This window comes from Neopsephotus bourkii, unplaced genomic scaffold, assembly GCF_033783945.1.
Source record: "Neopsephotus bourkii isolate Nb327-2 ecotype Australia unplaced genomic scaffold, CSIRO-AGI_Nbou_v1 NB_1154, whole genome shotgun sequence".
Taxonomy (NCBI): domain Eukaryota; kingdom Metazoa; phylum Chordata; class Aves; order Psittaciformes; family Psittacidae; genus Neopsephotus; species Neopsephotus bourkii.
In genome coordinates this window covers 2,462,728-3,002,611 of record NW_026901640.1, presented here as the reverse complement: position 1 = coordinate 3,002,611, position 539,884 = coordinate 2,462,728, and the positions used below count along the sequence as shown (strand labels likewise).

Genomic DNA, 539,884 nt, shown 5'->3' with positions numbered 1-539,884 from the left:
GTGGCAGGCTCTCTACACCGTCCTGGAGGCTTTTGGCAATAGCAGCACCGGCATGAATGGCAACGCCACTCGCTTCTCCCAGATCATCTCTCTGGACTTCGACCAGGCTGGGCAGGTGGCCTCTGCCTCTGTACAGGTGAGGGGGCCGGGGTGGCCCCCCCCAGTCCATCCTTAGCAGGGCAGCTCCCCATTGTGCAGGAGCTGGTCCATCCTCGAGGTGTTTCCTCCTGCTCGCAGTGCTTAGCAGCCAGGCATCCTCCTCTCATCTTTGTTCACACCCCAACACACACTCACTGCATCAGCAGCTCTCTGCCTTCCAACACCGTCCTGGTGTGATAACAGCAGAGGCCCTAATGCCAGAGAGCCGCTTCTTGCTCCTGCAATAGCAGACACCCCAGGAGAGATGCTCCTGGGTTGCTGGATGATGTTTGCACTCACATAATGCCCTGCAATGGGCAGGAGACCCTCATGTCTCCGCAGGGACCTTGGGCAGGCAGTAAGAATGAGGCTGGGGTGGGCTGGGTCTTAGTGGGAGCCTTGCTGGTCCTTGGGGATGGTTCCCAACCCTCCCATCCACCAGACGCTGCTGCTGGAGAAGCTGCGTGTCGCCAAGCGCCCGGCCAACGAGGCCACCTTCAATGTCTTCTACTACCTGCTGGCCTGCTCTGACAGTGCCCTGAGGTGAGCTGGGGGGGTGAGGCCATGGCCCTGGCTTTGGGGGGGTCTCTGGGGTCTCCCATACGGAGCCAATCCTGGTGTTTATCCCCCTAGGACTGAGCTTCACTTCAACCACCTGGCAGAGAACAACGTCTTTGGCATCGCGCCCCTCTCCAAGGTCACTGCTGTGGGGCTCTATGGGGGTCTATGGGGGGGGATCATGGGGTTACCTGGGGAGGTTGCAGGGGAGGCAGAGCCAGGCTCCCACACTGATGGCTCCTGTTGCTTTTACAGCCAGAGGAGAAGCAGAAGGCCACGCAGCAGTTCAACAAGCTGCAGGCTGCCATGAAGGTGATGGGCATCTCCAGTGAGGAGCAGAAAGCCTTCTGGCTCGTCCTCGGTGCCATTTATCACCTGGGGGCTGCCGGGGCCACGAAAGGTAATGGGCTGCTCTGGGCTGGGAGGCATTGATGAGCCAAGGCTGGGGGTGATGGCTGCATGGGCTCGGAGTGATCACCACACCTTGTAAATAGCCCCATCCTAGTGGGGTGTTCGGGCTGTGTCACCTGGGGACAGTGACAAGTTGGGGGGCCAGGAGCCTGGCTGGGGCTGAGGGAGTCGGGGGTACCAGTGCTCCCAGTATAACCTCTCTCCCCTGTCCTCCTGCAGAGCCGCTGGCAGATGGAGCCGGTAATGGGAGCCATGGGGGGGCTCTGCTCCGGGTGGTGCCGTGCGGTGCTGGGTTTGGGGCTTGGGATGCTGCTGGTGTGCTGGGAGCAGCCCTGATCCCCGGCTGGGTCCTGGCAGCTCCATCTTTGCCTGCTGCCCCCCAACCCAGTCCTATTGGTACCATTGTTGGTGTGGGCACCAGCACCCAGAGCTTACCACGGGCTGCAGGGCTTGCTCTGATGGGTGCCAGCTTCACTGTTCATCCCTGGGGATGGGCAATGTGGTTTCATGGGGCTGCTCTTCTCCCCCTTCCCACCGTGGTGCTGCATGGTGACAGGAGGGCCTGGCTATGGCACAGCCCATATGGGCACCTGGAGCTGGTGGCTGTACCAGGGGAAAAGGATGAGTTGGGGATGGGAAGAGAGAGAGCAGGAGGATCTCAAGGGCACAGCGTGGTGCAGTGCTGGCTCTTGGGGTGCTCCAAGGCACTAGAGGGCAGCAGGGCCCTGCTGCAGCCGTGCTTGGGCAGCTCTGGAGCCTCCTCATGGGGGTCTGCTGGGGGAGGAGCCCCACATCCTGCTTGGGGGGGAAGCATCCCTGCATCCCGCTGAGGGAGAGCATCCCAGCCCCAGCTCTGTGCTGCATCTCGTGGGGATGCTCATTGCCAGCTCAGCCGCACCAAGCCCCCATTTCCTTGGCTCCTTTAGACTTGGGCTGGATCCATCAGCAGCTCCCCATGGCAGAGCTGGGCTGCTCCCCACCGCTGCAGCTGGGGCTCACAGGGGAAGGGGCCCCCGTGCTGGGTCGCAGGCTCTCAGTGCAGCGGTGCCTGGGGACCTGGGGTGCTTGGCATGTGCGTGGCGTGAGGGCGTCCCCGTGCCGCTGTGCCGGTGTTTCTAACCCTGTCTCTGTTCGCATGGTGCATGCTGCCCCTTTGCACTGCAGACGCCGACGAAGGTAAAGTCTTGTTCTCCGTGTGTCTCTGGTTTCCCCCTCCCAACCGTTGTGTCACCATTAACCTCCTCCCGCCTCACGTGCCCTTCCCCAGCATCCCTGTGCTTGTGTCTGCCCTGCCCCATTGCAGGGGGGATGCTCAGTGCATGTGGCCGAGCAGGGATGCGTCCCCTCACAGGCCCCAGGGGTCCCTGGGTGGTGGCACTGAGGGGTGACCCCACTCTGTGACCCACAGCGTGGCTCTGGGCTGAGCCCTGCAGAGGCACGAAGCCGTTCATCCCCCATCTCTAATCAGACCCCAGAACTCGCTTCCCAGCCCTCCTGCATCAGCTCCCTCTGTGCACAGCATTCCCAGCCTATTCTGGGGGATCTGAGCCCATCCCAGGGCTGGCTGGGGGTGCCCCCCATTTGGGTGGGTGCTGTGGCAGGTGCTGAGCCCCCTTCTCCCCTCTTGCAGCCGGGAGGAAGCAGTTTGCACGGCACGAGTGGGCTCAGAAAGCTGCCTATCTGCTGGGCTGCAGCCTGGAGGAGCTCTCCTCCTCCATCTTCAAGCACCAGCCCAAGGGCACCCTGCAGAGATCCACCTCCTTCCGACAGGGCCCTGATGACCCACCCTTGGGGGACAACAGCACAGGTATGGTGAGGGATGGGGGGGACACCCCCAGGGGACACCAGTATGGGGACATTAAGCATTGCCTTGGCCAGGTCCCAAGCTGACAGCCCTGGAGTGCCTGGAGGGCATGGCGGCCGGTTTGTACTCTGAGCTCTTCACCCTCCTCATCTCCCTCCTCAACAGGTACATACTGGGTGACTGGGGAGGTGCTGGGGTGGCCGGACAGCCCCCAGTCACCCCGCTTTGCCCCCTTGTCCCCGCAGGGCACTGAAGTCAAGCCAGCACTCGGTGTGCTCGGTGACGGTGGTGGACACCCCCGGGGCACAGAACCCGGAGCTGTCGGGGCAGAGCCGAGGGGCCACCTTCGAGGAGCTGTGCCACAACTACACCCAGGAGCGCCTGCAGCTCCTGTTCCACCAGCGCACCTTCGCCCGCGAGCTGGAGCGCTACAAGGAGGTGACAGGGACACCCCCAGGGCTGCCATCACCTCCTCCCCACTCTCTGTGTCTTTCCCCTGTGGTTTCTTGCCCTGTGGTTGCTCTGGACCAGTCCAGCAAAGCAGCTCTGATGATGCTCTATGCAGCCACAGCTCCCTTCCTGGCAATCCCTTTGTTAGCAGCTCCAGCTCCATCCCGGCAGCTTTGTTTGACAGAGTGCCAGTCTATGGGGTAGTGCTGGTGGTGAAAATCACTGTCGCTGCTCCATCTTTGTGCAACAGCACAGGGGGACCCATCCATGTGTCCTGGTCCCTCCTTGGCACCCAGCAAGCAATGGGACACTGGGAGCGTCCTGCTTCCTTCCTACACCCCATTGAGACCAATTGCCAGCCCTATCACTGCCTCCCCACTGCATGGTCACTGACTGAGCCTCTGTTCCCCCTCACCAGGAGAACATTGAGCTTGCCCTGGCTGATGCTGAGCCCAGCTCCTCCAGCTCTGTCGCTGCTGTAGACCAGCCCTCGCACCAGGCACTGGTAAGCACACACTGCACTTCCATCTGGTCACACCATGGCATGATGCAGCCATGAGCGGCTTTCTTGGCCTTTTGGCACTAGTTTGGGTTAGGAGAGGGGCTGTCCCGAATGCTTGGCTATGAGAGCACATCTGCAAGCGTGTGTGCAGCCCCCATCCCTGGTGCACCCACTGGTGCGGTGTCCCCACTAGCTCTGGGAGCTGCCTGCGCTGCAGGCAGGAGGGTGCAGAGATCATGGGTGATCCCTGGGGTGCACCAGTCCTCGAGGTGTTCAGGTCCCCAGCGTTTATGGGTCCTCAGGGTTCTCCAGTCCCTTGAATGCTCTGGTCCCCAGGGTGCACCAGTCCCTGGGGTGCTGCAGTCCCTGCTGGAGGAGGCTGCAAGCACCATCCATGCACCGGTTCCAGCCCATGGGTACCTGAGCAATGAGTTTTCCACCCCAACCACATGCAGTGCCCCGAGTGCTGCAGACACTTCCCCTGCTGGGTCTCCATGAAGCAGGGGCCCTCTCTTTGGTGCTGACAGCAGCCAGGGTTGCATCCCACCGCAGGGATGCTGCGTGCCGGATAGGCTCCAAGCACGGTGTCACCCGCAGGTCCGGTCACTGGCACGCACGGACGAGGCCCGGGGGCTGCTGTGGCTGCTGGAGGAGGAGGCTCTGCAGCCGGGTGGCAATGAGGACACCCTGTTGGAGCGGCTCTTCTCCTACTACGGCCCCCAGGAAGGAGGCAAGAAAGGTGAGGAGGAGCCCGGCACCACGGGGCAGTGCATCAGTGCTGGTCCCTGGGGCTGTGCCCAGCGGTGCCATGTCTCTGTCTCCCTACAGGGCACAACCCGCTGCTCCCCAGTGACAAGCCCCGGCACTTCCTCCTGGGGCACAGCTCGGGGACCAACTGGGTTGAGTACGATGCCACGGGCTGGCTCAACTACGTCAAGCACAACCCAGCCACCCAAAATGCCTCCATCCTGCTGCAGGAGTCGCAGAAGTGAGTCTGGTCCTGGGGTAAGGGGGGGATCACAGTGGGGTAAGAGGTGGTTTAGAGGGTGACATCCCCTCCGTGCCCCACAGGAAGGTCATCAGCAGCCTGTTTGCCGGCCGTGGTGGCTCAGCGCTGGTGCTGTCGGGCTCGGTGGCAGGGTTGGAAGGGGGCTCCCAGCTCGCCCTGCGCCGCGCCACCAGCATGCGCAAGACCTTCACCACCGGCGTGGCCGCCGTCAAGAAGAAGTCCCTGTGCATCCAGATCAAGCTGCAAGTGGTGAGTGAAGGGATGCCATGGAGGGGTTGATGGATGCAGCACTAGGTCCAGCCTGTCACCGCTCCCCTCCCTCTCCCACGCCTACAGGACGCCCTCATCGACAGCATCAAGAAGTCCAAGCTGCACTTTGTGCACTGCTTCCTGCCGAAGGCGGCGGGCGCCGGCGGGGACCCCCGTGCTGGGCCGTGCCGGCGGGTGAGCGGCAGCGAGCTGGAGCTGCCCCCGGAGCACTGCGAGGCCGGGCTCATGCAGCTCCATGTGCCCCTGCTGCGCGCCCAGCTCCGCGGCTCCCGCCTGCTCGATGCCCTCCGCATGTACCGCCAAGGTGAGATGCGGCACCCTGCGGGGTGCGTGCCCCATCCATGCATCCTGGATGTGTCCCCTCTGTGCGGAGCCAAACCCTACCCCAGGACCCCCTTTGGCACATCCCATTACTCCAAACCCCCCCGCCGTGGTCCTGTCCCCCCTCCCTTGTGCTGGGGACAGGCATGGCCTTAATAGGGTGTCTCCACTGGTGCCGCCGGCTCCTGGCAGCGTTCCCGCTGGCAGCCAGCCCCAATCCCGCTGGGACGAGGGCCTCCGGGTCGTGCTCAGCAGAGCATTTATCGATGCACGTGGCTGGCTGCCCAGCCAAGGGTTTAGTGCCTGGGGGTCGGACCCTTCCTGCTGCAATAGGGAATCGATGGCGCCGGGATCGATGGCCGCTGTGCTGGGGTCAGCATCCCCATCAGTACCCCGTCACTAATTAAGAGGTGGAGGCTCGGCACCGTGAGCACGATGCAGCAGTTGGCTGCGGCTCAGGAAGGAGCCTGTTTGCTTGCACAAGCAACACACGTGTCCCTGCGCTCCCCTGAGGCAGGATCCGGCCACTTTCCCCATGGATCCTGGCCAAACTGGCTGGAGGACACAGCCAAGGAGAGCCTCCCGGGGAGGGTTGGGGTTCTCCGTGCTTGTGCCACGTGGGGTGACACCATCAGCTCTCCCAAACGATGGTCCCCAGCGAGTCAGGGCCCATAGCGCTGTCCCCGGCCATCCCCTGGGTGTCCTGGCTGCTCCTACACCCACCTTGCTCCCCACAGGGTACCCTGACCACATGGTGTTTGCGGAGTTCAGGCGGCGCTTTGACGTCCTGGCCCCTCACCTGACCAAGAAGCACGGGCGCAACTACATCGTGGTGGATGAGAAGCGGGTACGTGGCCTGTGCTGGGACCAGTGCTGCACCCCAGGGTGCTGCCAGCACAGCCCTGACACCTCTCCCTCCCTGCAGGCAGTGGAGGAGCTCCTGGAGTCGCTGGACCTGGAGAAGAGCAGCTACCACATGGGTCTGAGCCGGGTATGATGACACCGGCTGTGGGCAGGGATGGCTGGCGTGGCATGGCACAGCGTGGCACGGCAGCACAAGGGCACCACTGTTTGCTCCCACCTACCACATTCCTCTTGTCTGGGGAATAAAACCCCCACGGCGGGACAGGACCGGAGGCTGCGGAGGGGAGAGCTGCATCCCCAGCAGCCGGTGCAGCCGGAGGGATGCTGGCACCCATCGGCATCTCACCCTGCTCCCATCCCGCAGGTGTTTTTCCGGGCTGGATCGCTGGCCAGGCTGGAGGAGCAGCGGGATACGCAGACCAGCAGGAACATCACCCTCTTCCAGGCAGCTTGCAGGGGCTTCCTGGCACGGCAGCACTTCAAGAAGAGGAAGGTTCGTCCCAGCAGCTCTCCCCTCCCAGCTCTGCTGCACAATTTCGCCTAAAATGGGCAGCGCAGCCTTTCTGCTGCCTCCTGGGCCAGCACCTCCTCCTCTCGCCTCCCCTCCACCCCCCCCCCGCGCCCGCCCAGCCGTGGGGGGCCAGGGGGAACCGGGGGGGCGGAGGGGAGTCATTGGGCATCGCTGCGGTGGGATGGAGCAGAGCATCGGCTCCTGCGTTTAACAGCAGAGAGGGTGTAAAGCAGGCATCTTGGCAGCTCCTCACCGGGAGATGAGCATTGAGGGGCTGGGAAGAGTCAAACGGATGAGCCGGGTGCAATTAGCCCAAATGCTAACAAAGGGGAGCGTGCCAGGGTGCTGAGCACCCACCCTGCTTTGTCCCACTGACGCCGGACCCCGTGGTGATTCCAGATCCAGGATCTGGCCATCCGGTGCGTGCAGAAGAACATCAAGAAGAACAAGGGGGTGAAGGACTGGCCCTGGTGGAAGCTCTTCACGACGGTGCGGCCCCTCATCGAGGTGCAGCTCACTGAGGACCAGATCCGTGGCAAAGACGTGGGTATCTCTATGGTGGGGGATGCTGAATGGGGCAGAGAGGGGCTTGTGGGGGGACTGGTCCCAGGCAGGACCTCACAGTGGGGTGGGATGCAGGATCCTGTGGTGGAGTGGGTGCAGGATCCTATGGCGTGGTGGGATGCAGTAGCCGATGGCTGGGAGGGATGCAGGATCCCTCAGTGGGATGGGATGCAATAACCGATGGCTAGGAGGGATGCAGGACCGCGGCTGCCCCATACCCCATCAGCTCCCGGCTGGGTTTGCTCCCTCATTTGCCATCAGCATGTCATTAGCATCCCCAGAGCCGGCTGTTGCCCGAGCCCAGTTACAAGGCGTGGAGAATGGCAATGAAGCTGTGTGCCGAGAGGCATCTGCGGGGGCCACCCCGTGCTGGCAACCGGACACTGCTGCCCCTGCCGGTCCCGCCCAGCACGGAGCCTGGCTCAGCTTTCACCCTCATGGGTGCCTGTGCTGGGTTCAGAGGAGGGAGGGAAAGATGCTGGCCCGTGGTCCTCAGGCATCCTGCTGAGCCCCCTCCCTCCCCATCTGGGCTGGGTGCACCCAAACCCTTTGCTGAGCTGCCGATGAGTGGGTTTGCTCCCACCCCATCTCCCAGGGGGATGATGCAGGACCCCTCTCTGTCTCCGCTGGGGCTGCCTGGTGTTTTGACACCATTTATGGGGTTGGAGTCAGCACGGCAGCGTTGGGGAATTTCCCTGCCCAGCCTTTGGCAGGGGAGCCCCCATCCTGCCCACCCAGTGCTAGGGGGGTGCTGCGGGGACCTGCCCTGCTCTGCCCCCCCTCCCTCACTGCCCGCTCTGTTGCAGGAGGAGATCCAGCAGCTGAAGAGCAAGCTCGAGAGGGTGGAGAAGGAGCGAAACGAGCTGCGGCTCAACAGCGACCGCCTGGAGAGCAGGGTAGGTCCTGCCGGCACCGGGAGGGGATGCGATGCCGTGCCCTGGGCCATGGACCCATTCCTCCACCACCACCCCTGGGCCGTGGACCCATTCCTCCACCACCATCCCTGGGCCATGGACCCATTCCATCCCCACCACCCCTGGGCCATGGACCCATTCCATCCCCATCACCCCTGGGCCATGGACCCATTCCATCCCCACCACCCCTGGGCCATGGACCCATTCCATCCCCACCACCCCTGGGCCATGGACCCATTCCTCCACCACCACCCCTGGGCCATGGACCCATTCCATCCCCACCACCCCTGGGCCATGGACCCATTCCATCCCCCACCACCCCTGGGCCATGGACCCATTCCTCCACACCACCCCTGGGCCATGGACCCATTCCATCCCCACCACCCCTGGGCCATGGACCCATTCCATCCCCACCACCCCTGGGCCATGGACCCATTCCATCCCCACCACCCCTGGGCCATGGACCCATTCCTCCACCACCACCCCTGGGCCATGGACCCATTCCATCCCCACCACCCCTGGGCCATGGACCCATTCCATCCCCACCACCCCTGGGCCATGGACCCATTCCTCCCCACCACCCCTGGGCCATGGACCCATTCCATCCCCACCACCCCTGGGCCATGGACCCATTCCATCCCCACCACCCCTGGGCCATGGACCCATTCCATCCCCACCACCCCTGGGCCATGGACCCATTCCATCCCCACCACCCCTGGGCCATGGACCCATTCCATCCCCACCACCCCTGGGCCATGGACCCATTCCATCCCCACCACCCCCCCTACAGATCACAGAGCTGACATCGGAGCTGACGGACGAGCGGAACACTGGGGAGTCAGCTTCCCAGCTGCTGGACGCCGAGACAGCCGAGAGGCTGCGGGCAGAGAAGGAGATGAAGGACTTGCAGGTAAGTGTTCCTCACCATAGCCACGCAGCGTCTCCTTCACCCCTCGGTGCTCACCGTGACCTTGTCCCCTCTCAGGCTAAGTACGATGCTCTGAAGAAGCAGATGGAGTCGATGGAGATGGAGGTGATGGAGGCTCGGCTCATCCGGGCGGCTGAGCTCAATGGGGAGCTGGATGATGATGATTCTGGTACTGTCCTGTATCCGGTGCTGGCTGCTGGCACACCCCGGTGCCCTGTGGTCACGGTGCTGTGCCCCCCTCACCCCATGCAGCCCCTTGGTGACCCAGTTTCCCCTTGCAGGTGGCGAATGGCGGCTGAAATACGAGCGTGCGGTGCGGGAGATCGACTTCACCAAGAAACGGCTGCAGCAGGAGCTGGAGGACAAGCTGGAGGTGGAGCAGCAGGGCAAGAGGCAGCTGGAGAGGAAGGTGAGGGAGGGACCCCTTTATCCACTCAGCATGGGGATGGATGGGCAGCTTGGAACTGAGGGAGCACATGGCCGGTGGGGACACGGTGGCTTCCTAGAGCCTCAGCACCCCGCCTGCTCCTGCCCGTAGCTGACAGACCTGCAGGCAGACAGCGAGGAGAGCCAGCGGGTGCTGCAGCAGCTGAAGAAGAAGTGCCAGCGCCTGGCTGCGGAGCTGCAGGACACCAAACTGCACCTCGAGGGCCAGCAGGGACGGAACCACGACCTGGAGAAGAAGCAGCGGAGGTGGGGACCGCGCGCTGGCGATGCTGGGACATAGCAGGGGTGGCATCGTCGCCACGCACGGTGGCATGACCATTTTAGCAGGGATCTGGGCACTCCACCAGCCCCTGCTTGGCCGAGGTGTCTCCAGGGGGGATAGAGCTGCCCGAGTCGGGTGTTTATGGTGATGGGGATGATTCTGCTGCTATTCTGGGGGGCTCAGAGCTGAGTGATGCCCCTGTGTGGTGCTCTATGTGGAGATAGAGTGATGCTCTATGGTGGAGGCTGCTCATGCTCCATGGCTGTGCTCTCATCCTGTCCCCTCTCCCAGCCCCGGAGTTTGCTAACGTTATTAAGCAGCAGGGACGCTTTCATCTCATTATGGTAATGATCACACACACAAATACAGCAAGAGAATCCAATCTAATTAATTTCCATTTCCGTGGATTGGAGCCTGTGTTAATGCAGCTCTTTATTACCCAGCGTGAGCAGAACGGGGATTAGCCGCCGAGGTGTTTAATGCAGGTCACAAACTCAAACACAGGGTTGTTTTCCAAGCCCCAAAGGCAGCAATTTCAGAGCAAACCCCACTGATCCCCATCCCAGGGGCATAGGGAAAAGCTGCCCCATAAGCAGTCCCCCACCAGGAGCTCATGTCCCCCCCTGGGTATGGCATCAGTGGCATCCCATATGGGACCATGGCACTGGACTGCCACAAGAGCCCATCTCAGCATGTGTTGCAGCCCCTGCATGTCCTGCTCTGAGGGTGCAGTGTCCCCAGATGCCTATTGCATAGCAGGGTGTCAACATCAGCATGCACCAGCCCCACTGTGGGTGCTGTGCTCTCCATTAGCCACTGAGGGAAGGCGTTGGGAGGAGTTTCTCCAAGTGACTCTGTGCCACCGTGCTGGCAATTAAAAGCTCATCAACAGCATGTTTCAAATGAGCAGCCAGCGACACACTGCCCTTCTTAGTGCCTGCTGGTGTGTGATGGGGATGCTGGGCACGGTGCTGGTGGCACAGGGCTGGGGACCCATTCCTGGTGTGCTGAGTGCCTGTCCTGCTGTCCCCACACAGGTTTGATAGCGAGCTCTCGCAGGCACACGAGGAGGCACAACGGGAGAGGCTGCAGAGGGAGAAGCTGAGCCGCGAGAAGGACGTGCTGGTGGCCGAGGTCTTTGGCCTCAAGCAGTTGCTGGAGGTGAGTGGTCCCATGGCCTCTCCCCATTCCCCCCCACCAGTGGGTGTCGCGGGCTCATGGTGCCCCCCTCTCCTTGCAGGACAAGGACTCGGACATCGCAGGGCTGACACAGAAGGCAGAGGCGCTGGAGGCTGAGCTGCAGGACATCTCCTCCCAGGAGTCAAAGGATGAAGCCTCCCTGGCCAAGGTGAAGAAGCAGCTGAGGGACCTGGAGGCGAAGGTCAAAGACCAGGAGGAGGAACTGGATGAGCAAGCTGGGACCATCCAGATGCTGGAGCAGGTACAGCGGGGAGGGGTGAGGTTTCTGGGTGGGGTGGTTTCATGCAGGGCTGTTATTACCTGGGACGGGCTTGCTTGGGAAGAGGAGGTGTTGGGCCAGGCATCGCTGGTGCCGGTGCGGCTCCTGGCTCTCCGTGCCATGGCCCGGCAGGTCACTATGGGGCGGGAAGCCCGGCCAGCCTCAGACCGGGGGGCTTTCCGGGTGAGTGGCACCCAGGGAACGGCACTGGGGTCCCCCCATGTCCCCTTTGCACTGACCACATCCCCCCTCCCCATTTGCAGGCCAAGCTGCGGCTGGAGATGGAGATGGAGCGGCTGCGGCAGACCCATGCCAAGGAGGTGGAGAGCCGCGACGAGGAGGTGGAGGAGATTCGGCAGTCCTGCCAGAAGAAGGTAGGGCTGGGCTGCGGCCCCTCTGCCCATGGGTGTCCAGGCTGTGTCCCTGTGCCCTGGTCGGATGCTGGGAGCTGCCAGCCGGGCACCATCACCCAGTACCCGGCTCCCACGCGTCCGGCCGCAGCCCGGCTCCACTGGCTCGGCGAGTCCGACCGGTCCCTGGGCTGCCCGGGCCAGCACACACTGGGCTCTGTGCCTGTGGTTGCGCAAACACCGGGATGATGGGGTCACCCCAGTCCCCGGTGTGTGGGGATGCACAGGAGAAAGGGGTCCCAGCCCCTTCCCATTACCCTGACCGGCTGCTGGGGCTGTTCTGCAGCTGAAGCAGATGGAGGTACAGCTGGAGGAGGAGTACGAGGACAAGCAGAAAGTGCTGAGAGAGAAACGCGAGCTGGAGAGCAAGTTATCTGCTGTCAGTGAGCAGGTAGGGCGCAGGGTGGCTTTGGGAGCCCCATGGTGGGGTGGGCACCCTGCTGGTAGCATCCTGGAATGATCCCCCCCCCGCCACAGGCCAACCAGCGGGACTTTGAGACAGAGAAGCGCCTGCGCCGGGACCTGAAGAGGACGAAGGCGCTGCTGGCCGATGCGCAGATCATGCTGGACCACCTGAAGAACAACGCGCCCAGCAAGAGGGAGATCGCCCAGCTCAAGAACCAGGTGAGCAAACAGATTCCCCCTAAGAAGCACAGCCCTCGAGGGATGCGGGGTGCCCCCATCCCTAAGGTGGGCACTGAGCCGTGTCCCCGCAGCTGGAGGAGTCGGAGTTCACGTGCGCGGCCGCCGTCAAGGCCCGCAAGTCCATGGAGGTGGAGATCGAAGACCTTCACCTGCAGATCGATGACCTGTCCAAGGCCAAGGCAGCGGTGAGTGGGGTTTGGGGCAATGCATCATGATGGGATCCTGCCCCACCTGCAGCCGGGTCAGGGTGACCCCACACCGTTTGGGTGGCTTTTGGGGGTGGGTGCCCTGCTCTTGGGGTGCAGTGGGAGACACAAGCGGCTCCCCGCAGCTGGAGGAGCAGCTGAGCCGGCTGCAGCGGGAGAAGAACGAGGTGCAGAGTCGGCTGGAGGAGGACCAGGAGGACATGAATGAGCTGATGAAGAAGCACAAGGCGGCTGTGGCTCAGGTGAGGGGGGAACAGCAGCCACAGCACCCCCATAACTCCTCTCTTGGAGCTGGCACAATGGGGTCCCTGCTGATGGCCTCCATGTGCCCCACAGGCATCCCGGGACCTAGCGCAGATGAGTGACCTCCAGGCACAGCTTGAGGAGGTCAGCAAGGAGAAGCAGGAACTGCAGGAGAAGGTAGGGAGCATTGACACTAGCCATGGGGATGCACCGTGAGTGAAGCCAGGGGGCACATGGGGACACGCAGAGACCTGCTACCCACACTATGGGGTGCAGAGCATTCCCATGGGGAGCTCTCCATTGAGATGTGAGCGGCAAGGCTGGCAGCTGGGGACCGGGGAGGTTGTGCTTGAGGCTGTGTTTCCCCTGCAGCTGCAAGGCCTGCAGAGCCAGCTGGAATTCCTGGAGCAGTCCATGGTGGATAAGTCGCTGGTGAGCCGGCAAGAGGCCAAGATCCGTGAGCTGGAGACCAGGCTGGAGTTCGAGCGGACGCAAGTCAAGCGCCTGGAGGTAGGTCCGTCCATACGGAACCGGGATACACCAGGACCATGATGTGAAGCTGCCCAGGGCATCCCCTGAGCACATCCCCAACATCCCCTTGCCAGGCCCCCCATGCTGCAGCCCTTGTCCCCGTTCCTGCAGGGAAAAGCTCCCTGCAAGCACCAATAACAGTAATCCAGCACCCAGCCTGGCAAAGTGCTGCTCTCCCTGCATTGACTTAGGGAAATTATAGACTCTGCCTGCTTTATATTCTGCCTCTGCAGCTCTGCCGGGGAGTGCAGCAGCTTAGCTCTCCTCTTAATATTTTCCAGGCTATTATTTCCCTTCCCCGCTCTCTCTGCCGGGGCCATAAATATGCAGCGGCTGGCTCAGTGGCTTGGGGGAGAATGGAGCTATTTTTTCCCTACGTTACACGCTTTAATTACTTCACACACAGTTAAATCTGTTTCCCCAATTCAACAAAGCCCCTCGTGGTTGTGCTGGCCCTGGGAGGGGGGTTTCTCCTTCATCCCCTTGAGGATGGGAGCCATTGGTGGGCGATGCTCTAAGGGGAAGGGATCGAGGGTGACCCCGTGCCTGGTGCTCCGCAGAGCCTGGCCACGCGGCTGAAGGAGAACATGGAGAAGCTGACGGAGGAGCGGGATCAGCGCGCGGCCGCTGAGAACAGGGAGAAGGAGCAGAACAAGCGGCTGCAGCGGCAGCTTCGCGATGTCAAGGAGGAGATGGGCGAGCTGGCCAAGAAGGAGGCAGAGGCCAGCCGCAAGAAGCATGAGCTGGTGAGGGAGCCACAGCAGGGCTGGGCACGGGGGACGAGGGGGTGTCCCCAGGGCACCCGGCTCATCCTGCTCCCTCCCTGCAGGAGATGGACCTGGAGAGCCTGGAAGCCGCCAACCAGAGCCTGCAGTCGGACCTGAAGCTGGCCTTCAAGCGCATCGGGGACCTGCAGGCGGCCATCGAGGATGAGATGGAGAGTGACAGCAATGAGGACCTCATCAACAGGTAAGAGCACCTGGGCCTGGCCCCTGTGCAAGGCACATCACTGGGGTTCACTGCTTCTCCTTGCCACTTCTGAAATGTCACTGGGACCCCTCGGCTCTGCCAGGATGCCGTCTGTCTGTCCGTCCATCCATGCACCATGCACACATGCATCCAGCCATCCATGCATCGTGCACGTATGCATCAGTCCGTGCATTCCACCCTCCACAGCCCCAGTGCAGCTTCACTCGCTTGTGGAGGTGCCTGAAATGCAGCCAGGGCTGTGCCGGCTGGCTGGAACCTGCCAGGGAGCCCCAGGAGCCAGGGCAGCGCAGGCTGGCAGGAGGTCTGGGATGCTGGGATCCAGCCCAGCCCGGGACACTGGAATCCAGCCCAGGATAGAACCATGGAATCGTTAAATCGTTTGGGTTGGAAGAGATCTTTAAGGGCATGGAGTCAGAATGTTAACCTGGCGCTGCCAAGTCTACCACTAAACCGTGTCCCCAAGTGCCACATCCACACGTCTGTTAAACACCTCCAGGGATGGTGATCCCACCATGGCCCTGGGCAGCCTGTTCCAGTGCTTGGCAGCCTTTTTAGTGTATAAACTTTTCCTCATATTCCACCTAATCCTTCCATGGCACAACCTGAGGCCATTTCCTCTTATCCCATCACTTGTTACCTGGGAGAGGAGGCTGACCCCCACCTCACTACAACCTCCTTCCAGGTAGCTATAGGTCTCCCTAAGCCTCCTTTTCTCCAGGCCAAACACCCCGAGTTCCCTCAGCAGTTCCCCATCAGATTGATGCTCCAGGCCCTTCACCCCCATTTATTCCCCATCCTTTTGGTCTTTTATTTTTTCCTTTGATTTGATTTCCTTTCTTCTGTGTTTCTCCCCCCCCCCCCCAACCCCTCCCAGTTTGCAGGACATGGTGGCAAAGTATCAGAAAAGAAAGAGTAAACTGTGAGGAGCTTCTCTTTCCTTCCCCCCTTCCCCTAACCCCCACCTCACCCCCACGGGCCGGGGCCCTGCATGCCACTGGCCCATCTCCGCATGCCCTAACAGCACCCACAGCACGGCACATAACCGCATCCCATGCAGGGGGGACGGGATGAGCCCCCAGGATGGGGCAGGGGGGATGCTCTGCCATGGCTGACGATGAGCACATTGGTGTGGAGCCCCACCGCCACCCACCATTAATATCCCAAGTGTGGTCGCTGCACCACGACGCGGGTCGCGCTTAACTAACGGCACGGATGCGAACTGTGTTTGATGTGGAGTTTAATTCTGATGGTTATAAAACCTCAGCTGCCCCCCCGAGTTTGTTTTAGGGGGCTCGTTGGGGTTTGCTTTGTTGTCGTTTTGTGGGTTCTTGTTTGTGTTCTCCTTCCAAGCCGAGCGTTGCCTGGATGTATCGCAGGGGAGGGAGACACGTGCGTGATGGAGCGTGGCAAATTGCTTTGCATGTAAAGAGGAAGATGCAGATATAGGGTCCATCCCAGGCTGTGCTGTCTGCTGCCAGCCCCAGGCAGGGAATAAGCCTGAAGCTGGGTGGATAACCCAGCTCTTTAAGATGATATGATATATCCCATCCTTGGTGGGATCCCTCACCTCTCACCGGCCGCCGGCAGGGTGGTTAGAGAGGGGGCCGTGCCGCTTCGATTTCCTTATGGATCCCGCCAGTACTGCCATAACCCTAATGAAAGCAGTAAGCAGTTAGGTATTAAGGGAGATTTATACAGGGATGCTTTTAACGTGGAGGAATGGATTTTGCAATGCGTACGGCACCTTCTTTCTAAAGGCAATCAATATGGTTACGAACGGCTGATATACATTAGATGGTTTAAGCCAGATAGGACTTTTTTAACGCTGGGATGTAAATCAGAAGCTCCAGGCTCGGCAGGGCTGTAAATCTGCCTGCCTTGGCGGGGTCGTTTCTGTTCTGCTTGCTAAACTCCTGTTTACCCAGGGCCATCAACATTGCTCCTGCTCGCTGTAATTCTGCACTCGATGGTGGCCTATAAAACAATCCCACTTATTTCCTTCCCAGCCCTAGGGCTGGAAATCCATGTTTCTGGAGCTGTGCCCTGCCTGCTGCCCTGTGCAGGAGCTCCTTGGATGGACAAAGGGGTGGTTTGGGGGTTTGCGCTCCATGGAGCCCCTATGTATGCACACTGGGGATGGAGCAGGGCTGTGGGATGAGGTTTTGCCCGCACCAGGGTACCCAGGCAGTGGGTGCTGGGAGGGTTCAGCGCCCACCAGCGCAGTTTGCCACTCCAGCACCCAGAATCTCACTGCCCCACGCTCACATCTTGCTTCCTCTCACCCCACCCCGCTCCTCCGGCAGTGACGGTGACTCAGACGTGGACTCGGAGCTGGAGGAGCGCGTGGATGGGGTCAAGTCCTGGCTCTCCAAGAACAAAGGCTCCTCCAAAGCACTCTCGGATGACGGCAGCCTGAAGGGCAGCAGGTGGGTGCAGGGCTGGGTGCAAAGGACAGGGTGAGCTGTGCCAGGGGATGGACAAGGTATGGGGGGAGCACCCATGGGGTGTCACACTCTGGGTGCTGTGCTTGTGTCGCTGGCCAAGGAAGGGTTAAGTGATGACCAGCGTAGTCTCCATTGGGGACACATGTCCCCCCACCCAAACGGACCTCCATGGTCACCCATCATTCCACCGGCTGCACCACTGTGGAGGCACATGGGCATCACAGCCCCGAGCCCATCTGCCTCCCCAGCATTCCCAGTGATCAGCTCTATCCCTGTGCATCGTCCCCCTTCTCCAGGGCTGGATCCTCCCCAGATCTCCCCACACCTCTCAGCGATCACCAGCAGAAAGGGGGCCCATGTCCACGTGCCCCGATGGCCAGTGTGGGGCTGGGGCACACATCCACACTCCCATTCCCTAGGGAAAGCGCTCGCCTGCTGAGTGCAGATTGCTTTTACCCAAACCCAATTTCCTAGCCGGGCTCTAGGAGTCCCAGGGGGGTCCCCCCTCCCTTCTGCCGAGCAGGAGGGGCGAGATCTGAGCCGGGTTTTCTTAATTGGTTTAATTTATTCAGCGGTGCAGATGTAAAACACTTTGTTATGGGCGATAATTCCTCCTTTCCTGAAGTCAGGAATCAAACGCCACGGCTCCAGGTAGCCGACAATGAAACAGATTGAACGCAGCACTTGAAAAAGGGGAATCAAAGTGCTGGGCTAGAACAATTCCCCCATTGACATGACATTTTAACCCGGTGCTATTTCCCACTGACGCACATCGCCGAGGCGGCGCAACCGCCCCGCATCACCCGCTCATCTCCATCTCTCTCTTGTCTCCCCGGTGCGTGCGTGGTGCTGGCACAGGGCAGCCCCACCGGATGGTCCAGAGGCTGAGGAGCGCCCGGTGTCGGTGTTGAGCTGCCTCAGCTATAGGAAGCGCCCGGGCCTCAAGGACTCTATAGGTGGCCATGGGGATGAGCAGACGCTGTTCAGTGCCTTGGGAGAGCGGCCGCCTTCCCCCGAGCGCGCTGCTCGCAGGGCAGCCCGCAGCACCGAGCCCGAGGACCGGGCGGCCGTGATCGCCCGCGCCTTCGCCGATGCCAGCGGCCGGGCTCGCCGAGGGCTGGGCAAGCGCTGGTCCCTCTCTGCCGCCGATGGAGACAAAGCCTCCGTCGCCTCCGCCCCGGTGAGCCGGGCATCCTCAGCCTCCTGGCGCGGGATGGAGGATGAGGAGGCAGGGGATGAGCGCTCCTCAGTGCTCAGCTTCGCCCTCTCCAGCCCTGGGAGCTTGAGGAGCCGGCGCGGGGGACCCGAAGGTCGCCCCCAGTCGCGGCTCTCCCTGGCCCGCAGCCGCATGGAAGAGGCAGACGAGGGCTCCCGTGGGCAGCCCCCGCTGGGGCGCAGCTTCTCCGTGCCCCCCCGGCCCCGCAGCGCTGCCTCTGAAGAGGGGAGTCCCAGGGACGCCCGCCCCGTGGGGCACCGCTCCTACCTGGACCCCGACCTGGAAGCTGCCATCCAGGAGGTGCTGAGCTACCGCCCAGCGCGGGCCTGGGGCTGCTCCAGCCCCGACGCTGACTCCGATGATGGCCGCAGCGTGCGGAGCGTGCGGAGCGCGGCCCCCTTGGGTGCTGCCGACCCCAATCCCGGCAGCCTGCGCCGCTCCGCGTCCGCCCTCGACTGCTCCCGGCGGCACCGGCACCGCAGCAGCTCCTGCTCCTCTGAGGAAGAGGAGGAGCGGAAGAAGAAGAGCAGCTCCAAGAAGCGCTCCAAGAAGTCCAAGAGGAAATCCAAGAAGAAGAAGAAGCAGGAGTCATCATCATCCGAATCGGATTCCTCCTCCGGTTCCTCCTCCGGCTCCACCAGCTCCTACCGCAGCACCTCCAGTGTCAAGAAGGGCCCAAAGGCAGCGGGGGGTGAGGAGCAGGGGCACCCCAACCGGGGCAAGAAGGAGGAGAAGCAGAGGAAGAAGCAGGTCGACAGCCTGATGATGAAGTATCTGTACCGGCCCGAGAGCGACTGAGGCAGGAGGTGGGATTGGGGTGTGCTGTGCAGCATGAACCTCCCCGTGTGCCACTAACCGCTCGTCCTAATCCTCACCCGGCTCCGGGTATGGACCTCACCTTTGCCAGGTTCTTTGGGATGTGTCCAGAGCAGCCCTGCTTTTGGGATGCTGCAGGGCATCCCCAACGCATCTCCAGCCGTGGGGCATGGCCACAGCAGGACCAGCGGCATGTTTGGGATTAGGAGCTGTGGCACATGGGATACGGGGAAGTGCTGATCCCTTCCCATTCCCCAGCCACCATCCAGGATGCAGCTGAGTTTATTCCTTCAGGAAATTTAAGGGCTCACCCCAGGGAATTCAGCGCCCTGGGGACAGCAGTGGGTCCCAAAGGCATTGGGGAGGGATGGGATGGGTACTAACACGCATCCATTGCAGTGTGTGAGCATGGAGGGCAGGCAGCACCCACAGTGGGGGGGCCAGGGTGGATGGTTGGGACTTGGGAGTTGTTTCTCATGGCAGCCACATCCTGCTGCCCTGTGCTGTGCAGGGGCTTGTGATGAGGATTTGGGGTGCAAATGGGTGCGCTGTGGTCTCCAGCCATGATTTCAGAGCAGGGTTTATCCTTTCCAATGGCTTGAATGGGAAAAGAGGTGGAGGAAAGGGAAAGAAAAGCCTTTTGGAAATGTAGTCATAGTGGGACTGCCTGACCCAGGGCCAAGGAAGGCATCATGGTGTGATGGTGGTGGGGAAGAACACCCCCAGCACCCAGCCATGGGCTCTGGTGCATGCAGGATGATGTCCATGAGCACTGGTGTCTGCATCCATGGCCATGTGCTGCGTGCCTATGGGGCTGGTAGCCACTGAGCAGGCCCAGTTTGATCCATGGGGCAATGAGTCCGCAGCAGTGGAAGACACCCCAAATCCCTCTGAACCAATCATAAAGGTGGTGATGGAGGCTCCATCCATCTGGCTGCCACCTTGCTGGCTCACCCAGGGGGACCGAGCCCAGCAGTGCAGGGAGCACTGAGCCCCCATTATCCCCCCCTTTCTCCCACAGCCCCCCAAGTTCCCGGCACCATTTCACCTACGACAGATGGGACGAGGAGCAGGACGCCGAGGGAAGCACCCACAGCTCCCCCAGCGAGGCCGAGAGCCGGGCGGCCGAGACCCCTGCCTAGAGCCCAGCATCACCCCAGAGACACCCAGCTCCATAGGGCTGCTCCAGGCAGCCGCTGGCTCCTGATGCACAGGACATGGGGGGGCACAGCCCTGCTATGGGGGGAGCAGCCCGGCCGGCTCACTGCCTGCAGCCCCCAAGCCACCTTCCCACCTCCCGGCTGCCCTCGGCGGTGGAGCCGGGCATTCCGGCGTCCTGGTTTGTTCTTCCTCAGTGCCTGCTGGCTCCTTGGTTTATAACTTAAACACCCCCCCCATTTCCCTTCCCTTCCCCAGGCACCCCAGTGTCCTCTTAAACCCCTTTTAGTTGAGCCAAAGACGTCTCTCACTGGCCAGGCCCTGGGGAGCAGCCAGGAAGGGGACATGGGGATGGGGTCCCACGTCCCCATCCCGGTTGTTGTCACCCCCCAACCCTCCCTGGTTGTTTTGCACTAGCCCAGCTGTGCGTACCCCCCATCCCCATCCCCTTTACTTTCAGTATGGAAATAAACATCATTTCTGGCTGGTGGCAGTGGCTGCTCTGTGTTGGGGGGGGTCACCCTGTTTTGGGGGTGATGGGATGGCTCCAGCCTCCATGAGGATGCTGTATGGAGGGACCAAGCCTTGCGCCTGCTGCACCCATGGGTGATGGGGAGAGGAGGCAGCCCTCGTGGGTGCTGGCACTGCATCATTTATCAATCCTCATGAATATGCAGATGAGCAGCAGGGATGGGAGCCCTCCGCTCAGTGAATTATTTAACATGGAGGAGATGGTGATGCCCATCGCTGGCCGCCTGTGCTGGGTATGGCTCCAGCACCCACCCGCTGATTCGGGGTCCCCAGGACCCCACAAACCAGGTTGTTTGGTCCCTTCTCCCAAGCATCTCTTGGAAACAAATGGGGGCAGCTCTGCGCTCGCTGCCATAAAGCCACGCTGCGCTAATGCGCTTTCATTAAGTGGGAGCGATCTAATGATAATAAAATGGCACATTTAACATTAAAACATTTAACTTGACTCCTAAGCGAGAGCGTCTCTGCACTGCTCCAGCTCCATCTTCATGAGGCTGACAAAGCTCCTTAATTTGTTTCCTGGGAGCTGGTGCTTGGTAGAGACAGCTTGGCACCACGCGGCATGGGGGATGCTGGGATGCAGGGAGGCAGGGTACCAGGATGCTGGGATGTGGGGATGGAGGGGCAGGGATGCTGTGTTCTGGGGATGTAGGGTGGCAGGATGCTGTGCTATGGGGATGCAGGGCTGCAAGATGGAGGGCTACTGAGATGGGGGGAGGTAGGGACCAGGGTGCTGTGATATAGAGATGCAGGGGTGCTGGGATGTGGGGTGGAGGGGTGCGAGGATGCTGGGTGATGGGATGGTGGAGTATGGGGATGTGTGGATGCAGGGTAGCTGGGGTGTGGGGTGGAAGGGTGCTGAGGTGCAGCATTCTGGGACACCAGGATGCAGGGATATGGGGTATGTGGGGATGCAGGCATGCTAGCACACCGGGATGTAAGGATGCTAGGATGCAGGGATGGGGTATGTGGGGATGCATGGGGATGCAGGCATGCTAGCACACCGGGATGTAAGGATGCTGGGATGCAGGAACACAGCTGCAGGTCAGTGTGATGCTGTGTGGGCACAGCCAGGGCCCCTCACCTACAGTGCAGCCCGAAGCACTCCGGGGAAGCGGGTGATGGCAAAGGGAGCAGTGCTATGGGATGGCTCCTCACCCAGGCTCAGCTCACACAGCAGCTTCCCCACCACCGGTGCCAGCTTGAACCCATGGCCTGTAGGAAGACAGCGGAGGTTGGGGGGCACAGGCCCTATCTGGGCACTGGGGGGTGTTGGGTGCCCTCACCTACCCGAGAAGCCAGCCCCAATGATGATGTTGCTGTGCTTGGGATGCTGGTCCAGGATGAAGTCTCCATCCGGGGTGTTCTGGGGGAGCCGTGGTGTGAGGATGCAGGGCCAGGGCTCCTCCCCTGCACCCGTTATTGTGGGGAAGGCACGGCAAGGTCCAGCTTGGGGTTGGATGCCCCTGGGGGACACTCACCGTGTAGAGGCAGGTCTCCATCACGGCTGGCCAGGGCTCCAGCCCCGGCAGGTAGCTGCTGATGAAGCTGCTCAGGAGGGTGACATCGGGGTTGGGGGTACCCGGGGGCACCCGGTCCCGCTCATCAGGGTCCGTGGGGCTGCCGTGGTGGTAGCAAACCTGGGGGGCTGCAGGTCAGGGGGGCTGCCGGGGGGACCCCCCTAACACCACCGTACCCTGCTCACCTTGACCAGGCCGGGGTACTCGAGGGCGGGCAGCCCATAGATGCCGTGTGGGGCTTGGCTCAGCCCCATGGCCATGAAGCAGGGACCGGCTCTGCTTGTGCTCCCAGGCTCTTTCTCCTTCCAGTAGCAGACGTCGATGCGCAGGGGCTGCGGTCACAGCGTTAGCCCTGGCCCTGGCCCTGGCCCTGCCACCCCATGGTGCCACCAACCCTCACCTGCAGCGGGAGGCGGAGACCCAGCGGTGCCAGGAGGGCACCGGTCCAGGCTCCGGCGGTGATGATGAGCCGGGGGGCTCTGTACACGCCGGCGGTGGTGGTGATGGTGAGCACGGCCCCGGGCTCAATGTGCAGCACCCGCTCCCCGTCCTGCAGGGTGCCCCCGTGCCGGCGGAAGGCATCCTGGGAGGGGATGGGGACAGGAGGTGGATGCAGGGACTGAGCCAGAGGTCACCCATCCTATCCCATCCTATAGCATCCTACCTCATCCCATCCCCACTGATCCCATCCCCACTGATCCCATCCCATCCCAGCACATCCCGTCCCTTCCCTTCCCATCCCATCCTATCCTATCCCATCCCTTCTCTTCCCTTCCCTTCCCTTCCCATCCATCCCAACCCATCCCACCCCATCCCTTCCCACCCATCTCATCCCACCTCATCCCAGCCCATCCCATCCCATCCCATCCTATCCTATCCCATCCCTTCTCTTCCCTTCCCTTCCTTTCCCTTCCCATCCATCCCAACCCATCCCACCCCATCCCTTCCCACCCATCTCATCCCATCTCATCCCATCCCATCTCATCCCAGCCTATCCCTTCCCATCCCATCCTATCCTATCCCATCTCTTCTCTTCCCTTCCCTTCCTTTTCCTTCCCATCCATCCCAACCTATCCCACCCATCTCATCCTATCCTATCCTACCCTATCCCATTCTATCCTACCCTGTTCCACCCTCTTGACAGCACCCACCTGCACAGCCCGCAGCGCCCGGTCAGCGAACAGCACCCCACCAGTGCTGTCCCACAGGGCCACCTCTCCATCATGCAGCCGGAGGCCTGGGAAGTGCTGGGCCAGCTCCAGGGCACCAAGGACGTGGTTGTCCCCCAGGCTCTGGCGGCAGCCCTCCAGCTCCGGGTCACCCGCCGGCCCCAGCACCACCAGCCCCGTCCGCCTGTGTCCCAGCAGCCCCATCAGTTCCCCCTCCATGCGCTGACCCCACTTGCTTTGCCCCTGGGGGAAACCGAGGCACTGGCAATGGTGATGCTTGGGGTGTGCGATGCCTGATGTTAGGCATGCTGGGTGATACAGGCTCTACAGGTGATAATGGGGATATGGGTGCATGTGGTGATGCATGGGGAGGATCCGGATGCCAGCATCCCACTCACCACCACCCTCCCCCAATCCAGCTATTGCCATCAGCCCTGACCCCAGCAGAGGAGGATCATTCGGATGCTCATTTCCTTAATGATGCTTCCTTATGAGCCCCATAAATTACCCAGGGCTGGCAGCTGCTGCTGGGGCGGCCTCATCCAGCCCTGACACACAGCTTCCACAGCCCCCAGCCCCACACGGAGGGGACAGTGCCCTGTGGGGCCGCATCCCCATCGCCATCACCTGTAGAGGCTGGTGCCGGCCTCGTCCTCCAGCCGCTTCCAGAGGCGGAAGCTATCAGGCATCATGCGGGCATAGGGCAGCCGGGGGTAGGCGCTGCGGGTGATGCGGCTCTGCCCATGGGAGCTGCCCCGAGAGTGGGGCAGGAGGAACTGCGGAGCAGGGGGACAGGGGGGTTACGGCCACCCCCTGACCCCACTGATACCGGAGGACACCGCCTGCTCTGATGCTTTCCCAGCCCTGTGGTGCTGGGAAACCGGGGTCCTGGCACTGGGGGCACTGGGGTGCTGGCACTGGGGGCATGCGGCAGCTCCACTCCATGCCGTGCAGAGGGTATCCAGGTCTGCAGGCACCCACCCCAGCTCCTTGTCAGGGCTGGGAGCACGGTACCTGCTCCAGCAGGAGGGTGTCCCTGTGGCGCTGGGCCAGGTGATAGGCGGTGAAGGAGCCCTGGATGCCGGCCCCGATGACGATGGCGTCGTAGGTGTCCTGGTGGGGCTGGCTGGAGGCAGCCATGTCTGTCCTTGTCCTTGTCCCCATCCCTGCCTGCAGCCAGGAGCAGAGCCAAGGGGAGGGATGGGGCAGAGTCCAGCCATTGGTGGTGGAGCTTTGGCCACCCTCCAGCCCCAACAGGGACAGTGGGAGCCGCATCCTTCCCACCAAGACCAGGCTGAACCCCACATCCCAGGGTACCCGAAAGCACTGCACCCCTCCACCACCTTCACCCCCCTCAGCAGGATCAGGGCAATAGGATGGGATAAATATGATGGAAAAGTGTTTCCAATCAATCCCCCTTTCCCTCCCTGCTGGTCCCTGGACATGGGGCTCAGCAACGCTCCCATTTGTGTGCAATGCGAACCCCCCGCTTGCTTCAAGACAAGCAGGTTGGTTTTTTCCCTCCAGCACAATTTATTACAGCCATAAACCATTTTGGTGCCATCTTTTGTTGTTGCTGCTATGTTTTTAGCAGGAGATAGGGGTGATTTAGGGCTCAGAGAGGCCAGGATGTGAAGCCCCATGTCCCACTGGTGCTGGTGGAAATTATGGGGTGTGATTTGGGGGTTGAGGACACTCAGTGATGCTTTGGGGGGGGGTAACACAGGCAAGGGATTCCAGTGCCCCTGTGCTGCCTGATGGCTAATTAGGGGAATTAATTTACTCCAGCTTTCGTGGTGTAAAAGGCGTTACTTACTGGTTAATTGTCGTTATTATGACATGTTAAATATCATTACTTACATTGCTGCTCGCATCTGATGATGGATGAAGCACTGGGGACCAGTGTGGGGGGAATTCCTTCCCCCCCCAACATGGTGCTCAGTTGGGTCATGGGGATACCCCAGCATCATGGAAACGCAGATCCAGTAGCAGGCAGGGATAGGGGGGTGATGGGGCAAAGATGGGGAGCACAAGCAAAGGATGCGGTCCCTCACAGACCCCTCATCAGGACCACTAATGCAATGAGTACATACCGGCCTCATCATCGCTGCGATGCCCAGGGCTCTGCATCACGCGGTGCCCCACTAAATCAGCACATCCTCCCTCGCCTTTGATGTTACAAGTAATTCACCCATTTCCCCAGGTTTCAGCTGCCTTTTCTGTGCTTTGAACAGCACTCTTACCTGCTCTTCCTTCCCTTTTTTTTGCTGGGAAGATGAGGAATAATTAATTATCCGTGAAACATTACATGGCAAAATGAACTCCTCTCCTGTTAACGGGGTGTTAATGGGTCGGGTTGGAAGAGCCTTGCTCACAATGCCGTGATGGTGCGGGGATGGTTGTTGGTGTTGGAGGAGACAGTGACCATCTTCAGGGCTTTGTGGGACCCCTTAAACCATCACTTTCATTGCATGGATGATCCCAAATAGGGCTTCTCCCATCTTGGGGGTGTCTCTACCTCAAACCCCCCTAAAAGCAGATGCATGGGCTCATCTTGCATTGGGGTGCTACTTCAGCCCTGTGCTGGATAGGAGAGAGAACGTGGTCTCCATCACCCCTGCCTCTTGCCCTGGGTTTAGATTAACCAGAGGCAATGCTTGAGACAGCAAGAAATCCATTTCCCAAAGCAGCCGGCGCGGGTCAGGAGAGCACAGTAAAAATGAAATACTCCCAGTGCAGGCTGGGAGGATGGATGGGAAAACTCGGGGCTGGCACTGGCACAGGGTGGGATTGATGGGGGAACAGCCTGGCTCGGGCTGCGGGAGCTGAGCTGTGGGATCTGATCCATGGGGAGCAGGACAAACTGGGAATGAGGAGCTTTGGCCGAGGCCAGGCAGGGCTCAGCAGCTCAGAGCTCTGTACCTGCTGCACCCATTGCACCCACAGCACCCATTGCATTCATTGCATCCATTGCACCCACTGCACTGGCAGCTGGAGTATCCCAAAAGCCCATCACCACCCATGCAAATGCTTCATCCTGGGCTGTGCCAGCCTCATACATACTCCATCAAAGTGCCAACTGGTACTTAAGGAAGAATTAGGGAGCCAGGATGCTCCCTGGGGAGCACAGCATCATTGTGCTGTGCTCGCCCCTATTTATTACCCCATCCAGATGCTTTGAAGGCACCTGCAAAGGGTTTGTTTGCTCTGTGTCAATCCCAAACAGGAGGCAGCCCCTCATTAGCAGTCCAGGTACGTGCCTGGGGAAGCGTTGGGTGGCTTAAAAATAATTTGAATATCATAATATCAAAACCCTTCAATTTGGCCTCAAAATGTTCATCTTCCAAGCCCTACCAGGCCTTCGGTGCATTAAACATTGATGCAGCTACCGGCGGATCAAAGTTTGGGGTTTAGAGCTTGAAAGCGCTTTGCAGGAAGCATCAGTTGCCCCCTGCCTCCCCCGCATCCCTTTGGGACGAGGACCACAGCATCGCTCCCACCGCAGGCATGGGTTTGCCCGCATCCCGAGCCGAGGTTTGCCGTGCTCCTGGCAGAGCCTGGGATTAGCACTGCAAACCCACCGGGCGACGGCTGGTTGCGTGGGCCGGGGCTGGCCGGGCTGCGGGCCCTGTGCGGTGCTCAGCGTCGGCGCGGGGAGGAGAAGCCATCTGGGCTTTGGTGGAGATGGGGAGGGGGTTATTCAACAAAGAGCCGGGTTTGTGTTCATTTTTAACACGTCCGGCAGCGGTGCCAACGCCATCTGCCTGCTGCAGGGCTGCCGGCCCCCGGGGAGCCAGCGGGGTGGGGAATACACCCAGAATACACCCCCCCACACACACCAAGCTGCCCCGGGCCCAGGTTGCCCTGATTAGGGATGATGAGCTCAGCCCTAACTGGGGCTATTTAGGAGGAGGAGGTGGAGAAGGGAAGCTGGAAGGGGTGGTGGGGGGGGGTATATGATGGGGTGGGTACCGCTGAGCTTTCCCACAAGCCCCCAGCCTGGAGGGTGGTGTATGGGAGATCCCCTCCCCCAGCCTCCATCTCCCAGTATTTGCGGGCGCTGTGCTCGGAGAGTTACGGCGCGGAAGGAGGGGGTGGCAGGGAGGAGCCCCCCCCTCTCCGTTCCCTCCCCATTCCCTCCCCATTCCCTCCCCATTCCAGCCTGCAGGATCTCCGTGCGCCGCACTCGGAGCATTACGGCGGGGTCCATCCCGTCCCCCCCCCAGCTCCCTCCACGGCCGCGGGATTGGCGGGCGCCGCACTCGGAGCGTTGCGGCGCGGCCGTGCCCGCAGCGCGGAGCTGTCCGCGGTGCTGACCGCCGCCGGCCATGGGCTCCGCGCCGCCGCCCGCACGGCTCCTGCCGCTGCTCGCCGCGCTGCTCGGGGCCACCGCACACGGTAAGGGCCGGCACCGCCATCACCCCCCCACCACCACCACCACTTCCCCGCTCCCCTCCTCACAACGGTTACCCCCCCCCCCCGCACCCTCCCGCCCCGGTCACCGCCCCATACACACCAACACCCCCCGGTACCACTGGCCCCAGCCTTGGCGCCGCTCAACTTTGCCAACTTGCGCTCGACCCCCCCGCACCGGGGGAGCCCCCCCCATCGCCTCTCCGTTATCCGCCGCACCCCCCCCCCCCCTCCTTCATCCGGTGGTGCGGGGAGCGGGAGCCGTCGGGGGCGCGCAGAGCTGTTTGCAGCCGGGCTGGTGCAACGCCGCCCCCGGCGGGCTCCGGAGACAGCCCCTCTGCCGGTGTTAGCGAGGGGGGGACCCGCGCCCTCAGCATCAAGCGCTTCGACACCCCTCCCGGCTGCGAGCCGGTCCCTCCGTGCTGTGGGGCATGGGGGCATTCGTCTCTGTCCCCCCCCCTTCCCCTCTGGCTCGCTTGGGGTGACCCCTTTGGCTATGGGGAGGGCGCAGGGGAGATGAAGGGATAGCGAGGGTTGGTCCTTCCTAGGAGAGCAGCCAACACCCAGCTCAGCTCCTTAGCTCTGCCACCCATGGGGCACGGGCAGCCTTGACGCCGTGCGGCTCTGCTGCCCCAAACCCCAAGACTGGGTTCACACCAGGGCTTGGGGTGCCCCAGTTCACCGTGGTGCGGTGGGGATCCATCCCTGTTGGGGTGCAGGCAGGGGGCCGCAGGCTGCCTGCGGGGCTCGGCCAAGCTGCAGGCAGCAGCCGTGCAGGGACTTACATAAACTCCCCATCTGGCAGCAGAGCCCAGGCGGGGAAGGGCGTCGTGGCCCTGTGCCCGCTGCTATTCCCGTCTCACTGTGCCGCCGGGAGCGATGCCACAGCCTCTTGCTTGGGTGGAGAGGGTGGATGGGGGGACTTCTGCATGGCAGCGAGTGCGGCAAGGCCACGGTACCCACATCTCCCACCCCACTGGGTGTAGAGGGGTTAGGGGGGGTGTCTGTGTGCCTGGTTCTGTCCTGGGAGCAGGGCTCTGGCTTCCCCCAAGGGAGGCTGGTGCTTACAGTGTCAGTTTAATGATTTCTAATGAGCAATTACCTCTAGTCAGTCCCCTAATTTCTGAATATCAATAAAGTTAATTAAACTCTGTACGTGCGTTTCCCAGAGTGTTAGAGGTAGGGATGCCCTGGAAGGTGCCAAGCTCTTCCCAAGGATGGGAGCTTTGGGGTCTCATTCACTCTGGCCCCCCCAGTGTGTTGGGCATTGCCCTTGACACTCACGCACTCCCTGTCCCCCATCAGGCAGGGCTCCCAGCCCAACACCCTGATTTCCATGCAGCACCACCTTGTTGCCATGGCCTTGACTTGCCATTGATGGACTGGAACATGCTGGGGATGTGCCGTGGGTCTGGGTGATATGGGTACAGAGTTCACAGAACCCTCACCCAGGCCAAGGAGATAGGTGATGTCCCCTGGATGGTGGCAATGTGAGGCTAGGACCCAGTGGCCTGCAGGCTTGGCCCAGCCATGGGGCAGCACCAGCTGCCAGTGCCCACAGGAGTAAGTGGGGTCTGGGTCCCACAGCACTGATGCAGCTGGGGTATGGTGCTGGACATGGTTCCATCCACCCTGCCCCACTGCAACACCTTTTCCTAGCTCTCTAAAGCCGTGGCAGGCCTGCCTGTGTTGGGGGATCATCTATGCTGTGAATGGACCTCCTTGTAACTTGGGGTTCTTGCAGTCTGTGGGTTGTGATGGGTGGCACAGGGCCTGACTGTGCCCTCATGAGCTGTGCCATGCTGTCCAGTGTCACATCCCCCATGATCATAGGAGCAATGGATGTGGGGACAAGACATCCGTGGGGATGTGGGTGCTGGTCGGAGTTTTGGGGAGAGGAGAGGGACTGGAGCAGGATCTGCTACAGTAATTAACAGCGTATGTGCTCATCCCCTGCGTGCCTCGGAGGAGTTCATCACTGCCACGCTGCGTGCGCCAGGCCGGGATTATGTGGATAATGCTCTTAAGCCAGAGGATGGGAGGGCAGGGTTCCCCATGGGGATGCAGGGCTGCACCAGCCGCCTCCATCATCCCCATGGGAGCCTGGCTGCCGCAGCACCTGCTGCAGGTGGGGGTGCATGGAGCAGGGCTGCCGGCCCCAGGCTCTGTGCAGGCACTCAGCAGAGCCAGAGAGTGGGAATGTGGGAGGAAAACGGGGTGCAAAGGGGCAACGGCACAGCAAGGGCACCGCAGGGCTGGTGCAGAGCAATGGAGGGATGCTCAGATGGGAGCGGGGCTCACTAGGGTTGTGTTGGGGTGAAGGCCAGGGATGATCCCAGGATCCAGGCCCCCTGTGAGCACAGGGAGGCCCCAGGGGAGGTGGATGGAGTTGTGTCTGCGGTGACTCTGGCTGCAGAGGATAACTTTGCCTCCGATCAATTCTTTAAATGCACACAATTGAAAGATTGCCTTTGAAAGCTGCCTATAAGCAGGGAGGTAATGGATTCCCTCTAGTCACAGGCAGCAGCTCCAGAGCACCAGCATCCCTTCCTTTGGCTGTTGGAGAGATGGAGCCAGCCAGGGTACCAGCACCACTCCCTCCATGGACATCCTTGGGTGGCAAAGGGGCTGCCTGGACCTGTCAGAGGATGTCTCCATCTCCCTGGCTCCCCACCAGCCTGCCCTGCAATGGGACCTGGCTCCCCTTGTCGCATCCTCTGAGGTGTCAGAGCATCCCATTGGGAATGTGCTCAGTGCCCAGCCTGGGTGAGAAGCAGCAGGCACCGGCCTGCACCCTTGCCATGCCATTGGGGATTATTACATATCTAATTTAAACACAGTAACGAGCTGTGCTGAAGGGATCAAATATTAATCAGCTGCAAGCGTGCTGCTGTGACCCTGTGAAAATGGAGAGAGGTGCCTGGAAGACAGGATCAGCTGATGCTGGGCAGTGCATGGGGGTGATGCCCAGGCAGGGTGGGCTCTGGGGGTCCCCCAGGTGCCCTGGGAGGTGGCAATGGGAGGGGATGGTGGCTTTGGTTCATCCCCATCCCTGGCAGTGCTCAAGGCCAGGTTGGACACAGGGGCTTGGAGCAAGCTGCTCCAGTGGAAGGGGTCCCTGCCCGTGGCAGGGGTTGGAGCTGGATGAGCTTTAAGGTCCCTTCCAACACAAACCAGTGTGGGATCCCACATGAAGAGCAGTAACGGAGCAGGGTTTGCTGGCAAGGGGATGCTCATGTTGAATTCCCAGGGGGGAAAACGGGGGTGCTGGAGGCAGCTGGGATGCCAGCCCTGGTGTGATGCTCCATGCTTCCCACCCGCTGGGATGGATCCGTGTCTGTGGGGAGGGTGATGGCTGAGCAGCCCAACACGGGGCTAGACAAGCACATTTCAATTACTGTCGCCAGCAGCAGGCACAGGGAAGGGGAGGGCAGTGTGGCTCTGCTCTTTCTGCCTGCCTCCTGTCTGGAGCCATGCACTCAGGGGTGCCCTATAGGGTGGGTGTCCCCTCTGCCACCCTGGTGTGCCAGGGGATGAGCTATATTGGAGCCCTGTGGGGAGCTGGTACCCATGCCATGGGCACCATGGAGCGGCACAGAGCAGGTGCTGCCCATCAACGGGGGCTCCATCCCAGGGGATACCAACGCAGGGCTGGGCTGGGGCTGATTTGGGGAGGAGGGACGTGGCGCCGCACGGCTCCAGCGCTCAGGTCCGAAATAGCAGCAGACACACAATCCATCACTGCCGCCGCCGCCGCGCAGGGAAATTGCTGTACAAACGCATTAGCTCCGGGGGAAAGCGGGATTCCACAGGCTGTGGGCAATGAGGAGGGGATGGGGCACCCTGAGCAGGGGTGGGGAGGGAGGGAGACCGCGGGGATGGGCACCCCGGTGCCCGCTGGGCTCTGCCCCTGCTGCCCGCTCGGTGTCGGTGATGCTCCAGGGAGCGGGCTGTGGTGACATGTGTCAGCGGGTAAATGACTGTTCAATTCAAGGAGAAGCGCAGAACATACAAGGTCAAACGCTTCCCCGCCAGCGCCGCCATGAATATTAAACTGAGCTCTTGTGGTAGCTGCCGCGCTCACCAGCAGCATCCCCAGGCACCGGGGCAGCCCCTTGGTTCCAGCTGCTCCAGCATCCTTGGCTTGGGTGTCTGGGCATGGAGGAGGCCATGGGGTAGCAGGATGTGGGTGCCAATGGGGTGCTCAGCTTGCTGTATGGCGGTGCTCTGGCTGCGTGGCAGTGGTGTTGGCATAGGGAGCTGCCTGCACATCCCTGCTGCACCATCACATCGTGTGTGTGTGCACCTCCCTGCACTCACCTACCCACTGCTTGCACCCACCATCCCTGCCTGCGCCTTTACACCACCCACCGCTCCTGACGCTGCCTGTGCTATCACACTGCCTACACCTCCCCATCCACCCTCATTCCCTGCCTGCTGGTCCCCATTCCCCACGGCTACCAGAGCAGGGCATGGAGATGGGGCTCTGGCACCAAGCAGGCACATCCCGTACCCAGGGCATGGGCTGCGGATGGGGGGAGCGTGGCGCCGGCTGCCTGACAGCTCATCCATCACCGCTGCCGGCCCCGGTGGTGGGGGCAAAACCAGATTGGATTTTAAATTGGAAAACAACCCTGGATTCCTGCAAGCCCCAACCCCTGCCCCATGGACCCGGCTGCCTGCACCTCCCGCCAGCCATCACCCCCCTATTGATGGGGAAACTGGGGCTCGGAGCAGCACCGCGATGCTGCTGGGGCAGCCGAGGGCCCTGACCCGTGGCCTCCGCTCTGTTATTACTTGCTTGTCGGGCAGCATCGATCGCTGCTCCCCAGGAGGCCACGTGCTGCCTTATTTATGTATCTGTGACAGCCAGCAGCATTGATTCCCAACGGGGAGGCAGCCGCCGCCACAGCCCCATTGGTCTCCAGCATCTCCCCAGCTCCCATTAATAGACTCCTGCCTGGTTAAGCTAATGTAAGGGATTAGGACCCCAACCCAGCTTCAGCCCCCCCCAATGGGCACGCAGCTATTGGGGATTTGATGGGTCCTTTGCAAGTGTTTGTGAGCACCCTGAGCCCTGGAGGGGTGCCAGGGCCTGGGAGGTGGGTGCTAGGTGGCAGGGTTTAATGCTCTTCTTGGGGCTATGGGAGGGCCACAGATGTGGTGCTGGAGATAAGCTGCTTAGAGATGTCTGTAGGGGTCTTAATCTGGTGGTGCCTGAGGGACATGGGTGGCAACATCTGGGCACTTGCTGCCTTCTCACAGTGCTCCAAGCATCCTGCATCCAAGGGCATGTCCATCTCTGAGCATCCTCTGGTGCTGGAAGCATCCTGTAGTGCTGGAAGCATCCAGCGGTACGCAGAGCATCCCCTGGTGTCAGGAATACCTCATGGTACCCAGAGACATCCCACAGTGCTGGGAGCATCCTGTGGTACACAGAGCACCACGTAGAGCCCAGGGTGTCTAGGCACTGCCCATCGCAGGGTGCCACAGCACGCAGGTAGGACCTGCTGTAGGGATCTTGCTATGGGGGGTCCCACTTCATCCAGCAGCCCCAATGGGGACCACTGTGCTCCCAGCACCCTGGGCAATGGGTGCAGGAGGCCAGGGTGAGCATCCCTCCTCCAGCCTTTGCTCTGAGGGGCTGGCCCCTGAGCACTAATCTGCTATTAAAGCCTAAGAGAGGTTTTGTTGCCCTTCAGTACAAACTCATTTAAGTTTTATGTTCAAATGAATGGATCCCATTAAAAAATGATGCGGGCCTTGCTGGGGGGGCAAGTGTGGTCAGATACTCACCTCCCACCGGGCTGCTGTGCCCGGGGCATTGCCACCATCCCTGGGTAATGGTAAGGGAGCCAAGGGGATGCACTGGGTGATGGGGATGCCTCCTGGCACCCACCAGCTCCCCCCCACGCTGCTCACCCAAGCTGATGTCTCTTAATAGTCCCTTAAAAGCAGCAATCACAGAGTAATTAATCTTCGTGGGGCCCTGCCCTGCTATAGATCAGTATAATTACCTGGTAATTGGCAGTATCATATCATCAGCACTCGTGCACGGTGGCAGGACATGCCTCCCAACTGGCCATAGAGGGATGCTACCAGCATGGCATCCCCTCCTGCTGTGGTATGGTGGGGCTGGGGAGCTGTGCCCCCCCCCCCGGGAAAGAGGGGACCAGACCCACCAGGGATTGATGCTGGTGGCTCATTAAGGCTGATTAAATGCTTTTGGGTTTGGTCTAAAGGCTGTAAGTGTCTGGGATTTGCTCAGGGATTAATGCTCGGAGGAGCCACGGCATTCCCGGTGCAGCTGGTTATGGCAGACACGGCAATCACCTGTGTGTCTGCAATGGGTGGGCACCCCTTAATGTGGGGCAAGCTGCAGTTATGCATTAATTAGCCACGGTTTAATTGCCAGGGCTGCCCCAGGGCAGGGTCCCACTGCATGGGGTCCATGTGCTTGTTTGTCATCCTGGTTTTGGTGCAGTAGTGGTGAGCAGGAGGTGTTGCCCCTCGGGATGGAGGATGAAGTGTTGGTCCATGGTGAAGTGCTGGTGCCCAGCGCAGCACAGGACTGATGTTGCACCAGCACTGCTCCCTGCTGCAGCATCAGCCCATGTCCAAGGCTTGCTCCCAAGTGCCACACTGGGCACAGCATCGGTTTGTGAGGGACGTGCATCACTGGTCCCCAGGGCCATGTCAGTCCGTGATGCAGCATCGATCCACAGTGCACCGTTGGTCCAGACTGAAGCCTCGGTCTCTGATGCAGCACCAGTCTATGACGCAGCATCAGCCCACAGCTCCCCAGCACCCCGTGCTCTCTCCTCCCCACAGGCTTCAATGGGCTGGCGAGGAAAGCCGGGGACAGCGCTGAGGCCGAGAGGGAGCCGACGGCGCTGCCCACACCGGAGGAGCGGGAGGCAGAGGCTCGCTTTGTGAGCACAGCGCCCACGCTGAAGCTGCTCAACCACCACCCGCTGCTGGAGGACCTGCTGCACGAAGCCTTCCTCAAGAAGGACTACCTGGGCCAGGCACCGTTCCTGCCTGGGGGCCCTGGTCCCATCCTGCCCGCTGATGCCCTGCAGCCAGACCCTGAGCCCCCCCCACGCACCCCTGCCCTGCCCAGGCCTGCCTTCCCCACTGACCCATTGACCACACCAGCAGGGCACCCAGGCCCATGGGGGGATGCGTGGGGGGCTGTACCGGCTGCTGATCCCTCGTGGTCCCCTGCCAGGGTGCTGGAATCCAGCCCAACATCCCCCCCCAGCCAGGCACCCATCACGCCCGGTACATCTCCAGGAGCCCACACTGGGGATGCTGTGGTCCATGGGGATGAGGAGGGGAGCACCACCACCTCCACCATCACCACCACCACTGTCACCACGCTGCAGGGGCCTGGTGAGTGCTGGGCATGGAGATGGGGGGAGCTGGGGTGAAGTGGGGCTGAGCAGGAATCTCCTCTGTCACCACAGCCCCCTGCAATAGGACGCTGGCGGGTCCTGAGGGCTGGCTGGTGTCCCCGGAGCTGGCCAGTGTCCCCTATGATGGCAGCCTGGACTGCACCTACACCATCTCTGTCTACCCTGGCTATGGCGTGGAGCTCAAGGTGAGATGGGAACTGGGGTGGGATGGGGTGCCAAGTGCCCATGGGCACGCGTGGCATGTCCCCTGCTCTGTGCCATCACTGTGGAGTGCAGCAAACACATAGTCTCGTCCCTATCCGATGTCCCCAAATCAGCAGAGCTGGGATGTAGGTGCACAAGCTGGTGGGATGCCCCAGGATGCTCCGTGCTCACCGGCTGCCATGGCTGGTACCCAGCACAGGAGCAGGGATGCAGGGTTAATTAATGCAGCACTGATGAAGAAGGTGTGAGCAATGCTGGGGTGCAGAGCCAGGAAAACCCAACTCCCATCTGCTGGAAGCAGAGGCTGGTGCTGAGGCCATGTGTTGCTCCCATTGGTGGCACATGGATGTGTGTCCCCACCTCTGCCCACGGCTTGCTGAGCCAGAAGCAGCAGCTCCCCAGTGAGCCCTGGCTCCTCCATCACCATAGACCACTGCTTCATTAACATCATTAACAGCACATCCCTCCAGAGGGCTGGAGCTGCTCTCGGTGTGGGCCTGGCTGTGCCGTGGGGGGCTCCTTCTTTGCAGAGCAGGATGGTTTATGGTGCTGGTAACCGTGGTTGAAAGGCGCTGCCCTGCACGGACGCGCTCCAACGCGCTATCGACCATGGAGAAGCTGCCCAAGGACCAGCCCCAAGGCAGGTACCGGGGTGGTGATTCCTGGCTGTGCCCATAGGTTCACAACATCAGCCTGGCAGAGGGGGAGACGCTGACAGTGGAGAGCATGGGGGGGCTGGAGCCCACCCTCCTGGCCAATGAGTCCTTCCTGCTGCGGGGCCAGGTCATCCGCAGCCCTGCCAACATCCTCACCCTGCGCTTCCAGAGCCCCCGGCCCCACAGCCCCAGCTCCTACCACTTCCGATACCAAGGTATGGGGCAGCATCCACCACCCTGGTGCCTCCCTCGCTGGCGCGATGTTGATTCAGAGCATGGTGATGGGCGGCAGGGTTTACCTGTGCCAATGGTGGGTTAAGTGGGTGAAGAACACAGAGAAGGGCAATGAAGTTGGTGCAGGGCCTGGAGCACAAGTGTGGAGAGGAATGGCTGAGGGAGCCAGGGGGGTTAAGTCTGGAGAAGAGAAGGCTCAGGAGGGCCCTGATTGCTCCCTGCAACTACCTGGAAGGAGGATGGAGCGAAGTGGGGGTCAGTCTCTTCTCCCAAGGGACAGGACAAGAGGTAACAGGTTCAAGCTGCACCGGGGGGGGGTTTAGCCTGGATATTAGGAACAATTAATTCATGGAGAGGGTGCTCAGGCATTGGAACAGGGCTGGGGTCAGCATCCCTGCAAGTGTTCGCACCCCATGGAGATGAGGGTTAGCAGTGGCCATGGCAGGAAAGGTCTTGATCTTCAAGCTCTTTCCAACCCGGCTGACTGTATGATTACAGACAGGCATAGGCACCGTGTCACCCAGCCCTGCAGCACCCATACCGGGGTGCTGGGTGGGCTGGGGTCTTTATGGGGGCTCCATCCCCATCCATAACACCACTCCTGCCCCCAGCCTACGTGCTGAGCTGCCCCTTCCCGGCGCGGCCGGCGTTCGGGGAGGTGTCCGTGAGCAGCCTGCACCCCGGCGGGGACGCCCGCTTCCGCTGCGCCACCGGCTACCAGCTCCATGGCACCCACCGCATCACCTGCCTCAACGCCACCCGGCCCTTCTGGAGCGCCCATGAGCCCCTCTGCCTCGGTGAGCATCGGTACTGGGAGAGGCACAGCCGGTGTGGTGCAGCCCGGTGCTGATGGTCCCTTCTCCTGCAGCGGCGTGCGGTGGCGCGGTCCGGAACGCCACGGTGGGACGCATCGTGTCACCCGGCTTCCCCGGGAACTACAGCAACAACCTGACGTGCCACTGGGTGCTGGAGGCGCCCGCCGGACACCGCCTGCACCTCCACTTCGAGAAGGTGTCGCTGGCAGAGGATGATGACAGGTTGGGCAACAGGGTAGGGAGGAATTGGGGGGCCAGGGTACCGTGGAGCAGCTCCGCACCAGGCCATGTCCAAGGATGGGGCTTTTGGACAGACCCAAAGATGGGTGCTGTTGGCAATGCCCATAGATGGGTACCTTTGGTCATATTCAAGGGTGGGTGTCACTTGACATACCAAAAGGGAAGATGCTGTTGGTCATGTTGAAGGATGGGTGTCACTGGCCATGCTCAAGTGTAGGCACTGTTGGCCACGTTCAAAGAAGACACCATTGGCAATGGCCAAGGGTTGGTGTCATTCATCATGTTCAAGGATGGGTGTCATTGGCTATGCCCAAAGGTGGGTGCTACTCATCATGTTCAAGGTTCAATGATACCAAGGGTTGGTGTCATTCATCATGTTCAAGGATGGGCATCATTGGCTATGCCCAAAGGTGGGTGCTACTCATCATGTTCAAGGTTCAATGATACCAAGGGTTGGTGTCATTCATCATGTTCAAGGATGGGCATCATTGGCTATGCCCAAAGGTAGGTGCTATTCATCATGTTCAAGGATGGGCATCATTGGCTATGCCCAAAGGTGGGTGCTACTCATCATGTTCAAGGATGGGCATCATTGGCTATGCCCAAAGGTGGGTGCTACTCATCATGTTCAAGGATGGGCATCATTGCCTACGCCCAAAGGTGGGTGCTACTCATCATGTTCAAGGATGGGTGCTGCTGGCCATGGCTGCGGCCATGCTACCACCCATGCCCAAGGACGGGGGCTGTTGGCCACGGCCACCACAGCACCCTGCCCCTTGCCATGCCTTGCCAGGCTCATCATCCGCAACGGCAACAACGTGGAGGCACCACCGGTGTATGACTCCTACGAGGTGGAGTACCTGCCCATCGAGGGGCTGCTCAGCACCGGGCGCCACTTCTTTGTGGAGCTCACCACCGACAGCAGCGGGGCCGCTGCGGGCATGGCGCTGCGCTATGAGGGTACGGGGCCGGGATGGAGGGGGGCACCCCGGCACCCCCATGCCCGCCTGGCCCCTGCGGACCTTCGCCCCTGTGCCCGCAGCTTTTGAGCAGGGGCATTGCTACGAGCCCTTTGTCAAGTATGGGAACTTCACGGCCAGCGACCCCCGGTACCCGGTGGGCACCACAGTGGAGTTCAGCTGTGACCCCGGTTACACGCTGGAGCAGGGCTCCACCATCATCGAGTGCGTCGATCCCAATGATCCACAGTGGAATGAGACGGAGCCAGCATGCCGTGGTGGGCACCAGTGGGCAGGGAAAAGGGAGCTGGAGATGGGGTTTGGTGGGTGCTGGAGTTGGGGGGTGCCATTGTGATGGAGCTGGGGATGGAGCAGGAGGGATGCATTGTGGTGTGTGCTGGAGCTGTGGGATGCAGTGGGAGCTGCGGCTAATGGGTGGTGGGTGCTGTGGTGGGTGCCCCACAGTGATGCTGAGCCCACCATGCACCCACAGCGGTGTGCAGCGGGGAGCTGACGGATGCATCCGGCGTGGTTCTGTCACCCAACTGGCCAGAGGCGTACGGCAAAGGCCAGGACTGCATCTGGGGGCTGCACGTGGAGGAGGACAAGCGCATCATGCTGGACGTCCGCGTGTGAGTGCGGGGACGGCCACGGGGATGGAGGGGTTTGGGATCCATGCTCCCCCCTGCCCTCACCGCCCTGCTCCCCCAGGCTGCGGCTGGGCTCAGGGGATGTCCTCACCTTCTATGATGGGGATGACCTCACGGCGCGCATCCTGGGCCAGTACACGGGTGCCCGCGGCCGCTTCAAGCTCTACGCCTCCACCGCTGATGTCACCGTCCAGTTCCAGTCTGACCCCGGTGCTGGTGCCTTTGCCTATCGGCAGGGCTTTGTCATCCACTTCTCTGGTGAGGCCCATGGTGGGATAGTGCCACCATTGTCCCTGGTGTCCCACGCTACCCCGCTCACCCTGTCACCCTCACAGAGGTCCCCCGTAACGATACCTGCCCCGAGCTGCCAGACATCGCCAACGGCTGGAAGACATCCTCACAACCGGAGCTGCTCCATGGCACCGTGGTCACCTACCATTGCTACCCTGGCTTCCAGCTGACCGGCACCGACCTCCTGATGTGCCACTGGGACCTGACATGGAGCGGCGACCTGCCCACCTGCGAGCGGGGTGAGTGGTACCCATCGGCATCCCCGTGCCCTGCGGAGCATCCCCATCAGCCACCATCATCACCAGTCCCTTTGCCTGCAGTGACCTCCTGCCGGGACCCCGGGGACGCCGAGCACAGCCGCAGGGTGGTCTCCAGCCCCAGATTCCCGGTGGGAGGCACCGTGCAGTACATCTGCGACAAGGGGTACATCCTGGCGGGCAGCGGGACCCTGACGTGCCACGAGCGGGCCGCGGGAGGACCCAAGTGGAGCGACCGCCTCCCCAAGTGCATCCGTGAGTCGGGTCCCCTCTCCCAGGCCATGTCCCCTGCACTGATGGGCACTGATGACGGGCACTGATGGGCACTGATGGCACCGTGTCCGTGCCCCACAGCGGAGACCTACGAGCCGTGCCACAACCCCGGCGTGCCGGCGGGCGGGCGGCAGAGCCCCGAGCGCCGCCTGTACCCGGCGGGAGCCACGCTGCGCTTCTCCTGCGCCGACGGGCGGGCGCTGCTGGGCGAGAGCAGCCTGCGCTGCCTGCCCGGGCACCCGTCGCGCTGGAGCAGCTCCCCTCCCATCTGCAAAGCGGGTGAGAGCACCCCGCATCACCCCACTGCGCCCCTCAGCACCCCACTTCTTGCTGATGATCCCGGCTTCTTTCTTTCCTCCAGCCTCCTATGACGAGTTTTACAGCAACCGTAACCTGGATGGTAAGGGCAAGGGGGTGATGGGGTGCAGACAAGCACCCAGGGTGTAGGTGCCCCCTCGCTGAGCCGACTATCCCATGCAGCCGTGGCCAAGGCTGTGCCATCGGGACCAGCGCTGGAGGGCACCAATGTCGCCATCGCCGTCTTCCTGCCCGTCCTGGTGGTGGCCCTGCTCATCGGGGGCATTTACCTCTACTTCTCCAAGTGAGTGGCCGGGTGGTCCCCGGCACCCCATGGGGGTCACCACGTTCCTCCTGCTCCATCTGTCCGCTCCCCACAGGCTCCAGGGGAAGCCGTCCCTGCAGCTGCCCCTTGCTGGCTCCCACCCCTATGACCATATCACCGTGGAGTCGGCTTTTGACAACCCCACCTATGAGACAGGAGTAAGTACGGGCCCCCTAGGTCCCCCCAGCCAGAGCTGGGCACCCCAGGGACCCTGCGTTGTATCAGCCATGTGTGCCAGGGGCTGTGTGTGGAGTAGGACAGGAGTGGAATGGGGCGATGCATTGCAGGGATCATGCTTTAGGTAGGATATCCATCCAGGGACCACACATGGAGTGGAATATCCATCCAGATCCCATTCACAGGATAGGGCATCCATCCAGGGACCCTTCATGTGACAGACATCCATCCAGGGACAACACATAGAATGGAATATCCATCCAGGGACCCTTCATGTGACAGGCATCTATCCAGGAATCACACATAGGATGGAATATCCATCCAGGGTCTGTGCATGGGATGGAATATCCACCTAGGGACTCTTCACAGCATGGGACATCCACGCAGGGACCACACATGGGATGGAATATACACCCAGGGCTTGTTGATGGGATGGGACATACACTCAGGGATCATTTCCCAGGATGGACATCTATCCTGAGGCCATTCATGGGATGAGGCCATGCACAGAATGGTATAACCATCCAGGGACCCTCACAACATGGGACATCCACCCAGGGACAGCACATGGGGTGGGACACGCATCCGCCGAGTGTCCAACCCCTCGCAGTCTGTTTTCTTTGCAGGACACAAGGGAATATGAAGTGTCCATCTAGGAGTGGGCAGCGTGGAGCCGGGCACTGCAGCCACCCCTCCCGGGCCCCCCCATGCCCACCAGCCCCCCAGCACGGGCTGGGTCCACCTTTCCCAATGAGACCCAAGCCGAGCGCTTGGTGGGACTGACCCAGCCCCAGCCCCCCTCTCCTGCACCCCCCAGCCCACCCGGACCCCCGTGGGGTCTGCCTGCGCCCCGCTGCCACCCGACCCCCACCCCGGGGTGCTGAACTGGGGGGGGGGTATCCCCGAACCCCCAGCCACACAATGGAGGGTCCCAGGCGAGGGGGAACGGGGTTGTGGGGACCCCCCCCCGGCAAACACAGGGGGTGCAGCGGGGAGGGGGACACCCTGCAAAGCCCCTGGGGGGGAGGGGTTAAAGGGGTTCGCGTGGCCATGGGGGTACCCCCCCACCTCTCCCACCTCAGCACAGGTCCTGTCCCCCCGTGTCTCCCGCCGCCGTCACGCAGGGACGTGTCGTGTGTCCCCGACACCGAGCATGCTGCGTCCCCCACCGGCCCCGCCCGCTTGCTTCTCCCTCCCTGGGGCGTCCCCTCCGCCACCGACGTGGCCCCCCCCGCCTGTCCCGGCACCCCAGCAGGTACGGACCCGGGCGAGGACGGGGGACACCGGGTACAGCTGTGGCCCACCCCCCGACGCGTCCCGCCCGGGCTGGGGGTCCCTGGGGTGGAGAGGACCCCCCCACACCCCCCATCTTTTGGTTGTTTCATTAATAAAAACAGGTGTTTTAGAAGAAGCGGTGGCGTCTTCCTCAGCAGGGCAGCCCTGCATGGGGGTGCACCCCCCCTGTGTGCCCCACCGGGAACCCCGAGACTCCATTCTCCGTTGCGCTGCACGGGGGGAATTGCCGCTTTAAGAGGCGTGGCCTCCGCGAGGGTGACGTCACGGGAATGATTCCGCGCCGGCGCGCCCTCTGCGGGTAGGCACAGCCCACCTTCCCTTGCGTCGTGACGTCACGGGCGGCGGCACCACCCGGGGGACGTGACGGCGGCCACGCGCCTGCGCACCGCCCTCTTTCGCCCCGCCCCTCTATTTTACCGCGCCTGTGCGCACAGCCGGCATGGCGCATGCGCGGTAGGACTATGTGCGCTCTGCCCCCCCTCCCCTCCCCGCCCTCTACCGGCGCGCGAGGGCTGACCGCGGGAGGCGGCGCGGGGCGCGCATGCGCGGTGCGGCCCGGAGCGTCGGCGCCGCCTGTGCGCGGTGCGTGCGCGGTGCGTGTGCGGCGGCGGCGGCGGGCGCGGGGCCGCCCCTTCCCCTCCCTCCCTTCACACGGCATGGCAGCGGGAGCGGGGACCCTCGCGGCCGCCCCCGGGCCCGCCTGCAGGCGGAGGAGGCAGCGGCCCGTGGGCTAGGCCCTGCCGCCTGCCCCCCGCCTCGACGCGGAGCCGCCACCGCTGCTGAGGGGCCACCCCCCCTTCCCTTTACCCCCCTCATAACAAGCCCCCATCCCCGCCTCGCTCCCTCTCGCCGGGGGGGGGCGGCTCTCGGGGCCGCTCCCGGGCTGGATGAATGTGGGAGAAGATGGAGACCAAGACGATCGTCTACGACCTGGACACCTCTGGGGGGCTCATGGAGGTGAGGCCCGGGCGGCGGACGGGGGGGAGAGGCCTGGACCGGGGGAGGCCGCGGGGCTGCAAAATGGCGAGGGGCACTCACCCCCCCGGAGCCCCGTGGCCATAGAAGGAAGTGCGGAGGGACGGAGGCAGCTCGCCCAATCCCCGGGAGAGGCCCTCCGGACACGGGCCCGGCGGGCGGGGCGGGCCCGGCACAGGCCTTGTGTCCCGTTTCCCCCCCCCCGGGGCCGCTTTCCCGTCGTCGGTGAGGAGGGAGAAGGGCGTTTGGGGTCAGGGTCGGTGCCAACCCCTCAGAGGCGCTGTCTGTGTGTCTGTCCCTGCAGCAAATCCAGGCCCTCCTGGCTCCCCCCAAGAGCGAAGATGGGGAAAAGAAGAGCAGGAGGCCCGAGAAGGAGCCCAGGCGAAGTGGCAGGGCCACTAACCACGATAGCTGCGATAGCTGCAAGGAAGGAGGGGATCTGCTGTGCTGCGATCACTGCCCCGCCGCTTTCCACCTCCAGTGCTGGTAAGGCTCGGCGCTGTCCTCCCTCCGGATCCAGCCATCCCGGCCCAGGCAGCACCTTCCCTCCAGCAGCTCCTACTCCCCGTTAGCTTCGCTCTGGGAAAAGGGGGGGGTGCACGGCAGGAACAAAAAGGAGGTGCAAACCTTCAGCCCCCCCCCCACTCATGTCCATCCCCTTCTCTGTGGTTAATCCACGGCAGCCGGGGTGCAGAGCGTTGTGGCTGCCCCCCCTGCGGGTGGGGGTCTGCCACCCTCCTTTCTTTATGTGCTGAGCAGCGGCCGAGAGGCCTGGAGGAGGAGCGAGGCCCTGGCTGCGCGGCCTGCCCGCGCTGCTGCTGCCCCTGCCCGGCCTTCCTCCACCCTCCCCAGCGGGGAACTTCCCCTCCTCACCCCTCTCCGAGGGTGCTTTGCTTGGGGGGGGGGGACACCCTCCGGAGCGGTGTGACCAGAGGGAGGGAAGGAAGCGGCGGTGGCGTCTCCGCACCAGGCCTGACATTCCCGGCGCTTCCGTGCTGCTGCAGCTGCTGGGAATAATGGAGGTTGCTGTCTCTGTGTCTCCCTGCCTCACTGTTTACAATATGGCGACCTTCCTTTAAATTATATTTTTATTCTCAGCGCCATTTTGGCTGCATTTGTGGCTTCCAAACCCTCGCAGCGCTCCCTCCAACGTGAAAACACCTTCCCTGGGGGCAATCTGGCCCTCCAGGCTTTAAGATTGGCCGGGTTTATTCCTTTCCCTCCTTTTTTTCCCCCTCTTCCTCCTCACTCCAGACCTGCTCTGGCAGTGTCTGCTGTGGACTAGGGGGCATTAGGATCCTCTTGCAGGGCGTTGGGTGGCTTTGTGGGTGAAGGCAGATCTCCCTGCATGCAAATCTGGGTGCAGTGTGGGAGCCGAGGTGCATGCGGAGGCGGTGGAGAAGCTCTGGTCGGTGCAGGCTGCAGCGGGGAAGGACTCTTGCTGCCTTCCCTCGCAGCTTCCTGAGCTCTTGGCACAAAGCGACGCGCTCCAAAAAGCACCTCAACTTTCCATCCCAAAGTTTTTCCCCTTTTTCTGGATGCATCCCAGGCTGCCTTACCCGAATCTCCCCTTCAACAGTTGACGCAGGCGGTTTGTGTTAAATTAGCACAGCCAGAATGGATAATGGAGTGGAGGAGGGAGCGGGGCAAGTCAAACAGCTGGAGCTCGGGCGTAGAGAGTATTCTTCCTTAGGGGAGATTTTTTAACCACATTCCTTTCTCTCTTTCATGCTTTGGAGCTTTGTTTGCCACCCTGTTACAGCTGTCTGTCTGCTTTTTTCTCTCCCCCTTTTTTACTTGGTGGTTGCACTGCGTTTCTGTGCTAATTGCAGGTCTCTGAACACTTATTAAACTGATTGCTGATACCAGGAAAACCGAGTGTGTGGTCACAGTTCTGTAGGGAGTGTCCCGTTAGCAGCGTGTAGCCAGACAAACCCGACAATGCTGTAGCATGCAGCCATGACATCATCCCCTCCTACCCTCAGGAAGTGCTACTGGTGGTAGTGCAGATCCTCTAACATTTACTAGGTGGACACTAATTGCTTAATTATTTTTGCCCAGCATTCTTGGTGGGCTTTAATTTAAGTTGGGAGGAGGAGATTTTTTAACTTCTCCATGGCATATGTGCTTAAAAACTCAGTGTTTGCTTTCAGATGCTGCTGAGCGCATCCTGAGCCTTCTCTTAGCGAGGCTGGAGCGATGGTTAAAGCTTCACGTTTTGAGGTGGAAGAGCTGTGACTAATGCTGTAGGGCTTCCTGGTTGACTCTTGAGTCTTGGTTAAGTCTAACCGTAAATGAGACCGCTTTGTGCATGGCTAAATCTGGCTGAGTTTCATGGCTTAATTTGGCAGGTTTCTTGTAGTTGGTGAGTGGGAAGCAGTTGTGTGAATCGGATACCGGTAAAGCTTTGGCTGTACTTGAGTTAGTTACATTATAATTACTTTAAACATACATATTTTTGGCTAAGTGGTCACCTTTTGAAACAGAAATGGAAGGAGCAGTTGTGATGATGCTTTCCCGCTTCAGTTGTTGCCTTTCCTGGGGGATCCTTTTGACAATGGCACAGACTCTGCTGTGGGGTGGGATGTGGCATGGTTTGGAGATAGGCTTCACCTGAAGCTCTCTGGCTTGGGTCTGGTTCTGCCTCCCTACTCGTGAAAGCCTGTCCATGGCTTGGCCAAGGTCTTCCCGTGAACCGGGTTGTCTAGAAGGGATGCTCAGGCTTTGTTTTCCTGTTTTCTTCCCTTTACCACCTGCATCTTGCTTGAAGTAACCTTCTGCTCTGGCTATAAACCTAGGCATAAAGGCAGCACTTGTAACTTCCTTTCTTCTTCCTTTTGGTTTTGTATTTGAAGAGTAGCAGCTGTAATGCAGTGCTTGTTTGAAGTCATCTGAATAGCAGTTTAAATGCTCTGCTGGGGCATAGTAGCTGAATAGTGTCGACAGCTTACCTGTTCTTTAAATATTTATTGCAATCTTTAGCACCAGGTTGCATTTATTATCAGCATAGAAAAAAATTAAAGAGAAATTAAGAAGAGCAGCTCTTAATTGGTCTGGGGTTTGTAATCAGTTGATTAAAGCTGTGTACAGAGACCATACTATAAAAGACAATGAATGACAAGGGTGTGATCAGCCCAAGTCACGCAGGCGGCTGGAGACGAACCCAGGAGTTAACCCAGCTCAGTAGCCCGTAAACTAGTTTTGTGTCTTCCTGTGTCGAGAAGTCTTCTCGGTCGTGTTGCTTGAACCTGTGGTGAGCAAGTTGGCTTCATTAGGTGAGTGTGTGGTGCTCAAATTCAGCACTTTGCTTTAACTTCAGTTTGGGGCCTGAACCTGTTGCCTTCTGCAGGAAACAGAAGGCACTTGGCCAAAATCCCCCGAACTTTCCGAGTCTGATGGTATTGTGCGTCTCTGATGGGAAAAAACAAGTTCTGTTGATGCACTGTGCAAGTGGCTTCCTCTTTCATCTGTCAGTGTGTCAGCTCTTCTCACAACTCCATTTCAGAACCTCTCGCTCGGCATAAAACTCCTGCAGGTGACCCATGGAGCAGGAGGATCACCATCAGGCTGCAGATAAAGTGGCTTGGTGGAAGGGATACAGGAAAGTGTGAAATCCCTTCCAGACACTTAATTTCAACATACTTGGATTAATATTGTGGTCAGGTGACTGTCTTCAGGTTTGAATTTACAGAGAGGGCTGGGGCTTTTTCAGTCCTTAGTAATTCTTGAAACAGAGCGAAGGCTTTTTAGCTCTTAAGTCTGCTTTTGGTTATGCTGTTTGCCCATAATCCGCTGCTTTGGGTAATGGTGCAGCCTGCATTTCCATTCTGATGTTCTGCCTTAACCCAGGCCCCTGGGAATGGTGTACGCTCCTTCTTTACATGATTGAAACCCAATTTTCCAGTGCTATTCTATTCTTCCCCTTTTATATCCTCCTTCTGGCTATGTGATTGTTAGAATTCCCTATGTTTTCTGGAGCCCGTGGTAAACTCGATTCACGTTGGAGCCTGTTTGCAGAGTGCCTGATGTTGCAAATTCATTACAGCTTCGCTGAAGGATTAGAAAGATCCCTGGGAGAGGAAAAGTTTAGTTAACAAGCAGGGGGAGGGGAGTGACAACAGGAGGGAGAACTAACACAGAACAGTTTTGTGTTGGGGTTTTTTTTCATCCCTGTTTTTTAAGTCTAACTGTCCAAGTTTCTGGTTGGAGGAGCCCAGAATCCCCAACCTCACTGAATGCTGCTCTTCACGTCCCTCTTACAAATCCCTGCTGCTGGCTGTGAGGCACTGCTAGCGTGGCAAAGTGACCTGAGGTACCTAAAGCTGCCCCTACCCTAAACAGACAGTACCAGTTTGATGGCACTGCCCAGCAAAACCACTTTCCTTAGCTGCTGGGAGAGGTACGCTGCACCCATACTAGGGCCTGCTAGCTCCATCAACACTTCCCTCTCCATGTTTATATTTGGAGCCTTTTGGCTCCATTTCTCCTTCAGTTTGGCAGCCTTTGCCAAAGTTGTCGAAGAACTGGAGTAACAGAGCTGCAAAGAGAAGGAGTGAAGCTTAAACTAGCCTGAGTTTTGCATATTTTCTATGAGTCACAGTGGGTAAGCGCTTTGCACAAAGAGTGGAAAAAAGTTGTGTTAGGTAGGACATCTGTAACTCTTCCCCCCTTTACTCAGGTCTGAAATGTCCTGTTTTTATCTTGGCAATTGGTCTGGATTTGGTTTTTTTACATAAATACCTGTTCTCTGAGAGGGGAGGGAAACTTTAGCCTGTCTGTTGTGTTAGCTAATCCTTCCTCTAATGGGCATCTTTGGCTGCCTCCAGAGTTTCAGGTGAACCTTTGAATGGTCTGAAGCATCTGCTGCTGCAAGGAGTGGCAGGATAACCAGAAATGCTGCTGGAGAGGTTGGCCTCATCTCTAATAGTGAACTACAGAGGAGCAGGTTTCTGTATATTGAATTCATTGTGTTGCTGGCACTTCTGACAGCTTCAAAAGCTTGTGGTTTAACTGCAGAAAGTTTGTATTTTGAGGCTTTCTGGGTTCTTTTTACATTAAATAACTGGCAAAACACCTACTTGAATGTTTATGTGAGTGCATTTTGAAGATCAGAGTAAGCTCTTCTGTTCCAAACATTAATTTAAACATATCCACCTTTACTGATAGTTTGTTAAAACAATAGTTTTTAGTATGTACTTTTTAACCCCCCCCTAAAGTTTGGGGTTTATGTGTCTTTGGTTCTGATATTTGGTAGCATTGGGACCAGCCTGGTCTCGATCCTAAACCAGAAGGAAGCAGTGGCACTGGCTTGGTTCCTTACTGTGGAGGGTCACTGCGCATGTGCCTGCAGATGTGGTAACATGATCAGTCTTGGCAGTTCTGTTGAGCAAAGTTGTACCAATGAGATCTTTCCCTCCCCTTGTTTTGTCCTAAATCGCTCCATGCAAAGGCAGATAAGGTCAGCCCAAATCTACCAATTTAAGCTGAGGGCACCCAAAAAGCCATTCACAGTAAGAATCTGATGAATTAATCTAACTTTGGGGCTTACAAACCACGATTCTCACCTTTGTGTGCTCATGTTTGAGCGAGCAGATTTTGCAGCATGGGCAAGAGTTGGGTATTCAGATCAAGCTGTGGATCCCAGCTGCTGCTCTCTCCCTATCAGCATAAAGTGGTAGGAGCAAAGCATTAGGGTTCTAACACAGTCAAGAAGGGATGTTTAGCTGCTTAACTTAACACTTTGTCTTCAGGCATGGCTGCTGTGTGGACTAGCATTATGTCAAACACCCATAATGAACTGGAGCTGTTTATAGGGCACGGTATGAGACTGTTAATAAGGAAAGTTCTCTGCTGTTTTGTCCCTTTGCTTGGGAAAGTGCCAGTTTTGTTGACTGGGACTTGTGGGACTGAGGACTCTTTCTTTTGTGGACTCCTAAAGTTCAGTAGATTGCAGTGGCTTCGAGGTGGGGTTCAGGGCTTTGTTCATGCTGCTTCAGAGCTGGTCTTTCCTGGTATGTCAGACCTGCAGGCGTGACTCATGGAAAGGTCTTCCCAGAGGAATTCCAGCTCCTCCAGGCATTTGCAAAGGAAATTCTTAATTGGATTAGATTCATAATACTAATCTGCTAATGACTGTTTGTTATGGAGATCTTAGCACTATCTTGTAAATATATTCACCTTATTTAGCTTGCCTCATGTCTTTTATCACGGACAAGCTGTTAAGATTGTACCCGCCCGCGGATCTTGGAGTTGGGAATGGGAGGACTGTGTTTAGTACACAAAATCATGTAATACTCATGATTCTCCCCTCTCTTTACATTTCTCAGCGTTGCTTTAGGTGGGGGTAGTAAATGGGAAGTGGTAATGATGAGCATGTCTAGCATCAGGCTGTGTTTCTCTTAGAGGGTGTGAAGGACATCTCGAGTGGGGAAAGCCCCCACAGTGTTGTCAGGAACAGAGCTGTGTATTTTTGGTAAGAGACAGGACCAAATATGCTGCTTTTTCTTCCTGAAACTCACCTTTTTGACTTGGCTTGTAGGTGCTGTTGTGGTGGTGTGAAGAACACACTGCATGGAGGACAAGGCTTCTGGCTGGTTCCTTGTATAGAGCAGAGTCAGTTCAGGATTTCAGTTCTAGCATCAATACTGCAACAGCCTTTCTGCATAATAAAGGCACTAACATCATTTCTGTTTATTGACCCACACAAGTGGATGGATGTTAAGCTGTTTTTGTTGCTGGACTGACTCACTGGTAGGTGTCAGGTTCTTGAGTTTTTCCTGTGCTCCGGAGCCCTTATTAATCCTTGAGTCAGTGGCAAATAGCAGGAACCTGCCAAGAAGAAAGAGAGCTTCCAGAGCAGGAAGGAGGTTGTATCTTCCTGAGAGCGAGTGTTACAAAGTCTGTATAGTCAGGGTGTGCTGCCTGTTGCAATATAAATCACATGTGAGGAGGGTGTACCTGTGTTTAACCAGTCAGGAAGGAAGCTAGGAGTTGTGTGAATGCTAGTGTATCCGAGGTTATAGTATGTATTTGTTGTAGGGAAATGAAGTAGTGGGTTTAAAAGAAGGGAATGTAAGCAAAAAGCATCTTGTCACGTCAGGTTACTGGCTAAACTTGTGATTTCTGTGACATGGTCAGAATGTCACAACTGGCTTTTTCTCCTTTTTGTAGTCAGTTTATGCTGCTTCTGACTCCACTGCTCTCAGGATGTCTGCCCAGCTTCCTCAAAGGAATGCTGTGGTATCCAATAGCTGTAAGCCGAGTGAAAATGGCGTTGTACCTTCCCTTTAACAAAGGGGTTGACAGATGTCAGGTGTAATGCAATGACATGCCTTTTTAGGGTATGGAGTAAACGCTTCTTATGGCCAAAAATGAAGGGAAAAGAATCTAAAAGTCATTCTTGCAGTCGGCGTGTCAGGTCGTGAGTACAAAAGGCAAAGAGCATCTCGGCCAGCTGAGGGAAACGTGGTGCCTGAACCCAACTCTAACCTATTTCTGCTGACGTCTGCTCTGCACGAGTCACTTGAAGTAAACTAGATGGAGCTGGAGATTACCCACTTTGAAGCCTGCAGAAAGCAGTGGCCTGAGGATGCCGTTTAGGAGGCTGCAAACCCCATGCTGTATTTCTGGCGGGCTCTAGTGATTGGTGTGAAACACCTGCCTGGACAGCCTCTGACTCTGGGCAAACAGCATGTGAACTTCCCAGTGATCTCCATCTAGAATAGCAACAGGAGCAGGATATGAAGGTGATCTGGGAAAAGCAAAGAATGCATGCCCTCCTTTTGGTGGGTTTTTTCTATTGCTGCTCTTTCTCATCTCTTCCCCTGTGTTCATGGGAAAGCCTCATCCACATGGAGGTGTCAGAATTACGCTTCACTTGTGCCTGTGTGAAGACAAATTCATCCTTTTCCTTTTATGGGCCTGTCCTTCATCCTCTTCTGATGTGCGCTTTCCTTTTTTCCACCTTATTGCTTCTGTCCTTTCACCCCTGTCTGCTTTGAACACATTCAGGATGGCTGGGGCTGAATGTGGTCGCTCCTCTGAAACCTCTCAGACCTGTGTTTTGATTATCTTTTCTTCCCCCACCAGCGATGTCTCTTCATTTATTGTTCTTTAAAGACAAAATTGGATGAAGTGATTCTCACTCGAGCTGTGTTGTTCCTCAGACCTTTCTTTTCCCTGATGCTGCCCTGTGTGTCATCCTGCTTTGTGAAGATGACTTCTAATCTGTTAAGAAGATGGTGCTGTAAAGATCTGAACACTTAACAATGAACCTGGACACTGAATTCAGGCTATTGTTGCTATTGTCTGCAGTGCAGGCATGAGTGATGATGCATGGAAAAGAAACAGGAGTCAGGATGTGCAGAACGCTTGAATTTCTGCATCTGACCCAAATTTTCCAAAGTCAACAAGTCTTCCTGTTGAATTCCATGATTTCTGCTTAGAAATACAAAGCTGCACAGCTCCCTAGCAGATATGTCCCAAATATCAGAGGTCATAACCAATATCAGGGTAGATAACCAACCAGACTTACTGAAAAACAAGATCAGGAAGCCTCAGGTGGTATTACACAGTTTTTAAAGCACATTTATTTAGCTAGACGTACACTTGGTGGGTTTTAGACCTTCATGGAAGTTTAATATCTTAAAACCCACGAGTTCTTGTCAGCTTTTAATGAGGGTTGTCTATGGGATGGTCTCTGTGGGCCAGGTTCTCTCCATAAATAGAAGTCACTAATCACATCAGGTGATCACATGTGTACATGCAGCTTATCCAGTGTATTGGACTCTCCTGCTTGTCAAGTTTGAGACAGAAATGTTCTGCTTCATCCCATGTGAGGGAACTTTCCTCATTCCTTGGGATTGGCTGTGCACGGGAAGGACGCTGATGACAGTAGGAAGGGAAGTGAGGTAAGGTGGATAACACATGCATCCATGACGTTGTACTTGGCTTTCCCTTCTCAGGATGGGACTAGCAGTAGCACTTTGAGGATGGGTACAAGTAAATAACCTCGCTGGCTTCAAAATACTCACATTCACAATACACCAGTGCTTTGGTTTGTGGTTCTTGCTGCTGCCAGAGGCTTCAGTGATGTTCTGCCCTTGCAGTGGTGAACACTGGCTGGTTTAGAAGGTAGAGATAAGCACACAGTAAATGCAACTGGGATTTAGCATACCTGTCTGTGTTACTTCTTAGACTCTTAACTTGCAGTCTTCCTCCACTCTTGTACTGGCACACGGACAGATTATGTTAGTCTAATTTTATCTTGTGTGCATCTTGTTTCTCACTGTCTGGCCATAAAATGGTGTTTTAATCACCCTTCTGTTCTCTGTTGCTGAACCCTTATTTCCAGCTCTGGCCCTGCTGCTGGAAAGATGCATGCTAAGCAGATGCAATGTTCCAGATGATGGGATAGTTGGTGACCTGTGAAATGGCCACTTCAGCTCCCTTCCTTGCATAGTGGCAGCCAAAATAACCCTGTACTGATCTGTCCACGTCTCCTTTCTGGATGTTACTAATTTAGAACTATTTTCCATGCATTCTTAGGGCTTCCACTTCAACGGGAGCAAAGTTATGCTGGCTGCTATCAAGGTGTTTTTCACTAGTTCCCTCAGGAAGAGATGCACCACAGATAAAAGTCTAGGGGCTGATGCTCTGTAGGTAATGCGGATTGCACTACTGGCTTCAAGGACTTATAACTTCATAAGCAAGCCTAGTGGAGACCAGAAAGTTCCTGAAACACTAAGAGTTAATGTGATCAGGTCTATAAAGAACAAAGATTATGTCTGGCTTATGTGACGTTTGGTGGTGTCTGCATTGGTGCTTGAGAAATGTTCAGCATCATCAGGGTGACTGTTTATCATAGAACTATAGGATAGTTTGGATTGAAGGGAGCTTAAAGCTCATCCAGTTCCAGCCCCCTGCCACAGGCAGAGACACCTTCCACTAGAGCAGGTTCCTCCAAGCCCCTGTGTCCAACCTGGCCTTGAACACTGCCAGGGATGGGGCATTATCTTGTACTCCTGAGCATTGGGACTTTATCCATGTAAAGGAGCAGAACTTGGAGACCTTCACTGAGTAGTTTGTGCTGAAGAATAGTCCTGAAACTACTGGAACAGGGGAGAGAGCCGACGCTATTCCTAACAACCCTCTTGGAATCTTGACTTCTGTCTTCAGAAAACAGTAAACTTCCCATTGGTCCAAGGATTGCAATAGGAAGGTAAGAGAGTTGCAGTGGGGAGAAACTTGGAACAGCTGATAGCTTGTTTCATGTGCTTTTCTTACATGTAAGGTGGAGGCTCTGGGTGTCCTCCTCCTGTGCTGGAGCAGCTGTGAGCAGAAGCGTGTAACTCGGATGCAGTAAAACTGTTTCAAAGCCCTGAATTTGTAAGTGCTGTGACTTTCCCTGTTTCTCAATGGGGTGTTTGTAATGCCCTGACAGTGAGGTTGCTTTCCTGGTTTGTTTTAGTTGCGGCTGGCATTGAGGCGCTGCTGTAGGAAGCCGGGAAGCCTTGTTCTTTATGAAGCTGGTAGAACAGCTGTAGCTCTATCCATCACTGGGATAAATAGGAGTCCAATAGAAGAGCCGAAAGCTTTCTTCCTTTAACTGGCAAACATAACCAACATCCTTCATTATAAGCCTGTCACTGAGTTATTTAGAAGATTAAATGTTCTTGCCTACATTTTTTTTCATGGAGTTGCTATCTTCCTCTGCACAGAAAAGAAAACCTTAAGTCAGATGTTGAAAACAACTGACATCAGACACAAGCTATTCAAGAAAGCCTCCCCAGACACTGGTTTGTTTTCCTGCCACCACGATCCCAGCCTGATAGCTGGCTGTATCCTGGTGGGTCCGGAGCGTGTTCTCAGCGGTGTCAGCGTGCCTTTGACGCAAGATGGCCACCAGGAATGCCGTGTGTAAATAACTTCAGGTTTGCTTCCAAGGGGTTCCTTTGAGAGCTGTGGCCCAGTTCATAGTGAAGAAGGTGCCATTCCTTGGAGTGTTTGTTTACTATTTACTGAGGTCAGCAAAGTGAAGAGTAATTATGGGATACAGACTGCAACAGGCACCTGATGTACGAGAGCTCCGGGGTGTGAAATTGAAAAGCTAAGTGGCTTCATGCTATTGTTTGCTTGATAAAGACTCCTAATGTGTGGGTAACTCTTGAAGATTTCTTTATTTCTTCATAGCCATTTAAACTTTATTTAAGGGAGGCTTTGCATGATGTTCTGACCATGGAAGAGCAAATCCTGACAACACAAATCTAGCTTGAATTTCCTGGAGATGGCATTTCTTTAGAAAAGAGCCATGAGGCTCATAATATGGCAAATGACTTCCTATCCGTGTAGTGGCTTTTGACTAGGCAGTGATAAATAACTCCTTTGATTTTCAGAGGCTTTGTATGAGTTGGTCTTCCAGGTGTTTGGATAGACCCTAACTTCGAAAGCAAGCCCCAGTTTTTCAGAGCTGTCTTTGTCTTCAGTTCGGAAGCATGTTTGATTTGGGGCACACCAAACCTTCCAGGTAAAACAGTGCTGGTCACTGCTCTCTCCTGTGATGACAAAAGGGGAAACTCTGAAACAAAGGTTCGATGGATCAGAACAGTGCAACTCGGTGGTGTGTAGTTGGAAGGAGATGTGTTGTAAGTGAAGATAAAGTTGGTGCTGTACAATTGCAGGTCCTGTTGGCAGCCAACGCTAAGGACTGGAGATGTGCGTGCTAATGAACCTAAGAAAGATAAGGAGAAAAGGGCCGTGGTGCTCCTGCCAAAGTATTAATCCTTGCTGTGGTTATGAAGATCAAGTATCTTGTTCAGACTTAAAAATCAGTTTCTCTTATGCTTACAGTAAAAGGTTGACAGATGTGGTCATAACTACTCAATTAAAACAGCATTCCTTAGCGCTTCCCTGGCTTTACGCTGAGACCCAGGAAACGCTCTGTGCTCACAGAGGGGCCAGTGGTGCAGGAGCAGTGTTCATCAGTCTTTGTTAGTGCAGCAGGCTGCCTTGATGAACAGTTCATTAACCAGGAGAAGCAGAATCAGTCTTTTAATACACTTGCTATAGCAGCTAGGCCCTGACAGCAAGCAAAAAACAACTCAGGAGGCTACTCTGAGAGCTAAAACCTTGCTGCTGGTCTGAAACTAATCTTTTCCCCCTCCTTCCCAAGCCTTTGGGTAGCAGCATTCATTAAAACACTTCTCCAAGCTGTCATTTAAGAGAACTGTGCATGTAGGATCTCATGGTTGTTGAGCAGATAGTTCAGCATAACAAATGGGACAATAACATACACACTGAGGAAGAAAAGCGCCCAGACTCTCCTCGGCACCTCTCAGGATTCACCGTGCCATTAATTGTTTCATTGTAAGAGGCGTAAGGTTGAGGTAACAGTTAAAACAAATAACCAGGAGGCATCTGGCAGCGTGCAGATCCCTGGCACGCTGCTTGGAATGGGGCAGACGTGTTTCCAGCGGTTCAGGCACGCTCGGCGGTGCCTTCAGAGCGATGAATTCCCTAGGAACAAATGAAATACTGTGGGTTCTTTTCCCCCTGAGGTGTTGGGAAGGGGGGGGAACGAGCCCGATGAATCCCTGCTCGCTGTAGCTGCGGATCTGAGAGCTCTGTTTCTAGCAGGAGTTGTTGCAGGATCCACCTTAGGGCTCGGAATGGATTTGCACCGCAGCAAGCACACGGGGGTCATTTGTTGCTCTCCTCCTTCCACCCCTTTCCCTGCTTCTATGGGTTTGGGGCTCACTGCTTCAGCCAGACGTTTGAGGCTTCATGAAAGCAGCCAACAGTCGAGGTTTTGGTGCTGGCATCTAGAGCCTGATGTCTCGTTCATCCAAGCCCTCCAGGAAATGAGAAACATAAGCTGCAGGTATGTTTGCGCGTCGACTGGAACACGGAGGCCTCCCAAAGCCTGCTCTCCTCCTCAAAATGGCTGCCAGATGTGTTGGCTCTACTGAACTCCCCGGAGCCTGACACCAGAAGCACTGAGGTTATTGCCACTTTGGTCTTCCCTCAGTCTTCCAGGCAGGACCAAGCGTGAGCCTGGGTGGCTGCGGTACCTGCAGGGTTTGCTGCTGGCACACTGGTGCACTCGGGGCAAGGCTCACTGGGACTCTGTTTAAACAAAGGAAGCGTGTTTGTTTTTACAGCTCAAGCTTGGGAGCCTGGGCTGGGATCCTAAGCCATTTCCCTGTGCTAGGAGCAAGATTCTGGAGGAAGGCAGCCTCTCCCTTTGCTGCCGAGCACAGCTCTTACCGGCCAACAAATACGTGTCTTATCGTCGCTGGCGTGGTGGTGCTGGAGGCTTCTTAAAGCTTAACTTGGGTTTGGCTTCATAACTGTCTGTAGGTGAAATAAACAGTATAGAGACTCCTGAGGTGAACCACAGTCTGGCTCCCCACGCTCATGTGGCTTCTTGGGCTGGTCTTGTAAGCTTGTAAGAGCGATGGGGTTGTTCAGCCTGAGAGGAGAAGGCTCTGGGGAGGCCTTAGAGCAGCTTGCAGTGCCCAAAGGGGCTACAAGAAACCCGGAGAGGGGCTTTGGACAAGGGCCCTTAGGGACAGGCCAAGGGGAATGGCTTGAACCTGCCCGAGGGGAGACTGAGCCGAGCTCTTAGGCAGAAGCTCTTCCCTGTGAGGGTGCTGAGGCGCTGGCACAGGGTGCCCAGAGAAGCTGTGGCTGCCCCATCCCTGGCAGTGCTCAAGGCCAGGTTGGACACAGGGGCTTGGAGCAAGCTGCTCCAGTGGAAGGGGTCCCTGCCCATGGCAGGGGTTGGAACTGGAGGAGCTTTAAGGTCCCTTCAACCCAACCCATTCTATGATGTTCCAGTCAGTGGGAAATGGAGCTTCTAGGTCCTGTGATAGCGCATCTCTCTGTTGAGTGTTGAGCACAAGGGAGCACTCTTGCTATGCAGCTGTCATCATTCCCCATCAGCAGGCAGAACTTTTAAAAGTATTATGTTAAGCCCCGCTGCATGGTAAGTGCCTGTTTTTCTGACAGCATGTACACTTCTTGTGCAACAGTCAGCACTTTGCTGAAATAACAAATCTTAATGATAAAGAGGTGTTGGAAAGTTCTTGGGCTAGTAGTAGGATCTGTAAGGAAAGTCTCATCTAACATATGCTGCTCTGCTTCTAACTGAGGAGAAGTGTTTCTCAGAATAATCCTCCTTACTCCTTCATGTAAGTTGCTTTGGTTTATTTCTAGCATCCAAATGAGAATGTCATTTTGATGTGATGCAGCTTTTATAGTAAGTACAAATCCATATGAGTAGGATGTATCTTGTGCTTCATAGCCAAGGCAAGCTGTATATGGTGACGCCTTTAAGAGTATTTGGGTTGCCTTAAGATAGAAAGTGGTTTCCACCATTAAGTAAGCATGCCCATGGATGGAGTACATGGGAAGCAGTGCATAGACTTCATGGCAGCTTGTTCAGTTGGACTCATACTGCAAATCCAGGGGATGCAAATGCCTGGATACATGACTGTGCTTGCTGCATGGGAATCTGTAGTCTTACGTGGAGTAATCAAGTTATTTCAGGAGGCATTGGTGTTAGGATGGAGGTGTATGTGTTGCACACAAGCAAATCTTTTTATCTTTGCTATTCAATTCTAAGGCTGTCTTCTAAAACTCTGGAGACGAGATGGGTGTTGTGGAAGGCTGCTTAGAGGTGTCCTCCTAGGTGGATATATGGGGGGACAAAACCAGGGAGCATCTGTTGGGAACAGAACCTGCAGAGCTCCCCTGACTCGGGGCTGGTACCCATGAGGAGAGGCCTTCAGAGATAACAATAAAGCATTGCTTTGTGCTTCTCTTGTAGCAACCCTCCGCTCAGTGAGGAAATGCTGCCTCCGGGGGAATGGATGTGTCACCGCTGCACTGTACGCCGCAAGGTAAAGCCTCTCCTACCAGCCATGATCCCTGCCCTTAACACTGCCTATTCGAAATGTGAACCCAGTGTTTTACAGCTTCCTCCCCTCTTAATATGTACATATGCACCACCAGGGTTACTCTTTGTGCTTGCAGTTGCAAAAGGCTTTGTTAGGAAGAGGCTTAAAGAAAACTAAAGGCTCTCGATGAGACCCTGCTGGTATTTTTAACCTCAGACTAGGAACCAGAACTGAAGTGCCTGACATGTTCTTGTCAGGCTGTGCCTTTTATACTGTTTTCCTTCTCCACACACGTCTGGGAAGGAGGGAGAGCTGAGGCACAGAGGAAATGGGAATGGCTCCCATGGTTGAGGAGGTGAGCTGTCTGCAGGTGAAACAGGAGTCACGTTAATGCAGCTTTGGCACCAGGGCCGTGATGCTGGTTAATGTGTGGGGGTTTGTCTTGAAGTGTGACTGCGCAGCAGTTGCACATCAGCAGAGGGTGAAATCACAGTGAGTTATGATTTCCTGGGCTGTTGAGCAGGACGGGAAGGAGGTGATTGAGCAAGACTGTGGCTTGTCTTTTTTCCTTGATGCTCTTTCTCCAGGAAGCCGTCTTGCACAATGTAAGCATCTTATTGCTGTGCCTACGTCAGGCAGCGTAGCAGAGGGTTTAGAAACTGCACCAAACTATCTAGCAACTGTTCCCTTGAAGTGACACCCAAAACAGATTGGAAGAAAACTGTGGATTCAGCCTTTTGTTCCTCAGTGGGTTGCCTTGTTGTTTCCAGGGTGCTGTTCAGCCATCTGCTAACAGTTAAAATGAAGGTTGCAAGTTGAAATATGATAATAAATATGATAATATAATAAAATAAGTAAAGGGGGGGGGGGGAGAAAACCAATTCCCAACTTCTCAGTTTAAAAAACTGCCTATTAACACACTTTGCTCCTTTTGCAGACCATTTTAGTGATCAAATAGATTGGTTCATCCACACTGGTGATGCTGGAGCAGTGCACAGTTGCCCGTGCTAGGCCATGCATTGTCCCCTCCTGGTGCAAAATGGACCTTGCAGTGATCCCAATGTATTGTTTTCCTCTACTGCAGTTCTCCCTGCCCACCTCATTCAGGATTCCTGTCGTCAAGAGATAGCAGAATGTTGTTTGTATCTTGTGCCTGTGTTCTCAAGCTGATCTTCTTGTTCTGTCATGGGTTTGGATGCACTGACAGGGTTAATAGAGTGCTTTGATAATGAACAGTCCACTGTGGAGTTTCTCAGTGTTGGTTAGCAGAGTAAATAGAGTTGTCTGATTTGCCAGGTATTTAGGCCTAGATGATGTGAAACGTTATCCTGATCAAATATGGCTGTCCTGAAAGGAGAGGGAGATGCTAATTTCCTTCCCCATGCTTGGTTCCCTTCAGCTGTTTCATCATCTGTCTGTTAGCTGCAGACAAACGGGGTTTGCTGAGTTAAGGCTCCACGGGGGAAGTTGTAGTAAGTGGCTTAAGCCTTTTCAGATGCTGTTTGTCTTCGATTGCATATTTGTCAAGGTTGATGTGCTTTGTTTGTGGCCTCCATGATAAGCCTGCCTATTCATGTCGTGCAGAAGCGAGAGCAGAAGAAAGAGCTGGGGCAGGTAAATGGATTGGTGGACAAATCTGGGAAAAGGACCACCTCCCCCACCAGTGACGCAGACCTGTTGGACAGGTCTAGCAGCAGCCTCAGGGCTAATGCGCATGCCAGGATCTTGGAAAGGAGAGCAAGCCGGCCTGGCACTCCCACATCCAATGCCAGCACCGAGACCCCCAACTCAGAGCAGAATGATGTCGATGAGGACATAATTGACGTGGATGATGACTCTGCCATTGCAGAAATGGACTGTGGGCAGCCCCAGCTGAAGCGACCCTTTGAGCTTCTTATTGCTGCTGCCATGGAAAGGAACCCAACGCAGTTCCAGTTGCCGAATGAACTGACCTGCACCACAGCACTTCCAGGTGAGTGATGGCTTGTCCAGTGCTGATGAAGATGTCTGCAGTTGCATCCTGCTGCCATCTTGCCTCTTTCCACTCCTTACTCCTTAGTAGTTGTGGCTCCAGTGGTGCTTGCTGGTGCAGAAGTACCCTTGGTCCTCCTCCAGCTCTCCAACAGTAGGTGGCCTTTCACATGTGAGCTGTGGGGACACTTCTGCTGCATGCTACACTCCATCGGTGTTTGTGATAGATGCTTGCTGTTGCCACCTTGATCTAGATCATCAGTCTGAAGAAATAAATTCCAACTGTCAAAATACTCAATTTTGATTTATGATATGATAATCTAGTAACAAAATAATGCCTTGATGTATGGGATGTCACTGAAATGATTAAGTATAAAATCCACCTCCCTTTAAAGACAGTCTGTGTCACTTAAGGCTAGATTTAGTGGTTGATAAGGATTCCTTAAGCAGCTCTCTTTGCCTTTTCTGTTTGTCTCTGCCCGAGATGATTATGTGCATCTGTCAGAAAGCAAATCGCTATGTGGGTAACCCAAAGCCTGTCAAATTTTACTTTCAGGTACTAGTAAGAGGAGGAGAAAGGAAGAAACCACAGGAAAGAATGTCAAGAAAGCACAACATGAGTTAGACCACAATGGTTTGGTTCCCTTGCCGGTGAAAGTCTGCTTCACATGCAACAGGTACTCAACTCTTCCAGGGAGGCTGTTGGGTGTAGCTACACCCTTCACAGGAGCAAAGTTCTCAATGGAAAACCACAGATGACCTGTTCCCTTTCCCATTCTCCTTCATTACCTGCTTCCAATCCTCTAAACAAACAGTGGAATAATCATCTTTGCTAACTAACAGATGTTTAACCATGGCAAGGGGAGGTGTGGCTCCTGCAGCCTTGTGTGGCTGTAAAAGGCTTTCAGATGTAGCCTGAAGAGCGTGAGTTTGTCTTGGGTATTTTTCTACTTTCTGAAGTGATGATGGTGTCGAATACAGAGGTATTTGTATATGGTTTGTGTGTGAGGAGGTGACCTTTAGGAAACAGGAGTCTGCTGAGAGAGATATAAGCCCAAGGCAAATAGGAATACTGTGCTGAAATAGTAAATCTGAAAACCAGTACAAAACACGGCTGGTTTTTATAACTGCAGGAAAAAAGACACCCAATTGTCTCCCAGTGCAAAATGTGAGTGAAACCAAGAAGCTTTAGTTCAGGACCCCAGTCAGTGAGTCTCTGGAAGTGAGCTGGAGACTCAGGTGGGGTTTTGTGGGGAGCAGCTGGTGACTTTGTCATAGGGTGAGGACTTTAAACCCTGGGGAATGAGATGCAGCTTTTTGGAGTGTGAGGCCTGTTCTGAGAACATCTTGTTGAAGTAAATGTCCCAGCTTCACACATGATTCATCTGAGTGGAAAAAAAAGGCAATGACCTAAACCTGAGATTTCCTTTTGATCTCTGAATTTTGCTCTAAATGAAGCCACTCAGAACTGACAGACAAGGTCAACCTGAAAAGTTGCTGATGTGAACCTGAGAGGTACTTGCAGCTTTCCAGCACCAGCATCTCTTCCTGCCACGGGACCTGTTCTGCTATGAGAAACCCTCATGTGTGTGGGCAAGTCCTTTTGCCTTCAGTGGGTCTTGCAGGAGGTCCACAATGATCAAGTTACAAATCAGAAGCCTAATTTTAGTTGCATGTAACAGAGTATAGGGGAATTGGTGGGGAAAGAGAAGCTCAAGTGGTTAGCCAAGCTTGCCTGTGTGTTCAGTTTATATTCTGTATGGGAAATAAGGCACGGTTTTGTCTTTGCAGGAGTTGCAGAGTGGCACCTCTCATTCAGTGTGATTATTGCCCACTCCTGTTCCACATGGATTGTCTGGAGCCACCGCTTACTGCCATGCCTCTGGGTAGATGGATGTGCCCAAATCACATAGAACATGTGGTGGTAAGCAAGGACTATGATTGCAGTATGGTAACCGGATGCTGGAGTGGAACCTGGCAGGTCCATTTAAAGGACAAAGTACAACAAATGTAAAGCAGCTTCTGAGCTCTTATTGCTCCCTGTAACGCTTGTAAAGCTCCTGCTGCAAGCAGCACACTCTCCAGAGGAATATGATGCTGCTATCTGCAATAAAATGTAAAGATGGGGAAACTCCTTCCTGTAACTGATGCTGACAGCTCAGACTGCGGCTCACTGACAGCGTGTCTAGTTTCCAGACTGGACTCCTTAAGATCTAGATGAGCTTTCCAGAACAGTGATACAAAGCAGCACAGTGCTACAAATAGGGGAAGTAATTCTTTGCATGCTTAACCCAAAAAAGCTTTCATTCCAATTGGGAGTTCTCATTTGTGGAAAAGCAGTGTGCTTGAGACTTAAATAGTCAGGAAACAGGGGGCTGAAACAAAGGGCTTGTGCCCAGACAGACTGCTTCTGAGAGCATTGGTGCTGCTTAGTAGGCCTCTAAATGCTTTTGTATTCATCTCCAGCAATGTGCCCTTTAACAGAAATGGTTAGTGCTGCAGGAAACAAATAGTCTAAAGCTGAGCTGATGCCAGTGCTACGAGGCGGTATGAAAGTCTTAGGGTACAGTAGAGTGACCTGCAGATCCCTAACTCCTGTGGCATTATCTGATCACCCAGCTGAACCAGAAGAACTTGACCCTGAGTAATCGGTGCCGAGTATTTGACCGGTTCCAGGACACCATATCTCAGCACGTTGTCAAGGTGGATTTCTTAAACCGAATCCATAAGAAACATCCTCCGAATCGCAGAGTCCTTCAGTCAGGAAAGAGGAAAGGGTTGAAGGTACGTGTAAACAAGTAGGTGTTGGTGAAAATCCCTGTGTGTGTATTCCAGTTTGGAAGGGAAGCCGGCACGCCCTGCAGGGATAACCTTCGGGGCAGGAGGAAGAGGGTGGGGTGTGGATGGAGGCGTTGGTGAGAGGTCTGGGAGTCAGCAGTCACTTGGAATTGAAGAACCTCGTTCTGCTGCCAGCCCTAAGGCTCAGCTATTACAACTAAGCCTTTAAATCTAGCACAAGCATCAAAAGTGCAACACACAGGGTCCTGAAGGTGACCCTACCGTCAGAAGTGGGGCTGCTGCATTAAACCTCAAAGAGGATTTGTTGCCAGAACACCTGAAAAATGCCATCCAGGTTTCCCTTCTTCTGTGGCCTTTTTTTTGGCGTGACTTCTCTTCTGCTGTAGCCACCATGTTGTGCTGAAGTCATGCCTGACCTAGGGGAATAAAAGCTATTAATTTCAGCATGGCTGCATCAATTTGAAGTGCTCAGTCCTTGAAACAGCTAATGTATTGTCTGCAGGGTTCCTTTGGGTCAGGAAGCAGGGAAGACGAAGCAGAGTGGTGGTTAGGCACTTTGTTTAACTAGTCATTCTTGAGTAATTGTTCTCATGTGTGATCTTCTTTCTCCACAATGTAGGTTCCTGATGCTATAAAGTCCCAATACCGGCTTCCACCCCCGTTACTTGCGCCTGCAGCAATTAGAGATGGCGAGCTGATCTGTAACGGGATCCCTGAGGAACCCTTGCAGAAGCACCTTTTGAACACTGAGCACTTAGCCAGCCAGACAGAACAACAGGAGGTAAATGAAGTCAAATGTTTGGACTCTGTGTCTGTAGTTTCTTTGGTACAAAGATCCTCTTCCATTTCAGTCATGATCAGAGCAGTTGTCTAGGAAACCAGTCTCAAAATCATGTCTGAAGGTGATAGCTTGTCTTGTCTCTGACACCCTTGCCCATTAAAACTTCATTTTGGCTTTCCAGGTGAAATGTAAAACTCCTCACTTGACACTTCAGGGAAGTGGTGAAATAGGCTCCTGGCTTTAAGAGTGGAGTCGAGGGCTTTCTCTCTAGATGTCATCTTTATTTCCTAGCTGAGGGAGGAATACTTTCCACTTTGATTATGTTAGGCTGCTCTCTGACACGTTTATTTGTACGTTAACATCACGTTTCTGGCCTGCTCTTTATTGCTGAGAGAATTGGACTTTTAAGCCAAGGTCAAGTGAGTGTTTAAACCCTGTGTGAAACTTCTTGCCAGATTCTGCAGCACGAAGGCATGTTGCTTTGCAGTCAGTGGTGTCATCCTGTCCTGTTAGTTCAGGAAGGGTGCTTCTATGTGGCAGGTGTATATTCACCACGCACCTTAAAACTAGGAATACATCTTTTGGTCTTCCTCTACCTTGTGAAAAGGAAAGGTGCTCTCCACCCCAGCTTTGGTGGGTGACTCCCAGTAACGTGAGGTAAATCAGTTGATCTTTCCAGCATGCTACAGAGAAAGCTGAAGGATTGTGTTTGGATAGAAGCCCGGATCAGTGAAAGATGTGTTTGTAACCAGCTGAAGAGTTGCAACACAAGTGAAGAGGGGAAGGAGGAGTTTGGGGCTGAGGAAGCCCGTCTGCTGCCTTCTCCCTCCTTTCATCTCAGCTCCCCTCTGTCCTGGAGATACACACTGCGTAACTTTGAGTGTGCGTTTGTGCCTCTGGACAGAGCTTCCTCCTGATCCTAGATGAGCATCAAAGCAGATGCTGTAGTGCCAGGCTGCATCCGAGCGCTCAGCAGCACAGTGAGGCAGCTGGATCTCTTTGAGCTGGGTGAACTGTGGAGTAGCTGTTGAGGTTTGGAGCACCGTTTGCCCGTGGAGCTAACCTGTGCTTTTTTCCTTCCTCCCAGTGGCTCTGTAGTGTTGTTGCGCTCCAGTGCAGCATATTGAAACATTTATCTGCTAAGCAGATGACTTCTCTTTGGGACTCTGAACAAACAGAGAAGGCTGATATTAAGCCTGTTATCGTGGCAGATGGCTCACTCGCCAACCCTTACCAGGCAGCTGACAAGGCACCCACACCTTCCCTCTATTCCATGTCATCCTGCACCTCAGGGATTACCACCCAGAATTCCTTGAGCTCCTCACAATCCCAGCAGACTTTGTCACAGGAAGATGTCAACTGCAGCTCTTGTATAGATAAATCCAAGAAGGTTTCTTCTTGTGGGACTTCCAACGGGCCGACAGCCTCTGACATTAAAGTCAACGGTCCTCATTTCTATGGCGTTGCGTCCGAATCTTCAGCACAGTTGACTGACTCCCAGAGGCTGGTGGGGTCTGGTAACACAATCCCTGGTTTGTCCCATCGGCAAACGTGGCCTCGGCCCCTCACACCCCCAGCGAGCTGTGGACTTGTGAATCACACCATTGGAACCATTGTCAAAACGGAGAACGTAGCAGGACCTGTTTCTTGTGCACAAAGGGGTTCTGTGCCCGTCACAAGTATGCCTACATCCATATCAAGCTCCTGTGCCAGCCTGGAGACCACCAGCACTTTGCAAAGGAAGAATGTGCAGGCACAGCTAGGGCCGCCGCTGACGGCAGACCTGCGGTCCATGGGCTCCCCTCTGAGTGCCACCAGGGCTCTCACCCCGCCGCAGGCTGCAGCAGGAGATGGGATCTCTGCTGTTGGGGCCACAAACCGATTCTGTTCACCAGCACCACCTTCAGGTACGTGCTAAAGAGCTGGTCTTGGCCCCCCCGAGGCTGAGAAAGTGTTCAGGCTCAGTGTTACTCTGAGCCTCAAGGCTGTAGCGGTCTGCCTGTGTTTAACTGGGAATTGTGCTTTCTGTGGAGAGCTGGGAGAAGTTTGTCCCCTCTCTCTTGGCTCCCTTCATGGAAGCCACAGGGTGTGAATTTGCTGCCTGCATGTACCTGAGAAGCAGGAGAGCAGATTAGTTTCATTCTGGAAAGCAATAGTTTTAAATCAGTTGGCTGCTGTGTCTAATGGTGCTTTAAAGCACTAGTTGCAAGGCAGTTCTCGCAGGATAATTCTGATCCTGGGATTTGTGTACACAGTAATGGTTCTGTCCCCTAGCACGGATGTGTTTGAAGTCTTTAGCTGCACAGCCTTGGTGTTAGAGAAAGATGGACTTCAGAAGCTGTAGTCTGCTTAGTATCTGTTAGTGTGTTACAGGGAAGTTACGGACTTGGCTATACAATCTCTGTCCCAGGTTGTACCCAAAACCCTTGCTGTTAAAGTGCATATACCCATTCTTCAGTGTAACAACATAAAGTCCGAGCTGCTGATAGCTGTTGAAGTTAGAATAACTGCCCATGGCTCAAACTTGGCTTTGAGAGACCTCTGCTATGTCTCTTGCAGTTCCCAGCTGCTCAGTGGCAGGCCTGCATGCAGCGCTTAGATCTGAGCGAGCAGCAGAGGCAACAGCTTTTTATCCTTATAATTCCTCAATGAGTAACTTTGGAGCTTCACCTCGTGTTTGGAAGCAGTTCCCAGAGTCCTTGGCCTCCTTGCTTATTGCTGAACAAACTTGGTTGCTCTGAGGCTGCTAGGTTGACCATGCCCTGCTTAGAAATGCAACACTGGGAGAAGCTTTGGCAGTGGAAATGAGCCCACACTATAGGAAACTTCTTGCTTTGTGGTTTGAAGAGCGCTGCAAACCCTACATAATTTTGCAGTTACTTAAGATGTTAATTAATTGCCTTTGCTGCAGTCTACAAAATGCAGATTAAACCATTCTTTTGGTGCAGTGTCTCTCGGGAGAGGTGTAAATATTTAGATTTCCCCATTTAACACGATGTACATATATAGATTTACAACAGATCTTAAATTAGACTGTGCAGATTTTGTTGCTGAGTACAAAAATACAAATCATTCATGACCTTTTTTTGTTGTTGTTGCCATAAATTTCAGGCTTATAGTAGCTCTGAGCAAAGCAGTTCAAGCAGATCTGGTATCAACAACGCATTTAAGGGATTTTGTTTGCAGGCACTTGCTGTTGTCTCTTTCAGCTGTGTGGCCAATGCCAAAGCAGGAGGGGTTTATTTTGCATATAATAAAACCTGCTTTTAGCTATCACCTTATTACTGGACAGTGAAGTACAGCCCTTGATAATCGTGCAGGAATAAGAATGGGGCTGTTTGTACCTTTTAGGCATGTTCAGACCTAGACAAGCTCCTTGGCAAATGTCCCTGGGTTTAGTTAGCTTTTCCAGCTCCTGGGGGTTTGGTGCTCACCTTCCCAGTCTCTGTAGGACATCATTTACAGTCTGTCGTTGCTTCTAACGGGGTAGGAGCTTAAATGTATAGGTCCAGAATTCCTCTGGCAGCAGGATGTGGGAGGCAGGAGCTGGCAGTTGGCTCTGTGTTGGAGGCACACACGAGTCCTGTGAGCAGAGCAAAGCTAATGGCCTCTAATTCAGGCCATTTTCAGAGCATGACTATGAGCAAAATTAGTCATTCTGAGCAGCTTGAAAGGGAAGTGCAGCCTGAGGGCTGGGTGCATGTCTCACGAACGTCACAGTGACATATCTTCTCTACACCATCTCTCTCTGTAGATGGTAAGGTCAGTCCCAGCACCTTATCCATAGGAAGCGCTTTAACTCTACCCTCATCACTCACTTCAAACTCTGCAGCTATGTTGGACCTCACCAGTTCCCTGAAGGCATTTATGGATGGCGGTGAGTATTCAGTTTGTTATCAGTATCTGTTTGTTTGTTTCCCTACAGCATTCTGTCTCTCCTTAAGGAAAAGGATCCAGAGATAAAGAAGGGTTGCAGTCAGGTGAGGGTGGAGCTGGGTATACATTACCTTAAATATGTCACATGCTTCCCTACTTGTAGTGTTGCCAAGGCAGCGAGGCCAATGAAGTGTTTCTGCCTGGAGCTTTTCTGGGGAATGATCACAAAGCTATTGCATGGGCAGCTTTCCAGGTGGAATTCACATGCACAGACCTGCAGCCCTGCCATGTTGTGGTGCTCTCTGCAATCCAGAGCTGCTCCTGGCTGGTGGAAAGTCCAGTAACAATAGGTCTTCCAGTTGAGCACTCACCTGAGTGGTGATGCTCTGATCGGTCAGTTAATGTTCTGATTTATTTCTGCTTCTGTCAGGCTTCCAGACTGGCCTGCTTTATATTTTCCCTTTGTTGCACTTGGCAAGAAATGCTAAACCTTAGTGGAGTGACTCCAGGAGGAGATTGATGAACAGCAATTGTCAGTAGCATAGGGAGGCTGCTGCCAGAGACAACTTCTGCGTCTGAAGAACAGCCTTTCTGGCATTGCCAGTGTTGACCCTCTTTTCTTGGGTGAACCTCAGCTCCTCATCCTGCCCCAGCTACCTCTTTGCCACCAGGAAAGGCTGTTAAGGTTCTCCTTCTTCTGCTTGCCATTTTACCCATTGTTGATGTGGAGAAAGCTCTTGGAAAGAAGAGGTTAGCCAGCCTGCTTGCTGCTAGAAAGCAGACCTCTGTAGGGCTTTGCAAATATCAATACTTCAAAGCTGTCAGCCACAGATCTGGTTTAAAGTTCAATAATACTGTCTGAATTGCCCTGTTTGGTTTAACTGACCCTGCTATGAAAGCCCGTGGCTCAAGAATGAGCCTGTAGCAGCTTCAAAGGTGGCTACACCTTTCCTCTGTAACATAGGGTTACACTTTCTAACTAGATAATGGAGCTTCCCAAGAAGGACCCAACCTGCTGCCTGAAGGGGCACAGTGCCCACCTCTGCAGATCCACTGGTTCTGAGCCAGACCAGCAGGTTGTCAGCTTTGTCAGCCCTTGTTCCCCTAAACTTCTGCTTGCAGCCTCAGTTGTAGCTCTCTGGCCATGGTTAGTGCTCTCCTTGCACACTGCTCACAGGAGATGATATGAAGTAATACATCAGCTCCATGTAAGAGTCTTGATACTGCAGAATTTGTCAAGTCTTTGCTGTTGAAGCAAACGGCACGTTTGAAAGTGGGACACTTAAATCCACTGCAGCTCAGATTGCACCCTTTCCATGAATAACTTACTAATTGCTTTTTGTTTATTAACAGAGATTGAGATAAATATGCTGGATGAGCAGCTGATCAAGTTTCTGGCCTTGCAGAGAATACATCAGCTTTTTCCTTCCAAAGCTCAGTCTCTAGCGAGCAGTGTCAGTTCCCATCAGCAATCTCCTGTAGGAAACCACATTGAAGGTAAGAGCAGCCCTAGAATAGTTGGTTGATGTTGAGCCATAGCTTTTTGGCACTCCCATGCTTATCCATTGAAGGCGATCTTCTCTTGTCTTCTGGTATCTGTCTGATGCTGCCTTTCATGTTTCTTTCCTCTCATCCCCCCACTCTGGACATCCACTGGCCAGAAACTACTTCAGGTCCCTCTGTTTGATTATTTACAGACTATGGCAATGGAAATGCCTTCAGTAACTCCTGATTTTCTGCTGGAAATCTTTAGTGAAGTTGTATTTCCTTCATCTTACACTTAACAATGGGAAGGTTCAGCTGCTTGCTTTTTTGTCCTCACCTTTGATATGGGCAAGAGAAATATATGAATTCCTGCTCCCTCTTTCTGGAGAAGTTGCTTGTGAGACAAACACAAACAGGAGGATCTGAGGCACACAGTATATGTGCTGTCATTGCTGTGCAGGATATCGCTGTCAAGCTTGAAACACTAAATGCAACTAATGCAAATAGTAGAAAACAACTTGCTCCTCTGTTGGAAATCTCCAGATTCCCGAGTTCAGCAGTGGCTTTGTTTATGGGCACTGGTATCAGCATGCTAACACCTAAAGCTGCAGGGTGAACTGGCTTCTGTTCCCAGTCAGTTTAATCTGTTTCCAAGCACTAACTGGACAGCCTTGTTGTGGAAGCTGTTGCCTGCTCCCTCTCTGCTAGGCCTGGGGGTAAATATCCAAGATAAGATCTTTGGAAGTCTGCTACCAGTCAGTAACCTCTGAAACTCTGCTTGCCTGCTCTGCTGCTGTAGCATCACAGCATTCTCTAAATGCTTTGTCAGTCTTCTTTTGAACGCTGTTGTAGGACAGCAGCTGTGCTATGAGCTGTGTTCCTGTGCTGCTCCTAACACATACGGTCTGGAAATTCTTCAGCAGTCTTAACCCATCACCCTTTTGGGGCAGGAATGCTTAGAATTGCTGATGAAGTATTTGATACAAGGCCTTTAGTGAGCCCCATTGAGCCAGCAGACCCAGACAGCTCAAAGGACTTGTGCAGGGCAGAGGTGGGGATCTGCATACTGCAGCTTCATTGAGTGCTGCTTGTCCAGTGATGCCACTCAGTGTGGCCAGTGTCCTTGATGTAGGTGGCTCTGGAAACAATCTCTCATAACCCTCATGTTCTGTTCTTTGATTTCATACTCTTGGTCTAAAACTGCTATGCAGATGCGGCATCAGGAGAGGCCTAAACTCCATGGGGTTTTTGGTGTCAAAGTGACACTTAAGGCTCAGCTCTTTCATTATCCAAAGTGGAAGAGATTGAGAAAGAAACTAGTGGTAGGAAGCTGGTGTCTTCCTCACTGAGGCTCCATTGTGCACACTCAGTATTAACATTCCCCTGCTGCATGGCTTGTGTGGGTGATGGGAGAGAGCAGTTTTCTCTGGTGCCTGGCAAAGAGATGTTTAATGCACAAACATTCCTAGAGGGTTGGGAGCTGAGGGTTAGGACAAAGCTGACTGCATCCTCTTTAGGATATGTGCTTTTTGGAGAGTCTAGCACTGGGGACTGGGCTTAAGCAGCCTGTGTGGCTGATAACATTGTTCAAGTGATTTCTTCTTATCTTGCAGCGCAAAGAAAGGAAGTGCAAGCACGGGCAGTGTTCTATCCCCTCATGGGCTTGGGGGGTGCAGTCAACATGTGCTATCGAACCCTCTACATTGGGACAGGTGAGTAGCTTTTCCCTGGCCTGACCATGCAGAATCAGGGTGGTTCTCCCTGACCTCTCCCTAAGTGTTTGCCAAGTGGGTGTAGAAGGAAACAGACCCATTCTGGACACTGGGATTCTTCGTTACCAGGAAACATGGAAATATTCCCCATCCACTTGAACGTTCGTGGGGTTGCACCTTTGTAAGCTGGCTGGTATCAGAGGGTGGTTCTCCGGGAGATGTAATGCCTGACTGATGCAGAGAAGAGCTTATGGTTTGCTTGCAGGTTTCATGGGTTTGCCTACATTCTTGTAGTGCTCTGGATAGACCCAAGAGCTGAAATGCTCTTCAACCTCCCTGGAGCTGCTAGCCTTCCCCTTCCCCCACTGAAACTTTGTTCTGTGGCTTATCGAGGCATTATTCATGCAGTCCTGGGAGCTCAGACAAAGGCAGTTGCTCCCCTGTTGTTTTGCTAATTGAAGTTTAATTCTGTCTGTTGTTCTCTGCTGCCTGACAGTTTTTTTTCCCTGCCTCTGGAATGAACTGAGTCTGTTTTGTCCTTCCCATTGACAGGAGCTGATATGGATGTGTGCCTTACAAGCTATGGTCACTGTAACTACGTGTCTGGCAAACATGCCTGCATATTCTACGATGAGGTGAGTGCTTGGGTGTTGGTTGGTTTGGGGGGGTTATTACTGGGCATGCACAGCAGTGGGAGAGCTGGAGATGCAGGCAGCAGGTTGCCTTTGTGTGGGGCTGCTTTGTGGACTACAGAGTAAAGAGCCAGGGCTGTGAATGGTTTCACTCCAGCGAAGGCTGCGTCAGCGTTTTCTGTCAAACCCTTTTCTGAAGCCCAGAGCTCTGCCAGCGTGATTCCTCTGAGCTAACTGCTTGTGGACAAAGCCTGACCACAAGTAAGCACTGTCACTGCTTGGTGGCCAGGGAAAGAAAAAGTCATGGAAATGGTTTGATGCTTTTTGATCCAACTGCGTTGTCGACATCAGAGCTCAGCTAGAACGAGGCAGGGAACTCCTCCCAGCCCCTGCTTTCAGGTGTGGCAGTGCTGCTGAGCGATCATGCCATCTGCAGTACTCTCTAAGTTCTTTATGGAACTGAATTTCAGTTACGCTCTCACCATTAAACGGAGGTCTACAGTTGCTCCTTGACTACAGGCCTGAGATTAGGTTGTTCTTGAAGTAAACAGGCTGGTGGGGCTGCCAATAAAAGCGCTGCTGGAGATGTCTCTTAGCATGGAAACAGTCTTTGAAGCAAGATAGAGTCTTTTATATCACCATTAGTCAAACAGTTACTGAGCAGCATCCAGGATTAACCCACAGCCAGCTTTGGCCATTCCTCCAGTGCACTACAAGTTACAGTAATGGGATCCAGACCTTAAATCTGTGTTGAAGCATCTCCTCACAGTGGTCAGTCCTAAATCAGGCTCTAGGCACTGAACTTCTTCCATGCTCCAGCAGGCCTCCTATGGCTGTGGTTGCTCTAGAAGGAGAATTTTCCTTTCCTTAGCTCTGTTTGCTGTTTCTGCTTCTGCCCATTGGCAGCTCATGCTTGCCCTTGGTCGCTGCAGCTTAACAGGTTACTTGAAAACTCGCTCTCCTGAGCTTTTGTAACTTATTCAAGCTCTGTAGCCCCTGGGGGACAAGGTTTTCAGCCCTCATACGGTTCCTGTGAGCTAACCTGAAACCTCCTCCGCTCTGTCAACATCCTCTGCAAAGCTCAGTTGAGCGTGACGCTGCTGGTGTAATGCTGCGTGGCAGGGTAATGGCTCCTGGCGGTTCAGACTGCCTCTGTCTTGCAGCTGCTGCAGCACGCTGCCATCCCTCTTGCCATCTTGTGTCTGCTTTCCAAAGTGCATCTCCTCCCTGCTTAGGCACAGGGCTCAGGCCAAGCTTGCATTTAGTGCGCTCGCTTTGGGAGAACCAGCTTGCAGCCCTGCTTCCCGAAGATCTGTTGGTCCAAGTGCAGTGGAAGACTCACTTCTCTTCAAAGCTGCTCTGGCTTTGCTTCCCTGTGGAGACCCAGCTCTTGCTGGAAAGCTGTTCTGTCAGCATGAGCCATTCACGAGGGTCGGGTTGGTGGTCTATGAAGCTGGAGGGTATTTTAACTGCTCTTATGTAACCACCACCAGCAGGAGGGAGAGAGGGGTTGTATTTCAGTGCTCTAGAAGGGTCCAGGGGCAGACGCCTTTCTGACTTGATGTCTTGCTTCCCACTTCCTCCCCTTTTCTTTTCAGAATACGAAACATTATGAGCTGTTGAACTACAGTGAGCATGGGACGACCGTGGACAACGTTCTGTATTCGTGTGACTTCTCGGAGAAGATGACTCCCACTCCTCCCAGCAGTATTGTTGCCAAAGTGCAGAGTGTGATAAGTGAGTGTTGAGACAGCACCAGCCCCATGTACCATCACAGGGAGCTGTCAGAAGGGGATGGGAGGAGGTATAGATCGATTCCTTGGTGATGGCCCTTCTTCTGCAGCAGCTGGTGCACCCCTTGCAAGAATCATGGAATGGTTTGGGTTGAAGGGACCTTAAAGCTCACCCAGTTCCAACCCCTGCCACGGGCAGGGACCCCTTCCACTGGAGCAGCTTGCTCCAAGCCCCTGTGTCCAACCTGGCCTTGAGCACTGCCAGGGATGGGGCAGCCCCAACTTCTTTGTGAAGGGGGAGCTTCTCCATTGGCTTTCAGCCTGGGTTGCACAAGTCCTTCCCCTGCAGCTTGGGCAGTGCCCAGTGCTCTGCTCTAAACCCTGCTCCTGCCTCCAGTGACAGTTACACTGCACTGAGGTCCCTGCCTGACATCAGCTCTGGTTCGGAGCTGGACCAGTGGCTTTCCCCCACATCTTCCCCTTCCAGGCTGTGAGTAAGCGATCTGGGCCGTGCTATGGGCATCCCATCTCCACATGGCCTGCTCCTGCTTTCCACCTTATGAGCTCCCTCTTGTTTTGGCTGTTAAAGGAGATGTGTAAATGCCTTTACCTCTTTGGGCTGCGGGGAGATTCCACTCCCTACAGAGGACTGAAACACCTCATTGCTGGAGGATCTTACCCAAAGCACCTCAGCAGTAGGCCTGTTGCTGAAAACAAGCTGCCACAACCCACCCAAACTTCACACGTTATCACTTTCCTTTTCCAGAGCGACATAAAAGCAGAAAACAAGAAGAGGAGCCGCATGAAGAAGCTGCTGTGATGAGTTCCCAGGCACAAGGACAGCATAGGAAACCCTGTAACTGCAAAGCCAGCAGCTCCAGCTTAATAGGGGGCAGCGGGGCTGGCTGGGAGGGGACAGCACTGCTCCACCACGGCAGTTACATCAAACTGGGCTGCCTGCAGTTTGTTTTCAGCATCACTGAATTTGCGACCAAACAGCCCAAGGGGGACACTGCCTTAGTACAAGACATGGACTTGGAGGAGAAGCTTTCTCTGAAACCCCACCAGGTGCCCGTGCTGCGGTCCAACTCCGTTCCCTAGGAATTTTTTTTTAGGAAGAGACCTTTTGGAATAAAGGAAACTAAAAAAAAAACACCTTCAGACTGTTGCAATGCAAAACTGTACAAAACCAAGGTAGGATTTTTGTGTGTCGGCCCAGAGACTGTTCACACGCCGTTTGCATGAAATGAAGAACGTTTTAACTTTTTTTAATTTTAATGATTTTTGGTTTTTTTTTTTCATTTTTTGCTCAAGTTTTAGGGGCATTTGCACATATATTTGTACTATACATTTCATTTTAAAAAGGAAAACTGCAGCGAGAGCAGGACGTGTCAGAGCGAGGGGCGACCGCTGTCTGACTCGAGGACTCTCCCTGACAGATAGTTCCCATGCAGTTGTAAAATAATCAGAAACTTGTTCTATTTTGTGCCAGTGACAATAGTTTTATATTAAAAAAAAAGAGAAATACAGTTTTCATACAGCAAATCTATACAATATCATTGTTTTATTTAATGTAAAGAAGCGCTCTTCTTCTTCCCACAGTTATTTTCTTTCTCCCATCCCTCCCTGCTATGGTTGCACTACAAGTAGCTACTGTGTATTACGGGCAGTGAGAAATGAGTTCTTTTCCTGGTGTCCATCCGAATTTTTCTTTCAGACAAAGGAAAAGCGTTGGGATTCTGTGTAAATACATCAGTGATGGCATTTTTTTCAATGTTTTAAAGCTGTGTACAGTGCTACATGTGGTATGACGTTCCTCAAATTGTCTATTGTAGCAGCTCGTTTGTCGTAACCTGTCTGTCTCCTTTTTTGTTTCTATGCCACCTCCCCGCAGAACAGCTTAGTTCCACTGTACATAGTAATTGTAACGTTTTAGACTTTACAGAAAACTTTCCTGTATTCTGTATATAAAAAAAGAAATACTTCACATTCTGTTTTCTTGACTGTCTTGTCTTTAACTCTTGTCCCCACGACGTGGAGCTTGCTGAGCACGGAAGAGCTGCGGGAAGGATGGATGGAGGCATGGCAAAGGCGTGGTGGTCCAGGAGGGATGGAGGGGGATAGGATGGTTTTGAAGGGCACTAAGTTGGTCCAGTCCAATGGGGTATGGGGTGTAGGGGCAGGAGAATCAGGACTCCAGACTGGTTTGGCTCGGAAAGGACTTTAAAGCTCATCCAGTTCTAACCCCCTCCTGCAATGAATAGGGACATCCTCAACCAGGTCAGGATTAAGCCACATCCAGCCTGGCTTTGAACGTTGCCAAGGGTTGATGCATCCACCACCTCTCTGGGCAACCCCTGCCAGAGTTTTACCACCCTCCTTGTAGAGTTTATAGCTCGGAAGAGGGGGGATCTGACTGAGGGGATGCTGGAGCCCAGTGCCACGGTGATGGGCCTCATGCAGCCGGGTGAGTGCCTTGACCCCGGGGCCTGCTTCCACCGGGGACAAAGGCCTCCGCGCTCCGGTTGCGAAAGGAGCAGCGCGGCCGCGGTCCTTTCCCCGCCCTTCCCTTCCCTTCCTTGCCCTTCCTCGTCCTTCCCGGGGAGGCGGGACACGGCAGCAGCGGGATGTGGCGGCAGGCACTGCGGGCGCTGCTCCGGTACGGGCTGCGCCGAGCCCCGCAGCCGCTGCCCCTCGCCCGGCCCTCACTGCGCGGCCGCACCGCCATTGTCACCGGTGAGCTCCGGGCAGCGGCCTAGCTCCGGGCAGTGCCCCGGTCCCGGCCCCGGCGCTCAGCGCTGTGCTCCGCAGGGGGAAGCGGCGGCATCGGCGAGGCCACGGCGCTGGAGCTGGCCCGCTGCGGGGCACGGGTTGTGCTGGCGACGCGCAGCGCCCCGCGCGGGGAGGCCGCGGCCCGGCGCATCCGCACGGTGAGAGCTGGGGCACCCCCAGAACACCCCTAGGGGCACCCCAAGGAAAACCTTAGAGCACCCCTGGCACACAGAATCCCAAGGGTTGGAAGGGACCTCAAGAGATCATCTAGTCCAATCCCCCTCAAGAGCAGGGTAACCTGGAGTACATCCAGGGCATCACATGGGCACCCCTCAGAGACTCCTACAGCACATGGCCCACCCCAGAGACAACCCCATAGGATGTCTCCATGCACCCCTGGCACCCCCAGCCCCCTGCAGCCCTCCTTAACCTGGGTGGGATCCATCCCCACCCCGTGGTGCCCCAGCCCTGCCCCAGGCCATGCTGTGCCCACCCACAGGAGACAGGGAACCCAGATGTGCGATTCATGCATCTGGACCTGGCCAGCCTGCGCTCGGTGCGCGCCTTCGCCAGCGCCTTCCTGCGTGAAGAACCCCACCTGCACCTCCTCATCAACAACGCCGGTGAGTTACAGACCCCCCTTTGAACCCCCCCTGCTCCAGCACCCCCAAAGCACCCACCATGTGCCACCATTGCCTCCCCATCAGGGGTGAGCGCCGGGGGCACCACAGAGGATGGCTTCAGCCTGGTGTTCCAGGTGAACCACTTGGGGCACTTCCTGCTCACGGAGCTGCTGCTGGAGCGCCTGCGGAGCTGCGCCCCGAGCCGCGTGGTCATCGTGGCCTCCAGCGCCCACCGCGCCGCCCGCCTGCGCCTCGACGCCTTGGGGAGCCCATCCCCGGGGCCTCTGGGTCCCTTCCAGGACTACTGCGACAGCAAGCTGGCCAACGTGCTGCACGCCCGCGAGCTGGCCGCGCACCTGCGGGGCACCGGCGTCACCTGCTATGCGGTGCACCCAGGTAGGGATGTGGGGATCCTCGCATGGGGTGTCCCCCGGAGCGTGGTTTGTGCAGGGGGTTCTTGCATGGGGTGGGCTTTGCATGGAGGATGGCAGCGAATGGAGCAGGCCTTGCGTGGAGGATGGCAGTGAATGGAGCAGGCCTTGCATGGAGGATGGCAGTGAATGGAGCAGGCCTTGCATGGAGGATGGCAGTGAATGGAGCAGGCCTTGCATGGAGGATGGCAGTGAATGGAGCAGGCCTTGCATGGAGGATGGCAGTGAATGGAGCAGGCCTTGCATGGAGGATGGCAGTGAATGGAGCAGGCCTTGCGTGGAGGATGGCAGTGAATGGAGCAGGCCTTGCGTGGAGGATGGCAGTGAATGGAGCAGGCCTTGCATGGAGGATGGCAGTGAATGGAGCAGGCCTTGCATGGAGGATGGCAGTGAATGGAGCAGGCCTTGCATGGAGGATGGCAGCGAATGGAGCAGGCCTTGCATGGAGGATGGCAGTGAATGGAGCAGGCCTTGCGTGGAGGATGGCAGCGAATGGAGCAGGCCTTGCGTGGAGGATGGCAGTGAATGGAGCAGGCCTTGCGTGGAGGATGGCAGCGAATGGAGCAGGCCTTGCATGGAGGATGGCATGGAGTGTCCCTTTACATGAAACATGCCTTTGCATGGAGTGTCCCTTTACATGAAACATGCCTTTGCACAGCATGTCTCTACATGAAACATGCCTTTGCACAGTGTCCCTTTACATGAAACATGCCTTTGCATGGAGTGTCCCTTTACATGAAACATGCCTTTGCACAGCGTGTCTCTACATGAAACATGCCTTTGCACAGCGTGTCTCTACATGAAACATGCCTTTGCATGGAGTGTCCCTTTGCATGAAACACGCCTCTGCATGGCTGTGTCTCTACATGAAACATGCCTCTGCATGGCTGTATCTTTGCATGGTGCGTCCCTTTGCATGACACGCTCTTGGCATGAAACATCCCTTTGCACGCTGTGCCCTGTGCATGGCCTGTTGCACAGTATGTCCCTTTGCATGCCGTGTCCCATTGCATGGTGCATCCATTTACACAGCACTTCCTTGCCATGAACCCCCCCTTTGCACAGTGTTCCTGTGCACAGTTGTCCCTTTCTCTTGTGTGTCCTTTTGCATTGGCATGAAACACGCCATCACACGGTGTGTCCCTGCGCAGGAGCATCCTTCTGTGCTGTGTCCCTGTGCAGGGTCCATCCCTTTGCACAGCGCACCCACACACCTTCTTGCCCCATTCCACCACACACCAGCACCCCATCAGCTCTGCCCATCCAAAGGGCCCACGGCACAGGGTGTGATGTGTGTGCTCCATCCCTCGCAGGGTTCGTGGACACGGGGCTGTTCCGGCACGCTCCGCTCTGGCTGAAGCCGCTCCTGGTGCCGTTGGCCCGGCTCTTGTTCCGCACCGCGGCCGAGGGCGCACGGACACCACTGCACTGCGCCCTGCAGCGCGGCCTCGAGCCCCTCAGCGGCTGCTACTTCAGTGACTGCGCCCCACAGGACCCCTGCCCGCCCGGGGGGGACGAGCGCCTGGCACGGGCGCTGCGGGAGAGCAGCCAGCGCCTGCTGGGACTGCATGGGGATGGTGATGGTGATGGCGATGGGGACAGGCCCTTACGTGGCACTGCCACAGCTCAGCACTGAACGTGACCATGGTGAACAGAGCGACCTCTGGTAATGCCTTACGATGGCATGGGCGTGCTGCGGTGCTCGTGCCATGCCTTGCACAGCCTGCAGTGCATGCACCCTGCTGTACACACCTGTAATCACTGTGGTTCATGCACCTATGATCACGCTGCAGTGCACACACCGTGGCTCGCACACCCGTAGTCATGCTGTGGTGGGCACGCTATGCCTTACACACCTATAATCACACTGCAATGCACACTATGCCTTGCACACCTATAATCACACTGCAATGCACGCTATGCCTTGCACACCTATAATCACACCGCAATGCACGCTATGCCTTGCACACCTATAATCACACTGCAATGCACGCTATGCCTTGCACACCTATAATCACACCGCAATGCACGCTATGCCTTGCACACCTATAATCACACCGCAATGCACGCTATGCCTTGCACACCTATAATCACACCGCAATGCACGCTATGCCTTGCACACCTATAATCACACCGCAATGCACGCTATGCCTTGCACACCTATAATCACACCGCAATGCACGCTATGCCTTGCACACCTAGAATCACACTGCAATGCACGCTATGCGTTGCACACCTATAATCACACCGCAATGCACGCTATGCCTTGCACACCTATAATCACACCGCAATGCACGCTATGCCTTGCACACCTATAATCACACCGCAATGCACGCTATGCCTTGCACACCTAGAATCACACTGCAATGCACGCTATGCCTTGCACACCTATAATCACACCGCAATGCACGCTATGCCTTGCACACCTATAATCACACCGCAATGCACGCTATGCCTTGCACACCTATAATCACACCGCAATGCACGCTATGCCTTGCACACCTATAATCACACCGCAATGCACGCTATGCCTTGCACACCTATAATCACACCGCAATGCACGCTATGCCTTGCACACCTATAATCACACCGCAATGCACGCTATGCCTTGCACACCTATAATCACACCGCAATGCACGCTATGCCTTGCACACCTATAATCACACCGCAATGCACGCTATGCCTTGCACACCTATAATCACACCGCAATGCACGCTATGCCTTGCACACCTATAATCACACCGCAATGCACGCTATGCCTTGCACACCTATAATCACACCGCAATGCACGCTATGCCTTGCACACCTATAATCACACCGCAATGCACGCTATGCCTTGCACACCTATAATCACACCGCAATGCACGCTATGCCTTGCACACCTAGAATCACACTGCAATGCACGCTATGCCTTGCACACCTATAATCACACCGCAACGCACGCTATGCCTTGCACACCTATAATCACACCGCAATGCACGCTATGCCTTGCACACCTATAATCACACCGCAATGAACGCTATGCCTTGCACACCTAGAATCACACTGCAATGCACGCTATGCCTTGCACACCTATAATCACACCGCAATGAACGCTATGCCTTGCACACCTAGAATCACACTGCAATGCACGCTATGCCTTGCACACCTATAATCACACCGCAATGCACGCTATGCCTTGCACACCTATAATCACACCGCAATGAACGCTATGCCTTGCACACCTATAATCACACCGCAATGCACGCTATGCCTTGCACACCTATAATCACACCGCAACGCACGCTATGCCTTGCACACCTGTAGTGTTTAGTGTGAGGTGTCCCTGCCCATGGCAGGGGGTTGGAACTGGATGATCTTAAGGTCCTTTCTAACCCTAACTATTCTATGGTTCTGTGATTCTATAATCACACCACAATGCACACACCATGCTTTGCACACCTATAGTCATGCTGTGGTGTGCACACTATGCCTTGCACACCTATAATCACACCGCAATGCACACACCCTGCTATAATGATGCTGCAGTGCAGACCCTGCCTCCCACACACCACACACCGCAGTGCGCACACGCACGGCACCCAACATGGCGGCGACACCGCCGACCTCCCCAACATGGCGGCGACAGCAGCGCTGACCTCCCCAACATGGCGGCAGCGGCGCTGCTCACCTCCCCAACATGGCGGCGCGCAGGGGCGATACGCCGCGCTGGGGTGTGGCGAGAGGCGCGGCGGGTTGTGGGAGCGGGCGGCTGAGGAGGAGGAGGTGGCGGTGGGCGCCATGGGCAACTGCCACACGGTGGGGCCCAATGAGGCGCTGGTCGTGTCAGGTACGGCCGGGAGTGGGGTCCCTATCATGGCGGGAGGGGAGACCCTGAGGGCACTGGGGAGCGGGGTCTGTGGTAATGGGGTCTCCCAGGACGGGTCCCTGTCATGGGAGCGGGTGTTGGGGGTCTCTGTGCTGAGGACGCTTTGGGGCACTGAGGAGGAGGCGTGATGGGGGGGGCTTGGGGGGTGACGCTGTCATGGCGGGGGGTCCCTGTGTGGGAGGGAGTGGGATCTGGGGGGTGTTTGGGGGTGCCTGGTGCAGGGCCCCCGTGACCTGAGAGGGGCTCCCTGAAGGAGTTGCGTGGGGAAACCCTTCCCTGATGGGGCACTGGGGGGGTCCCTGTCCTGAGGGGGCTCCGGGCTGTCCCACTGGGGTGCGCACTGGGGTGCTGCGGGTGTCCGCGTCCCCGGAGCGCAGTTGCGGTGCCGGCGGCACACCCCGGTGCTGCTGCTGCTGCTGCTGCTGCTGAGCTCGGGTGATGTCAGGCAGAGGCACCCGCAGGGCTGCCGGGCTCTGGGACCCTGCCAGCAGAGCAGCCTTTGGCTTGGGTCACCGGGAGCCTCCCCTGCTCCCGGGGGCGGCTCGGCTTTGCCGGGAAGCGGAGCCGGGTGTGAGCATCCCGCTGGGGCTGAGGGAGCAGCTCAGGGCAGCGCCGGTGCCCGTCTCCATCGTGTCCCGCTGCCGCTTCCTTACTGGTGCTGACAACGGGCACAGTTGATGCCTGTCACACGCGTGTAATGTTATCAGCAGGTGAGCTGGTTGCTTACGTTAGGATTAAATTGAACCCGTAGTGAAATCTGGCTCAACCTGTGGCTGCTTCAATACTCCAGGCTGCGCTTTGGTGCAGCATCTGTGTGCAGACAGGACTTAACGACCGTTAGGAGATGCAACAGCTTGCATGGGTACTTCACTCGTTATCACAGGCTTGGGTCAAGTGCAAGGTAATAACCAGGTTAGATTACAGATGTTGGTCAATTCTAGTGTCCTCATGTACATCCTTTCTGTCAACACTCAACTAGTTTTGTGGCAGGAGCTGTGATACTCAGACCTAACCTTCCCTGGGGTGAGGGGGGCAATGGATGTGAAGGTCAAGGCTGTGCTACCATCACAGCTCTATGTTGTTGTGGTGTTGAAGCCAAAGCCTCCAGCGGGCTGTGGCCCTTGCTTCTGGCTGCTCTGTTATCATTCCATTTCTCTTGGATAACAAACCTGTTCCGGGAATCACTGGGGAGAAGCCAGCAGCAGGCTGTGGTTTTGGGAACAGCGATGCTCGCTGTGGCTGCTGCTTCGAAGGGGTTACAAACCGGAGCAGCAGTATTCCTTGTGCTTTCCCTGGTCTTCTGCACGTCTCTGCAGTTCCCAGCTGGGATCTAGAGCTGGTGCTGCACTTCCCTCCAGCGAGACCCCCATTGGAACCAGTGCTGCTTGGAGAGATGCCATGTCTGGAGATGGGAGGACTCGGGAAGCCGTGCTCCAGGTGTGCCAGGATGCCTTTCAGCCTTTAAAAAGCTGGGGTTTTGCATCTGTTCAGCTCTGAAGCGTACAAAACCCAGCTTGCAGGGTGAGCCAGCAGGAATCTGTGGCATCTGCTCGCAGTCCCAAGCCTTAGGCTTTCCCACAGCCGGGGACACTCCTCGATGTACAACCACATTCTGGGAAGGAAGCGTAAATCGTGCCAGGCTCCTTAGGTCAGAACTGGGTTCTGTGCTGCCACCACCCGTGGTTTTCCTCTGCTGCTGCTGCCCAACTTGGTCTGTGAGCGCTTGCTGTCTCCTGAGAGCTTCAGGGGCAGCCTGAGAGGTTGTGGGAGCTCTGCAGGGCCTGCAGCTGCTCCCTGCTTGCACAGTGAATGCCAAGGCATTAGTGGGAGGCGTGTAACTACAAGCAGTTGTAGTTCCAGGAACTTCAGCCCTGTCCCTCCAGGGTAAAGCAGAGAGGAAGGGGGGGGGCGGAGGCAGCATTTGCTTGCATGCTATTAGGTTGGATCCTTGGAGAGAAGGGGAAGGTGAGAATAAACCAACAGCAAATAATATTAAAAACAGGCTTTTGGCTCAAAGTCTCAAATTGCCATATGAATGTTACATGAAGGACTTTGTAGGAAGGCACCTCCAAATCGTGAAGCTCATTGGGAAGTTTCCTTATTGCAAATCCAGCCTGTGCCTCTTGAAGTTTGGGGTGGCACGTGGGGGTTTCCAGGGAATGGTGTTCACTCTCTTGTAAGACACTCCAATTCCTCCAGTGCTCCAGGAGCAGCCAGCCGTGCCTGGGGAATGTCTGTGTGTGCAGGAGCTTCACAGCCTTGTTTGGGAAGCTGCTTCCCAGGCACAGGTCAGCACTCTTAATGGCACTCTTGTTGAACAGTATTGAACAGTATTGATCTCCTTCGAAGAACTGCACTCTTGGCCAATCTGTCCATGAAATGTAGAGCCCAGGCTTTGTGAGAGTGCATCACATACCCTACAGAGGCAATGGTGGCATCTCCAAAATGAGGGCCTAACTTTGCTATCAAGCTTTGGTGCAAGTTCTGAGGAGGCTTTGGCATCACCGAGTCTTCCAAGAGCCAGTCAAGTTTTCAGGGCAATACATAAAGTACCTGTTCATCCTGATACCAGAATGTTCCCAGCAGCTAAGTAGGTTTTGTTGGATGCATAATGCTGGGTTTGGGTTGCACTCTGGCTGAATGCAGCTTTTGTGGCTAAGGATCAATCTGCTAATTAGGAAATACAATGCTAGGATCTTTCTGCAGTCTCATTGTAAGGAGATGTAATTTGTAATGGCCACGTTCATCTTACAGTCACCATAAGTAAATAATATGTTCTGGATCTCTACAGCTGGGATTGCGGGGCAGCACCACACAGCAATGGCCCAGCAGCCAGAGGAGCTTGGAGTGAGCCCTTGGAGACAGGTGATAGGGGAAGGTTGGCACCCGTATTTCCAGGTCAGAACAAACTGCTCTTTCAGCATTAGTTCAGGGTATGAAAGGAGGAAGAAAGTACAGGGGAATTGCCCAGTCAGCCTGGCTTTATTTCCTGGGAGAGCACTGAAACAAGTGCACTGCTTGTAAATGCCTCCAAGAAAACAATTCCTTGTATTTGCTGAGCATGAGCCATGTCCAGCTAATCTGACTTCCTCATCAGGTGGGTTAGTGCTCCAGGGGATGGGGAGAAGCCTCTGACGTGCACCTTGCCTTTACTAAAGCCTGTTTCATGTGATTGCTCAGAATCCAGCTTGCAAACTACAGCCCAGCCTCAAACTCTGCTTTCCTGCATCACCCTTTGAGGCTCCTTGATCTCTGTCAAAGTAAAAGAGAGCTAGCAGTTAATTCCTTTCTTGTGTAAACACTTCCTGTTACACCCCAGCAGCCAGGGGTGGTTTAACCCTTCCAGAGCTGCTCTAAGCTCTTGCATCCTGTTAGTGCATCCCTTTTCCCCACAAGAGCTGGTCCTGATTTGGAACCAGTGTCACTGTGCCTTTTTCATGGCATTTCTGTTAAGTTGAAAGCCTGAAAATAAAGGTTTCTTGAGGCTCTGCAAGCCATCCTGTGAGAGATCTACAGTGCAAGGAGGAACTGGTTTCTCAGATCCTATAAAACTAATATGAAACTGCCTGAAAAGGGTTGCCAGGGAACTTGACAGTGCCTCACTGTTCAGCTGAAAGGGTTTATCAAGTACATTCCTTGTTTTGGCTTGGATAATGGAATTGAGAATGTGCTTATTGAATTTGCAGACAGTACTGAGCTAGGAATGGATTTGAGACCTTTGAAGACCTGGATTAGAATCAAAACAAACTCAACAGAGAGATGGAATGGCCTGGAAGAAATATGATACAGTTCAACAAGGAGAAGTGCAGAGAACAACACTTGGGTGAGAACAGTCGATAGCAAGAAAATGGAAGGAGAAAGTCCAGGCTGTGTCCTGCAGAAAGATGTGGTGAGCAGCAAGAGCCATGTGAGGGTTGAGCCTGAGGCCTTCTACCTCTCCCATCAGGCAAGCCATGCAGGAAACTTCTAGTGGCACTCATTGCCAGGTTTGAGTGCTCCTGCATGTAGGTTCTTCATTTGGCTGGCCAAGAATCTTCACCTGCATGGTTGATTTCTTGCTGCTTGTGATGCTCAGTGGCTGCTGCCCAGAGTGCAGCATCACAGCTTGTTTCAAGTCTGTAGCACAAGAATGCTGGTGCTCAAAACGTGACATATGGGGAGGTAGTTTCTCCTCTGGAGGTAGGTCTTCAGCTTTTTGCAGGTAGTGGGGCTCAAGGTTTCCCTTGTCAGGCAACTGTTAAATGTCCAAGACTTACAGATGGCTCATCAGAAAGCAGGAAGTGGACAGAATAGCTTCGGAGCTTCCCCTTTGGAATCCTGGGGTAGTATCTCTGTGGTTTTGTTGTGTAACTTCATTGTGGTTTGTCTTCTGTGAGTTTCTGTTTACAAGATGAATTAAACTAAATGTGTGTCTTTAAACTCGCTCTGAGCATTGATACTTCCAGCCTTTAAGCATTCATTTTGATATAGATCACATCCAAAGCGAGCTAGCCAGCATCTGTTTCATCTACTGTAGTGACCATCCAAGGATTTTATGGATTCAACTCAGAACCCTGCACTCTCTTAAATTAATTTCTGTTAACCTTGTCCCATTTCTGCATGTGGACAAAACCTCATTTCTATGCACAGCAGGGCCTAAGAACCAGACTGGCTTTAGTCAAGACCCTGCTTTATTACATGATGTTCTTTATGCCTTTGCCTTTTTCTCTCATCTCCATTGTGCCTTTTGTCAGTAACTGGTTTCAGTTATCATTGTCCCCCTTGTCTTTCTGCACTCGTTTATTAGCACCCCATGACATGGGGCCATTTCTCTACAAACCTGGCTTCTGTCCCACTGGACCGAGCTGTTTATTCCCTGTTTCGGTGATGGGTCCTCCTGGAGGAGGAGGCTCCAGCACAGATTGCCCTGAACCAAGGTGTGGAGATGACAGCTCTGCCTGTGCAGGTGAGGGTGATGGTGTCTGCTTTGTTCTTGTTTGCAGTCTCAGGAAAGGAATGTCATTATCAAGCTATCATAGCAGCCTGCTTACCATGACCTGATTTCTGAACATCACCACTTCCTGCCAGAATACAAGCTCATTGCCTCCAGTTACCTTGGGAGAGCAAACAACACTGAGTTTGTTCCCAACCTCCCATTGTCCCAGCTTTGCTGTTTTGTGCCCTGTATCCCTGCTGGGGCTGCTGTTCTTCCTCGCTGCCATCCATCAGGGCAGCAGCTTCCTGCGTCTGCTGAGAGCTCCATTTATCTCCAAACTCCCAAGCGATGAATCTCACCTCATTACAAAACCCCACCAAACCCAAACAGACAACGTGCTTTCTCCTGCCTCTGGGAATCCTTCCTTGAACATGGGACCCCTTCATTTGGGAAGAGGCCAGGCTGGATGGCAGCTTCCTGGTGATGAATCCTGTGTCTGTAGTGTGCCTGGCTGCTGCACACTGCCCCGGAAGAGGCAGTGGATGCTTGTGGAAGCGATGGCCAAGCGACTGTGAGACCCGGGCTGCTGGAACAGTGGGTGTATTATAGCTGGAAAAGGCAGTTTCTCTGCCAAATCTCATTGTGCAAGAGGGGTTATTCTTTAGCCTTGCAAAGATTTCGCTTTGTTGGTTCCTTTTTCACTTGCTCTTTGAGACTTGGGAAAGAGACTGCGGGACTGCAATGGAAAATGAGAGTGTTCGGCTCATCTGACTTGTGTTACCAGGACAGAGCTCTGCTGCGCTCAGACGTCCAGCCTGCATGAAAGCAACCAGCTGGCATCCTGCTCCTGTTTAAGGGCTTGATTTTCCCTCTTTTCCTTATGCTTTGAACACTTTTTGACATATAATGTAGCTTAGTAAACTGTGCTGTGGAGCAGCGTTAGGAAGCAAACGTGGGGCTCGCTTTGGGTGTGATGCCAAAGGTATTTCCTGCGGAAGAGAAGAAACATCTGTGTGGAGAGGAATGTTCTCGTGAGCAGTGGGTTGAGGGTGCAGGGTTTGCTCAGAACATTATTATGAAGCAATTACCAGAGGTTTGGTAAAGGCCACATAGAGCTTCTGAAATAAAATACCTTTCCATGTGGAGCTGCTTTTCCCAGCTGCCAGGAGCACCTCCCTTCCTGTTCTTGGAAAACAAGGGCCTGGCTAAAAGGCTGAGCTAACCGGGCTGACGTCCTCCAGGAAAAGTTAAGAGGTGTTGCAGTTGAAATGCTGCGGGATATTGTATCATCAGCCTCTGTAAGTGCTTGCCTGGCTGAAACAGCCTTCCAGCTACAGGAAGAAGCTATCCAGAGGTTGAAGAAGTTATCAAGAGGCTGTCTTGGAGGTGGCAGGAGGATGGTCCTCAGGGCTGTGGAGCACAGAAGTGTGTAAACCCATCTCCTGTTTGTGTTTACTTGCTACTGATATTGGAAGGTGAAGAACTGGAGACGAGACTGTTGCTTATGGTTTATCAACCACTGCATGGAGGCCAGTGAAGCAGGTGGTACCTTTAGCTGAGAGCAGAAGATGGCCAAACACTTTAGGATGGGACAGACAGAAGGCCCCTCCTGTGGTCCAGAGAGCATTGCCAGCACACTGGCTTGGATGTGTGCTGCTTTGCTGCTTCGTTTTGACCTATTGCAGCAAACATAGCATGTCATCTCTCTTGAAAGAGCTGTCTGCTGGTCTCATAGTTCTCCCTTTCCCCTCCCACAGTGTTCCAGCCGTGCTGTTGCCCTGTGGGCCAGCTCTGGCTCTGTCTTGCCTGTGTAGATACATCCCCCAGGGCTGAAGCTGCTGCTCTGTTGGTGCAGTGCTGGCCTTGCTGAGGCCCTAGGGTGTTGCTGTAATGAGTATGATTATGGATGACAGGCTAGGGAGGGACTGCTGGGTTCATCTGCCTGGGAGCAGGCAGCTCACAGCCCTGGTCCAAGCCAGGGAGCTGCAGAGCTCCTCTCTTGCCAAGCATTAAACCTGGGGCTGGTCATGGCTCCTTGAAAGGTAGCAGGGGTCTCATTCCTTGGATCAAAGATGTGAGAATCTTCTGGCTTCACTGGGGTCAAACCTTAAATGCATCAAAGGAGTTCTGGAAGCTGACCTAAATCTGGGCAGAGCCAGCTCTGTGATGGGCCATCACAGCTTCAGGCACTGTAGTATTGCATGAGCCCAAACTAGGAGATGTTTTGGGGGAGCTCCAAGGTTTGTCCCTCCTCCAACAGTGACCTGCTAGCTTTTGGGTGGATTAAAGGGTGTGAGGGAAAGGGGATGGATTTCCTACATGGCTTTCCATAACAGAGCTGGTGCATCTCGGTTAAAAATACTGAAGCATGAGCTGTCTTTGCTACAAGTGCTTAAACTGCTAAAAAACAACTTAAATAAACTCCTGGTTTGAAACGCAGTCACTCTTTGTATGTTATTTCACACTGGATTATCACAAACACTGTTTCCCACTTTCACAAGGCAACTCTAAAACACACAGGTTGCCTTTGGAAAACTGCTGGGTGAGGCCCATGGGGGTGAGGAAGAGGGTTTTGTTCCCAGTAACCAGCTGCATTATGGCTGACCAAAGGGTGTTCCAGGCCTGCTGTGGATCTTGGAAAGAGTTTTCTGTGTTCATTATTCACCAGGTCCTGCAGGCATGCTTGGATTTGTCTGGATCACCTTGGCAGCACTGGTGCTTCCTGTGCTCCAAGGGGCTGGAGGAACCAATGACACCCCCCCCAACCAGGATGCCCTTTCTCCATCACCCCAAGGCTGGGCAGGCTTGTTATGAGGTTGTGCTCATGACTCAGGTTTGTGTGTGTAATCCCTGCATCTCTGCTGTGCTGCAGGTGGCTGTTGTGGCTCTGATGTCAAGCAGTACGTGTACGGAGGCTGGGCCTGGGCTTGGTGGTGCATCACTGACACCCAAAGGTAAGGACCCCCCTTTTCTTCGTGGTTTTGGAGTAGGAATTCGACAAAGCCATCCCAGTGGGGCAGTCAGCAGTATCTTTAGGAACATGGGACCTCTCCTCAAACACAGTTGTTTACTGACAGAAACTCCACCAAGCTGAGAGGGCTGCAGCCTGGCTGGTCAGTGTGTTCCATGCTGTGCTGGTGCTGAGGAAGGCAGGAACCCTGCTTCCTCTGCTGTGCCCCAGGCTCTCACAGAGGTGCTGGGCAGCAAAGCACTGGGCTGGCTCATCCCTCAGCTCACCAGAGCTTGTATCATGCAGTGCCCAGTGCCCCCTCCTGCTCCTCCACGCTCTGTTCCTAGCCATGTGCTGACTGCTCTCACCTTGGGAGCAGAGTGTGTTCCTGATTAAAACCATGGGATTTCCTTTCTCTGCCTTTCCTCAGTGATGGATTTTGCTTGCTGCTTCTTCCTGCACTGGTCTCTGAACTAATACGCTTTGATAATGCTGCTTTCCTGCTAATACAGCTCTTTGTCTTTAGGATCTGTGGGAGTGTTGCTCTCAACACCTTCCCCATGCTCACTGGTGCAGGTTTCCCCCATCTGTGTAAAAAAACATAGCAGGGAAAAGGATAATGTTGGGACTTTTGGGTTTTGCACTGAGTGATGGTCAGAGTTAACCCTTACTGCCTGATCTTGCCACCTCTTCTCCCTGTTCACATGTTGGCACCAGCAGACTAAGTGAGCACGTTCTGCCCTTGCTCTGCAGACGATACACTGCTGTAGCTGCTCTTCACCTCAAAGCAGGCAGCTTTGCCTTGTGCAAAGGGGTCCTGGATGTTGCTGGCACTGACTGGTGACAGCTCCCAGGTCCTCTCCAGACTGCTCATACTCAGGGTTGCTATGAGAACATGAAGAGGTCTCAGCTAACACCACACGTTTTAGCCTGGGCTCTCCAGCCATGCTCATATGAGGCAGGAGGGGAAGGAAAGGCCCAGCCTGTGGGTTCAGTCCTTAATAATTCCATTTGATCTGGACAAGCTTCATTCCCAAACTTTTGTGAGGTATCTCATGGTAGAGCCATTGATTTAAATGAGTGGTTCTAGCTCCTCCTCTAGTGTGAGAAGCGCAGAGGACAGTGCAGGACCTTGACCTGCCATGTGCAGGACATAACAGATGTATTCAGGAGGCTCACTTATTAAGTTAAGCAGAGTGCAGGGCCAAGAGCTGCTTGCCAGGAGTGAGCTGTCATATGATAGAGGTCTGTGCATTATTTAGCAAACGGGGCTCTTGGCAGCAATTCCAGCACCCAAACAAATCTTTGACTTTAAAACCTATCCTCTGATTCACACCATGGGATGTGGGGCTTAATTCTCCTTTGGAAAACAGAACCTTTCCCAAACGAGCTGTGCCACAGATGGAGCCTGCTGCATTAACATGAAGAGAGAGGCACATTTCCTCCCCTGAAATTAGGGCATCTTTTCTGGGGCTGCCAGTGCTGAAAGCAAGAGAGGCAGCAGCTATTGTGTTCCTGTCAGCGGCATCCCGCCAGGTAGCACTAACCTGGGAACAAAAGGAACAGTTAGAGCTGGCAGGGTGCTGGGCTCTTATCCTGCTGCAACCTTGAGGACTGGGGAAAGAAAGGAAAGGAAAAGTCCTGTCCTTGTTTAAGGGTCAGGAATAAAAGCAGAGAGGGAGGCAGCATGGTCTTGCATGCCTTTGGGGGAGCCAAGTGGTGTTATTCATCCTCTCAGGGCAGCATTTGGAAGCACCCCCTCTCATCAATGCTTGAGCCAGAGGTGGGTAGCCAGGCCCTTAGCATTTAAAACTTTCCTGTCCCCTCTTAAATGTTGGCATAGAAGCATGTGAATCATCACAGAAAGGAATGTTCTGTGTGTAAAGATTGCTTCCAGCAGAGGATTCCTGCAGGATGTCAGTCCAGGTGGGATACGTGGTTCAGTTTCATCTGCAGTGACTCGTGGCACACAGGGTTGAGATGAACCCTTTCATCCTCACCAAAAGAAGCTGTGATGAAGGGAGCTGCTCTGGCCCCATGTTATGGAGCCCTGGGAGAAACAGATGGGAGAAAGGCAGACTGACCAGGGAGAAGCTGAAACCTGAAAGTCTCATCTTGTCCTTTGCAATGAGTGTCTTACTCTCTGATAACTGCTTTGTGTATTTGCTGTCCTACCCTTATTCCTCGCTGCTCAGACTGTCTTTGGAGGTTATGACCATCCTCTGTCGCTGTGAGAATATTGAGACGTCGGAGGGGGTCCCACTGTACGTAACAGGGGTTGCACAGGTAATAATCCACCAGCTTCCTAACACTGTGTCTGACTTTATCCCTCTGTTCTGAGCAGCAGCAACAGCAGCAGCAGCAGCAGGATAACATAGAAACTAATGGTTTTCTAATGGGACAGTTGAAATCTCAATACCCTCCTCTCCTTCCCCTCCTCTGGCACTTGCCCTGAGGCGCACTCCACAGCTTATAGGTAATGCAGACAGATGCACACTGGGCAAGTCCCAAATCCAGCATTGCTGAACTGGCTCCTTCTGATGATGCTGCAGACATTCACCCCAGCTGGAACCCTTCACTTGACAGCACTGCTTCCACTGCGTGCTTGGTGGAGAGCAGAAGGGCATTGCTTTTGTGTGGAGCCACAAGCAGGCCAGATTGGGTTCTGGACAGGTTTTGTGCCATTTCAAAGGGAGTCCTGTACACATATGGGCAAATGACAACTGTACCTGGCTCTGCAGTTTTGCATATGGGTTTCCACTCAGCCCTTCTCCCTCTACACGGAGACAGTGCCTGGGTTGGATATTGTCACGTTTGAAAGTACAGCATAGAGACCTTGGATGAGTTGCAGCACACAGGACTGACGTTTACACTGTGAGCAGTTAGGAACTGGTGTAACAGTCATTACCAAGCATCCCTGTGACTTGCTGGCTAGCAAGCAGCACAGTCAGTTAAACTCAAAGTATAGGTTAGGTGTTCAGAAGGCTAAAATCCTGCACTAGCTGATTAAAGCTGTGAATGCAGAAAATGCCTTTGTGCATCCTGGACAGTGGGATCTGCTTTATCAGCTCCCAGCTTGTGTGCCAGTTTCATTAGGACAGTGACCAAGGCAGGTATGAACTTGCAGAGATAGATTTCAGCACCTGCAGCCAATCCTGCAGCGACTCTGTGTGCACACAGCAGCCCAGTGCAGCCCCTTCATGGTTCAGAGGTTTGACCTCATGTTCACTGATATAAGTTCTCTGCCCTGTGGCTCCTTGTCCTGACTCCCGATCCCTTCCCGGCTTGTTAGGGTTGATGGGAGAGCCAGGCTTTGCTTCCTGCCATGGCCAAGCAGCATGTCTCTTGTTTCACCAAACCATGACCTGCAGATTGCCAGGTCTGGCTAAAGTAACTTGAGCTCGAGTGACTGAGAAAGCTCTGGAGCTGCAAGATGTGCAGCCTGGTCTGGTGGAAGGTGTCCTTGCTCATAGAAGGGGAGCTGGAACTGGATGAGCTTTAAAGGTTCTTCAGCCCCAAACCATTCCATGATTCTATGATGCCTGATACTACATAGGGACGGCTCTAAAGAGCTGGAGACTCACTTCTGTCTGCCTTTGGATCACGGGACACGGGAATAATATCAGGAGAGGTAAACCAGAGCAGGAGGTAGGTCTGTGTTAATGCTCACTCAGTGAGGGCAAAGGTTTTGCCATGCCCTGGGCTCCATGGGGCAGGAGCACCCCAGGTCCATGCTGTGCTTTTAAACCAGTGACAGCAGCCAGCGAGAGCACCGGGGCAGCTCAGCCTCTGGTGGGAGGCCCTTTGTGGTCCCAAAGCTGCCAGCTTCTGGTCTCCTTGTAGCCCAGCAGAAGGGGAAGGGTCATGGTATCACTTCTAGCCTGGCTCCCAGCCTTCCTCTGCTCATGAATTGCCTTTAAGCATTGCCTGCAAATCTATTTCTTGACCAGTGTCTGTCTCCAGTCACAGATGGAGCCTCTCGGCTGCCTTCTGGGCCTGTCTTACATTACCTGTGATGAGTGCAGCGAGTCGCCCGGGGCAGGAGGTGCAAAGGGAAGAGCTGAGTGTGTGTAACGTGGAAACGTGCAAATATCTTACGTTTTTTGGCAGGATTTCCCTAGAGATAATGACGTTACAGCCCAGGTGTGAGGACGTAGAGACGGCGGAGGGGGTAGCTTTAACTGTCACAGGTGTGGCACAGGTACAGTAACTCCAAACATCATTTCAGGAATGCATGTCTCTAAAGCACATCTTGTTTGCCTCCTTAAGAGGTGGCTGGTGTCCAGGAACAGAAGCCAACTGCTCTGGAACCTTGTACACGCTGTCCTTGTTGGTTCAGACACATCCCATGTTGGGAAGGGGGTTGTGATCTCTCCTCCTCTTCCCCAAAATCATTCCTCTTTTCCCTGTGTCTCATTTGTCCACGTGGCAAATGAGCTGTCTGGGGGTGGCTTGACCTGTGTGTGAAATGCTCATGTACTGTGGTGCCCGTGGAGCTGTGTGTGAGCCTGCAGGACTGAGCCACTCACTCCTGAGGTAGTATTGAGCATTTTGTTGCTTTGGATTATTATTATTAGTATGTGGACCTTGTAATTCTTCACGGTGAGTTAAAGCTTAAAAAAGAGTTTAATCCCTCCAGGCACTAAAATTTGTGTGTCAAATTGCTGGCTTTAGTTGAATTTTGATTCTCTCAAGCCTTCTTCCTATGTGGAAACCAGCTCTTGCTGCCTGTGATAGCACACAAACACCTAAGTTCCTTAGACTCTGAGCTAAGTCCTCATGCAGGGTCTTGTGTCCAGGTCCTGCCTTAGGGAGGATGCTGTCAGGAAAACGTTAGCTTTTGACAGAGCCTGACTCCCCAAATAGGCAATTGGATGCTTTGATTGAGAATTGCTCCTGACAGCTCATGCTGGCTGTAGAAACCCAAGAGAGTGGTTCTCAGTGCACACAAGGCTGTGGGCACTGGGTATCCGAGGCATGTCCAGGTCTGTTGTTGCATGAGAGGTGACTGCCACGTTCCCTGAAGAGAGCAGTGGAGCTGCTGAGTGATGCAGTGATGTCCCATGTGCATCTGAAGCCCCCCCAAGGGAGAGCACTGTGGGTGCTGCAGCCCTTTTAAGACCAAGCACTTGACACACTCCACCCAGTGCATTCCAGCCCAGGTTCATGGGTTTGCTCTGCCCTGACGTTGCAGTGGGGCTGTGTCTGTGTAAGGGAGGATGGGATCCAGCCAGGGGTGGATTCTGGGTTCTCACACACAGCAGAAGGGCTGGGCAGGACCGTGGCTCACCCTTGGGGAGCAGCTACATGCACAGGAGCCAGCATCTTGGCCTCATCCTGGCTCCAGTGATGTGAATCAGCATCCTGGTTTTGTTTTCAGTTCTTTATATCCATATATATATCCCATATCCATATTTATGTCACATAACCACAGCAGTCTTTGCATGGTTGGCAAAATGCCTGCACCCATGTTCCCCCTCACACACATCTCATAAATGTGTAGACTTTTCCTTCTCTATTTGGAAAAGGTATTTCTCTGAAGCCAGCATCCCTTTTTGACCCAGTTTGGGGACATCCTTCCATTGCCTACAGAATGGTCTAGGCTGATACATGGTGACAGAAGGCTGGATCACTGCGTGCCTTGATTTAAAACTGCAGCTCCCAATCCATCTCAGTGATGTTATTCTCTCTTCTCACTGTTCATTTCTTTCACTCTCAATTACTATTAAAGGTTTAGGCTTGGGAGCTGCAAGGATTTGCCCTGCTGAAAGCAGGTTTGAGGCAGTTATGGCTGTGCATGGCAGAGGTTACCTTGATTCTGCAGTACTTTTGAAGTAAACCTTTTTTCTTTTAAGGGCTTGTGCAGGAAAGGAACAAAGCCAAGAAATGATTCCTAGAGACCTTTACCACCTTTAAAAGTGGTTGCTGTATTAACAAAGGGCTTAATGTGCGTAAGGATGCTGTCCTTGTCTTGGTGTAATGAGGACACACCAGTAGCTTCCTTCTTGTGTTGGGTGAGTGCTTGCGGTGCTGCTGCCTTAAGCCACATTGGGCTTCATATCCCATTCCTAAGCCTCAAGCCAGCTGGATTATCCCTGGCCAGCCCTCGCTGTGGCTGCAGCTGCCTGGAGCTGGGTGCATCACTATCCATCCCCATGGGACTGCTTTATGGAAGCTCTCTGATTTCCTGCCAGCTCCACTCTTCCTGATGTGAATGACGTTTGAAGCAGCCCCCCTGTCTGAAATAGGCAACGAGCTGAGCACAGATTGCTCAACTCTGGCTCCTTTTGTGCAACCTTTGGCTTTGTGGGTTGACATCTATATTCAGCCCAGCTCCTTCAGGCTGCCCAGGGCTCTCTGGTGCAGGCTTTATTCAGAGCCTGAATGGTTCTTGTTCCTGTTAAGCACCCCAGGGACTCTCTTAACCAACCCCCTGCTCCATCCTATCTGCAGTTCACAAAGGATGGGGAGTCTTTGGAGAGGTGGAATTGCTGGCACGTGCACACCATAAACCTTGCTGCTGAGCCTGATTGGGTTTGGTATTGCAAAAACCTCCTGCCTTGTGCAGGACCCACACTGGGTGCAGCTCTCCCAAGGCCCCCTTGTGTGGGAAGTGCACACTGCTGGCCTTGGGGTGCCATGGCCTGGCCCTGGGGTTCTCCCTTAGGAGGTGGTGGCTGGTCCCAGCTATCCTGCTCTCTGGCAGTGCTGCTGTTTGGCTCCAGAGGTTAGGCTGCAGGATCGTTTTGGACTCACAGGTTAAGATCAGGGATGGGGTCTATAGGCTGTGGACCCATCAGAGGGCAGCTTTGAGGAGGTCCCTGAGCCAGGACCGTGCTGGCATCCCAGGTAGCAGGCAGGGCACTGTGCTGGGTGCCAGCAGCATCTCATGGGACAGGAGGCGCTGCCCAGCGCAGATGTCTCCATCAGAGGGTGCTGTGGGACCTGCTCAGCACCCAGAGCTCCCAGCAGAGCTGTGTGGCTGGTACGGCCCCTTCCTTCTCTGGTGCTGCCACAGAGACACCCCTGTGTCCAAACTGGACCTGGTCACCGGGAGCTGCCACTTTGGTGGGTTGTATCTCCTCATAGCTGGGTCCTGTGGAGCTCCATGAGCACACATCTCATTTTTAACCCACTTTGCCTTACAAGAGCAGCCCCATGACCATCTGGAGACCCTGGATGTCTGGATTTAGGGATGCTTTTACCTCTGGCTCTGAGTGGGAGGTGAAAGCAGTGCTGGGGTAGTTGTGTCCCACCTCTGGGGTTTGTTACCACATTGACCATGCAGAGAGGGACAGCCAGGTCCTGGCCATAGCACACTGGGGTCACTGCAAAGTGCATTTGGGAGCTCCCAGCCATGAGAAGGGCAAACCAGTGCACTATGGCCATCGCATCTCATCTCTCCTTGCAGGGAACACCGAATGGAGCCCCTGTTCCCAAGCTGCTTCTTGGGCATGTGAGACCCTTCCTTGTTCCCTGCTTTTCCTGGGTCAGAAAAGTTAATTCTAGTGAAGGAGGAGGAAGAGAAAGGTAACAGAATGGCTTTTGGACAGGGGCAGTACTAGAAAGCCCTCTCCTCCTAGGTCTGGTGTTGGTGCAGTAGCTCAGGGCTTTTTTGGTAGGGTTTTCATCTGGTGGGACCTGCCCCAGCATCACCCCATGGCTGCTGCTGTGGGGTAGATGGCTGCAGGGAGCACCTCTCCCCACTGAGCTGCAGTGGGGTTTGCAGAGGTGTCTGCCCCATGCATGTGCCTGCAGCAGGGCTGTTCCCAGCAGCAGGGGCTGGTTTGGTGGCCTGGGTGAAACAGCTCAGCATGGTCCCTTGGAGCATCAGTAGCAGGGGGGCAGCCTGGTGGTGGTGGTGCTGCTGCTGCTGCTGCTGTTGGGTGCCTGTGCCTCTTTGAGCAGCAGCCTTCAGTCCCTTTGGGTTTGTCTCCTTTCTCTAGGTGAAGATCATGACCGAGAAGGAGCTCCTGGCTGTGGCCTGCGAGCAGTTCTTGGGGAAGAACGTGCAGGATGTGAAGAACGTGGTCCTTCAGACCCTGGAGGGACACCTGCGCTCCATCCTAGGTGTGAGGGGACTCATGCTCTTGAAGGCATCTTGACTAGCTTTCTCTGCTGCCTGCTCCCAGCAGTATTGCTGCCACCCCAGCACCCATACTGGCTGCAGAGGGGACATCTGAGGGCGTTCCACCCCTCCAGCAGCTCCTGGGTGTTGTGATAAATGGGTTTGCAGTGCCTGCACCCAGAGATGTCTGAGTCCCCATGGGATCCGGGTGGCACACGTGTCTGGTGGCTGTGCTGTGGCACTGAGATGTTGGTGCACGCCCTAGCGCCCAGGCCTGAGGAGATTAGGGACAGCAGGGATGCTGCTGAGCTTAGAGCATGTTGTTGTGTGTTACCTGGTCCAAATAAAGCACTTTGCTTTCCTCCCCTCTGCAGGTACCCTGACAGTGGAGCAGATCTACCAGGACAGGGATCAGTTTGCCAAGCTGGTGCGGGAGGTGGCAGCTCCCGACGTGGGTCGCATGGGGATCGAGATCCTGAGCTTCACCATCAAGGTATGCTCAGGTGTAGGGTGCTGTGCTATGGGGCAGAGCTGTAGGAGCAGCAGAACAGAGCCTGGCCCTGGCTCCTCTGCTGCAGTGAGGTGACAGACTCCAGCTCACAGCCGGCTCCAGCCCCTCCGGGTGTTTCCATGACAGCCGCCGCTGCGTGTCCTGTATCCAGGCAGATGGCAAAGAGCACCCAGTTAAATCAGCTGCCTCTGTAAAACACGGCTTGAGGAGAGAGCTCCCTGATAACCGAGCTGCCAGGGAGACAGGGGGAAGATGTCAGGAGAGCCCAGCTCCCCCTGCCACCCCTGCTTGATTTGGCAGCAGGCTGACGTGGCTCCTCCTGACCCTGGCCTACCCGCACCAGTGATCGTTCTGAGCTTCAAGGGGAAGCGAGCAGGATGGAATCACTCATTTGAAGTGGTTGTGACTCATCTCCCCCTCTCCAGGATGTCTATGATAAAGTGGATTACCTGAGCTCCCTGGGGAAGACTCAGACTGCGGCTGTCCGGAGGGATGCAGACATTGGGGTGGCAGAGGCTGAGCGAGATGCTGGCATTCGGGTGAGTCCAGAGCCATGCTGGGCTTCCCTAGAGCAGCCTCTTCTGCTCCAGCTGAGCTCTGCTCTCTGTTTCCTCCCTTAGGAGGCACAGTGCAAGAAGGAAATGCTGGATGTCAAGTTCATGGCAGATACCAAAATAGCAGAATCCAGACGGGCTTTTGAGTTGCAGAAAGCTGCCTTCAGTGAGGAGGTCAACATTAAGGTGAGAGGTGTCTGACAGCACACTGCTCATCCCTGCCTGGTTCCCCATGGTGTTGGTAGCTCCGGGCCTTGTCACATTCCTCCTCCTGCACGTGTTAGGAGAGCTGGAGGTGGGGAATCCAGGTTGAAAGACAGAAACCTGGGTTGTGTTCACAACAGTTAGGTGGGACAAGGAGAGGAAAGGATGGGGAGAGTCATCCATGCTGTACCTGGAGCTGGTGCGTGACTCAGTAACTTAATATAGCAACAGTATGATTTCTTAATACAGCAACAGTATCTGTTAATACCATAAGGTCAAAGTCTTTTATCACTTCATATCTGCCAAATCCATTACAAAAGCTTCTGGTTGCTTAGCCTGGAAATTAAAAGATTCAGGGGAGAATTTATCACTCTGTATAACTACCAGAAAGGAGGATGGAGAGAGGAAGTGGCTGGTCTCTTCTCCCAAGTAACAAGCGATAGCACAAGAGGTAGCGGCCTCAAGCTGCACCAGGGGATGTTTAGATTGGATATTAGGAGAACTTTCTTCACAGAGAGGGTGATCAGGCATTGGAACAGGTTGCCCAGGGAAGTGGTAGAATCACCGTCCCTGGAAGTGTTCAAAAACCATGTCAATGAGGCCATTGATGACGTGGTTTAGAGGTGAACTTGCTAGTTCTGGAGTAAAGGTTGGGCTTGATGATCATGAAGGTCTTTTCCAGCCTAAATGGTTCTAAATGCTATGGAAGAGTGCATAGGAAAGTGCAGCTCTAAGGAGTGGGATGTCACCCCTGGGCTGAGGTTTGGCAGCAGGAGCTCTCTCTGCTTTCAGTGCTTGCCATGGGCCCTTAGGTCTGTGCTCAGGAGAGGATGGCCAAGACCCCTCTCGTGTCTCTGTGTGCAGACTGCAGAGGCCCAGCTCGCCTACGAGCTCCAGAGCGCTCGGGAGCAGCAGAAGATCCGGCAGGAGGAGATTGAAATCGAGGTGGTGCAGCGCAAGAAGCAGATCGATGTGGAAGAGAAGGAGATCATCCGCATGGAGAAGGAGCTCATTGCCACCGTGAAGCGGCCGGCCGAGGCCGAAGCCTACCGCATCCAACAGATCGCCGAGGGCGAGAAGTGAGTGAGCCCCGAGCCTGGGGCTGCAGGAGGGATGGAGGGGAGCAGCGCTGCAGGAGGGATGGAGGGGAGCAGCGCTGCAGGAGGGATGGAGGGGATCCAGGGTGCAGGAGGGATGGAGGGGAGCAGCGCTGCAGGAGGGATGGAGGGGAGCAGCGCTGCAGGAGGGATGGAGGGGAGCAGTGCTGCAGGAGGGATGGAGGGGAGCAGCGCTGCAGAGGAGGGGAGCAGGCTGCAGGAGGGATGGAGGGAGAGCGCTGCAGGAGGGATGGAGAGGAGCAGCGCTGCAGGAGGGATGGAGGGAGCAGCGCTGCAAGGGATGGAGGGGAGCAGCGCTGCAGGAGGGACGGAGGGGAGCAGCGCTGCAGGAGGGATGAGGGATCCAGGCTGCAGGAGGGATGGAGGAGCAGCGCAGGAGGGTGGGGGACAGCGCTGAGGAGGGATGGAAGGAGCACGCTGCAGGAGGTGAGGGGAGCGCTGCAGGAGGGATGAGGGAGCAGCGCTGCAGGAGGGGGAGCAGCGCTGCAGGAGGGATGGAGGGGAGCAGCGCTGCAGGAGGGATGGAGGGAGCAGCGCTGCAGGAGGGACGGAGGGAGCAGCGCTGCAGGAGGGATGGAGGGGAGCAGCGCTGCAGGAGGGATGGAGGGGAGCAGCGCTGCAGGAGGGACGGAGGGGAGCAGCGCTGCAGGAGGGATGGAGGGGATCCAGGCTGCAGGAGGGATGGAGGGGAGCAGCGCTGCAGGAGGGATGGAGGGGAGCAGCGCTGCAGGAGGGATGGAGAGGAGCAGCGCTGCAGGAGGGATGGAGGGGAGCAGCGCTGCAGGAGGGACGGAGGGAGCAGCGCTGCAGGAGGGATGGAGGGGAGCAGCGCTGCAGGAGGGATGGAGGGGAGCAGCGCTGCAGGAGGGATGGAGGGGAGCAGCGCTGCAGGAGGGATGGAGGGGAGCAGCGCTGCAGGAGGGATGGAGGGGAGCAGTGCTGCAGGAGGGATGGAGGGGAGCAGCGCTGCAGGAGGGATGGAGGGGAGCAGTGCTGCAGGAGGGGAGCAGTGCTGCAGGAGGGATGGAGGGGAGCAGTGCTGCAGGAGGGGAGCAGTGCTGCAGGAGGGATCCGGGCTGCAGGAGGGCTGTGTTTCCCTCTCCAGGGTGAAGCAGGTCCTCCTCGCTCAGGCAGAAGCAGAGAAGATCCGGAAGATCGGGGAAGCGGAGGCTTTTGTGATCGAGGCCATCGGGATGGCGGAGGCTGAGCGGATGAAGCTGAAAGCTGAAGCTCTGCAGCAGTATGGAGAGGCTGCCCAGCTGGCTCTAGTGCTGGATGCACTGCCTGAGGTGAGGAGGGAGCAGCGTTCCCTTGCTCCAGGGAGATCCCAGCCTGGGCCTGGTCTCCTGTGGTGTGCAGGGAGCTTTGCCCAGCAGGCTGTTGAGCAGCTCCTTCACTCTGCTCATGCCCCTCTCCTTCCAGGCTGGGGACTGACCTGCTGGAAAGTAGCAAAGGGGAAAGGGACCTGGGGGTCCTGGTGGGTAGGAGGATGACCATGAGCCAGCAATGTGCCCTTGTGGCCAAGAGGGCAAATGGCATCCTGGGGTGCGTTAGAAAGGGTGTGGTTAGTAGGTCAAGAGAGGTTCTCCCCCTCTATTCTGCCTTGGTTAGGCCACATCTGGAATATTGCATCCAGTTCTTGGCCCCTCAGTTCAAGAAGGACAGGGACCTGCTGGAGAGAGTCCAGTGCAGAGCCACAAAGATGATGAAGGGAGTGGAACACCTCCCTTATGAGGAGAAGCTGAGGGAGCTGGGTCTCTTCAGCTTGGAGAAGAGGAGACTGAGGGGTGACCTCATCAGTGCTTAAATACCTAACGGGTGGGTGTCATAATGATGGAGCTAGGCTTTTTTCAGTGATGCCCAGTGATAGAACAAGGGGCAGTGGGTGTAAACTGGAGCATAGAAGGTTCCACGTTAACATCAGGAAGAACTTCTTTACTGTGAGAGTGACAGAGCACTGGAACAGGTTGCCCAGGGGGGTTGTGGAGTCTCCCCCATTGGAGATATTCAAGGCCCGCCTGGACAAGTTCCTGTGTGATGTACTCCAGGTTACCCTGCTCTTGCAGGGGGGTTGGACCAGATGATCTCTTGAGGTCCCTTCCAACCCTTGGGATTCTGTTGATTCCCTGCTTCCCCAGATCGCTGCCAAAGTGGCTGCTCCCCTCTCCAAAGTGGATGAGATCGTTATCCTCGGGGGAGAGAGCAACAGCACCATGTCGGAGGTGAACCGTCTGCTGGCCGAGATCCCTGCCTCCGTGCGTGCCCTCACCGGTGTGGACCTCACAAAGGTGAGCCATGCACCAGCACCTGCAGCTCTCCAGGGCATAGGGAATTGCCTGGAAGCTTCCAGACTCACCCGGGTGCAGGGAGCTCTCTGCCTCTCCCTCTTCCAGCCCTAACAGCTTCTTTTCCCCTCCTGCAGATTCCCCTGATCCAGAAAGCCACCGGAGCCCAGGCATGAGGCTGGCCAAGCCAAAGCTAATGAAGATCACTCCCTGTTAATGCACTCAGACATCAACTGCCTTCAACACGTGGGAATTCCTTTTATATCAAAGACAATCAGGGTTTCATTTCGAAGCTCTGGTGCCTTATTTTGTAGGGCCAGAAGGTTGCATGTCCAATCAGCTGCTCTTTTTATTACCAACGGGAGGGGGGGGTTATTTTGTAGTTACCTGTATTGGACCAGGCTGGGGTTTGGATCCAGCCCCCAGCTACAACCAGCAGCTTGTCTGGTGTTGCAATCCCAGTGCCTTGCTGTTCTCTGTCCTCGGAGCAGAGGCTCTATGGGATGCGGAGCTGGAGGAAGAGAACAGCCAGGACCCATCTCCTCTTGGCTCCCTGTCCTCCTCCTTGGGCACTGCCCATAGCCTCTTCCTGTGGCTTTCCCTCTTGGAGTGTCCCAGTGGCTTCCCAGAGGTGGCAATGAGCACAGTGCCCATTCCCATGCTGCCTTCCCTCACTGGGATCTGGAGTGGGGAGAGCCCAACCAAGCCCTGGCTGAGCCAGACTCGGTGAGGTCCCAGCACCAGGAGTGCCAAAAGGTAGCACTGTGCCAAAGCCACCCTGTGCCCCGAGAGGGAGGTGGAACCACTGTGGTGGCTGTGCCCAGGAGCCCCACATCTCGCTCCCCACAGCTCCTGCCCCAGAGGGACGTTGGGGACCAGGCACTGCAGTGGGGACAGGGGCCAGCAGCCAGGGCTGGCTCTCAGTGCAGAAGCCCCTACCTCGCTCAGTCCCTGTGGCTTTGCTGCCCTGAGTGCCAATGGGAAAGGAGTTGTCCCTTGTCTATGTCTCATAGAGGGCCCTGCGCTGGCCCCTGTCCCTTCCATGGCTGTGCTCAGTGTGGCTATTGCCAAACCCATGTGTGAAGCCAACTGTGGGGTGCCGGCTCCCTCACATTGCCATAGGGCGAGCGCAGGGATGCGAGTCCCCTCCACCTCGTGTCAGTGCCCCTTTGTGGCCATTCCCTTTGCCAGGAGTGACCTATGGTCACAGGTGGGTGCTGTGGGGCCGGTGGCACCCTGTCCCCCTCCCTGCCATCGGTGTTATCAGCCCCCCATGTGTGTGGTGGTGCTGGTGGGTGTGCCGGGCGTTGTGCCCTATCTGCCTGCGCTGTGCATGGCTCTGTCCCTGCCACCCTCGCTGCTGGATGATAATAAAGCCTTGTCACCGTGTCCCTTGGCTCTGGCTTGTGCCTCCTGCACCCATCACCCCAGCACTGGTGCCTGACCCACTGCGGTGTGGGGCTGCCCGGGGGCTGGAGTGAATGGGTGTCCCACTGGGATGAGGGGGGGCATGGAAGTTAGGTCCCAGCTCATGCTGCTCCACAGCCCCCATGGCCTTGTGGTCTCCATAAGGTCCCCATGGGCTCCTTGCCCCATGCCTGGGGCTGCTGTTGGGGGGGGTAGAGCCTTGTCCTGCTCCCATATGGATGAAGGTGGTGATGAGCTCCACAGCATCACCTTGATCAACCCGGGAGCTGGTCACTGTGGGGGCACCCCACAACCAGGGTTTGGAGCAGGGCTGATGCAGCCTTCCCTGGTGGCACCACTTTGTGCTACCCCCATGTCCCAGCCTCACGCACCCTGTGCTGAGGGACATTGGGGTGGCTCAGGGGGTCCCTGTCCTTCCTGCACACGGGAGCAGTGACAGCAGCCATGGGGGGGCTTTGCTCCAGTGCTCTCCCTGCGGCAAAGGGGGTTCCTCAAGACCCCCCTGTTCTGAGCAGGGACGCAGGCAGGACAAAGGGCCCCATCCCTTGCACCCTGCAGATAGGTGGGGTGGGGACAGCTCTGCAGCCCCCATGCTCTTATCTGCAGCCACGCACACTGCCTGGAGCAGGGCCTGCAGCAGCACCCAGGGGTCCCACATCAGCTCCATGGCACAGACCCTGGGGCCCCTCTGCCCCATGGGGTGCAGGGCTCCAGCACAGGCCTGTGTCTGGGGACCCACAGGCAGCTGGGCTGGCTGGGATGGGGATAATCCCATGGGGCTGGCGGGGGGCACTTTGCCTTTATCCTGTTTTATGTGTTGGGGTCCCTAGAGCTCTGCAGCCCCCCGCAGGACCCCTCTGGTGACAGGAGGGGACCGTCCCTTTCATCCCCACAGGTCCCAGCATCCTGATGGATGGAGCTGGGGCTTCACCTTGTGCCACCTCCTGCCATGGCCTGGCCTGGCTTTGGGGGATGTGGGTGATGCTGCCCCTGTTCCTGTCACCCAGAGGCAGCAGCGAGCCTGGGGACAGCCCGAGTGTGAGGGCAGGGTCCCCGATAGCCGGACACTGCTGCTTATCGGGGTCCCCATGCAGGTCCTGGCAGGGGGCTATCACCTCCCTGCAGGCAGCTTCCAGGAACCATGGCCTGGCGCGAACAACGGGGTGCAATGGCACGGGGATGACAGACTGGGGGTCCCCACAATGGGGATGGGGGACACTTATGACCAGAGGGACGTTTATGGCCATTGGTTGTAATGGGAATAAGTATGATCAGGGTCATGCATAGTGAGTGGCACAGTGCCCTTGGGGACACACATGGCTGGGTGTATGTCCTATGGGGACACAAAGACATCCCTCCAGGGGACTTATCCCCTTGGGAAGGAGGCACATAAGACAAGGGACATGGACTGCTGTGGGACGTGCCCCTGCAGGCTGGGGGCACATCTTTGGGGGGGGAACACACACCACAAGGGCCCTCACACTCACATCCATGTACCCTGCTTAGGGGGACCCCTGCACACGTGTGTTATTCCCACCATCCTCACCCTGGGCCCCATCCCCATGGGGTTCCCATATCCCAGATGTGCGTCCAACAACTGGGAACCAGTCTGCAATGGGTAGCTCCCAGTTTGGGGTCCCCGCAGTTATAGAGAGGGAGCATCCTGGTGTCCATAATGCCTCTGCCATAGGGGGTGTCACCCTGAAGAACCCCCCCATCCTCAAGAACCCCACTAGGCTGGGTGGGAGCTGTTTAGGGTTGTGCCCCCCCCGCCCCAGACATGAAGGGGTTAAGGGCGCCGTCCAGCTGTGCAGTGCAGATGTGAGATATGCAGATGAGGCAGAGCAGGTTTTATAAGGCGGGTGCAGAGCCAGCACCCCCCAAAGCCACAGTGACACCCCCAGGGGTAGGTACCACCTACTGGGAGCTGCTGCTCCGCTCTGGGGCAATGGGACTGGGGAGAGGGACAAGGAAAGGGTAGGGGGGATATTGAATGGGGAAGGCATCGAGATCCTCCATCCTGCTGCAGGGTGGTGGGATTGGGGTGGATAAAGGGTTGGGGGATGCAAGGGTTGGGAGGGCACTGGAGCTTCCATCCTGCAGTGGGACCAGGGGGATAGGGATGGCACAATGGGAATGCTGGGTGGGGAGGTGGTGGCTCTAACCCTTCTGTGTGTGTGTCCCCCACAGGCTGTGCGTGCTGCTCGCCCCATAGCACACACCATAAGCCGCACTGGGAAGGATATCATCGTATACTGTAAGTTCACTATGAGACACTACAGTATAGATGATGTACTCCCCTGCGCTGCACCACCGCCACCGAGGCACCAACGGGCCCAGGACCAGCACCATGGAGGGATGGGGGATGCGGGGTTGGGATGGGGGACACGGGATGGGGAGGGGGGGAGGTTGGGATGGGGGTACCATGGGTGCAGCCAAGGACCTGTGGCCGGCGGGGAAACCGTTACCATTACTGAGTTTAGTAATGGTAACGGTTCTGCCGACGGCCAGGCACGCGGCATGGATGTGGCACGACATGGCACGGACACGGCATGGACACGGCGATGGAGCACCGGGATGGGGCATGGAGCAATAAAGGGGGTTACAGCACCATGGATGCGGCTCTTCTTGTTCATCGTGTCCCCTGGGGGCTCTGGGCCCGGGGCAGGGTCACTGGGAGCACTGGGAGGCTCGGGGAGTGCATTTGGGTGCAGGTGGGATGAGGAACCTTGGGCTGCATTTGGGTGTACAGAGGTGCAGGGTGCACTGGGGTGTATTTCAAAGGGGCACTGGGGAGAACTGGGAGGCACTGGGGTGCATTGTGGGGACTGAGTAGACATGGGGAGCACTGGGGTGTATAGCAGGGGGAGCATTGGGATGCACAGGGATACACTGAAGAGGGGAACTGGGAGCACCGGGGCTTATTGGGGAGCACGGAGGAGTAGTGGATGTGTGGGGTGTGTTGTGGGGTGCACCGGGCATCCTGGGGAGCACTGGGATGGGCTGGGGAGTGTTGTAGGGAGCACTGGGACACACTGGGATGTGTTGTGGGGTGCACTGTGTGCACTGGGGAGTGCTCCAGAGGGCACCGGGGTTCACTGGGCTGTGTGATGGGGGCACTGGGAGCACTGGGAGGTGGGGGGGGCACTAGGACCGCTGTGAGGGTCCCACCGCCCTGCACCGCGCTGTGGGGCCAGCAGGGGGCACCCCCTCCTACCCGTGCCCTCCCACTCCCGCTTCCTTCCCACACTCCCCCGCGGCGGGCAGCGGCGCGCTGCTCCCGCCCGCTTCCTCTCTACTCCTCCCCTCTGCACCAATGAGAGCGGGCGGCGCTCCTGCTCCCGCCATGCCCCGCGGCGGGCAAGATGGCGGCACCCATGGCCGCGGTGGCGGCGCGGTCCGTACGCTGGGTCGTGCGGGCCGCAGCGGCGGGGCCGCTCCTGCTGGGCCCAGGTGAGGGCAGCGGGGCCGGGGTGCAGAGAGGGGGGATAACGCGGCTTTGGGTGTTCTCTACATGCCTTGCGCTGCTTCCTTCCAGCCCCTTCCAGCTTTGTTCCGCGGCCCGCCTGCTGCAGCGGGAGCAGCTCGGCGCTGGGCAGCATCCTGGGTATCCCCTCAGAGAAGCCGTCCGGAGCGCTGGGCCAGCACCCGCCGCCCCTTGCCACCAGCAAAGGTGAGCGGTCCCGGTGCCACCGGTGATGGCGGCCCTCGGGGGGGGGGGGTTAACAGCGTTCAAACTCCTCCTTTCCCCCCATAGAGGAGCAGGAGCGGCTGCTGCGGGGTCGGCCCGACCAGCCCCGTAACCCCAAGGTGCTCCGGATCGCCATCATCGGAGCGCCCAACGCGGGGAAGTCCACGCTGTGCAATCAGCTCCTGGGCAGGAAGGTGAGGCTGGGGCGCAGCAGCGAGCTCAGGGCGTTCAGGCCCTCTCTTTGCTGCCAGTGCCGGGTGTTCCATGCCTTTGGGTTGTTGCAGGTCTTCCCTGTCTCCAAGAAGGTGCACACAACGCGATGCAAGGCCCGTGGCGTTGTCACCCATGAGGACACACAGCTGGTGAGCTGCCCTGTGCGGGCGATGTCTTAGAAGTGTGTGTGGGGTTCCCATTCACACCTATGTATATTTCTCTATTTGTACCCCATTATTCCGCATTTCTATCTTGCATTCCATTTATATCCTTCTAATTGCACAAATAAGTTGAGCTTGGTCACAGGCTGCAGGCCAACTTACAAGATTTGTCTTTCCTCTTTCTAGATCATTCTGGACACACCTGGCCTCACTAATCCCTTTAAAGTCAAAAGGTATCATCACCGGTGGTGTGGGGAGAGAAGAGGGGTCATAAAACCAGGGTGATTCCACTGTGCTGAGTTAGGAAACCAGCAGTGACAGGAATGAGGGTTTGAGCCTTGTTTTGGCCTCTGGTGTTTTTATTGTTGCAGTTTCAGTGGTGTCCCTTGGGCCCTGTTGTGTTTGATTCTGCCCATGTGCGTGTAACAGGGGATGTCACAGCCCTTAAGGCAGCCTCGTGTCAGCTGGGATGATGAAAGCACTGTTTCCCCTGCCCCTTTGAGGGGAAGGCAGATGACTGTGATCCCGTGTGTCTGGCTTACTCCTTTGCATCTCTCTTTCAGACATAAATTGGATGAAGCCATGCTGACAGACCCGTGGGACAGCATGAAGCACGCGGACTTAGGTGGGTGCTCAGCTCCTCTTGGGTCAAGCCAAACCCTTTATCTGCCACAGAGGGTCCCTGCCCCATGGCTGTGCTACCTGGGTGCTCACTGGGCAGAAAAGGCATGAAATAGGAGAAAAGGGTGGTGAAAAGACTTAATACTGAGCTCAGGAGGGGATAAGAATTGCTTGGTGCTAAGGGGGAGCAGCCTGGGTTAATAATTGGGTTTGGATGTTAAGTTTTAGCACGTGTGATGTTGTTTGGATGACAGGGATAAATGGCACTTTATAGTTCTGTCAATTAGAATTCTCCTTTCTGGTTCCATCTGCATGGTTCTCTTTAGAAGAGGGAGAAGTAGCAACAGGAGAGCAGCATAAACTGTAGAGAACGTATTGGCTAGTGCAGGTTCATTATATCTCCCTCCCTCTTTCCTGGCAGTTCTGGTTTTGGTGGATGTGTCTGATCACTGGACACGAAACTCCCTGAGCAAGGAGGTGCTGAAGTGTCTGTCCAGGTTCCCCCAGGTCCCCAGTGTCCTGGTTCTCAACAAGGTAAATGAGGAGCTTCTGCCTTCTACAGTGGTTTATGGGGGGCTCTTTAGACAGCACCATCAGCAGTGATGTGAGGCCAGGTCACTGAGGCTGGGTGTGCTTCTGTCCACTTCTGTTGCAGAAGCCTTGTCCTGCAGCAGCTCCTCCCATGGGTGGTTTCCTCTGCTCCTTTGGATCCAGGGCCCCACTGCCAGCCCTATTTAGGACCAATTCCTGATGCCTCCCTCCCTCACTTTAGGTGGATCTGCTGAAGAAGAAGTTCCTCTTGCTGGAGCTGGTCAATGAGCTCACAGAGGGAATTGTGAATGGAAAGAAGCTGGAAGTGAAAGCTGCGTTTGAACAGCATTCCAGCTCTTCAGCAAAGCCTCCTCTTCCCATCACTCAGGCTTCACCATCTGAGAACAGGGCCCCTGAGTCAAGCCTAAATCAAGCCCGAGGTGGCTCTGGCTTGGAAAACCACAGTGGTGTGAAGGCTTCAGAGTGCAGCGTTGTCACAGGAGAGCCACAAGGGCTGGCTCAGAGTGGACCCAAAGGGCTGAGAGACAGGAAAGGCTGGCCAGGCTTCCAGGAGATATTCATGCTGGCAGCTCTCCATGGGGAGGAGGTGGATACGCTCAAGGTAACCAGTCTGAGCTTGAGACTGGGGTGCTCTTACCCTGTGGGACTCCAGTACTTCCAATACTTCATGGCCTGTGGTGAAGTAGCAGAGCTGCTGTTCTCAGCCTGGGATCTGGGGGGGGTGTTGTCAATGTGGAGTATGTCCGTGCTGGACCTCCAGAGTTCTCTCTACAGGACTCTTATTTGGGGCTCTCCAAACAGCAGCTGGCTCATAAAGATGAGGCCACCCAATGCGTTATCTCTGAGCTACAAAAGGTACTGCGGGCTCTTGTAACTCGTACAGATAGCTCTGGGGAGGTGTGACCCTTTGGTAAGCGTTGAGTTGCAGATGTTTCCCTTTCTCCTTTCCCCGCCACTGGTACTAAACTACCAGCAGAAGAGAAGGCTCCTGAAGGGGAGACCTTAGAGCAGCTCCAGTGCCTAAAGGGGCTGCAGGAAAGCTGGAGAGGGGCTTTGGACAAGGGCCTGTAGGGACAGGCCAAGGGAATGGCTTGAACCTGCCAGAGGGGAGACTGAGCTGAGCTCTTAGGCAGAAGCTCTTCCCTGTGAGGGTGCTGAGGCGCTGGCACAGGGTGCCCAGAGAAGCTGTGGCTGCCCCATCCCTGGCAGTGCTCAAGGCCAGGTTGGACACAGGGGCTTGGAGCAAGCTGCTCCAGTGGAAGGGGTCCCTGGACCTGGATTGGAGCTGGAGGAGCTTTAAGGTCCCTTCAACCCAACCCATTCCATGATTCTATGCTCTGATGCCCGACCAGCAGCAGCATCCTCGTCGTGACTCACAGCAGGATGAGGACAGGGGTAGGTGGCACCGTGTGAGTGGTACATGACATCTGATGGTGTGCTGTGTGTTCTGTGTGGCAGCGGTACCTCCTCCTGCAAGCCAAGCCAGGCCCTTGGGAGTTTCACAGCGGGGTCTTGACCAGCCAGTCACCTCAGGAGGTCTGTAATAACATCATCAGGGAGAAGATACTGGAGTACCTGCCGCTGGAAGTGCCCTATGGTGTGACTCAGGTGGGAAGCATGCAGGAGCAGACTTGCCTTTGAGTGTGGGATGGGAATCTCCTTATTTGAAGCTGTGAGATAGATGTGCCAGACTCTTCACAGGCCCCATGGGATAACTTGGAACTGACACAACAGATCTCACAGCGTCTGATGTGTGTTGAAAGGGGCTGGGGAGCCGAGCTGCCCTCTGAGGGAGCAGCATTTGTGGGTGCTGAGGAGCTCTGTGGAAGTGCTGAGTGCTCACTTGATGTTGCAGGTGACAGAGATGTGGGAGGAAGGAGAGTGTGGGGAGCTCCTCATTGTGCAGAACCTCCTGGTCCCAAGGAAGTCTCATATGGTGAGTGATAGAAGACAGATGGGTGCTGGGGAGTGTGAAATGAAGTTCCTTTGCAGCGTGTGTGCATCCTCGCTGTGATGCCCCCTCCTCAGCTGTGGGGTTTCAGCCTGGCACAGGCTGCTCATGCTTATGCCTTTCTGGAGCTGCCCATGGTTTGATCCTGGGATCTCTATCCCTGTTGTGTTCTTGGGGCAGTTCCTTCCTGCTGTTAAGCAGCATCAGGATGAGCTTGGTGAGCTTCTCTTTGGGTTTTAATCCAGATGATGCTGATCGGAAGAGGAGGGCAGGTCATCAGCAGGATTGCTCAGGAGGCTGGCCAGGACCTGATGAACACTTTCCTGTGTGATGTCCGCTTGAAGCTCAAGGTGGAGGTGAAGAGTTGAGCTCTTTGCCCATGTTTTAACAGACTTGAGCTCTCTGCTTGTGCAGAGAAACCGGTCCCGTTTTCCCCCACGGGTCTCTTGGCACCTTTCTTCAATCCAGAAGCAGAGAATGATGGCATCAGGGTTGAGGCCTGAAGCAGGATGTATTCTTCTGTGCGGGAATGGCCCAAACTGAAACAAAACCTTCAGACCTTGGCACAGAGGACAATGGAGCCCAGCACCCTCCTGAGCTGCACATGGATCTGGTGGTCGGAGGCTTGAGTTGCCTCTCTACATGAGGCTGTGCTCAGGTGGTTGGAGCCAGAAATCCAGGCCAATCCCCATGTCCTGTTATACCTCAACACCCCTGAGTGAGGAGAGCCCCGGCTGCTGCCCCAGCAGGGAGGAGATCTGGGATTTCTCTTCCTGCTTGGAACCTTTTGAGCAAGCACCCAGCAGCATAAGATCAGGGAGGTGATTTAGCAACACTGGGAAAATGGAAACTGGGAGCTGCTGGAGGATATTCCACTGATAGGAACGCCTCATGGATCATCCACGAGCTGGGTGGAAAAGCCTCCAGTGAGGGGCTGCCTTGCCCCTGGGACACTGGGGTCTCTGCAACGCTGCTGCCCAACTTCTGTATTTGCCTTGCAATAAAGTGAGGTCACAGCACAACCGATTGTTCCCATCTCCGTTCTTCCTCCCCATCACCCTGCCCTTGCAGCCATCTCCTTCCCTAGGCTTTGTTCCTACTAACTCCAGGCTGCTCTTAGGTTTTTCCTCCTTTATTCCCAGTTTAGCTTCGACCCCATTTCCTGCAGATTGCACCCTGGGGGAGGGGAAAGCCGGGTAAGTGGATATGGAGGGGTTGGTCGTGTGCTGGTGGATGGGAATATGAGGGGAAAGCCATGCCCATGGCATGGGGATGCTGTTGGGATTAGCTGGGATGAGGCACATGGAGCAGGGATGGAGCAGGGGCTGGTCCTGGGGGTGCTGGAGGTGTAGGAAGGGTGAGCTCCCTGATTAATGGGCTCGACAGCAGGGTTAATTAACCATTGCGCTCCCAGTGGTTAATTGACTTTGCCCCCCCCCCCAACACCCGATGCACCGGGCACCGCCAGGGGGCGCCACAGCGCGGAGCGCCCCCCTTGTCCCTTCCCGCGCATGCGCAGGGGGCGGGCCCGGCGGGGCCGTTGGCGGGGGGCGCGCATGCGCGGGAGCGGCTGGCGCAGCCACCACGGCGAGAGCGGGCGGCGGCGGCGGCGAGCGGCGGGGCCGGCACGGGCACAGCGGCGGCGGCGCCATGAGGCCCGGGCAGGGGCACCGAGAGTAAGTCCCGGCTGCGGAGGGGCGGGAGCGGCCTCCGCCTCCTCACCGGGGTGGCGGGACCGGCGCGGCCCACCCCCCCCCCCCATTGTCCTTCCCCGGTGTCCCCTCCCCCCACAGCGTGAGGTGCTCCCGCTGTCGTGACACCCCCCCTCCCCTCCTGTCGCGACAGCGCCTCGCGGAGTTCACCCGCTTCCCCCCCCCCCCGGGGGGTGGCTCTTCCGCTCAGTCCGGTGCTTCCACACCCCCCCCCCCCCGTCTCTGTGAGGGGCCGTGGGGAGCCCCTCTGCACCCCCGACCCTGCGAATGCCTGCCCCCCCCCCCCCCGGTAGCGAATACACAGCGGCAATCGCGATAATATCTCATGAGTCGCGACAGATAAGTGCCTTCAGGAAGCAGGGGGGATTGCGGTCGCAGTGCGTGCGGATCCTTTGTGTAATTCCTTCCCAAGAAAAGTGTCTGTTCGCCAGAGGGGTCCGTAACCACGGGGCGCTCTGATCCCCCCCAGCCATGTGTTTGGAGGGGAGCTGCGGAGCTCCAGTTCCCTCTTTGCAGCCCTTTTACTGGGCAAAGCACTTGAGATGCTGTTGGTTGTGCAGAGCGTGAGCTTCCACAGCAGCACCTGCGAGGGCTTCCGGACATCCTCCATCCTCCTCCCGCATCGCCTCCCGCTGCTCGGTACCCGTTTCAGCGTAGATCCCGAGCGCAGGCTGGGTTAGGTCGGTGTTCATTCATCCCGTTCGCTTCTCACCGCAGCCCTCGGTTTCCTTGTAGCGCATCAAGAAAACGCCAAGTTTATTCGGCAAACTTTTTCTTTGCAGCAACGCTCCCTTCGCTGCGTGTTGCACGAACCCTGCTCTTTGTTGCACGGGGGTGAGGTTGGCTTCTCGAGTGATGTCATTTGTGCTGGAGATGACTTTGTGATTGAATGGATCCTACCGGGCTCCGTGGTTCTCTGTGTGTGTGTGTGTGTGATGGAGAAACTTCATCTGATGCAGCAGCCAGCGGGGAGGATCCAGTGAGCGGAGCGGAGCGGAGTAGGCAGGAAGGGAACGGTGATGGCAGTTGCTTTTCCCCTTCAGCGCGTGTATTTCTGCTCGTGACTTTTTTCCACCTAAAGAATTTGAGCTTGTTGGAGTCCCTTCATTGAGGTAAATGCAGGAAGCAGTGGGAAAGATGCTGTCGAAGCATACTGGAGGTGAGAGCAGGCTCTGGAAGCCAGCAGCCTGGGGAGTGGAGGATGTAAGGGGAGCATTCAGGTCCTGGAAAGCCAGTGCAGAGGGTCTGAAAACTCAGGGAGGGGAAAAGCAGCAGCAAGAGAAAGCAAGAAGCAAATTAACTGATGATTTCTTAGCACAGGAAGGTTCGGATCAAGAGCAAGCATCAGAACAGCGGGTAAGATTTGCCATAAATACAGGATCTAAGCCTTCAGGGAAGAATAATCCCATACAGAAAGTCTGTTTATGGGTTTTTTATATGACATTTACAATGAGCAGAATTTCTGAGGTGAAGAAATCAGAGACTGACCCTTTCCTAGGGGGAGTCACAGGAGCTGGAGGATGGGTTGATGAACAGGCAATGATTTACAAGCATGGCTTCCAATTATTCTCAGTATTCCTCAACTATTTTAAGAAGCCATATTGAGTTCAAGCCCAGCCAGCCTGAGAGTCTGGAGAGAGGAAGCAGGAGCAGGAATTAAGCAAAAATAGAGAAATCTGACATAATGGATGACAAGGGAGAAAATGATTGCAGAAAGATGCCGGCACGCTCCCTGTTCCTTCGTGCTTGCTGTGTGTGTGTTGTGTTACACAGCTCTGGAAGTGTAAGAACGAAAAGGGAAAAGAAGATGCTGAGATAAAAGAAAAGGCAGGTGCTTACATTCTGTTAAGGATCAGCTTTGATACTGACAGTAAGTAGTGACCTTACTTGCTGCTCCCTCGCTGTCATTTCCTTAGCTTCTCAAATGAATAAATAACGGGCTTAGCACCAAACAAATACCATTTAATAAGATGGTATTTTTGTTCCCCCTCTCGCTTCACATTTGCAAACAGATTCACACTTTTTCTGCTTGAGCACAGCCTTGGGTGCTATTTCTGTTAATAACATGAAAAAAATAAGTTGGAGAATGGCCACATAGTATTGAGGGTTTTTTTCCTCTCCAAATGTAAAATTAAGGAACCCTTATGTTCCCTGTAACTTGGATATTTGCCTTCATTTAAGTCTTATTTGTATTTGTTTCAAGTTGTCATCTGATAGATAAGCTTTTAGATCTGCATGTGCTTCTGGGAACTGTAAGTAGATCAAGAGGCGAGGAAGGGATTTAGTCAAGGACTGTGTTTGCCAGAGATGCAGACTGCTGTGTGATGTACAGGAGCCTCAGCTCATATCCTCACCTGCACTTGCTGGATATGGGATAGAAACTTGTATAGTTTCCTCTCCAGTGCAGTAGTTTTCACCTTGGTTTGTTCATTCATCTTTATTCTGCTTTGGTCTTGACCTGGGCTGACACACAGAGAGGGGCAGAGGAAGAAGGAGAGGTGGTTGCCCTGATTGCCCCTACCCCAAAGCCTCTATCACAGAAACATATTGTATCCTATATACTGCTGGCTTGCTCATCTTCAGTGAGTGGACTTGCTGATTTATGGAGGTAGGAGATGAAGTAATGTCCATTCTGCATTTCTCTAAAGCTTGGTAGCTCCTAGGATTCTGGGATTTATGGAATTACTGAAGACACCACTGAGAGCATAGCCACAACCTGACTTGCTTGATTTATTTAACAGATGATCAGAACTTTCACATAATTGCTTTGAGAACATGTAGTTCACTGAAATACTACACCCAGCAGTGGAGTAGCAGGTCACTCCCTCACGTTGTAGACTAACAGGGGCCTGCTGACTCCTCTGAAGCTGTTTATGGGGTAAGATGCTCCTGAAGATGAGTAAAAGCTTCAGCGTTTTCCGCATGGAATGTATCATCCCACCATTCCCGATTTTCAGCATTTAAAACATTTCCAAACTGGGAAGTTAAGTGAATAATTCAGATTCTTACTCCTTGTGTGCCATTCCATATTCCCACTTTCCCATTGTATTCTGGGACTCCTATTAAAATCATAACCATAACGGTCTTGGAGCAGTTTTTCTTTCAATTGCAGATCCTTAGTTTGAATATGAATGCTGAAAGGAGTTTTGTCACACTCTTCATCTTTTTTCTTCCCCCCCCAAATCGCTTTCCAACTACTGATTCAGCTGCTCAGGACCATTGCTCCTGAAAAGGCATTCTGCTGACTGGCATCCAAAACAGTCGGCTTTTGCTTTGTCCAAAAATACTTTTCCAATGGATTGTATTCCTCAAAAGCTGCTGGTTTCCATGTTTTTAGTGATTTTAGTGACCTAGCTCAGGTTAGATCTAAGGCAGAAGCTCTTCCCTGTGAGGGTGCTGAGGCGCTGGCACAGGGTGCCCAGAGAAGCTGTGGCTGCCCCATCCCTGGCAGTGCTCAAGGCCAGGTTGGACACAGGGGCTTGGAGCAACCTGCTCCAGTGGAAGGGGTCCCTGCCCGTGGCAGGGGTTGGAGCTGGATGAGCTTTAAGATCCCTTCAAACCCAAACCATTCCATGATTTAATGGGCACTTAAAAACCAACAGTGATGATGGCCTGTGGCTGATCTGGCTTCATAGACTCTGCAGACCCCTCTTCCTTAATTCAGTACATTCTCTCTGGGTGTCTCTTTGTGTCTCCCCAATCATTTCATATTTGATTTGTTGTTGCTATAATTATTCTCCCCCTGCGCTCAAGAATTATGCATAGTTTACATATTCCCAGTGCTTAACTTAATTATACTGTGTTTGAAGCTTAGTCCAAGTTTCCAGGGTTTGTGAAGAAAATGGTGATATTTCGGGATTGGAATCATTTCCCAAGGAAGTTTGGCTGCAACTTGGCTTTGGTGTGGAATAACAGTGGTGTAACAGGGGTGGGATTGGGAGAGATATTTTAATAGATGTTTTCAAGTCCTATGCAGTGCTTCTGATCTGCTGAATGTTGTGTGTGGAGCAGTTGAGTTGGACATCTGGGTTATTGATGTATTTAGAGATAACTGAGCTGCTCCAGGCTTCTAAATGGGTGCACTGATGGATGTACCTTAGGGAAATGTGTTAGAAAACAGGTTTTCTGTTAATGCAATGCATTGGTGACATACTTCTGAGTAAAATTCTGTTGAATTAGGTCCTGCCTCCAGTGTGAGCGAGCTCTGTAGTATCATTGTGCAGTAAGTAAGAAAGGTTTGTAATTTCTTACGATGTCTGTAGTAATGAGATACAGAAAAGGTGAACCATGAAAGTGAAGCTATTTTTAGTATTAAAAAAGATACAGAAATGATCCACCAAGTGACACGTTGCTGACGTCTGTAGTGCAGCCAACCCAGTTAAGGTGCTGTATATTGTTTCCAGCAGGATTCTGATTGTTTCGGATTCAGAAACCGCGTGAGAGCGAGTGGAAATGGGTGAAATGACATGTTCTGCTGTTCAGAGCGGGTTTAGCATCCCCTTGTGTCATTCCACTTCTGCATGGGCAATCTCCCTGTCCTGTGCTCCTCAGCTGTCAGCCACCCACAGCATTCCCAGGTGATTTTTTCCTATCTGGTGGGTTTGGGCTTTCTGGTGGAGAAGAAATTGTTGCTGCTATAGCAAAAACAATGGAAAAGGGGAAGAAAAGCATGGGTTTACTTGCTGAAATATTGCACAAGTCAGTGTTCAGTGCTGTGGAGGGTTTTTACCCCCATTTCCTGACCCAAGCATATCCTTTGCTGTATCCTGCTGTCCCTGTTCTTGCTTCCACATATTAAACTTGGAGCGTGTGTTTTAGAGCCCTCACATATCACAGTCCTGCCCTTTCCTGTGTCTGTTATCTTGTCACTCATTCTGTTCCTTTCCATAGGCACTTTCTGCATGCAAGAATGCTTTGAAAACTACCATATGATTACCTGAGCCCATACCATATGTGTATATAGCTTAAATTCTGTTGGATAGAAATAGCATTGTATGAGCCTTTAAATAAGAAAATTACACAGATGCTCCCACTCTCCAAAGGAAACTGTTCATCTTTTTTTGAATCTGGAATGGAAAAAGCACACATTTTCAACAGCTGGAATAGGGAGCCCTTCATACCTACTTTATTGTTCTTCTCTATTGTTCTTGCTCTTGGTTCATCCTGTTCTGTCACTCTCTGACTTCATTTTTTTTGCCTTCTAAGCTAGAGGAATATCGCGTGCTTTGGCTTCATTGTGGACAGGAAAAGTCAGGTATTTCCTTGCCTTTATTTCTCTTCCAGCTCGTCAGCCTCTTCTGATTCTGGGTTGGTTCATTTTTCTTCCAGCTTCTGCCTGGAATGGGTAATGTGTTCCTAGAGCTGGTAATTCATACATCCTCTGGCTTTAAATTGTTCACAGCTTTGCTGAGCGTTTGTGAATGAGCGTGGAGGAAAATCAATGTGAAAAGGCCAGAGCAGGCAAGGGAAGAGAGCATTTCCAGCACCTTTTTCCTGGTCACACCACTGCCTGGTTCTGAGTTTTCCTGTCTGTGAACACTTCAGTGTTTAAATTTAGAAATGCCTTGTTTGGGAACAAGTCACTTTTAAGATCCTTTCCAGAAGAGTTGTGTGTAATTTAATCCCTTCCAGGTTTGCTGCTCTGTTGCTCTGATCTGAGTTTAGCTTGTTCTGCAAGGCTTTAGGTTGCTCTTTCTCCCTATCCCTCTCCCAGTATTATCTAGGAATTGGGGATTTTTTTCCTACTCAAAACTGCAGCAGCATTTATGAAGCTTTTTATACCTTTCCTATTCCCCGTTTCTATTCTGTGACAGGGTAGAATCTTCAGAATGATTATTCTGTTAAAATAGCCTGAATGTTTAAAAATACAAATTCAATTTCTCTGAAGGACCTTATGAGTGCTTATAGAATCATAGAATAGTTAGGGGTTGGAAAGGACCTTAAGATCATCAAGTTCCAACCCCCTTGCCATGGGCAGGGACACCTCACACTAAACCACGTCACCCAAGGCTCTGTCCAACCTGGCCTTGAACACTGCCAGGGATGGAGCATTCACAGCTTCCCTGAGCACCCCATTCCAGTGCCTTACTACCCTTACAGTAAAGAACTCATCATTGAAACCCTCTAGGAATGGAATGCATCTACTTTGGAAATGAGCCTGAATAATATATTTAATATTTCTGCTGTATAGCCTCTCATATGTACTATTCATTCCCAACCCAGTTTAATATTTCACAGCATCTTACAGATTATCAATGAAGTTGCCACTGAAGAACCCAAAAAAGGCTTCTCAAAACGTGTTAGTAAGACCTAACATTGCAACCACTTCAATTTAAAGGAGGGAAGGATTAAGATTTTACATACTTCCATCTAGTGTGTGTGAGGGGAAATTGCATCCATAGTTCAAATCCCAAACATTCTTCAAGCAATTCCAGTTGGACAAGGGCCATCTCACCCATTGGTCTTTGTTAAGCAGTCCCTGCTGATAAACAGTAGCATCCCCAAGCTGGCAGATTTTAGCTCTTAAGTGTTTATTGTGGCAGTAGCTTTGTGATGTCCATAAAATGGCGATGCAGGAGGCTTAAGAAAAATCACCTTTCACCATGTGATGCTCATCCTCTCCTTCAGTGTGTTCTGCTCTATTTACTTGACATTCTGGGCGAGGATTTCAGCTGCTTGATTTATGAATTATCGCTGTTGAAATAAAATTAAAGTGCCTGTTCAGTTATTTAAGAGCCAATTAAATCTTGATTTTTATTCTGAGGTAACATTTCCAGTGGAAAGTGCATAAAACACGGTCTGTGGAGGAAAGTTACGTCTAAAAATGTTTAGTGTTTGGGGTTTATAATCTGTGGTTTAGATGGCTTGGCTCGCTGAGTAAAACCCATTACAACCTCACAGCAGCGAGTTCAGATGGTTGAAGTTATTCTGTGTAAGAAAATAAACCAGTTTTGGTGTTTTCAGTCATTCTTTATAGGGTCAAAAAGGTTCTTTTATTCAACCAGGAGAAATTAATTTCTTGTTTGCAATGCTTTTGGAGAATGTTAAGTTATTTATACCAGCCTTTAGTGACTTTGACAGGTAGAAACAATGGGTCTTGTGGGAGTAACGTCTCCAGTTGTGGGTTGTACTGTCTTGAGGGATCAGCGTTTATATTCATTGAGTTTCCAGTATCCGAATGTGCTACTTGGTGTGAGGTCCCCACTTACACGGGATGCTCAGGACGAGATGCTTTGAGAAATGCAGCTCTGGAACCTCAAGTGGTTCCTGCAGAATGGACACAGATGGATCATTTATTGCATGGTACTGGGGGGCTGAGTTCACTCTTGACAATTCTGGTGGGGCACAGATACACCAAAAAGCTAACAGTACCAGATAACACCCTGCCAAGGTTTGTGGTCCTGTATTGTATAGCAATCAATACAGAGATGGAGGATGAGCAGGTACTTTTCATTAGGCATGGCAATTAAAAGATATCTCTTGATCGTGGCGATTCCTGTTGGGGAAGTGGCGATGCCAGTTGAACACCGTGCATTATGTTTTCTGTGGGCTGGGGGGTGCTGGCTGACACTTTTGGGATATGAAGGGTCTGCATTGCCTCATTTTTTATTAAAAATAAATCATATTGATGCAGATATAATTTTGTTTCTAACTAGACAAGCCTGCACTAGCCAGCTCTCGGGCTTGTGGCGTCTGTCTGCAACTAGATCACAGATAGGGAGGAAATGATTTATTTTAGTTTCCAACGCTTAGATAAAACCCTGGTTTTGTGCAGATGGCACTGGAAGGATAGCACATAGCTCAGACAAATGTGTATAAAGCACCATGTATCTGTACCAGAAGCTGAATCTGAGATTTATACTACTATGGTACTAGCATGGGGGTGGTTTTAGCATATAGAATTAGATACCATGTGTAAAAGTTGGTGGGGTTGGTAAACTCCAGCCTGGCTGCTCCTTGCATCTTAGTGGGGTGCTTCCAGCTGCCCACCCTTCCCAGAACAGCTGTTGGGAATTGTCTGGTTCCTAACCAGAGAATGAGTTGGGGTTCTTGGATGTTGAGAGCAGCGCAGAGCAGGAGCGTGAGGATGCTTGGCTTTATGGAGAGGGTTGGAGATGGTACAGGCGTTTGAGGGGTACCTGCTCCTCCATCAAAGGCTTTTATAAAACACTTTCATAGATGAAGGAAATCCCAATAGCGGCACTAATTCTAAATAAATGTTTACTAAACACCATTAATGGATTTAAAATGTTTTTAGGAATAGTTATTAGTCCTTCAGTCTCGTATGGTGAAGGGAGTTTGGTCTCCATGGGGGGGCTGCCATTTTAATGCTTCCTGGCAGGAGGCCTATTTTGATCATGCAAATTAGGTTGGGAAAAGTAGGCTAAGCCATTAAAAAGTAGGAGAGATCATGAAATTTTAAATGTTTAAGGTGACTGGTTTTCTAGTTATGAGCATTTTTGTTACCATCATTTACATATGTCACTTCATCTCCCTTAAATCTCGCATCCTCATCCCCTAACACTGACAACCTCAGTGCCCGTTGCTCTCACATCCACTGCTCAAAATGGAAGTTGCAGTCCACTGACTATTTTATTCCCAGCAAGGTGCTTGGAAATATTGCCACGTGCTGTGTTTTGTTGTATAATTAGAAATGCAGATACAGGCTTTTTTCTGTTGTGCTGTGGTTAATTTTTTCCTATTCTGTTAACATTAATAGGGAATGAAGGTTAAACTTCGCTTCTGTAAACTCTGGGTGCTTGCAGGATGCTTATTGGCAAGGGGATTAATTCCAGCAGTGGGAAAGGGGAACACGTGCAGATGAGTGAGGGTAAGAGCCAGAAGACTGGATCCAAAGTGAAAAGATGCTGGAGTTCTGAGGATGATCTTCATGGGTTCCCCATCATTTTGTGGTCAAGAGGATGAGCTGCTCACCAACAGCAGTGATGGAACACAGGGTCCTATTGAGGATGTGGGGAAGAGCCCCCTGCTACCCTTCCTGGCCAACATGTGGATCCTGAAGGAACACTGCAGCCCATCCTTTGCATCCCGCTCCTCCGGCCAACGAGTGCATCGGCAAAATGACTGTCTGGGTGCCTGCCGGCTTGCAGGCTTCATTTAATCCTATTAATTTTTAATAGGAAATTAATATTAAGCTAGCATACTTCTAACATGACTTTGCCTGTGTGCAGAAAGACCCTTTGATTTGTATTTGCTTTGGAGGAGAAAAGCGTTGGATCCTGCAGGAGTGAGGGAGCCGGAGCACATGGGCTTTGAGCAGGGGCACACATCTTTGTAGGGCTGTCACCTTCAGCTAATACAGTAGTAATGCCCTGATCTGCTTCAGTGATCACAAATGTTGGTTGGATTTCAAATGTATAGCTCTCGCAGTAGCTCTCTGCAGTGGGGTGGTGTTTTTTGGCTGTGCTGCTTGGATAAAGTGAGGGGAGATGAGGTTCTCCAGGTAAATGGGTGCAACAAGAGCATGGTGTGTCCATCGGCAGAGAGCTGCCCTGACTGGTGCCTAGTGGAAAATGCCAGGAGTTGAATACCAAGTTTATGAGGACTTCAGTAAATATTAATTTAGGGTCTTTTTAATTGCTGTTTTCACTAGGAGCTGACAAAGGACAGTTGTGCTGGAGATGGAGGGTTCGTACCCAGCCACCCAACTGTGGCTTTACCACGGTTGATGTTCTGCAGGCTCCAAAACAGTAAACTTGAAACAGGAAGGTCTGCTCTGTGAGCTGATGCTATCTTCCTCATTAAGGTAGATTCTGGGAAAATAAGCTGCATTCCTTAGCTCTTGCAAGCATTTTTAATTGTTTTTTCTCACAGCCTTCACCCGATCTTATCACATCTGTAATTGTTGCATCATATTTGCTTTATTCTCTGTACTAGGAAGTCAGGTAATTGCTTTATACCTTTTGATGGGACATGTTTGGGAAGCCTGTTACCTCTTACATGAGCAGTGCAGCAACTATTGCAACACTTGCATTATCTCTCTTCCTTTTCTGCAGCTCCATGGGCAGCAAGCAGGAGAAGGGAGGCACAAGTGGCCAGCAGCTCGTCTAGAGTTGAGTAGCAGCCATGAAGTTACTCAGTGGTTTAGACTCCATCATAAAAATAAAGCCACCAGCTCTGATGTGCCTTGTATTTAGGTGCATCTCATCCGCAGCAATATTCAGCCAGACTTTCCTTATGAAGTAGTATTGTAGGGTATTAATTATTCATAGTCCGTTTAATTCTTCTTTCTTGCATATTTAATTGTAATCGCATGCTGTATGTCACAATGATTTCCCAGAAGAACTGTACACCAAAGGAAAACCATTCAGGTAGAGAGTCTTAAATATGTCCTCTCTAATCTTTGTTGTTTAATCTTGGAGCAGAGCAGGATATCATCAGATGTTTCTTGCAGGGAAACAATTATGCAAAATCATGATTTCGCTTAACCTTTTCAGCTTAACTCTTCAAGCTGGGGGAGCTGATTTGATTTTCCCTCATGACGTTGACTTGCTCATTTAATGAGGGGAAAAAACACTTAGTGGGAGTGAGGACGTGACTTTTGTTTTCTCCTCTGAAGGGGGGGACCTCTCTCAAAGACATTGGAAGTGCCAATCGATTCCTTCCAGAAGATGAAGGAAGGGAATAAGATTTTTATTGAGTTCTTTGCAGTGATCAGAATAGCAATGCCAAGTGCTTGTGTGATTAAGATTTTAGTTTTTAACAGCTAGGATGGGCTCTTAGTGCTTCGTGCGAGAAGATATTGGAGGCACAGGAACTGCAAATGCATCGCAATTTGATTTGCATCGTCCTCGTTCTAGGGCTGCTCCAGGCTTGTATGGGACTTGGTGAAACGGAATCCCTCGTGTTTGGAGGCAGGATTGTTCTCTGAGATTTCCTGTAGGAGTTTAAACTTCTGAAAAATCTGTTTACAATGTGTCTGAACCAGAGGGTAGAGGACACAGTAGAGACTGTTATCTGTTTACTGCTCAGATAAGGAGGTGGAATAGATTGCTGGCCTGTTTCTGAACTCTGCTTAATGAATGGTTGCTAGGCAAATTGCATCTCAATCAGCTTAATCCTCAAGATGTCATTTACAGGTCTGCTCTTTGTGAGGGCCAGAACCGTGTGCTTTCAAACTGCACAGGCCAGAAACTGCTAGCAAAGCAGCTTAGAATAGCTAGCTCAAAAATTCGGTGTACATGTGTTGCTGAGCTGCCCAATTTCAAGTGCCTGTTGTCGCATGGCCATGCGCTAGATGAGACGCTTGGTGATAGACAGGAGGCAGCAGCATCCGTAGCAGCATTCCTGGATCAGCACAGCACACACACATCATAACGTTTTGGCACTGGATGAACGTGAAGGAAAACGTTTCTAAATGGGGACTGCACCGCTGACGTGAGGAAAGGTATTTCTGTTTTGGCTGGGTTTGCTCTGAGCCAGGTGGGATTTTGGGGTGTAGATGTGGGATGTCATCAGGTGAATAATGGGAGGTGGTGTTACCTGGCACAGGCTGGCCTTGGGGAGAGATCTCTGATGGGGAGAGGGCTGGTTGGGTGAAGGCTGCAGCCTGCCTCTGAACTGGTGGACTTTCTCCTGCAGCATCAGGAGAGAGGCAGTTAATTGCGTATGCTGGTATGTGTGTTGCCCACATACATTAGGCTCGTGATTTAGTCCAAAGGAAAAAGTTTCCCAACACAGTTAAGCTTTAACAGTCTCTCTGTAAAGAAAGATAAGGAGATACTTGATTTTACTAGTTTTCCATGGCAGAGATTAATCATGTTTCAGGCAGAGAGCATTGTTCTTTGCATGGCTACACCTTCCGATCCTCTGAAATACATCCTCTACCGATGCTGTGTGTCGTGACACTGTAAATGCAAACTGGAAAAGGTTGGACTTGTTGAATGCTGAAACCATTTTAGAACTGCTTATGGTCACTGTGTGCTGATATGAAATGTGCTTCACGTGGCATGGTTATTTAAAGTGGAGGTGAAAGCATAGTCTGAACTTTGCAGTGCTTGCATAGTTTGGATGTGCGCGGCTTTTGTGTTAGTCAAAAACACTGTTAGAATTGTAGGAAAAGATGGGATTAAAATGTTGAGAGCCTCTCCAAATAAAGCATAAATGAAATATTCCACCTTAGTCACCAGCAGAAATGACTGTGGTGCTTGCATCTTGACGCTGTAAATGGGAAGAGGACTGTGGAACAGAAGACTTTGTGATCAGGGAGTGCTTTTCATGCAAATGAAGATTTTATTACACGCTGCTGAATCAGGGGCTTGTGTAGCGAGAACAGCACAGAAGTGATAAGATCACTCTGTCAGAGCTTGAAATTTTGCCCAGCATGTCTTTCAGATCGCTGAAACGGGCAAGAAACCCTCTTGTTAAGGGCACAGCAGTAACTGATAGAATATTTGGGGGCAGAGCTTTTTCTTCATGGTACAGTCTGTCTGCAGCAACCTGCCACGTGTCCACTGCCCTGATGTCAAAGCAATGAGGAACTGCAACCTGTAAGTGACCCTGCAAGGCAGCAGAGTCAAAACGCTCTGGTTCCTGATGGGATCCCAGTGCTGCTCTTGCTCAGGTGGGTACAGAATCTCCTCTGCTGCAAGCTGGGAGCCCTTAGCATTGATTAGAGCAGAGCTGTCCATCCTTTTGGCTGCCACATCCTGTGTTGCCTGTTTCCCAGTCACACCAAGTGTTTTGCCGTGGAGGGCATCCATCCAGGACCAGCTCTGTTGGTCTTCCTTTTGTATTTGTTAGCTGGTATCATCTTCCCAATGTCCTCCTTTCATGGATAGAACCGGTTTGGTTTACTGAGGGCTCTTGTTGCCAGCAGGTGAATGGATATGTGTAGTGGAATAGGCATCTAAATCTTCCCCTGCCGATGAGTAGTGTTCAGCATCCTGATGTGACCTTGGTAAAAGTTCTCTGGTGTGTTACTTTCCCTCTTTATTTATCTCTCCTCCTGTGTAGCAGCTTTCTTTACATCTGAGCTATTGGAAATCTGTCTTCTCTTCCTGTCTCCAGAGACACTGTCAGCCCAAGCTACTTAGATTGACGCCTGAATATTCTGCTTTTGCACAATCAGGAGGCATTCAGTGAAGTAGCAAGAGGAGAAAGTAGAAGATTTAGGACTGACATTTTTAGACACTTTTCAGTCCGTGATTTTGAATAGTCCTGGGGAGGAAGGACAGAGGCTTCCTTCACATGGGATGCCCCCATATGTGTGTGCTGAGCATCCATCAAAGCATATAGCACAGGGGAGAAACATGCTTAGGTGCCATCAGACTGCAGCTTGGAGCTCTTCATACTTCAAATTCTCGTCTGAAGAGTCGAGGAACAAACTGTAATCCTGCACATTCCTGGAGAGTTTCAGAGCAGCAGGATGGAACCTTTCCCCTGTTTTTTCTCATGCAAATGATGGGAAGGATTATGGAGTGTTTGAAATCTGGTTTATACTGGCTTCTGAATTTCATTTAAAATAAACATCTGGAGGGCTTTTTGATCTCCTGTGCAAGACTGTTGTCTGCCTCACTCCTTAAAATGACTTCTGCTTAATTTCTAGTGAAAGGCAAAGACCTCCATCCTTTCGGCCCAGAGGCCATTTAAATGGTTCACCTCCTGCAGTTAGGAATTTCCAGGAGCACACAGCCTATCCCACAGGTATTGTAAATCCTTGCTCCTGGGGAGCGTGGCAGTGATAGGTATCTCTTTCTCCTGTGCTGCTGTTTGGGATCTGCAGGGCTGCTACCTGTAGTGTAGCTTGTACTTCTGCAAAGCCTCATTCTCCCAGTGCTGAGCACGTATCCGAGTGGTTGCTCCATTAGAGAATAACATTCCTGTCCCTTTGCAGCTTTGAAGTCCAAAGCCCTCCTCCGGAAGATTGCCACTGTTTGCCTTCATCCCACAGTCAGATCAGTGGAGCAGCGTCCCACAGGGAGTAATCACTTAATTTATTCAAATAGCCATTACATTTGGAGTGTGTTTTCTCTTATTTCACAGGAGCTCACTCCTCTACTCTTCACTGGAGACTGAAACTGTGTGCCCATGGCGAGAGCGCTGGGTATGTGCTTCCTCTGTCTTTCTGGCTTTGAAATGGGTTCCTGTTGCTCTTTGGCAGAGCCTGAAGCAGCCGTCTGTGGAAGCGGCGTATTCAGAGCGAGAGTAACTTTACTTCTTTGTTTTCTCTCTTTATTTATGTCTGCACAGGATCAGCTGGTCCCACATTATGTGTGAAGTAGTTAAATTTTAGCCTGCATCTGTAGGATGTGATTTCTCCCCCCTCTCCTCCAGTCCCTTTGATCAAATCAAATACAAATGCAGCGCTTTCATTTCTAGTTTTGTAGTTTCAAAGACAATCTCTTGACATGCTCTAGCAGTCTGGACCCGAGCCTTTTTCTATTGCCTTAGTCCAAAGGCACACTGTGTCTTGCGCCTTCCTCTGTATCAGCAGTTGCAATCTGCATTGGCTTTTATCTGTATCAAAAGACAAATGGAAGAGAGCAAGACACTGCAGGAATGGGAAACAGACTTAACATGTGCAATGGGAGTATGTAATCCTTAGGTTCAGTTTGCCACATGGAATACAGACCAGTTTCTGCACTGGAAATCTGTAGCCTGTACTCCCAGAAACGTGAGTTTAGATTTTAGGCTTTGAAGGCTGGTTAATCCCACATAAATTTTCCTGTGATGTCAACCCTTTCCTTCTAAATACTGGTCGGGTTGGGGTTTTTTTTGCATATGTCAACTATACAAAAGCAACACAATTTGAGAAATGAGCATTCAAACACTCTGTAAGCACTTTATTTTTATCTGCTTTGTGAGCAGCTGTACACATGTCCAGGCTGGAATACACTGAGCTGCTGCTTCCCAGCAGTGAGGGAGCTCCTGGCCACACAGAACATGGAACTTTGTCCAGTATCCTGAAAAAACCACTCCATCCTGGCAAAGCTCATCTGCACATCCGCTTGACTGCATCCCAAGGGAAAGGATCCCAGCTAAGCCATGTTAAATCATACCTAGTTTCTCAGTGAGATGAGATGGTCGCTGTCATCCCGATGAAGATCCGCACTGTGTCTGATGGTGTTTGTAATGTCGCAGTACGCGGTACCTCTTCAGTGGTAGTGCTTAAAGCAAAGTGTGTTTCTCTCTGCACTAAGGAATCAGATTCAGCTATTCAAAGCAAGTTGATAAATTGCTTTTCATTAAGTGTCTGAGCGCCAAGGGGTTCGGGGTGTGTTCCAAGGAAGAAACTACATTAATTACAGCTTCTGTGGAGCATTTATCAATCACCCAGTTATAAACAGTGCTAATGCTGTTAATTGAAGGTAGAAAAATTTACCTTTTGAATTTGGTGACTATAGCAATTCCATGGTTGGAAAGACAAATTGCCTGGAAGTTAAAATCAAGCAATACTTTGGGGATTGCCTGAGTAACCGTGTCTCACGTAGTGTTCACTGGGGCTGTGCTGCCCTTTAGCGTGAGATGCTCTATGGAGGTCAGGGCTGTTACAGGCCAAGTTATCAGCAGCTCAGCATTCATGTGGGTGGGTTTGTGCTGTGTTTGCTGTTGGGCTGTGGTAGCAGCATTTGTTCTCTTCTTGCCCACACAGCCAGGTTGTGTTTTCCATGCACAGGGATGTCTCACTGACTGTAGTACACTTACAGCTGCCTCTTGTGGCCCGTCTATACAAGTTATGTATATTTGTGTGTCTGGTGTTGGTTTGTTTTGGGGTTTCTTAAGAAAAAGGCAAGTGCAGAGGAGGAAGGATGGACAGAAGCAAGCTAAAGTCTCCTGCTCACCTGTAGTCAGTCAAACTTACTGTGGGAAATAGAAGCCTTTTGTGTGTGTAAGCTTTGGATGCAGGCAATGTGTTTGCAGCATCTGAAGGAATGGGGTGAGATCCCACTGAAGTGTCTTCTCAGGTCTGCAGATAAAGATCTCTGGTGCTTGTGGTGCACAGAGGTTTTGAGAACATCTTGCACATTCGTGTTGCGTTCCCTGTGGCTGTTTTGAACTGCCAGCACTGCAGCTGGCTGGGTTTCATGCTCAGGAAAGCACTGAGTACAGCAGAGACTTTTTATAGTAGCTCACAATTAATGTATTTCTTCTGTTGAGTTGTTATGAGATGGCCTTTACATTTCTTGGCGGATTGATAAGGACACTAGGTCTGGGTTAGGATGAGCCAGGGGGGCACCAGCGCCTGGTTTGGAAGGTTGGCAGGAAAACACCATCCCAGTGTCTGGTCCAGCTGTTCGGTATTCACCTGATGGCTTGTATTTGCTGCTTGTGAGGGTTTTGTATGTGAGTTGCAGCTTCTGTTTGAGGTTCTTAGAATGCTTTTCATCTTTACAGTAGGCTGCACGATATCTCTTAAGTACAGAAGGAGGTCTTATCTTGCCCTTACAAATGGTATAATGCGTATTTAAGAGCTGGTGTGTCCAGCAGGAAGCTCTGGCACTATGCAGTTAGAGAGAGCTCTCCAGTCTTGTATCTTAAATACAAATTTGCTGTATATTTCTCCACTTGGTTTGTAAATGGGCTGTTAAAAATTCACTATAGGTGGGACCTTAATTCAGTATCCAAAGAGCTAAATACCAAACCCAAGCAAGTGTCAGTGTGATTGGACAGGTCAAAGTGGTACACACCCATAGCCAGTGCAAACCGAAATCCATCCCCTGTGAGCTGCCCGCCTGTGTTCACAGCCACCAGTGCCCCTGGCCTGCAAGTGAGTCACTTCTTACTATTTTAATTAACATGCTAGTTCAGTTTTCTGTTTTGTATGAAGCCTCATTCATTCTTACCCTATTTGCAAATAGTTCTCATTTTCAAGTGAATCTATTTTTAAAAGTGGCCTCAAAGCATGTTTTTCAGTATCTAACCAGTGTCTGGTTTGCTGTCCGTGTGTTGCGTAGAGGTGGAATTTGTTCAAAGTTAGCTCTGAAATAATATGTGTGTTTTTAATAATCAGCTTGCAATAAACAGGGGAAGGTGGCTTCTTCCCTGCTCGGGGAACTGCCATAATCTGTGACTTCTGACGATATTCTAGAAGGAAAAACTGTCATCCTGGTGTCATGTGCAGCCACAAGGATTTCTGTAAGTCATGATTAAGACTTTAATTCTGGGCTTTTACAGAGCAAGTGTGGAACGAGCGAAGATAATGGTGATCTGTGCAAAGCAGCCACTAGAGAGGGAGCTATGTCATGTTTCCTTTCCCCTTTGCCTAGCCTGCTGTTTGCTGCACCTAACAACAGTTTCCTTTTCAGATCTGAGAAGGCGAGAAAGTTGAGAGGGAGGAATTATGGCTGAGAGCAGCATGAGGAAGCTCCCAGCTCTTGAACGTCCTTTGTGGCAAAGTAAAGCCCAGAATTACATCCTCGTGCTTCTCCCGGACATCGAACACGTAGGAAAGCTGCACGTAACGCCAGTGTGGTGCAGGCTCTTGCTAAGGATGTTGAGGTTACAACTGCAACCTCTCTGCTATGGGAAAGGGGTCAATGGGTATTCTGGTTTCTTATCACTTGAAGGCAGAAGGAAGTTGGATATGAGGATGGAGAATGTCTGTTGGTGGGAATGTGTGATGCCTCCACTGGGGTGTGTGTTAGCAGCATCCTGTAGTTTGGTAGGTGCCGGGCTGTGCTGGGTTGGATGGAAGTCATCGCAGCTAACCTTAGTGCCATGTGAAAACATGCACACTCGTATCTGTAAGTCTGTTTTGTGTTTTGTAGTAGCTGCTGTGATATTATAGATGGTGCTGGAGCATAGAGGAAGAAGTTGGGTTTAGTTTGCTCAAAGGATAATGGATGCTTTGGAGGAAGGAATGTTTGTTTGCACCTCTCAGTACCTCGTTGCAGAAAACGGTATCTTCTGTGAACCTTAAGTGATGGGTAGGGAATCTGTTTTGCATTTTGAAAACACAAATGTAAAGCTAATACCCTGGGCATGTTATGATTTTGATGGCAATGCTGTATCTACCTCTTAACTGCTGTAGTTCAAGTGTAGCATCCTTTGCTCCATCTCCTAAACAGCCATGCAGAATTATGTACTGTGAAATGCAACTAAGATACGTCCCAGACTATTTCTTCATCCCTTTTTCCCACCAGTACAACATTAAAACCTTGGAAGTTACCATATAAAAGGAGAAAGAAAATTAAAGGTCAGAGTGCTTTAGTGTAGTAAAAATTCAGAGGAGGCAGATACAAAGCTATTCAAATCACTTCTGACTTCAGGCAGGTGGATTTTCCTATTTCTTGCATATGTTCCCATGGTAAAAGTAGTATCTCATCTGTCTCATAGCTGACCACTAGCATATGTGTTTCAAGCACAGCCAGAAAATACTCCTTTGAAGCTTTGGCCAGGCCCTGCAATCGTCCTGACTTGTCTTTTCTACATCTTTCCTTCACCTGTAGAAGCAGCCTGCAACACCTGGCAAGACCTACTTAGCGCCTGTGTTGTCTGTCATCTCCTGCCATGCTGCAGAATACAGAGTTAAATCTAAAAATAGGCTTAAAAAGAGGTGAGGGCTTTGAGCAAAGTAAAGTAAGCCACTGATTTGGGTCATGAAAGGGAATTGATGCCACTGGTTCTCTGTCGCAGCTTTCTTGAGCGAAGCAGATCTGTTCGGAGCTGTGAAAACGCAGAGGAGCCATAGTGAGCAAATGGCACTCAGGGCAGGGAGGGGTGGTTTGCTTCAGTTCTCCCCAGGAGACTGCCTGGAACATGACTTTGTAAGCCTGACGTGAGAAGCCAAGGTGCTATTGAATGCTCCACAAGTTCATTTATCTTCATGGTCTTCTTCTGAGGCAGAAAACTGTCACTCACTGCTGTCCTTTTAACAAGGAGCGACCGTGGCATCAGGTGATTAAATGCTTCATCCCAAACTATGTCAGGAACCTGTGGTGAGCTGGACACATCCCTCAATCTCTTCTGTCACAGACTAGCCCATAATCAGGAAACCAGTCTTCTAACATAAATCTGGTCCAAAATAACCTTAAGCCCCTGTAAAAGGAGTTACGTGCAATTCCTGCCTGTCTCAGTGATTATGTGGCTTCGGTAATGTTTGTTAAGTGCTTTGATATGCTTTGGTGAAGGGCAGAGTGTTAATAATTAAAACTGGAAGGAAGTTCTAAAGCAGTATGTGGAGATGACGACTGCTTTCTGGTCTGTTAGTTAACAAAAATGCAAAACATAAACGCACAAATCAGCAGGAATTCAGTTTAACGCTCCCTTCCCCCAGCCACCTGCATGGGCTGAGGAGAGAAAGCAGCTAATTGTCTGCTCTGCTGAGGAGATGAAAGAAGCTGGTCCTACGACAGGAAAGGCTATTGAACTGCATGAAGGTGGTAAATTATCAGCACTGAAAACCGAGTTGGTGTCTTTATGTGCTCGAAAAGCACGTTATTTGTACTGCTCTTGGCAGCGCCGGGGAGCTGATGAAACCAGCATCTCGTGACGTGAATCTTATGTTTCAGGCCATGTAATTAAAGAGGTCAGTAAAACTGAAACTTGTTTCTGAAGCTTTGGGGAGCCTCACAGGGTGTGTTTGGTGAGGATGGGCCCTCTTAATGGCTTTGTCTTGGCCCAGTTAAAGAGCTGTTTGCAGAACTGCTGTGATTTGCTGTAAAAGCAGCCTCGTGTTTGTCCATTTTACTGCTAGCAGTTCCATTTGCAGAGTGCAGGCAGGAGCAGGCTGCTTGCCAGCAACAGCTTCATTCAGATTAGGGCTTTAGTTCAATTATGTCCAATTAACTTTTATTGCAGATAGCAGTGATAATTACTTGCGAGTCAGTTTTTTGGCTGTGGTTATCCCAAGGCTAAAGTCTGAGCTTGATGGATTTTAATAACTGAAGTGACGTATCGCTCTTCCTCTTTTTCCCTTCTTCTTTAGGCCTCAATTAGATGAAAGGTCAGAAGCTATGTAAAAACCCATCTTACAGTTCAAGCCAACTGTTCTCCTCTTCAGCAGATGCGTAGGACTGTGTTTTAAAACAATCTCTTGGGACTGACCTAAAAAAAACCCCAGGCTTTTTAAACTCTTAAGATCATAACCTTGAGCTTGCTGCAGCTTTATCCAAAGAGGGAATTTGATGGAGCTGATGCCACACGTGGCAGTACCTGGAGCCGGGAGCCACCACCTCGGCTTTTGTTACTGCACAACATCCTGTTCAAAATTGCTCACCTAGAAGCCTTTAGTGGAAGCCCTTGGGCATGAGGAGTGTGATATGAACAATATTCCATTTTAAGTGCTGTTGCCCCAAAGCTGCTTCATTTCTTTCCTTGTTGAGCACTGGCATCGCAGCTTGGGGAGAGGAGCAGAGCTGCAGCAGGAGCACCCCACAGACATTTAAATTCCCTCTGCCTTCCCCTCCAAACTGTTTAATTTTGTTGCCTGACTAACGTTATAAATGGAGGTCAGCCTGAAAGCTGAAATGGTTTACAAGCAAAATCATAGTTAATTAAACTGCAAGGAGCCAAAATTGATTTTGATGGAAACTCTAGCAAAGGTCCATCTGAATGCAGGAAGCCAAGAGGTCCTGTGCTGGCAGATGCTGACAGTGCATTCTGCTTGTCACAGAAGGCGACTTTCTATTGTTCACTCTTCCTATTTATTTCTCCCCAAGTACACTCGATGCTATTGTGATTTATTGCCAGCTCAAAAGACTACCTCTCTGCACATTATTTTGCAGTTTTCCATTTATAAAACATTAAAGAGGATGTGATACCAGCCTGTGATGAATACAGGGCTAGTCTGGTAATTTTGTTCCAGGAAACAGTAAGATTTATCTCTGGCTTTTCAGCAATCCTGGGAAAGGGCCATGCTGGGAACTGCCCATGAATAAAGGGGGAGTTTCAAGGCAGGAAGCCTGTGGGATCTGTCCGTTGAGGCATGGCTGACTGGAAGGAGTCATATCGAACTCTGAGGTTGGCCATGAGGGTTCAGCATGTGCAGGTCACACAAACAACTTCTTGAACCCCTTAGATTTTAGGTTACTTCAGGGGAGGAATGAGTCTCATTTGGTTTTGAGCAGCCTGCCAGGGGGTAAATGAGACACTGAGTTTCCCTTGGAGCATGAAAATTGGCCAGGATTCAATTATGTTTCCTGGCAAGCTCTAACAGACATTTGTACCAAAGCAGCTTCACAACCGGAGTTAGTTTTGGTTTTTGTTTGCAGCATTTATGTTATGCTGAACTTGGAACGTGCCACATGCACTGTAAATCCCGCTGGCTGTTATGGAACTTCATGGAACTACCTTGGGAATAAGAAGAGGTGAAGTGTATCAACCAGCTCCAAGTGCTTAACAACCCTCACATGGCTTATGGGACCCCAGGGTGCTGGAAACTTGGAATAGTTTGGAGCTTTGCTTTTGTGTGGAGGTGGCTGCTCCTGCTTCCTGCCGGCCCCAGGCTTTGTCAACAATTCCTGCAGTTAATCGTGGAATTTCAAACATGCATGTTTACGTTCAGGGCCTAACTTTAGACTCCAGCAGCTTGCTTTCGTCTCAACCAGCTCAGCTTCCCATATTTCACCGGCCCAGGGTGGGTTTCCTTTGTGTGCTTACCCTGTAAGGCCTCTTGGGAGCTTCGGAGACTGGCGTAGCTAAAACTTGGCAATAGCTCTGCATATGTGGTCTGTTTATACAGTGATAAAGCTGTGTTAGAAGTTTCCTAAGAGTACCACTTTGCTCTACACCTAGGCTTTACTCTAGCTTGTAAAAGTACCCCCTGGCCTGGGGAGCAGTGGCTCTGGCAGAAGCCATGCTAAACATGGAATATCAGGCATAAAAGAATATGTCTTTTTAGTCCAGAAAAGCAATATCATGGTAAGTTTTACTGTAATTGATTCTTAGCTCTACAGGGAGGGTGTCCCTGGGCAATGGGTGGAGGTGAGTTCTTTGTCCTGCCTGGTGAACATTGGTGGTGATAGGACTTACTCTGAAAACCAGTGCATGGGACATTGCTGCCTGGACCCTAATGAGCAGGTAAGGCTGGACGTAACAGCCATGGTGGGGAAGTGAGAGTGACCCCCAAATCCCAAGCACTGCATGTCCCTCTTAAGCTTAACATGCTTTGATTTGATGATTAATAGATCTTAGAAGGAAAAAAACCAACCCTGTTCATGTGTCTAAACCTGCTAACTATGTCATAGAGCATCCTGCAGTACGTGAGCTGTTAAAATTCTATCCTGCAGCCAAATTAGATTAAAATCACTTCAAAGCAGGGTATTTATTTATTTATTCCATCTAATGATTGTTTCCTCCAGAAATCTACTTTATATATATTTTCAAGACAGAGCTCGTTGAGCTGTGTTTGGCAGCATACACAATCAGTTTAAAATACAATTTGAGGACTTTAAAGGTAAGGGTTTCACAGCTGCCACATTTTGCTGGGTGCCAAAGCCTACTGGTCTTGCTTTCCAGTTTGCAGCTGACTGGTTTACTGAGCCTGGTACAGTGCAAAACCCCCTTGGTTCCTAATTCCTTACATCCATTCCAGTTCCCCCAGTAACATCCACCCATCCTTGGAGGGACTGGGGCAGCTTTGCAGGTGCTGATGCCCACACAAGTTGCTGCTGTGAAGCCAGGTTTGCTAGTGAGAGGTCTTGATGTGCCAAGTTCAGTTTATCTCCTACTCTGGACTAATTAGGAGCAATAAAGCCAAGCGCAGGAGGGGGTGATGGGCCAAGCTGCCTTCATGTGAAGACCCCTGTTGACCTGAGACTGTGAGTATCAACTGTTTGAGATGACCATTGGTGCTCACCTCAATCCCAAACATGATGGGGGGATTTCAGTTCATGTTATCTGCATGGTATGTTGGAGTTGTCTGTGTTAGCTCGTGCTGAAGAAGAGTCAGTGAGAAAGGAGCGATCAGGTGCTGAGTATCTCAAAGGGAATATATGTCAAATAATTTCCTACCAAAAAAAACCTGAATGGGCTTGTTTGTGAAGATACTTCAAATACTGAGATCTTGATTTTGAAAAACATTAATTTCATAGAGAACAGAAATCGGAGCAGGGTTTTAATTACAGGATTCAGTGATGGAGTGAAGGTCAGCACTTCTATAGCAGTCTGGATTTCTGTTTTTAATGCTTAGCAGTGACCTAGGTGGCATTGATTTGCCTATTGCAAATCAAGCTAAAAGGATGATGTTACGCTTCTACTTAAAGTTATAAGTCTAGTATTGTCTTTTAAATTATTATTGCCACCCCAGTCCTTATGGAGCTTTGGTATCACCTAAAATGATTATCTGCCTGCAGGAACAACTTGCCTTTATAACCCTCTCTAAAACATTATTGTCTGTATTAGAGCTAAAGCTCCTATAAATACATGTTTTGACCTTCAAGGAAATACTTGTCTCTTATCACAGAAGCCCAGCTCTTCTGAGTTGAATTCTGTGGCCACTCTTTAATCACTTGTTCTCTCTCCTAATGTGCTATTACTGTGTTTATTGCTGTGTCTGTGGCGCTGAGCCTCTCAGCAAGAGGCTTACTCCAAGAGCCACAGTGTTGAGGCTGTAATGAGCCTTAATGACGGAGCAGGTGAGCAAACCCACCACGGATCTTGCTGTCAGAAATGCTGCTTGTTCAGTCAAAGAGCACGTTGAGTGCAGTGCTGTTTCCCTCTGTTGGGGCTGTACGCAAACTTGTCACCAGTGAAGTAATGTAGACACCGAGCTGCTTTGGTTGTGCAGGGATGGGAAGTAATCCTGGCCTGGCATCAGGCGTTACTGGAGGAAAAGGTAGATGTTTAGGTGAGTATGAATATTAGGTGAGTATTAGAGAATGGTGTGACCTGATGGTTTTCTGACTCCAGGGAAAGCTCTTAATTGTTTGTCTGCTTTTCACTGAGAAATAGGTCTTGTTTTTGCCAGTCTTCTGAAGTTGATGAAATGAAGCAAAAAGGAAAACACGGTGACTCTTTTTTCTTGCTGACTGTGAGTGTTTCTGTTGCCTACTCAGGTAAAGCTCTGGCAACATGCAGGGCTTTTGTCTTCTGATTAAAAAGGAGCTGGCTTCTCGTTTTGTCTTTCTGGTCATGCTGGGCATGATCTGGGACAAGCTGCTGCCCACTGGCTGTTTGCAGAGTTTCACTGAACACTGCATACTTAGAGTGGTGAATGAATCTCATCTGTAAAGGCTGACCAACTTTTCAATTCCTAAAGCGATTCCTTCAAGTTGTGGATGTGACAGGTCTTCAGTCATCGTTTCTGAGCACCTTCTGAAAGACCCCAAGAACTCCACCTCCTACAGAGGATGAAAAGAAAACCTGGGTTTAGATTTATCTTACAAGGTTTTACAGCTACATATCTTCAAGTTGTGGTAGTGGAGATGGTTACTATCCCATAGGAATGAAATGGAGAATGATGTAAACATGTTGGTGGTTGAGCTGTCAACCCTGCAGCTTGCTGAGGTTGTGTGTTTGTTTCTCACAGCCCTGAGTCACTGTTACTCTGAGTGGGAAGGGTGAATGGGCAATAGCTTGGAGTTGTCAAGCTGACGTTCAGTGCCCAAACCTATTTTTAATTGTTAGTCTCAGTGGCACCCGGCGGGCTCACTTAGCAACACTCAGCTTTGGAGAGCTCTCACACAGGGAAGATGCACAAGTTCTCATAAATTAATGTTTGTGTGAGGTTTTGTTGGCCATTGGTTTAATCAGCCTTTGCATGTTGAACCAAGGACGTAAACATGGAGCTAATGAATTCTACACAGAGGGTAATTGCTGTGCTACAGGAAAGCTTTAAGCCCGTGCTGTTTGCTGCACTGCTGCAAGTGTTCCTTGGGTGGTCTGAGGTTGAGTTTCAAATTAAAGTCATTAAAACATCCCTGTAGAGAAGTCTGATTCTGGAGCTTTCTGGAGCATGAAGGTGGTGGGGCTTGTCCAGGACACAGCATGGACTTTGCCTCGTCAGGTGTCATCTGAAGGGTTTATGTTCTTTGTGTGAGCAGTGTGACTCAGAAGTGGCCTCTGTGGCTTCTCACACTAGTCTGGAGCTTTCTGTTTCTCATCTTTTGGCCTCCCCAGCTGCTTGAATTGGGGTCTATGAAACTGACTGCAATTAAATCAGCCTGTGACTTTTGAAGCTTTCAACTCTTGCTGTGTCTTGGGGGTCATAGAACAAACCCCAAGGCCTTTCTAGCTGTTCCTCAGGTGTTCTGGCAAAAGTACCCCCTTTAGAGCAGCACCAGTGCTGTGGCACAGAAGGGAAGTCAATTGATTTCTCCAGTTTGGCTCAGCCACCCTGTTTCCCAAAGCTGTCTAAAGTGCTTGTGGCTGGCTGTGGCTTGTCCCTGTGGCTGTGGCAGAGGGTTCTGGACCAGGAGGCCTCTTGAGACCTTGTTCCACCTTAAATATCTCTCCATAATACTAGCTGGGAGTCTTTGAGCCTCAGTGAGGTTTGTTGAGAGACGCCCCCCCTCTTTGTACACCAATGATGGGATATGAGGACAGCCGTGCAGTGTTTATATGTTAAAGAGCTTTAGTGCTCTGTGCATTTGTTTTGAGGTTTGATTTCCTAAATGCTGACCCTCTGCAGCGGAGGCTGGTGGCACCTCTGCAGCTGCTTTGTGCAGGAGGCACGTCTGGCTGTTTGTCTAACCCAGGTTAGCGAGTCTCCTATGAAATGAAGGAAGTTGTAGCCATCCATCTTCCAGCCTAATGGACCACAGAAATTACAAGCTGTAGCATGCAGCTTAATCTTGCCACGAGGCAGAGTGCTGCATACTTTGCCTTCAATTTATGCATGCCGTGCCTTTTTATTAAATGTAAAAGAGCAGTTGACAGGATATCTCCAGAGGACTTGCTTTGGCTACGCTTGGTAGATAGCCAGCACATTTCAATACAGTGCAAATGAGTCATGGTGGTTTCTGTACCGTTCGTTAACAGCCACCTTTGAAATCTGAGGATGGAGTTATGGGTTATCCTCTGTGTGTCAAGCAGCAGAGGAGAGTGAGACAGCTATTTTAGTTATAACCCTGCAGGTGACCCACTTCTTGAAGCATGGCTGTTGCCGTTACGAGATGCAGGAAGGACTGGAGCGGCAGTTGCGCATCTGTGCTTGGTCAGACCTTCACCCAGGGATGGCTCTTTGCCGCTTTCTTTTCTCTGTTCCTCCTTGTATTATAACTTTGAATTGTCTCTCTGTTGTTGCAGTGTGCAGAGGAGTGAATGCCCCATGTTGTGTTAGTGCCTGTCTGCCATGCTGGCCTGTCTGCCAGGACCAGGTGACCTCTCCTTTCAGCTTCTTTCTTACACGCAGATGAACACTGGACTTCAGAAATGTGAGTGACGTTTTGTCTGCAGGATGTGGTTAACTGTTAAATCTGGCTCTGGTACAGCTCTGACATAAACATTTAGGGTACAGTGGAAAAACTGTTTAATGTTAGAGTCTTTCTTTTGTTATGCCTTCAAGGCATCCATCAATAATGGCTCTGAGAAATGGCTGTGGAGGTGCAGCAAACTCTCCCCCCCTGACTTTCCTGGCTTTATAAAGGTTAATTTTAACCAAAGCAAGATGAAATGCAAGTGAGGTTTCTGTGAGATTCGTGCCTCGTTGCTGAAAACATTCTGTGCTAAAAGTGTGCCAGCTGACTTGCTTCTTCACACAACTTTTTCCTGACTCTTTTTCACTTCCAGTCGTTTAATTACTCCTAGAAACCAATAAAAGTCGGATCAGGCTAATGCAAACCTTTTGAGGTCAGCAGTTCTGTTGTTCTACATACCTGGGGCATATACTGCAAATATTAGTGATCTAGCCCAAATTACTAATGTTCAAAGTTTCCATCTTCTTTCTGACATCTCTTTGGTGCCTCTGAAAAGATGTCTGCAGAGTTCTCTGAGAATCCTTTTTTTGATACCTCCAGTCATTTTTTTTTATGATTATAGTAGTGTTTTTTAGAGCAACTTATGCTTGGGAATGTCAGGTCACTGGCTAGAGATTTGTGTTAAATCTTACTGTCTCTCCTCTTTTGCATATTGATTGTTCAGCTGAAATAGCAGAAATACCAAGGTTTCTACATAAGATCTGTGTACTTGGCTCTTAGGGCTGTGACCTGGCTGTCCTGTTTGGTATGTACATTGGGAGATCTCTGTACCCTCAGTTTGCTGATGGACTCATTGCTCTTTAAAACCCAAGCAGTTTACAGTCCTGTTGTAGCTAAAATGTTAGTATTTTAAGGCTTGTGATGAAAATAGATAATTTTGCAATTAAGGTGCCATGCTCAAAGTCCTGATCCTGCCAGAAGTGAATGACACTGTTCATGTACACGTGTGCCCCCCCTCAGCACTTGCATAGCATTTATGCCAACTCCACAGGCTTGGTAACTGTAATGACACTTCCAGCAATAGTAAAAATCTTTACTCACAAAAGGACTTCCTTAGGTGGCATGAAACTGGGCACCTCTCCTTTCTCTTTCCCGTTTCCAGTTCAAGCTTTGCTGACTGATGTCTGTTCAAAAGGTAGGCTGTTGTGGTGGAAAAGTGCCGAGGTCCTTGCATCACATGAAGTTTCTTTTGGTGGATCAGAAAGCTTAGTTCTGAAAGCAAATTGTTGAGGTTCATGTGAGGGTAGCTGTGCATAAATCAGGTATTTGCTAATTACACCTTTACAAGGCAGCATGCTGATACGTGGGCAGTTTCTTAACCTGATGGTACCTGATGCTGTTTGTGAGAACTGCTTATCCCTGTGCTGAAAGCATCTCTGTATCCTGCTTGGGGAAGAGCTCCAGGTACTGTATTTGAAAGAATTGAGGACATAAAGTAGCTGGCAGGCAGTGGGAATGCTCAGCTGTTCCAGTTTGTTCTGGTTTGTATGGAAAATGAAACTGCTTTTACAGACCTTGCTCACCCCTGCTGCAGATGTGTGTAAGATTAATTGGTGCATTTCTCTCCATACTGTATATGCACAAGCAGTCTAGCCCCTGGCCAAAGCAGAGCTGACTTAATGAGCATTTTTAATGAACAGTGACTTGTGACTTTGGGGGGTTGGAAGTGGGCTTTAATAATAATGCTATTGCCTTTATGAAAGGCACAGAACTCCACATGATAACCATTATTCAGATTTACAGTGTTTGTATTCATAATTTTTAAGTGTAGTTTTCCGGATTAGACTTTTTATTCGTGCTTCAAAATCCACATTAGCTCAATTAGCTTTTTTTTGCTCCTCACTTTCAAATAAGAGGCTTTTTTCTTAAAGCTGGTCTGTGCAGTAGGAGTTTTGAAGATTACTATGCACATATTTTTTCCTTTCAAACTGATCACTACAGGACTTGCAACTCCAGTGCTTTGCTTTGAATTCCAGCCTGCATCACAGGAAAGGCTCCCCCTGAAATTCATCCTTATCCACACAGGGGATTTCTCAGTGACTCCAGTAGAAACCTGACCAGTCAGTCAGGATACTCAAGACTGTTTGGGCAGTTTCTGCAGCTGCTGTCGGATATAGAAGCATGATGCAAGGCCTGAGTAAGAAAGGGTGGGTTTTACAACAGTGCTGTAAAATCAAGGTGAAAGGTGCTTCTTGGAGTGCTCTTGCTGAGGGGGATGGGATGGATGGGTGGGTGGGTGGATGGATGGATGGATGGATGGATGGATGGAAGGAAGGATGGGTGGATGGAAGGATGGATGGATGGATGGAAGGAAGGAAGGATGGAAGAGAAAAGAGCAGACTGGCACTGAATCTGGGGTCATCACCAAAATGGAGTCCTTTCTGGGGGTGAGATCTCTTTCTGTAAAACCTGTAGCAACTGAGGTATTTATGCAGAAGATGGGCACAGCGGGTTTTGGCTCATCCAAGTGCGGATGCTCTCCTTAGGGTAGGGATCCTGAAAGCCTGTTTGTATGTTGTTTAATGTTAATGAAGATTTAACCACAGGCACTTTTAAAAGCAGTGGGGTTTAAAGCCTTCTTGTGAAATGCACTTAAAAGACGTAACATTGGTGCTGAGGTGAGGCAGAGAAATCTCATTTCATGATAAAAATAGCTCCAGCGGTGAGAGGCGCACAGGGCTGTGACCAGATGAGTTGGTTGCCACGGGATTAGCAGGAGTGTGAACTTGCAGCTCACCAATTTACTGGGGTAATTGCTCACATACACAGCTTTCCCTTACAGTACACATGAAATAATTACTTTCCAACAAAAGCATTCTGCCTGGCATTTACCATTAGGTAGCTTTGTGGAGCTCATCCCTTTGTTTTCCTAATGTAGTTCCTTATCTGCCATCCACCTCATCATTTTATGGCCTGAATTCTTGCACAGAAATGATGAGCATATTCTAATACCAGCATTTCAGTTTGGTCTGTTCTACCTGGTTTTCCATTCACTTAGTTACCAGACCTACTTGATTTTTACTGGTTTGTAGGGTATTTGTAGGGGAAACTCAGACTCTTGCTCAGCCCATAATGCCTTTCTCCTAATTTTTTACTGTCTTAATTATTACAGTCTTTGAATCTTGCCTATGGAACTACTAGCAAAGCACATTTTAAGCAGCACTTTGGGGCACTCAGAAATACATCACCTTCAGGCCTGAGTAGAATGACTTGAGTTAGTTCATAGTAAAAGGAGCATAATCTCAGCTATACGCAAAACGGGTGCTGTTTGAAGTGATGAATGGGATTTAAAAGATGGGTTGCTGTTTGGTAGTATGCCAGACTGGATGCTAGTGCGTCATTTAAGTTTAACTGAGGGGTTATTTTCTCTCATCAGAGGAAGGAGCAGTTCCAGATTTGGGATTACAGATGTGTTGCAACTGATAGCTGCAGCCTGCAATGTTTTAGCTGCTTTCTAAAAGCTTCCATCGTAGTTTGTATAACAGAATAGTCCTTAAGTAAAGGAATATTTCATGTATTGTTTATTATTTTCCACCTCATTTGATAATATGCCTATAGAAATGTAAGCCAGGCTGAGAAATTTTGGTGGTGAAGGTGTCCTAATGTAGCTGCTTAATTTTTCATCTGAAAATAAAAGCTTTATGTGACAGTGCCGCGAGCATAACATGAACCATTACACAGACAAACGTGGGCTCCTTTGTCTGCTGTCAGTGATTCTCCTCTGATGGTGAGTTGCAAGGGTCATCTCTTGGGGAAGAAACAGAACTTTATGAGCATGGACAGTGCTAAGAATGAAAGGTTGGAGGTTCATGAAGGCTTTGCCTTTGAGGGAAGGGAAATGCCATTCCGAAGCTCTCCTCTCCACTGGGAGCTCACTCAAAAGGATAGATATAAACCACCTGCCTGCAGCGACAGGTACAGGGATATGAACAGAGGGGACCTTCAGGTTGATATCAAATGAGCATTTCCTTTGATGAAGAGAAAGGGTGGTGAATGCTGGTGTTTGGACAGCACAGGCAGTACGAATACATACAACTAGCACTGTGGTACGTGCTGTGCTAGAGCTGCAGGACAACCTGCTTGCAAAGCTGCTTATGTCACAAAAGACACTTTTAACATCTCTATAATTATCCTTTCTTTGGGTATCCATTTTCTGACCTTTAACTTTCTGAAAGTGAGTGCTCTTAGAGCAGCGCTGCTCTCCCTCACCTGTGATGACTGGAAGCTGGAGGATGCACAGAGAAATGCCTGGTGCTCATGTATTCACAAGTCTTCTGGAGGCAATCATTTAAGAGAAGCAGAGGTCGAATGGCCCAGCTCTGCTTTGGAATATGATTATAGCAAGAGAGGCACAAGCATTTCCCTGCATGTCTAAAGTTCTTTCCAGAAGCAGTTGGAGCTTGTGGGTAAGGTAGGTATCAGCTAAACCAGAGTAACCCCACACCCCTCCCCTCACAAGTCTTTTGTCTATGTCTGGGCAGTAGCATATCTTTAATCTTGTGAGGATATCACGTGAGTCAGATTGCTGTGTGATATGAGGATGCTGTCCTTAGCAAGGTGCCATGCTGAAGAAATAATTGCAAGCCATAAGATAATGCATGTGGAGCCTCTTTCCATTTGCTGAACTTGGGCTGACAAGGGCTTCCTAATGGAGAAAAAGACACTCAAAGTGCTTTCAGATGTCAGCATCTAAAAAAGACTTCAGGTGTAAATGGAGACTTGAGCTGAAGGGCTTCAGATGTGTGCTGGGCTTCCATGACAAGGTTTTGGTAGCGGATGGGGGGGCTGCAGGGATACCTTCTGTGAGAAGCTTCCTCTGTGCCTGATGGAAATGAGAGGAACCTGCTGCTGGGCAAGGCCAAGCCCATCAGTGGTGGTGGCAGGACCTCTGGGATAATGTATTTAAGAAGAGGGGAGGGAAACTGCAGAACTGCAGCCAGAGAGGGGTGAGAATATGTGAGTTTAACAGCTCTGCAGACACTGAGGTCAGTGCAGAAGGAGGGAGAAGATGCTCCTGGCACCAGAGCAGAGGTTCCCCTAAAGCCCATGGTGAGGACTATGGTGAGACAGGCAAGAGCAGAGATCCACCTGCAGCCCTTGGAGGACTCAACACCAGGCAGGGGGATGCCCAAAGGGACCCTGTGGGAAGCCCATGCTGGAGCAGGTTTTGCTGCAGCACTTGTGTCCCCATGGGGGACACAACGCTGGAACAGTGTGTTATGGAGGGACTGCACCCCAAGGAAGGGACAACGCTGGAGCAGTTCATGGAGAGCTGCAGCCTGTAGGACTGACTCCTGTTGGAGAAGGTCATGGAGGACTGTGTCCCATGGGAAGGGATTCCAATGCTGGAGCAATGGGGGAGTGTGAGGAATCCTCCCCTGAGGAGGAAGGAGCAGCAAGACAGCGTGCGATGAACTGACCACAACCCCAGTTCCCCTGCACCACTGGGTGGGAGGAGGTAGAGAGAACCAGGAGTGAAGTTGAGCCTGGACCAAGGGGGGAAGATTTAGTTTTTATTTCTCATTTTCCTACTCTGATTTGATTGGTAATAAACCAGTTTGCCCAAGTCGAGTCCGGTTTGCCTGTGCTGGTCACTGCTGAGTGATCCCTCCCTGTCCTTGCCTCAACCCAGGAGCCTTTCATTCTATTTTCTCTCCCCTGTCCATCTGAGGAGGTGAATGATGGAGCAGCTTTGGTGGGCACCTTGAGTCCAGCCAGAGCCAGCCCACCACAGTAGGGTTCCCACCTCAGCATTATATGGGTTTAATGTTTAATTCATAACTTCCTGATTTTCAATTACATGGTAAAGATACCGAGCATGGCTTGAAGAGCCATGGGGGAGGCAGCCTTAAATTAAGAAACCAGAAAGTAGGCCACTACCACAAGCTGTAAGAAGTGTTTCAGGCTGGAGACAACCCAATGTTCATAGCACGTTACCTGTTTTTGTCCAACTATAAGCATACTCTGATGAAAACAGTTTTTGTTTTGCTCCCATAGGCAGGTCTTGCCTTAAGCTGAACTGGGGCTTGTGTTGGTCACCAGGTAATAAAGGGAATGCAGCATCTGGTACGTGACCCACTGGTCTGGGAAGATGAGGTTCTTGCCTCTTGGTTCCTTGGAGACTTTCTCCTCTTGTTGTGCAACTGTCTTGCCCTGGGCTTGATGCTTTGATTGCCAGGATCGGTATTGATGGTTTTCCTTTTCTCCACAGGGGACACTACACAGAAAATGAGATCTGCACAGTATCCTACCCCAGCAGAATTGGATGCTTATGCTAAGAAGGTCGCCAACAACCCACTGACTATAAAAATCTTTCCAAACAGTGTCAAGGTTCCCCAGAGGAAACACATACGCCGTACTGTGAACGGACTTGATACTTCGGGCCAGAGGTACAGTCCTTACCCATCTCAGGCCAGCACCAAAACAGGCCTCCTGGCGATAGTCAAACCTCCAGCAAAAGGAATTATCAAAGACTTTGACGGGACACGCACGCGTCTGCTGCCGGAAGCGATGATGAATCCCCCTTCCACCCCTTACGTTGCACCTAGCACTTTAACCCACCCCCAGGCGCTTGCTCGCCAGCAGGCTCTCCAGCATGCACAGACTCTGCAGCACCCCCAGACTATCCCGCAGCCACAGACTTTGCAGCACCCTCAGGGTATACCCCAGCCACAAAGCTTACCGCACCCTCAGGGGATCCCGCAGCCGCACCCTCCCAACATGCAGCAGCCTCAGGGCTTGCAGCATCCTCAGACCATGGCACACCAGACTCTGCAGCACCCCCCAAATCCTTTGCTGCAGCCGGGTTTACATGGAAGCAGAAAGATGCCGGATGCAGACGCGCCGCCGAATGTGACCGTGTCTACCTCAACCATTCCCCTCTCTATGGCTGCCACCCTGCAGCAGAACCAGCCACCGGACCTGAGCAGCATTGTGCACCAGATTAACCAGTTCTGCCAGGCCAGAGCTGGCATTAGCACTACCTCAGTGTGTGAGGGACAGATTGCAAACCCCAGCCCTATAAGTCGCAACCTGCTTATCAATGCAAGTACCAGGGTATCTACTCACAATGTCCCTACACCCATGCCTTCCTGTGTAGTTAACCCTGTAGATCATGCTGCTGCTGCTATTCCTCCTGCCTCTGTTAATGTGCCCATGGTGAATATTAACAGGGTGCCGCCCGCGTACCAGAACGAAATCAAATCGGTTGCGTGGAACCAGCACCAGCTTGCACATCTGCAGCAAATGTGTGGGGATGCTGCTGGGCCTGCTGGACTCACTGGGAAGCACCCTCAGAGAGAGATCACCGGGCAGAGCTTCCCTGTCAAAACTTCCAACTACCCTCAAGAACTGTGCATGGGCCAGTCCTTCAGCTTGAAGCCCCCCATCGAGAAGCCTACACCTTCTCCACCTGTGAACGGGTTGCAGGGACCCTTGCCATATACCAATGGGCACTATTTCCAGCCCATCTGGAATAACATTCTGCCCACACCCAACAGTGACAGCTCTGGGTCCCAGGACCTCGCCATGCCTTTCCACGGGGGACAGCCAGCAGGAGCACCGCTAGATTGTGCAGGAGGAACTCATTACAGAGCTGGAGCTGGCCCATCCAGCCAGAATAATGTGATGCAGACCATGGATTACCTAAGTGGGGACTTCCAGCAGTCCTGCTTCAGAGATCAGAGCATGGCCGTGCTGGGAAAAGTCCATCGGCCTCCCATGAACCGAGCACCTGAACCAACCGATAGTCGAAATCTTCATATTCAACACCCAGGGTATAGATAGGCTGCAGTCACTTTCACAGACAAAAGAAAACCATAGAGGTTTAGTCTTAATTTTAATTAATAAGCAAGGCATTTTTAACTTGCAAACTTGCGTGATCATTATAGTAACCATCAGAAGACGACATACTGTATATTTAAAAGCTTTGCTTACGTGTTACCTATCTCCTTTCTGTATCAGATACTTAACATGCCTTTTGTGTCAGAGGATTTCATTACACTACTTCACACCACAGCCCTTTCCTCACCGTAGAACCCCCTTCTGTGCAGTTTCTGCTTAGCAGCTCCTTGCTGCACTGATGTCGAGTTGCTGCAGGGTTTTGCCAGCTCCATCAAGAGCAAGGTAGCGTAGCTGCTTAAATTTCCATCTCCATTTCCTCTGAAGATTAAGAGCAAGAGGATTTGTCAGGAAGCAGGGCTTATTTTCAGCCGAAAGCCCGTTTCATTAATGCATTAAACATTGACCATTTGCACTGTCTAAAGGCCTGTTTAATTGAAAAAGAAGCCTATGTTTGAAACGAGCTAGCTACGGGGATGTATTTGGGCATTAATACAGGACGAAGCTTTTCAGCTCTTCCTTGCCCACCTTTGTCATTTTAGACTTTGTCCAAAGTCAAAAGTCTCCGGCAGGTATCTCTGACACTTCTTTCTTTTGCAGACAGGGTATGGAGAAGGGGGGGAATGGTGGGTTTAGGAGGCAGCATAGCTGCCGTAGGTAGCTGCCTTTTCTCTGCATTGTATTTCCCTTCCCCAGTCCCTTTTTTGCCTAAGAGCTAGCTTTGTCTGAACCCCTCGCTGCTAGGAGTCTGGCTGTCCTCATGCGAAGGAACCCAGACCCACTGACAACCCCAAAAAGGGTTCAGCTTTTTGGTAGCTAAACTGAATTTCAGGGTGAGGAGACATAATCAATGCTCAGGGCAGTGTGGCACGGTCCCACTGCTGTGAATGCTCTGCTCATGAGCCACCGTGGGACCAATGGTCCCATATTCCTCTCCTTCAGAACACCACAGCAGGTTTAACAGAACAATTCCTCTCCCTGTTAGCTCTTTCTAACATCCCTTTATCCCAGGGTCTCAGTGCCTAACTCCTCTGGTTCCTTTCCCACATCACTTCCAGCAGCTAGTTGAGTCGGTGACCATAGGACACTATTGAGTAACCTCAGCATCTCGTTCCCCTCAGCGTTATCACAGCACACCTTTTCCTTTATAACAGCCAGATTTCTTGTAAGTAGAAAACTCCTCATCTCTCTTAATGAGACTTAATACTTGAACATAATGATCACAATCAAGTTTGGAAATTAAAAAAAGAAAAGAAAAAATTAATAAAAAAACCCTAAATGCATTGATTCTTTCTATGTACACTGGCTAAAAACTATTGCTCTACACTGTAACTTTTAAGTGTAATATTTCTGTATGAATGTCGCCTGGTAGTGTGGGTTTGAGTAGCATTGTGTATGGGTGAACCCACTTGGCCTCTGCCATCCACTGGCCTCCCTCACAGCCCTTGGAAACAAACAAAGCCTTAAGTATTTGCTCCTTGAACTTTTCCTCCACGAGCATGGTTTCAAAGTAAAAAAACAACCCCTAATCTTTAAAAGACATCATACAAAAGTTAAAAACACAAAAAAAAAGAACAAAAAAAAAAAGAAGTGACCGGTTTTGAAGTGGCGTCCTAGTTGGCTAGAAATCCTTTCCAAGTTTTTTTGGGTAAATGGAGAAATTAGGAGATTTCTTTGTATTTTTTTTAAGTTAGACGTGTAGTCCCGGGCTGTAACAACTCCTTAGGTTTCAACGCTTAGCAGAGTACGTTTCCTGACTCCTTGCGTAAGTCAGTACACTTAGGGCATTACTGAAACCCCTTCAAGTGTGCTCTAACCCGTTCTTTAGTGGGAACTCTTAGCAAAGTGAAGCAATTTGACTAAAGACGGATTAAATTATGTGTCGGCTTGTGTTGCCTTATATTTAAAAAGAGAAAAGGAAGACTTGCCTGATTGTGTTATGCCAAATGATAGCAACATGAAGTCCTAATTTATTGTTTATAATCGTATTCCTGCAGTCTGTGTGGAAACTGGTAAATATACATCTATGGAAGAACTAAAACCCTGAGGCTTTTCATGCAATATTTCTCTCAATACATGATAGTGGAAGCCAAGGTTTGAGTCTGAAGCTGCTCCCCTTATGGTCTCCCCCCATCCTACCCCTCCTGAACCGATCTAGGGCTGTGCGATGACTTTAACCTGCTGACTTAGTTCTGCTACCTGAATCCTTTCCTTTTTACTAAATAAACTACTGGCATCTCCTCTGTTCAGTAGCCTGCTGCAAATCTCAACCCAGACTGTTATTAAAAGCTGATTTTTCTGCCTCCTGCTCTTCTCCTGTGAGAGAGAGACCGAGCGGAGTCCCGTGTCGTTGCTGTTTGTGGACGTGGTTTTGAGGCCTGGGAGGTGTTTGGGATCCTTCTGTTCTGGGATCGTTCCGCAGGGAGAGCTGTGACCTCTGAGACTTTGCCCCGGGGCAGCAGGACCGGGAAGCAAAACTATTCCTGAGATTCATCCAGGTGGGACATTGCTTGAAAAATGGGAATCATTTTACTATTAAAATATACTGAAATATTGCCTTTTGTTCTAGGAGTGACATTTTTCTTTTCAACCGACCTTTTCCCTTCGGCAGCATCCTGGTGCTGCCGGGCTCCTCCTTCCTTTTCCTTCCCCACCACATCCTCTGTAAAGAGGAACACAAACCATGGCCTGCCTCATTCCCAGGTGCCCCTTTTGGGATCCATCCCTGCCGCTGTCACTCCCAAAGGGAAGAGCACAGGAGGCTCAAGCCCGAGGCTGGTGGTCCAGTGCATGGCAGGAGCTGTGCTCTGCTGGAATCCCTTGTGCACACAGGGGTTTATTTCACACTGCCTGGTATAGAAGTAAAGAGAAGGGCCAGGGCCTTATCTTCACCCTGGGTTATCCCTGGTGCAGATTGGCACAAGCCTTTGGGCTCTGCACAATGCTCAGCTTGTCTCTGTCTTCCTGACCTCCAGCTTCGGGACAAGGCTTCTGTTCCCCTTATGGGTCCCTGGAGGTAACAGTTCTGCTCCTTGGGGAAAGAGTAAGGTGTTGCCACAGGTTTTCCTCGGCTGTTTCCATTGCCTCGTCATCACTGAAATCTTTCCCCTTTCCAGCACCACACTGCTTTAGCAGAACATCATTATTCTGATGGTTCCTCCAGCTGGAAGGGGACATTGCCTAGATCCCAAGAGGGATAAACATGGAAGCAGGGTAAACCCTTCCATGAGGAAGCTTCCATTTCTGACATACCTTTCCAGCAGAAGCTCTGGTGCTGTTCAATCCCAAACCTGCTTTGTTACAGCCCAAAGTTAACATTTTATAGACACTTGTGCATCTTCCTTAAGCTTTACAATATGAAACCTCATGTCCATGGGAGTCAGTCGCTCCCATAGGAACCGAACGGGAATGTTTGCTGGGGAGAGAACTGGGAATTGGTGCTGGGTTTGATTAAACCACAGGCTGCTTATAAACACTGCTGCCTGTGTGCTATGGGTCCAGCCACAATTCCTGCTTGTCTGCAGGGAAAACAGAGAGACCTGGTCCCTCTGCCCCTAGGGCTGCTGAAGCCGGACTGAGAGTGACTGCCCTTCGAAGTGCTGACCTACCCGTGTGTGTCCTGAGCTCAGTTCTGCTTCTTAACATCATTCCAAATCATAAAGGGGCTTCAGTACATTTGTAGACCCGTTCTGAAGAGACCCCTGTGCAGCTCTGGGAGGCTTTCTCCCCTCTGTAGTGGTTGCACATCTAACTTAATCTATGCTTTCATCCCAGAATGACACAGCAGCTCAAACCCATCCCTATGTGCTGGAGTGGCAAAATCAGACACCAAGCTAGCACCTTTCACACTGTTCCCACTTTTCCCAGATAATAGAGATGTATTCCACGTGATTTTGGGGTAAATCAGGCAGCTTCGAGCAGCCACCCATCCATCTGCCCCCCATGCAGAGACGGAGCTTCGGAATCCTCTATCCTGCAATCACTGGAGCATCTTTGGTAGCATCTCGGGTAGCATCTTCATCTGTCCCCCCAGTAGGAATCGTCTTTGCAGGCAGTTAGGCCTGTTAACTGGAGCAATAATGAGCCAGTGGGGACTCCTGTGTCAGCAGAGGTACCTGCAGCCGTAACTAAGCTAAGGCCTCTGGCATACAACAGAGTAAGATCCAACCTTTTAAAGCTTCTCCCTTAGGGCCAAACAGGGTTTCCTTCAAAGATTTAATGGCTGTGTTTGGTTTTTCCCCTACACCGAGCTCCCTGTACCACAGCAGGCGTTAGAAGGATGCGGACATAGAGGAGTCAGCATCACCCCGAGATGTTCTGTGCCAAAACCCAGCAGCACATTGCCTTGTGATGGAGAGGGGCTAAAGAGAGCTCCTGCTCAATGAGGAGGAGCCACAGGAAAGGGGCACGGTGAAATCAGCTCCTCAGGACTTGGCTGGGGGAGCTTGTGTTGGGCATCAGCCACCTTGGGATGCTCTTCCAATGTTCAACAAGGCCACATGGCAATAAAATGACTGGAGTATTTAATCTCTAATCTCTAATAAACTTCAGTTTATTTAATCTCTAATAATCTCTTTATTTAATCTCTAATAATCTAATCTCTAATAAACTTCATTTCCAGGCAATCGGGTACAAAGCATTGACTCAGATGGCCTCATCGATGAAATCACACCAGGGTTTAACCCGGATAAACCCCTTCTCCTTCACCACCCTCAAACCCCTTGGTCCTGGGGAGGGGGGGACCCCAGCGGGGTGTTTAATAAAGGATGTGAAAGCAAATTGCTCTTGTGTTTTTCTCCTGATATTAGTGTTAATGTCTGGTTTTGCATCTTGGCAAAGAGTGGCAATAATTGGCACGAATCAGGGCTCTACATCTACATCCAGAAGAGCAGCAGACGCAGTGGGTTTTGCCAGAAACTCTCCCTATATCTATATACCAGAGGTTCTGTAAGGTGTGAGAAGGAGTTGGTGTTTAGTTAAATAGGAGCATCTCACTGTGGTCCTTCGATTTCCATGGTAGTTAATGACACTTTCCCCACTGGCCTGAGCATCTTGTGTAATACTCGCCGTGCTGGCCCAGGGACCATGCTGAAAGCTGCTGGGCCTTTAGAGTAAACCTTCAAGCCAACGACTTCGCAGGAAGCTTATTTTTAAACTCGAAATTTGAGGCTAAATTTAGGAACAAATCCATTTGATCGCTCCCTCTCCCCCATGGATATTAAGAGCATCCCCTCCTCCTGCTCTGCAGACTGCAAGGGAATTGCTCCAAACACGTGAAGGTTAAGAGGTGCTTCAAGATCCGGTTGACATTTCCAGCCAGGCACCGCACAGGAGACGTGGCTCTGACTGCGACGTGCTGGGATAAACGGGAGCTGTGCGGTGGTGCTCAACGGAGCTACTGGAGAGCGGCACCTGATGGCAAACAGCGCGTTAGTGACTGGGGAGGGGAAAGAAAAGGGAATAAACCCCAAGCAGGGGAAGCGGAGGGATGGATCCAGGGCTTGGAGCAGCTCTCGGCTCCCTGGGGTTGGTTTTGTCCCCTCGGATGGGCTTTGGATGAGCACAGCCAGGAGGTGCTGCACAGGCTCAGCCAACAGCACTGCCCACAATAGCTTTAGGTCATAAAGCCTTTAGGTCACAAATAACTGTAGGGGGGGGGTCTTCATTATTATTATTATTTATAATATAATTATAATATAATTATAATATATCATACATATATATTACTATATTATACATAATTATTAAATAACTGTAATACTATATTGTAATAATAATATACTATATTGTAATAATAATAATAATAGTAGTAATAATAATTGCAGTGCACAAGGGGCTGCCAACACCCTGCTGTGGTGGATGAATGGGACAGCTCCTATACAGTGTGTGTGCATATATATGTAAATATATGTATGTATGTCTATACATATATGTATGTGTGTGCATCGATATATATGAATTATATAATACATAACAAAATAAAATACAACCTATCAATGTACATGTAGAGGTATGGGATGATGTGCTCGCCCTCACCTAGGATGAGGGGGGATGCCCTCATACAGCGGGGTGAGGGTCTGCAGGAGACAAAACCTGATGGGAACGGGCCCGAGTGCGGCGCTTGGGGTGAAACCAAAAGAGACCGCGAGGCGGCGCCACCGAGTCGGGCACTGGGCGGAAGGCGGTGGAGTGAGGACGGGGAGCGCGGTGCGGGGTGATGCTGCTGGGCACCGAAATGGGCTGGATCTGAGCACCGAAATGGGCTGATGCTGGGCACCAGAACGGGCTCATTCTGGGCTACAGAGTGAACTGATGCTGGACACCAGAACGGGCTGATTCTGAGCGTCAGAATGGGCTCATTCTGGGCTACAGAGTGAACTGATGCTGGGCACCAGAACGGGCTGATTCTGAGCGTCAGAATGGGGTACAACACGGGCTGATGATGGAAGGGGGGAGGACGGACACGAGGTATGGGCACACCCCAGCAGCGCTACCCCCCCTCCGCGGGTGCAGCTAATTAGGCGCTAATTACATTAAGCCGGAGCAGCGCTAATGCAATTGTGGGATTAGGCTGCAGAGATGACACCCCCATTGCCGCTGGGGTAATGGGGGGGACGGGGTGGGACACCACATCCCTGAGACCCCCCTAAAACACCCCTCCGTTATCCACCCCCTTGTACTGAGTCCCTGCTCTCCGCAAGGGTGGAATTGGCTTGGCTGGGGCGGGGGGGGTTGGGGGACACCCCAGGGTGATGACACCCCCAGCACATCCCATTGCTGGTGATTACTGAGTTATCCATCTCCATCTGACCCGTCTGCTGCCGGGATGTGGGTCAGGGATTACCCCCCTCTGAGCCCCCCAATGGCTGCACCATGAGCACCCCATTGAGGGGAGGGGAGCACACAGGGGTCCCCCCATCCTTGCCCAGGCAGAGGAAGGAGCTTCAATCGGCCATAATAAATACAAGAGGCGTTTATTGACCGAAACCAAGAGGCGGGGAGGGGGGGCCCGGGGTAATAAATAACAACCGTGCTCCCGGGGGGCACCAGCTTACAAAATATGGCTCTGGGCAGGGGGTCCCCATGGAGACCGGGCACCCCATGAGGGACTTGGGGGTCCCAGCCCCCCAGCACCCCCCCAAGCACCTGCAAAGGGGCTGCAGCAGGGTCCCAGCCCTGGGATGGACACAGGGAAAAGAAGCAGCCCCATCCCTGCCCACCCAAGCAGCAGGCAGGGGGCTCAGCACCAAATGGGGCACCCCATGGCGAGTGCCCAACTCATGTCACGGAGCACCAAGGGGCTCAGGCCAGGATCTTCTGGGGTATCTCCACCGAGGCTTTGATGAAGATGGCGTTATCCCGCACGTAGTTCCGCTTCTTGATGTCCTCGTGGGAGATGAACTTGGGGTACCCGAATCCCAGGGTGCTCTCGTCCAGGGAGCTGCGCGACGCTCCCGGCTTCTGGAAGTTCTTCCAGTTGGGATCGGGGTGGAAGGTCTCGGTGATGTGCTGGGGCTTGGAGAGCGAAGGGTCGCTCTGGTCCAGCAGGGAGAAGGTGACGCGGTAGGAGAAGGGCCACTCCAGCAGGTTGTCGTACTCGCCCGGCAGCACGCGGATGTACACCGAGAGGTGGCTGCTCTCCCCGCTCCCATTGCCGTTAAGGAAAGCCGAGACCTGGAGCTTGTACCCGTATTTATGGGTGTAGAAAGGGGGGCTGAAGAACTCGTAGTTGCTGCGGGCTTTGGCTTCCTGCAGCTTGCGGGTGTAGTCGGAGATCTTCCAGATGAGGGTCCCGTCGCTGCTCACCGACAGCTCCTCCACGTCCCGGCGCAGCTCCAGGATCTCCTGACGCTGCCGGCTCACCAGCGCGCACACCATGCCCAGGTGGACCTTGGTGCTCTCCTCCAGGTGACGGCCCATGGCCAGCTTGGGGCACTGCGGGGACAATGGGAACGTCATGGGACGGGACGGGAGGAGGATGCTGTGAGGTTGTCATGGAGACGGTGTTGGAGCGCGGTGGTACTGCAGGGATGTGGTGGGGACGTAGAGGTGGTACAGGGACGCCTGGTTGGGATGTCATGAGGACACTTGGGTGGCAAAGGGAAATAGTGATGAGGGATTGACAAGAATAGGGATTGTCATCTAGTGATGACAAGAATAGGGATGCTAGGGATGGACTCGTCATTAGGGACTGTAGTGATAGGACAAGGGGTAATGGGTTAAAACTTAAACAGGGGAAGTTTAGATTGGATATAAGGAGGAAATTCTTTCCTGTTAGGGTGGTGAGGCACTGGAATGGGTGCCCAGGGAGGTTGTGAATGCTCCATCCCTGGCAGTGTTCAAGGCCAGGTTGGATGAAGCCTTGGATGAGATGCTTTAGTGTGAGGTGTCCCTGCCCATGGCAGGGGGGTTGGAACTGGATGATCTTAAGGTCCTTTCCATCCCTAACTATTCTATGCTTCTATGGCATGGATGGGACAGAGCAGAATACGGACACCAGAGGGGAGAGGGCAGCAGGAAGGTCTGGGGATGCCATGGGGCAGCACAAGGATGCTCACAGGGACGCACTCACCCGGTGCTTGCATCCAGCCTCCTTGAAGGGGCACAGCAGCAGGGCAGTGCTGCAGCTCTCCTTGAGGTGCGTGGGCACATCCTCACGGGCGATGCTGGGCGTCCCGCACTGGTTGGGGCAGGGCACGGGGTACCGGGGACACTGGTACTGGTGGTTCTGGGGATGGAGAGCGGGCGTCAGGCAGGGGCAGGAGCTGGGGCGAGGGCGTCCCCCCGTGGGCCCCGTCTCACCTGGATGGTGTCGAAGAGGAACTCCTTGGCGCAGTAGGTGCAGGGCTGGGTGCGCTTGGGGCACTCGCTCAGGGCGTGCTGGGCCAGCAGGCGCCGCATCATGCGGGCCCCGCACTTGTTCTCGCAGTACACGCTCTCCTGGGGACACGTGCCCTGGTGGCCCTGGGCAACAAGACAGCATCGTCACCCTCCAGGGCATCCCGGACAGGGATGCGGCTGTGCCATGTCCCCTACAGCCGAGCTGTGTCCCATGTGGGGTCCCCAACACAGGATGTGTCCCCTATGGTGTCCTTCACCCACACTGTGTCCCCATGGCCAGGCTGTGTCCCCCACGGTGCCCTGCAGCCCATCTAAGTCCCACATTGCTCCTCCCAACCAGGCTACACCCCCATGATACCCGCATCAAGGCCATGCCCCTTGTAACACCCCTGCCCATCCACGTCCCCTCCATGGCCACCGTGCCACAGCACTGCCCCCCAACACTGCCCCCCCATCACTGGCCCCATCACTGCCCCAATCACTGCCCCCAACACTGCCCCCCAGCACTGCCCCCCAGCACTGCCCCCCCATCACTGCTCCATCACTGCCCCCATCACTGCCCCCCCACCATTGCCCCCACCATTGCCCCAATCACTGCCCCCCATCACTCACCCCCATCACTGCCCCCCATCACTGCCCCCCCATCACTGCCCCCAGCACTGCCCTCAGCACTGCCCCCCCATCACTGCCCCCCATCACTCCCCCCCATCACTGCGCCCATCACTGCCCCCCATCACTGCCCCCAGCACTGCCCCCGGCACTGCCCCCCCATCTCTGCCCCCCCATCACTGCCCCCCCATCACTGCCCCCATCACTGCCCCCCATCACTGCCCCCCATCACTGCCCCATCACTGCCCCCATCACTGCCCCATCACTGCCCCCATCACTCCCCCTCATCACTGCCCCCCATCACTGCCCCCATCACTGCTCTCATCACTGCCCCCATCAGTGCCCACCTCGAAGGCCTCCCCGGTGAAGTCAGTGGCACAGAACTCGCACTTGACGCGGCGCTTGGGGCAGCCGTGCTGGACGTGCTCGGGCAGGTCGCGGCGGCTCAGCTTCGCGCTGCACCGGTTGGGGCACGGGATCACGTTGAAGCCGCAGGTACCGAGATGGGCCTTGGGCAGGGGGGCAATGGGATGGTGAATGGGGGTCTATGGGGTGCATAATGGGGTGCATTGACCCACACACACATCCCGAGGGCCCCTACCTGGAGGTGCTTGATGAGCCCGCTCCAGCGGCAGCCCTCCTCGCTGTGGATGCAGCGGATGGGCAGGCTCAGCACCTGCGCCTCCAGCTCCGGGTCGGGGTAGATCTGGGATGGAAGCACCATGGCATCAGCACCATGGCACCGGCACCATGGATGGCATCAGTACCATGGCATCAGCACCATGGCATCAGCACCATGGATGGCATCAGTACCATGGCATCGGCACCGTGGCATCAGCACCATGGCATCAGCACCATGGCATCGGCACCATGGATGGCATTGGCACCATGGCATCAGCACCGTGGCATCAGCACCATGGCATTGGCATCCCAAAGCAGGCCCAGGGACCCCTATCCCGACCTGGCTGGGAGCCGTGGGCACGCTGCCCAGGGCCGGATCCCCCCCCGCCAGCACATGAACAAGCTCCCTTTGTCGGGAATGGGTTTCCGCTCCCGGCTCCGCGGCACAAAGGGCTCTTGCTTCCGCACGGGTGCCGGTGCCAGGCTGGTGCGGCTGTGCCAGGGGGCAGGGGATGGCCTCTCAGTGGGGGATACAGGGATGGGGATGTCCCGCATGCCATCCGTGTGCCAGGCTCACCTTGGCATACTCCAGGGGCAGCTGGTCCTCGGGGCACTTGAAGACGCCTTCACTGCAAGACAGAAGGGTGAGGGTCACCCCGGTGACACAGCCACAGGGTCCCCATCATCCCACCCCATGGAGCTGGTGCTGACCCCCCATCACTGAGCGCTCACCCCGCACCAAACCCAGCCCATGGGGAGCCGCAGCTCTAATCCCGCTCCATCTGTCTGAGCTGGGAAATGCCCCCACCAGACACCACCCCCCCCCCCCGGTCCCCAGAGACCTGGACCAGCCGCTGTGACCATGGCACCATCTGGACCCCAGTCCCCCCCCCCTTTGCCCACCCCAATTCCCCTGGGATTACAGCAGGGTGCCGGTGGTGGGGACCATGGGCACCCACAGAGATGCTGGGGAGCTGTGGGAGGCCACAGCTGGATGCCAGATGTGCAGCCCGGATGCGCATCGGCCCCAGGGCTCCTGCTCCACAGGAAACGGCCCCACCAGGCACTGAGGTGAGGCAGGATATGGGGACAAGCAGCAGTCCTGGAGGGGTCCCCATCCTGCTGGGGCCCCGGATGGGGTGCTCATCCCCAGAGCCATCCCTGAAGAGGGAATGGCTCTGCTCAGCCTGACCTCTATGGGGTGGGAAGCCAGGGATGGAGCCAAACAGGCAGCATGGATGGTGACACAGTTGGCCAGGAGCCACCATCACTCCCGGCCCCCATGACATTGCCTGGGGACTGATGAGGTTCCATTCCCAATGGACACTGGGACACAGCGCAAGGACCCTGGGTCACTGGATGAGGCCACACTCACCCCCTCCACGTCTGATCACTGCACACCATTGGCAGGCGCCAGCGTGGCCTCAACCGGAGCTGCCAAGCGGATGTGACTGGGAGCAATGGATCCAGCAGTGCCGCCTGGCACACGCTGCCTTGGGATGCCCGGGCACAGCGCGGTGACACCCCCTCCACCACCCCCCCCGTGACCCCAAAGTGACACCCCCCCCCCCAGTGCTGTGAGTGGGACCCTATGGGGTGCAGCCACATCCATGTGCCCGCTCTGTTGGCTGCAGGTGCTCCCCTTGGGGCTCACCAGGCACCTGGGCACATGAGGTGCTCCCAGCCCCTTCCGGGGAGCCCATGGCATCGCCCCATGGGTGGCAATGGCTTCCCGGGGGCATCCAGCCCTGCCTGCACCCCACGGATGGTGCCGGGGTGCTGGGGCTGGCAGGGAAAGAGGGACGGGAACCCAAAGCCAGTGCCTAATCCCCAACAAAGCCTCCCCTTTCCTCACGCTTGGCCAGGCAGGGAATGTGCTGAGGCAGCGCCTGGGGGGGACCGTCCTTGCCTCTGACCTTCGCAGCGTGCCGGGGAGCAGCGAGGTGATGGGGGGGGAACCCCAACACCCCCAAACACCCCCCAAACCCCCCCCCCGATCCCCGCGCTCGGGCTGCACGGCTCAGCCCATGGGATCCCCCAAACCCGGCCTGGTGCAAGCGGAAGGGGGGGTTTCAGTGCGGGACCCCCGTGTCTGAGCTCGCTGACGGGGCGGGAGGGAGCGGAGCTGCGTGGCAGAGGCGCGGGGAACGCCCGGTTTCACCGATACCGGTGCCCGCGGGGCCCCCGCACCGGGCAAAGGTCGCTTCGTTGGGGCGAGGCGCAGCCGGGGGCGGCCGCGGAAACCGGGCCCCGAGGGCACGCTCGGCACCGCCGCGGCACCGGCACCGGGCACCGGTGAGACCCCGGCACCGCACGGAGCCCCCCGCGGGCAGCAGCCGGTAGCACCGGGGCCGGTACCTGGGTTGGGGCTGATGAACAGCGAGCCCTTAGGAAGGGGCCCTGTCCCCTTGGTCCCTATGGGTGCGCACAGAGCGGGTCGCGGTCACCGTGGGCACGGCCGTACCGGGGCAGCCGAACCCCCCCCTCCCCATGTACGATCGCTTCCTCCAATGGAGCCGGGACGGGAAGGGTTAAACACAGATCCTGCGAGCGCTCGAAACTCGCCTCTGCGGGCTTCACCCGGCCTCTTCCTCCTCCTCCTCCTCCTCCTCACCGAGAGGGGCCACGGGCCGCTGCTCCCCATGGGGCGGCTGTCACGGGCTGGGCGAGCCCCGCACCCCCTCACCTCCATAACCCGCAGCACCCCACAACACGGGGTAACCCCTTATCCACCCCGGGACATCCCCAGCGCCGCCCGGAACTCCCCGTCCGGGGCACCCCACGGCTCCTCGCACCCCTCCCCGAGGCCCCGCACCCGGTAGTGATGGGGAGGAAAGAAGCACCCGGTGCCCCCCCCCTCCGTGTTGCAGCGCCTTGGAGCGGGGTGTGCCCGGGGCACCCCATAGGGGAAAGGGGCTCACCTGAGGAACTCCTGCAGGCAGGTATCGCAGAAGCGGTGTCCGCACGTTGAGACGCGGACGGGCTCCCGCATGGGCTTCCCGCAGAGCGGGCACAGCACCCGCCGCCGCGGCCGCTCCAGCAGCTTGTAGTCGTAACCCGGCATCGCCCCGCTCCGCTCCCCTCCGCTCCTCCGTTCCGTGCCCCGCTCCGCTCCGCTCCGCGCTCAGTGCCCGGCTCCGCCCGGGGGCCGGACGGGGCGGTGGAACCGGCCCAACACCGCCTCCCGCACGGGCTCCGCCTCCCCGCACCTTCCCCCCCTCCACACACCCGGCATCCCGGGGCGCGGGGAGCATCAGCACCGACCATGGGGAGGGGTTTGGGAGGCACCGAGTTGGGTGCAGACACCCTGGGGAGCATCACACAGGATACAGCCCCTCGGGGGGGGGGGAGGGTTGGAACTCCCTGCTTTGGGCACTGGGACCCCCTGCGTTGAGTGCAGCCACCCCAGGGGTCTGGGGAGCATCATGTCATGTCATATCATATCGCATCCATCACACTGTACAGTACCAGACCAACATGAGACCCCCCCTTTCCCAGCTGCAGCCTCCCCTGGTCCAGGAAGCTGGGCTCTGGCTGTGGGTTGGGGGCACACATTGTGCTGTCCTCACTACCCCAGTGTCCCCTCCTTTGGGGTACCACGCTCCTGCTGGGCAGCATCAGGACATAGAGGGGCTGCCCTCATCCCCCCATGTGCCACAGGCACAATGGGGACACGTCATCCTCCTTTGGCCTCATGTTACACAGGTAAGTAGGATCCAAGAGCATCCCTCCAGCCTGCGGTTCCTAACCTCACAAGAGCTCGGAGAAGGGAGAATAAAAGCAAATCTGGCTCCAGCCCCCACTTTGCTCTTGCAGAAAGCGGAGCAGCATATGGGAGTATTTGCCCCTTTCCCTAGAGATGGAGACGAGCAGATGACAGGCTGTGAGCATGTGTTAGTCCCACCAACGCACGCTCCAGCCAGCTTCCCATTAAGGGCGGCAGTTGCTCCAGCCCCAAATGTTAGCAGTTTTCAATTAGCAAATGGCAGAGGAGAGGGATTCCTGGGGGACCCGCTAAGCAAGTGGAGCTCTATCACTTGTCACTCAAGGAGCTCACGTTACCCTTCTCCCTGCTTAAAATAAGCCCCTACAACAGCCCGATGGCTGCCCTCCTGCTGCCCCAGCTGCCAAGAAGGGGATGGGGGTTACCCTGACCTGAGCTGCAACGGGGCTTTCACTCCTGACACCCAAATAGCAGGGAAGCTTGTGCCAACATACATAAAGGGTGAACAGCCACGGCAGGGTCCTGCCTGGGGGGATGGATGGAGCTGGAAACCCAATGTGTAGGAACAAGCACAGGGAGCACAGGGGAGCTGTTTTAGGGGTTGCAGCTTGGGGTTGGGTTCACCCAGAGCCGTGCCCCCCCCAGGGCAGGATGCACAAACAGCCCTGCGGTCCGTCTGGTTCTACCACTAAGTCACAGCACGCCCTGGGGCTGGGCTCGCCTTGAACAGCCCTCAACCAGGCCCTGGCTAAAAACCAGCCCTGGACACTGCTATGGGATGGGGCTCAGAGCAAAAGGATGGGCCCTTGGTACCCCACGGGGTGAGGGGACCCCCCCTGTGCTACCCCATAGGACACTCGGAATCATCATAGAACGGTTTGGGTTGGAAAAGCTCATCCAGTTCCAAGCCTCCACCACGGGCATGGACACCTTCCACTAGAGCAGGTTGCTCCAAGCCCCATCCTGCATCACTCCTGCTTAGATGGGCTTAGAAAGCCTTCATCTCCCGTGACAGGCAGGGACCAGCTCTGAGTTTTATCACTCTTTACCATTTCTCTTTGATGTTTTAAACCCTTCTCGTTCCTAAGGAGCATCTCTGCTAATGAGCCAGGAGCTGACAAAGCCATCAGGAGGTGCTGGCTGTGCCGGCAGGACGGCTGGGAGGTGTCAGACCCTGCAAACAAAGATCCTTCCCTTTCCCCCCTCTCCCTAAGGGAAGCCCTCCCCGCTCTCAGCATCACAGCCGGGGCGTTTGTCTCGCACAAAGGCGACCCTCGGAGCAGGGTAATTCCCTTTGTGCAGGCGGTATGTTCGCTGTCCGCCCTGCGATGGGTCAGTCCTTGAACCCGGTTGGGCTTTGGGAAGCCTTCCCCCTGCTCCATCCTCCCCCCCTCCCGTCCGCCTTGTGTTTAACTTAAACTGGACGGACAGCAAACAAACCTCGGCTTCTAAAGCAGCTCAGGTGGAGCGGTTTGCCCTGGGGGAAAGGAGCAGGGAGAGTCCTCTTCCTGCTTCGTGCGGGGTAAGGAGAGCGAGGCGGCTGGACACAGACACAGGCTCATGGAATGGGGATGTGACCACAACAGAGGGGCCGGAATGAAATCAAATCGAATGGAATCAGCTCTGGGATCAGCAGGGGGGTTGGGGCTGTTGGGGTGGCCCCAGGGCACTGGGATCTTATGGAGCACAGGAACAGGGGTGAGCTTTTCCTGGATGGCAGTGACAGAGGGTACCTACACCAGCCGGGATGCACAAAGCATCCCTGCATCACCTCCCCTCCCCGCTCCCTTCACCTCTTCCCTTCCTTAGCTGGAAGAGCCACAGGGACACAGCCGATCCAGCACCAGCTCCCCAGAACACGGGAACAACACAAGGATAAAAGGGAGAAGCCCCAAGACCTGCAGCTTCTGCAAGGAGACAAAGCAGCAGACGTGAGGAATGCAGTGGCCTATTTGCCCAGGCTGCTGTGTGCCTGCGGCAGCGCGGACATGCCTCGGCTTGTCGCTCCAAGAGCTATTGTTGCTCGGGGCCGGGGGCCTCTTTGTTTCCTTTACCCTTTCGCCAGGCTTGGTCACAGCCTGGTATTAAATTATTCAGATCATCTCGCTGGGCTTACCCAGCTGAGCTGCTGCACGGAGCTCCCCAGGGCTAACACTGGTCCTCACGGGCTCCTCCGACCATAATCAAGCTGGTGACAGCTCCGCACTGCGGTGCAAAAGCATCATTAAGCCATAAACCCCACTTAACACCAGCACATCGGTGGGAAAAGGGGGCTGACAGAAGCTCACCCCTCCATTTGGCAGCACGGGGGGATCCCAGTGGCTCCCTGCGCTGCACATCCCATGGAGCAGTGGCACCACCTTCACCACAAAGGGTGGCAGAGAGCTCTGTCCTGCCATCCCACCCAGCTCTCAGCCCTGGCGAGGCTGTAGCAGAACATCAGCCCCTTCTTATGGGATATGTTTGCATGTGGTGTAAGGAGCAAGGAGCTGAGCACAACGCAGGCAAGAGATGTCTGTTGCTGTAGGAGCCGGTGCTGCCATCAGCTCAGCACAGGGAGCAGCCCAGAGGGGTTTTGAGGGGATTTAACCCAGCCCCACCATCACTTGGTGCCCAGGAGTGGAGAACACCCTCACCTCTGCTGACACCAGGCTGCTGGAGCCATCCCCATCACCTGCAGCACAAAGCGAGTGCCAAGGGACTGGCAGAGCCTTTGAATTCCAGTGAGCTCCCTGGGCTCCCAGGGTGTAACCGCCTGGAAAGCAGGGAAAAACCCCTGCTCCCACCCTGGCAGGAGCCAAAGAGGGAGGCAGTGTCTGCAGGCAGGGCACACGCCTCTCCCGGCCGGACAGGACCTGCTCCCTTCCCAACCCGGAGCCTGGGAGGTGAAGGGAAGAAAGAGCAGGAGAGCTGCTGGGATTCATTACCTTCCACATGAGAGCGGGATCAGTTGGCTTCTAGCAGAGCCTGGTGAGGTTCCCCTCATTGAACACAGGAAAGAATCACAGAAATAATTAGAGAGATTTCATCTCAGCCAGCTCATGAAAGCCCTGACTTTATCCACAACAGACTGGCAACGGCACAAAGATGGATGTGAAAGGCAGGAGCGGTTGCAGTGTCAGACAGATCAGAGACAGGAGCTCATCAAAAACTGGCCCAGGGCAGATGGAACTTAAAAAAGGAAAAGGAAGGGGGGGGGGAAGGAAAGGAAAAGACCCTTCTGGAGATAAAACCTGCAGCTCCCGTCTGTGACATGGTGATATGCCCCCTCCTGCCTGCACACAGGATCCCTGCTGAAAGCTCATCACCCCCCTGGAGAGATCTGGGTTAAAAACCTTCAAGTGCTGACAATCCCTGGTTGGGTTTCCCTGCCTTCCGCTAGCTCAGCTGGGAGCCTGTGAGCTGGTCAGCAGCAGGATTTAGGGGCCTGAGGACAAATGTCAGCTGGAGGATCCTCTGGTGAGCTCCTGGTGCTTGGGGGAGGCTCTAATTGGAAAGCTCCAGGCTGTGTTCTGGGAGAGCCAAACCAGGTTGTGCTGCACAAAGGGGCTGTTCACGCCGGGTCCGTCCTGCTGGGCAGAGCAGGACCCTCAGAAGCATGATAAACAGCCCAACAAACGGGTGAAATGCTCTTTGGGGGATGGGACAGGCCAGGCTTCTCTAATTAGCAAAGAGGTTTGCACTTAGTCACCCCGAGTAGTGCCTGGGGCCCTAACTCCAGACACTGCTGTGCACAGGCTGACAGCTCTCTCAGACACCGAGCTGTCAGCCTGGGCTCTGTAACCAGAGACAGCTTCCACTGGGAAAACAACCTTTGTGCTCCTCACCCTTCCACACAGGCACCTCCAGAGGGGAGGCTTCCCCATTGAGAGCAGCAGCAGAGCTCTGGGGATGTCCACCCCATGGCACATCCAGGGCAGCAGCTCTCAGGCACTGAAGGTTCACAGTGACCCTCGTTGATTCCATAGGAGAGACCAGCTCCGGTTCCATGGGAACCATCGTTAGGAGCTCCCTGTTTCCTGTTGGGAGCTCCTGAGCCTGGGGATGCAGGGCTGAGCCATCAGGAAGCACTGAGGACAAGGCATTCCAGGCAGCTGGATGTGTCCCCTCTCGACTCAGACTCACTGGGAAGGCGACTCTTCCACAGCAGCTGAAACACAAAGGGCAAGGACCAAGAATAAGCCACAAGCCACTATCCTGGTGAAGCCGCAGGGAGCAGTGCCTGCCCTCGCAGCCCAGATACCCAAGAGATGGGCAGCTGCAGTCCTTGCCTTGCTATCCCAGGAAGCAAGTCCTCAGTAGTAGCACAAACAGGAGGCAGTGCCCGGTACACAGAGCCCAAGCAGGAGTCTCTTGCAGCTTGTGCCTTCCTCCTCCTCCCTTCCAGCACTCCTGCCTTTCCCCACTTATCCCTGTGTTTACAGTGGGATCGAGGGCACCCCCTCAGCAATGAAGGGGGCAGAAACCCAAACCCTGCTCGCCTGTGCCAGCAGCCTCTGTGGCCCAGATGAGAGCTGGAGCTGACAGCAGCAGTGACACCACACATGTCACCAGCAATCGTGTGCTCTCTGGAGAAGCTTCCAGGCACACTGAGCTGTGTGAAAGCCCAAATCTCAGCTTTGTACAGAGCTCCCGATGCTTTTTGCACCCTGGTTAGTGAGGGGTAGGGATAGCAAGGCCAGGCTGCTGCCCTGACACTGCTGCTGCTGAGTTTGCACTGCCAGCACCGGGGCAAGCAGGGTGAGGTTTCAGCCTCGGCAGTGCAGAGGGACAGAAACAGGGCTACACACTCAGTCCCTACAGTTATAGTGCTGCAGGTGGAAGGCCACAAACCAGCTCCGGCCTGCTGCAGACACAGACCCCTCCTGCTCCCATGGCAAGGGTCCTCCTAGCTTCTGAGCCCAGGGACCCTGTCCCCTTCATGTGGCAGCACACATCACATGAGAGCTGGGCTCTTGCAGGGGAAGAACAGGAGCCAGGGCCCATTGCACTGCACTGGGGCACTCACAGCCCTGCCTCCTCCCCTCCAGGGTGCAATTAGCCTGCTTGAAGTGGGCTGGGACTGGGATCCCTCAGCCCAGCACTGAGGCCATAATCAGCCCAGGAAAAGGAGGAAGAAAGGCCCCTCCAGGAGTGTGGGCCAGGCTCCCATCATACACCCAGGGAACGGAAGGGCAGGTCGTGCCATGGGCACGTTGGAACCATGCAGCGACGCTGCCTTTGGGCCGAGCAGAGAGGAACCACAAAACCAGTGCTATCTTTTCCAAACCACAATGGAAAGGGAGCAGCCAAAACGATGCCTCAAATCTCAGCTTCTATTTCAGCAGCAGCAATTAGAGCTGCTCCTTTTGGATCCGCAGCTCCCCACCTCTGTGGGAGGGAAGGAGAACCTCTCCTGCTGTCCCTCTGCTCTCCCGGCCCAGCGGAAGCATCCCTGTGCTGAAGGGGAGTTTTTATGTGCCTCAAGTTATTTCTGTTCACCTACAGCTGGAGAGGGACTGGAATAACACAGAGCTCACATGCCAGGGTTACTTGGGACAGCTCCAGTCACAAGGCATTGTGTCTGGCTGGGTTTTCATGGCAGGAATCACAGTAACAAAGCCTCTACTCACGCTTTACTGCCAGCAGCGTGTTCCCGTGGCAGCAGGCGACGGAGGTCACCAGGTAGGGATGTGTCTCCTCCAGCTGCACCGGCTTTGGGGTTCCTGTTTCCTCATCCTTCCTGCCCAGGCGTCCCCTGGCTCCTTTCCCCCATGTGCACACCTCACCATCTGCAAAGGGATGGATCCCTTCACTGCACACAGAGCATCCTTCCTCCCTGGTAGCTACCCAGGCTATCTCCTTGACCACAGCATGGACTGCAGGCAGAGGAAGGCTAGAGTCTGCTGCAGCCCAGAACATTGGGGTTTCATTCTCACCTGCACCAATGGCCACAGTGAAGGCATCCCCACAAGCCACCACAGTGACCTTCATCGCCTGGAGCCCCACAACCAGGTGGGGTACACGGCTGTTGCGGCAGGAGCTGGTGCCCAGCTGCCCGTGCTGGTTGCTGCCAAAGGTGTAACACTGGCCAGAAGCTGGTAATAGAGACAAGAGAAACAACTGGGTGTCACCTGAGGATGCACTGAAGCTCTTTGCTCTGTATCATGCTGAGCATCCACAGAGCTCCAGCATCAGCAGGGTGTCTCCCTCCTCTCTGAGGTCTCTGCCCATGGGAAATGGAAGCAGGAGGATGGAGAAACACAGGTGCCCCCCAGTCAGGTGTTTGGGCAGCCACCCCTCACCTGTGACTGCAGCTGAGTGTGCTGTACCTATGTCAGCACACACGATTGGCTCTTGGTTCAAGGGGAACGACTGGGCACACATGAACACGGTGGCCTCTTCCACTTGGTCCTCTGGGGAGGGCTCCTCTGCTGAGCTAATCCGATCCAGGCCCAGCTTGTTACACCTGCATGGGGAAAAGCACAGTTCAGAGCTGGCAGAGTGGAGACAAACCCTGCCCTGGTGTAAGCACACCACCAGCAGCGTGATGCTGGGGAGCAGGATCACACAGTGAGCTCCCTCTTCCTGGGCTGAGCACAGATGAAAAGGCCCAGGAGGCTGTAACAAGCTCTGGAGCACAGAACCCTCACCCCTCTCACCTATTGCTCCCACAGGCAAGAATCTGGTTCTTCACAGTGAGGACCATGGAGGAATCAATGCCACAGATGACTCTGTGGACCTCATGCTCCGGTGGGACTGTGACCTGCTGGGGGGAGCTGTGGCACTCCAGGGTACCCAGCCCGAGCCGGCCTGGCAGAGGGAACAGAGCAGGACACGGCTGATGGCAAGGCACAAACCTGAGCATCAGTGTAGCTGCTGCAAGAGCCATAGGAGCGAAATCCAAGCCCCAGGGGCACTGGCATGCGGTGAAGCAGCTGCAGCTCCTCCACACCCACCTACCCTGGCACATCTGGGGAGGACTGTGGGCAAGCAGGGCTGGTGAGAGGAGTGGGAACAGGCAATGGGAAGCACAAGCCCTCTTTTACCAAGCAGTTGTCTCTTACCATTATCCCCCCTGCCCCAGGCAAACACTTCCCGTTCGTTGGAAACTGCCAGGACGTGGGATGCGCCACAGGCCACCTGCACCATCTCATAGCCCAGAAGGGCCTCCACGATCTTGGGCTGGCAGGGGAAGAGCAGCAGCCGTCAGCCGAGACCTCCCAGCCAGCCCCATCCCTCCCACCCGGCCCCCCAGCCTCAACACAGCGCTGGCAGCATCCCAGTTTTCATCCAACACAAACACCAGGGAAGGGTTTCTAGTTCCAAACAGCCTTCAAAGGGTTCAGAGACTACGTGCACGCAGCACAGGAGATAATGCAAACATCTCTGGGGCAGAAGGAAGCAGCCAGCACCAACGGCTTGGAGAGGGAAGGGTTGGGATTCGCCCCCCTGCCCATGTGGGGAGTGCCAGGGGCTGTAACGCACTCCCTGAGCAGGCAGGGGCTTGGTGCAGGATGCGTTGGCTGAAAGGCTCTTGTGTACAAGAGCTGTGAGCTATCAGTTAGGGCGTGAAGAGACCAGGATCTCCACATCTCCCAGCCCCTGCTGTGACCTGCTGTTAGATGTGACACCTCGCCACAGCCAACCTCATCCTCATTATCTTCTCTCAGTGAAAAGCACCATTTGTTGGGATCTGGCTGCTGCTCCCAACTGCTCCCCCCAGCATCCCCAGCAATAAGCTCAGCTGCAGACGGAGCCAGCTGACCACAGGGACAAACGGCAGCAGTGCCTGTGCTGGGCTGGGAGCCATCGTGCTGCTGCCACATCCGAGGAGGGAGCTGGAAGGGAGCGCTGTGCTCGGGGCCCTTGTGTCCGGAGCCCATCGGAAGCACAGGGCTCTTCTTCAAACAGGGCTGCTTGTGAGGAACAACTTTTCCCAGTGAACCCCGGCAGCTGCAGGCCAAGAGGGGAGCAGGCAGGTGTGGGATTGGAGGCAGGCTCCAAGCTGGGAGCCTGCCAACAGCAACCACAAGGCAGCTCTTGACTTCCCCCACGCTCAAAGGGATCATTGTGTAGGGGGGGTGGAAAAGAGAGACGCAGGTTGGGTCTTTTAAACCCCGCAGTGACAGGGAGAGAAAGGGGAGGGAGCTGGATGCCAAAGCACGGTTGGGATGCACATCCCTGGAGCTGGGGTGAGCCCTCTCATGCAGGAGCCATCCTGTGCCCCGGGGGAGCAGCACGCCCACCTGGCTCACATCCATGAAGTTTCCGTGCCCCAAACAGCCATTGCTGCCGCTGCCGAAGGTCATGATTATCCCCCTGTCTGGAAAAGCAGAGGGAAGTGGTGTTACTGGTGTGTATGAGGCCCTGCAAGGCACCCACATAGCCCATGGGGATGGTTGTGGCTCCCAGCACCCACTCCGGTCCCTTCCAACCCAAACTACTCAATGACTGTAGGATCCCATAGCTTGCTGCAGGGGCCGGAAGCCTTTAGTGAGCTTCCAGAGAGCAGCAGCCTCAATGTGCTGTAACAACTCAAACAAAGAGCAGATGACAACAGAGAGCTGAGATAACATTATTGCAGCTGTGTAACTCCACCGTGTGTCAAGGTGTTCAACACACAGAGGCAGCCACGCAGCAGAAGGGGAGGCAGGAAACGCCATGGAGAGGCAGAACAAACCCCTGCCTGCAGTTTGTCTATTGCATGTCTGCCATTTGCTGCCCTGATAGCCAGCAGAAGTGCAAATGGGGCTCTAAAAGGACTACTGGGAGGGCTTTGCTCTACAAACAGCCTCAAGCTGGTGTGTGTGCTACTCTCCCAGCTAGAGGTTCACTCTAAGGGGGCTTCAGACCTTGTCTTCCTATAGCTGAGGACAACCAACCCTATAGGAGCTCACACTGAGTTCACACTGCAACGCCAGTCACTGCTGGTCGCTGCTTGTGTCTGCATCACACTCACAGGGTGACAAAGGCTGAATGTCCCAGATGCTCCTCACACTGCAGTCCCCACTCTACAGGTCGGTTCTGGCTCCATGTAACAGCAAAAGGAGGAGATCTGTGGCCCTCCCCACACCAGACACACCTTTGGGATCAAGTTGACCATTTGAGCATCATAGGACGACCATGCCTGTTATTTCTGCCCCTTACCTAATGTTATATGAGAGGCCACGCAGCCTTTGTGCCATCCCACCCCAGCATCCCCGAGGCTCCTCTCTGTGCAGGCTCCCCAAGCAGTGACACTCCATTTACAAGCCTGAGGGGTCTGGCACTCGGGAAGGTGAAGGCAGGAGGCAGCAGCTCACCTGTGAGGCAGGCTGTGAAGAGATCCCCACAGGACACGTGTTTGATGGTCACACCAGACTGACCCTCCAGGAAGCGGGACACAAACTGAGGCTGGAGCTGCTCAGTGGCTCCAGGGAGGGAAGGGCCTCCTGCAGCACCCACTGGGGGAGCCTGGTGGAGAGAAGCTGTGTCATCTGCAGTGGGGTTGGAGACCTCAGAGGAGTGCTGCAGTGATGCTGCAGGATGCAGTGCCAGGGCTTATGCAGTGAGCAGACATCAGTCACCATCACTCACCTCCCACAGGATGAGCCTTCCCGACTTGGTGACCCCAGCCTTCTGTGTCCTGCCTGCAGACACCTGCACCACCTCAGTGTTAAGCATGGGCAGTCGGAGAGGGGTGGTGATCCCGCTCCCCCACGTGTAGATGGATGACAATGGAGGAGGGATTCCTGTCCTGGCCGAGCCCCCTCGAACACCTATGGGTCATAGAGAAATCATTAACATGGATCCATGAGTCACTTCCCACAGGAATAGAAGACACCAGCCAGTCTGGGTGCCAGCATAGCTGCCTGCCAGCTAGCAGAGCCAGACCAGTGCCTGGCCAAGGCTGGCAAGGGGCTGCTGCAGAGGTCCTTGTATTAACCCCAGAACTGAGGGAAGTGGCACCACAACAGCTCTATCCTCATTGTTATCAATGCCAGCTGCACCGGCCTGCACCAGGACATCCCCCTCAGCATCCCCCTGGCTCATTCCCAGCCTTCGTTGGGAACAGCAGAAACTTGGTTCAGGCGCCCATGGACCCCTCCAGGGCTCATGGAAGCTGACATCTCTTAAACTTCCCCTCTCCAGAAGCAACAGTGCCTCTGACCCTCCCACCATCCAAAGGAAAGGGTCCTTCTGAATGGAGCTGTGTTGAACACACCGTGCCAGGACTCACCCCTCGGCCTGGCACTGCTCACTCGTCCCCCTGTCCAGCTGTGGCTCACTGTTGGCACCGGAGCCAAGGGTTTTTCAGGCCTGCCAAATCAAAACCCAGCCTTCAACACCAGCTTAGTCCAGAGGTCCTGCAGAGCCCTGCATCACAGAAGGTCTGAGCAGAGCTACAGCATAAGCCATGGCTGAATGTCCTCGGCAGCTTAAACCACCTGAGAAGGGAGTTGGCATCACTGTGCTTCCCCCTGAGCTCACAACTCTGTTTGCTCTAATGACAAGTTCATACCTGCCGTGGCACCTGCTATGGCCTCAAGCTTGGCCTGCAGCAGCTGCACATTGGCTAACACAGGAGAGCTGCATGGGGAAATGCTCTTTGGAGCTCAGTGAGCCGGTCAGACACGTGCGAGCTGTCCAAGGCACACTAAGGTGACACCTTCACTTGCCTTCTCATCTTGACACTGCCCACGTCAGTGTAGAGGTTCAGAAGGGGCCGAATGCAGATGGCCTGGGCCATGATCTCATTCAGCTGGGGCCGCTTGGAAGGATCCAGGTTCAGCATGCTAAGGATGAGCTGGCGCAGGTCGGGGCTGTATCTGTCTGATATTGGGGCAAACGTCCCGCTCATGATCTTCAGTACCAAGGCAGGAAGATTCTGGAGAGACAAGAGACACATACAGCACCTGGGTGGTGAGAGGCAAGGCTGAGGAGCAGGAAGTTCTGAGCACTGACTCTGCCTTCACACCTCCAGGCTCAGTGAGAAGAGTGACCCAAGCATGCATTGGCAGCTCCCTGGGCTGTGTGGAAACCACCTCCTTCTTACCGCAGCTTCGAAAGCCCTCTTGAGGCTGGCGAGTTCATAGAGCACACAGCCCAGAGCCCAGATATCACTCTTCTGGTTGTAAGGCTTCCCTTCGCAGAGCTCTGGGGAGATGTAGCATGGGGTTCCCACAACCTAGAAGAGACAGTTTTACCGTGATGCTGGGAAACTGGGGCAGCAAAGTGGAAAGAGAAAGGCTCAGTTTAGAGCACAGCATGCAGGCTGGCTGGAGCACCACCAACCAAAGCTTGGTGGAGCTGGGCTTTTTGTTCCTTGGTGGCAAGATCTGCTTGAGAATCTCAGTATAAACCATGAGGATTTGCTTTTCTGGTGACCTCCTTTGCTCATACAGAGATTACCTCTCATTTTGCTCCTATTCACTGGAGAGAATCAGAGCCTGGAGCAATGAGCATGATGTAAATGTCTAGTCAGATTAGACCAGGTGGGGAATGACACTCAGGGAGAGGAGATTAAGTCAAGGCAGGACAGAGGCACTGGCAGGGATTTTGTTGCCAAGTATGTGTCAGACAAACCCACAGACACCACTGTGACAGCGGGAGGAACCCTGTCTCCCCTTACCAGTGCTCCCAATGCGCTGCATTAAACTTGGGTGTGAAGCCATCAGCTTATATAAACTCCAAGTACCAAAGCAGCACCACGACACATAGAAGTAGCCTACTGCAAGTGTGCTACACCCAACCTCGCTGCCAGCTTCCAAGAGACTATCCTGAGCCAAGTCCAGCTCCCAGCTGGCTGCCATGGTGCTAAGCAGCTCCCCTGCAGAGCCAGGCCACTCACCGTGTAGGCTTTGCTCTTGCTGCTCAGGATTTTGGAGATGCCAAAGTCTCCGATCTTGACAATCATGCGGTGCTTGTCCAAGAGGATGTTCTGAGTCTTCAGGTCACGGTGCAGGATCTGCTTGGTGTGCACGTGGTGGAGAGCCAGGAGGATCTGCACGAAGAAGTGCAGGATGGTGTCCTCATCCAGCAAGGAGTTGCAGCGCTTGTGAATGAACTCTGCTAGTGTGCCCCCTGTGATGAACAAGAACGGGCTATCAGCAAGGGGGGCTGCTTAAACCCAGCCTCAAATCCAGTGGGATTTAGCCATGGCATCTTAAGCCAAGCACATCCTGGTGGGACACGCAGCATGTCCTCCAGTGCTGCTGAGACCATGCAGAGAACAATGGCAGCACGCTTGGTGGGACAACGGAATGGCAAAAGAGAAGTTACTGTTGATGTATTGTCAAAGGCAGCAGGAAAAGAAACACTAAAACTAGAGCTCTGGGAGGAGGACACAAACCTCAAGAGCAGAACAAGATAAGCCTGTTCTGCAGAAGGGAGTTCTTGTTGTCCAAGAGGCCACGTGGCAAGGAGAGGCCCCTGTTGAGAAGGGAAGGTGCAGATTCAGGGCTCACGCATAGCTTCTAAGAAACCCTGATGGAAACGTTGCTTTCATCTGCAGCTCCACAGCAGATCTCGTTAGAAATCACACCTTCCCACACAGAGCTGGGGGAGCAGCAGCGTGGCCGAGAGCTGACACAGGGAAATGTGTGTGAAACCGAGGCCAAGGGCAGATGGCAGCACGCTCACTGGTGACAGAGGTGTTAGAAATCTCTTTGTTTTGGATATGATTAACATGCATAAGGCATAGAATCGTAGAATCATGGAATGGTTTGGGTTGGAAGGGACCTTAAAGCTCATCCATCCCCAACCCCTGCCATGGGCAGGGACCCCTTCCACTGGAGCAGCTTGCTCCAAGCCCCTGTGTCCAACCTGGCCTTGAGCACTGCCAGGGATGGGGCAGCCACAGCTTCTCTGGGCACCCTGTGCCAGTGCTCTGTCACTCAGCTCACAGTCAGCTCCCGAGGAACCAGTGCCAAGGGACACGAGGGCCCCACCTGGGGCGTACTCCATGGCGATCATGAGCGCCTTGTCCTCCAGGAAGTTCTCGTAGTACTCGATGACGTTGGGGTGGCTGAGCAGCTTGAGGACCTGGCACTCGTTCTGCGCCGCCAGCCGCTCGTCCTTGCTCATCTGCTCCACCGGGATCTGCTTCAGGATCACCAGCTTCTGGTCGGCCTTGCGCAGGCAGAGATGCACGATGCTGCAGGACGGGGACAGGGGCTCAGTGCAGGGGACATGCAGCCACCACCCCGGGGTGACACGTGGCCCCTGCCCCTCCCGTTGCCATGGCAACAGGGCCTGCACCCCAGTGCCGTGTCACCCCATCGCCATGGCAACAGCCAGAGACTGGACACCCCCCTCCCTTAAGGTACCACATACCGGATGACCCCCGCGTTGCCACGGCGACGCTTTGTTGCCATGGTAACGCGGCCTGCCTCCCACCGCCGCTCCCCGCACACAGCCGGGACATCCCCGTTCCGACACCCCCGGCTCCCCCCCGCCCCGGAGCCGCCCTCACCCGAAGGCCCCTCTCCCCACCACCCGGATCCGCTCGTATTTCTCCATCGCTGCCCCGGCCGGGCCCAGCCTCCTCCTGTCTCCATGGAGACACTTCCGGGGGTTGCTACGGCAGCCGCGGGTGGACAAAACACCCCAGGCCGTGCTTGTGTCTCGCCGTGTGTATAGGGCTAGCGGGGGACGGGACGGGGACTCTCCGCTTCTACCAGGGGAGATCGATGCCTCCCCACGGCGACCTGGCCCCTCGCTTGTGGGGGTACCCACGGCTCGGGGTCCCGCCCTGCACCCGGCGTGGAGGGGACAGGGACCGCGCTGGCACTGCCAACCGCACGCCACGTGGCCGTGCTGCCATCTAGCGACCGGCATACCGGAGGCAGAGCCACACCGTGCCAGGGACACACGCACACGGTGTCCGGGACAGATGTGCTGGACCCACGCCAGCGGTGCAGCACCAGGACAGATGTGCAAAGCCTGGAATGGATGCGCAATGCCTGTCATGCACACGCTGCGCCAGCCCTGCACGGGCACCCAGAGCCCCGCACGCGTGTGCGCCACACCTGGCCCACACGTGTGCAACGCTTCGCACAGAGATAGCACCGCAATCACGCACTACATCAGCAGGAACACGCACAACACCTCAGACACAAGCGCAGCGCCTTGCACACGTGCGTGCAACACAACGCCTTAACACACACACACACACACACGTGTGTGCCTCCCGCACACCCGCTCCCGCGCAGATGGGGGCGTGGTCAAGGAGGGAGGCGTGGCCAGATGAGGCGTGGCCAATGAGGTGGCGTGGTCACTTGGGAGGCGAGGCCAGTGCGGTGGTGTGGTCAATGGGGAGGCGTGGTCAGCGGAGAGGCGCGGCCAATGGGGGCGTGGCCAGGCGGCCGCGCCGCCGGAGCTGGGCGCGATGGGCCCGGGCTGGCGGGCTCCGTCGGCGGCGCTGGTGGCCGGTAGCGTGGCGATCTTCGCGGGGCTGCGGCGGCTGGCCCTGGCCCTGCCCCGGCCCGCTGCCGTGCGGAGCCGCCCCGGCCGCGCCTGGCGCTGGCTGAACCTCCTCGTCTCTTTCGCACACTCCGTGCTGGCCGGGCTATGGGCCCTCTTCAGGTACCGGGAGGTTGGGACGGGATGGGGGGGTGCACACCCTGCGAAACGGGAGCGGGGGTCTGGACCCCTCTGCTCCCCTGGCCCCCAGCGCCCTACCTCTGACCCCCTCCCTCCTTTCCTGCCCTCACCCCCAGCCTCTGGCACGCCCCGGAGCTGCTCTCCGATATCCAGGACGGCTACAGCGTCTCAGGGCACCTGCTGGTCTGCTTCTCCTCAGGTAAGCTTAGAGCCGGGCAGGGCTATGGCTGCAGTCACTCCCTGGGCTCTGCCCAATCCCTCTCCAGCCGCTCCCAGCACTCTGGGCTGTGGGGAGCCCTGGCTTAAGGGCCGGGCAACTTTGCTCCATACCTCCTGCTTTAATCATGACCGTGGAGCCTGCACACTTCAAGCCCCTGGGGCCTGGCCATCACCCCACGCTCAGACAGGGTGGAGGTGCAACACATGGAGCATACTCACAGCACCCTCCTCCTCATTGCTGCTCCCTCTCACCGCAGCGAGTGACTGTACACAACCCAGATCCCCTCAATCCTCTCCTTCGTCCTACAGGTTACTTCATCCACGACACCCTTGACATCATCTTCAACCATCAATCCCGCTCATCTTGGGAGTACCTGGTGCACCACGCCATGGTGAGTATGACCCTAGGAGGGTGAGGGGGCCAGCACAGGGGGTACCACATACACCAGAGCTCAGCCCATGCAGGTTTCAGGTGCTATGGCAGGGTAAGCCGGAGCCCTTCCCTCCACCTTGCCCTGGCTGCCAGGTAGGCTGCACATCAAGGCAAGGGTGCCTGGAGGGGCAGGACTCCGGGAGCCAGACAGGCTGCCGCGCCAGTGAGGGAAGAGCTCCCCAGCACAGGGAGGTGGAACTGGTCCTGGGGGAACTGGTTCTCCAGGTGCCTGGGGGGGCTGCGGGGTTGTCTGTGTGTGGGGAGCAGCACTGTGTGGTCCCACTGAGGGTACACCCAGACCAAGGCGGGGAAGGAGTCACCATCCCCAGGGCGAGGAGAGCTTACCTTGTACCCTGTGTGTGTGTCCCAGGCCATCTCTGCCTTCGTCTCGCTCATCATCACAGGCCGCTTCTTGGTGGCAGCCATGCTGCTGCTGCTGGTGGAGGTGAGCAACATCTTCCTCACCATCCGCATGCTGCTGAAGATGAGCAACGTGCCTTCCCCGGCGCTCTACGAGGCCAACAAGTACATCAACCTGGTGGTGTACTTCGCCTTCCGCCTGGCGCCCCAGGCTTACCTCACCTGGTACTTCCTCCGCTACGTGGAGGTGCAGGGCCAGGGTGCCTTCCTCACCGCCAACCTCCTGCTGCTCGATGCCATGATCCTCATGTACTTCTCCCGCCTCCTCCGCTCCGATTTCTTCCCCTCCCTGCGGAAGGGCTCTGCGGGGAGAGATGTGGATGGTGAGAAGTTTCTGATAGACTGAGACGTGCGCGCCATGGGGGACCCAGGCTCTGGCTTCTGGAGGTTTTGGGCTCTTCCAACCTGCTCTGATGTGCCTTAGGGCTTGCTCCGCAACCCCGGGCTCTGCCTTCACCTGCTCTGCCGCCTAAAAGCACTTCCCTGCCGGACCAGCCCGAAAGCCTCGCCTCGCCGCAGGGATGCCACCGAAACCAGGGGCACGGCTGATGGAGAAGCAGCCCAAGCTGGTTTCCATGCGGGCAGCTGGCGGGCCAGGGGTGGCTGTGTTCCGCAGCTGATGGCCTGAGAGGGTTGCGAGGGCAGGGACGAGTCCCTCCCGTGGTGATGTTGGGTGTTATGTGCATTAAAATCGGTCTGATTACTGCTGCCGCAGCACGCCTGGGCTGCCTCTTCTGTGGGGCAGAGCAGGGATGATGGGAACAGAGTGATGGGAAAGGATGTGCCCCCATTCCCAGAGGAGGGCTGGCAGTCCTCAGGGGTGGAGAGGACGCGTTTCTGTTCTAGGGACCCTCCAGAGGTGCACTCAAGCCTCTTGGTCCCAACTGAGCCTTTAAGCAAGACCCCATCCCTCCCATGGATAGGTCCCTCTCCTCCTCACTCATCGTCCACAGAGCAGGGGAAGGGAGCCAGGAGAGGCATGGAGCCTTGCTGCAGTCCCTGACCTGTCTCCTGCCTGGCGGCGCGGAGCCTGGCTGCTCTGCATGACTCACCCAGCAGCCACGTGAAGCAGAGCTGGCATGGGAAAGCCGTGTGAGGCCACGGGCTCTTCCTGGAAGACTGCTGCATGTTTGCATCACCCCCCCCGGAGTGCTCTTGGTTGGCACAGAGCAGCTCCAGCCTCCTGTGAGGGTGCTGGGTCCAATCCTGCAGCAGCAGGACCAGGCTGGCTCCAGCAGCATCCCCAGAGCAGCAGGAGGAGAGGGAGGAGGGGGGGTCAGCTCCCTGGGGCAGTGAGGCCAGAACCAGCCCAGCCAGTCCTGTGGAACACCAGAGCACTGGGAAGGCAAATCCTGCTGACGTGACAGCTCAGGGATCACATCGGACTGGCATAAGCAATGTGGCTTAAAGGGACTCAGCCCCGGGACAGGATCCATCCTACCAATCCCACCACCACCTCAGCTCAGGCAGACATAAACTGGTGGTTAAATGGGAGCAGTGGGGGAATCCCACAGGGCTGGGACGCTGCTGGGGCTCCCCTGATGCGCTGCCACCATGGACCGTGCTGGGAACAGCCTGGCAGCCAGAGCAGAGGCAGGATACTGGGGATGTGGGCAGGGACCTATGCCAGCTTCAAACCCTCAGAACAGAGCTCAGCAGCCCCAGCAGGGCACAGCCTCACCCTCAGCAGCACATCCTGATGGATACACATCTGCCCAGCTGCAGCTGCAGCCCCACGGCCTCTGTGCATCAACTCCATCTACAGATAGCCCACACAAGCTCAGAGCTGTTTCTCCTCACCCCGGTTGCTGTGCCTTTCCTCTTGTCCCTCCACACGGAGGAGGGATGACTCCATCCCAGCTCCCACCACTCTTGCAGCAGCATGAAAGGGTCAGGGCATGACAAAGCTTCCCGAAGCACAGAGCCCTGGTTTCCCTGTTCCCCACCTGGCTTCCAGCCGGATCACCCCCCAGCAGTGCTGGGGCAGCAGTGGACCAGGCCAGCTGCCAGCCCAGAGCAAGGGGCAAAGCACAGGGGAGCACAGAGCCAGGCAGCAGCAGCCACAGTGCAGGGTCAGGGCAGACTGCAAGTCATGCGGATGTGAAATCCCTCCCTGGTGTCTGTGCCGCAGCACAGCCCACTCCTCACCCCAGCAGCGGTACCAGCTTTGCTACAGGAAGGACACCTCTCCCCCTTTGTCTTTCTTGGGGTGAGTACAGCTGAGGAGGCAGCACAGGGCTGAGGCAAACCCCTCTGAGCCCCTGCTGCTGCTCATCCCCTCCCCAGACCATGGGCAGGAGGTCGGGCTGCTGCCCGGGAAGCCGTGCTCCTCCCTCCGGGTGGTTTCTCATCCCTCACCTCCTGCCTCTCCTCCCAGCCTGGCTGAGCATCCCACAGCACCAGGGAGAAGGGGGTGCTTCCAGGCAGCTCCCACCTCCAACCCCAGGGCCCCAGCTCCTTGGATAAGGTGAGGGTGTGATGGCAGCTCTGAGCACCAGGTTGGAGGTTCTCAAACTAAGGGCCATGCAACCAGCACAGATCTTAACCCCTATGGCAGCAGCCTCCCCTTCCCATCCACCCCTCTCCTGCACACACATACAATCCACCCCCCCAGGACTCTCAGAGGCTGGAAGGAACTCCATGTCCCACCCTTCAAGAGCTCAATTAGGCCAATCAATATTTGGACACAGCTTTCAACACCTTTCTCACTCAGGTCTGACTCCACACTTAAGATCAAGTACCTCTAAAAGCTTACCCGTTCGTTCTTTGCCTCCCTTTCCTGCTCTCCCACATTCCTGCAGCTCTCCAAACACTGACAGGCCGGTTTCATCTACAAATTTGAGGAAGTAAAAGACTGCCAAGGCAGGAAGAGTTTGCAAACAGCCCTGATGAGGACTGTGAACCTGTGGGGTTAGACGAACAGTGCTCATGGAAACCGGGCTGTGATTCACACACTGCAGCGTGGGGAGCAGGGATCACACCAGGGGAACAAAACCACAGCACCTCTACTATTGGATTAGCTTGGGGGCTTCACCAGGTGAAGCCTGCAGCATAGCAAAGAGCTGATACACTTAGGAAGTGGTGTGACACTCTGCCTGTGGCAGATGTGAAGCATTCACACGTTTCTGTTGTTACTGCCTCCCTCCTGGGCACTCAACAGCCTGGGGTATGCTCCACGAGGAAGGACACCAATCACCAACACATCCTAATTGCACAGTGCAAGAAAATGCAGAAGGATACCAGAGGTTTGAGGTAAATACAGAGATCTGAGACCTGGGGGGCTGTCACCCCATGCTTTACCCACAGCAGAGGTCAGTGATGCAGCAGACCCCACTGCTCCCCATGTGATCCCCCAGGGAGCAGGCAGCTCTGCCCACCCAGTGCCAGGGAAGCAGAGAGGAACCCCCTTCACTGAAGTGAACCCCAGAAGTTTGCTGGGTGCTCTCTTTCACAGAGGCCGTGCTGGCACAAAACACAAGAGCCCCTCAGTGGTGTCACAAGGTTTATTCTCCTGTCTGTACAGTCCTCGGTAGATGCAGTTTAGATGATTCCAATCTGGAAAGAAGCAAAGCATGTTAAAACAGATGTTACAGTGGCAGGAAGGCAGAGCCTCCAGCCAGGTATCACTGCATCTCCCCAGGATTCCTGTCCTCTGAGCACAGGCTTCTTCATCCCAGACCTGCCCTTACACAACAGCTTTATGCATTTAAATCACAGTAACTTGCATTAAGTCACATTCCTTCTTGCCTACCCCAAAAACCTTGAGGACCAAACTGTCCACCACTTCCAGCAACACACAGCAGTCTTGCTTCTGAACCCCTGGATCCTGTCTTACTACCAGGAAACCCCAAAGTGCTACTGTGCTTGAAGCACAATCCCTTATGTGTACACCAGGACAATCAGGTGGGGAAGATAAAAGACAACCAATGTTTCTCACCTTGTTGGCTACATCCAGCGCATCGTAATCTGGAGCCAGTCGGACGTAAGCCTTCTTCTCTCCATCAGGCCTAGAGTGCAACAGGGGACATCAGAAGAGAGGCACACAGCTCCCACATGCTCCACCTTCCCACTATACCAACGTGCATCAGTGGTTCCTTTGGAAACATCACTGTACTCAGTGAATAACAACGTTTACATCATTTGCACAAGGCTCCCTGGGTGTTAGAAGAGCTCCCTGGTGAGGCCCCTCTGGTCTGCCACCATCTCCCACTCCCACTGAGATGTGCTCAGTCACAAAGTGCATGTCTCAAAGCTTTAACACTGAACCACCACAGAGCTCAATCACCACCAATGACCTATTCTCCCCCTCTTCTCACCTAATCAATGTGTTGACCTTGGCCACATCAATATCGTAAAGCTTCTTGACCGCCTGTTTGATCTGGTGCTTGTTTGCCTTGACATCCACGATGAAAACAAGGGTGTTGTTATCCTCTATCTTCTTCATGGCAGACTCTGTGGTCAAAGGGAACTTGATAATGGCATAATGGTCCAGCCTGCAGGACAGAAACCCTGTGGTTAACAGAAAGCTGGAAGAAGCCATTTCCGCTCTTCAAGGGCTTTCTCCGGGGTGCATCAGTTGCCAAAAAATGCTCTCATCACAAACTCTCAGGCTTTGGTCGCTTGAAATCATCACCTGCACCCCAAATACCCCGTCCCAAGGCTCTGCCCAGCTCCCAAGGTGGGACATTTGCAAGGTCTCATCCTGAGCCCAGCAGCAAAGTCCATAGGGCCCATGCACAGGGCTGCTTCCAGCCCACAGCAACCCACACATACTTGTTTCTCCGTGGGGCGCTCTTCCGGGGGTACTTGGGCTGCCGCCGCAGCCGCAGGGTCTTGGGCCTGCGGAAGGTGGGCGATGTGCGGATCTTCTTCTTCTTGTGGCTGTGGACCCCCTTCAGGACGGCCTTCTTGGCCTTCAGCGCCTTCGCCTTTGCCTCTGTCTTCGGAGGCACAGCTACGATGACAGATCATCAGCACAATCAGGATCTGCAGGGCCAGTATCAGCTCCCCTGCCCGTCCCAACGGGCCATCGCTTCCCCTTGTCCCAGGGGGAAGGATCTCATTCATGGGGGGCTTACAATGGAGATCCAGGACACCCCCAAGGAGTCCACGCTCCTTCATCTAACCAAGACCAACCCCAAAACGCTCAGTGACGGACGTTTCCCCTCATAAAGCCTCAATTACGAACTTATTCCCTCTCCATTTCCCTCACAGACCCTCAGCACCTAAATGGGACTCACCCCCTCAGGTAACCGCACTGCTGCAGGCCTCTCCCGCCACCTCCACGTGTCCGCGGCCCAGCACCGGACTCCAGGCTTCCCTTACCCCCTTCAACCGCTCATCCCGGCCTCCCCCGCTTACACCCGTATCCCGGGAACCACTCCAGCACACCCCAATCACCACCCCATAGCCCCCCATTGCCTCAGGCCCTCACCCTCCTTCTTCGCCTTGGGCGCCATCTTGGCCGGGCGGAAGCCGAAAGGGGCTACACGCGCCAGACCGCAGGGGCTTATAACCTTAAATCTCGCGAGAGTTCCCCAGTCCCCGGTATTCAACTCTCGCGGCGCCGCGAGGTATGCCGGGAATAGTAGTACTCGCTGGCAGCCTCACTCGCGCATGCGTAGAGGTGTGTTTTCGCCGTGGGGCAGCATGGGAGTTGTAGTCCTGAGCGGCAGCCGGTCCCCTATCGTTGCCTCGACGGTGGGGACCGGGATGAGCACCGGTGTGGGGGGGGAATGGATGGATCCCAGCGTGTAGGCAGCAGCGTAGCAGTCCCAGCCCCGGAGGAACCGGCGTCCTGGCTCCTCCCCGCCGCGCGCGGCGGGGAGGAGCCAAGACGCCGGTTCCTCCGGGGCTGGGTGTGCAGCGCCGAGCATCGCTACCGTTACCGGGAGGTTCGCGGTAACGGGGACACCCCCCCTCGCTCTATTCCCCTGCGGAGGGGACCGGGATGGGACGGGGAGGGCTTGGCTGTGGACAGGGATGCGGTGTGGGGGATCGCGGACGGGCACAGGCGGGATGCGGGGACACGGGGATGGTCTTGCTCCGGGAGACGGGGATGGTGGGGAGTGGGGAAAGCCACACTAGGGGACGTAGGGACTGGTGGGACACAGGGATGAGGGATGGAAGTGCAATGGGATGCCACATTTGGGATGTGGGGATAGCTGGGACACGGGGACAGAGTTTGGGAACATGGGGGCAGGCATGCCCTGGGATGGCACGTTAGGGATATGGGGGTGGATGGGACATTGGGATGGCTGGGATATGGGGACAGCCATATCCTGGGGTGGCACATTTGGGATGTGGGGATGGCTGGGACATGGGAACAGTTTGGATATGGCGATAGACACGCTCTGGGAGCTTAAGGGGGCTGGGAGAGGGGGACATCCATGCTTGGGGATGTGAGGACAGTCAGAACACAGGGACAGACACGTCCCAGGGATGTGGATACACCTGGAATAAGGGAATAGCCCCACTGGCGACCCAGGGACAGCCCCATGGGGCCAGCTGTGACACGGGGCCATCACCGCTCCCTTCTCCCTCTGTCCCCAAGCCCTGCAGTGGCCCTCGGCTCATCCTCACTGCCCCGCAGCCACCCAGCCCTCCCCACCACCCCCGCGGGACAATGAACATCCTGGCTCCGGTCCGCAGGGACAGGGTCATCACCGACCTACCCCCGGTGAGCAGAGGGGGGGGAACGGGACACACACAGACACACACCGGCCGCGGGGTGACCTCATGGGGCCCCACGATCACACCGGTGTCCCCCTTCGCGTCCCCCCGCAGTGCTTTCGGAAGGAGGCCGCCCTGCACACCCGCTCCTCCTTCCACCCCACCGTGTCCAGCGCCTGCCAGGAGCAGCGGACGGGCACCGTGGGGTGAGCAGGGGGTGATGGGGGTGAGCAGGGGGGGGGTCCCACCATGGGGGTGATGGGGATGACACGGGGTTGGGGGTCCCCAACGCGGGTGCCGCGTGGCTTTGCCTGCGTTGCCGTGTGCCGAGCCCTGCGTCACGGCACAGGAATGCGGAGCGGGGGGGGACACGGGGGTCTGGGATGGGCTGCGGCTGGAAACGGGAAACACGGGATATGGGGGGGGGGGGGGTGCGGGGCTGTGCGGTGGCACCCCCCGACCCCATTAACCCCTCTGATCCTATGGCTGGTTGGGGGGGGTTTAAGAAGGGAGCCCCCCCCAATAATCAGCCATGAGCCCCCCTGTGCTGCAGGTTCAAGATCTCCAAGATCATCGTGGTGGGGGACCTGTCGGTGGGGAAGACGTGTCTGATCAACCGGTAACTGTGGTTAACTGGTAACGGGACCCCCCTGGGGGGGGTGTTAATGGGGTGGGAGGGGACAGAGGAAGGGACCACCCCCCTCCTAAAAGAGCAGCAGCGCTGATTGGGCTGAGCCTGATTCCAATTGGGCATCCCACGGTGATGGGGTGGGGGGGCTGCTGACAGCCTTCCCCCCCCCCCCCCCCGCGCCCCAGCTTTTGCAAGGACACCTTCGACAAGAACTACAAGGCGACCATCGGGGTGGATTTCGAGATGGAGCGGTTCGAGGTGCTGGGGGTGCCCTTCAGCCTGCAGCTGTGAGTGAGGCGCCAGCCCCTCCTTCCTTCCCTCTGCACCCCTGTGCCCCCCCCAATCACCTCCTGCACCCCCCCAAAGGTGGGACACGGCCGGGCAGGAGCGCTTCAAGTGCATCGCATCCACCTACTACAGAGGAGCACAAGGTGAGGCCTCCCCACCACCACCATGATCTTGTCCCATCACAGTGTCCCCATCCCCATCCCACCCCTCTCCTCCCTCCTCCAGCCATCGTGATTGTCTTTGATGTCAACGATGTGGCGTCCCTGGAGCACACGAGGTAGGTGCCACATGGCCCAGGTGGGACTGGGGATGATGGGTGATGGTGGGGATGGAGGCAATACTAGAGTGTGAGGGCAAGAGGGTAGCGCTTGGCTGGTGACTCCTATAGGCAGTGGCTCGCTGATGCCCTGAAGGAGAATGACCCATCCAACGTGATCCTCTTCTTGGTGGGCTCCAAGAAGGACTTGAGCGTGAGTGTGCCCCCCATCCCATGGGCTCCCTGTGCTCAGTGCCTGTGTCCCTGTCACCCATCCACCTCCTGGTTCATTGACAGACACCAGCCCAGTACAACCAGATGGAGAAGGATGCTCTCAAGGTGGCCCAGGAGATGCAGGCAGAGTATTGGGCTGTCTCCTCCCTCACCGGTGGGTCCCTGGCTGTGTGTGTGTGTAAGGGATGCAGACCCCAGCATCCCGCTGGGTGATGGGGGACACTCAGTGGGGTTCTTATCCCATGGGATAGGGGAGAACGTGCGGGATTTCTTCTTCCGTGTGGCTGCCTTGACCTTTGAGAGCAGTGTGTTGGCTGAGCTGGAGCGCAGCAGCGCCCGCAGGATCGGCGACACCGTGCGTGAGTACCCCCCAACCAGCACCAGACCAGTGTCCCCCCCCTCTCTATGCTGGTATCCCCCCACTGTCCCCATCCCAACACCGTCCCCCTGCCCCTTTAGGGATCAGCAGCAACGAGAGCGACCTGTACCTATCAGCACCCCGCAAGAAACCCAAGTGCTGCCAATGAGGGACCCCCCCACGCTCACACCTCTGGACCAAAGAGGGGTGGCCCCGGCTGGCCCCAAGGAGCCACCCCTGCTGCCCTCCCTGCGTGGGCACCCATGGCTGGGATGGGCAGGAGCAGCGTGGCTCCCTTCGCTATGCAAACACAGGTACTCGCTCGGGGAGGTGCCCCCGGGCTCCTGTTTGTCTTAATAAAACCTTTTTTTATGCTTTTTAAGAAAGGTTTGGGGCTTTTAAGGAAGGGTTTGGGGTGGCTGCGGCCTCCACTGGCCCTGGGCGCAGCCTGCATCCAGCAGGGAGGATGGTGGCTGTCACCCAGGAGAGGTTAGGAACACGCTATGGATGCCCTGGACATCCCCATCCTATAGAGCCAGCATCCCTATGCCCCATGTGGGATGCAGGGGGCACCCATGGAGCCAGCCCCATCAGTTCCAGCCTAACTGATGGTGGTTGAAGCGGGGCTGCAGGCGCGGGGGGACGCAGTGGGAGCACTTGTAGCGCTCCTGGATCCATCGCCCACCCTCGCTGTCCTCGATGCAGATGGCAGCGACGCCTGTGGGGACACAGAGAGGGAAGAGCCACCATGGGGTATGGGGACGGCAGCCCCCATTGCACCCATGGGGGCACCCTACCTGCCACGACCCCCCCCAGCCGCTCCACCAGCTGGATGGCCGCTCTCATGGTGCCCCCGGTTTCAATCCACTGGTCCACGAGGAGGATGCGCAGACCTGGAATGGGGCAGAGGCAGCGCTCAGTGCCCGCTCCCCGCAGCCCCTCATCCCACAGCAGCAGCACCCCACGGGCTCACCGGGCGAGATGGCATCGGTGCGGACCTCCATCACCTTCTCTCTGCCCGAGTAGTCGGTGTAGGGCTGGGCTGCCGTCTGCACGCAGAGGTGCCCGGCTTTGCGGATGGCCAGGAAGCCTTTCTGCAGCACAGCGGCAGCGGCAGAGCCTGGGGTAGGGCACGATGCTGTCAGACCTGACCCCCCCCCAAGGGACAAGAGGCAGGGACCATGCACTCACCAATGTCCCCGCTCACCCAGGATGAAGCCCATGGCGTCGATGCCGGCCACCATGTCAATGGGGTCTCCTTGGAAGGGCTGCAGCAGGTCGGCCACGCAGTCCTGCAAGCCCTGCGGAGGGAACAGAGGTGCTGGGTGCCCATCCTGTGCCAGCACCCATGGGCACAGCTGGGTGCCCCGGCACCCCCCCCATAGAGATGCAGCCCACCCCAGGCCCACCCATGGGTGCCACCACCACCACGTGCTGGGTACTTGCGGGTGGCAGTAGAGCCGCGAGGGGTCCAGCCAGGCGTAGTTGGGACCCTTGACGTTGGGGGCCATCAGCGCCAGGTACCAGCCCTTCTCCCGGGTGGCAGGGACGTGGCACAGGTCCATGCGCGGGCACTGCGAGCATTGAGCGTGCAACAGGGGGGAGATCCCACACCCACAGACCCCATGGGGCATCCCTCCGGCACAGAGCCCCCCATGGCCCCCATTGCACCCACTCGTAGGCACCCCAAGGTCCCAGCGTGCTCCGTACCTGGGTGCTGGCGGCGAGGCTGAGCCCATGGGACCGTCATGGGGAGCGTCACAGACAGCGACAGCTGAGCAGGGACAGCCCCTGCGGTGCTGGGCCCCCGCCAGCACCCTCGGCCAGCCGGGCCCTGAACCAGTGCCAGGCCCATGGGTTGGGATGGGCACCCACTGGGATCCGCTGTCCCAGCCAGGCCAGTGCGTGGTGGGGAGCATTGGGGTGTCCCCAGCACCCAGCTGTCAGCGAGCCGGGGTGATGCTCAGGGTGCAGCCATGCACCCCTATGGGGTCTTGGGGGTGAGGGGACTTTCTTAAGCCATGCACGTCCCCGTGGGGTGTTGGGGCATTGTCCTGCCATGGCAAGCGCTGGCTCCATCGGCTGCCCCAGTGTGCCAGGTCCATGCCTGGAATATCAATGGGATCCATGGCTGGGGAGCTGGCTAAAGGGGACAAGTCCTGGCAGTGGTGTGGGGAGCTGCCTGTGGGCTGCCCCTTGGGAAGGCACCGTGGGGCATCCATGGGATGGGGCATGGGGCTGTGGAGAATGAGAATGTAGGACGGGATGCGGAGCTGTGGGTAGCACCCATGGGACGTGATGTGGGAAGCATCCATGGGATGGGATGCAGGAAACATCTATGGGACAGGACCTGGGGCCGCTAGGAGCATCTGCACAACGGGATGCAGGGAACACCCATGGGTTGGGATACAGCGAGCATCTGTAGGACAGGACCCGGGGCTATGGGGCTCATCCTTGTCCCATTAGGGCCGCACGGGGTCCGGCGCGTCACGGGGCGGGCTCGTTGTGTTACCGGTCCCCGCGCATCACCCCACCGGCTGCCACAGCAACGGGGCCCGGCCCGGGGGTGACCCCTTCCCCGCGGGGCTATAAGGGGGGCGGAGGGCGGTGAACGGCGCGGGGCCATGGGGCTGCTCCGCCGCCTCCTCCTCCTCCTGCTCCTCCTCCTGCTCTTGGCAGCGGCTCCCGGTACCGGAGCGGGGCGGCCCCGCGCCCGCCGCGGGCTCACCTACCCCGGCACGCTGTGGTGCGGAGCCGGCAGCAACGCGGATGCCTACGAGCAGCTGGGTAAGGGTGGCTCAGACCTGTCCCGTCCCTCCCCATCCCATCCTATCCCTGCCCGTTCTACCGCATCCTTTCCATCCCTTCGTGTTCCATCGCTCCCCATTCCCTTCCCTTCCCAAACTTTCCCATTCCTTTACACCTTTTCCCTTCTCTTTTTACCATTTTCCTTCCTTTTTCATCCCTTCCCTTCCGGTTCTTTTCCTTTGCCTTCCCAATCCCAGCCCTTCCCATTTCTTTTCATCCTTTCCCATTCCTTTTTATCCCTTCTCACCCCTTCTCCAGCCTGATGCTGCTCCACCAAAGCCCAGTCCCAGTTCCCAGCCCAGTGCTGGGTCAGTCCCCATCCATCCTAGCCCAATCCCATCCCAGCACTGTTCCACTCCAGTTCCCATCCCTATGATAGCTCAATCCCTGTCTGTCCCAGTCCGGTCTCAGTTCACCTTCGTCTAATCTCCACCAAAGGGCTGGTCCATTCTAGTCCCATCACTGTCCCCATCCTGGTGCTGGTCCAGCCCTTATCTACCCTCTGTCCTCAGCCTGATCCCTGGTCCATCCTGTTCCCATTCTGGTTCCCTCCCAGTCCCTATCCTGACTCCATCCTAGTCCCTTTCTTGGTCCTGGTCCCATCCTTATCCCAGTCTCATCCGCACTGTGATGCTGCTGCAGCCCCAGTCCCCATCCCAGTATGATTCCAGTCCACTCTAACACCGATCCCAGTCCTAACCTATCCCAGTGCCAGCCCAGCCCCGATCCCAGCCATTCCCAAACCCCATTTTCCCTCCCTTTAGGGGAGCACCGGGACACAGACCAGTGCTGCCGGGACCATGACCACTGCCAGCACGTCATCCACCCCTTCACTGCACGCTATGGGTACCGCAACCTGCGCTGGCACACCATCAGCCACTGTGACTGCGACCGCAGGTGAGCATCCTCCATCATCCCTTCATCCCTGCATCCCTGGACAAGGGGGAAAAGAGGTTCCAGCCCCCTGGAATCCTCCCTGAGCCCAGCTCTGCCTATGGCAGGTTAAAGGAGTGCCTGCAGCGGGTGAATGACACAGCCTCACGAGTGGTGGGTCAGGCCTTCTTCAATGTCATCCAAGTGCCTTGCTTCGAGTTCACCTACAGGGAGGAGTGTGTGGAGCCCTACCTCTATGTCTGGTGAGTGCCCCCCACCATGGGGACTGCCCCCCTGCTGAACCCCACGGGGGTCCCCTCATTCAGGGTCTCCTCTTTGCAGGTGTAAGGCGTACAACACAGTGGCCATCGCGGTGCCCAGGGAGCCGGTGCTGTATGAGTTTGGGGGGGAGCTCATTGACCGGGCAGCCAGGCCCGTGGGGGTCCCTCTATGGAGCAGCACTGATGGAGGAGCGGTCCCAAGGGATGTGCCTGCGCATCCACCCTCATCCCGCAGGAGAGCCAAGGAGGAAAGGAAAAGGAAGAAGGCGGACAAGAAGAAGGGGAAAGGTCTGAGAAAGAAAAGCTCTTCTGGAAACATGGAGCTGAGCGATGCTGCAGCCGCTGTCCCACCGCATCCCACTGCAGGGCAGGAGCCACGGGTACCACCGCTGCGGTTGGAAGCAGCCAACACCATCCTGAATGATGCCCCGGTGCAGGAAGGCTTGGGCAAGGATCCAGCATCAGCCACAGCATCCCCGGTTCCACCAACCAGCAGGAAGAGGAGGAGGAAGGAGAGGATGAGGAAGAAGAGGCTGAAGGGCAGAGCTGAGGCACATCCTGCACGAGAGCCGCGGTCCTGATCCCCCTGCGCGGGTCCTGGCTCGGGAATAAAGTCACATCTGCTCAAGCAGATGGTGCAGCCTCGGTCCTGGCTCCTTGGGGAGGGAACATCACAGCGGGGGCAGCATCCAGGGGGATCCTGGGGCTCATCCCGCTTGTGGGGATGTGGAAGGGAGTATCTGGAGCTGGGAGGATGGGGGGGATTGAAGGGGTCTGAGCTGCTCTTCACTGCTCCCACTGCCCTGTGCCATCGTCCTGGGCACTGGGGGCACAGCTCCTGTCCCCACAATAGCATGGGGTTCATCTCCCCTGCTAGAGAGCTGCAAGCCCCTGCTCCCAGGGTTGCTCTTCTCTGGAGGACCGGTCCATGAATTGCATCACACTCAACCCACAGCCTTGTCCCAGGGCTCCCACACCGGCACCAATGCCCCCAGCAATAGCGAGGAATGGGGGCCTTGTCTCCTCAAACCCCATAGGAACGCTCTTTGAAGTGGGACAACAAAAGCTTTCCCAGCCCTGGGACAAAGGCAGACGCTGCCCATGTCCATGGATGGTGATGACCCCTGGGCTTGTTCCCCTGGCTCAGAATCAGGCTCCTACAGTGAGGACAACACCCTGCAAAGTGCTTCTGAGCGAGGAGCACGGCTCAGCCCAGCATCCCCAGTGAGAGCAGGACAAACACCTCCCCACACCCCATTCCACAACAGGACCAAGCTGGAGCAACAGGGTTAGGGTTGCAATCCCCAATCCCTGAAACAAGCAGACCACATAAGCCCATGGCAGGGGAACACCAAGGCTGTAGGATGAATCCCCCTCTGGAGCACTGCTAACGGGTGCAAAGCCCTTGTGGCCAGCACAGCAAGCACAGACCTGGGGCCAGGAGCCAGCTTCCCAAAAGTAGAGTTTTTATTGAGGGGAAGGGTGAAACTAAACCCAAAAGAGAGGCAAACAAACGGGAGCAGGCACCGCACAAGCAACCCCCAGCCCTGGGTCTGACACTTCCCTGTGGAGGAGCTGCTCCCGCTCCAATTCCCATCATATGGAGCTCAGGACATAAGAAAATAGCGTTAAGGTCAGTACAGCCGCAAGTGCAGCAGCCCCGGGTCCCACACACATCCCCAGCCCACGCCTGCGGGGGGGGGACAGCACCGTGGCAGCCCCCCCAGTACTGCAGAGGGGATGGTGCCCAAGCCAGGACCTGCGTTTCTCTGTGGAAACAGCTTTGCTTTGTCCCCCGGATCGCTGCCATTCTTCAGGAGCATTTACATGCAAAAAAGACCTTTGTTTTCTTGGGATCTGCTGTTCTTGCTCACTTCCTAGAGAGAGGAGCCCGACCAGGAGCCCTTGGAAGGAACAAAGGCTCTGCTTCCATAGAAAATCCCTACTAACAAAGCAACAGAGAGGCAAGTGTGTGCAGCAGGAACGTCCCAGTAGAGGAATGGCTCTCGGTGCTGCAATACCACAGTGGGCTGTTTCTGACATGATCAAAGTTATCCAACATCACCTGCCCCTTCCCAAGCCCCCCCCCCAGTACCTCTCCCAGCCAGAGAGACACCAGATTCCAGGAGGTATCCTGGATATCCATGTGATGTCTCTAAGATGCATCCAAACCGAACCATTATTCATCAGCACAACAGAAATCAGCTTCTCCAGGAGAGTTTCAGCACGCTCCAAGCAGCAAAAGGAAGAAGGAGCATCCACTTCCACCCCTCAACTCTGCTTCTAAGCAAATCCATCGCTAAGAGGAGAGGGCAGGCAGGCAGCACGGGGTGCAGGCAGGAAAGCTCTCAGCTAGAGCTCTGTAGAAACACTATTTATTCACCCCTCTTGGTTACAAGCGGGCAGGGTTAAGCAGACACGGAGCAGGATGCCATGCACACCCGGCTGCTTCGTGTTCTCCACCATAGGAGCAGCTGCGTTCCAGCCCCACGTGTCTGTGCCGTGCTTGGGATGGCTGCTGGTGGCTGCTGCTTTGCTTTGCAGTCTGATTAGAAAAGAAATCATAAATCAAAACTAAATAAATACTGTTCCAAAAAGAAGCCAAAGGAAGGAGCAAGCCTTTGGTATGAGAGCAAGACCCCGAGCTCCAGTGCTGGGCCCCTATGAACACAGCCAGCGGTTGGCAGAGCATGAAACCGTGGAGCAAACCAACCACAGGAACTGAGAACTTGGGCTTGCTTGACACAACCCCTGTGGGTTCTGTGCTCTCAGGGAGATGACAGTCAGGGTTGGGGAGAATCCAGATGTAACAAGCTCACTCTAGGCCCATGGTTTGCTCTTCCAGCTACGTTTGCTTCCTAGTCTTTGTGGTGAGAGCAGAACTGTTGTGCATGGACAGGAACAGACTCATCTGACAACAGAATTACTTTGCTGAGCTTCCCAAATGGTGAACCAGGGCCTAGAACACAGAGACCACTGCAGTGTCCCTTCCTATGATATAATTCTTTATATATAGTACATATATTTAGACCAGCCCTGCCAAGTCTATTCAGTTGCTCAGGTGCACGTCACTAAGAGTCACTTCCCACGATGTATAAAACAGGAGTTATGCGGCTAAGGGAAGAGTTGTTTTCAACTGTTCACTCTCTTCTCCCCTTCCCAGAAGAGAGTGGAGGTGTCAGGTCAGGCCCAGCAGCACCTATCGATCCATCTCATCCAGCAGCGGTGTGGCATCCCCAGCGATGGACATGGGTGTGCTCTCGATCATGGGGCTGGGAGACGGGCGAGGAGTCAACCTCTGCTTCTGTTTCCTCCGTTCAGCCTCCTTCTCCTGCAGCCACTGCTCGGCCATCTTCCCCCAGTCGATGGCAGCGTGATTGGTGGTCCTGCAATGACACAGGCACAACATCAAACACATGGACGGAGAGATTCCAAGCCCTCCATCCCTGAGGATCCCATGCAGGAAAGGTGCAAGGCAAGCCCACCCCACAGAAATCAGGATGGGACACACAGTTAGATGTGCACCCAGCACTGGGGCCACTCACTTTGGCTGCTGCCTCTGCCTGGAGCTGGATGATGGTTGGGACTGCGTCTGGGACTGGGTGGACTGGGGTGTGGTGTTGGCCTGGAGCTGGTACTGAGGCGTTGTGATCGGCTGGCTGGGGGTAGTGTAGGAGTAACTGGGGGTCATCAGAGGGGTGGCCACCGGTTGCTGGGCTGGAGTTGTGAAGACCTGCAGAGAGCACATGGTGTTAGAAGAGAGGGCAAAACCTGCTGGGCTCTGCATTGCTCTGATTGCCCAGGAGCCTGGTGCACATCCTCACCGTGCACTCCCAGCCCTGCTGGAGCCCCTCATCTGGGCAAGGAGAAGTTTGCAGTGGCCATTGCCCAGGGGATGGAGGCTGCAGGGCAGAAGGAACAACACCCTGCTGAGCACAGGGCATTGTGCCCCTGAGATCTCCTCATCACCCACCCAATCTGGCCACCGCATCCTGCCTTCCTTCTTCACCCCACACAGGGTACAAGGGGAGATGCTTAAGCCAAGCAGAGGTAAGGGCTGTAAGAGGTGGGCACAAGAGACACTTTGGGGCAAGCTAGCAGGAATGTCCCACAGTGGGTTTGAAGAACAGATGAATTCTTCCCCTGTGAGCACAGCAGCTTCCGAGATGGCTCCTTCCCAGATCCCAGGCTGGCTGGCTCAGCCCAATGGAGTGTTTAGTCTCTGCCTCCTGGTGTTCATCTCCCTTCAGATTGTCTTGATGATTAACACATTGGGTTATGCACAGTTCCTGCCTCTCCCCAGTGCTGGCTGTGCCAAACTCCATGAAAGCCTCCCGAGGTGGTCTAAAAGAGGATCACTCCTCCCTGCAAGCCTTGTCTTGCAGCACCTCTTCATAAGGCCTCTAATGGCTGGGTGTGTTTTTTGTACCCAGTTCGTCTGCAGCTGGATTTAGCCTTGATGGAGCTGGCAGTGTGGGTTGGGAGGAGGCAGGCACCAGCACACATGAGGAAAGGCTTCAGTGTAAGCTGAAACTGTCCAATTCCATCTTATTCCCTAAAAAGCCCCTGGGTTTTGGGTCAGGCTGAGGTGTTCTCCTGCCGGTGCAGCTCGGAGATTAGCACGCTGAGCTCAAAAGCCCTGCAAACTCAGCACATAGTTTCACAGCTAATCTCTTCCCCTGGCAGCTCACATTGCCAGTCCAGGGGCACAATCAGGAGGTTGTGCACCCTCACTGCTGGATCCCACCCCTCCACCCTGCCACATTCCTTGGGGGCCAGACCCAGACTGCTACTTGCTTCCCCTCTTCCCCAGAGCAGGGCTGGGTTATGGGCCTCTTTCTTCAGGGACAGAAGGCAAGAGGAAGCCTGGTACAAGAATCCAGCCAGGCTGCCACTGGGTACCACAAATAGGACCCAGGCAACAAGTAACCCCTGAAGTGGAGCCCCCCATGGGATGGTTTCTAGCAACAAGGAGAAGCCATACAGCAGGAATCTCATAGAATCACAGAATACCAGGTCAGAAAGGACCTCAAGGGCCATCTGGTCCAACCTTTACACTTAAGTGACACCTACGTGGTACGCGCTGCTGCCGCCTCCGCTGCCTCCATAGCCATACTGACTGGATGCCCACTGTGCAGGGGTGGCATTTGGATTCTGTCCCTGGCCTGTCACAGCAGCAATGGCACTGAACATCTGGGAAGTCATGTTCTGTGGTAGAGCATTCACTGCACGGGTCAGGTCTGCAAGAAAGATCCACCGCTTAAGACAAAGCAGAGCTTGGATGAGGAACTCGCATCCCAGTCCCAACCAGGAACGGCCTGCACTGACCTGCCAGGTTAATGTTAGCTGGAGTAGCATTAATGGAGGCTGGAGTCCTGGTCCGACTGCTGCTGCTTGGGGTAATACCTGTATGAAATACAAACCAAGAGAGATGGGTTAGTTCTGGAAGAGCAGCTGAAGCTCAGGATCTGAATAAGCAGACAACAGGCTATGTTACCAGGGAATGATGTGAGCAGGAGGCTAAGGGAGAGGAAAGGGACAAACCCAACTTTTGCTGCAGGGCCACCTGGCTGAAAGGCAAGACAGCTGAGGCATTCAAGTTTTGGGATGCTCACCTGGAACAGGGTCCTGATAATGATCCTTAAACCATCGGAAGAGGCCGTTCACAGTAGGGAAGACCTGGCCCCGGTAGCGGAATCCTTCTGGTGTCACTGTCACATACTCTATCCTGTGAGGAGTGGTGAATGCAGGAGAGGACATGAGGTTGCAGACTGCTTCAGAGCCATACGTGCACCCTCACACTGACAGGTCACAGTCAGAACAGGCATGGCCATACTGCTAATGAACAGCCATGGCCATACTGCTAATGAACAGCCATGGCCATACTGCTAATGAACAGCCAGACCTACCCATTTTGCTGTCAAACAATTGCTCCAAAATACCATTCCTTTCCAAGCAAAATCAATCAATCTCTGCCTATACTCCTGTGATACTCCCAGCACAGGGCAGAACTGTTTGTAACAGCCAGCTGGTTAGAAACACAAGTCTCTGGGGTAAGATTTACTCCATTCATGGGTCCTCTACTGTCAGGAGGCCACAGCCTGGGTAAGGGAGGCATGACTTTTACAGGGATACTGACAGAGCTGGAAGGAAAACTGGCAGCAGTAAGCTGAGGTGTGGTACTGGCAGTACTCAACTGCAGAGGTTGGGCTTGCCTCTCATTTACCTTGGTTTGCCTCGAGGCTGATATCCCAAGAGGAATTTGCCGGGTAGATCTTTACAGGCACTAATAAAGTAGGGAATAAACGTTGGCTTCTCTTTCTTGGTCTTTATGAGCAGCTCTTCCAGCTTCTAATTAAAGAGAGAAAGAAGAGAAATGCTCAAGGCGAGTCTACATCTCCAGCAACACACAGAGCCCATGGATATCTCCCTCCATGCTGTGGTCAGCCCTTTTTCTTCCCAGCCCTGATGCTCCCAATCCAACAAGGAACACCAACCACACTGCTTCTGCACAAGGTTGGTGCACGGATGTCAGCAGGTCACAGGAAGCAAACTGCTCTCAGTGACATTTGCTGATGCTGACGGCACACCATATCCCCATTGCTCTCTTATCTCCACTGCTCCCAGACAGAATCTCCTATAGCTATGGCTGGAAAGTGACTGCCAAGCCCCAAGCAACAAGAGGAAGACCAGAGAGCTCACTCCAGCAGCAGCTTCTGACAGACACAAAGAGTTTAAGACCTGTCCTGAGACAAAGAAATCTATGTAATACTCCTGTATCTCCTACAGAAGTTCCTACACCCCAGGAGAGGCTTACCTTCTTGTCTCCACCGTTGCAGTCCTGATAGTATTTGTGATTCAACAAGTCTCTGGCAAAAGAAGCCATTGGCTGGACATAGCGAGCAACAATTTCATCCAGGTCTTCAAACTCCTTTGAGGAAACACATTTAAAGAGGTATATAGGGTGCATGATGAGGAACTCTTATTCTAGTATACAGCTCTCAGACATATTCTGCACAGCAAGATGCTCTGCAGGGCTCTTACCTCTGTGTTAATCCAAAGCATGGAGCCCAGGCTGAAGGCATTCTCCTTGCCCTCTTCTCGGACATCCACATGCTGGTAAATCCCATCGTTCACCTTCCAGGTGACAGTCAGGTGGTTCTCCCCTTTGCTACTTGGCCGAATAATCACATCCCCTTGGTCCATGGTCTCCATCATCTTCTCAGCTTGCTTGAAGCTAATGTTGTGGAATGATGGGTGAGCAATTACTCTCTTGATGTAAGCTAGGGAACAAAGCAGAGTGTTTGGGTTTCCAAGAGGAACTGCTTCATTCCAGCTACAGGCCTAATTGTGGTTATTCTCCCGAAGCACCCTGAGAAGGTTAGCATCAAGAGGGAGAATAAAATTATAGGCTCACTTGTCCGCTGTTGCTTTCTTTTCAGGTCTTCCTCTTGTTTGTGATCTGCTGCCTCAGAGTCAAAGTCGTAGTAGGTGTCTTTAGGCAGTTTCCACTCATTGTTCTTATCCATCAGGTCTGAGGTCCTGCAGGTCAGGTCTGCACTGAACTTCTCAATGTCAATCTTCATAATCCTGCAGTGAACGGTCATTCCCACCTACAGGAGAGGGGCAGGCAAAGCTCATCAGCAGGTCTGGCTGATGCACCAGCCTCCCTGCGCTACACAGCAATCTGTGTGGGGTCATGCTGCCAACAGGAGGTACAAGCTACTTCACCTACTTCAGACTGATACAGCCTTTAAAAGTGAGCCTTCAGTTCAAAGTGAAAATCAACTGATCCCCAAGAGGACTAGAATCAAAAGAGATTAAAGGAAAAATGGGCAGTTCTCCAGCAAGTTACTACCTATGCTCCAGACCACACAGGAAACTGCATGTCTGGAGGCTGAGGACAATAAAGTTTGCTGCTTTACATATCTTTAACAATGGGAACTGCAAAACTGGACTTCAGTATGTACAAGAAAGCGTTAAGTCTGTTCTGAAACAGAGTGGAAAACATCCAAAGGACTGCTGTAATAAAATGGGAAAGAAAATGCCATCACAAACAGTGCAATGTCTTAGTCCAGTTAACCGTGCTGAAGTTAATGGCTCTTGAAAGAAATGCTGAGACCTTTGAGCTTTCAGGATTATCCATCACCTGCACGGGACCCCCAAAGACAGCAAAGATTTTAAACCCCTATTTCATCTTGTGATAAAAATACGTGATTCTGTGTCCTCCAGAACCCCAGTCCCTGTCATGAGCAAGACCTGTAATTCTGGACCAGTAACTTTGACCTCCACAAGTGAACTGAGACAGAAGAAAAAGCTATGAGAGAAAGGAAGTGACCCCTGCATACCTAGCAGCAGCTTTGTGAACTCTTTAGAAAGCCAAAACAAAGGGCAGCTCTGCATTAGAATGCCTTCTGTTCTCCTAAACCCAGACTTGAGCCAGATGATAATAAATCCTTCTGCAGTGCAACATGTTAACTGATTAACGTGGTTCCCACCAACTGCCAAGAGAGATTTGCACTGGGGGACAAAGACATTAACCAGAACCTGAACTTGCTGCTGATTCAAAGTCCTTCAATGAAACTAAAGGTTTGGAAAGTCATTTAGGGAATGGTGTTGTTAACCAAGCCCTGACTCTTTGGTACTGGCTCCAGGCTGTTCCAGCTCTTGCTGGATATGTGGAAATCCACTGCTTTCATACCTTTACTCTTTCTTCTGGCCGCTTGACCACCTTATCACTAAGAAATTTTGTTGGGATGAAGCCAGCGACACCATTATCCAGACGTGTCTTCACTCCAATGGCCTGACCTGGGCAGGAACCGCTGTCAAAGTGATTCCAAACCTTGAGCAAGGCAAAAGTAAAAGTCATTCAGCATGAAAACAAAATAGCCTCAGCAGCTAACACTCAAAATCAAGTCTAAAAGCTGTGTCAGCAAACTGGTGCGACCAGCTAAGACAAGTGGAAGGGCAGGGGACAGAGGACTTCAATGTGTGCTACCCTATTTTGGTTCTACTCAGCTTATGGGTGGGTCTTTGTAACCAGGAAGGTCAGAACATTTTCAGATCCTGAACACAAGCTTGCAGCTAGGGCTGGTGTCTAATGAATGCTATAGGGTTTTAAAGCCATGGATTACCAAGGCTGGAATTCAGCAGTGTTTAGAAGAGACCTAAAGTACAGCTGCATTAAGCAGCAGGGAGTTCAGATAAGTTCTTAAAGTTGAGCAGGTGGCAAAACGACCTTCTGTTCTCAGTGTCACAGGCAGTTTCTTTGCGTAAAACACAATCCCAGATCACGAACAAACCCGCTTTATGTATCTGCAAAGAACTGGCCAGCTTAGCCCCAGGTCCATTTCCCTCTTAGTCCAATTCACTAAAATCCATAATGCAGCCATAAAGGAGCTGTCAAATCCATACTGAAGCAATTAGTCTAAAGTGGAACAGATAGCTGCAGCCAAAGGCCACTTTCAGACGGGGTACTGCAGATACCTTGTCTCTCAAGAACCCTACAGAATGCTCAAGCCTGCTGATTGCAGGCTCTCAACAAAGGCAGCCCCATGAGGAGCAGCAGCCCCACCTCGCTGAGCTCAGGGAAGTTATCCTGCTGACAGAAAGGACACTGCCAAAGGCCAGTTTCATCGTTCCGTATCGCCTGGTCGTAGCTCTCGCCCTGGGGCCGCCTGTGGGCTATGCCAGTCACGTTGCAGATGATCATTTTACCTGTGGTGTGATGGGAGAGGAGAAAGGAAGAATGAACAACAGCAAGCCAACTGCAGGGAATGGGAGAGCCCTCAATCTAAGGTAGCTGCACATATAGGTGCTCGAAAACCACCCAGAAAAGCTACTTCAGACACATGCAATCATAGCACCATCCCAGCATCACACTCACAAAGATCCCTCTGCCCTTTACACGTTGACTTAAGCAACTTGGGATGACAGAAACCAGGGATGTACCTATATAAAAAGTCTCTGGAGTTTCTTTGGTCAGCATATTGAAGACTTCTTCTGTGTTTGGAGAACGATATGGGGTTCTCAGGTCCTTGTACCTGCAGCTTAGTTCAGCTCGAATGTCATATAAAGTGATATGCTTGTCACCGTAGCCCTGTGTGGTATTCAAAGGTTATAAAGCCATGAGGAGCAGGAAGGAGGCGAGTATGGAATTCAGTGCAAGTTATTAAAGAACTCAAGGGACTCATCAAACACCAAATTCAAAAACAGAGGAACGCAAAGAAGAACCCACCATCAAACTCAGTTACAGGACACTGAGGCTGAAAGTCCCAATACATTCAGAAAAATAGCTAGGTAATTTCAGGGAGAACAGCTTAAATGGTCTAATTACTGTCTCTGGCCTCCTTCCTCCCTCTGCCCCACGTGTAAGCATTTACTAGACGCCACTGTCAGACACTGAATACTCATACTGCCTGTTCAAGCGTTTTACAACAGCTGAATGCTCAGCTCCCCCAAAGAATAAGGGTCACCAGCTATAAAACGTAAGGAACTGAGCTGCATAGCAGAGCTTCCCTCTGGTTCTCAGCACCAGGAACCCCCAGTGCACCTGTCTTTCCAGTTCTTCAGCAAAGGCATCGAGATCCAGGTCCTTCAGACGCTCAGGGTTTTCCAAGATCTCCTCTAGAGCTCCTGCAGGATTAGCATCCTCTGCTGACTCATCGTATTCCAAGGCATCCACTGCCATCTTTCTTGCCCATTCATAGGTTTCAGGATGGACCCTGGACCCATCTAGGACTTCGATGTAGGAATCAGTGCTGAAATAAAACAAGATTCAGAGAAGGGCTCTGCAGGGTTCCAGAGTCACCTCCTTCAGCTCAGTAATAAAGCACACTGTTGAGCACTATGACTGCTGCATGTCTGCTCTGCCACCGCTGTCCTCTATGGAGCAAACTACAAGGGACACAAGGAATTCTTCCTTGCTAAGCAGCAGGAACCAATGCAAGACATAAACTCCAGTCTGCAGCTCCTGTGCTGCAAAGATACAGCCAGGCATTTTGGATGCTAGAGATTTAGAAATTAGATTACTGCTGTCCTCCAAAAACCTCTCTCTTCAGTTACCAGTAACCTAATGCTCCACAAACTTCCCAATATTGCTCCTAGTTTAAGAGGAAGCTGAATTGTGGAGTTATTCCTCAAGTTTGGAACTTTCTTAACCATTGGTAGGACTAGCAGAAGCTAAGCCAAAGTGCACATGGGTTAGTGATGGACATTCCTGCATTAGGGAGTAACTGGTTTTAGTTTAGTTCTTCTTGACCACAAAGGGTCTTTCAAACCTATATAATTAATGCTGTGCAGCTCACATTGCTGTACGAGTTTAGCTGCCCTCAGGGATCAGATTAATAACCAACAATACCTGAATTTGGCCAGGAATCAGAGAGGCCACACAGAAATTCCTGGGATATGGGCTCCAGGGCACAAGACTGCTTCAGCCTTTGTTCATGCTAACTCCATACCCTCTATGACACTGGATGCACTCCAATACCTACCTATCACCCAGCGATGCCGTGTCAATCTTGATGAAGCCAGCACAGTTGATAAACACCTTGGGTCCCATGTGGCACATGGTAACCAGCTGGGTCCTGTTCTCCAGACGTGTGTTGTTTTGTTTTAAGATCTGGAAAGACAGGGAATAGTAGAAACCTTGCTATTTAAACACAAGGGTCCTCCGGGAAAAGCAGAGGACAACTCAAACTGTTGTTCCCTGCCTGCATGTATAAAAGATGATTCCACATGGAACAGCTCCAACTTTTGGGAAAAGCACTGGCTTTTTGCCTTGTGTTTTCTACCGTGTGAAGGTGTCTTCCTACTGTTAACAGTGCAATCATCCCTGTGGGTTCAGGAGCTACATAGGACTGAGGGACCTGCTTGGGTCTATCAAAGACACAAATCTTTGCATAGCTTCAGGGTTGGGCGCAGTGAGATAACACCTACTAAAACACATGTCAATGGAGCTGTCAGCTGCATCTGGCACACAGGACCCTGACTCATCTCCTAAAAGCACTGCTATCAGGCCATATGATGCACTGTTTCTGTAAGCAGGGACAGAAGCCTCCTTACCTTCAGCAGATGGGTGCCTTTGCGTGGTCCCAGGCCACACACATACTGCAGCAAAGCCTGGCTGTGAGGGTGAGCAATGGCCCGATTGACATCCACTCCCACCTCGTTCACACGGTTTATGAATTCGCAGTAGAGGGCATTCAGCAGCTCCTCCTTCACCACATGCTCCTGACAGAAAGGAGAGGTGTTAGCCTCACAAGGAGATGCTTGCGACACTTTGCCATAAGCAAGCTGTGCCAAACGTAACATGCTGGCTCTTGGGAGTTGTGCTGAACCTCAGTTACCCCTGAAACAGCCTAAAGGCAGGAGGCAGATGAGTTAAAAGAGGTTAAAAAAAAGATGCTGTGTTTCCTGAATATTGCATAAACCAGGCAGAACTTGCATGAGTTCAATTTGAAATGCTTTTCTTTGACAACAAACTGTCCCAGGCCTCCCAAACAACCTTCTCTTGCCCAAGGATCTCATGAAGTTACCTGCAGAGGGTGGAGCTTCAGGCAGAGAATATCCTCATCAGAGCTGCAGACCTGGGCAAACTCTATGAGAGGGTCCTGGATGCGGCGAGCAAGGGAGACAGCCTGACGCAGCAGAGGAGGGTAATCCCTGAACTCATTCTGCAAGAGAATCAGGGAGAACCCTCATGGTGTTTTCACACTTTGTAGCACAAGCAGCAAAGACACTTCAGATGGGATCGGAACAAGGGAAGCATTTGGTGCTCAGCACAAAGAGAGCTGAGGTCAGAAGCAAGCAGGAATGAAACAACCCCACTCACTCATCTGAGCAAGACTCAAATTTCAGACTACATCAATATCTACTCTGTACATCTGCTGGTGCTGATCTCTCCAGGGAAGCCTAAGTAAGATGCTGTGCCTTGATCCAAAGATCAGTACATCACTAAGTGAATCACACGAGGCAGATGATGATGCAAGGTAGGGCCAGCACAACAGAGGATGAGACAGCACGAATGAACAACAGACTAAGGGATAGCTGAAATAACAGAAGGTTCACCTCAGACTTCTTGCTGTTCATGTAGAGGATGGCCAGTTCATTGTCCACCAGCTCCACTCCAATAGAGGACAGTTGCTGCCCTTGATCCAGCTCGTGAACAATTCTCTTTACATCCTCCATCAGCATCTGAGCATCCCTAGGGAGAGACAGCCAAGGAGACTGAGGGGAGAGCACAAAGCTGGGTCCTGGGATCACTCTGGGAGATAACCCCATGGACAGAAACAAGTGAAATATGGACAGGCATGAGGGAAGGACTGCAAGGAGACTGGGAAGTGGAAGGAACACAAAGACCAACCTGTTCTCGCCTGCAATTGTCACCACATGAGGCTTCTTGTTCAGAAGGAATTTTTTCAAGGTTTCAATATCCTGGGCCTGGCAGGGGAGGTGAGACAGGTCAGAGCAATAAAGCTGGAGAGTTTCTGTACTGAGCTACTCCTGGGTACTGAACCACTCCTGGCTTCCTATTTCACAGGGTAAATCCTCCCCTAGTGCCACTTTGATGTGCCACCATGCCATGAACATGGCTAAAGGCCTTCTCCACAGGCCAGCCTTGCAGCTCCTGAGCACTGTAAGGTCAGACAGGAAGGCTCTGCAGAGGAAAGGCGCTGTGCTCTGATGTTACAGAAAATCAGGACAGTAGCAATGGAAGTCAAAAGCCTGCCCAAGTGCCACTCCCCATACGAGGAGCAGAAGAGATGAGCTGGAATATAACTGGAAACAACTCTTCTGCCAGGAAAATGACAGGGTGGGGAAAAGGCAGTACGTTTGCATGCAAGAGTGGCAAGGCCTGAGCTGTCTTCAGACTGACTATTCCTCTCCAGCCCACAGTGGATTGCATGGTCCCATAGCCAACATGCAGACATTCATCCCAACAATAGCTGCACCAAGGCTCACCTTCTTTTCCCTCTCCTCCTCACGCCAGGCATTCCTTCTCTTAGTGAAATGTGGCAGCCGGAGGAAGTCTGTAACCTCACCCTCTCCGTTAACAAGGGCGCAAAACACGGGGTGGTCCCTGCAAAACAGAGATCACTCAGACACGGGGAGCTGCTAAAGCTGTACAGGGATCCAGAGGCAATTCCTGTCCTCCTACCTGGCTGAGGAAAAGGCAATGCCTAGCACCCGAATCCCCTTCCCTTGGTTTTCATCCATGAAATCATCATCTTCCTCCACTTGCTGATCAGGACGATATGAAGCTACTTTTAACCAGTTGTACAGTTTCCGGCTGCAAGCCTGGTAGAACAGGAAAGCAGATTGAGGAGTGAGAAAATCCACTGCAGGTGCTTTGGCAGAGCCCTTTTCCAGAGGGAAGCTCACAGAATCATACAATGGCTTGGGTTGGAAAGGACCTTAAGATCAGCCGGTTCCAAACCCCTGCCATGGGCAGGGACACCTCGCATTAGGCCATGCAGCCCAAAGCTCTGTCCAACCTGGCCTTGTACACTGCCAGGGATGGGGCAGTCATGGACTGCTCAAGGCAGCAAGACTGTATTCTGTCAGGATTGGAACCAGCTCTGCAGTCCCACGGAGCTCATCTCCCCTCCCTATTGAGATGCCTGCTTTTCTTCTCCAACCTTGGGAGAGAACCAGATGCAGACCCCTGCCTGCCTCCTCCTCCTCCTCCCCAAGAAAGAGCCTGTGTATGGCTTGTCAGCAGCAATTTCCAGCATGCTGCAGGACTGTGAGCATTTGTAACCCCAAGCTCTTCCCTCTCACCTTGAGGACATAATCCTTGGCCTCCACCAGCAGCTTGTTCTTCAGCTCTTTAGCCATCTGCACGTAGAGGAACTGGTTGAGGGACCGCTCGATGGCCATCGTACGCTGCCGATTCCACTCCTGCACCTGATGGCTGAACTCATCCCGGTAATAGAACTGTTTGATTTCCTCAAAGTATGTCTGGTCACTACCATAGCTGCAAGAAATAAGAGGAGGAGATATAAAAGGGCTTCAAATGCCTGCACTGACACCACCACTGGCAGATTCCTGCACAGGGATGCAATAGCAGCAGCTTGGCTTCAGGAAGATGCCTGGAAATTAGAAAGGAGAGCTAATCCTTCTAACAGTCCTTTAGTTGCAAGAGCTATGCTGTGAGACAGACCAAAGCCAAATGCCATGCTGGTGGCCTGATCAGCCCAACACAGGGCAGCCCACAGCCACATTGCGCAGTGTGGCTCCTCAGATGTGCAGAGAAAGAACCAAGGAGCACAGAGTGAGTGTAGTTGGGGGCATCACCTTCCAGAAAAATCCTAAAGGCTTCAGGGTTCAAATCAATAAGAGAGATATTTTTTTCTTCATCTTACTGAAAACTTAAGCAGACAAGACCCTAAGAGGTTGCCTGACTTTAAAGGTGCAAGAAAGCACCAGGCCATGACTTCCAGGGGCAGTCTGGGTTATAGAAGAGCTCTAACAGCACAGCAGCACTGGATGAACGAGCTCTGCCAAGGCATGAATGGCACAGCCAGTGAGGACTCACCCCTCCACTCCCTTCATGTCAATGCTGATATCTATAGTGAGCAGTGCCTCGTCCTCTGCCAGGCTCATTTTCAGGAACTGGTCATCTCGCAGCTCCTTCACAGGCTTGTTCTTCAAGTATTTAAAGGAATAGGCATAGTGGGCTTCATCGATATCCTGGGAGAGCACAGACAAGTCAGCATGCATGCAAGGCATTCCTGAAGAAAGACCCTTCTGTATACCCCAGCAGACAATGGTTTTTATTCAACACCCTGTCGCCCCTATGCCTGCCAGTCTGCATTTCCTTCCCCAGCAGGACACAGTGGAATTCCTTCCCAGTCCCAGAGAAACAGAGACTGTTCCAATAATTGAAGGCAACATCTTAACAGCAAGAATCAGGTCTGATGAAATGCTGAGACTAAAAATGGCAGCACACTGCTGAGCTGGCCTCTGCAACAGCCCAGCTCACACGCTGCTCTGAGATTCAGTGAGTTGCCACTGACATGGGAGAAGGTTTCAGATGCAAAAAGAGCATTGTATGTTATTTAGATCCTTCCCTAAACTGACCCATACAGTCAGAGCTCCCCTTCCTTACCTTCTTCCCCTTTTTGGTTGGTGAAATGTTGATTTTGGCTCTTTCTTGGAAAGTCTGTCTCAGGACCTGCCTGACCAAAGGCTCCCTGGCTATCTGCAAAGCCACCATGTACCGGGCTCCTTCCAGCACAGCTTCAGGGCTTGGGAACTGACTAAAAGCAGAAAGGCAACATGAAGGCTTAGGAGCTGAGAATGCTTCCAGATCCCCTCCCTTGTGTCACATCCCCCCCACTGACCTACACACATAATCCTTGGCCAGCTCCAGGGGCTCTGCAGGGAACTGCTCTGTCTCATGACGCTGGTAACTGTCTCGGAGGTTCTCTCCAAACTGCTCAGGAGTCAAACCAAACTTCTTAGCCAGGCCATCTGGTAACAGGAAAACAACAAAACCAATAAGGACAAGCAGCTTATACTGAGCTAACCATCAGTTCTCCTTCTACAGGTAAGCCAATGCAAGCTCAGCATGACAGAGAGCAGCTCTTACCCAGCCCAGCTGTTTGACAGATGGTGTACATATCCCGCCGGGAAGCCTGCTTCAGCTCAGGCCCTTTCTGCTCATCATCTTCTGCATCCTCCCCATCACCTATAGGAAGGATGTGTTTAGCAAGGCCTCTTTACAGAGGCATCCAGACAGCTGCAGTATGTCAGAAGTACAGCACAGGGATTAAACACAACCTACATTGTGCATTAGATCCCCTAAATTCCACAAGCACATCTCAAAGGTCATAGTCTTAAAAGGATTCAGGGTTAGAAAAAACACCCTGAAAACAGTATCTTCTCTTCAGTTTCATTCTTTTGCAGTTTTAATAGCAGTATCTCTGGGCTGCACACTAAAACACACATCAAGGTGGCTGATCAGAGATGCCTGAAAGAGCTGGAACTAACCTGAGGTAGAACTGAGCAGCAGAGCTGCTCTGTGCAAACACACGGGCTTTTCAACAAACTTCCTTACCATTCTTTCAAACCAGGATTTTCAACCAGCCCACAATTAGGAGACTATCAGATCTGGGGACAAACCTTCCTCCTCTTCACCATCCTCTCGGATACGCTTCTGCTTCTTTCGAGCAGCCTTGGCAGCATTCTGCATCTTGGGGATGTCTCGCCCATAGTACAGCAGGAAGTGATTATACACGTCCTTCAGCTCGTCCATGGACTGCACATCCTTCAGCCTATGGTATGGAAAGCCAGCATGTTACACCCTGCTTGCAGCTGAGCCGTGGTCAGAGCACTCAAGGAACCTGCCCTGCTACAGGTCACAGGCAGAAGGAGCACTTGGGCTCATCTTCCAAGAGAGACTTAAATATTTCTCAGTACTGGCTTTATAGGGAGGCTAAAGTCAATGCACTGCAGTGGCCAGCCAGCCTGTGCTGTTTGGGCAAGTCAATACACACTTCAAGTTGTTCTGGAATGAATATAAGCCATGGAACCATACCTCTCCATGTCAGTAGTATCCAGGGCCCTTATTCCATCAGCCAAGGGCTTGTCTGGGTCAGCAGAGATTTGTTCATACTGATAGGCCTGCATCTTCTCAAACAGCCGTGTCAGGTTCTGCTTGCGGATCTTCAGCTGGGTCCACTAAGATGAGAACAAAAGACTTCCAGTGAAATGCACCATCACAGGGCATCACATCTGTCTCCTCCCTTCCCAGACAGGGGCTCTCAGGATCACAGGATATTTGTCATACAAAAACCATCATCAAATCATTATCCACAGCCAAGCCCAGATGTGACATGTAGCAGGTCTTATCTCAAAGATGGACTGTAGTAATAGAAGAAAATAACATCAATGTTCGGATTTTCCTGATAGAAGGTCACTACACAAAAGGAATCTGGTGAAGGGAAGGCCTGTTTTGAATCCTCTTTTGTCAGATAACCCTTTACCACCACATGACAGCAAACATGCATGTAATGGGTAAAAAAAGCACACAAGGTCTCCACAGCCAAAACAAAATCTGCTGAAAGAATCAGGCTAGGTGGGAAGACATCTTAAATATCAATGGGATAACAAGCAGTGAAAACACTCCTCACCTTCTCATCCCACTGCCAGACCCTCCACAAGTCATTGATGTGCAGCTCTGGCTCCACATACTCCTTTCTATAGAAGGCGATGAATGGGACCTGGGTCAGAAATAAGACTCGTCACCACCATGCAGGAGACCAGAGAATGCTCCTGTTCCACGTGGAAGAACAAGCTAATGGAGCAGCAGTGTAGGAAATATAACAAGCCATGCCCCAGCTCTTAAGGATGAAAACTATAAACGAAAGAGCTTCTGCAGCGTCAGGCAGCACCTTAGAGAATAGGTTGAATGGACTAAGCAAGACTGAAGAGAGTCTGAAATTCCTCCATTTCAGTTAACATCATTTGTTCAGGATCAGGGAAATGTGATGACAGCAGCCCAATCAAACAGGCCTTAAAAACCTGTGTTACCACAGCTCATATAAGATGAGCTGCACCAACAAGCACCGTTTTGCCACAGGAGAGGCAACCAGGTATCTCAGTCCCTTCTAGTTTGCTGCCCTAAATGCCTCCAGCAGGCCTTCTGCTAATCCTGTCTGGATAAGGAGACAGCCACTCAGACCTCGTCATGGCAATGGGGCAAAATTACCTCAAAGTGTTGATTTCTCATGAAATTCAGGGCTTCTTTAATCTTCTGGATGGTGCTGGGACCCTTGCGGCTGAAGCTGCTACTGGCTTGTCCACGGTCGAGGTAGTCAGAACTTTCCTGAAAGGGAGAAACATGTTGTGTTGCTTGTATTCCTGAGCTGACCTCCCTGAAAGACCAGCCTGGGCTAAGGGTGGAAAACAGCAGTCTTAGGAATGCAGGCTTAGGTACATGCTCTGATTTTAGACCACAGAAAAGCATCCTAGCCCTGACTGGCTTAAAGGGAGAGAAGCAGCATCTGGGCAAAGCAGATCATGGCCAATACTGGTTTAGTTCTAAGTGCACTGTGGCTCAAGAGATCTTTCAATCATTCTCAGTTATTCTTGCAACTTCTCTGTGTGCCTTTTTGTCCCGTTTTGTGGATGTGAGGATGAAGATGCATGTATGTTAAATGACCTGCTGAAAACCAGAAAGAAACATACATGGGGCACCGCATTCAGCAGTCTCGTGGAACAACGTCTCTAGAGTGGAAATCTGGAAGTCACATAGGACACGAGTCCCAGCATAGTCCTTTACCTGCAAGGAGATGGTGGGTGTTGCAAATGCATTCCTATAAATCCAATCAGCTTCTTCCTCCAACTCATCATCCTCAGCATTCTTCACCGGGATGGATCGCAGCTGTGGGGAGACAACAGGATGAGCAGAGGTACCTGCAACACCAGGGCTTGTGCTACCATCTTTCCAAAAGGCCTGGAAACTACTGCTTTGAGCTGCAAGTTGCCTATAGGGCCTCAATACCTCCCATATCCACTGAATTTTGCTAGGGACAGCATTTCAGTATCTGCATTTTCTGAGCATACAAGAAACCTGCATTGGCTTTACACCAGTAAAGGCAGATACAGTTCTCTCAAAGGCTTGTGGAAAGGCCTGCAATGGTGTGAAATCTGTGAGGATCAAGCCAGGGTATCCCCTTCTTCCTACCAGACACAAACCCCTCTGCAGTTACATCCTCTGTTTCAATCTGTTCTATCTTCACTCTTCTTGCTGCAGACACAGGATAACAGAACACAAAGCAGCTCCAAACCCTCCCTGGGCTTTTAGTCTCAGACACTTCTCTTCCAGAAGCCTGCTCTAATCATCACCATGAGGATGACAGAATGTCTGAACAGGCTATATATGGCTAGAAGACATTCCAAAGAGCACTCCCTTGTGCTGTGCACACTGGCATGGGAAAACAGGTCCTTCTGAAGAGCTGGCAGCTTCAGCTGTCCCTTTTACAAGGGAGGGCAACAAGTCTCTGCACAGAATTACGTTAACATAAAGGGAGATGGATTGCTCAGTGAAAATCTGAATATAGGGTAAAATTAAGACAAAAATATGAGATATCAGAATGATTCCCAGCAGCATAAACAGGACTCTGCTTTGAGAGCAGTGTAAGTCCCAGTCACTTGGATTAAAGTGAGTTACAATTGGTACAGAACAAGTATGTGCTGGCTGGCAAATGGGTGGTCTAGAAACCACAGCAAATCTCCTCTGGCACTGTACCTCTTGTTATCCAGAGGAACAACTGAAGGGATTCCTAACAGCATCCCCCATAAACGACATCTTAGCTGAGCACAAGCCCGGGAGTGCAACACTGGCACCCAGTGGCCAAAGAGAACCTAGGACCAGTGCTAAAACAGCTAACACAATTCACAATGTCACCAATACATCTGAACGCTGAAATACCTTCTGGTCCCTCCTCCCTCACCTGGAACCTCTCAGGCATGTCTGTCATGCGGATCTCGTTGTCCTGGTCCGTTAGATGACTGCTCTCCAGCTCACTGGGCTCATACATCTCAAAGATGCTTCGCCGGCTGACGCGCTTCTTGGCGGTCTTCTTGGGTCGTACACGGGTCTCCCCTTCAGTTTCTTCATCCTCATACTCATATTCCTCCTCCATCTCCTCATCGTACTCGTTGTACTTCTCAAACTCATCATAGTCGAAGTCCACACCAAAGATTTCCTGAGCTTCCTGCAAAGCACTGGAAGGCAAAAAGCTGCCATTTAGCCCCACACTTAGTCACAGAACATCCTTCTAGCCACACAGTAGAGGCCAGAGCACCTAAATCTAAGTTTTAGTTTCCCTCTAGGCTAAAAAAATCATAGATTTCTAAGATAAGTACACACAGATAAGTACACAATTCTTTGACCTTTACATGCAAACACCTCTCTTAGGGGACTGGTTTTGGTACCCCTGTAAAAAATCCAGGGAAGGAGTCAGACATTTAAGGAATCACAGACCAAAGGCTCCATGTTTAAATTTACTAGGTTCCTTTAGGCAAAGAGACCAGAAGTACCCAGCCACAAGCTGAATCACTCTGCAGTTGCAAGACTCAAGCTGAGCACCGTTTTTGAGGCTCCAGGCCAACTTCCAATCAATACTTACGCATCTGTGTATCCAGGGAGCTTCTTTCGCCATTTTGGCTTCTTCAGAGGTTGTCCATCATCATCCACAATGAAGTCATCAATGTCTGGACACAGAGAAACAATTTACTAGTCAGGACCTCACATATTCAACTGGTACCTATCACAAAGCTCAGCTCATGCAACTATGAGCCTTCACCACAGGCCTAGGCCGCTGCTGGCTGTCAGTCTACCCAGCTACCCACAGCATCTCCTACACCAACCTCAAACATTCCAGGAGCCTGACCCACAATAACAAGCTAGAATGAACTTCCAGACACAGGCAAAGCCATCTGGCAGCTATCTGCAGCTCAGTGCACTGAACTGCAGTCAGAAAAGGCCTTGCTGCTTCAGGCAGCAGACAGAATTCTTGATGCTCTTTCAGTATGGTATTAGCAGTGGCAACAGGCTGATACTCAAGTAAAGGAGGCATGTGCCATGTGCTGTGCTACTAGGTACTAAACAGTGCCTTCCTTTGAAGCATTTCCATGTTAGAAACATTCAACACCTCAGCACACGTAATTTGCTTCTGGACAAAGTGGTTTAGATAAACTAATTCTGCACTTAGAATCACTTCATTCTAAAGACTGTACTAATCAGACCAAAATGAGCTTTACCACGATGGTGCTTCAGCCTTTAGTTCCTTGTAGCTCCGAGAAAGCCTTAACTTGGTTCCTGGCCTTAACGCTTTGGATGTAACTGACCATCCACACTCACCAGATTCATCTTCCTCCTCCTCCTCTTCCTCTTCTGGGGGAGGAACAGGAACTTCAACAGCTTCCCCTCCTTCCTCGCCTTCGCCATCCTGAAAGATTTCTTCAGCAATGGCTTCTTTCTCGTGTTCTTCCTTCCCATAATCTTCCTCCTCATCATCCTCATCATCGGACATTTTCCGCAAACGCCTGAATTTTTGCTGCAAGCAAAACAGCTCATTAGGGCCCACAGTTCCTGGCATGGACACCGGGCTCAGTGTGGCCTCTGCCAGGCCATGACTGCACTTCTCTGACAGGGAGCAGGATGGAGCCCAGCAAAGGCACAAAGGGAAGAAGGGCCATCCCCTGGCAGCCCTGCTGAAGGTACCCACGGGGCTCAGTACACACACAACATAACTGCCTGCTGAGGACTGTGTCACCTGCATGCTGTCACCACCAGCACTACCCTGGCTTGGTGTGCCTCTAGTGAGCATTGTGGAAGGAGCTTTACAGCCCATAATAGCCTGTGGTGACTTTGAGGTTAGCATCATGCAGGAGAATGTTACTGGCAAACAGGCTCCTAAAGCTGTTGTGCAGAGGTGGGAAGGGAGGAGCACAGCAGATTTTAGGAATCAAAAGTGTTTTGCAAACTCTAGGAAACCAGGTCCCAGCTGCCTGGGCAGGGAAAAATGCCACTTCCTTCAAGCACTCATCCCCAAAAGGGTAGGAGCAGATAGAAGGCACCTCTTGCTCACTCCAGGCTCCCTCATGCTGACCCACCACCCCATTACCAGCAGCATGTGAACACAACTCACTCTTTTGACTTTAACTCCCAAGTTCTCTTCAATGAGATCAAAATCATCATCCTCCAAGCGGTCGTCAAAAGCTAAGAGAAGAAAGCAGAGAAGAGTTACACTCTACTAACCTGGGAATGGACCAACAGTACTAAGGGTACAGGTCACCCAGCCCCTGCAGACACCCAGGGCAGAGCTCTGCTCTCTGGCAGGACAGTGTGAGAGCTGCTATGAACATAAAACTTACTGCGTTTTCTCTTTTTGTGGCCAACATCATCTTCAGAGTCTCCGGAGTCACTGGCTTCTTCCTCCTCTTCTTCTTCCTCATCGTCATCATCATTAATGAATCCTTTCAGGTTCCCCTGCTCATCTTGATCATCGAGATTCTCCTCCTCCTCCTCATCTGGGGTGAAGAGCAGCAAGTGTTAAACATTTACGCATTGGTTCTCTGCCAAGACTCCTTCACACTATCCACACAGAGAGTTTAAAGTGAACGCTTCTACTGACGCAGAACCCAGCAGCTGCTCTTGTCACAACCCCGCTTCTTGACTCGTGATTTCACGCTCTTGCTGCAGATGGAACAGGTGGAATGGTCACACTGGACAACGCTCTGCTTCTACTGTTTACTACCAAACTGTGTGCCTGCAAGTGCCACGGGGGTGAAGCAGTGTATTTTCTGTTGCCAAATATAAAACCACCTAAGCACTTGAAGGAAAGGAGGCACTTAAACAGCTGAGATGATCGACTACAGATGGCCATGCTATTATAGCACAGTTAATGCTCCATCTGCAGTCATGCGACGTAAAACAGAGCAGTGAGGCACCCAGACAACTCAGCAAACTCAGAACTGACAGGCAGACTCACCATCCTCATCCTCCTCCACAAACTTCTTGGTTACTCTGGGCACAACCTCCCCATCCTGGTTGTACTCTTCCTCTGACTCCTCTGCTTCACTTTCGACGAAGTCAGACATGGTTGCAGGCTCTCACACACGGCTCCAGTGCAACTGGGGGAAGAGGAAACGTCCATCACATCAGCTGAGTGAGCAAAACACAAGCACTTCCCCCTACAGGGTTTTGGAGAGAAGTCACCTAAGGCAAGAGGGCTTGAAATTATCTATCAAGGCCTTGAATTACCCAGGGTCCACCTTGCCTGGACATCCCCGTCACGAGAGATTAGGCAAGCAAAGCCAGTGGCCAAATGCTGCCAGCTCCTGTCAACCCATGTCTCAGCAAGCAGAACAGGACCTGTCACAGCAATATTCATTGCACAGCTGAGCTCTGGGCTGAGGCTGAACCAGCACATGGAGCCAAAGCCCTCCATCCCATCCATCCCCTCCCACACAGCCAGGAAAGTTGCCACTGACACTGCACGCTGTTGGGCACACTGTCCAACCAATTAGGATGTTAATGTGAGTAATCCTCACGCAGTTAATGAAGCCAGGGTGATGCTGAGAAGGGCCTTGACTGAGTTGGAGGATGTTAGCAAGGCTCTGTGGAGCCCCATGGAGCAAACAAAAGGCCTGGGAGCAAACAAGGGGCTAGGAGCTGCCGCTTGCCCAACTCCACTGGCCCACACAGCCAAATCCAGGGGTCCCTTCCACAGATAAATAGATGAGACCACAGATATGGGGTGTTTTGTATACCCAGAACCTTTTGTTTGATGTTTTTCCCCAACTGGGGTTTCTGGAAGCAGTATAAATCCAGTCTGGTACAAAGGAAAGTGTGTGTTCATAAAGACATGGCTCAAGTTCTGCCTCTCTGAGCTTCTGCTTCTTGTGGTTACAAAGCCTGCTGTCATTTCCAAACTTTCCAAAGGAATTTCTGGGTTCCTTTTTACATACATCAAAACAAGAGCAGCTCACCCTGTCAGCTAGGGGACAAAAACCCAAATGAATCCCTCAAATGGGTGTGAAGATGACAACTCCTGCCCAGGAAGAACCACCAGGCTTTGGGAAGGTACAAAAAGCAGCTCAGATCTAAAGCCAAACCCTTCACGTGAAATTACATCTGATGTAATTTAACACACACCAAAAAGAAAGGCAAAAAGATGAGAACTCCATAGGGCAGGGAACGATACTTAAGCAAACACGCTTCCAAATGTTCCTTAATCATTTCCCACTGCAAACAAACAGCTGAAGGAAATTGGTCCCGTATGGAACAACCTGATCAAGGCTTTGCCACGACACTTCTTGTGTGCAGGACTTCTTGTTCCACCCTGAGATCCACACATCTGGTGCACAAACACAACTGGGAAAACCAGGGACTTATTCCTCACTTAAAGAAAAGCAACAAAAAGGTGTAAGGCTGAGCTGAAGTCCTAAATTATGAGTAGCTCCAAAGGAGCATGTTGGCCATATCTCATTGAGGAAAACCCACAACAAAGACAAGGCAAAGACCTCTGCCAACTTTCAGACACGAGCAGATAGCAGCTTGTACTCCTTGGCTGTGGATTACATGGCTGTGGCCAACATCTATCTGCCATGCTCCAGACAGGCAGACACTGCAGCAGGCCAATGCTACTGCTCTGCACCCAAAGAGGATGCGTGCGTACGTACAGGGTGATGCCTGTCCTCAAGAGGATGCTGCAGAATTCACACAGGTGTATTGAGGGATCCTTCTCAGCAGTAACTGTTCAGAGGGCAGTACAGATGCTAGTTAAACCCTGAAGCAAACACCACTGATGAATAGTGTGGCTATATACAGCAAAGGAACAGGAACTGTTATGTTCGCCAGCCTGTGTGTGAATATCATGTCAACCTCACATTTTCTCACCAATTCTTCTACAGGTATCCATCAGGGTGTATTAACATACACAGTATCCATCAGGTTGTATTAACATAAATAACAGGCTAAGTGGCTTTTCCTAGAGCATTTCCAAGTTTAATAACCTCATCTCCCTCCTGTCCATGCTCAACATGCAAATCCAGGATGAAAGAACCCCCCTCACCACAGCTCCACAGACAATTTCACTATTCTCTGCCACTTCACCCACAATTCCAACTTTTTTTGTCATCACTTGTTCTATCATCTCCTGGCAATTTCAGTTCATGCCAAATCAAATTTGTCTGGACACAGGGAATGACTGGGGCTTAGGAAACCCATCTCATTTAATGATGCAGCTGAGCAGGTTCCACACAAGCCACCCACCCACAAAACCGGGTGCTTTTGGCTCCAGTGAGATCCAGCTCAGGACAGCAGGGATGTCACTTAGCACAGCAAATGGAAGGGTAGCTATTACCAAAGAGATGTTGAATCAGATACGGACTAAAGGTGCCTCTCCCAGCCTGTGTGCCAGAGAGGCCTTCATTTGAGATAAAACAAGACAGGAAGGTGGCAGAGACTGCAGCCAGAGCAGGTGGAGACACAGAGCTCAGACCAGCACTGCTGCCACAGAGAGAGCCCCACTCCAGCAGCACCACTTGTGTGTCACACAGAAGGGTTTAAAGATTCCATACAGATAAGCATTGGGGCCAGCTCAGCTGTATCATGCTATGGGCCTTTCCTCAGAGCAGCACAGCAGCATCCCTGCTCCTGCAACACTGCAGCAGAGGAGCAAGTACTAAATTGCACTAGAGCAACCAAAACCACAGGGAGCTTATGCCTAATCCTGCACAAGCAGACAGGCTCCTACAGGTGATATATATGTACAGCTGTAGCCAGAGACACACTCCAGCCACTAGGCACTAGATGGACCAAAGACAACAGCAATGCTGTGACATCACCAGAGCAGCCAGTGAGGGAAGGAGAGGTGCCCCCGCATTGAACACGGCCTCTCCCACTCAACATCAACACCAGTACACTGAGAGCACCTGCAGAATATCAGTGTTATGGATAAACCTTCTGCTCCATGCCAGTTAGGGTGGTCCTCATGTGCAGGATAGCATCAGGAACAGCTGCTACAACCAAGAATAACCAAGGAGCATCCCCACAGCAAGATACATTGATTATTCTTCAGCAATCAACCTCAGGGTATCATTGCTGGTGCCCAAAACAGAAAACCCAAGTGCTAATCTAGGCTTTACTACAGCATGGGTGCTGAAGAGAAGCAAGTTCTTGGCTTCTCCCCATTCTTTGTGTGAGAAATGACATCAAGGCCCTGATCAAAGCTAACTTTGGTTTTGTGAGGGGTATTTTTGGGTGGGAGATAGTTTGGGCAGGGACTGTTTTAACCTCTGCCATGTCACAATTCAACTCACAGTCCACTTAAGGTCACGTAGGTCCACTGCCAAAGCCATCACTGAATAGTTTTGCTTAGTTCTTAGTCTACCTCTGGATAGTTAAGACTAAAAACGATGCCCCTCTACTCTGCTCTCGTGAGATCTCACCTGCAGTATTGTGTGCAGTTCTGGTGTCCTCAGCATAAAAAGGACATGGAGCTGTTGGGACAAGTCCAGAGGAGGCCACGAGAATGATCAGGGCCTGAAGCACCTCCTGTATGAAGACAGGCTGAGAAAGTTGGGGCTGTTGAAGAGAAGGCTGCATGGAGACCTCATAGCAGCCTTCCAGTATCTGAAGGGGGGCTATAGGGATGCTGGGGAGGGACTCTTCATTAGGGACTGTAGTGACAGGACAAGGGGTAATGGGTTCAATCTTAAACAGGGGAAGTTTAGATTGGATATAAGGAGGAAATTCTTTCCTGTTAGGGTGGTGAGGCACTGGAATAGGTTGCCCAGGGAGGTTGTGAATGCTTCATCCCTGGCAGTGTTCAAGGCCAGGTTGGACGAGGCCTTGCGTGAGATGGTTTAGTGTGAGGTGTCCCTGCCCATGCAGAGGGGTTGGAACTGGATGATCTTAAGGTCCTTTCCAACCCTAACTATTCTATGATTCTAAGTTAGCTGGAGAGGATTCAGAAAGCTCCATGAGCATAAGAGGCTGGAAACTTGACTCAGTACAAAAGGAAAGCAAATCTATTTATTTGGCCTACTAAATGCTCACGAAATTCATTTTAGCTTGGCCTAAGTACATCCACAGCAGTAAAAGACTATCACGAGAAGGAGTGAAATGATGACTGGAGACCAAGAGGCTTGCAACAGGGAAAGCCCAAGCAGTGCAGCTCTGGAACTTCCCACACCTACTTTGTTAGTTCTTAATGCTCCCCATTGGCCCCACTGCCTCAACGCTATTGGGTGGCAGCACATCCTCTGCCACAGTTTAATAACACGGTGTGTGAAAAAGCACTTCCTCCTGTTTATTTTAGCCCTGCTGCATCAGAATTTCCTGTAAGAAACTGAAAACTCATCTTTCCTCCTCGCTTTCTCTGACGTGCACGGGACTTCACACACCTGATTTGTATCCCACGTCAGCAAGTTTCCCCTAATGTAAGGAAGGGAAAGCTTCCTCTGCCCCAAACCTGCTCATCCACGCTGCTCCTGCCCCTTTGCCACTGCTCCTCTTTTGAGATGGGCAAACCAGAACCACCAGCAAGAGCCAGGGCACAAACTGCCAACGCTTTATACAGCAACGTAATGTCTTCTGTTCTGTTTTTGCTCCTTTAAAGCAATTCTGACATCTCCTCATTAGGCTACAGTGCAGTGATGGATGCTTTAAAAGAAAGTGCTGAGACACCATCAGCTCTTTCCTGCATAGTAAAAGAGTCAGCCTCTGCAGTGCTTGTTACCTTCCTTACACATGCAGTGTATCATTTACCACACCTCAGCCACTCCACATTACCTGTTCTCTGCAGGTAATCACAGCCTAAATAATGTAGGATTAACTTCTCCTTCTCCACAGCACCATAGTCAGGAAAATCAAGCAGGGAGATGCCGACGGAACTCCACAATAACCTCACCCCATTGTGGCACCACTCCTTCATCCCTACCTTTTTTTGCCACCTTTTAGCCAGCCATTAAGCCCCAAAAGGGTCTTCCCAAGCTGCTGCCCCATGGATTTTCATGGAAGACGCTATCACAAGCTTGCTAAACCAAACAGAATGCTCCGGGAATCACACCGGAGGAGCGGGGCGATGCGAACACCGGTGTAACAGAGCTCAGGCCCTGTTCCGTCCTCCAGGGATCAGAAGGCCTCTGCCCGTGCCCACCCCTCACCCCTACCGGTGCTCCCCACCGTGTAACCGCTACCCCACCGCCCCTCCGGCGGGCGGGAGCTGCGGTCCCGGTCAGCAGCTCCTCACCCGGGCCGCCTGCCCCAGCCCCATCTCCACCACGGGCACTCCTAGAACCGCCAGGCTCACCCGCGGCCCGGAGCACAGGGCCCGCCGTAGGCCCCATAGGCCTGCACCGGAGCCGCCCAACGCACCGCAGAAGGCCTCGGAGCCGCCCCAGGCCCGGCGCGGCCCCACTGTTTCCCCGGCAACAGCTCCCCAAGGGCCCTCCGCGGGGTGACCCGAACCCCAGCGCCGCCGCCAACGCTCCCCCTGCCCGGCGAGGGGCCGGTTCCGCCCGGTGCGGCCTTACCCGAGCGCTGAAGGGAAAATGGAGGCCTCGGCGGCGGCAGCGGCGGCGAGCGAGGGGAGGCGGAGCAGACGAGCGGCGACCTCCGGCCGGGCGGAGCGGCGCCACTTCCTCTTCCGGCGGCGGCGGCGGCGGGATGATGGGAACGGCGGCGGGGAGGCCGCGGGTGCTCGCGCCGGTGCTTGTGCTGGCGCTGGGCGTTGCCGTGCGCACCGGGACCGGAAGCGGAACCGGAACCGGGGTCGTCACCTGCGGCTCGGTGGTGAAGCTGCTCAACGTGCGGCACAACGTGCGCCTGCACTCGCATGATGTGCGCTACGGATCCGGTAACCGGACATCCCTCCCTTTCCCCCCGCCCTTCGTCTCCCCCCTTTCCGAGCCGGCGCTGACCGCGGTTCTCGCCCCGGCCGCAGGCAGCGGGCAGCAGTCGGTGACCGGGGTGTCGGCGGCCGACGATGGGAACAGCTACTGGCGGGTGCGGGCCCACACGGCGGGGGTCTGCGAGCGCGGTGCGCCGGTGCGGTGCGGACAGAGCATCCGGCTCACGCACCTGGGCACCGGCCGCAACCTCCACAGCCACCACTTCGCATCCCCGCTGTCCGGGAACCAGGTACCGGGGACAGCGGCAGCACCGGGGGCACCGTGTCCAACGGGAGCAGATCCCTTCCGTAGGCACTGCTGGGTCCTCTTTGTCCCCACCAGATCTGTCTTGCTCTCCATGGGTTCGCCGTGTCCCTGCCAGGTCATCCTCGTCCTGCCGGCCCCATCTCATTCCCCACTCCCCACAAGGGTTCTCCATGTCCCTGTCAGGTCCTATCTGTCCTCCCCACCAGCTCCATCTTGCTTCCCAGTCCAAACCAGGTTCCCCATGTCCCTGCCAGCACTTCCTTGTTCCCTGGTCCTGACTGTGTTCCCTTTGTCCCTACCAGTCCCACCTTGCTCTTCACTCCCGACTCCATCGCCCTTGCCCCCCACATCCCCACCAGTGCTCCCTTATTCCCTGGTCCCAGCTGGATCCTTGCCTGTTCCTCCTTGTTCTCAGGCCCTTGAGATGGGCTCCTGTCTCCCCCCCACACCCCAGTCCCAACCAGACCCTCCACATCCCAACAAAGTCCCCTCAGCCCCCTCCTCACTTTATGGGTAACCTCATCACCCCCAAGTCCCCCCTTGCCTCATCCCACCCCCAAAATAACCTCTTTTGGACCACAGGAGGTGAGCGCGTTCGGTGAGGACGGTGAGGGTGATTACCTGGACGACTGGACAGTGGTGTGCACTGGGACCTACTGGTCACGGGACAGCGAGGTTCGCTTCCAGCACACCTCCACCGACGTCTTCCTCTCGGTGACGGGGGAGCAGTACGGGCGCCCCATCCACGGGCAGAAGGAGGTGCACGGCATGGCCGCCTCCAGCCAGAATAACTACTGGAAGGTGATGGAAGGCATCTTCATGCAGCCCAGTGAGGTCTTCAAAGCGGAGCAGTACCACGCTGAGTTGTGATGGACACAGACGGCCTCCTGCGTGCTGCCCTGAGGTGGCTGGGACTGCTCAGACAGGGGGATGGCCCCTGTTCTCATTGGGGTTTGATGCGTGCCAGGGCACAGGGCCCCAGTTTTAACACGAAGCACATCCCAGACACAAAGCAGATCCCAGTGTCCTGAGTTCAATGTGGAGCAGATCCTGGTGTCCCAAATCTGACACAAAGCGGGTCCAACATCCAGATCTGACCCAAAGCAGAGCCCAAGATCCAACACGAAGCAGGTCCTCACATCCTAAATTCAGCCCAAAGCAGATCCTATATCTAGTCCTGACCCAAGCTGACTCCAATATCCACGACCCAGCACAAACACGTCTCCATGTCCCAAATCCAGTCTAAAGCAGATCCCAACATCCACACCTGACCTCAAGCAGAGCCCCACATCCAACATGAAGCAGACCCATGTGCCCCAAAATCCATCACAAACCAAATCCCAACATCCAGACCTGACCCAAAACTGAGCCCAGCATCCAAAACCCAGCACGAACCAGGTCTGCGCATCTCAAATCCAGCACAAACCAGCTCCCTATGTCCCGAACGCAGTTAAGAAGCAGATCCCAACATCCAGACCCAACCCAGAGCAGGATCAGACTCCCCAATCCCCCCCTCATAGCTCCCACTGAGAACCCCCGAACAAGCCCCACCCGGTGCCCCATTCCCCCCTCTCTCTGTACCCCAAACCCCGTTACCCCGCGGCCATAAAACACCCGGATCCCCGCGGTTTGTGCCTGTTCTTACGGCGAGCACCGGAACAAGCGGGGCGCGATCCCGCTGCCAGCCCAGGCGGGGGCGCTGTTCCTGCCGGGAAGCGCCGTCGGGCCCCTCCCCTTCCAGCCGTCACTCCCGGTGCGCGGCCCCACGGCCGGGCCGGGCCGGGCCAGGCCGGGCCAGGCCAGGCCAGGCCGGGGCCGCAGTGGGGCCGGGTCTGACCATGCCGCTGCCCGCGGTGCTGCTCGGGCTCCTCATCGCCGCGCTGCTCGCCGGGCTGCTGGCACGGTCAGGGCCGGGGGGACCGCGGGGTTGGGGGGGGTGATATAGAGGTGTAAAGGGGTGCGTAAGGGTCCAGAGGGGGGTGACAGGGGTATAGAGGGGGGCATGGGGGTGGCAGTGGGATGTTGGGGGGGTTTGGGGCCCGCGGGGGCTTGTAGGGGTGATAGGGGTCATAAAACGCAAGGTGGGAGTGGGGTATCAGGGGGGTTTGGTGGGTGACAAGGGTCGGCGGTGGGGGAGATTGTAAAGGCCCATGGGGATGGCGCTGGGGTGTGGGGTTTGGAGTGACAGTGGTGGAAGGGGGCCCATGGGGCTGAGGGTGAAGTGTTGGGGGTATGGGGAACGGGGGTGATGAGGGGTTAAGGGTGATAAGGAGGGTTTGGGGGAGTCAAGAGTTGGGGGTGGCTTGCAGGGGGCTGGGGGGGAAAGGTGTCAGGGGCTTGCAGTAGGCCAGGGCAGCCCAGAGGCATGGTTATGGGGTGTCAAAGGGGCCCTTCAGTCCATGGGGGGGGGGATGTTAGGGCTTGTGAGGGGTGCCCCTGCAGGGTCTCTGCTCCAGCTTGGAGCAGTCACGGAGGCAGGACCTGCTTGGTGGGTGCTGGAGCTGCTGCCCAAAGGACAAAGGGGGTCCCTGTCCCCAGTGGGAGCTGACCCTGGTCCCCACAGATGGCTGGCCTGTCGCCTGGCTGTGAACTGGTGCCGGCAGAAGCTTCATGCAGAGCTCAAGATCAGCTCCTTCGGGTTCTTCTGGGCCCAGAACATCAGCCTCAAGTTCCAACGGGAGCAGCAGACGGTGGTGGGTACCCGGCAAGCAGTAGCCACCAGTGGGTGAGGGCTGGGTGGATGGGGTCACATCCAGGCTGGAAGCAAATCCCTGCACCATAGTTGCTGCCAGGCCCTTCCTTCCATAGCCCAACTTGGGGTTTGGCTGCTCCCTGGGTGATGCCAGGGGTTGGGAACAGAGCTGGAACATCAGGATGAGCATCACAAGGCACAGATGGGTTGTTTCTTTTCTGACCTACCTGTGCATCCTTGCAGGAGATTGACCACATCTGGATCTCCACTAAACTGAGCCGGGAGCTGCCGTATGTATCCCTGCCCCAGCTCCCTCCTTCCTCTCTTGGGGGTCTGGCTCATGTCCTGCTGCCATTCCCCCTCCTTGCAGTCCCTGTGGTCTGCTCAGTGTGTGAGTGAACCCCCTTCTTTGAGGTGGCAATGTCCTGTGGGTGCCCTTGTGCTGGTCCTCCCATGTCCCTAGGGTGGGAGCATCCCTGGCCGTGGGGCTGGGTGTGCAAACTCCGGTGCTGTTCTTCCATAGGCGCTACTTTGAGCTATGCTTTGGTGAGGTGCGAATCCGCACGGATCTCCAGAAGGGCTCTGGGTTCCAGCTGCCCATCCCAGAGGCTCCCAGAGAAGCTGATGGCAGTGAAAGCAGAGCAAACGTGACACTGAAACCCTCCCTGCTGAGGCTCCTAAGCCAGGTGAGGCGCTGGCTCTGTGTGATGGGCTGCGTTGCTGTCGTACATCCCTCATGGTAGCATCTTCCCCCCCCCTCCCAGCTCTTTTCCATCCACATGGACTCCATCAACATCATGGTTCTGCACGTGGCCACCTCAGAGTCTCTCTGGCACATCCAGGCCAGCAAGACACGTCTCCTCCTGAATGGTGATGGGAAGAGGTAACGCTGTCCTCGCACCCTGCTCTGCTTCCCCAGCCTAGCCCTGGGGCCCTCCGACCTCAGTATGGCATCCCACCTCTTCCTGTCCCGCTCAGCAGCATCCCATGTCACCTGTGCTGTGACACATTAACCGCCCCCAAGCTGGCCGGGTCCCTTTTCCCTTCCTGGGAAGCTCAGGTTGTGTGTTCTCCAAGGTCTGAGTTGCTGCATTGTGCATGGAGTTAAGCTCTGCTCTTGGGAGGACTTGAAGCAGGGACTTGGGGTCCCTGTGTCACACAGGGAAAACAAGGACAGAGGGTTTAGAATGAGGGATAATGGGCTTAAACTTAAACAGGGGGAGTTCAGGTTAGATATGAGGAAGAAGCTCTCTATTGAGGGTGGTGACAGCCTTGGCAGCATGGTTTAATGTGGGGCATCCCTGCCCGTGGCATGGGGGTTGGAACTGGATGATGTTAAGGTCCTTTCCAACCATAAGAGAAGGCAGGGGTTTGGTTTGGAAGCAGCATGTTCCACATCTCCATCTGTTCTCTGCTCTCCCCAGCCTGACCTGTGAGGTGAGCCTGACGAAGGTGAACAGCAAAGTCCTGCGCAGCAGCCAGCTGGTGAGTGCTGGGGAAGGAAGAAACCCAGCCCTTATAACCTATGGGACACTCAGGACCTGCTCCAGTGTATCTCTGAGGCTAGGTGATGCTGCAAGGCTCTGGGGTCCGTGCTGTGCCCAGCACTTCACCTTCAGCATCCACCAGCTGGGAGCTGGGTGACTCCTTTGCCCTGGTTCAGTGATGGGTTTGGCAGTGCTGGGTGGCTGTTGGCCTTAAAGGTGTTTTCCAAGCTGTTGAGTGTGATTCCTTGTTTGTATCCCGTTACAGGATGACACCTGCCTGGCCGAGCTGGCCCTGGCGCTCTCCCTCTCACTGGAGATCAGCAGCAAGCGGCGGCTGGTGGGGGTTCGGCTGCGTGTGCGGACCCTGCAGGCAGAGCTGCACGAAGGGCTCTTCTGCAGCCCGCTGCTGCACCGCATCACTGCCAGCCCCCAGCACAGCACTGCAGGGGAACAGCCTGGCACAGGTCAGGGATGGGCACAGGGACGTGGGCATGGGGCTGGCAACACCCGTACTTGCACTGGAGCCAGAGGGATTTGGCTGTGCCGTCATGTGGGGATTTGGGCAGGAGCCTCCCTGTGACTCTGTGTGTGTCCCTCTCCAGGCCCAGAGGAGCCCCTGAGGTCCCTGTCTCTGCTGAGCAGGGACACGCTGCAGCTCATCCCCAGGAGGGTGGAGGTGAAGCTGGAGAACACCAGCACGGTGCTGTCAATGAACAGCCAGAAGAGGTGAGGAGGCAGGGGGAAGCTGCCCTGGTGCTGGGGACGTGGATTTGGGAACAACTGCTCATCCCCTGCTCTGCTAGACCACAGATACCCAGTCTTAGAGCCAGTAGAAGGGACTGAGCTTGGCCTGGGGCTGGGCTCTTGGGGAGGGAGGAAGGCACGTGAGCTGGTTCTCCAGTAGGACAGCGTGATGGGATCCTCTGCTGATGGGATGAGAGCGCTGGGCTGGGGTGCAGCTGGGTGCTGGCTGGTGTCTTTGTACCAGTCAGCTGGGGATGAGAGATGGGGAGATGGAGGATGTGGCAGTGCAGTTCCCTTCTGACAGTGACTCCCTGCTTCTTCCAGGCACCTCACCTGGAGCTTGAAGCTGCTGCAGTTTCTATATCAGCGTGAAGAGGAGCAGATTCCACTGCGCAACTTCACACCCACCTCAGACCTGGACCAAATGAGTGTAGACCTCCAGCTGGAGGGCAAGTAGCTAAGAAGGATGCTTTTAGGACACTGCTGCCATCACTGCCCTTTTCCACCCCTCACTTCTGCTCCTCTTTGTCCCCAGATGGCCTTCTCCTGTCCCAGAGCCGCCAGCGCATCGTGTGCCTCAACTCCCTGAAGACCAGCGTGCAGGTGAGTGGTGGCTGAGCCCATTCCCTGGGGTGGCTGCTCCAGCTCCTGGCATGAGTGGTTTTGCCACCTGGCCCCTTCCCTGCTCTAGGTCACAGCCATTGACCTCTCGGCTGCTGTGCTGCTCAACACCTGCATCATCCACTACCGCCACCAAGAGTTTTCCCCCTGGCTGGGCCTCTTGACACAGGAATACAGGTGCCAGGCAGTGCCTGTCCCCAGCCAAGGGCACAAGGGAAGGTAAACTTGGCCTCTGCGCAGCTGCTGGTGGCGCAGCTTGTTTCCTCTTGCCTTCCCATGCTCTGGCAGGGTGCCTGGGCACCCAGCATCTTCTCTGCCCTCTGCACGGCCTGTGGGATGGGGAGGGTGGCACAGAGAGTGGCAGCTGGTTGGGGGGTCCCTGTGGAGAGGGGATCCCTGTGAGCCTGCTCCCTACCAGGCAGCACCCCAATAACAACCCATACCTGCTTGTCCCATGCAGGAGCTATCCCCAAATCATAGCACCCATCATCGTGTGTGCCTCGCTGTCCAATGTCAATGTGTCAGTGCAGCTGGGGGACACACCACCCTTCGCCTTGGGCTTCAACTCCATCTCTGCAGGTATTGGCACCCGGGTGGCTGCTGGGCTCTTCTGGGGGGTCACTGGTGGGAATGGGGAGGGCCCAGGGGCTGTGGAGCCCTGCATGGCTGCGTCTGGGTTATGCATGCTTGAGCCCTGCCTGCTCTCATCCCCTGCTCTCTGCCTGCAGACTATCAGCACCTCCGGCCACAGAGCGTGCACCAGCGAGCGGTGCTGGCCGTGGACCACCTCTGCTGGCGTGTGGGCAACGACTCGCACATCCAGCGGGCCCCACACCCCCCCAACATGCACGTGTGGGGAGAAGCCCTCATCCTCGACTCCTTCAACCTGCAGGTGAGGGGCAAGCCTCAAGGATAGTGGGGAGGGACTCTTCATCAGGGACTGTAGTGGTAGGGAAAGGGGTGATGGGTTTAAACTGAAACAGGGGAAGTTCGGGTTGTTTGTAAGTTCTTTACTGTGAGGGTGGTGAAGCACTGGAACAGGATGCACAAAGAAGTGGTAAATGCTCCATCCCTGGCAGTGCTCAAGGCCAGGTTGGACACAGGGGCTTGGAGCAAGCTGCTCCAGTGGAAGGGGTCCCTGCCCGTGGAAGGGGTTGGAGCTGGATGAGCTTTAAGGTCCCTTCCAACCCAAACCATTCTGTGATTCCATGATGCTGTTTTATCCTGCAGGGCAGCTACAACCAGCCCCTGGGCATGTCCAGCGCCCAGTCAGACACCCTCTTCCTGGACTGCACCATCAGGGGGCTGCAGGTGGAGTCGTCAGACACATGCACCGAGTGCCTGGCCAGGGTCCTGCCCTTGTTCTGCCCACGGCCTGGTGGAGCTGAGCTTGCCAAGCAGCCACCTTCTGCCTCCAGCGAGCCCTGGGGGCTGCTCTGGAAGGTGGATCTGAAGGTGGAGGATGTGAATCTTTTCACACTCTCAGCCCTGGTGGGTAAGTAGCATCCAGGCTGATTCTGGTGGCTGTCAGAGGAACCTGGCACCTCGTGGCGTGCCTCCTCCAGCACTGATGTGCCACCTCTCTAGGGGCCCTGGAGCTGCGCCTGGATACACTGACCATCCTGGGGAGTGCTGAGAGCTGCACAGTCAGCGTCCAGGGCATGGTGCTGGCCTTGGTAAAGAGCATCACAGAGAAGATGCAGCCGTGCTGCAAAGCTCCTGCCATCCCCAACCCAGTGGCCAACCTCTCCATGCTCTCTGTCACCTACCACAGCAGCATCCGCTCCCTGGAGGTTGGTTTGGGCACTGGGTCTCTGCTTTCTCTTGTCCTTGTCGGACATCCTGGGGTGGATGGAGGAGGGGGAAGATCGGCTGGCACAGAAAGGTGCTGGTGAGGACAACGGGGCTGTGCTGGACCTGGCAGTGACTTGCTTGCTCTCTCTGGTGTAGGTGCAGTGCGGCGAGGGGCTGGCAGTGCTGTGGAGCCCACCTGACCACATGCACTTGTACCATCACACCCTGGCCACCCTGCAGTGCCACGAAGCCTTGCGGAGCGCCCTCGGCCACGGGACATCTCCCTCCTTATCCCCGGAGAGCCCAGCATCCCACCCCGCCACCCCTACTGAGACACCCCTGCAGCCGGATGGGACCCCCCGGAAAAGACTCCTGTCCCTATCCCTGGAGCTGAGCTCTGCCAAGCTCACAGCCTTCGTCTCCGAGGCCAACTACATCAGCCTGGCTGCCGAGCGGGCCTCCATGAGCTGGCACGGCGGTGCCCTGCACGGCTACTGCCCCGAGCTGGCCGCCGGCTTTGACGGCCACAGCATCTTCAGCTTCAAGGAGGTGGAGGTGAAGCTGCTGCCGGAGCTGGAGGAGGTCGTCTTGCACCGCTGCGCCTTCCCCACCCTGCGCACCCTGCGCAACCGCGGCTGGGCCTTCTCCTTCGCCAGCGTGAGCATCGAGTTCCCCTACCAGTACGACTTCTCCCGCACGCTGGACGCTGCGGTGGGCGTGCAGAAGTGGCTCAAAGGCCTGCATTGGCGCGGGCGGCCCCGCAGCACGGCGCTGCCCCCGGACCTGCTGCTCAAGGTGACTCACTTCTCCTGGGTGTTCCTCGATGACGTGTTCGAGGTCAAGCTGCGAGACAACTACGAGCTGATGAAGGACGAGAGCAAGGAGAGCGCCAAGCGCCTGCAGCTCTTGGATGCGAAGGTGGCGGCGCTGCGCAAGCAGCACGGGGAGCTGCTGCCCGCCCGCAAGATCGAGGAGCTCTACGCCTCGCTGGAGAAGAAGAACATTGAGATCTACATCCAGCGCTCGCGGCGCCTCTATGCCAACACGCCCATGAGGAGAGCCCTGCTCACCTGGACCCTGGCCCATCTGGAGCTGGTGGCCATGGCCGATGAGTCCTTCCATGGCACGGAGCGTGTGTTGGAGCAGATGAGGGACGTTGATGGGGTGAGCCCGTTTCCCACCGAGGGGCTGGAGATGGTCACGCAGTGGTGCCGCATGGTGAAGGGCAGAGCTGGGAGCTTCTTCGGTGAGTTATTCTGTGGGAGGGTGCTCTGAGAGGACCGCATGGTGGGTGGATGGCCTGGGCTCGCAGGCCCTGACACCATGGCAATGAGCTTTGGAGACTCATAGGAGTGGGAAGGGAGCAGAGGTGGGACAGCACAGCGCCTGTGCCATGGCTCACAGTGGGGCACGGGGGCAGTGCCCCTTTGCTGCCCCATCTCAGCCCTTCCTGTCCCCCACAGTGCGGATCCGTGATTACCCCCGTTACCTGTTTGAGATCCGGAGCTGGCAGCTCTCGGGGCGGCTCATCGGGGCCGAGCAGAGCGGCCAGGCCTGCTCCCGGCGCCGCCAGCTCCTCAAGCTGGGGCTGCCCTGGGGGGATGCCACGGTGGAGAGGAACATGCCCCCCCTGAAGTTCTACCACAACTTCCATTGTAAGAGCTGGAGGGACGGGGTTTGCTTTGAGGCAGGGCTGCGTGGGACGTGCAAAGGGCTGAGCCAACCCTTGTGTCCTCAGCTGAGATCTCCCAGTTCACCATCGTGTGGGGGCCCTGCTGGGACCCAGCCTGGACCCTCATCAGCCAGTGTGTGGATCTCCTCACCAAGCCCTCAGAGGACCCCAGCGCCCCATTGCCATGGTGGGACAAGAGCCGCCTTCTCTTGCACGGGGACTGGCACATGGATGTTGATCAGGCCAACCTGCATCAGTTGGCCACCGAGGTGGGTGCTGCCGAGGTGGGGAGCAGAGCACGACGTGGCGTCAGCTTACATCTGCCTCTCCCCGTGTTTGTCCTTGCAGGACCCCTACAACACCACAGAGAACATGCACTGGGAGTGGAGCCACCTCTCCTTCCACTGGAAGCCCGGGCAGTTTGTCTTCAAGGGCAATCTGGACATCAACGTGCGGACAGCTTCCAAGTGAGTGTGGGACCGGGGGTGCAGGGGCTGCCCCCAGGGTGGCAATGGGAATGGGGTCTCTTTCCCCCCTCAGGTATGACGATTGCTGCTTCCTGCACCTGCCTGACCTGTGCATGACGCTGGACCTGCAATGGCTGTGCCACGGGAACCCCCATGACCACCACGGCGTGGTGCTGCGCTCCCCCGAGTTCCTGCCCGAGGTGCCGGTGGGGCAGCAGTACGATTCCTACCGTGCCTTCCGCTCCGAGAACCTCAACCTCTCCATCCGCATGGACCTGACGCGGCCCAGTGAGGGTGGGTGACAGCACCCTGGGGATCCCTTGGTTTCAGCAGTCCTGGGGTGGGAGCTGCTGTACCCCTGCCCCATGGCGCTGGTTGATGGTGGGTGTATCCTCAGAGCATTCCCAGCCCCGGATCCTGCTCTACAGCAGCACCCTGCGCTGGATGCAGAACTTCTGGGCCACGTGGACCAGCGTGACGAGGCCCATCTGCCGCGGGAAGCTCTTCAACAACATGAAACCCAGTAAGAAGAAGCTGGGGCAGCATTACAAGCAGTTGTCTTACACTGCGCTCTTCCCCCGGCTGCAGGCAAGTCCTGGGTGTGGGGATGTGGTGCTGCCGACCCACTTTGCCTGCCCTCAGCTCTCAGTGCCTGTGTTTGCTCCCCTGCAGGTTCATTACTGGGCTTCCTTTGCCCAGCAGCGGGGAATCCAAGTGGAATGCTGCCAGGGGCACATCTTCACCCGTGGCACACAGCGACTCATCCCACAAGGTGAGTGAGGGCCCTGCTGGCAGCACTTCCAAGCAGGACAGGGTCCTGGCTGACCCCTGTCCCTGTCCTCCAGCCGGCACAGTGATGCGACGCCTCATTTCGGAGTGGAGCATCACGCAGATGGTGAGCGACCTGAGCCAGGTCACCGTGCACCTCATGGCCTCCACTTGTGATGAGAACGCTGACCACAGGCTCGACACCCTGGTGAAGAAAACCCATCTGCTGAGCCTGTCCTCCCTCACCTACCAGCGGCACAGCAACCGCACAGCAGAGGAGGTACCGCTGCACATGCGTAGGGCATGGCCCAATGGCATCCCCCTTGGGACAAGGTGGTCTTTGGGTGCAATGGGGAAGGGATTTGGCTGGAGAGGAGATAGACCTCTGAGTGCCTGGCCAAAGGGATGCCCTGTTCCAGCCACAGCATCCCTGATGAAGGCTGTGGAGTGGTCCCCATGCAGGGCATGGCAGGGCTTGCAGCCCCTGTGTGCGAGTCCCATGGGCATGGGCCTGGGGGTGGCTTCACCTCCCTGAAGCTCTGACCCTCTGTGTGCAGGAGCTGCCCCTGCGGGATGGGGACGATGGTTTCCACACGCATCAGCTGCACTTGGTGGACCTGCGGGCCTCCTGGACCACCACCAACAGGGACATCGCCTTCGGCCTCTACGATGGCTACAAGAAGGCGGCCGTGCTCAAGCGCAACCTCTCCACCGAGGCACTGAAGGGGCTCAAGATCGACACACAGCTCCAAGCCAAGAAGCTGAAGCGGGGCCCGCTCTCTGCTCACTCCATCCCTGCCAGAGTGACTGTCCCCATCACCAGTGGCCGTCCTGAGAGAGCCTCCTCAGGGGGTGAGCATGGCAAGGAGGAGAAACCCATCACTGGCAGCGTGCGTGGTAGCCCAAAGCCATGCCTGCCTTCACCCCGTTAACCACACAGCCTTGCACTGACCCTTCCTCCTTCCCCAGGGGCCTACATGCTGCAGAAGCTCATTGAGGAGACAGACAAGTTTGTGGTGTTCACAGAGGAGGAGTCGGGGGCTAGCGAGCAGCTCTGTGGCATTGCTGCCTGCCAAACCGATGACATCTACAACAGAAACTGCCTCATTGAGCTGGTCAACTGCCAGGTACCTGTCCTGCCCCATGGCCTGCCTGTGACAGGGGCTCTCCCTGCCCCATAAGTTCTCATCTGACTCTGACCCCCCCCTTGCAGATGGTGCTGCGTGGCGCGGAGACCGAGGGCTGCGTGATTGTGTCTGCTGCCAAAGCCCAGCTCCTGCAGTGCCAGCACCACCCTGCCTGGTATGGGGACACGCTGAAGCAGAAGACCTCTTGGACCTGCTTGCTGGATGGCATGCAGTACTTTGCCACGACGGAGAGTGGCCCCACTGAGAGGGAGCATGGGCAGCTCTGGCTGGAGGTGAGTGGATGCATAGGGAGCAGGCAGCACTGGCCAGGACAGGGACAGCCAATGGTGCCTCTGTGCCTTCCTAGGTGAAAAACATTGAGGAGCATCAGCAGCGGAGCCTGGACTCGGTGCAGGAGCTGATGGAGAGTGGGCAGGCGGTGGGGGGCATGGTCAGCACCACCACAGGTACTGCCCACAGCGTGGCTGCTGTGTCTGTGCCCATCCTGACCCAGGCCTGGTGAAGCTGAGGGCTGGCCTCCCCCTGCATGGCTCCTTGAGCTGGGTGATGCTCTGAACCCCAGTGTGGTGCTCTGACCGTGGTACCCCTGCCTGTCCCCAGACTGGAACCAGCCCTCGGAAGCCCAGCAGACCCAGCAGGTACAGAGGATCATCTCACGCTGCAGCTGCCGCATGTACTACATCAGCTACAGCCATGACATCGACCCCGAGCTGGCCACGCAGATAAAGCCCCCCGAGACCCCCGCCAACCAGGAGAAGGAGGATCTGCTGAAGAAGCAGGAGGGTGGGTACATGCAGGCAGTGTGACTTGGGGGGCAGACCCACAAGTGCCAGCTAAGTCCAGGCATGGTCTGTCTTTGCCCTGCTGAGATCAGTGCACACAGGAGGGGTCCCAGCCACACGGCAGGGTACCAGATGATGCTGGATGTGCTGCCCCTCTGTAACCACCTTGGTTTATTCCCTGTCTCTCTCCATCCCTTGCTGGCCCCCACGTGCATCCCATTCCCGGCCATGCTGAGCCTCCTCTGTGCATCCCTACAGGAGCTGTGGATACGTTCACACTGATCCACCACGACCTGGAGATCTCCACCAACCCCGCACAGTATGCCATGATCCTTGACATCGTCAACAACCTGCTGCTGCACGTGGAGCCCAAACGCAAGGTACCCACGAGGCTTGAGGTCACTGCATCACCCACAGCACCCAGGGCACCGCTGACCTTCCCCTGTCCCCGTATCCAGGAGCACAGTGAGAAGAAGCAGCGGGTGCGCTTCCAGCTGGAGATCTCCAGCAACCCCGAGGAGCAGCGCAGCAGCATCCTGCACCTGCAGGAGGCCGTGAGGCAGCACGTCGCCCAGATCCGGCAGCTGGAGAAGCAGATGTACTCCAACGTGAAGGTGAGCCCCATCTCCAGACAGGGCCTGGCTGCCTGCTGCAGGCAGGGGGTGCTGAGGGCTGTGTGTCCATCAGTCCCTGCAGGATGACAGCAAGAACGAGAGCCTGCTCGACCTCAACCACCGGCTGCAGCAGCAGCTCAGCCAGGAGAAGGCTGACCTGCAGCTGGAAAGCGAGGAGCTCAACATACTGATCAGGTAGAGCCCGTCTCTGGCTGTCCCCAGTGCTGTGTCCCCCCTTATTCCATGGCTTCAACATCCCATTGCTCCAGGTGCTTCAAGGACTTCCAGCTGCAGCGAGCCAACAAGATGGAGCTGCGGAAGCAGCCCGAGGACGTGAGCGTGGCACGAAGGACCGAGTTCTACTTTGCCCAGGCACGCTGGCGCCTGACCGAGGAGGACGGGCAGCTGGGCATAGCCGAGCTGGAGCTCCAGCGCTTCCTCTACAGCAAGGTAGGGATGGGCTGGTGGCACCCACAGTCCCCAAAGTGGGGCCTGGGGTGCGTGGAGCTGATGGATCCATGTGCGCAGGTCAACAAGTCTGATGATACAGCCGAGCATCTGCTGGAGCTGGGCTGGGTCACGATGAACAACCTCCTGCCCAACGCTGTGTACAAGGCAAGGAGCCAGCCCTGCATCCATGGGGACGCGCAGGGTGAGGCGCTCTGTCCTCATCCCAAGCACCCATCCCTGTTCCCTGCAGGTGGTGCTGCGTCCCCAGAGCTCCTGCCAGTCCGGCCGGCAGCTGGCACTGAGGATCTTCAGCAAGGTCCGCCCGCCCGTTGGAGGCATCTCCATCAAGGAGCACTTCGAGGTGCTGGGGATTGATGGGCTGGGACTGGGAGGTGGTTGAGGTCCCCACAGGGCATGGGCAGGGTGTGATGTGCCTCTCTCCCGCAGGTGAACGTGGTCCCTCTCACCATCCAGCTCACCCACCAGTTCTTCCACAGGATGATGGGTTTCTTCTTCCCCGGCCGCAACGTGGAAGAGGAGGAGGTTGGGGATGAAGAAGACAAGTCCAAACTGGTGACAACGGGTAAGAGGCTCATGGTCACCCCTCATAGCACCTTGAGCAGCTCCATGTGTTTGTGTCAGCTGCTGGTGGGACAGATGTCAAAACACAGGGATTTGTGGTCATCCCCATGGGCAGGTAGAGGGGAGGCAGGGTCTGGGTGATGGATAACCCCCACCAGACACCATCTCCCACCCCGTTTGTCCCAGGGATCCCTGTGGTGAAGCCGCGGCAGCTCATTGCGGCCGATGACTCGCTGGGCCCAGGGAAAGGAGTTGCTCAGGGGCTGAATCGGACATCAGGGGTCAGGAGATCATTCCGGAAAGCACCCGAGGTACCTGCTGCTGCCTATGGGGTTGGGGTTTGGAGGGTTTGCATCCTTTATCCCCAAGCGATGTGATCCCTGCAGCATCCCTTTGCTCACACCACACCAGAGCAGCTCTCACCTCTCCCCCATGAAGCAATGCTATGGCTTAGTGCCCGCCTGTCCCTTCCCTGCTCCTTCCCTTCTGCTCTGTCCCCAGCATCCCGTGGATGACATCGACAAGATGAAGGAGCGCGCGGCCATGAACAACTCCTTCATCTACATCAAGATCCCGCAGGTGCCGCTCTGCGTCAGCTACAAGGTGTGGGGCCGGTGGGATGGGGAAGGGGGCACAGCCCCTCCAGCTTGGGGGGGGCGGACCTGGGGCATCATCCCACACTGTGGGTCCCCCAGGGTGAGAAGAACAGCGTGTATTGGGGCGACCTGAACCTGGTGCTGCCGTGCCTGGAGTACCACAACAACACGTGGACGTGGCTGGACTTTGCCATGGCGGTGAAGAGGGACAGCCGCAAAGCCTTGGTGGCACAGGTACGTGGGGTCCCATCTTGCTGTGCATCCTTTCTGCTCCCAAGGAGGCTGCATGGAGATCCTGGGATGCCCAACATAGTGGGCAACGCATTCCTTAGAGTGGGAAGCGGCTTCCCTGGCGCAGCCGCTCCGGGTCTCCCCCATGCAAAAGGGGTTTGGGTGCATCCATGGGATGCTGAGCCCCCTTCCTCCCGGGGCAGGTGATCAAGGAGAAGCTACGCCTGAAGCCAGCAGCGGGCGCAGAGGCCCGGGGGAAGCTGGAGAGCAAATCAGATGGGCCCATCCAGCAGCAGGAGGAGGATGAGAAGGCTCGGCTGCTCATCGGCCTCAGCGTGGGGGACAAGAACCCCAGCAAGAAGTCCATTTTCGGCAGGCGCAAATGACGGCAGCACCCAGCAGGCTGGAAAGGGACCAGGGTGCCCCATGCTCCCCTATGACAGTGAGGGGTGGCCGTGCTGCTCGGTGATGCCCAAGGGGGGGGATTAGCCACATGCAGCCCCCCGGCAGTGCTGTTGCTGCAGGATATAGGGGCAGCAGCACAGGGCTGTGGGGCGCAGCGTGCTCTGGGGCTGGTATGTGGGGTGCAGACCCCTCCATGCCCTGTGCCAATGGTGCCCCATGAGCTTCCTTGCTCCCTGCTGTGCGGGTGCTGGGCCTGGGGAAGCAGCAGGATGGCTCCGGGCTGGGAGAAAGGGGAACAGGAGAGAGTTTAAATAAAAGAGTTTTTAATTTGGATCCTTTGGGTGGCTCGTTCCTTGTGACCCCGTTAACGCTGCGGTGCCGGATGCTCACCCCCTGCCCTTCCCCGGGGCACGCACTTCGGGGCTGGAGCATCCTCATCACCCCCGGTGCTGGGCGCTGTGGGTACCCCACCGGGTACCCCGGAGCAGGGGATGCAACGAGAGGACGAGCGGGGTGATGGGGACGTGCAAGGGGGGGTCCGAGTTGGGGGGGGAGCAGTCCCCGTTGGGTGCACGGGGTAGCCCCGGTTCTCGGGGGCTGTCGCACCCGGGCGGGGCGGAGCGGAGCGAGGCGGGGCGGCGGGGTTATGTAAAGCCGCGGATTACCGGGGCCCGGGCCCGGGGCGGCGCCGCCATGGGAGCATCGAGCAGCGGCCCCGGCCCGGCCCCGGTGCGGCCCCCCCAGGTGCGTGCGGCGGCCCCCGGGGTCCCCCTCTCCCGGTTCCCGGTGTTCCCCCCCTCCCTCTGATGCCCCCCCTCCGGTTCTATAGGGCCGCGCTGTGGGGTCGTGGGTGCGGGCGCTGTTGGGCCGCACCCGGCCGGTCCCGGGGTCGGGGCTCGCCCTGGTCCCGCGGGGAGGCACCGAGGAGCCGCCGGTGCCCGGGTGGCCGCTGCCGCAGCTCGTCTCGCTGTTCCTGCCGGAGTTCCCGGTGCGCTCCTCCGCCCGCCAGCAGCAGCTCAAGGTGCAAGTCCCGGGGCTCCCATCCCCTTACCGGGGTCCCGCTGCATCCTATCGGGGTCCCCGACCGTCCCCTCTGGGGTCCCTCGCACCCCGTTACCGGAGCCCCTGCACGTCCTACCCCGGTCCCCCGAGCATCCTCCCGCTCCATCCGTGCATCCCGGGATCGCCGGCCGCCTCCCTCGCTCTCCACGGAAGCCCTTGCCCCGTCTCTGCACATCTTAACGGCGTCCCCCCAGTCTCCTTCTATCCCCACCGGCTCCCCATGCCCCGGTGTGAAGCCTCTGTGCGTCTTACGGGGTCTCCCTGCACCGTAATGGGGTGCCCGTGTGTCCTACTGTGTCCCTGTCCCCCATCCCTATGTGCCCCACACCGGGTCCCCTGCATTCCCCTGGTCCCCAAGTGTCCCCATCACCTGCCATGGGTGCCCTGGACCATCCCATGTCACCCTACACAGAACCCCACACCCTGTTCCACCCCAAGCATCCTGATCCCATCTCCTTGGGGTGCTCAGACCCTGATTGCCCCCCTAGATCCTGGGTTTCGTGGCCAAAGGCTCCTTTGGGACCATCCTCAAGGTGCTGGACTGCGGGCGGGAGAAGGTCTGCGCCGTGAAGGTGGGTGCTGCCCCATGTGTACCCTACCTGCCCACAGCCCCCCTTGACACCCCTTCACCCCCCCCACCCCACCCCAGGTCGTGCCTAAAGTGGAGGTGCTGCGCCGAGACACCCTGAAGCAGTGCAAGGAAGAAGTCAGCATCCAGGTTAGGGGGGACCCCAGCCCATGGGGTGGCCATGGGGCTGGCAGAGGCCACTGGGACGGTGGCAGGAGCGGGTTCCCCATGCCCCCCCCTTAGCCCCATAGTCCTGCTCACCCTCTTTGCTTTGTGTCCCCAGAGACAGGTCAGGCACCCGTTTGTGCACGGGCTGGGGGACAGCTGGCAGGGCCAGCGCCACCTCTTCATCAGTGAGTGACCATCTGCCCCCGGTGTCCCCCCCGCGCACGTGTCCCCGCCGCCGGCACACGTGTCCCCGCACACGCACACGCTCCCCCCCCCCCCGCACAGCCCCGGGGATGCAGGCGCTCGGCTGATGGAGGGGATGGAGATGGGGACAAGATGGGGGTGAAGGAGGAGCCCCAGTCCTGCTGCCCCAATGGCTGTGTCACCTCCATGCCTGTGTCACTTCCATGCTCCTGGTGCCTGTGTGACCCTAGGGGGGGGCATGTCACTTTGGTCCCCACATGGCTTCTGTCACCTTGGAGCTTGCCTGTCCCCAATGCTCGTCACCATATGTGGCCCTGGTACTTGCATGCTCCTATGTGGCCTTAGTATGATTAAATATGACATACTAAGGTGACGTGTGTCATATGTGACATATGTGTCATAAGGTGACATATGTGTCACCTTAGTATGTTGGTCCTGGTGCCCCCATTGCCCTGCTGCTTGTGCCACCCTATATCCCCAGGGCTTGCATCACTTTGGTACATATCCATAGCGGCCACATCCCCTTGGTGCGCAGCCCCACTGACCGTGCCCATGCCACCCCCTTTCCCATGCCCCTCATGCCCATGTCACCCGTCCCCACAGTGTGCACCTACTGCAGCACCGGGGACCTGCACGCCCTGTGGCGCGCAGCCGGGTCCTTCACCGAGGCCACCGTCCGCCTGTTCGCTGCCGAGCTGGTGCTGGTGCTGGGTGAGTGCTCGCCATGCTGGGGACAGCGCCCATGGGGCCCCATGGATGGGGACCTGCAGGGATGAGCCTGATGGGTGCTGTGGGAGGGGACCCACGGCTCTGATGGCCGCATCTTCCCCTCAGTGTACCTGCACGACCTGGGCATCATACACAGAGATGTGAAGGTGGGTGACAGCGGGGATGGGGGGTCTGAGGATTGGGGGGGGGGGTCTCTGAACCCCCCAGCATGGAGAGGCCACCCCAGCACCCGTCTCATTTCAGATGGAGAACATCCTCCTGGATGAGCGAGGTAAGAGCCTGGTGGCACTGCTTTGAGGACGCATCACCCGTGGGGACACCCTGTCCATGGGGATGCCCCATCCTTGGTCCCCTCGTGGTGTCTCACCCCACAGGGCACCTCAAGCTCACTGACTTCGGCCTCTCCCGGCACCTGCAGTGGGGCGAGCGAGCCCACACCATCTGTGGCACCCTGCAGTACATGGGTAAAGGGGCAATGGGGGGGATGCGATGGGGGGCACAATCCCCCCAGGCACTCACCTACTCATCCCCACAGCCCCAGAGGTGCTGAGCGGGGGGCCCTACAGCCATGCAGCCGACTGGTGGTCCCTGGGTGTCCTGCTCTTTGCTCTGGCCAGCGGGGAGGTGAGGACCATGGGGTAGGGGGAACAATGGGGCTCCATGGGGTGCCCCTAAATCCATTTCTGCCCCCCCCCCCAGTTCCCCGTGGCACCGGCAGGGGACCATGTGGCCATGCTGGAGCGTGTCAAGCAGAGCAGCTACGAGAGCCCACCCGCGTTCAGCCCCGCGCTGGCCCGGCTGATGGCCGAGGTAACCCCCAACATGGGATTTGGGGTCCCTACAGCCCCATTCCGGGGTGGACACTGGGGTACCCCCTGCTCAACTGCCCTCCTCCCTCCGCAGCTGCTGTGCCACAACCCCCTGCACCGCCTGCGCTACCTCCATCACTTCCAGGGACACCCCTTCTTCCGCGGCGTGGCCTTCGACGCCGACCTCCTGCAGAAGGACCCGGTGCCGGTGGCGGTGGCCCCGCAGCCCCCGGAGCAGCCCCCGCCGGACCCCGCCACCTTCGATGACTTCGACTGCGACCTCGAAGTCCCTCCGACAGCACCCCCGGGCTGGCCCTGCCCTGGCTGAGCCCCCCCCCCCATTGCCCCCGGTACCGCTCAGGGACCCCGCCGTTGTACCTCTCCCGCGGGAGCAATAAACCCGAGAGCCGCGGGCACCGCTGCGGGTGCGTCCTGCGGGGGGACGCGGGTCCGGGGGAAGCACCGGGGACCGGGGGGGGGGAACCGGTCCCGTTCCCCCAGACGGGTCCCGGCGCTCGGCGCTGCGCAGCGCGGGAGGGGGGAGAGGCGTGGAGGGGGCGTGGCGTGGTGGGGAGGCGTGGTCTCGCCCTAAGCTCCGCCCATAACCGCCTCACCCCGCGGCGTGACGCGTGCGCTGAGCAGCCAATCAGAGCGCAGCGTGGGTTTTCAAACCGGCGGCGGCGGCGGCGTACGGGAGGCGGCGGGACCGGGCCTGGGACCGAGACGGGGACCGGGAGCGGGCCTGGGACTGACCGGAGCGGGGCCATGCGGGCCGCCAAGACCCCCGATGTGAGTGCGGGCTGGGGGGAGCCCCGAACGGGGCGGGCCGGGGCTCTCGGTCTGTGTCTGTGTCTGTGCGTGTGCACGGGGGGGGCTGTGCCGCCGGTGACCCCCGGTGCTCCCCTCCCCTCCCATCCCCTCCTCCCCAGGCGCAGCAGCGGCCCCGGCGCACCCCCCTGCAGGAGCTGCGGCTGCAGCCGGGCGCGGAGCGCACCAGCCTCACCCCGCTGCTCCACCGCCTGCGGCTCAAGATCGGGATGGGACGGGTTAACGGGAGGGGGTGTTGGGGGGGTGATACTGGGATCGTTGGATGCATTGGGGTGGGGGTAATGGGGAGGTTGGGGTGCTGGGGACCCACTCTGACCCCTCCCTTCCCATCTCCTGTAGGACCATGACTGTGCCACCCCAGTGCCCTGCACCCGTGGCCCCCGCAGCAGTGTCACCCCCGTGCCTTGTGCTCTAGGACCCCCCAGAAGTGCTGTCCTGCCTCCCCCCCGCAGCAACGCTCTACTGCCTTGCACCCCAGGGCCCCCCAGCAGCACCATCCCGGAGGCCCCTGGGACTCCCACCCTAGGTCCCAGTGTCTTGGAGCCTCCCAGGACTCCCACCCTGGTGCCCAGTGCCCCTGAGCCCCCCAATTGCCCCAGCCCAGAGCTCCCTGGCAGTTCCACCCCAGAGCCTCCCAGCAACACTGTGGAAGCACCCCTGGACAGCCCTATCCCATGGCCCAGCAACCTAGAGCTTCCCAGTAGTCCCCCCCCAGATCCCTGCATCCTGGAGCCCCCCAGCAGTCCCACTCCAGCCCAGCTCAGCATCATCAGCTCGGTGCCTTGCACCCCAAACTCTCCAGACAGCACCACAATAGCACCCTGCACCCCTGGGCCCTCAGGCAACACCAGTTCAGATTCCTGCACCCCAGGGCCCCCCGGCACTACCTCCACCCCGCAGGAAGGTTCCTTCCATGGGTGGCAAGTGGCACCCTCTGACTTCTCCTGCAGCCCCTTGGCCCCTGAGCCCCCATCCGGAGATGAGGGTGCTGGTTCCCTGCCTTGCCAAGACACCCCTGAGGAAGCCAAGTCCCCATCCCCTGCCCCACAAGAGCAGGGATCCCCCGCATCCTCTCCCATTGAGGCAGGCAGGTCAGAGCCTGCTGCACTGGAGGGAAGAGAGACCCCCATCCCCTCGCCCGAGGTGGCCTTGGGTGCTGTGTCCTGGGTGCTGCCATTGGTGTGGCTGGAGAAAACCCTCAACTCCTCATCCCTGATGGAGTCCCTGCGGCACAGCTTAACCCTGCCACGGCGGGACATCGGCACCAACGTCACCCCAGTGCCCATTGCAGTCACTGGTACCAGCATCACCCCAGCGCCCATTGCAACCACTGGCACCAACATCACCCCAGCGCCCATTGCAACCACTGGCACCAACGTCACCCCAGTGCCCATTGCAGTCACTGGTACCAGCATCACTCCTGCGCCCATTGCAACCACTGGCACCAGCGTCACCCCGGTGCCCGCCGCAACCACTGGCACCAGCGTCACCCCGGTGCCCACCGCAACCATTGGCACCAGCGTCACCCCGGTGCCCACCGCAATCACTGGCACCAACGTCACCCCAGTGCCCATTGCAACCACTGGCACCAGCGTCACCCCAGTGCCCGCCGCAACCACTGGCACCAGCGTCACCCCGGTGCCCACCACAGTCACCGGCACCTTCATGACCCCACGGGACCTGCGGGAGAGCAGCACCAACACATCCACGGGTCCCCCTCCCTGTGCCAAGGACAGCGCTGCCGAAACAGACTCCCTGCTCTGGCAGTAAGTGTGGGTTCGAGCATCCCCTGTGGGGCAGGGCTATGGCATCATGGGCTGTCCCTACCCCAAGCCCTCTCTCTCTCTGTCCCCAGCTGTCCCCGGGAGCAGCTGAAGTCCCTGCCACGGGCAGAGCTGGAGGGGCGGCTGGAGAGCACCCTCATCATCATCGAGGCCCTGTCGCTGCAGCTGCGGGGCTGGACCGAGACCCAGCGGTCCCTGCCTGGTGTGGGGCCGGCCGAGCAGAGGGATGCGTTCACCCAGACCGATGTCACCCACCCTAAAGGGGTAAGAGTCCTCACTGGGGAGGTGCCACCCTGCTCCCTGCAGCACTGGTGGGACCGTGGCTCCGCAGCCCAGTGGAGTGGGAGTAAAGCACCCAGCATCATGCACCCAGTGCTGCTCCCACTGCGTTATCTCGCCTGGCTCAACCCGCTGAGCTTGCTGGATTCGATCCCTTTGTGCAGGGAAGCATCCCTGGCACACGTTGGGGGCAGGATGGGAGGGTCACGGTGAAGCAGAGGAGCAGGGCTGGTGCAAAGCCCCCTCTGCTTTGCCATGGTGCCCTTAGGAGGAGGAGATCTACCGCACCCTCTACCTCGAGCTGCGGAGGAGGACGGATGCTCTGCAGCGGCAGCGGGGAGCGGAGCAGGACCTGCACCGGGAGCTGAAGACGGCTGTGGAGGCCATGGTGTGTGATGGATGTGTGCTGTGCCATGAGGCACAGAGTGGGTGGATGTGGAGTGTGCTCAGCCTGAGCATCGGTGTCCTTGTCCCTTCCCCAGGAAACCTGGAGCAGGCAGCGCCTCCTGTTCCAGGGCCTCGTGGATGCCTCTTTCCAGAGCCTGCAGGATGAGCAGAGAGCACTCACCCAGAAGGTGGGACCCTGTGGGGCCGGGCTGGATCCCTTCCCCATGGATCTGGAAACCCTGGCACATCCCCCATACCCATCACTGCCTCCTTTCGCAGTGGGAGCAGGCGAGGGCCCTGGTGTCCCGGTGCCAGGCCCTGCTGGAAAGGGTTCCCAGCAAGCTGCAGAGCTGCCTGGAGGAGCGGGATGCCATGAGGCAGCGAGCGGATGAAGCCCTCCAAGCCAAGCAGGAGGTAGGGTGTTCCTTTGTGCTGGCTGGCCCCAGGCATGGGGTGATTTGGGGGTACCCCATAGGGAAGAGCATCCCAGAGCGCACCGTGTCTCTGCAGGCATCTCGTCAGCTGGAGGAGACCTCGGCGGCCCTGCAGGACACAGCGGCTAAACTGGACCAGTTGACAGTGGCCAACTCACGCCTCAGTGCAGGTATGGGTGATGATGTGGGGCTGGAGCTGCCCCTGTATCCCCCCCCTACACTGAGAGCTCTGCCCCTTGCAGACCACAGCTCCCTGGTGACCAGCATGGCCAGCCTGGAGCAGGAGCGGGATGCACGGCAGCGGGAGCGGGATGCACTGCAGCAGGAGAATGAGAAGCAGCGGGAGGAGATGGCCTGGTGGGTCCGAGCCCTGGGGCAGGGCATTGGGGTGTGTGTATTGTGTGTGTGTGTGCCCCTATAACCACCCCATATCCCACCCCATCCCTGCAGGCTGGCGCGGGAGAGGGAAGTGCTGCAGCGGGAACGCGATGGATTGTGCCAGGAGCTGCAGGAGGCAACCGAGTGCCGGGAGGTAGGAGCTGCCTGACCCTGCCCACGCCATCACGCGCTGCCAGCTCCCATCATGTCCTCAATGGGGATGCTGGAGGCTGGCCAGGAGCAGGATTAGCCCTTCCATAGCAGGGGGGTGAGGGTGGTTGGCTTCCTGCACGTAGTGCAGCAGTGATTGCTGGGATGGGGGGGGCCGGGAAGCTCTCCAGGATAGTTTTCCCACTGGATGCAGATGTGTTGTTGCCCCCCCCAAACTGCCCTATGGCCCTGCTGGTCTCCAAGGGTGAATTACCCCTGATATGAAACAGTACCCTGAGGAATAGGAACTGTTCCAATGGATCCCCTCATCCATGGCTGTGTCCCCCCATCCTCCTCTTGCAGTTCCTGGAGCAGGAGAAGCAAATGTCCCGCACTCAGCTGCTGGAGGTGGAGGCCAGGCTGAGGTCCGTGCTGGACACGCTGCAGGAGCGCAGCCAGCAGCACGAGGAGCTCATGGATTCCCACCAGCGCCTGCGGTACTGACCCCGCTGTGGACACTGCTTGAACCCCTCTGGTTTGGGGGAATCGAGCCCCTTTTGGAGGGTGGGGGATGCAAAGCGGGGCATGGCTCTGGTGGGGTCACCCAGGGGGGTGGAAGGGGCTGTGGGAAAGGCTGGTACACCCCATCTTGGGGGGGGAAACTACCTAAATCCATGAGGTTTGCATCACCTCTGGGTCACGGTGGGAGGCAGGCATGGGAAATGTCCCCATCCCACACTGAGGAAGGGGAACGCTGCTCCCACTGAGGTTGATGCCATCCCGCAGGGAAGAACGGGCTGCCCTCAGCAAGGAGCTGGAGAGCACCAAGGCTGAGCTCCTCGACTTGCAGCTTAAGAGGAACAAAGTCTCCTGGTGCTCCAAGGACATCGTGGAGAGCAAGATGCGGCTGCAGGAGCTCGCTGAGTGCCTCAGGGCTGCTCTGCAGGAGGAGGTGGGAGCTTTGCCTTGGGGGTGGCCTGAGGAGCAGGCAGGCACCCCATGCTTCGAGCCCCCCATTGCCATGGCAGAGCTCTCATTGCTCTTCCTCCCCTCTGAAGGATGATGGTGGTGCTGCCCCATCAAAAAGCAGAGCCTGGACCCCGGTCCCACGTACCCCAGGCTGGCAGACCCCGTACCGTGTCCGGACCCCCGCCAGCCGCACACCGATGTTCCGGACCCCACACCGTGCCATAGGGAGCTCCTTTGTGGGCAGTGTCCTGAAAGCTGTGTGCGGGGAAGGTGAGCTGGTACCCGCTGCATGGCTGGGATGGGGATCCCTTCCTGTCCTCCATGGGAGAGCCCCCATTTCCCCTTGTAACAGCTTTGGGTTGGGTTGTGGCTCCACCAAGCATCCTGGGATGGATGTGAGCTCAAGTTGTGCTGCCTACAGCACACAAGGCACAGAGCATCTGCCCTCTCCTCTTGCAGATGCTGATGAAGCTGCTGGGGTTGGCAGTGCATTGACCAAGGACAAACCTGCCGCTACACCAAAGGCAATAGGTACCGGGGCTGTCACCCTGCCCTGGGCTCTGCATAGGGGATGCTCAGGATGCCTCCCTGCTTGGCTCTGTGTCCCCTGATGCTCTCTCACGGGTCTCTGCCCTGCCCACAGAGCCTGAGGATGGTTTGCTGGAGAGTGTGAAGCAGCTGAGGTCCGTGGTGTCCGACCTCACCATGCTGAGCTGCCGCATCCAGGACCTGGAGCAGAGCGAGTTCAAGGCACTGCAGACAGAGATGTGAGTTCAGTGGGGCTCGTCTGCAGGGAATGGCCATGAGCAGCCTTGCTCCTGCCCCAGCCCTGGGTTTTCCAGCTGGTGGGATGCTCAGGAGGGGGTTTGGTACCCGGCACCGTGCTCGGATGTGATCCCCATCCCCTCAGCACTGGTGTCCTCCCCCAGCTCCAACCTGCAGCTCCATTTGGAGACGGTGACAACGGAGAGCCAGGAGAAGATCGATGCCCAGGCTGCCACCATCGTCAAGCTGAACAAGGCGCTGAGGGGCAAGCTGGAGGTGAGCTGGTGCCAGAAGTGGGCCAGCGCTCAGGCCAGGGCAGAGCCAAACTGGGACAGGCGCTGATCTAGGACACGGAGGAATCTGGGTGACCGGCTCCGGAGGTGCCCCATGGGTGCTCCGGGCTCGTCTGACCTGGAACAGGACAAAACCTGCTCCCTTCTCGGGCACTGAGGGCACCCAGGGCCAGGCACTGCCTGACCCTGCTCCTTCCCTCTCTGCAGAGTGAGAAGGAGCTGCAGGACGTGGTGAAACAACAGGAAGAGAAGATGCTGCAACTCATCGACAAGAGTGGGGAAGTCACGGTGTGTGATGGGGGCCGTGCCGGGCTGCGTGCCCCGGGGGTGCAGGCTCCAGGACCCCCCTCTCAGCACCTCCTTTCCCTCATAGAGTCTGAAGGAAGAGGTTTTCCATCTGAAGCGCTCGCTGCAGCGCGCAGAGACCGAGGCCAAGGTGCTGTGGGAGGAGATGAGGGAGCAGAGACCCAAGGAGGATGCTGTCCATGTGCAGGAGCGAGTGCTGCAGCAGCAGGAGGTGAGGCTGGTGTTTAGGGGGGGTGTCTGCTGTTATGTCCCCATCCTACAGGACCCCATGGACAGGGCCCCCCCCACCTTGGTTCTTGCCCCACAGTGATGCTTTGCTCTTGTTGTAGATAGGCAAACTGCGGCTGCTGCTCCTGGAGAAGGTGGAGGAGAACCAGCGGCTCTCGGATAAGGTATGGGGGAGCCCTGGGTTTAGTCCCCTATTCCCTGAACAGCTTTAGGTCAGGTTCCTGACACCCATCTCCCACCACAGTTCCAAGGGCTGGAGCTGCAGCTCCATCGCATCCAGAAAGTGCTGAGGAGGCACGAGGAGATGCAGGAGAAGATGAAGGAGGTGAGGCTTGTTCATTGCTCTCACCCTTGCTGTGACTGCAGCTCCACCATCCCTCATCCCAACACTGTCCCTAACGCTGCTGCCATCCCCAGGTCCTGGTGCCTGTCCCTGATGTGGCCGTGGCGTGCCAGGAGCATCCCAGCCTGCTGCGGTACCTGGGCTTGAAGCCGGAGAGTGTCAGCAAGGAGGCTGCGGAGCCGCTATAGCCCCTGGGGTTGAAACCTTCCCCTGGTTAATGCTGTAATTATTTATTGAATAAAGTTGTGTTGGCATTCACCCTGCCCCGTGTGCTGGATGCAGGAAGCTCCCAGTGCCCTGGGTGGGGATAACTGGTCCGGCTTGTGCCGCCTGCTCCCGCTCCATCCCTGTCACGGGGCCATGGGCACGGCTCCCTGCCACCCCAGGGCCTCTCCTGCTTGGCAGGGAACAGGCACCGTGTTCCCCAGGCAGCAGCACGGCTCCTCCTCCTGCCCTAGATTCCCTCTGTTGCCTCCCTCCTGCCTCCCCACTGCGGGGGGACCCAAGGCTGGATCCGGCACCTCCAGCATGGGGGGTGTGGGGATGGTTTTCCCCATTCCCAGTGTGCCTCTGGCATGAAGCAGCATGGAAACAATGGTTAGGGTTGGAAAGGACCTGAAGATCATCCAGTTCCAACCCCCTGCCATGGGCAGGGACACCTCCCATGAAACCATGTCACCCAGGGCTCTGTCCAACCTGGCCTTGAGTAGGGATGGGTCATTTACTTCTTTGGGCAACTCGTTCCATGGTCTCACTGTTGCACTTCCTCCTTGTTCCTAACCTGACCTTCCTCTGTTCCAGTTTAAACCTGTTTCATCAGGTCCCATGGACTTGTGCACATTCAAGTTTCTAACATGATCTCGAACCTGATCTTTTCCCAGTCCCTGCTTCTGCCTTCCAAGACTTGAGCAGCGTGGTCAAAGCATTGTGAAGATTCATTCCTCAAATCCAGGGTCACCAGTTCCCCCGTTTCCTCCTGGAGAAGGCCCACGTTACCCCAAGCCTTCCTGTCGGGAGCAATACACCTATAGGAGCCCTTCCTGTTATCTCAGATATCCCTGGCCAGACCCACTTCTATCTGTGCCTGACCTCATCCGCAGCATCCCCTGGGTGCTGTGAGAGCTGCCAGCCAAGCACTGGGAGCTCAGCCAGCTCCTGCTCCCAGCCCTCCCTTGTCCCCTGCTGCTGCTTGGGGGGCTCCCTCGGGGGGTCCCCTGCTCCCAGCACGGTTTCATCCTCATCTCCCTCCTTCCCTTACCGGGGCATCTCCTGCGGGATGCCCCTCCCGGTGTTCCCGACCCCAAGGATGCTCCTTGTCACCACAGGGGGACCAGGCAGCGCCTCCCTCCCTTGTCACAGCCCAAAATAGCAGCGTTCCAACAAGTGCTCTGGTTTTTAATGGCCCGTTTCTCCATGCCTGGAGGGGGGGGATATGACATTCCCCTGCCCTCTGCCGCAGCCCTGCGCCCTTGTCTGGGCCGGGTGTCGCAACACCCAGGGTGCTGGCACCTTTATTCACCCTTGCACCCAGGAAACGGAGGTGTTCAGGGCTGCCGTTCTGTTCACTGGGTGTGTAAATGGTTCACGGGGAAGCAGCGCTCGCTGCTTCCTCATTGAGTCCCTCCCTTCGGTACGGGGTGGGATGCAGCCCCCCCTATGCCAGGCTGGCTGGAGCTGGGATGCAGGGGGAGATGCGCTCCTATTCCCGGGATTAGGGCCATGCAGGAAGCATGAGCCCTCCTTTTACGGCTGGGATTCAGCAGAGCCGGGCACTGGCAGCCGGCCCGGACGCTGCTATTGTCCCTGCTCCGTATCCCGGCGGCTTTGGGGGGGCTGAGAACCCCCCCACACCCTGGCCTGTGCTGCTGGGGCTTGGGGTCTCAATGGGGTGGCACAGGTGGGTCTTTGGTCCAGAGGTGATGGGGAAGGACCCTGCTACAGCTGATGGTGGTTATGGGTAGGGGGGGACAGTGGGGTCCCTGGTCCGGAGGTGCAGGCTTCTAGTTGATAGTAAGATGGCACACAGTGGGGTCCCGAGCCGGAGGGTGGAACAGGGGGGTCCCTGCCTTTGGGGTGCTGAAGGGAAGGTCCCTGCTTGTAGGTGACAATGGTAATAAATGGGGTACAGAGGAGTTCTTGGCCTGGAGGTGATGAGGGGGAATTTTCGTGCCTGTATCTGACAGTGGTAATGGGTGAGCACAGGGGGGTCCCTGCCTTTGGGGTGATGAGGGGATGGTCCCCACCTGTAGCTGACAGCGATAACAGGGGGGCTGCGGAGGTCCCTGCTCCGGAGGTGATGGGGAAGGTCCCTGCCTGCATCCCACAGCGGCACCGGGGGGGGGGGCACATCGGGGTTGTAGCCCCGGGGCCCCCATCACGGGGGTTGTGGCCAGCGGGGGGGTGTGCGGGCGGCGGCGGGGGGGGGGGGGGGGGCGGGGCGGCGGGCCGGGGGGCCGGTCCTGCCGGGTGCCGCCCCGCCGGTCACGTAGCTCTGCGGCACCGCAGCCCCATTTACCGCGGGGCCGGAGCGCGCAGCCCGCAGTCCGCGTTCGCCGCCGCCCGCCCTGCACGGTAACGGGGGGGAACCGGGAGAGCGGGGGTGGTGGTGGTGGTGGCGGGGGGGGGAGACCCCATCCGTGGGACCCGGCTGCAGTGGGGCTACGGGATGGATCCGTGCGACTCCATCGGGCAGGGGTTGGGGGGGCTCCGGAGCGGAGGGACCCCGGGCAGGGGGGTGCTGTTGGATGGGGGGAGCCCGGAGCCAGCCCTTGCGCTGGCGCAGCCCGAGCCCAGGCGGTGCTGCTGGGGATCATCGCCCAGCTGGGAACGCACCGGGCCCGGACGGCGCCATCCCCGGGGTACCCCAGACCTCGGGGTACCGCAGATCTCAGGCAGTGCCACCCCTTGGGTCCATCCCTCCCTTCCCAGGTAGCGCCGTTCCCGGCGCGTTTCCGCCTCTCCCTTCCCCAGTGTCCCCATCCCCGCGCTGCCGCCGTTCCCCGCGGGGTACCCCCGGCTCCGGGGTGTCTCCATCCCCGCTCCCCCCCCGTGTCCCGTCGCTGCCCCGTGGTGCTGCGCTCCCTCAAGATGGCTGGGCTGGGGGCGGGCGAGCAGGCAGCAAAATGGCTGGGAGCATCCACGAGGCCCGGGGGTGAGGGCAGCCGCCTGCTGATGCAACGCGACCGCCTCGTTGTTGGGGGGGGGGGGGGTCCCCCGTTACCGGTGTCAGACGGAGGTGCCGCCCCGTCGGTGCGTGACTCAGTGCCCGTGTGCTCGCAGCCGCCACCATGACGCACCAATACCCCGCGCTGACGGCCGAGCAGAAGAAGGAGCTGTCGGACATCGCGCTGCGCATCGTGGCCCCGGGCAAGGGCATCTTGGCTGCTGATGAGTCCGTAGGTCAGTGGCTTTGGCTGGGGGGGGGGGGGAAGCCGTCCCGTCACCCCTTCTTCCTCCATTGCACCCGAGGCTGATGAGGGTGCTGGGTGCCCGCAGGGAGCATGGCGAAGCGCCTCAACCAGATCGGGGTGGAGAACACGGAGGAGAACCGCCGGCTGTACCGCCAGATCCTCTTCAGCGCCGACAGCAGGGTGAAGAAATGCATTGGGGGGGTCATCTTCTTCCATGAGACCATGTACCAGAAGGCTGACGACGGAACCCCCTTCGTGCAGATGATCAAGGATAAGGGCATCGTCGTGGGCATCAAGGTGTGGGGGGTGTCCGGTGGGTTTTGGGGGTGCTTGGAGGGTGCTGGTGGGGCTCAGCGCTGCTGTCCCCTTCTCTCTACAGGTAGACAAGGGCGTTGTGCCGCTAGCCGGGACCGATGGCGAGACCACCACGCAGGGTAGGTGCAGCAGGTAATGGGATGGGTGCTGTGGGGTTTGGGGCTGTGGGGCTGACACGCTGCCTGGCAGGTCTGGATGGGCTGTCGGAGCGTTGTGCCCAGTACAAGAAGGATGGGGCTGACTTTGCCAAGTGGCGCTGTGTGCTGAAGATCAGTGACAACACCCCCTCTGCACTCGCCATCATGGAGAACGCCAATGTCCTGGCCCGCTATGCCAGCATCTGCCAGCAGGTATGTGTCTGTGGCCAGGCATCGCCCCACAGGATGGGCATTGACCCATAGGATGGGTGTTGACCCCACAGATCCGTGGGGCTCGGCATTGCCCCTGTGCTTGGGTATCACCCCATGGAGTTGGACATCAACCCATGGGCTAGGCAGCACTGCATGTGGATGGACACTGACCCCCAGAACCAGGCATTGCCCCATGGGGTGGGCATCACCCATGGGATCAGGCATGGATTCATGGAAAGGGTGGGCATTGAGGCTTGGGGCTGAGCATCCCACCCTGGGTACAGTCATTGGTCCCCATGGGGTTATCCATGATGGCATCTGCATGGTGTTTGCAGAACGGCATCGTGCCCATCGTGGAGCCAGAGATCCTGCCTGATGGTGACCACGACCTCAAGCGATGCCAGTACGTGACGGAGAAGGTGAGTGTTGGGGTGGGCAGCAGGGCAGGCAGGTACCACGCTGTGCTGTGCTGTACCAGAGGGACTCCATGCTGCCTGTCCCCACTAGGTGCTGGCAGCTGTCTACAAAGCACTGAGCGACCACCATGTCTACCTGGAGGGCACCCTGCTGAAGCCCAACATGGTGACCCCTGGGCACTCCTGCCCCACCAAGTACAGCCCTGAAGAGATCGCCATGGCCACTGTCACTGCCCTGCGCCGCACCGTGCCCCCCGCAGTGCCAGGTACCAGCACCAGGACATGGTGGGGACCAAAAGGGGGATGGATGCTCTGCAGCCCCTCATAGTGAGCCATAACCCCGCTGTCTGCAGGTGTCACCTTCCTGTCCGGGGGTCAGAGCGAGGAGGAGGCTTCCATCAACCTCAACGCCATCAACACGTGCCCGCTGATGCGGCCATGGGCTCTCACCTTCTCCTATGGGCGGGCGCTGCAGGCGTCGGCGCTGAGCGCCTGGCGCGGGCAGAGGGACAACGCCACCGCTGCCACCGAGGAGTTCGTCAAGCGCGCAGAGGTGATGGGGTGGCACCAGGAACGGTCCCCTTGGGACAGGGGATGGGAGGGTGATGGGAGACACCGAGGGCTGTGCCCCGTAGGACAAGGGATGCTGTGGTCCCCATGGAGGGGATGCAGCGTTGTGTCCGTGGGGGACAGTGAGAGTTTGGTCCCCATGGGAAAATGGGGATGCCAAAGGCTGTGTCCCCATGGGTGACCTGGGACATTGATAACTGGGTCCCTATGGGAAGAGTGATGCCAAAAGCAGTGTCCCATGGGGTAAGACGGGTTCCACCTGATGAGATGGGGGATGCCAAGCGCTCTGACCCCATGGGAGGAGGAGGCCAAGGGCTGTGGTGTTACAGGGGACCCCAAGGGCTGTGTCCCTATGAGCTGGGGGGACCCGTGGCGGTCACTGATGTCTCCTCTCCCTGCAGGTGAATGGGCTGGCGGCGCTGGGCAAGTACGAGGGCAGCGGGGACGACTCGGGGGCCGCCGGGCAGTCCCTGTACGTGGCCAACCACGCTTACTGAGCCCCTGCGTGCACCCCAGCGGCCCCCTCCCCGCCACCGCTCACACCCCGCTTCCCCCCCAGCCACCCAGGGGAGCCGCCACGCGGGGAGGGGAAGGGGAGCGTGCCCCACGGACCGGCCCCATAGAGATGAAATGGGGGTGGGGGGGGCTTTGGTTCTACCAGGCCCCCTTGAAGGGAAACACCCGGGTGCCCCTTTTTGGTGTGGGGGGCTCCGGCCAGGCCGCGTGGGTTGGGGCAGGAGGGGAGGTTTGGGGGGGGGAGTGCCCCTGCCCTGCCGTAGCTTCGCAGTCCCGGTTGCTGCCGCCCTCGGGGCTCCTGTGTTGTGTTCGCCATTGTGCACCCCATGTGTACCAAATAGCCTAACAGCGAATAAACGGTAGAGACAGCGCCGCGCCGCCTCCTCCCTCGCCGCGAGGCACCGGGGCACCGTGCGCGGCCCCATCGCGGGCTGCCCCGTCCCTCTGGGCTGTGCTCACACGTGCAATGAGCTGTGCCCGGTCTCAGCCCACACACACACACACACAGCGGGGCTATGGGAGCCCGAGGGCTGTGACGGGGTGCTCGCTATGGGGGGGGTGAAGATCCCGTGGGACGCCTCTGCCCCTCCGCTGCCCCGTTTCCTGCCCCATTCGCAACCGCGGTGCTCAGACGCCCACAGGGGCACCGCTTGTCCCTCCGCAGCACCCATAGCGGCCATGCCGCCAAACCACGCCTCCTCAGACCCACTTTCACACTCTGATTGGTCTTTTTACCTGCCTGTCTACGCCGCCGCTCCCCGATCTCCACGCTCATTGGCTGTTTTAAGGAAATGGAGCTCTGAATGGCTGGGTTTGACATAGGCACCGCCCCGTCGGCTGAGACAGGAAGGGAAGATGGCGGCGGCGGCGGCGGCGGCGGCGGTGCTGGCGGCGGATGAAGCAGGTACCGGTATCCTCGATCCCCGATGGCTGTGTTCGGCCCCGGCCCCGGCCCCTCTCGCAGGACCCGGTGCTGAGCTCTGTCCCCGCAGAGCGGGCGCGGGGCCGTCGGGCCGCGCTGTCCTTCGCGACCATCGCCGTGGTGCTGGGGCTGCCGCTGTGGTGGAGAACGACCGAGACGTACCGCGCCGCGCTGCCCTACGGCGACATCGCGGGGCTGGGCCGGCTGCCGGTGAGTGAGCGCCGGGAGCGGGGCTCCGCGGGGCTGCGGCTCGGGCTGACGCTGCCGCCGCTCAGTTCCAGCTCTCGGTGCCCGTCTCTGTGGTGTTCGCGCCGGGGTCGCTGCCCCGGGACCTGCTGCGGCCGCTGCCGTTCAGGGACGTGCAGGAGATGGAGATACCGGTGAACGGTGAGAGCTTGCGGGTGTCCCTGGGCCGACCGGCCCGCCTGGGGGGGGTTCGGCCTTCCTTCCATGCGGGGTCCCCACACACCAGCAGTGCCCGGTGCTGTACAGGGGAGGAATGGGGACAGCAACGTGCCCAGGGTGCCATAGGGAATAAACCGGCTCCCTTCCCTAGGGATAGGGCTAAAGGCGGGTGGGATGAGCCCTGGGTGGTGTGGGGCTGCCCTCCCAGATGAGGCTATGTGCCATGGTGGGTCACTCACCTGAGGTTGGTGCCCAAAGGATCCTGGGGTTGTCCCTTGTCCTTTTTAGTCCTATGAAGGAGCAGGGAACTGGGATTAATGGAGTCACTCAGGTTCTGTCCCCCTCCCTGTCAGTGAGAACCAGTGTCACGTCCTGCTATGAGATGCTCTATCGCAGCACCACGGCGCAGGAGGAGGCAGCGCTGGATGCGGCTACTGCACGAGGTACCAGGATGAGGGGCAGGGGGAGCAACCGCCTGCTTCAGAGGCTGTGGGATGGGGATTGGAGTGGAATTCCCAACCTTTCTAACGCCTCTGTCTTCCCCAGAGGCTGACGCTGCTCTGCACCCGCTGCAGGGCACCTCCTTGGGCTCTCTGACCATGTATGTGGTTCCTGAAACCTCCCCTCTCCTGCCTCAGGTAGGGAGCAGCACCCTGTGGTGCCAGCCTCTGCATGCTTCACCCCTCAAAGGGAGGCATCCATCCCCAGGCTGTCCCAGCAAGCACCACGGTGCTGTTCTCCACTGTGTTAGCAGGAGCCAGCCCCCATCCCTGCCCTTTTCCCAGGGGATCAATGCCTACGTGGGGAAGCACCGCAGTGCCCTGGTGAGGGCTGTGGGGACGCTGCCCGCCCTCCGCTCCCGCCTCCGGCAGCTCACTCAGGTGATGTCCTTCACTGCCAGCTCCATCACTGCTGCCCTCTCAGACCGTGTGCCCGATGGCCAGCCTGGCCCCGATGCCCGGAGGAGCTTGAAATCCAGCCTGGGTATGGATGTGACCCCGCAGCCCCACGCCCTGAGCTCTGTCTGTGGGGGACATCCCATTTGTGCTCTCCTTGTACCATCCCTGGGTGTCTTCTGCAGTCACAGACCCTCGGGTCTTCCCTTTGCCCTTGCTGTGTGCTGGAGCACTGGTCCATGAGCCCACTTTGGGTAGGAGCTTAAAGGATGGTGTCAGCTCCTACTGCTTTTGCCCTCAGCATCCACAGGCACTGCCTGTGCTGGTGCCTCACAGGCTCTGTGTCCTTGGCAGGGTACGAGATCACCTTCAGCCTCCTGAACCCCGACCCCAAGTCCCACGATGTGCACTGGGCCATCGAGGATGCTGTGAGCCGCTACGTGCAGCCCATCCTGGACAGACTGAGCTTGGTGGCCAACTTCTCTGTTGATTCACAGGTGAGGGCTGGGAGAGGCGATGGGGAGAGCCCAGCCCCACTGTCCCTGGGTGCCCTGGGACCTGCTGCTCTGCCTTTGCTGTGTGCCTGCAGATCCTGTACTATGCTGTCCTAGGAGTGACGCCGCGCTATGACAAGGAGTCCTCTAGCTTCCTCCTGAGTGCTCACAGCCTCCCACACGTCATCAACCCCGTGGAGGCCCGGCTGGGTGAGCACTGTGCTCCTGGCCAGGCTCTGCAACCCCAATGGCAATGAGGGTGACCGAGCAAGCAGTGCCTTGCTGTGCAAGGAGGAGCAGGGCTGGGTTCTTCTCTTACCATCCCCACCATCCAGGGGGGTTCTTTGACTCTGTCCCACTGCAGGCTCCAGCGCTGCCTCGCTCTACCCCGTGCTCAACTTCCTGCTGTACGTTCCGGAGCGCTCCCATTCTCCTCTGTACATCCAGGATAAGGATGGAGCCCCTGTGAGCACCAATGCCTTCCACAGCCCCCGCTGGGGCGGCATCGTGGTAAGGGGCCATTGGGGTTGCTGTGACGGGATGCTCGCAGTGCTGGTGGCCCTGCCAGCCCCAGGGCTCTGGTGCCTCACTGACACGTTCTCCTACAGGTTTACAATGTGGAAGCTCCTGCTTCCCCCCAGGCTTCCCTCCCTCTGCACGTGGATGTGGACATGGCACGAGTGATGGAGGTTTTCCTGGCCCAGCTCCGGTGAGGATGGTCTCTTCCCTCCCTAGGCCTCTGTGTGCTCCCATGGCACAGGTGGAAATCAATGGGGTTGGAGCCAGGCCATTAGGCACAGTTGAGCCCTGCTAGGACTGAATGAAGCAGGGGAAGGGAAGAGCAGGGAGCACGCGTGGGTCTGCAGGCTTGTGATGTGGGCTGGAACCTTCCCTTTTATCCCAGATTACTCTTTGGGTTATCTCGGGAAGAGCTGCCCCCAGAGTTCCTGCTGGAGAGCCCTGGGAATGAGGGGCTGGCTGACTGGGAGCTGGACCGCCTGCTCTGGGCACACACCGTGGAGAACATCGCCACCGTCTCCACCACCTTGACCTCGCTGGCCCAGCTCCTGGACAAGATTGGGAACATCGTCATCAAAGATGATGTTGCCTCTGAGGTAGGGCTGGGTGCTGCTGTGGGAGAGAGCCCGGGCTTCTCTGGTCCTGACCATTGGTGGTGTTCCCATGCAGGTGTACCGAGCAGTGGCCTCAGCACAGAGCGCCATGGACAAGCTGGCCGCAGGCCATCTGCACCCAGCCTTCCAGGCCAGCAAGGAGGCAGCCACCTCCTCGGAGCGAGCCTTCTTTGACCCATCTCTCCTCCATCTCCTTTACTTCCCTGATGACCAGAAATTTGCCATCTACGTCCCGCTCTTTCTGCCCATGGCTGTCCCCATCCTCCTCTCCCTGGCCAAGATCATCCGGGAGACCAGGCAGAAGAAGAAGGAGCCCACCAAGATGGACTGAGCCCATTGGCCTGGTGACCTGGCTTAGGGTTGGGGCTGTCCCTACCTCATGGAACCTGTTGGTATGGACCGGTGGTGCAAGAAGGTGCCCTTCAAGGTTGGGTGCAGCAGCTTGGCTTAGGCCTGCCATGGCCAAGCTGCAGGAGTGGGAAGAGGCTGCTTTGAGGGGTGGGAGATGCTCTGGATCGGCAGAGATCAGCGAGGAGGGGCCCTGTGCTCTGTTTGGAACAAGCTGCTCTGTAAATAAAGACAGAACCTCGGTTGTGCTGGGTGCCGGTGTGGGGCTGTGTGAATATCTCAGCTGTGTGTGTGCCCCCTTAGCCCCACTATTGACTTATGGGGTGTGGCTCCTGTCTTAGGGGTATTTACTCCAAAGCACTTGTTATGGGGGACAGTTACAAGATTCAGCTTTTGGAGGGTGGTTAATGGTGCCCATCTTGTTGATGGGTGGTGGGGCAGTTGATCTTAATGGGGTCTGGTTCGTGTGGTCACTATATTAGCCTGAGGCACTTATGGGGCTGTGTGAGATTATGGGGCTGATGTCACTGAACAGCCCTGAGGAGAAAGACTTGGGGTTATCGGTCCCCATGACCTGGCTTCAGTTTGTGCTTGTGCCCAGAGCCCCCCCACTGGATGCTGGGCTTGAGCAGCAGCTCAGGGAGGGGATCCTGCCCCTCTGCTGCACTCTGGGGAGACCCCCCCCCCCCTGCAGCCCTGATCCAGCTCTGGGGCAGCAGCACAAGGGGGATGTGGAGCTGCTGGAGCGAGGCCATGGAGATGCTGCGAGGGCTGGAGCAGCTCTGCTCTGGAGCCAGGCTGAGAGAGCTGGGCTGGGGCAGCCTGGAGAAGAGAAGGCTCTTGAAGGGGAGACCTTAGAGCAGCTCCAGAGCCTAAAGGGGCTGCAGGAAAGCTGGAGAGGGGCTTGGGACAAGGGATGTAGAGACAGGGCAAGCGGAGACCGAGCTCTGTGCCCCCCGGCGCCGGGGTTTAACGGGGAAGCGCCTTCTCCTCCCTCGGAGGGGCCGGGCCGGGGGCGGAGCGGCGATGCCCCTCCCGGTGCGGCGGGGCTGGCGGCGGCGGCGGCGCGCACAGGGGCCGGGGCCGCTCACACCGGTGGCGGAGGCGGCGGCGGGGCCATGAAGGTGAAGAAGAGCGGCGGGGCCGGGGCGGCGGCGGCGCGCACCGAGGAGGAGCTGGGCCGTAAAGCGCTCATCGGGCCCGACGACGTGCTGGGGCTGCAGCGGGTCACCAGCGGTAGGTACCGGGCGTATGGGGTACCCATAGGGGACCGGTGAGGGCCGTGGGATGCCGGACCTGGAGGGCTCGGGGCTGCGGATGCTGCCGTCCCCTCTCTTCCTCCTAGGGATGCACAAGCTGTAGAAGCCCCCCCATGCTGGGGTCAAAGATGGTGAGATGCTGCTGGGTGCTCTCCTCATCACCCCTCTTCTCTGTCTGTGCCCAAGATGACCCCCATATCATATTCTTTGCAGCCCCAGTTTCCCTTTCCCCAGCATAGCATCACTAGTATTGAGAGCATCCTCGGGAGCGTGGTGGCTGTGTGTGTATGGGGGGGGTTTGTTGTGCTTGGCCGAATGATCAGACAGGACCAGGCAGCACAGTGGGCTGGGAGAAGGGATGTCCCAGCAATGCCCAGTGGTCTCCTGCCCCACTGCCCCCCAAAAGGCCTTTTTGCACGTCCAGGGCCCTTTTGGGTTGTCTGTGTGCTGGCAGCAGGGGGAGAAGAGTTGGGGCAAGGAGGATGGAGCTGGTGTGGGTGTCCTGCTCTTTGCCTTGAAGCGCTCTGTGCTGTGGTGCTGGAGCAGGATTCGTGTCGCAGGCGAGGGCGAAGGATGCGGCTGCGGGTATCCATGCGTGCAGGCAGCGCTGGGGGCCTGTGTGTGTGAGCAGGGAGGGAGGGAAGCCCTGCAGGAGCTCAGGAAAAGGGGTTATGGAGGCTCCTGTGCTGGTGCTGCGGGGGTTTTGGGGTCTGTTTCTCCCAGCAGGGATGCTCTGATGGGCTGCAGCAGTGCCCAGGCCCTCTGTGGCAGGGGTAGCCGTGCAGCAGGCACTGGAGCGTGCTCAGAGGAGCAGTTAGATGGTGAAGCCAAGCACTGAGCACTCTGTGCTTGCTTTATGGTAGTGCTGTGTATAGGGGTGCATGCATGTGGCCACCCCATACCCCAGCATGGCATCGGTGTGGGCAGTGCATGGCTCTTGGTAAGCTCATTCCCAATGTGCAGGCAGGGCTGAGATGGCCACCTTGGCTTCAGAGCAAGGCTGGTGATGGCCTGCCTCTTCCAACCATGGGGCACAGGGGGGATGTGAAATGCATGAGGGTATTTTGCTCCTCTTCTGCTATAGGACTTTGTACAGGGAGTGCAATGGGTCGTGTCCAACAAGAGCCAGGCACTGTGAGGAGCAGTGGGTAATGCCTTCCCATGGGAAGTGCTGGGCTGGTACACAGGATGCAGCAAATGCTGTCTGCATTGAACTTCTCAGCATGCATTTGGGGATATGGGTATACAGTACATCCACGTTGAGCATATTGTATCTGATCACTTGGGAATGTTCTGCAGCACCTCTTCCCAAGCTCGGTTTTCCAGCTCTCCACGGAGAAAAGGTACAAGAATGTTCTGTCCTTTAACACATGATGGTTATTTGGGGCATTTGATGTCCTTTTCTCCTCTCCACACACCAGTGAGCTCCTAAAACAGACTGCCAAAAATACCAATGTGAAACTGTTCCAGTCTACTGCTCCAAGTGGAGGATGCTGCAGGGAGGAGGAAGGAACAGACTGTAGGACAGACATTCATGGCTGCCCCAGCCCCAACCTCTCCCATGGAGATGCTGAGTTGGAGCAGACTCAATGTCCTGTTTGAGCAGTCCTGGGTTTGGTGCCCAAAGCTGTGGTGCTCCAGTTTGGAGTTGAAGGGGGGAAATGGTGGTGGGGTTGCAGGAGAAATGTCCCAGTGTCCTGGACATCCTTTGTTGTTCCAGATGGAGTGTAATTCATCTCCATCCAAACTCATGGGGTGATAACGTGGCGAGGGACATGTTAAGCCATGTGTTACCCAGGGTCTGGCTGTAGCTTAACGTTGCTCCAGTAAAAGAAGCCCAGGATAAACCATGTTAGAGCAGGGCTTGGACTGCAGGGATGCTTACACCATGAGTATCCTGTGTGTTTCTCAATGGCCTTCCAGCTTGAGTATCCATGGAGTATGATACTGTATGGAGTATGATACTCCATACAGTGATAATATGATACTGTATGGAGTATGATACTCCATACAGTGATACATATGATACTGTATGGAGTATGATACTCCATACAGTGATAATATGATACTGTATGGAGTATGATACTCCATACAGTGATACATATGATACTGTATGGAGTATGATGCTCCATACAGGTCCAGGTCCAGGAAGGACTTCACAGCACAGCTGCCTGGCTCCATGCTCACACCTAAGCTGGCCCTTGCAGCCCTGCATGTGCCTGATGTGTGCTGATGGTGCAGATGCTCTTTTGGAGCCAGGGTTTGCTGTGTTATCCTTGCTCTGCCTGCTCTGGAGCTCCTCAATACTTCCTGATGCAGGGGGTGAATCTGCTCCCCCCTCAGCCCTAGAAGAGCTGGGTTTCTATGGAGCCAAGCTGCTGCTTATCATCACGACCTGATCACCATCAGCCCTGCCTTGGCATGTTGGGGCTAGGGAAAGCCCTTGCTGTTGCACCAAGAAGCACAGCTGGGCTTTCCCCTTCCCATAGTAAATAATAGCTGATAAATGACCAAATAATGAGGCTGGGAGGGTGGAGATGCAGGAGGTGGCTCTGTGGTGCAAGCATGTTTAGTGCTAAGGTGAAGGAACCCAGTCTGTGACCAGCCACAAGAGCCAGCTGGGTTCTGCTCTTAATGTTCTAATAAGCTTAAATGGGGAGCTGTGCAAAGTGCCCTGTGTGTGCTGCATCCTTCCAGTGCTCAGTTCCCCAGCAGCTCCAGGGTTGTACCCTTTCCGGGGTCCAGCCTCATGGATCTGGGATGCTACCCTGGAATATCTGTGCCTTTTGGCTGGGCTGGCCCTGGCGCTGCTCCAGCTGGATGAGGTGTGAGGCGAATGAGCCCTTTTCTTGGCAATTAGTAGGATTTGTGGCTTGCTCACACAACTGCAGTCACAAAAGGAGGAAAAACCTTAGGATGTGATTAATATAAGAGCATAAAGGAGAGGGGCAGAGCTCAGTTCAAATTGCAGTTAATTACTGAAGCAGCTGGAGGATTGGAGGAGTCTGCCTGCAGTGATTGCGATGTGGATGCCTGTGGATGCCATGTGCTGCCTCCTGGAGCCACCTGAGATGAGCTCAAGGCCAGGTTGGATGGGGCTTGGAGCACGCTGCTCCAGTGGAAGGTGTTGCTGCCCATGGCAGGGGTTGGAACTGGATGAGCTTTAAGGTCCCATGCAAACCTTCCTATGAATCTATGAAAGCCTCTGCAAATCGCAGCCTGAGGCACCTGTACACTTCATCTGTAATACTAAATGAGGGCTTGCATTTTAAGCTTTATTCCAAAGCTTATTTTAGCAAAGCAAAAGGGTTAAATAATTGATTACATACCTGAAAACGATTACAAAACAAAACCTAAAAATAAGGAAGAGGCACTTAATTATTTCTGAAACTAATCTCTTCCCCGAGCTGTCATTTAGGATTTCTCTGAGTCTCCTCTTAGCAGCTTTAGCTAAAGGCCAGCTTGGCAAAGGGCTGCCTCGGTGGGTCAGTCAGGGTAGAGCCTTAATGGGTGACTTCCCTACTGGTAGCATTAACAGTGGGATGTGCAGGAAGCCCCTCCTGGACCATCACTTCCCCCCCCCCCCAATTAATGAGGGGTATTTGTTGTATTAGGAGCTGTGAGGAGGGTCTGAAGCACTGTTCTGAGTTGGCTGTGATGAGTTAAAGCCTGTTGCTGTGTTGATTTCTGCTCACAGAGCTGCATCAAGCTGCTCTTGCCATGCCTCCTTTCCCCAGCAACACCCCATATGTCGGGAAGCCTTTCAAGGCTTTGTGATAGCACGCAGCTCAAAGTGTTGTGTAGATGTAGGGCTGTTTCTTTAGTAGTCTCACAGCACAATACAGGCTGTGAAGACCTCCAGGGGCTGCACACATGGGGTGTGAGTGTAGCACAGTGGGTTCCTCCTCCTGCCAGTGCTGGGGGTTTGGGCCATTCCTGGTGGAAACAGTGAAGAGCTCAAGTGGAAGTTCCCTGATAAACTCTAGGTTGGATGGGGCTTGGAGCAGCCTGGTCTAATGGAAGGTGTCCCTGTCTGTGGCAGGGGGTTGGGACTGGATGAGCTCTAAGGTCCCTTCCAACCCAAACCATTCCATGACTCTATAAGAGGGAAGCTGTGGCATACACCAGAGTAGTCAGCCTGGGGCCTGATTGCCCTCTGTAAGAGCAAGGGGAGTTGATTTTGTTAATGTTGTGCACATGGTTTCAGACTTTGAGTTCAATCAGCACGAACAAGGGGGCAGGAAAGGGTGTTTGGTTGCCTTGGGAATGGGAGAAGAGCGGCTCCATCCTTCCTCAGCCAGGCCTGGAGGGCTGTGATCAAATGAATGGTGAGAGGGTGAAATCTGGAAAGCTTTAGCTAAAAAAAGATGGGGAAAAAAAAAGAGCAGGCTGCCACAAAAAGCAGAGCTGTTGAGCTGTGCAGCAGGACTCAGTGCATAGAGTGCTGCCAGCTGGATGCATTTTATGGGCTATAGGGACCTTGGTAAATGCCCCAGCTCAGAGCCTCTGGGCTGCATCCCTCTGCTCCATCCCCAGTGTTGGTCAGGGAATGTGGTGCTGTAGGAAAATATCCCATGGGATCCTCCTAGTGTGAGATTTTCAAAGCAGGCTTATTACTGAGATAAGCAGGAGGGCTGTAGGTACCTCCCTCCCTGCTTACCCCCAGTCTTTGCTTATGCAAACCCAATGGCTTTAGGGCTGGAGTGGATCCTGACTGGCTTAGCTTGTTCTTCTGCCTTTATGGGCCTTGAACTGCTGAGACAGAGGGCAAGGGAAATGGTTTGGATATTTCAGTGATTGAACCCTGCTTGTCTAAGCAGACCTATCAGCACTGCTTGAAACGTGCCCTGCCTTCCCCTCGGGGTCTTGCACTCGGTCCTGCGTCACCGCTCTGCATCTTCATGGGGTTCCTGCTATTTTTGCTTCCTTCTGAGACTCTTCAATCTGATAATCTGCTAATCTCCAGCTCCTGGCGATTCAGCTCCACTTGTCTTTGCTTTATACCTGGCTTATGTCTTGGGAGTTGTCTTCAAAAGAGCTCCTGACCTTGTTGGCTAATGCGCGTTAAGAAAGAGGCCTGCATAGCTGCAGGAGCCTTCTCATTCCCCACATTCTTGTTATTGCTTGTGGTGGGGAGAGACGTGCCTATTGCACACCACTGCTGTTGCATCAGTTTCTTCTACAGCATCCTTATGACTTGCACCCATTTTTCCTAACTGGATTTTGAGTGCTGCCTTACCCTAGGTACACTCTTTTTGTATCTGTGGGCTGTTAAAGCCTTAAAATAGGAACCCAATCTGAGCTTGTGCACTCTGATGAGCACTGCAGAAATATCTGTAGTGGCTGTGAGAGGGGACACGTGCTTTGTCCTGGTGGCAGAGAATGAGAAGGGATCTGGAAAGGAAAATGCTGACCCTATTGCCCATGAACTCCTCATGATAAAATGTGTCTGTTGGGTGGTTGTGATGGAAATCTGAAAATAGAGGATGAACTTTTAGCTTTCTCTGATGAGGATCAAACACCTAATCTCATCCAGTGGATAACTGAAATAACAGGTAGAGGGTAAGAGGAGAAAGTGCCTTCCTTAGCTGTCATCCTGTATTATCTAGCACCGTATTATCCCTCACCTTTTGTGCTCTTTGGTAACACCATCTTGCTAAAACACACTGGCTGGAAATACACACCAGGGTTCACAGTGTACCATTGTTTGCAAGAGAATAGCCTGGGCCTGCTCTCATTGTCTAAGGCTGTTTGGCTGGTTTCTGTTGCAATCTTGGCTGGTTTGGGGAGGGGAGGAAGGTTTCCTGGAGGAGAACCGGCTCTTCTCTGGGACTGTAAACAGGGAATGAGCATCCATTGTTTCTGATGGCAAAGCTAGAGATCTCTGAATGAACGCCTTGCTATGGATTGCTGTTTGGGGGTTGTTTTGGAATAGGAGATTCCTGAAGGAATTTTCACAGTCGCCTCTGCTGCTTCCTGAGACCACCACAGTGATGCTAACTGTTCTTCCAAACTCTTCAAAACCATGATAGGTCTTCAGATAGAGAATGTCTCTAATGGTGAAGAGATGCAGATCTTGGGGTGGGATACCAAGATAGGGGAATGAAGCTGCAGAGGCACCAGCAGGAATGTGTGATGTGAGAAGCAGCTGCTAATAGCAGGGTTGGGCCGGTTGCAGGAGTTTGCTGTGAAAACAAGTTCAACTCAGTTGGGAAACGTTTTCCAGGAAGTTTAGGGATGTGGGAATTCACCTGGCTTTAGGAAGGAGTAGGAAATGCTCCTCTCTTGTGACCTGGTTTTGCACTAATGTGGGTACTTCAGGGCAAAAGCCAATCTCTTGGGTTTCCTCAGACTGTGCTAATATGTCCACCCGTTTATTCATTGTTCACACTGTGCTCTCTATGGGGCCTGAATGAGGAGAGCACTGAAGGCTTGTTCGGGGAGATACTGTCATTATTTGGTTCTTAATGGGGAAATCTGCTTCGGGAGGAGAAATGGAACAAGGAAACGTTCTGTCCTCAGAGACCAAGCCTACTTTCCTTGCCATGATCCCCTTCTCTCAGTGGAGGTTTGAGCTGTCTAACTAAAATAGGCATGGATGCTGTCTCTGCATCCCAAATTGTGGTGACGGTGAATTAGGATAATGAAAGCACATGATGCATTTAAATGCGTCACGGAAGTGTGGGCAACTGGGCCCTACAGGAGGTTAAAAATAAGTCTGTTTGGGATGAGATTAGCAAATTTGACAGTGCTCAGCAAAGCAGAAGTACCCAGCAATTGCAAGCAGCCTGTTCCCAGTCACACCTTCCAGTGTAGCTGTGGGATTCTGTAATGTATTGGTGGGGGGGGGGAAACCCAGCATGTGGCTACTTTGATTTTTGAACAGGAATTGCACCAAAGAAATGTAATACAGACAGAAAGGAATATATATATACCTATATATATATATATATCTTTGTTTTTCCTGCTAGGAGTCTGGGCACTGCCAGAAGAGGAAAACCACTTGATTGCAGTATTCTGGCAGCTGATCTTCCCAGATGTCATCCAGTTTGACACTGGCATGTTGACTTAAACCCCAAAATAGGTTTAAAATATTCAGGTTTAAAATATTTTCAGTGCACAAAAAAAAGAGTTGGGGTGAAAACACCAATGAGCAGGAGTCTGGTGGGGCTTGTGCCCAGGGCTGAGTCCTCTTTGGTGGCTCTGCTTGGCTCTCCTCTCCTCCAGATGAGTCATGGACACTGTTACTGCAGCAACGCTGCTGCCAAGCAGGGGGATAAAGCTGTTGCCATGGTGCTGGATGGGCAGGAATTCTGCAGGAGTAAAACCACTTAATAATTAACTTGCATTCAAACGCAGCCTCAGACTTGCCTGTGTGCTGGAGAGAAGGTGTCCCAGGCTCCCGGGTGACTGAACCAGGCTCTGGTTCAGCCCCTCACTGGTCTAAGTGTGGTCGTGGGCCAAGGGAAGCCAAGCTGAGGCCATGGGAAGCTGCTCCTGCTTCTGCCAGTTTGTGCTTTGCTGTTTGGAGCAGGGGAAGCTGTGGGATGGGTGAAGGATTTGGGCTGGGTGATGAGTTAGAACCTGAAGTCATTGTGTAGTTACAGGACATCTACCTGAGCATTGCTGAACCTCAGGGCTTAAGGCAATGGGTTGATTTAGATTTCTATCCCATTGCCTCCTCTACTGTTAAAGGGAGGATTTTGTGCTGTTTTTAGGCTGTTTTGTCTATCATTAGTGCTTTCTTGTGGTAGTGAGAAGGTTGAGCTTTTATCTTGCTCTCCCTGTCAGCTTGGGTACTGGTGTTAGTTTCCCTTTGTGCTGTGTTGACAGGAAAGGGAAACCTCCCTGCCAAATGCCAGAGATGCTTTGAACACAGTCCTCTCCCTTAAAGGCGAAACCTTTGAGTGTTCACCCGATGGTGGTGATGATGGAGAGCAATAAACATGTCCAGAGAGTACATTTAACACCTCTGTCCCTTGTACTGATGAGCACTTGGAGTGTTCTCCAAGCAGAGTTAAGGAGATTTGCAAAGAATAAAATGCTTCTAGGAAAGCAGAGGTGCTGGATGTGCAGTTCATGCTAGGAGCAATCTTCCCCAGTGCTGACTACAGCTATCTTTGTCTCTCCCTACAGAGGGACCTGATTGCTGTAATTACGCATCCCAGCATGAGGGCCTCACTGTCTGGTACTTGTAATGTGTGCCCTTTAGGATCTTCTCTTACTACACCACAGCAATCTTTTATGAACTCCTTATCTATGGGATGTGCTAACCACTGCCCTTGAGCAGTAACCCCCAGCCATGATACCTAAGTAAGGGTTGTGATGGGTTAGGTGTGATCTCTCAGTAACAGATCACACTTTGTTTTCAGATGGTCAATGAATAAGCCTTAAGTGGATGGGTGTATTTGAATTTTAGGAACAGGAAAGCAGATAGGAGTAAGTGATTAACTCAGACTAGCAGCAGGAATTAGTAGCTGAGAAAGGCTTTAGAATTAGAATGTTGAAGCATTACTTTCACCTTAGAACCTTCAAGTCTCCTGCAACATGCTGGTCAAAAGCTAACCTGGCTTGTATCCATACATTTAAATGCATTTATTTAGGATAAAGGAAGTTACTGGAGCTGCTTTCTGTGCTTGTATGTGCAGTGAAAATGAATCCACTGCTCTTTACCCAGAGGGGAGGCTGGTACCCTGATCAGGAAGCCGTCTCAGGGCACAGCAAGGCTGAAGCCACAAACAGTGTCTTTCTCCCAGAGGTACCAACTCTGATGGAAGCAGGGAAGGGCTCTGTTCCCAGACTGTTTTCCTACTACAGGGAAAAGCTTCGACACCATTTTCAGTACTGAGGAAATAAAATCCTTGCCTGGGACAAGCATCAGTGGAGAGAAGAGGCCATCCTTTGTCTACGGAGGGCTGGAGATAGGGAAGGTGGCACAAGGGAGGACACTCCTGTTCCAGTTAAGTGCAGCTTAGTGCTCACAAATCTGCTTAGCACTCGTGTTCTGCCAGAGGGCAGTTTTTAAACCAGACAAAGCCTCTTACACAGAAAAGGGTAGGATTTGATGGAGGTGCTGACTATTCTCAATGCCCCGAGGAGAAACGGATGCAGAAGGTGCTGGCACAGGGTTGGGAAAAGGTGATGACCTCCCTGTCCTGTCCAAGCAGGGTGGTGTGAGCATTCAGACCTGAGACTGTCTTCATAGACATCACTTCTGCATTGCAAACAGGAGTAGCGGAGATGCCTTTGGGCTGCTCTCACTGCTGGCTGTGGCCTTTAAAGAATAGCCAGAAATACCTTGGTAATTGTGGGCAACCTTCATTTATATTTCGTTTCCTCTGCAGATTATTTGTGCACTCCAGAGGAAAATGTTTACAAGATAGACTTCACCAGGTTCAAAATCCGGGACATGGAATCTGGCACAGTCTTGTTTGAAATCACCAAACCAGCAGCTTCAGGTGAGTGCACACACACATATCTTCATGGCCAAACCAGTGCTAGTGTCTGCTTCCTTTTGCCTTTTCCTACTCATTTTCCTCCATACATTGCCCCAAAATAGGAGATGCTCTCAGCTGCAAGAGGGCTAGAGGCCCAGCTTGCACCAGAAGTATTATTCAGGTGTCCCTTTGTACCAACACAGTGAACAGAGCTCATTGCTGCTGTAGTCATGATTGCCATCTGTGATGAGAAGGGACAGATGGGTGTTGTAAACAGAGACAGAGGAGGAGGAGGAGGTCACTGTGTGTTTGTTTCATGCTTGTTCATCAGCTTGAGTCTCCCTGTACATAGTTTAACATCTTTCCCTCAGGAAAACAATATTTCCAAAAGGGAAAATATCAGTTGTGCAAATTAGACAAACTGAAAAGTTTTCCTTTTTTTTTTTTTTGTTTTCCCCTTTTTCATAGTTTTTCAGTATTATTTCTAACCATCAAAGTGTTACCTATTGCCAGTGGTAATAAAACCCCAGAGCAACCATTCTTTTCCCGATCAAGCACTCTTCTAAGAAGGTTTCTGGAAGTTCTCTGTAGCTTGTAGCTAGCAAACCAGACGTGCTAAGGTGAAATGGCTTGTTCAGTGTCATACTGCAGTCCCGAATCAGAGGTGGGAGCAGTAAGTCACTTTAGAACATAAGAAATGCATCAAACCAAAGGGCCATCCTCTGTCTCGGAGTAACCAGCAGTTGGTGCCTTCAAGAGGATCAGGCTTCCTCAGAAGAGCTTCCTGGCTTTTATGACTCAATAACGTGTGACTGCAGGCATTTTCACTGGGTTTCTGTTTCTCAGACTTGCCTTTGTGCTTTTCCAGAACGTGAACACAATGACAGGAAGGACATAGATCCCAATGCTGGACGGTTCGTTCGCTATCAGTTTACTCCAGCTTTTCTCAGACTTCGGCAAGTGGGAGCCACGTAAGTAATTGCTCCTGGGCTGCATTTTCTAGCACAGGAAACAACCGAAATCCTATTAAAAAATGGCTCTGGCTTGTTGATCCTGTCAGGAAGTTGATTTAATGGGGACCTTGTGTCTTTAGGAGGATTTCCAAGCCTCTTTGCTGGGTGCTTTGCTTTCTCCATCCCTTTAGCTTGTTTATTTACCTCTGGAATAGGAATGGTGTTGAAGAGATTCATGCTCAAAGGCGCAAAATAAGGTGGGCAGACTACCAGACATTCCAGTGCTTTTCTGTGCATTATAGTTTGTCAGAGGCTCTGCCAGCTTTGGAAGATGTTCTGCAGCCTTCCCCATTGCATTCCCAAAGAACCATTAATCCATAGATGCACATGAAATGGTGATGTTTAATGTTTTATGTACTCAAATGATCTTTGTGGCTGGTACTACCGCTTGCATCCATCAATGAAACACACCATGGAGATTTGGCTTTTTTTTTAATGCCCGCCCAGATAAGATGTATAAAACCCCACGGCGATAAGGAACTGGTAGTGAATGGTAGTGAAGTGCCTACAGTGTAGCTGGAGGGATCTTTCCCTCACTGAAAATGAGTTTAATTGTAAAATTTGCATCTCTTTTGAGTGAGAGGAATCAAACTATGGTATAACCTGTGATTTGCAATGCTCTGTTGTGCCCGTGTAGCTTTAAGAGATGATGATGGTTTGGTTCGTACCATTGCTTTATGTTTTTGGCTGCTGTTTGTTTTAGAGGAGCTCTCTTCTACCTTTCAGCAATGGTTCCAAATCTGGCTTAAGTGAGAAAGCTCACTGCAATCTTCTTCTTTTTCAGGGTGGAGTTCACAGTAGGAGACAAACCCATTAATAACTTCCGCATGATTGAGAGGCACTACTTCCGGGATCAGTTGCTTAAGAGCTTTGATTTTGAATTTGGGTTCTGCATCCCCAGCAGTAAAAACACTTGTGAGCACATCTATGAGTTCCCACAGCTCTCCGAGGATCTCAGTAAGCTCTTTCATTACTGGGTGACCACACAGTGATGCTAATCGCAGCGTTTTGAGCAAGCCCTTTCCTAAAAGCTGGCTGTAGAAAGTGGGTAGGAAGAAGACTTCCAGGTGCTTTTGCATCTGTGTTAATACAGGTTTTGTCTTCTAGCAGCATGTATCTCCTCACCCACCAGACAGTTGCTGGGAGGCTTCAGTGTCAGGGAGTAAAAAAGATAATTGTGTTATAAAACAACCAAGAAAAAGAGGATTAAAAAGACATTCAATGAATGGATACCTTAAACATTATGTTCTGGTTTAATGTTTGATGTGCTGCATTGACAGCTTGAGAGGTTTTAGTAGGAACATAACTTTTATTTTGTCTTCCTCTCTACCTCTCAGCAGCGGTACTAAACCTGTGTGATATTATGCTCTTTATGACCCCTAATCACTTATGTCAGCACTAATATTGCAGTCTGTGGAGAAAACAGCAATGCCCTGCTGCTTGCTTGTTGTAACACCTGAACCAATTTCTTTTGAGTTGCCATTGAAAAGCAAAAGCAAATCCTCAGTGCAGACTCCAGTGTTACTGTTTTGGGGTTAGGTAAAGCACATACAATTTGTATGGTGCCTTAATATACTTTGATTGTGTTTGAGTTATTTAAAAGATGAACGTCAGTGAATGGTTTGGTAGGTTCCTAGTTTGGTTTTGAGTGTTTGCTGCGATCTCAGCAGTGCTATTAAATGTAATGAAACCCCTTGCAGGATGTTGCCCTCAGTGAGGCTTCTGTGGAACATGATTGATTTATATGTATTCTTTTATTTCCCCCCCCTGCAGTTCGAGAGATGATCCTGCATCCATATGAGACACAGTCGGACAGTTTCTACTTTGTAGACAACAAGCTTGTGATGCACAACAAGGCAGATTATTCATACAGTGGAGGACCTTGAGCACAGGATGGGCAGCCAACCCGCGCTGGCCTTCCCCTTCCTATCGAAGCCGTCAGGGATAGAAACACCTCCAGTTCCGTTGCCTACAACGTCAGCTGGACAAGGATCCACAACCCAAGGACTCTTTGCCACAGTAGGAGTTTCATGACTAAATTTGCCAGTCTCATCTTTTTTTGAGCTTTGAAGCAGACCCAGTTCTTCAGAACTTTAAGCGGTTCTAAATGGTCTTTGGATACCACTTCCCTAAGTTCTTTCAGTGTCTGCTCTGCAAATGGGCTTGTGGGACCTGAGGGATTTTGCCCTAATTCTGTGGATTTGTGTTCTTGCCCTCAAATATCTGTTAGGACGTGGTTGCTTTCATAAAGAATGTGATCTGAGAAACCACCTGAGTGGAGTGGATGCAAATGCAGAGTCCTGTTGATTTGTTTCTCTGGGTCAGTTGTACACCCCATTGAAAATGTCAAGTGTAACATCTTACAAAAGCAAGTTTCATCTTTAGATTAGTTCTCAAAAAATGGTATTTCATCCTTTAGTTTTGGTCCTTCTGGTAATATTCTGTTTAATGGCAGAGACACCAAAACTCGCAGTGAAGACTGATAGTTCAGTGACAGAACTGTTTTAAACCAGGTACTGTCCTTTTACATTTCAGATGAAGGCAAAAATAGCCTTGAGGGTTTTTAACTTCCATAAGCATTTTCCACTAATTTCAGTTTTTGAAAACTCATTGCAGAATAATCAGAAAATTGGACGGATTTTAGCTTTATTTAACGTTTTTACATAGCTAACATGCAGCCTATTTGTGCTATGTGTTTTCCATGTCTATTTTCTTTCATCTCTGCTCAATACTAAGACAAGGGCTTCAGCACTGCTTGTTAGAGCAATGCTTTCATTCGTCTAGGGCAGTTGGAGAGTGCTGGAATTTCCAGTTTTCCATTTGTATCTGAATTTGAAGAATGTTAATGACAGTGTTTTTCCTTTGTTAACAATGTTTTGCATTGGGTATTAATGCAGGTGAACCAGTAAGTCTAATAATGTCAGACTCACTGTCTTAGCATTAAGTCTAGTGTAACAGTAAGCTTATAATGTAGGACTTTATATGCAGCAAAAATTGAGTAAGAGCTCTCTTTTCAAACTCTAAGAAGTTCAAGACCATTTATTCCCAAATTTCTCAGCATGTGCTTCTTAGAAATGCAAAGAAGCAGCAGCATCAAAGGAGTAAATTAGTGTACGCAAAGCAAAAGCTGAGAAGGCTGTGGGGGATAGCCTGCTGTCATGAAACCCTTACTCTAAAGTTCAGTTCACTGATACTTTAAACCAGTAAAAGGCAGTTGCAGTTTGTAGATATTTCTATAAATACTTGATGTCTCCATGTCTAATTCTGTGAGTTGAAGTGGAACATTCTATGTTAGCCTCAGATAGGTGTGATTGTAATGATTTTTATAAAATACCATTTCCAGTCGTGATGAAACATCTTTCTAGTCACAGCTGATTGGAACTGCAAACGGTTCCAACTGTAGCTATCTGCCTAAGAGCAGGGAGGGGTTTGCGCTCTATCTGGGCTTGTGGTCACTATTAAATGTGTTACCATTTGTATTTGGCTTGGCTTTCTTTACTTCTGAGAGAAGATCCAGTTTTCTAAAGGAAAAGCAGTGAGTTTAGGGTACAGCACAGGGTTTTTTTTAAGATTCATAGCTAAGAAAGTACATAAAGTTCACTAATTTTACTCAACTATTATCTTGTAATTAGTACAGCAAGACTTGTATTTATTACTAGCTTTTGTTTCTAGTATATTAAATCATGCATTAGCCTACAGCTTATCTGAGAGTAAAAGAATTTCCTTGTTATTTGTATGATGCTTTGAACTCCTGATCAGTAAGTTTTACAGCACAATAATTACTAAAGATGAGAATGGCTTCCAAAAGTCTAGGTCTTTCCCCCAGCCCACTGTTTTTTGCATCAGGGCTGTTAAACTAACTATGTATTTAATGACATTCTGCAAGTTTAAGTATTTATGAATTTTGTTCCAATTCCTGAAGGAGAAAATACACTGATTTGAAGACAAGGCAGCTCGTGTGTTTACAACTAGCACCCCATAGGAGTGTTTTTGGGGTATCTTTCAACTCTCACCTGTTGTTTGTCAGAATCATTTCTGTGCATAAGATTTTCAAAGCTGTCTAGCAATGGTGCTTGCCCCAGATTGCCAGTCATACGTTTGGTTTTTCAAATGTATGGATGTTTTAAACAGAAATATAAATCTTGGTATATTTTTGGTGAGAGCAGTTGTACTTTGGTGCAGATTCTTGGGTTATTGTACTGAGTTTCCTCTCTGTACAGCTGATCTGAGGGAGTCATCTCCTTTTTTATGCTACCTCCTTTTAAGACTTTGGACTTCAAAACCAAAAGCAATTCCATAAAAGTATTACTGTGATCAACAGTGGTAGATGTACCCCTTTAAAAATGAACCTAGAGTAAGTTATCGTGTTCCCAATAGCGCAGTATGTTGCTGAATGGACTTCTTGACACTCTGCATTTTGTGGTAGGTTTGAGGTTAAGAGGCTTAACTACCTGCTGCTGCTCTCCTGGATTCTGCTGTTCTGATAATTCAGGTTCCATGGGTAATAATTTCAGGCCAACAGAGAATTCAGTGTGAATCTGATAGGAAATATTTTATTGAGTGAATTTGTTGTCTTCTATTACTAGGAATACTCTAAACCAGGAACAAATATCAGACATTTTCAATGAAATAAATTTCTACCTATTTTAGCTTTAGCTTTTCAGTTTGAAGAATTTTACTTTGTTTTAAAAAGTCCCTACAGTTCGCTGCAAATAACAGGTCCAGATTCTTAAACCACAGCAAATGACAAAAATGTCTGTGGGGAGTGTAATGAAGGTGCTTTTTAATTTATTCTACTGCAACAGTTGCCACTGTTAATTTCTCTGTTTCACATAGAAACACTTTGTTAGCATCTTTTTAAGGTCACCTACACCCATGTTTACAAACATGTGGGAATCACTGTCCAAGGGAAAGGTGCCATTCCTTCCTCCTTGCTTATGCAGCAGTATAATGTGTAGGGTTGACAAGAGACATTGTATTGTGTACATAAACAGCACTAGAAGAGTGTTTCTTCAAAGACTTGTGCAATGCAGTTGCTGTTTTAATGCCACTTCTGTCCTTGTTTTGCATTTAAACTATATGCAATATTTAATGTTAAAGGCTGTGATTTGTACAGCACTGAACAGCAACTTCCATCTGAAAGGGAGCTGAGAGCTCTCAGGTCAGTTGCAGAATGAAACCCACATTTTTTCCCCCCCTTGAATTGGCAGCTGATTTTTATTATAAACCAGTTGAAAATCAATCTTAACAGCATTGTTCAAAGGAGATTTTGTTAATCTCCTGGACTAGTTATTACTTTGTATTTTAATATGAATCATTACTGGGTTTACTTTGGAAGTTCATCTCCAAAATCACCATATATTGGCTCTCCAAAATCACCATATATTGGCTCTGGAAAGAGAATTCTTAGTATTTAAAATGACTATTTTAATTAGCACCATGGCTCTGTTTTAACAAAGCAGTCAGAGAATTCGGGATCTGCCTTTCTGAAAGTGAAAGAAAACATCTTAAGAGCTAACCAAGATTATCTGCTAATAACGAGTTGCTGTTTCCTGTCATAAGACAGGATTAGACGTGTACTTTATGAGTCAATCTTGGAAAAAGAAAGTAAGTCTCTGTGAGTGCTAACAGTGACATAATTTTTCTGAGACAAGGAAATTATAACTTGACACATTCTTCTGCTTTCTCAATTTTAGGTTCCTGTGAACTTCAGGGGTTTTAAAGAAAAGCACCATACACTTGTGATCAACTGCCATGCTCATAGTCTCTCTCTGTGTCTTCTTTTAGAGCAGAGTAGCTTGGCTGTGTGTGAAATATTGCAGGCTACCAAGTTCCAAACGCCTTCATTTTGAGCAAACAGTCTATTAGAGTTTATTGAGAAATAGTGCTACATGTTGAGCCATAAAAACTAAATTCCAGTCTTCATGACAAAAATTAAAGGGAACCCTTATTCATGCAAAGATGATTTAGGGCCTATTTAAGGTAAGAAACCCAACAAACTGTTCTGTTTGTTATTCATAACCTGAAAAAAATACGATTAACAGCTCTATTTTAATTAGATCTGGCTAGAAATTAAACTAGAGATTATTGCTATCCCTTAGGGAGGCCAGGGACAGCATCTAGGACTGTATGTATCACACAAACGCTCAATAGGTTTGCCTGTGTTGACTCCAGTGGTTAAAGTTACCTTGGGGAAACAATAAGGGAGAGGGACAAGGGCAGAAGAAGAATGAATTTCATCTAAATGGAACCACGAGCTTTAAGGCCATGGTGAATGTGTAATGCTTTTTCTCTTGAGTTTGAGGTATCTGGTAATGCCCTTTAGCAGTTCTTTTCCATACCCCCCCGCATAAGCACTAAGTTTATACAAATGTTTTAATATTAATCAGATGTTAAATCTCACTGACAGCTCATATCATTTTCTAAAGATGGAGAGTGTGGTACTCTAGGCCTCAAGCTGTAGCTTGGTTGTTTTCTAAATCACAGCCTGACAAAGCAGGTGAAATTGTGTGTTTTTGTATCTGTTCACAAGCTGTAGTTAACTGCCTCCCTAGAATCACTGTGTTAATGCCTGCTGTGATGTCTGCTTGTGTCTTAATGCTACACTGAGAAAACCTGTTTGAATGTGACATTGACTTTTTTTTGCATAGAATCAGAGGTGTCTGTATTAAAATGTATTTATAAAAAATATATTTTTTGTGGAAGGAAAGTAGGATTCTAGTTAATATACTACTGGGGAAAAAATGTGAGGAACATTTTTACCCAGTTCATTTATAATTCTTTGTATCTTGTTAGTTACCTGATTTGTTTCCTATAAGAACATCCACTGTGGCCCGTTTCGAGGCAATGCAATGCACTGTTATGCAGAGAATCTGGTTTTCAGAAAACTGGGAGTCTTTTGTTTCCTTTTGGGACAGTAGGAAACTGAGTAGGTTGCCAGAAAAGAACCTTGGCACCAAACCCACTTCTGTGGCTTTGGCTTCAGTAACTAGTCTGCCTGACTTGTTTGCAGCTAGGTAAGTAGTGAGAGCCAAGATTGAGACTTCAGGATAAAGAAAATTAGATGCTACAATTTAGTCTTCCTGTAGGAGAAGGGGAGTACTGAAATTAATTTATACAAGGATAAAATAGGGAGTACACTTGCCTAAAATGATTTAATATTGGCAGCTTAGTCATCAATGTGCATCCTAGGGAATCTGCTTAACTTTTTCCATTACCTTGGAAAACGGTTACAAACCATGTCACTTTCATCAGCAAGTGTTTCCTCTCCTGTAACAAACTGCAAAATGTAAGAAAGCTCAATAAATGATTGATCCTAGACATGAGGGTGTCTATTTCATTTAAATACATTAGCACATGAAAACCACTCCAATTTCAATTTCAGATGTCTTCCATCCATAATAGAGCTCCAGTTTTGTGCAAATGGATGTAACCAGCTTCACTTTCTGGTGGTTATAAACTGAGCAACGCACATGCAACAACTCTGCAGTGGTTTGTGTAGTTACAAGAGTAAAACAATTACAGGAAAAGGGTTTAAATGGGATTCAGCTTTCTAATATACAGAAATATCTTGGGGCATAAATAACTAAATGATTTTCAAAGTACATGAACAGAACTTTGGAGTTCATGGATCAGTTGTGCACCAGGTTGTGCTTTTTTTGGTTCCACAGACTTTTAGGGGATGCCTTAATAACACTGTTTCAGCAGAACAATTCCTGTATACAGGAACTTGGGGAAGAACAATATTAATACAAGGCTTTAACTTTTGGATTATTACTTGGAGCTGCATGAAATAACTGCCCTGAGTCCTGCAATAAGGTGGTGACCTTGAGTGCAGGTTGGTAACATGACTGTTTTTCAGGTATCACTCATCTGAAATCTGTGATGAAGATATCAGTTCTCTTCAAGGCTCTTGTAAAGCAGAGGATAGTTTCTGGTTTTGCTTGTACAGGTTCTCTGTGGTTAGATGCTCTCTTCTGATTAAACTTAACTTTTGGAATTACCTGAGTAACTGGGTACATCAGGTCTATTTTCTGAGACTTCTTGAAAGGACTAGATACGGATTTCAATGAACACCTAAAGAGATGAGATAGCAAAATCAGTACTAGTAACTCCAATAAGCAGGTTAAAACCTCTCTTTGATGCTCAAGTCTCCTTGAAAAACTTTTGGGGTAGAAGAGAACCTTTAAAAAATAAATCCAAATTTTATTCAAAAGAAAATTTCCCAGTGTTCAATGTCTGCCAAAAATATACTTAGCTAGTATGTCAGTGTCATTTATTAATAAATATGCCTAATCATGCTGGAGATGTTCTGTGCCTCTCCTCTGATTCTGATTTCTTATGGTACTTATCAGCTGCTTAGCTACTGTGGAAAATCTGACGTGTTCACACCATGCTTCTGATTCTTCTGTCATTGTCCAAGGGCATTCATCTATCTGTGACTTGCATTCCCTTGACATTTCTTAACTGTAGTAGGAACATTTCCCAGCGATATAGTACTCCAAGTTTCCCAATGTAAACCTGTAAGACAACATATCTTATTTTAAAGGAAGCTTTAGAGATTAAAGAAGTCCACCATTGCATGCTAAGGTAAAACAAAAGTATTTATTCAACCTATTTAAGCCCACAAAAAGGGGTAATTTCTTCACAGAGATAACTTTTTATCCTTAACCAGTGCTGTACAAGAACTTAAAATAGGAGGTGAAATCATGCTGGGTGATGTATTTTAATTAAAACTACAAAGAGAATTTAGGTAGGTAGAGCATAATTGCAGCTGGATGATTCCCAGCCATTATTTTGGAAACTGAGAGGGGACCTTCAATAACAAAGGCCTGTTTTATTTAAAAATAATGAAATTATTTTAGGAGAGGGTGTGAAGCATGTTAATGAAGCTTGCACATGAAAGAGATTTGTAGCAAGGAATAAAGACAAGCAGGGAAGTTACAAACAGCAATATAGAGAACACATAATGAAATTTACTTTAGGAAAGGAAGTTAATACATGAGGGAGAGATGAGTTCCAAATACTTTCGGTTCTTCCTTTGCTGCTGAATGACAGAATGAATCAGAACAGCAGACTGGGTATTTTATAATCTTTATAGTTTAGCTGTAGAGTAAGAAATCATTCCAGAGAATGATTTATTGGAATATGCTGCGTTTACTGTATTTCCTGGGGCAGTCAGGCACGCAGTTGTACTTGCGTGGAACAGCAATGCTTGGCCAAAGGGAAACTGGCAGTAACAGGTAAAACCTTCAGTAAAATTTCATAAACCCTTCAGTACAATATTGAGCTGTCACGTTTATGTATCACTTGCTAGCTCTGTGCATGGTGTAAAGTGTATTCCCTAGGCATGCAGCCAAGCAAAGGAACAGGGCTACAAAGCATCCTTTGAGCGTGTGCACACAGACCCAGTTTCAGCTATGAAAGGTGCTACATGCACCGGACCTGAAAGCTAGAAATATCCAGGACCTATTTGAGTTAGAAAAAACCCCAAAACTCAACCCCAAACCACATTCTTTATGAATGGTGCCGTGGAAGGCATGGTTTTGGTTTGCCAAACGCGTACTTTAACACCCTTACACGTAACTGTCTAATGAAAAGCTGGCTGTTTTGCTGGCTGCAGTTTCACAATGCAGGAGAACGCAGGGTACACGGTGTCCCCTGAAATTAAAGCGTGCAGGGAGACGTGATTATACATTCAGAGGAAATAAAACTTTCTGCCCCAGACAGAACAAGCCTCTTCAGCACCAGGACATCGCACACCTTTTAAAGTCATTCCCTACCTGGAGCTCATCAGCTGCCATTTGGCAGTAACTTGAATTTGACTTACAGTCCAAAGCTGTTCTTTGCAGTGACAAATACACTTCCTGCACAAACCCAAGTGTCACCACTGAGGTAACTTTTAAAGGCTATTGTCTCAGCTAATGTTTGAATTTCTTTATCAGAAGCTAAAATGGGGATAAACAGGGCAAGTTCAGGTTGGATAGAAGGGAGATAGAGGTGAGCTCTTAGGCAGAAGCTCTTCCCTGTGAGGGTGCCCAGAGAAGCTGTGGCTGCCCCATCCCTGGCACTGTTCAAGGCCAGGTTGGACACAGGGGCTTGGAGCAAGCTGCTCCAGTGGAAGGTGTCCCTGGACCTGGATTGGAGCTGGAGGAGCTTTAAGGTCCCTTCAACCCAACCCATTCCATGATTCTATAATTTCCATAGCTAAAAGCACAGCACTTTACCTTATTAGATTAACTGGATAGTTGAGGAAATATTTTTTCCCCATTTTGGGTTTGGTTGGTTTTATTTGTGATGTTCTAAAGTCACGGAGTTAAAGGTAATCCTAATAAATGCCTCCAGTAATCATCTAAGCCTGGTGCCTCAGACGGGCACGAACACGCTGGGCTTATTCATGTTGAAATTAAATCCTTCGGTGAGAGCTGGAATTCTTTGTTCATCCAAATCATGTAAATTCCCTTCTTTAGTTTGTGTTTTTTGCTACTGGCTTGTTTCTACCTCAGAGCTCAGCCACTCTTCCAACAGCACAGATCTGCTCAGCCGCCTCCATGGAGGGTTACGGAGAAAGAAGCCTGTAGGAAATGCAGAGCCACACCTGCCTTGGGTTGAGTTTATTGCTCATCCCCTTTCACCTTCACCTCCCAGCGCACCAAACGCGCCCTCCCCGGCGCCATGAGGCGCGGCCCTTCCTGCCCTCAGCTGTGAAGCAGCGGCTCACGCCCAACGGCTCTTCCCGCCCTCTCATTCAAATCCCACTCAGCAGCCAATCAGCGGGCGTGGTGGGGGCCCGTCGCTAACGGTCGGCGCTGCCCCTCTGAGGTGGTTGCTGTGTTCGGGGCTCGGTAGCCCTTTCGCCGGGTTGGTCGCCCTCCTTTCCTCCCTAAAGGCGGTGGAATAAGGTGGAACGGCGGCTTGGCAGCTCCCTGCAGGCTGTGGGAAAGTGGTGCCGGCGAGGTGGGTCTCGGTCAATCACCTCCGCACTGTTTAAGAGGCTGCCCCTGCCCCTGTTCATCTGACGAGATTGATTTCCTGGTGACAATGGTGTGAATAAGAAACTTGGGTAATCTGTCTAACGTGATGGTGTTGGTTGTGCAGTTGGGCCTACTAGGTCTTGGCAAGAATAAATGTTTAGGGATTGTATTTGTCTCTTCTGTGCCCAGGTCAAAAATTAATAGATTCAATTCTTCCATACAGCGAAGTGTTTTGGTGCTTTGTTATTCACTGGGTGAATTACGGAGGTTTAATAGCAAGCTGCTCTAGTGGAAGGTGTCCCTGCCCATGGCAGGGGTTGGAACTGGATGAGCTTTAAGTTCCCTTTGACCTAAACCAGTATGGGATTCGATGATTCAGCTGCAGTCTGCTTATTGGCGTTTATTGGCCTTGAGGTGTGCCACGTGCTTTCTCTGCATAAAAATGGTTTGCCATGAAGGTGGTGGGAGCTCAGTAGTTCTTGGAAACTAATTCCAGTGTTTGTTGGCATCTCATGGCCCTTGATTAAGAGAGGCTCATCCTAGAAAAGGCTGCTGGGTTGTCCAGCTTCCCGCTTGTCTCTGAGCCCTTTGCTGTATGGAGCCCAAACTGAGAAATCTGTACTAGGAAGACACCCAGACTTAATGTGGAGGTAGCAAAAGACACTGTTATTAGAGAAGGCTGAAGAGCACCGACTGCTGGTTTCCCACTGGGGAGGTCTCTTCCCTGGTGGTGGCTTCATGCTGGTGGCTGGTTGCTGGGATCTGGCAGTTTATTCTCCAGTCAGTGTTTATTATATTGGTGTTTGATAGCTGAGATTTTTCATCAATGGGAAGCACCCAGGGGAAGCAAATCCAATGCGCATAAATGGTGTTCCTGCTGCTGTTTATTTTCAAGATGTCAGTGTTTTCAGTGCAAACAAGTTTTGTTTCTTTCTTTGCCTGGGTAAAAATAATTTAAAAAAGCCTTTTCTGCTTCTAAAAGGACTGGATTTGAATTTTATTTAAACTATATTTATATTTTATTGACTTATTTCATTATTTTAGTGAAGAGCAAATCAATCCTCAGTTCAATCTTTGCTGTGGCCACAAGTGAGAAGCACTGCCATAAAGCTTCTGTTTCCATTATGGTAGTGAGGGGCTGCATGGGGAACCATACAGCTCTGCTTCAGCTCCTGGATGGGTTGGTTTTGTTTGTGTTGGACCAGGAATGGTTAAGGGGTTAGAAAAAGCTTGTGGAGAAGTATTTACTGGTTTTGACATGTAGTAGTCTAAACACAAACATACACACATATATCTGGAAGCCTGAAATATACAAAAAGGGCATCAGCATTGGTAAGTCCTGGAATGCAAATACTTAATTCAGCCAGTCGTTTAAACTTACTTGAAAGTGACAATAGGTCAGTTTCACTTTTATTGCCAAGCTTTGTGTACAAAGTTAGATACACAAAGTAACACTGACTATTTGTATCTGTTCAATAATACCTATTAATCACTGGTTTAAGCAGCTCAGTGCTGTGCCAGGGTTTTGAAAGATGGTGCAAAGATATGAATGAATCTGACAAGAGCTGTATCAACAGAAGCAAATGAATCTTCAGAGGTGATGGTTTTATATCAAGAACAGGAAAACGTGTGGGAGGCAGCCTGCTTTAGGCAGGAATCTTGTAACAGTAAATTTGGGAACATTAAGTAGATTTAGGTATGTCAAACAAAAAGGGCTTGAAAACATAGTTCCAATAGAAATTGCTATTACTTGAATTTTCTGAAGTTACAATATTTTCTGAAACATACAATAAAAAAAAAAATGCATGTTAAACTATTGAATCCTAATCTTTAGAATGCAATTTTTCCCTAATCATACGTTGAGGAGGGTAACAGTGAACACTTTCTTCTGCTTGGTAATGAGAGACTTTTATGGTAATTATACTTCAGATTTTGGTGGTTTTTATTTTTTTTCTCCTGACAGAAATAGCTGTTTGCATAATGTGTTTGGTTTAGGCTGATGAAGCAAACATCATTGGCCTTAGAAAGCTTCATTCCTTTCCTTCTTCCTTCCCTTGTTTTCAGTTTTCATTATTTAAAATGGTCTTTAATGCAAATGTATCTGCAATAGATTTGCAATGTGTGCAAAAGACTTATTTTACGGGAGGTAGGAAGTGAAGTGTCAGCAGCTCTTAAAGTTCTAGGAAAATGTTTACTGTGCTATCAGGGGCTGTAAAAAATGATATTAAAAGTATGGGATAAGAATTGCACAAGATAAGGATTGCACAAGATAAGGCTCATTCTTCTATATAACTTCGAGTAGTTAAATAATTTTTTACCTTCTTTAAAAAATAATTGTTCCAGAACTATGATTTACAGTATGACTCTTTCTTCATGCACCTTTATTTCAATTATCATGTGTACCAGAACTACTAATGCTAATCTGAAGCAAGGCCAGAAAATTCTAGATGGAAGAGCCTGAAGGGGATGGGAAGGGAAAACCAGAGGGTTTATATTCGTTAACTTGCAGTCTTTGTTTTCAACATGACTCTTTTTTAATATAAGTCATTACATGATTTTCCTTAGAACTTCTGTGAAATGTCCAACCATGTTAAAATGGAATTCACTGGAGAAAATACTTTAAGGTGCTTAGAATAAATAATTTTATATAGGGACGACAAACCTTTCTTGTGTAGATACAGTATGTCAAGAAAATCAAGCAAAACAAAAGAAAAAAGCTTTTAAAGTGGTTTTTTGGCCCCCTTTTGTTCTTTGTCTGCTCAATCTTCAAAGCTTATTACTAAGAAAAATACAAAATACAGCATGACATGTAGATTTCTTCCTCTGTTTCTTTCTCCACCTTGTGATAATGTGCATGGTCACAAGCATGGAATGTCTTGGTGCATCTGAGAGAATGCCCTCCACCTGTTCAGCATAGATCATGTAGTATTTGAATGATACATATGAATTTACAAATGAGTGCATTGCTGTACCCATAATCTTTAACACATAAAAAGAAGCATAGCTTTTCTTGTTTTAAAAATCTGTATTTCTGTAGCAAATATCTGGCTCATCCTGGTAAAGTGTTGTCCAGAATCACACAGTTGATTTGTGCTGTGGATTTGCTTTAATTACAAATATTTTATTACAATTTTGTTATGTTTCTGGAGTGATGGACCTTCCTGATAGACTTTACCTGCCGTGTTCTCATGTATTGTCTTATCATTATTCCCCTCTACCAAATGCAAAGTATTAGGAAGATGGTTAACTCTGTAGGGTAATGCTTTGCAAGGGTCTGTGATATTCTGTGTAGTGGCCAGTGTGTTCACTGCATGGTGCTACTCAGTGTGTGTCACCAACCAAAAGGATTTTAAAAAGGGGTAACGAGAATTTGATGCAAACAGTGACTGAAAATAATTAAGAACTCAGTATCTCCCTCAGGCCTCTGGAAATGCTGATTTCTCTACCAACTCTTCGCTGTTTTCAGTTAAGGACTTCTAAACAAACGATTATCCTGAAAAGTCCTTGAGGATACAGGCAGCTGTATAAAGAGTCCAGTGGTGTCAGTGGTGGTCACTGGAATTAAATGTATCTGAGGAATTTGCAAGGGTTTGGACAGATGGTCCTGCCCCAGTGGTGGGAGTGTTGGCAGGGTGGTGGAGTCCTCTTTTGAAGTCAGAGAGTGTACACACAGAGCTCTGGAAACCAATCTCATAGCACAGGTCAGATCTGTTGTAAACAGTCTACTGTTTATAGATAACATTATTTACCAAATACTATTTTTGGCTTAAGAGTGATTTTGACATATTTTAAGGAATGATAGTAGCTCTCTGTCACAGGGCAGGGGGTCAGTTTGGTTTTGCTTTCCCTCAATGCATGGTTACATTAGAACACACATATATATATTTGATTCTTTTTCCAAAAAAGGTATTTAGCATAATATTATTGCTCTTAAAAGTTTGTGCTTGGCTGTTACTTATCTGTAACATGGTAACTCTTAAATTATTCTGAATATGTTGTTTAGCAGCTTTATACTTAATAAGGCTTATCATTTAATACGCATGTTTCTAGTGATGTGGCATATTAAATTGTTTCCTTATTCCTTATTTAAATGTAAGGATGGTCAAGAATTGATTTACCCAGCTCTAGTATGTTTGCAGAGCTCTGTTCCTACTGCGTGGTTTTAGTTTTTTTTGCTTAAGCCACAACAAGCAGCTTGGCAAACTGAATGCATGTCTCACACTGCATGTTCTGTTTGCATGAAATGCAGAGGAAGAAGGGCTCAAGTCAAGTGAGGATTTCTTGGTAGCTGCATCAGGGATTATGAAGTTGCATCATGTGTTCTTCCTAAGTCTTCTCTATCCATCTGCCCCTAATCTGATTTTGGTTTAAGTCTAGGCTAGTAGGCATGGTTGAGGCTGTTGATTTGAACCTGGGTTTGGCTTCAGCCTTAACTGGCAGCGCCTTATGGTGGTACCTTGCTGTGGGAAAGTGGCTATTAAAAGCACATGCATTTATTTTGACAGTACTGTTCCACTGTTCTACCTGCTCTGTACTTTTCTTTGCAATTCATTGTTGCTTTTTCACAGTGTGACCCAATCTGATGTATATTTTAACCTCCTTAGTTTCTTCCAAGTTTCTGTAACTTGTGAACAGAGATGTCATTCAGGACACTTGGGGTTTTTTTGTTGTTTTTTAGGCTCTTTTCCTTAGCACTGTTAAAGGTTCGTGCTCAAGATTGCTTTGAGTTTAGATTGCTTCACCTGAAATACAGCTCTGCTCTGTCATGTGACAAGCAGCACCTCTATGGTAAATCAGAGAGAAAAGTGTGTTCCTGAGAAACTGGCTACTGAAACACCTTGGTTTAGTTCATGGTAGGAACCAGACACTATTCTAGTGCAAGAGTTAATTCAGCATTGTAATAAACCCTGTTGGATGCATCAGATGGCAGCTGGTTGCTAAAACAGGTGCTGTTTGGATTTGGCTAACCACAACTATTGTTATTCTCTTTATTAGCATTTTTTTAAATCTTGATTTAATGGTTGAATAACTCATCTTACTGTTAATTTCTGTGAATAAAAATAGAGGAATGAATGTGAATAATTTTCAGCCAAGTAAAAATTCTACTAAATTGTTTTGTCCTTTTTTATTAAAAAAGCAAAGTTTTAAATTTCTTTTTAAACACAGTAAAACTTAGATTTTTTGCTAAATTCTATCTGTTGCTTTGGTTTAGTCTGGCAGCAGCTAGTCCTCTATCTTCTAATACTTGCAGAGTTTTCAGTTTATGTTCTTGTTTACCAACCCCCGGAACTTCTTTCAAGGGGACTATAAATGTTTTAATATGCAGATTGGTTTTGAGTTGTGTGCGGAAGATGTTGTTGCCATCACTGGCTCCAAGAAATAAGTTACATTATTGTAAGCTTTGGCTTCTGTGTTCATTTGCAAGCAGCTTTCATTTTGAAAAAGAAAAGAAAAATGTCAATAATTTGTTTTCCTCTTATAGTCATTTGTTTCTGGAAGATAGAGAAGATGAGTGGCTTGATAAAATGGTGTTGACCAGTTCAGCCGTTAACAATATTATCTTTAAATAGTCTTTTAAACTTTCTTAGTATCTGTCTGTAGAAAATTGTCATAGTAAAGCTACATATCCTGCGGGTGAGTTCTGGAAAAAGAGTATTCTTATTCCAATGGACACAGTTTCAGCTGACATAAATCAGGTGGGTCAGTGTGTGGGATGGTTAGAACTGTATTCAGACCAAGTAATAATAACTAGGTTGGTGCGTGGTTCACATTAGTGCTATAGGTTTGGATCCAGTATTACTTAGGTAGGCAGGAGACACTGTATCCAGTTCCATAAAGGCAGAGTAAAGAGTAGTGAGCTGTAGGTCAGGCACATTGCTGTGTGGGGTTCCATTCTGGATGTTGATGCTATTGCTGCTGGTGTTCTCCATCTGGCAGTGAGAAGGGAAACACTGGGAAGACACTGGGGATGATGAAATGAGAACTAGGGGATCCACAGCTAAGCTGTCATCTTTCAGCTCTTCCCAAAGGTTTCCTATAACAAAACAAAAGGGATTGAGTCAACTTTCTTCATATATGCTTTTTGAACATTGTTTTACAGAAGTCAGTAATTATACAGTTAGTATGCTGTGTGTGTAGGTGTTCTTAATCACCTGTGATTGAGAAAGGAAAAAGATTGATTAGATTATTTACTAGTTATTAGTTGTCTGTCACCTTAAATTTAAATCTGAGAAAGCAGCATTAGTTTAAGAAAATTATTTCACTTGATAATAAAGATTCTGTTGCAAATGTGTACTTAGGTAGCATAACTTCTATTTGACACCCACCCCCCATCACTAATTTTGAAAAAGGAAATTGCCTCTGTTATCTTTATAAGTTATGGAAGAGCTATTGGCACTTTGTGGGACAAATCTGCAAATAATACTACTTTATGACTGGCCTTCTTGTATTCTTATGGTGCAGTGTTCTCAGTGAACTAAATCACTGGATATCTGATTGACGTGACGAATTGAAAGATTTCTGAAATGGGACTTTTTTCTAATGTTTACCAAAACAGTTCTCATTTTTCTGCTGATATTTCTGTGCATATCACAGTGAAAGCCTGACATAAGTTTCTGCAGGAGGGCTATATTTTTCATAGTCATCATTGAAGATTTCCTTGTGGGGACTGTAGCAGGGAAACTTGCTCTAAAGCTATACCCACTGCCTGCAGACTGTCAAATGGGGTCATATTTAGCCATTTGCTAAAATAATTCTGATTTTAAAAATGATTAATGTGTGGATGCATAATGATTTTGTTGCAGCTGTGCAGGCCTTCCCTTAAATTCTAATTTGAGTGTTGAGAATTTTGATGGAATTGTACCAGATTGGTGAAACATTCAGAATATTCACCATATAAATGAGCATGTTCCAGAATGAAGTGGGAAGAGGATCAGAGAAATGTGTGGAATGCCTGAAAGAGGAAGAAGCTGAGGATTCCAAAAACTGTTGTTAATCTTAGTAAGTGATCTGGGCATGACAGGATTGTGGAATAGTTGTGACAGCACAATGGCACTTGCTGAGTCATGTAGATTATGGAGGTTTCTTTTGCTCTGTTTTTTAGGTTGCTTTTGTACCACGTTTTGCCTGTGCAGGAAGGCAATTCTTGCATGTTATGTGGTACAGCAAGAGCTATATCATTTGGAACCTGCAGGTTTTATTTATATATAAACACATATATAAATACATATATATGTATACACATATGCACACATGGTGGGTTGGGTTTTTTCCCTTATTTTTAATGGAAAGCTATGTTCTTAAAGTTCAAAATCCTGTCCATTCAAGGTGACTCAATTATTTCACATTAAAAAACCCTTTACTTGTCAGCATGGCATGACTAAGTATTTAAGAACACACCTTGGAAAATATAATTGTCCAGGGCATAGACCATGCCCTGAATGAATGCCTTGTGAAGGAGTAAACAGCACTCCTGTGAGCAGAGTTGTGTACAGAGTTTGAATATTGATAAAGAAAAATGTTGACATGTTAATTCAATCAGAATTACTTCTCTTTGTGCCTCTCACATGAGAATTCTCTTGATGTGCACAAAATAATTTTGCTTGAGTAATATTAATTTAAAAAATACCTTCTAAGCACTGTATTGTACTATTCAATATCGGCAGTTGTAATCAAGAGTAAGCATTTGGTTTTTTCAAAACTCTGGATGTAAATCTGTTGTGCAAAATCACATAACCTGGTAAGCAAGTCTTCGTAGCAGTGGCAAGGACAAGTAGTTAAGAAAGAAGGATATACATGCATCTGTTGCAGGTTGTGATGTGATGTGATGTAATGTAATAAGCCTGACTCTACCAAATAAAAATGCCTGAGATGCCTACCTTGGAGATCAAAATCAGTCAGGGATGGATTAAGAGCATCGATATCATTGCTGAGATCTCCTTCCTGCATGAGCGTGTCCTGCATTGTCCTGGCTGTAGAGTGCTCTGTCAGCATCTTCACTCCACAGCTGGGGGGGGTCTGAGCCGGCAGCGGTGAGTCCTGGGTCATGCTGGGCTGAGTTCTGAGTTCACTTTGAGCCTCCGCAGAAGGAAAAAGGGTCTGAGGGTCGGGTGACTGTTGCATTAATGTACTTGAGATTTGAGGAAAACCCTGTGTTGATGTATAGCATGCAGTTTGCTGCCCCCCAAGCAAATTTGGCAATGGGTTCTTGACATGTAGAGCTCCTGATGCGTGGATACTATGTAATGGCTGTGGTATACCGGAGGAAAGCGAGGGTTCGCATAAGGAATGGGATTGGACTGCCATCTGCCTGGAAAGGGATGCAGTTGCAACGCCAGTCGGACTGCAGGACATCATTGAAGACCTCAGCTTTTCGCTTTTGTCGCCTATCAGTGTGTCAAGTTCTTCTACAAAACAAAAAAAGAGTCCGTGATTAACTTACTCCTAAGAAAGCCTCAGTCTTCACAGCTTGCAGTTGGAATTCTAGTGTTCTTTAGGAAATGGGAGAGTGGAATGGCAAACAAGTGCTAACCCATTTATGATCACTCTTGAGGCCTGAAATGCTTTTCTAAATTAGCATTGCCAAGTGAGTATATGGTAAATTGCATCTCTGTGTTTAAAGGCTGGATACTATTAGTTAATTTCAAATTTTATTATCTAGTACTTATTTCAGTGTTGATTTTACTTTAAAGTTTAATGAGATGTCAAGAGAAAATGTTCCCTTGGTGAAGCTTCTTTGTGCCTATTTGGAAGCATTCCTGCAAAACCAGGTCTTATCTAATTCTGCTTTTAATTTTTATTCTTTGTTTTGCCAATCAGTTTATAACCAGGAAAATTCTTAAATGCTTTCCTAAATCCTGTATAAATTCGTTTACAGAGCTTGATGTCTGTTGCAAAGAAAAGTTCTGGGTTACACTGTTTGGGAACAAATACACTAATATATTACTGACCTGGCTTTGCCATACTCTTCCTTACAGCAACTGGGTCTTTCCTCTTCCATTTCTGAAGCTCCTCCTGCATCTTATCAATTTTGGCTGGATTCAGAGCCCACAAACAACCTTTCCGAGAAGAATTGCCTGACTTGTTTTCAACTTTCTCAAAGCATTTGTTCAAAGACAAGTTGTGACGTACAGAATTCTTCCAGCCATCTGGAGCTGTCTGGAAAAACAAATCCAGTCTAAGAATGGAGCTTCAAGGAAAAAATACAAATATATTTCTCTGTTTTGACTGGTTAGATTAAACTTTCTACAAAATGAAACTGGTACCATAGAAGGAAGCCACAAAAATGTTACAGTCGTGTTGTGTGGGAAGAGAGGAACCAGATAACATAGTAACTGATCTTCTAAGCAAAAGGTTGGCCTTGTCAGAGGGGCTGCTGTATGTTTGAGAGTGAATTTGCAAATTACAAGAATTAAAAGTGTTAATTATATTTCAGAACTGTGAACTAACAGGAAATCTCTTAATCCCTTTTGGAGCACCTAGAAATATTTCAAACACTTAGTTGACGGATTCAAATGAGTTGTCCAGGCAGACTTCAAAAGTGTTTTGGCATGCTGCTGGAGGTGTAGCCAATTACATAACCACATGGTTTAATCAAAAGCCCAGCGGATGAGATACAGGTTCGTACATCTGATCGCTGCATCTTTTTGCTTTGCATTTATTTTTAACTCAGTAGTAGAAGTTGGAAGGTCCTTTAGACTGAACAGTGCATGTGAGCTTCATTAAAATGATTCCTCTGTTTTTAGTTAGGATGTTTCTGATTGATGAGAGAAAGAAAATTCCCTCTTTTTTCTAAGGAAGGGGTTTGCATTCAACTGCAAGAATGGAAAGAAAAGAAAACTTAGTGCAAACCCTCAGTTTATACAAATTAATCTTTACAATATTTCTATTTTCCCTGATTGCTTGTAGAAGAACATTGATAATTAATATTGCTGTAGGGAATGAAGAGGGAAATACTCAGCAAAACAGTCATGCTCGGATTCTGATGGGAAATACTTGTTTGTTTGCTAGTCTGAAATGCTGATCTTGAAGAAACAGCACTGTATGCTTTTATTGCATTTCAGTTTTTCTGGTGTATGTTTATTTGATCTCACTCATTTCTGTTTCCTTAGTCATCCAGACAGAAAATGCTGCCCATCATATTAAGGCTTTGTAAATTAATACGCGTATTCATATCATAAGATTCCTACAGTAAATTCCTGATGTGTCACTTCCTTGCTTTTCATTTAGTTGGCTTTGTACGATGCTATCTGTTGCAGATCTGAGTAGAACTCTCTTAGCTCATTGCCACTGCACTGTAAGCTCAAAAAAAATAAGGGAGTGGGAAAAATGGCTTGCTATGTAATTGTAGGAATCAACCTGAGAAACCCAGCTTCCTCGTAGTAGATGCAACTGCTTGTCCAGCTACACCTGTCATTGTAGGACCAGTTAAAAGCCCAGAACTGTAGCTTCATCTGTGTCAGTTAAATGATTCTTTCCAAAGGGTCTGCATTTGCACAGATGAGAAATCTCAAGAGAGAGACTTCAGAGCTCATCAGATTGCAAGGAGTATAGAGTATGTGACGCCTTTTTGTTTTGTTTTAATCAGTTTTGGATGCTTTTCCTTGTTTCCAGAAAATCCTCAGCTGTGTGTCATAAGAGTTAAAAGAAATCAAACAGCTCTCTGAATGGTGGGTGACATTGTTTGTGTGCCACTATTAATTGACATTCATGGATGTAAAATATTGGTTGTTGCAACTGTTGACCAGAGAGCACAAGAAATAAAAATGATTTTCCATAGTATTTTTAAAGAGGTTAAAAATGAAAATTTCCCTTTTATGCATGTTAAGTTTCCTTTCCATTCTTAGGCCTTATTTATAGGGATCATTCACTTACAGAAAGCAGCTTTTGGGTACTTTCTCTAAATGTTGCCTGGAGTAACAGATCTCTTCCAGACCATCTTTTATAAATGGACTTGTGTCCATTCTTGCTATTGCATGCTACACCCTGCATTTTTGAACACATTTTGACAGAAATACTGTTTTTATCAGGAATGCAAAATCTAGTGGGTTAAGGTGTTAAAAGCCTTACTGAAGAATTTCAGGGTCAAATTTAATACTTGCTCTCCTCATTAAAAAAAGTTAATCAGTACTGGAAGTTAAGTACATGTTGCTTACTAAAAAAGAAGATACTTTCCCTTCATAGCGGCACAATTTCTACCCTTTTGGCCCACCTGATGTCAGCATTTCACTATTCTGTCAGCGGGTCCCATAGGTGGAACACTGCATTTCTGTTTAAACAAAAAAAGGGGCAAAACCTCCCTTTTTAAACTCTTTCTGCCACAGGGTAAAATTAAAGCTGATGAATCAGGTTTTCTCCTTTGCAGATCATATTCAAGTTGCTTTCTGTCAGTTCCAAAAGTAAATAGAACTGTTGCTCCTAGGTAAGATGCGTATTTAGCTACTGAAGAAGCTGACCTGAAAGAATATTCATGATTGTGCCCTTCATAGGAGGCTGTATCTAGACAGGATAATTAGTGTTTCTGCTAAGCACCAGGGAAGATGGGAGTGGCATGTGTTTCTCAGAGCTTTTCAGAATGTGTGGGGGTGTAAACTATGAGGTAGTTTTAGAAATGTAAGAGCAAAAAGTACACAGATTTCTGCTGGAGACTGCTGCCAAGAGCTGAGCAGGTTCTTGCATTAAACTTGGGATTGCTGAGCAGCGAAAACCAGTCATTTACCCAGGTAGGCCCTGAAGGAACACTCTGGCAACGTGATCATGTTACAACTCTGTTAGTAGTTGAAGTTAATATTTGTTAAAGAACTGAGCTCTGGCTCCTGCATTGCCCTTGTACAGTTGGAATCTCCTGGCTACAGCTCGGTTTTGCTATTGCCATACTCAGCAGAGCATGGATGAAGCTGTGTAGAGTTGGACACTGCAACTTGCTGTTCTAAGTTCATCAGACCACAGACTTTCCTAACCTCTTGGACCACTGCAATAACTCCAATTACCAAGATTAAAGCTTTCTGTTAGACTCACTAATCACTACAAAGACAAAAAGGATGACAAGCAAAAAATATTACTGCACAGACCCATTGATCCTGACCGCCTCTTGAAGTTTAAAGAGTTCAGTGATCTTGCAAAACCCTTTCTCTTTAAATCTAGGTCTCAAGAGAAGGGAGAGGTACATCAAAGAGTAATTCGACTTTAGCTGCGTAGATGTTTTTTTTAGGACGTAGGAGTTGGATTGCTCTGTTTCAACTAGAAATGAGATTGTTGCATCATAGAAACTAAATTTGCTGTGGCAGCGAATACAAGTTAATTTGACTAGGCTTGTATCATCTAATGTCTCCCAGCAAGATTCTGTGTACACTTGTACTCTGTTTCTCTCTAACTTTAATTGCTTCCCCTCTCCCTGTTGTATCCTGCTGTTTAGAGAGTTCTGGTAGCAACAACAAAATATTCTTTGCTGATTTTATAATCCTTTATCTTGCTGAAGACTGTATTTGTAAGTAAAATGCAAACAGAAAGCTGTCACCAAATAGTGACAGTTACAAGAAACTTTCCAGTAGTACCCCCTGTATCATTCTTTTTCTACGATGCACAAAGTAGCAGTAACCTCATTCTCATCAATTTTTTAAACGAATTAAGCAAAAGACCAAGTTCTGATAAGTAAGAAAGTAAAAGTTTAGGTATAAAACAGTTATTTAAAGCTGTGATAGAAATAAACCTTCTGTCAAGCTGAGCATGTGTGTCCACACATACGTCTGTATACACACAGGCAGATGTGAACACACCTATTTGTACATGTTTACACATATCTACAGTACACAATATTTACACACAGCATACATATGGGGAGAGGCTGTGTATCTCCCTAATGTTTCTGCTGTGTCAGAATGACTTCAGGACAAGGAAGGTGACACCTGCAGAGCCACAGTCTCCTGTCAGAGGAATTCTGTGCACGCTGGCAGCAGCAGCATTTGGTTTGCAACCTGCTGGTTAGTTAATTTTATAATGGATTGTGTTGCAAGTCAAAGGAGAATTGATTTCAGTTTGGTCTGATGAATAAATTTGGACATCTGTAAAACTTATTTTTAATATTCCCTCCTCTCTGCTTGAAACTCTTGTTATTTTTCCAGAAAACACTGATCAGATGGAATGCATTCCATGATTTGTGCATTATACTGGGGAGCGGAACTCCACAAAATACCAGTTTCAAGATGTTGGGGGCCAGCACCTTTTCCATAATCCTCAAACTATTTTCCTTTGGATTACTAATATTTTTTTCAGCTAGTGGTAAATACATGGGATATAGAGTTATTATTCTGTTAGGGACAAAGTACAAATGTTTAAATTTATTCTTCTTGTGAAAATGACAGGAAATTCACAGTTACTATGTTCTTGTTACATGCCATTCTGCTGCTCTTCCTTTCCCTGTTCAGATTACTGTCATTGCTGAATTCTCTGTGTTTAGCCTAAAAATATGTTGTGTCCCTGTGACTTGAAGTGTTTCAGGTTTGTTTCAGTGGGTTATGAGCAATCATGGTGTGATAGCACACTGCTTGAATTGTGATGGTACGTTTCTTTCTTTTTTCCCTTCGCTTGTTTGTAGCAAAGAATTGAGCAGCTGGTGATTCCCTTGGGAAGAAATCTGGGAATGAAGGAGTGTAAAGGATCCTAACAGTTCTTCCTTCATGATAGCTCGTGTATTCTACTTCTCTGGTTACTGACCTGTTCGAGTTTAACTTTTTCTGGACATTATTTATCCTCAGTTAGTGTCCAAAACCATTGCAAACTTGTGTCTGAACACTGATTTCTAGTCATCCTTAGTGTTCTGAATACAAATGTTTCAATTGCCTTTCTGTAGCTGCTTTAAATTTGGTTGAATGGCTGCATCTTTGTTCGCAGTAGGAAACTTAGACTCTTGTTGCTTTTTCATTTCTAGGTCTTGCTAACAGTTGCAGGTCACCTGGTCTGGACTTTTTAGTGAGATGGTTTTGAAGACTCAGCAATAATAAAGCTCTGTGTTGGGTGGCAGTTGATGATTCTATTACAGCTCTTTTTAAAACCTTCACTGTAATCCTTCTGCTCTTGGATCATGCCCTGACTAATCTCTTTCCACTTGCAGTCTAAGTGCAAGAAACCATTTTCTTATAGCGTGGATTTAAATTTCAATAGTAACTGCTGCAAACCATACACCCTCACTTCACCAACATTACAGTGTAATTATGAGCTTAATACTATTTATCACATATTATACTTCTCTTTGTACAGTGTATGCAAGTGATGAAGTTGCCCAAGACTGATATTCCAGCCCCAGAACAGAGCAAGATAACCTTGAGCATCTGCTTCTACATGAGTTTGGAGGTGCTACTGATGGCAAAAGAAGCCACAAGACCAGTTCTGCCTGTATTTGAGATCAGAGAGGAGAGAATGGATATGTTTTTAAAAGCATTTATCCTTTTGGTGAGTTGTTGGTGAGGAACAGCCACTGTTATCTGCACAAACTCAAAGTTGGAACAGTTCTTAGTATCTTTCTGTGTTAAATATTGCCACATATCATGTTCATGTTTCTACCTAGGCCTTAAATGCTGGGTGGTTTGTGATCATGAAGGTATATAGTGTGTAATTGATTTTATATTAATCTACCTAAGAAATGATCCCTTTTCATAGATCGAGTCCCCTTCTTTATTCCCTCTACTGCCAGCTGTAAGCTGAGAGAGAGACTTCCCCCCATCCCCTTGGCACTCACCTTAAAGTAAGGGAAGTGTTCCGTCATGAAATTGTAAATCTCACTGACTGGCAAACTCCCTGTCTTGCTGTTTTTGAGTGCCATGAAGATCAGGATGCTTCAGAGAGAGAAAGAAAAAAAAAAATTAGCTTATTCTGCTTGACTCCTCAAAAGCAGAAAAAGAGTGGGTTTTTTACAGTGAATGTAATTACTGTGGCTTGCGCTGCCTGAGCATGAACACTGATGATACTCAAAGTTTCCACCCAGTTGTTTACAATCACTCTCCTTACACTGCTTAACTTTTTGAGGTAGTTCTCAAAGCACACATAGAAGGTCCAGCCAGGGCTTAAAATAAAGTAATACAAACTGGAATCAAGTCCACAGCCTTCAAATTCTACTAATGTGTTTTTATTTAAGGTTGTGTTTGAATGATAAAGGCCCCAAGAAGAGTGTCAAAATGAAAGTGAAAAAAGGTACAATTAAAATGCAATTGTCTGGTCTACTGTGTTAAGCTGCTCTCTGGGGGCTAAACCTGTGTGGTGACTGGCATATCTGATAGGTTTTTAGGCATTTCTTTGCCATAATAACTGGAGAAAAAACATGAGATTTAATACAGGTCCTGGAGAAGACAACTACAGGTGATTAGTCTTGTGCTGATGAAATTTGCAGCACCTAAGTTTTCATACTGGAGAAACATCTAGCTGTTGTGGGGTCATCAAAACTGTTCACAAGCTTTACAACATTGCATTTCCCTCTGCCTTGGCCCCTGAGTCTGGAACATGTTGTGATTCATACAAACAGGACAGAGCACACTGGGAACAAGACAAATAAGAATAAGCATGTTGTTGCAAATGATGCTGGAAATAGGCCATGGGTAAACAGTGTATTTCCTGTAACATTAGAACTTGAGAAAGTATGTTATTACCTGTAGGAGTAGATGGGTTTGGGAAACAGAGGCTGCTGGGATTCTTGACTGCTTTGAGGAGCGATTCGTTGGTAGGGGTAGTGTGAAGAAGTAATGTAAGTCACAGGATAGCTGCCTCCCGAGGGATACTGGTGGTAGAATAAAAGAGATGTTACTTGACCTATCAACAAGCTTTCAAAAATACTTATTTCTTAATAACATTATTAAGCTAGCTCTGAGGATGTTGTCTTCTGCCTATGTTTCATACCTGTTGTGCCAACCCAGATGTGTTCTTTCTTGCATGGTATTGGAAGACATTAATATTACTTGTTAATGCCCAAAAAGTAGAAGAAACAGGGCATGGATGAGGAGGAGCTCACTGATACGTTGACTGTTACCAGATGTTGTTTAGTGTGTTCCAAATTGAAGGATGTAAAAAAAAAGTACTTTCTTATTGCCTGTTATGCTACTGAGTTCTTGTGAAAAATGGGATTAACTGAACCCTGGTAATTGTCTCCAGAAAATTCATAACAGCATCCCAAAACATATGTTTAAATTGCTGTTACCAGGTGAGGTAGTAAAAAACCCCAAACAACAACCACCAAAGCTATAGTGGATGTGTACACAAAGTGAGTGTGCTATTCTAGAATAAGTTAGTAGTGTCATTCCAGGGGACAGACAAGTGGCTTATGAGATGTTTCTCATAGCTGGTTTTCATACTGCCTGCCTTGAGAGGCTGTGAGGCTACTGTTGTAGTCAATAGCAAGCAACAGGCTTCTCGAAGGGCCTGGGAGTTTAAGGGCTTCAGGCAGCTTTCCCCTACCTCCCCCTCCCCCCCCCCCCCATTTTCTATATCAGGAAGCTAAAAAGATTAGGCAGGGTTCTTCTTCATTAGGCAGAATGAAATCAGGTAGCATTTGTGCTACCCTCACCCTACCCCTTGGGACAAGCAGCAGAATGCTCCTCAAGACTGAAGTGCTAAGCTTAGCACCTCATGAGATCTCTAAGCCTGTCCCACTCTCAAGACACACTAAAGAAATCACTGGCCTATCATGCAGTCACCAGGATAGAGATATGCCCATGCAAAAAAACAGGTGAAAGAGGGGAGATAACACACACAGCCTGGATTGCATCAGAGTTTCTGTAGGTTTGCTCTCATTTTTTAACACAGCAGTTGGTTACGTTTTTCTTTTCCAAATTACAGTTAAACCTGCAAGTGAGCAACTTTCAAGAACAAAGAATCACTGCTGCTGAGGTGAGATACCATCAGTTGGCTCTTCAAGAGGCAAAGGCTTCCACTGAACTCAGAGCTCAGTGTGAGAGGAATTTCTGCCTCTTACAGATGAATCTTTGCAGGTGCCAGGGCTAGGGCATGGACAAAATTAGGAGTCATGTCATATGCTATTAAAAAACTACCTGCATGCCTTCCCTAGTACTCAAAAGGCTGCTGAGCCCTGTTCCAGTGTTTTACTGCTTAGCTCTAGAAGTCCTGTGTCATGAGAGTTTTATGGCTCCTTTGAAAGATTATAATGTAGCTTTTGAGACTGGTTGGGAAAATCTCCTTGGTAATTTATATATCTCCTTAGTTTCTTACTGTCATTCCTATTTTCAGACTAATAGCTTCTGTGGCTCTTGGTCTTTGTTGCCTTAAAATGCATGTGAGAGTTTATCATGTGCTTGCAAAATGTTCATAGTTTATGTATTTATTCTGGATTTTGAATAATTTATTTCAGTTTCTAAGTAATTTTACAGCTGTTGCTTGAGTTTGTTGTCTGTTTACCTTTATCTTTCTAGCACTGAACTACCTGAAATGGAATGTGGACAAACATACTGAATACACTAATTTGTTTGCTATGGTAAGCAGGGTGAAAGAAATGAGATGTACATACTCATTCATCATGTCCTGCCTTGTTAAACTAAATCCTGGGCAAAACAGCAGTCTCCACATTAACCTTGAACTATTTTCCACGTGCAGTTCTGTGCTGCCTGGTTTGTTGCATAGTGTTTGGGTTTTGCATCAGAGTAGAAAACTGGGTAAATCACACAATGATTTTGATTTTATTAGTCTTGGTGTCTCTTTGAAAGGAAAGAATACAATGATGGGGCTGGTTGTGATGTCATCAGCAAGGGCAAGAACTGGGTGTTTTAAGGATTATTTCTGTTTTATTGGTTTCATTACTCCTTTTTGAGGGAACAGAGGCTGGGGAATGGTCTGGTATGACAGGCTTGAGCTGGTTTTACAGTCGCACAACTGGCATGAAAGGTGTCCATGTTTTATGGTGGGTGGGTAAGTGACTTCAGTAAGTGTCTGCTACTTCTTTCAGGTCAACAAGAAGTAATTTTTCTTATGAATCATCATCTGTGTTGTGTCCAGCAAAGGGGAAGGTGAGGCCATTTTATCATCTGGACAAAATTAACCAAAGAGTTGACCTCTCTCATCCCTCTAATGAAAAATGAGGTGTAGTTTGCACATCCTTCACTTCAGGCTAAAGGGCCCGTTCTCTGGAGTGCAACTTCCTAGTGATTTTAATTGCACTGCTCCATTCAAATTTGAAATGTAAAGTATTAATAATAGAGCTGCTTCATGCAAAAGATGTTATTCCACCTCTCCTCTGTCTTGTATCACATGTTCTTTCATTTTCCAGTATCTGATTATGGCACACAGACAGCAATTCTACCTGTTATGATGCTGGCTGCTTATGCCTATTGTTTCTTTCCTCTGAGTAGTAGAACATGTTGCCATACTTTTACTGTAATAACATTAAGAAGCACAAATATTGAAAAGTCTAACAGAAACCTGCTGTGTGTAAGAGATCTGTCACAGTGCCAGCCTGCAGGTGGATGGAAGCCTTTCCTCTGAGTGCTTGTTGTATCTTGCCTGGCAGCTCCCAGAAGGAGTATTTCAGCTTTAATTTTGTAGGTTTTTTGAATGTGGTTAATGCCAGTGTGTAGTAATAGTTCTGGTGTGAACACAGCAGTGACAGAGGAGGGCTGTCTGCCACAGGATGAATAGAGAAATTGGAAATACTCACTGAGTTAACAGCTGGCTGGAGTTTCTGCTAAAGCAACCTGACATTTATACTGTGAGATGTGTGGTACTGTGGCACATCCACAATGTCTGTACTACAGTCCCTGTGGGGAGCTAGTTTATATGTGTAGCAGGATAATCCTTCATCTGGGACCCTTCTAAAATAACAATAAGAAAATAATCCAATTTGTAAATTAGAATGATAGTGTAATATCACCTTTCTTATTCTGTTTTATAACCTTTTATAATTTCTAGTGAGTTTTAGGCTAACAAGAAAATGAATTATGATGGTATTGATAAAACTGAAAAGATAGTTACCTTTTTGCCACATTATAGGGGGGGAAAAAAGGAGGTTTGGTAAATTCTGGTTGGTGGAATGCCAGACTGGTAGGTGAAAGAAAAAGCCAGGAGTGAGATGATTCTGTAGCCATACTTCCTGACTCAATGTAGGAGAACTGCTGCTCTGTTATTCATGCCTTCTCACATCTGTTTAGCAGCTGTACACTGGACAAGGAACCTGAGTTGAGAAGCTGGTACTTGAGGGTGCTCACTGAGCTTTGTCACACCAATCTGTGGATCAGTTTAACTGGTCCCAGATGCTAGAAGTTTGGAAAGGCCATAAAAGCCCTCCTAGTGGTTAATACACTCAGTCCCTATTTTATTCCACTCTATATCTGAGGGGTTATCTACTGTAATAATGAAACATCTTCCTTTAAATTTCAGTAGACAGGTGGGGGATTTATAAGTTTGAGAAATACACACTTAAATATGAAAATCCATTGCTGAGAATGGAATTCTTTCATTCTTCCTTAGTCATGTTTTACCAAACAACTAAATTTCCTAACCAGTCACCTGTGACAGATGATTTAGTTTTATCAATGCTGATAAAATTCCAACATTTATCTATTCTCGTTCTTTATGCTCATGCAGCATCTGTTTTCAGATGTTACTTAAGTTTCCTCTATAAGAAAATCATGTCAGAAATAACCTTTCTTTTTCCTCATAAGTGACTAAATCCTGATGATGAATGGTATGATTATTATTTCAATGTTTCAGACTAGTAGCACCATATGAATTAATCCCAGTGAAATATCATACAGTAACCTGCTCTTTATTTGCTTTGCACAGTTTGAAATCACTGCTCAGTTAGTCACAGGTTTTATACTTCTTGAGCAAGTTGAATGAGATGGTACAGTTGATTCCACAGTATCAGTCATCAGCCACTGGGATCAAAGGAGTTCTAACTCAAGTGTGAGCTTTTATGGTCAAATATTTTATATATGTGAATTTGCTGTAAGTTTAATTCAGTTGTAAATGTTGGGAGCTATAGTGATTGTGCTGGTTTTGTACATGGATTTCTGCCTCTGTAGCTGTAAAATCCTCATTGCCTTAATTTCATTTTAAATAAGTTTTGGAGGTTGTTTGTTTTAAATAGGGAGTTTCAAGCAGTGTTTTCAATGCATTGAATAGCACCACCATTTATATCTACAGGAAATTAGTTAAATTCATTTCAGAGTCATGAGAATGACTTTGTGACACTCACCCTCCCTCTGTGCCAGGGTTTTAAACCTCAGTAGACCACACTAACATCTATAAATAGGTACCAGGATCACATGTATTAAGGATTAAGGTATATATGTATGATCTTACAAAGATACTGTGTATATACTGCTTTGAAAATAGGAACTGACCTGTACTCAAATGCCATCTAAACACACTGAAGAACAAGGTGTCAGTTACTGCTGTGCATTTTTAGTATTAATAATATAGTTACAGAAGAACAGCCCTAATATTGTGCATTCTCATGCATCATCAGCATTATTGTCAATTATGCTTCAGCTGAATAATCTTTCACAGGGGATGATGTAACAGTCAAAAGGTTGCAAAAGAGATGTGTGTGCTGTCAAGCGCAAGGAGAATGAGCATTCTCTTGCTGTTAATGTCTTGCTTTAAGAGTGGTTTTCTATCTTTATCTGAATTTTCAGTATGCAGTCGTGTATATTTACTTTCTTATTCTGAAGTTAAAGCACAGTTAATTCCCTGGGATCCTGAAATGCCAACACTTGTGTTGATAATTTATCTGCTTTCAAAGCCAATTTTCTTGAGCATGATGGTGAAAACATAAACAAGCAGAACTGAGATTCCATCTGACAAAGCTTTTTTTCCCTTTTTTTCTTCTGCCCATGCATTAATATTTAAAAAAGCATTTAGATGTGGTTCTTTTAAGATCTCATTGTCATAGAAAGAATGTATGTGTATAAACATGGCCTCACAAACACCACTTTAGCAGGCATTGTTTCATCTGTCTCTTTGTATCACTACTATAACCACTGTATCATTACAGTGCTAGAAATACAGGGGATTTGGTCTCTATATAGTACTGACCTGATGGAAAGGATGTGAGGGGCAATACATCTGCTGCACTTGAGGCTGATAGCAATACAAACCAGGCTGCCCTTCCAGGGGGGATGTCCTGAGCTTCATGTCTGGATCCTGCTATAAAATATTTGAGGGAAGAGTTATTAGAGAAAACATCTCTACTTGAAATAGAGCAATTCTGTTAGTTACAATTCTGATTTGTCTTTCATTATACTTACTACTTTTCTGGACTGGATCCTGTCACAGTAAGTGTTAGAATTTGATTTATATTCTGGCATACAAAAAGAAACATTTGCTGTGTTTATATAATTACTACTTTAAAAAAGGAAATCCCAACCCAAATTGCATTCAAAGAGCAATTCAGAAAATGCCAGTTTCTGTTTATCTTTCTTCCCTACACACAAACTGCATACTCCAGCTTTCCTTCTGGAGTGTGCACATGTGCCTCTGTCTCTTCTTCATATTGCTTGATTTTATCTTGCAGACTGTCAGTCCCTTGAGCTGATGCTGGAGTTATGTCATTAGCTAGAGGGTGAGGTGCCACAGGGAAGAAGTGGCAGAGATGACTCAGACTAAGGGGACTACTGAATTTGATCAAGATACAGGAAACATCATAAGAATGGGATTTATTTCTGCAACTGTAGAAATAAAGGTAGACAAATTGATCAAGTCTTAATTTCTCCCAGGTCTGCCCAGCTTCCTGTCCTGAATTCCACATGGGACTTCAGTCTGTTAAGAGCTAAGCTTCCTGAATATTAAAACTTGCTGTGTAGTTGAAATGCTGAGTGCACCATATGGTGTGTGTAGTAACACCATCTGCTTTAGAAGAGCCATTCAAGCAAACTGCATGCTAAGCAGAGAGCTACGGTAGAGCTCCAGCAGTGCAGGGAATGATGTGTCTTGAGCAGTGTCCTTATCCACGCATCTGGTGACTAACTTTAGGTTCTTTCTCCTTAACATCAATGGCCAGGAATTTTCTTCTGAAAGTTGATGTCATTGACATTATTTCAAGGAAGGCCATAAATACCATCTTTTATGGCATAGGTTAGTGTAGGGAGTGCATGTTAGACTTGGTTTGATCCTGGCACCAAGCAACTGCCACAGCCAATATTAATAAACATCCATGGTGTTTTGGTGACCGTAAGATGAAGTGTTTCAGAAATGTCAACTTGCCAGCAGCACGTAAGCTGTTCAAGGGATCTGAAGTTGCTGACTGAACCAGTGGAGACATTAAACAGCCTGTCTTTTTCTGAGTACTCGCATCTATGTGGTAAAAGGCTTCTGCTGCACTGGCTTTACATTTGCTACAATGTGCAGCCCAGGGATTTGGGAAGAAAATGGGTATTTTTTTCATCAATGGCTTACAGGTTTTGCATTAAACTCATCTGACCTAGATGAGTATTTATTCAGGAAATAAGAGATTTAGATCAATTTCCTTCTTAACCTGAATGGCTTCAATCCCTAGGTATGTACCCTGACAACATCCCTCCATTCCCTGGTAAACTGTCTTAATCCAGGTGAGATGTTGGGGGTATTTTTAACCCTTCTTTGTTTTGGTAACCCTCAGATTCTTTGCCTCACAGCAGCAATTCAGAACCAGTGGTTAGGGCCCTCTCCTGGCAGGTGTAGTCATTGTTTTTGTCTGCTCTAGATCATAAAGATACGCTTTACACTTTGGATCACAGTAGAGATACTTTGTGGAGATACTGGGGAGTAATTTCCCTTGCTTTTCAGGGATCTGTGTGCTGCCTGAACTAAGCACTTGCTTCTATCCAGCATGGGAATTAGCCCTTTTCACTTTACTTTGCACTACACATACCATAAACAGATCTTGTATTTAAAGTAATTCTGATGTCTTAGAGTTTCTCTTCTATTTGCAGCTCAGCAAACATGTTGTAGCAAATCTGATATACGTGTGAAAAATACTGCATTGAGAATTTTTGTCCCTTGAAACCACAAGTTGATGATAATTGCTGCTGTAAAACCTGTTGTCAGGAACAATTTGGAGATTCAGTATTAATGTATTGTGTCTAGTGGAAAATCATTTGTTCTTATGCACCTTTTGGGGGACTGTTTTTCAGTAGGGAAAGGCCATGAAATAGAGAACTTCAACGTGTAAATATGATTGTCTGTCCTGAGCTCCAGCCTGCAACTTGACAGGAGACTAAATGTCCAGGTAGTCTCATTAAGAGATAAGAAAATAATCCAAAAAGTATATATTTGCTGTTGAAAACGGGGGGGGGGCCCGCGAAGTAGAAAAGAATACTGACCATGACTTGTGAAGTGTGATCTTGACCTGTGGTGCTGTACTGGAGGCTGTTACACCAGGGTTGTTCTGTGGAGATGTTTGGAATGTGTGTAGGAAATGACTCTGACTCGTCAGGACCTGTGGATCCTGGTAGACCCTCAAAGCCATCGATGCTTCTGGCATTTTTGAAGGGTGATGCTTCTGATGGGAGGGTTTGATGTGCTTCCTGGAAGACATCTTCACTGATTTGCCTCTTGTAAGGGTGAAAGGGGTTTCTGCTGCTCTTGAGAAACCTGTCATAATTTCCTGCAGTGCTTTCCTCATAACTAAACCTTCTGAACTTCTCAGTACTGAAAGATGCTTTAAATTTGTTCTTGCCACAGTGAATTCCTTGGCTTGTAGGATATCTCCCATGAATCTGATCCTGGGCTGGAGAAGCAGGGCTGGGGCTGTGAGAAGACTCTGAGCTCTTCCTTTCTGTCCTGCCGTCTGACTCGTATGGTTGGCAATTGTAACTGGGATTATCCTGCAATGGATTATTGGCATTTATTTAGGATTAGCATGAGCAAATATTATATTATTTTCATTCTTTACAAAAAAGTACATTAAAAATATATTATCGATGAGAAGTATAAAATTAGTAGTCCCAGCCACCTTGATGCAGAGAAGCCCTAAAAGATCTAAGGGGTTTTCTGGTTACTTGATGTTTAAACCTGTTCAAAAGTAAATTAGCAAAAGCATTGAGAAGACTGGTCTATCTTGGAAAAAACAGGATGTCTTGGGTAACTATTGACTAGTTGGTCTGACAATTTCAGGGCAAAGATGATGTATGATCAGATGGTGAAAGATTAAATGACAGGAATATGATAAGTGCAAGTCTTGTCATATACAAGTTTAGTCAAATAAGCTTGATCTCATTCTCTGATGGTGTTACAAGCTGCCAGATATGTTGGTAGTTACATCACTTCCTTTCATTAACATAGCCACACTCATTCTGTGAGACAGGGAGGCTGTAGACAGACATCTGAACCTTCTTCCTGTCTCATCTCCTCCCTTCCCTTTTGCACTTCAGCAAAAAGAAAATAACAGCTACTGAAGTGCTCTTTAATCTAGAAGAGAAAGGCTTAACAAGAACTAGTGTCTGGATCCTGGAGCTGAACACATTCAGCTTAGAAATTATGCATATTTTCCCTGACATCAAGGATGAGTAACAACTTGGATGCCTGTTGACAGGACGTGCTTAAGTCAAGAGCAGGTTATTGTGCTCAGCAAAGGGGAAAATATAATGTTCTGTGTTACAAAAAGTCAGACCAGATGATCAAGTGTTCCCTTTCGTCCTTTCCCCTCCAAATGCAGGTTGGTCTTGCAATACTTTAGGAGAAGAGGTAAAGGAATACGTGCCTTCATGGAAGAACCACATTCCAAGAAGTCCCAAAGGGAAGGTAGCCTAAAAACCAGTGCTTTCTGAGTGAAGCATGGTACAGCTTCTTCATTCTCTTGCACATGGGTCTGTATTAAAGCTGTTAATGTTCCGTTCTGTCATGGAGTCCTGCAGAAAGCAAATCTGACCTCATGACACTTTTGCCTTCTCACATGAACGCAAACTTGCTGAGTTTGTAACTTCTTATTTCTTGCTTCTTTGCTCTTCTCTATAGTCCTATGTACATTTGTTTATGATATCTCTTGTTAAATAAGGATTTCACCCCTCCTAGATTTAATTATATTAAGTCATATGAATTGCAGTGCATCAAGGAGATGATCTTAAGGTCCTTTCCAACCCTAACAACAGGAGAAAAATCATTTTATTCCAAAGAAGACCCAAGGAATTCTGAAGTGCTTGAAGGTATCCTCTTCTGGCAGGGTGTTAACAAATAGGTCTGATGTCTTTCTGTCTGTCTGCTTTTTTATTTATTTATTTTAGAAACAGGGTGAGAATAAATGTAGAATTTTTACTGGATTAGTAGCTAGATGGGTTTCCTGCTTTTAAAATAACAGGATTTTTAAGCAATCAAATAGGAAACTTAGAGATAGCTTAAGATTAGATCAGAAGAATAACTCTGGTTTCTACTCTTCAAGAGTAAAACTTCCAGTGCCAGTTAAAAATGCTGAGATTTCATACAGCAGTTGCTGAGTGGTGCATCTGAACTTGTGCCTCTGGAGAAAGAGAACAGAACTGGGTCAGCTTACTCACAGTTTGCTGAACTGGGGATACTGAGTCCCCCTGTGTCTTCATGAGGTCTTGTTGATCCCTTTCCAGAGTGTCCGAAGAAGAAAACTTAATATTTGCTTGATCTTGGAGTAGTGAAACCATCACCAGAGCCACGCAGGCAGAAACCCTGCCAGGACAAAATCAAATAGTTTCTAAAACTTAAACTGTAAAAGAAGCCACCGTGTTATGTACAGGTGATGAGGCAGTGTCAGACATGCAGCTGGACAGTCCCTGTCCTGATGAGCTCCTAATTCAGTTGAATTATCTGTTTTTTGCTGTTAAAGAAGTGTTCTGTAGATGGAATTAAAATTATAAAGATTATAAACTCTGATACAGAGTTTAGATGGATTTGCCACATGATTTTTATAAAATAAGTAATTTCTTTGTTTTCTGTAAGTTCATAAATGAATGAAAATGTATCATCTTGGTGTTATGCAAATTGAACAATATTACTTTATTGAGAGATGGGAATATAAATGCACCCCAGTTGCTTTCCGTGGGACTATACCAAATGAAGAGGGTTTTGGTAGCATTACTCAGACTGATGATTGCTACAAACTGATGGTTTCATTTTGCTTTTTCATTAGTACCAATCCCTTCAGCCTTTTCATTCTATTTTGCATTATTAAATGTATCTGAGAGATGTAAATAACTCCATCATTCCATACTTGTTTTTGTTAGTTGGATCTCCTCTCAAGCTCCCAATCTTTGATCTTTGGATATACGAGACATCTGATGGTGCTCTTTGGATTAAGAGGAACGCGTTTAATCTTCTTGGATTTTGTTTTCTACCATGTGTTTTCCCAGTCCTTGTGCACTGGAACCATGCCCCTTCCTATGTAACACATATAATGCTGCACCAAGTGTGTGCCTATGTCAAGATTTCTTATGTTCATACTTAGATTTGTACAAGTAGGGGGGAAAAAAAACACTTCAAGAGTTAATTTGCAAGGTCTTTGCCACGTGTTTAAATGGCTGTTAGGTAAATAACTAAGGGCTTTATTAGGTTTGGTTAACAAAGATATATCACCTAGAAATGTGGAAAACCTTTTTGTCTTTATAGTTCAAAGGTAACTCTGTATTTATGATGAGTAAGACTGCACTGCCTGAGGGGATAAAGCACAATGGGCCTTGGAAATCAAGTATGAGACCTATAGTAGTATATCAGGAAAAAATGATGTTAGATAAAGTTCAGAGATTTCTTAGGTGCAGACTTCTTGAGGCTGATGAGGAGATAGACTTCCTACCGACTCTCACCTGGAAAGAAGCAGGTGGGAAAACTGACAAGTAGGAAATACATGTGTGTATATTTGTAAGTGTTCCACACTGTCTGCCCTCTTAGTGCTGGTTTCCCACTTATCTTCAGGTTATACAAAGCTGTGTCTGACTTCTCTTTTATACTGCAATTTTTCAACCTAGCTTCCTAGTTTGTGGTCTTAATACATTCAAATTTTATGAAAAGCTTTTGTAAGTTAGGATTCTTGTCCAATAGCTTCTGCATTGCAAGAGACATTTGACAAATGGGCACAAGTAAAGAAAAAGGAGGAGCTTCAAGAAAGTCAGATTAATGAGAATAACAAAATAGGTAAGTTTAAAAGCCCTGGATTTTAGATAATGTCTGAAGTTTTTCTGTTCTCGTTGTGTTTACCATTAGTATCTGTGATAGAGCCAGGTAAAAAGAAGCATTATCTATAAAGAGCTAATTCAACAGGTTAGAAAGCTCTGACTCTGCTTACTGAAGGCAACCACACTTCCTCTTTGAAAACAAAGTGAATATATCATGGTTATTTGGACAGCCAATACTAAACAACCAGGAAAAGCAAATTATGATTGTGTCTCCCCTCCGAGACTTTTGTTTATGAATTTAACTTTGCTCTCAAAGAGGCTGATGAGAAATGAGGCATTTTACTGCTGGTTTAAAACTGTAAAAATCCCCCCTGCATAGTGAAAGTGCTTTACTGAATATTAAAAGAGAAGCAGCCTTGTACTAAAACAATGTCAAGATGATCGTCTGCATTCAGTGGTGGTTACTTAATGCCGTTGTCAGGAATCCATTTCAGAGGGGTCTCCCATAGGGGGAAAAATCCCAAGCCTATGACCACAGTGGTGTTTTCAGTTTACACATTAAGATCAGCATCATTCTTCAGCAGCTCAGGAACAGCTGCCTCTCTGAGTTATCCTTATCCTGGAGCTGGCATGCTACGGAAACATCTTGCTGTGAGAGAAAAACCTCTGGCCACATACTCCTGACTTCCTAGTTTTTCTTGGAGTCCAAACTGCTCCCTCCAAAAGCCATTTGCATCCTCACTTGCACTGGTATGTATCACAACTGGCTGTGAGTACAGGTAAGTAGAAACTGCCAAATTAACATACTGAAACCCCTTTGCTGTTCCAGTTCTTTAAATCTCATTTTCTTGTTTTTAAAATGTCCCTTTGTGACACTAACTTTAATCGTTGAAAGAATATATAACAAAAACCCCAAACAACAAAACCACTTTGCATTCTTAATAGAGAATTTAACAACGAGAAATCAGACCACTTACTGGCAAATCCTCCTTAAGACAAGAGATTACAGTCAGTAGAGGTTGTCAGTAATCGGGATTACATGAAATCATTTACAATAAAGTGTTCCTGGGAGACAGGGAGCTTAAGGAAATTGTGGGTTGTCAAGCTGGAGGACGTGTTAAAGAAAACAATGATGCTTTGATTTGGAAAAGGTGCCTGATTATGCCAGATGTAGCTGGAACCATTTCTCCTTAGCTTATGTCATTTTGACTTCTGTAAATGTTGCGTGACAATCCCGGGCTCCGGTGATGTGATAACTATCTTCCAAGAAGAAAAAGAGTGAGAAACTGTAACCTCAGCTGAGCGTTTGGATAAGCAAGATAGCAGCAGCTGATCTATTAGCTCTGCATGACTGAAGTCCTGTGGCAGCAATCCATAGCTTAAACAATTCTGGGGTTTGTGTCTTTTCTGGCTATTTTGCTGGTGATACACCTCATCAAAGCTCAGCCTCAGCAATTCGAACTGCACTCAACGCTGCATGTTACTGTAAATGCCCTCTCCATCCCTTGGGGCTGAGATCAGTTTTCATGAGAGGAAGGTGTGTTTGGATGTTCCCCAATTCATAATTCATTCTGTGTGCATGCCTTAGGCAGCTCACTGATCCTTGCTTGACACTGGCTTCTGTGATCTACTCTCTTCTCTGCCCCCTCCCCAAAACACTAAATCATCTTTTTTCCTCTCCTCATCACGCCAATGTTTTTCATTCTAAGAAAGAAGTAACTATTTGGGACTTTTTCTTTTCTGACTCTTTTATGAGAAAGGAGTCAGAGAAGCCAGTCTATAGTTAAAAATCTGTCCCTGAATGATGTCAAGTTCCAAATATCATAGAAATGACCAAAATTTTGTGCCTAACACTTGCCATGGAGACAGGAATATTTCTACATGTAAAAATTTATATGGGAAACTTCCAGAAGGAAAGGAATTTATCAATGAGAATCAGAAATTTTTGTGGTTTACAATAAATTCAGGACTTTTCTAAGCTTATTGCTGACATATTGACACCAAACACTATGCTGGGTTGTGGTTGGTGATGGCTTTCTTGATCGCTAACATTCTTGTCAGTAAGGCTTACCCTATTTTTAGAAAGCATTTCCAGGAGCAGGATTTCAATCTGCACAGCACTAAACTCTGGTTACAATTTCCTACTGCTTTCTGCCTCTCTTAATAGTATGTATTGGACCTTGATTATAGGATACTTGAATAGCTGTTACAGAGGTTCTAAGGGTGGTATTTTCTGCTCTTCTGAATTTAGATATGTTTGGAAGTCTGTCTAACTATGCTATTTTTGCTTTCTTATTCAAGGGCTCTGAGCTCAATCCTCTCATGGTTAGGTAGTGGTTACTGCCCACATTTAGCTATCTCTGGAAATGACTTCTGCATATTTAGTAGGAGTATGTGGGAAACAAGCTTAATTCATCAGGGCCAGAGCAGTGATAACCTCAACTATGGGTGAAGAAAGTTTGCAACCATGAAACCCTTTCTGCATCGTATTCCATGGGATGTGTTTGCTCTTAGTAACTGTTGGAGGGGAAAAAGCATCTGGCTACAGCTCTTTACAGCTTGCATGATGTTACGTCTCTCCAAGTGAATCAATTCCTATGGAGTTGTGACTCTGAGGGTGCTATAAACAGCCTGAATGTTACAACAGTGCGTGAGTTTATGTGTTTGTAGCTGGTTTTCACTTCTACAAAGTGTGGATTCTACTCAAGTAGACCTGGTTGTAGAATAATCCCATGTGGGTTTGGGTTTGAGGCTTGTTACATGAACTGATGCTTGTCTACAATAATGATGAACTTTATTTGCTAAGTCTAAACTGAGCAGGTTTGTCTAGTGGGAGATGTTAGAGTTTAACATTAAGTCTAATGTAATTTATTATTTTCATTAGAGATTTGAGAGAAAGTAAATGAATTAATGACATCCACATGTAGTAGTAAATTAAAATTGCTAACACAAATATTACTGAAGGGAAGTGGGTACTAGAAACAAGGTGGCATTATGAAATAGCAGAAGATGTAATGACAAATGGGAAAATGATGAGGAAGCAGCCTGGATCTAGCAGTTCTCTGAGAACCTGAAGAGTGATAGACAGTGAAGCAGACTGCAACGTCACAGGCCGTTAAGAAGTCTACCAAATTTCAGGTCACCTACATCAAGGTGAGTTCTCCTAAGAGAAGGATGCCATTTTTTATGAGATCATTCCTGAATTATCAGGGTTTATTTCTTTTCATCAACGGCTACCTGTAGGCAAGGCTGAATACTACTGTGTGCTCTAGAGAGACTTAGGGTAATTGCCACTGTGTCCAGATGTGCTCTGAAGCAGGAGTGATGAGGAGCTTCCTGGTAGGTGGAGAGAAGAGTGGGGTGTTTGCAGCAGGTTTTTAATCTGCTCTAGGAACACACTTATAAAATACTACAGCTCTCTGTATAAACAACCTTCAAAAAGTCCTTGCAGAAGACTGTGATTTATTACATCCATGCTCCACTTTCCTCTTTTCCAGGCTGAAACTTCCTTAGTAAATCCTCATTCTGAAGCTTTTGGTTATACCTGCAGCCCTCCCTTGAGCAAATTCTGCTAACACCTTTCTGGGACCAAAACAACATGTAGCATTCAAGATGTGGACACACCACAGTGTTTACACAGCAGATATTCCCCAAGTATACAGCAATTCACTCAAAACAGAGAAAAGAAGATCCCAGGATTGCTCCTTAGCATATCCTATGGATTTTGGGTATCTATTTTATTTCTAATGCTAAAGTATTCATTTATGCACAAATAGAAAATGTGGCAGGAATTCATGCAGTATGGCTGAGATAACACTATTTCTTGTAGACTGAGCAGCCCCATCACTTGGCAAGTCCTTGATGGAGAAAAGCCCTTCACAGGTATAGAATGACCTCAGCAGAAAGAGAGCTCAGGACAGAAACTAAGTGTGGAAAAAGCGAGCTAAGAAGGTGAGTTTGGCATTTGAATTTTTCCCTCTTCATAATAAACATGAATATGTTTTCCAACTACACCAGTTAACCTAATAAGACAAGCTGTTACCTCTCCCTACCAGCCTAGCAGCTCTGATGGTATTTTCCAAATCCTTTGCATACCCTGTCCTGTTTTCTGGATGAATGATTGCGCTGTTTCCTGAAGGAGGAGTATGAAATTTCATTGCTTTATACTAGACATCTAAGCATGAAGTCAGACACAGTTCCAAGAGTTGAAGTAGTTAATATGATACAGAAACTCTGTGATTCTTTCATGAATAAGCAACTTGGTTGGCAGGTCAAACCAGCACAGGAGATAACGGCAGTGTTCATAGGCTGATTGTAGCAAGTGTGTAACTGAATTCTTTGTGCTGAATTCAGAACAAGTTTTACTCTGCAGCGGGTCTGGGGAGTGGCAATATATAGATGCAACACATAGAGCAGGGATCAGTGCAATCATGGGACAGAAAAGTCAGTGGAAGAAGCAAAGAGAAAGCAGCTAGCCATTAAGTTGCATGGTAGTTAGGTGCCTTCTTTGGATCAAAAATCATGAACTGCAGACGCTGGAAGCAAGGAGAATATGCTTGGGAATTATCCCTTTGCTTTTCTCCAGGTATCCCTCACTGTCCCTGCATCTGTGCTTCATTCTTACCTTTTATAATAGCCCTCTTTTGCACCATCTTTTTTTCCATTCAGTGTCCCTTTCTGCTATTACTGTGTAGGGTGTCACCTGCTGAGTGTTCCTTTACCCATCCTCTTTCATTCCTTCTCCCTTCAATGACAGTCCACGTCACTTTACTTTCTTCTATCACATTGTTAGTTCTTCTGATATATTCCAATGTATCCCTTTCCCTTCTACTATGACTATTCTAGTTCATGGTCAACACAATGGACCATGGGCTATCAACAGCATTTTCTGTGAGATATCTTTTTCTAGAATTCATTAGATTTTAGTTGTAAAGGAAATGTCAGTTGGTTTTAAAGAGATGACATTGGTTAACGTTTCAGTAAATGAAGAACCACTATAACACATAGCATGGGTCAGGAATTGTCAGCTACTCTGTACTCAGCATGTAACACCTTGTGGCCCTGTCCCTTGCTGCTTATGTGCTGGTGTAATACACGTGATTAATAGTAAGCTGTTCCCACGAATTACCTATTGATAGCTTAAGGGCTGTATGCAATGGGGTGTACCCTATTCATCCTCTTTGGGGAACATCGTGTAGGGGGAACATGGGGGACACATGGCATACATCCTTCAGCAGTCTCATAATTTGTTTTATGTTCCTTTTCTCTCTCAGTGAGTCATGCTCATCTCCCTGTGACTTGAGAGTTCATCCTGGGATCTCATGCCATCTTTCTGTCTTTATGAGAAGGTGTGTATGATGATCCACCCTAATGGTTTCTGTTGCTGGCTGTGGCAGCATGTTTTATGATGGGTGTGGTACATTCCCATTTTCTCTGTTGTGCATGTACAGTATTCACCTTGCAGCCCCACCCGTGGCCACTCCCACCCTCCCACTGGGAATCGCCCACAGTAAGCTCTGTAATTACCTTTATTTGATCTGAGGAATGGATTTGGGAATCTTATTTGCACAGTCGTAAGCTGAGTATGTTAAAACAAAACAAAAAAAAACCAACAAAAACCTTTGACTGATTCACTGAGCAGGGATGCGTTAAGCAGAGGGAGCAGACACACAGATAGTTCAGGGGCTGTTTAACTGAAGTGTGCTTGGAGTTCTTGCTTTGGAAACATCTGACTACAATACCGGTATAACAGGGGAATTTCACCTGTTATCTCCTGTTCTGAGTTCTTCATGTCAGCAGGCAAAGCTGCTGTAAGTTCTGTTAGTTTTACATTGAATTAAACTGAGTCAGTGCAAAGTACAGTTTGTACTTGTTTTACGTGTTCAGTCTGGGTTCTGCAGTGTAGTTTACACAAGCCTCTGACTCTCAGTATGCACTCAGACTTAATGCAGCACTGGTTCAAGCATTTAGATTCTGGGGAAAGCTTTGAAAAGAAAGAAACAAACCCAAAGAAAGATTCAAGCTCCTACCTGGGCTTTTTTAGATCAAAGGTCTTTCACCTGCAACTAGGAACTAATTCAGCTCCTCACAGAAGCCCAGCTGATTTGGAGTGATGTGTTCTGCTGACACCTATTCCTAGGCATGCATGAAAAATGTTGCATATAAAGTAGTAAAGATGTAGGGACAAGTAATGGAGAATGATATTTATTTCTTTGGAGGGAACCCACCCTCCAGTCCTAGCAATAGCCTTTCTGTACAGTGTTGTTTCTGTATGTGCAGCAGTTAATACTGACTAACTAACGTGTTAGAGTATTTCAAACAGGTATGTGGGGAAATTGGACCGACAATTTGCAGATGATACTGTTATTCTGAGCAGTTATGATAAAGATTAGGGGAAGGAACAGTAAAAAGACATGGGAAGGAAAACCAGAACTAGCAGATAAAAAGTTTCTTCCACAGTATAAAACCATGGTGTGTTGCTGTCTTGAACAGTGCACAATTCTGGTTCTCCCTGTCTTGAAAAGGGGACAGTTGTATAGGATAGGTTCAGGAGAGGGCTGGAAGTCTGGTCAAAGGTTTGATCCAGCTTCTATATGAGGAATAAGTAAGTGGCTTTAGCCTGGAAGAAATTGATAGTGAAAGAATAGATGTATTAAATCCCAGGTGGCATGGGGAGGGTAAACAGGCATTGAAGGCGTACTCCTAACTCAACAGCTCCAATGCCTGGTAGGGAGGAGATGCAAAACTAGCAAAATTAGTTGGTTCTTTACACAGTGTGTAGCTGAGCTGTGCAAGGCCCTACCACAGTGGCTTTGTATGGATTCAAGGGATGGCTGGACAAGTTCATAGAAAGGAAAATCTGTTGTGGCTTACTCAATAGATGAACACCAGATCTGACTTCAGAGGTCTTTGACTTGCAAACTGTGTTTACTGTTTCTGTGCTTTCCCCTCATGCTTAGTCTTGTCCGTTGCTGGAAATAGGATGTTGGGCTAGATGAGCCTTTGGTTTCACCCAGGATGGATGTTTCGGTAGCATGTGCATGGCATTGCACACTGTTTTAAAGACATAAACCCAGACAATGTCTCATGTTCCGGTGGCATAAACTCTCTGCAGTGTAAAGGTAACATATTTGTAGAGATACAGCTGTCTACTTACAGAACAAACACTCCAGTTATGGAGAAGGGAGAGAGAAAAAAAATCAAGGTGAAGAAATCAAAAGGCAAGCATCTGATTATGCTAAACCTTTTTTCTCCCTGCCCCCACATTACAAAGTCATTCACATCCCAGCATCAAGTTGAGAAGTTAGTTTTGTAATTTAAAGCACTCTCTTTGGAATACCAGGAGGAGCAAGAGACAGACAGAAGAATAAATGAGGGACAGTTTGGAGATTAAGGAACCTTATAGGAAAATATGGCCTGACATTGTTTTGCAAAAAATGAGTAACATACAAATATGCTAATCCTTTAGGAAGGACTAACTGCTGAGAACAAGATGAGAAACAAGTGACTTGAAATTAGGAAGACTAAATAAAGGAGGGATGGGCAAGGAAAATCAAACTTAATAGGATGAACAAAATGGGGAGTTGTGCCATGAAGGCATTAAACTTCCCAGGAGGGATTGTGTTCGTTCTTTGTAAGCCTTGGAAAACTTAGTCTGCTCTTAGTACAAGTACAAAGGAAGTTCCCAAGGGAAAAAAAAAAGACAGGAAAATGAGGGAAGTTGTGGGAGAACAGGCCCAAATAAACCCATCCCCATTTACAGTGATATGAAACAGCATAAGAGCTTCTAGAAACTGTGACTGTTGGCCATATCCAACAGACTTAAGTTGCACCAAAGTTCATTCACCCAATTGACCTTCTCTCTGCTTCATTGTGAAGTGACCGATGCCTGTTCTTCCCTTCACCCTTCCCACTTTCCAAGTGCTAACTCCTCTGCTACACCCACCTCTTTTCCCAGTGCCTAATTTATTCCTAGAGTCTATTTCTGTTTCATAAACACTGCTTCCTGACTGGTAAAAGCATCCATAAAAGAAAAGCTCTCCACAATACCTATTGGATTTTAAAGTTAATTTTATCTAATTCTCCATCTATTTTAACCCTTTTGGGAAAATCCTCCGAACTTTGTGAAAATCAAAAGAGGAGCAAGACAAAGCCAAGTTTCTTTCCCCACTTCTACACTCCTGGTTGCTTAAAAGCACATTGTTCAATCCAGCATGACTTAAAATGATGCAAAATAATATAAGTTGTTCATCTAGACTGAACTTTTCGGCCAGGTTCATCTGCTTTGTGCAGTGTGAGGTGCTTTTATATTGACTTCTTTATTTGGGCATTATCTGACTGAACAGGATAGCAGAAGTAAGGAATTTGTGATCCCTGTGCTCAGCAAAGACACTGAGAAGAAAATGCACAAATCTGACCTGCGTTCCCCTCTTGAGGGGCTTCATTGTCCATCTTAAACCTCCAAAGTGCTCAAGCGATAGAGTATCTAAGAAATGGAGACCGTGAGAGTGGCTTTTCCCATTCTTAAGTATTTTGACTTTTAAATGAGTATCTGAAGTAACAGAGAGCCTCCTTCAAGAGCTATGTATGTATTCAAAGTAGTGCCTCTGCTTTCCACTGTTACTGTTTGTGTGTCCATCTCATGAGCTGATCCCTTCAGGGTAAGTGTATCTGTTACACTGATAAGTGAGACAACAAATAGAATCATAAAATCATAGAATGGTTTGGGTTGGAAGGGACTTTAAAGCTCATCCAGTTCCAACCCCTGCCACAGGCAGGGACCCCTTCCACTGGAGCAGCTTGCTCCAAGCCCCTGTGTCCAACCTGGCCTTGAGCACTGCCAGGGATGGGGCAGCCACAGCTTCTCTGGGCACCCTGTGCCAGCGCCTCAGCACCCTCACAGGGAAGAGCTTCTGCCCTAGATCTAACCTGAACATCCCCTGGTTTAGTTTAAACCCGTTCCCCCTTGTCCTGTTGCTACAGTCCCTGATAGGTTTTTAATTCTTTCTGTCCCAAATTACGGCTAGCTAAAATATCTTCTGGGAAAATATTAAAAAGAATAATTTAAACTAGATTAGCTAAATCACAAAAACTAGAAAATGTGAGGGACACAGTTTTTTTAGGAGAAATGAAGTTTTAATGCACAATAAGTAGCCTTCCCCATCTCTTGCTTATAGGAAGACCACAGTGACTTTAGAAAATAGAGATTTCTTTCATCACAAAACAAGAGGCAAAACCACCCTTGAAATAAAGGTCTGGAATTTCACAGAAACTGCAGCCATCCAAAACCAGCATGTACAGAAACAATTTTGCAATAAACAGTCTGAATAAACAGTCTCTGTTTAATGGAGAAAGCATCACTTAAGCAAGTGGAGTGAATTAAATACACATCCTTGATGCTCTTTCAAAATCCTTAATAAAGGTGAAAATTAGGAATGAGAAAAAAGCTAAAATTAAACAGGAATTATCTAAGTCCTGCATTCCCCCATATACTCATGTTGCATTTGACATACACGTATCATCATACAGCTTATGAAATACATGAGATTCTTCCTGAGAGACTTGTGCCCCTTCTAACAGGGATTTTGTCCAGTCTCTCCTTAGTGTAAAAAATCAACTCCTTTACTGAAATGGAATCTTACAGTTTTGGGAGCAACCAGCTATAAAGAGCTTGAAACTATTCTCATTTCTTCTCTTAAAGTATTAAATTTCAGTGATACATAAACCATAATGTACTGAACTAAGGGGATTACCACATTAAAGAAAGAGATGTAAAACTAAACCTATTGCAAAAGCCATTCTGTTTTCTTGTACATAAAAAAATAATGCAAATTAAACTTTTTATAGGTGTTTGTTTCCAACACACACCTGATAAAGAATATTCATGAAGGGACTGGAAGTACAGTTTCATACTATTGCTAACTCTGGAACTACTAACAGTAATTCCAGGAGAAAAAAGCAAATTGAGATATTAAAAGATATTAATGTTTTATAACCCCCAAATCTGTATCAACATCTATAACAGCAACAGCTCAACATTTTACTACCTTGTAAAGATCTCTGTGTAATACAGTTTTTCACTCTTTCTAGTGTTTGAGCTCTTTCAGATTGACTGAGTATAGGACTACTTTTATGATATTATATTATTTGGGGGGGACTACAGACTGGAATGCAAAGCCAGCACACAGTGTTACAGATGCTGTAGAGCAAAATAAAGATGTCAGCAAGGGAAAGTAGGGTCCTGAGCGAATAATATGTTGTTTGGACACTTTTTAGATGCTTATTCATGAAGAAAAGTCATGAAATTAAAGAACATGTTTAATTTTAGACTTTTTTTGCATTCCTATAGTTATTCCCTCTGATTTAATATGTTTTCCTTTGGAAAACAGGATTTTATATTATGGTAGCTGTCAGCAAAGCGCTTTCTAGTCAAGGAGAAGATTTGTGTTTGGGATTAGTTGTATCTGAGGCTGTGTAAAGTGAATTTCTGTATGAGAAGCTTTTGTCAGCTTTCATTACTCTCTGCTGGTGAAGAGGCCACTCAGCTGCTTGAACCAACCTCATACTTTGCTGTCTTTGTCAGCTTATTTTGTGGTGACAGTAGATTCCTACAGCAGATCTCATGTTATGGTCAAAGGCCATTTTGCTCCGTGGTTGGGAGCAGAGCAGAGCTATGGGGTGCCTGGTTTTCACAGCTATTGTTTCCAATCCATAAGAAGATCTATATACCATCAGGAATACCATTGGAAAGGTTCAGAGTCACAGGAAGGCTGAGGCTAGAAGGGACCTCAGGAGCTCATCTAGTCCAACTCGCCTGCTCAATGCCAGGTCAGCTAGATTGAAGTGAAGAGTATCAGCAGGAAAATGAAATGAAAAGCACATGCCTAGCTCTTCTGTCAGGGAAATCAGGCCCTGTGTCTGTTACAAAACCCATGCATGCTTGTTTAAACATTAAACATCACTAATGAACGCACTGTCAAATCTGACTTGCTAAACTAGGGCACAGGAATTCTTATGGGCTCTTGATTTTGTTTTCTGTCAACTATTCCTTTCCTTCTCCCTATCCAAGTTAAATACTGCCAGTTCCCACTTTTCTTATTGTAATTCTTGACCTGTCTTACAGTTTTTGAGAAGCTCAGTGCTGCTGGAACAGGGAGTACACAAAAATCACTTTTTTAACAGTTTTGTCAAGAATACATGTTTTCCCATTGGTAGGAAAAATAAAGGTGGAAACTTGATTCTTGGTGTCTAAAACCCATAAGCAGGTATCATAAATCCCTCATGCTTTTCAGAATTCCATGATATAAGATTTGATTATCCATACTATTCAATTCAAGAAGTTCACTCCTGGTACATTCTACCTTCAGTTTCAGTGTATGCTGTTCCAGTTTCCACATTTCCCTTCTCCCTTAATTTTAGTTTGTCATCTTAAATCTATATATGACTCTATATGTGGGAAAATCTTCTAAACCTGACCTTTTCCTATTTTAATTTAATATATCCTTTAAAATTATTTTTTCTGTGGAGGCTTTCAACAATAAGGAAAACCATCACTTTGAGCCAAAATTTGCAGCCCCCTTTGCACTCCTTTCGAGCCATTCTACACAGTACACAGATGTATCAATACATCTGCCTTCGTTTTTCCTGATTATAGAGTCAGAGAGGAAAAAAGAACAAGTGACTGAGTTATGCTGTGCCCCGTTTGAGTTTTAGCTGTTCAGTTTGACTGCTGAAAGCTCCTGCAAGCCAATGCATGTGAAATTAGGCTGCAGGGAACTCATCTATGTGAGGATGGACAGAAATCCAGGAAGCCTTTACTAGCTTTCTAGTGAGTCTTAAGCATGGAATGGAAATGGGACACAAAGAGTTTTTCCATCCGAGTACAGGTATTTTAAGCTGTGTGCTGAACTGATATATACTTATGGACAGTAAATTTCCATAGATTTAAATAAGTGGGACTATTGCTCAACTCCTGAGAAGGCGGTGTGCAGACTATCCCAAACAGCACCTTGCATTAATGGCTAATCTTGAAACTGCTGGTCCTACTATGTAATTTTTCAGTCCTTTGAAAGGTTCGTATAAAAGATGTTAGACAATAGGATCTCTTGGGTGTTACCAAACCAGAATTTAGATAGCACAAAGCTGACCCCATCCCCATGTGGTGGAGCAGGTGCTCTCTAGACACTCTGCATTTCAAAGAAAAAGAAAACAAACCATCCCAAATCTATTCCTGCCTGGAAAAGTAGGGCATCCATTAATTACTGACCTTAAAGCACAATGGAAAACTAACGGGGCAATGCCAAGTCAGAGGATGAGAAATCCTGGGATATTAATGCTGTTTGCCTCTGATCTCATACACTGAAGGCTATGGGTGTTCTCCCCTCCCAGAGGACAGGGCCAAGGCCTTTTGACATCTTCAGGTTCAGTCGCCCCAATTAATTACATTCAAGTGAATTTGGAGAATCAGCTGAAATTACCGCAGAGCTGCAGGTCTTTGAGAATGCACTGAGTGTGAGTGCCCTGTACAGCACTGAAAGGAGGTAAATCCAGTGCCTGTCTGGAAACTAGCAAGTGAGGGAATTACAGATGGCAGATTTAACTTGAATTCCCAGAAAAGTCCAAAATTGAACAAACACCAAAACAAGGAAAAAAAGGCAAAAGTAAAAACCATTATGAATTTCCTAAGCAATTGTCATACCAGCTTAGCTCCCCTGCAGACTGGCCTTGCCAGAAGAGGAGATAAGGTCTACAGGTAATACAGCTTGACTTTAGTGAGGCTTCTACACTGCCTCCCATGATGTTCTTGTGAGCAAACTAAGAACATGCATTTTAGGTAAAATTCTACTAGAGAGGAGATAAAGGTGGATGGAAGAGATCATTAAGAGTCCCTGCTGGCTGTTTGCTGTCAGAATGAAAGGGTATTTTGAGTGGATTTCTTGGAGAGCCTGTAACTACTTGGGATTTTCATTAATGACTTGCATGATAGACTAGAGAGGAGCACTAATCACATTTGGAGACAGCATGAAGATGGAAGGCTTTGCATATGGATTTAGAGGAGAGGATTAATATTCAAAAGGAGTCAGGAAAAATGATGTGGAGAAAGTAAAGTGCAGTTCAGTGATAACTGCGTTCAGCATCTTGGCAGGAATAATAAACCCTGCAGATAGTGAATGAGAATAAGTGACTGTATAAAATGGTGTAGATGTTTTAATGGGTTACAAGCTGAGCTACATCAGCCACATCATGCCATAATGTAAAAGGCAGACATGCTAGCAGGTACAAGGCACTTACAGAAATATGTGGGACTTGTGAAGTAACTCCTCTTGCTCTTGGAAAAGCATCAGCTGAAGGTTTGTGTCCAGTTTTGGGCACTGCAGTTTGAACCTCCAGCTTGGAGGAGGAGAGGAGTGAGAATGTTCAGAGGCCCAGAAAACATGGCCTATGAGGAAAGCTTTACAGAATTAAGTTGTTTAGTCTGGAAGAGAAGTTCTATAGAAGGACATTCCAGCTCTTCCTCCCCCCCTTTGCTCTTCTTTTCTGCAGCTTGGGAGGACAGTGCCTAGCTGTTTAATTATTCCAGCTGGGAAAATAGTAAATTATTTCCTTCTATGAATTACTTACATTCCTGGGAGAACAGGTTCCTGTCTAATATTTCTGGCATCCTACCATTTGCCCACAGAGGGGAATGTTGCAGGGACCTGTCCTGGCAGGTCTGTTGAACCAGCAGTTAAGAGTTTGCAGGGCAGGGATACCTACCCATTCCAGGAGTAAAGTACGGGCTAGGTGTGGAAGTTGTAAGCTGACACTGGATGAGCTCCTTTGAGAGGCTCTAACAAACTGGTGAGGCAGCAGTACAGAGGGAAACAAATTGGGTTAAAATGACAGCATGTTTAGCTTCATTACATGACTCTGATGGAACCTCACCCTATATGCTTCATTCATTTCTGAGCACTTCACCAACAGAAAGATAATAATGCTCTGGATTGCAGGAGCCCTGTCTCATCCAAACATCTTAAAAAGATTTTACATATATTTACTAAGCCTCAGAAAAACACTGTGGAGATTTCTAAAGCCTCTGCAGGGATCACTTTACTAACCACACATTTAGCAGCTCCCTTCAATACTCTGCAACGTTCAACAGGGCACAAAGAATGTAGGTTTCACTTGAAAATGTTAGGGAGTTTAGGTAAGATACATATAATAATCTTATGTATTATTATTTTGTTTATATGATGCAAAAAGCAACGTTGTTGTTCTGTGGACAACTCTAAAGGTCCTTCATCCCAAATTAAAATAGAGAATACTATATTCTATTGCAGTTGTTTGGAATATGTGGCTCTTTTAAGTATTGGTCTGAAGGAATAATAGTGGCATCTAGGCCACTTGGAAGAGGGTGTTTGCAGGAAGGTAGTGAGCACAACATGCTAGTTTACATTGAGGGCTCTCAGCTTTCTCAGTGTTGTGGGAGATACCCCTGGTAGTATCTCCTGTATGACCAGGAGGCTTAGTTGCACAAAGGGGCTGCAAAAATGGGCTGTCTTGTACAGTACTTAACTGATTTAAAAGGAACCAACAAAGCCAAGAATGTGTGTGGGGTGAGGAGCCAGTTAGGGAAGCAGCAGCGCAGTGGGCTGTGATTGTGAGGGCATGACTTGAATTTGTGTTTGACATGTGGCAAAAGAGTTAATTATTTCTCTAATCTTAGTAAAAATTTCATAGTGTCTTTAGTAATAAATTTGATGAGACTTAGCTTTTAGTCTTAAACATAAACAGTATCCTGTTGTTAGCACCATGTTATGTTAGGCATTGATTCAGGAGAAAGAAGCAGCACCTCACAGCTCTGCTTCCCGAGGTAGACAGAATGATGCCAGGCTGTGGGGATTTACTAGTGGGATCCTACTCAGGATATTCCAGCCTCTCTCAGCCTTACAGAGCTTTTGAGAACCTAGCTTTTAAATCTGAACTCAATGAAGAAGTGCTTTGGGAGGATGTGGCACTGGCCCTACTCACAGATGGATGAGAGAGAGGAAGGTTTTATTTGTACCTCTCACTTAATCTGCATTATCTCCATAATAAATCTCTTTGTATTTTGACCTAATGATTTTTGAGGTGCAGAAGAGCACAGAGGTGTGTTTGACACAAATCATAAAGCTCAGGCTATGTGAGTAACAGTAGAGGACATGGCCACAACAGTAAATCCTGTCTGCTTGGAAGTTACCTCTATTGGCTTATGGACACTGACCTAACAAATACTGTTTTTGTTGTGCCACATCCAAAATAACACTTTTCCTTAGTTTCCAATGGACACAGTCAGAAAGAGCCAGCTTCCAACGTTTCTGCATGAGTGAGGTGTAACCTGCTAGAATATTTTGCATCTGTAATTGTCTGGTTTCTAAGCAGGACAGAGTAATACATGTAAAAATTCTTCCTTATACACTGTTCAGTGCTTTGAGTCCCCACCTTTTAAAGGCTAAATATGGGGGAGGGAGAGGAGGATTGGTTTGGATTTTGGTTTTGGTGGTTTTTTTTCCCAACTTTATGCCTTTTAATGTTATTGCACAGATTACTGCAGAACTTGGGACCTCAGATCTAGCTGTGGCCACTCAGGGTTGCCATCAAAGGCTCCTTTTGGTTCTAATGGGAATCAATTATCCCTGTTTTTTGCAGGACTTGGAAATTTCTGTTTCAGCTCGTTTGGAGACCATACCATTGTCCCCCTGTTCTTGGTCACTTAACAGCCTATGAAACAAGGATATGGGAGTGATTTAATGATTTAAAGTAGCTCTGCACGACACCACTGCTTGGTTGAAATTTCTGGTGTTTGCAGCCAAAAAGGTTAGAATATTGTTGTGGTTAATGTTTAATTTCCAGAAATCCTCAACAATTATGTTTTCTTTTTATTTCTGTTTTTACAAAATAGATGCTGTAGATGCTCTAAAAGGACATAGTGTATTTTATGTTTTTTTTTAACGTGTCTTTCTTATTAACCCCTTCAAAAACTCTCTTTGAGCAGCAAGCTATTGTCCTATAAAAGGAAAAGCCTGTTATTACAAAGAATGGATCAGAAGGACATTGCTTCATGTGGGTGAGCCTCTTTCTGCACTTTCCTCTTTCAGCCCAGTGTTTTGCAGTAATGGCAAGTGTCTTCATGTATTCCTATTTACACCTATCACAGTGGCATAGAGATACTTCCATTTACTCCCCAGAGTACACGACCGACTCTTATCTCAGTAACTGACACATGGCTCTGGCTGTATCTAGGAACACAGCAATATTATACAACTATCTGTACTTGCCTACAAGCCGGTACTTTCCTACGCTACAACATTTGAGGTGAGTGTAGATGCTCGAATGATGAGGATGCAGTCCCTTACTTTATTTACATTTATACTACTTGTACCCATCTCCCGTCACGAGGATGAAGTAAACAATGTGCTTTAGTTGTATATTTTCTCAGCTGCATATAGAATACACAGTATCACCTGGCTGAAAGCAAACTACACAACCCTTTACTCTTTAAGAAATATGCATCCTAAATATATTTTTTGTTCTATAATCATAATTAGTTATGCACAAAATACATTTCAGCCTAAAACCCATCCGCTCACTCGCATCAGAATTTGAGTTAGACACATGATTCAGATAAACCTAAACATTTGTAGAAAAAAGTCTAATTCCCCAGGATTTAATCTGATGTCCAGTAAACTGGCAGGAGGGCCAGGAGTGAATGATGGCTGTTATTTATAGGTTTGATAATTATTGTGTTTGTAACACAAACAGTTTGTTTCTTGCTGGCAGTCTAACAGTCTGAAACTAAGAAGTGAAAAGAAAGCGACAGACTTCCTGTGTATATAAAGAAATAACAAACGAGTTTCCATTTGCAACACTCAAATTCAGTCCTTTCTGCAGTCAACACATCCTAGCTCCTGTCTGGATGTCACTTCAGTCACCTTGCCATATAGAAGTAAGTCTAAAACAGTTTTCATCTACTACTACACAACACATGAGGCAAAAGCAACAGATGAAAAATAGAGGCCGCAGTAAAAACAAACTTGATTTCACAACATGCAACTTCCCAAGTTTTGATTTGCTATTGGAAAAGTTTGAAATAAATCTGTTATGAATCTGTGAGACATCAGATTTCCCACTTTTTGTTTTTGGAAATACTTCTCATAATTTTTCCCTCTGTTATTTAAGTCCTTTTCCCCCCATGTAATAGTAAACACTTCCAGCTTTCTTTGTAACTAACACAAAGTAGCTTACATTAAGCTGGTCTACACCTGGAATTCACGTACAGTCTTCATTTCTCCCAGTATTAGACTAATGGATCTCTTAAACTTACCTGGTGTTTTCTCGACTCCTTCTCTTGCTACTCTGCACTCGCGGCTGATAAATACCTATAGGAGTTGCCGGGGAACGGGATGTAGGTGCTGACCTTCCCCTTCCCTCAGCCTCAAGTTCTTCAAAGTCAGCCTCGGGGACTTCAGATTAAATAGATGAGCCAAGGCAAAAGAGTTCTGCTCCCCCTTCCGTTTGGCTTTCACGGCTGAGTTCTAAAAAGCCATATGAAGTTGTCAGAGGTTTCCTCTTACCTTTTTACTGAAGCAAAACGGCGTGCTGCTGCTCCAGGACAGGATTAGGTCATTCAAACAGCCCTGCAGAGAGAGTGGAGGCTCAGCGGTACAGAGTCTCCAAAGGCTGGAAAGATCTGATCTTACATCAGGTGAGAGAAGGCAGCTGGCTGGGCAAGCCAATAATTATGATATCAGCTCTTGTTCGCCTCGGGCAGTCCTGCATTTAATAAGAATACAAATATGACTAAGCTGCAGGTTTTTTTTTCCTTGTTCTCTTGGTAATTCTTCAGAGGAGTCGGGCAGGTATCGAGCTCTAACTGTCTGGAAAGAGAGTGCTGCTCCCTCTCAGCCTCTCTGGTTTTCTTTTGAATTCAAATACTCATCTGTTACTGTGTTTTGCAAACCTATTATCTACCTGTGGTTATTAAAAACACTCTTTCCTGGCATGGATTTTGCCATACTATCAGAAAGCATCCAGCTGCCAGAAATAGGTGTCTGCCTTGCACTTGTTCACTCTGAACTCCTGTCATGGAAAGGACCTGTGGCTCCACCATAGAAAGTCAAACCACGTCGCACCATTTAAATGTAAGAGGAGCACTACAAGGCCAGTATACTCAAGGTAATACTTTTCTCCCAGAACAGAATGCCTTAGCACAGTCATAAAAATAGAACTAGATTGGAGGAGTGTATGCATTCATGTGGGCACGTATGTATATATATTTATGTGGAGAGGTTTGTTTTTTGTGTGCAGGTATGTAGAGAGGAATATGAGTTTAAATGTGCTGTTGCAGGAATAGGTATTTCTGCTGCCCATACCTGGCTTTGTGCACACTCTACAGTCCCCTACACAAACCTGATCACACCTACTGTAATAACACTTACCTACCTCATAGGGTGTTGTGAGGATTAATTAATGTTTGTAAAGTGCTTTGAAGATGAAAAGCCTTGAATGAGTGCTAAATATAATTATCATCATTCCACAAAACAGTAGAAACATCTTTGCGGCCCCCAGGTTATTGTATAGGTACACCCATGTTTATCTCCCACGATTATGGTGAGATACTGAATAAGGTCTTGAAACTTTGATAAAAACATGTTCTCTGCTTTGGAGGACGTATTTATATCCACATCAAGTTCATGCTATTCATGAAGTGTTTTTGTGATTCCTGATGCAAAATACTTCACACAGGTTTGTGATAGAAAAGATCTACCATGGCATCTGCATGTCATAATAATGGTGGAAGAAAAGCCATGTTTTTCCCTATGATGAATTATTTCCTATCAAGAGTTTGCCAGTTTGATTTTATTAATCTATTAGGAGCTTCTGAGATTTGATAAAAAAGACTTTGTTAAGTTATCTGCTGGATCTTGTAGAGATCCTGGGCATGCAGTGTTGGTAGATATGCTCTTTCCTGATCTCAAAGATAGAGCTGGATAATTACTTGTCCTTTCCAAGGGCTTTCATATTTAATGTTCCTCAGGGTTCCATGTCTAAAGCTGGCAGGGATGATTCTGAGATGGTTTGGGCTATACTTGCCACCTTTCGTTCATTATTCCCAAATTCTGCACTACCCTTAATAGCCATTCTTACTATGATAGCTGAGACAGACAAATCTGAGGTGGTTTTATGCTAGTAATTTAGGTACTAACTGCACTAGCCCAGAACCAAAGCAGGCTAATGGCCTGATTATTAACCCAGTCTCTGCAGGAAGCTTTGCAGCCTGCCTTGGAACCCAGACTGCTGCAGTGCTGCAGTTACTGGTACCTAAGTTAGGCAGTTTAACATTAAGTTGCTGGGTGTGTTTACTTGAGCTGGCGTCACAGGTCGATTGCAGTGCAGAGATAAGATCCTGAATGAAAGTGAACCACTGACTGGCAAGCATTATCTCTTCTTGCCTGGGATAACTATCAGGAGGAAATACCTAGAGGAAAGGGGGTGTCACTATTTGCTGCAGACTTTTCCTGTTTCTTACCAACGTGTATCACAGCCTTTTATCAACATTCACCTTTGTGGACATGGAGAGTGCAGCCCACCCAGCAGTACAGCTACATAGTGTTTATCCTTTGAGTAGCAGAACAGTTTTGTAGAATTAAAGGTATTTTTTTGCTTTCCTGACAGCTGTCTTGCAGTCAGTGTGAAGAGTTTTGCTAAAGTAAAACAGTTTGGTCTTCGGGAGATGATGCCATATGCCAGAAGCAAAGAACAGAAGAGATCAAGGAGCTTACATCAGAACAAACATAGTGTTGTCAGATCCAGACTGGCCTATTGTAATGAGTTACCTTTACATTTCTCCTTGCTCTGAGCTTATGTTGAAAGACTAAGGTACTTGTTTAGTACCTCAGTACTGGCAGTGATTCTGAACTGTTAAATTCTGTTCCTAGAGCTGATCTTCCATTTCTTGGGGGAAAATATTAGCAGCCATCAAAGTTGCAGAGTAAATATTCATCATGTGAGTCAGTGGAACCAATTCACTGATGTCTGACTGAGACTAGAGTTTGAAGTAATAATGTCAGCAGGTGGAAACGGCTCTGATCACCTTTCTTGAAGGCTCAGTTGTCCACTGAAGATTACTAAAGTGGTATTACTGTTTGATAGATCCATACAGGCACTTACAGCAGAGGGAAAAGAAATGCCCATCTGCATGACTGCCACAGCAGGATGTCTTTGTAATCTGTCCGGAATGAGTGGCTAAAGCTCCTGCTTCCCTATTTGTTTCTCTGGTTTAGGGGGAGTCATCCACCCTGCCTGATCTGCTTCCTGTAGTGCAGCATTATGGGTATATGAGTTCATTTTGTAATAGAAGTTGAAAAAATACTATCTTCTTACGTTCCACAGTTTGAGCCTTGTCTCAAAGGTTTTTCCTGGACTAGCTGGTGCTTTTCAAAGCACTGGAAATGGGTAAGCTGAGCTCAAAGGTGTGCATGAAACTTTGTGTCCAGTTCAGAATGTTTGATCAACTTTAACATAAGGTGTTCGTGGGCTTCCTTACACAGAAAGCCACTCCTGACCTCGCTGTAAACCCCTCCTGTTTAAAATTGGCAAGAGTGGTCTTGCTGATCTGGAGATGTGTCAGTGAGGAATTTTTGCTATGAACATTTTGTGTCCAGACAGAGGATCAATTCATTCCTTTGATAAAATATTCTTATTTAATTTAGTAGTGGGCTTATTGCCTTTTTTCTTCATACATTTTATTTCATTATGCAGTGATGGCAGCAGCATTTGTTATCATACATAGCTTTGGAGGCTTACAATTTTTGTATCCTAACATTTGGATGATAAGCTTGCAAAATGACTTCAGACATAATCTAACCAGCTATTCTGCCACCATTAACTAGGAAAAGTGGCCCAGCATCTCTCCCTTGGGATCACCCGAGGGAAGACACACCTGGGTGTAACTTAACCGTCTGCTGTGCTGCCTTTAAATAGTAGTCAGGGCTTGCTTTTTATCTTCTGAGATATCCCTAGGGAATACACACCTTGGTTTAACCTACATACACTTCGGCCCATATTTGTCCCTAAGAAATAATCCCAAGTGCATTTATCTGGTAGTTTAATGGGAATAGAAAAACACACTGGTAAACTGCACTTACGTCAGCATTCCATATAGAAAAGAGAATATTGTTCTCGTTCCCTTCTGAGCCTCTTGTGACAAAACACTGACATCTGAGCATTTTTTCCCTGTCATTGTTATAGTTTAGTGGAGCTGCGAGTTGCAGCGTTCACTTGGAAGACTGAAGGATAAAATTCACCAGGGAGATGTGAATTACAGCCTCCAAATCTGGCACGCCCATAAGATGCTCTTTTGTTGGCATTTGCAGCACTTTCTGTTTGTTAATTGTTTAATCTGAAATTACAATATAAAGAACCATTATTATATATGAAATATTGTTTCCTGACCAGTGATTTAGTGTTGCCTATAAAGCAGAGCATCTGGAGCAATGTGAAAGCCACTATAAGCTCTTATTGTTTTGTTACTTTAGAAAGGATGAGCTCAAGACGGGGCGTTAGACTTGACTCTGTGCCTTTCTGCTCTAGGTGAGATTCAGGGAGGTGATGTACACACATGTTACAGGCATTGTGTCATCTAGCAGGATGTTTTGGTTTGCTTTTTTGACAAGACTGCTGTTAGTATGCAACTTTCAATACAGGAGTGAGATAATTTAAGACAGATATTGGGCTAATGGAGTAATAATCTCCATTTCTCCTCACTGGTTTACTTTGTCTTGTGCATTGTGGTTTGTTCCTTATAACTATTCAGTATCATATGCCATGGTCAGGACCCTTCACCACTCCAGGGCAGCTGGACCATCCTCCTGTCCTCAGGGAGGAATGCTTATTCCTCCTTGGAGCTGTATCCATGTAAAGTTTCCGAGCTCAAAGTCAGGTTGAAATGTCCTGTAACATATCATAAACTTTCTTCTTTTCTCCCAGAACATGATGTGTGAAGAGTTGGCAGCATTCTCTCAACTTTCCCTCTTTTGTTGACATTACACTTCAGAAAGAGTCTTCCATGTTTTTCTTCCCTTTTTTGTTGCAAGGTTAACAGAAAGAGAAGCTTTCCTAGCCTGAAGCTGCTGGAGAAGTGGTAAGTTGGCAGCCTGGTTTTGTTTGCTCTTTTGTCTTCTTCATTCTTGGCTGCCAGGCTTTTCCTAACATCACAGAGTAGCACAATATGAGGCTACTGGGGGAGTTTTGGTGACATGGCCATGATATGGAGAGAGATGCCTTACACCAGTTTCCAGAACATGGTCATTTGCTGACCACGGTCTCTGTCAAAGTCAAGATTGTAGAAGAGTGTGGCCAGTGTCAGAAGGCAAGTGACTGAATCCCAGCAGTAATTCATTAACATGACATAACTGACAGTGACAGTGGCTCTGGAAACTTTGGTATTGATACCAGAGAGAAAAGAACAGTTGGCTGATCCTCTGTTTAGGCATCTCTCCTCTATCTGAATAGGACTTTCTAAAGGTCAGACCACATAAGATTCAAAGGAGAATGCTATTGCATTTTGGTTTTAAGGCCCTGAGGGACTGTGGGAGTTTCAAGAACATGTGGAGCTACAAGTAAGGCCTTTGAACTGTATGAGTCTTCCAAACCCAATCCTGTCACATTCGTGATTCTGAATATGTTATGCAGGTTTGGCCACTTAGTGCTAAGGCATAAGCAATGAAATGATCACTCATACATTACTTCATACTATTGCTTCTAAGGCTTGCTGCCTGCTCTTTTGATTTTCCATTTATTTTAAGCTGCAAGATGATTTCAAAGGTGTTGAATAACCCACACCTTCCCCAAATAGTGTGCATCTTTTAGTTCTCAGGCTATTTTCTGGTCTGTTCCTCCTTGCTGACATTCTGTCATGAGCATGAAGCATCCTTTCTGGAGCTGTGACAGAGCTTAGAAACAACATTTGTTTGTGAATGACAGGCAGTCTTGCTCTGTGGTCCAGATGAAGCATGTTAGCAATTTACTGTACTTACTTACTCTGTACTTACTTATTCTGCAAGCCAAGATGAAACACGTTCTATTCTTGCACCGTTCCTTTACAGCAACTGAAGAGAATCTGTTTTGGGTTGTTTCAGGCTCTCTCAGAACCTCCTATGTCATTTCCAAAAGCTTATGAATTTGCTAACAACTGAGATATCGCTCTTGTATTTGCCTTGTTCAACACATTCTGTGTAGAAGTCTAGGAATACTGCAGCTAGAGCTAAACCAGCGCACCTTCTCTGCACCACAACCTTTAACCAAGTTTCTAACCAGTTAGTGACATGATTAGTTCTAAACAGGATGATTAATATTTAGCTAACTAGAAGACAGCTAACAGTGTTTTACTCCTGCCAGAGGCTTAGGCCAGCACATGATTATCTTCTTATAACTGGCTTGGCACAAACGTGTGTGTGTTGGGTTAGGGTTTTTGTTGGGTTTCTTTCTTGTTTTTTAGCCCCTTAACCATGTCTAATAACCAGTACAACTGGTCTGTCTTCTTCCTTTCTTGGAGTGTGCTTGGATGTTCCTAACTACAGTGCTCCATAAGCAGCTAGTGCCAATACATGCACGCCCTTGGAGCAGTTCTCCACTTCCATAGACTTCTGGGGGAGCATTTGTCCCAAGCTTCCCAAAAAGCATTGACAATGAGAGAACTCCAGGTGTATAAATAGGATTAGTAGTGTTGTATTGCAGAAAAAAATAATCTGTTTTAGGAATATGACTCAAATTTAGTTCTTGAAACATGAGTTTCTGAGGAGCTCATTAGAACATAGTTATAGTATTTATAGGCAAAGCTCATAGGTGCTTAATACCACCACTCCAAGGTGCAATACCACCTATTGATTATGAAACTTCTACCACCTATTGATTATGAAACAGAAAGAAGTGGGAAGGGTTTACCTGGGGCATTCAAAAGGAATAGCATATATGGGTATGTGCAAACACATGATGAGTTACTCGACACTGTTTAGGGCACCGCTTGGATTTGGGGTAATACGCATCATGTTCAGCAGGAGGGTTATGGAGCTATACCTGGCTGGTAGTCAGGGTTCTGAGCTAACCTGCCAAGCTCCTGTGTGCAAGGCTTTAGAGCCATATGGTCAGTAATGAGAGCTACAGGAGAGAGGTTTCCCCTATCCTGTCCAAACCATTTTCACATCTTGCTTGGGCAATCCTTCCTTCATCTTTATCTTCACACAATAGTGGAAAACATAAAACCTTGTACTTCCGCAAACAGCAGTTGAAATCATCCCAGAGGTATTATCTTAGAGACTAGAAAATGATTCAATGAAAGAAGGAATGAATCATATAAATACTCAAAGTGTTGTACCTCAGCAATGTCCCTCCCTTCTTAGTACAAAGCAAAGAACAAAAGCAGGCTGCTGCCTGGCATGGGCCCCTCCTAGATGACTTACTGGGACTGTGAAATCATCAGAAGCCTCAGAAAGAAGTGCTTATACAGCGTTTATGACTTGATTTTCTTCTCTCCACTTCTCTGCAAGCAGGGAACCGGTAGCTGTGTTCCTTTCAGTGCATATATTCTGTAAGATGGATGAGGAAAGGCAGGGACTGAAGCAAATATATTATGTTCACACATTGCAGAAACTGGCTTTTTAGAGATAAACCATATTGCACAGGAGAGGCGGCATAAACGTTAAAGGTCATAAAAATATGAAACCAGATTTTCATTGCTGAGGATGATTTTAAACACTCTCTTAGAAAACAAGCAATGTTAAATTGTGTGTGGTCTGTTCAAATGGAAAGTAATAATAGGAGGGAGAAATCCTGAACAGGCCATTAAGTGCTATTTGGCAGACAAACCAAGATTGCTTTAGCACTTAGAGCAGTTTCAGTGTATTGATCTCAGATTGCCAGGCTTAGAGTTGAATGTGTGAGATAGAAGAGGCTGAGGAACCCACTATGGAAGGTATCCAGTGCAAATTACTTGATGAAAGATCATTGTACGAAAGATGAAAAGAATTAAGGAGGATGAAAAGAAGTAATTGCAACTGAAGTTTTCATTCTCAATTCACTTCAAATTGTTTCATCTTCTTAAGCAAGTAACTAGGAGTTCATGGGATCCTCCAAGTGCTCCAGTCTGAAAGCTTTTTTGGGAAGCAGCAGGGTTGGTTCACCTTCATGCTCAACTCCTTAGTTTTGCTCGTTTGTTGGCTAGGATGAGAGCGCACTGCAGCTGCTCCCCATTGCTTCAGTGTCTCTTTGTCAGTGCCTTTTCAGTTTTCTTTCTCATTTCGTTCCTCTCTTGTTTTCCTGCACACGGTGCTTTTCACCCAGGCTCTTGTGACATCAGTGGCCAATGTCTGTGAGGAATTGCCTCGGGCCAGTGTGACTTTCAAAGGATAAGACAATTTGTTACCTTGCCAATGAACAGTTTATTACATTTCTAATTATTGTTATTAGTCTGGCAGGTGGTGCCATGCCTGATATTTTTACAACTGCCAAAGATGCAGGTACTTCTTTCATGACACAAAATAAGCAGAGTAAGATTGAAAGAAGAAACAGGCATTCTGCTGCAGGACGGGTTTGGGAATTCTTTGCTCTAATGCGTAGATGACACGTGGCTATTTGCTGTTTCTGTGTCCTAAGCTGAAACATATTGACTCTTGAAAGCTTTTGTTGTGAGACTAATTGTAATGAGAGTGTGTTAGCAACATAAGTTAGATATGAAGGTATCTCTCCCTCCCTCTCAAGCTCTTTTCTCTAATCTCTATGACTCTACTTGTTGTGTAAATTAAAGACCCGTCATATTTATAAACTCTAGCTCAGAGTTCATGTTAATCACCACCTTAATATCCCTTTCTCTATGAAGATCTTAGTTCCTAAACATAGAGACTTTGCTTTCTCTGGTTTGTAGGGTTGCATGCCATCAGATGCAAGAAGTAGAGGATAGAAATGCCATGTGGGTTTCAGTATTAGCTAATGCAATCCCATACTGTCCCCTTTGAGCAGCACAGAACAGTTCCAGCCATCGCTGCCTGTCCAGAATAGTTGATAAAGCAAGTCATGCCTTTTGCTCTGTCATATATTGTGTGGCAAGACATACTTTCTTAAACCAGTTTCACATTGCTTATTCTGCTTCAGTAAATACTGCATGATTTCATGTCATGCTGTTACTGAAGAGAAGGAACTTGGGGGAAGGGGGGGGAACTTTATGTAGGGAGGAAATTAGAGGGACCAGAGCTCAGCTGGAACTTAAACTGGCTACTGCCATGGAAGACAATAAAAAGGTTCCTGTAAACACACTGGCAACCAAAGGAGGAGAATCTCCAACCTTTCTTGGATGCAGGGGAAGCAGTAACAAAGGATGAGGAGAAGGCCGAGGGACTTAATGCTGCCTTTGCCTCAGTCTTTAATAGTAAGACCAGTTGTTCTTGGGGTGCAGAGGAAATGGTCAGCAACCTGCTCCACTACTTGGACACACAAGGTACTAAGGGAGCTGGAGGAAGGGTGGTGCTCACCAAGGCACTTGCAATCATTCCTCAGCAGTCCTGGCTCACTGGGAAGGTTCCAATTGACTGGAGGTTAGTGAATGTGACACACTATCTACAGGAAGGGCTGGAAGGAAGATCTGGGGAATTGTCAGTCTAATCTCAGTGCCAGGGAAGGTGATGGAGCAGATCACCTTGGGTGCCATCACACAGCACGTACAGGACAACCAGGTGATCAGGCCCAGTCAGCATGGGCTTATGAAAGGCAGGTCCTGCTTGACTAACCTGATCTTCTGTGACAAGGTGACCCGCTTAGTGGATGAGAGAAAGGCTGTGGATATTGTCTACCTAGACTTTAGTAAAGCCTTTGACACTGTTTCCTGTGGAATTCTCCTGGAGAAATGGGCTGCTCGTGGCTTGGATGGGTGTACTCTTCACAGGTTAAAAAACGGGCTAGATGCCTGAGCCCAAACAGTGGTGTCTGATCACAAGTGGTGTTCCCCAGGGCTCGGTACTGGGCCCAGTTCTGTTTAATATCCTCATCTATGGTCTGGATGTGGGGATCGAGGGCACCCTCAGTAAGGCTGCAGAAGACACCAAGCTGGGGGGGGAGTGTTGGTCTGCTTGAGGGTAGGAAGGCTCCACAGAGGGATCTGAGCAGGCTGGGTCTGAGGGAGCTGGGGGTGTTTGGCCTGGAGACAAGGAGGCTCAGGGGGACCTTATTGCTGTCTACAAATACCTGAGAGGAAGTGGTAGCAACATTGGTCTCTTCTCCCAAGTAATAAGTGATGGGATAAGAGGAAATGGCCTCAAGTTGTGCCAGGGAAGGTTTAGTCTGGATAACAGGAAAAGTGTCTTCACCAAGAGAGTTGTCAAACATTGGAACAGGCTGCCCAGGGAAGTGGTGGAGTCACCATCCCTGGAGGTGTTAACAGATGTGTAGATGTGGCATCTGGGGACATGGTTTAGTGGTGGCCTTGGCAGTGCTGGGTTAATGGTTGGACTCCATGATATTAAAGGTCTTTTCCAGTCTAACTTATTTCATGATTTTATGTTTGGTCTTATGTAATCAGTATTGCAGTAACAGCTACTTTGATCTTAGTCGTGTGGCTACTATCTTAACAAACAGGAACCATGTTTTCCTGATGTCCTCATGACACAAAGAAACCGGTTCTTGTAAAAAAAGAATCAATTTATTCTTTTCACATCTTTTTGGCAAATCTTTGCTTTTTCCCTGTTTTCCCAGGAATATCAAACAATCTTATTCAGAAGAACCAGACACTCAGATCTGTTACAGTTAATCCAACTGGATTTTACTGTTTTATACATTAGTTCAAGGAGCTAAGAAGGTGGGACAGTCTTCTCTGTCCCTTCCATTGATGTTTTATGACACAGGTACACTGGGACAAGACAAGTTTCCTTAATGCCACATCTACATCCTATATAAATGGAACATAAACTGGCAGCATCCTGTAAGGAAAATGCAGCAATACATTTTGTATAAGATTTAGTGGTTTTGCCCTTCTGTGACTTGGAGGAACTGCAGCTGTACTAGAATAGCTTCAGGATTTGGCTGACTTATGTATGCACCCGCCAGGGCTCCAGGTAAGAACTGATCTTGCTGGAGCAGAGAGCATGGGCATGTTTTGGAGTCATTCCCTGCAGGGGCTGTTCAGCAGGTACAGTAGGCCAAAAGTGGCACTGGTTCAAAATAGTGGCTAAAAAGATATTACATGCCTGACTGCACCTGGTGCAGAGGAAGCTAAAGATGTCAGTCCCCTCCCCTTTCCCCATCAGTTGTCTCCTATTTCTGAGATACAGGTGTGTGGTTACAGTGTAAACACACCAAAGAGTTTTCTAGGCTAATGAAGTGCATGGTTTTAACCTGACAGTATCTGTGCCAAAATAGAGAAAGAGAGAAAATCCCTGCACTTCCACACAACATGTGGGGAGAAAGACTGTTGTGTCTGGAGCCAGGATGGCAGCCAGCACCCGTCCCTCTGGCAGCTACGCTTTGCTGAATGCATTTCAGAGGTTTGGTTTTGTCTTGTGCACACATCATGTTTTCTGTCCACTGTCGGAGCATCTTAAATGAAGACATAATGGATGACTGTGACAGAGGAGTTTGGTTTCTCTGGGCCATTCTCTGCTCTTTTGTGACTATGCAGAAGGACTTGTGTGCTCACTGTGGTTGTTGCCTTTTGCCACTAATTAGAGGAAGAACTGCTCTGGCTTCATCCCTAAGCTTGCAAGTCTCTCAAAGTCATGATGATGTCACTATTTTTTATGTAGCCTGGATTATAAAGATGTAACACTAAAGGAATGACAGTGATTATTTCACATTGGCTGGGTGGTATCTTCTGAGACTACGATTTCTTTAGTACCAATTGTAACTCTAGATACCACAACACCACTTGCTTAGGTTCAAGGAGAAAAGAAAAAGCACAGGTGTGAGGAAGTTGCATTGTACAACTGTGTTATCTGCAATGCAGGCAAGTGATTTATGATTGCATGTTTCATGGAGCTGGAATGATATTGCCAGAGGTAAGAATAAAGAGGAAAATTCAACCTCCCTTCGGGTGACAGACATCTTAAAAAATAAAGAGGATCCTTTTGAATTTTCTGGCAAGTCTCATCAGGAGAGTCCTACAGCAAAAAGGGAAACGTGTCTTTCCCTTTGCAGGCACTACAACTGCCCCAGAACAACCACTACTCACTGTGTAAGATCCCTTTGATAGGCAACCAGGGAAACTGCTGCTGCAGCCGCTAACTGTACCCAGGCTGCGTTCCCTTTCTGCTAGTGCACACAACTTGCTCTTCTGACATTGTGCAATTCCACAGTAATACAGACATTAGTTTCATGGACAACTCTGACCATTTTTGCTTTATAGAAAGAAATCAGCTCTGTAATCAGCAGAATTGATGACATTTGGTGTCCTATGGTTTTCCTTTCCTTCCAAAGCATGGAAAGCCCCAGGTCCCAGGGGCAGGTATTGGGAAAACTTGAAATCGTTCTACTTCTCATTGACTGGCCAAGGATCAAGGGAAATGAGATTGCTGGGTTGGCAAGAGAACCTCAACACCAACCTGAAGTTGCTTGAATAGTATAAACTTGAAGCAGTATGAAGTTTTGATGTTTTCGTTGATAGTATTTAGAGCACAGTATCATCTAACAGCAATCACAACTAGAGCTTTAGCAAGAGAGATGTCTTACACAAGCACAAAAGGTCTGAGCCTTCAAGCAGTTGCTTCTAGTCTGATCTAAATCATGTCTAATGAGACAGAAGTGTTGAACCCCTGAATTAACCGCTCTGTTCCTTCTCTGTTTTCAAGCTTGTGCTTTGTTGCTTTGGGGTTTTCTCTTTTTGCCAATTTGAATCAATTACATTAATTTTGCAGCTCTCCTGTCCTGCACTGCCTTTCAAAAGTGTTCCTCTTGTTCTGTGACTTTCCCTTTAGCTATTTAAAAGTGTTTTCCAAGGAAGATCAACACCAGCCTGGGTGCTTGGCCTTGTTTTGGGAACCTTGGGCATGCCCTGGTGCAGTGCCTGCAGCCACTAGATGGCACAGGGCGAGGGACTCTACACCATGAATAGCAACCTGACGTTTTCAGTCTGTTAAGTATGATTAAAGGATAAATAATATTAAATGTTTCTTTAATAGGAGAAAATGCACAGCATTGACAGTAGTGATTAAGTTGTATTAAACAGTTGTTATTCTGGACACCAGGTGATTAGTACATTCAAACCACTTCATTTCCAGACTTTGGCACTTGGTCATTACTAACTCCAGTCGTAAAGTTCAGTGAATCAAGTTGTAAATAGTTTTATTGGTTCCGTGTTGGAAAAAAATGGAGGGTTGTGAAATTCCTTGATGTTTTCAAGTTACGTATTTCCTAAGCCCTTTTATGTCTATTTTCTGTTCTCTATTTAGTTATTCATCATTGCAGAAACGATAAACTCTGTTTCTGCCTTTGCATACACTAAACCCAACATGGTAACTGAGAGCAGAGAGTTGTGTTCCTGAACAAATATGCCAAATGGAGAGAGCTGCACTTTTACACTAATATCATAGAATCGTAGAATAGTTAGGCTTGGAAAGGAGCTTAAAACCAGCTAGTCCCAACCCCCTGCCCCTGGACACACTGCTGACTGCATGCCATCATTACCTAAGGGAGGAATTGCCTTCAAGCATGAGAGGGGAGCTGCTCTTACAGCTCTGGGGGAAAGGCCCAGATTTACATACGTGCTGATGGCTGCTAGATAAAACACTGGACCTTCACGTCTCTGTTGGTTTGTCTTTTGTTTTCTGAAATATCTGTCATCTGTTTGAGAGTTATTTTATGTCTATTATATGAGAAAGTTTCCTTCAAAGCAGTTTTTTTTGTTTTGTTTAATGAAAGCCTAGGAATTAAGTTGTAAGATCTAGATATATTTCAAGGTGTCAGTGCTCTACAACAAGGCTTCCTTAAAGTTCATTTTAATACCTTTTAAGTGACTGGAAGCAAGTTTTTGGTTTCTCCAAACCAAGTTGAGGATTAGCTTTAACCTGTTTTGGCTTGAAAATTGACTGTTAAGTCTGTTTATGATTCCAGTGCTTGCTGAAGTGACCCTTGCATCACTTAAATGCCACTTTACAAATTGCTGGTAAGATGTTTATGATGAAGTGCCTTTCTCACTCGTAAGCTATTTTCATTGTTGTCTTAGCCTGCTTAACATCAAGCTGGATTTCTGTGGGGCCATAGGTTGTAGAAATGCATATGTTTTACTGGGCTAAATCCTTGACATTCTCTTAGGTGTACATGTATGTGCCTGTAGAACGTGTGTGTGTGTGTGTGCGTGTGTGTGTGCGTGTGTCTGGGCAAGGCAAGGCAAGACAGCACCATAACTGCAGGGAAAATGGAGGAGGTGACTGCGAGTCACCCACTTACTCACTGGCATATACTGTGGGAAACCTGTATTTTGTGGTTTTGAAGAGCACTTGCTTTTTAGACAAGGCAGGCAAGGAGGTAGACAGCCCCTTCTCATTAACAAATTTATCACTTACAGCTCCTATGTAAAACCAACTGAGTGTCAACCCCAAAATGAAGAGCTGCATTGGAAATCACACCTAAGTACAGCAGGTGCTGAGCTGGCAGTTTCACAGAAGATTGTGAAATTTGATCACACAATGGGAAATAGAGCCACTCCTTGAGGGCAATATCTGGAAACATAATGGGGAACCACCCTTCAAAGGTGATCTGTGTAATAATGGGGCTTAGAAACACTTTCTACCTGCTTTGCTTACAAAATGATGAACGTTTTTAATAGTGTTACTGGGTTTTGCACAAGCACACTATATTTAGCTGCACCTCAACTACTCCTGTGCTCAGACACACCCAGGGCAATAAACTGCCCAGTGCATACTTGCTACTACCATCACTTCAAGGTGGGAACTATTAATGAAATTGTCCGTTCTGCTTATACCCTGACATTATTGTTGACTTCTCTGTCTCCAGATTACAGCTTTTCACCCCTATTCTTCTAGGAGCTGAGCATCTGTACATCCCCCTTGTGTAACTTTCACTGCAGCCCTTTTCTAGGGCTAACCTTGATATACATGCTAATGAACATGGAACACCCAGTGTTATTGCATTGGCCCCATGACACTCTGTGCTACTTGATGTCTCTCTTCTTTCTTCTTGAGGTTGCCATAAAGATTGCACCTGTGCTCCTGCATGTAGTTATGCACACCACAGCCTCTGAATAATGTAGACTAATAGAAAAGACTTCAAAGAATCATAACACACTTTTAAAGGGCTGGAAGGAGAGGCTGATGGGATATGTTATAAGAATGCTCCATTTCCTGCTTAGCTAAGCAGTAATTTAGAAGGACATGTAAACTCTGGGCATGTGTTTCAAAGAAAACAAAAAGCAAACAAAAGCTATGCACAGTGCCCTGATGCTGTAGACAAAGAGCAAAGAAGGGAGAGGCTTCCAGCAAATCATCTGCTTGAGTTTGTCATTTTTGGGTGCTCAGACACAGGGTGAGCAGGGTAATGAAAATATTTAGACAGATTTATTTTATTTGATAGAGGTAAATGCAAAGGGAAAGAAGGTGAGTGAGTGGTTTAGCAGTGGCCTGAGCAAGTCATTATGTGATTGAAATCAATTACCCAGGAGCTCATTAGCAAAAGAGAATAAATGCCTTTCCTTCGTGCTGTGGATAGTTTATTGGATCCCTATCACATGTCAAATCAAACACTATCTTTCAAAGCCACTGAAGGATTAATACCAAACTGTTCTTTCTGAGTAGGTGATTTTTCTGAGCAATGAAGCCATGAATGCAAAGGGAATCAGTGAGCAGCAGATACAAGAGCTGTCTTGACGGTTGGAACTGGAAATAAACTACTGCAGGTCAGTGAATTCTAACATCTCATAAATCACATGTACACTGCACTCTGTCCTTGTCACCTCATAATTACCATAGAGAAAGAAGAAAGATTCTGAAGAGCATGCATGCTATTTCAGAGTGAAAATCACACATGTTCACTCTCATTGAACCTGCAGGGTTCAAGTGGGACTTCAGAAATGCAGTAGACTTTGGGCAGGCAACAACAAAACAAAGCATTTAGTGCAGAGTTCAAGGGCACCTATTATATAACTGGTGTGTCTGAGCCCATTTATGGCACTAAGTGCTTGATTTAACAAAGTGTCTTTGGATATTCTAGTATCTTTGTCAGTTCCAGCAGAATAGGATTAAATATTTAACAGTATTAGAGGCTTTTGTAAAGGAAGATCTTGGGTTTGAGATCCCAAGAAAATTGTACTCTTAATAATGAAGTAATGATTACTTTAACAATAAGAGTAAATCAATTATGTTAACTTCTCTGATGATTTAAAGATATTTTAAGTAAGCCCACACACAAGCAGCTGACACATGGAAGACAGAAGCACTGATATATAATGGGAAAATTCTCCATAACACAGGGGTACATAAAAAAATCTTTAATTCAATCATGTATATTTTAGGACACAGGGATTCTCTCCTTCTCAAAAGAATATTGCTCTTATTATCATGACCTCACAAGCTGTAATCTTACATAAATAACAATGGGAGAGACATTCTAGGAATAAAATAGTCTTTTACATTCATAAGTGGACTGCAAATAAATACGTTTCAAAGTGATAGAGTGGGCTGACAATATGGGACTTGTCTGTAATCATACAGCACATGTCTTGCTGGAAATGCCCACAGAGAATTTAACAGTCATGTACATCTTGGACACATACACAGCAGATCGTGTCAACACATACTCATCAGGATCAGGAGACCAGCAATGTAGAGTCTCTTCTTTCTATACACACCTCTCTTCTTTCTCGCTGCAGATTTCACATTCTGCAGGAGGAGCTGGAAAAGCAGTGTAGCACTTGGGGAAAATCTACCCTTGCAGAGACAGAAAACCTGAAGATACCTGGGACAGTTGGAAAGCCAAAGGTTACCTTTTCTGGGGTAACGAAATTGCCAGCTAAACAGCACTGTTAGGCAATTTTATTGCTGTTATCAACAGAGTGATTTTGCTTGTAGGTGGCTTGTCCTTTTCCAGGCCTGTCTCTTAACCAGTGCCTTGGCAAAACACATATAGATGATAGTCTTGCTCTTGCTGCAGTTCCAACAGAAACTGTTGTTGCTTTCTTGCCTCTTCGTATTATGGGCATGTACCTGTCTTATTTGCCCAAGATGGGAAAGTTTGCAGTTGGAACAAAGATGAAGCCCAGGTGTTGATGGCTAGATTTATCATCAGAACTCCTAGAATGTTGAGTACAAACCCAGATTTGGCCTGGAATTATAAAAGACAAAGGTTACAAGTTGAACTGAGCTCTTTTTAATTCCTTGATGATTAGGGTTTTGTGTATGGTTAGGTTTTATCTTTGACCTTTTTTACAAGACCATCAGAACTCCATCCATTTACACCAAAGTTGATTTTCTTCACAAATATAATTTGTATTAGGGAAAAATAAGTTTCCACTGGATAAAACTATAAGTTCTGAAATCCTTTTAATCCACTTTTGTGGGACTTTCTCTTCTGACCTGATGTTTGTCTCTAATGTTACTTTGGACTTCTTCTTGGATCAATCATAGGTTAGAAAAGTTATCAAGAGACATGGTATCCTTGTCAGTCTTTCCCTAATATAGTGAGAAAGGGCATCAGGGCAGCCTAGTGACATGGGCTGGGCTTTCCCCTTGTACCTGCAGGACTGTCCAGGTGGTTGGACTCTCACATCTCTATGATCCACCTTTGGCTTTTTCAATCAGTTAGACATTGCCATTTCTCATTGACAGCAACATCTTACTGGAACATCTTCAAGAGGCCTTGCCTGTTCTTTAAATCTCAAGGGCATCTTTATGAGTGCTGCTATTCTTTATAATGATGAAAATTCTGAAAAGAAGGTTCTTTCACTCACCATATCTATCACTTTCAGGTGTCCATATGAGAAGACAATAGCATTAGCAGGTGTGGCCACTGGGAGCATGAATGCCAACGATGCAGAAAGTGTACAGGGCAGCATGACATAGAGTGGATTGAGGCAGATTGCTTCAGCCTGTGCATGGAGGGAGAGCAAATATGATGGTTTTGATAGACAAACCCACATAGAAATCTTTTGGCAGAGACTGTATTTGTTATGTCAGAAACCTCATTCTTTTACAAACACTGCAGCCACTGAAATGTTGGTTCTGCTTTAGCAAATTCCAGCCAATGCCTGTATGCAGCAAATGCAAGAAGTGATTTTGTGGTCAGTGCTTTGTGTTCCTGATGGTGGAATCTGATCACTCCTGCAGTATAAATTAATAATGGTTGTACTCCACTCTAAAAGCAGGAAAAATGTTGCTTCAAACTGGTTAAGAAGAAAACTCTGTTATCAGAGGAAACAGGGTAGCTCAAGCTCTGAAGGTGACTGGTTTAGGGGTTAGCTGGAGACTGTGGCCTATGCAAACAGATCTTGGTGGAGCTTATTGCAGTTTCTGTCTGGAACCAGCTTTTCGTGCTGCAGAACTATGTCTACCCCAGCAACAGGAATCTCCTGTGGAAATGCAAAAATCTGAATTAGGTCATGGAGCCTGACTAATGCTATCACCTTCAGAGGCTTCTGGAAGGCCAGTGGTCGGAGTGAAATACAGTAATGGAATGTTGCAGGGAAGCAAATGCTGCTGCTGGTGCTGTCTCTATGCAGAACAAATAGGAAAAAACAAGTACAGCTGGCAGTGACCTCATGAGGTTGTTTAGGCCAGAAGGCAAAGTCTAATATGCCAATGAATTTAATCCCTTTATTTTTCAGCAGCAATGGTTTTAGAAAGGTTGAACTAAGCACAGTGTGTGCGAGTATATATGCATGCACATACATATATGTAGATTATATCAGATACACAAACAAGTGCTTGGCTGTGTTAGCCAGTTATTTATAATTGAGCAGATATATGCTTGGGAAAGAGTTGAAAGCTATTCTTATAAGAGTGTTTTGAAATGCTGGAACTTACCATTGAAGCCAGAATAGGGAGGAAGAGGGTGGTGGTGGCCACATTGCTGGCACACTCAGTGAAAGTGGCAATAAGGAGACACAACAGGAGAACAATAGCTGGTTGAGGGATTTGCTGCAGAGGACTCAGTTTGCTTCCTAACCATGAGGACAGCTGAGACTCCTGTAACAGAGGAAAGAGGTCTGTCAGGATAGTCGGCTGGAGAAGAAATAGCCACATCACAGTCCAGTTACATTTCTCATATTGATTCTACCTTCCCTTCTTATAGGGCTCTCATGCAAACTGCTTTCTATAGAACAAGTAAAAGGTAATGCTCATAGATACAATTATTTGGTAGGCTAAATAACAATAAACATGCTTTTCCTTCCAAAGAATTTGAAATAAGAAAAAGATACTGCATTATAGTATGTTATTCATGGCAAATAATTATTTCTCTGGTCAGGTCATTATTACACATGATCAATATTCAGGGCTTTTTGTTTCAATCTAAACATTTTTATCTGCTTCTGAAGGTTCTCCAGCTAGCTCTGCATTTGTCTTCTAATTTAATTTAAATCCTATTTCCATAAGTAGTTAGTTTGAAATAGTTTGGAGACCCATCCTGGGCACATCATCTCCTCATTCTTCCCACATCAGTTAAGGTTTATTTAATAAAACCTTCAATGTGTTGGGGTAGTTTCTTAATCATCCACTCTTCTAGAAGCACAGTTAATGTGCTGCCTGGATTGGTAGTACCATCCCAGTTGCACAAGCAACAATAAGGATTTGTTCTCCTCACAGGATTCCTCCTAAGGCAGTCTGTCCTACTGCCACTAGCTGGGGAGATGCATGTTTAGTGCTACCAGCATGCCCTCTTGTGTTCTGGGAGAGCACTCATGGAAAGCAAGATGGAAAACACCCAGGAAGACACAAATACCAGGTAAGCAGAGGAGTGTTACCTCACTGCCTTTGGCTAAGGCAAAGCCACCTCCCAGCAGAAACACAATGTTCCATGGCATTTTCTGGTGAACCACTTTCCAGTCCAGGAGAGCTGGGGGTGCTTGGATCCTTGGCTTGCTGCCTAAAAGCCAGAAAGACTTTGTAAGCCATTGTTGCATCCTCCAGAGAAAAGAGAACTTCCCGGAGGGAGGTGAGTTTAGTTTGAATATCAGGGAACACTTCTGCCAGCAAGATTCAAGTAGACTGAAATTATCTCTTAAAGCCATCATCAACAAAGATTTAAAACTTGACTTGCAAAAATACTTATGAGTGATGTGTAGCTGCTCCAAAAGGCATGATAGAGTGAAGGTAAGAGGGAGGGAAAAGTATGGCAACATATCTGGTAAGTAATGTATTCTCTCCTGAAGACTCCAGCAGCTTTTACAGATGTGTATACTAGTGTCCAGAACATTGCTGGGGTAAGTGTTTCCTACTTAGTTAAATTACAAAACCAGAGAACTTTCATGAGCTATGTGCCTTGCCTATCCTAAAGCATTACAGCTATGCAGGAAGAGCAGTTTGAATTCTTGTTTCATGTCAACATACCCGTTTGGTCATTGTCTCTGAAACTGATTGACATGTCAGAAGGGATGATGAACAACAGAACCGAGATGAAGATGGCAACTGTAGCATCAGTGACATAGCTGCAAGAGGTCAGGCAGATATTCAGTTCAGCTCTGTTCTCATTTCCATTAAATCTAGCTTACTTTATTCCAAGTGAGGAGGAGAAGGGGTTATACCTCGTATCATTTTTGTTGAACAGAACTGTTGCCCAGCCTGGGATGAAGCCAGGATCTCTTGTAAACCAGAGCACTACCAGTAGTACAAAGAGGACCAAAACTGCTATTTCTGCAAATTTCATTGGGCCCAGTTTCTTGCTCTCTTCCTTGATAATGTCATAGGCCTGTTGCTCCTTTGCCTTTGCAGAGGCATTTGTAGCACACCCAAAGTTCTCATGAAAACTAGAAGAAAATGGACAAGAAATATCAGAGAAATTTGCCAGATATCCTTAGAGGTAAGAATCCAAATGTTATACATGGTCATATTGTCTTTTAGATAGAAGTATTTATATATGCATATAGAAATCATATATATTATCATCACATCAGCAGCCACAGGTGTTGGATAGTAACTGCATTGTACTGTGTATTACCAAGATGACCAGAGAGGAGCTTCCTGCCCCTAAAAACTCATCCTCTACAGACAGGCAGGGATGCTATACGGACACATGGGAAATAATGGCAATGTTGGTGTGTGAGTGACAAGACTACATGATCACCAGGAAGTAAACAGTTGCCAAGCTTTTTAAAATTATGGAAAAGGAGAGTTTTAAAAGTGGAATTTCCAGCTGAAACTGGTGGTATTATATATTTCAGGTATTACAGCACTCTTTCAGTTTAAAAGAGAGGACGATGGGGATAATGCAAAAGTGATACGCTAAGTATTAAAGTAGTAGACAGTGCAAGCTGGTGGTATGGGGTGGTTACCAGTGGGAATGACACAGTCCTGATCCCCTAGGTCTGGAGCAACTCTTGTCACAAAGGTATTTACCAAGTGTAAGTAGAAATTAAATTCCTGGTTTGAAGCACAACAGTCTTTCAGGACCTGAAAGCAATGCTGCAGAACAGGTTGTATGCAGTTATAACTTCATGTTTTCATCTACCAAGTGTACTTAGCAGGGGTTTGATCAGATTCCTCAGAGGCAAAGTTACAGTATTTTAATAGATACTTAGTATGCTGCTCTGGTAGTGTCTGTTGTATGTGAGGACTTGTCACTTGCTGTCTGAATTTCAAGCATAAGCTCACCACTAAAAGCATCACTTGTGTTCCAACATGTAACGAATACTTGATAACAGGCTTGTCAGCTGTAATACAGTGTGTAAAGGGTACTTACTTAAAGCCCAAGTACAGTATCAGCAGCCAAATCCACGTCAAAGCCAGTAACAAGATCATGGTGGGGAAGGCAAAGGAGAACCAAGAGGCAAAGTTGATGATATGGCCATTTTCAGGAAAGAGCCTGTGGAATGCAGATGGCTGTTAGCATCCAAAACTCTGCACTCTTTTGTATTTAATGGTTCAAAAAAGCAGAGGTACTGAGACCCACTAAGGAAGACAAGCTGACTTCCCAGAAAGTTACTAAATGGGTATTTTTCTTCTCTGTGTTGGCTGGAAGTCAGCTGTGGCAGAATGATGCACTTTAATGGGTATGTAACCCCAAATTCAGCCAGACTTACTCATCAACTTGTCCTTGCAGTATCAGATTTGGTGTTGTCCCAGTTAGAGTTGCAATCCCTCCAATACTGGCTGAGTAACAAATAGAGAGAGACATTCCCTTGCTGAGTTTCTTGTGTTTCTCCTCTAGCAAATTTTCATTTCTCTTTTTATCTTCCTCGATTGTCAGGGCATAACTATTACCTAGGTCCCAAGACAAGAACAAAAGTGTTACAGGTGCTAGATTGGGTAGGAAAAGATCTTGTGCCTGCATAATACAGTATTTCAAGGCTAAGACACAATAGACAAAGAATTCCAGGAGAGGAGTTGGACTGAAGAGAACTTGTTCTGTACCAGCACCTCACTCCTGGCACTGAGATTTGCATTTTGAGTGGTCTCAAAGAGGGGAAGAAGGCAAGACAGCTGGTAAAGAGAGATTGTTGTATGATTGCATACCTTTGGATTAGAAAGATCATTTTAATCTCTACCCTTCTGGCATGAAATTTTCCCTTAGGAATTTCCTCTTATCTGATAAGTTACACAGTAGATAACAATTGAACTAATATAATCACAGAGTGAAATATCAAACCTAATATAAAGGCTTCTGGTAAGTGAGAATTTGCACATTTTGCTGTTTCATTGATTAATTATCATATTTTCATCTTTTCAATCTGTTTGTAACTTCAGCAAGTCAGTAGATCTTAACATGCTTTTGTCTGGTTCGTGGAAGAGCCTCATAAATGCCATTGGATGCAGTCAGAATGCTTTGGGTACATTCTTCTTTCAGAATTTACTAACAACTCTAATGACAGTGAAGAAGGCCTCAGGTCATCCTCCGTTACCCCAAAGAGAAAACCACCCATAACCCACTCACCTTTTCCCTCTGTTCCTTTGGAGCTACCTGGCTTAGTTGACTCTTCCTGCAGTTCAAAGGCTTTATTGATCTTTTCAGATGTTTGGCCAGGTGAATTAAACCCTGCTTCTGACTTGTGCAACTGCTCCAGCACTGCTTGTGCTATTGGGACCATCATGGCAGTGGTGGCAGTATTGCTGATCCACATGGACAGGAAAGCAGTCACAACCATGAAGCCCATGAGAAGTCTGACGTGAAAAGGTTTGGAAAAGTCAGTTCAGAACTCAGCTCTGTGATGCCCTTTCTTCATTCTAAAGCTTTGCTGACAAAGCTTTTGGTCTGGAAACTGCTTAGTAACTCACACCTAGTGCTTCCTCCTACCCTGGTCTGCTCTGGGAATGGCACAGGAAGATTTCCGTTTCAGCCAGTTATGTTTTTACATTCTTAGCACTAGGAAAGGGGAAGCTGGGAGCTTGAAGCAGTTTATCCAGTCAGTGTCCTGCTTATTCTACATGATTCTGAAGAAGACATTCCACCTAAACAACACATTAATGTATTATGTATTTCGAAGAGAAAAGCTGAATTTGATCCCAAGTGGCAATCAGTTTAAGCCGTAAGGAAGATGATCTCTCTTTTTTTTTTTTTTTTTGGCATTTTATCCCCTCTATTATTTAAGATTTTCTTCATATAAAATTCTAATCCATGTTTCAGTATTACTCTGTTATTTGTCTCAAAATTATTCTTTAGATGAGATGTAGATTAGATATCAGATGAAAAGGGCTTTATCTTGTATGTGTTTTTATTCTATTGCTTTGTAATTTCCTTCACTATTCCCTCTTTTTATGATCTGAGACAAATTAAACAGAGCCATGAAGCCTCTGCATAACTTAAACATCTAGGCTGGTAAACGTTTGTTGTTTTCAAAACAAGCATCCCCTTATTTCCTCTTCTCTCTCAGTTAGAGTATGTTTTTGTGTTTCAGCTGGAGTCTTTCCTGACTGTCTAAAGCTGTGCTTCTGGCCAAGCCTAGCAGCACCCTTGTCTTTCTGGCACTGACTTGTTGCTATTTCTCCACCTAAAGCCATTTGGCATTCCAGAAAGACACACCAGGTCTGTAACATCAAAGCATCCTCATTTGCAAGGTCTGCTCAGGCACTAACTCACTTGGACTGTAGAAAAGCATTTGTGGGGTACAATTTGCAGATTCACATGGGAGACGACGGGCAGCTAATGCCATAAAGTCCTTTATCCCACAGTGTTACTCACAGGGCTGGTCTCACACCAGTGATAAGCAAGACCCGGAGAGCAACACGCTTGTGTAGGTGCCAGTGCTCAATAGCGATGGCCATCAGCAGTCCCCCAATGAAAAGCATATTGCTGTCCTTCAGGTACTCCCGGCACACCTGTAACATGGAACAAGGGAGAGAAAACAGTGACAAGGACCCAAGAAAGAAGGTGTCTTCTGAGGGAGGATCTCGTTCTGGAGACATTAGCATGGAGTAACTATGGATTGCATCTCAACGGTGGATTTGCTTTGATTCAGATTAGCAGCTCCACCAAGAGTTCACTCTAGGCTCATGCAAGTCCTATCCTATGGAGAGGACAGATGACTGCTGTGTACCAGTACTGCCATTTGCTCTTCTTTGCTCTGAAAATCACCTTAGAAATAAACCCCAAACAAGCTGACCAACAAGCACACAGGCAAACATGTATAGAGTATGATTTCTTACTGCTGTTGAATCCATGATATTCATCAATGGGAAGAGCAGGACAGGGAGGAGAGCTGTGACAGCCAACGGCAGTGCTTCCGTGCACCAAAACAGTGCCATCACTATGATAACATAACCACATTGGGCCTCCTGACAGAAGAAGAGTACATGCAATCAGAACAGACTGTACATCTTACTTAAGCTTTGAGAAAGCAACAGCCCATAATTATATTCATTGCCTGATAAAGGGGTTAGAGAAAATGTTATTCTCTGTCTTTCCCTCTTATCTATCCTCCTACCTATGCAGATCGTAATCAACTGACAAGCAATTCAACAACCTTGTGAGGAAAAGATGGGGGCCTCTGATGGGGAAAACAGAGAACCATAGGAAAAGAAACAAATTGATGACTTTGAACCCTTCATGATAAGGATTGGCAGTCCCTGCACAGGCTTCAGGATTTTGCTGATGGAGGTGCAGAAACACGTACTGAGCCAGCCAAGGTTTCCCCACCTATTTCTCCACGTGTTTCAGGCATGGCTCAGGTGAACCCCAACTCATTTCAACAGCCTGGATTCCTTGTACCTTAAATACCTTTATCTGTTCTTCACTGGACTTTTAGCTTAGTACAGACTTTGAAAGGCTCACTGACAAACCAGTCACAGAGCAGTTTCAGCTTCCATTGACTCTATCTTGTTTCTTTGAAGGAGGTATGATCCCTTATTTTATATTCCTCTTTCTGAGAAAACACTTTTAATTCTTTGGAGAACCACTCCAAGATTTATATACAAATATTTAACTTGGTCCCTATACACTAGATAACTTGTCACAACAGGTTTTCACATAGATGGGCTGATGAAGAGAGTAAGGAAAAGCTAACACTGCTGGTTACAGTGTCTTCCTCATTTTGCAACAGGCCCAATAATAAGTACCTGCAGATCCAAAGGAAGAAAACAGTGGTTGTGTGGGCTTAGATTAAGGGTGGACATGAATGAATGAATGAAATTCATATGAAATTGATCTCACCTGAATGAAAATGTAGTGATGCTAACTAAGGAAACCATTAATGAAGAGATGGACGTTGTAATGGTGAGATTACAGAGGATTAAACTGAGGAGCTAAGATAATGCCTGCCTGCAGGATCAAACTTGTGATGCTTTAGAACATGCTGAGGACTTCTGGACATAGCCTGGAAGTTATGGAGCTGGTGAAGGGAAAGGATGAACGGGGGGGGTGAGAAGTCTGGAGGAAAGGTAAATTACCAAAGCTGCAGGGTTGGAGAAGTAAACCTGAAAGAGATTCATGAAGAGATTACAAGATACCTTTCTGAGCCTTATTTTTGAATGACAGCATTCAAAACCTTAACTACACATCCCATCAAACACTTAAAGCAATTTTCAATGTTGATGATCCTTTTTTCTCCCTTTTTTTGTCATAATAGACACCAGTGGATGTCTTTTGAGAGACCCTGGCAGGGCTTTGGAACATATATTGTAGGCCCAGTGCTATTCTCCTCAGCCTGCTGTGCACAGGCTCCCAGTAGAAGCTGGAACAAGGCTTTTCACATGACCAGTTATCCTGTAAGGACATTTCTCTGTCATTAGACAAAACCTTGAGCATTGTTTGCTCTCATTTGTAATAGTTTAGTGCCCAAAGCTGTCATTATAGCACAGGTTAATAGCTCGACAGAAGAGAAAAATGTGACATTCCATTCTGTAGGTTGTGTGCTCACAACCCCTCCTGCTGAGGCACCAGCTTTTCCTGCTTAACATACCACGATGCACAACCCCAGCACAAGAAACCTTCTTACAGATAGCAAAGGGAAAAGTCCAGGACAGTTTGAATTTATTGTGTTATAAGTGACTACCTAGAAACCAAAGAGAGTCATTTTGAAAGAGGAACTGAACCAAAACATTCCATAGGCAATACAAAGGACTTACTATATGGTAACAATGACTCCAGCAAGTAAGTTTGAGCTGGTGGCCTCAGGACAAAGAAAACCCATCTCTCTCTTTCTGGCTACTTAAAACTGTTCTGAGCCAGATCTCTTTAACTTCAGGAACCCTTTTGGCTGTGGAATGTTAACTAGCAAAATAAGATTCTTTTTCCTGTTTTTTCTTCTTAGTAAAGGTTTAAGTGATACTTTAAGCTATTTTCTTTGCATAGCATGGGAGTAAGAGGGCACTCCTCATCCGTTACCACATTTCTCCTCAAGCCAGTGCCATGCTCTCATTCTTGCTTGCAATCCATAGCTCCAGAGTCTTGGATAACATAGCTCCAAAAAGACTGCTGTGAGGAGGAAAGGACTTTGGGACAGGCTGCATGAAAAGACAAGGAAGAACTACGGGAGTGAGGATGGAGCCTGGCAAAGGAGACTAGAAACTGGGAGTCAGCAGGGATTTGAGGGCAAGCAGAGACCGAAGGAAAGAGCTGGGAGTTGACATCCAAAGAGCAGTGACAAGAGAGGTAGATTGAGACTTACGAATGCTGGGACTGCAATAAAAGACCTGAAAAGTAGAGATTAGATCTGTCTGCATGAAGAGATTGGGAGGCTGAGAAGTAAGTCAGAGCACTGGCAGTCTGCCTGCTCAGCATGCTGCGTTTGAGTGATCAGTGCCTCAGAAATACCTCAACAAATGCTACAGGGATTTGGAGTTAAGGAAGGAATTCTAGGCAAAGTGTCTTCTGAAGGTGGACAATTTCAGTTTCAAATCACTATTTGGGAAGATTCTTATAGGAATATGCTAAAGAAAGAGTGAAATATTTATTGCTTCATCCTCATGTATCAGAGTGCCTTGTTCTTCTGAGCAAGGAAAACGCCTCTTCTATCTGGCAGTGACAACAAGGGAAAAAAATGAAAGGCAGAAAGAAAATATGGACTGCATTCCTTCAGGAAATCAGAAGGGGAATTAAAAATTGAGCCTTAAATTGTGTCTTAGGTTCACACGTATGAGCTTCAGCACAGAAAGTCCTTTGCAACATCAGGCAGAAGCAAAGCAAAAGCCACAAAATCACTTGTCACTGAGCATTCTTCTAGAACATGCTATCACAGATGTATCTGTTCATCCATCTACATCCCATGGCTTCTATATTCCCTCACTACCAGTAGTCAAAGGAGTCTGCTCAGCAAACAAAAAAAGATCTTCAAGCCATAAATGAAGCGTCTCTGCAGAAGGATCTCTATGTTCTCCTCAGCTCTGTCATTTAAAAGGAACAACTCTAAGGAGAGATTTGGAGGTCAAATTCAAGTGGTCTTACCTTGGTAGGGACAGCCAGAGGCAAGGGAAGAAACAAGAGGGGTATAAGCACCACAAGCAGGTATTTCCTGCAGGCCAGGATAATCTGCAAGGAGCGAGGCATGGTGCTGGAGCTGGCCCAGTGCTGAAGGACCCGAGCTCTGCTGCTGGAGGCTATATAAACACTTGGGAATATTAACCATTGACCTCAGGACATTGGGTGTTGTTTTTGGAACTGTAATCGGAGAAAGAAAGAAAGAAGAGAACAAAGAAGGGAGGAGACAGCAGAAAAGTGTCAGACCAGGTACTTTCTTCAAACAATCTTCCTGATAACTGATAAATCCAGCAGAGAATTAACTCCTTGTGGACCAAGTAGGTTTACTAACAGCATCCTGAAATGACCTACGCTGTTTAATAGAACACAAATGTCTTGTCTAATGCCTTCTTAGAGTAGGTACTGTTATTCCTCCTATAAAAAGAGAAACTGCTTCTTCTTAATAGCTTGAAGATCTGCAATACTCAAGGTGTAGAGCTTAGAAAGGTCAAGCAGCATTATATACGCATCACTGTATTCACTGAGAAGTTCTTTGGGTAGCAAAACCCACTAGAGCAGAGCTTCCAGCACCAGATGCCACATCAAGTCCCCATGGAGAAAGTGACTCACAGTCCTCCCCACGTGAGAGCAGGAGCACCCATCTTTGTGTAATACAGCCCTCATGACGATCCCTCTTTCTTCTACTCATAAGAGCAACATGGGAAATAGTAAGGTTTGGTCAGAACTCAGTTCCTCCCACCTGGCAGCCCAGTAGGTTATAAGTCAGGCTTAGGGCCAGAGAGGGAACCCTAACTCTGATGTAGCCTGTTGTATCTCAGTGGATTGAGAAAGACTTGGCCAGAGTGCATCACTTTGTAGATACCAGGCTGAGGATTCTTAACCTTGCTCTTGCAGGTCTATAGACACTGCTTTGGTAGCCTGCAGTGTCCTGGGCAGGAAGGCGAGTGCTCAATGACCAGCAGTTCTTAGTCATTTAACAAGAAACTCTCCAAATCCAAGCAGTGAATTCCTTGGTTCTGTGAATATGCTGGAGTGGAACTAAACTTTCCAGTCCCAAAGGGGGTGTCTTGCTAATGTCACTTTGATGTCTTTGTTTGGGAGATCAAGCAAGTACATACTTCAGATAATGATGATAACATTTCCGTTTTATTGGGATAAATTGTCTCAGCTCTGTTTATAGCTTATTCAAGCAGAGAGAGAGGAGCACAGACATTAGGTCATCTGATGTCAACACCACAAAGAGCTTCTGCTCTTTCCCTCTCTCACCCCTTTTCTGCCAGGGCTTGTGATTGAAAACCAGTGAGGTTTCAGCTGCCAACTCACAGCTCTCTTGCAAACTTGATATAGGCATATTACTCACAAGAAACAGCATCATGTAACTTAACTGCCAGTCCTGAGCGTTAGCACTTCACCCTTGGTACAAAAAGGAATGAGAAAGCACTTTCAAATGAATTATATTCATATTTTTGCTTCTATTTAATGTTTAACTAGTGGCTGGAAAGGTGCAGTGACAAAATCAGCCAATGGCAAAGTAATTGTTCTACTTCATACTCTTATGTCCTAAGTTTGCAATGAAAATCTAAACTGGCACCTTCTTTTCACATCTCTCTTATGAAGGTTGGCCTCCAGCTGCAGCACGGCCAAGGGGGAGTAAGTAACGATGTGGAATGGTTCCTGCCTGTTCCTCAGGAGCAGCGCATCCACAGGGATTGTCCCCACTGGAAGGTGAGTCCTGTTGGTTGCACAGATGCTATAACCAGGCTCTGCAAGTGTGTTACTGCACAATGACTGGTTTACGTGTTCAGGGGGATTGGTCAGAGCTTCACTTGTAGCCCATTAACACTCCCTCAGTGGTGTCAAAGGACTGACATCAATTTGCATTAACTTGGAACCACTCCAGTTTATGTAAACGGGTTAATCTGACACTGAATTGGGTCCTTGGAATTAAAATCCAACTTGGTCTTTCCTTCCTGATCTGCTCTTCCAGTCAGACCAAGCCCACCAGGGAACCAAGCAGCACAGCCAAAACCTCTATGTTGCAGCTCTAAGTTATTTTGTCCTTTCAAAACAAGTATTTTCTAATGTGCTGTGAATCAATAGGATGATTACACATTGCAAACCACAACAGTTGAAAGATCCTAGTGCATTTATGGAATCCTAGAACGGTCTGGGTTGGGAGGGACCTTAAAGGTCATCCAGCTCCAACCCCTGCCACAGGCAGGGACACCTTCCACTAGAGCAGCTTGCTCTAAGCCTCTATGTTCAGAACACTGCCAGGGATGGGGCAGCCACAGCTCCTCCGGGCACCCTGTGCCAGCGCCTCAGCACCCTCACAGCGAAAAACTGACTCCTTTAAAACATTGATTATAACTTTTCCTTTGCAGAGAAGAGAAACAAAACAGGGTTTGAGTTGGAATTCCTTTACCCATCGATCAACAACCCCGCCGGCGTTGAAACCCTTGTACACAGCAGGGATGCAAGCGCGTTGAAAGCCTTGCGCACCGCAGGGATGCAAGCGCCAGCCCCGGCGCCTGCTCTCACTGCAGCTCACACAGATCCCTCCCTCGCTCTGCAGGAGGAAGCGCTGCGATCCCCTTGTCGGTTCCCGGTGGGGCGGAGCGGAGCGGAGCCTCCTGTCCCGAGCGGAGCGCGCTGCCCCGCTCCCCGCCGCCATGGCCACGCCGCCGCAGCCGCCGACCCCCTCCCGCCGCTGCCCCCCGCCGCTGCCCGCTGCCGAGCCGCTCCTCTTCTTGGCCACCCTGTCCCTCGGCTTGCAGGGCCCGCTCGCCACGCAGTACCTCTGGGACCGGCTGGGCGCCGAGCGCGGCTACAGCGGCCCTAACGCCACCGGCCCCGCCGGCTGCGGGAACGGCAGCGCGGCCACCGACCCCCTGCGCCAGGTGGGAGAACAAAGAAGGGCGTATGTGTGTGTATGGGTGGGGGGCTTGGGGGTGCTGATGGGATGCTGCTGGCCCTGGATCTCCTGCGCCTGTCTCTTGCAGGAGGTGGAAGTGCTGGTTTCCCGTTGGAACCTCTGCATCAACCTGGGAGGCTTCTTCGTTGGTGTCTTCTCCGTGACTCTCTTCGGACCATGGAGCGACAGCGTAGGCCGTCGTCCTGCGCTCATCCTCCCCGCGCTGGGTATGGCCTTGCAAGCGGCCATCTATCTCCTCGTCATGTACCTCCAGCTGCACGTTGCCTACTTTCTCCTTGGCCGTGTTTTGAGTGGCCTCATGGGAGACTACAACCTGATCCTGGCCAGTTGCTTCGCCTATGTGGCCGACACCAGCGATAAACACGCACGTACGTTCCGCGTGGCTGTGCTGGAGGCGTGCCTGGGCACTGCGGGCATGCTGGCCAGCATTGGCGGTGCCCAGTGGCGCAAGGCCCAAGGCTACATCAACCCCTTCTGGCTCGTGCTCGCTGCCAGTCTTGCTGCCACTCTCTACGCTGCTTTCTGTCTCCAGGAGTCGGTGAAGCAGCAGAAACCAGCCAAGCTCTTCACACTCAGTCACTACAAGGCTGTCTACAAGCTGTACACGGCCCCAGAGAACATAAGCTCCAGGAGGAAGCTCGCTCTTTACACCCTGGCTTTCTTTCTTCTTGTCACAGTACATTTTGGAGCCAAAGACCTCTTTGTTTTGTATGAACTTGGCTCCCCTCTCTGCTGGGCTGCTGACCTCATTGGGTACGGCTCAGCCGCCACTTACCTGGCTTACCTGAGCAGCCTGGGGGGCCTGCGCCTGCTGCAGCTGTGCCTTGAAGACACTTGGGTGGCAGAGATAGGATTGATCTCCAACATTTCTGGACTGGTTGTGATTTCTCTTGCTGCTACGACACCACTGATGTTTACAGGTGATGCCTCTATCTCAGGCTCTTAGCTTAGAGATGCCAGGAGATGTTTCTGGTAGTTTCAAGCTCATAGAATCATAGAATGGTTTGGGTTGGAAAGGACCTTAAGATCACCAAGTTCCAACCCCCCCTGCCATGGGCAAGGGACACTTCACACTAAACCATGTCACCCAAGGCTCTGTCCAACCTGGCCTTGAACAGCCCGTGTACTGAAAACTGGGGCTTCATAACAGCAAAGGTATCCTAACACTGAAGCTGAAAGTGCAACCATATCATTCCTAGAATATTAAGTTTCCCATAAGCTGTATTACACTGCAGACATAGACTAAAGTGCATTATCAGATGCAGGAGGGTGAGTTTGGTCTAAATATAGCAGAGAGAAACTCTCTGGAGCTATTGATTTCTGGGATTGACTTTGGAGACTTTATTTTTCAGCTGAGCTTTCCCTAATGTGTTGTGTCTTGCTCACAGGTTATGGGATTCTGTTCCTTTCCATGGCAGCCACTCCAGTCATCAGAGCCAAGCTCTCCAAGTTGGTCAGCGAGACAGAGCAGGGTAAGGAGTTAGTATGCTTAAGCCAGATCCTGAAACACTGGCTTCTTGAACAGTGAAACCAAACTGCTTTGGGAGGTTAGGACTTCCCTGGCTCCTTTGGACTCCTGTGCTCCCCCATTCACCCTCAGGCCCATGGTAGCACCGATTCAGATGCTACATTTCAAGATAAGGACAAGGGAAGAAAAGCAAGATGGAAAGTATTGCATTCAGTCTCAGGAACAGTTTGTTCATCCTATTTGTTTCCAAACTTTTACAGGGAGCAAGAGTTAAAATGGATTATACAATGAGCAGAAAGTAGAGATTCCCTGACCAGAGCTTCTTTCTGTAGATCAGTAACAGTGGGAGGAAACCCAGTGTTGTTGAAGGGTTATATCATTGACCATGGGGAAAGATCATGGATAACCCATCGGAGGAGCGTATTTGCCTTCCAGTAATTTATTTGTAGAGCTTGCACTTGCTCTTAACACTGCACTGGAATGACTCCGCAGGTAGACAGAGGGAGGAGGTGACTTTGCACAATTTGTATTTCTTATATTATAATGAAGGTGGCACATACTTGATACCACATTTATGATGGTAAGTCTATAAAGTGCAGTCTTCTGCTGTACTTAATGTTCAACAGGCGATAAGATGGGCTTGGTGTAAACAAATCCACAGAGCCCTGTCTTGAAGCTTCATGATGAAGCTGATAGCTAATATCCCTGGTCAGCCCCAGTGATACAAACTGTGGAAGTCACAGAAACTGAACTTGACAAGTTTGAACTTGCCAAGCCACTGTGGTATGCCTGCTCTCTGCTCTCAGCTCTTCTTACCTACCCCACATGATACCCAGATGCCATGGGAAGTGCAAAGCTTCACTAAGATTGACAGAATCCCACTGAAGGTGATGTGTTAAAGGCATTTGTAGGCAGGGCTCTCTCACCATTAACCTCTTCCATATGTTTTTCAGGTGCTCTCTTTGCTTCTGTTGCCTGTGTGGAAGCGCTGTGTTCACTTGTGGCTACAGGAGTCTTCAACTCTCTCTACCCTGCCAGCTTGCACTTCATGAGGGGATTCCCATTTCTTTTTGGGGCTATAATCCTCCTTGTTCCAGCAGCTATTATTGGGTAATTTACTTCAAATGCCTAAACTTTGCCTTAGGACCTGTGAAGTGTAATACAAAAGATACCGTTTACTTTGCATAGAGGCTCACAGTTTTTAAGGTGTATTTTAAGCTATGCTTGTGAGAGGGTGTTTAGTGCCCCAGTTAGGCAGAGGAGTGGGTCCGTTTCTTCTTGCATCTGAATATTAGTGATAGGATCCATGATGCATCCTGAGTAACGTAGCTGCTGGTGTTAAAAGCACTTCAAAGTCTTGAATTTGAAAGTCCTTCTTTATGGGAGAGATGGAGCTCTCTTAGTGGCCTCTCTGTCTGGGGTTTCTTTAATCAAAGCAAAAGTTGTGTCATGATAGAAAATAAATCCCCTGGTACGTCCTGGGACAGAGAATGTGTTGGGATTTGCAGTAAAAGTGCAGCAGCTCCTGGAAGGATCATTTTGTTCTGTTCCTTTGAAACTTTAAAGCTCAGTTCATTCAGCAACATGCCAGTGTGCCTCCATAGGCTCTGACTGTTCTTTCTTTCTTAGGTGGATAGAAATCTGGGACTCAAACCCCGACTACAGTCACTTCTCAGATGCTTCCCTGTCCCCTGCAGATGGCTGAGAAGCAGCTTAGCAACAAGGACTTGGCCGGCTCAGCAGTGCCCATCTGAAGACTGCTCTTTATACTTGCCTTGAAGGACAGATCAGCATGGGAGGGACACCCTGCTTGTCCTTGCTAATCTTTAAATGCGAGATAGTTGGTAATTGTGGCTCAGACTGCCAGTAAGAACTTGACCTGCAGATGTCAATGCCGCCTCCTCACTGTTGCGTTGGCTCATCTGGCAGAGAAAACCCAAGAGACCTAGAAGCCAAAGAGTAAAAGCTGTTGTTGGCCATTTGCAAGGCTGGTTAGTGGTTTGGGGTTTGGTGAGGAGGAAAGGTTCATGCTTTTAGTGGTGAGAGAAGACTGAATTCTGTTTTAATTGCCAAACATGTGCCCCTCCGAGTACTACAGAGGGATGAGCTGGTGTAGGGACAGGATGAGTGTCTTTGGAGGTAATTTGTTTTTGTTGTGTGGGCGTACTTTTGTGTCATTGACCTCAATTCTGCTGCCCTTCCCAGGATATGTTGATGCCAGCAAGTAAACCCCATGTTCGTAGTTGTTCTTTTCGAAGCATTAACTGTATTGCCTCAATCCTGTTCTCTTAAAACTGCCATAAACCAGCAGTTCTGTATACTCTGCATTGCACACATGGTTGAGATACATGCAATCATGTCTTTACTGTGTAGTTGCTTAGTAGGCATGTTACTTTCAGGAGTAAAACCTCCACTGTCTTCTATGGTTCTTAGAGCTCTTCACATAATTTGGCCTTGCCTCACTCTCTGCTTGTCTCCATTATTTTCCTGCTGCTTCATTTATTGAAGCCTCTGCAGTAAAGCAGCAGCAGCAGGAAGTCACCTGCAGTGTGGAGAGGGAACATGTGAGAGTCCAGAACCAGGAAAAATGCAGGTTTGGGACTTGCAAGCAGCCAAAGCTTGCTGTTCCTGAGCACTGGAGTAAAGCAAGTGGGAGTGCTTAGTCTGTGACCTGTCCTTCAACATGCAGTAAATATGAAATGCTTACATACAGCTTTGTTCCCTGTTCCTTGGGAGCTTGTGGTAAAAGGAGGAGGTGGAGAAGAAGGGAGTTGTAAGAACTTGGTGTTATGCCACTTGCTTTGTGCAGTTATGGCTGTGGACATAGGCAGGAGTTATGTGTCAGATTAACGGGCTAAGCTCAGAATCAACCTCCCCAAGGAACAGGGCATGCTGTGAGTGCTGTGTTAGATGTTTGTAGCTGAACTGATTGTGAAGTTAAGTATTCTCTACCATGGACACCAGTGCTAGCAAGTGCAGTGAAATGGAACTCTTGCACTGCCTCTGCTTTCCTGTTTGTGTCAGGGCGTTTGCAAAGGAGAAATTCAATAGGAACTATTGTGCTCTATTACAAAAATTACCCCAAAGTTTTTCTAGGCTCTCCTCCAAGAACTCCAGCCGTGAAGCAGATACAGGATCCATGCATCGTGACTCTGGGCAGCAAGTAGAGAGTCCCTGGGGGTGCAGCGAGCTACAGCAGCCCATGCAGAGATGAGTGTGAAGCATGACAGAGAATGATGCCTGGAGGATGTCAATTCTGCTGCCCCATCAGAGAATGAGAAAGCGTGACAGCAAGGGAGAGCCAGGGAGAGAAGGCAACAGGGAGAGAAGCATGTGACACAGGTGGGAGTTTTGAGTATAAACCAGATTTATTAATAATGTCTGAAAGAACAACTCTAAACACTTTCTGACATGACACAGCAAAGGAAAAAGCAAGGGTAGGAATAGAAGAATTCGCTTCCTTAAGACTGCTCCAGCTGGAAGGGGCTAGGTATGGGATGTTTTGTCAAGAGCAAGGTGAGTTCCTTAAGGTGAAGATAACTGAATGATGGGGAAACAGGAAGAGTCAGGGTCTGGGCAGCTGGAGCATGAGATGGGATCTCACTGCAGGTGACACCCAAGCTGTAGAGAACAAGTAAATCTGTATCTTGAATGGTGGGTGAGGAGGATTGCTAGAGAGCTCCTGGGACACAATGATCTTACTGTGTATTATTGTGGGGAAGACTTTATGTGGGACACTTCAGTGGCCATGGAAGCCTTGACAATCAATCAGTACTTGGAATTTTCCCTGAAGCATGTCCCAAGGGGCTTTAATCCTTTGGCATATTCACCTTTGGGCTCATCTGTTGGCTTCCTTGTGTTTAATCTGGAGATTACATAGGTTCTATTTGTGATGAATGCTGGGCAGACACAGCTATTAACCTTTCGCTGGAGAGCAGAGATGCCATTAACTGTGAGCTGATAAGAACTATCCATAAAGCTGTGATTAAGCACCAGAACTTAACTTCTTTTTTTTTTTTTTCCCCTCAAATGTTCATGGATCTAAGCCAAAAGGAAATGGGTTTGTATTCCTGATGGTTAAGACAAGCAGCAAGGGTTCACAAAGAGGCAGGAGAAGGACAAGGTGATTCAGATTCCTCATTACCTCCTCAAGGAGTTCTCTTGAGCAGAGGAGCTTGCTCCTTCAGGGTGGTACATCAGCAGACTGATGCTCCCTGGCCATGGCTTCATCATCCTCCTATGCATGCTCTGAAAAAGGATGTCTTTTTGCATTATTCCCTTTGCATCAGAAAAGACAAACTCAGGTAGGAGCTGCAATTTCTGGTCCTAGTTGCAAAATGGCATGTTGTTGAGAGCCTGCTCACCCTCCAAGGCAGGCAGGAGAAGCAGGGTAGAGCTGAGAGGGCAGAACTTGGGGAGATGTGTCAGGGTGCCCCTGGTTCCTCACCCGAGTGTTAGTCCCCCTCCCAGCTGATGTTCACACCTTGCAGATGGTGTTCCCACCTTGCAGCCTTCACCCACCCTTTGCATCAGCTTCACTCCTGATGTTTCAGGGTGAGTAACTGCAAAAAGACCTGCTGGGTGTTGAGGAGAGGTTGGTAGAAACAAACAAATGCTACTTGGTATTGGATTCAGCAGAGACTAGAGACAAACCTGAGCCTGAAGGGCTTAGCCATGGCTGTCAGGGGTGGGTGGCAGTCAGCAAAGAGATACACCAGCTCCTCTTTGAAGGAACAAACCGTGGAAGCACCAACAGAATAAAACACAGCCAGTGTTTAACTCCACAAGTACAGAACAGCAATTAGCATCTTCCATATTTACATGGATATGTTGTCCAGAGATCCAGCCTCCTATGCCCTGTAAGTATAGACCTGATATTGTGGTAAAGCTGAGGCACCAGATGGTGGGAAGGGGTTGTTTCAAAAGCACTTTTTGCAGAGATCCTGCAGAAACTTCACATGATCTGTTGTCTGAAAAGAACCATTTGTCATAACCCCAAACTTCCATTGCCAGAGTTAGGAGCACTGAGTGCCTTTGCAGCATTAAGAGGTGGAAGGCCCTAAAGGGGGGAGTGAGCTTAGTTGATAAAGGGACATTACTGGGAAACAGAAAGCTGCTGCTGAGCTGTTGAGAAGGCCTCTGTGTTATCTTTCCCAAACACAGGGATTTCGTTAGGGCTTAGCTTTTATTTGCCCTTTCCTACTCCTGGCTTCTGGCTATGATATTCCCACAGCACACAACAGAGGCCATATGATGCTTAGGGACCATTTCCTCTCAGCTGCTCTTCTGCATGTCTTCTTGTGATGTATCCCCCACCAATTCCCAAGTTTTGGTTCCTCAGAAGACCTTTTCTCTTTGGACATGTTTCTTTTCCTCTTCAGACATGTTTTCCTTGCTCCCCCAGCACTGCAGGAGGTATAGCCTATGTGTCCTGCCTTCCCAAGGGAGGATGTGGAAGACAACTCATCCATTCCAGAGTCCACCTTAGCTTGGCTCACCAGGCACCGTGTGAGTACTAGTCCTTTAGTACCAAGGGCTTGCATTTGGAGGGCAGAAGGGGGGTGATGAGCCACAGGCCTTGTCTCAAGCCAGGGGAGTAAGATAGGGAAATACAGAGGGATAAATCTGGCCCCACATAAAAAGGGGTCAGCTGGGGAGTCTGTGAGGGGCTGAGGCAGCTGTGCTGGCTCTAGGGCTGCCCCAGGGAGGACAAGCAGTCCAGGCCGTTCTCTGACCCGGCCGAGGAGTCCCGCGAGGAACGTCCCTGCAGAAAGCGGATGATTTTGTCGATTGTGGCCTCCTGGTACTCGTGGGACCACCTGAGATCGAGGGGAAAACTTGGGTTAATGATTCCTTCATGTGAGATGCCACAGGATGGCTCAGGAGCCAGAGAGCCCTCTCCTCCACACCAGCTCTCTAGGAACCTTTTTCCTCATGGGAAATGGATGCTGCTGGAAGGTCCCTGTGTGCCTGCCAGGCTGGCAGGCTGTGAGCAGGTTGGGATGCCATCCCAGGGGAGGCAGGAGGTGAGAGGAGCCCAGGGGGAGCTGTGGAACCTTCAGCATCACTCCTGCCTGGAGCTCTCAGCCAGGGGAGCCCCAAGCACAAAACCAGAGAAGGGCTATGGTGGGGACCTTTGCTCCCTTCATGTAGTGGAGAACCCAAAGTGACTCAGCTCCCCTTTGGCCTGTTCTGCTTCCTTCATCTGTTTCTCCCTATTTCCTTGTGCTCTTTGCTACTGCTTATGCAAGCTGTTCTCTCCCAAGTGTCAAGGAAACCCATGGTACAGGTGCCTTTTACTTACTTGATACCATTGAATTTCAGGACAGCCCTCATGTCCTTGGGAAGTGTTTCTGGATCTGGCCATTCAAAATGGTCTGTAACAGGTACAATATTCTTTCCAGAGTTCAGGGCTGTCACAATCTCCTGTGGGAACGTACAAGTGCTCAGGCTACGGCCTGTGTCAGCCCCTCATGGGCCTTTTCCTGCTCCAACATCCACCAACCTCCCATGTGATAGCATCTCTTACCTTGTGCACCCAGTCCTTACACTCGGGGTCTTCCATGCATTTATCCAGTGCGTTGGGTGAGAGGACCAGCACAAAATTCCTGGCACTCATGACACTCTGGATCAGTTTGTCCTCAAACTTCCCTGCCTCCAGCTTCTCCACGTCGATGAACACACTGAAGCCATGCAGCTGCAGATGGACCTTCAGAAGGCTGGTGGCAAGAGGGAACAGCACCATGAGGAGAGCTACCGGGTTTCACACGCTCTCAGGCAAGCTGTGGTGGGACAGAGGAGCAGTGAATAGGCTCCCACAGAGAACAGCATGGTCCTTGAGATGCCAGCTGCCAGCCCAGCCTCCTTACAGGGGAGCTGGACACTAACTCCCTGCTGTGATCCCCTACAGCCCTATGAGCACAGCGTGAGAACAGGGTAAGTCAGTGTCAAAGAAGGACAGGGTGGCAGTGACAGGACTGGGAATTAGCCTGTCCACCATGCAGCATATGGCACGTGCTGTCCCTGTTTGCACTGCAGCTTTTGGCAGCCTCTCCCTCCTCAGCATCCTGCGGCTTTCCCAGCTCCACACTTTTCCCTCAGCTGATCACCAGCCTTCAGCCCAACCCCATGTCCTTGCCTGCAGCACTCACCTGGCCAGCTGCGACCCAGTGCTCCTCCTGTAGCTGATGAATACATCAGTGCCGTTGGATGCTGTTTGCAGCGTTATAGGGGAGTGAAGCATTTCTAGACAGAACAAACAGCACCCAGAAGTTAAAACCCCCCCAACAGCTCATCCCAAACAACCCTCCCCATTCACCCCCACCCTTGAGCATCAGTGGGACCCTCACCCCTTGCAGCAGTGAGGATGCGGACGCGGTGGAAGCCGGTGTTGATGTGACAGTCCTCCTGCAGCTGCTGCTCTGTCACCCGGTGCAGGAAGTTGCGGTTGATGCCGCATGTGAGCAGGTTGTAGGTGTACTGACGAAACTTGGGGTCGATGCTGCCCAGCCAGTCAGCCAGGTTGCTGTGGTCACACGTGGAATAGTTTGCAAAGGTCTTCAGCTCTGTCAGCTCCCGGAAAAACCTGGCAGGGAAACAAATGGAAGCATGTAAGTGGAGAAAGGAGGCTGCTGGAGCGATGTTTGGTACCACATCTTGTCTGCACAGGAGAGAGTGCAGCTATATGCCATGGTGAAGAGTGAGCCAAAGGGATAGAAAAGGAGGAAAGTTGTGTGACTGTTGGTCTTCAGGACACAGAGGTGTGAGGAGCTCACCTAAAGGAGAAGCTCAGGTAAGTTCCCATCTTTCTGGGTAACTTGCAGGATCCCACCTGCCCTGTGCCATAAATAGTCTCTTCCCATCCCACACCTCTCCCCATTGCCAGAATCCCTTTGGGACTGCGTACTGCACTGGAAAAGCCCTGGCAGGCCAGGATTTGCATTTTGAGGATCTCTGTTCTTGTCTTGGCAAGAAGGGAAAGGCATGGACCTGTGGTGATGACCATGAAGGAGGCCAGCATAGGCTGGTGGCAGTCCTACCTTTTCCGAGTGATACTGGAGTCCATCCCCAAATCTTTCTGCAGCTCCTGCTCTGTCAGCCTCAGGAGAATGTCCCCATCCACCTGGTGGTCCTGCCAAGAGAAATCCAGGCTGGAAAAGCTGTTGGGTGAGATGTTTACACCTCTGCTGTGAGATGGGGCAAAAGGGCCCATCCAGGTATCCCTCCCCTGGCACACAGCCCTACCAGGAACCTCTGGCAGTAACTGTTGAATCCGATCTGCTGCAGCCACGTCTGCACCTCACAGGCCTTCCAGTTGGGAACCGTGGGCAGGATGCGCCGAGGAACCTCCTCCCCTATCATGCGCAGCACCTTCTTGGCCAGGGAGGAGGTAGTGCTGCTGGTGGAGTAGCACACTATCCTCTTCAGGCTCTGAGTAGCCCCAATCTCACTGAAGATCTGGGGTCACAAAGGGAACACACATCACTTTGCTTTCCCTCCTCCTCCCCACAACCCGTGCTGGGCCAGCAGCGGACCAGAGTACTTGGGGAGCTCATAGGAGAGCAAAATACACCAAGCTGCAGTTGTGGCAACCCTTCCCTTCTGCATCTCCTTCCTTCAGGCCAACCTACCCTTTACCTTTGTTTTCTTCTGCCTGGTTTTGATGGCAGCCTCCATGCAGAGGTAGAAGGCAGCGATGCACTGTGCTTCCATCCTCGAGCTGTCCAGCAAAGGTACCAGCCTCTGCAGGTCATCTGCCGTCCTCCCCTGGCTGTTGTCACTGCTGCCCAGCATCTCGGAGGCGAATTGCTCCGGATCCAGTGAGGCAATGAAGGGCTCCACCAGAGCCAACGTTCCCGACCGCTCCACCTCCTTCTCGATCTCCTTGTTGGTGGCCAGCACTGTGATGGCCAGGCAGGCGTGCAGCCGGATCAGCTCATCATCTCTGGAGAACACCAGGGGGAAAAGCCACTCTGCTGTCCTCTTCTCGATCATCAGGCGCTGGTTGGCCTGCCCTCCATACATGGCACAGTTGGCCAAGGCCATGGCACAGTGCCGCAGCACGATGGGGTCCGTCCAGCGGCACCAGTACAGGATAGCATCCAGGCCTCCGTCGGAGATGAGCTGGAAACAGGTCTCCTCGGTGTGTTTGAACATGTGCTCCAGGATACCAGAGACACTCTGTGCCAGCTGGGGAACATCCCTCTCCTTGGCTAAGTTCAGAATCACTCCCAAACCAATCCGAGCAATCCGATCCCTGAAGGAAGGAGAGGCACAGGCAGGTGAGGGGCAGATGGCTGTGTAGGGACTGGGAGCAGTGACTGGTGTGTGAGCTTGCTCATGCTTTGGTGGCATTTGCCCCATGGAAGCCAGATGTTTCCCTGTGGGACACAGCTGCCAGATATGCTGTTGGATGTGATGCAGTGAGATGTGACAGGCTGGTGGTGGAAGAACCTGTCTGGATCTGATGGAAGAGCTCCTGGTGGGGCAGGACATGGGGTGCATAGCCCAGGACCACCACATCAGAGGCTCTCATGCTTGAGGTAAGACATACATAGCAATCAACAGCACGTGTTAGGCAAATGCCAGGCTAGAAATAGATCTGCTTAGCCAGCTTTGCTGAGCTGCTTAATGTTTGGGGGTGAAAACTTGTTTGTGTCTAACTAGTGCTGTCCTCTCACTGCTCCCCAGATGGGTGCCAAGCCCAGGACAGGGGTTTCACATCTGTCTGAGCAACCACACAGAGCTGGCCATGGGGGTCTGCCTGCCCTGCAATGACAGCATGTGGGAAACCTGTGTATTCCCTTAGTCCTGCCCTCTCCTAGAAGAGGAGAGCAAGGGCAGGCAGCTGGGGACCAGCAGCTGCTGCTCAGTCATGGCTGGCCTTGGGAGCCCTCTGCTGTGAGAATGGTCTTAAAATGACACCTGAATGGGGCTGTGCCCTAAAAGCATACAGTGAGGAAGGGCGAAGTGATGGGCTCCTTCCTGCCCTCCCTCAGCTTGCCAGGGCAGCTCCATCTCAGCCCTTAGGTATGACCTGTTTGGTGCCTTGGTGGAGCTGCTCCATTCCCAAGGCACAAGCGCTGATGTGGATGTTCCGTGCTGTGCTGCTCATGAGGACAGCAGCACATTCGGTCCCAGTGCAGGTGGGGTGAAGGCACGTCAGGCTCTCTGTGCTGGCAGGCAGGAAGAGCATTTCTGGGAAGCCTGTGGCCCACATGGCTCACGCTGACCTTGGGGTGGGTTTGGCAGCAAACACTGGGGAGAGCTCTGGAAAAGAAAAAGGCCCCAGCCTGGGACTGGCTCCAAGGCTGGCCTCAGCTCAGAGCTGGATGACAAACACAGCCCCAGCAGGTCACAGGATGGAGACAGGACCGGTCCAGCTCCCAGGAGAGCACTGCTGCTGCTGCACACAGATGATGGGAGAGGCCTCTAAGCCAGAGACTTGGACCCTGAGGGGACCTTATACCTCCCTAACATCATTTAGAGGTTGATGGTGGGCTAGGCTGTGGGGAGCGAGGGGCTGGGAGCCCACTGCTACTCTGGCCCATGAACTGGAGCAGAGATGGTGACTCCAGCAGCTGCTTTCTCTTGCCAGGAAGCTAAGTAAGTGCTGAATTCATGCAATGCCAGTGATGTTTCCTGGGATTAATTCCACTCTAATGGACTTTCCTGATTTAGCTGTTGCTTCTTTTTGTCTGCCAGTGCACGCAGTGAGGTCCAGGCTGCGAGTCCACAGCCTTACAGCTAGGCACATCACCCAGGAAGCAGGAGCAAGACCCCAAACTTTGTTCAGACTTCCTCCACACACAAAAGAAAGCCCTGACTGGACTTGGGAGCATGGAGGGAGAGCCAGGCTGTCAGAGTCACGCGTTTGCCTGTGGGATACCAGGAGAGAAGGGACTGATCCTGACCCAGCTCATGGCAGGTACATGGCTTCTCTCTGGGACCAGCATGCTGCAGTGCAGTGCTGCCAGGGCATGTCAAACCAGGCACAGGGCAGAGGGAAGGGTTCATCTGTTGGGGACCTTGTGGCACTGCATTTATATGCGTTGGATGTGCCCCTGCCCCCTTGTACACACACTTGTACACAAGCTTCCACCCCACCTCTGCCAGCACTTTGGCAGGGCCAGCCCGGTGCCTCTCACCTCTCCTAGGGAACAGCACATGCATCTCCAGCCTCTGAACTAGGGCCCATGGGCTGAGGGGCTCCAAGGGATGTTGACCCCCTCCTTATGGCCTCGGTCCAGCAGCAGGAAGTCTCTGGGAACTGGCTTTGTCCTCCTCTTCCTGCTGTGGTTATGGCTAAGGGGAAGTCGTGCCCCATCCTTTGGGTCAGATGCTCTGTGCCAGGCAAACTGACCCAGCTCAGCCACAAAGGATGTCTTGTGTGGGTGACCCCAGGCTGAGGGGGGCTCATGAGGACACCCTGATCCTCACCAACCACCCCTGAGCTGGGGTTCACTCTCCTTACTCCAGTCAGAGAGGGATGTCATAGCCTGGGCGTGACCAGCAAGTAGGGATCCCTCTATGCAAGGACATGGATGGACATGGCATGGAACCGACGGGGTTTGATGCACCAGGAGCACCCAGAGCAGGGGAGTTTGGGGAGTGTGGGTGGGATGGGTGGAGGAGATGTGGGGAGGGCTGTTGCTGTTCAGGAGGGCTCCATGCAGACTCACCTATTCTCTGCCACCAGGATCTGCTCCAGGAGTTTTCCTGCCTGGCACTTGGTCTCCAGCTCCGCTGTGTACAGCAGGTTCAGCAGCAGGTCCAGGCCCCCCTCCAGGCGGATCACATCACACAGCACTTTGGCCACATCCCTCCCCAGTGTGGGCATCCCCCACGCTTCCTCCACCAGCTGGAACACCTCTGCAATGGCCCTGCTCAGCTCCGCGGGGCTGGCTGCCTGCTTGGTGTGGGTGATGGCCCGGTGCAGGGCGGGCAGGATGCGGTCCAGGGCTGCCCGTACATCCGTGTTCACCCCGGGGGAGACCTCCCGGTGGTCCCTGGAGCTGCCAGCCCAGCTGCCAGCCTGGCTCACGCACTCCGGCACCTCCAGCCGCTCCGCACCCGACATGGTGACGAACCGGCACAGTTTATAGAGGGAGACGAGCAGGGTGAGCACCATCGGCATCTCCTAGCACAGCATCCTCGGTCACCAGCCCGTCAGAGCCCCCCACCACGCTCCTTGAGGGGACCCCAGCTAGCCGGAGGGGTGGCCCGGGAGGCGGATGGAACAGGGCTGGGCTGCCGGCTCCTTCTCCCCTCCTTACCCAGCCGGGATGCGGAGCTGGAAGCGGTGGCTGGAGCTGCCTTCCCAGAGCCAGGCTCAGCATCCCCGGTCCTCAGGGGCTGATGTCACCCCGCACAGGCGCCGCCTCTCCAAGGAGGGGCTCATGTCTGGGCAGCAGCATCCCCCTCCTCGCTGCAGATGCTCTGACATCCCCCCAGACCCTTCCTTCCTTCCTTCCACAGCCCTGCTGCCCAGGCTCAGCTGGGGCTTGTCCCCTCTGTCCCCATGGCACATACATATCCCTCCCCTTGCCCAAGCTGGGGAGCTTGTGATCATCTCCACAGCAGGCAGAGACCCCCACGTTGCTTTGACACCACGTCTTCATGGCCCTGTGTGACTAGTGAAGGGGGCACAAAGTGGAAGTAAAGAGCCTTGATGGCCACAGTTGTTGTGGCCATCCTGGCGCCGTGTTTTGAAGCCGTTTGTATCAGTGCAGGGGGTTAAATAGCTGCCTTTGCAGGGCGGAAATTCAGAGCAGCTCTTCTGGGTGGGCTCTGGATTTGCATGAGAAAACAAAGAGCAGAGGCAGCCTGGGCCCCTTTTATTTTCTTTCCCTTTTTCCAGGCCAGACGTGCTCAGGGCAGAAATGCTTTGGCCACTTCTTGCACTGGGAGGAGCAGCTTAAATCCTTGCCTTCAAAACCAGGTTGTTGCCAGCTCAGACTGAGACTTAAATTCAAGTTGATGTTTTGATGCGACAGTCGCTTTTAATCCTCTCTGAACCCACTACAGGGGACAGGCAGAGGAAAGGGACATCAGCTCCCAGCGAAGGATGGTAACGGAGGCGTCCTGAGCAGCACAGCACTGCAGGAGAGGCTCAACACGGAACCAGTAAGGATTTTCCTGCTAAATTCTTATTAAACAGGGGTAATTAAATGAAAGGGGCTGTTGCAATGCAGCACAGCTGATGGGTTTGCTACCCTGGAGGAAGCTGCTCTCTGCGGGGGGGCAGAACTCAAACCATTCCCTAAGGCTTGTCCTGACAAGCCCAGAGAGCTTTGCTTTGCTTTTAGTTTTACTTCGCTTTTTTTGGGAGGGATTTCCAGCGCCAGCTCTGGGAATGGCAAGGGTTCCTGGGGGATCAGCCCCATTGCCTGAGCTCTCCTTGCTGGCTCTGCTCAGCCCTTGTGCTCCCCAGGGTGCCATTACCTGAACCAGCCCGTTTTTGGGGTCTCCTCCTGCCATGCTTTGAGCACAGCAGCCAGGGAAGGGCTCACCAGGATGGGAGCCTGGAGCAGCCGGAGGGAGCTTTGTCTTAGCCCATCAACCAAAGCAGCTCAGACACTGCCCAGCCCTTCTCCCCCCCCTGCAGCCTCCCTGCAAGGCTGTGGCTGCTCAGAACTCCCAGGCTCGATTCAACAGGGATGGGATGAAAATGTAATGCAGTGCTGGGCTCTTTGCCCCTAGGGATGACACCAACCCTGCCATAGCTGAGGCCAGGGGGCAAGGAGGGAGCTGCCCCAACAGCCCACGGCTGGTGGCTGCCCTCGGCTCACCAGGGCTTTCCACATGGAAATGCCTTCCTCGAAACCAAATCAAAGCTCTTTCCAGTAAGACTGGGAGCAGTCAATGCTGGGAACTGCCTGTGTCCGAGCTGGCAGAGGTGAGGCCCCTGCAACAGCGGGCACCCTGCTCTGGTTCTTCTCTTCCCAAACCTTTCATCACTTACTCAAGCCCAGAGGGGCCCATGGGGCAGGATGGACAGGAAGGTGAGCCTCCTGCCCCAGCAGAAGCAGCCAGGGGCAGTGTCTGTGTAGTGTCGTGTGTGTTTGCTCCTTGCCCTTGATTAAATAAACATCCCAGAGTTATCAGGAGCTGCCCAAAGATCTGAGCTGACATTAATTAGTAACCAAAAAGGTGGGTTGGAAAGGGAACGATGGGAGCAAAATACACAGGGTTTTGTTTGCGTACTGCAGTGAAAGTGCAGAGGGCTGCTGCTCTTCCTCCCTCCTTCCCAGCCGCTCACCCCTGGCCCCTGGTCCCTGTGCACGGAGGTGGCATCTGCCCCATCCTGAGCTGCTGCACCCTGGCGCTCCCCAGCTCTGCTCCCAGCCTTGCTGACACTAAGAAAGCCAGAATTCCAAGAGCAAGGCCTCTGAAATGGTGACATCCGCAGCTTTTCCCTTTGTCCTCAGAGCATCGCTCCCCATCCCTTCTCATTATGGTTTATGTCTTGCCAAGGCCAGGCTGGGAAACGGCCTCCCCTTGAGATGGAGCTTTAACACCACAAGCTTTGCTCTGAAATAAGCATGGCAGCACCTTAAGACTGGTTCCTGGCTCTGGCCTGCTGTCCTCCCCTGCTCTCTGAACCAGTGCCTGCATCCAGGCTGGGAAGAAGCTGCCTGCACACATGGGAAGCCCTGTTCCCCCTCAAACATACCCAGCTCATTATGGACTGCAGGGGATGCTGGGTGGGAGAATGTCTCTGCCCCTTTCCCCCTGCTCTGACCTTGGCCTGTTTGCTTTCTCCCACTGGGGCAGGCTGAGCAAACAGCGGGTGCCAGGCCCCCAGCTGCAGCCACGCTCCAGCCTGCAGTCACAGCAGGGCTGCTCTCCCACCAAGCAGGATGAGGCTGCTCTTCCCTGCCCTCGTGCTGGCCCTGCTCGCTGCTGCCCGTGCTGCTGAAGGTGAGCCAGCCCCAAAGCATGTGCAGGGTGGGGATGGAGTGTCTGTGGCTCCTGGGCTGATGGAGGAGCCTGCACAGGGTGAGGAGATGCTACCATCAGGTAGCAGCCGTGGGCACTGGCCACATTGGCAACGCCTTGGGAGAAGGTACAAAGGCAAAACGTGGGTTATCAATGGTGCCCGGGCAAATCCCTGGTCATTCTACTGCTGGATTGACAGGAAGAGCTGGGGCTTTGGCACAGCCTGCTCCATGGCTGCCATCCCAGCTGGATGTGGGATGGGAGCAGGGTGAGATGCTGCTGTAGACCCCGGTGATGGGGTTGGCCACAAAGAGGTGGGAATCTCCTCAACTGGGATGTGCTGGGGAGGGAGGCACTGGGCCCGCTGCCCACCCTTTGTTACTCCTCCTGTGCTGGGGTGGCTTTTGCAGACTCCTGTGTCGGCCGCTGTGACGATGGCTTCGATGCGAAGCGCAAGTGCCAGTGTGACACCCTCTGTGTGTACTACCAGAGCTGCTGCAGCGACTACTCCACTGCCTGCAAAGCCAAAGGTACTGGTCCTGTGGCACTGTCCCAGCCAGGGAAGGGGGGGGTTGTGGATGCCCAACAACAGTGGGGGATCAGAGGGGTCCATGGTGGGTCAGCTCTGCACCTACCGAGTCCTCAGGGTGAAGTTTGTGTCAGGATTTGTTGCTGCAGCACCAAGGGGCTCCAAGAGCTGCACTGTGGGGTCCTTGCAAATCCATATTGCCTGGGAGCAAGCAGTTCCTGCACCCAGATCCCATGGGAAACAGCCAGGGCTCTCTGGAACCCACCTGCTCCCTTCCACAGTGACCCGGGGAGACGTGTTTGCCTTGCCGGAGGATGACTACCTCGACTACAACTTCACCATCGACTTGGGCACAACAGAAGGCACCAGGGCAGCCCCCACAGAACTGCCCACGGAGCTACCCACATCCCTGCCTCCAGAACAGCCCACACTGGAGAGCAAACCAAACCCCGAGGAGACACTGACCGAGGCACCCAGCACCACGCTGGATGGGTTTGGGGAGCTGGAGCCTGTGGAGGAGCCCGAGGAGCTGTGCAGCAGGAAACCTTTTGATGCCTTCACTGACCTGAAGAATGGCTCCCTTTATGCTTTCCGAGGTACCCTGGGGACATTCCCTGGGCATATGGGACAGGCTGACAGAATCAGACCATACTGGTGGCTGAGGTCCCTCCTGCTGCTCCCACCACCCCTCTCTCCCTAGGGAAGTACTTCTATGAGCTGGATGAGAACAGCGTGCGGCCAGGCTACCCCAAGCTCATCAGCGACGTCTGGGGCATCGAGGGCCCCATTGATGCAGCCTTCACACGCATCAACTGCCAGGGCAAGACTTACCTGTTCAAGGTGGGTAAGAGCCCTGGCTGGAGGGGCTAGTACAGCTCCCCAACCAACCTGTCCATGCACACACACACACAGTGGCTGCCAGATATACCCACATCCTGGGCTCCAGGCAGCCACTGCCTCATGATGGGGCTTCCCAGCATCCACTCACACCCTGGTGCTGCACCCAGCCCCTTGACTCCCCTACCTCTGTCCTGCACCCCCCCAGGGCAGCCAGTACTGGCGCTTTGACGATGGAGTCCTGGACCCCGAGTACCCTCGTGACATCTCTGAGGGGTTTGAAGGCATCCCCAATGACATCGATGCGGCCTTCGCCCTCCCTGCCCACAGCTACCACGGCAATGAGAGAGTCTACTTCTTCAAGGGTAAGGGGCACAGTGGGCATGGGCAGGACACTGTCTAGCTCCTGCTCCCCCTCAAGGGGGTGTGTTCCCCACTAATGCCCTGCACATCCTCTCCTAGACAAGTACTACTGGTCCTATGACTTTGCCAACCAGCCCACACAGGCTGACTGTGAGAAGTCCTCTCCCTCCACCGTGTTCAACCACTACGCCTTCATGAACCGGGACAGCTGGGAGGACGTCTTCCAGATCCTCTTTGGCAGCAGGATGAGTAAGGGCTGGGCCTACACTGACAGAGCACAGGGGGTGCAGGTACCCGGGGAGGAGGGAGCGTGAGCAAGCTGAATAAGCTGTTGTGCTGGGCGGGAGCCCAGCCTATGGACAGGAGCCCCCCCAGGCCACAGCTTTATCGCCCACAGCACCCAAATCTCTGCAGCTCTTATGCCCCACACTGTCAAACCCATCACCATCCATCTCACACCACAGTGTCACTGCTGGGCTCTGTTTATTCCCACTGGAGCTGGAGATGCCTTAGGAAAACCCCAGCCCTGGGCAAGAGAAGTGAAAGATGGGAAGGAGGAGGAGGAATGAGTTCAGCAGCACAGGGCTGATCCCAGCTCTGCCTGTCCTTTGCCTGCTCATGACACCATCCAAGCTGGGATCCTTTGGAGCATCCCTGTGGGTCTGGGCTCAGCTCCCCCTGCTGCTGCTCTCACTTGCCCTGCGGCTCTCTTGCAGCCGGGGCGAGCAGCCCGCGGTATATCAGCAGGGACTGGCGGGGGGTGCCGAGCCGGCTGGACGCTGCCATGGCCGGCAGGATCTACGTGGCCTCGCAGCAGCCCCGCAGGAGGAAGTCTCGCCGCCAGCGCAAGAGGTACAAGAGCCACCGCTCGCTGAATCTGGGCTTCTGGAGCTGGCTGCACAACGACTCCGACTCCGCGGGCATTGAAAGCGACTGGCTGTCGGGCTCCAAGTGCGAGACCCTCCAGAGCGTCTACTTCTTTGTTGGAGGTGAGTCTGGGGCAGCGGGGGATCCAGGGATGCTGCCACATCCCTGAGGTCTGGGGTGCAATGGGACGGGGCCCAGGGTTGGCAGAGAGCCCTGACTGCCGTCTCCCCTTCCTCCCAGACAAGTACTACCGTGTCAACCTGCGCACCAAGCGCGTGGACCTGGTGCAGCCCCGCTACCCACGCTCCATCGCCCAGTACTGGCTGGACTGCCCGCAGCCCGGGGAGGAGAGCACCTGAGTGGGCTGCACCAGAGCCACCAGCAGCACAGCCCCTAGATAGACAAATAAACTGACTGCCATGCAGGCTGGAGAGCTCTGTCTGTCATCCATGCATCCTTCTATGCACCCCTCCATGCATCCCTCCATGCATCCCTCCATCCATCCTCCATCCATCCATCCGTGCATCCCTCCATCCATCCTCCATGCATCCCTCCATCCATCCTCCATCCATCCCTCCATGCATCCCTCCATCCATCCCTCCATCCATCCTCCATGCATCCCTCCATCCATCCCTCCATCCATCCCTCCATGCATCCCTCCATGCATCCCTCCATCCATCCTCCATCCATCCCTCCATGCATCCCTCCGTCCATCCCTCCGTCCATCCCTCCATGCAGCCCTCCATCCATCCCTCCATGCATCCCTCCATGTATCCCTCCATCCATCCTCCATCCATCCCTCCATGCATCCCTCCGTGCATCCCTCCATCCATCCTCCATCCATCCCTCCATTCATCCCTCCATCCATCCCTCCATCCATCCCTCCATCCATCCTCCATCCATCCAGTCAGTGGTCTGCACGGTCCTTGTCCCTGAAGGCTGTGGTTGTCCTCCCATGTCTAATAACTGCCTGTTGGCTGTGCCCGATCCCTGCTGCCAGCCCTGTCCATGTCTGTGCTGCTCAGATCTGCTCCACCAGCCAGTCCAGTGCCTCTTCCAACTGGAGGAGAGGGATGGTGTCAGCGGCTGCCAGACAGGAGACAGCAGGGTCAGGTCTGCAGCATCCCCAGGTCCACAGCCCCACACCTGAGTGGCTGGGTTTGGGATGGGTGCTCATCCCCGGGGGACCTGCCCTGCTCACCTCTGGGCTCCAGCAATCCCGGCCACGGTGGTGCTGAAGGGATGACCCTTCCCTCGGGGCTGGGACAGCGCTTGGGGCCTGGCAGCTCCCGGGGCAGGGGGTGCCGATAGGAGAAGCTCCTGCTCCTGCCCCTGCTCCTGCTGTGGGGACACAGGAACAAACCCCATTCACTCCCCTGGAGCCCCAGGAGCTCCTGAGCTGCACGATGCCCACAGGCCCCGGCTCTCACCGCTTCCCATGGGGTGGTTGGGGCTTCCCAGGAGCCTGATGGGAGCTGGGCAGAGCCGTGTCCTCCAGGCCTGCTGGCAGAGCACTGGCTCCTCCTTCGGGGTGCACCGGCTGCAGTGTGGGGAGCCCTGGCAGTGCCTGGGGGTGTGAGCAGAGCGGTCAGGCTGTGCTGTGCCACCCCCTTCCAAACTGAGCCCTTGGGACACGGTATCAGCCAGCCCAGGGCAGCACTGGGGGCAGCTGGAGGCAGGGGGTTGAGCCCCCCACATGAGGATGCCCATGGAGCCCAGGGTCCCCCCCCATGCTCACCGGCAGCCGGGGCCTCGTGGGGTGGCCAGGAGGGACGTGAGGGGTGCAGGCGCCCTGCAGCAGGGGGTGGCTGTCACTGGAGCTGCGGGTGGCTCTGCAGGAGGGGACATCCCCATTGGGGTCTGTGCACAGCCGGGGCTGCCTGGGGAGCAGGGGGGGAGCAGGGCAGGGCATTGGCAGCCCCCAAACCTCAGTCCTGCTCCTGGGTCCTGTGTGTCCCCCCATACCTCTGCTGCTCATTCTCCACCACAAAGTCCCTCAGGAGGCCGTAGAGGCTGGGCCAGGCTGGGGCTCCCTCCGATGGGAGCTGCCCTTCCAGAGGGGACTGATGCAGCCCTGTGGGGCCGAACCTGCCTCCCAAGCCTGGCCAAGCCCCCATCCTCATTGGGGTTCCCAGAACCTCCGTGCTCCTCATGGGCACCCTGGGCAGGCCAAGCTGCTGGCGCAGGGAGAGGTTTTCCAGCTGCAGGGCATGGATTTCTTCCTCCAAGCTTTGCAGCACCTTCTCCCGGGGTACCTGGCAGCACAAGGAGGTGTTGGTTCAGCGGGACCCCAACAGTGGCACAGAGCACCCTGCCCACAGCCCCTACTGGTACCCTGTTGGCCAGGGGCCTGCTGGTGACCCTCCGTGCCCGGCTGGCGTAGTGCAGCGTGCTCAGTGTCTCTGAGAGGCAGCCTGAGGATGGGGAGATGCAGGCGACCTGCGGATGGAGGAGGAAGAGCTGCAGCTTTCCTGCCTGCCAGGGGTCACCCGCCCCCCTCCATGGGGTGAGACCCCAGCCCAGCCACCTACCATCAGGGTGACCCCGGAGCCGCCCAGGGATCGAGCCAGCAGCCGGGTGAGTTTGCTGTCCCGGTAGGGAACGTGCATCCGCTTCCCACGGGGTTTGGCCAACATGGAGATGCAGTGTCCTGCAGGGGATGAGCCCCAGGGGCTGCAACAGGGCTCTGATGGGGACCTGCAGCTCGTGTTGGGGTCCCCCAGCTCTTACCCAGTGCCAGGAGGCTGCGGTTGATGCTGTTGGCCTCCACGGATTGCTCCCCGCTGGAGCCCGTCTCCTTCACCCGCTCGCTGCCGGCCAGGTCCACGAAGCACAGGGAGCCCTGCCTGCTGGGGCAGGCGCTGGCCTGGAGCACCCATGGTGCAGGGGGGGGTGATGCTTTGGCCACCATCACCCTATTCCCATAGCCCATAGCAGTGCCCCAACCCCTGGCTCCAGGATCTGGCTCCCTGCTGCTCATCCCACCAACACCAATAATCCTTGGGGAGAAGGGTATGCCCCTGTCCCCCCCATTCCCTCCCCCTGGAGCAGGACACGGGCTCACGTTCCGGATGTGGATGGTCAGAAGAGCGTGGCTGCGGCTCGAGTGCCTGTTGAGGGCATGTGCTGAGGTCCTTCTCCTCTGGGATCCTGCCAATGGGGGGGATCGAGAGCTGCTGCCCAGCCCCTGCCCAACAGGACCCTCCCTGGGTTCTGCAGCCCCTCTTGGCTCCCACCTGAGCCCCATCACCCTGGAGATGGTCTGCAGGGGCTGAGCCTCCCCATACCGGGTCTGACCCCCCTGATTGTGCCCCCTAGCTCCGTGCCCGTGGCTCAGCACCTTGCAGGAGCAGGCTGGCAATGGCCTCCAGGCTCTCGAAGTCCACACTGAGCTGGTTCTCCACGTAGAAACCACGGGTCTTGCTCCACCGCAGGGGCAGGGTGCATGGGGGCCCTGGGCTCAGCAGGTCCCGGATCTGGGGAGGAAGGGGGGGTACAGCAGAGGGGAGGCACTGGGAACACGGGGTGCTGGTCTGGGTGGCCGGGCAGGCACCCACCTGTTCATTGTATATCTCCAGGTAGGAGGCACTGAGAGCCAGGTCAGAGCCACGGCTCCGGCTCTGCTCCAGGAGGCAGGCGAAGGACCTCTGCATCAGCCCCAGCAGGGCCGGGGATGCTGCGTGGGTCTCCCCCTGTGGAGATGGAGGTGAGCGATCCCCCTGCATGGGGCACCCATGGGAAGAGCCCATCCCACCACCGTGACCCCGTCAGTGCTGTACCTGCCCGAGGGGGCCCATCAGGGTGTAGGTCTTCCCCGAGCCCGTCTGCCCGAAGGCAAAGACAGTGCAGGAGAAGCTGTGGGAGATGCCGAGCCTCAGGCATGGCCTCAGGCGGTGGCGCAGCGATGCCACCTCCCGACACGGTCCTGGCAGTGCGGACCCGCCCGTGCGGGATGGGATGGGATGGGATGGGATGGGCTGAGTGAGGGTCGGGGTCCGCGCAGGGCCCTGCGGCACTCACCCATCCATGGCCAGCTCCACCAGCTGCCTCATCCCGCTGCCTTCGAACACAGCCTCCTGCGAGGCGCCGGTGTCGAACACGGCGCTGAACCCGAAGGTGGCATCGTGCCGGGCTGCGCTCACCTGGCCCCGGGGACAGCGGGGGCTCAGGACGGGGCCGCAGCCCCCCCCCCACGGCCGCACCCCAGCACCGAGGGGGCACTCACATGGACGGTGCCGTCGCCGAGGCTGTGCACAACCCGCCGGTCCCCTCGCCGCGTCTCCGAGCAGGTCAGTGGCCGGACCCTGATGGTGTGTGTGGGGTGGATGGGCCCATGGGGACCCCCGCTGTGCCCGTGCCCTGGGCTGGAGGGTCCCCGATGTGTCCCCAAGCCCTTTGTGTCCCCCCTTACCTCAGCACCACTCTCAGACGCTTCTCTTTGCCCACTGCGAGGTCCCCCCGCTCCGCTCCAGGGCTCCTTTGGGAACAGAGGGCAGCGGGACGGTGGGTGCCCCCATGCAAAGGGGGGGAATGGGTAGGTGGGGAGCCAGGGTCGTGCTGCGCTCCCCCTCCCCACTGTGCCCCAGGGGATGCAGTGAAACATCCCCCCGTGGCCCTGCAGAGGGACCACCCTGTCCCCCCGCAGCCTTTATGGGGTGCGAGCCCCTCGCTGCCTGCCCAGCGGCTCCATCAGCACTGCCCAGGCCCTGCCTGCTCCAGGACCCAGAGGCCTCGGTCCCCTCCGTGTCCCCCCCCGTGACTTACGGTCTCCCCTGGCCCCGGGGGAGCGTTTTGGGCCGTGTTCCGGGCCGGGGCTCCCAGCCCCGCTCCCCCGCCGCCTCCATTCGCCCCTAGCTCGGGGTCTCCTCCCGGCCGCTCCCTGCCGCAGCCAGCGCGGGCCGCCCCGCACAACCGGCACCACCGCTCCGGTTAAACATTGACCGGTGCCAGCCCCGCGGGAGAGCGGCCCCCGCGCAGGGGGGCGGCCCCTCGGCCCCGGGCACCAGCAGCCCCCGGGGGGCCCCGACCCAGCGGGCAGCGGCTCCCCCGGAGCCCTGGGATGCTCCCGGACCCCACCGTGCCCCGCCGGGGGGGACACAGCAGCGCGGGCAGCGGCGGGGTCACCGGTCCCCGAGGGTGGATAAGGGGGGGCAGCGCCGCCCGCTCGGGGCGGTCCCAGCCCGTCGAGGGGGGATAAAAGCCGGGGCTGCTGCGCGGGCCCGGGGGAGCTGGGCAGGATGAGCGCGGCCCCGGGCACCTCCTGCGCCCCGCAGCCGCTGCTCCGCTTCCCCGGCGGGGCGGGAGGAGCGGGCGGCAGCCGAGCCCCGGGGCCGTGCCCCTGCCCCTGTCCCTGCCCCTGCCCGGGGGGGCCCCGCAAGCGGCGGCGGACCACGTTCAGCCGGGGGCAGCTCTCGGAGCTGGAGCGGGCCTTCGCGGCCGTGCCCTACCCGGACATCGCCACCCGGGAGCGCCTGGCCGAGCTCACGCAGCTGCCCGAGGCCAAGATCCAGGTGAGCGCCCACGGGACCCCCCTTCGGCCCCGGGGCCGCCCCGTCGCTGTCTCACGGTCCCGTGTCCCCATCCCAGGTCTGGTTCCAGAACCGCCGCGCCCGCAGGATCCGCAGCGCCAAACCGGAGCCACCGCCGCAGCCTCCAGCAGCGCCCGCGGAGCGGGGTCCCTCCGCAGCACCCCCCGACGGCACCGCCCCGGGCCCGGCCCCCGGTGCGCCTGCACCCGGAGCCTGCAGCCCCGCTCCGGGGCTCCCCACCTCGCTGGGCTCCATCTCTGCCCTCATCTACAGCGCGGCCATCACCAACCTGGGCGAGCCATAGCCGCAATGGGGACCCCCCCCCCATAACCCCCCAGCTCAGCGCTCATTGGGGTGTGGAATTACTGCCGGTCCCGAGGATGCCATCCCATAGCCCAACCGCCGGGGCCCCGTGGCGGGGCCAGGCCCCATCAGCCCCCTAATGCCGACTAATCTTTTGGATGACAATACCTTAATCTGGGGCCGCTTCCAGGGCTGATTGCGGCGCGGCCGCCCCTAATCCGCAGGCACGTTCCCAGGTGCCGGCAGATCCCCCGTATCGGATATTAAAGCGGGTTTGCAGCGGGGCTTAGCTGCCATCAGAGCATTAATCACCGTGTCCGGCCCTGGCAGGGCGCCCGCACCGTGACCACGTCCTCAGGGGATCCCCTCCCCACTGTGGGTGCACTGAGCTGGCTCCTTTCCTTGCTCCATGGCCACTGAGAACCCCCTGGGCTTGATGTGGAGGTGCCACCATTCCCTACCCACAGAAGCTGGGATGCTTTGGCAGTCCCTGCATCCCTCATCCTGCTCCTGGAGGGCTGGGGATGTGGCAGCCGCAGTGTAAGGACATGGAGGTGTCCCCAAGCCCGTCGTGGCTGTGGTGGACACCATGATCCTCCTGAACTGAACTGGGATAAGGGCTCATCCCCGAATATGAGCTGGGTTGGGTGGAGGGATGCTCTCCTGAGAGTGGGAGAGAGGAGCTTCCAGCAAGAGCTGGAGTGGGATGCGGGATGCGGAGGAAGAGGGAAGATCCATAGCTCTGTGGTGCCTCCTAGATTCCTGCAGCAACAGCATCTCCAGAGAGGCAGGAAGCAGGTTATGAACACACTGCCATTTATTTCCATGATAAAGGAGCCAGCATGGGAACAGTGGGAGCTAAGCCCCTCTTTGTGCTGGGTTACACCAGTCCACCCACATCCCCTCCTCTGTCCCGCTGCTGCAGGATCGCTACTCCAGGATCCAGGCCTGAGGGATGCAGCAGGTACCGCCAGGCAGGGGAGGACAAACCTGCCCCAAACCCATGACTCCAGGGGAGAGCCGGAGCTCGCAGCCATCAGAGCTTCCCAAGGTCCCCTTCCAGGGTCCGCACCATCACGTACAGCTCGGCCAGGCCAACCACGGAGGCCACGATGACGGCGGCCAGGACCCGCTGGGGACACGGGCAGAGAACAAAGCGATGCTGGGGGTGTGCATGTGCAGGGCCGGCACCGGGGGGGTGTGCACCGGGGCTCACTCACCGCAGCCGTCTCTGCGAACACGTACTGGCTGCCCAGGTACGTGCAGGCGAAGGCGGCCGCCACCGTCACCAGGAAGTTGAAGATGGTGATGACAACGGCTCTGACGGAGCGCACTGCGGGGAAGAGATGGTGGGAATAGGGGGGGATATGGGGCTGTGTGATCCCAGCAGCAGGGCCTGACCCGCGGGAGCCCCCATCAGCAGCACTCACCTTGCCTCCCGAATTCAGCCAAGGACCCGTTCGTCTCCTAAAGGATGAAAGCAACCCGGGTTCAGTTGTGTTTTAATGGTAACCATGGAATAAAGCTGTCCCAACCCCCTGCAGCAGCGCTGCAGCACTCGGGTTCCTTGGGAGTTCTGTGGGATCTGGCTCAAGAGCATTGAGAAGGGAACAGTTCTCATCCAAGTGCTTTCCAGAGCGCGTTTTCCTGCCTGTGGGCTCCCTGCTGCAGGCTTGGCTTTAACAGGGACACTGAAGGGTTTGGCCTTGTCACCATGTCCATGCCTCCGGGAAGAGCTGAGTGTTGCAAGGCTCCACACGCTCTGTGCTGACCTGGACATGGTGACACCGCTCTGAACACCAGATCGTGGTGGGGAGGCAGGGAAGAGTGGGATGAGCACACGGGATACGCTCCTCTGCTTCCCTGCTATTTGAGAGGAGCACTGCTGGCATTGCTGCCCGGCTCTGCTGAAGCTGCTCTGGTTCATGGATCATGGAATGGTTTGGGTTGAAGGGACCTCAAAGCTCCCCCAGCTCCAACCCCAGCCACGGGCAGGGACCCCTTCCACTGGAGCAGCTTGCTCCAAGCCCCTGTGTCCAACCTGGCCTTGAGCACTGCCAGGGATGGGGCAGCCACAGCTTCTCTGGGCACCCTGTGCCAGCGCCTCAGCACCCTCACAGGGAAGAGCTTCTGCCTAAGAGCTCAGCTCAGTCTCCCCTCGGGCAGGTTCAAGCCATTCCCCTTGGCCTCTCCCTACAGGCCCTTGTCCCAAGCCCAACGGCCTCGTCCACCCCGTGCCCCCCCCCATCGCGCCGTTATCCCCGCACCGCCGGCTCCCTGTGCCCCTCCGTCTCTCCGGGGGCTCCGCTCCCTCCCAGCTCCACCACCGCGGCAGGCGCCGCTCACCCTGCCGGTGACATCGCGGGTCATCCGCCGGTACTCCTCGTTGGCCAGCCTGGCCTTGATCCGCTCCAGCCGCGCCACCAGCTCCGGGTTCTGCGGGGAGGGAAGCGCAGAGCTCGGCGAGCACCGGCACCACCACCGCTGCCAACCCCGCCTTGGCCCCCACGTACCCGCGGCGGCACCGGCACCTCGGGCAGGTGGATCTCGCTGCCCTCCAGCAGCTGGTGTAGGCGCAGCGGGGACCCTGCGGTGCGGACAGGCCGGTTACCGGCGGCGCGGCCTATGTCACCGGGGGGGGGGGAATGTGCGTGCAGCGCGGCCTACCTGCGTCCCGCAGCGCGGCGTGCAGGCTCCGCAGCAGGCTGAAGGGCACCAGCGAGCCCTCGGAGGCCAGCGCGGCCCGGAGCTCGTCCTGCAGCCCCTGGGGCAGCGCCGCCAGCTCCGGGCCCTCCGCCGCTCGCCTCAGCCGCGGCCCGGCCCGCACGGCCGACGCCATCTTGCCTCCGCCGTCACCCAGGCAACGCGGGGCCGCGACCATAGAGCGCCGCGCTAGAGCAGCCCCCTCGGGGCCTGCCGGGAAGCGGAGGGAGGAGGAGGCGGTGCCGCGGTGCACTGTGGGCCGGCGGCGGGATGTCGGGCTGCGCGGCGCGGCGGTACGTGGCGGCGGCTCTGAGCCGGGCCCGGGGCCGCGGGGCCCCGCTCTGGGAACCGACCCCGGTGCCGACCCCGGCCCCTGCCCGCGGGCTCCGAGCCCTGAGCGCGGGCGGCGCCGCGGCCCTCCCATTGCAGCTGCTGCCGCCGCGCAGGCACCTCTCGTCGCGGTGAGGCCTGTGGGGGTGTCCGGTGAGGGAGGCCTGGGGAGCTGCGGGGATGGGGAAGGAGCGGGGCCATGGCGGGGCTCTAAGGGGTGACAGGGTTGGGGTGTCCGGTGCCGTTGTCAGAGGGGGAGCCGGGCGGTCTTGTGTGTAATGGGGCCCTCATTGGGATGTGCGGGAGCAGCGCCTGGGGCTCGGGTGCTCTGTATGTGCCCCCCCCCCCCCAACCTGCGTCCGGTTTAAACCCCCCCTGTGCCCCCCAGGAACCGTGCAGAGGGCAAAGTGCTGGAGACCGTGGGGGTGTTCGAGGCCCCGAAGCAGCACGGCAAATACGAGACCGGGCAGGTAAGGGGCTGCGATGCACAGGGCCCGGGTGCTCCAGCGCGGTGCCATGGGGAGGCCGCTGTGCTGGAGCCCGGAGCCGAGGGGGGAACACACACACACACAGTTCATGCTCCCTGCCTGTGCTGTGTCTGCAGTTTGTGCTAGCAGCACGCTCATAGGGATCTGCAGTGTGACACAAGTGGCGTTTGTGCCACGGGGCTCATTGAAGGGGTTTCTCCTGAGCTTGGGAATCAGCTGAGACAGAGCCGGCTCTGCTCACTGCTCACAGCTCTTCCCATGCCCCCAGCACTGGTCTCCTTCCTGCTCTCCTGCTGCTCTGCCACCCTGGCTTAGTTACTTGCTTTCATGGGGTAACAGTGACACTGACTTCTCTCATCCCAGACCGTTTCTGTCCCCTCTTTGTTCCTGCTCTGGGCTCACGCACTGCGGATCCCTGTATTCCCATCCCATGTGTCCATGCCCTTTAGAAACATTCCCAGTTTCACCTCAGTTAACAGGTCTGTTTAAATCTCACCAGAAAAGGGCTTTTGGCTTCCTGTTCTGTGTTGTATCCCAGTTGATTACAGCTTGCTGTGCATTCAGCTGCGATTATTGCTTCCTTTCAGCTCTTCCTTCACAGTGTGTTCGGCTATCGAGGAATAGTCCTGTTTCCCTGGCAAGCCAGGCTCTACGACCGGGATGTAGCTTCTCCTGTCACAGAAAAGTAAGGAATTGTCCTGGTTTATTTGTTGTTGGACCCTTCCATTGACCCTTTGTAGTGAGATTCCTGCTTGGGGGAAACAAGGCAGTGTAAGGAGCGTGGTACGGGGCTGTTCTGCATGAGTGTGAACAGGAGAGAGGTGATTAAAGGAGGGGTGGTGCATGAGGATGAATGGTGTGTTAATGGGAAGCAGGATGGAAATGTGGAGGGTGAGTGTGTGTGAGGGACATAATGGGAGTAATGAAGTCATGCTCCTGGCATTTATTAATATAAAGACCCCCCCTTGTTCTGCTCTTTGAGCTGGGAGCAGGCTCCTGTGTTAGAACTGCAGCCTGGTGCTTCTGCCTCCCCAGCCCTGTCCCTGCAAGACCTTGCCTAAGGCCCTCTCCAGGTTTCCTGTAGCCCTTTTAGGCACTGGGAGCAAAGCAGCTCTTCCCACAGGAGTTAAGGCAACAGCAGGATGCATGCAGGGACTTAACACATGGGGATGTCAGAAAGAGTGTGGAAGAGGAACAGCAGGCTGGGATCACAGGGAATACCAGCAGGAAGAGATGCTGGCTTGGCCCAACAGTCATCATGCCAAAAGATCTCTGCTCTTCCTCCCTGGCCTGTGTTGAAGGCAAGGAATTGAGGAGTAAGCAAAGAGAGAGTCAGGGCACAGTAAAAACACCCACCCCAAACAGGAGACTGGGTTGAGCATGAAGGGATTCTGAGTGGTCTGTGACAAACCCCACTGACTGTCATCTCCTGGGTTTAGTTTGGATGGAGCTGGATGTTACAGGCTGTGAAATGTATTGCTTCTCTTGGTCCTGGTGACAGGAGGGGGCTTCAGCTCAGTGCTCTGCTTTTCTCCTTAGGAGCGAGAACGTGGCAGGCCACGGTTCCAAAGAGGTCAAGGGCAAAACACATACTTACTATCAGGTGTTAATAGATGCCCGGGATTGTCCACATATAGTAAGTAACAGTCTTGGTATTGAAACTCAAATACCTGCTGTGTGCATGCTTCAGATGGACAGGCACTGAGAGCAAATGGCTACGATGGCTGACTGGATGGCTCAGAATATAGGGACAGATTTGTTCTTCAAGACATGTTTTCCCTGAGGAAGGATCTGGAAAGTCATAGGACTGTTTTCTGGATCAGGTTTTCCCTTTCCAGCCTCTTTTCCTCAGGCTGTTGGCATTCCTGTTGTCACACACGGGTCACTCTGGGTATGGGTTACAGCACTGAAAATGCTGTTGGTGTGGAGAATTAGTCCAGGGGAATGGAAGGGAGATGCTGTGGGTGGATTGGTTAAATACAGTAGATGTTACACACCTCACAAAGCACAAGTGCCCTGTGCTGTGGGAACTGGCCCTCAGCCCTCCCCACACAAAGACCTAAAGCTCCTTTTCCTCAGTCCCAGAGGTCGCAGACGGAGGCAGTGACGTTCCTGGCAAACCACGATGACAGCAGAGCCCTCTACGCCATCCCAGGTGAGCAGACCCCATCAGCAGCCTCTGCAGACGTGGGTGGTTGTGAGGTGAGCTCAGAAGAGTCAAGGGTCACCTTCTGCCGTTGAAGGAGCAGCTCCAGTGCCTAAAGGGGATACAGGAAACCTGGAGAGGGGCTTGGGACAAGGGATGTAGGGACAGGGCAACGGGAATGGCTTGAACCTGCCCGAGGGGAGACTGAGCTGAGCTCTTAGGCAGAAGCTCTTCCCTGTGAGGGCGCTGAGGCGCTGGCACAGGGTGCCCAGAGAAGCTGTGGCTGCCCCATCCCTGGCAGTGCTCAAGGCCAGGTTGGACACAGGGGCTTGGAGCAAGCTGCTCTAGGGGAAGGTGTCCCTGCCCGTGGCAGGGGTTGGAGCTGGAGGAGCTTTAAGCTCCTTTTCAACCCAAACCAGTCTGGGATCCTGTAATTCTCAGTAGTGTGATCCATTTTTCTGCCAGGAGACTTCGGAGCTGCTTCACTGAGGAAGCTCAATGGCTTTTGGGGTTTCTTTTTCAGGTTTAGACTACGTAAGCCATGAGGATATCCTCCCCTACAGCTCCACTGATCAAGTGCCCATCCAGCACGAGCTCTTTGAGAGGTTTCTCATGTACGACCAAACGAAAGGTAATCTCTGCCTTCAGAGGGAGCTCTTTAGAGCCAGATGCTTGAGGTGCCTTGTAACAGGTACCCACAACTCCTTGGATACAGTATAGAAATCAGGGTCTGCTTTGGGTTACAGTGAAACCTACTTTAAGTAGCTTCTGTAACTGTTGAAGGAGTTGCTCTGAGGGGAGACCCCTGCAGATGCAGTGACCTCTCCTCCTGAGCTCTCCTCTTTCCCTCCCTCAGTTCCACCTTTTGTAGCAAGGGATACGCTGTGTGCATGGCAGGAGAAGAACCACCCCTGGTTGGAGCTCTCCGATGTGCACCGGGAAACCACAGAGAACATCCGAGTCACAGTCATCCCGTTCTATATGGGCATGAGGGTAGGTCTGGGGTGCGTGTTGGTGGTGCCTCTGTGATCTGCTTAATGTGCTTACTGGTGAAATGACCTTTTAATCACAGTTGGGATTCATTGTCCTGATGTCCAGCAGAGGTGTGAGCATTGTTTTGTCATAGAGGTTTGGAAAACAGTGCCTGTACATTGGCTTTTCCTTGTTATTTTCAGGATGGGAAATGGTCCTGTTCTGCAGAACAGTGTTAGCAAGATGTTTTAGGAAGGGTTCTGAATTGGTCCTTTACTGCCTCAGAGGTGTGTGTGTGAAGTGGCACCGAAGCCATCTGTAATGACAGTGTCTGTTATCCTGCCTGGGGATGGGTGTCTGTCCCTGTTTCCTGGCTCTAATGTGGGCTTAGCTAAAGCCTTCTGGATTTAGCTGCTAACCATGTCCTCTTTATAGTGTAAGAACTTCATCTGGACCATCCAAAATGATGAAGCTCCAATACTTCCGAGTGGGAGGGCTGGGAATTGCTGCAGCAGTTTGATTTCCAAGCCCAGCTGAGCAGAGCTGCCACGGAGCCTGGTGTGGATTTGCAAGTTCTGGGGAACCCAACTGCTGTTTGTCCTAACCCTGTCAGGAAATCAGGTGCCTGAAGGCAAACAAACGGGTGTTTCTAGCTGTGCAGACAGTGGAGATGAACCCTCCATGGTCACAAGATCCCTGCATACCTCCCACCTCACGATTCCATGTCTAGAGCAGAGCCAGTGCCAGGCAGTAACTGCTGGGAGAGCAGCTGTCTGTGCTCATGTGAGTTGGCTGCGTCAGCCTGGCATGGAGAGAGCCCCTCTGCTTGTGCTGTGCTGACAGCTGAAGAGGTTTTGGCACTGAGGCTTGAAGGGCAGGTGCTAAAGTCTTTTGTTTCTCTTGACAGGAAGCCCAGAATTCCCATGTCTATTGGGTAAGTGCCTTTTGTTTTACCAAGTTAAAAGGGAAGGAGTTGATTTGCTGTGGCATCACTGCTGTGTGATGAGCTCTGAGGGAGAAACATCAGAGGGATGATGTTTCCCAGCATTGGCTATGAGTTACCCACTGCCTGCAGCTGATTCCCCTTGTTGATACCGGTCTCTTGTGTCCAGTGGCGCTACTGTATCCGCTTGGAGAACCTGGACAGTGAAGTGGTGCAGCTCCGAGAGCGGCACTGGAGGATATTCAGCCTCTCGGGCACCTTGGAAACAGTGAGGGGCCGCGGCGTGGTGGGAAGGGTGAGTGTTGTCTGGTGTCCTTTGGGATGTGCAGCTCTTTGCTGGAGGCCTCTCACTTGGGTTCATTTGCCAGGGAGCTGCTTGGTGGGCAGTAGAAATAGGTGGAATGGGGAAATGGCAATGAAAAAGGATCACAGGAGCTTTAAATCTGTTGTTAGTGACAGGCTGAGAGAGCTGGGCTGGTTCAGCCTGGAGAAGAGAAGGCTCCTTAAGGGGAGACCTTAGAGGAGCTCCAGTGCCTAAAGGGGCTGCAGGAAACCTGGAGAAGAGGGGCTTGGGACAAGGGCCTGTAGGGACAGGCCAAGGGGAATGGCTTGAACCTGCCCGAGGGGAGACTGAGCTGAGCTCTTAGGCAGAAGCTTTTCCCTGTGAGGGTGCTGAGGTGCTGGCACAGGGTGCCCAGAGAAGCTGTGGCTGCCCCATCCCTGGCAGTGTTCAAAGCTTCACACTGAGTATTAGAGAATGATCTTAAATGACCAGTAATGGAAAAACTGGAGCGATACTGGGTGAGTTGTTTGCTGTGCAGTTGATTGCAGTACTCAAGTGTGGATCTCCCCCTTTCTCTTGCTCTATAAATTCCTTGTCTGTGGAGAAACATTGAGATCGTTGCTGATGCAAAGTGGTCTCTTCTTGTCTTCTCAGGAGCCAGTTCTATCCAAAGAGCAGCCAGCATTTCAGTACAGCAGCCACGTCTCCCTGCAGGCATCCAGTGGTCACATGTGGTAAGAAGCACTTATTACTGCAGTAGTGGTTTAGCTATAGGACCCCACAGCACTGAGCTGGGACCTAGATTGAGCCTGGAGTTATGGCTGAAAGGTGGGTGGAAGTGACTGGATGTGTTTGACAGTAAAAGCTTCTCTATGGCAGTATCCCACTTAGAGACAAGATGATCTGTTGATTCTCTGCACCAAGAGAGGGTTCAGGCTAATTTATCCTCATTGTGTGGTCTGTGCCAGGCTGGATTTGAGCAGACATGGAGCAGTTCCACGTCAGCTTCTGCAGGGCTCAGCTTCATGCTAGTGCTCCCCTGGCAGTAGGGATGTGTTCTCTTTGAAGAGACCTGGGTTTTGATTCTATCCCTGAGTGAAGCTGTGCACTTCTGTGTCCACAAGGAATTGGCACCTGGGGTTATTCCCAGTCTAGGCCAGATAAAACCTTTGGTTTAGCTGATGTTGAACTGTAAGTGCAGGCAGGAAAGTGCTCAGCTGAGCTGGTCTCTTCCTGTGCCTCAGGGTTAGAGCAGTTCCCCTCTGTTTTCCATTTCAGCTGGGTCAGCTTGTTTAGTGTCATCTCTGTGTGGACAAGAAATGCAGTCACCTTTTGCCTTCTGTACACCAGGTCTTTCTGCCTTGCATTTTGAAGTCAGTCTGTTCCAGGGCTAAGCTTGGAACTGCCTTTGAGCTGGGAAAAGCATGAAAGCAGCTCTTTGCCTATAGGGGATATCCCTTGTTGCTAGGTTACACATTTAACCCTGGGGAATAAAACCAGGTTGTTTAGTAGTTTTTCCCTCTACATGAATCCTAAAGAGATAAAGGTTCTGCAGCTCAGAAGCTGCTCAGTTTGATTTCTGGTGTTCTCTTGTGTCCTCTCCATCATAAGAACCTGTTTATCTCCACCATCCTCTTGCCCATGTCATGTTTTGCTGTAGAATCATCTGTAGTTACAGGCAGTAAACAAATTGTAAAAGCACAGACAGATTCAGTTCTGAAAAGCAAACCAGAAGCTATTCCAAGTGACATCTGTGGTGGGATTTCATCCCCTCACAGGCTTCTTCATGGGTAAACAGTTTGTGGAAATAGCTCAAATGGTTTTGTCTCCTGTGGAGTGGGAGTTAAACAGTGCTGCAGATGTGTGGTGTGATTTCCTCCTGGAGGCTCCAGTCAGGACATCCTTATTCAGGGAATGTGTATTGGAGATGGGATGTGAACCACTGGGGAGTCCTCCAGTCACTGAGTCCCCCTGCCAGGGAGTTGTCCCTCTGCCAAACCCATGTCCTTGCTGCTGGACCTTGCAAATGCAGCCCCCGAGTCCGTGCCCAGGCCATGGAGGAGCTCCTGTGTTACCTTCCCGCTGTGTGTGTCCCTGGCCTGGCTGTGATCTCTGCTCTGGTTTTGCAGGGGTACTTTCCGATTTGAGAGGCCTGATGGCTCCCACTTCGATGTCCGAATCCCACCTTTCTCTTTGGAAAGCAACAAAGACGAGAAGACCCCCCCCTCCGGCCTTCACTGGTAGAGCAGAGTGCCGAGACCCACGGGCCTGTGTGTGGTGTAGACCTTGGCCTCCCCATTCCACTGCAGCCAACACCACGGAGCTTTTAAACATTTGAAACCCGTTTTTGTTTTAACTGATGTCTAACGGGGAGGCTTTATTTGAACTTTAATCCTGGCTCACTCAGGCTGCTTGTAAACATAAGCTGTGTTCCAGTTAACCCTTCCCTTTGGGGTGCCTGCTGGGGGGGACATAGATCTGAGCTGCTGAACAGTGGCTGCCCCAGCAGGACTGGACCCTTTCCAATGTGTTGTGAATTCTCTGCAATGTGAGGTTTCTCTAATAAACTGGTCCTTCCAGTTGCAACCAGTTCTTCCTTTACAAACCCAGGCCTGGTTCCTGCATCCAGCTTGCCCTGGCTTGTTGCTCCCTCCCCCTTTTCCTATGTGCAAAGTGGGAAGTGCTTCAGGAAGGCAGCGGTGAGGCTGGTTTAGGGAGCAGGAATGTGAGCTCGGCTGCTCTCTGGGGTTTAGGCAGCACGTGGAGGAGCTCCACTCCTCATCACCCAGCTTGGCTGGGCTGTGCTGGGGCCACGTGAAGCCTCTTGTGTTGGAGAATACAGACAGAAGGGGGGGAGCTTGTCTTGTGCTCGTGTAAGCTTTGTGTTGATGGTGCAGGGGAGCTGAAGGTCCTGCCCTGACACAGGGATGCACATCCCAGTGCGGGAGCATCGTTCCCTCTGGCTGTAACTGCATTTCCTTGGATGTTTCTGCTTTGGCAGGAAGAGTTTTAACCCATGGTGCTGTTGGCTGCGGTGGGGCCGTGCTTGGCTTTAGCTCCTGCTGCTGGGTTGTTGGGTTTGGGTGTCTGTGCAGAGGTCACTGCAATACCTGTGAGCTTTTGATGGGGATTTGTGGGAATTCTGCTTTTACAGGCCCGTGGCTCAGGAAAGAGCCCACAGTGCAGCTCAGTGTTTGCTCTTCTACAAGCCAGAGCAGCTCTCAGCAGGATTCCAGAGATTGGGAAGGGACCCTTCTGGCTGTCTCTGGGTTTCCAGCCTTCGGGGTGACTCACTGGGACAGAGGCAGTTCTTCCCCTTGGCAGGAAGCATCAAACCTTGCTCCTTTCCCCGGTGTTGCTGAAGCACTGGGGTGTAACTAACCCACAGGACTGCTGGCTTTCCTGACTGAGAAGTATCCCAGTTACTCCAAGTGCTCTCTGAGCAGCCCCTTTGCGTTTGGCAGTGCTATGGGCTGCCATAGCCGATGGACACCCTTTGGAAATGACAATGGGAGAGTGGGTACCTGTGTAGAGACTCAGTGACTCCTGCTTCGAGTTACCCATCACTGGTCTCTTGGTTTGTGTCCTCCATCCTGGCAGGTAGGCCATGCTATGTGAAATGCTTTTAGAGTCTGAAAGGTTCAGCCAGCCTGATGGCTTTTAGGGGTACCAAAGGCTCTGTAAAGAACAGCCTGGGTGTTGCTGCAGGAGGTAAAGGGGCCCCCCCCACGCCTCCAGTTCAGAGGAACCAGAACCTGTAGAACCTGCATCTTCCCCCCATGCAGTCACTGCTGGTAGCAGCTGCCCGGTCTCCCCTTGGGTCTTTGCTTTCCTGGCACTTGCACCCTGCTGTCAGTGTTTAACCCTGCTGCTCGCAGGCCTGTGGTTGGGGGGAGCTCGCAGTAACAGATAGGGAATGTCATATCCCTGTCCTGGGGGCTTGGGCTCTGCCAGGACCATTCCACCAGACCTGGGAACAGCGACAGCCTCCAGCCTGGGAACAGCCGCTCCTGACTGGATAACGAGTAACAAACGGGGCTGGGATGAAGCCACAAGGGCCAGGAACGTTCCAGCTCCATCCACCTCTATGGAGCGGGGCTGAGCCTCCCCCGCCGCGCTCCTTCCCCCGTGTGTAAATACCTGTACACAGAGCTAACCAATATCGAGCTCACGGAGCGGCTGCGCTCCAGCCTCTCGTTCCCACCGGGGCTCCTCCATCCCTTTACCTCACGGCGCCATCTTGCCCCTCACCACGTTCCCGCCCTTTTCCTCGGCGCCGGACGTGACGCAAGCGGAAGTCCTGAGGAGGAGGAGGAGGAGGTGGCGGCGGCAGCATGGCGGCGGTGGGCGCGCATCGGCCCGGGCCGCTGAAGCAGCAGAACAAGGCGCACAAGGGCGGGAAGCACAGCGGGGCCTCGCAGCGCCGCGCCGGAGGTGAGGTGGCTCCCGGCCCGGTGCCCGCTCCGGTGTCCGGCCCGGCCCGCCTTGACCGTTCTCTTCCCCGCAGGCCGCGTGTCCGTCAAGGCCCAGCCGCGGCGGCGGCTCCGCGACCTCAATCGGGTGGACCGGCGGCACCAGGCGCTGCAGCTCCGCCGGCAGCGCAAGGAGGCGGTGAGGGCTGAGGGGGGCAGCGGGGAGCGGATCGGCTCCGGTCCGTGCAGATCCAGCGGGGCCGGTGTCTGTGTCATGGAGGGGGGGGATCGGGAGGGGAATAAGCGCCGGGCTCAGTTCCTGGGTTGGGGTTGAGCTGTGGAGGGATCCGGGAGAGGACCGGAGGGGTTCACACTGCGGCTGTGCCCGCAGGTGATGGCGGAGAAGCGGGGCCTGGGCAGCCGGGACGGGCCCCCGCACCTCGTGGTCGTGGTGCCGCTGCACTGCAGAGCCGCAGCCCAGGACACCCTGCGCCTGCTGCAGGGCCAGGACTCGGCTCTGGTCCGCGTGGAGCAGGGCAGAGCTGGCGGCTTCGCGTTGCTCTGCCCACGGCTCAAGCAGCGCTGGCGCTTTGTGACAGCTCAGGCAGGTGAGGAGGAGCTGCTGGCGGTGGGGGTCTTGGCTCAGCGCCCCTGCACAGCCCCAGTAACGGAGGTGCTCTACTTGCAGGGGACCTTTACACTGTCCTAGACCTGGCGAAAGTTGCTGACTCCCTCCTGTTCATCCTGGATCCTGCGGAAGGCTGGGATGATGCAGGGGAATACTGCCTCTCCTGCCTCTTCGCACAGGGGCTCCCCACCTTCGGTGAGCAAGTGAGAAACATGAAGGGCTTCTAACGGGGTGTAGGGTGAGAGGCAGCTTGGTGGAGGTTTACTGCTGCAGTAATTAAACCTCCATGTGTTAATACGGGATCAGCAGTTGATTGCTGTTTCTGAGCATAGATCAGTCAGGTGAATGCCATTCTTGTGCTGCCTTTTGCTGTTACTAACCTGGTTGAGGAGTGCTGGAGATAATATAAGGGGTGTTCTAGACTTAGGCTTCTGGGGTCAGCACTGCAGTCGTTATCCAGCTGTGCGAGATAGAGGGATTCAGACACTTTCTTGCTAGTTCGGTTCCATGGTGTCATTTAGTCCCCAAAATCTCATCTCTGTAGGATTTCCACCCCAAGTGTTCTCGTGAATGTGTGAAACTGCCTTTGCCCCTCATGGTGTGAATCTGTTTGCTTGCTGGTTGCTGATATTTGAGTGTGTGTCACTAGAAGGGGTTTAAGGTTGATGCTCTCATCCTGACCCCTCTTCCACGCACTGCTCGGTAGCTCTGGCTGTCCCAGGAGGCACTGACTTACCACCCAAGAAGCGGATAGATGCCAAGAAGAAGCTTTCCAAAGCCATTGAGAAGCGCTTTCCCGAGGCCAGGCTCTTCCCACTGAACACAGAGCAGGAATGCTCACTGCTCCTCAGGCACCTCTCCGCACAGAAGCAGCGACACCTCGCCTTCCGGGACCGGCGCGCTCACCTGCTTGCCCACACTGCTGAGTTTGTGCCTGCTCAGGAGGGTGACCTGGTTGGGACCCTGAAGGTGTCTGGCTTCGTGCGGGGACAGAGCCTCAACGTGAACAGCCTGGTGCATATCGTGGGGCATGGAGACTTCCAGATGAGCCAGGTGGATGCTCCCCCTGATCCCCTCTCTTTGAACCCCCGAGTGGTTAAAGGACAGAAGAGGAGTCAGGACATGGAGGTGCAGGTGTGTTGGAGGTCAGGGCGTTGCTGGTTGTGTTTAGAACATGGTGTTTCAAAACTTGTATCAGGGAAATACAACTGGGTGCATTGTGCTCAAGGGGTGGGGAAAGGGAGTTGTATTAGTGCCAGCTCTTGAGCTAAGGTTCCTCACCCACAGCACGTAATGAGCATGATACTAAAAGGAACTGCAGTTAAGATCCATTGCCAGCTTGAGTTAGGAGCGTTCACAGCTCAGAACTCTGCTCTTGCCCTCCAGGATGATTCTGTAAATGGGACTGATGAGATGGAGGAAGATGTTAAGGTCCTGATGAAGGCAGATCCAAGCAAGCAGGAGTCTTTGCAGTCAGAAGTGGTTCCTGATCCTATGGAAGGGGAGCAGACGTGGCCTACTGAAGAAGAACTGCAAGAAGCAGAGGGTGAGTAGCAGCAATACTCCTGTACCTTTCCCTTGTCCCTGTTGAGCGCTGTTAGAAACCCTCAGTTATTTACACCTGTCTTGTGTAAATGGTGCTGAAGGAAAGGAGAATGGTTCCTGCATTAACCATTGGTGGGAATCCTACAGCTTCCCTGAAGGCAAACAGGAGAGTGGTGAAGGTCCCCAAAGGTACATCCAAGTACCAGGCTGCCTGGATTGTGGATGATGAAGAAGGCAGTGAGAAAGATGATGAAGATGCTGAAGATGATGACATTGATGATGATATGATGGAAGAGGCAGTTTCCCAGGTACATCCAAGAGCTGATGCTGCAGGTGATCTCCAGGGTGTCACTGTGTATTCCAGAACAATCCTGTCCTGTTTTCCTCCATGCAAGGGCACCACAAAGAACCAGGACTTGCCTGGATTTCCACTGTTAAATCTGTCATGTGTTTGATGTTGTTTCTTTGGTTTCCTTGTGTCAGGAGGGGGAAAGCAGTGGGGAGGAGGAGGAACCTGCAGAGGAGGAGTGTGAGACCATGTCAGTTTCTGAGTGCTTGCGGGATGAACAGTATGACGAGAAGGTGGAGGAAGATGAGCAGATGTTGGAGAGATACAAACAGGAGAGGATGGATGAAATGTTTCCTGATGAGGTGGACACACCACGGGATGTTCCTGCCAGGATCCGGTGAGAAACGGGATGTTCTGCTGGGAGGGGAGCTGGAAAGCACCCTTCTGCCTGGTTTGGTGAGGGCAGGAAGCCTGTGATGTCGTAGCCGTGGTGTCTGAACCTGGCTGAAGGATTCTTCTGAAGACTCATTCTTAGGCTCTGAGGCTTCCAGGGGATGCAGCAGTTGGGAGGCAGTGGGTGAGCCTGGGCAGGGAAAGCTGGGATCTTACCTAGGAGAACGGGGGAGGATGGCAGAGCCTGGATGCAAGGCTGCTGTTTCTACCTCTCCCTGCACTACGATCCCTTCCGAGAGCTCATGTTTGCTGCCTTTGTCCTCTCTGAAGGTGTGAGTCCATGTGGACCACAGAAGGATGCTGGCCACACACCTGGACTGGTGAAGTAATTTGTCTTCCCTGTTATCCCTTCCGTAGGTTCCAGAAGTACAGGGGGCTGAAGAGCTTCCGGACTTCTCCATGGGACCCCAAAGAGAACCTCCCAAGGGATTATGCCAGGATTTTCCAGTTCCAGGACTTCTCCCGGACCAGAAAGCACCTCTTCCGGCAAATAGAGAAAGAGGAGACTGAAGGAGCATCGGTAACTCCCTCTTTCTGATCTCTTCCCTTACTGTGTTCCCTTGTTCCTAACAGGGAAGATGTGTCAGGGAGGTAACTGGGTGGATCTTTCAGGCAGCTGGTTCTCAGCACGAAGCCATAAGTTCCCCTTGTAACCCAGGCACGTTATCCCTGACACTCTTCTGTTAAGAGAACTATTCACAACCACTCCTCTCCTGGCAGGTTGGCTGGTACGTTACACTTCACCTCTGCAATGTCCCTGTCTCGGTGATGGAGAGCTTCAAAGAAGGGAAGCCCTTAGTCCTGTTCTCTCTGCTTCCACATGAACAAAAGGTGATTAAATACGGTCCTGCTGATACCTTGCAGCTCCTTGTCTGATTCCATGGGTTGGAGAGGTTCTGCCTGCGGAGGGTTTGGGCTGAAATCTCCCCCTGTTGCATTTCAAAGTAGGACCTTCCCTTTGGTCAGAGCAGGGGGTGTTTGGGCTCGAGTGTCTGAGCCTGGCTGAGGTGTCTGCACTGATAACCAGCGATCCTTTGGGAAGCCATTGTCAAGAGCACTCATCTCTGCTGCAGTGTCCCTCCAGCATCACTTCCCAGCCCTGGGTCAGCCCCTCTCCGAGCTGCTTCTCTTCCAGATGTCCGTGTTGAACTTCCTGGTGCGCCGGCACGCGAGCCACAGCGATCCAGTGAGGGCAAAGGAGGAGCTGATCTTCCACTGCGGGTTCCGGCGCTTCCGAGCATCCCCCCTGTTCTCCCAGCACACCTCAGGTTCGTGAGGGACCACAGGGGCTGCAGTTTCCAGAGGAAGCCAGTGATGTCTTAGCCGTGGTGTCTGAACCTGGCTGAAGGACTCTTCTGAAGACTCACTTCTAGGCTCTGAGGCTTCCAGGGAGGCATTAGAGGGGAGTGGAGGGGCTTGGGACTGGTCCAGGGAAGGGGGTGTCAGGCTCCATGCAGTGAGCTGCTAGCTCATAGGATCACCTTCATTCCCAGACACTCATATTGGCACAGGAAGGGTGTTTGTCACCCGTTTTCCCAAAGCACATAGCCTGTTTGCTAGGGATAATGGGCTCAATGGGGTTTCCAGAGCTCTGGTGACTGCTCTAGGCCTGAACTTGATCTTTGTTGTTCTCTCCTAGCTGACAAGCACAAACTGGAGCGTTTCCTGCGCCCGGATGCTGCCATGGTGGTGACTGTTTATGCTCCCATCACTTTCCCTCCTGCTTCAGTGCTGCTTTTTAAACAGAGAAGTAACGGTAAGTTGCTAAGTGCTGATGAGGTGGTGGCTGTTCCCATGCCCCATTTGCAAGTGCATGTATCCAGAAAAAGGCATCCCCTTCCTGTTACTTGAGAAGATGCATGTATTTCCATCCCCATTATCACTGGCACCGTTGGCTGTCCCTTTTCTGGGGTTGCTCTAGGCCTGGAATCATTTGGGGAAGGGCGTTTTGGTGGCGTGGAAGAGGTGTTCTCAGTGACTCTGCCTTGCAGGAATGCATGATCTCATCGCCACCGGTTCTCTGCTGTCTGTGGACCCCGACAGGATCGTCATCAAGCGGCTGGTGCTCAGTGGCCACCCATTCAAGATCTTCACCAAGATGGCTGTTGTGAGATACATGTTCTTTAACAGAGGTACAGCTTGGCTCTGTGTGGTGGGAAGAGGGGATGTGGAAGCAGAACTCCTGTGGGAGCGGTTGTGTTGGCACAGCAAAGCCTGTTCCTTACCTGCCTTTTGTGTGTTGATCTCCAGAGGATGTGATGTGGTTTAAGCCAGTGGAGCTGAGGACAAAGTGGGGCCGTAGAGGGCACATCAAGGAGCCATTAGGTAGGTTTGGGATTTACCCTGTGATGCTGGGCAGGATTTGGTCCTGGGCAGGAGAGGCAGCTGATGGCCTCTTCTCTGTGCCTAGGAACCCATGGGCACATGAAGTGCCAGTTTGATGGACAGCTGAAGTCCCAGGACACGGTGCTGCTGAACCTCTACAAGCGGGTTTTTCCTAAATGGACTTACGATCCCCACGTTCCGGAGCCTGTGCCATGGGTGAGGAGCCAGAGCACGCTGCCAGTGCAGGAGGTGGACATGGAATAACTCCAGCGTGGCTGGAGTTGGTGCCTTAGCTCCTCAGATGCTGTTCTCAGGCTGCGCACAGTGAGGACAGCACTGATGTGTGGATGTGTCACTGCTGGGGGTCTGTACAGGGGTGGTTCTCTGCCCAGCTGCTGCTCAGGTACCAGCTACAGCTATTTATTTTAATGGAAAGTGTTTTTAAAAACCTCTTAACGTGCTTCTGTCTTGGGGGGGGAGGCTGAATGGGGAGGCTGTGGGTACCCCCTGCTCATTGGGGCTGTTCTCCCCAGCCATGTGTGCAGGGATTTTGCTGTATGAAGGAGTTTGCTAGAAGTTGCTGTGTTACTGAGAAAGGTGAAGGGAGGGTGGCTGAGCATAAAGCCAGGGCACTGGGGAAGGGAGAACAGGCCATGCTTTGTTTCCACACCGCCAGCAGGAACCCTTTACTGTGGAACCAAGCGCCTCCCTGCTGCAGTAGACCACCCCCAGCTTCCTTTACCCATCCACAAAACCCTTTCAGACCTTTGGGGCTGTTTTATCTGTTTTTAGTAGCACACAAACCAGACTCTACAAACCCAGAGCGACGTTCCCATCGCTGGAGGCACCGCTCTGTTCTCATTCCGCTGTCCCAGGGCGCTCTGTGAGCCAGGTCAGGGAGCTCAGGTCCACGTTTCCCCCGCAGAGCACGATGCAAACGTGCTCCAGATCCCGAGGGAATGCCTGGAACCGCTCCGAGAGCACGGCCGCCACTCCTACGCCTGCTGTTGGCTCAATCAGCAGCTTCATCCTTTCCCACACCAGCCGTGTGGCTCGCTGTTGGGATAGAGCAGCTGCTGTCATTCCAGCAGCAAGGATCGGCTGCTCCAGGCCTGGGGAAGGGGCACTGGGAGAGCAGAGCTTCCGCCAGCCCTTCCCAGCTGGAGATGTGCGTGTTGGACATCTGCAGTGGGGTGAGGACTGTGCTGCTCTGGGAGCTTATCCCTGGGACAGAGCTGGATGAATGGGAAGAGAATGGATGGAGGCAGTTGGGAGAAGGGGGCTGGGAATGTTCACCTTGATTTCTTCCTCTGAGACTGTCAGGACATCATCAACCAAGTCCCTGATGATGGGCCACGTGTTGGGGCCGATGTTGGTTCTCACTGCATCTGCGATGGTTTCTCGTGGGTGAGGACTGGGGGTCAGCTCCCCTCTCAGCTTGGACTGGTAACAGTCGTCTGCATTGCGTGGCTCAGCAGCAAACACCTTCACATCTGGTCTCAGAGCCTGCAGAGAACAGGAAGAGCCACTTGGGTGAAATTCCTCCGTGCCGGTCCCCTGTTGCTGGTGGTGCAGGGGGCTACGTTACAGCCATGCAGCCCCCAGGCAACCAGGGATCCTCACAGCAAGATCTCTGTTCCTAAAGAGAAAAGCCGCTCACTGGTTGGAACTCTACCCTTCCCACCAGGACATGGCAGCCACTGCTTCCCAGGTGAGCTGTTGCCTACCTTGATGGCAATTGCTATTCCTGCAATCATTCCTCCACCTCCAACGGGAGCCACCACTGCGTTTACCTCAGGTGCCTGTGCAGAAAGGAAGCATCAGTACTCATGTACCCCTCTCTGCTGTGCCCCTGCCTCTGAGTAGGGTCTGGTGTCATGCATCGTGGTCCCCTCACCTGCTCCAACACCTCCAGTGCGATTGTGCCTTGCCCGGTGATCACTGCTGGCTCCTGGTTGGGATGCACCATGACTCCTCCTGTCTCCTGGACCACCCGAGCTGCAGTCTCAGCTCTGGACTTAAGGGACAGCACAGATGTCACCTCTTGGTCTGGCAGGGCCATGCTCTTGCCAGTCTTCCCCACGCCTTACCTCATCACTGGGCTCGCATGGCACCAGCGTGGCACCGTAGCTGCGGATGGCATCTTGCTTACAGTGTGGGGCTGTGCGGGGCACCACGATGTAGGCAGGAATCCCTGTGTGATGAAAGAGGAGGCAAAGCCAACAGCAGAAGAGCTGCGTTACTGCTTTGTCACACTGGTGCTAAGGAGAGGGACAACCCTGCTTACCTCCAGCGGTGGCAGAGCTGGGTGCCTGGAGCTCCCTCTGCCTTTACCCTGGCCCCATGCCCGCTGCCCGTCCGCTCTCTGGGCTGGGGCCGAAGGTCAGGACCCACATTACCTTCTGCCTGAGCAGCACAGGCGAGAGCCTGCCCGTGATTCCCACTGCTGTGTGTGACAACGGCGCGGGGTAGCTCCCCTCCAGTGCGCTCGCTTCCCTCCACCAGGCTCCTGACTGCGTTCAGGGCCCCGCGGATCTGCAAGGACACAGCAGCACCTTCCCTTAGGGTGGGTGCCAGCACAGAGCGACCTCCTCCATCACTTAGAAGCAACCGGTGCCCTGAGGCCGGGTGATGGCCGCGCACCGCCGCCATCCCCGCGCACCTTGAAGGAGCCGGTCTTCTGGAACAGCTCGCACTTGAAGAGCAGCCTCCGGCTGGCCAGGCGGTCCAGGGCCGCGCAGGTGAGCAGCGGTGTGAGGTGCACCCGCTCCCGCAGCCGCCGCTCCGCCTCCCGCACATCGCGCAGCCCCAGGCGGAGCGGCTCCGCCATGGGCTCCGCGCTGCTCGGCGCCGGGGCCCTGCGCGCATGCGCTATCCGCGGCTGTTTTTGTCCCTGCGCGGCCGCCGTCCGGCCCTCCGCCGGGGCGGGGCGGACGGAAGATGGCGGACGGGCTGGAGCGCGTCCGCGTCTCGGCCGCCGAGCTGCGGGACATGGTGGCGGCGCAGGCCCGCGCTGCCGGCAGCGGTGAGTGTGGCCCGGGGCCGCGGCGGCGGGAGATGGGGACCGGGAACCGGGAACGGGCGGGGGGAGGCGGGAGCCGCCGCTTAGGCCTTCCCCATTCCCCCCCCTCCTCACGCCCCTTCCCCTCAGCGGCACCGGCCCGCGCCGCCCGCGGTGAGCGCACAGAGCCCGGCGCCGGTGGAGGCTGCAGGGGCGGCTTTGCCCCGTGGCTGGGGCCTCCTTGCCTGCTCGGGACCCCCGCGGGGCTCAGCCTCCCCCATAGCGGTGGCTGAGGTTGGGTGGTCCCGGTTAGTGACAGGAGGGGAGAGCTGAGGTAACGCAGCCTGGCTTTAGTGAAGCGTTCGGTTATGCGTTAGCCAGGCTGCGTTCTCTGACCAGGTGTTGTGTAAATACAGCTACAGCGAGCAGGAGGGAAGCGTTACGGAGCTGCGAGCAAGGGGGGAGGACGCATCTTTGACTCAACCCATGCCCTGGCTGGTGCGGGAGGCTCCCAAAGCAGCGGCAAGCACTGCTGAAACCTGGAACAGCAAAAGTGCTCCCAGTGCTCGCACACACGTTTCACACCGGGCTTTGTCCCGTTCCCCTCTTGGTGGTGCTTTGAGGCAGAAGCTGTGGTGGGACTGTTTTGAGGGTGAATGAGACCAAGGGTCTGTTATAGCTTCTCATTTTCTGCTCCTGTAAACCTTAACTTAGATCTGTTCTCGTGTTCTTGCCCTGGGGGTGGCAGGTTCTTTGTGTTTAATAGCTCTCCTTGAATATATGTCATTATGGTTGGTTGTTCCTGGCTGGTTTGTGGTGGGAATAACATTGTTGTGTCTGTTTCTCCTCAGAAACCATGAAGGAAGTGAAGGAGCCGAGGCACCGCAAGGACAACAGGCGCCCAGACCTGGAGATCTACAAGCCTGGGCTGTCCCGCCTCAGGAATAAACTGGTGCCACCAAAGCCTGAGGCCTCGGAGGAGAGGAGCAGCGAGGGGAGTCCCAGTGACAAGGGAGAGAGGGCTCCGGTCATGGAGGATTTCACTAAAGGCGATGGCCCCAAGCAGAACGGTCCTTTGCAGGAGAATGAAGAGACTAAAGGTGGTCTTCAGAGCCCGGAGAGCGTGTCCAAGCAGCCAGCCTCGGATGAATGGTGTCCCAAAGCCACCAGGAGAACCAAGAAACCAGACCAGCAGATCTACCAGCCTGGGAAACGCCTGCATTCAGCTCCTAAGGAGCCATCCCTGAGGTCAGGGACTGAGGAAGTCACCAGTAAGATGGAGCAGCTGAAGGTTGGGAGGGATGAAGAGACCGAGAAAGGTACTGGGAAAGACAACAACAGGAAACCCAAATCAACCAAGGAGGACAGAGAGGGGAGCCAGGCAGGGGAAGGAGTGAAAGCCTCAAGGGGAGAAAAAGGAAGACGACTGGAGCGAGGTGAGAGGATGAGGAGAGCAAATGATGAAGGGAAGTTGGGCTCTACCAAGCGGTATTCCCGCTCAGACAAGCGCCAGAGCCGGTACCGCACCTGCAGCACAAGCTCAGCTGGAAGCAACAACAGCGTAGATGGAGCTCCACTTGTGGATGGGATGGAGAGGCACCAGCAGCGTGCCAGAGAGAGGATACGTCCCAGGAAGCAGCTCTCTGCGTCCTCCACTGACTCCCTGGATGATGACCGAATCGATGAGGCAGAAGCCTATGTCTCCAGCAGGAATCCGGATAAGAAGAGGCATCCAGAGCAGAGCCGAGCTTCTAGGAGTGAGAGTGAGTGGAGCAGCAATGGCAGGGAAGGGAAGGGATCCTTTCGAGTCACATTTGACAGCAGGACTATGAGCAGGGATGTCAGCCTGGCAGACACAGAGAAAAAAAAGCCCCTGAAGGCATTTGGTAGTTGCAAGGACTCTGAGGCCCTGGAGGTGAGGAGCCAGAGCAGAGAGCCCCAAGGGAGAGGCCGTGGGATCCTGTTCCTTCCTGCCAACACCGACCTCTCTGCCAGCACCACGGGCTCCCCAGAAGCCATTCACCCCGGGCCCAGGCTGCTGCTCGGTGGGGCTGGGAGCAAAGGCCCCCGCAGCAGGGGCCGGGGAGGGACCATTCGCAGGCTGTGGGACCCCAATAACCCGGACCAAAAACCCGCTCTGAAGAGCCAGACTGCTCAGCTCCACTTCCTAGACACGGATGATGAAGTGAGCCCCACCTCCTGGGGGGAAGCCCGCCAGGCCCAGACCTCCTACTATAAGTTCCAAAACTCTGATAATCCCTACTATTACCCTCGTGCCTCTGGTCAAGGTGCTCAGTATCCTTATGGTGGGTACTCCCTGCAGTATCCCATGGGTCCAAGCAATGGTGTGTACCCAGGAGCCTACTACCCTGGTTACCCCGGCCAGGCAGGGCAGTACATGTGTGGCCCACTGCCCCCAACCCCTTTGAGTCCTGAGATGGAGCAGCAGATGAGGAACTTGCAGCAGCAGGAGCTGAGCAAACACCTCCGTGAGGCTGGGAACCAGGAGCAGCAGCTCAGCAACCTGCTTTCCAGAGACCGCATCAGCCCAGAGGGGCTGGAGAAGATGGCCCAGCTGAGGTGTGTGGCTGTGCTGTAAGAGGGAGGTGGCACTGAGTCGTTTCCAGGGTGAACTTAACAGAGCTGTTCTCCAGGGAATGGTGTCTCCTTGGGGGTTTGATATGGTGGAGATGTTGGTGTCTGAGAGAGTGGGAGATGGGGTAGTGGCTCAAAAGCTTCTCATGTTCTGGGTCTGTTTGTCATGTGTGGGTATTGAAACTGTGGGTGAACACACCATTCATCTAGGCTGAGAGCTAAGCTGTGGATGGGGAATGCCTTGCCCATGTTTCAGGGTACAGAGGAGCAGGACAAGCACCTACTGCAGCTCCTGGGTTCTTTTTGCTCTTGCTGGAGCTGCTTTCTCTCAGTTCCAGTGCTTTTACATGCCTTCAGTATTTGCTGAAATACTTCTGCTTCCTTACCCGGCCTCAGTTATCTGTCTGATCTGCACTGTGGCTCTCAGGGGTTGTGCTTACAAAGAGAGGTGTGGGATTCTCAAGCTGTGTGTCTTTCAAGTGCAGGGTAGTGTTGTTCTTGTCACCACTTGATGCTGTGACATACAGTGGTCCAGTGGTGACACCAGCTAGTGAGAGGGACCTGCTGTCCCTTTGGCAGAACTGTAGCAGCTCTTCTCGCTCTTTGCCAGGCCCTGATCCTTTCCAGTGCGTGCATACAAGGGAGATTGTCTTTCCAGCTTTACCCTTGTGGAGCAGGAAGTGTATTTGACTGCAGCAGTTCCCATTTCCCTGTGGGATATGTGTGGAAGCATCAATTTGCCATGGTGGGAGCTGCTGAACTGCTTATGCCTGGTGCTTGCTGGATGCAAAGCTGCAGGTGGCTCAGCACATGTTCCCTGGCAGCTCATGCCTGGGCAGTTGCTGTTGTATTCACTGATTGTGCTTCCCTGTAGGGTGGAGATGCTCCAGCTGTATGAAAGATGCATCCTCATGGATATTGAGTTCTCTGACACCCAGAACGTGGACCAGCTGCTGTGGAAGAATGCCTTTTACCAAGTGATAGAGAAATTCCGACAGCTCCTCAAGGATCCTCAGGGGGAAAATGCCCAAGAAATTCGGAACAAACTGCTCCAGCTTCTAGATGAGGTGAGAGGAGAGAAACATCCCCAAACTCCACAGAAGCTTTGGGGTTGGTGGGATTGGCTGGTGTTCAGAACGGGATGGTGTAAGTGGGCAACTGGTGTTCTCAATCCTCTTCATATCAGTGTGTGCCTTAGGCCATCCTTGGACAAGGAGGTTGGTCAGACAGATGATGGATTAAGTGTGGGACGTGGAGGTCTAGGGGATGTTTATTACAGTTTAAGCCAGGCTTATTTTGGTTTGTTTCACATTAATTATAAGTAATTAATTGTCTTAATAATTGTCTTAAGCTAAAATGAGATGAATGCCCTGAAGTGGAAATAAACAGAGGTGTTCCTGGAGATGTTTGTGCCACCTTTATCCGATGTGCTTTAAAGTCATACTGTAAAACTGTGCAGCTCAGTTTACTCTTTGTAGAAAGTAGGCTGACAGATCCAAGAGGATGGGTTTTATAGGATAGGATGGGACTGCTGGAGGGCTTTAGTCCAACCTCCTGCTCAAAGCAGGACTCCTCACACACTAGATCAGGGCACTCTTGGTATTGTCTAGCTCAGTCTCAAACCTCTGAGGCTGGTAATCCTCCAGCCTCCTTGTTCTGTGCAGAGAAACAGCCCAAACCTCAGGGAAAGGGACCTTCCTGCAGGCAGGAATAATGTGGTGGTTTTCTGCTCGTCATCAAAGACTGTAACATCCAAATACTGTGTGTTTCACAGGGCACTTCTTTTTTTGATGGCCTGCTCCAGAAGCTCCAGGTGTCCTACCAGTTCAAGCTGGAGGACTACATGGACGGGATGGCCATCCGCAGCAAGCCCCTGAGGAAGATGGTAGGTTGGCATTCCTGTAGGCTTCTCATCCTGAACAGATGTCACTCTGTTTGCAGGGAATCTTCCTCAGCTGCTAAAGAACTTGTTGAACCAACACTGGTGCATTGACATTTCTTAGTTTCCTTTGCAAATAACTTGGGTTTTGTACCAGCTCAGGGCTGATAAAAGGAAATAAGTGTCCAAAGGTATTCTGGCTTTGCCTTAGATATTGAAATCTCTTATTTCTGCCCATGGAATGCAGACTAATAGCCAAGGAAAACCACAGTTGTGCTGCCTCCCTAACACTTGCCAGCACTCTGCCCTGGGCTGAGAGTGCAGGTGTAAGGGACAGCTGGGAAAGGATATATTAATCCAGCTCCATTCCCAGAGAGATGTGCTTGTCCAACAGCTGTCCTCAGATTAGTCACAGCCTGAATAACTCTGTTCTGGAGAGAGATGGGGGATGTTATTGGGAAAGAGGAGGTGTTCAGGGGCTTGGCTTGCCCCTACAAACGCTGAACCAGTGCCATGGAGCCTTGTCATTTCCTTCTGCTGCCCTTCAGTGTGCCAGGGACCTCCTCTTTGCTCTCTGTGTGCTACCCTGGGGCTGTGCAGGTCCCTTGTGATGTACCAAACGCTGCTTTGCAGGTGAAGTACGCGCTGATCAGTGCTCAGAGGTGTATGATTTGCCAAGGGGACATCTGCAGATACAGGGAACAAGCCAACGACACCGCCAACTATGGGAAGGCACGCAGGTACTGTGCTCCTCACTGGAGCTGCTCTTCCTCTCGCTGCAAGGGATGCATCTCCTCTTGTGCTTAAGCTTGCCTCTAGCCAAATAAGTCCTTCCTCTCCTATTACTGCAGCCCTGGGAAGCTGAAAGGTGTAGCCGAGGCTGTTTTGCTGTCCCAGCATGGATGGAAGCTTTTCCTGTGTTGATCCTGCAGCAGGGAGGGTTGATGCTGGCAGAATGGCTGTTGTATTTTGTGGGAGCTTTGAAGCTAGGAGAGATTCCCATATGTGTCCATATGTTCTGACTGATTCTCTGGAGGTTTTGGCACTTGTTGCCTTCTGTCACTCTGTTTTCTCTGAGGCAAAAACTGGGGGTGAGGGAGGGAATGCAATGACACAAGTGAGCACAGCATAGGGGATTGAGCACTGAAGTCCATGGAAGTATGGAGAAAGGGCAGGAAAAGCTGCTGATTTTGGAGTGTGTGGGCATTGTGGAGTATGCTGATGTCTCAGGGAATCTGGAGGGAATGCAGCAGGTTCATGATGTGTCTGAACAGTGCTGATGGATCTGTGTGGCATGGTACAGGCTGGGGAGTGGATGATACAATTGAGGGTAAATGGAGAAGAAGAGGATGCATGGTTGCCTCTTCTCTTGGGATAACTAAGTATCTTGAAGCTACAAGATCCTAAGTATCTTGGGGGACAAGCTAAGGGACATGAAGGGTTTGTTCTTAGCTGCCATGCAGCTAAAAAGGCACCCAAAAGAGAAATGTTCCCTGAATAGCCTGTTCTCTGTGCCTGGGGCTGCACAGGGGACTGGGTCTGGCTAAATGCTCCTCTTCAGGCTGAGCCAAGGGCTGTATCTGCCCCTTTCTTGTCCTGGTCCCCATCTGCCCCTCCAGGCCAGGCACCAGCTCACTGCCTGTGCAGGCTCTTGCAGGCAGAGGGCACTTGTGCAAAGGGCTTGTTCCCTGTAGGACTGCCAACAAGGGGAATTCTACACAATTCTACACCAAGCTGCAGGGAAGGCAGCCTCGTGGCCTGTCAGTAAACCTTCCTCTTTGGTTCTTCCCTCTTCAGCTGGTACCTTAAGGCTCAGCAGATTGCTCCCAAGAACGGCCGCCCATACAACCAGCTGGCACTTCTGGCCATCTACACGGTAAGATGCTCATCCAGGAGGGACAGGGAGAGCCCCTGGGGCAGGTAGAGGGGGGACTGTGGGGATTCCATCTGGTGGAGGAAGGTATTGTTAAGGGCAGTGCTCCCAGATGGTTTCTTTTAAGCAGAAGGAAGCTGATGGCAGGATGTGCTATGTGGATTCCAGCTGCTGTGGCCTCAGGCATCTTTGTTAGATACACATCACCCCCTCAGGCTGTTGGCATTGTGTGGACTGTTCTGTGGGCTGTTGAGAGTGCAGATGCTTGAAAAATGGGTTGTGTTTCAAGTTTTGCATGAGAGTTTTGTGCCCAAGGCCATGCTGTCATGAGGATGCTGTTTGTGTGCAGTGCTTTCATTGACCCTGTGGGCACTGGTCTAAGCAACATCTACGTGTGACTTTCACAGGCTTTGTTCTTTCTGGCTGCTCTAGCCATGCAGGAAAACTTCAAGGAGGATATGACAACAGATAATGAAAGCATCAGACTGGGATATGGGCTGACAGGAGGCTGGCAAACTTTCTGGTTTTCCTGCCCCTCTGCTCTTTGTAAAACTCACACGGAGTCATTTCCATATTCATAGTAACGTTATTTCCTGAGCTCAGGAATTCAGTATTTATACCTTTGTCCTTTACCACGATGGCTGGTGAGAGACAGTCTGGTGTGAGCCTCTGGGTTGATGGCTGCTGTAGAAGCCTCGGGGCTGTGGTGTCACCTGCACTCCCTTAACCCTGGCAATGGGCTTGTGCTTTGTGCTGGTAGCTGTGAATGTGGATGGAGAGCTCAAGGTTCTACCTGTCATAGTGCTTGTTGGTGTGTCTGTCTGTCCCAGGCAGTATTGAGGGACAGGGAAGGTAAAGTCTGGCTCTGAATGCCCCAGGGTGAGTGCCAGTTCTGAGTCTGGTTGTGTTCTTGCAGAGGAGAAAGCTGGATGCTGTCTACTACTACATGCGCAGCCTGGCTGCGAGCAACCCCATCCTGACAGCCAAAGAGAGCCTCATGAGCCTGTTTGAAGAGACAAAGCGTAAGGTGAGCCTCAGAGCTGGGCTGGGGAATGCTGCAGCTGCCCATGCAACTGTCCTGAGCTGGAGAGCTGTGATCCAGAGGGGGAAGTGATGGTGGCTTTTGGACTTGCTTCTAAGAAATTCCACGTTGGGAGTAAGGAGAGAGGCAGCCTTCAGAATGATGGTGTCCTCCTGCCTCTCCTTGCTTTGATTTTGGGTTGTTTGGGCAGCTGAATCTCTTGTTTCTGGGTCACAACCTATAAACCAGTCAAGTTCAGCAAGGGCTGTAGGGTTGCTGTGGTTTGTGTCATGGCCTTGGCATGCAGCATGATCGTTGCCTTATCCCATAGGTGCCCCACACTTAGGGGGCTTGGCAAGAGAGGCTGCAGTGCCTTTGTTCCCTACAGGGTCACTTGAGTTAAAGATACAGCGTGTTGGCTGTCACACATCTGGGGCTGGACACAGCTTTTCTTATCCTGGGGCAGCTGGAGTTGAAAACCTCTGACCTGCACGGTCCTAGAGAGTCAGAAACTGAATTCTGGTGCTCTCAGTGAATTACTGTGCTTGTGAAGCAGGGAAAGGGCTGATTTTCAGTGTAAATGAAACAATAGACTTTTCCTGACCCTTCATCCCTGGTTGATGTGAGTCTGTTCTGCCTACCCAGGCTGAGCAGATGGAGCAGAGGAAACATCAGGTGCTGGATGTGAGCCCCAGCCAACGGGGAAAGGGCAAGAAGTCCACACTGCGACAAGTTGGAGATGATGCCACACGGCTGGAGATCTGGATCCATCCCTCCCACCCCCGCTGCTCCCAGGGCAATGAATCCGGCCGGGATTCTGAGCAGGACAATGGTCTTGGGAACCTCAGCCCCAGCGACGTGAGTACTGCAGGAGGCAGCAGTTGGCTTTGGTGTCATGTGTTTGGAATGCAGTGGAATGACACTGGATCTGTTTTGCTTTCCTGTTGCTAAATTTTCCAGTATTTTGGCTTCCCCTCTGGGAGCTGTGCCTGGGTCAAGCTGAGGAGCTGGTGACCTCGTGCCTCTCATGTTTAAGGCATGTTGTTACCATCCATTTCTTGGCAGCGTTGTGCTGGCGTGGCTGATACCGAATAGGAGAGGCACAAACAGAAGATGCTGTGAAATGCCTCTCCTCTGAAGGCTTTAACTTGGGTGAGGTTGCTGCTGGGAAATGAGGTCAGATGCTGAAGACCAGGGTTAACAGTGACCCCGTGAAGGCTTGTTCTGGAAGTGGGTCACTTGTCCCAGCGCTACATGATTGGATGTTTGCACTGGGAATGTGAAAACCATGGGTTTCATTTCCAGTGTAGGTGTTCTGTTTGCATTGCTACTTCTGCTGAGAAGCCACAGCGGTGTCTTCCCTTTGCAAGAACGAATCAAGAAGTGACTGAGGGTATCTCTCAGCCTGTTGGAGCTGGGTACCTTGCAAGGGGAGCCCGGGTGAACTCTGTTTGTCAGGCACAGGAATGCAGGCAAAGGCAGTGGTGGTTGGGAGCTCATCCTCTAGGAATCCTTGCACTGCTTTGGCACATGCCTCTTGCAGGAGGACTTGCCAGGGAGCTCTGGGCTGCCTGTCCTAAAATGGCTGTTGAGGATGGGAGTTTAGCAACACTGGGAAGACCTTCTCTGCATTCTCCAGGGCCTGGAGCTCCTCCGATGCAACCACACTTAGAACTAGTTTGTGACTTCAGCTGGGTGGAACTGGGGTGAAGTCTTGGAGCTCTGAGAGATAAGCTCTGGCACGTTGCTGCAGCATAGTTAAGATGTTACTGCCCTTGGTTGTTTTCCCTCTCCTTCTGGAGAGCTCTGCTTCCTCAGAATCACTGAAGAGAACGTGCCAAGCTTTAGCCTCTCCATAAATCACTGGTGAAGATGCTTTGAGATGAGTGTTTTTGAGGCACTGGGGGTTTCTCTTTCTCCCATGTGAGGCAGTGTAGCACTAGCAAAGCAGAGGGCTGTGCTGTCTTGCCCGCAGTGCTGTGTGCTAGAGCTTGCCCTTGGTCTGTTCCAAAGTGCAGGTTACTGGCAATGCCTGTACCTTGTTCTGTCTCATTACTACCATTAGTCTTTATTTTCTCCATCTCTGAAACGTTGGCTCATGGAAAGCATGAACTTTCTGATCATGGAGAGGCTGAAATACAACGGTACAAGGGCAGGGGGAGCTGAGGGCCCAGGTTTGGGCAGTGCTGCTTTTGGCAGCCGAGGTGTTTGTACTTTGCTGTGGTGCAGTGCTGCACTTGTGTTGGTTCAGCTGCTGATGGAGCTGTGCATTGGAAATGACCAGATGAAAAGGATACCTTAAACCCTCGTCCGTGCCAAAGTACCCGAGCTGTGCGCTGGATAAAGGCAGCAGCGCTTCGGGAAGCTCTGGACTCCTCGCTCCTTGAAGCTACATCCTCTCACCCTCCTCCTCACTGCATCTCTCGGTGGTTTCAGCTCCTTCTCTGCAGAGGAGCGGCTCAGTCCGTGCGTTGCCGCTGTGTGGCACTGTTTGGCTTCGGAAGGGCCCTGCCTGCGCCAGGGGCAGGCAGCAGCCCTCGTCTGGCAGCACCAGCACCTCTGCCCCACATCCCGCAGCGAGGCGGAAGGGAACAGCTCTTCTCCCAGGGGATGTGTGCCAGCGCTGACGTGTCGTTTGGGGGAAATGAGCTTTAAATGGTCCCTTCCTTAGCAGCTTTAGCCCTTGGAGCTGTGTGTGTACTGACAGGGTGCTCTGCAGGTAACCCTAATCCTCAGGCATCAGAAGCAGATAAACACTGCAGTATAGACCCTCACAGCTCTGAATGTGTGCTGGACAGAAGTGTGGGAGGGTGACTGGTGGTTTCACTGTGGAGATGCTGTTTTACAGGTGACAAGAGATTGAGCTGGGATGTTTCCTGTCCTCGTTGTGCAGGTGGTGAGGTGCCAGTCCTGTGGTGTGGCACGTTTGGCAGGGAGATGCTGAGCAGTTACTCTCCCAGGACCTGCTGATGTGTGCGTTGTCCCCATCAGCGAGCACAGAGTCTGCTCAGCACGTGCTTGTGTGTCTCCTTTCAGTGCTGACTTGGTTTTTTCCTTCTGCAGCCCTCTACAAAGACACAAACGGCTTTATTTCAGGGGTAGTAACTGAATGGAGTTAGTAAAGCATTGATGGCAAGTCTGCAGAAGGCCAGCTCACCCTGCAGCCCTTGCTGTGACAAAGGAAGGTGGTGTGCAGAGCTGGCAGCTTGCTGTGCACTATGTGTTTGGGTAGAGACTTGGCATAGCTCCTGCCTTTACAGTGTGCTGTGTTTTTCCTAGGAGGATGCAGAACTGGAAGAACATAGCATCTGTCCACAGTGAGGGGTGTTCATCTCCATTTGTCCCCTTCCTCAGTAACTGCATTGGGCACTGCTGGCTGGAGGGCATGGGGTGGTTTCAAAGCGAGCTGAAGAAATGCTTGGGTTGCAGCCTGGCTGCTTTGTGCTCAGGGTTTTGTCTGTTACACCTGTGGCCTTTTGGGGTTTCATTCTGTGAATGGCTCTTCTCTGTGGTTTCTTGTACATTGCCTGTTTTTAGGTGTTCAGTGGCAGGAGAGCCCAGGCTGACTGCTTGGTAACATAAGGTCCCTTCAGGTGGGATTCCAATGAGAAGTGCAGAAAAGGAGGCTGAACCAGTGAGCAGTTGTGCTGCTTTATTATGAAGCTGAATTAGGAGCTGAACCTCTGCTATTTCTTCTCTGCCACTGATTCCATTTGCTGTGGGTCTGGATTAATCTTGAATCTGATCGTAATGCATGCAACCTGCTGCACAGACTGCATTGGGAAAGAAAGCAGGGCAAGTGTGCTGTCAGCCTCTTGAGAAAGTGTTAATACTGCACTGAGTTTGAGATTTTAATCACTCCAGTCAGGAAATGCTGAGTTAAGGTTCCCACAGTTGCTATTGCTACCCATGCTCTGCAGTAGATATTTCCTTGTGTTACCACGCAGCCTGCATGCACTAATACAGATCGCTCCATAGCTGCAGCTAGGCTTAGGGAAGAGAGTTTTTCCCTTGGCAAGACAGTAATTGAAGAATACTTCTCTCCAGATGCCTGAATACTTCAGCATCATTAAGGAATTAAGGCTCCTGGCCTCTTAGTGAGAGGTCGGCCTTGCAGAGCCATCAAAAGTTTGGTAGGGCCTCCCAAAAAGCTCTTGGGAAAGCTAAGGCCAGAGTCAAGATCTGCTCTGTCAGCTTAGAGTGTCCCCTGCAGGAACCTTCCTGCTCCTCCCAGCCTGCTGGAGAGGGATGGAGGTGTTGCATTTGCTGTGCCCATGGAGCAACAGCCCCTTTGCTGTAGCAGAGAAAATGGGATGGAATCATGAGCTCTGAGGTTCAGTGGGTTTTAACTTCCATTTCTTTACACAGGCTTTCTTCCCAGCAGCAGGGAGTAGGGACACAGTGCATCAGGGTTCAGCAGTCAATGCCACCAGGAGGCCTACAAGGAAAAGGAGGTCAAAGTTCTATCAGTACACTGCATAGAGAGGGTTTCTTCCTTGTTACCTACTGTCTTCATCTCACATCTTGCATGTACAGGTGTCACTGAGGTTGTAAAAGCTGTCTTGCTTTATTTTCCTCTGTAAGTCAGGATTCAGTTGACTGGCAACTTCACAGCATCACACACAGCAGTGGTAGTGACCTGTGTTCAGAGTTTGGTGGCCTTCATATCGCTACCTCTGGTCCTTAGGAGCAGCTGGGTTGTTGAAAGGCTGTTCTGGTGTGAGGTGGGCATCTGCATCTACACCACAGGGGCACCCCTGTTTGCTGAGAGGGGCTCCCTTTGCTCTCACCTTGTAACTGTTCCATCACACATGACAGGCAGAAGTGGAAATGATGCATTGCTGGGATTACAGTTGTTCTTCCATATGGATGCATGGATAAGAAGCTGCTTGGGGACCTCCTTGTTTCTGTGGTGTCTGCCCCTAACAATGCTGACAGGATTTTGGGAGCATTTCTCTGCACTGCTAGCATGGCTGGGTGGTTTTTCTCTTCCATACAGCCTTTTGGGAATAATCCCTGCTGGTTGATAGTCCAGAATTCCCTCATTTGCTCCCTCTGTGGTGTCAGTGGGCAGAAAGGTCCTTTTCCAGACCAGAGGCTCCTAAAAGAGAAGCCCAAGCACCTGGGGCTGTGCCTCTGGTTTAGAAGGGCAGCATGGAAGCGCAGGCTGGTGGTGGGACATACACCAGATCTTACAGCAGGACCTTGGGTCAGGCTGCTGTTGGTTGCAGGAGGGTGGCTTATATTAGGTCAGGAAGTTTGTCTCTTCCATAGTCAGGTGCTCTCTAGTGTTGGATGTGAGTGATCAGTCTGTGGGCTGTTGCGTTGTGTTCTGCCCCTGCTGTCAAGGGACGGCACTGCCTCCCCTCCAGCCCACTGCTTGTGCTGTGTTTCATCCCCACCTCTGCAGTGCTGCGAGCCTCTGCTGAGCCTCCCCTGCAGCATGAAAACAAGCAGGGAAGCTCTCCGGAGTGGGAATACCAGGCTTTACCTTCCTTATTTGTATCCTTTATCCACCACCCACATGAAAAAGCAGCAAAAGAGACGTTGCATCCATTATGTTTGTGCCTGTAGCAGGACTCAAGAGGGAGAAACCTGGAGTTCCCTCTGTCCTGCCGAGGCAGCCTCCTTTCCTCCCCCCCCCTCCAAGCCTGCAGGAAGCTGTGGAGTTTGGTTACTCATTCATGGAGGTCAGGACTAGGTCTGGGGTTGTTTTTCCCTTTGTGTTTAGGAAGCAGTTTACAAACTGCTTTGAGCGCGGGGGAGCTGGTGGTGTGTGAAAGAGGCTAGATTCACATTGATTCTCTGCCCTGCCTCTTGTTCCTCTGTCATCTCTTTCTTGGCTGGCAGTGTGAATACTTCTGAGTGCCTTCCCCAGCCTCCAGCCCTTCTGCTTCCTAATACGACCTCGGTCACCAAACCACCTTGGGGCTTTATTTGCACTCGAGCCGTTCTGGTGCGCGTGGTGAGGTTGGTTTCTCTCCCCTCGCGCTGAGCACACTTCTCTGCAGAGGAAGTAAAAGAGTGCCAGGCTGCAGTTGAAACTGGTTAAACACTAAAACCACACTCCAGGCCTCTCTGGGTTTGAGACGTGACATTCAGCCATGCAGCTTAGCACTGGCTTTTTTTCTGCCCGCTGGTTGTGCACCCTGCGTGCTTGCGCTTTGTTTTCCTTTATAAACTCTATTTTTTTACTGTAAAATGATGGTAAAAACCTTCTCAGCTGCAGTTTGTGTGTTAATAATTGAACCAGAAATGCTGCTGCACCTTGCCTGGGCTTGTGTTCTTCCATGGATGCTCAGTGCTGCTCCGCTAAAGCTCCTGGAGCTCAGCGGAGCTCAAAGAGCCTGGTTATTGATTGAAGCCTGTGCATGCGTGTTGTGGAGAGCCCACATGTTGCTTTCCAGCACAACTTGACCTGTTGTCACTACCCAGAAAGTGAAGGCTGAGCTATTGGTAAGAGTTTCCAGAAGTTGGTGTTGGTCTAAAAAAAGGAAGGGGGGGGGGGGGGGGGTTGTGGAAATAGGATCGTGTTAGTGGTTTTATTTAACTGTGAAGAACAAGGCAGGGCCTGATGTTACTTGGATGGGAGAGACACCAACATGTTCTCCTTCCGGTAACAGGCATCTGGTGCTAATGTGTATAGAAGTATGGTGGTGGATCAGAGGTGGGAGCACTATGAGGACATCAATGAGTTATGCCTGTGTGAGGAGCTCTGCTCTAACCCAGCGCCCAGAGGGGCTGTGGTGAGGGGAAGGAGACTTCAAGTTCCAACAAGCTTCTCATACCCTAAACCCAAGTACAATCATCCAGAAACCGCCTTTCCCTGTCAGTCACTCTTTCCTCATTTCCTCTCCTGCTGGTGCTGATCAGGCAGGGATTTGTGTGTAACCAAACCCCCCTCCTGCTGCTGCACATCAGCCCTTCCTCGTGGCAGCGGGTTTGATGGTCCATGCTCTGCAGAGTGGGGTTGGGAAGGGCAGGTTTACACCTCAGACAAGGGTACTGCCAGCATCTGCAGGACTGGTAAAGGAAGTCCAGTGCCTAATGGGAGGGTTGGGAAGTTTCCCAGAGCAGGGTGAAGGATGTAGACAGCAATTTCTCTTGAGCTGCCTTTTTTGTTGTTAGTCTAACCTTGAGCTTTGTCTAAAGTTGGCCCAAGCCAGCTTTTCCTGCTGTCTGTTGTATGCTTTTTTGGGATGGGCACCGCATATCCCAGAGCCAAACCTCTTAATTCTGCCATGGGGAATGTTTGTCTCTCTTCAGTGTTGAATGAGCCATTTCCAGGCTTCGTAGCCACTGTGGAGGTGGGTATTAGGAAAGAAACTTCCTTCCGGAGGATCAGGGAGTGGAACCTGCTGGAATCTGTGTCATTTCCTCTGTCCTTGGCTCTACTCTTCCTCCCCAGCAGACTTCACTGCTGTGTAACTCACCATGGAGAGGGAGATGCCTTCATGGCATCCATCCCTGTTGGTGAGCATGGCTGGGAGAGCGGGAGCGTGAAGATCGCGTGATACGATGCTGTCATCCTTCTGGAAGGCTCTGTCTCTGCTCAGCCTGTTGTCCAAATGTCTTCTCTGTTGGCCTGACTCCATCCTAAGCCTTTCAGGGTTCTTCAGTCTTCACCCTTTTTGATTTGTCACATTATCTCCTTCCTTTGTGCTTTAACCCCACAAATAATCTATTCCAGTGTAGAGCCTACTCAGAGCAACACCCAGAGCTATACTACCAGGAGATGTCTTCTGACCAGAACTCATCACACATTCATTGGTATCAGTCTTCTGTTACAGGAAGGAGATGCTGTTTACTCCTGGCAAACAGTATGTGTTTGAGTCTAAGCTGCTTCTTGTTGATTGGGACTGCTTCAGTGCACAGCATGTGGCCTCCCCATTACCTGTTGGACAAAGAACAGCTCTTCCTGGGTCATCTTCCTTTCAGTGCTTAACTAGATCCAGCCTTGAAGAGCTGAGTTTGTATCCTAAATGACCTGCAGCACCAGAGCCAATTTGTGAAGAGTTTTGCATTGAAAGTGAATTTGATATCTCAGCTGAGGGCTCGCTGGCATGTTTGCATAGATTCAGAGTTTATGGCCAGCAGGGACCATTAGATCATCCAGTCTGATCTTCTGTATATCACAGGTCCTTAAATTTCACCCTGCTACTCCTATATGAAGCCAAATAACTCATGTTTGGCTAAGGTAAAACTTCCAGAAAGACATCCAGTCTTGAGAATCCACCCTTTTCCTGCAGAGTTTGTTCCAGTGGTAACTGCACTGGTTCTGAAACACTTAGGCACAGAGTGAACGTTTCCAGTTCTTGCGTTTTGCTATTCCATGACTGCAAAGAGCCCTTAAGTACCATGGAGGCACTTTGCACCCTGCAATCAAATCCTTTTTTGATACACTAAACAGATTGAGCTGTTTAATCATTTTTAGCCTTTAAATCACTTTTATGGCTGGTTTTTGGCCCCTTCCCAAGTTTTCCATGTCTTTTTATAAAGAAGAGCACTGGAACTAGATGCACTCCTTCGGTGTCAGCCTCACCAGGGCTGCATGTAGCTGCAAACATGCCGTGCAGTGCCTGCCCTCTGCTTGTGCATCCAGGGGGTGAGTTAACCCTTTCCACTGGACATTCCATTGGGGATCAAGTCACTGTTGATGAAGAGTCACTACTGAGGCTCTACCAATGTCTTCCATCTAGTTCAGTGGGGGGCCCTGAAGCCTTCTGCTTTTTAAAAGGTTTTCATATATTTAATGGTAATATATTTGTCAAGAGTAGCTGAAGTGGGCTACAAGGATGCTGGAGAGGGACTCTTCCTCAGGGACTGTTGCTTTAGGACAAGGGGTGATGGGTTCAAACTTAACCAAGGGAAGTTTAGACTGGATATAAGGAAGAAGTTCTCTACTGTGAGAGTGATGAGGCACTGGCACAGGTTGCTCAAAGAAGTGGTAAATGCTCCATCCCTGGCAGTGTTCAAGGCCAGGTTGCACAAGCCTTAGGTGACTTGGTCTAGTGTGATGCATCCCTGCTCATGGAAGGGGATTGGAACTGGATGATCGTAAGGTCCTTTCCAACCCAAACCATTCTATGAATGTTGCGTATTAGTAATTTGTAGAAACCAAACTTCGATACAGGTTTGGTTGGAAAGGAAATAACATGCATATAAACAGTCTATTTGACCTGTTTGCCTTAAACTGAAAGTTCTGTGCTGGTAAGTTCGTTATTAAACAACGTTGACTTTATTTCTGGGGGAGATGTTTGCTTTGAAGGCAGTGAAGTTCCCACAGCTTGATCTTTATGTGGCTAAAGTGGACAATCCTCTTGCTTATATTTCTCATCTCACTTGCTCCCTGCAGGGATGAAGGGAAAAATCCAAAGCTTTAGGGCCTTCCTAAATGCCTCTTTTCTTCTCTTGCTGGGCTGCTGACTTGTAACTCTTATTGCCATGAGATGTGTCCTGGAGCTGCTGCACTGCAGGAGATGAGGGAGCTGCGGGAGCCTCTTGAGATCTTTCTACCGCTAAATTGATTCTGTATGCCTCAAGGCCAGCATACAACAGGGCTCCCCTTTCCTTCCATGTCACAGCAAATTGGATTTTGTATTTGTGCAAAGTCTCACGTCGGGTATCTGGATTTTCACTGGAATTGCTTCGAATGCCATAGAAATAAACCCATTTCAGGGCAGGATGCTGTGACTGCTAATCAGAAACCTGCAGTAGAACACGTGGCAAGAAGCAGGCAAGGCAAGCTCCGTATCCCTTTGTGGTTGCAGGTGGGATATGAAGAGGAATGATTATGGTGATTAACCAAGCTGGAATTTGCCCACAGCTCTTATGGGTACCTTGTAAATACTGCAGAAATGCCAGACAGCCTTAATAGCCCTTTTGTCTCGTCTCCTTTATGGAGGTAGCCATTTGCACAAAACACTTCCCACCAGCACTTTGTTGGGACTGCACCTGTAGCAGTAAAAACCTCCTCTTGGTATGTCGCCCACTGCAGCATCTCGGGCTTTTCAGGAAGCTCTGTCTCAGTGCTCAGTGTTGTTTCATTGGGATATTGCCCTGGAAGGTACCAGTCAAGAGCTGTGCATTGCCACGTCGTGATAGTTTGGGGTAAAGGCTTAGGGTTATATTTGTAAGGCTGTTTCCAGTGGGCTCATTGCTGCTGTTGGGCTGGGAAGGAGCTGCCTGCAGAAGTGAGGAATAATAATAATATAAGGAATCTTAATGTAAGGAAGCTCTTCCCTGTGAGGTTGCTGAGGTGCTGGCACAGGGTGCCCAGAGAAGCTGTGGCTGCCCCATCCCTGGCAGTGCTCAAGGCCAGGTTGGACACAGGGGCTTGGAGCAAGCTGCTCCAGTGGAAGGGGTCCCTGCCCATGGCAGGGGTTGGAGCTGGATGAGCTTTAAGGTCCCTTCCAACCCAGACCACTCTATGATTAATAATCAATGTGGTATATCCAGCCCTTGAGCTGCAAGTGAGAATATGGCACGGTTTGGGTGCCTGGATGTGACTGCACATGGATCTCAGCGAGGAAGCTGTGCCTGGAAAAGCCTGGCTGCCCAAGAAAGCCGGGAAATACTTGGGATGAGTGTGGTGCGTGTTCTGAAGCAGAGCTGTGTGGTGGCTCTGTGGTCTGTATCCCAACCCCTTGTCACTGAGGAGACCCCCAGACTCGGGAGAACATCCTGCTGTGCTCCAGCCCCTTCCACTGCGGTGGAGGCAGCGCGTTTGCTACAGGCAGTGGTGCATCTGGTCTCTTGATTAATGGACTTGTCTTTTGCAGCCTATTTTGACTCTGACACCGCTTTCTGCTCCGCAGATGCTTTGCTGATGTTGAAGAAAGTTTGCCTCGCTTGATAAAGACCAGATCCTGAAATTTACTTCCAAACCTGAAGTAACAATTTTGAACTTGAAACGCTTTATTTCCCCAGGAGTCACTGCTCCAGAATCCTTCCCTTATTTGGTGCCTCCTTCACAGCTGGGACTGATGCTCAGGTGCCAAAGCTCTGTGCACTCCTCACCCTGAGCCAGATGGGTCTGTGCTGGGTTCATGTGCAGCAGCTCTGCTTCCCAGGCCTGGATCCTTGTGCTCCTTTTCCTGTGCACCCTGGTGGCATTCCCAGTGTTTTCATGCTGGGGTGGGACACCCTATTTACAACCCCTTCCGCTCAGGGAATGGTCTGTTGAGGCTGGGGTTTTGCTTTCTTCTTTCCTGGCTCAAGACGTGACAAAGCTTTCCTGAAGCTGTGTGCCTGCCCTTGCTCTGTGTGCTGTCAGGACATACTCCTCATGGCCTCTAAGTGATTTGAGCTTGGCTCTTCCTGTTCTGTTGCTATCTCTGCACTCTGCTGCTCCACGAGGAGTTGTTAGTCACTGTTGATTCCTTCCATGGTAACACATCCAGTTTAGCTGGCGGTGCGGTGTGTGAATGCTCCCCAAGCAGCAGTGTGCTGCTTCCTCTGGTGAGGTTGCCTCTTCCCAGGTGGATTTAGTCTGTCTGCACATGCTGACTCATGACAGCTAAACCAGCTGTTTCCAGCTCCAGGCACTACTGTGTGCAGGGACCCCTTCTTCTTGACAACTGGTTTGTTTTTATAACTAATGCCTTCACTATATGCTCATAACTTCCATATCTCTGATGCCCGTTTGCAACTGGAAGGGCCAAAATCTGTTCTTGCTTGACATAGTTTTGTGGTTGGATGAGCTTGGCTGGGGGGGGGGGGGGCTTTTCCCAAGCAACCAGCTAGGTTTGGTTCCTAAGAGCAAAGGGCATTGATGGAATTGAACAGGGAGCTCCGTCTTCCCATGGCATCAGCACAACAGGAAACCTTGGGAGTAGAGCCGCCTTTGGGCTGCACAGGGAGTGAGATGAAGGCCAGAAGTTGGTGCAGGTCTCATGTTAGCAGTGTCAGGGCAGGCAGCACTTAGCAGGGCCCTGGGGAAGCGTTCCTGTGCCCTGTGTGAATGCAGACCAGCTCAGTGGAAGTCACTGGTTCCCTCTGGCCGTGAGAAGCAGCGTTTGATGGGAGGAGCAGGGAGGCTGAGGGACAGGTGAGTCACTAGAGAAGGAGTCATTCAGAGAGAAGCCCAGTCAAAGCAGCCCCGTGGCCTTAGCATGAACTCGGAGATGAAAGGTCCAAAGTTAAGTGATGAGCTCATCAAAACCCTGAGGCTGTGAGAGAAAAAGTGGTGAAAGAAGCTTCAGAGGTGCCTGCTTGAGATGCCATAGTGCTGGGGCACACAGGGCTCTGCCCGGGCTTGCTGGGTTCGTGCTTAAGTTGGCAGGAGGTATGAAATACTCTTTCCTAGAGGCAGGTGTCCTGCTTTCTTAAAAGAAGATATACAGATATCTCTGTATATATCTTCTTTCTTAAAAGAAGATATATACAGATATCTCTGTCCCAGTTCACCCTGGTTCCTATGGAGTGTGACTGCTTAGTCCTTAGGATTGTGAGTGAAAAGGCTGAGGGTGAAGCTTGCTCTGGGGAGATGGGAGTGAAGGTGATGTCCTGGTGAGCCCTCCCCCAGCATTGTGTCTGTGTGGGAATGCTCTGGGCGCATCCCTGCTGGGCGCTGCTGTCACTTTCCATTCCAAGTGGGGAGTTTTGGTACTCCCCCGCTGCTGGGAACGTGGCGTGGGGATTGCGGGGTGAGCACTGCGGGTGAATGTGGGACTTGGAGGGGAAACTTGTGCCCCAATTTCTCCCTTTCTGCACATGCAGTCTTTCCAGTAGAGATGGAAAGCCACAAGCTCCTGTTCTTTTCCATATCCCCCATCAAAACCCTCCTCCAGCTCCTGCTTGCTGTGGGGCACAGCGCTGTCCCACCAAGGCTCTTGCACTCGAGTTAGGGACTGCGATTGGGCTGTCTCTGGCAGGGGATGTGATTGCAGCTGGAGCCACAGAGCTGGTCACAAACCACCTTTCTCCCTCCACAAGCTATTGCCTGAGTTAAAAACAAAGGAGGTTTCAAGCTGTGTCCTAAAGAGGATGGTGGAGAATCAGCTGTATCCAAGCATCCCTGGCAGAGCCATGAAGGGCTTTGCTCTGCTGTCCCAGTATTCCCCAGTCTCTTCTGGGTTTCATCTGCAGAGTTCATAAAATGGTGGCAAATCAACTGGAGTTCCAGTGGAAAGGGCTCTTTAGGGCAGCAGTAAAACAGCAAGTAAGCAAGAACCCCCTTGCTGCAGGGGCCAGTTTAATTGGTCTGGCTTGTTTTATGGGGCAGGTTTTATGTTGAAACTCGCACATGGCCCAGGAGCGACTCTGCAGCAGGGCATCATTCTCCTGCATGGGTCCTATGGGAACGCAGCCTGGGTTAATTACACCTAAGTGAGGAATCACACCTCATGGAGCAGCTGGTGTAGGTCACCGTGAGGGGTTGAGGGTGGAAGTGATGCTGGTGATAACCATCGGCTGGTGCCTGGCTTGCGCTTTCTCACTGTGGCATTGCCACAGCCTTGCCTGCTAACCTCATCCTCTCTCCATGCCTCTGCCCCCCCTATCCTGGAAATGGAAGCGGTGCTGCTGACCTCGCTGGAGGAGTTCAAGGTATAAAAGTGTGGTGTGAATGGGTTGCTCCTGGCCAGCATCTCCCCACGCAGTGCCTGGAGCCTGGCTCCGAGTCTGGCTTTTCTCACCACGCTGAGGCTGTGCAGGCACAAGAGGGAAAGCTCTTGCTGTGGGGAAGGTAAGAACCAGGCCAGTGTGCTCCGAGTGTGTGACACAGCCACCTCCAGGGCCAGGCAGTGACTCCTCACCCACCCACAGCCTTCTTCAAAGCCTGTTAGATAAGGGCTGGGAAAGCCCAGAGCTCTGCTGAGCTAGCAGAGGTGGCTTAGAGCAGGAGTAAGTGGTTATTCAAGTCAGGTTTTGCTGTTACTTGGACCTAAACGGGGCAGGAAGCTGCTTCACGCTGTGTGCTGCAGCCAGCTCCCCCTGTATCCCCTTGGCTCCAGGTTGTTCTGGTTGTTGAACAGCAGTTCTGCTGCTGCAGGCTTTCAGAGGTGTCTCTGGTACATCTGAACCGGCTCCCTGTCTGTAAGTGCTTAAGTGGGAGTGAAGTGAATCACAGAATGTGTTCGAAGGGACCTTAAAGCTCATCCAGCTCCAATCCAGGTCCAGGGACCCCTTCCACTGGAGCAGCTTGCTCCAAGCCCCTGTGTCCAACCTGGCCTTGAACACTGCCAGGGATGGGGCACCCACAGCTTCTCTGGGCACCCAGCACCTCAGCACCCTCACAGTGCTCCCTTGCTTCTGAAAGCAGCTCCTTGAGAGGGCACAAGTACTCCACTCCCCACGTTGGCTTCTCAGCAGAAGAGCATCAGTGAGGACATCCCGCTCCTCCTCATGGCCCCGGCACCCAAAGCACCGATAAACCTCCTTCTGTTGGTTGTGTGCGGTTGGTTTGGTTGCGTGTTTAATGCCGTTCGTGGTAAGGGGTCCCCTCCTGTGTTGGGTACCCTCGGGGCCATTGGGGGGGGGTACCCGCGTCTGGTGCTGTGCGCGCAGGGCCCGGCAGAGGGCGCTGTGTCTCCACCGCCCCATCCCGCTCCAGCTGTTTGGCGCTGGGTCACTGGTATGACTTTGGGCATGTCCATTTGGTTCCCATCTCCAGTGCCACCCCCAGCATCCAGGCCAGGTTCTTCTGTCACTGGGGACATTCTTAATTCACAGGAAATCGGAGAGAGTTTAATTGTTTTCTCCCCCCTCTCCCTCTCTCTCTCTCTCCTTTTTTTTCCCTTTCCCATGCAGCTGAACAAAAGGTTCATCCTCAGTTTTCTCCATGCCCATGGGAAGCTGTTTACCAGGATTGGGTAAGTGTGCAGGATGTTTATTTTATTTTCCTACATTACAAGTCTTTTTGGAATTTAATATTGTTAGCAACTAAGCTGTGTTTGGAGCTGAGGGCACAGGGTGTGAATTCTTGCCGGCCTAGCCTCCTGGTTCTTATTCTCCTTACCCGCCCTCACATCCACACTGGTTATTGTTTGGGCTTTTTGTTCCCCCACCTCAAGGCCCAGTCATGCCCATGCACCAGAACCCTCTGGGGCAAAGGATAAGCTCTGATGGCTGATATACACACAGGAGGGACTAGACACTGTTTTCTCTCTGCCATCACCTAACCCTCCTCCCTCCCCTTTAATTCCTGGTTTTACCTCATTCTTCCATTCCCCCCTGCTCTTAGCCAGCTGTGAGGTGGCTCTGCCTGTGAGGAGCGCAGAGCCATCAAGGCAGACCCATGTGCATGTTGAAACAAGCCTTGCCCTTCATCTCCTCGCTGCCATTTCAGTGGGAGCCTCATAGCTGAGAGCTGCCCTGGCTGTTGGAGCTGGTTTCAACACAGTGCCCTTGGCCGTGCCTGTCAGAAGCTGCTTTCAGGTAGTTGAAGAGCTGCCCTTGAAGCAAAGCAAGCCTGGTTCAGGCTTGGGCCGAGATCCCAGCCTCAGAGACATCCTTATCACCCATGGAGCAGAGCTCAGCCTTGTAGCCGATGGGCTCCATCCCCATGGAGCTGTTCCTGCCCTTGCTGTCAGCTGGTGTTGAGGCCTCACATAGGTCCAGATAGTCTCTGGCAACAGTGGTCCCTGCTTGAGCCTGCCAGTGCCTCGTGAGCAGATGTAGTCTCATGAGCTCTTTTGGCTCTCCTGTGGAAATCTCTTGGCTACAAGTTGCAGGGCTGAGAGACCTTTTCCAGGCCAATTAGGTGAAGGTAATGTGGATGCAAAGTGGCATCTTGTGCCTGTTGGTGTGGTTTTGACTTGGATTCCCTGCCTCTGGGCCTGTCCCCTTTCCCTCCTGGAGCAGGGAAGCACTGATCCTACCATGCAGCCTGAAACCTTGGGGCTTGCTCCATCCATGGGATGAGCAGTCAGGAGTGGCACGTGTTTGGCTTTGGACCCTTCATAAAGCAATGAGAAGCAGGAGCTGTGCTGGCCAGTTTTATTGGAGATGTGAGGGGGAGAGCAGTGTGCTCACTGCTGGTGCTATTGATCACTCCTGACTCACAAGGCACTGATGATGTGCTCGTGGGCAGCAGTGAGGAGGCAGAACTGGATGTCCTCCTGCACATAGGAAAACAGGAGGAAAGCTGTTAGAGCCTATGAAAGGTTTGTTCACTGCAGCACGGCTGTGCTGGAAGGCAGAGCATCCGGGCCAGTGCTGCTCCTTAGCTCTATGGGGAATCCAAGCTAATCCCAGCAGTGGGATTAATGGGAATGCTGCAGAGATTGCTTGCACATTGGCTCCTGAGCCTTTGAGATGAAGATGCAGCGTTTGAGGACAGTCATTTAGAAAACCCAAGGATGTTTAATGGTAGAATATCCCCTGAAGTACTTAGAAGGGAACTAGAAAGTAATACCCTGACACAGGAAGAGAAAATGGTCCAGCCCTGCTATACAGCTTCCGTGCTTAAAATAGGTAAAAGGTGAGGAATAACTGAGTCCTCCTTGGGCAGTGTGGTTTATCCCTAAAAACTACAGAATTTTAGTGGTTTGTCCCTAAAAACTACAGAAAAGATGATGTTGTCCTAATTGGACTCTTTTGCTCCTAAACCCACAGGTAAGCACTTTATTAAATGCTTCCTCTCGGCTCCTGACCTGCTGGTTCTGAGCTCAGTGGGGTTACTGCTGTGCTGTTCCAGATGTGCTGTGCTAGCAAAGCACAGCTGGCAGAGCTGAGGAAGCCCTCGCTCCTTCTTGTTATTCCATAGCAGTAATCTTCGTCTTCTCACTAACAACTCCTCTGGCAAAGGGCTCTTCCATCCCATGTCCTGTCTGCACTAGGAGGATGTTGCTGAAGCCTTTAGAAGCAATCAGTTTGCTCCAGTTCCCTGGCTGCACCCCAAATCCAGGGAAGTTGCCTCTTCCAGCCAGAGCAGTGCTTATGTACCAGTGGAGCTGCTCCATTCTGCCCAGTTACAGGGGGCTTGTTTTGTTACAGTCCCTATTTGTGTGAAGGTAACAGAGACCTTGAGCTGCTGCAGCAAACAGTGCCCAGGGAGAGGGTGCCCCTGCTGCTATAGGCAGAACCTCTTGTTGAAAGGCATCTGTGAAATATGGTTCAGAAGCAGCAAGCCATTTCTGTCTTTAAAAATAGAGCCTGGTTTTGCCCTGAAAGGCTGTTGGGGAAGCCCAGCAGAATTGCCCATGTGGGTTACCAGAAGTGGCTTGCTAATCCACCCTGTAGCTTGCTGATATCACAAGATCTGAATCTCTGGGGGGGAAGATAGAGGAAATTACTATGGAGGCCTCTGAGGCTGCCTGCCCCAGCTCCTCGTGCTTCTCCCACTGTGGAGTTTGGCTCCTTTGCTCCCATGTGGGCACAGCAGTGCAGTGTCACTGATAACCGGAGCGGATGCTTGCTATGAGGTACTCATTCTTGCTGAGCGTAGCTGTGGCTTTTACTGGTGCAGGAGCAAGAAGCAGCACAGAAAGCTCAGCAGCAAAGGTGGTGGGACAGGAGGACCTCAATAGTTGGCCAGGTTTCTTGGTTATAAAGTTGTCTCCATGGGATACCAGGGGAGGAGTCTTTGGTAGGGCTGCTGTGGGCAACCAAAAGTCATTTCTATGCACAGTTTGCTGCCCACTTTTTGACCTCACTTCTTTAGGGAGGTTGCTGAGGATCCAAGAGTTAAGCTCATGCAATTCCCTCGGTGATGTCAGATGAAGAGCAGGATGAATGCATCAGGTTTGCATGGGTGCTTGTGAGCAGTGTTGAAAGCTCACCCCATCCCCAGCTGTGGCACTGCAGCCGCTGGCTGCTGTGTCCTGATGAGCGACAGCAGCTCCAGCTTTGATGTTTCCAGCAGCAGTTGTTAGTCTGCGAGTCCCTGTCCTGTGGGGCTCTAAGTGATGAAGTTTAGGGGCTCAATCACAGCGTGTAGCCTGAGGGGACAGGGCTCAGTGCCATGGGATCCGTTCCTGCAGTGAGGAGCACTGGGATAGGCACTGTTCTTGCGGAGGAAGCATGCTCTGGCTGATGTACAACACGCTTGGAGTTGCCACATCCGCAATGTGGCACCAGTGTGTGTGCAGTTTGCTGCAGCCTGGGTTTCTTGGGAGTCCCATGGGCTGCTCCTGGTCCAAGCGAGCTGCTGGCCTCTTGGCATCACTCCCAGCTTGGTAGAAGTCAGTAGAAAAAAATGGTTGGTCAGAAATGACTCATAAAGGCCGTGTTTTCCTGCCAAAAGAATGCTGCCTGCTGGTCACACAGCAATCCCTCTCTAAGGAAGGCTTCAGCTGCCTCTGGTGCAGCTCCTGGATGGGACACAGCACCCAAGGGTGTTCCCCTTCCCCGGGAGTGCCACCAGAGCACCCTGCACCCCTGGGCATAGCCTGAGACTCTCTCTTTGTCTGCAGGATGGAGACGTTCCCTGCGGTGGCTGAGGAGGTGCTGAGGGAGTTCCAGGTCCTGCTGCAGCACAGCCCCCCTCCCATCGGAAGCACCCGCATGCTCCAGCTTGTGGCCATCAACATGTTTGCAGTGTACAACTCCCAGCCCAAAGGTACCACGTGTGCTGCTCGAGGGGAACCGTGCTGGGGATCAGCCTGCTTGTGTGGAGCAGGGAGGGGGGGATTACCATGGATGGGGGAGCAGTGAGGTGGTTGAATGCCTGAGGGTGTGGGGACAGCAAAGGGACATTGGTTGGGGGTGTCTGAGGAGAGAGGAGGCATCACATCTCCCTGGAGCATGAGCCATCAAGCACAGAAGGAAGGCATTGCTCCATGGCTCTGCCTTCCACTGGGCCCTGCACAGTGCCTGTGCTGCACTGGGAAGATGTAGGAGCCATTGGTTGCTGGGAGAGGGGTGTTGGCTGTGATTGCTCATGCAGGTGGCTGGGTGATGTGATGCTGCTCTCTGAAAGGTCAGGCTGGAGGCTATGCCCCACACTGAGGCACCCAGAGACCAAAGCAGATCTGGTATTACTCATCCTCCTCCCCATCGCCTCCTCCATCCGCCCATGTGGTCTCTGCCATTGTTGAGTTTAATGTGTTGGTTGGCCAGCAGAGATGCCACCAAACCAGTCTCTTCCATTGAGTTTGAATTGCTGCTTCCAGGGATGTGTCTTTCCCAACACACATGGCAGCAGGTACCCGGCTCTGTGTTTGAGAGCAGGGATGCAGCTGTGCATCCTGGGTGGGATGAAGCAATGTTTCACTTGGGATTTAGATCCCAGAGATGGAAGTCTTGAGCTGATGGATTTCAGCTGAAGCCACCATGTGGGTGATCAGGCTGAGCCCCAGCGATGCTGCTGGCTGATTCCTCCCTTGTGAGCCTGTTGGCCACTTGTCAGGCTGGTGGTTAGTGGCCAACATCAGCTGATGGAGTTGAACCAGCACCAACCATGGGGGCTGGGAAGCAGCTCCTGTGTGCCTGCTGCCTGGCCAGCCCTGCAGGCACCCTTCTTTCCCAGGGGAAGCTGTCATTCCTGCTGGGAAGCAGCTTTGCCCTCCCTCCCTCCTGCTAGATGCCAGCCAGAGACAGCGTGTTTATCTTTAAGCTGCAAAGTGCTTTATGATTATGAGCACATGCCTCTGTGTGGCCCCTGCTAGGTGGATGAACAGTGTCTGCACTGCAGCTGGGAGCGGGTGGTAAAGAGAGGAAGAGATCTGGCTGGGCTGTGGGGCAAGTCCCTGTGGATCACTCCCAGCTCTTGGACCACTGGACTCTGCTCTTCTATCCATAGCCAGGTTGTGGATGTGAGTGGTAGGAAGTGAGTGCTTTTTATCTCCTATGGAAAAACCAGTATTCCTGGAGTTTTCTGCCTCGTGTGTAGGTACCTGCCAGCTGCTCCCAGCTTATGGATCAATGCAGAAAGCAAAGCTGGTCCTGCTGGGGGCTGCAGCATAGGTGGCAGTGCTCATGCAATGCCTGCAGGTCGGATAGCACTGCTCTGCCATCTGATCCCTGGTGCCCATCAGGGATTTCCCTGTGGGCTCCTTGCTCTGGTGCCCCTAAAATATCCCTGGGAATGTTGCTGGCAAAGCAAATGCTGTCGTCAGCACGAATGCCCTCATGCTCTGTGAGCCAAGTGCTGGCACAGCACAGGTTGGGCTCGGTGCTGGCGCTGTGATACTGGGAAGAGCAGGATGCAGAAGGGAGGGAGGAAAAGGAAAGGGTTTAAAAGGCAAGTGAGAACGTTTGCTGAATGATTACCAAGTGCCCAGCACAGAGTGAGGGTCTTGGCTCCTTCCCCAGCATGTGGGTTGCTGTGGGCAGAGCATCCAGCAGGAACGCTGTCGGGAAGGTGCAGATTTCCATTTCCCAGCACATGAGTCAGCTCCCTGCACTGCAGTAGCATGGGCAGTGGTGGGAGAGGGTGCTGATCCATCCCTGTGGGGATGTGGGAGGCAGGCGGGGGCACAGGGAGCAGTCCCTCCCTGCCTGCATCCCCATTGCCAGGGATTACTGGGGAGCCGTGAGCCAGGCTCGCTGTAGTCAGAGCTTGGCTGCGTCAGGTCTGTAGAGCTGGATCTAAGTTTGCCGTTGGACCAAACAGCCTCCAGAGATCTCCTCCTACTGAAATCCTTCTGCAAATCTGGGATCAGAGCGTGTCTGTGTCCTTCCCATCGCACTCACGGGCCTGTCTGACCTTCAGCTGGGAGCTCCCAGTAGCAGGAATTGATCCATGGGTTCAGGGCCAGGGGAGGGAAGTCAGTGTGAGATCTTCCCTTCCCTGCTGTTCAGGGTAGTGTCCCCAGGGAGAGCTGCTCCCTCCCTTCCATCCGTGTATTTCCAGGTCTTTGGAGCCACAGTTATTCCTGAGAAACTTGTGAACTTGTTGCTTGTGCCGTGTCTGATGAACCCCTCTTGCTGTGATGCAGTGGTGCTAGCAGTTGTGGGGCAGCGTTACCCCTAAAACAGTCTTGACTTGGGGAACTCCTGCAGCATTTTGTGTTTGTGAACACATTTAATCACAGCTACACCTTTCCTCCCTGTTGCTCAGGCTTAAACACCAGTCCTGCCTCATCTCAGTCTCTGCTTCCCCTGGTTTTGCTGTAGATGATGGTCTGGCTGTCCCCATTGCTTCAGTGAGGCAGCAGGGGAGGCTGGGGACTCGTGTGTTAATGCTTTATGCTGCTGCTCTGTGCTTTTTACTCTTTCTCTTTTGCTGTGGTGTGGGTTGGCTGTGATCCCTCAGGGATGTCCCTGCCCTGGTGTGTGTCCCCCATATGGCAGTTGTGCTGTGTCCTCCTGGGTGTTACCGGCTCGTGGAGGATGCCACTGCTTTGTAAATCAGTTTGTGTGAGGTTGCCAAGTGCTCTTATAGAATCACAGCATCACAAAGGGGTTTGGGTTGAAGGGACCTTAAAGCTCGTCCAGCTCCAACCCCTGCCACAGGCAGGGAGCCCTTCCACTGGAGCAGCTTGCTCCAAGCCCCTGTGTCCAACCTGGCCTTGAGCACTGCCAGGGATGGGGCAGCCACAGCTTCTCTGGGCACCCTGTGCCAGCGCCTCAGCACCCTCACAGGGAAGAGCTTCTGCCTAAGAGCTCAGCTCAGTCTCCCCTCGGGCAGGTTCAAGCCATTCCCCTTGGCCTGTCCCTACAGGCCCTTGTCCAGAGGTTTCTTGTAGCCCCTTGAGGCACTGGAGCTGCTCTGAGGTCACCCCTTAAGAAGCCTTCTCTTCTCCAGGCTGACCCAGCCCAGCTCTCTCAGCCTCTTTTGGGGTGCACTTGTGTGTTTCAGCTGGTTTCAGATCCAGCTGTGAGCAGCACGTGGCATTTCACCACCTCCCAGTGCAGGTCACTTCTGCAGCCCCAGGTACCCAAACCCAGAGCCCCACATTCTCTGCCCGGTTTGTCCCCAAGGGCAAGCACTGGGTGCGTTGGAGCTGGTCTCAGCTGCCTATGCAGCTGGGCAGCACTGGGCAGACCCTGGGAGATGGCTTGGTTCTGTTGTTTCCTCTGACAGAGGAAGCCAAAGAATTCCCACATGAAGTGCTTCCCCTGCTGCTCCGCATCAAACAGCATCCCTCCGAGTGAGCCGCTCACCCTATGGTGCAGGGAGGCCTGTGGCCAGCAAGGGTCCCTCTCGCCTCCTGTTGGGAGCATTCCAGGTGGGAAAAGGCATCTTGGAGACCTCAAACCCATGGGGCAGAGGGGGCCCACCCAGGGGATGGGCACCCACTCTACATGGCAAAGATATGCAGTTACTAGAGCTTCCCATCATCACGTAGGCATAGTGATGGGCCATAGTGGGGGCTCTGGCTGGGGCAGGACCTTAGTGGGGTGGCCCGTTTGAACAGTTTGGTAGCCATCTGCGCCGAGCGACTCGGGGAGAAGTTTGGATCCCTTCATCCCGACCACAAACACGCCAAGAATGTTAATTTTTTTTTAATTCTGTAATTTGGGGAAATAAAACTCTGGTTTGTGAAAGGCCTAATTGAAGCCGTGCTTGCGGCAGGGGCATCTCGGTGAGGGGAGAAGGAGAGCAACCCCCCCTACACCCCAGCCCCATCTGTGCCCAATTTACTCCGATCTGGCCTCTCTGAGGCTCCCTCTCTCTCTCTCTCTCTTTAATAATTTGTTTTATAATTCCTGGAATCAAACCCATCTCAGACACACTGTTTTATTTTACTGTATTATTGGATTATACTTCCTATAAATCACTGGATGTTATTCATAGGCCACCACCAGAATAACTTCCCTTCTCTTCTCCTTTCCCCCCCCCACCCAATGGCCCCGCATTCCAAACAAGCACTCCCCAAAGTTGGGGGGTGCAGCAGCACAGGGCACCCTAGAGACACTTCCCGGAAATCCCAAGCAAATTTGCCTGGCTGTGGGTGTGAAGCATCAGGCTGCAGCACCTGGATGCCTTCTGGCATCACTGGCCAGGCGCGCTGTGCCGTGTGGAGGTTGTTAGGAGGTCGGGCTTAGGTGGAAGTGGAGAAGGGAGGGGGCTGCCATATGTGCATCCTCAGCACATGGAGGGAATGAAGTTGCATCCCCCTGGGGCCGAGCAGAGTCAGGGCACGGAGGCACAGGGAGGTTCTGGCCAAGCTTTAGCTTGAGGGTTGGGAAAGTGGCTTGTGTTTGAACCAGCGGGAAGCTGGGTGAGCAGCGTGGAGGAGGAGGAGGAGGAAAAGCAGCCGCTTGAGCAGCAGTCCCACTGTCAAAGGAGGGTTCAAGAGGGCAGGTAATGTGGCTGGGTCGCTGCTCCTTGGGCTGCCTTCTCAAGTGGAACGTGGTTGGGTTTTCCATGGGAGATAGAGTTTGCTAGGAAACCTTGCGCAGAAAGGGAGGATTCACATCCTGCTCCCTGCAAGCAGTGTCCGTCCCCTTTGCACAGCCACACCAGTGCAGAGTAGGTCAGTCCTGCACAGGCCACTGGGTGTAGACATACTCTGCCCTGGCTCACAGAATGCTGCTCTTACACAGTGAGCATCTGCTAACCACAGACTTTGCTAGTGTGCATGGTCCTGCTTGCTCCTTCAAGACCTGTACCAGCTTCTGAGATGCTCATCACTCCCAGCTCTCGATAGACACCACAAAGGATCTATAGCTTAGTGCAAGCCAACTAAACAGGTACAGGAATACCCCTTTTTGGATGTGTATTCTCCAGCCTGGCTGGAGAGGAGACATCAAACCCAAAGAACCACCCCCCCAAAACCAGGCTGTGCTTTGCAACCAGCAGCCTGCTCCGCTGCCACCCTGCGCATGGATGGAGCACGTTTCACCTTGCTGACCACAGCTGCTTTGGTTGCAGGCTGAAGCCTGAACCCTTAAAATACCCCAGAGTCTGCCCTCAGCAGAACCCCACCTCTGACCATCCCCACCGCTCTTCTTTGGTTCCTTGGACCCAGCTTTTGCTGTCAGAGCTTAACTGCAGCATCAGAAGAAGACTCAGCGGAAGCAGGTACCGCTCTTCTGCTGCAGCCACCTCTCAATGGCTTTTCATGAAGCTCTAACCACATCTTGCATACTGGAGCAGCCAAAAGGTGCTGGGAGTCGAAAGCAGAGGAGTCCAGTGCATTTGACTGGGTTTAAAAATAAAGCAGTGCTGTGGATGGTTTGCTTTGGTTTGGTGGTTTTAAAATTAGACACCAAGCAAAGCTTCATAAACCTCAGGCTGTAGATAGCAGAAGCAGCAACTTGATCTTTCCCTGTCTGGGGAGCAGAACTGAGGCCTTGTCTCTTGAATTCCCCTCTTTGCATGGTAAATACGTGCTTCACCAGAGCCCAGCTGGTACCTTCGAGCTCTGTGGGGCATGGGCACAACCTTGGGGAGGTTGGTGAAGATCATGTGTTACAGGGCTGTGTCTTGGGGAGGCTGAGCATCTGCAGTGCTGTGCCGCATCAAGAGCAGAGCCTGAGGTCCCTCCACCTGCCTGGGGGACTCTGTAATGCAAACACAGCCCACTTGGTGCGAGGAGGATGGGGTTGAGCAGTGTTGTAGCTGCCTTTCTCTAGGGCTTTGTTGGTCGTGGAGCAAGTGAGGACTAAGTGTCTGGACTGAGCTCACCAGCGTGCACGTGGTGTGCTGGTTCCCTCAGACTGGGCAGTGCTGTCTTCAGCGAGGTGGTGTTAAGACTGAATGCTTCCCAAAGGCTTAAGTTTGGAGGAGCTGGATGTTAAATTCCCTTCACATTGCTGCTCTCACTCACTTCAAGCCAGGCTGGACAGGGCCTTGAGCAACCTGATCTGGTCAGAGGTGTTTCTGGGGCATGGAACTGGATGATCTTTAAGGTCCCTTCCAACCCAAACCAGTCTGATTCAGGTTTGAGTTGTAATCAGGAGAGGAAACCCAGAGCAGGGCTGGCTGCTGCTGGTGTCCATCCTTCCCCACACTGCCTGGCTTGCACAGAGGCTCTAGAGGAGCAAGTGCTGAGCTGTGCCAGCAGGCTTTTATCCTTAACCTGTTGCTGAGTGGTGTCTGCTGCTCACTGTGTCCGAAGCAGGATGAGAAGGCTGAAACAGCACAGGGAGTGATACCTGCATTGCTCATCTCCATAGCCACACAGCTTCCTGTGCTGAGCTGGGTGTCCTGAGGGGCCGGCCCTCCAGAACCAGTTGGGAATGCTGGATGTTGGCACAGTTGCCAGGAACTCCCAGTGCCTTTCCTCTTGGGGAAGGAAACCGTCTTGGACTTGAGACACATCAGCAGAGTTCAGGTAAAACCCTTCTGGTCCAGACGTGTCTTCAGAGCCTCCCTCTTGGGCTCTTGAGGCTGGTGGCAGCAATGTTTAGACCAAAGTCTTCCTTTGCTTATTCCCCTCTGTTTCCTGTTTAAAAGGCAGATTGTCACATATTTGGGGATTTATTTACCGTAAATTGGAGTTATTTTCCTGGCTGCTGCCTTCTGCCCTCTGATGCAAGACTCCTGAGTGAAACGTGTGTCCAGAAAGCCCTGTGACTCCTTTTCCCTTGCCACAAGTGCCAGCAGGAGATGCAATACTCAACACGCTGCAGGGAATTTCCACTTGCAGGTCAGGTTTCTGAAATCCAGACCTTGGCTTCGGAGGCAAAAGATTGAGGAGGGCTTTTATGGCAGGGAAGGGGAAGGTTGCCAGCAGAACCAAGTGCTTGCTGGTGCGTCAGGCTCTGCAGTCCAACCAAAGGGCAGTAAAAGCCCCTGTTGAGTAGGGTTGGATGAGCAGGCTCTGGTTTTGCCTGTCACAAGCAAATCCTTACGCCTGCTCTTGAAACCGTTCCACCCAACGCAGGCTTGATACCGAGATCTCATTTCAGGGCAACAAGTAGAGGGGAAATGATTTGTAATCACAAAGCTCGAGTCTGCTTTAGAGCCAAGCTTCAGCAGCCCCAGCAGCAAGTCAGGACAGAGCTGGTGACGAGTGAGGTCAGGTTGGAAGGGGCTTTCGTGCTGGCATGGACCAGCTCTAAACACTGAAGCAAGACCATGATGGTGATGGAGAAGCAGCGTTGCTGTGTGAAGTGAAAGGCAGGAAATGGAGCGTTGGCACAAAGTGGCCTGTGTCCTGCTGTAAAATGAGTAAGGAGGTGCCTGAGGCTGCTGTCCTGAGGCTCTGCCTCACCCCTGCTTTGGTGCTGGGGAAAGAGGGGTGCCAGGGAGCCCGAGTGGGGTTACACCAGGTGCAGCGGCTTTGCTGAAGCTTTAGATGTTTGCAGCGTGACAGGAAATCCTCTTGCTTTTAAAGAGATGTTTCTGACTCTTTAATGTGCGTTGAGCCTTTGATTTCCTCGTGCTTCTAAGCAGCACCGAGTCAATTACTGTATTTCTGGTTAATTCTCAGGGAGAACATTGTATAATTAAGCTAATTATGCTGCTTTGTGAAGCTGTAAAACTCCTGATTGAGCTTGAGGGGCTTTTTTATAACCTGCCAGGTGTAGGCAGCGAGGGCTGCCGGCCCCATGCCCCATGCAGCCTGCCAGCTCGGTCAGAGTGGCTTCCTTCATAGGAGCTGCTCCGTGGGGTTGTCCCCTGCCAGCTCTGTCATAGCATCATGGAACGGTTTGGGGTGAAGGGGCCTTAAAACTCACCCAGTCCCAACCCCTGCCACGGGCAGGGACCCCTTCCACTGGAGCAGCTTGCTCCAAGCCCCTGTGTCCAACCTGGCCTTGAGCACTGCCAGGGGTGGGGCAGCCACAGCTTCTCTGGGCACCCTGTGCCAGTGCCTCAGCACCCTCACAGGGAAGAGCTTCTCAAGATCTCATCTAATCCAATCCATCCTGCTCATGGGCTGCAGCTTCTCAGTGAGTTGGGTGCCTGGTGCCCGTGGGGCTTCAGCTGGGAGTGAGCACCCCTGGGGGCTTGTTGGGATCCCTTCTTGCTTTAATGCTGGCATCAGGAATGGCAGCATAACCAAGGCTGTGTTTCCACTCCCAAGAGCATCTGCAGGGAGGAGGTGACCCTGAGCAGGTTTATATATGGAGACCTTTTATTTTCCCTGATTAAGGTCTGCATGAGCCTGCATGTGCCCGAACAGCAGGTTCTTGGCAGCACCAGCTCTGCCTGTACTCACTGATGGTCAAGGAGGAAGGTGAGAACTTGAGTGTGACCTTCACAAGTTGCCTTGGTAACGTGATGCTCAGTCCAGCTTCAGAGCCACTATGTATTGGGGCAGTTTAACCTTGCGTGCGTGATGGCACTGAATTTATGCGGCCCTTCTTTTGATTTAAAGGTTATTTTTAATGCTGATTGATGTGGCTTGTGATGGATGTGGTTAAAGCTGACCATACGGCTGGCTTGTAAGTGACACCTGCATGGGGAGGGATTTGTTTGAGGTTGGCACAGGCCTTGGCGTGCGCTTTCGGGTCCCTCAGCCTATGGGATGTGACAAGAGGCAAACAGGAGAGTGTTGCTGTGGGTTGGGAGATGCTTTGACTGTGGGGTATCCTCATTCCCCCTTCTCCTGTCCCTCCTGGGAGCATGTGGTCCCCCTGACCCTGCCTTGGTGAACTCCAAGTGCTTCTCCAGGAGCAGAGGAGCAGTCTTGCGTAAGCAGCGCCTGCTCTCCGGGTAATGGCACGGAGATGGAGAAGGAGGCGCCGGCTGCCAAAGGCGCGTTGGGAACAGCAGCAACCCTTCCGAGCAGGGCCCGAGGAGCCAAGGTCTGACAAGAAGCCCTCATTGCCTGGTGCTGGGAGAGCATGGGGCTCATCCCGCTCGGGGGCCCCAACCAGCAAACCGTTGCCACATGGGCTGGTGTGTGTGTCTCGGGAGGGAGGAGCGGAAGGGATGCTCTCGGGTCCATCTGCACGGGGAGCAGGAGACGCACCCCAGCTGGTGCGAGGCCCTGGCAGCCCCGGGAGCTGCTGTCTGTTGGGGTTTACTGCTGTCTACGTTGAAACACGGCTTGGGAAGGAGGGTTTGAAGGAGGTGAGAGGAGGGGGGGGTCTGTGGCATGGTGCCAGTCCCGGTTCGCCTGGCCTTCTCGTTCCTTTCTCCTCCTCCAATGCTTTAAAGTCACATTTCCAGGCCAGACATAGAATTAATCTCTGGGCACTTCACATTGCTGGCAGCGCAAAGCAGGATGTGGGATCTTTTTTTTCTCTCTCTCTGCGTCTTGGCTGACTTTTTTACCTCTCGAAGAATTTGGAAGGGCCGTGAGATTCCCCCCGCCCCCCCTCGCCTCTGTGCCGTGCAGTTTTTCAGCACGCTGATCACCCTGCTGTGGCTTCACCCTAATAGATTTCATATGCTGACACAGTTGACATCAGTACCAAACTATTTTACATGTGATCTGGTGTATTTCCTGAGGAAATCTGCAAGATATTTATTAAGAACTAATAAAATAAACCTCTCCATGAGCTTTTAGGTAGTTTTCAATTTTTCATGTCTCTCTCGTTTCCTCTTATCAATGAGTTTCTATTTTTCTCCCTCCTCTCTGACCATTGCAAAAGGAAACAAAAATAAATGTTTTAAACCCGTTCCTGAATGGACACTGAGAATATTTCTGTAGTGATGTATTAGCAAAGTTGTATTTTTAGTGCTGTATTGTCAAGACTAAAAATATCCCGCTGCAGAGCATCCTTTTTATAGGGCTTTGTGTGTGTGTGCGCACTCGCCGTCGTACAAGCTTGCACCAGCGTGTAAAGGTCTGTCTTTGTACTACTGCAGCGCTGCCTCCCCATCGCAGCTGGACTCCATTAGGCCTCGAAAATTAAAGTAATCCTGGTTAAGAAAGGGGAAAAGAATTAATCAATCTCACAGCACAGTGTTTCCCCAGCTGAGCCGGGATACCTGCGCGGCTGCAAAGGGCTCCAGCAGCCCCGGTTTGTGCTTTGGGCTGGTGGCTTTGCTCTAGGGAAGGTGTTCCCTGCTGCCAACGCAGAGCAGCGGGGATGGGGTGAGCTCGCTGGCTGGGATGCCTGTGGGTTGCAGTCACTGAGTGGGATGCTGCTTGTTTTTCATGCTTGGGAAGGCCTTTGGGGCTGTGCTGGGCTGTGCTGGTGGGGCTGTGCATGGAGCAGGCTGGGTGCTTCTTGTTCTGAGAGGAGTTTTCTACCTTCCTGCTATGCTTTAAACTGAAAGAAGGGAGACTGAGCTGAGCTCTTAGGCAGAAGCTCTTCCCTGTGAGGGTGCTGAGGCGCTGGCACAGGGTGCCCAGAGAAGCTGTGGCTGCCCCATCCCTGGCAGTGCTCAAGGCCAGGTTGGACACAGGGGCTTGGAGCAAGCTGCTCCAGTGGAAGGGGTCCCTGCCCATGGCAAGGGTTGGAGCTGGATGAGCTTTAAGCTCCTTTTCAATCCAAACCAGTCTATGACTCTGTTTCTGCCTCCTTCAATTAACTGTGTTTGTAACAGAGAGAACCAAAGGTGGGAGCTGGGCTGCGAAGCCCCCTCCCCTCCATCCCCTGTCCCTGCGCCGTGCTGCGAAGCAGCTCCTTTCCCTTTTCCACCCGCACACGATCGATGCAGCCCTTTCCAAATATAACCTGCTCAGTGCTTGTCCTCCGCAGCATCCCTGCGGAGCATCCCGGCCGCTGGGAACAGCCTTGGCGTCACAGGTAGTGGGTGCTGGGACTGACGGGCGACCCGTGCGCACGGTGTGTTGATGTGTCTCACGCTGCAGCCCGCCCCTCCGGCGGCTCGGCTCCTCTGAGTCACTGGCTGTTGTAGCTTTACTCACGGGTGCCTTGCTTTTACTGTCTGCTGCTGTCTGGAGAGCTGCAGCCTTTCAGCTTCCTGTCGAGCACTTCAGCGAAAGCAGTAATTAGGGCCTGTAAAAATTGATTTTTATTAGCCAGAAGTGTTGGGGGGGAATTGGCCATAATTTGAACAAAGCCAGATTGGAGATTAATAAAAAAAAACCTCCTAAAAATGAGAGATCTTTTCAGCAGAAACCCCAAGGCTGTTCCTTACAGACCCTTCCTGAGGCAGATGGGATGGGATGGGATAGTGGCTGGGGAAAGAGCGGCCGGCAGCGAGCGCCTCTGCTGTACCCGTCCTTGAGGGTGTTTGACACTGGCATGGGAAGAAAGGAAACCTTGTTTTCCAAGAACTCTGCTCTTTCTCAGCTTGATAAGCATTTAAAATAAAAGCTGCACAATTGGAATTGGCAGAGCATCCTCATTCTTTTGTCTGTCTGTTTATTTTTTCCCCCCTTCATCCCTCGACATGTGCGCTACAGCCCAGGGTTACTGCACCCCGCAGAACCACAGGCCTGGAGCTCTGCAGGCGCATGCCGAGCTCTGCCCACCCCCAGCCTGGCTCTTTGAAGCCTGGCAGAGCAGCAGAGATCCGGCTCCATTCCCAGCTGGGCCCCGACCCTGGCAGCCTCCCGATGTCCAGGGCACTGAAGTATTTGATGTTTTCATCCCTTTTCTGTCCCCCCTTTGCTTGCAAACCCAGAGCTGGAGCGGTGGTTTTTGGACCCGGGCTGTGACCGCGCTATATGGACCCGATCACTTTGGTATTTATAGACTTTGTTTGAGCAGCTCGAGCGTGGCCAACACACTGGAGCAGTGTGAGGCTGATTCCTGCATCCCTGGTGTCAGGGATTGGAGAATTCACCGCTCCACTCAGGGAATAGGGAAGAGCCAAGCCCCTGCACACATGTCACGCTGGGTTACTGCTCCTTGACTCAGACTAGGGAGTTACTTCAGGTTACTAGTCCTGGTTGTTGCTTTGGTGGAAGGCTGTTGCTTCAGGTTAGGAGTGCTTGTTTTTCGCTTGGCAGCTGGGCTTGGAACCTGGGGGGAACTGTTTCCCAAGGAATATTTTTGGGTCGAAAAGTGAAGGTCAGCAGTTCGCGAGCGCCGCGCTCGCAGCCAGCTCTGTGGTCTCAGCCTTGTGCCACCGGGCCAGCAGCACTTGAGATCCCGATCAATTGATCTGCAACACTATGAAACCACAAAGGGCGACTGCCAGTTCAAACTCCCCGTCTCGCCCCGCTTTTCCCCACCCAAAGTGTCTTTCTGCCCGTATCCCCTTTCTTCCTGCCTGTCTCCCTCCCTCCCTTTCGGCTGTGTATTGGAGTTTTTGTCTATCTTTTTCCATCTCTCTGTCTCTTTTCATAACAGTTTTTAATAATGTTTTAGTTAGTTCCAGCCTTTTCCCTCAATGGATCCCATTGGAAAATGCATTTGAAAGGAAACAGTTATACACTTCCCTTCCTTTGAAACTCTGTTGGCACCTTTTCCAGTGCAGTAAACCATACAACATGGATTTTCAAAGTTTCCAAACACAGACATGCTGGCGTTAAATTTATGAAAACCTATTTTATTCGGCTGTATAGTAACTGTGGGGCTCGGAGCTGCTGCTCGCAGTGAAACCGAAGCTCGCTTTGGAACTACAACAGGTTTTCAACTCTCTGCAGGAAACAGCACGGGGCTGGCTGGATGGGAGAGCAGGATCCCTCGGGCTCTCCGCGCGTGAGATGTGTAACAGCAAAGGAAAAGGGTGCTCAGGCACCCCATTCCCTTCCAGTGCAGCCTTTCCCTGTGGATGGGCCCGCTGGGAATGGTGCAGCAACGGTAGCTGCAGGGGACTTTGTGGGCATGCCAATCCTATCTCAAATCACAGGGGGAAAGAGGAATTTGGCATAAACCCGTTATGTCTTAGGGTTGTTAATGAATGTGGAAGGGTCAGGCTTTTTAGTTACTGAGCCCTGTGGCAAGGGGGGCAATAGCTGGGGTGAGTGTGCTGCAGTCTGAAACGGGGTTTGGGGACCTGAGGCTCCGGCTCCATCTGAGCTCTTGGAGCACTGAGATCATATTTGCTAACAGGAGGGCTCGGATGTTAAACTTCCTGGAATGGGTTCTCTGCGTGCTGTGGGTTTTTGCCTGTGGTCTCAGCCCTTCCCGCAGGGAATCGCTCGCTTGACACCTGAGAACCTCCCTTTGGCACAGAGTTCCTTCCAGATTTCCACAGGAGACCGTGGTCCCCCTTCACCACGGGAGCTCAGGTGGGTGAATGTGGCTGTGTCCTCTCCACGACCATTGTCAGGGGTTGTTTCCAAAGCCAGCACTCAGCAGCACTCCCATGCACTTGAGGTGTGGTGGAACGCAGATAAGGCCTCCTGTGATAGATGAGATGATGACGTGGCAGAGAGATCCTGGGCTTAATTTTCCTGTTGTCCTTTTGCTTGTAAAATTCCTTTCCCTTCACATGGGACTCTTACAGAGAGGTCGCTGATGAAGTGTTACCATCATGCTCTGTGCCGCATGGAGCATAGGAAGAGCTGGAAGGTTCAGGTCCAAATATTAGATAGTATAAACTCACTGGCTTCTGTCTTAAAACATCTCTGGTTTGGATGGCTTTCTGCATGGTATCTCTAACAGGCATAGATGGGGAATGGAGCTGAAGGAAGAGAACAGGTTTTCTGGTTTCTTGGCTGCTCACCTTGGGATGCAGGAGATGGAGTTGTCTGAAAAACATAATCCTCAGGAACTGCCTTTGTTCTTACTCGGAGCAGAGTCACCCAGCATCTCCATGTCACCGTGGCCAGCAAGTGAGGGACACATAAATACTGACCTTCCCTGGCCTGCCTTTCCCTCTCCATTGTCCAACCTGAACCACAGGATCCCAGACTGGTTCCAAGTTAATCCAGTTCCAACCCCTGCCACAGGCAGGGACCCCTTCCACTGGAGCAGCTTGCTCCAAGCCCCTGTGTCCAACCTGGCCTTGAGCACTGCCAGGGATGGGGCAGCCACAGCTTCTCTGGGCACCCTGTGCCAGCGCCTCAGCACCCTCACAGGGAAGAGCTTCTGCCTAAGAGCTCAGCTCAGTCTCCCCTCGGGCAGGTTCAAGCCATTCCCCTTGGCCTGTCCCTACATCCCTTGTCCCAAGCCCATCTCCAGGTTTCCTGCAGCCCCTTTAGGCACTGGAGCTGCTCTAAGGTCTCCCCTTCAGGAGCCTTCTCTTCTCCAGGCTGCCCCAGCCCAGCTCTCTCAGCCTGGCTCCAGAGCAGAGCTGCTCCAGCCCTCGCAGCATCTCCATGGCCTCCTCTGGACTCGCTCCAACAGCTCCACGTCCATTGTGTGCTGAGGGCCCCGGAGGCTTGGTTTCTTCCTCCCTTGTCTATCCAAGCAGATGAACCAACTGATACATCACTTGGAGTGGTACATGAGAGCTGTTTGATAGCGAGCACCCAGCTTTCCATAGGCTCCCACCTTGGCAAAGCAGGGGTGGATGGAGGTGGCAGAAGGCACGTCCAGACCCTGTCGCCATTCCTTGCCAGCCTCCTGGTGCCTGCTCCAAAGTGTGAAGGTGAGAGGGATTTCAGTGCAGTGGTCAAAGGGTTTTTAACTTGAGAAGAACAATCTATTTTCCCTAACCTCATTCTGGCAAATGCCTCAACCTTTGTAGATGAAATTTTCCCAATAAATTCAGCTCGAAGAAAGCTTTTGGCACGAAGGATTGCAGCCTAAATGGTTAAAGTTTGGCAAAGTCCTTTGGAACTAAACCCCGGGTCTTAGAATGGAAAGTCTTAGGTAAGCTTTATTGTAGGCACAGTGGCTGGGCTGTGTGACTGAGGCTGGGGATGCCCCTGGCCTTACCCAGGGACACTGGAGGTGACCAGGGGCTGGAGCAGGAGGTGAGGAGGGGCTTCAGGCCTGCAGCATCCAATGAGGACGTTTTAGTGAGGGGGGGGTCCATGGGTTTTGCTTTACATTTTGGCATTTGCTTTGCAAAGTGGCCCTCAGGAAGCTGTAGAAAGAAGAGCAGCAAAGGAGGGAATGTGTTGAAACGGAAGCTCAGCACTTTGCTGTTCCTGCCCCATCAAAGGGCTGCTTTCTCCAAATGTGCCTGTCTGCAGGCGCTTTCTCTCATTAACTTTCCCTCCAAGCTTGAAGCTCTCCCCGAGGTTCACACCAGAGGAGGCATGTTCCAGGCTGTCTGTTTGCGTTTGCTGCCAAAGACATGCCCACCTCCAGCATGGAGAGGGTGGGAAAAGGCTGCCTTTTATTTGCTGCGATTGTCCTGGTACAACTTCACTCCGGGCTGGAGTAAATCTCTTGGGAAGCCCTGTTCACACCTCCTCCCCCGTTGTAAATAACATCTGACACAATTATGGTTGGGCGCATGCAGCTCCTGGGTGGGATGCTAGTAGCAGCTTGCCATGCCTGCTGCGTAGCACCGAGCCGGGCTCCCATGGCAGCCTGTTCCCTCCAGCACATGTGCTGAGGAGCCTGGTTTCCTCCCTGCCCCGTTCGGGGTGAGGTTCAGGGCTCTGGCTGTGCAGCTGGCTTCCTCGAGAAAGGCTGATGGAGCTCTGCAGGCAGAGGATGGGGCCATCAAGGGGTTTCTTGTATAGGGCTGCAGCATTGCAGTGCCCCAGCATTCCCATTATAGAATGGTTCGGGTTGGACCTTAAAGATCATCCAATTTCCATCCCCCTGCCATTTACATCTTTACGTCTTTAGGTGCAGTGTTCCCTGTTTCATCCCGATGCCCTTCATGTGTACCAAACCCTGCTCACCTTCAGGCCCTTGCAGCCACTCCGTTCCCATCCTGCTCGTGCATCTAAGGGCAAATACTCCCTCTGCAGCAGCAGACAGATGGTGCCAGGCTGGTCAGGAGCTCTATACACGGGGACAGACTTGCTTCCAAGCTAGCCAGGAGTGATGTACGTGTGGGTTTGCCAGTCTTTTAGCTACCAGACAGCTCAGGTTCATGCTGTGTCAGTCACTGGCAGCAGAACCAGTGGCTCTTGAAGCAAGTGAAGGCTTTGCTGTGCCTGTGTTGGAAGCCCGAGCATCACCTCAGTCACTTGGGGCAGCTCTGATGAAGGCAGTGCTGAGGATTAAGTTCCTCTCATGATTCTTCAGGCTTTGCCAGTGTGGGTGAGACTGTAGGTGCCTTTGCCCCAGCTGCGATGGCTGGGGGCTGGCGTGTCTTAGTGTGAATGTAGCTACTGAAAACAGAGGCATATGTGTTTCTGGAGGAGTGTTTGACACTCCGTGGGGTGTTTCACATCCACAACTGACTCCTGCAGCCTCGCTGGGGCCGGGGGGTGCAGGGCAGCACCCTGCCAAGCTGGGTCAGGCACCCCAAGCACGGAGGGAGAGCTCCGACGTGCTGCTGAGTGCAAGTGGAAATGGCTTCAATCTGTGTTTTGACTGATGGGTCTTTTCAGGAAATTTCTGAGAATAACAGTTCTAAAAATGGCTGCTTCTTTCCACTGATATTTCCTGGAAAAGGCTGCAGTTAATTTTAAACCACTGTCCTTTTCCCTTTTCAAGTGGAAATGGCTCTGGGCTTGTCCTCGAGGCTAAAGTCATTCTCTCTGTGCTAGCCTAGGTCGCATGGAGGGGAGGGACAGTGTGCCACTGCTCTGACCACCTCTTGCAGGACCCATTGGTCTTCCAGGGCTGCAGAATTTAGGGTGTTGGGGGCACTCTGTGCACATGTCTGCTTTCCCCATGGCAAGGAATGAGCATCTCTTCCTGACTCACTTCACAATGATGTTCTTTGTCGGTGACTCCTGGCCCGTCCCCAGCACACAAGTCAAGTCATTCCTTTGCCCAGCCCCAGGCCCTGTTTGCCGGGGTCAGGAAGGATATACTGAGCTGGTTATCACACCCCAGCTGCAAGGATCCAGCCCTGTGCATGGGGATGGGCAGCTCCTGCCTCATCCGGAGGGAGCTGGCACCCTTTGGGCAGGCAGCCCCTTGGTGTCGGGCAGAGCCTGGCTTCCCCTGTGGCTCTCAGGCAGGTTTGCTGCTTCGGGTGGGAATTTGTCATTAACTTTTATACCTTCCCCTGTAAACCATCTACCCTTTTTTATGATGTCATGAGGGATTCCTTAATTTTGCAGCTGCTTCCTGGTTACGTCAGAGAAGAGCCTCCCGTCCTAGAGCCCAGCGCTGCAGTCCAGGCCGGCTGGAAACAAATGAAGTGTTGAATATCTAATGGCTTCCACAGGGAGAGCTGCTCCATCCTCCCCAGGCCCCCGGCATTCCTCACCTCCTAGGCCTCCCTCCTTCCCTCCCTTGGACAAGACGGGGGTTTCAGCACAGAGCAGAGGGAGCTCCAGCTCCTGGGCGGCCCCGGCTGCTTTGAGCACACGTGCAGCAAGTGCTGCCGGCTCTGGGTGCTGCAGCAGAGATCCCCCTCACCCCGGGGTCTTCCTGCTTCTCCATGGGGACAGGTTGGAGTGGAGAGGTGGATTAGGGCCGTCCAGATTGCTCTGGGAGGGATTCAGCCCTGTGTGCTGCAGGTGGTGCTGTCCAGCTCAGCCACAGGGTACCAGGAGGCCAGCACAACCCTTGGCCTTCGAAGGATGCCCAGAGAAGCTGTGGCTGCCCCATCCCTGGCAGTGCTCAAGGCCAGGTTGGACAGAGGGGCTTGGAGCAAGCTGCTCCAGTGGAAGGGGTCCCTGCCCATGGCAGGTTCCAACCTGGAACTGGATGCTCCAGCTCAAGGATTCTATGACTCTGTCTGCAAATTCAGTCAAGGAGCATCTTTCCAGGAACGATACCCATCATTCCCAGGCCCTTTGCAGGGTATTAAGCAGACCTGAGCGAGTGTCTCCCTGTTCCCAGGCTCTTTTGGGGGCACATGAGTGCGTGTGTGACTCACTGGGAATGGAGAACCAGGAGTGCCCATGACTCACAGCTCCTCTGCAAGGGAATGTCAGGGACATGCCCCACAGTTGTGAGCATCCCCCTCGTTTTCCTGCTTTGTATTCCCGTTGGTTTTGTGCTGTTTTCACCACAGGGAGGCTGGACCGGGTGGGAGCAGCTCCTCACCCTCTTCCTGCAGACAGCCCCATGCCACTGGGCTGCCCTGCACCCTGGCAGCGCTGTGTCTGGCAGGGAGTGACTCACAGCGAAAGCAAGCACTCGGTGTGTCTGAGCAGTCAGAGAGCAAAGGGGCTGTGCTCAGGTGGTGTCAGCTCAGGGGGGAGCAGCTTCTGTCTCCTGCCCCGCAGGGCAGCACTGACTGGGTGACTCAGTTGTCTGGGCTGTGAGCTGCTGACACATCACCCTCAGGCACAGCTCGCCCTAAGGATTGCAGTCACCGAGCATCTCCACCTCCTGCATCCCCTGCCCGGCCCCTTATATCCCCCTTGGGACTGTGTCTGGAGACCTGTTTGTTGCTTTGATGGTTCTTATGGTCCCTTACCATGTCTGCAGGGAAGGTGGGTTCAGCTGATGGAGCAAAGCACATCCCTGCTGCTCTCTCTGCCTGCTCTGGGGCCACCTGCTGCCGGCACTGCTCCAGGCTTCCCGGCCTGGAGCATCAGCTCAGGTTAGGATGGAAACACTCACTGGACTCCTCCTGACCCTTGGCTGGAGCAGCCCACTTGCCTGAATCAAAGGAATCAGGCCTCCTTAGAGACTCTAACGCTTGTTGGCTGGTGTTTAACAGCGAAAGACTGAGCACTCCTTGTGTTGTGTTAGCTGGGATGGATGGAGGAGCGCGTCTGCTGCTTGCTTGTCAGCTCAGGGGTTGCTGGGGCTGGCTTCCACTGCTGCCCACAGCGTGCTTGGAGCAGAGCAGCTGGGAACCCTCACGTGTAGCCCCCTATCCCATCCCCGTGAGTACCCCCTGCCTGAGGCCACGTGGCCTGTCCTTGCCCTGATTGTCCCTCGCAGGATTTCCTTCAGCACATGGCACCGGAGAAGCTTCCTCCAGCAACCCCTTCTCCTCGGAGGCGGCCGTCCCTTTGCATCGCCGGCTCTTTTTCCCATTCCCATTTCCTGTGCCTGGTTGCGTTGCCCTAAGAGAGGTTTGGCATTGCTGTTTTGCACACCCTAGTGGGAGAGGGGATGTGTTTATCACTTTTCCTGGAGATTATCTGTTTAAGCACTCTCTGACAGTTACAATAACAAGGGCAGCGCGTTGTGTTTCCCAGCAAAAGGACACTGGCTGCTGAAAGATGTATAGCACTAATTAGAAATACATAACATCCGGCCACATGGCAGCCTTCTCCCGGCCGCTCCATTTCCTGAGCTCAGACGACTTTGACGACAGTTGGTTTATGTTTTCCATGGATATAACGTGCTCAGAGAAGCACCAGTTTCTCCCCGTTACAGAAAAGTCTCTTTTCTCTCTTGTCTCTTTCTCTTCCCCCCCTCCCAAGCACCTTTTTCCCTGTGATATTTAGGGCTGCAGAAAGCCTGGGTCAGAGCTGAGCTCGCAGCCCCTGAGTGGATGCAGCTGAAAGCCCAGGTAGATGCTTGCAGAGGGCGCTGCAGCAGGCTCTGTGCAGAGGAAACTGCCTCCTGGGAGCCAAACTGCGTGTTCTGAGCAAACCAGGACCCAGCTGGAGGGGGGAAAAACTCCTCTTTCCTACATGCAGAGAAACAGGAGGACTCTGCTGCAGCTCAGAGGGGTTTCTGAGCATCAGCAAACCCACCCATCCCTGGTTCCCAGCTGCTTTTCCTCTGTGCTCGCAGTCCGATGCTCAGCAACTTCCAGCTTTTCCATCCCATCCCCTCTCCCTCCTTTCATTCTTGGCCTGTGCTTCAGAGCACATAGCACATCGGAAGAAGCTGGGTCCCATCTCCAGCTTGCAGCAAGCAGCAGTACTAGCACAAGGACATACATTTGGAGGTCCCCACGTGCTGGATGGGAGCAGGGCTGTTGTTAGGTGTAAGGAAGATGGAGCATGCTCAGGGAGGTGAAACCTTAGAAGGTTTTAGCTGCTGCAGTGAATTCCTGTTGAATATGGAAAAACTGCTGTGTTTCAGATGTTTATAGCTTGGCCAAGTGCAGACAGGGCAGGAAAACTCTTTGCTAAAAGGGTTATCCTGCAGCAAAGTCGCAGATCCCCTCTCCAGGATTTGCAGTTCCTAGATTAGCTCAAGGAGAAGGCTGTAAGTGGGGTGTTGCAAACACAAGGGCAAGGGGAAGGCACTGTCCTCTTTCCTTGCCTCATTCTCACAAGTAGCCGAACTCTTCTGGCTATAGACTTCCAGAAGAATTCAGGCTGAGACAAGCACCCAGCATGGAAACTTCAGCTCCCATAGTTAAAGCCTGAGCCAACTGGAAAAGGGTCTTACGAGTGGCTTGTGTCAGGCAGGCTTCATAACACGATGCTCAAAGCTCTGCCTGCAAAAGACAGAGCTCATGTCCAGCATCTGGAGCCCTGACATCTGCAGGGGGGTTGCAGATGCTCTCACTTATTCTTCTGGTGCAGAAAGACAGGTCTTGGAGGCAAATTCAAGCCTATAAAGTGTGGGGTAACGCGCATCACCCAGCCTGTTGTTTCAGGTTGATGACATTCCTCCTTTAACACGCTCTGCCTGCTCCTTTCTAGCCCTGTGCAGTGTTGCATGTACCTCAGGAGTGGTTGATGGGGGGCTACAAGTGACCAAGGAACAGATCCACCCTAAGAATGCTCCCTGCTGGGACCACAGCGTGGTTCCATGGGCTCTATTTGGTCCAGGAGGTGGTGATGCAGCACATGAGGGTAAGGGCTCACCCCAAGTCAGTCTTAGCTGCAAGTCCCAAAGCTCTGAGCTTACACTGTGGTTTAACAGCAGTTATTTAGGTACTGGTGCCTCCTCTCCCCCCCACCCCAGCACTTTTGATGGCGATGGCACTGCTGAAAGGTGACATTTGTAACTCCAACAAGCTGCGTGCTCCGGTTCACAGGGTGGCTGCGCAGGCGGGAGCTGGGAGGTGATGTGGTGACAGGAGCTGTTGAGCTGATGCTGGTGTTAACAGGACGTGTCTGCCCCATTGCAAGGAGAGAAGGTGGAGGGGGAACATGTTGTGGTTGGTGGTGTGCACAGCCTGGTGTAGTGATGGATAGCTTCCTGTGGAGTAGCACTTCTCTGCGTGGCACCTGCTTTTCTATGGGATCCCTCTCTGTTCTCTGCGCTGTCCCCTGACTGTGCAGCATCAATGGTGGGAATAAAGGAGGGATTTCTGATGGCAGCGGGGTCTCAGGGTTGGAAGGGGCAGCTTTAGCTGATGGGATGCCAGCGATGCCACCTGAACGTGTCTCTGGTACCAAGCTTTTGGTGACTGTCTATGGGGACAGGGTATGGTTCTGCTTCTCCTGCACCCTCTGTGGATATGGGGAAATGACAGGCTTTGCCCTGACCTGGGTGGCCAGGATCTCTCTGCCTGCTGTTGTTAGTGGTGTCCCCAGGTTATACAAGTGCTGTTCAGCTGCAGGGACAGGAGTCATCCAAGTGTCACTCCAACCTCCAAGAGCATCCCTTTCCACGTAGTTCATGTCTTAATGCGTTGTGCACGACCAGCTCAGCTCAGAGGTTAAAATGCCCCATTACAATGCTCCACATGAGTTTTGTTGCTCCAACCCCCCTTTCAGCACATCTGTTTTAGTGCCAGTGTGGGCTCAAACACGTTGTCCTGTGGGTGATGGACCTTGCTGTGGGTGCTGAGAGCTCATTTCCTTACTGCCCATCACCCAAAACACTCCACAAGCTCTGTCTAAACACCCCAATGTCATGAGCCCTTTGCTCATACCCTCACCTTGACTTGCCTCCTGTGGCAGCCTGGGCTCTGCCATCCCATAGCAATTGTGACCACTGGCTCCAGGCTCCCAGCTCCATGAAATCCAAGGCTCCCGCCTCCCAAGGAACGTGGTGAAAGGCACAAAGAGAAAGTTTCTCTTGATTTATGGCTCTTTCCTCTTTGTCCTATGATTAAGCTCTTAAGAGCTGTTGCTGGCAGGGCTGGTGGATGTTCAGGGGTCTTGAACAAGCACCCACTGGGATGCTTGTCCTTCCCTGGTTAAGCTGGGGGACCCCCCTTGGGATGAGGCTTGGCCGGTGGGGGAGTTTGATGTAATTTAATGATGAGATGACAACATCCACAGCAGCTGAGCTGGCACCATGAGGAAACTACCTTGAACTGGGTGTCTCGTTCCTCTCACCTGCACATGGGCATCTTTCCAGGTTGTACAATGCTGAGCATCCTGTGGTACATGAAAGCACCGTGGCTTTGTGCAAACTGGGTGTGAGCTGGTGGGGATGTGGTTCGTGCGTGTAGCAAGAGGAGCTGTTTGGAGGTGAGGCTGTAGTGTGGGTCATTCATGGCTGTAGCTGTGACAGCTCATGTGCAAGGAACGTTTTTACTCTCTTCTGGTGGTTTAATGTTGTTTGGGAGCTCGTAGCCTGCAAGAGGAGCTGCTGGGGGCAGTGGGAAGGGCTGAGGTGCTGGTTCCAAGCCTGGACGTGGCCACTGCAGAGCATTGCCTCAGCACTTGTACTTGATCTCTGAACTACATCAGTGTTTATGACCTTATAACAGCCTTCCAATACCTAAAGGGGCTATAAGAAACCTGGAGAGGGGCTTTGGACAAGGGATGTAGGGACAGGCCAAGGGGAATGGCTTGAACCTGCCCGAGGGGAGACTGAGCTGAGCTCTTAGGCAGAAGCTCTTCCCTGTGAGGGTGCTGAGGCGCTGGCACAGGGTGCCCAGAGAAGCTGTGGCTGCCCCATCCCTGGCAGTGCTCAAGGCCAGGTTGGACACAGGGGCTTGGAGCAAGCTGCTCCAGTGGAAGGGGTCCCTGCCCGTGGCAGGGGTTGGGAATGGATGAGCTTTAAGGTCCCTTCACCCCAAACCATTCCATGATCTCGCCGTAGCACGGGAAGAGGGCGCATGGGGCAGACAACTGTAATTTCTTGCACTGGACTGTGGCCAGAGCACTGGGACTGACACTCGTAATTGTGGGAAAGGCCTCATGAAAGAGATTTACTGTCCCACAGTGGTCACATCTTGAGTTTTATGTTTCCTCCAAGAGCCGACAGCCCCTGCAGTACGGCACTTCCTACCAGTGCTCTGCAGCACCACCTCAGCCCTGCCTCTGGGAGCCCTTGCTCACTATTAAGTGCCTTGGTGCCACCCTGGGTTACCCTCAGTGGGCTCCCCACTGGGTGGTGAAATCACTGCCAGCTGTAAGAACTGCCCCAAATCTGCCTACAGATCTTCTTCCCTTTTTTCCCTGTGTTTTCTAGGTGGTTTTTAGCTTTTTCCTGCTTGTTTTTAACCTCCCACCCCGTTGCTCTGCAATAATTCGCACTTAAAACCCCACTGTTTGTTCTCTGCACCTCAGACGTTCCGCTAGCCCTGGGAGCAACGGGGTCTCAGTGTCTTGCTTTAGTTCTCTCACCCTTTGCCCCAAACCCCCTGGCCTGCCACATCACAGGACTCCTGCTTCCAACACCTTCTCCTTGTTCTCCTTCCCCATCCCTGTGCTGCAGCTTTACTCACACAGCACCCGTTTAGGTGTTTGCATTCCCTGCATCCCTCCAGGGAAGCCCCCAGGCAGCTGCTCTCAAAGGAGGATGTGAACTGGGGGGCAGAGGGGATTTGGAGGGCAGAGGCTGCCCCTAAGGCTTTAAAGCTGCTTGTGAGCAGGCAGCACGGTGCCTGGGCAAGCATGGGCAGCCTGGCATGCCCAGGGGCTCTTGGCCTGGGTAAGTGGAACCAGCTCCAGGCAGTTCCCCCAATCCAGCTCCCTGCTGCTCTCAGCAGCCTCAGAAGTGGTTTCTGGCTGGGTGTAGATGTGCTGGGGGGGGATTTGCTCTCACTCCCAGCTCTGTTTGGAAGAGCTGTGGTCGTGTGGCATCTACTTGAGTAACAGCTTCAATTAAACTCTCTTGACAAGCTGTTGTGTGACTGGTGAACTAATGGGAGGAGCCCCCTCCTCAAGTGCTGAGGTTCAGACTCCAGCAGGGACAGAGATCAAACATGCACCTAATTACCCTTTTAACCCTTAAACATAGCCCCCTCCTTCAGGGGGAAGGCAGCAGCTTCTGTGCTGGGATCCCCCAGTGTCAGCTTGGACCAGGCTGGCTCAGCCCATGGAGTGGGTCAGGTATGATGTGGGCAGTGGGATTGCAGCTTCTTCCCATTCCAGAGCTACTCATCGCCTGTTTTATCCTCTATATGGAGCAATTGGGTTGAGGGTGGGAGTGAGGTGGCAATCACCCATCCCTGCTCCATGCGGGATGCAGAAAGGGAGGCTGCAAAGGAGAAGGAAGATGGAGCATCCGACCTGCTCCCCTCTGAACCCCCTCTCTGTCTCCTAGAGTGTGTCTCTGAAGACTGCCGCTCTGTCATCCAGGAACAGGCCACAGCCCTGGGGCTCTCCATGTTTGCACTCTTGGTGAGGAGATGCACCAGCCTGCTGAGGGAATGCATGCCAGGTAAGGGGTTCTGTGCAGGAACCAGCCAGGCAGCTGCCTGTGAAGCAGCCTGGTGGGGTTCAGCCCCTTCATCCCTTCCCCTCTCCTTGTGTTCTCCCCGAGCATTCCAAGTTCTGCCCAGTTTACAGCTGGATCATCTGGCAGGAAAACTGATGTGTGTGCCCACACAGAAACATTTGGAATAAAGGGGTTGATTTAAGGCGTGCTTTCAGCCAGCCTTCCCAAAAGTGGGACCTCAGAATCCTCCCTCTGTGAGGATTCTGCGGAGGATTCCCCACTGCCCTCTATAAAAGAGATCCCAGTTTCCCCCCCTGGCTCGTCTGTTTAGGGAGAACAGATCTGTCTTTGTGCTTGCTGTGGGTTGTGGCTGTTCCCTTGTGCATCCAAGGCTGGGATGCTGGGATCAGTGTTGTGCATCCCCAGTCCCTGCCCGAGCCTGGCTCCTGGCTGCATTGAGCTTCCTCAGCTCTCACATCTTGTATTTGCAGTTCAGCCACAAGACGTGGAGCAGGAGGATGAGGAGGACGACATCAAGGTCTCTGCCTTGCCCCAGGACCTGAAGGAGCTGCTCCCCAGTGTGAAGGTCTGGTCGGACTGGATGCTCGGGCACCCGGACACATGGAATCCTCCTCCGATCTCTCTGGAGCTCCCCAAACAGTACGTGCATCCTCTGCTCTGTCTTCTGGTGCCTGTTCTCTCCTTGTGCCACCTTCCCCCTTTGCTCGTGCTGTGGCACTCTGCCCTGAGCCCCCAGGACAGGCTCACTGCACTGCACTGTTTGGGAGGGAATTGGCACCTTTGGTGACAATTCCTTCTTCAATGATGCTTGAATGGGGCTGAAGTGTCTCTGAGGGGGCCTGGTGGGTGCCCTTTGCTTCTGTGTGTTAGGAGATGTCCTGTTTTTACCTTCAGCTTAGGATGTGCATCTGCTTCTGTTGGGATACATCTCCTTTACGTGCCCTGAAAGTAGGCAGGACCTTCCCCTCGACAAGAGGGAAGTCCATTTCCAGCATAAGCACTTTGTTGCCTTTTGACTGAATGAGGCCAACCTTGGTCAGCCTGTCTGCCCCTGGAGCTCCAAAAGTGGCCTCCCTTCAGCTTCAGAACCAGCTTGTCTCCACCTCTACACCACACAGAAGGGTTAATCTTCCCAACTGGCTCATTCCAGCCCATTAGTCCATAATGCGGACTAGGCAATTTGCATATTTTTGGACAGAAACTCAAGCGAAGGGGCCAAGTATGGAGTATGCAAAAGAGTGTCTGAGCATGCTCCGTAGCTGCTTTCCCGCAGGATTTTCCATCTGCCTCCGGTACTCCGGATCCAGAGCTTGAAATCACGTCTTATTGTTAATCCAAAGAAGCCAGAACCCAGGGTGATGGGAAAGGCGCATTAAGAGTAATCCAGCAAAGTGGCTTAACCATTAATGGGTCCCCGCTCCGTGCGTCAGGTCCAGTCCCGCTCTCCCGGTTTATTGCCTCTTACTCCAGTTCTTTTTCATTTGGCTGAGGAAATGGAAATCTCACACAGGAAGTTCTGGGCCTCATTTTGTGGAGATGGAGTCTGTTTTCTGTTTGTCGGCTGCTCGGTGTGGGACCGCTGCCTGCTCATGTGAACTGCTGCCCATCTTTGGGCAGGAACTCCAACTGGGATCCGTCACGTGAAGCCGCCTGCACCAATCCCCCCCATTCCCTGCGCAGGGAGACGCCGCCGAGCCCTTGGCGACGGGGCAGCCAAGATGGAATTTGTGATGGGCTTCGGCACAGCCAGCGCTCGGCGCCTGCCTCCCCCCTCCTGCAGGGCATGGGGCTGTGGCCCTATGGATCAGGTGCCGGCTCTTTGCGTGTCCCATGGGGTGGGAGAAGAAGGTGGTGGTAGGGGAGCAGCAGGCATGGGTTGGGGGGCTCTACTCCACAAGGTTTGCTTGGTGGAGGAATGAGGGTCTACTCTTGTAGCAGAGGCCAAGCTGCTTCCCTGTCTTGCCTTCTCCATGGAGAAGGAGCAAGCAGCCCCTCTTATCCCACTGTGTCCTTACTCGAGGGCATGGGCATCCTTCCTCACGTTTGCTCCCATCCCATCCCGGTGCTCTTTGGCTCTGTCTTATCCATGGTGCTCTTTCAGCCCTGACCTCTCATGGGGATGGGTGTTAGCGGTCCAGGACTCTGGAACAGCAGTGGCTGAGCTTCCCTGGATGTGTGTAGTGATGAACAGCAGGGAACCAGCTCCGCTCTTGGGCATGACCTGGGATTTACAGCATTTTCCCTGGAGGCAGGAAAGGAAAAAGGAGCACTGGGCTAGTGTTTCAGCTCTCTGTTGACACAAGGCTGCTGTCTGGCCTGGGGCTGTGCAGTAACCAGGTAGAGTCACCGAGTCCTGGGGTTTAGATAGGAGCAGTTTCAAAGGAGTTTGGAAGTAAAACATGGGTCAGAGCAGCAGGCGTGGTGGACTAAGCCAAGGTTTGTGGGCAGGCTGAGCTCAGGAACAGAGGGAACATGCAAGGAGCGAGCACTGATGCCAAGTTGCAGGGCTAAGTGGCCTGTGCTGTTTCCCACATGGCGATGGGACGTGCCGCAAGGTCCCCATCAGTAGAGAAGCTGCTTGGACACACTGAAACTGCCTCCCAGTGCTCCACAGCCATCACTTTCATTGACAACACAGAAAAAGGGACAGTAAACCACCCCGAAGCACAGAAGCACCCTGCAAGGATGCCATGAACGTGCTCAAGGTGCTGGAAAACCCAGGCCCTGTACCCACCTGGCAGCCCCACTTAGAGCAACAAAGACCTGGCCCAGAGCTTGCATCAAAGTGCAGCTCATCCGGGGCCAGCACCAGTGCCAGGATGACGGCCTGGGCTGGGGGCCAGCGGGGCAGCTTGTCAAGACTCCACCAGCGCCTGCATCCCGCGCCGCACATCCCAAGGCCTCCGCGCTCACCGTGTTCGGGATCACTCCTCCTTTAGAAGGAGGGAGGTTGGGGGGGGGACATTGAGAACGTTTAAACTCAGCCCAGCTGTGGCAGTTGGTTTATTGCTTTCAGCTGGTACTTGAACCCGGGTCCTTGGTCTTGGAGTCTTTCCCAGGTTTAATCCCCGGAGCTTTCTCTGCAGCTGTATGACACTGCGCTGACCCCGAATGAGGATAGGAAAATAGAACCCGTGCCAAGCCAGAGTCTCTTTTTCATTTGGAGTCTGGCTGTCTGCCCATGACCAGGGTTACATAATGGGAAACATAGCTGGGGCTCTGGAGAGCCCGCGTTTCACCACGCTGCCCAGACCTTCGCGTTCTGATGCTATATATCTTCCTAATTGTAGCTCGGATGCATTTATCACACTGCTGGATTTGAGTCCTTGCACTGAAAGAAAAAGGAGGAGAAGTGCAAAAGCCCACACCAAATTCCTCAGCTCGGTGCTTTCCCCCTTTGCATGGAGGTGGAGGGAAAGGTGTAAGGGGTGAGAGGTGCTGAAACCCACCATGCAGGAGTGGGCTCTGTGGAGGCTGCATCCTCCGGGTCCTTCTCATGGCAGGGGTTTGGCAATGGGCTCCAGCTCTTGACAGGCATCTTCTTGCTACCTGGGGGCTCGGTGGTTCCAAATCCAACCCGAATGAGAAGCTACAGCTTTCCCTAAAACCACTCTCCTTGGTCTAAAGTGCTCATCCAGCATGGGTCACTGCGTTGTGATGTGTTTTCAAGCCAGAGGGCTATAGAGAGGTGACAGCCTGCCTGGGGTTGGAACTAGATGATCTTTAAGGTCCCTTCCTACCCTAACCATTCTGTGATCCCTCTCTTGGGGCTGCTCTGTGTATTGGAGCGGTGATTTTGGGATAGGGGCTCAGTGAGTTTTCCATTGCTCTTTCCTCAAGTGTTTCCAGATTAGGAGCTAAACCTGACCGTGGACATCTCTCCTCAGCGCAGCAGTGTCCCGTGGCTCAGGGACTGTGTGTTGCCAGGTCTTCTAGCAGCCAGCAGCAGTCACTTCTGTATCTTACAAGTCATTTATATCTGCATGTTTCATGGCAAACGCTGCATTGAGGTCTGAGCAGTTCAAAGCGGTTGCACTAACGTGTCACTGGGTTGGAGAAGTGCATTTGGGACCAACTTTCCCCTGGAGTCATCTGTGGAGATGAGGGTGTAAAAAGCAGGAAGCCTTGGGGAGAGGGGAGCAGGGTGGATCCCCTTAGGCGGAGATATTAGCAGCAGATGGGGTGAAAGGCAGATCTCCAAGTGAATCCATCTCCTTTTGGGACATATGGCTGGGAAGAGGGCTGGGCAGGGGACAGCAAAAGCTTCTCCTCGCTCTGCTATGTTGCTGCAGTGAGTCCATGGCTAAGTGAAGCGCAAGAGTCGATGGGGAAGCCACTGGCTAGACAGACACAGTGCTGCAGGGCTGACCCTGGCAGATCCGTGCTCCTTCCATGCTGAGGCGAAGGAAGGGCCTCTCGGTTTGTGGAGAGCTGTCTGCAAGCATTTAAAAATGGTTAATTTAAACCAAGTATTCAATGAAATCCAAAAGCTCGGAGCGCATTCTGGAGCTTACCTTCCCAGAGAGATGTGCCAGATCGCTCTCATCACATCGCTCCTGCAGGGAAGTGTCACTGAGATGGCAGCTCCCACTGGGAGAGATGGACAGAGTCTCGGACAGGGGTGCCAAGACCTTGTTGGAGTTTGCTGGAGACTAAATGGAAAATCCCTTTTGCGGATCTCAGCTTTCATTAGCAGTGCTGGCCACCGCGGTGTGCCTATGGAGACATCAAAGTGAGCATTCCGAGGTGGCTCCGTAGTGTAAACCTGGCTGAGAATGGAGGTAGCATTGACTGAAGCAGAAGCCAAGACTCTCTGTGGAGAGGGGGCTGTGGCAGAGCAGAAGCTGGTTGGGAGGAGACTGCACCTTTCTGCAGAGAGCATCCCTCTGACTCCAAAGGCAGGTTCCCAGGAGAGGAATGGGTTTGTGGATGCCTGGGGGGGGGCAAAGGGACTGTGTGCAAGGCAGACTGGGGGAATCACTGATGCCATGGGGCAGAGGGGCTGTGATCACCTCATCCCTGCTCTGGGCAATTGTGAGTCCAGGACATGGCTGGTGGGAAGAGCTCCCACTGCCAGGCCCTTTTGTTCCTTGCAGAGGAATCACAGAATCATGGAATGGTTTGGGTTGGAAGGGACCTTAAAGTTCATCCAGTTCCAACCCCTGCCACGGGCAGGGACCCCTTCCACTGGAGCAGCTTGCTCCAAGCCCCTGTGTCCAACCTGGCCTTGAGCACTGCCAGGGATGGGGCAGCCACAGCTTCTCTGGGCACCCTGTGCCAGCGCCTCAGCACCCTCACAGGGAAGAGCTTCCTAAAACAGGAGCTGCTTTTAGTCCACCTTCCCCTGGGCCAGGAGAGAGGAAGCCTCAGGCTGGAGGGATGCAGAGCACTTTGTACAGGGTGGGCACTGGTGCTGCCTCGCACCGGGAGCTGGTGTGTCCATATTGCAGCGATCCCGAGGTGTTTTCCATCTGCCCGGCAGCGCGGCTCTCAGAGGCCAGGGAACACAATGCAGGGCTTCTTCTGCTCGGCGCTTTCCGGGTTTGTTCTGCAGCTGTGGAGCTGGACTGTTAGTGTTTAAACAAGCTGGTATTACACAGGAAATGGCCACCTCCACAGGCCCCCGCAGGCCTGGAACATGGGGTCATTGTGCTTGATATTAATCACCAGGCAGCCCCCGGTGAAGATGCCTTGTGCCACGTAACGCCCGTGGGGATGCGGTGAGCATCGGTGTCACATCCTCTCCGTGCCTTCTGCCTTGGGATGATTCACACCCACGGTGGGCATCACCTTCACCAGGAGCCATCCGAAGGCAGAGCTGTGCTGTGACCACACACTTGCGCTGCCTGGCCGGGCTGTGTCCTGTCGGCGTGCAGCTGGGCTGCGCTCGCCCTGACAGCTACATTAAACCTGGAATCCTGAGGCAATAAAAAAGAAATTAACTCTTATTTTTTTTCCTGTCCTGCTAGAATAAGTGAATGGAAATGTGTCTGTGGGGAAGGGAATGAACCCCCCGCTCCGAGGAGAGACCTCGCGCTAACCCCCTGCTCGCTTCCTTGGTTAAAAGCTCTGGGAGCCTCATCCCCGTACCTGGGAGCTGCGTGCCTGGGCTCAATGTCAGTAATACAGGGCCTCCCTCCGCAGAGGGATGCTGAAGCCGTGGCACTGTGTGGATACAGCGATTCCAGGCACCTGGACCTGCCTTGGCTTTTGCAGAGAGGCTCCGGTGAGGTGACATAAGCCAGAACTGCGTGGAGGTGGCCACAGTGTTATCCTGGGAAGGAGCCTGACAGCACTCCCGAGTGTTGTGCGACCTTCCAGGGCAAGTGTGTGTCCCAGCAGGAGATCCATGGGGCTGCACAGTGTCAGGATGAGCTCTTAGCCCTCGCTGCCTTTGCCGGTGGGTGGCAGCTGGTAAATGATCTCAGTGGTGCCGGCGCTGGGAGATGCACTGCAGAGGAGGAGCTGCATCCAAAGGGAAGGCAGGGAATTGTCAGACCTGCTCTCTGCAGTGCTGCCTCTGCATCACGGGAGCAGAAATGCCAACACCTTCGTCTTTGTTGGCTTTCTGAAGGGGTGCTGCACGTGAGAGGATGCTCGGGGCTGTGTTGCAGTGAGATGGTACCTGGGAGTCTGTGCTTTCACTGAAGCAGGGTGGAAACGTAGCACATCCAGAATGACAAATGTGGCAAGGCACTGGGAAGCTGGAGGGAGCTGGGGATGAAGGGGATAAAGTGACAGGGACTGCTGTGGTGCTCAGGAGGTGGCGAGGGGCTGCAGTGCTGCAGTGGGGGGAGAGGAGAGGGCCCACAGGGCTGTGGGCTGCAGGGGTGTTAGCATCAGCTCAGTGACTGTTCGCATGGCATCTTTCTGCCTTTGGCTTCATGTGGGCTGCTCCTTCACCCCTGTCCTGCTGTGGATCCCAGCATCCCACTGCTACCCTCTGCCTCCCTCACACCCTCACTGGTCATCTCCATCCCCTGCCTCCAGCTCTGTTTCTTAGGGAATACCTGCGAGATCTCTTCAGTGTGTTGCTTTCCTTTCTCCTCCACTGTCTCAGCCCTCTGGGAGCATCCTCTGCATCTCTGCCTGTCCCCAACACCCCAGTGTTCCTGTTCCCTGTGGCTGCAGCCACTCTCCCCGTACCTCTCCCCCGCTGATGCCTCTGCACCTCCTTCATCCAAGCCGGTGCTGGGGCCCCACCAGTGCTATGTGACCGGCCGCAGGCAGCCAAGCCCAGTTGCCAGCAGGGCACTGGGGGAGGGCTGAGCCTCCCAAGCCCTGTGCATCTCCCATGGGCAGAGCTCGCCTTGGAGGTGGCCCAGAGCAGCCCTATCACATCCGGTGCTTGTCTCTGCAGCCAGGGCTGGAGGATAAACTATCAGGGCTGTGGGGCAGTGGATCATTCCTCTTATTATTTTCTTCTTTTGCAGATAGGGGTCGTGGAAAGTTCAGTTCCTTTTAACCCTCGAAGCTCTGTTTATTTTCCAGCTGGTAGCACAAACGCAGCGTTTCCCATTACATCACAAAGGGCCTCGGACAGATCCCTGCACCAAAAAAAAAAGAGAAGAAGAAGAAGAAGTAGAAGAAACGTGTTGCAACTGTTTATTTTTTTCCATATTTAAACATTTCTGACAGCCAGACCTGGCTGAGCCAAGCGATGGAGCTTTGTGAATGAACCCAGCTCCTGGTGTCTGTGACCAGAGGGCCCTCGCATCCTCTTGCAGCAGTGCAAGGCTGGGGCTGGCTTAGGGATGCGGGCGACTCTGCGGTACATGTGTGCTGATTACGTGCCGGGCTTTGATTAATGGCTCCTCATTCTGCCTGGCTCCCAGGACGCTCTTGAAAACAAGATGTTTCATTTCAGTGTGCTTTGCTGGTACATTGATTCCCGTAAATAACCCAGTGCAGACTCTGTCCACCTGGAGCAGTTCAAAGAGCAGGGGGCCTCCCTCCAGCCCTGCGCTGCCTTGGGCTGCACCGGTCACTGCTGCGCTCCTGGTGATGCTGTGCTTTTTGGGTGCCCCAGAGGGATGGAGGAGCAGCCCTCCTTAATGCCAGCAGAAGCAAGCACATCAGACCCACTTTACCCTGTTTCATGCTTTCAGTCCAGTTAATGCACTAAAAAACTCTATCTGAGTGCTTTTAGAAATGCAGTGTAATAGAATCACAGATGGTTTGGGTTGGAAGGGTCTTAAAGCTCATCCAGTTCCAACCCTCTGCCGTGAGTAGGGACACCTTTGCTGCAGCAGGTTCCTCCAAGCCCCATCCAGCTGCATTGCTCTGTGCTTGTTCCCTGCTTCCCCCATGCTCGCCCTCCCTGGGGTGCTGAGTGCTCCCCAGAGTGTGCTCAGTGATGGGGATGTGTGATGGGATGCGGTCCAGGGCTGCTGGTGGCCTCACATTCCCATTCTGGGAAGGTGATGCACCACAAAGGCAGCTCTGCAGGTCGGTTGTCAGTGTTGAAACTGTGGCCAGAAGCAAAGGCTGGCTTCTTCCCACTGGGGCTGGGGTTTAACAAGGAAAATCTCCATGCTTTAGGGCACACGGATGCAGCAGCATGAAGGAGAGGGGTGCCCTAGGCTGGGCCGGAACCCCTGGGCTGGGTTGGACCCCCCCCTCCAGACACCTCTTTTGCCCCACAGCAGCGTGGCTGCTTGCTCTGTCCTCCCAGCAGCCTTAACATTGAGCAACAGCATCAGTTCTCCCATCTGGAATGAGCCGGGTTCCCGCTGGCACTGCACGGGGAAGCCGCTTCCCGCGCATGTGCCGGCTCGGGAGCGGGCAGGAGTGGGCAGAACAGTGGGAAGAGTGAGATCCTGGGAGCTGTTCCCTATCCAGGGGGGTGGAGGCAGGACCACGGGGTGGTCGGTGTCATGGGCTGCAAGCCCCGGTGGGTTCGGTGCCAGCGCAGCTGCGGCCGGAGCCCTCCCAGTGGGGTAGGTCGGTGGTGGTGATGGCTGTGCCTCGCCTCACCTCTCTGGTATTCACTGCAGCATTGCAGGCAACTCCCAGTGCATTCCAGCCCGGAATTGCTCACGTCTCTCCTCGTTCTCCCAGGGTCTCAGTAGATGTGTGGGCGACGCTGGCTGACTTCTGTAACATACTGACCACAGTGAATCAGTCGGAGGTGCCCTTGTACAAGGACCCAGATGACGACCTTGCCCTGCTAAGCCTGGAAGAGGATCGGCTGCTCTCGGGCTTCATCCCCCTGCTGGTCGCCCCCCAGGAGCCCTGCTACGTGGAGAGGACCTCGGACAAGGTCAGCACTAGGCCAAACATCCCCCCTTCGATTCCTCCACAGACTTTTATTCTTGGGAAGTTTTCTGTGCAAACGGAACACGATTAAGTCATTGAGAAGGGTGTTAAGGGAAAATATCGACCTTTCAGCCGCTGACATCCAGCTCTGTGTCATGAAAACCCCTCTCGACTTCCTCTGGTGTGTGTGTGCTCGCTGGCATGTTGTATATACGATCATTTCCTCACTTGTTTAAATAGTGCAGCTTGTGTTGGCAGTGCTCTCAGTGCACTCCAAATGGTTTGCATCATGCTTAAAGCACCCTCCCCCTCCCCCCGGCCACAAAACTCTGCCTTAGGAAGGCAGCCAGCACTTTTTTCCCTTCTCTAAAGAGGAGAGTGATAAATAGGTGACTAGAGAGAAGCAGACACCATGTGTTAACGTACAAAAGGCTTTTAGGAATATGAAGCATTCCCCACTGCCTGCTCTCTATTTTCCTTTCTTTGCTCTAGGAGCCCATTCGAGCCTGAACTTTCCTTTGGCTGTTTGTTTTTAGACTCATGAAATCAGTTCCCTTGTTGAGGTGGGGTTTGGGGGCTGCTCTCTGCCACCACCTGGCCAGAAGGGACCTGGGGGCTGCACTTGGATAACGTGTCTGAACCTGAGAGGAGGAACAGGGCCAGGGTGGGGGGAAGGATGGAAGAGGCACAATGGCATTTGTTTTGCACTCCCTTGGAGGCACAGCAGGATAAGAGTGGCTCTCAACAGTTTCCTGCTTGGAGGCAGGAACGCTGCTCATCTGGGAAGAGCTTTCCCAAGAGGTCGGTGCTCCAAGAGGAGATGCAGAGGCTGGTTTCAGTGGAGAGCCTGTGTGTGATGGTGGTAATGTGCCTTCCCGTGTGCCACTTCTGAAATGACAGTGAGGAATCCAGGACCTTTCCCACAGAGGGACCCAGGAGATGTGGATTCCTGCTCCACTTCTCTCTCTGCCCTTGGAAAAATGGATTTTGGGGGCTCTATTTGAAGGGGTTAAACCAATGTGGTTGCCATTCCTGCCCTCGGTTTGCCCGGTGTGTGTTGTGTCCTCACCGGGCTTCTGGGGACAGCCCCAGTGCCCCATTATCTACACAGGGACTCTTTCCCCAGCAGCCACAAACCAGAGCCCAAACAGGCAAATGAAGGGGCTGAGCAGCTTCTTCTGGTGCCCCATAACTTGTGGGAAAGGGTCGGTATTCCCTGGATTCTGCCTCTTGTAACCACACACTGGTTTATTCGGAGTGCCATCTACCTGCCCTGCCGGGCACTTGCACTCATCTTTGTAAGAGGAGAGCCATGACCCTGTCCTGTAGCTACACCTGAGCTTCCAAGCTGGGTTTTCTCTCTGTCCTGGTTCCCTTTGGTTCTGGTGCTTTAGAAAGGAACTCCAGCATTCCTGGCAGGAGCTGGTGCCCTTCACAGCTCAGCAGCAGGCACCCGAGCATCCGCGCAGTGGTACAAGCTCAGCTCTGCTGGAAAGGAAACACAGATCCCAAAGAGAATGAGCCAGGCCTGGCTGTGTCTGCCCCCTTTTCCCTTCCTTTTCCATTTCCTTTCCCTTCTCTTTTTTCTTTTCCCTTTTCCCTTTTCCCTTCCCTTTCTTCACTTCTGTGTCTCTTGTTTGGTTTGAAAGCAGCTGACTTTGGAGCCATGATCCCACCCAGCAGCCTGGGGTGTTGTTGGCACACATCCGAGCCCCTGTTGTGTCCCAGTTGTGTTGTGCCGCCTTCTGGTCTCTGCCTTGTGCACCAAACACATCTCGTGGAGGTAGACAGAGGAACCCACTGGTACCAGCACTCCCCAGGGCACACTGAGCAGGAGCAATGGGTTCTGCAAGGTCTCTTCTCAACACAGTCTGATGAAACAGCAGATATGGGTATTCGCTGTGCAGAGGACACGTAGGAGGATTAAGGGGATGCCAGTGAGACAGAGCAGGGATCTCACAAACCTGACTTCCAAGAAGGGACTGGAAGATCTGTTTAGTCAAAGAGGCTGGGTAAAGTGCAGTGAGCTGTTGCAGAGAGGAGCAGAACAAACTGACCTCCAACTCCATGCTGAAAAGCACAGGAAGGAATGGACATAATTGCAGCAAAAGCTGGACTTCAGGGAAGGCTTCACACTTTGGGTAGTTAAGCACTTGAAAGCAGCCTCCTTAGTGACTCTGCAGGGTCTCTTCAGCCTTGGAGATGTTTCAAAGCAGGTCGATGGCTCTCTCAGGTATAACTTGAGTGGAGGTGAACACCTTGGCCAAGGAGGCACGGTGACATCTTTGGATGCTCCTACACCATTTGTTCTGATGGGACTGGGGTGGCAGTGGTGTCACTGCAGTCAAATGATGACTTTGTTTCACTAAGGTATTAATGCAGTGAATGATGTGAAGCCCCCAGAAGAGGGCTGTTGTAGGAAGCAGTGCAGCCCAAACCAGTGAGGTGTGACAGAGGGGCCTTTCACAAAGGACTGTGGGCAGGATACAAAAAGGCCCTTCCCTGCCACAAAGCCCCAGTCCAACTTGTCTGGGGATCCCCGTGTGTGGTCCCAAGGGCACCATCTGCTCCCTGCCCTCCTGTTGGCTTGCAGAACCCAGATAAACCTGACTCCTCAGTGGATGCATCTCGGGGCCGTTTGTAGTGTTTGCTGTGTCCATGCCGAAGTGGCTCTGGGAAGCATGCTTTGGGACCTTTCCTATCACTTGCATGGCTAGGAAGGGATGGTTGGCTTTTTACTGCAAGGATAATACCTCACCTTGCTCGCTGATGCTCCGAATCCTTATCCCATGCTTTTGCACCATAGTTTTTTAATGAATTTGTAATGTTTTGGAGGAGCAGAATCTGTTGGAAGGGAAGACTTTAACCTGCCCGAGGGGAGACTGAGCTGAGCTCTTAGGCAGAAGCTCTTCCCTGTGAGGGTGCTGAGGCGCTGGCACAGGGTGCCCAGAGAAGCTGTGGCTGCCCCATCCCTGGCAGTGTTCAAGGCCAGGTTGGACACAGGGGCTTGGAGCAAGCTGCTCCAGTGGAAGGGGTCCTTGCCCGTGGCAGGGGTTGGAGGTGGATTTAAGGTCCCTTCCAACCCAAACCATTCCATGATCCTATGACAACTGGAAAGCATTGGGCTCAAAGTGGCGTTAGGTTATTTGCTCTACCAAGAGGATGCTTTGTAACCTCTATAGGACAAACGCTGTGCTTCCCTGTTCTCTCTGTTCTCCACGTCCCATTTAGCAGAATGAGTGCAGTGTTCAGCCAGAGTTTCTGAGCATTTGGCCTGGCTCTTATTTTGAGTGTGAATGTTCTGACTCCGTTTGTTGCCATGAAGCTGCGCGTTCAGATTCCTGCTGGAGCCAGTGTGACACTGAGAGCTTCCCATCGTCTCCTGCACTGTCATTGAAGCTGTAACCAACAAAAGCTGGCTCCGGGGTGAGCATAACTTGGTGATGTTTTCCTGGGCGTATGTTGGGCAGATAGCCATTGCAGCTTGTGTGATGGAACACCATTGAAAGTACCAGTCAACACCAAACTATGCAGCCTGGTGCCTGAGCTGTCAGACTGTGTCTGCAGCATTTGCAGCCGAAGGAGATGCTGCCAGGACCACACTCACCCAGGACTGCACCCGAGGCAAGAGCAGGGAGCACCATAGAGTGGTTTGGGTTGGAAGGGACCTTAAGATCATCCAGTTCCAACCGCCTGCCGTGGACAGGGAAACCTCACACTAGAACATGTCACCCAAGGCTCTGTCCAACCTGGCCTTGAACACTGCCAGGGATGGGGCATTTACCAGTTCTTTGGGCCACCTGTGCCAGAGCCTCACCACCATCACAGTAAAGAACTTCTGCCTTATATCTAACATGGACTTCCCTTTTTCAGTTTGAACCCATCACCTCTTGTCCTATCACTACAGTCCCTGATGGAGAGTCCTTCTCCAGCATCCTTGTAGCCCCCTTTAGACACACTGGAAGCTGCTCTGAGGTCTCCACAAAGCTTCTTTTCTCCAGGCTGTACATCCCCAGTGTTCTCAGCCTGCCTCTGGCGCCTGATCATCCTGGTGGCCTCCTCTTGGCTTGCTCCAACAGTTCCATGTCCTCCTTGGTTGTGTGCGCCAGAACTGCTCCAGGTGGGATCTCACAAGAGCAGAGTAGAGGGGCAGGATCACCTCCTTCAACCTGCATGGCTGAGTTAAGGTTCAGGATGAAGGAAGGTTGCAACTGTGGATTCATCAGGGGGTGTGAGGTGATGCTGCCATAGGGGACTTGTCATGGAAAACACTTGGGTTGTGTTGAGGCTAAAGCAAGTCCTGGTGATGGTGCATCCGGGTCCGTTGTGCAGCCCTGGGAACATGGGGCATATCCTGGATTGCTCAGCTCCCACTGAATCCTGTTGTCTCTGGAGCATCCTGCTCTGCAGTGACCCCCTGGAGCTGGTGGCAAGGCTGGAAGCTCACCCAGCATGATGCAGAGCAGGGAGGTCCCTTTCCTGTCTGCAGGCTTATGGTACCACCGCTTGCCCACATCCCTGGGAGCTCCGCATGGACTGGATGCCTCCATCACCCAACCCCACACACTTCCACATGTCCCCAGGCAAGGGAGATGTGGAGGAGAAAGTGTTAATGTCCCTTCCCACAATAAACCTCTCTGCATGGGGGGTCCTGAAACCTGAACCTCTCCCTCCTCCCCCAGCCCTGACACACGTTAATAAAAGGTTTTTAAAGCCAATAAAAGGCAGCAGCAGCCCCAGCTCACCAGGGCCGGGGCCCAGGGTCCTTGGGAAGGCACTTCACAAATGTGTTTTTTGCATTTTCAGGCTTTTGGCTGGTGAATAAGATTGAGGAGAAATACTCCTTCCCCTGATAACAATACAGTGAGACGCAGGATCAGCAGTGTGTGGATTAAAACCAGACGGTGCATGATTAATACATATGCTTATAGGGCTAGTCACTGTGGTTCCCTCCTCTCCAACAGCAAGGCACTTTTCTGTGCTCCCTCATGTGCGTGCTCATGTGTGGAGTGGCCTGTGTCAGATCCTCAGCACTCAGCTAGCCTCAACCCTGTCTCACCTCACCAGGCAAATGAAAGCCCTGAAGCTTGCAAGGCTCTGAAGGATAACTTAGCAATACAACGACCCTACACGCTGGGTACTAAGTGGTTCCTCCAGCTCCAGGGTGGCCAGTTAGCTTCCCACACTTGGTGCTGTCCTTGTACTTGCTTCCTGCTTAGTTGCAGTACTCACCTGTCAGTGCAGACAGCTTAAAATGCTTTGCTCTCCTTAGAAAACACAAATCCCTTTCCTCTGCACTGTCCAGCTCAGGTGAACAGTCCAGATTGAACCCTTTCCCTAATTGCTCCAATGTACTCTACATTTGGTAGCCTATTTAGAAGCTATGATTATTTAGGCTTGGGCTAAAATTAGTCCTGTCTTGTTCTTCACTTCACTTGTTTATGGTATTTCAGTCTTCTTAAGGCTTGCAGATATCTCTTGGCAGTGTGTAGCCCTGTCTGATGCATCTTGGAAAGGGAGCCCCAGGTTTACAAGCCCAGGAGGGATAGCTGTCATAGGGACCAGGCTCTGTCATGCCTCTAAACACCAGATGTTTGTCCTTTCTGAGACCTCATGACTGCTGGGATGCCAGGGATGAAATCCAGGTTAGAGTGGCCACACTACAGGGATTTTGGGAGGGCTTCTTGCAAGACATCAGAGGAAGAGTAGCAAGACCCAGACTATGAGAGCACAAACTCTTTGTAAGCAAAGAGAAAACCCCAGTGAGCAAATGTAACGGTTTTCTCAGCATCCTTTCCATATTCCCATTCCATAGCCTTGGAGCATCTCCCTCCAGCTTGGCAGGCGAACACATTCAGCCCATGAGAGCGAGAGCTTCCAGCTTGGAGTTGAGTCCAGAGAGGAAAAGGGAAACTGTGAGCAGAGATCGGAGCCCCAAGGAGGAGAGGCCAAGGAGGAGTCATCCCTGAAAAACTCCTTCCATTCCTGCCTGCCTCGGTTTCCAAACCAGCAGTGAAGGATCCTGCCCCAGGCAGCCTTGCTCCGAGTGGGAACTTGGCAGGAGCTGGCAGCCCCGAGGCAGCAGTTAGAAATGTTTACATCTTCTGACCAGTATCTGAACTCCATCCCAGCCTCGACCTTCCCTTTCATGTGGTGCCTTTGGATTGTAAAAGTCCATTAGGCTAAATTATGGGCCATGGTGGAAGGTGATTCAGTGGGTGATGGAGGAGAGCTGGGGTTTATGCCACCATGAAGGTAGAGTGCAGAACGTCACCTGCTTTGAACTCCTCATCCATCCTTGGTGTTGCCTTGAGCTGCAAGTGCCAGGGCCTGTGTGGACATCACAGGAGCCTCTGCCTCTACCAAGTGCCATTAGCACAGGGGGAAGTGTCAAACTGAGTCCTTGTCCCCAGGTCTGAGTGGCAGAGGAGGGTGCGCTGATGTCTGTTGTGCTGTTTCAAACGTGTCTTCATACATATGGGCATGAAAGCTGCTGCTGCATCTCCTAGGGCTGTGTGGGGCATCTTCCAGAGAGGTCTTCATTTATCATTTGGTCTCAGCTTTTAATCACTCTTTAAGCTACGAGAGATTTGAGCATATTCTTAAAACCATGTTTCTCCAGCTGAAGGTAAAGGGAACTCGTGGCAAACAAGCCCTAAGACACTGAACACAGCCCTGGAGAAATCCACAACGTGGAATAATAGCTCAGGCTCTGCAAAGAGAGTGGGTTAAAAAAAATCCCTCTACACCACCATAAATCTAGCGAGTGGAATCTGAGGGAAATGATCCCATCTGGAAAACTCCGGCGCTGGTGCTGCTGAAGGCTTAAGGAGCGCTGCAGCTCGCAGAGAAGCAAACCCTGCAGTCTTGAGGATGACAGGCTGCTTAATTGATGTCCATTGCAACTGGTACTCTGCCAGTTTGTGTTGGCCCCCTTCCAGCAGTGCTGTAATGTTGGGGCCCAGGTGTGAAGCGTTTCTGTTCCGTCTTGTTCCCAAGCACCTACAGAAGCCTCACGCATCTCACTGGAGGCTTGCAGCCCTGTAGGAAACAGCTGTACAGGTATAGGTGAAAGGAAATGTCACAGCTGGGCTCCTAGAACTCCCCCGGGCGCCCTTTGGGGCTGTGAGGAGGTGGCCACTGTCACAGGCACACCTGCCTGTCTGTCAGCAAGGTGCTTTGAACGGCAGGGAGCTTCTGGGAGGAATGTGTGGGTCAGAAACAACCCCCTTTGTCTTCAAAGAGGAGCCCACGGTGCTGTGCATCAGGGCTGCAAGTGGGGAATCCAGGCTGGGAGAGCCCCGTGTGCTGGGAAGCCGAGGGAGCTGTGTCTGTCTCCCTCAGGAAACCACAGGGACATTGCCAAGGGAGCCAGGTTTTGTAGGAAGCTCAGAGCCTTCATTTTGAAAGGCTGAGAATCCATTGGGATCCTCAGCAAAGTGTCCCCAGGAGCCAATTCCAATCACTGCTAAAAACGTGTGTTGTTTCTGGGCTAAATTTGTTGTGTTTCAGTTTGCTCTAATGGAGGTTTGCTGTACGTTGGGACCTTCTCCGTTGCTGCTCTCTGACCCTCAATGTCCCACACGTTCCCCCATCCCTTCAGTAAGTGAATAGATGGACTGAGGGACATGCTTTGGAGCCCCTGAGCCGTTCTCAGGTGCTTCTGAGTGGTTTTCCAGGCTCCATGTGTTGCTCTGTGAGCTGCTTGTGAAGTGGAGGTGACCACTGCGCTCTTCTGCTCTCCCTTCCCACCAGTGTCCTGCAGCCTTTGCTCTCCTAAAGGCACAGCTTTGGGTTGAGCTGTATTAAACAACGTGGGGTTTGCTCTTGAGTAGGCAACTGAGCAGCTTTCAGGCTTTATCCATTGGTGAGTTGCTCCCTTCAAAGGCTGGGAGGGCAGGAGCTGGTGTCTAATCTGCAGGCTTTATCGGTCAAGGTTTTCTTTGTCCAGGTCACTGAACCTATTGTTAAGCAGCAGAAGCCCAAGCAAGCTTCCCCGCCAGGACTTGCCCTCCTGTTTACGCTGACATTTTAAGACCTCTGTTGACCAGATTTGAATCCAGGCCGTATCCTGTGCACTGCAGTCTCTGGGGCATAGCAGCTTTTCACATCCTCTTGTCCCAGCCATGCAGAGTGCTCGGGCTGAGGACAACCGCCTGCCTGCTGACGCACAGCCGTGGCATGGAGCTGCAGAGACAGCCTTGAAGGCAGCAGGACTTCAGAGCAGCTCCTTTGCCACAGCTGAGTATTAACAGATCCCATAGTCCTGGCACGGGGGTGAAGGGGAGCAGATCTGACTCCCTCCAGTGCACCCCCTTCCTCTGCAGAGTCCTGCTGCTTTGCCTCCCATCCTGCAACTGAGAGCTGCTGTGTGAGAACTTCAGTTTCACTGCGAGGTGAGGAACCACCTGCCAACTGCTAAGATCCATTTACAGCACCTCTTCACGTGCCTGTTAGCGAGTGCAAGAGTGGCTTTATGGTCTGGAGGCAGCTTGCAGGGAAGGTGCTCTCTTCCAGGCAGCCACGAACCAGCAGTTGGTGGAAACAACCTTCCCTACCCTACAGATTCCTCTCTCCTGGCATGTGGAGGGAGTGAGCAATACCCCAGTGCATGGGGAAGCTGTGGACTTTGCTCAAGTGGGTTGTGATGTTCCCATCCCTTCCTCCCCAGCCTGCTGCCAGCCTTGGAGCCACCTCTGCCTCTCCTCCAGGCTCACTTTAGCCACTATCTGCTCCAAGTGATTCAGGCAGGGCTGGGTGTGAGCCGTGCACATGTACCAGCACGTGTGTGGGTCCTCAGCCAGGGCTGCACAGTTTGGCTCTGGTGTCAGCAAAAGGCTGGAAGCGTGATGTGATCATCAGCTCGAGGCAGAGACTGACAGGAGAAATCAGCCTTGTCCCTTGCCTGGTTTTGGGCAGTGCTGGATCTTCTTGTGCAGATCAGATGACTCTTGTTGTTGAAGATCGTTGCTTCTCTCACCATCAAGCCAGGTTTGCAATGAGATGGAAAACTTGCCTTGCTTCGGTCCTTTTGTCCTAAAAGCTGCCACTAGAGAGGCACAGACTCTTGGGAAAGGGGGGAATGTCGTAGAACCATAGAATGGTTTGGGTTGGAGGGACCTTGAAGTTCATCCACTTCCAAGCACCTGCCACTGGTTTCTTTGAGCAACTCTGACCACGTGTTCCTGGAGTCAGCATCAATGGAAATCAAACCATGACTCCCAAACCTGTGCAGCAGCACCTTGGGATACACTGCCTGCACCTTCACTTCCCTCAGGGTTCTTCAGCAGGTAATGGTCTTGCTTCTGCTGCACCAGCTTCCTAATGACACCAAACCTGACCCATCTTGGCAGCACATCAGGCCTAGTATTATAGCTCTGGCTATAAATGAGTTATTCACCATGCCTTTAGTGTACTCAGAATGACATATTAGAGTCCAGACCGTATGGAATTCGCTGATTAGTCTATAAGTGTATCGAAAGGCCTCATTAAAACACCATTCATGCTGGATCCCCTCCCAATGAGCCATCTCTTATTGCTACCCAGAGAAACTTGGAGGAAATGGAAGGGCTGCTCTGCCTGACCGAGCTGGTCCCTTCTTGGACAACCTTTGTGGTGCTTAAGAGTTAATGTGGTGCTTCTGATCGTGCAGGGGGTCCCTGGGACTCAGGGTTGCCTCTTTGCCTCATGCTGGATGCTTTGCCATCACTTAGACTCTGCACTCCAGTCCTAAACTCAGCCTCTTCATCCCTGCCCATGGCTTAGCTTTGGGGGTGACCTTGTTTCACAGCACTGTTCTATCTTTGGCCAAGTGAAATGCTTAAAACACGCCTGCTGAAGCTGACCCGGCTGTGGTATCCACCAACGCAGCTATTGGAAGGACCTCAGGAAACCTGAAAAAAGATCCAATTAATAACTCCTCATTGTTATCCTGAATAAGAAAGATCCACGTCCTGGGAAGCTTGCCAGAGAAGTGGACTGGGTGGAATGCAGGGAGTGGTCAGCCCAAATAACAGATGGGGATCTACTCTGTCTCTATGGGAGACGGAAGGTGACCTCTGTCATTGAGCTTGGAGTCTGCTCCCCACGTTTGTGCTCCCAGCTGGACCTCCCGTTGTTTTTGTGGATGCCAAAGCCTCCTGCCAGCACTGGGCTGCGTCCTGGTGAGGATGGGGAGCTCAGCTCCCACTGCAGGCTGGAGCCACAGCCCTCAGCATCCTTGTTTCCATCACATCCCAGAGCAGAAAGAGAAGGCACCACCATGGTCTTAGTTATTTTCTTCCCTCGCCGTCACTGAAGTCCAGGCACTTCCCAGGCATTAATGAACGTATCTCCACAACACGGTGGGACAGAAGGAAAAGCAATTTCCTCGTTGGAGATTGGCAACAGAGGTACGCGAGGCTGAGGGACTGACCCGGGTCCCACAGGAAACCTCAGCTTCAGGATGAGAACAAACCCCTGATACCCAGGATTTCAGGCCAGTGCCTCAGCCCCAGGCCACCCGTGTCCCTTAGGAAGACGAGGGGGTACTGAGTGAAGGTTCACTGGGAAGCATTAACATTCCTCCCAAACCAGGCCTGGCACGAGCAGTATTCCTGCAGCTGCTCAACTGTGTCTGTGGTGGGACACTACAAATGCAGAATATTTAATCCAGAGAATTTAATCTCATTTTCCCCCATATTTACATGTATTTCCTTAAACATAAGGTAAAGCCCATAACTTACTGAAACTAACAAAACTTGCTGTAGCGTTTTGCATACCAGCACTTTACATAAAGCATTTTCTCCACCATATGCAGCAAATATTTGCCCATATAGTATAAATAGCAACTTTTTAGCAATTTCCAGTCATTTTATCGATTTCCTTTTTAAACTTTCCCCAAACTTCACTGTATTTGGGGTAGGTGAATGCATAGAGAAACACAAATCCCTATTATGAAGACAAATGTGTTTTCTGAGGTCTGAGAAGTTATTGCCTGCCTGCTCTCTTCAGTGTGTGAACTTGGTTTTGTATTTACCTTAAGCATCATGGTTATGGATGTGGCTGATGTGCATTTTCGGGGTGATTGGAGTGATTTCTGGTGCTGAAGTCACTTTTGAAGATCATACTGTGGTCTTGATGCTTCTTGTACCCATTGCCAGCTTGTATTGTCAGCTCCCTCTAATATCAGCAACTTCATCCTCCCCTTTTCAGCATTTCAAACCCACCACTTTGGCGAATGGTTTATTGAGAGGAGTTACTTGATGTTTTATGTGCTTTTTTTTGTCTAAAATGAACCATTTTGGCAAGGTGGAATGTGAGGACAGGAGAGAATTTGCCGGAAGTTCTGAGAATTAGCACCTATGTGCTAACGGGATATAATTCCTGACCTGTCATGTCTCTCCTCATGCTGAAGTGCATGGGCTGCTCCTTGTGATGAAATCCTCAAAGCCTGCTTTAGATGGCTTCAGGGCAGCCTGGTGATGAAGAGGAAGCCTGGTAGACTGTTAGCCCTCAGAGATGTGCTACGTGCTCCCATCCTGTCTTGGGCAGTGCCGCCCCTTCCTGCAGGCACTTCGCTCCCCCTGTAGCTCATGGATCTCCTGTTCCCTTGGGCAGGATTCCCACTTTTCAGCTCTTCCCAGATTTCACCTCGGTTTCCCCCTTTTTAATAGGAATGCTTGGCCTCTTGCACTCAGGCTCGGGGAGGAGCAGCTTGTTTCTGTGGCTGGCCTGGTGCCAGATGTCATCACTTCAGGCAGTGCCACGCTGCACATCTTCAGCAGTTTGAAATGGAGAGACTGAGAGAGGGAGACAGATAAGATCAGCAGCTTTAGGTGATGGCATTGTTTCAAATAAACCATGCATGACCCAAAGCTTCCACTTCAAATGGGGAATGAAATTGCTTCATCCTTTGACAGCTTGCTCCATGAAAGAAATTTATCTTCGCTTAATTGCTTTAGATCCCAAGAGGCTGTGATTTCTGTGTACTGTAATTTCTAGGAGATAATTATATCAAATTAAAAATATATGTGACTAGCCCACTGCTGAGCATGAATGCAGTGGCCAGAGAGCAGGAAGGAAAGAGGCACCGCGTCGGACTCATGCTCACAGGTTATCACTTCCTTTCCTCCTCATGGTCCTTGAGCATGATGGCAATGGGAGACCCAACAGGAGAATGTGTGAGGGACTGGGTGCCAACGTGCTTGGAGCTGGGAATGCTGCTCTCCCAGAGCTTCTTCAGGATCCTGCCTTTGCTTCCCTGCTGGGGCATGGCTGGATTTGTCCCTCGTTCCTTGTCACTTGGGGCCAGCAAGCTTGGCCCGGCAGAGGTTGGCAGTGCCTCTTTCCGGTTGCTTCTCCTGTGTAGCTGTACAGTAGAGCTGAGGAACAAGAAAGCTTGTTGATTTAAAAACATGTATATTTAGAAGCAGAGTGTAAACTTCCTGCCCAGGCTGGGATTGGATTCTTGACTATGTTTGAGTTTCCAGTTTTCATTTCCTTTGCCCTCATACTTAACATTGTGTATCTGTGTCCCAGAGTGTGCCCCAGACTAATCTCTCCTTAACCCTCCCTCGCCCCACGTTTTACCCTCATTATTTGCACATCAGTTCCAGTTCTTTCCAGGAAGCAGCATATCTCCTCATTGTCACTTGGTGCCATGGCTGAGCCTGGGCTCCTGCAGGTCTCCTCTGTCCCTCTGGAAGTGACCTCAGACCCAAGCAGTGTCGGAACTGTTATCACCCCTCGGAAGATGCTGGACTCTTTTGCCATGGGTTGAAATCCTGAAGGGACATCCCTCTTTGTAGCTCATGGGAAACAATCACTGACCAGTTCTAGAGGTAGATCACCCCCTCATCTCAATCTTCCCTTTCCTTTAAATCAGACCCTCCTTGATGGATTCATGTGAGCTCCTACCCTTGCCATTCCCTCTGCAACCCATCCCCTGTGGGACAAAGATAATCATGCTCCCCCCCTCCAGGGCTGTGACGGTTTTAGTGTGTGATCCTGCATGGCCTTTGAAATGGTTGTCAACAACCCAGGGCCAGACCTGAACTCCTCCTCAGCCCTGTGATGTGCAGGCTGGGTTTTGAAGTGTGATGCTGCTTCAGCTGTTCCCAGGAAGTCCGCAGGGGAGCTGTGTTAGTACTAACGAGGTAAAGTCCCCGTGTGTATCTGGAGGGGATCTGCTCAATGGGCTCTTTGATGTCATCAGTTTTTGGACTTACATCAAGTAAGTCTGAGAAAGAAAAGAAATGCTTTGGCTTAGCCTGGGACGTTTGCACCTGAGCGAGGTGACCTGTGCTTGGCCTGGTGTCTGAGGAAGAAACCCACAGCCACTTACAGAGCTTGGAGCATGGAGCTGGAGGCTTCTGGTCCCAAAAGCTGCCCACCAGACAGGCTGGCTCCAGGGGTGTCTCAAGTGTTGTCACATGTCAAATGTCTTCTTGAGGCAGTCCTTAAATGTAACCCTGTCCCCATGTGCTGTTCAGGATGCTGCTTTGGTTAATGAGCATGGTATGATACCCCCGTGAGCACAGACAGAACCAGCCCTCAGAGATGCTACCTAATGTACTGTGTGGTTTGTTTCATGTGTGCCAACCTGAGCAGCATCTCCCATCTCCTTGTGTTTCTAGAGCCTGAGGAATCTTATGTTGGGATGCACAGTGTGATACCCTGGTACACCAGCCCTATAATAATTAGCAACTAATCAACTGGAAAGGGATGTTCTGGTGTGAAGTGGGACATGGTTGGAGGTGAGGGACCAGCTGGGACCAACACTGCACATCCACACCAGTGAGGTCAATAAGCTCCAGCCCAGACCTTTTGGTCCTTGGAGTTAACATCTGGCACCTTCTACCACTGTGGGCTGTTTCCTGTATTTTCCCACAAAAGCTCTGTCAGCAACAGTCCCTCTGCCCATCTCTCGTCCTTTTCCTTGTCTTTTCTCTGCATTCTTTGACATGCTCTTTTATTTGCTCCTTGTTGTTGCTGTTAGTGAAGATTATATCACCTGGAGCCATTTGAAATACAGTTTCTGCTCTTATTAGCTTCAAAGCCTGCCTGCTCTGATGGCCAAAGCCCTGGGGCACAAGAGGGCTGCAAGGGGTTGGCCACCCCATCACAAGGAACAGCAGAACCCCATCACAGCAGAACACAAGGAGCTCTCACGTGGCTCTAAGCTTCTGCTCCCAGCACGGTTGGCGTTTTGCTTCAGAGGCCACGAGTGAGTGAGTTAATGATGATCCCCGATGGCTTCAGAGTTTGCCTCTTGCCACCCCTTCCTGTTCCCCCAGGATCTCAGATGGTGGCGGGAGATGAAGTGAAATCCTGGAGTTTTGTTGTAAAGTTCATCCCTCTCCCGAAGTCGTGCTGGAACTTGTGCGTGTTGTGTTGGCAGCTTCAAGGGGATGCTACCTGGTAATTAATGAGTTGTCAAGAGACAGCCCAGAGGTTCCAAGTCTTTATATTCTTGCTAATAGAAATTGCTCTGATTACATTCCCCCCCTTGGCTGGAGGGCTGAAGGGTGCAGAGCAGGAGCTCTGGTCCATGGGCAGCTGGAGCTTCCTGGCCTTTGTGGGACTCCTCGGAGCGTGCTAGCACACGCTTCCATGAGCGTGAACCCCGAGGGAGCCCAGTCCTCAGCCTTGTCTTTGCCAGTTCTGCTCCTCGTGTTTCTCATCACACACTTCCCAGGTGAGCCCTGCCATGATTTCCTACAGCTCCTCCTCAGGCTCTTCCCTTGGCATCGTCATCCCCTGCAGCCCCTTCCCCAGCCTGGGCAGAGGTTTTCCATGTGCTCGTCAGAGCCCTTTTCCTGAGCTAAGCTTAGAGGGATGTTTGGTGTCTGTAGAGATTCCTGGTGTTCCTTTTGACCTCACTTCTGTTTCCTTCTTTCTGTCTTTACCTCCATATTTTCATGAGCAGATTTAGGTTTCTTCTTGCAGAGAGAGGAGTGTGGTTGTGATTGGGAGGTGGGTCCTGTCTCAGCCAAGCAAGGCACTGTACACACAGAACTGGTCTGGAGCTGGGTTATCCAATGGTTTGTTAAAGGACCATTTACATTTTTGTGCACTATTTTATGGGTTTCCCATCTTTTTGCAGAGATTCTCTGCTCACAACTGACAATTCCCCCATTTCCCCTTCTCTGTGTGCCCCCCCCTCCAGCAGCCTGGTTGTGCCTGACAACTCAAGCAGCTTTGTGCCCATTCAGAATCAGCATCTTTGGAGCTGAACCCCATCATCCATCCAAACTCTCCTCTTTATTGTGCTTCTCTGGTGCATCACCACCGTTCTGAGGGGACCAGTGGGTGACATCCCAACTGTGTGGGAGATGCCACTCTCCTCCTCTCTCTCTGCAGCAGACCATGGGCATTTTCTGTTGCATCCTTCAGCAATGCACTAAAAACCGAACCTTCCCATGGCTCCAGGAAGCACTTGTCTGGGAATGAGCTACTGGGTTCTCTGCTCTGGAGACCTCCCAGCCATAGTGACCCAGGTACACTGGTATGATTGGACCTCTCTATTGATGCAGAGTGGTCCATCCCAGCCCAGGATGGAGCTTGTTTGTGTCTGGGAGACCCTCCAGCCTTCTGCTCCTCCCAAGCACCCCTGCGTAGGCAGAAGCAGCAGAGCAGGGCCCAGCAAGGCGAGAAGCCAAGCTCTTTGAAGCCCATCTCTGCTACCTTAGGGGGCAGCTGTGCCCTGGCTGATCCCAGGAACCATCCCATCCAGTATCCCTGGGGATGCTGTAAACAAGCAGCAGCGAGCGGTACCGCTGTGCCGGATGCTCTCACGCCTGCCCGGTGCCTTGCCTTCCCTTCCCACCCCCGGGGAGCTGGGATCCAACCCACCTGACAAGGCTGCTTGTGCACACATATGGTCCCTTCTCTTTGTGTTTAGTTAAGTGTGGGAGGACTCGATGTTATAACTCCTGTAGCTTTTCAAGCTATTGTTGCTGCTGATACGGCCCCGCGAGCAGACGTGGCAGTTGTACAAGCGTGGCCCCATCCCTAACAAAGGCAATTAGGATGCTATTCTGTTGTAGCTGGGGGGAGAGAGATTTCTAATGTCTGGAAGGAGCAGGCTGGAAAGGGCATAATCTAATGCAGAAGATGAAGACAAAGGCATTTTGGAAGCAGGATGTGGGGAAATCGGGGGCATGACAAGCTCAGAGGGCACATCTGCAGCTGAAGTGGGGAGAGATGATCTTTAAAGTCCTTTCCAACCCAAACCATTCCGTGATCCTATGGTTCTAGAGGAGCCCAGCAGCTCAGGGTGCAAGGCAGGAGCGAGCAGGAGATGGTTGTCCTGGCTGGGAATGGTGAAGGTTCAGACTGAGGGCTGGAAATAAACCAACCCCAGATGTGATAACACCAGAGTGTGATCCTGCAGAGCGGCGAGCAAAGGAGGTGGAGGTGACAGCGGGGACAGGAGAGCTCAGAGCACGGTGAGGGCCACCCCATCCCTATGGTTTAGTTCCATTCACCCGGGGCAAGTCAGGAGGCTGTTCCCAGTCCCAGGGCTGGAGCAGCGTTCCATCCTGCTGGCTCCTGCCTCGCTTGGCTTTCTCCAGCATCTGCTGTGCCTGTTTGTTTGCTTGCAGTGATTTCAGTTGTTTTCTATTTTAGCTTCTGAACCCGAGTGCCTGAGCTGGGGCAGGCAGGCACCGTTTGAAAGCCGCCACTTGGCGGCAACAACTGGTGGAGCAGCACCCATCTCACCCCTCTTTTCACACACTCGGAGCTTCCCAAAACATTAACCTTTGGATTAAAATTTTCCATGCTCCCTCTCTCTGCAGATGTGATGTCTGAGCGTTGGTTTGGGTCGATGTTTTTCGTGTTTGCTGGACTCGGATGATGGGAGAATGAAAGAAATACTTTTCCCATTTGAAAAAAAAAAATATATAGCCTCTTTTTTTCTTTTTTTCTTTTTTTTTTTTTCTTCATTTAATTTATTTGGGGATTCACCAAAAATGGTTGAAGTTTGAAGCTGCAAATAGCTTGGCTGCAGCATGCTTGAACTGTGGGCACTTGGGGGAGCGTGACAGCTCCTGCTGTGGGGCATCACCATCGCAGCCTGCATATCCCACTGCAAGTACATGCAGGCAGAGCTGTGCTGGGAGTCAGGCTGAGGGAGTCCACATTTAGAGGAGGGCAGATGGGGTTTGGGTGGTTTTAGGGTGAAAACAAAGAGAAACTGTTGTTTTTCAGGCTCCTGATGCAGCGGTGAGTCAGGCACAGGGTTCGCTGGGCTGGTTCCAGTCCTCTGCTCTGCATTGCAGGTTGTGGCATCACTGGGAGGTGATGTGTTGGTCCATGGTGATATGGTTGATGTTGGTCCATGGTGATATGGTTGATATTGGTCCATGGTGATATGACGTGTTGGACCATGGTGATATGGTCACCCCTGTGTTGGGAGTGTTGCGGCACACATCCTGCCTCAGGGTCCTTGTGCAGCGTGGCTGTGACACCCCTTTAGTGGGGGGGAGCTCTTCTTCATTTCATGCAGTATCACCCAGGGGCTGCACCTTCCCTTGTCCTGAAGCCAGAGGCTCCAGTCTCGCTCTTGACACCTCCTTGGACACGCTCAAACACTCTGCATTTCCCTGCATTGTTGGGTTATTTCTTGGCTGGCTGCAGCACCCCTCCTCTCTGCGCGCTGCTCATCGGGTGGGGACCTGTGCTGCTCACACCAGCGCTCGTCATGTCTGGCCTGCAGCTCTGCCAGAGGCCAGAATTGGCTCTGGGTGCACGGCTGGATCGCGAGGACGGTGTTAGATGGAGGGTGGAGTGAGCGAATACCCCTCTCTTCCTACTGTGCTTTCAGGAAACATCTCGACTGCAGCTGTAAGTGTGAATGAAGTCAAAAGGATGGATCGGTGCCCCCGCTCCAGCCCACCCCACTTGTCAGGGCCCATCCAGAGTCCCCACCCTATTGTTCTGGTTCAGCTCCTCCGTTGCGGGGCAGGGGCCCTGCTCTTCCCTCAGCATCCCGCTCCCGGAGGAGGAGCTCTGCAGAAAACAAAGGCACAGCGAAGAGTTTTCCTCTCCCCATCAAGCCACCACCGCTCCAATTCCCCCTTCCTTTCCCTAGGTGTGCTTGCAGCTGGAAGCTGCAAGACTTGGGCCGTTTATCATCTGCCCAAAGAGCTGAGCACTGGGTAGAAGTAGCAGAGCTCTGCTTGCTCCTTCCTTAGAGGCAGAGCAGGATCTGTGCGGGATGGAGCTCGCATCCAGCACATGGAGGGAGGCGAAGGGAGCGTGTCTCCCCCCCTCCTCGAAGAGGACATGGGCCGTCAGGCACAAGAACGTCATCGGGAGTCCCCTAAGTGGCAGCATTTCCCTGTAAAGCCAAATAAGAGCCTTTGTCCCTCCCTGAAGTGGCTGCTGGAAGCGGTGGGAGCTGCTTCCCTCCCTGCCCCGAGCGCGCTGCCGCTGTGGTTCCTGCGGTGGGTGGAAATGCCAGGGTTGCCAAGGCCTCTGGGGCTGCGGTGTCGCAGCCGACCCGGCTGTGGTGGCATTTTTCTGGTGTTATTCCATTGCCTTCCATATCCCCACCCTCTGTTTTCAAGGGAATTTAATAGCGGCCCTAACGGAGGAGCTCCTCCCTGCACGCAGCAGCCCTCAGCCCCGTTCGCTGCCCTTTCACACGGGCTTTGCTTCCTTTTGTGTTCAAAGCAAAGCTGTTTCTCTTCCAGCTTCCAAAGTGGAGTGGAGCCGGAGTGCCCTGAGCATCATCCAGGGCTGGTGAGGAGTGTGGGGCAGCGCGGCGCTGACGTTGCTCAGTCTGGCTGCTGGTTTGTGGGGCAGAGGTTTCACATCGCATTGCTCTGACTCAGGTATCTGCTTCCTCTGATGTGGGCAGAGCTTGGAGCTTGAAATCTCCCCTTGTCTCCCAAGGGATGGTGAAGAGCTCCCCCAGTGCTGCCACAGTCGGCCGGTGGCTTGGGTCCAAGGGGTGGTGAAAGCAGCGTTGCAGGAGCAGCATCCACCCCATGTTCTGAAGTTCCCCTAAAATCAGTGGGGCCAGTGGCCAATCTGTGTCCTGGCCTAAGAAGTCTGAAGGAAACGAAACACACACCTTGGGGTTTGGGCTGCTGCTCCCCATAACTCACCCACCCCCCCAGCTGGGTACCAACCCAGAGACCTCCTGCTCTCCATCCAACTCCGTGCAGCAGCAGCATCAAATTCCCTTGGCAATGGGGTGCTCAGGAGGGACCTTTTGCAGTGTTTCCCTGGCTGAATGCCCTTCCCTGAATTCCCTACCATTCTGCCACTGAGACCAACCACTGGAACCAGTTTCCCCAGCGCAGGATCCCAGTTCAGGAGGTCTGGATTGTCACCTGCTTGTATTTGAGGAAGTGAAACCCCCCCCATGGGGAGGCTGGGAGCAGCAGCCAGGTGGGAGCTGTGCTGCTTGAGGAGCTTGCAGTGGTTCTCATTAAAACAGGCTCCTGCAGACTCAGTTTCCTCAACAAAAGAGGAGAAAATTCCAAAGGCTTTCATCCCAGTTCAGATATCCACCGGAGCTGTGGAAGTCGGAGTGGGAGCTCGGATGACAGCCTCTGCAAAGCGAGCTTAATGGAGTGCAAGTATGAAATGCTCAGAGCAGCAGCAGCTGTGCCCTTTGCAAGGGCTTGGCCAGCATCAAATGCAGGGCACAGAGGGGGAATCTGCCCAAGGAGCCCCCTTCCCTTCTGAAGCCTTTGGCACCTCCATTGGAGATTTAAATGACAGACAGACAGAGAGGGATCTGTAAATACTCATGTGGTGCCAACCAAACCACAAAGAAGATAGAGCATTTGTGGTGCAAGGAAGTTGAAATACTTGTGGTCAAACTTAAAACTCGACATAAAACTCTCATCTGCCGTGGAAGGCGTCCAGGAACTGCATGGAGAACGTATAAGCTGTGTAAACTCACAGAGACAGCTTCCCAAGCAGCTCCTCCAGGACCAGGCAGGACAGCCCAGCTCTTACCTCTCCTCTCCGAGGTCAGAAGTCAGGTTTGTGAGGGACACAACAGCCCATTAACACCTCTTGGGGTGAAAGTCCATGGTGCATGGGTGTTAGCAGCTGGTTTCCTGGCTGCTTGTAGCAGAGGTCACGCTGCAAGGGTGATGAGAGCAAGGCAGGTGGATGCTGGAGGGGTTTGCCCCTGTGTTTGCTGGTTTGGAGTGGTAGATCCCCATCCCTGTTCCCTTGTGTTGTGACCACCCAACTCCCCACTGTCTCAGCTGCACCAGACATGGGTGTCTTCTCCCATGGAACAGGAATCATGTGGGTCAGATCACGGGGCTGGTTGTCTCCATGGGGAAGTCCTTGGGAAAGAGCTTATGGGTTTGAGGGCAAAATACCTGCTCTGCCCCACATTGGTGCACGCCACCTTCATCTGCTTCAGTGTAGAGTCTGGATGAGCCGAGTCGAACCTCCACGTAGCACTGCAGTGAGTTGTTGTGCTGGGAATGGACACGCTCAGGAGCTCTGAACTTGGTTCCTGCCTTTTTTCCACGTATCCTGCAAAAAGGGCTCTTACTGTTGCAAGATTTGCAGCAGAGATACCGGATTGAACATTCACCAGCCGCATTTCCCACATTCCAGGAGGGCCAGATCCTACCCCAGTGCAGCAGCAGCCTCTCTGCTCACCAGCACAGTGCAGATGTACCCGAGAACCACTGGGAATGGAGACATGCAGGGAAGGACCAGCCTCATCCCCACCACCAGCATCTCCTGGAGCTGTGGCCTCAGAGGAAGGGCAGTGTGTGCGTGCTGAGCACGGAGCGGTCCCCTTTCCCTTACTAAGCAGTCCTCCCTTCCTCCACCAAAGAGCCTGCTGACCACTCTCTTATCTTCCTTAACTCTGCAAAACAATCTCTGGCAAGGCAGGCATCCTCCGAAATGGCAGAGGAAATCAATTCCCCCAGTCCCTGAAAAGGAAGAGCCTCCTGCAGCAGGGAGGAAAGCTGACGGTGGTGCCATATGGGCTTCACTGAGGAGATGGATCTTGAATTCCTCCTTCCCCAGCTGGGGACCAGTGGCTTGAGACAGGCTTTCAGGGACTTGTCTTCCCTGGTTCCAGTAGGATCCGTAAGGGAGGAGTGGAGCAGGGTCCTTTGGTCTGAATGTTTCTCCCCTGGGAAGTTTGGGGATGTGCTGGGAGCAAGGATGGGAGGCAGGAGAGCACCATAATGGCTCTAACTGGGAGTCCCTGGCTGTGATTTGCTGTTTGTCCCAGAGTACTCTGCCTCTTCCACTGGTTTCTTCCAAAGCTGAGGTATTTTAGCCTCTTCTCCCCACAAAATGTGTGATCCTGTGCTCAAGACTTCACCTCAGAGAGCAGGGATCCCTCCGGGATGTCACTGCTGCTGGGATCGCTTTACCCAGCACTGGGGCCGCAGGGCTTGGAAGCAGATGCTTCCTCCCATGGAAATTCCTGCAGCCTCTTACTGGAGGCAAGGTTTTGCAATGTGGGGAAGCCCACAGCTCTCACTGCGCTGTTGGCAGTGACGCTTGAAGACACAATGAGAACCAGGATGGAGGCACACTCACAAACCAAATGAGCCATCTCCATCACCCTCCGGAGACGTTCCATACCCCATTGTCTTCTTTGGGACTTCTGATCCAGACTGAAGTGATGCTTTTATCTCATTTTGCTGCTGCCCCAGTAGGGGCATTCCCAATAGGAATGGGTTCACGAGAGTAAAATGCAGTAAGCCAGTCACACATCTGCCTGTAAGGTGGAGCCATCTGCTCCCTATTGCACACACTGCTGCTCACTGGAGAGGTGAACTGAAGAAGAGGTTCTTTAGCACGTTCAGCAGGTGAATAAGACCTCAGGGCAAGTCTTCCCAAGCATCAGCAAAAGCCAGAAGCTTGGTTTGGAAACCATCAGAAGCTTTCTTTGGGCTGTGTAGCTCACACTCCTCACACTTGAGGGGAGCAGTTGGGCTTGGACTGGAGTCACCCTGGGCACAGGAGGGGTCTGGAGGATGGCTTTGCATCCAGAGCATCTTCTTCAGGTGACTTTGGTGTTAACTCTTCCACGTGAGTCACTAAAGGTTCCTGCAGCACCCTCGGATGTATTCTGGCCTAGAGGAGCAGAGATGCAGTCTGTATTCCTGCCCCACAGCCACTAGGTGCCAGTCAGGGAGAGAGAACTGACCCCTGGCTAGGGGAATGCTGGTGCAGGGATGCCCTTCTCTAGGGAGGGTTTTCTGGGAGCAGGCTCCAAACCCTACAACTCCTCACAGCTTCCCCGGTGTTGCTGCATCTCTCCTTCATATCCTAGAGCTGCCAGGTGCCCTGGGTGCAGCTGGAGGACCTTCATGGTGGGAATGTGTGCAGGCTCCTCAGGGCTTCATCTCATGTCTGACACCAAAACTTGGGTGGCTCAGCTCAGATCTATCACTTGGCACCTTTCTGTGAGCCGTGTGTCTTCTCTACATCACTGTGTGGGACAAGGGAGCCCAGCAAACTGTAACGATGCTGGGCAGGTGGCTCCCTTTCCATGCTGCTTTCCAGTTTTAAAGGCCAGTCATAGCTGAGTTACGTGGCCAAGGTTGGAAAGTTGGAGGTGTTTGCCAGGGCAAAAGCACATCTGCGCCAGTGCAGAGGTTGGAGCTGAGCCTCTGCAAGGCTCAAGGTGCTGGGGAGAGGTTTGGTCAAGAGATGGCAATGCTTTGTCTTTGGGGAGCCCCTGCTTTGTGGCTCTCCAGCAGTGGCAATGGGGAAGAGCAACTGGAGTGGTTCTTCCGAGCTTCCCTTGTCTTTCCTGTTTTCTGATGCATCTCTCTGCTCGGATGGAGCATCAGATATGGATGTGATGGATCCTTTCCCTACTCACGCTCTTTAGCTGGCAGTGGGTGCTGCAGAGCCAGGGCATACATCAGAGCCAGCAGTGCCTTGGTGTGATCCCCATTGAAGCCACAGTTGCTCTCAGGTCACACACAGTTGCAGGGATGTGGAGCAGCCTCCAAGGAGCCTGCTTGTGGGGTTAGCTGAAAGCAGAAGGAGCTGTGGCTGAAGCCAGCTCTCAGCTGCAGAAACCAGGGCTGTGATCCTGCTTTGAGCACTGGTCCTCCCTACCCTGGTGCCTTCAAACTGCGTTTGGCAACTGGGAAAGGTGAGGGGCTCCTTGGGCTGGGGAGGGAGCCCAGAGAGGCTTGGCTGTGCTCAGTGCAGGGTTAAACCCAGCCCAGGTTCTGTGTGCAAACCTATGAGATGGAGACACAGAAGGGATGAGACCAAAGCGGGTGCCTTCCTCCGTGCTCCTCCTCCTGGGCACTGGGCCTCCCTCCGAGCTGGCTCCCCAGGGATGGGAGGAGGGAGCACAGGGCACTGGGAGGCATTGAGCCATGGGCTGAGCGGATGCTTGAGCAGGGTCAGTGCAGATGGTTCAGCTGGGTAATGTAGACACTGTGTGGTTTAGATTGTTTGGGGCTCGCTTGGTTTCAGCGTCGTTCAGCTGGGCTGTGTTTAAACCCATGTGGCAAAAACAGTGTTATCCTCATCCTGGATCCTGCCGGAGCTTGGCTCTCAGTCTCAGTCCTATCCTGTTCCCATCTCCGAATCTGGGATGGGATCTCTCCACGCTATGACTCAAACTTCTCATGTCCTTTTCCCCTTCTGAATCCAGCTGTCAGGATGTGCTCGTGTCTCCCCCTCGCACACAGGAATGCAGAGCTGCAGTGGCAGCCTGTCCTCTGAGCAAACCCTTCTCAAACCCACTGCCTCCCTTTGCCTGGGGAGCTCAAGCTGCTTGGTTCCCCCCGCACACCACCAGCAGCACATTGCCATGGGGCATCCTTCTTTGGACCCATTCCCTTTGGGATGCTGCAGGTCCCCGTGGCCGAGCAGGGCTCCCCTGGCCAGCTGGCTTGGCTGAAGGAGTCTGCATTCCTCCTCACAGTTATTTGCTCTTTAGGACGCTGTGTAAAATTAACAAGTTGTAAAAGCTGATTGAAGGCGGCGGTGGGTGTGACAGTGATTTGCTTAGCAGCAGGAAAGCAAAGCAGCAGGGCCAGGGCTGCTCCCCCCCAACAGCTCCAGCCTTGCTCCTGACCCAAAATGAGACCCACATTGAACCCGTGGCTGGTTTCTGATGGTGTCACCCCACCAGCACCATGCACATGGTCCCCTCTGGGCACAGCACTTGCAGCTCTTGGAGTGAGATCCCATCCCAGACACTGAAGCTTTTCCCCTCAGCCTGTTTTATCTCCAACCCCGAGGCCATAGAGGGGATCAGCTTCATTAATTAGATCTGGGGACCCCTCATTGCTGCTGGACCCTGACTGCTGCTGGCACAAGACACACACACACAGGGTGATAATGGCACTGGCACTGCAAGGGGCTGGTACAGTTAATGCAGCCCAGTGGGTCTCTGCAGGCAGTTAGTGTGTGTTAATGCGTGTCCTGCTGCGTCCTCCTCAGTGACCAGCATGTTAATGTATGACCCATGAATTAGCAGTGGGAGCAGTAATGAGCCTCTCAGCCCCGTGTCTGTGGGTGGCTGGTGCTGGGCTCCGATGCTCCAATGCCTGATGCAGCAGGAGATCACAAAGCCCTCCTGGGATGCAATGAGGCTGGCGAGCAGGGCCACTGCAGCCAGAGCCACCTCTGCCCCATGCCTGCTCCCCAGCTACGTGCCCCACAGAGGCACCAAGGGGCTGCACGGTGCCTCGGTTGCCCCTGGGGAACTGAGCCCGGGTCATGGCCGGGGGCACCAGACCACTGCAGCACTTCTCAGTTTCAGTTTTCCTTTGAGAGCGGCTGCGTGCGTGTCAGGCCTATTTTAATACCCAGCCGTGACTCCAAGCCAGGCTTTCAGTTCCTGCTGTCTCACTGCGCTGCTTGGAGGGGGAAGGGTATATAAGGGGTGGCTGTATTCCCCGCTGGGGCCAGGGTGTCTGCTGCCACAGCACCAAAGACACCGACAGGAGTCACCCTGTGCTTCGCCATTCCCTTGGGAAAGGTGGGTCTGGCTCCCAGCATCCTCACCACGCTCCGCTCCAGAGGATGCAGAGCACCTTCACACCCATTCCCACCGCCCTGGGCACTCACATTTCCACTCCAAAACAGGAAGTTTTGTGACAGAAGTGGGTTGCTCTGTGGCACGCAAGGTCCTGCTTCAGTGTTTAAGAGGGACCTGGGTGCCAGTCGCGGGTCACTTCTTTCCCAGCATCTCAGAGGCTGGGCTGCCCCGTGGCCTCATCCTCCTCGAGCGGGGCTGCACGTGATGGGGATGTGCAGAGCATTTGCTCCTTCCCTGTTTTTCATTCATGTGGGCTGGAAAAATGTGTTCATGAGACGAGTTGCTGTGGCATTATGTCATGGCTCTGCACTCGGGCTCTTTTCTCCCCAGCAGATGAGCTGAATTGAAGCATATGCTGTGCTGGCTTGGCAGGAAATCTGGTGTTTCCTTCTTCAGGAGAGGAAGGAGCAAACCCACCTGCCCTTGTCCCCAGCCATGGGTGAAGGGAGCTCTTCTGCAATATGCCTGATCCTTCCCAATATCCTCGAGGCTCTCCCAGTGGGATTTGAGCCTTTGCTGTGCAGAAGGCTGCGCTGCAGCTGTGTCAGCACCTAGCCCTTCATGCACACATGAGAACCTCATGGGTCCTAAACTAGATGAAGTGGCTTTTATTTCTAGAGGTGTATTGAGAAATCCCTTGGGAATGGTGTCAGGATGGGATTCCTGTCTTTTCCCAGCCTAGTTGGACAGTTCCTCCATCCCCTTCCCAGATGATGCTGCTGTTGGCCCCATCCTGGCATCCCACTACACAGGCACATTCCCAGCAGCCTGGGCACAAGGGAACTGCAGATCCAGGACTGGAAAATCCCTGTTCTGAAGCCACCCCGTGGGAGTCAGGCCAGGTCTCCGTGGCACTTTCCTGTCGAGCTGGGGATGAAGCAGTGAGGTTTCCACCACTTCCCCTGCGCCAGGGCAGCCTGGAGCTCTCAAGAGGGATGTTTCCCATGACAGCCATTCCCACTTTGCTCCTGTTCTCTTTCCTGCTTGACTTTCCCCTGTGCAGAATCGTTCCTAAAGGAGAGCCAGGAGAATGGGAATGTTCCTGTGGTGACACTTGCTGGGATTGCTCCTGGCTCCATGTCCCAAACAGCAAAGAGCTCCCCCAGGAACAAGGGTCCTCAACAGCCCAACCTGCTCCTGGAGCTGCTGAGCCTGTGTCACTTTGTCCTTTGCTCACCCCTGTCCTCTTTTTAGGAGCCAAATCAGTGGTTATGGGTCCTACGTCTTTATACCACCCACCTCCCCATAGGGGAGGAAGGGGCTTCTCCTTCCCCTCCACTCATCAGTGCAGGTACTGGGGGATGCAGGGTCCCTGGTGCTGATGCCTGCGGGTGCCTGGCTCAGGCAGTAGCCGGGGTGGGAGGTTGGAGGTGAGAGGAGGGTCAGGTTTGTGACAGGCACCGCAGCGATGGGATGGTTAAAATTAGCCCCCAGAGAGGAAACTGGCAGCGCTGTGGAAGAGCACAAGTTTCCTCTCACAGCAGCCTGGTGCTCGCTGCCAGCCCCCAGCTCCACAGCACAGCCCCAGGCAGGGCACACACAGAGCCAGGGCTGGGATCTCACAGCGTGAGCATGCAGGGGGCAGAGCAGGCAGCATCCCTGCAGGAGGCACCTTGATGGGGTCTGACTCTGGTCCCTGTCCCTGTCCCACCTGTGGGACACAGGAGTTCTGCTCTGTTTGTACAAGCAGAGCAAAACCAGAATGGGTTGAGGGGGCAGGAGGAGCTCAGGCATCAGCGTGGGATTTGTCTCCATAGCGTGTAGCGTTCCTAGCTGCAGTTTGCTGACTTTCTCCCTATAAATATGAATGTTTCCTATAAAGTCAGCAGGAAGCAGCACAGGAGAGCTCTGCAGGTGCAGAACCCCACTGAGAGGGACAGAGTCTGAGCTGAGGCCGGTCATGGTGAAGGCACCGGCAGCGGCTGTGCCACACGGGATGGGGCCACGGAGGCACCAGGCTCCTGTGCTCTGGAAACTCCATTTGAGGGCCTCATAAATTGGACAATTACCCAAGCTATTGAGTTTCCTTCTGGCCAGATCCGCCCCAGCCTCCCCAGTTGGTCCATGAGATGGGCCCATGGGATGGGGTTGTGCTGGAGGCAAAGAGGGGCTCAGCTTCTATCAACTCTCACACCTGCATCCCCCCTGGCTTTGGGGGGGAGAATCTGGTGATGGAGCCAAAACAAAGCAGTGAGGACAAGCCACATCCTTCACCTCTCATGCTTCAGCAGGACTTCTCCACCACTAAGCAGCCCTGCAGCCCCGGGGTGCACAGAGGAAGCAGGACAGGGGCTGATGTTGAGTGTCCTGTCTTTGCCTGCCTCCTTTTCCCTTGGGGATAATGGGCTACGAGGCATGGGCAAACCCCTTCCATCCCTGTTCAGAAGAAGAGGCTCACCCCACACATCCCCACGGTGCTGTGTGGTGCTGCTTGAATCCCACAGGGCCTTCCAGCCCCCAACATTTCCCCCTTGGCCGTTGCCCATCCGCGTCCCCTTTGCACTGACTCTGTTTTCCTTCCCCTCTCCCCAACCCCCTGGCCCTCACCCTGTAGGTTATTGCAGCCGACTGCAAGAGGGTCACAGTTCTGAAGTATTTCCTGGAAGCCCTTTGTGGACAAGAAGAGCCTTTGCTGGCATTCAAGGGTGGAAAATATGTGTCAGTGGCACCCGTCCCAGACGCCATGGGAAAGGAAATGGGAAGCCAAGAGGGAAAACAACTGGAAGATCAGGTACCGTGCGGGAAGAGCGCGCCTCGGTGAAGGAAGAATCACCCCTGTGGGGCCCAGCCTCTGCCTGCCCTGCAGCTCCCGCTATTTATAGCTGCTGTGGTCTGCGTTCAATGGGGGGGAGGCAGAGGGGGGACAAATGGTGCACAGCCCTTGTCTCCTGAGTGTGCTTCCCTCGTGCCCTTTCCTGCCAGTCCAACCTCTATCTCGTGTGCTGCTATGAGTTCCAGATGCTGCTTTTCCATACCCAAAGCAAGGAGGTTGGTGGAGGGGGGGGGAAGCTTTAATAACGTGCAGCACCACAGCCCCTGGGAGAAGAGGTGGGCGAGGGGGTGTCAGGGTTCAGCTTCAGGATCAAGTTTATAGCCGGGGAGCTGGTTGCGGCGGAGGCCTGAGCTCCAGCCTCCAGCACACGTACAGGAAGAGCTGACATTGGCGCCCCGTCCCTCCCCTGCCTCTCACATCCTGATGTGATTAAGGAATTCAGCTCTTGTTTTTCTGCCCTTGCTTGTTCCTGTAGGCCTTGCTTCACTCCAGGCTCCGTGTGTGTGTGTTTAAGGGCCCTGCCAGCCGCTCTGCAGGTTGACTCTTTTCTTCTGTTTAATCTTGCAGTCAGAAAGGCCAAGGAAACAGGAGAGAGGGGCAGAGGCGTTGGGAGCAGGGAGCTGGGTGGCCCTGGTGCTGCCCAGGCTCGCTCTGGGTCCCCTCCTTGCACTGGGGACCAGCACTGCAGAGCCAGAGTGGGTGTCACCCCATGCACGGGACTGACAGCATCTTGTGTCTGGGTGCCCCATGGTGCTGTGCACCCCAGGGAGCTGACAGCCAGAGGAACCCAGAGCAAGGACGTGCTCAGCACCCTCCTTGTCCCAGCCAGGTCCAGCTGAGCAGGGCACAGATTTTAGGTGATGTTTTTGCACTGATGCTCAGAGCAAAACCCCAGGCAGCAAGAGATGTCTCTGTAAGGTGGGAGATAGAATCATAGAATGGTTAGGGTTGGAAAGGACCGTAAGATCGTCAAGTTCCAACCCCCTGCCATGGGCAGGACACCTCACACTAAACCATCTCACCCAAGGCCTCGTCCAACCTGGCCTTGAAGACTGCCAGGGATGGAGCATTCACAACCTCCCTGGGCAACCCATTCCAGTGCCTCACCACCCTCACAGGAAAGGATTTCCTCCTTATATCCAACCTAAACTTCCCCTGTTTAAGTTTGAACCCATTACCCCTTGTCCTATCACTACAGTCCCTAATGAAGAGTCCCTCCCCAGCATCCCTATAGGCCCCCTTCAGATACTGGAAGGCTGCTATGAGGTCTCCACGCAGCCTTCTCTTCTCCAGGCTGAACAGCCCCAACTTTCTCAGCCCATCTTCATATGGGAGGTGCTCCAGTCCTCTGATCATCCTCGTGGCCCTCCTCTGGACTTGTTCCAACAGAGTCTGTTCCAACAGATCTGAATCCTTGTCTTCTTCTGGAGGTTTCCAAGCTGACACCACCAGAAGCATGGGATACAGGGGGACCTTCATGTTCTACCCAGTGTCATGGCAGGGATAGTCCTGCTCTCCAGAGCACCCTTGTTGCTGGGTCGGTCCCTCCAATCTCTGCTGTGAACAAGCTCCCTCCTGCCCTGTCCCACAGTCTGTGCTCAGCTGTGGGAACCTCTCTATGAGCAGCTTGCACAACCCTGGAGCTTCCTCCTTGGGCTCAAGTCGCAAGGGAGCTTCCATCGTGACCACCGTCACCCTGGGCGAGCAGATCCCACCCCACCACAGCCGGTCTGCATCCGACAGATGCTTTTCCCCAAGGCCCTTTTGACATCCCTCTGGGCAGCATCCCCCAGCCCCTGTGGTCCAGGCTGTCCCAGCAAAGGGAAGTAAGCCTCAGAGCTCCATCTTCCTCCTTCCCATGGCTAAAAAGTCACAAGGAGAGAAGAGCTCACGGTTCTGTGGTCTGGGGGAAATGATTGAGTGCACAACTCTGCAGTGCTGGGCTTGGTCTGTATTAAGACTAAGAGCTCTTGCATGAGTCCCTGCTGGTGACACATGCCATGGCAGCCTCCACAGGGCAGGGAGCGTAACGATGCTCTTGCCCCTCCAAGGGTTCCTCTTGTTCAGGAGCAGGTCTCAGAGCAGGTCTTTTTGCCTGGGTGCCACCTGGAAACTCTTCCTAGCCCCATCACAAAGATTTGGGTGCATAGGGAAAGGCCTGCGTGGCCTTCATGTGAGGTAAGAACAGTATGGCTCATCCCAGTGTCTCCAGTTCAGGCACTGCAGACAAGTGTCTCTAGGAGAGGGTGAAGGTGCGACATGGTCCAGACATTCCTTCGTGGTCATGAAACTGGAGAACCTGGATCCTTCTGTTCATCACATACAAGGTTCCAGGCCATCAGGAGCATGGCAAAGGCAGACTAAAGTAGGATGCAAATGTTAACAGAGGAAGTCATTAACCATTGAAATGACTGACCTCGAGACACAGTGGCTTCTCCATCACGTGGAGCTTTAAAATCAAGTTTGAGCATCTCCTTCTAAAACATGTGCTCCAGCCCAGCTGGAAGTTTTGGGGTGGGTGCAGGAATGTCTCTGGCCTATTCAGAGATCAGAACAGAGAAGGGGAATGGGCTCTTTGGTCTCCTGGGGTCCTGGATCCAAGTTTCATGTGGAGAGGATCAGCTTTGGTGCCTAAGAACCTGATGAGGCAGCAGTGTTAGAACAGCATTATTAAGGAGAAGCAGCATTGCTCCATGGGATATGCAGCCTAAACAGCCAGGCAGAGCAGCCAAACCTGGGAATACCATGGTCTTACAGAAGTGAAGCCTATAAAACATCACCCAAGGCTGCGGGAAGAGTTTACCAAGGTGAGGAAGAGGGTCTGATTTTAGAACAAGAGCTTGCAGCAGGGCTGCCCCTTCCCTGCCTGGTCACTGCCTTTCCTGCCCTGTTGCCTCCTGTCTCACCTTGTCATTTCCTGGATGTTTACTATGATATAGTTTGCTTGCTTCTTTTGGATGCTTAGAAACAGTCACCCATCATGAGGTGGTGATGGACCATGGCTGACAGGGATTTGTCTACTGGAAGGGAAAGAGCAGAACAAGCACAGTCCCCTTCTGACTTATATCCTGTGCTTTTTGTTTTCTTGCATTTCCTGGAAGAAGGAAGATGATGTGAGGATCGAGGCATTTGAAGATGATTCTGAGGCTGAAGGCAGTGGAGGAGAGATGGACATCAAGGAGCTCAGAGCCAAGAAGCAAGCCCTGGCCAGGAAAGTGGCTGAGCAGCAGCGTCGGCAAGACAAGATTCAGGTAGGATGGGCTGTGTGACTGCAGCACCTGAGCTGGCTGAGGAGCTGCTTTGCTTTGGTGCATGGGCTGATCCCGTGGTGCACAGCCACTTACTTACCACGCTCCAGGACCTTTGGGATGTCACTGGGGCTTCCAGGGTGTAGATGCCTGTGTGTAACCCAGCAGCAAGCTTAGCTGTGGCCCTTTGGAGGAGCCAGGTCAGTGTGTCTGTCCCCACCCAGGGTACAATCAGCCCTGCCAGGCTCTGAGATTGATGTTTTGGGGACTCTGGGACTCTTGTGAAGGGTCCCAGCTTCTCCATGGAGCTGCCAGCACCCCCATAGCTGCCGGATGTAGCGCAGTATGTGCCAGGCAATGAGCTGTCCCCTGGCCCCGGGGGCAGAGGCTCCGTGGCAATGAGAAATCAGCTTTCCTGTGCAGCGGGGCACAGGCTGACAGGGGAGAGGGTGGGATGTGAACAGCAGAGTTCATGCAGGAGCCAACAGCAGGAAAAATAGCCTGTGAGCGGCTGCAGCAGCCAGGGCGCTGCTTGCCGAGCGTTGCCATCGTTATGGGGACAAACAGAGAGGATACAGGTGATCCCGTCCTGGTCCTGCCCTTGGCCTCAGCTGAGCACGTTTCCCAGTGGGAGCCGGTGAATTAAACTGAATGCACTGGGGGGCAGATGCCTGTTGCTTTAAGAGCCATCTCCCATGCATGGCTGTTGGCTGCCTCGCTCCTCACAACCCCTCTTCCTCCAAACCTCCTTTTTTTTCTGCAAGAAAGCCCAGATGAGGATTTCTCAGCAGAGGAAAAAATCCTCGCTGGCTCCCCTCCCCCTCACCTCCGCCCTCTCTAATGCCCAGGGCCCTTCACTTCCATAATTCTTCATTTTCCAGCCTTGAACGTAAGCCAGACACATCTGTCTGGCCATATGCGTGAACTCCGCAGTGTGTGCCGAGGTGGTTGTAAAACAGGGCTGCTGAAGGCCCTACTGGGAGAGCGTGCACATGTGTACCCTCGGGCTACTGGCGCCGGGCCCAGAACCACTGCGCTTCACTTTTCCAAACCCACCCCAAACCTTTCAGATTTCACCCTTTTTTCTTCTTCTTCTTTTTTTTCTTCTTCCATTTGAATTTTGAGCAATTCCGATCGAGGCGAAGGGAGGGGCCACCCCCACCAGCAAGTCCATTATTGTTGGCAGGTACCTTGGTTCCCATTAATATAAGGAGGAAGAAAAGCAGCAGCGAACTGAGTGAGAGATTGGAGAGATGGGCTGTAAATTAAAGCGGCTTGAAGCCTTCCAGCCTCCCAGGGTTGTTAAGCGGGAGGTGTAAGTAAATTCCCCACTTCCCACTGCCTTGTACAGACACAGCAAACAGGAACTGCACATGTTGAAGGGAGGGCAGCGTGCAGCAGATCCCAGCCCCGGCCACCAGCCCAGCTGCAGCAGGGCCCCCCCCGGGACGGCCGCTGCCCATTCTGCAGGGAGAGTGGGGGCTGCTTGATGCTGTCAGGGGCTTTCTCCCCCCCCCCCATCCTTGGCCTGCTCCTCCCTTCCTCCCCAAGCCGTGCTGGGACCGATGCTCACAGGCAGAGAGAGGTCAAAGCGAGGGTGTGGGCAGCTTCAGGGGCTGCACAGCTGAGGTGCACTTGGAGTCTGAAGGAGCGGGGTGGAGGAAGGAGAAGTCCTTGGGGCTGCAGTAAAGTCAAGCAGTGCGTTGCTGGGAACAGCCTGCAGCAGAACCTGTGTGCTTGCCCCCGGCCTCTCCCTGCCCTGGTACCGACCACATGGCTGAGCTCAGGTGGAAAGTGCTGCCTGGGCAGGCCAGCACAGCACCCACTTCCCCTCTCTTAGCCCATGAGCCTTTCTGATCTTCCAAAGAGATTCCATGTTTCCTGGGCCATGCCTTCCCTGTTAGAGCCTAATCCTTTCATTCACTGCTCACCTATGGAGTTCCCACATCAGCTGCTCCCCAAGTCCCCCTTTCACTATCCTAGGGACATCCACAGCTCCACGTATTCATCCAAGCCCAGCAGACGCAGCTCCTGTCTCAGCAGGGCTGAGAGCCTCAGCTCTGCACCCACAGCAGCGTGGCTGTGCCTGCATGGTGGTGGGCTCAGGTCCAGAGAGCCCAGGTGCCGTGGCTGCCTCCCATAGAGCCTTGGATGCTGTGTGCAGGGAGCCAGGGCAAAGCTTTCATCTCTTGGCCATCCGTTTTCTGTCTGTGCCCAAGGGCACCGCGGTGTCATGGCCTCATCTTGTGCTTCTCACAGCTAAATTCAGTCTTTTCCCCAGCGCTATCTCTGCTTTTCCTGTGCTCCCCACCTCTTGCAGATGGACATCATCCACCTGGTGCTTGTCCCTAGTTCATTGCTGCTGCTTACCTGCCCTGCAGGTCCTCATTGCAGCTCCCAGTGTGCTGGGGTCACATTTAAACCTCATGGAGGGGGATTTGATCCTCATTGTGCTCCTTCAGTCCCTGCTTTGGCACAGGGCTGTGGCTCAAGCTTCAAGGGGGTACAGGTCCAGACAGGAAAATGGCAAAAGGGGGTGTCCCTTGGCCAGCACCAGATGCAGAGAGAACAGGAGAGCTCAGCTCCACTCTGCTACGTGAGCTTGGACCCCAAAACCAGCACTCTGAGGGGTGGCAGATAGGTCAGAGCGGGGTTAGGTGATAGCCCCTTGTGTCCCTGGGCTGCCCTTTGCTGCTTGGCCCTGGCTTATGGGCTGCCTGCTGCTTCCTGTCTCCATTCCCAGCCTACCCTTGGCCCCACCAGTTGCCAGACTGAAACAGAGCTGCCTGCCTGTCCCATTGTCACAGCCTGGTGACAGCAATGAAAGAGCAAGCACATCCCTGGGTGCTGTCGGATATGTGGAGGGACGAGAGCCCATGCAGGCAGGTGGACATGAGGAGGCAGCAGTAGCACTTCAGGGCTGTCCCCAGCCAGCACCAGGCCCTTGCAGCGTGCTCCCTGCTGCTTGGCCAAGCCCTTGGTCCATGCTGTTCAGCGTCCTTTGTGCCGCCGCCGCGCGTTGGGAGCGGTCGGGTTTCCTGCCCGGTTGAAAACATCCCACCTGAAACATAACAGGCTCTTCCTCTGGATGCTGCTATTGTTTCACTCAGCATTACAGAAGCAGCTTAAACCCGGGACAGGCCAATTATGACATGTCTTCCCCAAAATAACCACGCTCCTGTCCCTTCCGATGAAGGCCCACGGCCGCCCCCTTTTTAAGATGCAGCCGTTCCTTTTGTGTGGTGCTGCTGGCGGTGTGAGTTCAGCAGCTAAATATAACCGTGTGTGTCCCATTCACGCTCTCCTGGGCGAGCAGGGACAATGCACACGCGCCGGCACGCACCTGCCCGGGAGCCTGCGGAAGGCGGACACCCACCCAACGCGGCTCCGCCACGGCGGCGGCCCCGGGGAGCTACCAGCCACGGGGCACGTTCACTGCTGAGGAAGACGGTGGGAGAAGAAGCCTTGGGAGGAGGAAGCCCCGGAGCAGGGACTCCAAAGGCATTGTTCTCAGCGCTGGAAAATCCGCCTCCGATCCCTGCGGAGAGAGAGCGCACGGGGTTGGGAAGGGGCAGAGGCGCCGGGTTTTTCCCCCCCCCAGTGGGTTGGAGAGGTGCTGGCAGGATGGTGACAACCCATCCGTCCTGGCACAGTGGTGTGACCCTGGATAACCCATCCCAAAGGCAATGGAGTGGTTGTTTGGTCCAAGCTTAGCACCAGGCCTCCCCATGTGCGTGGTATGGGAGATCTGGAATCTGTTTGTGATGCTCCACATGGAGCCCCCTCCTATTCCGTGCCCTCAGGTCTCCCCCGTTGGCACTTTAGTGGCCTGGCTTATAGGGAGACCGGTCCCCCATCCACACTGGAAGCCTTTAACCAAGCATGGTTTCCTGGGAATCCCCCAGGTGATTCCAGCTGATGGATGAGCTGGGAATATGGGACCAGTGCAGAGTGTGTGATCTCAGTGCTGCCACCAGCTGGGGCAGCTGGGGGAGCCACCGCAGCTCCCGCCCGGCTCCCTGGAGAAGCCCCCATGGCCAGAGCAGCCGGATGGGCAGGGGGCTGCGGTGGGAGCAGCTCTGACAGGAGGTGGGACACAGGGAGCATCCTTAGGGAAGCAGGGAGGTCATTGCCAGCCCAGCGCTGTGGCTCTGCCCCTGAGCCATGCAGTGTGCTTAACCCCAATGAGACAAGGCTAAAATCTGCACTTGGGTCAGGGTGAGGCTCAAACCGCTGCTGTTTTAACCACACCGCTCTCCTCAGGGCCTTCTCCAAACCCCACCTCCCTACAGGGCACCATCTCCCTGCCCATTGGGGAAACTGAGGCACAGCAGGGCCAGCATGGGAAACGGGGCTCATTTAATGCCACGATCCCAGCGCAGAAACCAAACCCTCAACATCATCCCCATCCCTCCCCTTTCCCTCCCCACGGGGGTCCATTCCCCACGGCCCCAGCAGCAGGGTTAAGGCAGCGGTTCCCCGCACATGGGCTCCCTTTCATGCCTGGCGTGGGGCCAGGCAGCGTCCGCATGAATCAGAGGCCACTCCTCTCCCCCCCCCAAACCCCCTTTGGCCGGAGGTTTCTGCAGCCTTTTACTCACACAAACAAAAATAAATCTCAGCGCCGGCCTCTGAACTCGGCAGAGGCGAATTTCCCTCTGTGCTCCCCGAGCGGAGCGGCCCGGAGCTTGGCACGCTCCCCATCGACCTCGCTCTTTCACTCCCGGCGCATCCTGTGTCCTTCTCTCACCGGGCGGCCCGGCGAGCGGAATGGGACGTGACGGCCGGCACAGGCGTCGCGAGCGGCTGCCAGGAGAGAAGCCAGTGCCACCCATGAGATGATGCCTGCCCCCTGCACCCCGTGTTGGAGGGGTTGGTGAGCAGGGTCCTGCTCCTGAGCTTGTCTGGTGAGCTGTTGCAGGCAGGGAGATGCGCTGGAGTGTAGGTTTAGGTCTGCCACCTTCTCTTGCTCTTGTAGGATTGGTGTTGCCCGTTGGAGTTTGGGGTGGTTTCAACCCCTCTCCTCCCCTTCCTGCAGTTTTGGGGCCATTGAGCTCTTTAGCTGCTTCGCAACTTCCATCTGGGTCTCTGCGTTGGCTGATAGGGCCCTTCTGGTGGAGCTCAGTGGGGACAAATGGCTCCTCTGCATCCCCAAAACCCTGGGGACAGACCCTACCTACTGCTCCCCTCATGGGGAAGGTGCCAGGATTGACATTCCCGCCACCCCTGGATGAAGGCAGGGATGGCATCCTGGCCATGGCAGCATCTATATGGTGGCGCTGGTCCCATCACAGCTGCCCCTGTGCCATAGGGCATGCGTATCCTCGTGGTGATGTGCAGCAGACAGGACCTGGCACCCTCCCTGCTCTGCCCATCACTCCTTGGGCTCGGTGGGAGCTGCAGCCCCAAAACTGGTGCTGCCAGGAGGAGGGTGCGAGGCACGTGGTGAGGTTAGGGTTGCTGCCTTGATTTAAAGCCAGATGACAACGCTTGGAAATGGATTAAAAACCACTTCTTTCCGTGGCCACTGCTGGCCCCGTGCAGCTTGTCATTTCAGGGTGCCTCCGAGGCTTTGGTGTGGGGATGGGAGGCTTCAGATCCCCCCCCTGTGCCCCATAACATTGGGCACAACAGGGTCTGCAGTCACCTCCTGTCCCCAGGGCACAAGAGTGGGTGCAAGCCCAGTCTCACAAGGGTTTGCATGGTGGATGTGATCCACAGCAGTGCTGCTGTGCTCCGTGGGTGACCGGTTCCTATTAGAGGCAACAAACAGCTAGTCCAGGGAAGCTATTTTTAAGCAGAGGAAGCACTAGAATAGCATCCTGAGTTTTTTAAGCCTGTGACTTACTAAAGAGCCCAAGTCCTTCGATAGCGTCAAAAGCAAGATGTGAGCTCTTGGGTCCCACTTTGGCAGCTGGCATTGACCAGAGATCCAGGTGCAACCCCGGGGGGGTTGTTAGTGAGACCCAGCAGACCCTCCCCGTGTGAGTGTGAGCACCTCTGCTCTCAGCCAGGGACAGGACTGTGAGTTTCCAGGGCTGGAACCCACCTGGTTTCCCAGCTGGATAGAGTAGGAAAAGGCAAAGCACATGCAGGAGCTGGTGGGACAGGGAGGGAGATACTCAGCCAAGCATCCCCACCCCACAGACCTCCCCTCTGGCTGCCTGCTCAGGGTCCCTGTGTTAGGATGCCTTTGGCAGCACTTGTGTGTCCCAAACTGGTTTGTTTTGGCTGTTGTTGCCTTGAGCTGTTTCCATGTGGAGCCCCAGAGCCCTCACCCTCCAGCCCCGCTTTCTCCCTGCTGTTTTCTCTCAGGGTTGGTCTCTTGGCATTGATGCAGATGATCCTGGCAACTGCCAGCCCACAAATGGGACAATTCCCAAAACACCTCCACTTTTCAAGGCTGGTCCCAGTTCTCCATCGAGCCTGGTTTCCTGTGCTCCCTTGGAGGCTTTTGCCATCCCATTCACATGTGCTGTAACTCTACAGAAGCTGGTATTTGAGGTGGACAGGGGGGATGGATGCAGCCTTCAGCCCCTTTGCTGCAGGAGGCGTGCGTGCCACCGGGCTCATCTGCTTTCAGAGTGCACAGGTCATAGGGCTGACATCCTCCTTACTCATCGTGTGTCCTTCTCCTCCAGGCTGTGCTGAAAGACCAGAGTCAAATGAGGCAGATGGAGCTGGAGATAAGACCTGTCTTCCTGGTGCCAGACACCAACGGGTTCATCGACCACCTCAGCAGCTTGATAACGCTGCTGGACTGCAGGAAGTTCATCCTGGTGGTGCCCCTCATCGGTGAGTAGAGCCAGTGCTATGGTGGGGGCTTCTCCTCCTCTCCCCATGCCCATAATGCTTGTGTGGTCTGGAGCCTCTTGGCTCCTGCCATGGGGCTGGCCTCTGTCCCCATCTCATCCCAGCTGTGGCCAGCGTTCGGACCGTGTTTCCTTTCTCTTTGTGAGCGCTCAACAAACTCCTCTCCTCCTGGTGCATTTGGGGGTGCCAGGGGTTGGGAGAGGCAGGGGGGTGTTCAATGGGATCTGGAGGGAATTCTGGAGGGAGCGAGGAAGAGGAATTGTTAAACAATCAGAGCAGATAGCTTATCCCAGCTGAGCTGGGGCTTAGGCAGCCCGAGCAAGCGGCCAGCCTGGGTCCCAGCGTCTCCGAGCTGCTCAAGCCCGGCCCTTCTTTTTATCCTTATAAAGCTCGCAGTAAAACACAAGCTGGTTCCCGTTATTGGTAAACATTCACCCTGGCAGATAACAGCCCTGCTGCTGGGTGGTCTCCCGGGGTGGCGGCAGGATTTGGTTGGATGCCTTTGCTGGGATTGTTTGATCCGGGCTGGAGGTGCCGTTCCTCCGGCCCAGTGTCACTCCGGCTCCCGACGTGTCCCGGCTTCCAACCTGGCATTCAGATGATCCCAAAGGGCAGCAGGACTGGAGCAGGGATGAGCCTCAGATAGCCCACAGGCTGCCCCATCCCCGTTGCAGCCCCAGGAGGTCGGGGATCAGCCATGGGCATCCCCAGCATCCAGGTAATGAGGTGTATGCTTGTGCTGATCTCCTGGCCTGCAGCACACAGGGCTGCCTGCCTGCCCTCTGAGCCATGATGGGGCTTCCTTCTCAAGGCCTGGTGTCCAGCAGACAGCTCTGCCTGCCCCAGAGCCAACATCCAGCTGCTGCCCTTCCCTATGGAGTGAAGAGCCTGGCTCAGGAGGGATTCCTGGGGTTGAGGACAAGACCTCTGGATGCGGGGAGCAGGGCTGGCCACCTGCCCAGCTCAGCACGGGAGCTGCCAAGTAGCTCCATGGCTTGGCACTGCAGTGCCAGGGCTTTGTGTGGAAGGCAAGGAAGGCAATAGCACCAGCAGAGCCTGGGCAGCCTTGAGGGCTGCAGAGTGTGTTAACACCTGAGAGAGCTGGGACTTGCCCTGAGCCGTGGCTCTGCCTCTCGGTGTCTTCCTGTGGTTGTCTTGAGGCTTCCCCATCCAAACCCCAGCCAGGGACAGCAGCTACAGGAGAGCTGAAAACCCTGGTCCTGTCCTTGTCCGAGATGCTGCTGCCCTCAATCTGTGAAAGGATCAAAAGGATCCTGGCCTGCTATGGGCAGGAGGAGCAGCAGACTGAGCACCTTCAGTGTTCTCCTGTCCTGCTGCCTCCCTGCACAGCCCATCATAGCGGACATGGATTAACTCATCTCCCACTGCTGAAGCACCCTGAAACCAGTGACTCCTTGCCCATGCTGGTTGTTGGTCACATTCCACCTTGTCCTCCAGGAAAGCCATCAATGGTGAGACCCGGGTGCAGGCAAGAAGAACCCATCCCCAGGGATAAGCCAGGGGGTGCTGAGAGCAGAGGGCCTGGCGCCATGTCCCATCACTGGACCCAGAGATCCACATGGGACACTCTTCCCTGGGATGCAGCAAGGGGTTAAGCACGCAGCTTCTCGTTGGGTTTGTTTCTCTTGCTCTTTAACCTGCTCTGTGCTCCTTGAAGCTGACCCCGCCATGGAGAAGCCAGGCCTGGTGCAGAAGCACAAACAAGCCTCCCCTTTGAAGCCTGTTTAGCTTGGAAGCAGGAAGGCGGATTTCGGGAGGGAATACCAGCTTTTCCTGTTTGATGTTCCGTTCTTGCACGGCTCCCCCCCACCCCGGGCCCAGGCGTGCATTGTGTGGAAATGGCAGCATCAGGTCGGTAGCAAGAAGAGGCTTTGGCCAGCAAAGAGCAAAAGCAGCTCCATGCAGCTTTAATTTGAATACCCAGACAGTGAGTGCCAGCCTCACCATGGAACAGAGCGATCACGCAGGCTCCCCGGGCAGTGATTCACAGCACTGGGGAGAGGCCTCAGACCCCGAGCTCTCTTCCCCGAACCCCCAAGGAATGCATAGTTCCCACTTGAACTCAGGACTTGGCTCCAGGCTCGGAAACAATCTTCAGAAATGAAGCCATGGCTAAAACACACAGTGTGAGTGCAGAGCCTGCCTCGCGCACACGTGCGCACCAGCCCAGCCAGGGATGCTCCTGAGCACATCTGGAGGCACCCTCAGACCCGCCTCGGGGGGCATCTTGCTCCCCCCCCCGGGATCAAGGGGCTTTTCCAGCAGCCCCAGTGCCAAAGAGCGGGTCCCTCGTGGGGCTTCTGCTGGGCTCCAGGAGCAGCAGGACAGGAGGCTCTCAGTGGGCTCCAGGTAAACAGGCTGGGAATCTGCCCGATCCCAGTCTTAGGTTTGCTTCAGGCAGCATCTGTCAGGACAGATGCACAAAAGCAGATGGGTGAGGTGTTAAAGAGAGTGCTCCTGAGAGGGCAGCTCCGGGTGGGAAAACAGGGCCAGGACTTGTGTGGGAAGCAGTGCTGGATCCCACGTGTGACCATTCCCACATGCACCCCTGCAGCAGCTTTCTGTGTCTGCAAGTAAGCAGAGGGAGCTGGGAGGTGCAGAGCTGAGCACTGGTTTCCCAGCACCCTGGAGCACACAGGGATGTGCTGTCGGTTGTGCTGCAGGAGCAGTGATGCTCCCAGTGTCCCACAGAGCAGAGTGAGGTGTCCATAGGGAGTGTTCCTCCCCACTGCAGGGGCGAGGTGCCCGTGCCCTCGGGGCTGAGCCAGGTGACCCATGGAAGGCAGCAAAGCTTTTCCAGACCCGCAGCCAAGTCCAGGAGCACAGGGACACTGCAGCAGCTGAACCCAGATTTCCTGAGCCAGCTCCCAGTGCCCCGGCCCCGAGGCCTTGGCAACTTGCGTGCTCCAGCAGCAGGTCACGGGAGCACCTTGTCCCATAGTAACTGTACCTCCTCTTCCTGTTTGAAGTGATAAACGAGCTGGATGGCCTGGCCAAGGGCCCGGAGATGGAGCACCGGGCTGCAGGCTATGCCCGCCAAGTGCAGGAGAGAGCCAGGAAGTCCATCGAGTTCCTGGAGGAGAGATTTGAGAGCCGGGACAACTGCTTGAGGGCTCTGACCAGCAGAGGCAACGAGCTGGAGTCCATCTCCTTCCGCAGCGAAGACACCACTGGCCAGAAGGTAAGGAGCATCCCATACACGGAGGCAGTGCTGCTGGGGGATGGAGGCTCTTTGCTATCATCTCCTTGCAGGGAAACCAGGGGTTCTGGGGTCCATGAGCTCTGGCCAGGGGGTGGCTCTGTCCCCACCTCTGCAGGCAGCTGAGCCAGCTCCTGTGGGCTGTGTGTGCTTTGGCTCAGAGCAGTGCTATCAGGGTGTCCTGAACCAGTGCAGAAGTTGGTGGTGATGGGGATGCAGGTTTTCATCCTGCCAGGGTAACGTCGCCCTTTTCTTCCAGGGCAACAATGATGACCTGATTCTGTCCTGCTGCCTCCACTATTGCAATGACAAGGCCAAGGATTTCATGCCCTCCAACAAAGGTAAGACACCCTCACATCCTCTTTGTCCCTTCTCTGCTGCATTCCACAGACTCTCCTCCTTCCTTTCTCTTTGGAGCTGATGATCCCTCCCACATTTTGCCTCTTTCAACACCAAGGTGCCACCTCCTGCCTCCCACCAGCCCCAGGCTCCTGCATGGCCAAATGTGCACCTCCCTTGTGCTTTGGGGTTGCCCCAGCCTGTGAGCAGCCCACTGTAAACGTCCCCAGAGCTATTCCATGGTACTGGCAGCAGTGATGAAGGGCCAGCAAGAGCCTCCTCCCCCTGAACCGTGGTGCCTCCTGTCCAGGTCTCTTTTTCCCTCCCAGTGCCAGACTGGCATCAGCCACGTGTGCAGGGATCAGCCATCCCCCAGGCTGTTGCCAGAGCAGTGGGAATGGGAATCGCATCAGCAGCTGCCCAAGAAATCAACCCGCATTTGTCAGTGCGAATTCTTAGCAGCTTAACTTGTCAGATCCACAGAGAAACCGTCACCAAATGTTTATGTGCAAATGATGCTGAATTTTGAAATCATGTGGATTATGGGGAATGGGGCCTGACAAGCTGACAGCCTCTGGTTTGTAACAAGGAGGCGCGTCACCAGCGCGGAGCAGAGGATGTTTATTGTTACACAGTTCTTAAAGTGTCCGCGTAAAACCACCCCATCCCTCTTCCAGCAGCCCTCAGCCCCAGGCCTGGCCTTCCTCTGAGCTCCTCTTCCTCATGCCATGGGCCAGCCAAGGTGCTCGCCCTGCCATGCTCAGCCCCAACACCGTGACCGTAGCCCGCGTTCCTGGCCACGCTCCCCTTCCCCTCGTCCTGCCGCTCCCTGCGCAGCCAAGCTGGGCCCATGTTGGGCTCCCATAAACTCTGTTTTTTCCATTCCCGTCCTGGCTCGGAGGCACTGTGTTTCCTGTGCTCATAGGAACAGTCCTCTGGTCACAGGACCCAGCTGCTTACACATACCCCATATGCTTCCCCTGCTTCGCACACACGTAAGCGTGGCTCCCACATCCCAGCCCTGCACGTTGCGTGCGGGGCAGCTCATCCATCTGGGGGCAAGATCCCTTCGGTTCTTTCTCAGGCTTCGGCTCTCCCTGGCTGGCTGAGCCCCAGCCAGGAACGCCTTGGTGTCAGTGGCCACTCCAGAAGAGCTTCACACACACACAGAAAGAGAAGGGGTGGTTTTAGATCTTCTAACGAGATCACCAGAATAATAGCACCAGCTTCCTGCTGGAGCCAGGGTCGTGGGGCGTCTTCCTGGCCTGGCTCAGGCAGAGGGACCTCCTGTTCCCTGCCGCCTGCACCGCGCCATGCGGGCAGCACGGAGCCCTTGGTGCTGCTCCACGGCCTTCCTGCCCCAGTGATCCCAATTCACCCCCCACGCAGCACTGAGAGCGGGGAGGAGGCAGCTTTGGGATGCAGTGCTGTCGGGTGGCCCTGCCATGCCCACAAGGAGGTTTAGGGGGGGGTTTATGGGATGGTTCCGATCTTCCCGCTGCTCTTGCTCTCGTTGCAGATGATCCCATCCGTTTGCTCAGGGAAGTGGTTTTGCTGACGGACGACCGGAACCTCCGAGTCAAAGCGTTGACCCGCAACGTGCCCGTGCGGGACATCCCCACCTTCCTCAAGTGGGCTCAGGAGGGTTGAAAAGGGGCCGAGCAGCCCCCCCGAGCGAGTCACACACGCAGCCTGTGAACGGTGGCAGACCGGCTTCAGCCGCAGCACCACCGCTTGCCAGCCCACCATGAACAATGCACGCCACGTCTTCAACCCACCCCAGAATGGCCAAGCTGAGAAGGGGGTTCCCCCCCCTGCACCCCAGCACCAAGGGCAGACCAGCCGGGAAGGTCATTGCTGTGGATGGTTCACGTGGAGGCTTTGGGATGTTCAGGGTCCCACCGGCCTTTGGGCAGTGCCAGAGTGGAGCTGGTGAGCCCCGTTGGCAAAGGGGAGCTTTGGGTGAGCCCCGGAGCACCAGCCTTCTGCTTAGTTTGCTTGGTTGCAGAGAGCTCGAGTCACACGTTGGTGGCTCTTTGGGTTGGTAGGCTGCATAGGGCACAGAGCAGGGCCACGCCAGCACGGACTTTGGGATTGCTTAGGGTAGCTTGTGCCCCATGGAGAGGCCGTGGACATCAAGGGCAGGTTCCCTCCTGCCCCTGCCTGCGTGGCCCAGGCAGCCCCTTCCCCACCCCACGCATGGGGGGCTGCTTGTGGAGGTGTTTGTCCTCCCCCTGCTGCAGGGTTTGCTCGTTGAGGTTCATTTCTTTCACCGTAGCTTAGTTTTCAGGTGCATTGCCCCTCCCTGCTTTGCTGGGGGGGAGGCTTTGAACACCCCCAGTCCCCCCATAGCTGCTTTCTGTCCTGCTCCCCTGCCCACCCCAGCCCCTTCCCTCCTCCCCAAACCCCTTAGTCCCATCCCTTTGGACATGCTTTTGACCCAAGACTCAGCTTGAACCTAACAGAATTCTCCAGGGACCCCAGAACCAGCTGTCCCACAGGTCCCATGCATCCTTTTATTGCCACTTGCTCCTTTTCATGCGCGTGACCCTGCTTCTGCTAGAGACATCCATGGCTGGGACGGTCCCCACCTGAGTTGCCCCTTCAGCATGGATGGAGCTGGGAAGGGCCTTATCACTGGGTTCAGCTACAGCATTGGGGTGCTGCTGAGCCCCACCATGTTGTCCCAGTAAGTGCCCAGTTACACGCCAGATACAGAAGCTCAGAGGGAGCATTAACCCACGAACCAGAGCTACTGGAGCTCTGTCAAGCCCCAGTCCCACCAGCGGAGGATGGGAGTGACCCTTTGGGGTACCACGGCCATGGGATGCGGAGGAAGCAGCAGGATGGAGCCCGGCGTTTTCCTTCCCTGTGTGGGTGGCTCGGTCCCGGTGTCCGCATCAGGAAGCACGGTGTTATCCCTGCCGGAGCCTCGGCAGCGATGGAGACAGCGATGGGGACAGCACATTAACCTGTTCTGCTCTTCACCCCAGCCCCACTGCCCACGAGCAAGGGTCCGTGCTGCAGGGCAGAGCCTGGCCAACAGAGACCTCGGGGTACCCATAAACTGTGGCACACACAGCACCCCCCAGCCCAGCGCCGTGCCCAGCACCAGTTGTAAGCAGCACATCCCGGACTCTGCCTTCTCCTCCATGCTGGCTGGGTTTAAATGTATGTTTTCTATCAGGGCTTTGCACGGCCCTTCCCGGGGTACCCTGCAGGACACCAACCACAGGCTCAGCCATGGGAGATGAGGCCTGGGTACCACCGATGAGCCTGGGGCCATCAGTGCCAGGCTGCTGCCCTGATCCCGTGTCCGGGGCAGCGTTGGGGTTGGTTTGGTGAGATGGTTGTAACCAGTTTTAGCATTAAACGTTTCTCTGCACAGCGCGGCCTCTCCTTTGCCATCAGCGGGCGAGGTGCGGTTGGAGGTGGGGCAGGGCTGGCACTGGGAGGAAACGTTTGTGCTTCCAAGGATAACCACGGCTCTATCCCACCTTCATCCACTGCTCCCCTCAACCAAGGCACACCATATACACAGCAAAGCCCCTCACCTCCCCTCTGGGCATCTCCCGTTATCACCTCTCAGCACCGAGCAGGGTGTCCCATCCCATCCCATCCCGTCCCCATCCCGAGAAGGCTGATTCCACGCACGTTTAATGTCACTTTATTGCTCATTTGGTTTCGACTATATTAAAAAAAGAAGGGGCAAGGAGCCCAGGTACAAACCGGACGTGATACAGAGGGGGGCCGGCGGCTGCCAGCTGTGCTTCGGGGGCTGCCAGCCCTGGGGACCCCAAGGAGGGGACAGGAGGGGGACCCTGGGCAGGAGCGGCCAGCTCAGGCTAAGGCACAGTGGCTGCGAGGCCTCGGGGACACCCCCCCCCATCACCACCACCACCACCATGGGGCCTCGTGTGCAAAGGAGAGGAGGGGAGAAGCTTCACATTACCCCAGGCAGAGGGGTCGGCGTCGGGGTCAGGGCCCGGGATGGGCTGGGGGAGCTTTGCCCACACTGAGCATAGGTGGGACTGGGGGGGGGTCCCAGGTCACTGCAGCCCCATGCGCTCCCCCCAGCCCCATAGCTGACAAACCAGACCGCTTTGTCTTTGTCGTGCCCCCCCCCCCACCACCACCATCACCCCGGCCCTGCTGGGGATGGGCATCTTTGGCAAATAGTGATAAAAGAGAGGATTCGAGGTGAGGGCGAAGCCGCCGGGTCCCGTCCCCCCCCCGAGCATCCCTGATGGCTGGGGCAGTGCCCAGGGGCTCAGTCTGTGACAGGCCCTGCCCCAGTTCCCGAAACCACCACTGGGATCGGGCTGGGAGCTCAGTGCTTGCTGTGGTGAGGGTACCCCAGCCCCATGCACCCCCAGCACCGTCCCCCTCTGTCCGGCTGTCCCCGCGCTCCCAGCATGGCCATAGACAGGGTTGGGGTCTGGAAGGCACAACCCAGCCCCACGCTCGCCGTTCCCATCGGGAAGGCTGCCGGCAGCGACGGATCAACTACTCACGGGCACAGTCCGGGTCCCGCTGCGGCAGAGCCGCACCAGCGTCCCCCCTTCACCGGGGTGGCCCTGAGGTAAGGAGCGGGCTCGTGTCCTCCGCGGCCTCCCAGCTCCTGCTTCGCTCCCAACGGGGGGGGGGAGCCGCACCACGAGCTCGGTCCCTGAATTCCCGGCTTCTCCCGTGGCGGGATGCGGGATGCGGCTCCCACGGCGCCCTCCGCTTCGAGCCAGTTCTGCGGGGGCCATGGGGGGACGAGCACCCATCACCTTCCTGCCGTCCCCATCACCACGCGGGGCAGCGAGGGGACCCCAGAGCCCTCCTCACCCCCCGGCTGCGCCGGCGCTAGGGCGGCGAGTACCGCTCTATGGTCCGGGCAGCCTCGGCGTGGAGGTGCGGAGCCTGCACCAACACCTCGGCCGCTTTGTCCTGGCTCAGCCCCAGGTGCTCCGCTGTGAACTTGGCCAAGGGGTAGAGGCTCTCCATGGCCTTGGGGTCGCTGAGGAAGTGCGAGGTGTGCGAGAGGAGCTCGGCCGCCTTCTCCTGCTTGAGCCCCAGCTGGTCGGCGGTGAGGCGGGCCATGGCGTAGACGCTGTCGGGGAAGTCCAGCTTGGCTTTGCCGTCGGGGCCGGCCGCGTGCATCTTCATGTGGCTGATGAGGTTCCGCTGCTGCGCGAACTTCCCTCCGCACACCTGGCACTCGTAGGGCTTCTCCCCGGAGTGGATGCGCATGTGCTCGGTGAGCCGGTACTGCCGCGTGAAGCGCATGCCGCAGGCGTCGCAGGCGAAGGGCTTGAGGCCGAGGTGGCTGCGCATGTGGCGGGTCATGGTGCCGCGCTGCGTGAACTTCTTGCCGCAGATGGTGCAGGGGTACGGGCGCGTTAACCAGTGCGTCTTCTCGTGCTGCCGCAGCGTGGCCGGGTCCTTGTAGGACTTGTCGCAGGACGAGCAGCGGTACGGCCGCAGGATGTCCCCCAACCCCGCGCCGCCCTTATCCAGGAAGGGCACGGCCTGCTCGGCCGCTGCTTTGTGGTACAGCTCCTCTTCGTTGTGGGCCTCCACGTGCGCGTTGAGCTGCTCGGAGCTGGGGAAGCCCTTACCGCAGGGGATGCAGACGTACAGGTTGTCGCCCAGGCTCTCCGGCTCGTAGCCCAGGTGGTTGCAGTAGCGGTCCAGCGCATCCCCGGGCGAGGGGCCCTCGCTGCTGCCCGTCTCCTCGCTCGTGCTGTTGTCAGGCTCCAGGTCGTTGCTCTCCACGCTGGGGTAACGAGGCTGCGGCGCCGCGGGCGGCGATTCGGCCTTTTCCTCCCGCTCCAGCTCCTTCTCCGCCTCCCCTTCGTCCAAGTAGGGCCCGAGGGGCTCGTGCTTCATCCAGCGGTACATCAGCTCGCGCCCGTCGGCGCGCGGCAGCGGGGGCTCGGCGCAGGGCGGCGTGCTGCGGAACGGGTCCGGCGCATGCGGGTGCCCCCCGGGCTCCCCTCCCGGCGGCGAGTCCTTGTAGGCAGCGGCGTGGGCACCCAGGAGGCCGGCGCTGACGGGGGGGCTGTCGTGCCGGGGGGGCAGCGAGGGCTCGCGGGGCTCTGCGGGCAGCAGGCGGTCGGTGGGCAGGAGCTGTGCGGAGGGGCCGGTGGGGCTCTTCTTGGAGAGGTCGAGGCCGCAGGGCGGGGAGCAGTGGCGCTCGGGGGGGCAGAGCCCATGGGGGTGCAGCGGGGTGCCTTGGGCGGCCGAGGCGTAGAGCTCCCCGCACTGCGTGTTGAGCGGCGCCGACGGCTCCACGGGCGGCAGGTCCACGGGCCGCGGCGTGCCCGAGTAGCAGGCCTGGATGACCGGCGTGGCGGCGCGCAGCCCCCGGCCCAGCTTGTAGGGCGCGTAACCCCCCCGTAAGTGGCAGTACTTGCCGCTGCGCTTCAGCTTCTTCTTGCACAAGGCCACCAAACCGGGGATCTGGAGGTAGCTGGCGGCGGCCAGCACGGCGCCCAGGCTCTGCTCGCCGCCCGGCTCGCACTCGCCCAAGCGGCCGGTGTAGATGAAGTCGAGGATGAGGCGGAAGATGCCGGGGCTCACCATCTCGTGGTCCAGGTTGAGCAGGTTGTCGTGCACCACCAGCGACTTGAGGTAGGCGCTGCTGGCCGCCAGGATGTTCTTGTGCGCGCGGAAGAGCGCGTTCTGCACCACGATGATCACGTCGCACAGGAAGCCTTTGGTGCGCTGCGTGTTCAGCTGCAGCAGCAGCTGCCGCGAGTGGCTCGGCACCTCCATGGCGTCCAGCATCCCGCTCCGCACCCGCCGCCCTGCAACACACCGCCCCGTCCGTCAGCGCCGGCACCGACCTGGAATGGGGAGGGGAGGGGAGGGGGGGCGAGGGGTTGACCCGCACGTCGAGGGGTTCAACCCATGTGTGTGTGTGTGGAGCTGGAAGGGGATATTCGGGGGCTCAGCCCCGCACGCTGTATGTGGCCGCTCGGCCGGTGCCACCGCTTATATGGGGGTCGATTGGGAACGAACCGGGGTGGACGGGGGGGGGGGAACGGGAGGGGGGTGAGAACCCCCGGAGGCTCTTGGAGAAAGTGACATCACCCACGGCCGCCGCCAGCGCCGCGCCCCGGGGCCCCATCAGCACCCGGCACCCCCTCAACCACCTGCGGACCCCCCCCTCCACTCCGACCCCTGCCCCTCCGCCCGCCCCATCGGGGGCCGCCGTTACCTGCCCCGCGGTCCTCCCCGCTGCGCCTCCCGCTTCTTATGCGCCCCGCTCCCGGGAGGCGGCCGGTGGTGCCCCCCCCTTCCACCACCACCAACACCGGAGCCCCCCGCCCCCGTTTCCTCTGCACCCCCCCCATCACCTCGGGACCTCCCTTCCCCGCCTCCGGTCCGGTGCCGGGCCCCAGGTGGGCAAAGCCAAAGCGCCCGCGGAGCTGCGCCTTGGGGTGTTTCTGTCCCTAACGGCTCCTTGGTGCCCCCCGTCCCCGTCCCCGGTCCCTTTCCCCTTTACCTGGGCGCCCGGTGGCCTCCGCCAACCAGCCGAGGTCTCGGTGAACTCTCATGGCTCAGCCCCGGGGGGGCCGCCGCCGGTTGCTGTTCCCCTCCACCCTCCTCCTCTTCTGCTGCTGCTGTTCCTCCATACCCCGCGCTCCCGGCCGGTCCTGCGGAACGGGAGGAGGAGGAGGAGGAAGAGGAGGAGGAGGCGGCGGTGGAAGAAGCAGCAGCGGTTCCTCGGGGTTCCCGACGCCGCCAGCTCGGAGGTGAAACCCGGGCTGCGAACTCCCCCTGACCCCGGCCTGAACTCCGAGCAGCGCCGCTGGCTGTTAAAGGGACGGCGGGAGGTTTTCCTCCTCCCATCCCCGGGCGGGGCACCGACAAGCCGGGCCCCCCCTTCCCTCCCTCCCCTCCCTCCCCATCCCGGTCTCCTCCTCCTTCTCCGAACCCGTTTCCCCCCCCCCCATTTCCAACCCCGGTCTCTTCCCATCCCGACCCCGCCGCCCCCTCGGGGGTCTCCATCCCCTGGACACCGGCCTTTGCCCGCCCCGCCGGGGCTCCCCCGAGGGGCTCCCGGCCCCACTCGGTGGCTCCGGGTAAATGCTCCTCTGTGTGTGTGTGTGTGCCCCCCCCACCCCATCCCGCCCCGTCGGTACCGCTCGCAGGGCTCCATCTAGCGGCTCCGGTGCGCTCCACCGCTGCCCGTTACCGGAGCCGGCTCCTCCCTGCCGCAGGTGCGCGGTGGGACCCGACGGGACGGGCGGTGGGGAAGGGTCCCGCGAGGGTCCGGCTGCTGCGTTCGCTGCACGGGGCTTGGTGCTGAACCCATGGCGGGGGGGTAGCACCCATTGGGTGCTGCGTTGGGTGCTGAGGGGGGACCCCAATGGGTGCAAGCGATGCGGGGAAGGGGTTTTTAGGGTGGGGGGGGGGAAGCAGCCGGCCCTAATTTGATGCTGGTGGGGGAAGGCACAAAGCGGGGGGGGGCTCAGCGCTGGCGCCCAGATGTGCGGCGGCGGCTCAGGGTGGGCCGGGGGCTTGCGGTGGTTTGGGATGGGGAGGAGGAGAAGGGGGGGGGCACCACGTTTCCATCCCTTAAGGGGCTGCTGGGCCGGGGGGGGGCAGCGTCGGGTCCCCCCCGTGGCGCTGGGGGCAGCCGCGTCTCGCTGCTTCGCGCTTTCACTTCTCCTTTCTCACGGCCGCAGCCTCTTGCACAAGAGCGAAGCAGCGAGGAGGGCACCTCCGGGCCGGCTGCTCAACAAGGGGGGGTCCCCGCTGGCACCCCTCAACCCGCGGGGTGTTGGGGGCAGCCCCGGTGCTGTGGGGGGGTTTCACCCCATGACCCTGGTCCTTCAACGAGTGGGATCCCGGCCCCTGGGGCAGGATTTGGGCATCCCTGAGTGAAGGAGAGATGGGTGTTGGCATGGAGGTGGTACCCGCATCCCTGCTCAGCATCCCTCATCTGGAGCTCATCCTCACGTTCCCATTGGACCCAGCTCGCTCTGGGACACCACCCTATGGACCAGCACAGGCTGACACTACCCGTGGGCACCCTTCCCTGCTCCCCATCTTGGGCTCATGCCTACAGGAAGCATCGGGATCCTGGGAGCGGGACGTGGGCGACCCTCATTACAGAGCCACGGTTCAATCCCAACTCCCCGGGCACTCATTTCCTCCCCTCCCTTTATCGTTTTCCCTGTTCCCCCCTCACCACCACCTCAATTAAGGGCTGGAAGTGTTTCAGGCTCTGGCAGCGAGCTCTGGACGTCGCTGTGAGCGATGGCTCCCGCGGGCTCCGTCCCGGTAATTTATGGGGCTGAGCTGCATAAATCACTGCAGCGAACGGCTCCCAGACAGCTGCTCCCCCCCGGGGCCGGCCGGGACCCCCGCCTGCCCCAGCTACCTGCTGAGTGATGCCGAGCCCTTGGGGCAGCCACCAAGGTGTGTGTGAGGGGGGGAGGATGGAAAAACCTTCACCTTTTCCACCCATTTTGGCACCATTCCCCCCATTCCCGGCCTCTCCCAACAGAGCAGGGGGTGGATGGGTGCCCGCAGGGCATTGGGGCAGGTGGAGGTGGGATGGAGCAAGTGATATCCCCATTCCCATCATGTGGGGGGGATCCCAAGCGCTGTGCCCGAAAGCTGCTGGGGGTCCCCATGGATGAGGTTGGATGGGGCTTGGAGCAACGTGGGCTGGTGAAGGTGTCCCTGTGGCAAGGGGTTGGAGCTGGATGAGCTCTGCTGTCCCATTCCATGCCGGGATTCCTTGGTTCTCTGACCTGCAGCCCTGAGGGATGGGAATGGCCGAGCTGCGGGGCTGCAGGCAGGGAACGGGAACGCGCAGGGAGGGGGAAAAAGGGGGCATTTTCGCCTCAATGTGCTGAGCAGATTGGAACCAGCTCTGGTTAAGTCATTGGCTCTGTTGGGAGGTCTGAGCTGGAGCGTCTCCCGCCCGTGCCCCCTCCCCACGATCAATCAAAGTTGCAGCAAATTAGCCCAGATGCTGGGAGATTCGGTTCAAATCCAGCTGTGGTTTGGATCGCGTTCGCATGCCTGGCTTCATGTGGGACCTGGGCTCTTGGACAGGATACAGCCCCCCGGTCTCTGCAGGGCCCTGCTTCCCAGCGCAGCCTCTCCCCAAAGCCCACACACATGTCTTCCATTAGGGCGCGTTGGCCAGCCGGGCCGCATCCGGCACCGCCGCCAGCCTCAGCCCCCGCTGCCTCCTCACACTTCATCCTCCCGATGGAGATGGGCTATGGGAGCCCCCCGGCCCCAGCACCGCGGCCCCTGGGTCCCCTCTGCAGTTTGTGACAGCCAGCGCTGCGCTGGGGGTGCATGGGTGATGCTCACCCTGCTCGTGGGATGCTCACACTGAGCCCTGCCTGCTTAAAGCCGGACTGAGACACGGGGCACTGCTGGGGTGCCTGCGAGGTGATGGGAAGGGTACAACCCCCCCTCTTGGGCTGCGGTGGATGCCATTGGGTGGGCAAGGGGACCCCTTCTTTTGGGGTGATGCTCAGGTGAATGGGGGCTTGGTGGGGCAATGGGAGCCCAATGGGCATGCATGGAAATGCTTGGTTGGACAAAGGTACCTACCCCACAGGGTGGTATTTCATGGGGTCCTTTCTCCTGAGGGGATGCTCAGGTGCACAGACTCATGCAGTGACTGGGGTTGAGGACCTCAGGAGTTATCACCCACCCCTCAGCTAAAGCTGCCCAGGGCCTTGCCCAGACGCCTTTTGGCCATCCCTGAGGATGGTGACTTCACCCCTGCCCTGGACAGCCTGTGCCAGTGCTCCCCTCCTAGGGAAAGATGCTCGGTGCTGGTCAGTGAGGAGCTCCATGGGTCAATCTGTGCCCATTGCCACTCATCCTGGCACTGGGTACCGCTGAGCTGAGCCTGGCTCCATCCCCCTGCACCCTCCCTCCAGGATGTACGTGCGGGGACCCAGTGCCCTGAGCATCCTCCAGGCCGAGCAGCCCCAGCTCACCCATAGGAGATGCTCCAGTGCTTTGGTCTTCATTGTGCTCCTTCACTGGGCTCTTTCCAGTGTGTCCACACCTCTTGTACTGGGGACCCAGGGGTGGCTTCCCCAGCGCTGAGCACAAGGGAGGGATCCTCATCCTCATCCTCACCCTCCTGATGCAGGACTTCCCCTTGTTGCACTTAATGAGGTCTCTGTCAGCTGGAGGGGGCAATGGGACCCCCTTCCCCATGGGGTGATACCTGATGGGGTGATGGGACCCCTTCCCTGTTGTGTGACATGCAGGCAGGTGAGGATCCCATCGCTGTGGGGTGATGCTTGGAGGGATGATGGGACCTCTCCCCTTATGAGTGATGGATCATGGGGCAGCGAGATCCCTTCCTTGTGGAATGATGCTCAAATTGAGTGAGGAACACTTCCAGTGGCGTGATACTTGGGGAGGGGGAAAGAGAGGTGATGAGACCCCCTTCTCTGAGGGATAATGCTTCCTGAGGCAATGGGACCCCTTCCTTGTGGGCAGTCAAACAAGGGCACCCGTCCCTGTGAGGTGATGTTTCATGGAGCAATGGGACCCATTCCCTGTGGGTGCTGTCTGATAGGGTGATCAGACCCCTTCCCTGTGGGTCAATTGACTTCAACTGAGTGAGGAACACTTCCAGTGCAGTGATATTTGGAGGGGGGATTGATGATGAGACCTCTTCTCTATGGGGTTACACTTCATGGGGCAATGGGACCTATTCCTTAAGGTGTGATACCTGATGGGGTGATGGGAACCCTTCATTTTGGGGTGATGCTCAAACAGGGACACCCATCCCTGCCAGGTGATGTTTAATGGAGCAATGGGACCCCTTTTCTTGTGGGGTGCTGTCTGATGGGGTGATGGAACCCTTTCCTTGTGGGATAATACCTGATGGGGTGATAGGACCCCATCCCTGCAAGCTGACATGTGAGTACCTTATCCCTATGGCGATGATGAGCCCCCTTCCAAGTGATGCTCAATGCGATGCTCACCCAAACAACAACACGCATCCAGCCGATATTCCCGAGGGAATGGGACTCCCTTCATTATCCAGTCGCGAGTGGGAAGCCCACGAGATGGCAGCAACGGGCCGCTCTCATGGATGTGTGTGTGTGTGTTCGTTCCCCCCCTGCTTTCTCCATCACCCCACTGAAGGGGCCGCTTTATTCCCCCTCCATCACGTCCCGGTACCCCCGACGCGCCCCGAGGGGCGCGTCGGGGGTACCGGGACGTGATGGAAGGGGGAATAAAGCGGCTTCGGACCGGGGGGGGGACACACACAACAACGGAGCTACGCAGCCCGTTGCGGGTGGGCCGGCCCCAGTTGCTGACTAATCCCGGGGCTGAGTCACGGTTGCGGCGGGGAGCGCTGCGGCAGCGCTCACCCCATCCCCTCCATCCCGTTCCCAAACGTGGAACCGCGATGGGCATAGAATAGAGGGGGGGTAAAGGGGGGACACCCCCTTAATATCCCCGTCATGGGGGGGTTGAGGAGTTTTGGGGGGGTTCTAAGGGGGAAAGCACAAGTTGATGGAGGATGAAGGATGCTGATGAGGATTTTGGGGGGGTTATTCGTTGAGTCGCTCTGTAGGTATTTGGGGGTGTATGTATGGGAAACGGGGGGGGGGGGTCGTGGCCTGGGTCCCCATAGCAGCGTGCGGCCTTGCGCAGCGGCGGATGCTGGCGGGCGCGGATGCTGCTGTCAATGACAACGCCGCTGTTGCTGTGGAGACCGCTATGATGCTTCTCCAGAGCAGAGTGAGGTCAGACGGCTCCAGCAGGAATTGGGGAGGGGGTGTGTGGATGGATGCATAAAGGGGGGGGGGGGAGGAGGAAAGGATGCCCCCATGTCCCCCTGGATACCCCCTATTTGACATGGGATGATGGGGAGGGAAGAATTCACTCAGCCAAGAACCCACAACCCATCCGGCTCTGGGACAACGATGGACTTGGGGGTCCCAGCACTTGGTCATACCCCACTGTGAAGGCCAGAGCGGGATCAAGGCAGAACGGTGCAGCAATGGGGTGCCCTCCCTCAATACTCACCCCCCCCACACACACACACACCACTTTGTGCTGGTCCATCCTCCTGCAGGACGATGGGTACTGGTGGCACTGGAGGGATGGGGATTCTTCCCAGGGGCAGGCTGGAGGTGCTCACCAGGTCATTGCCATGGATGGGGTGTACAGGGGGCACCCCCATGCTGGTACCTGAGAGTGGGGACCCCTGAGGACCTGCCCGTGATGGGGGTCTTCAGCAACCCCATGTCACCAGCGCCACAGTCACGCCACAAGGCCGGGATGGGGCCACGCTCCATCACAGTGGGGTGATCAGGGAGCAATGGGTGCTCTGGGCTCTTTTGGGTGCCCGGTTGGAGCCCTGAGGGTCTGGAGCAGGGGCTGCCCCACAGCACAGCCCTCGCTGCAATGGGACCCTCTGCTTGTGCCTCAATGGATGCACGGCCCCGAGCCTGGGGCAGGTGGAACGGGGCTGTGGGATGCTGGATGCTGAGCACCTCGAGGAGCCGGGGACCGGGGGGGGGGGAACGAATGGATCCGGAGAGGGGAGCCGAGGAAGGGGGGGGGTCTCTCGGTGCATCCCGGCCCCCTGCCCGGCTCGGGGCCGCTTGTCCTCCCCCCGCGCCGATATAAATAGTAGCGTCTTCCCGTTCCCTAAATTTCCTCGCTGACGTAGCGCTCACGTCATTGTGTAGGTTGATGCTTTTCTATGAATGAGCCGAGATCCCCGTTACTACGAGCCCGATCCTATAAAAGCCCCGCGCTCTGCGGACAGCGCAGCACCGCCACCGGCGCCTTCCCCCCCCCCCCCCGCCCGCCCCCCCACCGCCCCGGGATCAGCAGCGGGGAACCGGGACCGGGCCCCCCCGGCCCGGCAAGCACCGGGGCCCGCAGGAGGTAAGGCACCGGCACCGGCAGCGCTGGCCCGCAGGTAAGCAGGGACGGAGCCCGCTGCGGGAGCGGGAAGGGGCACCGGGAGCTGCTCCTGCCCGCCCCGGGGATGGAGGTGGGGGGAAGGAGGGAGGCGGAGCGGGAGGACCGGAGGGGGGGGGGGGGCTCTGCGGCGGGCGCGGGAGGCGCGGTACCGCCTGGCGCAGCCCCACGTGCGGGCCGGGGGGCGGCGGGGTCGAGGGGGGGGGGGCGGAGTTGCCCCGGGGGGGTTGAGCACGGTGGGACCGGACCGCCCGCTCCTTGCCCCATGGAACCGGGGGGGGACGGACCCGCATCCGCGTGTGTGTGCGTGCCCCCCGCCGCGAGTCTGTCCGGTCCATCCCGGACGGGACAACCCAACCGCCCCCCCAGCCGCACCCCCCAAACCCCTCGGGTTCCCCCTCATCCTCCCATCCCATCTGCGCCAGCCCCGCAGCCCCGGGGGGCGATCGCCTTCATGCCGGGTGGAGGGGGGGGGGAACGGGGACCGTCGGAAGAGCGCGGAGACCCCCGTCGAGGAGAGCCCGAGTCAGCGCGTCGGCACCTTGGCTCTAGACTGCTTACTGCTGCGTAGGGACAGGACAGTAACAGTCTACAGTCATGGCTACTGAAGCATGACCCACCGCCGGCCCCCCAGCCCCGGCCCCGCCGCAGCGCCGAGGGGGGGTTTGGGGGGGATGAGCTGTCCGTGGTGCTGAGCCGTCGGGGATCGCTCCCCGCGGCCGCGTTGTGCGGGGGGAGGCAGAGGAAAGGGTTAAGGATGAGGATGGGGGGGGGGGGGGGCGCTCCCGGTGCCCGCCTGACCCCGCTCTCTCTTTCCCCCCCCGCAGACACCCCACGGCGGACGCCCCCCCCCTTCCTGCTGCAGCACAGGTAGGGGGGGTCCCACCCGGCGGGGGGAGGAGGAGGCGGGGAGGGAGATGTAGGGGGATTGTGGATGGCACCGACACCCCCCCCCATCCTGCTCTAAGCACCGGACACCCCTTACCCCCCCCCCCCTTCGAGCCGCGGTGGGGGTCGGGCGCGCTCGCTGCGGTGGCGGGGCCGCCTCCTCGCCGTCGCCAAGGCACCGGCTCTGTGTCTGTGTCTCTATGTGTGTGTGTGTGTGTGTGTGTGTGTCCTTCCCCCCCCCCCACCCCCCGACGCCGCCCCCCCCTTCCGACGCCGCCAGGGCGACCGTGGCTTTAGATTGTTACTGTGCCGCTGGGGGGGTAACAGTCTACAGCCATGGTCGCCGGGCCCGGCGGACTCGCACCGGCTCCCCCATCACCCTAAACCCACCCCTCTCCCTCCCCTTTAACCCATCGGGGGGTACCGGAGAGCGTTAGGGTCCCGTCGGGGGCTGCCCGCCTCCCGGGGCAGTAGGAGCTCACATGCAGGATGCAGCTCACCGCACATCAACTCTTACTGTTCGGGGGGGCGGGCGCCGAGCGGCTCCTCCTCGGACAAGGCGAACGGCGGGACCCCTCCGTGCACCGACATCACTCTATATATGTGTGTGTGTGTGACCCGGCCCCGCAGCCCCTCACCTGCCCTCCGCATCCATGAGCGGCTCCCGGCTCCCATGTCCCGTCCTTGTCGCCGTCGGGGATGCCCGGGGAAGGGGCCAGCGGGGCCGTTCTCGGTAGCGGAGCTCGGGGCCGGCGCAGCGGGACTGAACGGGGCCGGGCCGGTCCGGGGCGGGCGGCGGCCGGGGGCGGGCGCAGGTTGCACAACCGGCCCCGAGCGGCCAGGAGATTCCTGAGCGGCGAAGTCAGAGCAGCCCGGCCCGGCCTGCCCCGGCAGCGGGCACCGGGCCCTCGGAGGCCGGCAGCGACCGGTACCGGCCAGGCAGGGGCCACCGGGGACCCAGAGCCCCGGGAGATGGGGCTGGATGGGGAATGGTGACCATGGAGATGCTGGATGGGATGGGGGGACAGCCCCCCCCCCCCCCAAACAAGGGCTTTCAATGCCAAGGGTGCTGCAACTCCAGCACAGGGGAGCCCCCTAAGGCAGGGGTTGTGCCAGGCAGGGCCCCTTGCCCATGCTCCCCTTTAGGAGCACCCATCAGCTCTGTCCTCACCCAGGGGGTGGCGCTGGGGTCCCCAGGACCATGGCACAGCAAGGGGGTATCGCAGGCACTGGGTCTCTGCTCCATTCCCTACCAGTGATTCCCTTTGCTCCCTGCTTTTCCCATTGCTGTGGATGGCAGCTGGCCATGTGCCACATGACTCCAGGAAGGGGATTTTGGGGCAGCCCCACCACTTGTTTAGCACAGCAGAAGTTGTTTCTGGCCATGAAATCCATTCCCTGCATGGGCCGTGGCATCCAGGGCCCTTCCGTGGGTGATGGGACGCATCCCATGGGCAGCACCGTGGCCCCTGGACCCCATGCTCCAGCCCTGGGAAGGCTCCGTCTGCGCTGTTGTTGTTTTGAAGGCCAAGTCTCTGCTGCTGACACCCCTGGAATTAAGTTTTGTTTCCAGAGTCCTTAAAAATATCCCGGATTTCTGACACTGGGATTTGTCTTCCAATGGTGCTTCCAAGCCACCGGGCCCGCGGCCAGCCGTCAGCACCGGGGGATGAAGGGTGTCCGGCTCCCGTGCTCCTCCTCAGCATGGAGACAGGGGAGGACCTCACCAATTCCACACTGGGACGGTGCTCAGTGGGGTGCAAACCTCAACCTGGCTCCTGGCAAGCATCCCTGTGCTCGGTTAGGAGTGATTTTCCAGGGGGATATCCAGCAGCCATGACCCTATGGAGCCCCACAGCTGATGATGGAGCTGCTACAAGTGTGTCCCCCGCTGGCTGGGAGCTCTGTGCATCCCTATGAGAGCACATGGCCCTGAAATCCAACCTGAGAGCTGCTCCCAACGGGGGATCCACGTGGGAACGGTGGGGATTTGGGGTGGGATGAGGGGTGCAGGAGAGGGGTTGCCTCCCCCCGATGAAGGCAGGGATGCTGCCTGCCCACCGCAAGCGCTGTTGTTGCCATCTGACAGCTCTTGGCCGAAGGAGCTTCTGTGATTCAGCCGTGTTTATCCCAGCCCCGCGGCCCGGCCCAGCGTGGGTTTCCATGGAAAACTTCCATCCAAAACAAGGAGAGAAGGAGCTACAGCGGGAGTGACTCAGCCACAACTGGAAGCTTCTGCGGGTGAAGCAAGACGAGGGGAGGGGGGGACTGTTCCCAAAGGCTTGGTCCCGGCTCCTGGCAGCGGGTCTTAGGGATGGCCCCGGCTCTCTCCTGTTGGGGGGAGCTGCGTTGTGTAACCCCCCCCCCCCACAGAGCCTCTTGTGGGGACAGGGGAGGAAGAGCATGGGATGAGTAAGGCTCAGCCCCATCGGGTGGGCAGCGGAGGAGGGCCTGAGTCAGCCACAGCACAGGGGAAGGGATGTGGGTGTTTGGGGGTGGCAGCAGCTCCTGCCCATGCTGGGCTCCTCCTGCCCTCCCTGGGATGCTGGGGTAGGATAAGGATCCCACTTGCAGAGGGGGGACCCCCCCCTTCTTGCCATAGCACCAGGCTGGGTAACACCGGTGGCTGTCCCCAGGCTGGGGTTTGCTCTGTCATCCCCTTGCTCATGGACCCCAATTGCAGCACAGGGGTTTGGGGGAAAACCCAGCTCCTCTGGGCCCTGAGAGAGGAAACCCCCATAAGCCAAGAGGCAAGAGGACACTGGTCACTTGCTTCCAAGCTCAACTGCATGGGTAGAATGGATCCAGACCTGGATCTGTGACAGGGGCCGGCATGAACGTGGGAAAAGAGGCATTCCCAAGGGAAATCCCTCTGGTGACAGCCACAGCAGCCACTTCCCCCCTGCTGCTGCACCAGAGGCCAAGCACCACCTTCCCCTGCTGCTCTCACCTTTATTTGTCTCTGTGTTATTTAAACGGGTACAGGAGCAGGTCCCGCAGCATCCCCGTCCCGCAGCATCCTCCTGCCCCGCAGAGCCGGGCTCCGTCCCAAGAGGCAGGGAGTTGCGGCGGGATCACGCCGGTGTGTGGCTGCGGGCCCGCAGTGCAGGCGCCGGGGCTGCAGTGCCTCCGCCACGCCGCTGGGCCGGGATTGCTCCGTGGTGATGGAAGAGCAAACACCGAGCTCTCTGCTGCCATCCTGCCTCCTGCAGAGACACAGGCCCAAGGTGCGGCCCTCCCCGGCCACAAAGCGGCCTCTGGTGTCCCCAGGACGGTAACCAAGGGGTGACAAACACCAGAGGGGTGCTCTGTGAGGTGATGGAGCAGGCCTCAGGAACCAGCCACATCCTCCTGCCACCACAGAACCAGCAACAAGGCACATGCATGAGGACTTGCTCCTGCTGGGATGGTTTTATCCCAGTGCAGCTCCCAGGCCTGTTCCTGGCTGAGTGAACACTGGAAGTGCTGCTGGTCCCTGTCCCGAAGCCTGCTCCATCCACAGCATCCTCCATCCCTCGCAGTGCCCCACCACACTGCACAAACAAGGGGCAAATGAAGAAGTTTCATCCTGATTTTTACCAACTGCATTGCACTGTACCCCCAAGGAAAGCCATGGTTAGGAGCCCTGTGAGCAGAGACCTGGGTATGGCACCTCTGGGCTGTAGATACCTGGAATTATAACAATAATAAAAGATTTCCATGTTTCTGGCAAACACAGGAACCAAAAGCATAGCGACAAGTTCTTGTTCACAAAGGCACTTTGTACACAGGAAGATACAAAAGGTCCCAACACACCAAACCAGCAGGTGTTTCATTCCTGAAAGGAGCACCAGCCACACATGAGAGGCTTTACAGACCCAGACCAGCTGGAAGGCTGGCTTAAAGTGCTATTAAAGCACATGAACTTTTGGGGTAAGAACTGCAGGAGCTGGGTGCTCTGCAGACCTTTGCTGTGGCTCAGCTGGGGAACCCTATTTGAACACCTATTTAAGTGTCAGAGGACCTTGCACAGGGTCACCCTCCTGCCCTCAACCCCATCATACCCACACACTCGTATCTATAACATGTCTAACAAAGAGCCATTCAGCCTGGGTGAACACTGCAGAGCAGCAGTGAGAGACAAGGGCTCTTTGGCCCCTCTGGAGGTCACAAACACGGTGCTCTGTCACCAACACATGGCTCGCTACAGCACCATTTATTACAGAGCCTGCCATCAAACCGCCCCAGCCTGTCCCTGTGCAGGGCAGAATCGGTCCAAGAAGTCCAGGTACACCTTCCTCTGTGGTGCAGCCGCAGGGACAAAGTGCCCGCCGGGGTGGCTGAGGACAACAGGCTCCACAAAGCACTGGGCCAGCTCCCTGCTGAGAGAGGCTGCGATGACAGCATCGGTGTCCCCCACAACGTGCAGCGTGGGCAGGGCGATGGGCTCCCTGTAGAAGTGCCCGTGGGCCGGGGCCCTGCTGGCAAAGCCGGCCACCAGGATGGCGAAACCCACCGGGAAGCGGGGATCCCCGCGGGCCCGCAGCGCGCACACCATAGCGGCCAGCGCCGCGCCCTGGCTGAAGCCCAGCAGCCCGTCAAAGGGCCCTTGCTCCGCCAGCGCCGCCGCCACGGCCGACAGCGACTCCTCCAGCCCCGCCGGCTCCGCCGCCGCTTCCGCCGCCTCAAAGGTGCCAGGCCCGGAGAACCACCAGCCGCGGGGGGGGTCGTCCCCGTCGCTGTCCTCACCGCCGCCGGGCACGGTGTGCGGCGCGCTGACCGGCACCAGCTCGGCGCGGCCCCGCAGGGCCTTGCGCAGCGCCCCGGTGCGCTGCCGGAACCGCGGCCCGCTCTGCCGGTACCCGTGCAGCGCCAGCAGCCGCAGCGGCCCCCGCTCCGACATGGCTCCCGTCGCCGCCGGAAGCCAACTGAGCCACTTCCGGCAGCTTCCGCCCCTTTTCCCGCCGAAACGCTTCGCGCTCATTGGATGGCTCGGAGGACTAGAGCGGCTCCGCGGTGATGCGTCAGAGCGCCCCCTGCTGGTGGGAGGTCGCGGAGCGAACGAGGATGCCGGGGGAGCGGCGGGATGGGACCCCCGGTGGGGCCGTGCAGGAAGGCTCGTCCATCGTACCGTCATCCAGGTACTGTCGGTGGTGCACCCCATCCATCCCGGTGCTGGTACCAGTACCCCCCGGTAGTGCTTACGGTGCTGACCGCTGTGCCTATGCCGGGTCCGGGAGCATGGCGACAGCAGGCTGGGGAGCAGGCTGTACTTAGGAGGCTGCTGGGGTGCTGGTGCTCTGCCCTTCCTTACTGGTGCTCTGCCCGCCCTCCACTGGGCTGGGGGGCACGGGTGGCTTCCCCTGCAGCAGAGAGAAGGGAGTCAGAACTGGGTCCCAACCCTGACCTGAGCTGTGATGAGCCTGTGCTCAGCCCGCAGCACCCCATAGGGCACAACTGGGGGCATCTCCCCCTCCTGGGCAGCCGTGGAGCCAGATGGGTGCTCACCCCGGTAAGGACTGGGGGAAGGACTCGAGGTCTCCTCCTCTCCACCGGGCTGGCACCGGCCCCGTTACTGTTCACCTCGAAGGAAGCCACAGGGTGGCGCCTTTGGCACATGGCACCGGGAGGCACTGCACCGCATACACCGTATGGCACCGCGCACCGTACAAGGACCGGTGTTCAACCCGTGCCAATGCTCCCATCGCACGTCCCTTCCACCCCACATGGCCACCAAGAGGCAAAGAGAGGCAAGAGAGACGTCAAAGGGATGGAGAGGGGACCTGGTAACACCGTGCTGCCCACCTGAGCCACCCTGCCGCGGTGCAGGGGCTGTGTGCCGGCGTGGTTCACCGTCCACGGCCCCAGGGACTGGCTGGCATAAAAGTCCATGGGGTAAGGCTGCTGCCACTCGATGTCCTGGAGAGCCACCATGGCCTGTGGAGGGGACAGGAAGAGTCCAGGGTGGGTCCCAGCTTGGTGTGCTGAGCAGGGCACTGCTGCGGTGAAGCTTGTGGCACTGGGAATCCCACTGGTTTCACATGAGATGGGGAATCCCAGTGGCACAGCCTGTTTTGGGGGTCCTCACCTCGTAGGGTGTCAGCAGGGGCTTGCTGAAGGCTTCTCCCCAGTCGATGGAGAGGCGGGGACAGGCTACCTGCACCCACCTGGAAAGGAAATGCATGGTGATAAATGGGGATGAGCGCTTTGGGATGAAGAAGCCACAAACTCCTGCAGCAGCCCCCTGGAAGGAAGCTGGGCAGGCAGGGAGTGAAGCCCCCACTGTTCCAGAGCCACCCTGCCAAGGACATCCATATCCTCTCCTTGCATAGCAAGGACAGGGGTGCACAGTGCCAGCAGGGCACCTTCCAATGGGAATCAGAGGCCTGAACAGGGATGAGGCACCCTGGGGACGGCAGCAGAAGGGAGTTTGAGGGGGGCTCAGCAGCACTCACGCATCCACATCAGGGAAGAGCTGCAGCTTGCTGGGGAAGATCTCAGACAGCAGCACCCTTATGAAGGGCCGACCCAGGGCATGGAGACGCGATTCCAGGTGCTGCAGGAGGGAAGAAGGCACCAGAGGGTTAGGAGAGCCCAGAGAAATGCCCCTGGCAAACCCCCTACAGCCCCTTTTCCTGGCCATCAGACCGTGTGTGTGTCCCAGCGCTGCCCCATAGCCTCACCCCCATGGCAGTGATAGGGATGGTGGCCACGACCCCAGCTCCAGCCCGGCTCTCCCTACGCCTGCCTCAGCCTAATGAAGTAATTACAGCTCAATGACAACAATCTGTTCTCGTTAGCGGCTGCCTTCCCTGGGCCGACCTCCTGCCTGCGGCCAGGAGCTATGGGAGGAGGAGGAGGATGGTCCAGGGATGTGTCCTTGTCCTCCGGAGCTGGCACTATGCAACCCTGTGCCCAGCCAGCCCCTGCCCATGCCTGTGTCCTGCTGCCACAGAACAGAAGCTGCTGGGCCCTCCCCACTCAATTCTGCCCACTGGTTCCTCCTGCACTGCCCCAAATCTCACCTGCAGCTCCCCAAAACCTTGGGCTCGGGGTACCCCACTCCCACAGGGCAGAACTCCCCTCGCCTGGCTGGGGTGCAGGAACTGCCAGTGCGATGGCTGAGAAGGGATAGTGAACCCTCTTGGAAGTTCATCCAATTAAAGCAAACGCAGGGAATTAACTGCCAAGCTGCCCATGCAGGGGGTCTCTAGGGCTGGCCAGCTCTCCCCAGCAAGGGGCAGGTTTAACAAGCCCTTCATCAGCTGCTAATTGCCCTACCTGCTCAGCTTAGGGTCCAGTGGCAAGCAATGGGCTGCCAGGTCTACCTTCACCCCAACAGCAAGGCCAGCACCAGTGGTACCATTCTTTCCCCTTCCCAGGGGCAGTGCCCAGTGTCCATGGGGAAGGCGCTGGTACCTGCAGGATGCTGGGGGAGCCCTGTCTCCCCAACGTGCCCAAGATGAGCCCCCAGGAGCGGGCACTGGCAGCGGTGCGGATGGCGTCCTGCCGAGCACGGTGCATGCGCTCGTGGCTGTAGTGCTCCTGGGAGAACACCTTGCTGTAGGGGTCATACCTGCAAAGCAGAGCCAGGCTCACACATACCCCATCACCTACCCCTTCCCTCCGTGCTGACCCAAATTACACCCTCCCCTCATTAGCACTAATTGCCTCCCAGAGCATCACTCCCTTTGGCTGCTGAAGAGCCCACCCAGCTCATTGAGGGTACAGAGAACGGGACACGGTGAGTGTCCCACCTCACCCCCCAACCTGGCAGAGCCTGGGCTCTACACAGCCCCATGCACAGCTCCCCCCTCATCCCAGCTCATCAATTATGAAGAAACCTTTGATTTGTTGCTTTGTTTGACGAGGAGAATTTTAATCAAATCCCACTCGGGCTCGGGCAGCTTCACCGAGCGCTATAAACCTGACGCGCGCCTCCCGTTAGTAACAAACGACCTACTAGGAAATTCAGATTTCACCAAATGGCCCCAGCCTTTCACTCTTGATATTTCATCTGCTTTCAGCAGCCTCATCATCGCACTTTATGGCCTCTGCCTGCAGCAGCCAGGGCTTTAATGGCTGCACCTCCACGAGCTTTCACAGGTACTTGTCAAAATGTTTGTATTCAGGCGGAGTAAATGGCTGGTGTTCATCACCCCGCTGCACCTCTTCACCTCTCACCTGCCTGTGTCCCTGCCTGCAGCTCAGCCCTCAGGTTTGGGGTGCTTGTGGGGTGGATGGTGGGGAGAACTAGTCCCTGGCATGCTGGGGAAACTGGGATGCTCCTCACTATGGGGGGACCAGAGTGGTACCCGTGGGCTGTGCGTACCTGTAGGCAGGTATCCCCGGGTTGGCAATCATGATGGACTCCAGGTGGAAGCGCCCATCACCCAAATACCTGCAGAGAGGGAAGGCAAAGCTATGGCACGCATTAAACAGCAGCTCCCATCTGTGTGCCTGCTGGTTTCCCAAGCCACAGTGTGTGGAGATGCTGGGAATGCAAGCTCCCGCACTGGGATGCAGGGCAGAGGGCGAAGCTCCCCATCTCCATGCAGCCCTCTGGCGGGTTGGGGTGGGAGAAATGAAGAGGGATGCTCCTGGTGGTCAGGAGCTGCTCCATCTCAATGCCTGCTTCCAGATGTTGCTGCTTCCATTTCTAATCAGATTTCAAGTCAGCAATTACATTTCAAAGCCTTTCATTCAGCTGCCCTAATGGAGTGAGGGCTTGGAAAATGAATTCAGACGTAAAACTTGACTAGATTTTGCCCTTAATTGGAGAATGACATTTTGGGAGATCAAAGCTAATTTGTCTGCAAAAGTTAGCCCCAGAGACGTGGGGGGGGGAAGAAAATAACAACATGGGGAGGATGCAGGTACAGCAGATGCGTGCACCTGAGCACCGCAGCTCCATTGGCACTGGGAATGGCCCACTCTTACCAATGCAGTGCCAGCCTGCTCTGACACCCCTGGGAAACAGGGAAAGCAGCACCTCTCCCTTGCCACTGATGGGGCTCAGGGTGAAGCTAAAGACCCCCCCGATCCCATGCCCAGCAATCCTAAATCCCGTCTCCCACACGGCCATGCTTGGGAATGCACCAACACAGCATTCCCAAACCCACACCTGGGCTCCCCAGCTCCCCCCAAGGGTGGGGTCCTTGTGTTTATTTATTCTGGAGCACACTGTATTCACAGTACATTAAGCATTTCCATTACCTAAAATAATTAGGTGATAGGAAGCGAAGTGCTCCCTCTAATTTGCTGTCCTTAAATAAAATTAATGTTGCCGTGATGTTGGGGCCCGGCCATTTGTCTTTTCCAATTATCCACCTGCCCTTCCATCTATTATCTATTCTGATATACGACTCAATTATTTCCTCTGTGCTACGAGCACACACCACTCAGAGCAGCCCAGGGAGATGGAGGGGGCCCATGGATGTCCCCTTAGACTCACCCCATGCACAGGCAGGGGGTACAAGCAGGAGGATGCTGGAGGACCTCAGGTACTTACACGATGGCATCTGTATCCTGGGCAAGCCGTGGTGATGTGCAGCCCAAAATCTCCCCTGGGGACAGTGGTTTGCACTGGGGCACACACACCTTGTACTGGGAGCGCAGCTCCTGTGCTGCTGCCTATGGGAGACGTGGGGTTAGCAAAGGAGAGACCAGTGTGGCTGAGGCTGGTGATGCTTGGCGTTGCTGGGGGTACCCCAGCCCTGGCAGTCGTTGTTGTGCCTCAACACAACAGCAGTGGAGGGGAACCAGTTGGGTAATGGTCCTGCACAGCCAAAACTCTCAGCAAGGCTGAGCCAACATATCAATTAAAAGACAAGAGAAAATGCTCAACGCTTCGATAGCCCTGTGTTTAGATAGACATGGCTCAGGAGGCTCATTCATCTCCTCCCATCCTGCCCAGCTGGCTATTGAGGGGCAGACAGACAGAGCCTCCGGAGCTTCCCCTGCCGCTGCCGGCACTGCATCAAAATGCCAAGTGCTCCACTGCCTGCCCTGACATTTACAGAGCAGCTCCCGGGGGAGGCAGGGAGGGTGCCGCCATGAAACATTGATCAGAGTTATTATAAAGTACTTGATCAACATTACAGCAGCAGCATATTATGGCAGCGACTCGACACGGGGGGAACCGGCACCACCAGCACCCCGGGGCAGCCGCTCCAGTCACAGAGACAGGGCAGGGTTGAGGTGGGTGAAGACACGAGCATCATCCTGCTACCCTGGTGCCCCCATCTCACCTGCACCGTGGAGACAAACTGGATGGTGCTGACGAGGGCCAGGGAGGTGCCCGCTGGGAAGTTGAAGCGAATGGTCTCAAGGAAATGGGATGCGTCGATCTTGATGTCCACGAACACGTAGAGCATCTTCAGCCCCTGTGTGGTGTCGATGGGAACTGGTGAGAGGAAGAGAAAGGGTGTGAGTGTGGGGTACACCCAGGGTCCTGGTGAGTCCCTGGCTGCTGTTGCCTGCAGTTTGGGGGGGAATAAAGCACGTTTATGGGGCTCCCTGTGCCCCAACTTCCCCAGGGTGCTCTGTGCCACCCCTCTGCCCATGCTGCCACCCCAGGCAGAGCGTGCAGATGGGAGCCATGGGGAGCACCTGCTCCTTCCTCTCCTGGATAATGGCAGCCTGGGGAATCAATGAACACAAATCTAATTACCCCCGGTGCTAAGAAGCCTCTGTCACCACGATTAAGTGAATAATTAAAGTACACAGAGTCCACATCGATCCACGGCTCCGCGTTCACTTCCCATTTTGGCGCTCTTCGCCTGATCACAATTAAGTGCAAATTACTCCCTCCTGCAGGGCACGTGGGGCCGGGAGGCAGAGGGCAAGCACGGGTGTGCTGCATGGGGACATGTCCCACAGCACCATGGGCAGCCCAAAAGGAGCCCAGCACCTTGTGGGCACCCTGGGACGCATTCAGCCCTGTGCAGGCAAGGACCACGGAGCCATAAGCAGTGGATAGTGGTTGAGCTGGCAACAGGAGCAGCTCCAGAGGTGATTCCCGTCTTCTGGAACAGCTCAGCTCTGGCCCAGGCACACTCCTAAGCACCACCAGATAGGATCCCTCTGCACTGTTCATTCATGAAGAGCAGGCCACAAACTAGAGGGTTTATGGTCGCTGTTCCAGTGGTGCCCGTAACCCGCCTTCCATAACAAAGCACCCAGCACAGATATTTATCACTGCAAATGCTCACGCCGACAAAGCTTTTAGGACAGAGTTCTCAGCTGGGGAGTCTGTATTTCATCCAGAGCCTGATGTGATTCTTTAAACCCATTTATACGGCCCCATAAACGTCCAGAAGGGCTGCCAGGTGCCGGGAGCGTGGTGGCAGCAGGGATGCACTCTCCTGCTGCTCACTATGACAATTCTGCAGATCCACCTTAAAACCCAGAGCGCCTTATTGTTATTTTTGGGCTGATTCCATCCTGGGTGGACTTCAAAGTTAGCAGCATCTGGGACAGCAGCGCAGTTTCCATGGCAACTGGATCCAGAGTACTGTCCGCCTGGGGAGCACACAGCCTCCTCCTCCCTTCCCCGCCCAGCCTGCGCTGCACCCGCAAAGCTGCCTTCCCCAGCTCGGGATGAGCGGGATCCCCAGCACATTGCTCTCCTTTATCATCACTCCCAACATCCCCCAAAGCCTGGAGCAGTGGGGCAGGGGGGCAGAGCATCCCCAAACCCCATCCTGGCCGAGCAGGGTCCTGCCAAGCCATGGCCTTGCTCTTGGGCGCAGTGTTGCGATGTGCGCGCTGCAGCAGCGCATGGCTGAGCACACCAAGCCCTGCTGCCCCACACATCCTGCCCATAGGCAGCCACCCAGCCAGCACGGCCCCCTCCAAAGCCAGCAACTAAGGCTGGAGAACAGAAATCCCTTCGGGAAGGGATTAGCCCTTGGCACCACAGCTCCAAGCTGGTGCTGAGCAGGGCGGGGAGCTGCTCTGCGCTGCATGGTGGCAGCCTCTGCAGTGCCAGCACGCATGGCTGCCTCAGCACAGCCCCAGGGCGAGTGTCACCTACTCAAGCAGCTGTGTCCATAGTGCACCAAGAAGTCAGCACCCAGGGCCCTCGCTGTGTAGTCATCCACGCAGCACGCACCATAGGTCACGTCGCCCATCACCACGGCCTCTGCGTCGGTGAACCTGCGGGGAGGAACAACGGTGTGGGACCACAGGCCCATGGCCTGCCCCACAGCGGGCATCGCTACCGGGGGGACACCCCGCGCTGCCATCGAGCCGAAGAGGACAAGCACTGGCTACTCTCTGAGATGTCAACATGATTAAGCTGGAGAGCCGTAATCCGCCTCTTCAATTGGGTAAAGCTGTTTGCAATTCAGCGGATTATCTGCTCATCAAACAATACGCTGCCAGCTTCCTAATGCTCTAGAAGGGAGAGGAGGAGAGGGAGACCCGGCACAGCACGGAGCCACCGCTCCCACCAGCCAGCCCTGGGGACCAGAGCCACTGGGATGGGTAAAACAGCCACGCTGTGCCAACCAGGCTGCCTGAGCCCCCTGTATCCTAACTCGTGCTTGGCTACATCACCCATGGGTGTCAGTTTGGCCAAGCTGGGTGTTCTCCAGGACCAGCTATCGTGCTTAGCTGGCACTTGGCAAGGAAAAGCACTGAATGAAGCTGGTGCTGTTCCCCTATCCCAGCTCCAACATCCCGGTGCTCCAGTCTGAGCCTACTTGGCAACCGCTGGCTTGTTGAGGGGCACGAGGTGGCAAAGCTGAGGCTCTGGCATGATTTAAAGGTGCCACCTTGGTGGGTATTTTATGGCAGCATCTGGGGGGGATTATTAGCTTGGCTGCCTTCCCAGGGAGCTGCCGTGGCACTTCACTGATGAAAGCAGGTATTGCGATGACAAAGCCCTGAGCCTGAAGGGGCTGCTTAAACCAGATGCTAATTCCTTCTTTACTCCGAGGTCACACTGGAGGCTGTAGCTCGATACCAGTGGAGTCCCCCTTGACACTGACGTGGGGCTGGGATGAAGAGGCCACACCAGGGGAGGAGAACACCCTGGCACAGCATCACCCCGCAGCAGCACCCGGTGCTGGCAGGGGACCAGGGTCCCGTGCGTTCCCCCCACTCGAGCGCCAGGCTGGGAGCGTTCACGTCGGTGGCAAGAATAGAAATGGTGGGCAGAGCTGGGCAGATGGCAGAAGGTGGAGAAACGGTGGAAGCGTGCTGAATATTAACAGCTCCGGCCCATCCCTCAGCGCCCGGGGAGGGGAATAAGGGAGTAGTTCCACTGGGAGCACCCCCGGAGAGAGGGCAAAGCCATCCCCACCTCCCACGTACAGCCTGAGCATCTCCTGCTCCGACGTCCCAGGAGCTGAGGACACAGCTGGGGACTGTCAGGAGATGGAGCAGATCCAGGCAGCACCCAAACCCCGTGGTCCCTCACCTCTGGGAATGAGAGGACGGCTCCTCCGCTCCTGCACGGCCACATTGAGTGGATGGGGGCTGTTAGGAAGGTTCCAGAAGGCTCTTTCCCCACCCCCCCCTTGAGCCCCTTCCCTAATGAGAGGTGATGAGATGAACATGAATCAGACTCCACACATCTCAGCAAAAGTGGAAAATTATTCAGCTCCTTAAGATTCAGGACGGGGAGGTCTGAGTCAGAGCAGCAGCCAGCGCCGCTTAATTTTTTATAGATTAAAATGTATGCAAATTGGCCCAAACCCCAGAGAAAGTCCCTGGGGGTGAAAAGCAAGGAAGTGAAATAGCAACAGTGGAAGGAGGAGGGCAAAGGCACCCGTGGCCCCTGCCCAGCGTGTGGGGCTGCAGCCGGCATTCCATGGCCAGCAGCCCGCAGGCAGGGAGAGATGAGGCTGAGCCCTGCCCTGGTCAGTGCATGAGTGCTGAGCAAGAAGGGAAGGGGCCATGGGATGATGCTTGGTGAGGAGGGAGCCCGATGGTGATGCCATTGGTGAGGCTGGAAGGGTGCCCAGAAGCAGCCCAAAGGCACGAGGATGGGACAGAGCGGGGTCACCCGCGCCGGCTGGTGGAGCAGAGCAGCAATCATCCCTTGAGGCAAATCAAAGGCAAGCGCGGGGGCCTCCCCTTGATGTTTTAATCAGTTCGGTGTCGCCGGAGCCTTTCATCAAACTACAGAGGAAGGAAACATCAATTAGCAGCAACCTGCCTGCGATGGGGGTCAGGGAGCTGGGCACCAACCAGGCCGGACCGGGATGCAGGAGAGATGCGGTCACAGGAGCATCCTTGAGGGTGTATTGTGTCCCTGTGACTCGTGACACCCATGGAGAGGTCCCAGCAGCGTGCTGGCAGGAGGACACGGTGACAGGGCTGTCCCCACTCAGCACCGAGCTGCTCACTACAGCTGGGAGCTCATGAATATTGAACACATGGGGAGGTTATTCATCTTTTACGTCCCGCAAAGCTCGGCTCATTCTGAGAAACCACCCGGCCTTAGCATTTTTCTCATCTCCCCCTAATTCATTGCCTCCTCTTTTAAACAGATGGCTCCCAACATCCCATTTATAACACACCATGCTCAGCGCTGGTAGGATGAGTGCCCACCCGGCCCTGATCCCAGGCCACTGGGATCCCTAAACCCTTCCAGCCCCACTTTCCCCTGGCCAACGCAGAATGGAAGCAGCAACAACCCAAGGGATGAGGTGGGAGCTAGAGACAGCAGATACAGGGCCAGCATGTGCCCAAGCATGGGGCAAGCCAGTCCCCATCACCCGAGCGCAGGTGCCAGGCTGGAGCAGGACTGATTTATCCCAGCTCCTAGACAAATAAATGGGAGTGTTTGCTGCTGGCAGGAGCGTGGGGTCCCCTGACACCAGAGCAGTGTGTGAATGATACCGTGCTGGTCCTCACTGTGAAGCTGCGCTGCTCTCCCCATCACAGAGAAGCCCTCAGCTCTGGCACATCCATCGTGCCTGGTGCCACCAGCCCTTGGTGGTGACTGGGATGAGAGCAGCCAGGCCTGGGGATGGAGCTGGCACTGAAGGGTTGGGGTTCCTGTGTGTTCTGCTGGGACAGGGACACGGAGTGGGCTGCTCCTTGGATCACAGCCACCTGCTTCATCTGCATGTGGCTCTTCACAGCACAGTCACACTGGGGTGCGTTGTCACCTCCCTGCCTGGGGATAATGCCCTGCAAATACCCCACACTATGGGGTAAAGGCAGAGCCCCACCATCACCCCACCAACTCACCCACTGCAGCACCCAAACCCAGCCCATGCCAGTACAGGAGGCTGAGCGCAGCCCCCCGCTTGAGAACAATGCGTGTAATTAGTGGAGAAGCCACCAAGCCCCATTACCAGCCTCCCAACTTCATTAGCACAGGAAGACTGCACCTAATTAAAATAATGAGCTTGCAATTTTCCTGCAAATGGTGCTGGAAGAGCCCTGCTGCAGCTGGGCAATCCCTGCAGGGAAAGGTGCAGCACCCATCTCTGGCTCCATCAGGACCTCCCTCTTTGTCCTCACTGGAGGTGCCAGGGACAGCCCCATTATCCCAAAGGACATGTAACTAACTGCAAAGGAACAAAGTAAGGCAAACCAAAGGCACAGTTCATAGCATGGCAGAGCCACCATGACCATATGCCTGTCCCCTCTCCCCCAGGGCCAGGCCATTAGCATCGCCCGCTGGTGTCAATGGGGACACAAGGAGGTGGCATGGGGCACACGGTGGTGGGTACCACACCAGAACAGGCATATCACAGCCCTAGGAGGTGACAGCAATATAGGCTCCACATACTCCCCCCTGCCACGTCCCCCCCCACACCATCATCACCCGGGCTGAGGTTTTAAACATCTCCAATGAAGTGAGAACTTCATTCTCCCTAATGATGCTCTTGTGCGGTTAATGACGGTGATTAAATTCCCCTGCACAGCGGTGCAGCACCTCCAGCCTGCGCCTGGAGGACAAGGGGAGAAGGGAAGGCAGCACTGGGCGGCCCAGCTCTGGCTCTGTGCAGCTGGAGCTGGATCCTGACCTGTGTTAGTGTCCCAGGATGGCCCTTTGGGACCGCTCAGTGATGCTGCCACCTTCACCACGCTGCTCAGTGGGACCAGCCATAAGGAGCTATTTTGTCCTTGTTGTCACACCCACTGGCCATAGTGGGGCACTTAAACCCGTGTCAAAGCTGCTGGGTTGTGTGCATGGATGTTTAACCCTATACAGATCAACCAGAGATGATTCAAGACCCCCATCACTCCGAAACGTCCCTGTACCTCGTGGCACCACGGCCACCAGCGCACTCCCAGCACTGCCTCACAGAGACACCCCAAAGCCATCAGGAGATGCTAAGGCTGCGATAAGGGCAGCCTTTGTGGACATCAGAACACCCCTGATCCCCTTCACCATTGCCCATCCCCACTGACTGCTTAGCAGCAGCCACTCACCCCACTGTGGCACGGGCAGAGGGATTAGCAGCCCTAAAGCCCAAGAGCTGACTTCATTAACACAGCATCAAAACCCCAACTGATCCTTCCTGGGGTGGCGAGGAGGGGTCTGCTCCTTGCTGCACAGACCCCAGTGGAGCTGGAGGCAAAGGGGGGGGCACTGCTCCCACCTCCCCAGCACGACAACGGGTGGGCTGGGGCGCTGCCCCCCTCCCCAAACCGCAGTCCAAGCTTTCCCCCCCTCTTCCCCACGCTCCTCTCCCTGCTGCCGCCCCCCAGCACGAGTTACCCTGCACCGGATTGCATCAGCCGTGACAAACGGAGCCCATTTGGAAGGTGCTGCAAGAGCGTCGTGATGACAGCCCACCGACCCACCACCAGCTCAGCAGACCCCAGCTCTCCCGCAGCCAGCTGCTCCCCCCCACTGTGGGCTCGGTAATGACAAAGCTATTAACGCTAATTAAGCGGGCTTCACACACCGGTCAATGCTGGGAGTGCGCTCTTGCCTTCAAAGGCTCCTTTCCAGAGCAGTGACACGGTGACACTTCAGCTACATCTTCATCCCCGCAGCCCCTCGGGGCTTGGCAAGCGCCAGTGCAATGCTGGGAAGAGCAGACAAGATGCTGGAGGGCGGGGGGGGGGGGCTGCTGATATCCACATCGCAGAGAGGGACATGGGGACACTGCCATCCCCCTGCACAGCACTGTCCACAGTGTGGACCCACAGCACTGCATCCTCCCTAAGCCACCGGTGCTGCAGCGCAGCGAGGCCACGTCCCCACACTCCAGCACCACAGGGCCATGGCACAGATAGGGTATTGAAAGGCAGCTCCAGCAGAAGGGATACATATTCCTTCCCAGCAGCAGCAGCAGACACAGCTCCGGTCGAGCTGGAACACGCAGGGATGGGCACTGTGGTCCCAGGAGCACCAGCCCCAGGCTCGGCTCTGCAGCCACAGCAGAGGAGGAGCTCTCTGGCATCCCCAAATCCCACAACAAGGAGGGAGGAGAAGGCTGCAGGGATGAGCTGGGAGAGGGGCTGCATTGAGCAATGCCCCCCTGTGGGCACAGGTATCCCTGGCACGCTCAATCCTCCATCCCCTCTATGCCCAGTGGGAAGGGAATATGCCCCCCCCCAGGGGTGACAGCACCCCAAGCTCCCATCCCCAGCTTGGCTGCATGTGGCTGCAGTGATTCCTGTCATGTCAGAGGCTCGTCCAGCCCCATTGCCAGGTGAGGAGGGGGTGAGGAGGGCCAGCAGGAGCAGCCGAGCCACGATTCCACATTAATGCCCGTGATGAATATTAATAGCAGGAAGATGCAGCGCTAAGGAGGCCACCTGACGATTCCCACCTCAACTACAGCCACGCACCCGGGTCCCAAGCGTGTCCCCAAGGGAGCAGGGACAGGGCTGGGCTCATCCTGCCCATGGCCACAATCCTGCAGCACCCACTGCTGGTACCCAGCCCGGCCACATCCACAGGCAGAATGAGGCTCCCAGTGCTCCCAGTAAGGCACTAGGGTGCTGCACAGTGGGAGCGAGGCAAGGACGTGGCCTTGAAGCCATCTCCCTCCCACCCACCAACCCGTAGGTGCTGCCACGTCCCCTCTCTCAGCTGGGCACCTCTACCCATGCAGCACCCATCTCCATCCACAACCTGGATGGAGCCAGCACCCCTCCGGAGCACCCCCAGCACGGAGGGTGAGTCCAGCACCCTGCATCCACTGGGAAGCGGGGCTTAAGGTTTCATTCAGATAAAAGAAACCCCTTAATCCGCTGCCTTTGAAGTCGGAGACATGAAAGCGGCTGGGTGCCAAAGCCGGAGAGGAGGCAGCTCCACTTAAAGGGACAAACCCACACGGAGCTGCCCACACTCGCACCCATCCGCTGCCCCCCGCACCCATCCCCTGCCTGCACCCACCTTCCCACTGCTCCCTCGCCCAGCCCCAGCGTGGGGCTGCCGTGATCCTGCGGGGGAAAGGATGGCAAAGCAGGGACAAAGCCATAGGCACGGCCCCCTTCCCAGCCAGCACGGCACCAGCTGCTCGGTAGGGAGGCAGCTTGCTAATGAGAGCTTCGACCCCGATGGCAGAGGAGGCACAGGGTGCTATTAGCACTGATTCACTGGGTAAAACCAGACAGGGGCTGGGGAGGCAGCAGGGAAGGGAGATTACAGCCAAGCTCCTCTCCGGTGTCACCGAGAATGAAGGAAGGAGCCGCTTGGTGGGAGCTGCTTACAGACCCCTTCTCTGGGCCATCACCATGGCCTCAGGCCTTCCCTGAGAGCAGCAGGGCTGCAGGGACAGGATGGTGGCACAAGGGAGGAGGACAGGAGACCTGCGCAGCAGCCTCCCTCCCTCCCCTCGCTGGCATCAGCGGTTGTTAACACGGCTGTTCCCCGGCTCCAGCACCAACCCTGAGCTCATCCCAGCTCCCAGCACATCAGCGAGGACCAGACCGGCACCGTGCCTGTCCCTTGTCCCCAGGGCCACAGCATTGCCTACGCTAGGATGTGGCCAAGTGTCCCTGCGAGGGCAATCACACTGGGCCTCCCTTTCAGCAGTAGCTTTGAGCCTCATCCTGCCCAGGCAGCCCCATCCAGCAGCCAGCCCATTCCCAGCAACAGCCCCATCCCCTCGGGAGCCTCTGGAGCAGGGAAGCATGGAAAAGCTGTCATCTTACCGCTCAATGATGTCTGCGATGGTGCAGGCGAACATGAGGAGCCCTTCTGGCATCTGCAGGGCCACTGGGAAGAGAAACAGCCCTGGGGTTATGAGGGGCTGGAGGGGACACCCTGAAGCAGGGACCTGGGCACCAGCCAGGTCACAGAACAGCCCAAAGCAGCCAGGAATTGGCCTAAAACCCCATTGACTCTGGCAGCCGGGGTGCACACGGTCCTGCTTTGGGCTGTATCATTCCCCATGCTTGGATCCTGCCCCTCATCCCATTAGGAACCCGCTGATGCTGCCGGTCTCTCCCACTTCCCTCAGTAATGACTTCTACATTTTAATTAAGTGCTGCTCAGGAAAAGGCACTTTCTTCTGTTTATTTTAAACCTGCTCCTAATAATGTGCCCCTGGTTCTGCTGGTACAGGAATGAGTGAATAATCATCCCCTATTCAGCCTCTCCACATCATTCACTATTCTACATCCTTCTATCATATCCCTCTTCGTTCACCTCTTTCCCAGCTAAAGGCTCTAAATCTATTTAATCTTGCCTTAGACAGAAGCTGCTCCAAACCTTTGATCATCCTCGCTGCCCTTCTCCACACCTCCTCTCCCTGCTTCGCTCCCTGTTTTGGGAACAACGCTGCATTGTGCCTTGCAGGAATACGTTCATCAACAAATGATGCTGCCTGGTTTGTTCCTTCCTCACAGCTTGGAACAATCCCTTTGCCTCTGCAGCCCAGCTGGGCCCCCCAGTGCCTGGGGTCCAGGTAGGAGTCCCTCCTGGATCCCCCCCAGGCCAGTGTAGAAGGAGCAGGGACTATGGAGGAGGAGATAAATGGAGGAGGCCCCATTAATCCCATTGTCTCACCTCCCCATCCCAGCGGTATCTATCCAAGCATCCTCTTTAGATCGCCCTCCAACAGAAATCCCTGTGCTGCCAAGCCCAGCCCATTGGCCAGCATGAAGCTATGTAAAGACCTGACCAAAACTGGGTTAATCTCACCCTGCTCCAACTCAGAGGGCCCAAAGGAAGCTGCCTGCACTCTGCCAGCCCCTGGATCAGGGCCGTGGCATTCCCCATCCCATTTAGGACCATTTGGGACTGTCCTCCACCCCAGACCTCTGCCAACAAGCAGACCTGCAAACCTCTCCCAGCGAAGGCAATAGGCAGCTCTGTGCCAGCATGGAATATAGGGAGAAAGGATTACACCCCCCAAGCCCCATTGCATGCAGGACACAGGCAGGGCTAGCTGCATCCCGATGGGAAGCTGCGTTCCCCCAGCAACGAGCCCCTGGCTGGGCTGTGCTCAGGCAAGGGTTTTAAATCCCATCACGGCTGGTTGGCTGATGGGCTGCAATCCCAGCTCCCAAACCTAAATCCCAGACGCCTATTTACATTTAATTAGGAGGTGCCAAGCAGCAGAACACAGCAAGGAGAGCCAGAGCTGCACGGATGGGCAGCCTCAACGCATCCCGCACCGCAGTCGGGATGGACCGGGCAGCCCCACAGCTTCCAGTCCTTCGGCATCGCAGCTGGGATCAGCCCAGCAGCAGCTCCTGGAGCATCCCCTGTGATGCTGCCAGCTCGGCTGCAGCAGACAGAGACGTTCCCAGGCGGACACACCATTCCCAATCTGGCTCTGCCTGGAGCCTCTACCACCAACCACCCTGGGAGTGATCCTTGCTTTCATATGAAGCTAGGGAGGGAACACTGATGACACCCAGGGATGCTCCATACCATGATGCCTGCAGCTGATCACACACTGAGTGCCAGGGACACCATCCCTGGCACCACCCCAAAGCATCCCAGCGCCTGCTCCAGTGCCACCACAGCCACTTCCCACCTCCCCAGGGCTACAGCAAGCCCCTGAGGAGGGTTCAGACCAGACCATAGCATTTCCCAGCCCCCCCTGGAGCTGGGAGTTGTGGGGCTCTCTCTGCCCAGCTCCATCAGCATGGCAGGAAAGCACAGGGAAAGAGGAGAGCAGCAGGGACCTGGCTGGTATCCCAGACACATCTCACAGGCTGACAGGTCCGCGCAGCTCAACCTGTCCTGTCCAATGTGATTATAATCCAGAGATACAGATCTATTAAAGCCCCTCGAGAGCTCGCCAAGACAGAGCTCAAACATGCCAGGGCACACAGGGCAGCTCAGCACCATCCCTGCCCAGCTTCCCCAAGCCCCACACCCGCCCCAAGCAGTTCCCCTTTGCCACCGAGAGGCTCAGCATCACTGCAGCCCCAAAGCCCTCATTCCCAAGGGTCGCTGCTCACCCTTCTTGGCCCGTGCCTGCCGGATGCGCCAGATGGTCTTGGGGATCTCAAAGTTGTAGTTTCGGGGCAGGGCTTCCGCTGCCTCCCGTAGCTCCACGCTCTTGAGGATCTCCTCGGGAACCTGCTGTGCCACGTGCCGTGCACGGCCTCGGCCTGTGGGACAAAGGGGGTGGCCTTTTACATACCCCATGGGCCACCAGCATCCTCGCTGCCCTTACAGCACCCCCAGGGGCAAGCAGGCAGAGGGGGGGTCAGTTTCTGCCCTTCATTATGGCATTTTGGGGGTAAAAGCATGCCTTTTTTGCCCATAAAGCACCACTGTAACTATAAGTGGGGCTGGCTCGCCCTAAGTCCCAAGAGCAGGCACAATCCTCATTGCCTTTACACTACCCACGGGGATAAGCGGACAGAAGAGGGGGTGTTTCTGCCCTATGGCATTTTTGGGGTGAAAACACTCCTTTTTTTGCCCACAAAGAACCCCTATAACTATGAGGGGGCTGACTCCTCCTAATTCAATGGACCAGCAGGCCCAACCGCTGATACCTCACCCATAGCACCCCGGGGGCGGTGGGGTCCAACCTGCCTTATCCAGGGCATCCCGTTCTCCCATTGCGGGGATAACAAAAAGGCAACAGCAGCGGGTGAGCCAAGCTCGTCCCTCGGGCAGCTCATCCCGGAGCCGGCCCCCGCCGGCACCCGCCTCCCCACAGCTCGGCGGAGCCGGAGCGCGGCGGGGGAGTGACAGCAGGGCGCTTATTCACTATTTCCAGCCCAACACCAGCACTCATGAGCCAGCGAACCCTCCCCGCACGGCCCACGGCCGAGCCGCTGGCGGGGGAGGCCTCCCCGAGCCAAAGAACCGAAATAGAGCCCGGTAACGGCGCCCGGGAACGCGGTGTTAACCCCGGTCTCGGCCCACCTGAGGCGGGCACCGGGGCCGCGCTGCCGACCCTCACGGAGGCCGCCATTGCTCTGGAGCACGTGAAGGCGGGAAGGCAGCACTAAGCGAGCCCCGCGCTAGGCCGGAGCAGTCGCCGGCCGAGAGATCGAGCGTCGAGAAGGGGGGAGCGGGCCGGGAGGGGGTAGCGAACCGGGAGGAGACCGACGGGACGGGCGGTGCGGAGGGGAGCGATGGGTCACACACACGGTGCCCGACGGGCCTTTGGGTGTGCAGGGGGATGTGTTAAGCGCTGTGGTGGTCGGGATGCCACGTTTAGCACCGGGGATGTGGCCCCCCCGCCGTGTCTCCGTGCCGGTGATGACGGCTCCCGGGCTGCCGGTCGCAACGTTAATACAGGGATGGGGCGAAGGCACCGGAGCTGCTGCCACGTCCTCTCCCACCCGTGTCACGGAGCAGAAGCCAAGTCCATGCGAAGAGTGGGGCAGGAGGGAACCCTGGGGCACGGGGACCCCCGGGAGCGGCAGTGGACCTGGGGGGACAGCGGGATGCCCCCGGGCATAGCGGGGACCAGGGCGGCGAGCTGGGGACGGCAGCGCTCCCGGTGGGTTAACGGGACGGAGGGGAGGAGGCGAGAGGGACCCGAGAGGGACAGAAGGGACATCCCGGGGGCAGCGGGACCACGGGGACGTTGGGAACTCGGTGAGGAGTGCGGGGACAGCAGGGACCAGGGAGGGGAGAGGGGACAGCAGAGCTCCCGGTGGAGCACCCGTGATCCCGGTGGGTAGCAGTGACCCTGTAGGGCGAAGGGAACGATACGGGGCGGAAAGCACGGTAGGGGGTGACAGGGACCGTGCGGCGCGGAGGGGACAGCGGGAACAGCAGGGACAACGATCTGGTAACGGGAAGCGGAGGGACACCGGGGGCCGGAGGGAGCGATGAGAGGCGGAAGGGACGGCAGGTCCCCGGGGACCGGCATGGCCGGCGCTGGGCAAACGGGACCGCGGAGACAGCCGTGACCCCGGCAGGCGCGCACGGGTCGGGGAGCAGACCCCCGATGCTGTACCGGGACACCGGGGGTGGGGACACACGACGACACGGAACGAGGGCGGAGGGGACGATGATGGTGCGGGGATGACGGCCGGTCCCAGGGGGGGCAGCGCTGGGCTGTGGCCGCCGGTGGGGCGGAGGGGACCGGGGGTAGCGGGGAACGGGAGCAGCGGCACTTTCACGAACTGTCCACGGGAGGCGGGAGAGGCGGCGGCGACGGCGGAGGAAAAGGGGGGGCCCGGCCGGGCTCGCCCAGCCCAGCCCAGCCCAGCCCAGCCCGGTCCTGCCCGCCCCGTCGCTGCCCCGCCCCGCCCTGCCCAGCCCTGCCCGCCGCTGCAGGCAGCGCGGCACCGGCACCGGGCGCCCCTTTATAGGCTCGGTCCGAGGGGGTGGGGGGCGGCGGCGGCCCCAGCCCCGAGGGGGCGGCTCCCCCCCTAAAAGCCGGCGGCGGGACGCGCGGCGGGCAGAGGCGCGGCCGGCGCTCCCGGTGCTCCGGGGCCGGCGCTCCCCGGTGCCGCTGCGGCTCGGCCCGCCATGCCCCCGCGGGGGCCGCTCGCCCGGGCCCCGGCTCCGTGTTCCCGGTGCAGCAGCAGCCACCGCTACCGCCGCCGCTGCCGCTCGCCGCCGCCGCCGCCGCGCCCGCGGCTCTGAGCGCCGCCGCCGCCGCCTCCTCCTCCGCCGGGAGACCGCGCCCGCCCCGGCTCCAAGATGCTCCGCCAAGGTGAGCGCCGCACCGGGAGGGCACCGCGTACCGCGGGCACCGGGGGCAGCGGGGCCGGCCCCGAAGTTTGTCTCCCCGCCGAAGTTGGGGCTGCGTCGCCGGGCGCCCCCCGCCGCCGCCGCGTTACCGGCGCCGACACCGATGCTCGGGTACCCCCTGGGGTCCCCGGGTAGCGGCACCGGCGGCGCACGGAGGGAGCGCAGCGCGGTAGCGGAGGAAAGCGGGAGGAGCGGGAAGGAGGCGCGGCAAGAGCCCGGTCCCGCAGGACCGGAGGCGCGGCGGGTCCCGCGGGTGCCGGCGTACGGCGGGTCCCGGAGGCAGCGGAGCTGCGGCGGGCGCTGGGGGGGGGGGGCGTCGGTGCTCGTCCGCTGAAGCGAGGGAACGGGAACGGGGCTTAGCGGGGGACGAGGGGGGGGGTTCGGCGGGGAAGTTGGGGCGAGCTGTCCCGTTGGGCCGCCCCCCCCCCCCCCGAGGAGATTCGCTCCGCTGTGACATCACGCTTATTTCCATGGCAACCGCCTGGGACATCATAGGGGAGCTTTTTGACATCACAGCGAGGGGAGAAGCCGGTTCCCCCCCGGGGGGTCCCGACGGAACGGGGGGCGTGCAGGAACCCCCGGCCCCGCCGCACCCTGGTCAGCCCTGGGGAGATACCGGGGACAGCGGTGGGGATCCCGGCAGGACCCCCCCATTCCCACCGCACACCCCAGTTTGGGGTGAACCACACAGCCCCTGGCCCAGCCCTCACCACCACCATCACCACATGCCCCTCTCCAGCGAGGCTCCGGCAGCGGGAGAAGGTACCGATGCTGTACCAGCACCCCCCGCATCGGGGTGCGGACCTCCAGGCACGGCACAGACCCCGCTGCCATCCCGGGGGATGCTTTTTCCCACTGGGAAGCTTTATCCCACTGGGAGGAATGTCACCTTGCGGCTTGGATGCTCCTTTCTCCAGCTTCGGCTTTGTTCAGCGTGTTAACCCAGCCAGACTGGCGGTCTTGGGAGTAAACCCTGAGCCCATGGAGCAGCTCCGGTTCCCAGCCTCAGTGCCCAGCCTTGATGCTGCTACCTGGTGAAAACGCATCAGCCAGGCTGGAAAACCGGGATCCTGAGGTGGAGGCAGGCGGCAGGGTCGCATCCCACCAGGGGTAGCCTGTTAAGGTCAAGATCTACAGCTTTCCTTTCTGGAGCTGGGAAAACAGCATGCAAATTGAAGAGCCTGTGGGCTAATGCACAACCTATTCTTAAAGTTTTTGTCTTGTTAAGCAAGGAAATAGAGTGCCAAATAGGCTTTGTTAAGTGGCAGCCTAATTAATTATTTAAAATCTTGTAGCTGTCTTTCATTAGAATTTATCTGTACACCAACCACAAAATCAGTCAAACACACTCATTTATAAGTTAATGCCGTTCCTGAATAATTCAACAGGCAGTTAGAGGAGGCCTCCATCCCACCCAAAGGCTCTGCCCTCCCTGTCTCCCCATTACCGGCTGTCTCCAGACCCCAGCACTTGCCCCAGTTGGGGTGCAGAGGGGACAACCACTATGTGAGACGAGGGGAGATGAGGAGAGCTGCCACTGGGGTGCAGAGCCGGGGTCAAACCCCTCCGTGGGGCTCAGGGTTTTGCTGAGGGACGTGGCAGCACAAGGCTGTGCTGGTGGGAAGCAATGCAGGCTGATGGTGGCACTGCCAGCGCCTTCCCCATCCTATTGTTGGGATCAGGGATGAGAGATGCGGAAGGATTGGGGCAGCAGGAGCTGAGCTCAGGGGATGTGTCCAAGGGGAAGCAGCTCCGTGTGCCTTCTCCAGGGGATGGATGGCTTCACACGTCGGGTGGCAGCACGGTTGGGGCAGCACTGCGATGCCTGTGGGTATTTGGGGCCTCCTGCACCCCAGAGCTCCAGCTGCGGAGGCACTGGGCAGGATTCTGGGCACTGGGACATCACTGGCGGCATGGCAGTGGGTGACAGCATGGGCAAGGGTGCCAGCAGGGCCAGCCCTGCGCCATGCACCCTGCCCGAGGTGGCGGCAGGCAGCAGTGCAACGCTGGCAACGCAGGAGAAGGAGATTTCCAGGTCAAGGATGCCACCAAGGTCACGGGCAGCCATGTCCCTGCCATTGCTCAGCCCATCGATGGGGCATCCAGCCCTGTCCATCCCCGCATGGATGCAGCCGGCGGTGGGCAGGGTGCGGGCACAGGCTGGGCTGCGGTTCCTGCGCCACGGAGCCAAGAGCCCAGAAACCTTTCTGCTTATAAAAGTTTAATCTCCTAAAGAGCTGAGAGGAAGCCACAAGCTCTCTGTGCCTGGTGAAGAGAGGGGGGTGGCTGGGGGCCGGTCAGGATGTGGTCCAGGCTGTCCTTGTGGTGATGCTGGGGGGGGGAGGATAAAGGGGGGATTGGGCAGGTGAGACCAGCCTGGAGCCAGAGCAGGGATGCGAAGGAGCCGTTGCTGCTCAGTGAACCGCATTGATGGAGCCTGGCAGGGTCAGAGCTGTGTCCATGCTTGGATAAACGCTATTCCCACCTTTGGCCCAAAGTGCTGCACCGGTGCCCTGTGGTCCCATCCGGCTGTAGGTGACATTCCAGGTGGCCTCAAAGCGCTGCCCTAAAAACACCAGTGAACCTGGAAACTTCAAAACAGGCATCTTCTGGTGTGATTTCACACCTACCTTTCCCCAGGGCACCTGATCCTGCTGGAGCCGTGGGCACTGGGTCCCTGTGATTTGCAGGATGAGGCCGCAAGTGGGATGTTGGTCGCTGGGGACTGGGGCTGCTGGAAACATCCTTTATCAAGAGCCGAAACCCCCATTTGGAAGCAACAACCAAGCAGGGCAGAACAGGAGCCTGGAGGGACATGATGTGTGCTATGGGCAGTCAGGGATGCTCCCCATTGGGGTGTCCCCAGCTCCCAGTGATGCCCTTGTCCAGCACTGGAGCAGCACTGGGGCAAATCCCCCTTGCAGAAGAGTGACCCAGGACATGGTTATTTCAGCCCCACAGCATTAAGGGGACAACAACCAGTCCCCCTTTGCCCCATATGGGTGATGCTACTCCCCGTTCCCAACCCATGGAGCTGCTCCAGCAGAAAACTCAGGCTTCGTTTGCAAAGTGCAATCCCAGGGTTTAGCCACGTTGGGTATAAAGTGGTTATTAACAGCAGATTATGTCTTTAAAGGAGCTTTGGTGGAGCAGCAGGCAGCAGCACTCAGGCAAGGCACCAGCACCCGAGCAATGGTGGCTGTTGTTTGGGATGGGTGAGGTCCTGCCCTGATCCAGCATCCACCAAAGGAGGCTGGAGTCTGATTTAAGAGTGGAGGCAACAAGTGGGAGGACATAGGGTGATGTGGGGCTGGGAGCAAGCAGGGCACTGATGGGAATCAATGAGGAGGAGCCAGGGGTTCCATGTGCCTGCATGGGCAAGGGGTGCAGGGCACGGCCCCAGAGGCACCTCTGGGATGCAGGAGCATCCTTGTCCCCTCCAATGAGGTTCTTCCCTGCTTTTTTGGGTGATGCTGCCTTAGTCCAAGGAGGGGATGCTCTGGCTTGGCCTCAGGTCGCTCCACCAGCAGCACAACCGATGCTGTCCCCACTCCCAGTGTCAGCACCACGTCCCATCTCCCAAACTGAGGAATCACTGATCCCCCCCTTGTACCATCCCTGCGGAACGGCATCGCCATGGAAACCCGCAGCCCTGCGCCTGCCGCCTGGCAATCGGGGGGGACACTTTTAGGAGTATGATTTTTACTGATGACAAATGATGGATGCTCAGCACCACCAGAGGAAACGATTGTGCCCAGCACCGGGCATCACATCCCTATTTCCCAGCAGCTGATGGGGCAGCGGTGGCTCTGCCCATGTGTTAAGTGCTGGCAGCGGCAGATGCGGGATGGGGAGATACAAGGAGGACAATCTTCTTTGTGCAGATTAGGATTGGGGAGGGGGTGTTATTAAGCAGAAAATGCTCCATTTGGTGCAGAAAGCTCCTTTTCCTCTTTAACAGCACATGTGCCCGCCGGCTGCTTGCTTCCCGGCGGTGCTGGCACAGCAGCTTGGAGCCAGCCTGGCTTTGGTGAGCAGCTTTTTGTGATGCCTGGTAGCGCTGTGACACTTCCAGGCTCTCTTCCCAGCTCATGGCCAGCAGGTTTGGGCCCTGGCGAGGTGATGGCACGGCAGGCTGGGTGTCCGTGGTGGTCCATCACATCCCGGTGGTACCTGGCCATGGGGAAAGCGCAGCACCGGAGACGGATGGCATCAGGGATGCTCCATGTGCACCCCATGTCCCAGCATCACCCTCACACAGGGAGGCTGCAGGCGTTGTTTACCGGGGAGCAGCAGCAGCAGGAGGGATTTGGGCTGCTGCGCTGGCAGGGCTCCTCACAGAGACAGCCCTGCAAGCGGAGGGGAGGTGCCAGCGGCTCTTCCAGCCCCTGTGCTGCCTTTGGGAATTGCTTCTTTTTCCCTTCCCAGCTGTGTTT

General features: G+C 53.2%; 36 protein-coding genes, 8 long non-coding RNA genes and 4 other non-coding genes across 99 annotated transcripts in view; 30 read left to right on the top strand and 18 right to left on the bottom strand.

Annotated features, from left to right (window-relative positions):
* MYO18A (myosin XVIIIA) overlaps positions 1 to 20,137 on the top strand; it is a 33,950-nt gene extending 13,813 nt beyond the window's left edge. For 7 of the 19 annotated variants that reach the window (XM_061363499.1, XM_061363496.1, XM_061363497.1 and 4 more), the window contains 38 exons: positions 1 to 136; positions 581 to 681; positions 772 to 835; positions 952 to 1,096; positions 1,327 to 1,347; positions 2,272 to 2,283; positions 2,738 to 2,914; positions 2,986 to 3,076; positions 3,157 to 3,349; positions 3,780 to 3,866; positions 4,461 to 4,602; positions 4,692 to 4,851; positions 4,935 to 5,121; positions 5,209 to 5,446; positions 6,201 to 6,310; positions 6,389 to 6,454; positions 6,692 to 6,820; positions 7,238 to 7,381; positions 8,209 to 8,298; positions 9,107 to 9,226; positions 9,302 to 9,413; positions 9,526 to 9,653; positions 9,783 to 9,937; positions 10,991 to 11,114; positions 11,194 to 11,394; positions 11,676 to 11,786; positions 12,109 to 12,213; positions 12,300 to 12,446; positions 12,539 to 12,652; positions 12,799 to 12,915; positions 13,010 to 13,093; positions 13,289 to 13,426; positions 14,008 to 14,193; positions 14,277 to 14,416; positions 15,312 to 15,356; positions 16,741 to 16,863; positions 17,740 to 18,903; positions 19,935 to 20,060. The exon at positions 1 to 136 is cut by the window's left edge and continues 7 nt beyond it. In XM_061363499.1, the coding sequence (XP_061219483.1) occupies positions 1 to 136; positions 581 to 681; positions 772 to 835; positions 952 to 1,096; positions 1,327 to 1,347; positions 2,272 to 2,283; positions 2,738 to 2,914; positions 2,986 to 3,076; positions 3,157 to 3,349; positions 3,780 to 3,866; positions 4,461 to 4,602; positions 4,692 to 4,851; positions 4,935 to 5,121; positions 5,209 to 5,446; positions 6,201 to 6,310; positions 6,389 to 6,454; positions 6,692 to 6,820; positions 7,238 to 7,381; positions 8,209 to 8,298; positions 9,107 to 9,226; positions 9,302 to 9,413; positions 9,526 to 9,653; positions 9,783 to 9,937; positions 10,991 to 11,114; positions 11,194 to 11,394; positions 11,676 to 11,786; positions 12,109 to 12,213; positions 12,300 to 12,446; positions 12,539 to 12,652; positions 12,799 to 12,915; positions 13,010 to 13,093; positions 13,289 to 13,426; positions 14,008 to 14,193; positions 14,277 to 14,416; positions 15,312 to 15,356; positions 16,741 to 16,863; positions 17,740 to 18,895 (5,599 nt within the window). In that variant the 3' untranslated portion in view covers positions 18,896 to 18,903; positions 19,935 to 20,060. Of the gene's footprint in view, positions 137 to 580; positions 682 to 771; positions 836 to 951; positions 1,097 to 1,326; positions 1,348 to 2,271; positions 2,284 to 2,737; positions 2,915 to 2,985; positions 3,077 to 3,156; positions 3,350 to 3,779; positions 3,867 to 4,460; positions 4,603 to 4,691; positions 4,852 to 4,934; positions 5,122 to 5,208; positions 5,447 to 6,200; positions 6,311 to 6,388; positions 6,455 to 6,691; positions 6,821 to 7,237; positions 7,382 to 8,208; positions 8,299 to 9,106; positions 9,227 to 9,301; positions 9,414 to 9,525; positions 9,654 to 9,782; positions 9,938 to 10,990; positions 11,115 to 11,193; positions 11,395 to 11,675; positions 11,787 to 12,108; positions 12,214 to 12,299; positions 12,447 to 12,538; positions 12,653 to 12,798; positions 12,916 to 13,009; positions 13,094 to 13,288; positions 13,427 to 14,007; positions 14,194 to 14,276; positions 14,417 to 15,311; positions 15,357 to 16,740; positions 16,864 to 17,739; positions 18,904 to 19,934 lie in introns of all 19 variants that reach the window. The other 12 variants (XM_061363500.1, XM_061363498.1, XM_061363494.1 and 9 more) reach the window with 7 other exon arrangements.
* A 1,420-nt stretch (positions 20,138 to 21,557) lies between these two features.
* Positions 21,558 to 24,488, bottom strand: PIPOX (pipecolic acid and sarcosine oxidase). The gene is made up of 8 exons (XM_061363484.1): positions 24,306 to 24,488; positions 23,919 to 24,067; positions 23,274 to 23,475; positions 22,523 to 22,705; positions 22,308 to 22,454; positions 22,084 to 22,242; positions 21,893 to 21,968; positions 21,558 to 21,817 (listed from the first exon to the last, which is right to left on the bottom strand). The coding sequence occupies exons 1-8, from the start codon at positions 24,453 to 24,455 to the stop codon at positions 21,687 to 21,689; spliced, it is 1,197 nt and encodes a 398-aa protein (XP_061219468.1). The 5' UTR covers positions 24,456 to 24,488; the 3' UTR covers positions 21,558 to 21,686.
* Positions 24,489 to 27,543: 3,055 nt separating this feature from the next.
* Positions 27,544 to 41,417, top strand: SEZ6 (seizure related 6 homolog). 2 transcript variants are annotated; one of them, XM_061363483.1, is made up of 17 exons: positions 27,544 to 27,689; positions 34,536 to 35,099; positions 35,174 to 35,307; positions 36,005 to 36,197; positions 36,828 to 37,013; positions 37,085 to 37,253; positions 38,065 to 38,231; positions 38,314 to 38,508; positions 38,724 to 38,862; positions 38,942 to 39,138; positions 39,216 to 39,410; positions 39,492 to 39,683; positions 39,783 to 39,980; positions 40,063 to 40,101; positions 40,182 to 40,302; positions 40,379 to 40,481; positions 41,127 to 41,417. In XM_061363483.1, the coding sequence occupies exons 1-17, from the start codon at positions 27,620 to 27,622 to the stop codon at positions 41,154 to 41,156; spliced, it is 2,892 nt and encodes a 963-aa protein (XP_061219467.1). In that variant the 5' UTR covers positions 27,544 to 27,619; the 3' UTR covers positions 41,157 to 41,417. The 2 variants fall into 2 exon arrangements, with proteins under 2 accessions (XP_061219467.1, XP_061219466.1); XM_061363482.1 differs by having other exon boundaries at positions 41,111 to 41,417.
* Positions 41,418 to 42,581: 1,164 nt separating this feature from the next.
* On the top strand, positions 42,582 to 73,777 carry PHF12 (PHD finger protein 12). 2 transcript variants are annotated; one of them, XM_061363480.1, is made up of 15 exons: positions 42,583 to 42,753; positions 43,076 to 43,257; positions 57,599 to 57,671; positions 59,253 to 59,640; positions 60,196 to 60,316; positions 61,431 to 61,563; positions 62,259 to 62,423; positions 63,058 to 63,219; positions 64,307 to 65,126; positions 66,974 to 67,096; positions 68,449 to 68,592; positions 70,194 to 70,292; positions 70,845 to 70,927; positions 72,523 to 72,661; positions 73,424 to 73,777. In XM_061363480.1, the coding sequence occupies exons 1-15, from the start codon at positions 42,688 to 42,690 to the stop codon at positions 73,756 to 73,758; spliced, it is 3,033 nt and encodes a 1,010-aa protein (XP_061219464.1). In that variant the 5' UTR covers positions 42,583 to 42,687; the 3' UTR covers positions 73,759 to 73,777. The 2 variants fall into 2 exon arrangements, with proteins under 2 accessions (XP_061219465.1, XP_061219464.1); XM_061363481.1 differs by lacking the exon at positions 68,449 to 68,592 and having other exon boundaries at positions 42,582 to 42,753.
* A 1,711-nt stretch (positions 73,778 to 75,488) lies between these two features.
* FLOT2 (flotillin 2) lies at positions 75,489 to 101,285 on the top strand. Of its 7 annotated transcripts, XM_061363473.1 has the most exons (13): positions 75,489 to 75,587; positions 75,929 to 76,052; positions 76,137 to 76,448; positions 88,139 to 88,220; positions 90,412 to 90,502; positions 96,163 to 96,286; positions 96,659 to 96,777; positions 97,221 to 97,334; positions 97,416 to 97,535; positions 98,418 to 98,632; positions 99,777 to 99,960; positions 100,810 to 100,959; positions 101,094 to 101,285. In XM_061363473.1, the coding sequence occupies exons 2-13, from the start codon at positions 75,956 to 75,958 to the stop codon at positions 101,130 to 101,132; spliced, it is 1,647 nt and encodes a 548-aa protein (XP_061219457.1). In that variant the 5' UTR covers positions 75,489 to 75,587; positions 75,929 to 75,955; the 3' UTR covers positions 101,133 to 101,285. The 7 variants fall into 7 exon arrangements, with proteins under 7 accessions (XP_061219457.1, XP_061219463.1, XP_061219459.1 ...); XM_061363479.1 differs by lacking the exons at positions 75,489 to 75,587; positions 75,929 to 76,052; positions 76,137 to 76,448 and adding exons at positions 80,226 to 80,312; positions 92,327 to 92,417 and having other exon boundaries at positions 90,412 to 90,480; XM_061363475.1 differs by lacking the exons at positions 75,489 to 75,587; positions 75,929 to 76,052; positions 76,137 to 76,448 and adding an exon at positions 80,227 to 80,312.
* Positions 81,621 to 83,131, top strand: LOC133217758 (uncharacterized). Its single transcript, XR_009726953.1, has 3 exons — positions 81,621 to 81,788; positions 82,533 to 82,639; positions 82,737 to 83,131. It is a non-coding gene; the product is annotated as an uncharacterized LOC133217758 (long non-coding RNA).
* A 4,428-nt stretch (positions 101,286 to 105,713) lies between the features above and the next one.
* On the top strand, positions 105,714 to 110,128 carry ERAL1 (Era like 12S mitochondrial rRNA chaperone 1). The gene is made up of 11 exons (XM_061363471.1): positions 105,714 to 105,837; positions 105,923 to 106,057; positions 106,142 to 106,269; positions 106,360 to 106,437; positions 106,636 to 106,682; positions 107,013 to 107,074; positions 107,492 to 107,604; positions 107,843 to 108,223; positions 109,081 to 109,230; positions 109,478 to 109,558; positions 109,819 to 110,128. Exons 1-11 carry the CDS (start codon positions 105,750 to 105,752, stop codon positions 109,939 to 109,941), a joined length of 1,386 nt encoding a protein of 461 aa, XP_061219455.1. The 5' UTR covers positions 105,714 to 105,749; the 3' UTR covers positions 109,942 to 110,128.
* Positions 110,129 to 111,123: 995 nt separating this feature from the next.
* On the top strand, positions 111,124 to 147,997 carry FAM222B (family with sequence similarity 222 member B). 8 transcript variants are annotated; one of them, XM_061363466.1, is made up of 5 exons: positions 127,708 to 129,802; positions 129,883 to 130,774; positions 131,174 to 135,034; positions 137,434 to 137,561; positions 143,815 to 147,997. In XM_061363466.1, the coding sequence occupies exons 4-5, from the start codon at positions 137,480 to 137,482 to the stop codon at positions 145,386 to 145,388; spliced, it is 1,656 nt and encodes a 551-aa protein (XP_061219450.1). In that variant the 5' UTR covers positions 127,708 to 129,802; positions 129,883 to 130,774; positions 131,174 to 135,034; positions 137,434 to 137,479; the 3' UTR covers positions 145,389 to 147,997. The 8 variants fall into 8 exon arrangements, with proteins under 8 accessions (XP_061219451.1, XP_061219454.1, XP_061219450.1 ...); XM_061363464.1 differs by having other exon boundaries at positions 127,708 to 130,774; positions 131,174 to 134,006; positions 134,975 to 135,034; XM_061363467.1 differs by lacking the exons at positions 127,708 to 129,802; positions 129,883 to 130,774; positions 131,174 to 135,034 and adding an exon at positions 111,124 to 111,249.
* Positions 147,998 to 152,397: 4,400 nt separating this feature from the next.
* TRAF4 (TNF receptor associated factor 4) lies at positions 152,398 to 158,592 on the bottom strand. The gene is made up of 7 exons (XM_061363462.1): positions 158,435 to 158,592; positions 156,091 to 156,142; positions 155,494 to 155,598; positions 155,240 to 155,401; positions 154,245 to 154,406; positions 154,015 to 154,170; positions 152,398 to 153,377 (listed from the first exon to the last, which is right to left on the bottom strand). Exons 1-7 carry the CDS (start codon positions 158,575 to 158,577, stop codon positions 152,745 to 152,747), a joined length of 1,413 nt encoding a protein of 470 aa, XP_061219446.1. The 5' UTR covers positions 158,578 to 158,592; the 3' UTR covers positions 152,398 to 152,744.
* A 3,668-nt stretch (positions 158,593 to 162,260) lies between these two features.
* NEK8 (NIMA related kinase 8) lies at positions 162,261 to 173,236 on the bottom strand. 2 transcript variants are annotated; one of them, XM_061363460.1, is made up of 15 exons: positions 172,673 to 173,235; positions 172,149 to 172,354; positions 171,050 to 171,282; positions 170,255 to 170,386; positions 169,878 to 170,086; positions 169,439 to 169,518; positions 168,796 to 168,977; positions 168,522 to 168,672; positions 167,466 to 167,542; positions 166,284 to 166,401; positions 165,879 to 166,029; positions 165,522 to 165,685; positions 165,156 to 165,314; positions 164,850 to 165,008; positions 162,261 to 163,387 (listed from the first exon to the last, which is right to left on the bottom strand). In XM_061363460.1, exons 1-15 carry the CDS (start codon positions 173,167 to 173,169, stop codon positions 163,359 to 163,361), a joined length of 2,547 nt encoding a protein of 848 aa, XP_061219444.1. In that variant the 5' UTR covers positions 173,170 to 173,235; the 3' UTR covers positions 162,261 to 163,358. The 2 variants fall into 2 exon arrangements, with proteins under 2 accessions (XP_061219444.1, XP_061219445.1); XM_061363461.1 differs by lacking the exon at positions 162,261 to 163,387 and adding an exon at positions 164,098 to 164,724 and having other exon boundaries at positions 172,673 to 173,236.
* A 297-nt stretch (positions 173,237 to 173,533) lies between these two features.
* Positions 173,534 to 175,591, top strand: TLCD1 (TLC domain containing 1). Its single transcript, XM_061363661.1, has 4 exons — positions 173,534 to 173,784; positions 173,919 to 174,001; positions 174,331 to 174,413; positions 174,825 to 175,591. Exons 1-4 carry the CDS (start codon positions 173,588 to 173,590, stop codon positions 175,218 to 175,220), a joined length of 759 nt encoding a protein of 252 aa, XP_061219645.1. The 5' UTR covers positions 173,534 to 173,587; the 3' UTR covers positions 175,221 to 175,591.
* A 2,770-nt stretch (positions 175,592 to 178,361) lies between these two features.
* Positions 178,362 to 180,407, bottom strand: RPL23A (ribosomal protein L23a). The gene is made up of 5 exons (XM_061363459.1): positions 180,309 to 180,407; positions 179,648 to 179,828; positions 179,191 to 179,367; positions 178,812 to 178,881; positions 178,362 to 178,429 (listed from the first exon to the last, which is right to left on the bottom strand). Exons 1-5 carry the CDS (start codon positions 180,331 to 180,333, stop codon positions 178,415 to 178,417), a joined length of 468 nt encoding a protein of 155 aa, XP_061219443.1. The 5' UTR covers positions 180,334 to 180,407; the 3' UTR covers positions 178,362 to 178,414.
* Positions 178,954 to 179,020, bottom strand: LOC133217867 (small nucleolar RNA SNORD42). Its single transcript, XR_009726987.1, has one exon. It is a non-coding gene; the product is annotated as a small nucleolar RNA SNORD42 (small nucleolar RNA).
* On the bottom strand, positions 179,441 to 179,514 carry LOC133217859 (small nucleolar RNA Z17). The gene has a single exon (XR_009726979.1). It is a non-coding gene; the product is annotated as a small nucleolar RNA Z17 (small nucleolar RNA).
* A 289-nt stretch (positions 180,408 to 180,696) lies between the features above and the next one.
* RAB34 (RAB34, member RAS oncogene family) lies at positions 180,697 to 183,699 on the top strand. 3 transcript variants are annotated; one of them, XM_061363659.1, is made up of 11 exons: positions 180,697 to 180,775; positions 181,428 to 181,553; positions 181,661 to 181,752; positions 182,100 to 182,165; positions 182,363 to 182,464; positions 182,544 to 182,608; positions 182,691 to 182,742; positions 182,854 to 182,935; positions 183,019 to 183,109; positions 183,207 to 183,314; positions 183,415 to 183,699. In XM_061363659.1, the coding sequence occupies exons 2-11, from the start codon at positions 181,500 to 181,502 to the stop codon at positions 183,480 to 183,482; spliced, it is 780 nt and encodes a 259-aa protein (XP_061219643.1). In that variant the 5' UTR covers positions 180,697 to 180,775; positions 181,428 to 181,499; the 3' UTR covers positions 183,483 to 183,699. The 3 variants fall into 3 exon arrangements, with proteins under 3 accessions (XP_061219643.1, XP_061219642.1, XP_061219644.1); XM_061363658.1 differs by having other exon boundaries at positions 180,702 to 180,768; XM_061363660.1 differs by having other exon boundaries at positions 180,718 to 180,775; positions 181,467 to 181,553.
* Positions 183,700 to 183,777: 78 nt separating this feature from the next.
* On the bottom strand, positions 183,778 to 185,201 carry LOC133217849 (adenine phosphoribosyltransferase-like). Of its 2 annotated transcripts, none has more exons than XM_061363655.1 (6): positions 185,024 to 185,201; positions 184,756 to 184,887; positions 184,521 to 184,614; positions 184,287 to 184,433; positions 184,111 to 184,206; positions 183,778 to 184,031 (listed from the first exon to the last, which is right to left on the bottom strand). In XM_061363655.1, the coding sequence occupies exons 2-6, from the start codon at positions 184,876 to 184,878 to the stop codon at positions 183,904 to 183,906; spliced, it is 588 nt and encodes a 195-aa protein (XP_061219639.1). In that variant the 5' UTR covers positions 184,879 to 184,887; positions 185,024 to 185,201; the 3' UTR covers positions 183,778 to 183,903. The 2 variants fall into 2 exon arrangements, with proteins under 2 accessions (XP_061219639.1, XP_061219640.1); XM_061363656.1 differs by having other exon boundaries at positions 184,756 to 184,849; positions 185,025 to 185,201.
* Positions 185,202 to 185,945: 744 nt separating this feature from the next.
* LOC133217848 (uncharacterized) lies at positions 185,946 to 187,447 on the top strand. The gene is made up of 4 exons (XR_009726976.1): positions 185,946 to 186,100; positions 186,886 to 187,018; positions 187,123 to 187,257; positions 187,337 to 187,447. It is a non-coding gene; the product is annotated as an uncharacterized LOC133217848 (long non-coding RNA).
* Positions 187,448 to 189,634: 2,187 nt separating this feature from the next.
* Positions 189,635 to 216,350, bottom strand: SUPT6H (SPT6 homolog, histone chaperone and transcription elongation factor). Its single transcript, XM_061363454.1, has 37 exons — positions 216,334 to 216,350; positions 210,783 to 210,924; positions 210,166 to 210,321; positions 209,940 to 210,010; positions 209,150 to 209,345; positions 208,416 to 208,500; positions 207,738 to 208,011; positions 206,564 to 206,665; positions 205,991 to 206,107; positions 205,413 to 205,502; positions 204,818 to 204,960; positions 204,403 to 204,554; positions 203,870 to 203,968; positions 203,622 to 203,751; positions 203,387 to 203,537; positions 202,814 to 202,968; positions 202,057 to 202,252; positions 201,434 to 201,573; positions 201,238 to 201,355; positions 200,639 to 200,715; positions 200,344 to 200,479; positions 199,812 to 199,949; positions 199,339 to 199,506; positions 198,768 to 198,895; positions 197,828 to 198,035; positions 197,227 to 197,374; positions 196,850 to 196,992; positions 195,977 to 196,117; positions 194,693 to 194,888; positions 194,320 to 194,558; positions 194,093 to 194,206; positions 193,502 to 193,626; positions 192,891 to 193,003; positions 192,604 to 192,681; positions 192,349 to 192,515; positions 190,821 to 191,008; positions 189,635 to 190,661 (listed from the first exon to the last, which is right to left on the bottom strand). Exons 2-37 carry the CDS (start codon positions 210,889 to 210,891, stop codon positions 190,475 to 190,477), a joined length of 5,178 nt encoding a protein of 1,725 aa, XP_061219438.1. The 5' UTR covers positions 210,892 to 210,924; positions 216,334 to 216,350; the 3' UTR covers positions 189,635 to 190,474.
* Positions 216,351 to 216,433: 83 nt separating this feature from the next.
* SDF2 (stromal cell derived factor 2) lies at positions 216,434 to 217,970 on the top strand. The gene is made up of 3 exons (XM_061363456.1): positions 216,434 to 216,656; positions 216,744 to 216,940; positions 217,540 to 217,970. Exons 1-3 carry the CDS (start codon positions 216,467 to 216,469, stop codon positions 217,825 to 217,827), a joined length of 675 nt encoding a protein of 224 aa, XP_061219440.1. The 5' UTR covers positions 216,434 to 216,466; the 3' UTR covers positions 217,828 to 217,970.
* An 815-nt stretch (positions 217,971 to 218,785) lies between these two features.
* Positions 218,786 to 232,343, top strand: BLTP2 (bridge-like lipid transfer protein family member 2). 2 transcript variants are annotated; one of them, XM_061363445.1, is made up of 39 exons: positions 218,786 to 218,860; positions 219,521 to 219,650; positions 219,893 to 219,939; positions 220,173 to 220,335; positions 220,414 to 220,532; positions 221,074 to 221,134; positions 221,402 to 221,600; positions 221,739 to 221,862; positions 222,205 to 222,329; positions 222,416 to 222,483; positions 222,572 to 222,720; positions 222,962 to 223,080; positions 223,230 to 223,393; positions 223,732 to 223,996; positions 224,089 to 224,294; positions 224,452 to 225,541; positions 225,759 to 225,950; positions 226,034 to 226,236; positions 226,316 to 226,434; positions 226,508 to 226,722; positions 226,832 to 227,022; positions 227,107 to 227,206; positions 227,280 to 227,482; positions 227,760 to 228,054; positions 228,172 to 228,329; positions 228,416 to 228,622; positions 228,697 to 228,796; positions 228,951 to 229,133; positions 229,391 to 229,512; positions 229,591 to 229,746; positions 229,820 to 229,941; positions 230,016 to 230,196; positions 230,275 to 230,361; positions 230,447 to 230,557; positions 230,644 to 230,779; positions 230,965 to 231,089; positions 231,280 to 231,381; positions 231,474 to 231,608; positions 231,809 to 232,343. In XM_061363445.1, the coding sequence occupies exons 1-39, from the start codon at positions 218,796 to 218,798 to the stop codon at positions 231,989 to 231,991; spliced, it is 6,720 nt and encodes a 2,239-aa protein (XP_061219429.1). In that variant the 5' UTR covers positions 218,786 to 218,795; the 3' UTR covers positions 231,992 to 232,343. The 2 variants fall into 2 exon arrangements, with proteins under 2 accessions (XP_061219429.1, XP_061219428.1); XM_061363444.1 differs by having other exon boundaries at positions 226,508 to 226,728.
* A 286-nt stretch (positions 232,344 to 232,629) lies between these two features.
* On the top strand, positions 232,630 to 235,884 carry RSKR (ribosomal protein S6 kinase related). Of its 2 annotated transcripts, XM_061363452.1 has the most exons (12): positions 232,630 to 232,754; positions 232,840 to 233,031; positions 233,561 to 233,644; positions 233,722 to 233,790; positions 233,924 to 233,993; positions 234,616 to 234,723; positions 234,847 to 234,887; positions 234,985 to 235,012; positions 235,116 to 235,205; positions 235,277 to 235,365; positions 235,441 to 235,551; positions 235,645 to 235,884. In XM_061363452.1, the coding sequence occupies exons 1-12, from the start codon at positions 232,704 to 232,706 to the stop codon at positions 235,876 to 235,878; spliced, it is 1,167 nt and encodes a 388-aa protein (XP_061219436.1). In that variant the 5' UTR covers positions 232,630 to 232,703; the 3' UTR covers positions 235,879 to 235,884. The 2 variants fall into 2 exon arrangements, with proteins under 2 accessions (XP_061219436.1, XP_061219437.1); XM_061363453.1 differs by lacking the exon at positions 235,277 to 235,365.
* Positions 235,885 to 236,587: 703 nt separating this feature from the next.
* On the top strand, positions 236,588 to 242,952 carry SPAG5 (sperm associated antigen 5). The gene is made up of 20 exons (XM_061363254.1): positions 236,588 to 236,596; positions 236,718 to 238,144; positions 238,234 to 238,426; positions 238,710 to 238,829; positions 238,924 to 239,016; positions 239,108 to 239,242; positions 239,339 to 239,432; positions 239,505 to 239,619; positions 239,713 to 239,794; positions 240,154 to 240,287; positions 240,577 to 240,742; positions 240,849 to 241,029; positions 241,219 to 241,290; positions 241,403 to 241,526; positions 241,689 to 241,800; positions 242,025 to 242,105; positions 242,191 to 242,334; positions 242,453 to 242,515; positions 242,596 to 242,676; positions 242,769 to 242,952. The coding sequence occupies exons 1-20, from the start codon at positions 236,588 to 236,590 to the stop codon at positions 242,880 to 242,882; spliced, it is 3,540 nt and encodes a 1,179-aa protein (XP_061219238.1). The 3' UTR covers positions 242,883 to 242,952.
* A 2,164-nt stretch (positions 242,953 to 245,116) lies between these two features.
* ALDOC (aldolase, fructose-bisphosphate C) lies at positions 245,117 to 248,640 on the top strand. The gene is made up of 9 exons (XM_061363443.1): positions 245,117 to 245,265; positions 245,974 to 246,093; positions 246,190 to 246,401; positions 246,484 to 246,538; positions 246,609 to 246,769; positions 247,105 to 247,188; positions 247,277 to 247,451; positions 247,539 to 247,738; positions 248,157 to 248,640. Exons 2-9 carry the CDS (start codon positions 245,982 to 245,984, stop codon positions 248,250 to 248,252), a joined length of 1,095 nt encoding a protein of 364 aa, XP_061219427.1. The 5' UTR covers positions 245,117 to 245,265; positions 245,974 to 245,981; the 3' UTR covers positions 248,253 to 248,640.
* Positions 248,641 to 248,949: 309 nt separating this feature from the next.
* On the top strand, positions 248,950 to 252,507 carry PIGS (phosphatidylinositol glycan anchor biosynthesis class S). Its single transcript, XM_061363253.1, has 13 exons — positions 248,950 to 249,051; positions 249,094 to 249,175; positions 249,264 to 249,403; positions 249,469 to 249,580; positions 249,952 to 250,041; positions 250,145 to 250,236; positions 250,384 to 250,582; positions 250,849 to 250,991; positions 251,084 to 251,198; positions 251,353 to 251,498; positions 251,597 to 251,697; positions 251,893 to 252,103; positions 252,177 to 252,507. Exons 1-13 carry the CDS (start codon positions 248,950 to 248,952, stop codon positions 252,450 to 252,452), a joined length of 1,809 nt encoding a protein of 602 aa, XP_061219237.1. The 3' UTR covers positions 252,453 to 252,507.
* Positions 252,508 to 253,512: 1,005 nt separating this feature from the next.
* Positions 253,513 to 268,827, top strand: UNC119 (unc-119 lipid binding chaperone). Its single transcript, XM_061363442.1, has 5 exons — positions 253,513 to 253,705; positions 263,073 to 263,186; positions 264,034 to 264,136; positions 264,963 to 265,135; positions 265,952 to 268,827. The coding sequence occupies exons 1-5, from the start codon at positions 253,588 to 253,590 to the stop codon at positions 266,062 to 266,064; spliced, it is 621 nt and encodes a 206-aa protein (XP_061219426.1). The 5' UTR covers positions 253,513 to 253,587; the 3' UTR covers positions 266,065 to 268,827.
* LOC133217737 (uncharacterized) lies at positions 260,667 to 275,061 on the bottom strand. Its single transcript, XR_009726947.1, has 3 exons — positions 274,679 to 275,061; positions 272,182 to 272,254; positions 260,667 to 261,041 (listed from the first exon to the last, which is right to left on the bottom strand). It is a non-coding gene; the product is annotated as an uncharacterized LOC133217737 (long non-coding RNA).
* A 5,120-nt stretch (positions 275,062 to 280,181) lies between these two features.
* FOXN1 (forkhead box N1) lies at positions 280,182 to 301,213 on the bottom strand. Its single transcript, XM_061363440.1, has 8 exons — positions 300,612 to 301,213; positions 298,443 to 298,946; positions 296,179 to 296,289; positions 290,787 to 290,914; positions 289,883 to 289,979; positions 284,100 to 284,307; positions 283,029 to 283,556; positions 280,182 to 281,185 (listed from the first exon to the last, which is right to left on the bottom strand). Exons 1-8 carry the CDS (start codon positions 300,729 to 300,731, stop codon positions 280,917 to 280,919), a joined length of 1,965 nt encoding a protein of 654 aa, XP_061219424.1. The 5' UTR covers positions 300,732 to 301,213; the 3' UTR covers positions 280,182 to 280,916.
* On the top strand, positions 284,656 to 290,813 carry LOC133217734 (uncharacterized). Its single transcript, XR_009726942.1, has 3 exons — positions 284,656 to 284,768; positions 285,763 to 285,818; positions 289,405 to 290,813. It is a non-coding gene; the product is annotated as an uncharacterized LOC133217734 (long non-coding RNA).
* LOC133217735 (uncharacterized) lies at positions 291,972 to 334,289 on the top strand. Of its 4 annotated transcripts, none has more exons than XR_009726944.1 (3): positions 291,972 to 292,020; positions 293,090 to 293,150; positions 330,598 to 332,428. It is a non-coding gene; the product is annotated as an uncharacterized LOC133217735 (long non-coding RNA). The 4 variants fall into 4 exon arrangements; XR_009726945.1 differs by lacking the exons at positions 291,972 to 292,020; positions 293,090 to 293,150 and adding exons at positions 329,372 to 330,310; positions 334,203 to 334,289 and having other exon boundaries at positions 330,598 to 330,739; XR_009726946.1 differs by lacking the exons at positions 291,972 to 292,020; positions 293,090 to 293,150 and adding exons at positions 329,372 to 330,310; positions 334,203 to 334,284 and having other exon boundaries at positions 330,598 to 331,249.
* Positions 334,290 to 335,676: 1,387 nt separating this feature from the next.
* Positions 335,677 to 347,441, bottom strand: SLC13A2 (solute carrier family 13 member 2). Its single transcript, XM_061363450.1, has 12 exons — positions 347,229 to 347,441; positions 343,994 to 344,122; positions 343,530 to 343,666; positions 342,285 to 342,511; positions 341,434 to 341,614; positions 341,094 to 341,216; positions 339,940 to 340,161; positions 339,746 to 339,843; positions 339,160 to 339,281; positions 338,222 to 338,383; positions 337,150 to 337,287; positions 335,677 to 336,524 (listed from the first exon to the last, which is right to left on the bottom strand). The coding sequence occupies exons 1-12, from the start codon at positions 347,328 to 347,330 to the stop codon at positions 336,393 to 336,395; spliced, it is 1,773 nt and encodes a 590-aa protein (XP_061219434.1). The 5' UTR covers positions 347,331 to 347,441; the 3' UTR covers positions 335,677 to 336,392.
* LOC133217746 (uncharacterized) lies at positions 340,101 to 348,986 on the top strand. The gene is made up of 3 exons (XR_009726952.1): positions 340,101 to 340,214; positions 342,363 to 342,524; positions 348,879 to 348,986. It is a non-coding gene; the product is annotated as an uncharacterized LOC133217746 (long non-coding RNA).
* A 59-nt stretch (positions 348,987 to 349,045) lies between these two features.
* Positions 349,046 to 354,372, top strand: SLC46A1 (solute carrier family 46 member 1). Its single transcript, XM_061363251.1, has 6 exons — positions 349,046 to 349,074; positions 349,837 to 350,161; positions 350,264 to 351,116; positions 351,585 to 351,668; positions 352,618 to 352,774; positions 353,294 to 354,372. The coding sequence occupies exons 1-6, from the start codon at positions 349,046 to 349,048 to the stop codon at positions 353,367 to 353,369; spliced, it is 1,524 nt and encodes a 507-aa protein (XP_061219235.1). The 3' UTR covers positions 353,370 to 354,372.
* A 1,491-nt stretch (positions 354,373 to 355,863) lies between these two features.
* Positions 355,864 to 363,838, bottom strand: SARM1 (sterile alpha and TIR motif containing 1). 3 transcript variants are annotated; one of them, XM_061363448.1, is made up of 10 exons: positions 363,346 to 363,838; positions 360,302 to 360,920; positions 359,909 to 360,121; positions 359,704 to 359,795; positions 359,014 to 359,249; positions 358,816 to 358,909; positions 358,194 to 358,383; positions 357,969 to 358,090; positions 356,318 to 356,385; positions 355,864 to 355,912 (listed from the first exon to the last, which is right to left on the bottom strand). In XM_061363448.1, exons 1-9 carry the CDS (start codon positions 363,798 to 363,800, stop codon positions 356,346 to 356,348), a joined length of 2,061 nt encoding a protein of 686 aa, XP_061219432.1. In that variant the 5' UTR covers positions 363,801 to 363,838; the 3' UTR covers positions 355,864 to 355,912; positions 356,318 to 356,345. The 3 variants fall into 3 exon arrangements, with proteins under 3 accessions (XP_061219432.1, XP_061219431.1, XP_061219430.1); XM_061363447.1 differs by having other exon boundaries at positions 355,870 to 356,385; XM_061363446.1 differs by lacking the exons at positions 355,864 to 355,912; positions 356,318 to 356,385 and adding an exon at positions 356,418 to 357,483.
* Positions 360,893 to 363,485, top strand: LOC133217744 (uncharacterized). Of its 3 annotated transcripts, none has more exons than XR_009726948.1 (3): positions 360,893 to 361,206; positions 362,378 to 362,591; positions 363,363 to 363,485. It is a non-coding gene; the product is annotated as an uncharacterized LOC133217744 (long non-coding RNA). The 3 variants fall into 3 exon arrangements; XR_009726950.1 differs by lacking the exon at positions 363,363 to 363,485 and adding an exon at positions 363,143 to 363,263; XR_009726949.1 differs by lacking the exon at positions 363,363 to 363,485 and adding an exon at positions 363,147 to 363,257.
* Positions 363,648 to 365,632, top strand: LOC133217745 (uncharacterized). Its single transcript, XR_009726951.1, has 3 exons — positions 363,648 to 363,783; positions 364,524 to 364,789; positions 365,510 to 365,632. It is a non-coding gene; the product is annotated as an uncharacterized LOC133217745 (long non-coding RNA).
* An 807-nt stretch (positions 365,633 to 366,439) lies between these two features.
* VTN (vitronectin) lies at positions 366,440 to 369,631 on the top strand. The gene is made up of 8 exons (XM_061363451.1): positions 366,440 to 366,586; positions 367,015 to 367,134; positions 367,415 to 367,729; positions 367,834 to 367,973; positions 368,179 to 368,335; positions 368,433 to 368,582; positions 369,050 to 369,322; positions 369,441 to 369,631. Exons 1-8 carry the CDS (start codon positions 366,526 to 366,528, stop codon positions 369,557 to 369,559), a joined length of 1,335 nt encoding a protein of 444 aa, XP_061219435.1. The 5' UTR covers positions 366,440 to 366,525; the 3' UTR covers positions 369,560 to 369,631.
* Positions 369,632 to 370,103: 472 nt separating this feature from the next.
* LOC133217749 (kinesin-like protein KIF12) lies at positions 370,104 to 374,065 on the bottom strand. Its single transcript, XM_061363455.1, has 16 exons — positions 373,965 to 374,065; positions 373,612 to 373,677; positions 373,426 to 373,504; positions 373,221 to 373,342; positions 372,980 to 373,055; positions 372,758 to 372,892; positions 372,541 to 372,676; positions 372,265 to 372,350; positions 371,931 to 372,066; positions 371,732 to 371,850; positions 371,535 to 371,639; positions 371,166 to 371,455; positions 370,939 to 371,080; positions 370,631 to 370,767; positions 370,402 to 370,538; positions 370,104 to 370,286 (listed from the first exon to the last, which is right to left on the bottom strand). Exons 1-16 carry the CDS (start codon positions 374,042 to 374,044, stop codon positions 370,222 to 370,224), a joined length of 1,911 nt encoding a protein of 636 aa, XP_061219439.1. The 5' UTR covers positions 374,045 to 374,065; the 3' UTR covers positions 370,104 to 370,221.
* A 205-nt stretch (positions 374,066 to 374,270) lies between these two features.
* Positions 374,271 to 375,046, top strand: SEBOX (SEBOX homeobox). The gene is made up of 2 exons (XM_061363457.1): positions 374,271 to 374,710; positions 374,787 to 375,046. Exons 1-2 carry the CDS (start codon positions 374,438 to 374,440, stop codon positions 375,030 to 375,032), a joined length of 519 nt encoding a protein of 172 aa, XP_061219441.1. The 5' UTR covers positions 374,271 to 374,437; the 3' UTR covers positions 375,033 to 375,046.
* Positions 375,047 to 375,994: 948 nt separating this feature from the next.
* On the bottom strand, positions 375,995 to 377,896 carry TMEM199 (transmembrane protein 199). The gene is made up of 6 exons (XM_061363438.1): positions 377,699 to 377,896; positions 377,545 to 377,618; positions 377,378 to 377,467; positions 376,462 to 376,498; positions 376,252 to 376,364; positions 375,995 to 376,163 (listed from the first exon to the last, which is right to left on the bottom strand). Exons 1-6 carry the CDS (start codon positions 377,868 to 377,870, stop codon positions 376,068 to 376,070), a joined length of 582 nt encoding a protein of 193 aa, XP_061219422.1. The 5' UTR covers positions 377,871 to 377,896; the 3' UTR covers positions 375,995 to 376,067.
* A 93-nt stretch (positions 377,897 to 377,989) lies between these two features.
* POLDIP2 (DNA polymerase delta interacting protein 2) lies at positions 377,990 to 385,482 on the top strand. 2 transcript variants are annotated; one of them, XM_061363434.1, is made up of 11 exons: positions 377,990 to 378,027; positions 378,453 to 378,534; positions 379,140 to 379,237; positions 380,092 to 380,188; positions 380,632 to 380,707; positions 381,222 to 381,329; positions 381,555 to 381,691; positions 382,578 to 382,604; positions 382,783 to 382,908; positions 383,551 to 383,630; positions 385,026 to 385,482. In XM_061363434.1, exons 1-11 carry the CDS (start codon positions 378,005 to 378,007, stop codon positions 385,138 to 385,140), a joined length of 969 nt encoding a protein of 322 aa, XP_061219418.1. In that variant the 5' UTR covers positions 377,990 to 378,004; the 3' UTR covers positions 385,141 to 385,482. The 2 variants fall into 2 exon arrangements, with proteins under 2 accessions (XP_061219418.1, XP_061219417.1); XM_061363433.1 differs by having other exon boundaries at positions 378,005 to 378,195.
* A 1,691-nt stretch (positions 385,483 to 387,173) lies between these two features.
* On the top strand, positions 387,174 to 393,000 carry TSR1 (TSR1 ribosome maturation factor). Its single transcript, XM_061363416.1, has 15 exons — positions 387,174 to 387,330; positions 387,404 to 387,507; positions 387,700 to 387,916; positions 387,997 to 388,131; positions 388,643 to 389,070; positions 389,323 to 389,482; positions 389,629 to 389,789; positions 389,965 to 390,167; positions 390,581 to 390,743; positions 390,944 to 391,054; positions 391,359 to 391,491; positions 391,863 to 391,979; positions 392,215 to 392,355; positions 392,474 to 392,548; positions 392,634 to 393,000. The coding sequence occupies exons 1-15, from the start codon at positions 387,231 to 387,233 to the stop codon at positions 392,810 to 392,812; spliced, it is 2,427 nt and encodes an 808-aa protein (XP_061219400.1). The 5' UTR covers positions 387,174 to 387,230; the 3' UTR covers positions 392,813 to 393,000.
* Positions 390,233 to 390,325, top strand: LOC133217862 (small nucleolar RNA SNORD91 family). The gene has a single exon (XR_009726982.1). It is a non-coding gene; the product is annotated as a small nucleolar RNA SNORD91 family (small nucleolar RNA).
* On the top strand, positions 391,524 to 391,616 carry LOC133217863 (small nucleolar RNA SNORD91 family). The gene has a single exon (XR_009726983.1). It is a non-coding gene; the product is annotated as a small nucleolar RNA SNORD91 family (small nucleolar RNA).
* On the top strand, positions 392,822 to 498,894 carry SMG6 (SMG6 nonsense mediated mRNA decay factor). 3 transcript variants are annotated; one of them, XM_061363407.1, is made up of 19 exons: positions 392,822 to 392,951; positions 396,401 to 398,129; positions 399,019 to 399,211; positions 399,919 to 400,029; positions 400,657 to 400,763; positions 401,821 to 401,899; positions 402,813 to 402,923; positions 403,563 to 403,775; positions 417,669 to 417,730; positions 421,274 to 421,419; positions 445,797 to 445,913; positions 446,402 to 446,570; positions 454,992 to 455,193; positions 482,753 to 482,929; positions 486,073 to 486,222; positions 492,861 to 493,014; positions 496,023 to 496,234; positions 496,512 to 496,593; positions 498,111 to 498,894. In XM_061363407.1, the coding sequence occupies exons 1-19, from the start codon at positions 392,888 to 392,890 to the stop codon at positions 498,239 to 498,241; spliced, it is 4,209 nt and encodes a 1,402-aa protein (XP_061219391.1). In that variant the 5' UTR covers positions 392,822 to 392,887; the 3' UTR covers positions 498,242 to 498,894. The 3 variants fall into 3 exon arrangements, with proteins under 3 accessions (XP_061219391.1, XP_061219390.1, XP_061219389.1); XM_061363406.1 differs by lacking the exon at positions 392,822 to 392,951 and adding an exon at positions 395,434 to 395,573 and having other exon boundaries at positions 486,076 to 486,222; XM_061363405.1 differs by lacking the exon at positions 392,822 to 392,951 and adding an exon at positions 395,434 to 395,573.
* Positions 393,261 to 395,428, bottom strand: SRR (serine racemase). The gene is made up of 7 exons (XM_061363435.1): positions 395,211 to 395,428; positions 394,948 to 395,083; positions 394,639 to 394,742; positions 394,446 to 394,565; positions 394,276 to 394,350; positions 393,845 to 394,054; positions 393,261 to 393,604 (listed from the first exon to the last, which is right to left on the bottom strand). Exons 1-7 carry the CDS (start codon positions 395,376 to 395,378, stop codon positions 393,407 to 393,409), a joined length of 1,011 nt encoding a protein of 336 aa, XP_061219419.1. The 5' UTR covers positions 395,379 to 395,428; the 3' UTR covers positions 393,261 to 393,406.
* A 2,458-nt stretch (positions 498,895 to 501,352) lies between the features above and the next one.
* On the bottom strand, positions 501,353 to 504,749 carry HIC1 (HIC ZBTB transcriptional repressor 1). Of its 3 annotated transcripts, XM_061363418.1 has the most exons (3): positions 504,730 to 504,749; positions 504,090 to 504,399; positions 501,353 to 503,388 (listed from the first exon to the last, which is right to left on the bottom strand). In XM_061363418.1, the coding sequence occupies exons 2-3, from the start codon at positions 504,139 to 504,141 to the stop codon at positions 501,443 to 501,445; spliced, it is 1,998 nt and encodes a 665-aa protein (XP_061219402.1). In that variant the 5' UTR covers positions 504,142 to 504,399; positions 504,730 to 504,749; the 3' UTR covers positions 501,353 to 501,442. The 3 variants fall into 3 exon arrangements, with proteins under 3 accessions (XP_061219402.1, XP_061219404.1, XP_061219401.1); XM_061363420.1 differs by lacking the exon at positions 504,730 to 504,749 and having other exon boundaries at positions 501,353 to 503,427; positions 504,090 to 504,507; XM_061363417.1 differs by lacking the exon at positions 504,730 to 504,749 and having other exon boundaries at positions 504,090 to 504,506.
* A 10,352-nt stretch (positions 504,750 to 515,101) lies between these two features.
* On the bottom strand, positions 515,102 to 516,474 carry OVCA2 (OVCA2 serine hydrolase domain containing). Its single transcript, XM_061363437.1, has one exon. It carries the CDS (start codon positions 516,378 to 516,380, stop codon positions 515,631 to 515,633), a length of 750 nt encoding a protein of 249 aa, XP_061219421.1. The 5' UTR covers positions 516,381 to 516,474; the 3' UTR covers positions 515,102 to 515,630.
* Positions 516,475 to 516,611: 137 nt separating this feature from the next.
* DPH1 (diphthamide biosynthesis 1) lies at positions 516,612 to 533,792 on the bottom strand. Its single transcript, XM_061363429.1, has 12 exons — positions 533,661 to 533,792; positions 532,742 to 532,894; positions 530,480 to 530,543; positions 523,434 to 523,555; positions 521,647 to 521,801; positions 520,908 to 521,029; positions 519,729 to 519,797; positions 518,816 to 518,972; positions 517,852 to 517,952; positions 517,485 to 517,563; positions 517,202 to 517,333; positions 516,612 to 516,759 (listed from the first exon to the last, which is right to left on the bottom strand). The coding sequence occupies exons 1-12, from the start codon at positions 533,707 to 533,709 to the stop codon at positions 516,670 to 516,672; spliced, it is 1,293 nt and encodes a 430-aa protein (XP_061219413.1). The 5' UTR covers positions 533,710 to 533,792; the 3' UTR covers positions 516,612 to 516,669.
* Positions 533,793 to 539,884: the final 6,092 nt, after the last annotated feature.

Bases quoted from the DNA above. Each gene is read 5' to 3' on its own strand.
- PIPOX (XM_061363484.1), bottom strand. From the start codon at position 24,455: ATGGGGACAAGGACAAGGACAGACATGGCTGCCTCCAGCCAGCCCCAC. The intron at 23,476-23,918 runs GTGATGGCGATG...GCTGGGACACAG, and splicing joins GCCGGCACCAGCCTCTACAG to GCGGACGGGGCTGGTGGTGC. The intron at 22,455-22,522 runs GTGAGGGTTGGT...CTGTGACCGCAG, and splicing joins GTCTCCGCCTCCCGCTGCAG to CCCCTGCGCATCGACGTCTG.
- SEZ6 (XM_061363482.1), top strand. From the start codon at position 27,620: ATGGGCTCCGCGCCGCCGCCCGCACGGCTCCTGCCGCTGCTCGCCGCG. The intron at 36,198-36,827 runs GTATGGGGCAGC...TCCTGCCCCCAG, and splicing joins CTACCACTTCCGATACCAAG to CCTACGTGCTGAGCTGCCCC. The intron at 38,232-38,313 runs GTACGGGGCCGG...CTGTGCCCGCAG, and splicing joins CATGGCGCTGCGCTATGAGG to CTTTTGAGCAGGGGCATTGC.
- PHF12 (XM_061363480.1), top strand. From the start codon at position 42,688: ATGTGGGAGAAGATGGAGACCAAGACGATCGTCTACGACCTGGACACC. The intron at 62,424-63,057 runs GTACGTGTAAAC...TCCACAATGTAG, and splicing joins GAAAGAGGAAAGGGTTGAAG to GTTCCTGATGCTATAAAGTC. The intron at 70,928-72,522 runs GTGAGTGCTTGG...TTTTCTTTTCAG, and splicing joins CCTGCATATTCTACGATGAG to AATACGAAACATTATGAGCT.
- FLOT2 (XM_061363473.1), top strand. From the start codon at position 75,956: ATGCATCTGGACCTGGCCAGCCTGCGCTCGGTGCGCGCCTTCGCCAGC. The intron at 96,287-96,658 runs GTGTGAGGGGAC...TCCCCTCTGCAG, and splicing joins ACACCTGCGCTCCATCCTAG to GTACCCTGACAGTGGAGCAG. The intron at 96,778-97,220 runs GTATGCTCAGGT...CCCCCTCTCCAG, and splicing joins TCCTGAGCTTCACCATCAAG to GATGTCTATGATAAAGTGGA.
- ERAL1 (XM_061363471.1), top strand. From the start codon at position 105,750: ATGGCGGCACCCATGGCCGCGGTGGCGGCGCGGTCCGTACGCTGGGTC. The intron at 106,683-107,012 runs GTATCATCACCG...TCTCTCTTTCAG, and splicing joins AATCCCTTTAAAGTCAAAAG to ACATAAATTGGATGAAGCCA. The intron at 107,605-107,842 runs GTAAATGAGGAG...CCCTCACTTTAG, and splicing joins GTGTCCTGGTTCTCAACAAG to GTGGATCTGCTGAAGAAGAA.
- FAM222B (XM_061363463.1), top strand. From the start codon at position 128,588: ATGGCTGAGAGCAGCATGAGGAAGCTCCCAGCTCTTGAACGTCCTTTG. The intron at 128,991-143,814 runs GTAAGTCTGTTT...TTTTCTCCACAG, and splicing joins AAACATGCACACTCGTATCT to GGGACACTACACAGAAAATG.
- TRAF4 (XM_061363462.1), bottom strand. From the start codon at position 158,577: ATGCCGGGTTACGACTACAAGCTGCTGGAGCGGCCGCGGCGGCGGGTG. The intron at 155,599-156,090 runs GTGAGCCTGGCA...CTTCCATCCCAG, and splicing joins TGCCCCTGGAGTATGCCAAG to ATCTACCCCGACCCGGAGCT. The intron at 154,171-154,244 runs GTGAGACGGGGC...CTCCATCCCCAG, and splicing joins TCCTCTTCGACACCATCCAG to AACCACCAGTACCAGTGTCC.
- NEK8 (XM_061363460.1), bottom strand. From the start codon at position 173,169: ATGACAGGCATTGCGCATCCATTCCAGGCTTTGCACATCTGTCCTGGT. The intron at 166,402-167,465 runs GTGGGCGTGCTG...TTCCCCTGCCAG, and splicing joins ACTTCATGGATGTGAGCCAG to CCCAAGATCGTGGAGGCCCT. The intron at 165,009-165,155 runs GTGAGAATGAAA...ATCCCTTTGCAG, and splicing joins CACTGTGGCCATTGGTGCAG to ATGGTGAGGTGTGCACATGG.
- TLCD1 (XM_061363661.1), top strand. From the start codon at position 173,588: ATGGGCCCGGGCTGGCGGGCTCCGTCGGCGGCGCTGGTGGCCGGTAGC. The intron at 173,785-173,918 runs GTACCGGGAGGT...CCTCACCCCCAG, and splicing joins GGGCTATGGGCCCTCTTCAG to CCTCTGGCACGCCCCGGAGC. The intron at 174,414-174,824 runs GTGAGTATGACC...TGTGTGTCCCAG, and splicing joins ACCTGGTGCACCACGCCATG to GCCATCTCTGCCTTCGTCTC.
- RPL23A (XM_061363459.1), bottom strand. From the start codon at position 180,333: ATGGCGCCCAAGGCGAAGAAGGAGG. The intron at 179,829-180,308 runs GTGAGGGCCTGA...CTGTCATCGTAG, and splicing joins GCCCAAGGCGAAGAAGGAGG to CTGTGCCTCCGAAGACAGAG. The intron at 178,882-179,190 runs GTGAGAAGAGGG...GTTGCACTCTAG, and splicing joins AAGGTCAACACATTGATTAG to GCCTGATGGAGAGAAGAAGG.
- RAB34 (XM_061363659.1), top strand. From the start codon at position 181,500: ATGAACATCCTGGCTCCGGTCCGCAGGGACAGGGTCATCACCGACCTA. The intron at 182,936-183,018 runs GTGAGTGTGCCC...GTTCATTGACAG, and splicing joins GCTCCAAGAAGGACTTGAGC to ACACCAGCCCAGTACAACCA. The intron at 183,110-183,206 runs GTGGGTCCCTGG...CCCATGGGATAG, and splicing joins GGCTGTCTCCTCCCTCACCG to GGGAGAACGTGCGGGATTTC.
- LOC133217849 (XM_061363655.1), bottom strand. From the start codon at position 184,878: ATGGACCTGTGCCACGTCCCTGCCACCCGGGAGAAGGGCTGGTACCTG. The intron at 184,615-184,755 runs GTACCCAGCACG...TTCCCTCCGCAG, and splicing joins GGCTCTACTGCCACCCGCAA to GGCTTGCAGGACTGCGTGGC. The intron at 184,434-184,520 runs GTGAGCGGGGAC...GCCCTACCCCAG, and splicing joins CGCCATGGGCTTCATCCTGG to GCTCTGCCGCTGCCGCTGTG.
- SUPT6H (XM_061363454.1), bottom strand. From the start codon at position 210,891: ATGTCTGACTTCGTCGAAAGTGAAGCAGAGGAGTCAGAGGAAGAGTAC. The intron at 204,555-204,817 runs GTATGGTTCCAT...TCCATACCATAG, and splicing joins GATACTACTGACATGGAGAG to GCTGAAGGATGTGCAGTCCA. The intron at 193,627-194,092 runs GTAAGCCTCTCC...CTCTTTAATTAG, and splicing joins GCAACGGTGGAGACAAGAAG to AAGCTGGAAGAGCTGCTCAT.
- SDF2 (XM_061363456.1), top strand. From the start codon at position 216,467: ATGATGGGAACGGCGGCGGGGAGGCCGCGGGTGCTCGCGCCGGTGCTT. The intron at 216,657-216,743 runs GTAACCGGACAT...CCCCGGCCGCAG, and splicing joins TGATGTGCGCTACGGATCCG to GCAGCGGGCAGCAGTCGGTG. The intron at 216,941-217,539 runs GTACCGGGGACA...TTTGGACCACAG, and splicing joins CCCCGCTGTCCGGGAACCAG to GAGGTGAGCGCGTTCGGTGA.
- BLTP2 (XM_061363444.1), top strand. From the start codon at position 218,796: ATGCCGCTGCCCGCGGTGCTGCTCGGGCTCCTCATCGCCGCGCTGCTC. The intron at 229,942-230,015 runs GTAGAGCCCGTC...CCATTGCTCCAG, and splicing joins GAGCTCAACATACTGATCAG to GTGCTTCAAGGACTTCCAGC. The intron at 230,780-230,964 runs GTAAGAGGCTCA...CGTTTGTCCCAG, and splicing joins GTCCAAACTGGTGACAACGG to GGATCCCTGTGGTGAAGCCG.
- RSKR (XM_061363452.1), top strand. From the start codon at position 232,704: ATGGGAGCATCGAGCAGCGGCCCCGGCCCGGCCCCGGTGCGGCCCCCC. The intron at 232,755-232,839 runs GTGCGTGCGGCG...CCGGTTCTATAG, and splicing joins CCCCGGTGCGGCCCCCCCAG to GGCCGCGCTGTGGGGTCGTG. The intron at 235,206-235,276 runs GTAAAGGGGCAA...TCATCCCCACAG, and splicing joins TGGCACCCTGCAGTACATGG to CCCCAGAGGTGCTGAGCGGG.
- SPAG5 (XM_061363254.1), top strand. The intron at 239,017-239,107 runs GTGGGACCCTGT...CTCCTTTCGCAG, and splicing joins AGAGAGCACTCACCCAGAAG to TGGGAGCAGGCGAGGGCCCT. The intron at 241,030-241,218 runs GTGAGCTGGTAC...CTCCTCTTGCAG, and splicing joins GAAAGCTGTGTGCGGGGAAG to ATGCTGATGAAGCTGCTGGG.
- ALDOC (XM_061363443.1), top strand. From the start codon at position 245,982: ATGACGCACCAATACCCCGCGCTGACGGCCGAGCAGAAGAAGGAGCTG. The intron at 246,770-247,104 runs GTATGTGTCTGT...TGGTGTTTGCAG, and splicing joins ATGCCAGCATCTGCCAGCAG to AACGGCATCGTGCCCATCGT. The intron at 247,739-248,156 runs GTGATGGGGTGG...CTCTCCCTGCAG, and splicing joins AGTTCGTCAAGCGCGCAGAG to GTGAATGGGCTGGCGGCGCT.
- PIGS (XM_061363253.1), top strand. From the start codon at position 248,950: ATGCCGCCAAACCACGCCTCCTCAGACCCACTTTCACACTCTGATTGG. The intron at 249,404-249,468 runs GTGAGTGAGCGC...GCCGCCGCTCAG, and splicing joins CGGGGCTGGGCCGGCTGCCG to TTCCAGCTCTCGGTGCCCGT. The intron at 249,581-249,951 runs GTGAGAGCTTGC...CCTCCCTGTCAG, and splicing joins GATGGAGATACCGGTGAACG to TGAGAACCAGTGTCACGTCC.
- UNC119 (XM_061363442.1), top strand. From the start codon at position 253,588: ATGAAGGTGAAGAAGAGCGGCGGGGCCGGGGCGGCGGCGGCGCGCACC. The intron at 253,706-263,072 runs GTAGGTACCGGG...TTTCCTCTGCAG, and splicing joins GCTGCAGCGGGTCACCAGCG to ATTATTTGTGCACTCCAGAG. The intron at 263,187-264,033 runs GTGAGTGCACAC...GTGCTTTTCCAG, and splicing joins CACCAAACCAGCAGCTTCAG to AACGTGAACACAATGACAGG.
- FOXN1 (XM_061363440.1), bottom strand. From the start codon at position 300,731: ATGGTTTCACTACTCCAAGATCAAGCAAATATTAAGTTTTCTTCTTCG. The intron at 289,980-290,786 runs GTAATAACATAC...CTCTCTCTGAAG, and splicing joins AAACCCATCTACTCCTACAG to CATCCTGATCTTCATGGCAC. The intron at 281,186-283,028 runs GTAGGCATCTCA...GTTTTGTTATAG, and splicing joins GACTGATTTTGATCTCCAAG to GAAACCTTTGGGAAGAGCTG.
- SLC13A2 (XM_061363450.1), bottom strand. From the start codon at position 347,330: ATGCCTCGCTCCTTGCAGATTATCCTGGCCTGCAGGAAATACCTGCTT. The intron at 338,384-339,159 runs GTAACACTCCTC...CCTCTGTTACAG, and splicing joins CCTTAGCCAAAGGCAGTGAG to GAGTCTCAGCTGTCCTCATG. The intron at 337,288-338,221 runs GTAAGTTCCAGC...CTCCATGCACAG, and splicing joins TCCCTATTCTGGCTTCAATG to GCTGAAGCAATCTGCCTCAA.
- SLC46A1 (XM_061363251.1), top strand. From the start codon at position 349,046: ATGACTGGTTTACGTGTTCAGGGGGATTG. The intron at 350,162-350,263 runs GTGGGAGAACAA...TGTCTCTTGCAG, and splicing joins CCACCGACCCCCTGCGCCAG to GAGGTGGAAGTGCTGGTTTC. The intron at 352,775-353,293 runs GTAATTTACTTC...TTTCTTTCTTAG, and splicing joins GTTCCAGCAGCTATTATTGG to GTGGATAGAAATCTGGGACT.
- SARM1 (XM_061363446.1), bottom strand. From the start codon at position 363,800: ATGCCGATGGTGCTCACCCTGCTCGTCTCCCTCTATAAACTGTGCCGG. The intron at 359,796-359,908 runs GTAGGGCTGTGT...TTCTCTTGGCAG, and splicing joins GTTACTGCCAGAGGTTCCTG to GACCACCAGGTGGATGGGGA. The intron at 358,384-358,815 runs GTGAGTGCTGCA...TCTTGCCACCAG, and splicing joins ACTGGGTCGCAGCTGGCCAG to CCTTCTGAAGGTCCATCTGC.
- VTN (XM_061363451.1), top strand. From the start codon at position 366,526: ATGAGGCTGCTCTTCCCTGCCCTCGTGCTGGCCCTGCTCGCTGCTGCC. The intron at 366,587-367,014 runs GTGAGCCAGCCC...TGGCTTTTGCAG, and splicing joins TGCTGCCCGTGCTGCTGAAG to ACTCCTGTGTCGGCCGCTGT. The intron at 367,974-368,178 runs GTGGGTAAGAGC...GCACCCCCCCAG, and splicing joins GCAAGACTTACCTGTTCAAG to GGCAGCCAGTACTGGCGCTT.
- LOC133217749 (XM_061363455.1), bottom strand. From the start codon at position 374,044: ATGGAGGCGGCGGGGGAGCGGGGCTGGGAGCCCCGGCCCGGAACACGG. The intron at 371,456-371,534 runs GTACCAGTAGGG...TTGTGCTGCCAG, and splicing joins GCAGGCCCCTGGCCAACAGG to GTACCCCGGGAGAAGGTGCT. The intron at 370,768-370,938 runs GTGAGCATGGGG...TCACACCCCCAG, and splicing joins CCACGAGGCCCCGGCTGCCG to GCACTGCCAGGGCTCCCCAC.
- SEBOX (XM_061363457.1), top strand. From the start codon at position 374,438: ATGAGCGCGGCCCCGGGCACCTCCTGCGCCCCGCAGCCGCTGCTCCGC. The intron at 374,711-374,786 runs GTGAGCGCCCAC...TCCCCATCCCAG, and splicing joins TGCCCGAGGCCAAGATCCAG to GTCTGGTTCCAGAACCGCCG.
- TMEM199 (XM_061363438.1), bottom strand. From the start codon at position 377,870: ATGGCGTCGGCCGTGCGGGCCGGGCCGCGGCTGAGGCGAGCGGCGGAG. The intron at 376,365-376,461 runs GTGAGTGCTGCT...TCTTCCCCGCAG, and splicing joins GGCTGAATTCGGGAGGCAAG to TGCGCTCCGTCAGAGCCGTT. The intron at 376,164-376,251 runs GTGAGTGAGCCC...CCGTGTCCCCAG, and splicing joins TGTTCGCAGAGACGGCTGCG to CGGGTCCTGGCCGCCGTCAT.
- POLDIP2 (XM_061363433.1), top strand. From the start codon at position 378,005: ATGTCGGGCTGCGCGGCGCGGCGGTACGTGGCGGCGGCTCTGAGCCGG. The intron at 380,708-381,221 runs GTGAGCAGACCC...TTTCTTTTTCAG, and splicing joins AGCCCTCTACGCCATCCCAG to GTTTAGACTACGTAAGCCAT. The intron at 381,330-381,554 runs GTAATCTCTGCC...TCCCTCCCTCAG, and splicing joins CATGTACGACCAAACGAAAG to TTCCACCTTTTGTAGCAAGG.
- TSR1 (XM_061363416.1), top strand. From the start codon at position 387,231: ATGGCGGCGGTGGGCGCGCATCGGCCCGGGCCGCTGAAGCAGCAGAAC. The intron at 387,508-387,699 runs GTGAGGGCTGAG...CTGTGCCCGCAG, and splicing joins GCCGGCAGCGCAAGGAGGCG to GTGATGGCGGAGAAGCGGGG. The intron at 389,483-389,628 runs GTGAGTAGCAGC...GGAATCCTACAG, and splicing joins AGAACTGCAAGAAGCAGAGG to CTTCCCTGAAGGCAAACAGG.
- SRR (XM_061363435.1), bottom strand. From the start codon at position 395,378: ATGGCGGAGCCGCTCCGCCTGGGGCTGCGCGATGTGCGGGAGGCGGAG. The intron at 394,566-394,638 runs GTAAGGCGTGGG...CTGTCCCTTAAG, and splicing joins CATGCGAGCCCAGTGATGAG to TCCAGAGCTGAGACTGCAGC. The intron at 394,351-394,445 runs GTGAGGGGACCA...CTTTCTGCACAG, and splicing joins CACTGGAGGTGTTGGAGCAG to GCACCTGAGGTAAACGCAGT.
- SMG6 (XM_061363405.1), top strand. From the start codon at position 395,489: ATGGCGGACGGGCTGGAGCGCGTCCGCGTCTCGGCCGCCGAGCTGCGG. The intron at 402,924-403,562 runs GTGAGCCTCAGA...CTGCCTACCCAG, and splicing joins TTGAAGAGACAAAGCGTAAG to GCTGAGCAGATGGAGCAGAG. The intron at 403,776-417,668 runs GTGAGTACTGCA...TTTCCCATGCAG, and splicing joins GGAACCTCAGCCCCAGCGAC to CTGAACAAAAGGTTCATCCT.
- HIC1 (XM_061363418.1), bottom strand. From the start codon at position 504,141: ATGAGAGTTCACCGAGACCTCGGCTGGTTGGCGGAGGCCACCGGGCGC. The intron at 503,389-504,089 runs GTAAAGGGGAAA...GGTGTGTTGCAG, and splicing joins GGAGGCCACCGGGCGCCCAG to GGCGGCGGGTGCGGAGCGGG.
- OVCA2 (XM_061363437.1), bottom strand. From the start codon at position 516,380: ATGAGCGCGAAGCGTTTCGGCGGGAAAAGGGGCGGAAGCTGCCGGAAG.
- DPH1 (XM_061363429.1), bottom strand. From the start codon at position 533,709: ATGGCGGCCTCCGTGAGGGTCGGCAGCGCGGCCCCGGTGCCCGCCTCA. The intron at 532,895-533,660 runs GTGGGCCGAGAC...TTTGTCCCACAG, and splicing joins GGCCCCGGTGCCCGCCTCAG to GCCGAGGCCGTGCACGGCAC. The intron at 518,973-519,728 runs GTACGCACAGCC...TCTGCTTTGCAG, and splicing joins CCGGGGATACCTGCCTACAG to GTATGACCCCTACAGCAAGG.